Raw genomic sequence first — 576,716 nt, 5'->3', positions numbered from 1 at the left:
AGAGTTTGCCAGGGATTGGGGGCAAGAGGGAAGGGTTGAATAGGTGACTTTTTTCAGGGGGTGAAACTATTCTGTACTATACAGTAATGGTGAGTACATGACCTTATGCATTTGTTAAAATACTTAGAACTTTAAAACATAAAAACCAAACCTTAATGTATGCAAATTTAAAAAATATATTTAAGAAAACAAAGGATCTGAAAATGGAATACAGACTGTGACAAAGGGATCTATCAGTATTAGACACATATTAAACAGCGTAACTGCAGATAATTTGGGGTATAGGTGCTGATCTTAGTAACTTTAGATATGAGTGGCTTCTGTAAGATAAAGGCAAGAGGAACTGAATATGAACACTGTACTCGAATTCATAAAATTGTGTCCCATGGGAGTACAATTAAAATTCTGATACTGCTATACATGCATACTGGAAGGAAGCAATTAAATGGATTGTGGCTGACAGGAGCCAAGTTTCCCACTGTTGGAGTGGGAATTTACGGATAAGCAAAGGGAATAGTCTAGAATAATTGACATAATAAACTTGAGTTGAAGACATCAATGTGAACTCATAAGTACCTTAAAAAAGATACTTATGGATAGATATACAACTATTTTTATATATGTGCTTGTACATGGATTACTATGGGGACATATATTTCCTTGCTCTTTCAGCTGGGAGGGTCTAGCAGCAATGATAACCCAGTAGCAACGAGCACGCCCAGCACCCAGACCTTGATTTCTAATACCCTTTTCCAAGAAAAGGAATCACAGCTTTTTGAGAAAACGACTGATCGTAGGCCTGGGTAGGAGATATACAGATGAGCCTGGAGCATCTTGTATTGCCAGAAAATAAGGATGTATTAAAAAAAACATACACACACACACACACACACACACACACATTGATGGGATATGTTAAAGAAACACAGGAGCTAACTGAAAGAGCTCCCAATGGCCAAAGCTGAAAGAATTTGAGCAAGAAAACTAATAAAATAGTATTAGATTATAACCCTAAGTATAAAGTAGTTATGAATTCATACTGATATCAATAAATGAGTGAATAATAAGAGTGGGAGAAGACACCAATTTATGCAGAAGAATTCCAAATAGTTTTACATAGATACTCTGCCCTCAGGAGCGAGAGCATAACTTCTCATTTCCTGAGACAGGGATGTACAGGTGACTTTTCTTCCAAAAAGGATAGTATGGAGTATGGAAAGAATCAGGTGGGAGTAACTTTACTGTGGAGAAACCTGAAAAATACTACCTTAGCCAGGTGATTACGGTCAATGTCAGCAGTGATTAATCACGTTAATAATGCATACCTTTGCTATGATGTGATAAAAATGTCAATTTACCTCTGTGCTTTTCCTCCCTAAAACCCAACCCATCAAATCATGAGGAAAACATTAGAAAATTCCAACAACTCAGCGTTCTTCAAAATACCTGACCAGCACTCCTCAAAACTGTCAACATCATCAAAAAACAAGGAAAATCTGAGAAAATGTCACAGCCATGAGGAGCCTAAGGAGGCATGATGACTAAATATAATATTGTATTCTACGTGGTGTCCTGGAACAGATAAAGGACACTAGATGAAAAATAACAAAATATGAATAAACTGTCACCTTTAATCTATAATAAGGATTATTTTTGATCATTAAGTATAACAAGTGTACCATACTAATGTAAGATGTTAATAGGGGAAACTGGGTGTGGGGTATATGGAAACTCTCTTTACGATTTTCTCAATATTTCTGAAAACCTATAACTATTGCAAAAAATAAAGCCTGTTTTTAAAAAGCTAATGTGGCAAAAGATAGAAGAGGAAATAAGGAAAAATAAGAAAAACATTGCCTCTGATAAAGAGATGTTGAAAAAGTTTTAGTTATTTAAGTCTCTGAGGATATTGAGCTGCAAAGAATATGAGCCAAATGACATAAATGATCAAACGTAAACAGTGTGAAATATATTTTATATTGCACAGAATATGTCATATGATTGATAACTAGTGCATTCACTAAAAAATGATATTCTGTTAGGTCTTTTTAAAAAATACATAAATATTGATCTTACTGAATGTGTTAGTTTGTGAACAGACTCTTACGGCATATATTTCCAAGAAGTGAAAGAGTTTTTACTTCTAGAAATTATTTCTAAAATTTATTTCCAGAAATTTGAGTTTTAGAAATTATTTCTTGGCCATTAGAAGAAATAGCAACTTATTAAAATGATATATTCAAAGTTAAAAATTATTTAGGACTGCATTAAATAAAACATTTATGCTGAATAAACTTCATGCCTTCTGTACATTCATGGAGTGGGACATTTTTTAGATTTTGCATATGATTTACATAGTTTATCAAAATTATATATGTCTGTAATATGTAGGCTGATTTTCCTTGCTTAGAAAGTTCTGAGAAACGTGAGGAGCAAAAGAGAGAGAGCAGGCCCTGACATTCAGAAGCTGGTCTGACACTCACATCTATGCCATTTATATTCCCATTTGATAAACAATCTCACAATATACCGACTTCAGGCAAGGTTACTCTGAGACATGATTACATGAGAAAAAGCAAGTCTACTTCCTAATTTTGTCTAAGGACAAAGAAAGACAAGGTCACTGTACCACCCACAGGAAAACGAACACTATCCTTACTAAACGAGTGGCTGCTACTTTCCCCAGTCACAGAATTGCTCCTGCTTTCTGACAGCATCCATTCCAGAGAGCCCTCTCTTCCTTAAACCTCCTCCACATCACCAAACCAAAACTCAAATCCCATAACAGATTCTTTCTGACACCCTTTTATGAGACATTCCACCTTCCCGCGTGGTGTATGTTCTTGCTCACTGCAGTAAATGAGCACCCAACTCATTCACATTCAGTGTGTTCCTGAAGGTCTTGGGCTGAAAGTGAATGACAGAAGTGTGAGCAGTACTGGTACAGAACAAGCTATTCTTCAGATTGCTGAACTAAAAGAAGGAATCAGACCTACAATAAGAGGATGCCAGAATATCAACGTTAAACCCATATGTGCTTTAAAGGAGGCTGTGGTAATTAGAGTATAATGTGAAAGTGTTCCACAAAGTATTTATCCTTGTTTTGGAAGTATCAAATTTAGGGATATAATTTCTTATCCTTTTTCCTAAAGATTCTAGAGATTATCTAGTGCATTCAGTTCTGCATCTGACTCGGATGCTAACACTTGGTGTAACATTGGGCAGCCATACACAGAGTTACTCAGTTTCTTTCTCCGATAATAAGCATCTACTGCTTTAGTCAGCAAACTGGACTGACCAAGGTTCTTAGAAGGAATAATAAAATAACTGGGTATCTATTTATTAATCAATTTTTCTACCTATCTATCTACTTATCTACCATTGATTTATCTATTCATTCACCCATCCATCTATTTATCTTTATCGATCCGCTTGACTGCTTGTCATTTTGTCTTATAGTTTAAGTTCTTCCTCTGGCAATTATCACCTGTGTCATGTGATTTGGAGCAAGTGACCTCTCTAACCTCATCTCACACCCTCTCCCTTCCCCTCACTGGGCTCCTTCTTTGCTGGCAAAGTCCTACTTCAGGGGCTTTGCATTTGCTCCCTTTATTGCAAATGTTCTTCCTACAGATAAATATTTGGCTTTTATTCTAATTTTCTTTAGGTGTTTGGTCATATGGTACCTTTTTGATGAAAACTTCCTTAAACCTTTCCTAAAATTTTACCCCCTCTCCATGGCACTTCCTTTCCTAATTCCCTACATTCTTTTTCTGTTTAAAACAAATATTAATATTATATTTTTGTTTTATTTCTATTTTACTGACTTTTTGTCTTTTTCCCCAACTAGAATGTGAACTCTACTAGGGCTCTAACTAGCTCTGGTAGAATGTCTAGCTCTACCAGAATGTGAGCCCTAGGGTAGTGATTTTTGATTGTTGGTTCATTGCTGCATCCCCAGTGTCTAGAATGCAACTTGCCCACAGAAATTCTCATTAAAAAATTTTCAGATTCATGGAGCTCTTGGGAAGATTAAAAGACATAATGCAAACAAGGTGCTTACCACTGAACCTGGTACAGACCACAGATGGCACACATAGCCTTGTATTATTTTAGATAACATCATACAGAGAATACTTATGACCACCATGAAACTCAAGTGGTCATCACTCTTTTTGAAGATATTAGTAGTAGCAGTTAGTTGTTATTAGAGAAATTATTAAGTTTTAATCATAGACAATGTTTAAATACATACAAATATCCATATATACATGACATGATTATATTTTTCTAAGACAATACATTTTGTGTAACTTTATCATGATTATTGAGGTTATGATTGAAGTAACATATGAAGGTAAATTTAAATGGCATTTGAATAACTGTAACTCAATCATAATATTCATAATCAAGTCAGAATCATTGTAGGTAAGTGTAGCTTTAATGAATGCAGTTAATTAACTTTAATTTGCAAATGAGTGCATTTAAATAATAATTTTGAATTTTCACCTAATAGAGAAAAGCAACACATTATCCTCCAATAACTTTAAATAAAGTATTGGTTCCTTATAGGGTTAATTCAGCCACATTTTCTTAGTGTTGGAATATAATACACATGATTATCTAATGTGACATAAGTAGTAGCAGTGCCATCTAAGTTAATAAGTCATAAGACTAAGCCTCTTAAAAATGATCAAATTGTAGCTTTCAGTTAGAAATCACTTCGTTTGTGAAAAGCATCACCAACTGAAATATAAATCATGAGTTGTGGTACAACTTTAATTTAATGGAAAATGGGTCTAGTATATACATGGAAGTGATGCATGGTGGTTTCTAGTATGTGGGTTTATATCAAGAACAGTATTATGAAACAACTATGTAATTCTTGGTAAAATCAAAAAAGCTTTAATTAAAAATTTTAAAGTGCTAATAGCCTCCTCTTTATAATTTTCCAAGCTTGTGGATTCTTAAGTCAGAATGCTTCTCTTTAACCCTGAAGGTCTGATATTGAATAAATCACCTCACCTCTCCAAATTAAATTTAAACTAAATTTTTCTCATCTGTAAAATAGCACTAATATTATAATCCACATAATCTTTATACATATAATATTACCCACATAAGTCTTTTAAAAAATAATATTTAATAAATAGTAGTAGTAACAGTAGCAGTTATAGTGGTGGTAGCAGTGTTTGCGGGAGAGGACAGACTAGCCTTCCTATGTAATCCTTGATATTTCTTTCTCTCACATTTATGAGTTGTGTGCCTACTGAAGGGGAGAATTACAAGGTAAGAGAGTTCCTTGTGTCCAGGCTGCGTGGGTAACCTACTCTGTAGCATCCCCAGGAAGAAGCATTGTACCAGCCCTGTGGCTTCCCCAGCACAAGACTGGCATGAAATCTACTCCATTTGTCCCAAATTAGACTACAGACATCAGGATAGTAATTGAATGAACACGCAAATCTGTGCACACAATGTTACCTGATGTCTATAAATCTTGTTCACTGTACGTATACAACTTTGGCAGGACTATACCATTGACCATCATTTTCTATAATTAAAAGCACATAGAGAAGGAGGTAACTATTTGCTGTACTACTTGGAAAACAAAGTAGTTTAAAATCTGACATTATGCCCTTCTTTATTGCTGGGTAAGTAGGGGTTCTGCTAAAGGGTATTCAAGTAGGCCAGTTTCCAAATTAAACAGGACTGAAAAACAAACTCATGTTGACAGTTACTACCTCTTATGCAAGGAAATTTAGATTATGACTTTATTTTGCTGTTCTGTTTTAAAACATATTCCAAAATAAGCATTACAACGCTATCATTAAATGTAGGAATATAAACATTATTTTTTTAAAGTGCTTTCAAGTCAGTTGATCAATTCCCCTTCTCCCAACACCTTCCTCAGAGATATAGGACACACTTAATTAACAGTTATATTTTGTAAATGAAGACATTGAAGAATGTGAAAATACTGAGGAAAGAAAGAGACAGAGTCAGAAAGCTGGTCTGTAGCAGATGATAGACCAGATTTTCTGCTTGGAGACCACCAGGGATCTCTTCCAAATATCCAGTAGCCCTTTGTGGATATCTGGCAGTTCTCTGCCATCTTCAGTTACTGTTCTCAACGAGGGTATGACAGTAAAAGTTGATTAACCTAGGAAAAAGTCTGATTTAAAATGGACCACAACGTTGAACTTCAACTCTTCACTCTGCTAAAAGGTCTCCAAACCATCTACATTTTTTTCTCAAATTTGTGACAATATTATTTTTGTATTTGAATCTATTCATAATTTTTAGAAATACAGAGTATATACCAAAAGCTCAGCAAAGTCTTTGGATGAAATATATCACAGTGAGCCCTCACGTCAAAGTCAGTTTCACAATGTCTTAAATTGGCTTGAGAAGTAGATATGTCAGTTATTTGGGGGAGCATCAAAAAGTATATGCTAGCATTTTATTGAATAATATAAACATTTTCCCCACGTATTTAAAAACTTCTGATATATAAAATGATTTTGATTTTATGATTATAAAAAATATATGTTTTAGCTTTATCAATTTTAAGGAAATTACACCACGAATATTTTTAAATAGGCTATATTATTAGTTTTAATTTTCCTCTTAGTTTATCCATTAAAATATATTTATTTTGTCTTTGTTTTAGTTAATATTTGCTTCTTAAATAAAATACCATTTTATATGTTCATTTTCAAAATGAACAGCAGACAATGATGTTTCCTGGGTTTTTTAATTAGACAACTTAAAACTCACTCCTATAGCTATATTTATCTCTAATATATAGAGATATAATGATTCTAAATGATGTGTAATTCTCCAACCTGCGCATTTACTTCATGTCATCCACCCTCTCTGCAAGGGATAGACACCTAATTTGACTCCAGTTTACGGCCTGTGCTGCAGTTAGGGTGAGACAGTGAGGCAGCTAGGGTACAAAACTTAAGGAGGCCCTCACTCTTGGGTGAGTGCACTCTCCTGTGCTGATGTTTTACACGACCCCTATAGTCAGGGCCTCCTTAAATTTTGCACCGGATCTGCCTTGCTTACCTCACCTTAGTCCTCAACTAAGTCTTCCAGAAAGAACAAACACGATATTTCTGAAAGAAAACCCTTTCATACGTCTCTTTATGACTTTATGTGAGGATAGCTCTGGATTATACCCAGTAAAAGAACTGCTGTATCATAGGGTATGTGTATACATAAACTGACTCACTGGTCCTGGATTACTTCCCACATGTCCACAACAACCTATTTGCCATTAGATGTGCATGAAGGTTCCTATTGCACTGCTGCATTATTAGTATTATTTAGCACTCTAATATTAGCCAGCACAGTGGCTGTAAAGCAGTATCTTATTTTAGTTTACATATTTATGATTGCTAATGATTCTGTGACTTCCCTTTATGTGTGCTTGGTAGCTTTTTGGCTTTAATGTTTTGAAAATGCCTTCTCATATCTTTCACACATATTTATATTAAAACTGTTCTTTTCAAAGAATTCCTCACATTTCAGGTATTGATTCTTAGTTGATTTTAGATGTTATGAATAACTTTCCCCAATCTTTTATCTGTTTATTAACTGTGTACATAGTGCCTTTCATTAAAAAGAAATCTATCTTGATGTAAACAGATTTATTAATTTTCTTTCATTTGATTTGTTATACTTTTGTTTAAGTTCTTCCTACTATGCTTGATAGTCTCCTAGATTTTCGTCTATTAACTTTATATTTTTTACCTTTTATATTTAAGTCTTTAATCCATCAGAGTTCACAATTATATTTGGTGTTAGCTAGTGTGATTGAATGGATTCTGTTCACTGCTATTCTGTTTTTTCCTAATAATAGAATTGTAGGTCACAGACTCTGCGAGACCTCCTACTAGAGTAGGACTATCCATCTCTACCCACCTTGACTTTGGTGTTGCCCACGTGACTTGCTTTGACCAAAGTAATATGGGCAGATACGAAATCATGCAACATCAAGCAAAGACTCTGAAAGGCATCACATATTTCCATTTGCTCCTCTTGCCTGCCTTCCTGCTTTCCATCATGAAAAGAGCTTGCCCCAATGACTGTTATTTCTTCCACATCAGTTTCATAATGAGAGATATGTGGAGCAACCTTGAATCCAACCCTAGCCAATCTCAGCCAAGCCATAGATAGATTATTCAATCCACAGGCAAGAAAAATTTGTTGCCACAGCAAAACCTGACTAATGGATATGTGAATTCCTTTTAACTTTTCTTCATAGAGAGAACCATTTTTCTGCCAAGATGAAGAAGCATAATAAATTAAAAAGTTTCAAAAAGATCTAAATAGGTATCTTCTATAAAAGGATATGAAACTATTCCATTCACGTTAAGGAGCAATTTTCCAGATGTCAAGCTAATCATGAGCATTTTAAGAGAAACTAGAGTTTACATTCACTGCTAAAGCACATCGCTGCATTTTTCTAACAGGAGTATAATTTGAGGATGTCAAATACATGCACAGCTCTCAACAAAGTGTACAATTGGAGTGTTGCGATCATAACAACTGTGTAATGTGTGCTTTCGAAGTTCACCTAAGAAAACTGAAGTTAGACTTACTGACAAATGTAAGTTGACTTGTTAACTGCCAAATACTCTCTTTAATTATAAGACCTATCTGTGTGCAGTCACATTTCCTGGATCTTCTCCTAAAACTTTCAGAAATATAAGTGGTCAAACCATGACTGATGACCACAACTTTGACACTTAGAGTGCTTCATTCACTACTCAGCTTCTTTATTATGAGTCATTTAATACACTCAGTGATTTCAGTGATTTTGGCTCCCCCATTTAGTAGTCTGGAAAACACACCCTAGTACTATAGTAGTCTATTGATGGAGTTGATAGTATGAAATAACTCCACAGACAATTTTTTTCTTTCTTCTTCTCTTTCTTGTATTTCTTACTTCTTTTTTCCACTTCTCTCCCTTTTTCTATCTTCTAAAATTTTTTCCATTTTCTTAACTCTTTAAGTCATAGCTCTGAAAATTAGACTAAAGACATTGCTGCTTATGTAAGAGATTGTATAAATAGACACAGTATACCTAAATGAAAATAATTCTACTGCTCTCATCCTAAAACATACATGGAGTGAACCAAAAGAACTCAATAAATTTATAATGTATATTCCCTCATATTTGCCTAATATATCTTAATTTCATTTTCATAAAGATTATTATCGATAAAGTATAACTCTATTTCATGTCCCAACAGGCCCACAGAATATTATCATAATAATAAGGACAATTATTTAATGGACAGTGTGTACCAGGATACTGTACTAAATGTAGTTGTCAGGATCAACTAGGTTCTGCTGCAGTAACAAATAAATCCTGAAATATCAGGGATTTAGTACTATAAAAATCTATTTCTTATTTATGAAAAATTCAATGCAGCTAGGCAGGTATTTCCTTTCATTTCCTCATGTCTGCCTTCAGCGGTTTCTAGGATTGCCAAGCCAGGGTAAGAAAGAGATGGATGAGAAGAAGAAACACACTAACTCTTAAATGCCTCAGACTGGAGGTGACATATTGTTTCCTCTCACATTCCCTTTTGCCAGAACACTGCCTCATGGTCACACACTAACTCTGAATTAGGCTTGTGAATGTTGTCATCCTGTCTGCCCAGAAAGTGAAAATGGTCAACTGAACAATTACAATTATCTTCACTCAATGAATAAAATATGTTATCCTTTTAATCCATGCATATTCCTACAAACTTTCTCTCATGACTACTAATTACAAGCAATCTCAGACTTTTATTCCAAAATTAGGACTACTTTCTCTACCTGTCACCAACTGAATAATCATGGGATTAACAAAGTTTTAAAACATAACGTGTTCTCAAAAACAGATTAACTAACTGGCCATCATTATGTGACCCAAGTACACTTAGCCCCACTCCAATATTTTCTCACAGACAAGAACTTTAGGAAACCCCTTTCCTCAGTGGAGGGCCGCCACAGCCAGAATTAGAAAGCTTATGATGTTCACAGGTTCATTAGCCTTAACCATCCAATGGAAATAGGAATAAAGGGAAAGCTTCTAGCAGTCAGTATTAGGAAAATAATTGTAAGTGTAACATGAGGGCTTTCATAAAGATGAACATTTAGAAAGGAAAATGATAAGACAGGAATGAGTAGAGAGAGACAAAAAAAGATTGGTGATAGCAAAAGAAAAGATGTTAACAGATTTACTGAGCTGAAAAAGAGCAGAGAGACCCTCACCATCTCTTACAATACAGAAGCTTGGAAAAGACTTTTCACTCTCTCATTTCTCTCTCTCTCCTCTCATCTTGTCTTTTATCTTGCTCTGTTAATTGTTTTCTCTTTTCTCGCATTGGTCTTATTCCCAATTACACAGAAATATTGAAAGATCCTCTTGCTTTTATAAAGCTTAAAAGGATAAATTTAGTCATCATGTTTTGGAAACTTGCTAGATTAATCTTTGTTAAGAGGTTAAAATAAACAAACAAAAAAATTCAAGTGTCTCCCTAATTCCTGCTTCCTCTCTCATTCTTCCACTCTGACCTCCTTTCTTTCAGACACGCTCCCTTTGTCACCTCCACAAAAGAAATTGAAGAAGCATCAGTTAATGACCTTCCCATAGTGTGAGGGAGGAAACTACAAGCCCTTTAAATGAGCCTCAAAAGAAAATCGGGTTCCGGCAGGCATGTGAGAGCTGCTGCACCCTGAACGCCTGTCACACCTATATATCTCACTATTTTTAGTGACAACATCCAAAGTAATTTCAGCAGTTGATAAAAACCAAATGACTTCCCACAACATTACCATTAGAGCATTTTATGCTTCCATAAAAGAGGCACTAATTACCACAGGAAATCAGAGACTTTATATTTTTCTCTCTAAATGACAAAAAACATTGTAAGCTCTATAGTTAGTATCATTTTGTCATGAGGTTTTTTTAGATTTAAATATAGGCCATTTCCAAGCTCATTTTGCAAAGCTCATGTTTGAAGAATCATGAATGACATATTTACACTATAAGCATTTCTTAAAAATAGATATAGGGATTTATTTCAGTCCCAAAACAAAAATGTTCCTTTGTGCTAAACAATCATCAGAGAGATTTTCATATCCCAGGCTCTAATTTTCCACTTGATTCCTTATCAGCAACAATGGAGTTTTCCTGCAAATGGAAAGGATTTTAACATGGCAGCCTCCAGTAGTACTGCTACAAAAGTTGTCTTCCTACTGCAGGCACTAAACCCGTATAGAAGAGGAGGAGAGAGTTTTATCTTATTAGAGAACTACAAATTGTTGCCTTGAGATCCTGGTACTTCTGGGGTAGAATAAAATCAAGTTTAAATGTTTTAAAGAGTCCTTTTGCTATACTATAGTTTAAAAGTAAAAATCTGTAAAGTCCTTCACATGAGAACCCTTCTAATGAGATCAAAAGGAAAACAAATTGAGCACCACATCCATCCCATCCACGTTAACTATAACGCTGGCTGAACTCCAAGGTGTGTTGAATCATGGGCTGAATACAATCATGCTTTGAATACAGTCTGTTGTTTCTTCCAGTGTTTAATCCTATTGTAGGCAACTTCAAATCCATTTTTCTATTTCAAAGCCAAGCCACAACTTGTCAAGTTCTTATATTTTATCAGAGAGCTATGTTACCAGTGGGTATTCAATGAATACTAGTACAGCAATAATAATTGTGTGCTGCATTTGTGAAGAAGTTCAACAAATGTAACCCAATTCTAAGTGAAAATACGTTCTCCTATATTTCTAACGTAAAGAAATAGAACTCTGAGTTTAGAGTCATTAAGTAGCCACTTAATATCATATTATCAGTAATGATTGACACAGGACTTGACATAATTTTCTTGCCCAGAGTCCAGGAGTAAAATAGAAAAAAAAAGTAAAAAATAAACCCTTGGCATTAAAAATTTGAATCTTAGTTACAATAGTATTGTAAGGTGTAGTCTTTATAAAAGTGTGCTACCCAACTTTAGCAGTCTTGAAAAGAAATGGAGGAGTTTAGGAAACAGCTCTTCTGCTTCTCTCATTAGAAAGAATCCACATGTTATTTTGAAATTTATATCTCAGATCCTTTCCTCTAATATTCCTTAAGGAAGTAAAACAGGGAAAACTAAGAAGTATCATGCATTCGTTAAATGACAAATATATGTCAGGCACTGTGCTCTGTGCTTAGAATTCAAATATGAAATGCATTCTCCTTGCCTTTAAGGAGTGTGTTTTGGGAGTAAGCAGAAAAATATACACACAATTCCAATCAACATAGTAACTGTTATAAAGTCGGTATATAAGAAATGTAAAAGAACCTAAATACTTCTGTCTTAAAGCTCCCACTTGTCCTCTCTCATAACAGCTTATTTATACTGATTTTGAAGATGTGGAGATTACAACAAAGGATATAACATTCCTATGAATTATTTTTCTTTTTTGCAAACCAGGCATGAGATTTAAACAAGGGAAGATTCTGGGAGAAAACCAAAATGAAAGTGTCTATATCCCATTCTGTGAAATTATGTTGCCTATCCCTTCTATTTGGCATTGAATTAAAGAAAAATAGAAGAATTAGCAGGGACTATACATTGGGTTTTGTAGGTTGTGCACTCTACAAAACTACCTGGCAAGATGAGTACGCAAAGGTAAGATCCAGCCTACATTCCACGTGCAGAACCTAGCACCTTGGCATTGGACCTTGTCCACTGGGTCTGTCAATTTTGGATGGGTTTCTTACAGACGAATGACAGCACTGAGTTTTAGGGTGCCCATTACTGGGCATGCTGTCAGAAGTCTGCCCTGATAAAAGATCCCAAGTGCTCTCTTCAGCAGTACATACACTAAAATTGGAATGATACAGAGACATTAGCATGGCCCCTGCACAAGGATGACACCCAAACTTGTGAAGCGTTCCATATTTTTATATCCTGTGTTCATGGATTGGAAGAATTAATATAATTAAAATGGCAATACTACCCAAAGCCATCTCTAGATTTAACACAATCCCCATCAAAATACCAAAGGCATCCTTCACAGAAATAAAAGAAACAATCTTAAAATTTGTTTGGAACTGCAAAAGATTCCAAATAGCCAAAGGAATCCTGAGAAAAAAGAACAAGACTGGAGGTATCACACTTCCTTGTTTCAAACTATACTACAAAGCCATAGTGATAAAAACACTGTGGTACTGGCATAAAAATAGACATATAGACCAATGGAACAGAATAGGGAGACCAGAATTAAATCCTGGCATATACAGTCCACTAAGATTTGACAAGGGAGCAAAGAACACCCAAAGGGGAAATGATAGTCTCTTCAATAAATGGTGCTGGGGAAACTGGAGAAACACATGCAGAACAATGAAATTGGACCCATATCTGGCACCACTCACAAAAATTAACTCAAAATAGATCAAAGACTTAGACATAAGAACTGATACCATAGATTCTAGAAGAAAATATAGGGAAGAAGCTCATTGATATTGGTCTTGACAATGATTTTTTGGACATGACATCACAACCACAAACGATAACAGTGAAAATCAACAAATGGGACTTCACCAAAATCAAAAGCTTCTGTATAGCAAAATAAACAATTAAAAGAATGAAAAGACAACCTACAGAATGGGAGAAAACTTTTGCAAATCATAAATCGGATAAAGGGTTAATATTCAAAATATAAAAAGAACTCATACAATTTAATAACAAAAAAAAGAGTTTGATTAAAAAATTGGCAGAAGAGGGACTGTCCCAGTAGTGTAGCAGTTAAGTTCACATGCTCTGCTTCAGTGGACCGGGGTTCAACAAGTCAGATTTCCAGCGTGGACCTATGCACCGCTTATCAAGCCATGCTGTGGCAGGCATCCCATACATAAAATAGAGGAAAATGGGCACAGATGTTAGCTCAGGGCCAATCTTACTCAGCAAAAAGAGGAGGATTGGTGGCAAATGTTAGCTCAGGGCTAATCTTCCTCAAAAGAAAAAAGAAACAGGCAGAAGAACTAAATAGACATTTTTCTAAAGATGACATCAAAATAACCAACAGACACATGAAAAGATGTTCAACATCACTAATTGTCAGGGAAATGCAAATCAAGACCACAATGAGGTAGCACCTCACATCTGTTATAATGGCTATTATCAAGAAGACAGACAACAGGTGCTGGCAAGGATGTGGTGAAAGGGGAACCTTTATACACCCTTTGTAGGAATGTAACTTGGTCCAACTACTAAGGAAAACAGTAAGGAGGTTCCTCAAAAAATTGAAAATAGATCTATCATACAATCTAGTAATTCCACCTCTGGGTATAGACCCAAAGGAAATGAAAACAGGATTTTGATGAGATATATGGTTATCACAGCATTATTCACAATAGCCGAAAATGGAAACAATCCAAATGCCCATCAATGGATGAATGGGTAAGAAATATGTCAGATATATACACAAGAGAATATTATTCAGCCAAGAGAAAGGAGAATATCCTGCCATTTTGGACAACATGGATGGAGCTTGAGCACATTATGTTAAGCCAGATAAGTCAGACAGGGAAAGACAAGTATTGTATGATATCACTTATATGTGGAATCTAAAAAAGTTAAACCTGTAAAAAACAGAGAGTAAAATGGTGGTTACCAGGGGATGGGGGGAGCAGAGATAAGACTGATAGTGCTTACGGGGACAAACTTGCAGCAAGTAGTATATAAGCCATAGAGATATAATGCACAGTATAATGAATATAGACAATAATATTGTACTATTATTATGTAATGTAATAAATACCCCTACAAGGGCAATCATATTACAATACATAAATGTATAAAAGCAACACAATGTACACTTTAAATTCACATAATATAACATGTCAAATTTATTCAATTGAACAAACAGACACAGATTATTGGGACAGAATAGAGAGCCCAGAAATAAACCCGTGCATATATGGTTAATTAGTTTACCAAAAGGAGCCAAGAATATACAATGGGGAAAAGATAGACTCTTTATAAACACTGTTGAGAAAACTGGACAGCCACATACAAAAGAATGAAATTGGACTCATATGCCACACACAAAAATCAACTCAAAATGGATTAAGGATTTTACTTCTCAATGTCTACTAAGACTTACTGTTACACCACTTCGCTCAACGATCAGAACCTTGAATTGTGTGATTCCATTTATACTCCCAGCCTTTATACTCTTGTTGTCATATATTTTATATGTAAATACATCATAAATCCCACAGTAAAATGTTACAATTTTTTACGTAAAAAAAAAAATAGGGCCAGCCTGGTGGCATAGTGGTTAAGTTCACATGTTCTGCTTCAGCAGCCTGGGGTTTATCGGTTCGATCCTGGGTGTGGACCTACACACTACTCATCACACTATGCTGTGGTGGCATCCCACATACAAAATGGAGGAAGACTGGCACAGATGTTAGCCCAGGGACAATCTTCCTCAAACAAAAAGAGGAAGATTGGCAACAGATGTTAGCTTGGGGCCAATATTCCTCACTAAAAAGAAAAAAAAAACAAAAAATTAAAAAATAAAAAAGCCCCAAAATGAGGTCAAGCATTCTAAAGAACCCATTCAGAATCCCCTTGGAGGATGTGTCTATCCATTTCTCACTTCCCTCTTGGAGAGGATGTGAAAAGGCTCAGATCCTGTAAGGCCTTTGAGAAAATCCATCTTACTTAATAAATGTAACACAGGACATTTAAAGGTTAATTACTGAGAAAAAAATTCCAGATGGCAAGTGTTCCCTTATGTCAAATTAACCCAATTATTTCGCCATGAATCTTACTTTCACTTTGGGGAATTTCACACATCATTAAACACTATCTCTCAAACAGCGAATCCTAGCATCCTCTTCACCACATTTTCATACTCCAACCCAACATGTACCCAAAATACCTTCTCCTGATTCTCTTGGTAGTGATTTGACATACTAAAAGCCTTAAAAAAATTGTTAAACAAACAATGACTTGCTTTAAAACGGTCCTTCTGCCCCAGAGTGTAAAGGCCCTGTTCTATCATGGGCAGCACTGAGAGAGTCAAACCCTGGACTCAATGATTGGCAACCCTCAGAAACAACTTGTCTGGATTTCTCATTTCCTTCCTTCTCTTTGCTAATCTAACCTCTTCCCAGGGGATATTATTTTATGTGCCACCATCAAGGAGTCTTCCTCATAAGTGTTAAAAATAAAAAGTCTGAAGTATCTGTACTCAAGAAGACCAAGAGAGACAGATTTCCATTCTATATCCCACCTAAGCTTTCCCTGATTTCCAGTTTCTAGAAGGAGAAATGTCCCCCGCCCTGAGGTAATTGTTGCAGTGGTGGATCATCTTAACCTTGTGAACAGACTTACCACAGGAGCTTGACTTTCCCAGTCCCACAGGAATTGCTTTCATCTGTATCATGGGGATTCAAGAAGAACTTGAACCACAAGGTTTTCCTAAGAGTCTAACTCTGAATGGAACAGATTAAGAAAGATCTAAACTGTCCATGGATCAAAAAGGAAGAAAATACTATAAGAACTGTCCTCACCAATAGCTAGAAAACAGTCCCAGCTCTCAGTGTTACTGGCCATTCTCCAAGCTCCAGCCCTGACGTGTTTACTAATCCTTCCTAGGCCCTTCCTCAGGACATAGTCTGAAGCCTGTCTCAGCTCTCATGCTTCCCTGAGCAGCTGATTTTTTTATCAATGATCTTTCCAGAACTCTAACTCTAATCTCTGCTCAACAGACCACATTTCTCACTTCAGTTTTTTGTCAGTTAGTTTGATTTTCTGGCAATATCATCAACTTCACCAAATCCAACATTTCCGCACTGGAAAAGGGGAAACCCAAAGCCATTACAGTGCAATAGTTGTATCCCTGAGAGTATTAAAGGAATTTTAAATTCTAAAGAAAGAGAAGTTTTTAAAAATTTAATCTAGAGATGTCAATTAGAGAAACATTCACAGAGCCCTGCCTAAGAAGAAATGGTTCATTACATATAGTCACACATCGGAATCACAAAGACAGTGCCTAGTAAACCTGACGGTTTTTGGAGATGGAACATAAAGAATCAGCAGGAGAAATCTGTGGACATATTAGCCTTAGATTTGAGACCTCTTTCAACACAGTACAACACACAAAAGACTAATCTATGGGATCAGAAAATAAGGTGATTTGTGATGAGCACTGGGAACAATCATAGGTAAATATTGGAAGACAAATAGTTTAAGTCAGTGAAATTGCCTTAAAATGAGTAGAGAACTGTTACCCAGATGGGGATCAGTTTTAGACAACTTAACTAACACGTAGGATAAGGGGTGTGGCATGGAATAGCAAAGTGTGCAAGAGCAGACTAGTAAAAGTGAAGTAAAATAGAATGATTTGAATAAAATTAATCTGAACAGAGGTCAATGATTACTACTGAAATACTCATGGAGCAAATACAACTTGTAAGGAAATATATTGAGAGTAGTATACATAGGATAAGAATAAGCAAAGAAATAAAGAAAAATATTCCCAGGGAAACTAAGAGATGGGGCGCTATCTTCCTTATTCTATAGAGATGGCCCTCAGTCCTTGAGAAAGCCATTTCTGGGCCATTAAGCTTACAAGAGGCTTATTTTGCTTTTGAAAAGATGTATACACTTTTCAAAGAGACAGAGAAAACTCACAATTACACGTTTTTAAATCTCTAAGAAAGGGGAGGGGGGAGAAGTCTCTTCCCTTATTTTCAACAGCAAGAACTAAACCTCTTATTTTTAATGTTTTTGCCCTTATAGTGCCAAGTCCTGTTGGAGGCTCCGAGGCTCCACAAATAACATGAAATCACTGCCCTTAAGGAATTTACATTGCATCAGAATAATAGTTTAATCTAATTACTATGTTTTTTCTTTAAGATCATAACATATTAAAATGTTAGTAGAGACTGGCAAACCTTGAATGCAGTGGATATAGTAAGGCATCCAACCTCCATTTCAATTTCCTTTAGCGTGCTTTCCTGTACTACAGAATCTGTAAGGCTAAAAAAAACTAATTGCCCACACTCCCTTGCAGCTATGTCTGGGAGGCAGACAGGAAGCAGAGGCCGTCTTTCTCTGCTTTGGTTACTCCTGTTCACAAGTGACATTATGGAGGCAGTAAAGTTCTTTTCAATGGCAGACCATTGTCCATTCGTTGACTTTATGAGTTTCAAGAGGCAGATGCAGTGGAGAAGGCCAGCGCTGGAAGCTGCGATTTCTTATCCTAGATAGAGACCAGAACAGTGTGTTCTTGGATCTAACAACTTCCATGACAACCTCCTGACTTTCCCACTTACCAGAGGGAGCATTTCACCATGAGCACCAGTTCAGTGATCTTGTTCAAAAAGACATTCACAGTGTTCCAGAGCCACTCCTCCAGGCCTTTCAGTGGTTTAGTAAGACTTTAATTCCCTCTATATTAAATCTATTTTTATTTAAAAGATCTAGAGTAGAGGCTGTCCTGGTGGCATAGCAGTTAAGTTTGCATGTTCCAGTTCGGCAGCCTGGGATTTGCTGGTTCAGATACTGGGCACAGACCTACACATCACTTATCAAGCCATGCTGTGCCAGGTGGCCCACATATAAAAGTAGAAGAAGATGGGCATGGATGTTAGCTCAGGACTAATCTTCCTCAAAAATACATACATATATATAGAGATATATATATATATCTAGAATAGTTTCTATTTCCTACAACTTAGTCTCTCATCTTAAAGTCCATTGTTGTTTTATTTTGTTTGTTTTAATCAGTCTTTTATAAACTGAAAGCACTAATACAGAGACAACAATTACATGGAGAAAAGAAGTATCAGTCCAACCAGATTTTATTAATATATTAATCCAGGATGCAATAGTCAAAACCATAAATTTTCTTAAATAAATTGCTTTTATAATCCTTTGTTTTGTTATTTTAATATATACAATATATGTTAGGCTCATTAAAGCCAATGGCTATCTTCTCTTTACAATGTTTTACATATATTGCTTATGAGATCAGAGATAAAAGTAGATATAGCAAGCATTAATTCAGAACTTTCTTCTCTTTTTAAAAGTCATTATTTTTAAATGAGACAATGAGTAAATAAATATAAGTAGGTTAAGAAATTCTAAGTAAATTATAATATTCTCTTATTCAGCCCATTATTTGCAAAGTAGCAAAAGTTAACTCTTGCGTCACATTCATATTTCATTCATATTCAACTCACTGAGTATTGACATTTATGAAATAGAGGCATATTGCAAATAAACATATTTCATTTACAAAGTATTTTCTTTACAAAGGCCACTAATGCCTGATAAAAATTTCCCCTCTGCACTAGTAGAATCTAGGGAGTGCTTGCAAATATATGCAGATCCTGAGTTATCAACAGCTGTATTCCAATAGCTCATTGATAAGGTAGCTGTGTGAACATTTATAAACCTCTTTTAATACAGGATGTTAGAAATTATGGATCAAATCTATACTACTAAAATTCAGATATGTTGCTGAAATGATATTTACCTTCTTTCTTAGGAAGTAAGACATTGTTTTATCATATTGATTTCATTGGAAAACTTAGACATTTTCATTTTTCCTATGAGACACTGGGATCTTCTTCATGCCCCTTGTCTTTCCTAGTATAGTGAACCTGAACTACAGGGATTTCTCTAATTTCTTCCTTAGAATGTCTATTCTACACAACACTTAAAATTGTTCATTATGATTATTCATGGAAATTCCAGGATAGTGTAGAAAGTTTTTTAGGGTAAGCATCAGTCTACAAACAGAAAATATAGCCAGAGAGACTGAAGACTTCAGCTACTACTTAAGAGCCAGAGATAGAGATAGGCAACAGCTTAAGGCTGTCCTAGTATTACAATCAAGGTCCAATGTCATCCAAGGCTGTGTTAATAAACAGTGAATCAGAAAATCAAACTTAGAAAATTCAGGATAGTAAGAGGCATGCATACAGGACTTCAAGACCAGCCACTTAGTTTTTATTGTCTCTTGAATGTTCATTTATATTCAGTCATTCAGCAAATGTTTATTGATGATGTCCCAGGTAAAATGTACATAGAGGGTGGAGTAGTATAAAGAAGTTGGAGATAAATCAGAAAGGACAATTGTAATGAAGTCTGCATCAAAGATAGGTAGATTGGGGTGAAAACTTTCAAAAAGAGGACAACATATGCAAATCATGAGGAAAATTTTGTCAAAATATGCATGTCCTCCTCCAGCTCATCCTAGATTCTGATGCAACCTTTGGAGACAGGAACTGAATATGCATATTTGAAAAAATTTCTGACAACTATTTATGCCTCATTCCTTTCAGAAGCACCCGTCTAGCACAAGAAAATGCTGGCAGAAAGTGAAAAGCCATTAGAGAGGAAAAGGGAGATTTCACTTGGTATTGAAATGGGGGATCCATTACTTCTGAGAGTATCAGAGGAAGCCTAATGAGAGGGTCAACATTTCATCTGGATATTAAAGGATAGAAATAGTTTAAACAGGGAGTAGAAAAGGACATGTCAGGCGGAATATATCACCCATGGCCCTTGGTTAATGTAAAAATGAAGATAAAATCAGTAATAAAAAGACATCAGAACACAACCAATCAGTTTTCTGAGGCCTAGTTTTCACAGACAAGGAAACAATTACAAGCTGAAGCACCCCAATCCACAAACAGAACACACCAAAAATGCTTTCCATTAAGGGTGACAGGCCTGAGGACTGCATCGGGTCACAGCAACTGACCCAGAGATCTGATAGCCCACCAAAGGAGATGAGTAGTTCTGACAGTCATCTCATAATGAGAAAAAGATAATACTGCAAACACCAATAAGAATTATCAAGAGGCTATACAAGATAGCCCGTGAGGGGCTGGCCCAGTGGCACAGCAGTTAACTGTACACGTTCTGCTTTGGCAGACCGGGGTTCACCGATTTAGATCCCGGGTGCGGACATGGCACCGCTTGGCAAGCCATGCTGTGGTAGGCATCTCACATATAAAGAGGAAGAGGGGCATGGATGTGAGCTCAGGGCTAGTCTTCCTCAGAAAAAAGAGGAGGATTGGTGGCAGATGTTAGCACAGGGCTAATCTTCCTCAAAAAAATAAAAATGATAGCCGGTGAATCTAGGAGCTGGACACCTGGGCTGTGTCTGTTCTGAAAGAAAATAGTGCTCACTCAGTGCTGTTTCTAGTTAGACTTGCCTACATACCATGTTCAAATGTAATTGTGTTTTTCCCCCAACAGGAAAATAAGAGTACTTATTTCACACAAGACAGGTGTAAGTAACAAAAAAAAAATGCTTCTCAAGGGTTTCCCAAGAAAAATGTAAAAAAATCACATATAGACCTCTATTTTCATCTTTTTATCAGTGCAATTTTGATCAACATACCACTTAATTTGTGGTATTTTTCCAAAAAATGGATGAAGATTTACAGAGAACGTGTCATATACATTCTACTTCATTTTTTTTTTTTTTTTAAAGATTTTATTTTTTCCTTTTTCTTCCCAAAGCTCCCCGGTACATAGTTGTGTATTCTTCGTTGTGGGTTCTTCTAGTTGTGGCATGTGGGACGCTGCCTCAGTGTGGTCTGATGAGCAGTGCCATGTCCGCGCCCAGGATTAGAACTAACGAAACACTGGGCCGCCTGCAGCGGAGCACGCGAACTTAACCACTCGGCCACGGGGCCAGCCCCACATTCTACTTCATTTTTAAAGTATGCTGTGTTTTTTCCAAACTTAATTGTATCAGTGCGATGCTCTTAAGGCTTCTAATTAGATTATTAAAAATTCCACTAATTAATCTCTGCTGCTATTCCTTTGTAGAGGAATTAAGATTCTTGCTTAAGAAATCATAAACTACTAGCATGGTAATTATACCAATATCTTAGTGAGGTAAGAAAAAATTTTTTTCCAGATTTAATGCAATTTAAATACTCATATCTACCCCAGTAATATCAGATTTTTGTAAGCATCAATTCATGCCTTAAATGGAATGATTTCCAGCTCTCATATTGAGAGGGAAAGCCTTCCTTTCATTTGGGAGATGTATTGCTGAGCAGCAGCAAGGATACCGCTATGTAAGTGAGGAAGGAAGGAAAGGAAGGAGGCTCCAACACACAGGAGGCAAAGGGAGCAGCAGTAAGAGGCCTAAGGAGAAACACGAAAAAATCCAAGATTCTGATTTTAATGTGATGAATTACAAAAGGAAAATGGCAAACAATTTTCTAAGCTTCGTAATAAAAGCACCTACATATACCGCCCTTATTCCAACCTTTGAAATACTCTCACCAAAGCAACCATATTAATGTCTTCAATTTTTTAAAGTTAATTTTATTTTTTTGTAGGGGAAGAGTCACCCTAAGCTAACATCTGTTGCTAATATTTCTCCTTTTTGATTCCTTTCCCCCTCCCAAAGCCCCAGTACACAGTTGTATATAGTCGTAAGTTCTTATGATTCTTCTATGTGAACCACCACCACAGCGTGGCTACTGACAGACAAGTGGTGTATGTCCACATACCCAGGAAAGGAACCTGGGCTGCCAAAGCAGATTGTGCCGAACTTTAACCACTAGGCCATCAGGGATGGCTCATTAAAACCCAATGTTACCTCAGCTAGTTTCTTCAAAGTAATCTCATTTCTGAGATTATGTAATTATTCTCTAATAACATAGCCCTCCCTACTTTATTTCTATTGGCTTAATGCGCTGTTAGAAACATTTTACATTTCTATTAAATAAGATAACTTACCTTCCATTAAATCAGGAATTTTTTTTCCTTAATGTTTTTGGTAGTTTGCTTTGGTTAGTTGTCTTATAAATGTTGTTACCCTAAAACGCCACATTAATTTTACTTTAATAAAAACCTATAATAGATTTTATTAAAAACCTATAATCTCATCTTTGTGCACATCAAATCAGACTAAAAATAGAATAAATTAAAACCTGTATTACATTGACATTTTTAATGTACTATTTTCACATCTCCAGTCAGTGCTCCAAATCATTAAGTTTGGATGGTAATGATTAGTGATAATAGCAAAAACAAAGGCATTGCCTGCTATTTGCCTAGGGAGCTATGCATAGATCATCCTGAAAGTTTAGTTATTTTTTAGAAGTAGCCAGAGGCTGACTCAGAGCATATATTTTGCTGGTAGATAAATGTTTAATAACATTTACCTTCATCTACAATATTAACTTCCCATTAAGGGTCTATACTACAAATAAACATACACTGATTTTGTGCTGTTTCCCTTGGTCAGAGTATCTAGTAAGTTGTCATTATGCATTTTTCTGTATTCTGTATTTTATATGATAACCTATATATGCCATCATCGATGAAAGAAAACAAAACAAAATTCTATTATTAACGTGAAAAATTGTCTTCATTAAAACTTTTTGTTTTAGGGGCTGGCCCTGTGGCTGAGTGGTTAAGTTCGTGCGCTCCGCTGCAGGCGGCCCAGTGTTTCATTGGTTCGAATCCTGGGTGCGGACATGGCACCGCTCATCAAACCACACTGAGGCAGCGTCCCACATGCCACAACTAGAAGGACCCACAACGAAGAATATACAACTATCTACGGGGGGGCTTTGGGGAGAAAAAGGAAAAAAATAAAATCTTTAAAAAAAAAACTTTTTGTTTTATATTTACAAAAAGAGGCAAATACAAATTATGAAGACACAACCTTTCCCTGCAACAATATATTTAACGTTTTCACATGAATGTTTTCACTTGAATGTTTTTGTATGAATGTTTTCATATGAATGCCTAAGTAAGAAAGTTCTAGTCCAGAGAGTCATCTTAAATGAGCAGTGGCAACCAAAGGAAAAAGATTAAATGGTCCTTTGATTGTGCCCGACTCTCAAAGAGATCATGAAATAAAATGAAATTTTACAACTAATTTTTATTATTAAATTCTTAATTTTTAAAAAGAGATATATGTATCCATGTGAGCCTAAAATAGTGCCTGTCGCAAAGGAGGTGTTCAATAGATTTGAATACAGAAAATATTAATATGTTATCAATAGCTTGTAAGGGGTCTTGAAACAAGATAGTTCATTGGTTTATGTTCTAGCAAATTCTACCTTTTCTTTTAGCCAAGAGCAGATATTCATTTTGTATATTAAAACAATATTAACAAACTGTTTAAAGAAGCAAAGAAAATAGTAGCTCTAGGCTAGGATTAATTTGCTTGAAGGAGAAAAGAGCTTCATGTATTTTTGACAATTAATAAGCATGAATAAAAAGAGAAATAATATTATAACAGTGTGAGATAGTAGGTGAAAGCAGAAGGAATATAATTATCCAGAGAAATGAAAACCTTGGCATTCCAAAGAAAAGGTATGATTAGGGATGGAGAGGAGAAAAGTATCGATTTAGTGCTTTGTTGTTTTCATACACTAAAAGTTCTGAAGTCCAAGAGTGACTTAGGACACAGGGTTCAAACTTTCCTTTTATTTAACAGGCACATATTGAGGTAAGGAAAGAGTAGAGAGCATAGCACATGTATGATGGCTTGGAGTCCAGGTGAGGGTTACAATTTTATTTTGTTTTATTTTATTGCTGAGGAAGATTCACCCTAAGCTAACATCCACTGCCAATCTTCCTCTTTTTTGTATGTGAGCTGCCACCACAGCATAGCCAATGACAGACTAGTGGTTTAGGTCCTTGCCTGGGAGCCAAACCCAGGTCACCGAAGCAGAGTATGACAAACTTAACTACTAGGCCACCAAGGCTGGCCCGGGGGTTACAATTTTAAACAGTGTTCAGGGAATTCTCTATAAAGAAGACATTTGAGTAAAGAAGACATTAAGTAAAGGTAGAGATATTTCTTGGTATCAACAAGTGGTCAATGATCACGAAATATTTAACCTATTATTAAACATGACTTTTGTATTCACCATCATCAGCAAAGGAGTATAAATGATTAAATATTACCATATTCATAACTTCTGTGCTTTTTGGGAAGTAAAGGAGGGAAGAGTTGAAAAGGGAAGGAGAGTATAAGGAGAGATTACAGATGATAAAAGTCAAACAAAACCCTACAGCCATTGATATCTACATAACATTATATATTTATTCTTTAAATATTTGTGATTTTCCTATCTTGCATATATTTGAGTCAGTCAACTACTACTGCATAAATAATATTAATTCAAGAATTTTAAGAACATAATGCTTGGTTTTCTCGAAACTTCACGAAGATTATAACCTCCCTAAGAGATAATGTAGAATAGAGTATCATTTTAAATATAGATAGGAGAAAAATCACTCTCTGAACCTGCAATTTTAATTTCAATAATAAGTAGCAACATATTAATATTTGTACTACATTTCCTTGGCATGTTCTCATTTGAATGCCTGAAAAATATATCAACTATATGGATTTTAACATGAATTGTAGTTTTAAAATAGAATCCCAGACTCCATTTTGCAGGGAACCAAGAAGTAATACCAAGAAAATGTGATTAATGTCTAATGTCAATTCTGCTAATGAATACAAGGCCTCTAGAAGCGTTTGTGCGTTATTTTTATGTCTCCTCTTGTGAGAATATGCAAATTATGGCTAAAAGCAAACAACACAAGCTCATTTGTCCATCCTGATTCCTGCGTGTTCAGGGGATTGCCTCATACGGCCAAAGGTTTGCTTAGCTGACAACTGAGATTTAAAGAAAACTAACGAGAGGAAACAAGCTCCAAGTGGTGTGCAGCTCTGTTGCCAGCTCACGGTGCTGTTCAGTCACACTCGGCTCTGTGAACAACTCAGAGCAAAGGCTCTCCATTGGCTTTATTCTGGCTTGTTATCAGCCCCAAACAACGCTGAGCAGTGGGCGATGCAGCAATCTTTTCTCCTGGTCACCCAGGACAGAGCCGGAGTTTTCATCTTCCCTCTTCCACGAAGTATTCAGCTGTCTTTTCCTATTGGAGCTTGATCTGTTCTTCTCTCTCTCTGAGTGGCTTTCCACTTCGTTCTGTACTCGAGACTTTGTATCAAAAACCAGAAGAGGAATCAATTTGAGAGTCCGACCTGGATATTTGTGGTATTTTTCAACCCTAAATTGTATTTCTGGAAGTATATTTGTTATTTTGTGGTTAGTGTGGAGTGTGCCCAAACCTATGGTTCACAAGTGTCTGTAGCACTCTGAGCTCCGGAAGAAATGACAAACACAGGCTTTCTTCTTCATATAATCCACCAAAATAACACAATTCTCTCCAAGGGAAAGGATATACTAAACACTGTAGAAATTATTTACCAATAATTTGCCTATAGGATTTATGAAAACCAGTAGCCTTTCTTATAATTCCCACACTAAAAAGCATAACTGTGGCAAATGACTTGTTTTGATACTCCACTTTTAAGGACCACAAAAAAAAGGTGAAAGAAAGTTTAGGGCTATTTGATATGACTGAAGATGAGATAAAGATTCTGTGCCTCTGGGATTACAAAATTTTATTCATTGAAATGTCCTGTTTTACTTGAACGTATGAAACTAAATCGCCCAAGAAAATGCTATCAAACAGCCAGGTCATTGTTTCCGGCCACGTTTTGGATTAGGCTCATCTGCTACGGGTCAAAAATGATCAGTGAGTCCAAATGTCTCCTCTGAGTAGTTTCCAGTCTGGGAAGCAAAGTCAAGTCTTGGAGTGAATCCACGCTCCATGACACAGACCCTCCCAGGTCATTCAGGCCCTCCCAGGTCATAGCCTAATTGTTTCAAAGATCATTTGTCATATCCCAACCTCCACACAGATTGGATTCTTGCCTTGAATAATACCCTTTCCTCTCCTCTGGGATCCAAGGCACAGTTTAAATCTAGCACATACCCTCCCTCCACAGTCAAACCTTTTTGACAATTCTAGTCACGGAAGCCTCTCTCCATTATTCATTCTCTAAACTCATTTTGAACTTGCTGTCTTTCCCAAACAATTTAACAATTAGGTATATATTACTAAGTTTCCTGAATTGTACATAATTTCTCCAAAACACTGTGTTTGATTGGAATATAGAAATCATAACCTTGTTTTCTAATATACACCAGTGACTACCACAAGAGTAAGCACGTAGTGAGAACTCAGTAAATGCCTGTTCGTTTGAGAATTGTAAAGTTGGTGAAGAAATAGTGGCTCCAGTATGAATAACTTAATGGTTAAGACCAAATGCTGCTTTAAAAATTCTAGTTTAGTCTTTAAATAGAACGCTCTATATCTGGTCCTACTCAAGAACCCTGCCATGTATTAAAGTTCTATTTTTATAAATAATTGTAGATGAAATTGTGGATAAATGCTTTCATGCTCAGTTGTTCTGGGAAATGCTTAACATTTTCAAATAATGCAATTCACTTTTCCAATGCATAACAGGTTTTTAAAAAGCTATTGCCAAAAATTGTTTACATAAAACTTCTTTGTCCTCAAAGAAATCTGACATTCAACTAGAAACACGCATGTTTCTCTTGGTCTCCATTAGCTGCTCTTAATCCAGAAATGTTCATTTTATTCCTTAAAAGGAAACACACTGATATACTCTTTATAGTAAATCAAATGTTTTAACTCAGCATTTAACATTCTTCTCATATTATTATTTCATGTTCCAGAGATTACATTGAGCCCAATACTTGTATTTTAAAAAACTGTCTTGAATAAATGCAGAAATCATGATCTCTCCTCTCTCACTAAGTGATTGCTACTAAAAAATTTTGTAGATACACGTAGGTGTTTAATATACCATGACAAGTGGGTGGCTTAATTTGATCGAATTTCTTGATATTCTAGCATATTGATTGTGTAGGTCACCTTAATATGCATCCTTATAGCAACCCTTAGTTTTCCTTTGCTATATTGATATTTCGTTATATGTATAACAATTGATTAGATATGCGCATAATTATTTAATGTCTGTTCTCCACACTAGGATCCATAAGGGCACAACTCATGCTTGTTTTGTTTATTTTTGCATCCTCAGTGCTTAAGGGTTACATTCACTGATGGGGCTCAGGGTAGGCCTCCTAAACTATCCCATTTTGTCATATTGATTATTTGAACTTAAAGTTATGTAAGAAACAGCCAGTGCAAGAAGGATACTCTGACCCTCCTCTCTGCACCCTCTCAAAGCAGGAAATAAGTCTCCCATGTGAAGGGTATCCTCCCTTCACCAGGAGGGGAGATAGACAGCCTTATCTCCAGAGACAGGGAATTCAGGGTTGAGAGAACTACATAAACAAACCCTGCTTAGTTTCTTCTCTAATTAGTACCAAAGCCTGAGTTTCTTTGTCTCATCAGTTCTTCACAAATTGTTTCTTTGTTCAAAAGATATAAAAGCTTGCCTGCTTTGGTCACTTCTTTGAGTTTTCATATTTCTATGAGCTCCATACATATGTAATTAAATTTGTTTTTCTCCCGTTACTCTGTCTTATGTCAATTTAATTATTAGGCCAGCTAAAGAACCTAGAGGGATAGAGGAAAACTTTTTCTTCCTCAAAAGCACAAAATACGTTCTCAACAAATATTTGTTGAAAAATGACTGAAAAGAAAAATTCTGGTTTCGGCTGCAATTGCAAAGGGTTTCAAAGCATACTGCCATCCTTACAACAAGAAAAGGCTGCAGAAATTGAAAATCAGTGACTTTATGGATTCGTTAGAAAACTGAGGTCACAGGACAAATTGCCAGTCCAATCCGGAGAGAAATGCATATCCAGAAAGACACACATTCAACCAAGATCCGCTCAGCAGAAGCCACTGAAGCCATAAACTGGTCGGGATATTTAAATGATAATTGTGTCAAGTAACTGGAAACTCAGTGAGGATTAGCATGAGAGTAAAACGTTTCTTGGGGCTGCATTCTTCTATGGGGGAGGTATTCACATGTCCCTGGGTTTTGCTTCTAGGACCCCATCACATTTTCACAGTGAGGATTCAAGAAATATCCCCTCTTGGCCCAGGATGGGGTAGAAGAAGAGTAACCACTGTGAAACACAGGCAGACTTGTCCGTTACAAAAGGACGTCATCAGGACGCAATTCTGAAACCTTATCCCAGCTGTAGGAAGGTAATTACTCCATACTCCAGCCCCCTCTTGCCTTCACATCTCACTTAAGAGGGAATAAAACAGGGAACAGGGCTTCAAAAAATACATTTGGAAAACTGTAAGAGAAAAAAGCTATATACCACTGGAGGAGTAAAATAAACATTTGTGAAGGGTAAAGACACAAGCTCCAAGACACAGGTGCATTAAATAACTAGACTAAATCAGAATATTTTAGGATGTTCAACCTCACTCACATCCTAGCGCCCTACCAACAAGCCTCCAGTAGAACAACAGTGTACCACAGATGAGAGAATTGGAGGACATGTACTCTCTTTGAGTAACAGTACATAGCCAAGCCCTAAAGCCAAGAGGGAAGAAAAACAAGGACATTAGAGCAGTCTGAAGACTCTGGTGCCAATAACTAACACAAACATTAAACATAGCCTGACTCCTAGCCAGATCTTAATCCATGAATGAAAAATTGATAAGTTGAACTTTATAAGACTTTTTAGAACTTGCCATAAAAAAGACACTGTTAAGAGAATGAAAAGACAAGATACATACTGGGAGAAAATATCTGCAAATCACATATCACAGTAATTATTTTTTTTATTTTTTTATTTTTTTTTTTCAGATTTTATTTTTTCCTTTTTCTCCCCAAAGCCCCCCCGGTACATAGTTGTGTATTCTTCGTTGTGGGTTCTTCTAGTTGCGGCATGTGGGATGCTGCCTCAGCGTGGTCTGATGAGCAGTGCCATGTCCGCGCCCAGGATTCGAACTAACGAAGCACTGGGCCGCCTGCAGCGGAGCGCACGAACTTAACCACTCGGCCACGGGGCCAGCCCCCACAGTAATTATTTTTATACAAAATATACAAGGACCTCTTGAAACTCAACAATAAGAAAACAAAAATCCTAACTAAAATATAGGCAAGAGATCTGAACAGACACTTCACCAAAATGATGTATAGAGGGCAAATAAGTATCTGAAAAGATGTTCACTGTCCTTTCTCAGTAAGAAATTTAAAGACATCACTAGATACCACTGTACACCTATTAGTATGGCTAAAATAAAAAAAAACTGACAATAGCAAGTGCTGACGAGCACATGTAGCAAAAAGAACTCTCGCTCACTGCTGGTGGGACTACAAAATGGCACAGCCACTCTGGAAAAGAGTCTGGCAGTTTGTTATGAAGATAAACATAATCTTAACATATAATCTAATTAATTGTGCTCTCAGATATTTATCCAACATTTTGAAAATGTAAGTCCACAGGAAAATATGCATTGTAAAGATACATACAACTTTATTCATAATCACTAAAATTGGAAACAATCAAGATGTCTTTCAATAGGTGAATGAATAAAGAAATAATGGAATATTATTCAATAGTAAAATTAATGAGCTACCAAGACATACAGAAACATAGATGAATCATAAATACATATTGCCAAGTGAAAGAAGTCACTCTTAAAGACTCTATACTGTATAATTCCATTTGTATGACATTCTGGAAAAGGTAAAACTATAGTGATAGTAAACAGACCAGTGTTTTCACCAGAGGTTTTGAGAGGCGGAAGGTTGAATAAATGAAAGGGGATTTTTTAGAGTAGCAAAACTATTTGCTACTGTAATGATGAATACATGACACTATCTATTTGTCAAAACCCATGGAACTTTCCTGCACAAAAAAAATGAAGCTTAATTATGCAAATTTTTAAACATCATTTAGAAGGTTGGAGGATCTCAGGATGAAACTCAGACTTAGTTTGTGACAAAACAATCTAACAATATTACAAGTCTATTAAATACCTTAAGTGAAGGGATGAGGAAAATGTGCTGACCTAAGAAACTTCAGAAGTAAGTGGTGACTGCAAGACCAAAGGCTTACTGTATAAAAGAATGCAGCCCTAGTATATAGAACTGCATAGAAGCAGCGTCCTCTAGCTTGTAAACTTGTTTCCCCAGGGTTGTGGTTTAAAAATTCTTAAACTCCTATACATGTACATGAAAACAGAAAATTAATTGTATGCCTGGTGGATGGTAGGAGCCAGGTTTCTCATTAACATGGGAGGTTACAGACAAGCAAGGGTGAGAGGAAAGCAGGGTCCATATGGTACTGGCAGACTTGGAAATATCAGTATGAACTCGGATTTAGCTTAATTTAGATACAGATGAATACATGTAGAAATATTTATGCATATGTATATATACATGGGTTAGTATATACACATATTTCCTTGTTCTGTGAGCTGAGATGCACAGAAGCAATGGTACCTAAGTAGCACCAAGCACACTTGGTGACCAGATCTTGGTTTCTAATACCATTCTCCAGTAAAAGGAACCAGGGTTCTCTGGAGAAATGGCTCAGATAAGGCACGAACATCTTGTAGGAGCAGAAAACATGGAAGTGCTAAAAAAGAAACACAAGAAAAATGGTGGTATGTCAAAGGAGACAGGAGCCAAATGAAAGAGCTCCCAGTAGCCAAAGCTGAAAGAATTTGAGAAACAAAATTAACGAAGTAGCATTACATTGTAACCCAAAGTATAGAATTTATATCTGAGAGTTCAAACTGATATAATGATTGAATAAACAAGTAAGTGGGGAGCACAGACCTTTGCAGAGAATTCCAAATAATTTATGTAGATACTTACCCCTTAAGGAAGTGGAACACAACTCCTTATTCCATAAAAGTGTAGGCTGCACAGTGTGACTTCCTTTCAAAGATTACAGTAAGGAAGGGGCAGGAACTGAGCAAATTTATATTGGAGAAACCTGCCGCACATTATCTCAGCCAGGTGATCAATGCTGGCATCCACAGCGATAAAGCAATAGTACACACCCTTCATGGGATGTGATCAAAATGGCACTTTACATCTTTATCTTTCTCATAAAATCCCATAACCTCAGTATAATCATGAAGAAACATCAACAAATCCCAAATGAAAGCCATTCTACAATACCTGGCCAGTACTCCTCCAAACTGCCAATGTCATCGAAAACAAGGAAAGTCTGAGAACCTTAACAGCCTAGCGGAGCCTAAGGAGACATAACTACTAAAGGTAAGGTGACATCCTGGGTGAAACGCTCATCAAAAAATATTTAAGTGGTTGTTAGGTAAAAACCGAGAAAGCCTGAATAATGTATGGATTTTAGTTAATAATAATGTATCAATATTGGTTCATTACGTCTGACATATATACTAATATAACCTGTTAAGAGGAAAATCTGGATGTAGAGAATATGAGAACTCTATGTTATCTTCTCGATTTTTATATCATTCTAAAACTATTTTAAAAGTTTATTTAAAAATGAAGTTTACAATACAGTATTTTTAACTGTAGTCATATTGCTGTAATTACATCAGCAGAAATCTGCTAGAAGTCTTCTAACCTATGAAAATAGTATATTATTCCATTTATTTCGGTTGTCTTAATTTCTTTCAGCAAGGCTTTATAGTATGTAGGATACAGGTGTCCTACTCTTTAACAGATTTGTCTCTAAGTATTTTATTTCCTTTTTTTTTTTTTTTGATGAGGAAGACCAACCCTGAGCTAACACCCACTACCAATCCTCCTCTTTTTGTTGAGAAAGATTGGCCCTGAGCTAACATCTGTGCCCATCTTCCTCCAACTTATATGTGGGATGCTGCCACAGCATGTCTCGATAAGTGGAGCGTAGGTCTGCACCTGAGATTCGAACCAGCGAACCCCAGGCTGCCAAAGCAGAGAACATCAATTTAACCAATGCACCACCGGCCAGCCCCACCAATCTTCCTCTTTTAGCTTGAGGAAGATTGTCACTGAGCTAACATCTGTGCCAATCTTCATCTATTTTATGTGAGGTGCCACCACAGTGTGGCCTGGCAAGTTGTGCTAGGTCCATACCCGGGATCCAAACTTGCAAACTCCATGCCGCTGAAGCAGAGAGCACGAACTTAACCATTACACCACCAGGCCGGCCCCTGTGTATTTTATTTCTTAATGCTGTTTTAAATGGTACTTTTGAAACTTTCAGTTTCTCATCGTTCCTTCGTTGTAATATAGAAATACATTTGATTTTTGCATATAGATACTACAAACTTGCTAAACTCACTGAATAGTTTTAGAAGCTTTTTTGTTTTGAAGATTCCACTGGCCTTTATCCATAGATGACTGTGTGAAAAAGAAAACTGAAAAAAAGGCAATCTTGTGTGTTATGTTCCAATCCCCATGCCTTTTTTTTTGCTTGCCTCATTGCACTGGATAAAAACTGTAGTATAATATGTAAAATAAGTAGTGCAATCAGACATCATTGTCTCTTTTCTGATCTTAGGGAGAAAGCATTCAGTCTTTTACCAATACGTGAGATGTTGGTTGTAGGATTTTTGTAGATGTTCTTTATCGAGATGGACTAGCTTCCTTTTATTCCTAGTTTGCTGACAATTTTTATCAAAAATGGATGCTGTATTTTGTCAAATGCTTTTTATGATTATACTGAGTTATTTATATGATTTTCCTCTTTTGGTTTGTTGACACAGTAAGTTACACTGAGTGATGTTTCACGTGTTGAATCAATCTTGCTTTCCCCAGATAAATCCCATTGGCCACCATGTATTATTCTTTTTTATCTTTTGTTGGATTTGTTTTGCTAAAATTTTGCTAGAATTTTCACATCTATGTTCACGGGAGATATTAATCTATAGTTTTCTTTTCTCAGAATATCTTCAACAGGTTTTGGTATCAGGGTAATCCTGGTCTCAAAGAATAATTTGGAAAATCTCTCTCATAAGGCAAGAGTTTAAGAAAGGTTACAGTCACAAATTCCGTCAGGATTTAAGAAACATATAATCAAAAATCTACCTACTCAGGAAGAACAACATTTTCAACTGTCTTCAGTAGAAGGTGGAAATTGCACTTTTCTAAAGAATTGCAGTTTTCAAATATTTTCCCAGTTATATAGTTATATCTCTCTTACTACATGATGAAATTTCCCCAGGAATTTCACTGTTTTTCAATATCTAGTCATTACACTTTGTTTTCAATAGTCAGTTACATACAAGTCGGTATGTACAGCATCATGCTATTGGAGAACTAGAAACTTTTTTAAAACTCTCCTTGGTGTTTGTAAAGCAGGGTCTCATGACTGGTGACTCCAAGGTGAGCTCTATGTTGAGTGTGACAAAACTCAGAGCTGAGTCAAGAGAAAACTCTGAAGTTAATGCCTTCTGTAAATTTTTTATTCAATTTATTGAACTTCAACTTCCAAAAGGGCAGGGAAAACTTCTCCATATGTGAATCTCTACAAGTATCTTGCAAAGTGTCTTGAAAGAAGTTTGTGCTAAATACATATTTGTTAGAAGAGAACTTGGTGCCTTGCTAGAAATATTTGTTCGAGGCCTCATTGGAGGAATGTGCAAATCTGAGAATATAAGAGCCAGCACGTCTCTTCATTCTGTTGTCCTCTCCCCCATCCCTGTGCTCAGGGATACGCCTCCTATTCTGATTAGTCTTTCCATGGAGTGTTTAGACTCCGTACTTCTTCCTCTCCCTATCCTTTCTATACATAATCAAATATTCTGTCCATTTTTACAAGGAACTCAAAATGCACATTATGATATTAACACTTGTTAGCAGGTAAGCTTTTCCAAAACAACAAAAGTGTAATGAAGTTCTGTTAGCAAATATTTTTGCATCAACAGTAGATACAAAAGAGACATGTGGGGTCTTTCATGTCCATATAATGAAATTATGTGATTTATTTATAAACCAATTAAGTCACTTATTTATTTTTCCTTTATTCAACAATTTTATGCCACTCTGTAGGCTCTGGTCATACAATAATGAATGAGAAAAAAAAAGAAGTAGGCTTTCTACCAGGAGCCTAAAACTAATGGGTAGGGTTAGACAATAAATAACTAAATACATAGAATGCAGTAAATTCATAGTGTGATAAGTGCTATAGTAAAATAAACAGATACATGAGAGTTAGAAAGCCGGGGTATGTTAATTAAGATAGAGTGATCAAGGAAGTTAACATCCAGGACTGTAACATTTGAACTGAAACAAGAAGTCAGCTATTCTGTTGGCTTTCCATAAGGTCCCTTCCTTTTTACTTGTTGTAAATTGTACCCAATAGATTTATCCTCCTTCATTCAGTCATTTAAATATCTGTTAAATACTACCCTAACCAGGATACAATATTGATTTGAGCCACATAACAGGTGATGGAAATTTAATCAAATGCTACTTTTTTTTTAACTTTTTGACATATAGAGACATATGACCCACGAGTCCTTTGCCTCACTCTCAGTGGCTGGTTTTTTCAAGTCTTTATGTCTTCTTCAGAAACAAACAGAATATCCTGTTTTCAGACTCTTCTTCTGTCCGTTATACATTATTTATTCAAATTACTAATGCCCACTTGTAGGTCATAGCAGGTGTTCTCGATTTATGTTGTCCCTCAGAATCTTCTAAGGACTTTGCCAAAAAGGAAAAATTTCAGAACCCACCCCAAATTCTAATTTAGTAGGTTTCAAGTGCAGGCCAAGAAGATGCAGGTTCAACAAACACCACAGGTGATTCTGATGTAGGGTATCCTCAGAAAACGCAGTGATAAAAAAATTTGCACATGAATATATAGCATAATTATTCTTTTGCCGTTTTGGTTCAGCAGATACCAAAAATATAAAGGACTTCTATAGAAAGTCAACCTGAACCTTTATGGTTTTATTTTTGTTACTGTAACTCTTAAGCCCAGGCCTCATGTCCAGGTACTTGGTAGGGAGCATGAATCTCCAGGTGTACCCAGGGCATTCCCACGTGAGCACCTGAAACCTCTCAGCTGAACAGACGTACTTGAGGTCTGCACCTGGCTGGGTGTTAGTCAGGATTCTTCACGTGATTCTCTTCTTCAGACTTTGCCTTTTCAAACATGCGCTATAAACTTCTGTTCATTTACAAAGCTATTCTGACGACTACTAGGGCCTAAAATAAACTCTCACGCAATTCCTATCATTCTAGAGGTTAGAAAAACCATATCATATTGGAATTGGATGGAGTCTCAGAAATCATTTAGTTCAACCCAAACATTTGAAAAACTGAGACCAGAGAGATGAAATAAATTGTTGCATGTAACCCATTTAATTAGTGGCACATCTAGGTTATCTTCTAGTTCAGGATATGGAGCCTTCTTGAGCAAACCATACTCATGATAGCTCATAGGTAGTACTAAACAAGGTATTTCATGTTTTTGTAATTTTTTCCCTTCGTGACTTAAATCTAAATCAGTTTTTAAGCTACTTCAGGCTATGGCCAAAACTTCCTTTGTGTTTCCCTCAGAGCGACTAGCACATGGTGGTTACTCCAAAACGGTATACTGTACATTTCTTATTCTCCCTATTTGTTTTTCCTAAAGGACAGAACACAAACCTATGTGCATAAAACAGGAAAACCAATTATTTGGAAAGAAGAGGGAGAGAGACGGAAAAAAATGAGCAGAACGAAAAGCATTCAGACCAAGCTAAGCAGGTTGCCTTGGTGACACTAGGTTCAAGACTTTTGTTCTTTTAAAGAGCCTCATATTTCTCTCATAGTCGCAATGCAGAGCGCCATCTAGTGGTTATATTTCAAATATGAACAATTCACACTTTGATGCTCAATTTCCAATCAAAATAAAAATAATATTTTTTTGTAGGATGCAACACTCCAGTTATAAAATACATATTTTACAGACTCAATAACAGGGTGTCATAAATTGTTCTGTGTGCATGTGCAAAATGCATATTTGGAAAATTTGTGATTATAATTTGCTTTTCAGAGTTAAAAGATTGTCATAAAGGACTAATCACATGGGATTTGTTTAAAAATTTTGAAGAATATGAGCATCATATCTAAAAGATAATTTTATATGTAACATATAAAATTATAAGTGTATGGCAACAAAGAGCTCCATTCATGAGAAGTACCCATTTTGATCAATTTACATTACAGAGAGAGAGAAGTAAAGAAAGGAAAGGAAGAGAAAAACCCTTTATGCTGTAGAAATGTAGGTGCATTTGCAAGGGAGACAGGGGTTCAACTCCATAATGACTTCCTTTTTTTCTTTATGCCAATTAAACTCAGCCTGGTTTGGGTATCAGCTACCCAACCATATGATAAATGGAAAATTATACTCAACGTAAAAATTATTATATTCCACAGGTATACTCACAATAAAAATTTTTCCAAGATTATTCATTTTGCATATTGGATTTAAGGATAACAATATGTAGTTTTTGAAGCACATGGAAATTATGTCTATATCATTAGAGTAAAACTTTCTTAAAGCATTGAGGTAAAGACTTTCAGGTTTTATAATTTGAGTTCTTTTTTTCCCTAAATCTGTGCAATATATCATGTATCCAGGTGCCCAGGCTGGAGAAATACTAACAAGAGCTAGAATAAAAGAGGCTTGCAAAGCTCATTTTCGCAAACATCAAGATTTCCAATCAGTCAATGAGCTTGCAGCAATTTTCCATGCTATTTTCTCTCCTTGGAGAGTCCATTTCACCATTTCACCTTCCATCATGTCCCAGATAATAACCCTCACCCATCCCACAAGACTTAGCTCAAGCATAACAAAAAAAAAAGGCCTTCCATATTTTTTCCCATATGCCCATGTTGCCATTAGCAACTAAGTATACCATGAGCTTCATGATTCTCAACCTTGGTACCAGAGATTTTTATTTAGTTGGTCAGGATGAAGACTGATTATTGGCATTTTTAAAAGCTCCCCAGATATTCCAAAGTGTAGTCAAAATTAAGAACAACTGCTCTGTATTATCCCTACCACGTTAAACTGAAATCACGTGTGTATGTGTGTATCTATCTCCACTTGACAGTAAATTCTTTCAATGAATAACTGTTACCTTATTTTGTGTTTTTACCTAGTCCTTAGGTGAGTGTTTTGTATGTATTGAATACCCAATATACATGAATAATCTTGAACTGAACTAGCTGAACTAATCTTGATGGGACCTTAAGATTACATAGGAGATGAAACATTTGAAATCAGTGATTCTTGAGGATGAGGCATTCTAGTATAGGGTGTTGTTAGGGAAATACCGAGGGAGCTATAAGCTCAAGAATCCTGAAAGTGATACCGATGGGCTGAGATAAAGGCCAGGTGAGCACTGAAGAGAGCGCTGGAGTCTTGAGGTCCTTTGTTACATTTGTAAACCTGAAGAGCAGAGGTGGCATAACAGGGACTGACATAAGATGTTTATCTATCACTTTGCCCCAACTAATGTTAATTTGTGTTAAAGGATGCCTGGCACTTAACTGTGCACACATCTTCTAGATTCTTTCGTCACAAGGCCCGAAGGGACAGAGAAGAAAATTAAATGGATCAGGACTGTGGGCCCAACAGCCATCCCCTCCTGCATATCCCCAGCACCTGGGGCACCAAACATAAGAACGAAGTGTTCAGAATGAGACATTTTTAATAAGGCTTTAATATAAGAACATGAACATGAAATCTAGCACCGCCTCATGTTACTCAGACGCCTGATCACTTGACATTTACACAGGCCTAGCTAAGTTATGCTACTTTTGAAACTCAGTACAAGCAAGTAAACAGTTTTTTATATTTCTTTTTAAGTGAGAGTTTCCTAAACTATATTAAACCCATTCTTTTCTTAGCATATCTTATCACAAAGGATATTAGTATTCTGCAGAACTGCTCTTCTATCATCTCATAGTGTGTACTAACTTGTGGATGCTAGCCTTGTTTACCCTAATTAATTTCAGCTTCCTGAGAACAAGGTCTAAGTTTTATATTTTTTTGGTAAAATATGGCCACCGCCACCCACTAACCCCATACCCTTAAAAGCACTGATACTAGGAACTGAGATCAAAACTTAGTAGAATGATTAACAGACATACCTTATATCCTGTCCAAAAACTAGCTCCTGAGATCAACTCCGAACTCCAGAGTGATAGAGTTGAAAGGGCATTGGCCTTAAGATACAGAGTCCTAGAAAACTAACGCCAGCTTTTCAATAGTGAGAAGAAAACAGTATCCTAAAGCAAATCACTTTAAAATCATGGCCATCCATCCTCTCATTTCCTCAAGAAACGGAATCCAGGGGCGGTGAATACATAGCAAGTGAAGTAATGGAAGTACAGGCTCTTTGAAAAACTTACAGAATGCTTTGAAATTTCCACTGAAATTTGAAGGACCATTGAAGATGAAGACCTTTCTTAAAACTGTAATTGATTTACTGAACCTGGTTTTCAGAGCATTAGAATGATAAATACTCCTTCTATGTGGCCATCAGGTCATTTTAGAAAGAAATAACCCAGAGAAAAACTGCTCCAGTCAGTAGCCAACCAGCCATAGCACTCTTAATGTGTTTAATAATGATACAATAATAATGCTAACATTTTCTGGGCTCCTAATATTTGCCAAGTTGTGCTAAACTCTGTGTGGTCGCCATGTAATACTAATAAGATCCCTGAAAGTGTAAGCACATTGCATTGACCATTTTCTAAGTAAGGAATTTCTTTCTTTCTATAGTAAATAATTATTGAGAGACTACCACGTGCCAGGACTTTCAGAGGGCTAGAAATTTTGCGATGATTAAGATGCACTACTTCCTTTCACAGAACTTATTTTTTAATAGAGAGGGACAGACAATATAAATAAGCAAATATGAAAGCCAAGAAGAAAAATAACAAAGACAAGTCGTTGAGAGTTTAGCTAAGCTACTCCATGCTTATTGCTGCCTTGGCATCCATTTTGTTTGGCCAGCAGGGGCTGTAAATGGACACCAGCCCCCTTACACAAGCACGTGTCCTAGATAGCCCGTAGTCACAAGAAATGTAAGTTCCAAATATGACGTCCCCAACAGTCCTAGTGATAAAAAGTCTCCCTCACCTCCCGGGGCTACCATCTGTGTGCCCCTTAAATAAGACCCCGCAGAGTTGACCAAAGCCCCACACTTTTTGGTTTGAATTGAGTAATCCGGCCTTAGCCTGGGAACTCCAAAACACTCCATCCAGGACCCTATTAAAGGCATGTGCCCCAGGTCCCGCCTCTCCCTCTGCCTGACCTTACCTTGACCTCCCTGTGCAGCCCCTTGAGGCGTGCAGTGATGCGCTTCCTCCAGGACCCATGAGTAATAAACCCCTCTACTTCAATTTCTCTTGTGGTCTTTCATGGAACTGTGGCTCCCCATCGGGCACCCTGGGGCTTCTACTCAGCAAGGTTAATTTGGCAAAGTCATAACACAGGGACTATACAAAGAATCCAAATATGCCATTAACCTAATTGACCGAGGAGGAAGGTTTCTTTGAGAAAGTGGCTTTTTAACTGAGATGTGAACAATCAGACAAAATAAGACCTGCAGAGATCAGGAGAAATTGCATTTCAGAAGGAGAAAAGAGGAAGTGAAAAGGCTGGGAGGCAAGACTGCATGTGGCACCTTTGAGGAGGAGAAGAAAGGCCAGAGTGGCTGGAGTGGGCAAAGGGAAGAAAGCAATGAGGAGAAGCAATGACAGAGAAGGAGATACAGACTAGTCATTTAGGACTTAATGTAATTCAGGGTAAAGGCTTGAATTTCATTCCAGTTGTAAAGGTTGAGAGGGATGTTGTGGAATGGATGTATTTTTAAAAAGTCACTTTGCATTATAGAGAACAGATTGTACCGGAGCAAGGGTGCAAATACAAAAGGCAATTGAGAGCCCAGTGCAACAGACAGAGGAAAGTGCTAAAGTCGTGGACCACAGAGGCAGAAGTAAAGATGAGGAGACATAGATAGATTGAAGATAGGCTTTGGATTTACAGTCAGTAGGATTGAGGATGGATGACCCATGCAGAGAGAGGCAGAAAAGATTAAGGATGATGCTGGAAATTTTGGCCTGAGCAATTTGGTAGATGAGTTTGCCTAATAGGTTACGAAGACCAGCAAGAGGGTGAACTTAGAGTTGGAAGTACGGTTTATAGCTGGGACTTGAACTGTTACCTTTTTCTTTTTCTTTCTTTCTTTCTTTCTTTTTTTTTTTTTGCTGAGGAAGAGTTGCCCTGAGCTAACATCTGTAGCCAATCTTCCTCTTATTATTATTATTTTTTTTTGCTTGAAGATTAGCCCTGAGATAACATCCATGCCGGTCTTCCTCTATTTTGTGTGTGGGTCACTGCCACAGCATGGCTAATGAGTGGTGTAAGTTCACACCCAGGATCCAAACCTGGGCTGCCAGAGCAGAGCATGTCAAACTTGACCACTACACCACAGGGCTGGCCCTGAACTGGTACCTTTTAATGCCACAGTTCATAAGATTGATTAACAGAAAGGCCATTGGAATCTCCATTTGGAAAAGGCCATTTTGTTTCCATATTTATATAACTTTGGGGAATTTTTGCACACATTAATATTTTTTATGTTTTTTCTTCTTCTCCTGTCTGCATCCAGTTAGTCATTCAAATAACTCAAAGTACAGAAAATATTTTATTATTGCAGTGGACTCTGTTTGTGTTGCCCCCAAAATTCATATGTTGAAACTCTAATCCTGAAGTGATGGTATTTGGAGGTGGGGCCTTTGGGAAGTAATTAGGTTATGAGGGTGGAGCCCACATGAATGGGATGAGTGCCCTTATAAGAGGCTGGAGAGCTGGTTAGTTCTCTTCCCACCTTGTGAGAACACAAAAAGAAGACAGCCATCTGTAAACCAAGAAGAGAACCCAACCATGCTGGTCCCCTGATCTCAAACTTCTAGCTTCCAGAACTGTAAGAAATAAATGTTTGTTGGTTACCAGTCTGTGGTAATTTGCTAGCAGCCTGAGCTGACTAGGACAATTCTCATCTCATTTACAAGCCTTACACAAAAATTACAAGAAAAATAACACAAAAAACTCACTATTCTCAAGGAATAAACCAAGAAGCATATGTAAAAACTTCTATAGCAGGAAAATTCCATAAAATGTAATACTTTTGTAAAAACACAGTAAAACTAAAATGACAGAAGAATCATCTTATGCCCCCAGTAACATGCCTGACACATAGTAGGAAGTAATGACATTTGCTGAATTTAACTAAATACCATAGCTACATGTGTTACAAAGATGGAATCATCATCGTCATTATCAAAACTCATATTTATTAAAAATTTAAAAATATAAGCCACTGCTTTTCAAAATGTGTCTCAGAGTCCTTGAGTTCTACAGACATACAAGGAAGAGGAGTGTTGGTTGGGCAGCCTCATGTGTCCTGCTGTGTGACACATATTGAATTTGCAGAAGAAGTTCATATCTTCAAAGATTTTTGAGCTGAAAATTAAAGTTTAAAAAGTATTGTTTTAAATTAAGACAATAGAAGCTGGCCCAGCGGTGCAGCAAAGTTTGCGTGCTCTGCTTCAGCGGCCCAGGGTTCGCCAGTTCAGATCCCGGCTGCAGACCTACCACGGCTTACCAGGCCATGCTGTGGTAGGCATCCCACATATAAAGTAGAGGAAGACGGGCACAGATGCTAGCTCAGTGCCAATCTTCCTCAGCAAAAAGAGGAGGATTAGCAGTGGATGTTGGCTCAGGGCTAATCTTCCTCAAAAAAAATAATAAAAATGAAGATGATAATTTTATTTTTCTTTAAATATTTATTTCGCTGGGTTTGCTACCTGATTCTCCTGATATTGTCATAATTTAAGATGAGGAGGAAAAACTTATCCTGACACTCAGCAATCACTGTAATTACTTACTAGAATCTACATCTTCTAATATCCCTGCATATTTTATTGGCTTTAGCAGTTCATTCTTAAAACTTAACCAAACAGAATAAAAGAAAATGTCTATGGGTGTATGAGGAAAAGGAGGAACCATAAATGGTTTAGAAATGCTTTTCCTGTCTTTTGCGGGCACATTTAGGGCTTGTGTAATTTTCCAGCAAAGAAAGGTGTACTATGGAGCTGCTGAGATCCAATCCGATTTTTCCCTTCTTCACTTCATGGACTGAAGTCTGTGGCAACATGCATATAACCCCGCCTTCTCTGTTCTTAATGAGAACAAATATATTCTCCCTTCTCCCCAGGCGATATGAATTTACATCTGGAAAGATAATAAACCACATGATAGTATATATAGGGATGTAGTTCCTTCATTCATTGTTTCTAATGTATGTAGACGGTATTTGGGAAGGAAGATATATGAATACGTAAAAGTGACACTATCTGCCTGTGCTAATCCTTTAAAGCAGATAGTGGGGATATCTATTTAGAACTTATTTTCTGAGTGAATTAATATGAGTCATATGTAACAATTACAAATAATATTTTGCTATTACCCATGTAATCAGGGAATGTTGCCCCACAGTTTCTTAAATGATAAGGTCACTGATTTCGTTGCTTTCATCACCTACCCCTATCAAATTAAAACATTCCACTTTGTAAAACAAGACTCTTAGAATTTTTATATTATATTATTATTATTATATAATTATACTATATAACTAATTATTCTTATATTATGGGAAAATTATTGTGCCAAAAGCCGTACTACAACTTATGACCCAGTCACATTCAGGTAAATGGTCTTAATATTATAATTTTATATTCCTTATGCTGAAATTGCTGATTTAGCCTTGAATGTAAATCTTGAAAAGTGATGTAGAAATAAGTTTAACTTAAGCAAATAAAAAATCAAACTATAGCATGTATTTTCCATAATAAAACATACATCTACTATATTGTGACATGGCGTAATGATGTATTTATTCCAAAAAAAGAAACGAAAATGTTCAATAACACAAATGTATATGAGTAATTATTATATAAGACATTGTGTGTTTTATATACTACCATGATGACACCACTGTAGATATTCATAGTTCTAAGATTTTTAGGAAGCATTCTTAACTAACACATTCTTACTGTCTACCGAAAATTCCATGTGATCCAACTGAATTTATTGAATAATTTCTAAGTGTTGGGACTAAGAACAAACGGATGAATAAGAAAACAAATAGCCTACATAATTAAAGAGCTCATTTACTATACTGTTTTCCCAAGGTTCAATTAAGACCTTAATCCAGAGTTCATTAGCATGCTTTATTGGCAATGGTTGGTGTTGGTCAACTCTCGATGAATGGGTTTACAGAGACGCCATCTCTAGCAAAGAGGGATTTAGGAATTGCAATTTGGGTATAAAGTGAGAGTTCTTATTCCTTTGTAGAAAGCACAGAATTCTGACCATCCTAAAGGAAATTTTTATTAAACTTGGAAATTTTATGAAGACATACAAGTGCATTTTTATATTTGCTAAGTGAAAAATTTGAAAATTCCTTCTGCTCTGTGTAATATGAGTAGAAATCTCAAAGGAACATGACATATCTTTCCAGAGATTTCATAAGCTAAATTTACCCTCCTCAGAATGGTAACATCATGTATTGAGGTGTAACTGAACCTACTTACCACCCCTCGAGACCAGTGATAATCTAACAGACGAGAGCGAAGCATATAAGCTGGTTATCAATAACATACTCCAGTCTCTGTTATTCATACTGTGAAAAAAGTCATCAAAATTTCAAAACATATATTAAGAAATTAATATATTTATTTTACACTTTAAATAACCTATATTTTAAAGTAATATTTACTTCATTTCAGCTTCTTTTACCTAGAGCAACTTGTACAAAATCTTTCCACCTTGGAATGGGAAAACAATAATAATCATATTTACCTTTGTATAACGGTATCCAAAAAGGAGAAGTCAAGTCAATGAGACAGTAAACGAGAATATTCAATTCTTCAAAGCGGAAAAAACATTAATTTTACATACTAACTAATAAATTACTATTTATTATCTGTCTGCCCCACAAATTATGACTAAAAGCTATCATGAAGGACATTACAGATCAGCTACGGTCTTGATACTTTAGTTTTCAGTTCCAGTCGTGTGTCACTTAACAAAGGGATATGTTCTGAGAAACACTTCATTAGGTGATTTTGTCATTGCGCAAATATCATAGAGTATATTTACACAAGCCTATAGCCTACGACACGCCTTGGCTATGCAGTACTAATCTTATGGGACCACCATTGTATATGTGGTGCGTTGTTGACTGAAAAGTCCTTATGCAGCACGTGACTGTATTCATTTTGTATCAACAGTGGCTATCATCTTGATTAGGCTACGTTGGCATGCAGAATTCAAATATTTTGTGAGCCTCAAGGTAGTGATAGACAGTCTTTTTGTATTTTATTTTTCAGGAATGTTCTATAAAATCATCCTCTCTTAACCCAGTTTTAGATAATGCCGTGACCAGCTTTTTGATTACTGACAAGCCTCAGCGTCATCTTTTACTTCCCCCCTATCAACTATGCTTCTGTCTGCTGAGATGCCTTCAGCTCTTTGTTCTGCTCCTGTCACACAGAGTTTCTTTCTGATTTCCTTTTCTAATTTCATCTCCTCCATCTCTAAACTCTGAAGTGCCCTGGTGCTCAGTTCTTGCATATCTTCTCTGTCTGCAGCTACTCCCTAGGTGATCACATTCGGTTCATTAGCTATAAATATTATTTATTTTTGATGACTCCAAATTTATATCTCTAACTCTGACCTCTCCCATGAACTCTAGTCCCCATATAACCATCAGCCTACTTGGTATCTCCACTTATATGACCCACAGATCTCTCAAGTTTACTATGTTCCAAACAAAACAGTTTATCCCACATTCCCTTCCCCCACCTCAAATGCTCCTTTCACTCTCTTCCTCATTTCAATCCAAGTCCAATTTCATAGAACAAGAAATTTCAAGCCCTTTTTTCCTTCTCTCACATCCACACCTTGTTTAACAGCAAATCATATAAAAATATAACCAGAAGCCAACCATTTCCCCCACTTGCACAGCAACCACCATTACCTTTAGCTTAGACTATTTCAAAGGCCCTGTAACGACATCCCTATTTCCACTCCTGCTCTTTGACAGCACACTCTCCACACAGGAAGCAGAGCAATTCTTTATGGAACACGACAGATAGTGTCATTCTTCTCCAGACCTGCCAGTGGCTTCCCACTTCACCCAGAGTAAATCCAAAGTCCTCACAATATTCTATGAGGCTTTCCGTAATCCATCCTCTGCTCCTTTTCTATCTCTTCTCCTTCTAGGCATCCTTCCTTACGCTGCTCCAGCCGCAGTGACCTTTCTATTGTCCCTCAATTTTGCTGTGCAATCCTCTGCCTCATGGGCTTTGCACTTTTTGTTCCACCTGCCTGGAATGCACTTTCTCCAATAGCCACATGGATTACTCCTTCACTTTTTTCAGATCCCTATTTTAAATGTCAAGTTATCAGAGAGGTTTTCCCTGACAACACTACATAACATGCTACTCTGCTTTATTTTTCAGCGTGGCACTTATCATTACCTGACAGATATTCACTGGTTGTTTACTGTCTCTCCTCCTCCACAAGAATGGAAGTCTTGTGAAAGCTTGGGCTTATTACTACAATATATCCTGCTTCTAGAATATTGCCTGCAATGTAGTAGGTGTTTAACAAATATTTACTGAATGAAGAAAAACCTTAATATTAAATACAGAGGCAATCCCTTAATTCATACATAATAATTCCTGGCAGAGAAATGAAATTAGAATGATATACACATATATATGCATGAATAGACAGATTCCAATCGCAAGGAGAAAAAATGTTTTTTAAAATCCCTAATTATATCATGGTTTTTAGACACTGTCTTTAAAGATGCATTTCTAGCATGTCATACACATACTTCATTTTATTTTATTTTTTTCCACAAATTTAATAAGATAATTTATGCTGGGATGACATTAAAATTGATTATTTAATATAGCTGTAATAACCTTTTCTTTCTCATATGCATTACCTCTCATTGAGAAATTACTTTTAATCTTCTTGTTTTAGTCTTATTTTTACTACATATGGGATGAAGGCCATAATATTCCCATAATTACACCAGCAATGCTGTGAAGACAGAGAAATTGACTCTGGTGAAGTAAAACTGTTGGCTGGAAGGCAATTCCACCATACAACCGCTTTTAACATATTTCATCAGCTGATGCGCAAAAGTCCACGTTTGTGCGTGAAGGAAGTTTTGCAGAATCAGTGTACGCAAGTGTGACCTGTATAAAACTCAACTGTAAAGAAAGTGGAAAATTGAAAAAAATTAGCTCACACCATGATATAAAGATAATTGTGACCAGTCATCCCCATCTCTCAGTCAGCAGTTTTCAAACTTTAACATTTACTGAATCCCCCGGAGGTTCCTATTAAAAATTCAGACCCCTCAGTCCCAACCCAGATAATCTGATTCAACACTTGAAAACAGCCCAAGAAATGGGATTTTTTAACAAGCATGTCAGGTGATTCTGGTGTAGCTGGTCTGAGAGCCACACTTTGAGCAATGTTTGTCTAAGTGAAGAAAAGTTTCACGGCATCCCATACTTTTATGTGATTATTAGCCAATTTTTCGTTTCAGAAATATATGTATTTTCTCAATGCATTATTTTCACACCTTTTGTGACTTCAAGCTCGTTGACATGATGGGAAGACTTTAACTTCTGTTTCATGATCTAACTGAAACTGCGATCAAGGAGCTGGGCTTCCTCATTTTTGCCTCCATCTTCCTGAAATGGGCCAGTGATTAATTTTTCACCATCATATCCATTTTTGGAGTGTAGATAATAAGAATTTGTCTAGCACTGACTTTTAAGCCTCAGGCTACTCGGTGTCAACATATGACTACAGCTTCAATTACTCTGTCAGAAAATATTACTCCATCCCAAGGAAAATACCATAATGGAGGTTTCAGAGGATATATTTTCTTTGAGGCTGAGAAAGCTACAGCATTTAAAGTATGGGTAAATCTTCTCTTGGCAGAAACCAGAAAAACTCTTTCAAGGTCAACATTAAACAAAAGTTCTATACAGCTAAAAGTTTTGATATAATTAGCTGTAACTCTACACAAGTAACATTTATTATGATCAAAAATTATTTTTCAAGACAATGAAAAAAAACAAATTAAATTTTCCTCATGGGACTTTTGTATGCATACTAATCCCTTACCATTTATTTTGTATCCATTTTTTTAAGTATTATTTCATTTAGAGTACGACCTACACACATAAAAAGTTCAAAAATAGGGGGCTGGCCCTGTGGCCGAGTGGTTAAGTTTGCGCGCTCCACTGCAGGCGGCCCAGTGTTTCGTTGGTTCAAATCCTGGGCGCAGACACGGCACTGCTCATCAAACCATGCTGAGGCAGCGTCCCACATGCCACAACTAGAAGGACCCACAATGAAGAATATACAACTATGTACCTGCAGGCTTTGGGGAGAAAAAGGGAAAAAAACTAAATAAAATCTTTAAAAAAAAAAGTTCAAAAATAATTGAAGAAAGAGTGTACCTTGAAATTGACTGTAAAATTTTGAATTAGATAAGATACAACTAAAATCCTCTAACAAACTGAGTTTTTATCATAGACTAAAAATAAACTACTAGATTTCTTTTGGTGGTATTCTTAACTAAATTGGAGAGACTCTTGGCAACTTTTCATGATTTGTTATATATACATAAATATTTTGTGTGTATCCTCAGTTCATAGGGACACTAGACAAGCTTTCATCTTAACAGTAGTAAAAGTCAATTAATCCCATTAAGATAATGTACAGATAAAGAAACAGGAAGGTAAATATAGCAGAGAGTTACGTGGCATTAGACATATTAAAGTGGAAATTTCAAATGCAAAATAATAAGATGTCCTACTTGAAGTGACTTAAAGAAAATTTTCCTGTCATTTTAAATGAGAAGTTCGTTATGACTGAGCCATTTTGCTCTTTTTTTTTCCCATCAGAGACTAGAAGCTGACTCCCCTCATGGGAAAAGATGCATGCTGTGAAGCTCTGGCCTTATTCTGTCAGCAACCACAGCAGAAGAGAGAGATCTTGTCTTCACAAAAAGTATCAATAAAATCAAGGCTTTTGAGAAGTGGCCCGGAGCAGGTCAGGAGCGCTCCTTGAAACAACCACTCTGCCTACAGGATGTGCTAATTGGGTAGTTCTGTGGCAGTCACACTTTGCTGCTGGGTTTGAAGTCAACTCTGCCAGGGACACTGGGCTCAGAGTAGGAAGAATGGTTCCCTCAAAGGTAGATACAGGTTTCTCTGGGTGACAAAGGGGAAATAGTAACTAGTAGGCATAACAACAGATGTTCATCCCATCCAAAACTGCCATACATTCTACTTATATGCTATTAGAGATAAAGCGACTTCATAGAGTAACCATATAAGCAACTATGTTGTCTAAGTGTAGGGATAACAGAGTAGTTCACACTGTTGGCGTTTTGATCAGGGGTGGAAATGTCAACTTTGACCAGCTTTAGCATTCTTTCCTTTATGCTTAGAAAGCAAGTCTAATTTTCACCCAAGCACCAGCAGCTGCCCATTATAGAAAGAGAGGCTAACTGTTGGGGAAGAGAGAGCAGACAATTCCCTAGGTCCAACACTCTCATGTCTTCTAGTCATGCATCACTTATGCTTATTTGAGGATTATAAGATAGAATGATGGCATGAGGTAACCTATAGCAGCACTGCCATCCTATTTTAAAAGTTATTCTCCATATGCTTCCACTGCTTCCACAAATTGTGAGTTCTTAAAACCCTACACTCACTCTAGAGGGAGAGTTAGTTTTAATTTATTGTCAGTCATCCAGAGTCACTAAAGTACAGGAGGACCCTTCCTTATGTAGAGGTGGAGACTATTTTACTTTTCATTTTCTTAGTTATTTACAATTCCCTGTTGTTATTTTCTTGTTAAATTCCAATTTCAAATTTTAGTAAACATTGGATCATTAGGAATCAAAGAATTAAATTTGGAGAACATTCTGTGGTTCCAAAACATCATATATTGACTCAATAAGCTCAGTTTCTTCCTTTACAAGGTCAACTTTGGATGTATACAGCAAAATCAAAATGGTCCCCATGGTCACAGGTTGATGATTGTAGCTTATTTAAAAATAAAGAAGGAAGTTGAAAACCACCTAGTTTAAACATTCATTTTATAATGGGTCAGTTAAAGTACATAGCAACTCATTGATGAGTTCAAGTTCGTGAACTTAACTGAAATTAGATCAAAACTATACCTAGAATGAAGATAAGCGGCCTTTTCCTCTTTTTAATAATTTGTGATAGAGTAATGCCCTGTGCCTATCAATAATTGTGTCTTCTGTTATGTCCTTACCATCTTCAAACCTGGCTCAAAATACGGTAAGATGCAAACCTTATAACCCTAAGGGAACAAACAGAGATGTTTACAGTGATACGTAAAAAGTTCAGGAAGATACCATCCTTCCGAGTTTCTGTTTACTATGCAAACCCTGCCAGTTGTTCTGTGCTATTTCATTATAATTAAATGGGAAAAGTTAGTATGCCAATAGCTTTAATTTTAATACGTTTAGCTGAAGGTTCTTCTCACTTTCAGAGTAATTTAAAAATAATATGAGTTGTGCTTAATACGTTGTTACATAAGAGTGCAAATCTACTGTCCAGATTTTTCAGTCTGTTCCAAGAGCTACAAACTAATCAAGTCTTATTAATTGTGTGCTTAATTATTACATGGTCAACATTGCAGGAGATTTCGGAGTGATTATAGAAAAAGTCAGGGGCAGTTTCACAAATCTTTAACAAGTAGATCAGTTAGACAAATGATATAGAGATGCCATTTGGAAAGAAGACAAAGCAGGACACAATAAAATGCTACACTCTGCTATTCAAATATACATGCAGAGGCCTTTTGAGAGAGAAAAAATAAGACAATTCTTATTGATTTTACTTAACCAAATCTCTTACATCCATTCTCTCCTGTTTCTCTTCTGCTCCTCTTTAAGTCCGGGCTTCTCAAAGTGTAGTCTTCAGTCTCCTGGGAATGTCCAATAACCTTCCAGGGAATCCAGAGGTCAAAACAATTTTCTTATTAATTCAATGATGTTATTTGCTTTTTCCACCAGTTTGGTATTTGTACTAATGGTGCAAAAACAACGGTAGGTAAAATTGCTGGCTGATTAGAAATAGACAAGTTGGTGGCACCGAAGTACACTAGCAGTCACGTTATTCTTCACTGTCATGCACTCCTAGTAAAAAGAAAAAGCCAGTTTCACTTAAGAATGTCCTTGATGAAACCACAAATATTAATTAAATCTTAACAATGAGTACTTCTGTTTTCAAAATTCTGTGTTATAAAATGGAAAGTACACATGAAACATTTCTGTTGTATATTGCAGTACAATGGTTATCTGGAAGAAAACCACTGTGTGATTGAGTTTGAATCACTTTTCTTTATAGAGCAAGATGTTTACTTGATGGAAAGACTGCTGGACAAACTATGGTTATTCAGATCTATGTATTTGTCAGTCATTTTCTCAAAAATATCTGATGTGAGCCTTAACTTCAAATAAAATAACTGACAAACATCTACTGCTAATGACAACGCTTGAGCTTTCAATTGAAAATTAGATTTTGGAAAACTAATATTCACCACTATTAACTTGACTGCTTCCAAATTCTTAAAGGCTATTCTGATGGGATCAGAAGTGATAACAAACAAGATTTCCCAAAATATTATGTAATGAAATGTGTCAATATTTGAAAGTCATGAATAATGCAGTGTTAAGCAATATTTTCCAGACAACCCATTAATTGTGTTATAAGATCATTGATGAAGGAAAGATCCATTAAAAGTGCAAGATGACCTATGGATTTTAATGTAACAGCATATGAAAAGTTTATTGATATAGTTTCAGATTTCACATTGGAGCTAAACTTTAATAAACTACTCCCTGTTAAGTTTTGGTATAGTATTAAAGAAGACTATCGAAAGTTATCTGAAAAGGTTATTGACGCACTCCTTCCTTTTCCAACTCATTTCTGTGTGAGACCAGGTTTTTTTCAGATCCATCGACCAAAATAGATTGTTTTGAATGCAGAAGGAGATATGAGAATCCAGCTGTCTTATTAAGCCAGACATTGAAGAGATTTCTAAAACTGTAAAATAATGTCACTTTTCACTAATTCTTTTTTAAATTTGGAAAATTTATTTCATAATGTTTTATGTTTTCATAAAAATACAACATGTCTGTAGTGGCTTTGTTATTGATATTTTAGATTAATTAAAATTAATATTAATTTTTAAAAATTTGTACTAATTTCTAATACGGCAAATTTGAAGGAAAAAATTAGCAAAATCTCTTTAAGTCCTCAATAATTTTTAACAGTGTCATGGGGCTCAAGACCAAACAGCTCAAGAATAGTCATTCTAAGTCTATACTTTCATGATACACTCATTGATTACAACAACCTCGTCAAGTGGTCTCCCTGTCTCCATTCTTATTCTACTCTATCCAGTTGTTATCAGACTGGCATATCTAATCCACACATCCGTTACAACACTCACCAGTAAGCAACTTTTTTATAATGGCTTTCTAGTCCTGTAAGGAAAAACTCTATCTCTGTGACAAGGTTTAAAAGCCCCTCTTGATCTAGTGCCTGACTGCCTCTGATATTCACTGCAACTCTCCTCCTGTCACTGCTAGAAAGAACAGCCTTCCAAATACTGTCATACCTCTCTCTATCTCTCCCTTTTGGCTATTTACCTGAAATATCCTTTCTACTCTCATCATCATCCTACACACCTCACCACAAGCATTCACCTGCTCCACTTTAGGACTTTTGCAAGTATCATCTCCAGGAAGTCTTTCTTGCTGGTCTTGATGCCTACAAAGACAACTGACCCTTCCTTCTTTTGTGTCTTTTTCGCCTCCTATATGTGTTTCTATCATGGTATCTCTAACCCTGTACCTACTGCATATGAACACACAGATAATTGCGTTCCCCATATTTGGGGAGAAGAAAACTTTGCCATCAATATCATCATGAGTGATTATGGTTTTCAATTGCTGCTATTCTGGTGTAGCTGGATATATATAGTTATTTAGATATTGTCTTTAAGCCACAAAGTTGCCCTATTTTTGGCACACTGCACTCTATTAACCACAGTTCTGCCTCACCATCTGGCTCCCTATTAGACTCTGTCTGACGTTCAGCATATTGTTGAAGATAAACAATTCTCAGTCTTTTCTATGCATCGGTCAAATTCCAGTGTGCTGAAATAATTGTTCCTGTCCACTTGGTGTAGCCTGATAGTTGCTTTTAAGGAAAGTATTTACTGACTTCACTTACAAAGCCTCATCCTCTGATACTTATTTTTAAATGACTTATTACTGAGTTGTTACCTTTATAATATTGAAGAAATACTCAAGTGTGTTTAGGTCATTGCTATATTAATTGCATCACTGTACATAATCATTAAAAGTGCTTTTATGTGTTTAGTGAAGATCCTGATAAGCCATGGTTGGGTGCTCTCTGAGAGCCTTGCACTGTGAGGTAGGCACCAGTCAGGTCTTCTCTAGGGAGCATTGTAAAAGATGTGCTATCCTTCAGAGTACAATTAAAGTGTATTATATTACTATTTGAGTATGGCAGTACATTGAGTCAGAGACAAACTGAAGGGAGTTCAGGATAATGATAGAACTAATAAAGGGACTGAAGAGAAGTTTTGAAAGGAAATTTGGCTGAATCATATTAAGTAAGAAATGAGTGGAGGTAATCATGATTTCTTTTAATAAGTAAAGTAGAGGTTTCAGAAATTAGAATACCCATTTCTCTTGTACTATCATGTGAAAAACACAATTTGACAGTCCAAGCATATAGTGTTGGTGTACCCAGCATCAATTCACCCTTGAAACACTGAAATCCATACATTACATACATGCTGATCTTCAACACATAATTCTTTACAGAGAATAAAAATTGTACTACTGGTAGAAACTCTATTTGAGAATGACGGAAGATTTCAGATTAAGATTTCTCAACAGAATGACCAAGGACTGCTACAGGTAAACATCATATAAGGTCATGATAGGACTCAAAGATCTGATTTAGAAACAGGAGTGTTGTTGTAAGATTTTTCTGCATCAAAGCTGGGTTACCCCACATTCTCTATCTCACATAGAGCAGCTCTCTCTATGCAGTTTATTGGATACTTTCCTGACCCCACTAATCAAACTCTTACTGTACCTTGATCCTAATCTATTTTCTAGATTTCCTATAAACCCTAATGATCTACAGAGATGACAGTGGGAACTTACCTCACTACTGTATTCTAAACCAACTGAGAACAGATGATGGTTCGATGACTGTTTTCACTACAGAAACAAGAGTGAACTGGAGGCTGCAGCTTGGAGCTGAGCCTGAAATGTTTCTTTTTCCTCCTTTCTCTGAATTGAATTGATGAAGCCACCCTGTAAGGAAGGAATGGAATAGCTGGAGGCATACAGACCCCACTTATTCCCAAGTATGGAGGAAATCTTTGCCTAGGATGTCTAGTGAAGGAAGGAGAGTCATCAGAGGAATATATGAGGTAATTACAGGTAGCATTAGCAAGAGGATTGAGAGCTAAAACAAAAGCAAGAGAACAAAAGAGAGTAGGAGAGAGATATGAGAAAAGGGAGACAAGGAGACGTAGGGCCATACCGCATATGTGACTGTAAATGCATTATACAAGTAGAAATATTCTAACAATAAACATAATATGAATCAGTTCTTCAACAAATTTTCCAATATATTTACTCTTCTCTTGGAGATGGATAGAAATCACCCATTTGCTGGGTGAGGGGTTGAAAATCCTCTTTGTCTTCAAGGGCTGGGCAAAGATCCACTGCTTCAGGGAAAGGCACAGAAGCAAAACCCATCAGTCTGAAAAGAATTATTGGCTTAGGATTCTGCAGAAGTTTTCTGTCGCTGAGGGATGAACTGAAATTCTCTTCCAACCAAGATACATCATACATCAAAGACATAAATATCATTCCATGATGGGTGCAGGGTGGCTGAACCCTTGAGACCCAGACTGACAAAGTCTGTCTAAGATTGAGCCTAAAGCAGGAGAATGGAGAGTCTCATGAGCCCACTACGAGCTTAGCATCTAGTAACAGGCAACAGTAGTTTAATGCTTGAGTTTGGGCAAGACTGAGGAGAGAGATACTCAGAATGGCTCAGGCATGAAGGGACTGCCACTGCCAGAGAAGCAGCAATACTCAGAAAAGCTCTCTGGCTCCACAATCATGACAACAGGCAAAGGGAACAGCAACTCACCAATGGAAGACTTTGAAGTCTGAGGAAATTATAGCAACCAAACCCAAATCCATCACACGCCCTAAGTAGATTTATTCAATGCCACAAAGCAGTCGCCTGACTGCAGAGGACGTGAGCACATTTCTGTGTGAAGATTAATTTGAAAAACAAGTATAAAAATAAGGAAGAAAGAATTGGTTCTCTTTTCTGCAAAATTTCTAATGGTACACAGAGAAAGTGAAACATTTTAAATTCTTTTCAGGTAAATTTACAATATTCTATCCTATCTCACAAATCCTCAAGGGCTCAAGAAGGGTATTTGAATTTGCTTTAGACTCATTATGATGAGTATTTTCATAAAAGAGATGTGAATGACATTTATTCAAAAATTTAAAAATCTCAGATCTATAATACATTGTTTATTGATCAATATTTTTTCTCTGTTCTTATAGGAACTTTAAAGACTGATCTATTTTTAATCTGATAATACCCTCTATTACATAATCTATGCAAATTCTTAAAAGAGTGCCTGGTATAGGGCAAGGTTTCAATAAATGGTAGATATCTACTCTATCAATTATTCTTAATTATATGTTATATTTGCAATGCATTGATTATATTTGTCTATCTCAATTTCCATGAAAACAGTGCCCAATCCATCTTTATCACTGTTGTATCCCCATCATCTAACACAGTAACTTGCACACAGAAAGCACTCAACTGCAAGGAAGGAATGCATGAATGAATAACTACACTGCTGATAAAAGCTCACCTCTTATTTGTGTATGTCATAACATCTCAACACAGTTTTCTCATATATAAAACTGGGTAAATTACCTTAAATTCTTATACAAAGTGGGGTCAGTAGTAAATATACAGAGCCTTGCACAGCATCTCTGTGTTATGGTAAAATTGCATGATTTGGGGCTTCCACTTTCACCAAGATGATGTAGCCACCTTTCTCCCAGGTCTTCCTCTTTACAACTAAAAATCACTGGACATACAACAAATAAGCACAGGGAGTCTCTCAAAGGTGGAAAGAAGAATGTGGGCTGCCCAGGGAGTTCAGGACTTAAGGAAGGACTTGGTGGTGAGTTCCTTGGCTTTCCTTCTTGCCTCCCATATGCACCAGACAGAGCACTGCATAACATCCAATGTGGAACTGCCAACAGGCTCAGGGAGAAAATCCCCAGGAACAGCCTCTTCCCTCTAGCCAAAATGCCAAAACAGAAAAACTTTTTGATAATACCTACCCTACTCTAGCCACATACCCATAGAAAAACAGTCCCTCTCCTCGATAGGAGAAAATCTTCAAGATCTAGGGCAAGGCAAAGATTTCTTAGACTTGACACAAAAAGCACAATTCATAAATTGGAAAAAAATGATACACTGAACTTATAAAAGTTAAAACTTTGGCTTTGTGAAAGACTCTCTGAAGAGGATGAAAAGACAAGCCACAAAGTGGTAGAAAAAGTTTCAAAACACACATCCAACAAAGGACTAGTATCTAAAGTATATAAAACTCTCAAAGCTTAACATTTAAAAAACAATCAATTCAATTAGAAAATAGGCAAAAGACATGAACAGATGTTTCACCAAAGAGGATATACAGATGAACAATAAGCACATGAAAAGGTGCTTCACATTAGGCACTAGGGAAATGCAAATTAAAACTACCGTGTTATCATGTGTGTTCAAATCTTTTGCCCATTTTTTTGATTCAGTGTTATTTTTTGTTATTGCATTGTGAGAGCTTTTTGAGAGGTTTTGTTTGTTTTTCTCTTTATTCTGAAAATAAGTCCTTGACCAGATATGTGTTTTGCAACTATTTTCTCTCAGCCCATGGCTTGTCTTTTCGTTTACTTTATAGTGTCTTTTGAAGAACAGTTTTTAATTTGCTATAGTCCAATTTACCAATTTTTTCTTTATGAATTGTTTTTGGAATTGTATTTGAGAAACCTTGACTTAATCACATTTCATAAAGTTTTGTTTCAATATTTTGTTTTAGAGTTTTAATAGGTTTAAGTTTTGCAGTAAGTCTATTTTGTATATGATGTGAATCACAGCTCAATTTTAAAGTATTTTCATTTATTTCAGTATATGTGTAGAGGAATCTTTTAGAGAGGTTTTATTTAAAAGCATTTGACTCTTCCTCAGAACAAAACCATTTCACTTTGAATCTTGAAAAATATGTAAAATAATGTAAACCCATGAATGCAATACACATCCACTTCTCTGTAATGAGAAAAATACTTTTTGTACTGAATCACCTTCTCCTTCATTACCTTTAATGAACATTTCTATTATTTACTTACTAGCATCACCAGTTTTCTAAAGATAAATCAGGTTAATATTTCTTTGCTCAAGATTTGAAGATCTCTTATATTCACGTGGTATTGATATTTATCATCCTAAAACACACTATTTAAGACAAATGTAACGGTGTCATGCTTGTTTCATGATGTATTCACATTAACTTTGTCGCCGTATGTTAATAGTTTCCTTACTGTCCCTCTGGTAATGCAGCTGAATTAGAACTCCATTTCTGGCCTTTCCTAGGGTATTTTTTTCTACAATATCACAGAGCATTGAGGCAAATTCTGGGTTTCCTATAGACAGGACTTTCCTATGACACGGATTTCAGAGAAAGCTCAGGAATTCAAGCACGTTCTATTGTCCAAAGCTACCAGGAAGCCAGAAGTACAGAAATAAAAGAGGATGCTGTGAAGAGTGACTTTTATTCCAATTCGCATTTCCGAAGCATGCATTTTCTTGATGAAGCTGGTGGCTTAGGCAGAAAGGCACCGGTTGTACTTTAAGCAGTGGATCCTTTGTTATTTCTCTCTCTGAGGGCTGATACACTATTTGGCTAGGGTCAATGAGTGAAACTTGAAGCACTAAGTTAAAAAGACATCTGATCTATTTTTACCACCACCAAAAAACTAAAGTATGAACTGAATGGTATAACATCAAGCAGAGTTCATTATTGACAACAGAGGCTTTGAAGACCAGCAGTTCACAAAAGATTTGGTGACCAGAGGTTGTGCCACAGAGTAAAGTCAGTGGATGTTAAGCTTTCTTTCTGTACTCTCGTTCACCTGGCTCTTCTAGTAACAAGGCCTTCAATGAAAATTTTGATTTTGATCTATTTCTTTGTTTCCCCTCTCAATAATTCAATTAAAAGACATTTTGTGACCACCAACTGTGATTACAGATTAGAGAAATATAAGGACTATAGAGACTAACTGGAGGACAGTACAGTTTTCTGGGAGAAGGGAATTGAATTTGGACTTGAAGGATGGGTTCTGGAGAAACTTCCAAGTGTGTTTGCATTAAAGAGGGAATTCTGGGAAAATAAAACAGGGGCAAACACTGAAAAGTTAGGAAAATTTTCCATTATGCTAAATTATAAATTATCATAGTTTTTGTTTTGTTTTGGGTTTTTTTTGGTGAGGAAGATTGTCCCTGAGCTAACGTCCATGCCAATCTTTCTCTATTTTCTATGTGGGACACCACCTCAGCATGGCTTGAAGAGCAGTGTGCAGATCTGCGCCTGGGATCTGAACCCACAAACCCTGGGCCACTGAAGCAGATCACGTGAACTTAAAAACTACACCACCACTACACTGGCCCTTATCGTAGATTTTTATAGCTGGCAAGGACCTGTGAGGTCACTGATCCCATTGGTCTACCAATCATGTGACATGTCCCTGGAGTTGGCAGAAGTAACTCTAGATCATGGAAACAAAAGGGGGGCAGATTATGTTTTACAAAAGTATATTGTAAAAAAAAAAAAGTATACTTTACTAAATTAAAATGTCAAAATCAGTAGTGTCTCCCAATCACACAAAATCCAAACTTTATATACACAGAGACCCTAAACAGAACAGAAGGACTGTGTACTATAAATTCTACTGTTAGGCCACATTTATAGATGTGCTAGAATTCTAAGGAAAAAGATCCATTTTCCAGTAATTCTCAAGGAAGGGAAAATAAAAGTCCTTTCAAGATCAAGTGCCACTGCGAGGATAACAAGGAAAGACTAATTTCCCAAGGTCACTTTGATTAAAGGATAAATATACTTCATAAAACACACAGCTCAAAGTAGAGGATGTCATCATCATGGCAGAGTGAGCTCTTCCCATAGTCTCTCCCCACTAAGGAACAATGAAAAGGACATTCATAAACAAACAGAGGACATACAAACAACATAATAAACACCTGAGAGATCCACGAAGCCATATGTCTGAACGTGGGAGTGCTGGACCCCTCAGGAGGCAGTGGAAGGAGGTAAGTGGATCTCTTCTCCCTCCCCCACCAGCAGTGATCTAGGGCATGGGACCTGCACAGCAGCCAGTACATGACTCTGAGAGGAGACGAGAGGAAAGGCAGCTCTCTGTGGGAATGCTTTCACTCTTAGAGTTCTCTTCCAACTCATGGGAATGCTCCACACCAAGGTGGCTAAGCAACCGTTGAGGCACCTTCACCAAGCTGAGCAGCCCAGGTGGGCAGCCAGTGAGTGCAGAACATGAGTGCAGAATGGGAGCATAGGTGGGAAAAAAGGCATCCCCTCCCCCCATCCCACCTGGTGCATCAGGTCAGCTGAATGGCCAGGGCAGAGGATCCCTGCCAGAGTGCTTGTGCCCATGTGTGTAAAGCAGTGGCGGCCAGATGCAGAAAGCCCTATCGGCACAGCTTCCAATGGAGGACCATAACTGCCAGGGGTGGGGGTGGGCTCAGAAACCACAGCTCCTGCCCCCTGCCACAGCAATGGCAGGTGGAATCTGTGATCAGATACCACCACTATGTGATGGCAAAAGTCCACCTATCAAACAGCATGAAGAAATACATTAACACTCTAGACAAGAAGGAAAATGAGAAGTACCCAGAAACAAATATTGATGTCACAGAAATTTACAATCTAAATATGACAGAGAAATCAAAATAGTTATCATAAAGAAACTCAATAAGTTGTAAGAAAACTCAGAAAGACAGTTCAATGAACTCAGGAATAAAATTAATGAGCAGAGGAAATTCTTCACAAAAGAGACTGAAGCTATAAAAAAAACAATCAGAAATGTTGGATGTGAAGAACACAATGAATGAGACTAAAAATATCTGGAATCCTTAAATAACAGAGTTGACATTACAGAGGACAGAATTAGTAATTTAGAGGACAGAAATATAGAAATGCTTCAAGCAGAGGAGGAGAAAGAACTAAGACTAAAATGAAATGAAGAAATTCTCTGAGAAATATCTGACTCAATTAGGAAATGCAACATAAGGATTATAGGTAATCCAGAGGGAGAAGTGAGGGAGAAAGGAGTAGAGAGCTTGTTCAAAGAAATAATAACTGAGAACTTCCCAAACCTGGGGAAGCAGCTGGAATTACATGTAAATGAAGCTAACAAAATTCCTAATTACATCAATGTAAAAAGGTCTTCTCCAAGGCATATATTAGTAAAACTGGCAAAGTCAATGACAAAGATAAAATGTTATGGGCAGCAAGCAGAAGAAAATAACCCACAAAGGAACTCCTATCAGACTTTCAGCAGATTTCTCAGCAGAAACCTTACAGGCTAGGAGAGAGTGGAATGATAGATTCAAAACTCTGAAAGACAAAAACTTTCAGCCAAGAATATTTTATCCAGCGAAACCATCCTTCAGATATGATGGAGAAATAAAAACTTTCACAGATAAACAAAAGCTGATGGAGTTCATCGCCACAAGAACCCCTCTATAAGAAATGAGCAAGAAGGTCCTCATAATTGGAAAAAAAAAAAAAGAAAGAGTTTACAAAGCCTAGAGCAAGCTATACTTATATAAGGCAAGGCAGACTTAAAGATTAAAAAGGCAATGAGAGACAAAGAGGGGCAATATATAATGATAAAAGGGACATTCCACCAAGAGGACATAACACTTATACATATATATGCATCTAACACAGGAGCACCAGAGTACATAAAGAAACTATTAACAGATCTAAAAGGAGAAATTAACAGCAACACGATAATAGTAGAGGATATCAACACTCCACTTACATCAAAGGATAGATCATTCAGATAAGTAAACAAGGAAATAGTGGAATTAAACAAAAAACTAGACCAGATGGACTTAATTTATAGAACAATCCATCCAAAATCAGCAGACTACACATTCTTCTCAAGTGCACAGGGAACATTCTGAAAGATAGACCACATGCTGGGAAACAAGGCAAGTCTCAATAAATTTAAAAAGATTGAAATCATATCAAGCATCTTTTCCAAACACAATGCTTTGAAACTATAAATTAACTACAAGAAAAAAGCTAGCAAAGCGACAAACACACGGAGAATAAACAACAAGCTACTAAACAACCAATGTATAGATGAAGACATTAAAGAAGAAATCAAAAAATAGCTGGAGACAAATGAAAATGAAAATGCATCACATCAACTCATATGGGATGCAGCAAAAGCAGTCCTAAGAAGGAAATTCATAGCAATACGGGTCCACCTTAACCAACAAGAAAAATCTCAAATAAAAAATCTTAAAGTATACCTAACAGTAGAAAAAGAACAACAAAGACCAAAGTCAGCGGAAGGAAAGAAATTATAAAAGTTAGAGCAGAAATAAATGAAATGGAAACAAACAAACAAACAAAACCAGTAGAAAGGGTCAACAAAACTAAGATCATGTTCTTTAAGAAGATAAACAAAATTGACAAACCCTTAGCCAGACTCACTCAAGAAAAAAGAGAGAAGGCTTGAATAAATAAAATTAGAAATTAAAGAGGAGAATTCACAATGGATACCACAGAAGTACAAGGATTACAAGAGAATATTAGGAAAAACTATATCCATATGCCAACAAATTGGACAATCTAGAATAAATAAATAAATTCTTAGACTCATACAACCTCCCAAAACTGAATCAAGAAGAAATAGAGAATTTGAATAATCCAATCACAAGTAAACAGATTGAAAGAGTAATCAAAAATCTCCCAAAAAATGAAGTCCAGGACCAAATGGCTTCTTTGGAGAATTCTACCAAACATTCAAAGAAGGTTTAGGGGACCAGCCCCGTGGCTGAGTGGTTAAGTTTGCGTGCTCTGCTATGGCAGCCCAGGGTTTCTCTGGTTCCAATCCTAAGCAGGGACGTGGTACCACTCATTGGGCCATGTTGAGGTGGCATCTCATGTACTACAACTAGAAGGACCCACAACTAAAATATACAACTATATACTGGGGGGATTTGGGGAGAAAAGCAGAAAGAAAAAAAAAGAAGATTGGCAACAGTTGTTAGCTCAGGTGCCAATCTGAAAAAAAAAAGAAAACAAAGAAGGTTTAATACCTATCCTCAAACTATTCCAAAAAATTGAAGAAGATGGAACATTTCCTAACTCATTCTATGAGGCCAATATCACCTTCATCCCAAAGCCAGACAAGGACAACACAAAGAAGGAAAATTACAGGCCAATATTGCTGATGAACTTAGATGCAAAAATCCTCGACAAAGTACTAGCAAACCAAATACAGCAATACCTTAAAAGGATCATACACTGTGATCAACTGGGGTTTATACCAGGGATGCAGAGATGGTTCAACATTCGCAAATCAATCAATGTGATACACCACATTAACAAAATGAGGAATAAAACCACATGATCATCTCAATAGATTCAAAGAAAGCATTTGACAAGATCCAACAGCCATTTATGATAAGCACTCTCAATAAAATGGGTATAGAAGGAAAGTACCTCAACATAATAAAGACCATATATGACAAACCCACAGCCAACATCATACTCAATGGGGAAAAACTGAAAGCCACTCCTCTGAGAACAGGAACAAGACAAGTGTGCCCACTCTCACCACTCTTATTCAACATAGTTTCCGAAGTCCTAGCTAGAGCAATTTAGGCAACAAAAAGAAATAAAAGTTATCCAAATTGGCAAGGAAGAAGTGAGACTTGCTGTTTGCAGATAACATAATTATATAGAAAACCCTAAAGAATCCATTGGAAAACTATTAGAAATAATCAACAACTACAGCAAAGTTGCAGGGTACAAATCAACTTACAAAAATTAGTTGCATTTCTATACTCTAATAACAAACTAACAGAAAAAGAACTCAAGAATACAATTTCATTAATAATCACAACAAAAAGAATAAAATATGTAGGAATAAAGTTAACCCGGGAGGTGAAAGACATATACAACAAAAACTATAAGACATCATTGAAAGAAAAAGACGACGACAGAAAGAAACAGAAAGAGATTCCATGCACATCAATTGAAAGGATAAACATAGTTAAAATGTCCATACTACCTAAAGTAATCTACAGATTCAATGCAATCCCAATCAGAATCCCAATGACATTCTTCATGGAAATAGAACAAAGAATCCTAAAATTCACATGGGGCATCAAAAGACACAGAATAGCTAAAGAATCCTAAGTACACAGAACAAAACTCGGGGTATCACAATCCCTGACTTCAAAATATACTACAAAGCTATAGTAAACAAAACAGCATGGTACTGGTACAAAAACAGACACACAGATCAGTGGAACAGAACTGAAAGCCCAGAGATAAAACCACACATATACAGACAGCTAAACTTCCACAAAGGAGCCAAGAACATACAATGGAGAAGGAAAGTCTCTTCAATCAATGGTGTTGGGAAAACTGGACATCCACATGCAAAAGAATGAAAATAGACCGTTATCTTATACCATATACAAAAATTAACTCAAAATGGATTAAGGACTTGAAGGTAAGATGTGAAACCATAAAACTCCTGGGAGAAAATATAGGCAGCACGCTCTTTGACATCAAACTTAACAGGATCTTTTTGAATACCATGTCTACTCAGGCAAGGGAAACAAAACAAAAAATAAACAAATGGGAGTTCATCAGACTAAAGAGCTTCTGCAAGACAAAGGAAACCAGGAACAAAATGAAAAGACAACCCACCACCTGGGAGAAAATATTTGCAAATCATACATCCGACAAGGGATTAATGTCCAAAATATATAAAGAACTCATATAACTCAACAACAAAAATACAAACAACCTGATCAACAAATGGGCAGAGGATGTGAACATACATTTTTCCAAAGAAGATACACAGATGGCCAACACATACATGAGAAGATGTTCAACATCACTAATCATTAGGGAAATGCAAATCAAAACTATAATGAGATATCACCTTACATCTGTCAGAATGGCTATAATTACCAAGACAAAAAATAAATGTTAGAGAGGATGTGGAGAAAAGGGGAGCCTCACACACTGCTGGTGGGAATGCAAACTGGTGCAGCCACTATGGAAAACAATATGGAGATCTCTCAAATAATTAAAAACAGAAATACCATATGATTCAGCTATCCCACTACTGGGTATTTATCCAAAGAACTTGAAATCAACAATTCAAAGAGACTTATGCACCCCTCTGTTCACTGCAGCATTATTCACAATAGCCAAGACGTGGAAGCAACACAAGTGCCCATTGACTGATGATTGGATAAAGAAGTTGTGGTATATAGATATACAGTGGAATACTACTCAGCCATAAAAAGACAAAATTATCCCATTTGCTACAACATGGATGGACCTTGAGTATATTATTTTATGTGAAATAAGCCAGACAGAGAAAGACAAACACCACCTGATTTCACTCTGTGGAAGATGAACACATGGACAAAGAGACTGACATTATTAGAAAGAGATTGACATATTACTACTGACAAAAAATAATGTACACCTGAAATTTCACAAAGCTATAAACTATTATGACCTCAATATCATAATTTTTAAAGAAACACCACAGTTCAAAACACAATTCCACTACCATCAAGAAAAAAAAATAATGATCTATTGACCAAATTAAAACTATTCATTATTCTGAAGAAATATATTTCTGAATGTTGTGATAGAAATAGATTTATTGCCCATCTTTAGAAAGATATTCATTATCCATTTTTTGAAAGACAGTAAATGGAGGGATACTTTCTAATGAGGATTAATAACGGCAGAAAACTTCACAATTTAAGATTGGAAACTGAAAGAATTCAAAAAATAATTAAGTTGAGCCAGATATATGATTCCGGAAATTTTGTTAAGGAAACATACTGAGTTTATTTTTTTCTTTGGGGGGATCTAGATTAAGCATTTCAAAAGAATCAAATGGTCAAATCAATCAAATAAAATATCTGACTTTATTTCCTTCCAGATTTGACTAGTGATGGCACTAAGCTGATCTTTATCAACTCAAATATAGGCAGTCCTTGCTGCTCAGTGCCCCTTCCTGCTGAAGACCTGCTTATTTTGTGGTTTTGAAAATGGTAGGCAGAAGCAAGCAAAAGTTTAAATTTGTGCTACTTTCAAATTGTGCAGAAAATATAAAATATTGGCTTTTGAATGGTAAATATTCTGTTACGTAGCCAGCTCTGTGAAAAGGAGTGTCCAGGTTCAGCAAACATTCCAGTTGATTCAGAATCAATCAATATTATGTGCTAAACTTTAAAAAACATTCAGGGATCTCTTTATTTTCTACATTTTTTAAATTTAAGACTCAGGAAACTTTTTATCTATGTTAACCATTTAATTTCCACAAAACAATGCATTGGAAGATCGAACAATAGCTTATTTTCTTGTCATTTTCGGTTATAAATTTAATAAATTAAAAATAAAATAAATCATTGTTGCAGTTTGAATTTGGCAGAGTACTATTTAAACTCCAAGATGCCTTTTTCCAGTGTATTAGAAAGTACAAACGCTCGAGGATTCACTATGTATCTTTTTAATCTCATAGTTTTACTTCCTTACCCTTCAAATTACTGTTTTCAAAATTTAATTTTCATTCTGTGACAATTTGATGCTTGCACCTGAACTTATATTTCTAACTGGGTTGGGTTCAAATTATAAGAAAAATACAACAGTAAGTTTAGTTTAATTAGCAAAATGTTAAGCAAGCTCAGGTGACATTTATTATACCAAGTCTTACATATAATGTGTTCTAATTAGTTGAATTGATTACTTTATTTATTCAGAAAGGAATACTCCCAGAGATTTAATTATAGTGTAAAACTAAGTATTTTCACATTTATGCTATGTCAGAAATGGTGAACTTATATTAACACAAATATCATCCATTTACCATGTGCATATATCAACTCTTATATAGAAGTCTCTATGCCTACATAAGCCTTGAATATTTTGGCTCAGTAAAGGGTTATTTATAGCTAACACCTAAATTCATGATTAAGATTACTTATGAAATGGTTGATTTTTTTATCCTCATCTCTAGGAAAAAGACATAAATGAACTAACCCAGTTCATATCACAATTGTTTCTTTCTCCACAGATGACATCTTTCTTAGTTTTTTCATGGCCTTATCAGTTACTGCTTATATTTATTAGCTGTTTTCTTATCCTCATCCTTTACCAAACTAGATTTAAACCTATGTGAATTCAAGAAAGTATTTTTCTGCTTTCACATCCCATAGACGTACTTTACTCACATTAATAATACACAATTTAGCAATGCAGCAATTTGGGAGGTAAGATATTGCCTAATGAAACATTCATCAGCTTATTATCTTCCTTTCACTCATTCCGCTCTGCCGTGTGTTATATTTCATTCATTTCTCTTGTTTATATATTTTATTATCTAATAATCTTTGTTCAAAACTGAGATAAAATTGTAACTTAGTAGAAAGGTTTCTGGGACCAAAAAAACAGCAAAGATGACGGAAAATAGATAGGATGAGAAAGATTTTAAAAATTGTTCTAGATCTTAGAAGATAAATTTTCTTGTTTTTTGAGTTTTTCTATATTCTTGTGAAAAACACTGTCTTTGTTTTCTCTCTGATGAAACACAAATGCAGTTCAAAGGAAAGAGTGAAATAAGTATTTCAGAAATATTTGTTCAAAAGATGTATCTAAAATAATCCAGCATAAATCAAAGGATACATGCTTAGAAATTAAAAATTGAAATCCTGATTATGGTACCTGCACTGCAATCTTGCAAAGTTTTTGTGAAACTAATTAGTCTTCCATAATGGAAAACAGCATAATTGAGTCTATATGGTTATGAGAGATGAAATTGAAAACAGTCACATATTTCCTGACATTTATTTTCCTAAATTATCAAACATAATTGTTTTTTATTTTTGCAGGTAATTGACCTGCAATTTTATAAAGTTATTGGAATATATTCTTGCTTTGAAATCTTTTCATAATCCATATTCCAACAACTTCTTCATTTCAAAGACTTCAAAATGTATTACAGTTTTAACCCATTAGTTAGCTGCAAAGAAACACATTTTTTTTTAATAAAAGGGAGATACTTTATGGATAAACTAATAAAATGTTTCATCACACTTTCTTATGCATGGCAACAATGTTTTTTATTATAAAATCAATACAAATTTCAGAAATGTCTAAAATACAGGGGAGGGAAAATCCTTAATTCCACCAACCTGAAATTACAGTAAAGCTATTCTATTATTGAAGCTCTTGTGTGATTATTTTATACAGCGTGTGTGTAATTTTGTATTGTTTGACATTTTCAAATATGAAAATGTTAAAGAACTAAAAGAACTGAGAGATCATCTGTTCAAAGAGAACCAGAAAAGAGAGAGTAAAATATCACCACGTGATATGAATTCAAGGAAGATCAAATTAAGTAATTTATGTTTGAAGAAAAATAGGGCAAAATTTGAGAGAGAGAGAGAATGAGAATTGTTTGATTAAACTGGCAAGCAAGTGAGATATTTTTAAGTACTGTATTGTTCAACTAATAGGTGAATAGAATCTTTAAAATATCAGTCAGTTTAGGTTCTAAAAAAACTCCAAATCACTGAAGGATAGCTGAACAGATGTTTATTTTGCATGTACCCTCCCCATCCAGTACATGTCCTGGGTGCCTCTGCCCCACACGATCACACAGACACCCAGGCTGATGAAAGCTATGCTGCCTTACATTTTTAATCTGGAACATGAGCTCACCTTGTTCATTGCAATATGAGAAGAGAAGAGAAAATCCCATAAATAAAAACTTTATCCCAGAAGTAAAGCTCATCACTTCTTCTCACAGCTCACTCAACAGAATTATTTGTCTTTGGTTTACCACCAAGAAGCGGAAAAATATAGTCTTCCCTATAAATCCAGAAGGAGATGAAAATTAGATATTAGTGAATACTAGTGTTGTCCATTGCATAAAAATAGAGGTATGTCTGTTATATTTTAGCTGATTAATTAACATTGCCTTAAAAATATTTAACCAGTTTCAAGTACTCAAATTTTAATTAAGATTGCTTCATTTTGATGATGCATCCACCTTTCAGCATTCTAAGTAATATTTCATCTTTTATAGGACAAATTATGATAAAGTGTTATTATAGCATATATTTCTATTTGAATATGCTATTTCAAACATAAGTTGTTCATCTAAATTTGTTGTTCTTCATTTTGTAATTATTTTGGAACAGACAATTCTTATTGTAAATCTAAATCAGTAAAAACTCATCTGAGTATACTATCATATTAAAAAAACTTAGCAGAGGGGCCGGCCCCATGGCCGAGTGGTTAGAGTTCCACACACTCCACTTCGGCAGCCCAGCTATGTGGGTTCAGAGCCCAGGTACGAACCTACTCCATTCATAAGCCATGCTATGAAGGCATCCCACATATAAAAAATAGAGGAAGATTGGCACAGATGTTAGCTCAGGGCAAATCTTCCTCACACAAAAAAACAAAACTTAATAGAAAAGTCTCAGCATAAATATCTTCATTTACACATTATTAAAATAATTTTAAAAACTAAATGAAAAGTAGGAGTCAAGTAAATTACAACTCTATTAGAAAAATTTTATTCAGCTACTAAAGCTATAATCATAAAAACAATGGGAAATATAGAATTTGTTTAGAATGAATGTTAAGTTGGAATTAAGCAAAGTAGGTAATTGCATGGATACAGAAAAGATTTAGAAAAGAATTCAGAAAAAAATGAAGTATTTGGTGAGTCAGAGTGGTCAAAGTGTAAGTGAATTTTAGTTTTTTAAGTGTCTTTTTCATGTGATGCTTATAAAATGAAATGATATAAAATACTTAATGTTTTGATGGTTCTGATCAATTTGTTAGGTACTCATGAAAGTTCTATCAACTCTACCACCACTTTCTATGAAGTACTATAGTGATGAAGCCAATTAATTGATAACATAGAGTGATTACTCTCCTAAGTACTTTAATGTAGTACCTTGAAAGTATTAATTTACTTAATATTTAATCTAACATAGTAAGGTTAGTTCCATTTTTACTCTATACAAATAAGAAAACTGAACTACAGAGAGTGTCAGTAACATGTCCAAGGTTGCCAAGTTAGTAGGTACTGGATCTAGGCAAGAACACTGAGTCATTCTCTTCACCACTATGCACAGTTTCCCATAGCTTACTGAAAACTGGGTGGTAGACGTCCATAGGAGAAGAAAAATTACCCAAAATAAAAATAAGAAGGATGAGGAGGAAGAGGAGGCAAAGGGAGAAGATGGGAAGGAGGAGAAACTGGAGTTTCAAGAAATAAAGAGAAATATTATATTGGTAAAATATAAATAGCTAATCCTGGTGGTCTAGTGGTCAAGATTCAGTGGTCTCATCACTGGCCCAGGTTTGTTTCCAGTCAGGGACCCACACCACCCATCTGTCGGTTGTCATACTGTGGCAGCTTCAGCTTGCCAAAACGTGGAAAGCTATGCCACCAGTATTTCAAATATCAGCAGGTCAACCATGGTGGACAGGTTTCAGTGGAGCTTCCAGACTAACACAGACTAGGAAGAAGGACCTGGCCACCCACTTCCAAAACATTGGCCATGAAAACCTTATACGTAGCAGTGGAGCATTGTCTGATACAGCTCTGGAAGGTGAGAGGATGGTGCAAAAAGAAGGGCAGGGTTCCGCTCCGCTGTACACAGGGGCATTAGGAGTAGGAATTGACTGACAGCACAAACAACAAGGATAGAAACAATATTAAACTATGACATTATATGATTTCAATGGAGTTTTAAGACCAATATAAAATGGAAAGTTAGACTATTTAACATGTACTAAAATTTTTCTTTTTCTGGAAGATTTAATGTATTTAAGCTTTGATACTATTTCTTTCAGGAAAAAAAAATCTACCTCATTTAGCTTAGCCCTAGTAACACCAGACTTTGTATTACAGCAATTTCTTGATATTTTGACAGTTCATACACAATCTTTTTGAACCCGTCTTGGACTTCTAATTCTCACTGTCACATCATAATGCAGAATGAAGACTCTCTTATTTCTTGGTCACGTTACTGCAAGGCCCTTCCACCTGCTCCTCCCTCTATTTCCCCTTCATCACCCGCGCCATACACACAGTCTCTGGCCCTGTGCCCATCCCTCTCATACACACACATTCACACAACTTCATACTCAACTCTGTCTGAATTATATTTCCAAATGCATCATTTGCTACATGAAAATCTTTGATGTCTTTTTATTTCTTGCGAATTAAGTAAAAATGTGGTTCGGCACTTTTCATCTTTTGATCCTTCCCCTTAAACATAGAGTCTCCTTCCATCTCCATTTCAGCCTTCTCAACTTGCAGCTAGAAATTGGGGAAGCAGGTTTTATCTAGTGTATTTTAATCAAGCTATCACAAGTAATAATTTGCATATCGCATATGACAGATTTTGTCTTTTTTGCTTACTTTTATAGTAAAGAGAGTATCAAATAAGAAAAATAAATTGCTGTATCAGGTAGCTATTTCTTCACACCAAATGACCCCCAAAACTTAGTGGTTTAAAATAAGCATTTAAATTATCACCTAAGTCTGCACTTAATTATAATGTAGATGATCTTGGGTGGGTTCTGTTGAACCCTCTCATCTATCCATTGTCAGCTGTTGAGTCATGAGGTAGCTGGATGATTTAAGATATCTTCACTCACATGCGTGGCAGTTAGCAAAGTCTTCTCCCAGGTTCACTTGTTTTCCTCCACAGGTCTGCTCATCGTCCAGCAGGCCCTAGATGATTCACCTGGTGGTCTGAGGTTTCCACATCCAACAACAAAAACACAGCCTCAATGTGCAACATTTTTCAGGCATGTGCCTCTGCCACTTTTACTAAAGTTCCATTGGCCTAGGAAATCCCGGGGCCAATCCTGATTCAAGGGCTGGTGAAGTCAGATCTACCTCTTGATGGAAAGTTGAGAGAGCTTTTTAATTTATGTTTGTCTGGGAATTTCTTCATTTCATCTAAGTTGTCCATTTTTTGCGTAAAGATGTTCATAATATTCTCTTATAATAAGGGTGATATTATGGCAATTTATTCTGTCTATTTTCAAAGATTAGCATTATTTAAACTTTATAGAAACAGAAGAATTATAATTAATCCCATTTAGTACGTTAACTGAAATTCCATGGTGGGACATAAACCAAAAAACTACTGGAGCAGCTTTAAAGCAGTTTGGTAACAGAAAGCATATACCCCGATAATAAGCACAAATAAGTTTGAGCACAAAAGTACATCTTATTCACAGATATAACCATAAACTACTTTTCCAGGGATTCTATGTAGTTAATAATATCTAGACACATTCCTTAAGAAGAACCAGATAAAAACTGAAATTTTATTAATGTAATTCTTCTGCTCTCTCTACTGAGACTGCACGCTGAGTGCTGAGGACATGCAAAGACAGACAGGACTGCTTCAGTGAAGCGGAGCGCTCTACCTGTAGCCCATATCCAAGAAATCTTTTATTAATGAATCCTTCTCTTATTGTGAATCATCATTCGTGTCCATGTACTGTTTGGAAGGAACAATGACAGTTCAGGGTGATATTAAGCTTAACGATTTTTTAAACCAGGACGAAAAAACATGGAGCTCTGACAGTAAAGTCTGGCCAATTTTTTCGCATTCATCACTATTTTATAACAAGATGAGCTATTTGTTATAGCTGCAGAAAAATTTTTACATTGGAACAAAACTACATAATTTAAGTATCATATCTTTTCCAAATTCTTATGAAGTGCTTCACCAGAAGCAGATAGAAATGTGAATTCTTCCATCCCAATTTTTTAAATTTTTATGATGATCAAAAGATGATATTAATTTTATATATATTTGTCCATTCACATCTTATCTGTCTTTTCATACATTTGTTGTCTATTTTAGCACTCTTTACAGTTATAGTTTGCAAGGTTATTTGCTTACTAAATTCACAGAAATAGACATCACGGACCAGATAACTGAATTCATGCTATGTACAATCAGGCTATGTCTTCTCTTCTGAAAGCAACTTATGACTCTGATTCTGTAAAACACTAAGATACCATGTCTTTAATAAAGCACACTTTGTTATCAATCTCTGATTTATTGAACACATGCATGTAAAAAATATAGACATGGCCTGAATACGTGTATGTATATATACATATATATGTGGGGGAGGCATGGATGAGTGGGTACACATGCGTGTGTAAAACATTTGTATATCCATTAAACACAAGGAAATAATTTTGATGAACTCAGTCTAGCTGGGAGCAAAGGATGTTATTTTTATATCCTTTACATATTCCATTTCCTTAAAAATAAACTATTTTTGCCTACTTTCAAAGATATTTCTTATGGTTGTCCTTAAAAATTGGACTTTTGTGTGATTTCTACCCAAAGAAAAGTGCTTCAAGTGAATCACATAAGTCAATTGATATAAAGATGCACTCTATTAGACTAAACCAATAGTCTAGTTAAAATTATTCATAAAATATAAATCTGAATCTTCCTTGCCATTTTTATCTACAGTTGACACCCTACCCCCTTTAGCTTAATTCTCATGTTACCATTGTTTAACGATTTATTTTTTGGTCATCTCATAGGAATCTCAAATTAAAACTATAAGAAATCCCTCTAACCTACAAAAAAATACCTCACCTATGCTGTTCTCAACTTGTGTTGATGGCTTCACCACCTACCTGCTCACTGAAGGTAGAAGCCTCAGAAGCTTAAAATCATCTGAGATTCTTCTCTATCTGAAATACAAACTCCTTAAAATCAGCTCCAACCTGTATCCTTTCCCTACACACTTGCATGATCTCTTCATTTCCACCACATAATACTATCCAAAATTATTTCAGTGAACCATGTACTCTTACTTCTTTGTTTTGGTGGGCAATACATTCATTCACTTATTGAAGGCCTACCATATTCCAGACACTGTTTAAGCAATTGAGATAAACAAAGAAACAAAAAGAAAGCAAAAATAATTTCCTGCCTGGAGTGTATTAAGTTTGATCTGGAGTTCAAGAGGAAGGTGTAGGCTGGAGCTGTGAATTTGGGTACCAGCAGCATATAGATGATCATCAGCATATAGATGATATGTAAATACATGAGATGAAATGAGATCACCAAGGGATTGAGTGTAGATAGAGAAAACTAAAGGTACACGGGCTGCAGAAGAGAAGAGGAAGGACCAGCAATAAGACTGATGGGCTCAATGGATGGGAAGTCACAGTAAGGTCAATCTATTGATGGATATGTAATTCTAGAGTAATCAACTAGAAAGGAGTGGGGGTTGATAATCAAATAATGATATGTATGAAAATGAGATTATGGAAAAGTTGTGGGTATAGGAATTGACATGGTCTAGGGTATGACCATAGGAGTGAGTGCCTGTGATAAGTGATGGTCAAACTCTTCACAGGGGAGTATTTACAGGAACTGAGAGGCCACAGAGTTTCCAGGATCATCTCTGCATGTATTCAAATCACCAAGAAATAAGACATACATAGATTTGGAGAGAACGACCGTGAAACAGCAGTTAAAGATGACTGAGAGATGAAGCAAGCACCCAAATATTTGTAGATGACAACACAATGAGGAATAGTAGTGATGTACTCTAAGACAGCAAAAAGAAAAAAAGTAATCAAGATTGTCTGTTTTAGGGAAAATAGAGAGAGGTATGGAATTATCAATAAGGAACCAAAACACAAATACTCCACCTTTAAGCCCTGTGGTCTTAGAAGTGTGAGAGAAAAACAGATACCACTTGAGACGGCTTCAGGAAAAAAAGTTTCATCAGAGAAGATCCAGGTTTCTGTTAGAGTAAAATGGTGAAGGAAATGTTCAAAAAAGAGGTTGATTATATAGTAGATTTTTCTATCAATGGACTTGGAATTCTAAAGGGTTTTGGGGCATGGGGGGTTGAGATGAAGTCTGAAAAGTGCATGTGCAGGGTTAGATGACATTCAGGAGACAACCCAGGAGGTATGAGGAAGTCTGGGGCTTCCTGTGGTAACTGTAGGAATATCATGAGTTCAATCCTAGTGGAATCAAGTTATTTAGTTTTAACAAAAATGTAACTGTTGTGGGGCATGGAAAAGTGAGGATCCCAATGTGCGGAGATAAAGATCCTGTCAGGGGCTGTGTAGACCTGCTTTGACTAGGTAGGCGGAATTGAAGACTTCATAGGAAGTCTGTCTCACTCGAAGCAGAATTCCCACATACCCCCTGCTCATGAAGGCTTGGGGAACACTCTCCATCTTTGAAGGTCCAGTTGACATGTCAATCTTTCTATCTTCTCTGACCATCACAGGGGAGTAGACTTATTTCCTCTCCTTGTTTCCTTAGCACTCTGTCCGCCCAACTATCACCGTATGTGCCTGCCTGTCTTTCCTACTAGACTGTAAGACTCTTCCGTGAAGGAAAAATTTATCCTAATATCCACAGTGTCTGGCATAGGGTCCGGTATATATGGTACTCAGGAAGAAAATACAGTTGGTGGATGAAAGCATAACATTCTAAATCAGAACTTCTCAAACTTTAACGTGCATAGGGAAGACAGAGAGATCTTTCTAAACGCAGCTTCTGAAGTCTGGGTTGTACTTCAGGTTCTACCCTTTCAACAAGAGGTCAGGTAGTGCTGACGCGGCTGGTCCTCAGCCACACTCTGAGTTGTTAGGTTCTAGAATACATCAAATGGTAGACATTATAATTTTGATACATTATTCCTTGGGATATTAAAAAAAGTATCTACATTTTTGCTGATTTATCAACGGACTTTTTTCCTTACCTTTTAAATTTTGCTTTGCTACAATCTTTAACAAAGCTTTGTATTTGATGCTGAACTCCAGGTAAACCTGCATTATAGTCCCAAGTAACTGAATCAGAGACTAATCATGAAGTTTTCTGAAGAAGAGCAAACTAGTGGCTAGAAATCTATTTGAAGAACGCCCTCTGATAAGCAAGCCTTTTGTCCTTAGTGCTCAAGGGCACGTAGTATCAGAAGAACTGATCTGATGTGAAAACACATTCATCCTTGCATCTCAGGACCCAAGACACCCCTTGGACAAGGAGCTTTCAGTAGGGCTGTGGCTCTGGTCAGTAAGCCGGTCATTTTGTTAAACAGTTTAATTTCTTAGTAGTGCAATCTTACTAAATTTGCGTTAAGATTTGTGTTTAGAGGACATTCACTGTTAACACTTTGTGAACGATATTTTTAAAATTTTCTGGGGAAAGTGATCTGCTAAGATCCTACCTAGGAATGCTGAATTCCAGAGCAGGAAAAGCTGTTACTCCATAACAACATCGCATCCAGTCTGTTTCTAGATTGAATATAAAGCTGATACATTAATCAATTTCATTTGGAATTAACTTCGTGAATTTAGAGTTTCTTGCATTTAGGTTAAAGAAAAAAAGGCAATTTTTTTTAAAAGTAACGAATTTTTTGTAGACATATATTTGCATATATATACACATCTGTGTGTCTGAGTGTATATATATTTTTTCTCTATTAATTTTAATTCGATAGGAGTATCATAAAATCAGGGAAGAGTACTCTGTCAAGTCTTTTATGACAAAACTAAAAAATAAACATTTTATACATCTGTTTACCAATTTGAAGATCCATATACTGCTGAAAATTTCACTGAAGTAACAGCACATTGACATCATATCGTTAGAACTATGTTAACTTGTTAATCATTGCATTTCCATGAGCTGGGACACAAGGGTTTTATGCCCTTTCTAATTTAATTGGTAGGCTCTGCAGAGCTTTTAGAGCCTGTTTGATGTTTCCACACTTTCTATTCGTAGAATATTATATAAACCTAGTTAAAGCTTTATCTGTACTTACGACATAGAAAAATCTTAAAGCATGAGCATAATAAGAAATATGCAGTGGTAATGGAAACCAAAATCCTACTCATTTCACTCCATTAGATTTGATGGATGGATTTTATAATTAAAACTATGGTTTCAGATTTCCTCACTTTTTTACATAAATTTCAAAGCGGAGACGTTTAAAATCCCCATTAGGAAAGCTAGCAGTTTTAAGAATACATATCCATTAACTGAAAACTTGGTGCTGGATGATCTTTCTGATTTACTACTTGTAAATTACCAAGTAAAAACTTTAAAAATATATAGACCAAATTTATATATTGAGGGTTTCACACAGTGATATGTTTTAATAATACACTAATATCTGAAATGAAATACAGATTAAGTAAGGCTTTGTTTTAAAAATATCTTTGGCTATACTGAAATATTGGCATATAACATAGTTATCTCCATACTCTAGTCTAAATGTTATTCTTTTTTGAATGAAAAGAAGTTAAAACAAGTGAATGTAATTTTTCTCATAATTTCTCGGGTATCCAGTAAACACAGAAATAATGTAGAAGGATCAAAGAGTTCTCAGGCCTTACGTTTTCTTTCTTTTTTTTTTTCTTTTTTCCAATTCAGGTAAATTTTTAAAGACTACATGCTGGAAAACAGTTCCTCTAGATTTATTTGAGAAATAGTTTACATTATACAGATTGGTGGGGAGAGGTAGGGAGGCAGCCTTTCTCTGGAGAAAAGATACAGCTAGTTATTTTAGCAAAATCGGCTTTTGGCTTAGCTGAAGATACCTTTAGAAATCATGAAGAAATAATCTCTTCTTTTTCCAAGAAAGAGCAATTTACTCTTTTTCTTAAAGTTTATTAAATCTAATCCCTACCTACTACCTATGACATTTCTACTCTGTCTGAACAGCAGGGTTAAGTAACCTTTTCCCATCCTCTTTCAAACCCATCTTTCATTTTATTTGATCTAAGTATTTATAATTTTGTATAATTCTCACTTCCCAAACTTTTCACCTCTGATCTGAAAACAAAAACACTTGGTTCTCATGACATACACTTTTCTCCTCCTTGATGAAGATGAAAGCGTCTGTCTCCACACTCATCTTTCTTTCATTTAGGAGAGACAGTGCCCTTCTATCTCTTCAAATACATCTCAGCACATGGGCTTCAATCCTCATCAATTTCTTACTCCTGAAAGGTGGCACAACCACATTCCTTCCCTCCTTTAAATTATTCCAGCTCTCTTTTGCTAATAGTTTCTTATTCAAAGATTCAATATATATGTAAAACATCTATATTATATATTTTGTAGAATATATCTTATATGTATAAGATAATGTATATACATCTTAATAATTTAACAAAATGAAAAAAAGGATTTTATCTTGACTTTAATGCCTTATTTATCAATAATTTATGTCCCTGACCCCCCAAAAATTATATTTGTCATATATATATATATAAAATAAACTATATATATTTTATTCTTTCTTTACGCATGCTCCTAATTACTTTAATCCCTATGGAAATATGAAGTATATATTTTCAGAGATCAAAAGAATACTTTCTTTTGCCATTGTACCAAATTCAGGGGCTTTTCTTGTCTATTTCTCTCTTATCATTGAATTTACAACATTTGAGATTAAATTTTATTCTCTAGTCCAGCCTTAAACAGTCTCTCCAGCTTCTGTAACACTCCAATGTCCTGAACTTCTTACCTTTTTTTTCTTTCTGAGGAAGACTGGCCCTGAGCTAACATCCATGCCCACCTTCCTCTACTTTATATGTGGGACACCTACCACAGCATGGTGTGCCAAGAAGTGCCATGTCCGCACCCAGGATCCGAACTGGTGAACCCGGCTGCCGAAGTGGAATGTACACACTTAACTGCTGCGCCACCAGGCTGGCCCTCAACTTCTCACCTTTTCTATGAATCCTTCTCTTTCTCCCCCTCACACCATATTTTCCCTTAAAATGTAAATTTAACATATCAAACTAAACTCATTTATTTTAAACACCAAACCATTTCTTTATTTCAATATCAATTTTTCTATTCTAAAAGTATAAAAAACTTAGGGCCGGCCTGGTGACGCAGTGGTTAAGTTCACACATTCCTCTTCAGCAGCCTGGGGTTCACCAGTTCGATCCCAGGTGCGGACATGGCACCGCTTGTCATCAAGCTGTGGTAGGCGTCCCACATATAAAGTAGAGGAAAATGGGCACTGATGTTAGCTCAGGGCTAGGATTCCTCAGCAAAAAGAGGAGGACTGGTGGCAGATGTTATCCCAGGGCTAATCTTCCTCAAAAATAATAATAATAAAAATAAAATAAAAATATGAAAAACTTGATGCCAACAAGTTTAAAAATTTATGTTCAATGGAGCATCAATAAGATAAATGACTGAAATCTCATAAGAAATAATATAGGCAAGAAGACACTGGAATATTTTCCCACTAATCTCTTGAACAAAGCAAGGATATCCATACTGGCAACTTTTTTAGACATTGTACTAAAGGTCCCAGGTAGTGGAAAATATTTTTTTAAAAGAAATTAACAAATTAAAGACATCCAGATCAGAAAGATAAAAGCAAAAATAACTTCATTGCAGGTGACATAATCCTGTATGTAGAAAATCCTAAGGGGAAAAAAATGACTAGAACTAACAAACAAGTTTAACGAACTCATAGGATACAAAGTCAATATTCAAAATCTATTTATCTCTATATACTGGCAGCAAACAATCTGAAATAAAATTAGAAAACAGTTCTATTCACAATAGCATCAAAAAGAATAAACTACTTTGGAATGAATATAACAAAAGAAGCATCAGACTTGTATGCTGAAAATTACGAAACGTGAAGAGAATTAAAGATCTATACAAATAGGCATTTCATGTTCATTGATTGGAAGGCTCAATATTGTGACAATGGCAATTACCACCAAATTTATCTCCAAATTCAATGCAATCTCTATTAAAATCTCAGCAGGTTTATTGTTGGCATTGAAAAGTTCATCCTGAAACTTATATGGAAAAGCAAAGGAACTAGAATATCTAAAACACATTTGAAAAAGAAGAACACATTTGGAGGATTATAGTATTTGATTTCAACATACTTGAAAGCCATAGTAACGAAGACAGTGTGTAATCAGAGCATTGATAAGCAAATAGATCAATGGACCAGAATTGGGAGTCCACTAATAAACCCTCACTTTAAAGTCATTTATTTCCAATAAAGATGCCAATACAATTTAATGGGAAAAGGGTATTGTTTACAAACGGTGTTGGGGCAATTGGATATCCACACGCAAAAAAGAAAAAGAAAGAGGAAGAGGCAGGTGGAGGAGGAGGAGGAGGAAAAGACAGACCCTTACTCAGATCATACACAAAAGACCTCAAAATGAATCATAAACCCAGAAATTCTATTTCCAGGAATCTTTCCAAGAGAAATTTTTCAACATCCACACAAAGACCGGTGTGCAAATGCTCACAGAAACATTAATTACTTATAAGAACCCAAACTGGAAACAATCTAAATGTCTATAAGTGACAATTTGGAGAGAAAAAAAAGTATATTCATAAAATGGAATAATATTCAACAATTAAAAGGAGAGAAATATTGATGCATACTACAACACAGATGAACCTTGAAAACTTTATTCTAAGTGAAAGAACTGAGATACAAAAGAATATGTATTATATGTTTCTTTTTATATGAGATTTTTAGGAAAAGCAAATCTATAGAAACAGCAGAGGAGTGATTTTCTGAGGATGGGAGTGGGATTAACTATAAACAGATACGAGGCCACTTTCAGGAGGATTGAAATGTAGAGAGCAACCAACCATTTGAATTTGCCTCAGATGAAAGTGTTTCCTGGGATGTGGGAATTTCAGTGTTAATCTACTAAAACCATTGAATTGTATACCTACGACAACTGAATTTTATGATACATAAGTTAATAGTTCAATAGAGCTGTTAAAGTAAACAACAAAATGATAAAAATACTAGATATACTTTATAAATAGTGTCTTGATTATTAAAGTAAATATACCAATTTAAGGTAAACGTCGGGAAACTACAAATGTCAAAAATGAGAAAAATGGGGGCTCGCCCTATGGCCGAGTGGTTAAGTTCGCACACTCCTGCTGCAGGCGGCCCAGTGTTTCGTTGGTTCGAATCCTGGGTGCGGACATGGCACTGCTCACCAAACCACGCTGAGGCAGCGTCCCACATGCCACAACTAGAAGGACCCACAACGAAGAATATACAACTATGTACCGGGGGGCTTTGGGGAGAAAAAGGAAAAAATAAAAAAAATAAACTAAAAAAAAAATGCTTTAAAAAAAATGAGAAAAATGTTTCTCAGTTTACTGAAATAAAAAATTATAAGTGAAATTTAATTTTGTATTGTATTCATTTTTGGAGGTTAGAAAATTGTGTATTAAATTTTCAAGAAAAGGCAAATTTACTGTTTTAGGTTATATACGAATAAACATGTCAATCCAATGATAAATTAAAGATGTTACAATTTGTAGGGCAAGTTAACAGTTTGATGAACTCCTTGAACATCTCTCCAAATTTACCCATTTTCCTGGGTGGAGGTATACTTTGTGTTAAAAAACCAGTGAAATTTTTACCTTGCCTTTTTCTACGTAAATACAGTCATGCCCAGCATAACTATGTTTTGGTCCGTGATGGACCATGTATATGATGATAGTCCCATATAGCCCAGCTGTGTAGTAGGATATACCATCTAGGTTTGTATAGCTACACTCTATATGATGGTCACATGACAAAAGCATCTAATGATGCATTTCTCAGAACATATCTCCATTGTTAAGCGACGCATGATGGTATAACATGTAAAAAATAGAATTGGCCTTAGTGAGCAGTTTTTTTAAACTTTGAATATTTAATTAAAAATTCTTTTTCTTTAATATAAAAGTAGACTGTGATATTTTAAAATAGCTTTATTTTGGGGCCAGCCCCGCTGGCCTAGTAGTTAAGTTAGGCACACTCCACTTTGGTGCCCCAGGTTCGCTTCCTGGGCACAGACCCACACCACTTATCTGTTAGCAGCCAGGCTGTGGCAGTGGCTCACATTAAAAAAAAAAAAGAGGAGGATTTGTCAACAGATGTTAGCTCAGAATGAATCTTCCTCAGGAAAAAGAAACCACTAAAAAAATAGCTTTATTTTACTCCTTAATGAGGAGATGTTAGAGGATACAAGCACACTTCATTTCACACTACTCTACACATCTCTAACAGATTATAAAGATTATAGCCACAGGAATTTCATAGTTTTAGGCTATTCAAAGGAAAGCACGATCACAAACGTGCATCTCCACTAGAACTTAGCTCTAACCTCCCAGAGCAGAGCTGAATTAGTGCCCTGTTTTAAGCAACCTCTTTTTTCCCACCACCCTATTTCCACAGCTATACTAAAATTCAACCCTATAAGAAGTGGAAGGGGAATGAGAAATGGGTTAGACCAAGTATTGGTTCACCCCCCACTACCTTCAGAATGGGGTTGAGTTGGTTGTATAAACACCTAGATAGCTTAGAGAGAAATCCTAGCAGATTCTGAAAATATTTCTAGAGGATTGAGAAATTTGCAAATCTATTTGTGAATTTCTGCCTCCAGCCTGGCATCAGAGTATACCTGAGCTTATAGTTTAGAAATAGCTGAGAGAGTCATTAACATGAATAGAGACAAAAAATTTCCCCTTTGCCAAGATTTCTTTTGGCTAAAAATATGTTAAAGAGAAGAGAGTCTGTAACCTTGAATGTTTACCAAAAAGCTACAACGTGAATGGGTTAATCCAAATGACACTCTTTAAAATAATGCATAAATTTATTTCCTTCCACTCTCCTCACAACTTGCCTTCAGCAAGATTAAATCTCAAAAGAAGGAAGGAGGGGCTGGCCTCGTGGCCGAGTGGTTAAGTTCGCGAGCTTCGCTACAGGCAGCCCAGTGTTTCACCAGTTCGAATCCTGGGCGCGCACATGGCACTGCTCATCAGGCCACGCTGAGGCGAGATCCCACATGCCACAACTGGAAGGACGCACAACTAAGAATATACAACTATGTACTGGGGGGCTTTGGGGAGAAAAAGGAAAAATAATAGATTTAAAAGAAGGAAGGAAAGGAGGGAGGGAGGAAGGAAGAGGGAGGAGGGAGGGGTAAAGGGGAGGGGGAAGGAGGAGGGGGAAGGAGGAGGAAGGGGGGGGAAGGAGGCAGGAAGGAGAGCTAACTGTCGAAAGTAAAGATGCTATATTTTTTGTTATTCGAAGAGCGTGTACAAATATTCAACCTCAAAAACTTTCAAATCCTGGAACACAACATGCTGCAATGTTTTGGAAGTTTTTCTGTAAAGGAGAAAAGAGAAATTGGAAGCAGCTACAGGAGAGATCACGAGAGATCCCTCTTTTGCTAGTGATATTATGAGTTTCTTTTTCCTTTATTCTCTAAGATCAATGAATTTCTTTCCTAAACAAGTATTTATTTATTTATTTTTTCCGAGGAAGATTAGCCCTGAGCTAACATCTGCTGCTAATCCTCCTCGTTTTGCTGAGGAAGATTGGCCCTGAGCTAACATCAGTGCCCATCTTCCTCTACTTTATATGTGGGACGCCTACCACAGCATGGCTTGATTAGCAGTTCGTAAGTCCAGGCACGAGATCCAAACCGGCAAACCCCAGGCCACAGAAGCAGAGTATGCGAACTTAATCACTGCACCACGGGGCCGGCCCCAACAAGTATTTATTCTTAATGGCTAAAAACTCCCACCTTTCCAACTTACCTATTTTTCTTTCTTCTGTTAGTTTTCTGGTTTACCTTGCTACATCTCCCTCCCTTTCCTGCCTGAAATTATATCAGCTATATTATCAACTTTCATGGGAAATTTTTATTAAACACAATATTCTGACAAAAGACTCATTTATGGGTTGTCATAACTCATCAGAAAAATCTCTGAGGACATGAGTGAATGTATGTTCCTCCTATTTTGCACCAAAATGTACATGGGAAAGGACAGGATGGGGTTAGGATTGGGTCTTCTCCAGAGTTCTAGAAAACTCACTGGCAATATTAGAACCCTGCAGAACTGGTAGTGAAGAATCAGACTGGAAGTTGTTTTACATTTCTTGCTTAACCTATAGTCATATTTGCCTGTGTTTTTTTCTCTCTTATCCCAACGTTAATTTGTAGTTATTGTGTCCCTGTTCTTTTTGACATTCTGTAGCTCCCCTTTCTTTAACCAGATATTCTTAAAAACACACCCAATAACTTTTATTTTCACGATATACATGTCACAAAAAGCTGAGATAAAAAGATGTCATATTTTGAAGTTTGTTTTTATTAAGTAGAACATCAGATTGTATCCTCTGAACTGGAATCATTTTGTTGTCAATAGTGCCATCGAGTGAATTCTAACTCCTAGCGACCCTGTGTACAACAGAGTGGAACCCTATCCAATCTTTTTGCACCAACCTCTATCCTTCTGGTACTATATCAGACAATGTTCCTCCACTATTCATAGGGTTTTCATAGCCATATTTTTTTTTGGTGAGGAAAATTGGCCCTGAGTTAACATCTATTGCCAATCTTCCTCTTTTTGCTTGAGGAAGATTGTCATTGAGCTAACCTCTGTGTCAATCTTCCTCTATTTTGTTTGTGGGATGCCACCACAGCATGGCTTAATAAGTGGTGGGTAGGTCCACACCCAGGATCTGAACCCACGAACCCTTGGCCACCAGAGCAGAGCACATGAACTCAACCACTACGCCATGGGCCTAGCCCCTCATGGCCAATTTTTTTGGAAGTGGGTGGTCAGGTTTTTCTTCCTAGTCTGTCCTAATCTGGAAGCTCCACTAAAACCTGTCCACCATGGGTGACCCTGCTGGTGTTTGAAATACTGGTGGCATAGCTTTCAGCATCACAGCAACACGTAGCTGCAGGATGACAATTGACAGAAGGGTGGTATGGTTCCCTGACTAGGAAATAAATCTGGGCTGTAGTGGTGACAGTGCCAAATCTTAATCACTAGACCACCAGAGCTAGCTACTGGAATCGTACACCTATTAATCTAATTAAACTGCATAGGTAAAATTTAATATTATAAAATACTATGAAAATGTCTAAGAATTTGCATGACTTAAAAACATACTCTCTTAAAATGAGCAATCAATTTAATAGTTGCAAAAATACTTAAAAATCTCTCATTTTACTAAAGATATGGTATACTGCCTTTAGGAACTAGTGGCAGTTTTATTCATTATTTTATGAGACATATCAAAAGACACATATTTACCTCAAATTTCATTAGAGTCATGTTATAAGACTCTTCTCTATTAAAAGGAATTCAGGATAAAATATCTGCGCCTTGTCAAAAAAAAAGAATTGAACCCTCTAATGCATCAAATGATATGTATCATGATGTAATCTAGGTACTTTCATGGTATTGCTTGTGACTGACGGAAATTTGAAGAGTCACATAAATAACTAATAGATGAAATTATGCTGTAAATAACATACCATAAATGTCCGAGGGAAGAAAAGAAAACCGGAAGAGCAGTGTAGAATTCAATTACTTTCTGTTCTTAAGAGTGGCCTGTCATCAACGATATTACAAAGGAGATAAGACTTTAATTCAACAGAACTAACACAAGTTGCCTGACACAAACATCCATAATGCAAAATAAACTTCTCTAGACAGAATTATGCAGTAGCTAGGTTGTCTATTTTGTGCGTCTTCAGGTTTTATCTTCTGTACACTATATGCTAGGGCAGTATTTTTAATTGAACAAACAGATCACAGATAACTTAGGGTTAAAGGGAAAATAAAATTAAGCAAACCAGAGTCATATGCATTCAGATAGTAGTAAGTGTAGAGTTGCAAATGCAGCTGGTAAATACAAGAAGAATTAAACTAAATGAGGGTAACTTTTAGACAAAAAGAATTTCTTGCAGGTGCTTGATGCAGGAGAACCTCAGAAACTGCTGGAGATTTGATGTTTTTCTTCGAGGTGTGGAACCCCACAAGACCTCTCTTAACCAAGAAATTTAAGATTCTGGCTATTGAGGTGCGTTGCTCTGGGTCACGTGCCCTAAGAAATGTTTGCATACATTTTGTCACTCCAGTTGCTATATTTAACAGTTAAGTTCCTTCTTGAAACTTTGCTACAATTCTATCCAGCAAACTTCATACCACTCTTCCATTCTAATCTTTTTCCTCATTCAAACTGATTAAAAAGAAAAAAATTACTCCCCAGTGAATCTTTTCTGAGGTAAATCTAGCTGTGCCTACATTGTGCTCTATTGTTCCTGCTCATGAAACTCATTACTGGGGGGACTCTGGGAGTTGATCCGAAGAAGGAAATATGTTTAGGAAAAGTGTGAGAAGAAGGTAATGTCTAGACAGATTGGTCTTCAGCAAGGACATCACTTGGGAGCTTTGAGGAAATAAGGAATCTAGGCTCCCACCCAGACCTTCAGAATCAAAATCTTCACTTGAACAAGTCTGTAGGAGATTCTAATGCAGAGTAAACACCGACTAGCACAGGCGCAAAATACAGAGTTGTGAAGTCAGTTCAACTGGCTACAAAGCTATTGAAGCAAAATGCATACATAATATAAAAATATTCTTTCTGTGAATATAGAGGGAAGCTTTAACTTGATTAGGGATGTAGGGATGGGAAGTTCTCAGATAAGTGTGAAATTGAAAGCAGAAAAATAAATATTTTATTAAGATAATTATAGTAAGTATATCTTATCTAATAAGTATAATACTGATAAATAAACAAGTATTGATATTTCTTTTCTAATTAAATGAGTGGTTAGCCACAGAGCATTATGTATGTATGTATGAATGTATACATATTTGTATATATGTGTAAAGAGTTAACTAGATACTTTTGTAACTACTTAAGAACACATTACAGATATTATATCATTTTACCCATAATACTTGTGTCTTAATAATGATGGCATTCTTATATAACCATGGTGCAATTATCAAAATCAGAAAAATTAATATTGATATAATGCTTATCTAATTCATAGACCATATATAATTTTTACATACTTTTACCAAAATGTCTATTATAACTATTTTTCCCTGTCTAAAATCCTACCCAGGATGATTCATTAAATGTAGTTGTCACGTTTCTTTAGTCTGCTTTATCTGGAACAGTTTCTTGATCTTTTTTTGTAATTAATAACCTTAATATTTTTGAAAAGTACAGATTAATCATTTTATTGAGTGAATCTCAATTTGGGCTTGATTGATATTTTCTCTTATTTAGATTCAGGTTATGCATTTTGGCAGGAATACAAAGAAGTGATATTGCATCTTTGTCAGTACATTCTATCAGGAGATGTGTAGGTTTGTTGGTTGGCCCCAGAATTGGTGGTTCTCCCATCTCACAACCATTAAAGTACTATTTTTCCCTTAGTAATTAATATGTAATTGGTGGAAGATACTTTCTAATGGTATATACATCCTGTTAATTAAATATTTACACATTAGTTACAGTATCAAGATGATTCTTGCTTGAATTAATTATTGTATTGATAGTTGCAAAGTGGTGAACTTCATATATTTGACAAAATAAAGCTTTCTTCAAGGAAAGAGCTATTGTTACATTTCAGCTCCATATTTCTTATTTTCCCCAGGTGCTACCTGTGGACAGAATGTGCAACCAGAAACACCATCATTATTATAGTGTCAACATATGAGATCAACTTTTGGCATCTGATGGCTGATTTTTATTCTTTTTAACCTCTACCTTTTAACTGTTCTGTAACTTTGAGCAAGTAACTTACTCTCCTAATTTCAGTTTCTTTATTTCAAATAGGAAATTATGTTAACTCTACAGAGTTTTATGTGATAAAAAAAGTGTATATAAAATATTTAGTATCAGCATAATACTTGCCAGATAGAAAGCATAATGAATGGATGTCGATATATATCCTGGAGGATTCACCAATGGCTCTTAACATGAAAAGATAATCAGAGAGTCAGATTCCAGGGGTTAATTAGAGCCCTATACTTATCTCAAATAAGTTTGTGTCTGAATTTTAGCCATTTTAATAGCAAAACCTAACACATTTTACAGAAATCATAAAGCTCCCAACAGGGGACATCAGCACCATGGTGGCACAAGTTATTCCTTTTTTCTCTCCCCTTTGATTTACAACTAATCAGATTTCCATAACCAAAAGAAGTGCCTCTTCACAGCACACCAGGACACCCAAGAGATCCATTCATCTGGGCACTCAAAAGGAAATGTATTAGACCACACAAGAGGCTATGGAGTGAGAGGAATGGCAGCAAAGCTGGTGGTGGTAGAAGCAGTGACAGCAGATCTGGCAGTGAGCCAGCATTACTTTTCTGGTAGAGGAAGTGGAGGGTGAAGGTGGTGAGTGGGGGTCTGCCTGGTCATGTGCATGTGCCACAGCTGGAGGTAAACATTGCTTTCTCTAAGGAGAGACCAGTGACTAGGGGGGGAAAGGAATCAGAAATAGGTAGACAAAGAGAATTAAAGGAAAGTGTCTCCTGCTATCTGCCCCAGTATTCTGGCAAGATGATCAACCATGAACCTCTGGGATGCCCGCCATTCAAGGATCCCCCTACCAGGTTGTGGGCACACCCAAAACCCCAAGTGCTAAGAACACACCTCCCACCACTCTGCTGCCACCCTTTGTTTTCCACCATCTTTTTTTCTTATATATGCACATTTCCAACCTTAGTGGCAAGACAGCTCGGGTAAGAGAAACCAAAAAGTTGTGCTATAGTGCCACCTTCTGGAAAACAAAATGAAGCCTCCTCATTACCAACCTGTTCAACTGTTAAAATCAAAGTAAACAAAGCCTTGACTAAATAAGAAAGGTGTTCACTACTTTAAATGCAGTAGCAGAGGCACTTTACATCAAACACCATGAAAAATCATGGTAATATGGTATCACAAAAAGAAAATAACAATTTTCCAGCAACTGAACCCAAAGACATGGAATGTTGTGATCTAACTGATAAAAAATTCAAAATAATTCTTATGAAGAAATTCAATGAGCTAAAAGAAAACTCAGAAAGGCAATACAATGATCTCAGAAATAAAATTAATGGAAAGAAGTACTTTACCAAAGAGACTGTAATTCGAAAAAGGAACCAAACAGAAATTCCGGAGCTAAAGAACTCAAAAAAGAGATGAAGAATGCATTAGAAATAGAGCAGATCAGATGGAAAAGAGAATTAGCGAGCTAGAGGATAGAAATCTAGAAAGAATTCAGGTGAGAGAGGAGAGTGAACTAAGATTTTATAAAAGTGAAGAAGCCCTATGCGAGCTATCACACTTCCTTAGAAAAGCCAACATAAAAATAATGAGTATTTCAGAAGGAAAAGAGAGGGAGAAGGGGGCCAAGTTTATTTACAGAAATAATACCTAAGAACTTCCCAAACTGGCGAAAGAACTGGATATGCAAGTCCACAAAGCTGACAGAATACCTTATTATCTCAATGTAAAAAGACCTTCTTGAAAACACATTATATTAAAACTGTCAAAAGCCAATGATAAAGAAAGAGTTTTAAGAGCAGCCAGGAAAAAGTCAATAACCTACAAAGAAACCCCAATTAGGCTATCAGCAGATTTCTCAGCAGAAACTCTATAGGCCAGGAGAGAATGTAATGATATATTCAAAATATTGAAACACAAAAACTGCCAGCCAAGAATACTCTATCTAGTAAAGTTATCCTTCAGATATGAAGTAGAAATAAAGGCTTTCCCAGAAAATCAAAAGCTAAGGGAGTTCACCACCACTAGACTTGCTTTCTAAGAAATACTGAAGGGAGCTCTTTAAGCTGAAATGAAAATACAAAAGTATGCAAAATTCTGATTGAGTTGATAAATAATCACAATTAGAAAAGTGTAACTCTTTTTCATAATAATATATTAAACTCTTAATTATAGCATAAGGTTAAATGAAAAGATCATTAAAAATAACTATAGCTACTACAACTTGGTAACAAAACTACAGCATAAAAAGAGATAATTTGTGACATCAAAAATATAAAAGTGGAAGAATAAAAGGATGGAAACATTATAGGCAAATGAAGATAAGTTACTATCTGAAAAAAAAGGACTATTTTATCTATAAAATATTTTATGTAAACCTCATTGTAACCACAAAGAAAAATCTTGAGCTGAGACATGAAACATAAGAAAAGGGGAGACTGAGCAAATTACCATGGAAAACCACCAACTTACAAAGGTAGACAGAAACAGAAGGAGAAAGGAACAGTGGAGAGACAAAATAACCAGAAGACAAAAGATAAAATGGCAAAAGTAAATCCTTACATACCAATAATTATCCTAAATGTAAATAGATTAGACTCACCAATCAAAAGGCACAGAGTGACTGAATATATATAAAATATATATTAAAAAAAAAGGATATGCTGCCTACGGAAGACTCATTTCAGCTCAAAGGACACACATAGGCTCCAAGTGAATGGATGGAAGATGACCTTCCAAGCAAACAGAAACCAAAAGAAGGCCATATTTATATCAGACAAAATAGACTTGAAACCAAAAAAGGTAACAAGAGACAAAGAAGGTCATGTAAAGGCGTCACTACATCAAGATGATATAACAGTCATAAATATATATGCTCTCAACACCTAGGCACTGAAATATTCTAAGCAAATACTAACAGATCTTAAGGGAGAAAGAGAAACAATACAATAATTGTAGGGCACTTTAATACCAAACTTTCAGCAAGGGATAGATCACCCAGATAGAAAATCAACAAGGAAACATTGGAATTGAACCACACTTTAAAACAAATGGATTTAATAGACATATGCAGAACATTCCATCCAACAACCCCAGAATACACATTCTTCTCAAGTGCACACATAACATCTGTTCTTCAAGATAGATCATATGATAGGCCACAAAACAAATCTTAGCAAATTTAAGAAGACTGAAATCACACCAACTGTTTTTTCTCTGATCACAATAGTATGAAACTAGAAATCAACAACAAAAAGAAAGTAAGAAGATACAGGAATATGTGTAAACTAAACAACACACTTCTAAACAACCCTTGGATCAAAGAAGAAATCAAAGGGAAATAAAAAATTATCTCAAAACAAATGAAAATTGAAACACAACATATCAAATACTGTGGAATGCAGCAAAAGCAGTTCTAAGACGCAAGTCTGTAGAAATAAATATATATTAAGAAATTAGAAAAATCTCAAAAAAACACCGTAACTTTACACTTCAAGCAACTAGGAAAAGAAGAACAAATTAAGTCCAAAGTTAGCAAAAGGAAGGAAATAATAAATATTAGAGCAGCAATAAGTGAGAGACCAGAAAAACAATAGAAAGCACCAATGAGACTGGTTATTCAAAGAGATCAATGAAACTGGTTCTTCAAGAGCTAGTTCTTCAAAAGGATAAACAAAATTGACAAAACTTTGGCTAGACTAAGGAAAAAAGAAGACTCAAATAAATAAAATTAAAAATGAAAGAGGAGACATTACAACTGATACTACAGAAGTATACACAATTGTAAGAGACTACTATGAACAAGTATATGCCAACACATTACATAACTTAGAGGAAATGGGTACATTTATAGAAACATACAACCTACCAAGGCTGAATCAGGAAGAAATAGAAAATTTGACCAGATCAATAACAAGTAAAAAGATTAAATCAGTAAGCAAAAAACTCTTAAAAGAGAAAACTCCAGGACCAGATGGCTTCACTGGAGAATTACACCAAACATTCAAAGAAGAATTAACACCAATCTTCCTCAAGCTCTTCCAAAATACAGAGGAGGAAGGACCACTTCCAAACTCATTCTATGAAGCCAGTATTATTTTGATACTAAAACCAAATAAGAATACCACAAGAAAAGACAACTACAGACCAATATCTATCATGAATATAGACATAAAAATTCTCAAAAAATATTAGCAAAGTGAATTCAAAAACACAGTAAAAGGGTTATACACCATGACTAAGTAGGATTTATCCCTGGGATGCCATCAATAAAATTAAAGACAAAAATCACATGACCATGTCAATAGATACAGAAAAAGCATTTGAAAAAATACAACATCCTTTCATGATAAAAATCCTTAACAGATTAGTTATAGAAGAAACATACCTTAACATAATAAAGGCCATATATGACAAATCCACAGCTAACATTATACTGAATGGAGAAAAACTGAGAGTGTTTCCTCTAAGATCATGAACAAGATAAGGATGCCTACTCTCACCACACCTATTCAACGTAGTACTGCAAGTCCTAGCTAGAGCAATTAGGCAAGAAAAAGCAATAAAATGCATCCAAATCAGAAAGGAAGAAGTAAAATTGTCACTATGAGCTGATGATATGATCTTATATATAGAAAATCCCAAAGAGTCAGTCAAAAAAACTGCTAGAATTAATCAACAATTTCAGTAAAGTGGCAGGATACAAAATCAACATACAGAAATCAATTGCATTCCTTTACACTAATGATGAAACATCTGAAAAGGAAATAAAGAGAACTATCCTATTCACAATAGCATCAAAAACAATAAAATACTTAGAAATAAATTTAACCAAGGAAGTGAAAGATCTATATCGTGAAAACTACAAGACTTTGCTGAAAGAAATTGAAGACGACATAAACAAACGAAAAGACCTCTCATGTTTATGAGTTAGAAGAATTAACATTGTTAAAATGGCCATACTACCCAAAGCTATCTACAGATTGAACAGAATCCTTACCAAAATACAAACGGCATTCTTCACAAAAATAAAAGAAACAATTCTAAAATTTGTGTTTAACCACAAAAGACCCCAAATAGCCAAAGTAGTCCCGGGAAAAAAGAACAAACTTGGAGGTACCATGCTTCCAGATTTCAAACCATACTACACAGCCATAGTAATAAAGCTGGTATAGTATTGGCACAAAAATAGACATATAGATCAATGGAATGGAATAGAGAGCCCAGAATGAAATCCCAGTATATATGGTCAAATGATATTTGACAAGGAAGCCGAGAATACCCAACAGGGAAAGGATAGTCTCTTCAACAAATGGTGCTGGGAAAACTGGAGAAATGCATGCAGAACAATGAAATTTGACACATATCACACATTATTCACAAAAATTAACTCAAAATGGATCAATGACTTAACCATAAGACCTGATGCCATAAAACTCCTAGACGAAAATGTAGGGAAAAAGCTGATTGATATCGGTCTTGACAATAATTTTTTGAACGTGACACCAAAAGCACAAACAACAAAAGTAAAAATCAACAAATGGGACTACACAAAACTCAAAAGCTTCTGTACAGTAAAAGAAACAATTAAAAAAATGAAAAGACAACCTACAGAATGGGAGAAAATTTTTGCAAACTCTGTGTCGGATAAGGGGTTAAGATCTAACATATATGCATAACCAAAAAAAGTGCCTCTGCACAGCATACCAGGACACCCAAGAGATCTATCCATCTGGGCACCCAAAAGGGGATGGATTAGACTAGCAATTCCACTTCTGGAGATATACCCAAGGGAAATGAAAACAGGATTGTGACAAGATATATGCACTTCCATGTTTATCACGGCATCATTCACAATGGCCAAGACATGGAAACAACCCAAATGCCCATCATCAGATGAATGAATAAAAATGATGTGGTCCATGTACACAACAGAATAATATTCAGCCATGAGAAAGAAGGATATCCCGCCATTTGCAACAACATAGATGGACCTTGAGCACATTATGCTAAACGAGATAAGTCAGAAAGACAAGCACAATATGATATCACTTATATGTGGAATCTAAAAAAGTTAAATGTGTGAAAAACAGAGTAAAAATGGTGCTTACCAGGGGACAAGGGTGGGGAAAAGCAAGATAGTTTTTATAGGTACAAACATGTAGCAAGTAGTAAATAAGCCATGGAAATCTAATGCATAGTATAATGAATATGGACAATAATATAATAGTATAACTATGCAATGTAAGCAGTACAGCCATGTCAGCAAACATATTACAATGTACAATTGTATCAATGTAATAAACTGTACACCTCAAATTTACACAATGTTAAGATTATTCAATAAAAAAATTTTTTTAAAAAAGCTCCAAACAATATCTACTGACTCAAGCATGATAGCTTTGTGACATCAGTCAGCTTATAGAACCTCTCTAGGCTTCTGCTGTCTGATCTAAAAGATGTATGTAAAGTGATTAGCATGCATTTGCCATGTTGTTCTTGCATAGTAAATACTATTGTTAATAATATCTATAATGCATCTAAAGATCCGCTTCCTAAACGTAGTCTCTTTAACAATAAAATTTAAGGAAAGATGCCTTTTGTATTTCATTTTCAAGCTTATCTTAAGGTAGCCCATTTTCCGTAAAATATAGGTAATTTCACAGTCAAAAACTCAAAGGTATTTTTAGCATATGCTTTTGTTGCCAACTTTTTCTACTTTTTAGTAACATGTTTATTTCATTTTTTGCAGATTGTTTTCAAAGATGACAGTCTCCTTAGCCTACAAAGCTGCCAACATTTTCTTACATATCCAGAATCACTTCTGATGTTTTCACTTAAAATATATGTTGTTATCAATAACGATATTAAGCCCACAAATCGTACCTTCTCGCATTGATCTAAAACCTGCTATAAATCAGTATAAGACTTCCATATTTGCAGCAATTCTGGGACATAAGAAAGTTTTCTAATAGCTCTTTCCTTTCAGAGAGGCAAGATTGCTGCTGACATGAAATTGAAAGCTGATGAAGCAAATGCAAAGCTTAAAATTGATGGAAATATTTCAAATCATATCCTGAGGAAAAGGTCTAAATCCAACTAAGAAAATTACACATTGCCATTTTAAAACTAAATAGCCAATATGAAAAGCAATTTGCAAAAATAATAATAAGTTGCTCAGGTCATTTAAAAGCAAAGATTTGTGTTCACGCAGGAAATTAAATTTTTCGCTTTACATTATTATCATGCATTAAAAAATGTGATGTTTTTCAACTTTAAATTTATGGCATTTCAAACCATTAGATAAACTCAACATATAATAATTTACAATTATTACTTTGTGTTTTCTATAAATTGTCATCACTACTCAGTTTGGTCTGGGTACAAGCAATAATATGAAAAATATCCAAGTATCTTATAATCTTTCATGATTGAACTAGAAATGTCATGTCTTCCTCAGCAAACTTATTCTGGAATATCTACTCATGAGTTCATTTTGATCAGATGGCAAAAGATTTCTGTCTAAAACTCAGTTTGGCATAGATTTCTCTGACAAAATAGTCATGTGCACACACACACAACAAGACATACATATTGTTTTCTAATATGACACCTGTGTTTTCTGATTAATATCAGTTCTTACAAATTATTTCGTTTCCTTACGTGCTAGTTTACGTACAGACTGTAATCTTCACGAGAATATCAATTCTAAAATGGTCAAAATCATGATATATTACAGTTTTTAAAGGAAAATTATAAATAAAAATAAAGCTGGTACCTCAAAAAAGGGGAAATGGATTGAAGAAAGTTTATAACAGTGAAGGATGGGAATGCTGTAATTTAGGTTAAAATAATAGACATCTTCATAAACTCACAACCTTTTAAAATTTAATTATCTGTCTCTAAAGAGGTCTTGAACTCCTGACATCACTCTTTTCCTGCCACCAGTACTCATACAAGGCTCCCACAGCATCCAAATTTGGGCCTCTAATGCTGTCTTCAACTTTGAATCACCAAAGTGAACAGATCTAGACAGTACGCAGCAATATTAAAGTGTGCTATTAAAAATAATATGTACATTGCTCTTTAAAATTGAATAAAGATATTAGAATACATGGAATCATTTATTAACTAGGGTAAAAAAATGTAGACAATCATTAGGTGTGAAGAAATGAATAAAAAAAGCAAATATCAAACCATCAAAATAAATGGGGTCATAAATTCAAGCATAACAAAAGACATATTTTAGAAAGTTAAATAATTGATTATATAAAATCTTCAAACATTGCGAATTTCCCAAAGGTTCAGTAAATTACAATTTTATAGAATTGAGATATAACATTTGACAATGTCAACAACCAAAAAAATATGAGTCAAATGATGGTAGGCATCTACTTAAATGCTATGTTTTGGTTTATATTCTCCCAGGTAATAAAATCCTATTTGTGAAGATTGTTTTTCCTTTTTGTGTGTGTGTGTCTATATGAGATGATATATATTAACTAAACTTATTGTGGTAATCATTTCTTAATATATGTAAGTCAAGTCATTATGCTGTACACAGTAAACTTGTGCAGGGCTGTATGTCAATTGTATCTCAATAAAACTGGGGAAAATAATCCTAGTTGTGAAGGAAATGCCTGGAATAAAGGGCATCTTCAAACAACTTGGAGCTTCATGGATCTGAGCTCTTGCCCACAGAACACTCAGCCTCCACTTGAGCTGGCACCATTCATCCCAAAGACCCATTCCCCAAATCGGCTGACCCTTCATGAGCTTTTAGTGAGATTTTTAGTTGCTCAGAATCCAGCCTTTCACTCGGTAGGTACCAACAGGCATGATGTGGTCTCTGTAATCTAAGACTTTTAAGTTCTTTCCTAACTTAGACTAAACAGACACTCTCCTACACACACTCACACAATACCTTAAATGTCGTATACCTATAAGCTCCATGAAATGGGATGAGGCCCAGGACAACTATGGTAATGGTGGTTGTGGAGAACTCCCTGAATCCATACTGGGGAATAGGCTGAAGGGACAGAGTGACTAAGTACAACTGCCTCATATCTTGAAGGTTCATTTCCACTTCAACACTTTTATTTACCCGCCTTAAATAAGTTACTCAATTATTACATATTTTAGGATCTCCTGAACACAATAGGATTACTGGATGGCTTACATGTCAGGTCAAATACTTAACAATTATCCCATGTTATTTTCTAACTTTCAATTATTTCTCTACCATCTCACTAGAAAACTTCATAATTATACTTTGTAATAAAATTAAGCACCTTACATTGAAGGAAACAAGGGAAAAAGTGTTCTATAATTCATTTAGGAAACAATAATGAAATAGCAATCAGGGTATGGTGTATCTCAGTCAAATTTGAATTTTAGATAAACAATGAATAATTTTTAATATAAGAATGTCCCAAATATTGCATAGAACATACTAAAATCATTTGTTATTTATCTAAAATTCAAATTTGACTGAGTGTCCTGTATTTTATTTGGCAACCCTAAAAAAGTGTAAAATTAGAGTGAAATTGACACAATTGTGTTATATAGGTATATGACACTTATAGTGAAGAATAGATGAAACCTAACCTACACATTTAAAAATGCATTTGCCTAAGCAGAAATAGGAGCTCTATGCACTTGTACACTGACATCTGAAAGCTTAATATTTTGACTTCTAGCATTCAAAGCGCCTTGAAGAAATATCACTGAAGAGTTGTGATCACTAACAAGATTTGTGTTATAGTGAATATTCAGTAAGGCATAGAGTTAGTGTATTTTGTTGATTTTTGTGATGCTCATATTTTATAATATATTTGGCTTACTAATGAAAAAGAGTGGGCAGGACTCATAACAGTAGAGATTAAAAACATGTGGCAAAGATAAGACCATAATCCTTGTGGTTTATAATAGTTATCATTGTAATTTTCTTAGCACCAAAAGGTTATAAGAACACCTCCAAAACAAAAATACGAGTTACATTCTACATATTGAATATAACTTTTACTATAACTCTTACTCAAGAAAAGCAATTACCTACACAAAATATTCACCACCACCTCCACAACCATCACCTCCACTGCCAGTATCACTGGACATTTTTTGAGATCATTTGTGCTACTGATGTCAGAGTCAAAGCTCATACTTTCCAGCTCTCTGCCTCCCACAGCACTTTGTTCATTGCATAATGTCAGTAAACAATCAGCCTACTAAATTCAAATTAATTATACTGTACTCTGACCAAAGGATACCAGGTGATGTCATTCACAAGGGGAAGAGTACTTGGCATAATCTTGATGGCAAATAAGCAGAAGAACCAAGCCATAGATCACAGATGTTACTGTATATTCTTAGATACCAGTAAATTACAGAATGAAAAACCATTTACATGCTTATTATACGTTTTTATGCGAACAGAAAAAAATAGAAAATGGCAAATAAAGACTCATCATCCCCAAGTAGTCAATGTTTTCATGATGTGATGTAAATAGAGTCAAGATTTAGAATTAGCATTGGACCACTGAATACACTCCGTACAAATGAGTTCCTCCTATGTTAAAAAATTAGTTTGGGGCCAGCCCCATGGTATAGTGGTTAGGTTCAGTGCACTCCACTTCAGCAGCCCAGGTTCACAGAATCAGATCCTGTGCACAGACCTATACCACTCATCAACCATGCTATGGCAGTGGCTCACATACAAAGTGTAGGAAGATTGGCACAGATGGCTCAGGGATAATCTTCCTCAAGCAAAAAAATGAGGAGGATTAGCAATAGATGATAGCTCACGTCTATTCTTCCTCAGCAAAAAAACCCACAAAAATCAATTAGCTTTATGTATTTTCTATACTTAGATAAAAATAGACCTTTGCCATCCTCCCGGGGGGTGGGGGGGAGGGAATTGTGTTTTTTTGAAACTAGATATTTAATTTAAAATATATTATTTAGTACTTTTACAAGGAAGTTCATCTCTTTTGTATCTTCATTTCCACAGATAATAGTAAAATATATTTCTCAAATATTAGATGAATTAGAAAAATATCTATTCTTCATGTCTCTTGTTTTTGGAAATAACAATGGATTATTTTTCAAAATAGTTGTGATTATAGTGTTCAAGAGTTGAGAAAGTGTCTTCAAAATAGATTTATTAATGCAAAGTGTTCAAGTGAAGTGTTATGCTTGGAATTCTGATATGTCTAAAATGTCAATTCATTGTTTTTTATGAAGGTAAAGTGCTGTTCAAGGTTCTATTGTGCTTATTAACTCAATAAGGACTTCACATTTCAGGTTGACAAGACAAACAAACCTTTTAATGTAAAGTTCAGAATCTTTATATGGGAGCCTTTGGGAGCAAAATTAAATATCAAATCTTCAGAACACATTTTTTCGGGTATTAGCAGAGGTATCAAAGGCAATGACCACAAGGTACATACTGACTGCACTCGATCACTTAATTACGTGAACGCAAGCAAGGTTGGCACCTTCGTAAACCTTCCTGCGATTCTGAAATCACAAGAATGGCAAATTTTGTTAAATGACAATTTATATTCAAATATTGTGAAAAGTTAAAGTGGTTTAGTTAGTTTTTTACACATTAGAATGCACGCATAAATTCATTCAATTGGAAAGACAGAAACCTTCAATGTGCACAAATGAAAGCAGGATTTCTGTAGCAAAAGATCACAGATGGGAGAGTCTCATATCCCTCAGGGGGTTGGGGAAGGAAAGGTATTAGTTCTCTGTTGCTGTTATAACAAATTACAACAAATTTAGTGACTTAGTACAAATTTATTATCTTACAGTTCTGTAGGTCGGAAATCCGACATGGGTCTCATGGAGCAAAAACCAAGGTGTTGGCCCAGCTCTGTTCCTTTCTGGAGGTCCTAGGGGAGGATCCATTTCCTGTTAATTTGGGTCACTCACAGAATTCAGTCTCTTGCAGTTGTAGGACTGAGATCCCTGATTCCTTACTATTTGTCAGCTGAAGGCCTTCCCAGCTTCTAAGCCAACCATATTGCTTGGTTTATGGCGCCCTTGCACATTTTCAAAACCAGCAACAGCAAGTTGAGGCTAATGCTTTGAATTCTTTCTCCTTCTTCCATCTTATCTCTGTAACCTAGTCAGGAAAGGTGTTCCACTTTCAAGACTCGAGCGATTAAATTGGGACGACCTAGATAATCCAGGATAATCTCCCCATCTCAAGGTCAGTACCCTTAGTCACACCTGTGAAGTCTCTTTTGCCATGTAAGGTAACACATTCACAAATTCTGAGTTCTAGGAGATGGACATCTTGTGGGGGCATTATTCTGCCTACCACAACCATTTATAAATAGACATTTTGAGGAGACATCTTATAACTTATATATAGTTGTATAAAATAAACAGCATAGTCATTTTCACAGGGTAAGCAATTATGTTTATCCTATGAGATAGATTTCATGATTCTATAACATATCAATTTGGCATATGCAATGATATCTATTGGTGTTGATTAAAAGTAAAAAATATGTTACTACTCAGAACTATTTTTGAGATTTCTGAGTAGGGTGAATTATAAAAGATGATCTTTATAAAGTCTTCTAACAGCAATCAAAAAGTCTCTAATATTCACCATTAGGAATATTCACAAGTAGCATTCAGTAAAGCCTACTGAACATCAGTGTATTCCCCATCTGAAAAATCTTATTTCTTATGGGCTAAACCTTCTTCTTTAGCATTTTCACCACAGACTCATTGGGCTCTTGCCCTGTAAGACCTAATCATTGTTACATATACATAGGTTTCAAGGTCAAGCGCCTTCCTTCTCAACCAGGCCATAAATTTAGACGGCAGGAACCATGACATATACACATTTTGTATCCCTCTTTCATAGTCTCCCCTTCCCAGCTTTACACAAAGATTACCACATGCTATGCAATAAATATATTGATTTTGCTTTCTCCAGTACTGAGGTATAAGTATCCATTCCATTTGTCTTATATATTACCCTGCCTATTGGACATTTTGAAGATATTTATTTTGGAAGTTATTTAGAAATTTTTCCCCTAGGACTGAAGCTACATATTCTTGGCATGCATGAATCACCTACACTGTTACCTGAGTTTGAAACTTGACAACATTAGGCTCAATTACATGTTTACATATGCTGGTAAATATAATTACCATGTCTGGAGCACCTATTTTTAAAACACCTTGTCATCTAGCAGAGAGTAGGTGTGAAATTCAAATAACACATTGCTATCCCTAGTTATATATTTCGCCAGAAACTTTTAAGAGCAGGGTATGAGTGTGAGCAGATTTGATTATGCAATCATCCTGTTTCTGGAGAAATTTGGTTAAAAATTTTGACATCCCTTGGATAGAGAGGCTTAATGCATACTATTTCCTTTACATTTGCTGCCTTCTTCACTGCCTGCTTGGAGTAGACCTGCTAAATGTCTTGTTTGGAAAAGTAAAATGTAAAATTTCTTCTTGTTTAAAGAGATAGCAAGACTAGAAAGCCATGAAGGTTATCCACAGTTGCCAAGCTGATAAATGAAACTAAAGGGAAAATAGATCCTAAGTATAAGAATCAATTGAGGTTTCCTACTAAAACATTTGCTATAATTATAATGTCATCCTTGATAGATTGACTCTTTCATTTCTCATCTATAACCTAACTAGAGTGTTCCACAAAGGAGACAAAACTGCTAATTGAGTTATGTATTTTGTTTAGAAAATCAGTTGTTATATCACAGATTTATTTGACATCTATTTTACACATGTAAATATGTTATCTAAAGAATATATTATGGCAATGATACTTTTATATTCACCAGTACTTGTTATAATATTTTAAATATTTTATAATAAACATTTATGCATATTTGCCTACTATTGTTTATAAATCAAAGAGAATGCTATTTTCTTTCAATAATTAATGTAGAGTATCACATAATTAAGATTTGTGATGACATTGAATTATTTAGAATCTTGCTACCATCAAAAAAAATCACATTTGTTAATATCACCGCCAAATCTCATCAGAAAAGTAATTAAGGGTCAGGAAGCTGTCAAGCTCAAGGTGGAAGATTCAAGTTTTCCAAAATTCTAGTTTTCCCTTGAAAGATAAAATTTTCAGCTTTGGCTACAATACTGCCAGTAATTTTCCCTTTCAGTGACAGGCTCACTTTGTTTATTTTCAAGGAAATCAAGTACTGATGTGTGAATGATCATAGTTTATTTGTCAGTCATTCTTTCTTTTAAACATAGTGTACAGTGAAATAAGTGGCTAGTTCATGTTATGACTCAAACAATCTCACAAGTGTTTCTCTTAGAGCCATCATCACACTTTGGTTTGCAGCAGAAGTATTTTTTTAAAAAAATATGTTTATTTACTGAATATTTATTGGAATATTTATATTTCAATATAAATATGACCATTCAAAAGTAAAGATTTAATGGAATTAGTAATATTTACTGCTTCAACAAGATATTCCTAAGTGAAACTGGCTTTTTTTTTAAACCGTGAGTGTGTGGTGGTAAAGACTGTATGGATATGAGTACAACTGAGGGCCAGCGCCTTCATTCATGCCAAGCAGACAGGCATTTTCCCTACTATTGTTTTTGTAACATCAGTTTAAATATCAACAAAACAAAACACAAACAAACAACATTATAGTATTATTATGAAAACAGTTTGGACCCTGCGGGCCCCTTGAAAGACTGCTAGGTACCCCAGGGGCCATGGACCATATACTGAAGACTACTGGTATTATTAACACTGATTTTATATATTTGTGTGTGTGTGCATACATATGTATGTATAGGTATATATGTTTGTTTGTTTAATAGTGTGACCTACAAATAAAAATATCTTTTCTTTCTTTCTAGTGTTCAAGAAGCATTTAAAAGTTGATTCTATATGGGTACATAAAAAAAATCTCAGTAACATCAAAAAGCAGAAATAATACAAGAGCATACACACTGACTTGGATAAAATTAACAAGATTTTTTTTCCCAAACAAAATAAATCAAGCTAAACTAATCCAAAACAGTGAAAATGTTTTAAAAAGTGCTAAATAACATAGAAGTGAACTCCATCTAAATTGCTTAGGGACTATTTAGAAAATAAAGATTATATATGTATGTATATACTTTCTTAACATGCGGTATTTAATGTATGATATCTTATTGTATCTTTAATATATGGTATTTCACAAAGCCACACTCAGAGTGAGACTTATGGCTTTAACTATTTTAATCAATAAACAGTAATTAAGGCACTGAACATTCAACTTAAACTCTAAACACGAGAAAAAAAGTCAAAACAAGTGTCACTTTTAAAAGGAATTAAACTAGTAGTGTTTAAGATGGAAAGAATGTCAAATCCTGGTAAATTCAACAACATAATTTATCCTGCTATATATTATTCAAATATTATGTCTTTGCAATAATATTGGTTGTAATATATATTTGATAATGTTTCCAATTAGTATCCAATTATACTACAAAAAATTTTGGTAATTTTGGAAGGGACACATGTATCTCTTAATATGGTAATAATTGGAGAAAAATTATTGATATTACCAACAAATCAGGAAATATAAAAATTAAGAATGTTTCTCAACATTATTCTCATTCAAGTTTATGCTCTAAGGCCTAGTTAAGGTAATAACAAGAGAACAGAAGATATGAAGAGTTGAAATATGAAGGTAATATTAGCATTATTTACATATGATAATTTACCTGGAAATGTCAGAAAACTATATTTTATAAAAGCAAAACCTATTCCATATAACAGCAATTACTAACCAGAAAACATAATGGGAAACATGTAAATCAGATAATACCATTTTAAGGAAATAAACACCCCTGTATGTACATGTATTTGTGTGTGTGTTTCTCTATATTTATATCAGCACAAAGAAAATAGCTATGGAAGGATGCACACTGGAATAATAAAACAGTAGAGGGATGTTGGAGAAGGCTGGAGAAGATTGCAAGCATTTTTTTCTTTATATAAGTATATGTGAATATTTGTTACTGAAATATGTATTACTGATTTTAATTGTTGAAAAACATAAACCATTTTAAGTGAAAATTATATCAATTAGAAGAGCTAAAACAGTATTATTCTTTTAAATTTAAATAATTTATAGGCATTAACTAAATAAGAATATAAAGATGTCTTGGCCCTGTGGCCAAGTGGTTAAGTTCACATGCTTCACGTCGGCAGCCTGGGTTTCGCCGGTTCAGATCGTAGGCACAGACCTATGCACTGCTCATCAAGCCATGCTGTGGCAGCATCCCACACAGAAGAACTAGAATGACCTACAATTAGGATATACAACTATGAACTGAGGCTTTGGGGAGAAAAAACAAAAAAGGAGACTCAGAGAAATGGAGGGAAAAAATTCATGTACCAGGACAGGAAACCCCAATATTATAAATATGATAGTTTACCTATAAAATTATCTCAGTCTGGGACTTGACAAAATTTATATTAACACATCTCAGAATAGAAAAGAGAATGTCACCAAGAATTCTTTGGAGAAAGAAAGAGAGAGATGACTTTCTCTACAAAATATTAAATAGTATATTTAAGTCTAATTTTAATTAAAATATTTTACTGTCCTAGGATCACATAGATAATTTTAAGGTATTAGAACTGAAAGTTCACATGATACAAATTTTTACTATAATATGACAATGTTGCTTTCAAATGGAGATGACATAAAATACTACATTGTCAAATGGGATTCAAACAAATCAAAAATCATACCTAGGACAAAGTTTCACTAATAATTTCAAGGATACAAGGAATCAAGAGGCACAGATGTCTCTCAGTGAAGTATGCAGATTATTTCACACAGCAGGGCGTGTTTATGTCGTAAAACATCTCCATTTTACACATTGGAGAGTTGTATAGCTTAAATGATGTTCTCCAAGGAGCCCTGCCTCATAAATCCATAGAGGATAGATTTAATTACCAGAACCTGGAACACCCTCGAGGTACATCCCATAGATCAGGACTCCTCTCCTAGAAAGTATTATTTGCCCATCTACCAGGATGTCAGTTATTTATAGTGGAATTGGACTGGGTCATCTTTCTTTCCCTCAAAGTATCTCCCCCAACCCCTTAATCAGAGAAGAAATGGATCACCGGCTAACTGCTTAACCCCTTGATCAAGAGTTTTCTACGTGCTCTCTCTGTTTCAACTAATTTTAGCTTTTTCACAGCATGGTAATCTACAGAAAATAATACTTCTTACATAACAGGTGAAGGCTTCAAGAGTGAGCATTCTAGAGCACAAAGCAGACTTGGTATCACCAAATTTTATGACTTAGCCTCAAAAGTCACTTAGTGTCACTTCTGCTGTATTTTACTCGTTAAAATAGTAAAAACAAATTAACAAGTTTGAAAAATCCCACCAAGCTACAAGAGGAGGGGACATAGAGAGATGACTGTTGTGGCCAACTTTGGAAAACATAAACCCCCACATCCCACTCAATGTCCAAAATAAATCACAACCTCTCCACATAACTATGTAACATTGACATAGGCACAGGACAATCACTATAGATACCACATTAAAAATAAATATTACCCTTCTTACTTAAGAATTTCCGTGAGTGTGTAATAAATTTTTAGCCTGTTAGTATTAGTTACTATTATTTTAAAAATCTGGAGATACCAATAGGCAGAGTACCATAAAGATCACTATGGCCATAAAGGACTTTTTGACTCTATCTCTCATTTGTTAAAATATTCTACCTGAAAGTATGAATAATCTATAAATTGTATGTTATTGTAAGTAAACATAGCTTTTGTCAAAACCTTAATCGACCTTTTGCCAAGCACATTGTTCTGGCTTTAAAATGCAAGAACTTGGGGCCAGCCTGGTGGTGTAGTGGCTAAATTTGTGCTCTTCACTTTGGCAGCCCAGGGTTCCTGGATTCAGAACCCAGGCATGGACATACACCACTCATCAAGCCATGCTGTGGTGGTGACCCACATACAAAATAGAGGAAAACTGGCACAGATGTTAGCTCAGGGCCAATCTTCCTCACCAAAAAAAAAGGAAGGAACCGATCTGAAAGCAGACTCAAAACATATTCAGTAAATGAATCAACATTAGCCATTAATCCAAGCAATGGATAAATTAGCAAATGTGCTGAGTTAAGCACAGTAGAAGGCAGCATAATTTTTAAACCAGCGAAGTATAATGTTATTGGAAACCTGGAGTTATCAGATTTCAGAAGGCAGAGACATGAGATCTGTGACACTTAGATGAATTTTGCCCTAAACTTTCGTCTGCATTCACTAGAAGTTTCACTGGGCAGTCCACACAGATATGGCATTTGAATCCTGAGCATCTTTAAGATCTACAGTCATCTGGCACAGTGACAAAAATCAAAATTGTATCAAGAACCAATTGACTTGGTCCAGGTTAGGAAAACAAAATACCCCACAAACTCTGATCAACCAACTCAGAACACATGTGGCTTTTGTTTTTTCGTTTTTTTAAATAATTAATTAATTAATTTTTTTGCTGAGGAAGATTAGCCCTAAGCTAACATCTCTTGCCAATCTTCCTCTTCTTTTTCTTAAAGAAGATTAGCCCTTAGCTAATAGTTGTGCCAATCTTCCTCCACTTCATGTGTGGGTCACTGCCACAGCATGGCTGACAAGTAGTGTGGGTTCATGCCTGGGATCTGAACCCACGAACCCAGGCTGCCAAATCATAGCACACTGAACCCCAACCAGTACACCATGGGGCCAGTCCCCATTTTCATTTTTGATCCAAAAACCTTACCCTGGGTACCAGAGACTAACCCAAGGAGCATCTTTAGAGGGTTGGGTATGAGGACCAATTATATACTCAGAAGCTAAAGTCAGCTTCCTTTATTTTCACTTCATTCTGTCTTGTCACAATGGAATAAACATGTCAAGGGCAGGCAGCTGGGAAACAAGAGAGTTACCACTATATACGAGCTTAGAGTTCCACACACAGAATACAGAAGGAGGACAAAGTTTACAGGGTATGATGAGTTGAGTTTGAGACTCACTGAGTTTGAGATAATAGACCACAGATGGTGGGAACTATAATTTACTTTAGAAGAGTTCATTTCGGATAGTATGATGTTTTAGCTACCAATCTGGGATACTTATTTATCGTGATTGAGAATTCACTTTCCAGGATGGTCAGATTTTTTTCAAGAGAAAGGGCTATTCTAAAGGCTGCTACAAACATTTCAGTCCCCTCCCCCTCCTTTAATGGTTGGTTTGGTAATTTGAATAATAAACGTTAGAAATGTGTTTTCATTGGTGAAAGAAATCTTTAAATTAGCATAGTGGATGTTTTAATAAAGGGCTTTTCATTGTTAAAATCATTCCTGTGTATTACACTGTGTATACACGGATATATTTTACAAAAGCATTAGTCTGGAATAAATTAGAAATAAGAAAAATAGAATAGTTTCTCACCACAAATAGGTTGAAAAGCCCTACTCTAGAATGTAGCCACAAGTGCCTACAGGGACTTTTTCACTGGAAGGAGTGGTCAGATCATTTAAATGGTGGAGAACTAAAACTACGAGTGTAGACAACTGGTCATATGACCTGCTTTGTACTTGCTTGCTGACCATTTCTGTGCGTGTGGCAGAAGTTGGCCTGAAGCTAACTTTCACTACAACCTGACAGGAGGGTTGTCAGGGCCCTCATTCAGTTCTGATATTTGTTGTGACTAAAGTGGCTTAGACTGCTTCACAACATCATCTAAAAAAATCAGTATGGACCTTCAAAAAAAGGTCAAGTTGTGAGAAATGATTTTGAGTATCATCAATGTAGAGGGAAATTGTTGAAGCCTACTATACAAGTGAGATCACGCATACTAAGTGGTTGGACTTTGAATCGCAAACTGTTCAGGAAAGAACGCAGCATAAAAACAACCTTAGCTCAACCATGGGACAAAAAGTAAGTCATAAAAGACTATTTTAAGAAATTTAGAATATGATAAAGATGACATCTCAAATTACAAGGTGAAGGGAGGGAGTGGAATTTAAATAAGCGGAATAACTAGACAATCGTATGAAAAAAGATGAAATTGAATCCATTTTTTTAGGCAATATCAGTTTTCAAATGAATTAGATGCTTATATGTCAGATAGTGAAACCATAAAAATACTAGAAAACATGGGAGAATTCGTCTTTAATCTGGAAGTGGAGAAATCTTTCCTATGACATAAGTTCCAGAAGCAATGAGGGGAAAATTGATATATTTGACTATATAACTTTTTTAAAAATTTCCACATGGCAGAAAAGGAAAGAAATTTAAAAATAAATGGCAAGCTTGGAAAAAAAAGATTATTTTATTATATTCAATTATTACATGCACAAATCATTTTTTTCCATAACCCTATTTCTATGTATGTGGACTCTACTTTTGCATTGAATCATTATAACACTAATTATCCAATATCATAAATATTGGTTTACTTTAAAATCTTCAACAACAGAAAAGTATGAGTAGCTCAGGGCAGAATTATATTTTGTCTGTCTTTGTGTTGCACTATTTCTTCAGCCAGTATTTAATTCAACATCTGGCTTATAACAAGCTATCACTGATCATATAATAAATTAAATAAGCATATGCATACTTATTCATGAATATGTATATATATGTGTGTGTTTATATATGCATATATACATCTATATATATAATACCAGTTGTGCCAATTATTCCTATTTTGGTTATTTAAAGGACTTAAGAGATTCTGTAAAACTTTTTTCCCTAGCTTTGTTGAGATGTAATTGACATATAATATTGTATAGATTTAAGATACATAATGTGATGATTTGATACATGTATCTATTGTGAACTGATTGCCACAATAAAGTTAGTTGACACATCCATCACCTCACATAACTGCAACTTTGTGGGTGTGTGCTGAGAACATTTAAAATCTACCATCTTAGCAACTTTCAAGTATATGATGCGGTATTGTTAACCACAGTCACCATGCATCCCCAGAACTTCCTCATCTTATAAGGAGAAGTTTGTACCCTTTGACGAACACCTCCCCATTTCCCCCACTCCCAGGAACCAGTATTCTACTGTTTCTATGAGTTCAGCTGTTTTAGAGTCCACATATAAGATCATACTATATTTGTCTTTCTCTGACGTACTTCACTTGGCATAATGTCCTCAAGGTCCATCTATACTGTCATAAATGGGAGAAATTCTTTATTGCTGAAAAAAATATTTCATTGTGTATATATAGACCACATTTTCTTTATCCATTCATCTCTTGATGGACACTTAGGTGGTCTCCATGTTTTGGCTATTGTGAATAATGCTGCAATGAACATGGGAGTGCAGATACCTCTTCAGGACAGTGATTTCATTTTCTTCAGATATATACCCAGAAGTGGGATTGCTAGATCATATGACAGTTCTATTTTTAATTTTTTGAGGAACCACCAAACTGTTTTAGCCAGTGGCTATACCTGCTTACATTCCCACCAACAGTGCACAAAGATTCCCTTTTCTCCACATCCTTGACAAAAGTTACAGTTAAAAGATATAATACAAGAGGAAGAAACCACAGGAAAACATCTGAGAAGTCTGATACTCCTAGGTGTAGCTTTCAGAGTCCTTCCTCGATCTCACAGGAAGTGCTTCATCTTTAGAGCATAAACCATCAGATATGAGTGAGATACACTGATCTCAGTAAAAGATAAGTGTCATCCAATGGGAGTCTTTTATCCTCCTCTAGTCAGGTAGGCAAAGATAGTTTGCAAGACCAGTTTCAATAATAGAAAGCAAGACTCCCAACAGAAACCAAATTTAATCCACCAATCTTCACATTTTCTAAAAGCAATGCTGACCAGCTGCTCCCTGGTGTACAGATTGCACCCTGGTGTATTCTGTATCCTAACCTAGAAATACTTCCATCACTAGTTAGAATATTCCACTCAGGTTTGGCCAAGGGTTAGAACTATGTCTTCACTGCAGTCTTCAAAGATAAGTGCAGGGTTGGGAAGAGATCAGATTCAGATGAGGTTAATCTTGTGTTTACATAATGTGTGTGTGTGTTTGTGCACGTGGAGAAGGAGGGAGGGAGGGAAAGAGAGGGAAGACATGATGAAGTCTCATAGCAATCCAAAAGAATCTTACTCCCAAAGAAATCAGACTCCAAAAGAATCGCACTTAGTAAACCCAACATACTTTCTTGAAAGTTGATGTATCATGGTCTTAATCATAGTTCAGAAACAAAAAACAGAGGCTCGTCTTTTCCCTGAGCTCATGTAGAAGCCGAACAATCTGACCTTTAATTTAAACAAAAAAAAAATCTACCTTGCCAGAGGCACAGCATTTTGTTAAAGCTAATTTTATATTAAAAGCAATGAATGACCAATATATCTATTGTATTAGGCTTAGATAGGACAAACAGTGACTTCTAAATTTAGTAGAGCAATGGGTTCAGCAACAAAAAGGCTTCCCAACTTGCCTCCTCTTCTTATAAATGTTTCTATTTGTGGATCCTGATGCTCCTGCCATTTTCCACCTGTGAAACGAAGTGCAAGTTGCTTAACCTCTCGTGCTTGTTTCTTCATTTTTGTATAATGGGGATAAAAACAGTATCTTTTTCACTGTTGTATGAAAATTAAATTATTTTATAAAATATTTAAAACACTGTGCCCAACACAAAGTACGTCCTTAAGACTATTCGATAAAATTGTCATTGTTAGTAGCAGTAATATGCTATATAATACTTTTAAGGGTTCGCCCACGTTTTGTTATTTGCTAATAATGCTTTAATGGTCAGGAGCATTTTTTATGTTTTTGGTCATTTCTTTATCCCATTTCATCAAAACTCTCGGTCGATGCTCGACAGGCTTGATTTTTCATTTAACTGGCATGCGTTTTAGCATTAGTTGGTGTAGGTGTGTTCTATTTCTTTTTCATAGCCTCAGGCTCATCAGATCTATTGTCTCTTCTACTCTTAGCTTTAAAAAAGTGGGTCAGTCTAGTTTTTTCCTGAAGTATCAATATTAATAATCTATATCCCACACCTCTTGAAAAAAATCACTTTTAAAAGTTTTAAATAAATAAATTCTGTTATTTTAACATAATCACTTAAAAACGAAATAGACACAGCAATAACCATTGCATTGTACGTATTCTTTTCATGCATTGACAAATGTTTTCGGTATTGCCCAAAGTATTTTTAACTCCCTGGATAAATATGCCCTTGCAGACACTTAGGGTAGGCCCCGAATATATGAAGGATCCAAAATAAATAATGAGCCTCTCCTTACTAACTCATTCTAGAAAGGAAAACAAGTACTGATGAGACAAGAACTCAGTAGTCATGATTTTCAAATAAGATAAAGTGAAAAATATTTCCTATTGCAGATCAGAAAGTACCATAACTGAAAGGGACCTCCAAGATGACCTATGAGTTAAGAAACTTGAAGACAGATGGGATGGTCTGAGATCTGAGATTTTCGTAGAGCCTGCATTTTCCTGGAAAGAAACTTATAAAAATGACTCATGTCATAAAATAGTTAATACACCTCCAACTTCAATCAATGAGCAGACTTACCTATACAATCAGACTCAATCATTGTACTTTAAATTCTGGAACGAGTTTTATAATTCTCAGACATCATCATCATCATCATTATTATTATTACCATGAATCGTGCCTTTCGAGTAGCATTTCAAATATTCTTCCTCATCAGAAGCCACACATTCACACACACAGAGCACACACACACACACACACACTCACAGATGAAAGATGAAAGCATTAGCATTCTTAAATGAGCATGTGGGAAATCACAGGAAATTTTAGAATGTTTTGGGCTCTCGAATCCTGTTATGCTTGGTTTCCAGCTGTGCCACACTAGTGCCTGCTTCTCACAGTAAGATGTCATACACAGCAGGAGAACTAGACAGAAAGGGTTTTAATAATCAGTAATGGCCCAAATTCAAAGATGTTAGGTTCTGCGAACCTTGGAAACAATCATTGTTTCCACTTCTGTTTAGTCTCAGCTTTTTAAAACATTTGTTAGAAGACAACTGAGCTATTAATGACTCATTTCCAGTCAATCAGAAGGCAGAGAGCACTTAAAACGAGCCTCAAACCCTAAATTATTTGCAGCAGCCACTGTGTATTACACCAGAGTATTAAAGGTGATAGGCATTCACAGACTATTAACTGTTCAGCAGTTTATACTATATCTACAAATACAATGCCTTCTTTACATTATTCCTCACAAATATGAAAGAATTTATGCAGAGAGATAGAAAAAAACCCTAGTTTCTCTATATCTGCAAGATATGTTAGAAAAAAATTTTTAATTGGATGCATTTCACATTATAGATAACAATATAGTATATAACATTGCAGAAATTACAGAACGTAAACTATTGCTACTATGAAATTACTAGCATTTGCTTTTCAAAATATATTGCTGAAAGAAATGAAGAAAATTAGCATACGTATGAATATATAGATGTATATATGCATATTTATGTATATATTATATGTATAAGTATTAAAGAAATTTCATAAACACTTAAAAGTTTTTTTAAAAAAGGTTGCAGGGCCACCCCGTGGCCGAGTGGTTAATTTCATGCAGTCTGCTTCAGGAGCCCAGGGTTTCGCCACTTCTTATCCTGGGCGCAGACCTAGCACTGCTCATCAAGCCATGCTGAGGTGGTGTCCCACACAGCACAACCAGAGGGACCTACAACTAGAATATACAACTATGTACTGGAGGACTTTGGGGAAAAGAAGAAAAAAAAAAAGATCGGCAACGGATGTTAGCTCAGGGACAATCTTTAAAAAGGACAAAAGAAGTTTGCTTTTCCATGCTAAATTTGGAAATAACAATGTGAAAAAATGAACTAGAGTTTTAAAAACTTCAGGTATCAGGTAGGGAATAAGTAAAAAGCAGGATCAAAGTACTGCAAATGCACGTAAAATTTCATTTCTTTAAACGAGTAACAAAAACACGTAGTTTTATTAAATCTGGAAGTTGGAGAGAATTTCAATCTTATTGAATTCAACTGAAAATCTAGGTGATTTTTCCCTGTAATACCTTATCAAAATGGTGGTCTAGTTTCCATGTAAATAAGTCCTGTCACAGAAATCTCACTAATTTCATAATCAAAAAGCAGATAGAGGGGCCAGCCCTGTGGGATAGCGGTTAAGTTTGGCGCACTCCGCTGCAGTGGCCCGGGTTCGTGGGTTTGGATCCTGGGTGCAGAACTGCATCACTCATCAGCCATGCTGTGGAGGCATCCCACATACAAAATAGAGGAAGATTGGCACAGATTTTAGCTCAGGGCTAATCTTACTCAAGCAAAAAGAAGAAAATTGGCAACAGATGTTAGCTCAGGGCGAATATTCCTCACCAAAAAAAGCAACTGTAAGCTATCTGGACTCCACAGATCTTTCTCTAACTTTCCGAGGAAATTACTCGTCACAGCAGAAGAGAGAGAATAAGCAGGCCTCCTGAGCCTGAGTGCATCTTTTCAAAAGTTCAAGTTTCTCTGAGAGCCTGGGGTTCTTTTTAAAAATTCAAAGAGATTTTGCATTCTACTCCACAATGCACCCCTATCTGTGATAATATAGTGTTTATTATCACTGTCTATGACAATAAGATTAGTCTCTCAATTTCAAAAAATTTGTGCTGAATTGGAGAGCAGCAAACACTCCAGCTTGGTTCATTGTCTTATCTTTCTTGAGTGTCGGTGTCACAGTGTTTTCAGAAACAGGCTCACACAACAACATGCACATGAAGGGCAAATGTGACCTGCATGCATGAATCTTTAAATACTTATCTGCAAGTAAGAGCTATTTCAGAGTAGGCATTGAGGGGAAGGCCAGAAAATACTATCTAGGAGGAAGTTTTTATTTTTGTTTTTGTTTTTTTTTTCTGCTTTTTTCTCCCCGAATCCCCCAAGTATATAGTTGTATATTTTAGTTGTGGTTCCTTCTAGTTGTGGCGTGTGGAACACTGCCTCAACATGGCTTGATGAGCGGTGCCATGTCCAAGCCCAGGATCTGAACCAGTGAAACCCTGGGCCGCCAAAGTGGAGCACGCGAACTTAACCACTTGGCCACGGGGCCGGCCCTGGAGGAAGTTTTAATATAATATGCCCATACCGTTATTGGTGGAAATTTTGAACTGTGTTTCTTTGTACTGAGAGACCAAATTGTTTTGTAGCTTGTGGAGGACTGAAATGCTGTTGATCTACCCATGGGTCTTGTATACATTTTGAGGAATTTTTTCATGAAACAGATGCCTGATATTAATCTTTATTTTTTTAAACCATGAGTACTGTGATTTTCACAAAGTAAACGCTCTAAATTTCTTGGAGGATACATACATAAATCCTCACTCTTTTTACATAAGCCTTAGACTTTATTTTCTCTAAATAAATCTTGTCATGAGACGTGGAAACATTCAGTCTTGGAATGCAGGTGACCCTCCTGTGTGTGCAGCCTTGAAAATGCATATGATAGCTGAGTCACTTCATGGGTCATTCTTTATCATTAAAAGGATTACTGCCCTCATTCTCTGCATCAAAATTCAGTTTATCATGTCATCGTTTTTACCTATATGAAAAATTTTAAAACAAGCAATTCTTTATTCAGTTCACAAAATCCACAACAGGAATTACCCAAACGAAGCCAGACTATATCTGTTTAATAAAGCAAGCTTACAAAAGCATATCTCATTAAATATTTATAAAAATTGTGTATTCAAACAAAATTTTAAAAATTACTTTGGCATTTTATACTCACAAGAATCCTCAGAAGTCAAGATGAAACTCTTTGAAGGTGCTGGTAAATATTTGATGCCAATGGATGTATTGAAGGTGTTCAATGACCTTGAGGTGACCTACCTATCTCACCAGTTTGCATTTTCCCCCCAATCAGTACTTTGCTCACATATAAACACAAATTTAGTTTCTTGGAAATTTCTTCACTAATTATCATCAAATACTTTAAAAATTAACACACATTTATAGACATTATTAACCTGGTTACAAAAAAAGATAAATCAGCAGTATTCTTAACATTTTTACCTTCTTCCAATTCTTAGAAAAATATCTGGATTAACCTTGGACTTTCAACTAAATTTTCAAGTTTATCTTCTGGTTAAAAAAGAGGCCTCATTTAATATTTTTGTATAGTAATGCATCAATTTTGGCTTGACTGCCTTTTTGGACTCAAAGATACGTTTGCCATGCTGCAGGGCTTCCAAATTTTCTCTCATTACATGAGATTTTTGTCTCAAGGCAATTCTAGAACAGACCCTAAATAACATTTCAAACAGCTCTTTACTTGCTGTTTATGTGTTCTATTTATTGCAATAGCTCCTGGCCAAGACTTCTCTATTACTGGCTGCAGGAAAGTTCTTATTTTTTCTTTAAAAATGCACAGAATTATTTCTTAAATGCAGCTAAAAGAATTCCAGTGTACGCAATGGGGTGCTCTCTAACGGATATCAAGAATTAGACTCATTTAGAGCTTCACAAAAAATAAAACAATTTTAAAATTCGTATCAAAATTAGCCCTGTTCTTTTTAGATTGGTTATTTTTCACTGCTCCTTTCACTGTGGGGAATGTCAGCATCAGAGCCACATCTAAGACAGCTCTCAATCTTTGTGAGTTGCTCTCAAATGCCTTCTCAGTCCCATTTACTTGCTCTTATCCTATCCTCCTTTTTAAAAAACGAGGGGGCAGTTTTATGACAATCACATCTGGCATCATGCACACAATACAGTTTTGTGAATTTAAGCATTTAATTATCTTTAAATGAATACTTAGGAAATAACATGTAGGAGCTTTAAGATTACTTTCTAGCTCCATTGGCTCGGAAATATACGGTAACCTCTATATTAGAAGGTGACTTGCATAGGAATTTTACTCTGCAATATAGGATAGATTGTTTGTAGTTAAGACTAAAGTCTTAACATCTGAAGATATGTTTTCACCATGCTTTGGGGGAAAAGTTGGTTATATACTGACCAAGCAGTATGCTTTGAACTTAAAATGAAGATAGAATATAAGAGATCTCTAAAATAAATATTCTCTACTTTTGTTATTTTCATTTCATTTTTAATTTACTTTGTGAAAAATAGATCTTTCCCTTTTTACCTCAGTTTTTAGCCATTTACACTCTTTTATTCAATCTAGCCCCTGATTTTATTATTATTACCAGAAAATACACACATACAGTCTTTGGATGAATTAAAGAAAACCCCACAGAGCTATCTGTATCAGCCTAGCGTGGTGTTGACTTAACCCTGGAAGGAAGCCACTCTTGCTGTCTTCTCTATCTTTGAATTCTTAGACAAAGGATGAGAGGGAAATAAATATAGCTCCCTGGTGAAGATCATTTCAAGGCTGTACCTAATATAGCTGTTTCTAATAACCAAGGCAAAAGTCACAGCCTTGTTACCCAATTTATGTAAAATATCAATTCCAAACGTTTTGCATGTTTTTGTTAGAGATCAAGTCTTTCCTGCCCTGGAGAGCCTCTCTCAACCCAAAGGGAGAGGAAGTGCTTCACAATTACATTCAGGACTTCGTTCCTGCAGCAATTACGTCAACACTCTGAAGATAGCTTCCCTCCTTAGATGCTCTCCAACGAGATGACTCCTTCAGGGGTTGTAAAGCAGCAAGTCCTCTAGACTGAAAGCTCACTTCTTAGGTCTAATTCCTCAGACAGCCATCTGTTAAATGTAGTAATTCATGATTGAATAGTCACTGTTGCTACCCTCCCTCAAATCACCTCTTTGGAGTAAAATAATATCTATTGCATTACTCGAGGAAAATAGTTGAAATTATTCCAATTCAACACTTTCTTATGGAGATAGAAAAGATATATTTGCAGCAATAGGAAGTATAGCAGTAAATAAATTATAGGATTACACGGTAGTGGTAAAAGCTCATCCTCCATTTCCATATATGAAGAATTAGCATAATAAAAATAATTGGGTTACACCTCAACTATATATTACTCATCTGTATTTTTCTACCTTAACCTTGGTAAGTTCTTAACTATCCTTAGTTTTTAGAGTCATCAGAAACCTTGGATAATCTATGGCACTTGATCATAAAGATATGTCCATAGGCAGCATCTAGTGGCTAGAATTTATTTCATATTGGCAGACGCTGGCATGAGAAAACATTGCGAGGCTCTTCCTGTTTTGAATAGCATTAAAGATCATCACTCTTGACAATATGAATTGTACCTGCTTCCTGTGATTCCACAGTGTGTGTTTTACTAAATACTCAGTGTGCTTGTTGTTGAAACTTTAAGTATTAAGCTACCATTCAGAAACCCCAAGCAGGCAGGCATGTGAGCTCAGGCTGCAAAATTCTGAGAAAGGGGAAATAAAGAAATAAAATAAAAGCACAGGATGGTTTGCACATATGTTTTAATCTAATAAAGCTGATTCCTCTCTCTTAACATCGTGATAGAATCTGGACAGGCAATTCAAAAGCACCAAGAAGTAAACTATGATGAAAAACGTAAGGTCAACTCACTTCGAATGTGCGTGCTACCTCCTGATGGTGTCCTGAACTAACATATTAAAAGCAAGAGTGCTAGGGTCTTATAGAAAGGGTATCTCTAGTAAGGGCTTTGGCTTAAGGTCTGATTATTATGAAAAAGAGCAATGAGACTTTGGGGATGCTCAGAAGTTTGAAGAAAAACAATCATTTGGAGTTCCTCCAACTTTGTTTTATGAAACAAACAAAACCAAAAGTATAAGAGGGAAGGTAGTAGACATGAGATTCTCAATTATTCCAGAACTCAGAGCAACATAAAACAGCCAGGAATTTAATGGAAGGAAGGGCAGTGAGTGTGTCATCAATCACAATCTCTTTTAGAAGAAGATACTTTGTATATTAAGTAGAATGAAATGGTGTTGCTAAGAAAATGAATGAGACATAGATAGAAGGAGTCGGAGACTAATAACCTTGCATTTCACTACACCTACCAGAGACCATTATATTTTAAACCAATTGCAATGTGACTTAATGTTCTAGTTGAGAATTTCGTTTCTGGTGTATAATTTCACCTTCTATTAAGCAACAATATGGCCATTCTCTGAACACCAATGAATACCACGATGTCATCAGTTTTCCAAAATTTTTAATAAAATTGAACATATGCAGGAAACTCTGCTGTTTTGGTATAATAATGGCTAGAGGTATATGGTAGTCATCTACGAACAATTTTCAAAAGATCATTTTCTATAATTTCACCAAAAAAGAAAAGGAAGGATGCTATTTAAGATAATCACTAAACATATTTTAAGGCACCAGAAAATATAAATTGAAAACAAAATAATAGGATGGGATAATAGTTCTATCTATCTAGGATGTGCTATAAAGCCAAATCTGTGGTTGCCATAATGAGCTGACCATTCTCTTGGGGATGAAATCAACACACACTCTCTTTACTTGTATGATTCTACTGCAGCTTGGCAGCCAGATGATATTGGTTTCCCCATATAGGAAGGTCATATATCGTGATCATTTTTAAACTTGAATTTTCTTATCTTTTTTTCTGTGTGTAAGTGTGTTTTTAAATTTACAGAATTCAAACTTCAACCAGAAATGAAATATATCTAGGATCTATCATTAATTCCAGTGGGCTATACAGTAGCTAAATATCTTGATTAACTTCCTTAGTCTTAGTCATCTCTAAAATGAGTAAGAAGGATAAACTGATATTTCTGCACTTGTCAGAAATGACTTTGTTTTGTTTTGGGTTTTTGTTTGTTCAGTTTCGGGTTTTGTTTTGCTTTTTGTATTTGTGTTTGTTTGTTTTATTCTATTTTGTTTTGCTAAGCACACTCCTGTTTCTGAGAACACATCTTTTGTTGTGTTTTGTTTTCCTTTAAAGGGGAATTACTCCTCTTCATTCTTATTCTACATGGTTGGGGAAAGGACAAAGCTGACATACGCCATCCCTCCATCCCTCGTTTCTCCCACCCCCCATTAAGTACGAAGTTTATAACACAGACTTGACCAATCACTATCTTCCAATTTCCTGGCTAAGACTATCAGGTCAGTGAAGGGATGGAGCCTAAATTGGCCTAAAAAGAGTGGAACTTGAGGCTTTGCCTAGAACTCTCTTTATGTTGACATAGCTATCTAGCAGAAAATATGCCTGAGACTCTGAGTGACCTTATCACACACTTACGGCAAGAGACTACATGACCATAAAACACAGCAAAGGAGGACAGAGCAGAGCAATGGAGAGAAATAGTTGCACAATTTCAAATGATGCTGTCATTTGAAATCTTGGATCCAGTCATGCCTTAAATTAATGAGATTCGCTGCCTTGAATTTCCTAGTTTCATGAGCCAAAATATTCCCCTTTGAATATGTCATTTGAGTTAAGGCTTTTCATCTTTAAGTGTAATATTCCTAACTGATCTACTCTTTAAAAAGGATAAATTAGTTCCATTAATTCCATCCGATGCATTGCTTAGTCTTTTCACACACAAAAAAGAAGTGATACTATGAAATACTCCAACACTCATTTATTTAAACAAAACTTTATATGGAAAAAATGAAGTTATCTCTATATTTTAAGTTTCCTCATTTTAAAGTGAGTTTATTTGTAAGTCTTTAAAGGCTTGGCATTGCAACAAGTTACCATATTGAAACCTCATCACTCCTTATGTCAATTGCACACTACACACACAAAAAACCTTAATATTCTTTTTTCTACTACGCAACACCATGATTGGCATTTTTGAATTCTAATGAGCTCTCTAGAATGATCCCGTTACTCACCACTCTCTCTTCATATAAACATTCAGGCTTATTATTTGTTTATCCAGTTCTCTCTGAATGGCATCCTCTCATGCATACTTTACATTATTCCACATGCATAACCTTTTTCATGTTCCAACTCAAGATCTACCTTCTCTAAGAATTATTTAACAAACCTTTCCAACGATCATCATTTTGATTTACACAGAAGTTGCATTCATCAGGAAAAAAAAAAGCTCACATAATTCAAAGTTCAACCAGAGTTGAAACATAATTTTGTAATTTTTGTTTGTACTGCTTTGCTTTGTTTTGGAATGGCTATATATATAGGCTTGATTCTAAAAGTATTGGGCCCCGAAGAAACTAAAACTGTGAGGAATAGATATGCCATTGTTGATGGAATAAAACAACAATAGAAGAATTACACTTAGAAATAAATATAGAAAGTTTTGTTCAAAGATCAGATAGAAGGAGATGAAATTGAACAAAGAGGATCTGGATTAATGTGTAGATTAATTAATGGTTAATGGGAGTTGAAGGTACACATTTGATTACCTCTTTTATTCAGTGATTATTCATAAAAGAGGGATATGAGGTTTTGAGAGCTAAAACAATTTTTAAGGTCATAGAGTTAGTACTCAGCAGAAGAAGGACTCCAACCCAATTTCCATTTCCCCAAACCACATGATCTCTATGAAATAGAAGGCAGAAGAGGAAAAGCTTGGAGAAACAGGAAGCTTTAAGAAAGAGGGAATGCTCCATATAACTGCATGTAGGAAATGAGGAAAAGATTCAATCAACAATGATTAAATATATGTTTTATCAGCATTGAGAAGCAAATTAAGATTATCTTTATAATATTTGAAAGAAACATAGCCAGTCTCGAGATTATCTAGTTTGTCCCTTAGTTCACTTAAAGGGCATGTTATAAAAATTAAGCCCCATGTACGGGACAGTCCAAGCCAAATAATACCCATGCATGCACATCATGCCCTCAGCCCCCTTCTAGATAACCATTACCTTCTAAAAGACCCAGCTGAAGCTAAAGCCCTATGGAGTCTGTGTATTGTCAGCTCACCCACCATAGTACAGCTAATTTGATGAGGAGTTGGTACCTGAAGCAAAGGAAGCTGTGACTTGTCAACAAGTGATAGTGTGCCCAATCCAAATAGATCATTGGAAATCAGAATAAGAAATACAGAAAGAATGATGGTATAAATAGGGAGAGCTGAAACTAAAATATTATATTGTAAAACTATGCCATGAATAAAACCAAACAAGCCAAAAATGAGTCATGTCAACGGTGTAAAAGAAATGCTGTCTTCCACTTCATCTGAACTAGCTCATCAGTCCAAGATGGAAAGAGACCATGTAGCCGAGTATACAAAAGAAGCAGTAACAACTACATAAGAAGTCTCTGGTGAGACTCCGGTGAATTCCTTCAGAGCAAGATACCAGAGTAAGGAAACCTACTACTATCATCACAATTTCTACCCTTAGATAGACTGTTATTGGTGATTTGAGTGAATTTCTGTTCCCTGAAGTGCTAACTTCAAACACATATCATAGTGAAAATAGTAATAAGACTACTGAATGTCTACATATTTACTGTAAAGTAAGTCCTAAATCAAAGTTTCTATGAATATGTGACAAACCCGATAAAAAGCCTGCCACTCTTTAGGAACAAAGCAAGGATATCTCTTCTCACTTCTCCTTTTCAACATCATAATGGAAGTCCTAGGTAACAATAAGACAAGAAAAGGAAATAAAAGGTATACAGATTGGGAAGGAAAAAATAAAACTTTCTTTTTTTGCAGACGGCATGATTGTCTATGTAGAAAATCCAAAAATATATATATATAAAGAAACCTCCTGGAACTAATAAGCAATTATAGCAAGATTTTAAGACTCAAGGTTAATATACAAAAGTCATTCTCCCACATGCCAGCAATGAACAAATGGAATTTGAAATTAAAAACACAGAGCATTCACGGTAACACTCAAAAAATGAAATACTTAGTTATAAGTATAATAAAGTATGTACGAAATATGAGGGAAACTATAAAATTCTATTGAAATAAATCATAGAACTAAATAAATGGACAAATATTTCATCGCCATGGATAGGAAGACACAATACTATCAAGATATCAGTTCTTCACAACTTGATCTATAGATTCAATGCAATCCCAATCAAAATCACTGCAAGTTATTTTGGGAATATCAACAAACGGATTCTGAAGTTTATATGGATAGGGGAAACCTAAGCATAATGTTGAAGGAGAAGAATAAAGTCATAAGATTGACACAACCCGACTTCAAGACTTACTATAAAACTACAATAACCAAGAGAATGTGGTATTGACAAAAGAATAGACAAAAGGATCAATGAAACAGAATAGAGAGTCCAGAAAAAGATCTACATAAATATAGTCAACTGATCTTTGACAAAGGAGCAAAGATAATACAATGGAGAAAAGATAGTCTTTTCAACAAATGGTGCTGAAGCTGGATGAAAAAAAGAATCTAGACACAGACCTTACATCCTCCAAAATAAATTAACTCAAAATGGATCATTGGCCATTTTACATTAAACGTAAAATTCAAAACTATAAAACTCCTAGAAGATAACATAGGAGGAAATCGAGAAGGTCTTGGGTTTGACAATGACTTTTTAAATACAACACCAGAGTGCTATCCATAAAAGAAACAATTGATAAGCTGGAGTTTATCAAAACCTAAAACTTCTGCTCTGTGAGAGACTCTGTCAAGAGATGGAAAAGACAAGCCACAGACTGTGAAAAACATTTGCAAAAAATGTATCTGGTAAAGGACTGTTATCCAAAATACAGAAAGAACTTTGAAAACAACAAAAAATAAACAATCTGATTTAACAGATACTTCACCAAAGAAGATACAGATGGCAAATAAGCATAGAAAAGCAATATCAATCATGTCATTAGGGAATGGAAAATTAAAATGACAGAGAGACACTCCTACACAACTATTAAAATGGCAAAAATCCAAAACACTGACAATGCCAAAAGCTGGCGAGGAAGTAGAGCAACAGGAATTCTCATTCATTGTTAGTGAGAATACAAAATGGTACAGCCACATTGTAAGATAGTTTGGTAGTTTCCTACAAAATTAAACTTACTCTTACCATATGACCCAGCAATCACTCTCCTCGATATTTACCCAAAAGAGTTCAAAAGATGTCTGCACAGAAAGCTGCATATGGATGTTTATAGAAATTTTATTCATAATTGCCCAAACTTGGAGGCCACCGAGATGTCCTTCAATAGATGAATGGATAAATAAACTGTGGTACATCCAACAATGAAATATTATTCCACATTAAAAAGAAATGAGCTATCAAGCCATAAAAATACATGAAGGAAACTTAAGTACATATCACTAAGGGAAAGAAGCCAATCTGAAAAAGTCTACATACTATATGGTCCCAATCAAATGACATTCTGGATAAGACAAAACTATGGAGACAGTAAAAGTATCAGTAGTTGCCAGGGGTGAAGGGAGAGGGAGGGATGGATGGGCAGAGCATAGAGGATTTTTAGGGCAGTGAAACTACTCTGTACAATGCTATAATAGTGAATAAATATCATTACACATTTGTCAAAACCCACAGAATGTACAACACCAAGAAGGAATCCTAATGTAAACTATGGACTTTCAGCGATAAGGATGTGTCAGCGTAAGTTCATTAATCGTAACAAACGTACCACTCTGGTAAGGGATGTTGACAATAGGAAAGGCTATGCATGTGGGAGGTGGAGGCAGGGCATATATGGGAAATCTCTGTACCTTCTGTTCAATTTTGCTGTGAATCTAAAACCATTCTAGAAACATAAAGTCTATTTTTTTTAAAAAATCTGCCACTCCAAAAGCAGGAGGTTTTAAATTGTATTTGAAAGCGATTACATGCTCTTATTAGTAACTGCAAAAAAACACCATAGAGAATATATTTTACAATTTTCATAAAACTCATTTAAGCCACTATTTTTATCTCATTACTCAATGTCACTTGTACAATGTCCCACATAGGAAATTTGTTTCTAAACGTAGCATTAAGAAAACTTAATCTCCTTAGAAATAGTGGTATGCTCACAGTTCTGGTAAAACCCTTTTTTGAACTGGCTGCTAAGCCCTAGTCCAAGGTGATAACCACAATAATGATATTACTCTTTCAGAATCTGAGCATTTTATTCCTCTATTTTGTGTCCTTAGTTTACTAGTATTATTTAAACTAGTTTAAAAAGGGAAGTGTTGAAAATTTGGCAGTTTTATTAACTTGACATCCACTATTTTCGCATTAGATCCTATCAAATCCCAATTAGAAAGACTATGATTATGATAATATGATAAATAACACTATTATTGTTTACTAGGAGATTCTGAACATTAGAACAGAGTCTACTGTTATCTTATCCCCATTTAAAACTATTAATGTGTTATAGCTTTATCTAGTCTAAAAGTTGTTTATTTCCAATGTCTTCAAATTATCTATAGCCATGTAAAAACAAATTGCTATCCTAGGGTTACAGGAAAGTTTTATAGATGTGGAAAAAATACAGTGGCCTCCATTCTTGCACTGTTTTTCAATTGAACATATTTGAACATTAAACCACTACCGTAAAAATGAAGCTCATCATTTTCTTTTATATCTCCTTATGTGAAAGACCTTCACAAACATATCAGGTTGAGACAGGAACATCTAAAGCCACATGGCTTTCGTTTTCTAGTCTCTGTATGATATCCAGTGGACAGATGTGGATATATCACGACCACTGCCACCATCAATAATATGTCTCAGGTTGGGATAGCGAACCAGGTGAAGCTGCAAAGTAAAACCCAGGGTGAAGGCTGTAGTCATTAATTTTGGGTTTCGATATTCTGGTTTTTATTATATTCAGTGTTTAGATGGAGTTTGCTTCCAGAGTATTAGCCTGTAACAATAAAGGGAGGTTAGAGTTTGTCCCAGAAAAAAAAAATTAAGGAGAATGAAAATGTTAATTTAAATTCTATAAGGAAGGCTATAGAGAAACTATTTAATTCACCAGAGACAGGGGTTGAAGGGAGCTTGCACAAAGGCAGTGTTAAGAAGGCTTTAAAATAGTTCTTCAGTAAGAATCTGGTAAGAATGTTTTATAAATCTTCACTGAGGACCACAAACCACACATGAAGATTCGGCCTCAAAATACCACTTAGAACCATTGACTAGGAGCTTTAAAGACCGAAGTCTCCAAGCAGTTGATGGAAGAAATATGGTGTTATATATGCCCATTTTCTTTCTTTTTTTTTTTTTGGTAGGAGCATTTTATTTTATTTTGCCAGGTTTACTGAGAAAACTTGACACATAGCATTGTATTAGTTTAAGGTGTACAACATAATAACTTGATATATGTATACATTGCAAAATGACTACCATAAGTTTAGTTAACGTCCATCACCTCACAGTTATAATTTTTTTCTTGTGATGAGAATTTTTAAGATCTACTTCCTTAGCAATTTTCAAATATACCATACAATATTTTTAACTGTAGTCATCATGCTGTATATTACATCTCCAGAACTTATTAATCTTATAATTGGAAGTTTGTACATTTTGACCATCTTCACCCACTCCTCTCACCCCTCAATTCCCACCAATAACCACCAATCTGTTCTCTGTTTCTATGAGTTCAGGGGTTTTTTATAGATTCTATATATAAATGAGATCATATAGTACTTTCTTTCTCTAACTTCTTTCGCTTAGCATAATGCCCTCAAGGTCCATGCATGTTGTCACAAATGGCAAGCTTTCCTTCCTTTTTATGACTGAATAGTATTCCATTGTGTATGTCTGTATACACACATTTCTTTATCCATTCATTCATTGATGGACACTTGGGCTGTTTCGATGTCTTGGCTACTGTAAATAATGCTGCATGAACATATGAAAGCAGTATTCTTTGAGATAGTGATTTTGTTTCCTTTGGATATATACCCAGAAGCGGAATGCTTGATCATATGGTAGTTCTATTTTTAATTTTTTTACTGTTTTACATAATGGCTGCCCCAATTTACATTCCCACCAGCAGTGCACAAAAGTTTGCTTTTCTTCACATCTTCACCATTTGTTATCTCTTATCTTTTTAACAATAGACATTCTAACAGGTGTGAGTTGATGTCTCATTGTGGTTTCGATTTGCATTTCCCTGGTGATTAGTGATGCTGAGCACCTTTTCAGGTACCTGTTGGCCATCTATATGTTGTCTTTGGAAAATGTCTAGTCAGTTCCTTTGACTTTTTTTTTAATTGGATTGTTAGGGTTTTATTTCTATTGAGTTGTATGAGTTCTTTATATATTTTGGATATTAACCCCTTATCAGATATATGATTTACAAATATTCTTCCATCCTTTAGGTTGTGTTTTCAATTTGTTGATGGTTTCCTTTGCTGTGCAGAAGCTTTTTGGTTTGATGTAGTTACATTTGTTTGTATTTGCTTTTCTTGTCTTTGCTTTTGGTGTCAAATCCAAAAATCACTGCAAGACCGATGTCAAGGAGTTATCCCCTATGTTTTTTTCTAGGAGTTCTATGGTTTCAGGTCTTATCTCCAAATCTTTAACCCACTTTGAGTTGATTTTTACGTACGGTGTAAGACAAGGGTCTAGCTTCATTCTTTTGCTGTGGCTGTCCAGTTTTCCCAACACCATTTATTGAAGCGACTATCCTTTCCCTACTGTACATTCCTGGCTCCTTTGCCATAAATTAATTAACCATATAAGTGTGGGTTCATTTCTAGGATCTCTATTCTGTTCCATTGATCTATGTGTCTGTTTTTATGGCAATAGCATACTGTTTTGATTATTATAGCTTTGCAATACAGTTTGAAATAGGGAGCGTAATGCCTCCAGCTTTTTCTTCTTTCTCAAGACTGCTTTGGCTATTCAGAGCCTTTCTATACAAATTTTAGGATTGTTTTTTCTATTTCTGTGAAAAATGTCATTGGAATTTTGACAGGAATTGCACTGAATCTGTAGACCACTTTGGGTAGTATGGAAATTTTAACAATATGAATCCTTCCAATCTATAAGTGCAGAATACATTTCCATTTATTTGTGTCTTCTTCAATTTCTTTCATCAATGTCTTGTAGTTTTCAGTGTATAGATCTTTCACTTCCTTGGTTAAGTTTATACTTAGGTATTTCATTCTTTTTGATGCAATTGTAAGTAGGATTTTCTTAATTTCTCTTTCTGAAGTTCATTATTAGTGAATAGAAACGTAACTGATTTTGCATTGATTTATATCCTGCAACTTTACTGAATTTGTTTACTAGCTCTAACAGTTTTCTGGGGTAGTATTTAGGGTTTTCTATATATGATCTCATGTCATCTGAAATTAGAGACAATTTTACTTCTTTTTTCCACTTTGAATGCCTTTTATTTTTTTCTTGCTTAATTGCTCTGGCTAAGACTTCTAGTACTATGTTGAATAAAAGTGGCAAGAGTGGCCATCCCTGTCTTGTTCCTGTTCTTAGAGAAAAAGCTTTCAGCTTTTCACCACTAAGCAAAATGTTGGCTGTGGCTTGTCAAATATGACCCTTACTATATTGAATTATGTTCCCTCTATACCCAGTTAGTTGATATATACCCATTTTCAAAACAAACATATCTGGACTATTTACTACAATTGCATTCAGTTGTATAAACTTGACATTTATTATCAACTGTTCAATAATTCCCTGGATCTAATGACAATGTTATATATACAGTTTTTTTCCATTCAAACAAAAAAATTTTATAACTGTATAAATAAATGTAATGGTTGTCAGAAGGCCTTTATCTGTCAGAGATTTTAGCCCTAAAGTGAAGTACAATGTATGCTGGGTTCCCACATATTCTAGGTAGAGGTATTAGACACACAACTGCAAGTTTTAATAAAAGGTGTCCAAAATAGTTTGATGAGTGCCGCTCCAGCCATTCTAAATAAGAGAGGCCAGAAGTTCATTAGGATAAAAGAGGATGCTTTGAAAAAAGTTGCACAAGTAGAGAATTCTAGGGTCAAGAAGGTGGGCTTGCTTTGATTGGGCAGATCTGCTTTTCAGAAGGAGAGATGGGTATATTCCTCCAACTGAATGTTTGTTGAGCTGCAGAAACCAGAGGCCTGATTCTGCTGTGACACCACAGTTAAGCACAAGGAGAGAAAGCTTGGAAAAGCTGACATCATTCTCCAGAACTTTGAAGAACACAAGGACTGGGACTGAATTTTCTCCTGAACTCTGGAGAGTAGCTGGTGAAGCTTCCCATATCACAGGACAAGGAAAGAGAATATCAGTGAGTGGCTTGCACTTCCAGGTTTGACTGAAGCAATAATTCACGAATTCCAGTGATGTTGAGTCATCGTGGAAAGCTTCTTCCCAGGAAATCTGCCTTCTAAATCTAGGTACAGTCATGCACTGCTAACAATGTTTCAGTCAACAACAGATTGCATATATGATGGTGGTCCCATAAGATCACACCATATAGCATAGGTGTGTAAGTACACATCTAGGTGTGTAAGTACCATCTAGTTTTGTGTAAGTACAGTCTATGATGTTTTCACAATGAAAACGCTTAACGACACATTTCTCAGAACACATCCCCATGGTTAAGCAACACATGACTGTAGTCCAGTAGAAAGAATGGAGGTACAGGAACTTAGGAGGGCCCATAAGAGATTTTCCAAAGATATCATTAACTACAGAAAGAACAGTTTAATGCAGAAGTGTCTAGAGGAAGGGCCTTCAAACAACCTACAAAAGAGCTTCATGCAAAAGAGAACCAGAATCTGGCCATCTACCACAGGTGGCCCACTGAGAGCCCAGTTAACTCAGACCCAGACAAAGAATACTTTGACCATTCTCTCTAATCCACTCTCCTCTTGTCCTCTAACTATAGAGCAGCCAGAAATAGCAGAATGAGCTAGCAAGGAAGAATAATAACAAGAGAGAAAGACAGAACACACCCTTTTCCCTATTATTAGTCTAAGAATCCCAGGAGTTAAGCAGGTGGAGGAGAATTGAGTTGGTTGAGAGATTAAAATTCTTATTTAGGTTTGACAGAACACTTTAAATACCAAAAAATAAAACTGTTCCAACAACTGAAAAATCACTGAAAGTACATGAGATATTCTTGAAATAACGGCAAGAGAAATAAGGGGATCTGGGAGAGCTGATTTTGAAAGTAACACCAGAAAAAAAAAGTAAAGCTATTTCCATATTGTGTCATATGGAGACCATGTTACTACATAAACAAGACACATAAATAAGAAAAATTAAAACAGAGCTAGTCTTGTTGAAGTAACAGTGGTATTCCCAGTCTCAGATTCCCTTTTTTCTCACACTGCTCTCTGATTATTTCCTAGGCTGTAAGCATATATTTAAGGTCACCTATGTGTCAATGCAGAGTAACCAGTAACCATCCTATAGATGAGAGAAATAAGGTGAGTTTACTTAAGCCAGAGTGAGGATTATAACCCAGGAAGGCCTTAGAAAGCGTTCTGGAGAAGCATGGCTTCTTACATGCTTACATCTTTTTAGAACAAAGAACATACATTAAACACACCCATGATACATTTCCACCAACATTTCAAAGAGGTATTCAGCTGAAGATTAGCAGATCAACATGACCCTGATGTCAGGAAAGGGACTAATATGGATGTTCCCAATAGGGCATAAGAGGGGAAGTATGCACTCTTATTTTAAGAAAGTGCATTCTTTACTTTAATGGTTAACGCAAATGTACAATGTATGTTTGATAGGTCATAAGTCAGGCTTTTTAGTTCAAGTCCACTTAGTTTTGAACCCAAATGGTTACCCCATATACCTCAATATGTGAAAATCTCTTGTCAGATGTGTGTCAATAGTCCCCAGTACTCACGCACAGCACTAGTCCCTCATAAAGTTTTTATTGGGTCAGCAGGAAGAGGAAAAATGACAATGGGGTGCATTTTATTCAATTTAAATTATTACCAAATATTCTCCTTCCTGCTTACTTTTAAATATTAATTATTCTTAAAAACGATAAAATGGAAGAGTAAGAGGAGGTTGTTGTTTTTTTTAAAAAAATCGTTTTTGGAAAAAATTAAAATTTGACATCCCTTTATCGAATCCCATACCATTTTTTATTGTTTTGCAAAGTCTACTTATGAAGTTTAAAATCCTCTAGTTAACATTTTTCCATTCTCATTTGACTGATATGAGACGCGAAATTAATTTTAAAAAAGAAAAGAAAAAGAAAGCATGGAACAATGTTATCGATTTCAATGGTAAGAGAAATAGGTTATTTCACATCCCCAACAGATGAACCTGAAGTTTAATCTCACCATGCAGTGAACGGATGTTCCCTCTCTCCCAAGATTCCCAGCCTCTTGAACTATCCTCTCATAGCACAATCCAGAATTCTCTGTAGCACAGTCACACTCCGTTTCTACATCTGCAGTAATCACTGAGTCAGATGAGTACCTGACACCAGGTTTAGAGTGATCCAGTTGCCATTCCAGGAAAAAACATTTTACTGCAAGAAGAAATTCTGATTGAAAATTCCTATGTCGCTCTCCTATAAAACACTGCATTTTACCATCACTTCCCAGATACGATGACATTTTTGTTCTTTGAACACACATAGCTATTGAAGCTATGTGGCTGATTATTTCAGAGAAAACGCAATCATACAGTGTTGAATGAGTCACTTGCAAAAATAAGCACCAAGTAGCTGCTGCTCTCATTTTTGTTCTCACCAGCACTTTACTTCATAATGCAGTGAGATATGCCAATATACTTGGTCTAGGGAGCTGGGGTGGGGATGGGGGAATCTAAAGAAAATGTTGAGGGGCTGGCCCCATGGTGGAGTGGTTAAGTTCGTGTGCTCCGCTTCACCGGCCCAGGGTTTCGCCAGTTCGGATCCTGGGCGCGGACATGGCATCGCTCATCAGGCCACGCTGAGGCAGCGTCCCTCATAGCACAACCAGAAGGATCTACAACCAGAATCAACAACTATGTACTGGGGGGACTTTGGGGAGAAGAAGGAAAGAGAAAAGAAAGAAGATTGACAACAGATGTTAGTTCAGGTGTCAATCTTTACCAAAAAAAAAAATTGTTGAATTGAATTGAAATCTGTAAATGCATATTCTTTAATCAAAACCAGTTGTCCCTATTGTCCCACGGGTACATTGTACACTGTCCTTTGTTTCTTAGTATTTTCCTACACAGAGTGCTTTCCATCCTCCCCAGCCCTAACTACGATTTCCACTTTGAGTGACAAACTGAAAATTTCTTTTTAAAAGCTTTCTCTGTCTATTCCAGTGTTCCCTGACTTGCTTTTCTTTAACTCCTCAGCACTTATAGTTTGTGCCACACATAGATCTATACTTAATCATGCACTGTTTCAAGCTTGTTTGTGGGTTATCTCCACAATGAGGTGAACTTTTGCTTTATTTTGGGTGTTTTTTCTCGTTTGGACAAAGAATGCAACTTTTTCTGAATCTCTGCATAAGGCAATTTAGCATGGTAGTGAGTATACAAGCTCCAGAGTCAGTCTGCCATGATTTGGATTCTGCCTGTAGCAAATGCTGTGTGGCTTTAGACAAGTCACTTGACCTTTCTGAATCTCACTTTCGTTGTTTGTAAAATGGGAGTTAACATAATCCTGACTTGTTAGGTTTGTTAACAGGTTTAAATGAGCAAACCTACTGACACGTAGCAGAAAGCGTGCCATATAATCATCCCCCAGAGACTTCTTCTTTGTTGTCTTCCTCTTCTTGTATTATTGTGATTATCATTATTGTTCTGGAACTTCCGAAATAAAATTATATATAAAGAAAACACTTGCTCTCATCTTTTTTGTGTGTGTATTTAATGTAAGAAAGTAGCAGGCTTGAAGTTTGGGTTGTGTTGTTTTGTCTTTTTCCATCCAACATTTGCCACATAAGCTCTCCTAAAAGCCTATTCTTTGGTTTCCAAGTTGAGGAACCCACTGGCCTTAATGCGATGCAGTCATCCTTCTTTTGCAAACACCCTTCTTAGCCCCAGGAACGGGCCAATTATCTACTCTAAGGAGTAGACGCTCCTGAGGTTAGAAAAAAAGGTTAAAGTGCAAAGCAAGTGGTGAAATTTTCTCTTGGAGGAAACATGCTTTTTGTCCCAGAGACAGAGCAGTGCCAGGAAATAGGCAACGAACAGCAATCTTGCCTAAAAGCACCACAGAATATGCAGTGCCACACACTGGAACAATTTATCACATATTGGCGTATTCAGATGGTTTTGAATATTCACTATCAAATGCCTTTTAAATCCAACAGAGAATTCTGTTGTCACATAAGTGATCTTAGCTTCAATAAGGGAGAACACACGCACATATGCACAAAACAGGCAACATCAATAGGATAATAATGCCATTTCTAATAAATCTACTTATTTCCAGCCTCAAAATTTAAATCTCTTTGCTAATCTAGAGATATAGTTTACTTTTTACAGCTTTAGCATTTGATGACCCTTTCAAAGAAGAGAAAGAAAAAATTACAGACATTACAAAAGGGAAGAAAAAAATATTGAGAAGCCCTCTCCCTACTTTCCTCTGACACATATGTTTTCAAACAGTGTAAAAGTATTTGATAGGAGCCCTCGTAGTAAGACTATGGCTCCCATTCTCTTGGGGAAAGGTTACTGTCACAGCGAAAGCTGCCTCCAGGATAGCTGACAGTTAACGTATTCTCCAGCACAACGGGAACGAAAGATTCTGGTAGAAATATTGAAAACATTAACTAAGCCATGAGCACTGAAAAAGACACAAAAAAGATGTTAATTTGAAACTCAAATTTTTACCCTAAAACAGTACCTCAAGGAGAATAACTTGATTTACAAAACAACAAAACACTTTTCCACACAAAGCGTTTTAACCTAACCTTGCAGATTATGTGAGTCCCTCCACTCTACAGGCTGCACCCAAGAATGGTATCTGTTGATTATTTTAATGGATTTATTCAAATATATTTCAAAATTCCTCTACCCAGTGAAGATACTAATGCGTAGTTAATACACAAATAGTACTCGCACTTAATGTAACAGAGCCAGCTGTTATTATGGTTAAATATTTTTGTCAGAAAACACAAAATTAGATTTGAACAGAAGCTCAAAATCATAAAAACCACTTTAATAATACGAAGTATACATTATCTTTTCTCAGTTTGCTGGGTTTTTATTGTTATTTTCTCCTTCTCTGCATTTTGATACCAAAGTTCCTTCATGAATATTCATGAGGATTATTTCCAGAATCTTATCTGCCCACTCAGGTACCTAACAGTAAAACAGAAGGTTCAAGTCAGGTCACTGAGCAGTCATGCTTGAATTTAACGTAGCTTGTTCTAACATATAATAACTGTAAAGGCAGAAATCTGCTATAAGTATAGCAAAATCTGAAATTTGTACGAGCTACATTGATTGCTTTATCAAATATTTATAAGCTCCTACTATGTTCTGAGTTGCAAAGCTTTGGATTAATGAAAATGCATTATTCATTATTGTATCAGTTTTAATTCCCATGTCTTCAAGTAAATTAGACTGATGGCAGTGACTAGCATGTAAATGGCAACAGTAATGGCGCATGTTACTATATGTTCCAGAGGAGGCGTGGGGTGGGAGTATCAGCCTGTCTAAGGAGGATATAATTGAGTCGGGCTTTCATGTACGTGTAGGTACTCACCAAACAAAGAAGCCAGTTCCAGGCACAAGACATAAAAGGTATAAAAGGCCCTACAACAACTTCAAGAATTCAAGGGATTGCCTGAAGTTAGGTAGATATGACAGGAGGGTGGGGAGTGAGGCAGGCAGACACAGGACAGGAGGTGGGAGAAGCAGGGGCAGGGACATTATGGAAGCCCTGAAAGGGAAACTGCCCTTTCTCCAGAGGGGCCACCAACAGATCACTCAGGGAGTCAGCGTTCATCAGAGAAGCATTTTAAACTCAGCTAATTCAGACTGCACGGTATTTACAGTAGAATGAAGAAGGTCAAGCAGAAGGGTCCAGAAGCTCTCCTATAATCTTGGCGCAAGATGCTGAGGGTCTAAACTGGCACAGTGGCTGATATCAAAGTAGGCAACAGATAATAGAGACGTCAACCTAAACTAATTTCCACCTTCTGAATGAACCAAGTATCCCAAAAACTATAGATGAATGAACTTGAGTGGAAAAAGAGAAAGAAAAAAAAAACTGGGAATTCAGAGAAAGTATGACTACAATACTGAATATATAAAAATGTTTCATTGTCCCTTGGCAGTAGCACAATCCCTTAATACAAACCAAAATAAAGAGAATAGTATGTGTGCTATTTCTGACCCTACTATCAAATTTCTGGAAAAGCTCAGTAACTTCCCTCTAGGTGACACCATTATTCCTTCCACAATTAAAACCAAATTCCTATGAGAGCCACAAGGCAATACATGAGAAAAATAAATTAAAAGAAAATACTATTATCATTCAGGTTTTTAATTGGTAATTGTTTTATTCAAAAATAACCCACATATTTATGACAACGTTGTCTACCTATACTATACAGTTTATTAAATTGTTTAAATTTTGGGGGCTGGCCCCGTGGCCGAGTGGTTAAGTTCGCGCGCTCTGCTGCAGGCGGCCCAGTGTTTCGTTGGTTCGAATCCTGGGCGCGGACATGGCACTGCTCATCAGACCACGCTGAGGCAGCGTCCCACATGCCACAACTAGAAGAACCCACAACAAAGAATACACAACTATGTACCGGGGGGCTTTGGGGAGAAAAAGGAAAAAATAAAATCTTTAAAAAAAAAAAAAAAAAAAAAAAAAAAATTGTTTAAATTTTGATATTAGAATTATTAAAATATTCCTCCTGAGTCACATAATTTTTTGTCACATTCATCTTTTTTATTGATTTGTTGATGAAGGAAAGATTGCTTTTCAAAAATAAAGAGCTGTTGAATTTGCAGACCATTTTATTTTTTTCCCTCTTTTCTTTCACAATATAGGAATCATTTAAATAAGCTATATCTGTAATAGAAACTGTCAATCAGAGTTAAAGTAGTTTAACCACCAGGTTACATATATTTAAAGTCTACCAACCAAAGCCAAATATCCAGTTTAATGGAATTCAAACTGTTTCATACTATAATTAGGAGTGTGTGAGGGCTGTTTACTGAGAAATAAAAAATGAATGTCTTGTGAGCCGAGTTAAATATGATCATAAATCTGCATTTCTGAAACTGAAAAAGTCTCTCTGTGTCAACGTTCTGACAAAGAGTATAGACATCCACAACAGCCCATGTGTGGTACAGAAATAATCTGTGAGGGATAGCAATGTGAACACTGTATCCCATTTTCAAAATGATGTCACTCTTAAATGTTCATCTTTTGATAACTGCTCATAGTGGTTTAGCTTTTGAAGATCTAATATTCACTGACGTTTTAAATATTTCATCGTCTCTTTAAACCGAATGCATTTTTAATATTCAAATAGTCAAAAGATTTTTCTACCAGTGCCACACCCAACAGCACCACCACCAACCTCTTTGATGTTTTTCTATCATTGTTTTATATTCTAACGCAAGTACTTGAGTTTGATTAAAATAGATTGAGGCTGGGGAAGGCTATGCTTGAATCCTTTGTGTTTATACCTCTGTTAGTTCCCATTAAGAACTTTCCAAAGGAAACTGACAAACAAGTGAAAAATACAAAAGTCTGTCAGAGTATCTCTTACTTGTATTAGCATATAAAATATACTATTCTGCAATCGCAAAAATTTAAGTTTTTGCCCAGATGTTTATCATTTTTATAGCAGAATCAGAACTTCTAGTATTTACATTAAACATATTTAAAAGCATTTGACTTGATTTAACGGCTCTTAGAATCTAAGGAGACTATCAGACCTCGTATCTGTTTACATATGTGTTTACATATACATGTTTACAAAAATACAGACTTTTGAATCCTTCCAATGGGGCAAAATGAATGGAAATATCTTTTCTCCCATCTGTTGAGGGAGAAATTTAGGGATCAGAAGATAAGATTTGTGGGTGGGGTAGCAGGGGGTCATCTATTTCAAATTTACTCTGACAGAAATATTTTCATCTAATGTAGAGACCTGTTTAATGAGAATCTACTTGGGAAGGTATCAAAAGGTTCTCACTTCAATGATGCTGGAGTTATTTTTAACAAGGTGGAGAGCAGAGAAGTTCATATAAAGAATATGACTTTCTCATGTACAACTCTACTGGCTTTACTCTGGAAAAAATAAAAAAGAATATGTTTGAGTGTAGGACTTCTTTGCTCTTGGGAAAGTAGAAAGCCAGACAGTCTTGTGGACAGCAATTTTGAACTAGAATTGCAACAATCACCATTTTTCTACCTCTCTATTTGGAGACAGATGAATCTTCAACTGAATCCTCAACCAGGAAAAGCCTTCATTAATATCGGGCTAAAGCCTGATACACTAGGATTTTCAAGAAGAGCCAAAAGTCACGTGTCTTTCTATGTGAGAAGGAGTAGAGTTTCCCGAAAGAGATGATATAGAGAGGCTGAGGGAGAAGGGCCAACTGAATTAAAGGGAAGGAAATGGCCGGCAAAATTAAACTGCAGTGCAAATCCTGAAGCTGTTCATCCCTTGTCCCCTTTCTCTCACAAGGAAACATTTATCAGTTAGTCTCATTCTTACTCTGTAATGCCTTACGCTGCTTCCCTGACTGTTAAGTAGAGAATGCCTACCATGCAGTGAGGCTTACCATGCTGTCAGAGTGCGGAAGAAGACACAGTGCCATGTGACTTAGATGACAGCACCCATTTCCTGTTGATCTGGTAGGGTCCAAGCGAGAGGCTCTTGGACTGCTAGGCAAAGTAGACTACAGACCAGTTGGCAAGTCCCCAAACATGACAGGCCACAAGACCAACTCTCATCTTTCCCAATGACTTATACTGCATCATGGAACAACCTACCCACCCCACCTCCAGCCATGGGTCAGAAAGGATAGAAGTTGTTCCTGCTTGATTACCCATATCTTGCCTGGAAAATAGAAACACTTATTTTATCCTTAGCATCCTTCTTCATCACTTTATAGGGTGAGTGTTTAAGTAAAACCAAGCAAGAAAATGTGAACTTGATTCCTTCTAACTCTAGTAAAATATTTCTTCTGACCTCATGCTCTTCCCCTACCTCAAGTGTTTTCATTATAAAGAACATAAATCAGGGTGGGGGAGATATTTTCACAAATATCCTATCTACCTAAGAGAGAAAGGGACAATATCCCTTAGAAAATTTTCATGAGAACTGTTTCTTGTATAAAACTCCTCCTGGGATGATGGTTCCTTCAGCCATAATATTGATAAACCCAGGTCATACACTTATACACTCCCAGCATCTAACGACAGCAAAATGGACAATAGAATCGTCCTCCCTTTCTAGATACACAAAGCTATGGGTTTCAACTAGCATTATTCATAAGTATTTTATTTAAAAATATGTTCTATGTTCAAATAAGTAAAGGAAATATTTGTTAAACAAAGATAAGAGCATTTTATTGAAATATTTCTCTGACTCCTTAATATGCTAACATGTAGTGTGATGTTGCAAGAGAAACAAACAGTATGCAGTATTTCCCAAGTGCATTTGACCCTAGAATCCTGTTTTGGGGTGGGCGATAAAGGATAGTTTACATCTATTATCAGCTGGAGAAAACAGTAATGGTTGATGAAACCTGGGTAAAATAATCCTGGAAAAGAGATTGCAAGAAGTGGATGTCTATTCTAGGAATGATAGAAGGACCTGACCCAGAAAAAGAATCCATAAAATGAAATAAGGATCAACCCATCAAGCTATACTCTAGTGTACCAAGTCATATTTTCATATGTTGAAATTAGCCTAATCCTGGCTGGTTCTTGGAGTCTGGAAACGATCGAGAACATTAAGAACTAAAGTGGCTGAAATGAGGGTGAAACAGCCTCAGAGCACCAAAGGCAGATGCTATGAAGACCATTATTACTGCTGGACAAGATGAGTGAAATACAAGTTCTGCTGAAAATCTCAAGTCATGCCTGAAGGCCATGGAAAAGACCAGAGATTTTGCAAGTGTGGACTTAGCAGTCATGACAAGGAGATCCTGGATGAAAAGCCAGGATCCTCCAACAAGTTTCCTCAGCTGAAACCAGACAGCAGACTTTGTATACAAGCTCTACTGCTCATGACTGACTCTGGGAGAAGGCATGGCAGGAGATCCCTTGGGTATGACTAGACTGAAGCTGGACGGATCAACTCTCTTCTAAAGGATTCGAGAACTGGAAGATGCTCACTTCGGCCCCAGTGGAAACCCCTGCATCATGACATTCCTAATTACCTACAGTGTGATGGCCATTCTGTTACTTAATCTGATTCTATGCTAGTCCTGATGCAACAGGCAGTGGCTACAAGTCTGTTGTGGGGGGATCTTTCCACAGTTCTAAGTGGGGGGTAAATAAAATAGATGCTGACTCCCCAGAAAAGAATTCATTTGTTATTCAGTGACTGACACTAAATTTTTACATGAATTCTTTAAATAAATTCAGGAAATAATACATTTTAATTAGCTAATTTGCCTCAATTGTTTTATTTGAAATGTTAACAAGAAACATATGTCCTGTAAATTTATGTTTTCTCTCTCTGATTATTCTTTTCCTACAAATCTACAGCCAGGTACGTAATTGAAGAAAAGCCTATCCTCTCTTTCATACACAAACACATTAGAACCACAAAGTTTGACGTAACAATGAACATGAAAGCACAATGATGCAATAGTACAATAAATTGGTAAAAAGAGAAGAACATCTGAGATTCTGAATAACGAACCCTTGAATAATCTGTGCACACTCAGGAAACTAGAGTGTAATAGTCATAATAAGTCTTATAACTTTTTTTCCTACAAATTTCAAATCTTTCACATACTTTTCTAGCAGCCTGACAGAAGAAATAGAACATGTCCTTATTTTAATGGAGCATCTGGAGCACAGAGAGACTGGGTAACCTCAGTTATAAACCAGGTGCGTCCGAAGCAACTAAATTCATTTTTTATTTCAGTCATTAATCAAAAAGGTAACGGGCGGCAGAGTCTGGCATGCTGTTCACCAACACCTCCCCTTTTCCTCTTGGCGATATAGCTGGGCTACATTTTCCAGCCTCCCTTGCTGTGAGTGCAGACATGAGACAGTCTCACAGAACGGAATGGGGGCAGAACAATGACCACCACTTGCAGGCCTACCCTATAAAACCCTCACCTTTCCCAGCAATGCTAAACTGAGAAGGCCCCTAGGTCCTAGAGTAGGGAAGACACCAAGAGCAAGAAGTATAGCATTATTGCTGTAGCCATTGAAATTTGGAGACTTTTCATAACATCATAATTTTTCATAAATTAACCTACCCTGATAATACAGAAAAAATATTTATGACATTTTTTACCAAAATTTATGTTTCAAACCACACTCTCCCATTTTAAGCTAATAATTCAAGTTCATCCCTATCTTGCCTAATTCTGACATCCTCTGTATAGACTGGAAGAGAACTTGGCTGCCCCACTGCTGTTGGTCTTTCTTTGGACTTATGATATTGCTCTTGTCATAGGAGAACCCGGGACCCTAGAAATCACTGAAAGCCTATAAGAAAAGTTTGCACTCTGCTATCCAATTCTTCATTCTGGGGATAATGAAAATTTTAAAATGTCAAGAAAAAACTTAGGAAGCAGGTGCTTTCTCTTTTCCTCTTTTAGGTTATGGAGCAATATTTCAAATGTCGTTTTCATTATTTTTCTGTACAAATATGGCTTTGTGGCTTACTATTTTATTTTAAAAATATATAACTTTCTTTAAATGTATAAAGAGAAATCAGTTGACATCAAAATACCAATAAGTGCTTAGTATTCAAAAGTGGAAAGTTAACTTGACCTCACACCTGCTAGAATGACTATTAGCAAAAAGACAAGAAATAACAAATGTTGGCAAGGATGGGGAGAAAAGGGAATCCTTGTTCACTATTGATGAGACTGTAAATCGGCGCAGCCACTATGGAAAACCCTATGGAGGGTCCTCAAAAATGTAAAAATAGAACTACCATATGATCCAGCAATTCCACTTCTGGGTACTCATGCAAAGAAAATGAAAACACTAACTTCAAAAGGTACGCACACCTCCATGTTGACTGCAGCATTATTTACAATAGCCAAGACATGGAAGCAACCTAAGTGTCCATCAATAGATGAATGGATAAAGAAAATGTGGGATATATACACAATAAAACATTCTTTGGCCATAAAAAAGAAGGAAATCTTGCCATTTTCAAAAACATGAATGGACCTAGAGGGCATCATGCTGAGTGAAATAAGTTAGAGAAAGACAAATGCCTAATGATCTCACTTATGCATGGAATCTTAAAACAAACAAACAAAACACGAAACCTCCAAATTCATAGATACAGAGAACAGACTGGTGCTTGCCGGGGGAGGGGGAGGAGAATGGGTCAAGGTAGTCAAAGGTACAAACTTCAGTTACAAAATAAAGGTCATGGGATGTAATGTACAGCATGCTGACTACAGTTAATAATTCTTTACTGTATGTCTGAAAGTTGCTAAGAAAGTAGATCTTAAAAGTTATTATCATAAGAACAAAAAGAAATTGGAAAGTTAACTTTTCTCCCAAAATGATGGTATTCAATTATACTCCCGCTTTGTTGTAGTATGACTACTTTTTGGTATAGAGGCATATTTTATGTTCTTTTGAACATTTGTCTTTTGGCCTAATTTGATTTTATAATCAAGGCAGTGGTGCTTTGGTTTAAAATTATAAGGTCAAAATTAACTTTAGCAAAACTGAGTAGTGACGTCATATTTATGGAATTCATATCCTAGCACGAACCATACAGAGCTGAGAAAGATCTGTTCAAAAACTTTGCTACAGAGTTTAAAAATAAAGATTGTAATTATTCTCTGTTGGGGACATTGTGAGATTGTTTCCCAGACCTGAGTCTATTCATTCCTGACTGCTGCTTGAGTGATCCTAAGACTCTGAAGAAAGAAAATAGTAACCTGTTCCTTAGGAACAATTACCAGCCTCATATGAGAAAGAAAATTTGAGAAACAAGCTCATTTGTGACATATTTCTAACCCTGCTTTAACGCCTTTCAAGCATATTGTTTTCCAAACCCACAGAATTACACTAAATCTTTGAAAACAGCAGGAATATTTATCCCATGGAAACAGATGCACACAGAAAAGTGTTTACAGAAAATGAAGGGGGCACGATTTGCTGAAGAAAAGTTCAATGACTGAACCACAAGGAATGTTCAAAACGTTTTTGCGCCTCGTTGCCAGGCCCTCAATTTTATCCCATTATGACAAAAGTCACAACTTCCATGTTTGGAAACTGTTATATTCTATTAAAATATATTTTCATTTATTTTCTCAAAAATGGCTATCACTCCTTTAAAAAGCAAAAGCTGATGGGAGAGGAAACACATACCCTGCAAGACACAACAAGAAGGGTATATAACAGAAATTAAGAACAATGCTGTGTTTATTTCGGTGATGTGTTGAGAAGGAAAGGGAGTAACTTAGAAGCTGAATGCGGTGGGGAAGCGTGGTGATGGGTAAAGCAGATGTCTGGGATACGCAGGGATATTAGGAATGGAAATCCCTGGTCTGGAAACTGGGCTCAGATTTCTTGGGGCTGTTTCTGCCATTCACAGGCAAGGTCACCAGGTCATGCAGGTTGTGCCCTATACTAAGGCACCAAGCTGAGGTATGTGGAATGCAATTCACCTGCATTCCACTCACCTGGCAAAACACTCTGGTACAAGCTTACATCGGGGAGGAAGCCAGAAGCTGTGTTTTTGACACACATGTACATGTACACACACACAGAGCTCTGCTAGGCAAGCCATACTTGTGTGGGGATCCATCTGTCCTCCAAGGAGAACCACTCCCTAATTTTCACAGAGGTTCATGGAGGCCAGCAGAGGCCTTAAAACTAGATAAGTGACCCATGGCTCCTGATGCCAAAATTCTAGGGTTAGCATGGGCGCAGTGTAGGTGTAATTGGCTCTGTAGCAACAATTTGAAAAGCATTGAAATTAGTCACTAGATACTGGTTCTGGTTCCCACTCCATCATCATGAGCCACTCTGACCTTCAGCCTTCTCATCAACAACATAGAGACGCTGCCCTGTTACCCACTACCAAGGGTAGTTGCATGTTTCAAATGAGATAAAATAATCATATCATAAACTGTGAAGTACTATGGACTTCAACAGAGACATGAAGAGTGAGACGTAGACACGGAAGAGTAAAGACAGCCCTTACTTGGATACTGTTTATGAGTCAGCAGAGTAAGATTTGTACTCAATAAAAAGATAAAAAGTTGGAGCAAAACAAAAGTTTTTAACTCCACACATCCCCCAGACTTCAAGGATTCAAAACCAGAAGCTGATATATAAATAGTCTTAAAGAATATTTGATGCTGGAAAAGATTCTGGCTAAGTTAAATGTTCCCTTCTTACACTTACAGGGTCTCATTACGTATATAATGAACTTAATGAGCTCTCGAGAAAAAAGAACAAAGAGAAGACAACAAGAAGAGTTTAGAAGGTGTGGGAGGACCTCCCATCCTCTCAATGAACACAGACTCCATTGTGAGCGTGAGCGTGAGTAGAGAGATGTAAATTGTTTTCTCAATTGTTCGCAATTCTGTACTTCTCTTAGTGTAAGCACTTCACCAGGATGAGTTAAGATTTAAAGATGCATAAGGCAGCTACTTATCTATTACTCAAAAGAACAGTGATCTATTCAAATTTAGGGTCAAAAAATGTTTCTGTTGGACTCTGGGTTGCAATATGTGAGGGAACTGAAGGATATTCCAGAGTAATACTTCTTATATCTGAATTGCACCTTTCCCATTTTAGAATTTAAATCATACGTAAAATTTAATTCCACTCTATTATATTAAATAACTCTAAAAACTATTGGAATGACATCCTAATTAATCTCCCCTGCTTCTAACCTTGACCCCTTTCAACTGACCCTGTAAGAACTACCAAAGCGTTCTTTCTAAAATGAAAATCAGATCATCTGTCTCCCCTGATTAAAATCTTTCCCAATGAAGTTTTATTACGGAGAGTAAATGCCAAGTTCTTCAGTTTGGCATAAAAGGCTCCCCTTGATTCGACCCCTAACTGTTCCTTTTGATCTCATCGCACCAACCATTCCAAGCTAACACCGCACTCCAGCCAAACTGAACATCCTATTACACGTGTTCTTCTGCACGCGTGTAGACCTACCCACCTTCCCTTCCGCCCACAGAACTTATTCACCTTTCGAAACGGAGCTCAGGTACTATCTTGCTTAGGAAGTTCTCCATAAGCCTCCAAAAAAATTTAATTTTTTCTCTTATCTGTGCTTCATTTATACTTTTGCATACTTGTAATCTAGCATTTTTAGCTCTATACTATAACAGTCACTAGATTGTGAATTTCTTAAAAGTGAGCACAATAACTTTACTTTTCCAGTGCCTGGTACAATGCTTGATTCATTAAAGGTGCTCCGTAAATCATTCATAAATGGATCCACATGCCACTGCTTTAGCATCTCACTTTGCATTCTAGTGTCACCTAAATCCCTTTACCATTTTACTCTCCCCTAACGTGAGAATACCTTTGCTCGCTCTCACTTTTGAATCAAGATTCTCAGTAATTTCTCCCTGAAACCTAATCCCTGTCAAGCAGATTTACTGATTCCCTAGAACTGATTCTATTACTGTCTCATTCTCTCTGTTTGTTAGCTTCGGCCATAGTAACAAAGCCCACAGTCCCAGTGGTTCACAACAAAATTTATTTCTCTCATTTTAATGAGGGCTGCTGATTGACTACAAGTTTAAAGTGGATGGGAAAGAGAGCTGCTCCATCTCTCTTCTCATTGCAGATTTAGGCAGAAGGGCGGCCCTTATCTGAAACACACTGTTCTCTGGCAGATAAGGGCAAGAATAAGAGACAATAGACACATTCAAAATTTCTGCTTAAATCCACTCACAGTCTATTGGAGAAGGAAGTCATCTGTCCAAGCCTGACAACAGAGCAGAGAAATATCCTCTACCCTACCTACAAAGATGCATGACAAAAGCAAAAGTGAATAATACTCTTACATGGAAAGGAGCAGATAACTGGTCACAATAATACAATATACTACAGCACCCCTATAACATGCTATACCCTCCCACTGCAATTGGATCAGATCCTGAGACATCAGCTGAAAATCTAACTACATTTGTGCAATTTCTGGGCCCCAAAATCTCTAATTGTGGCCCCACTAATATAGATTGAATATAGCCAGCCATGGAACACAAAGTCTAAGGCACATTCTTCTGTCTGATTATGGCAGGTATGGCATCAAACCTAAGGCAAAAGAAAGCATTCGCAAACTTAAGTTTATAAATTCTCAGCAGGGAGAGATTTTTTTATATTTCTTTTCAAATATTTAACCTCAGTAATGGTCAATAAGGACAATAATCACTAGAAAGCGGTCTCTTCTTGATAGTATATATTATGCAAGAGACTTAACTTTTAAAAAACTATTTTCATGTAGTTGAAACAAATGAAATGGTCTCAGTCACCTTTGTTGTGCATTGAGAGTGCTAATTATTTCCCTGTCTTTGCAAAAGGGAGATGGGCACCGCCAAGATATAACATTTCTAAAACTTACTTTCCTAGTTAAGGAGAATTTTACTAGAATTCCAGTATCCTTTTTATTTACCTGTAAAAGCCTTTGCTCCTATTTAAATTTTATCCATAACAAAACCTAATTAAAAATTACTATGAAACAAACTCATTAGAATAGAGAACTCCTTCTATTCACTAAATCACACATTTTAATCATACAGCTAAAACTAACCGACAAATGGGAAAGACGTAGGCCATCTAAGCCTGAATGGCAAAGGTCATCACATCCAATGGTAATATGTCAACCTGTTTGTACGTACACCTGGAAATTGTCCTTCTTTCCCATATAACATGGCTAACTAAGTTGGCAAACCCTCCTTTGCCACTAGATAGACAGCTCCCTTTATGATATTTCAGGCCAATTCTACTAAGATTCAGGCACTTTCAGTTATGAAAACAGCAGAAGATAACTTATTAAGAAGTATTCCTAAGCATTTTTAAAATTTGCAACATATCTAATTAAAGACTCATACACCCCACAGGTGGGTTAGACTTGCTGCCCTAGTGGCTTGGTGTAAAGATGTGTGTTGCTCCCTCTCTCATCTCCCCATCCATCTGAACTGGCCTTAGACGAGTACCACGATGAGGGGGAGAGAAAGGGGAAACAATATCTATTTATGTGAGTACCCATGAAAAGTTTGCTTTCTTCTTCATGTTGATACCACCATTGAGCTCAACTCAGAGACTCTTAATCGCAAGCAACTACCCTAAGCAAGACTTAATGTTTTCAAGATGAACCATAAACCCCCTAAACCCAGCCCACCCCCCACCCATACACACCTCAGCCTCACAAAGCCTCCCTCTGATATGTGCACTTCCTTGCTCTGGTGTGGTGGCGAGCCCCAGCAAGCCCATTGCTACTGTCTTATTTAATATCTGTGACCCCAATGTAGCGAAACTCATCTTTCATTGCCCTTAAGGCCAGGAATTCAAGGGGTAGTCACTATACCCTTACCCCCTGGCCTATTGTCACATCTACTACTCTGGTATCTTTTCCCAGTGCTTTTTCTCTAGTTGCATGTATGAGACATCTGGACAAGTCCAATAACCAAGCAGATGTGCAACAGAGGAAGTAGCCTCATCTCACCTTCTTGCATAAACGCACAAATTTTATGAACAGTTCTCTTCCCACCCCATCCCTCAACTTTGGAGAAGAGAACCAATAGTATACCTTTTCTCCTTTCCCCAAAAAGGAAGGGATAAGGAAGGATGCTGACTTCCTTGAAGTATATATACTCCATGAAAGTGATCTGTTTCACCTCCCAGTACTACTTTTGTGTTTCCCATGGAGAAAAAACAAAAAGTTATTTTGGCTTATTTTACAACTGGAACATCATCAACTCACACCAAAAACTGGGCCTTCTTTAAAACAGCCTTTCAAGAATTTAGTAACTGCTTTCATCAGGCATTTCCACTGTAATCCCTAAAAATTTGATAATTTAAGTGAACAGATAAGCTCTCCCCTAGTGACTTACATCATATTGTTATATGACATTCACCTAAAGTTTGGTATTCTATAAATAATCAAATGTGAACTTAAATACACACACTGTACACTGGACATATCCATTCTTTTGGCAAAGGAGCTACTTTTCCACAATGTTTAAAAATCCTGTAGCTTTTTAAATTCCTCTCATAATCGGTTACAAAAGCAGGGTCAGGTTTACCATTAACATGACTTTGGTGCAGCTGTTGCACATCTAGGGAAAAGTAATAACATCACTGAAATAGCGAAGAATTTATCGCTTCTTAGATATTCTCACAAATTCTGTTATACACAAGAGCTGCTAGAGAATCTCATGAAAAGGAAAACAATTAACAACTAGAAATGTAATTTTGACAGAGTATGAGCCATGTCTCTATTTAATAGCAGTAACATGAAGCACATGTCAGGATCATAGACCTGTTTCAGACCAAGAAGGAGATGAAGGATGCAGACCCATTCATCATTACCGTGATTTGCACTAACAAATTAAGTGCCTAGAGGCCATGGTTTTAGAGAAGCTCAGAATGGGACATAATAACAGATTTATAGTCACTTTTCCAACCTTTAAATCAGTGCTTGATTACTAAAAGCTCTGTAGGAAATACTTATAGAAAATTCAAAAAGCATTTACGAATTTTTATAGCAAAAAATTCCATGCCTACTCTCAAACCATTTGTGATCACTCAAGTTTAAGTGAGAACATGTCCATGCATAACATAGTTACAGTAGTATATCCTAAAAATATTTTATATGCAATAAGTTATTTTATTTTCTAATTTCCTCTGCAGTTAAATGCTGATTGTTTCCCTGAATTACGGCTCTTCACAGCAAGCCCAGAAACCACTGTCAGCATGTCTATTACCCTAGGATCTCGCAAGAAAAGTGGGTATGTCCAGAATATACACTTTTGGAAGTACTTTTCTTAGAGCTAAATAGAATTTAGTAATAAAACAAGTAAATAAATCTACCAAATGAGACAACATGCCTGGAGCGTGCTGAGGGTAATCTTCATTCTGTGTTTTTCTGTTATCTCCATGTGGAAGTACTCAGCATCACAACCTCCCATATGCCAACCCTCAAACCACAGCAGGTCACACAGAAAAATCTAAGCACCATATCCATCAGCTGTGCAATAGTTTTCTCAAAGTCTGACGTCATGGACATTACATTTTTTACATAATTCTTAGAAATATCTTGGAAAAATATAGACCCTTTATTCAGTCTGCCACATATGACAATTTTTTTAGCATTCTCAATCATAGTTCTAATATGGCGCTTAAAAATAAACTTTATTGAAATAATAAATTACTTTCTACTCAATCTTCCCCCTCAGTTCTGTCAGTTTTTGATTTAGAGATTTTGAAGTTCTGTTATTAGTGATTTTAGAATTGTTATGTCTCCCAGCAAATTGTCCTTTTTATCATGAAATGCCACTCTTTATTGTCTTAAAATCTGCTGTGTCTGGTAGTAATACAGGTATTCTAGCTTACTCAGATGTATGGTTTACATGGCCTACGTTTTACCTACTCTTAATTTCAACCTGTTTGTGCCCTTATATTTGAAGAGCATCTCTTATAGACGACATACATTTGAGTCTTGTTTTATACCCAGCCTGACACTCTCTGCCTTTTAACGTATATATCGATGGGACTGGGTTTATGTCTACCATCTTGTTACACACTCGCCATTCATTTTTTTCTCTCTGTGTCTTCTTGCATTTCCTTTTTGGGGATAACACAATATTCTTTAGTATTACATGTATTTTCTTATCAAAGTTTATAAGGAGTCTTTATTTCATCAATTCACACTGCATACTTCTCCCTTCTCATTTCATACTTCGCACCTCAAAATGTAATAACCTTAAAAGAGTATAATTCCAATTACCTGCACTTGTCCTTTACACTATTTTATCATTACTTATGCCTGTATATGTTCCAAACCCCAACTCAAAATGTTATTATTTTGGCTTTAAGTAATCACTTGACTTTTAAACATATTATGAAAAGGAAAAAAAAAGTATTTTGTATATTTTATAAAATTTTGTCTATATATTGGATGATCTTCATTATTGCTCACAGATCTGACTTTCTATTGTATTATTTCTTTAAGTCTGAAAAATAGTCTAGCATTTAATATCACGAATTCTCTTAGTTTTTATTTATCTGAACATATCTTTATTCTGCTCTTTTTTTTGAAGAATGTTTTTGCTTGATAAAAGATTTTTGAGTTAACACTATTTTTCTTTCAGCACTTTAAAAATGGTTCTCTTGGGGGCCAGCCCGGTGGCATAGTAGTTAAGTTCACGTGCTCTGCTTTCGTGGGCCGGGGTTCACCAGTTTAGATCCCAGGCATGGAGCTACACACTGCTTATCAAGCCATGCTATGGCAGGCGTCCCACATACAAAGTAGAGGAAGTCGGGCACAGATGTTAGCTCAGGGCCAGTCTTCCTCAGCAAAAAGAGGAGGATTGGCAGCGGATGTTAGTTCAGACCTAATCTTCTTCAAAAAAAACATGGTTCTTGGGGGCTGGCCCCGTGGCCGAGTGGTTAGGTTCGCGCGCTCCGCTGCAGGCGGCCCAGTGTTTCGTTGGTTCGAATCCTGGGCGCGGACATGGCACTGCTCATCAAGCCACGCTGAGGCAGCGTCCCACATGCCACAACTAGAAGGACCCACAACGAAGAATATACAACTATGTACCGGGGGCTTTGGGGAGAAAAAGGAAAAAAATAAAAATCTTTAAAAAAAAAAAAAACATGGTTCTCTTGTCTTTGGGTTGCCAATATTTCTGATAAGAAGTTAGTCATCATTTATTTAATTCTTCTTATGTGTAGGGATCTCCATATCTCTGAATCAATCATCCAAAGAATTTTAGAATTTTAAATATTCTGTCTTTAATTTCTTCATAAAAAAAGTAGATGGGTCACATACAAAGAAAGAGAGCTCATTGTTGTAAATCTTGTTTTACAATCTTTTCTAATGTTATAAAGACATCAACAACTGGAAAAAAGTTATGAGAGGCTCAAGTATAGCAGTTAAGTCAGTCAATTAAATTACGTATGTGAGGGACTACCTGTTTTTAACCCATGTATTATTTATGCAAGAAAGTTAACTGAAGCTAGGTGAAAACTAAAGAAATTTGTAGTTTGTTTTTTATTTGGGATTTTGGTTTATTTCTTTAGGAAATATAGGAATGGGATTCTCATTTCCTCACTCAAAAACTGATTAAGTAAGGCCAGCAGAAGGATCTTCTTTACATAATACTTGGTGAGCATATCAATTTCAGGGGGGGAAAGATGTCAAGGATTTCCTAGGACTTCTGGCTTGCCATGGAAAACAGAAGTTACTCGTGGGTTGTGGTATGTCCTACATACAAAGTGTTTTCTTACATGAAGTTCTCCTGCATGAACTGGTCTGAAAGAAGAGATAGTGAAGAAAGATGCTCTGTAGTATTTTTTTCAGATATTTAGTGATAAAAGCATAAGTTTTCCTTCCTGTTGATTGCGACCAGAATGTGTCAAATTACCTGGGGGCCGCCCCGTGGCTGAGTGGTTAAGTTCGCACACTCGGCTTCCGTGGCCCAGGGTTTCACCAGTTCGGATCCTGAGCATGGTCATGGCACCATTCATCAATCCATGCTGAGGTGGCATCCCACATAGCACAACCAAAGGACCTACAACTAGAATATACGACTAGGTACCGAGGGGCTTTGGCAACAGATGTTAGCTCAGGTGCCAATAAAAAAATTTTTTTTAGTAAAAAAAGTAATTACCTTGATACAATTGGAAACTGAAGTGGTGAATAAGAATTATGACACAGAAAATTTTTGTTATAGTATATTTTTGATTGTCAATTCAAGATTTTAAATAAAATAAAAATACACAGAATAGTCATATATAAATCCCTAACAGTTACAAAGTATTGGCAGACCATGTCCTCTTTGTCTTCCTAACTTTCATAAATCCCTGGCATCTGGAAGAGAACCCAATATAGAGTGTACTGAAAAAGTTATTGGATTAGGAAATAAATCAAATTAAACCACATATGTTACTTTCATAAAATTATCATTGTCTCAAGTACTTCAAACTAGGAACTTGACAGAAGTGCTTGAATTCAATTTCTACTTCTCTTTGAAAAAAGCAGTATATTCACCCTCTGGTCACCTATATGACTTTTTATCTCCCTTACAACTGATTTTTCAATATCTTAAGCACATGTCATTTCGTTTCTGTATCTTTGACACTAAACATGGTGTTTAGATTAGAACAAGGTTCTGATAAACTACTGTTGATCATAAATGCGTATCTTGCTTCCTCCTATCCTTCGTAAAGCCCTGACAAAATACTATTGTTTAAAATGATATGCTGTGACTATAGCGCTTGAATAATTAAGAAAGTTTTTTTACTGGTTATATCTTATTTAATTTTAAAATCATTTTACAAGTCAAATGGTCTGGAAGTGTTTATGATTATTCTGAATGGTAATGCTCCCCTTCTTCTAACCTCACTCAGGTAATGGGTCTTCTTGTTAGATTCTACATGGAGAAGAGATATTTATGACCAGTGGGAAAAATCCGACACTAGTTAAAGTATTAAAGATTACCATCTCAGAAAAAACTCTAATTCAGCGTTCGTCTAATGATAATTATCATTACACATTGCAAAAACTGCTTCTATCGGGGCTGGCCCCGTGGCCGAGTGGTTAAGTTCGCGCGCTCTGCTGCAGGCGGCCCAGTGTTTCGTCGGTTCGAATCCGGGGCGCGGACATGGCACTGCTCATCAGACCACGCTGAGGCAGCGTCCCACATGCCACAACTAGAAGGACCCACAACGAAGAATACACAACTATGTACCGGGGGGCTTTGGGGAGAAAAAGGAAATAATAAAATCTTTAAAAAAAAAAAAAAACTGCTTCTATCATCCTAAAGACTTAGTCAAATCTTAGCAGGCAAGGCTCTGCTTGTAGTAATACCCCAAAAAGTCTTTCTAACTATAAGCATTCTCACATCACTGTATTTACTGACAAAAATTCTTTACCTCATACAAGGACATATAAATAATTTGTATGTTGTTCAATGGGTATAAAGTTTCATTATCTAGATGGAAAAGTCCTAGAGATCTATGTTGGCATATGTCCAAACTCATCAAATTGTACACAGTAAATATGTGCGGATCTCTGTATATCAATTATACCTCCACAGAGATGTTAAAATAATTTGTACATTACTCAAAATGTAAATAATTTCAAAAGATGTTTCATGAGATATTTATATGGCACTGTTATAGTCTGTAGTGGCTATAAATCATGACATATTTCACCCAACTCTAAAAATGAGCTCAATTGTAGAAATATATCTAGCAGACTAATACAACATTTTCTTAATAGGCTTCACGTTTGCTGTGATGTGTTTGAGTATACATGTATATGCACACACATTTACCTTAAATTGTTTTCTAACTCCATGACAAACTTCCCCAGTGCCTCCACTTATAACACTACCATAGTATAACACGACAAATGAAATCAGTGTGTGGCAACGAACGGAGAACCTAAGTGATTAGTCTCATTAACATGGATCAGCATTCTCATGATTTTCTTTCCAGAACACTTGTATATTTCTAAACTCTGTCATACCTCCTTGAGGAGGCAGGAAGGAAAAAGGAATTATTTTTCACATGTTCATGGGGAAAGCAAAAGGTAGAAAAATGTGCTTGACACTAAAAAAGAAGAGTTAAAATAATAAATGTTACAATGTGAATACACAGGATCTAGCAACAGTGAATTTACAACTACTGAACACTTAATCGTTCAGAGAAGCTATAGGTATTTGCAGGAGATGGGCTTTAACTTGGAATGTGGAAGTTTTAAGCCAAGGTTTATCGAGTAATTGGGCTCTTTGTCCATTGTTTGGAGTCACTACTGTGACTGCGTTAAGGTGGAAGTGTGACTAGGACAACTCCATTCTATATAGATTCTCTCTCCCTCTCCCTCCCTCAACATAATTGCTCTTTTCTCCTCTGCCCAGGCCCTCCCATGTGGCCGCTGTCTCCAGCAGGGTAGCCCTCCTTAGAGTATGGCAGCTGTATTTCACAGCACTGCAGCACAACCAAGATGAATATTCAGTGATGTCCTCAAACTGATGTTTAAATCATAAAATTTTGGTTTGTATGAGGATTAATAAACTAATATCTAAAGATACATTGCATTTTCTAAGAGAAAAGTATAAGGCCAATATGATATGGTAAGACATATCGATGTTATCTCATTTATTCTGATCCATTAAAAATTTATTGGAGTGCCTATATTTTTAAATGTTTTTATTGGGGTAAAATGTAAATAACAAAATTTGCCATTTTAACTATTTTTAAATGTATAATTCAGTGACATTAATTACATTCACAGTGTTATGTAACCATCACCACAATCTGTTTCCAAAACTCTATCACCCTAAACAGACATTGTATCCAATTAAGCAACAACTCCACACTGCCTGCTACCCCCAGCCCCTGGTTCCCTCTAATTTATCTAGTTTCTTTATGAATTTGCCTATTTTGGATATTTCGTGTAAGTAGAATCATATAATATGTATCCTTCTGTGTCTAGCTTATTTCTCTTAGCATAACGTTTTCAAGGTTTATCCATGTTGGAGCATGTATCAGAACTTAATTCCTTCTGAAGGATGAATAAAACGTCATTGTATATATTTACTGTATTGTGTTTAACCACAACTTCTGGCTATTGTGAATAATGCTGCAATGAACATTGGCATACATATAACTATTTGAGTCCCTCTTTTCAATTCTTTTGGGTATACAGCTAAGAGCAGATTTGCTGGGTCATATGGTAATTCTATGTTTAACTTTTTGAGGTAGAGTGCCTATTTTATATCAAGTACTTCAATAGGTACTAGAATCTAAGTCTTTCCATTTAAATACATTCAAGTATAAGTTCTATGTGTTTTGTTTTTTTGTTTTAAAAATCTTTCTTTTATTTTTCATTCATACATATACACTCTACCATAGATGTTTTCTGCCGTGCTTTGTTTTTTAGTTATTTTCACTATGTATTTTATTATTCAGTTGAGAATACATAAGTATACATTTTGTTTAACTTGACTATTTTCACCCATCCCCCAGACTGCCTGGGGTGCTTAAGATATCTTTCGTCTTTATGTCAATCTATTCCTAAACTTTTTTTCTTAGTGCTCTTGACTCAATTCCAACTCCTAGTACCCCGTGTACAGCAGAGTGGAACTCTGCCTGTCTTTTTGCGCCACCCTCTCACCTTCCAGCGCTCTATCAGACAATGCTCTGCTGCTATTCATAGGGTTTTCATGGCCAGTGTTTTCAAAAGTGGGTGGCCAGGTCCTTTTTCCTAGTCTGTCTTAGTCTGGAAGCTCTGCTGAAACCTGTCCACCGTCGGGGACCCTGCTGGTACTTAAAATTACTGGTGTAATTACTGGCATAGCTTTCAGCATAATATCAACACACAGCCACCACAGTATGACAACTGACAGACTTAACCTAAGCTGCCTTTTATCCCCTGCAACCTGTTGAATCTCGTCACATAAGCTCCTCAAATAGGAAAGCAGAGTTTTGATATTCAAATTATGACACCTAAACTGAAGTGTCTCATGACTCAAATAAAAGGATAGCAGTATTTTACCATTCCTTAAAGGAAGAAGACACTATTGTAAAACTCAATTTTAAAATGTTTTATTACTTTTTAATTTTTCTATATTTCTTTTAAATAGTTGGAAGCCATTGCTACTTGCTTATTAGTAAATGCAAGCAAATGGCAAATAAATGAATATCTAAGGAACAAAGCAGAAAACTCAGAAGATAGAATCTATTTCTGTTCTTTACGTATTTCTATTGACACAATGTGCTGAGTACTTATGTTAATGATTTTTATAGAGACATACAATGTAATTTGCCAATAACCAATGAAGTTCATGTGTATATGCTAAAAGTGAATCAAAACATGCTTCACCCAGAGCTCCCTGACTTCCAGAACTCCACACCTGAACATACCTCACAGCCCTGAACTTGGAACATCAGAATCATTATGACTCTCAACTGTTTGGCAATTCGTAAGATCAGGGAAAATGCCATCAGAGAATAATTGGAGACAAATCAGCAGAGCAAATCCATATGCCAAATGCAAAGTCACTCTCAGCCACCCCAGACTGAGACACTCAGACAAAGTGTTATGGAACAATAGATTTTTTTTTTTTTTTGGCTCTGTTACATCTTAAAACACATCTTAATGAAAGGGAAATGATTGATGAGCAGCCATGCAAGACCTCTGCTAGGATTAATAAATGGGAAACCCCTGTCACCAACCCCATCCGAGGAGGCACTCATTATAACTTGTCATCTTAATAACATTTTAATGCCAGCTCCAGATTCATTGCATTTTTATGGAAATTTAAATCATGCCCAAGTGTGGAACACCTCCAAAAATGAGCATGAAAATGCAAAGAGATTTTGATTAACATCAGCTACTGAAGAACCAGAAATGTTTTGTGGGGAGCTGAGGGGCTTCCCAAACTGTTTTGGGTGCCTTTTATGGACATCAGTTCAGCAAAAGTTGCTATATTTATAGTACGTGTGTGCATTAGGGTTTGTAATTGTGAATATTACTTTTTTAACTAAGATTTAGGATTGGAAATTTTTTCTCATTAAGAACAGTTCCTGTCGAAGCATCCTAAGTAGTTTTACTCAGCAGTGCCTTTTGCACAGACAGAAAATTTCTATTCACGACTTTACTCCTACAGTGGCATAAAGTATAATACAGCACAAAACTCAAAACTTCAGATTATGGAAGCCAAGAAGAAGATAAATTATGGTAGCCTAACTTCAAAAGTCACATGAGAAGGTGTGCTTCTGATAACTTCAGAATCTGTCCTCCAATTACATGACTATCATTCAGAACACACATCAACATAGTATTCCCAAACGAGTTACATCACACTGGCACTTTGAGACAGTGGTAGTCATGAAAATACTGAATGTTTGGCAAAGCTACTATGTTAGGAAAGCAGATCAGGCTCATTGGCATCTCTGAAGCAGACAGGACCTGGAAAGGAGATCATCTACTTCACAGACGACAGAATCTAAGTAATAAGTTAAATTGCATTTTGACGGCAAGAATACCTTTTTCCCTTTTTCGAGCATAAATATATAAAAACTTTGCCAATACTTCTTTTAAATTATACTAACCTTGGATTTATATTTAAGTAACTTTCAAATGAAAAAATTTTGAAATTAGAGAATTAAACTTACAAACTAAAAATAATATGTCTAACTTCTTAGCCACTATCAGACATATAACCCTTATGCATTATTAAATAATTTTACAGTGTCAGCAAAGTGGCCAGATATGCCTTTATTTGATGGAATGAATGCCAGGTGCAAGTGCACAAACTTCATCTCTTCCACTCTTTCCAACAACACTACCATCATGACTCCACACCAACTTGCTTGCATGAATCCACTTACTGATTTACTTTTTAAATATTAAACATAGACCGGTGCAAGGCAGAGTGCTAAGCGCTGGGTCTTCAAAACTGATCAAGCCAGAAATGACTGCTATCATCATTGAATGTACAATCTAGTTGAAATGTTTCCACATTTTTTCACATGCATTCTCCTCTTTTTGGAATATCCTTCTCCCTTCTCTTCTGCCTGAATTACCTCTACTCATCACTGTCATCCAGCTCAGGTAGGGACTTTCTTTGAAGACTTCCCTTATTCATCCTCCAAGAAATACTAAATTTTCTCTGTTCCATACTCTCACTACTTCTCATGCTTGACTCTGTACAAATTAGTAGGAAATATTTGTTCACATGTCTATGCCCCACCAGACTGTGAACTTCATATGAGCAGGAACCATGGCTAATTCATCATAGTGCTTGGTTTACAGTCAGTACTCAACAGATCAGTTGGTTTGATGAATGAATGAATAAGAAGGAAGAAACTTCTTTCATTTACTAACTTTCTCAAAAGCGTTTGACATTTTTTTCTGCATCTACCTATATCTTTCCTACCCATAGGTAATTATTTAACTTACCTTGATATGAGTGAAGAATTTCTAAATTGTGGAAAATATCATAAAACAAAAAGTAAGGGAGATTTTACTATAGAAATACTAAAAAAGTAAGAAAATATCACCAAAAATTTAAAAGACAAATGATGAGTAAAAAGTTATCTTCATTGAATATGACAAATATTTAACTTCACTATTTATTCTTTTTTTGGGGGGGGGGGTGGGGAGACTAGCCCTGAGCTAACTACTGCCAATCCTCCCCTTTTTGCTGAGGAAGACTGGCCCTGAGCTAACATCCATGCCCATCTTCCTATACTTTATACGTGGGACGCCTACCACATTATGGCTTTTGCCTAGCAGTGCCATGTCCACACCAGAATTCAAACCGGCGAACACCGGGCCGCCGAAAAGCGGAATGTGCGAACTTAACCACTGCACCACCGGGCCAGCCCCCAACTTCACTATTAATAAATTAATCAAAAGAATGTCAACTAAAACAATAATGAGATAGAATCCATTTTCTGAATAGAGAAGATATTTTTTATTTGATGTCATTGAGAATGTAGCCAAACAAGCACTTGCATAAACTACTTGTAGAAGTACACTTTCTGGAAAATAGAGGTGAAAAAAATGTCAGTCATTTTATGTCTGCAGACTCTTTTTCACTTCCTCATTGAATGTATCATTAAAAGTTATCCATAAATGGAAAGAAGAAAGGAAAATTTCCAAGGGGTATTAATATCTTACAATATTTTAAATTGTTTGAAATACTTGCAATGATATTATAATCAATGATTATCAAAAGCGACTTCTCTGTTTCTGAACTATGGAAAGTTAAACAATTTATTTTTCCCTGAAACTGTGAATGCTACTATTAAAAAATATCTTCCAGCAGCTTATGAAAAAAGATCTTTTTGGAGACTGATCAATTCTCTGGCTTTCTTCATGACATCACAGAAGAACTCCAATGGCACTCCATAATGATAAAGGGAAAAGTCCAACAAGAGGATGTAACACTTGTAAATATCTATGCACTCAACATAGGAGCACCTAAATATATAAAACAATTATTATGTGGCATATATATGGGTCTTGTTTTTTTATCCAATCAGCCACCCTATGCCTTTTGATTGGATCATTTAGTCCATTGACATTTAAAGTAGCTACTGATAAATATGTATTTATTGCCATTTTGTTACCTTTTTTTCTGGGTGTTTTAGTAGTTCTTCTCTGTTCCTTTCTTCTTCTCTTGCTCTCTTCCCTTGTGATTTGATGGCTTTCTTTAGTAATATGGTTTATTTCTTTCCTCTTACTTGTTTGTTTATTATAGTTTTCTGGTTTGTGATTACCGTGAAGTTCACATATAATATTCTATGTATATAGCAATCTATATTGAGTTGATACTCTCTTTAGTTAGACCTCTTTCTAAAAGCTCTACTCTTTTACTCCGCTCCTCCCACATTTTCTGTTTTTGAAATCATATCTAATCTCTTATTTTGCGTGTGTCTATCCATTATCCTCATCATTGAAATAGGTAATTTTAGTACTTTTGTATTCTAACCTTCATAGTATCTTCATAGGTGGCTGATCTGCTACCTTTACTGTATTTTTGCATTTACCAGTGGTTTTATTGCCTGTTTCATTTCTTTGATAATTTTCTTATCCCTATTTGTGGTCTTCCATTTCCTACTTAAATAAGTCACTTCAGCATTTCTTGTAGAACTGGTTTCTTGGTGATAAATTCCTCTAATTTTTGCTTGTCTTGGAAACTCTTTATCTCTCCTTCCACTCCGAAAGATAACCTTGCTGGATAGAGTATTCTTGGCTGTAGGTTTTTTCCTTTCAGCACTTTAAATAAATCATGCCACTCTCTTCTAGCCTGTAGGGTTTCGGCCAAGAAGTCTGCTGATAGCTTTATGGACTTCCCTTTGTATGTCCCTTGTTGCCTTTCTCTTGCAGCTTTTAGGATTCTCTCTTTATCTTTAATTTTGGACATTTTAATTACAATGTGTCTTGGTGTGAGCTTCTTTAGATTTATCTTGTTTGGTACTCACTGTGCTTCATGTATTTGGATGTTTGCTTCCTTCCTTAGGTTAGGAAAGTTTTCAGCTATTATTATTTATTCAAATAGATTCTCTGCCTTTTGTCTCTCTCTGATCCTTCTGGGACACTGATAATACGAATGTTAGTGTACTTGACATTGTCCCAGAGTTCCCTTAGACTGTTATCCTTCTTTTTAATTCTTTTTTCTTTCATCTGTTCAGCTTGGGTGATTTCTTCTAGTCTTTTGTCCAGTTTGCTGATCCATTCTTCTGCATCATCTACTCTGCTATTGAGTCCCTCTAATGAATTTTTCATTTCCAATATTGTATTATTCATTTCTGCATGGCTCTTTTTTATATTTTCCAATTCTTTGTTGATGTTCTCACTGTTTTCATCCAGTTTTCTACCAATATCAGTGAGCATCCTTATGAGTTTTTGTTTGAACTCTTTGTCAGGTACATTGTTTATTTCTGTTTCATTGAGTTCTTTTTCTGGGGTTTTGTCCTGTTCCCTTGCTTGAAATGTGTTCCTTTGCCTCCTCATTATGCCTCTTACTCTGTGCTTTCGTATATGTATTAAGTGAGTCAGCTATGTCTCCTGTTCTTGCAGAAGTGGCCTTATGTAAGAGACACCTTTTGAGGCCCGGCAATGTGCTTCCCTCTCATCATCCACCCAAATGTTCCAGGAGTAACCCCTGTGTGGGCTACTTATGTCCTTCCGCTACAGCAGGGTTGCTCTTACTGCAGGTACTCAGGAAATCTAGTTTTTCCCTCCCTGGCCAGCTATTTTTAAATTGGGTTTGGGGAGCCCCAGCACCATAAGCTACAAGGTCTAATAGCACACTCCTGCCGCCGTTTCCTTGTTAAATGAGTAGGCACCCAGTGTAGCTGGTTGCTAGGCATAGAGGCTTACAGTTTTTGTAGGCCTCAGGGCTGCAAGGCTGTTGTCAGCTCTCTTAGGATTACAGCTGAGTGGGGCTGGCCCCAGGCACGGGAGCACCCAATTGTTTCAGGCTTTGGTAGGTGGGGCCAATCCCCTTTGTGGCTGTTTGTGAAGCACAGGTCTTCTGCCATTGGTAAGTCCAACTCCCCACAGGTCCACACACACTGTCAACACAGTCCTGGCCTCTGCACAGTTCCCAACCCCCTGGAGTATACCCAGTCACCCCCCTGCAGAGGCCCACACCTTTCCACCAATGCCCCCCACAGTTCACCTGGTCCTCACACAGGCCCTGCCCCACAGAGATGGACACACTCACCTGCTTGTAGAGGATCCAGGCACCCAGTCTATACAGGCTGAAACGTTACCCAAGGGCTTACTGTTGGGGAGGCTGGTCCCTAGGGTGGGCTGCCCTCCCTGGCTGAACTGTGCTCTTAAATCTGTGCTCTAGTGGCTGTGGCACACTGCTGGGCTAACAGGCCATGAGAAGAACTCCAATGGCATCTGCCAGAGTCTGTGCCAGTATGCCTGTACTAGGTCACAATAATGGCCACCAAAAATGTCTCAGTCCCCAGAGAGGTCCCACCTCTCACCAAGATGCACCCAGAGCCTACCAGGTGAGTCTCTTTTCACCAAAGAACTGTGCACTTTTCTTTCTGGTGATTTTCAGTTGCTCTCTGAGATGAATGAATTTCTGCACGGGCTTTTTAAGAGCTGGCTTTATCCCAGTTATGTCAATAGCTTTTCTGGGGGTATTCCCCATTGTAGTTAGTAGCCAGGGAAGCCAGATAGTATGACACTTGTCTCAGTTGTGCTGAGTCTGAAGGATTCTTATAGCAGTAATGTGACCCTACTCAGGTCCCCACTTCTCCAGGGAAGGCTGTGTACCTTAGGGTGGCTCCCATCTGGCTGGCTGTGAAGTTCTGCCACTCACAAAGGTGGCTTTTTTCTCTCCAAAAGGAATTTCTGCCTCTTCTGCCTCAGTCAAGACTGTCCCCTGTTGTGGGTCTTCTCTTTATCCAGTTTTCAGTTCTCTCTCTGGGGTAATTTTTCCAAGAATAGTTGTAACCTGGTTGTGTTCATGGAAGGACGTGAGTTCAGAGTCCACCTACACCACCACCTTGATGAGATCTCTCTTAAATTCTATTTGTTGCCAATTATTTACTTTCCAGTTGTACAGAAATTAATTGATCCTTGGTGAAGGACCATTTTTATGGCTTGAATTGTGTCCCCCAAAAAGATGTGTCAAAGTTCCAACTTCCAGTACCTGTGAATGTGACCTTATTTGGAAATACAGTCTTTGCAGATATAAGGAAGTTAAGATGAAGTCATTAGGGTGATCCCTAATCCAATATGACTGCTATCCTTATAAGGATAAAACAAGAAGAAGAGAATAAAATCACAAGAAAATAACAACCTGGGTAGATCGTCTGTTGAACAAAGTAGCTCATCCAGTTGATACCCAGATACAGTTAGTGACATCATTAGTGCCTCTTTCTTTACATGTCCATACTCTAACCACATTCAGCTGTCCTACTAAAACCTTCCCATTATACAATGGAATACTTGTATTCTCTGTGGAAGATTCAGTTGTGGTTAGATTTCATTTGTAATCTAATAAACATCAGTTGGCTTTAACTGCTAGCAAGAAATCTTAGTAATACTTTTGTTTCCCCTGAAACAGTAAAATATTTACTAAATGCCAGCAGAATGTGTGTTTACCTGATGTAAGAAAATCACAAACTCTAGTCCCTGTATAAATCCTTAGAGCTTTGAGATAGTTAGAGAGATGAGTCAGAACACAAATTAAACCATAGCAATTCTTTAAAAATGTAATACAATAAAGTAGCAGATAGAAAATATATTTTATTATATCCAAAGACACTTTTTGTATTGATTCCTTTCATTGAATCATTTTGGTAGACTAGTTCATTCTGCTGATAAGATATGTTGGTTAACAAACCACTATCATTAGGTTCCAGTAAAAGTCTTGCTGTAGTAGATCTAAGAAAAGAATAAATTTAGCTAGATTTGGATAAACTTATCTGAAGTCATTACCATTCAACACTAGAAAATTAACCTGGAGAAGAATCTCTTCTCATTATACACATTCTGTCTAAAGCAGTCCCATCTACTACCACTACCTCAATCTTAATCTATGCTTGTGATTTTAAATGCTATTTGCTAGCCTGTATCTTCCTCTTGGATTTTAGATCTCTACATCCAATTGCATACTGGACATTTGCATTATAGGTCTAATAATTCAAGTGAATCATATACAAAAGCAAATACACCATCTATACCCTCCCACTCAACCCCACACTGTTGCTTATTTTTTGTTCCCTGTTCCAGTGAATAGTAGCCCCCTCCAAACAGATGTTCACACATCAAAAACCTAGACCTAAAGCCTTGCCTTATTCATACCTTTATCCAAGTAGGAGCAAAGTCTTGAGGATTTTATTCAGCATATGTCTCTGAAACATTTCCTTTTCTCCTCTTTATTCCTGTTAATTACTTAGTCCAGATCCTAATCACTGCAGTTCTGGCTTACTGCAACAGTCTTGTAACCAATCTCCTGGCTTCCACTTCTGCTCATCTGTAACTCACTGCCACATACTGACTTACCTAAAGCAAACTCATATCAGGTCTGTCGTCTTTGGCTCTTTCAAAGCCTTCCCCACTGACCACATGGTAAAATTAGAACTCTTCCCTAAGACTTATAAGCCGTTCATGGTCTAGTTCTCTGATTCACTCTTCAGTCATCTCCACACCATCCCCCCTTGCATTCTCCCTTTGCTCCTACAACCGCACTCACACTATCATTTGTTCTTGAAAAGCATGATTTGGTTTTGTTTTGCTTTTCCTCTAAGGTTTTGAACACATACTTTCCTTTTAAGAGACTGTCTTCCTCCTCTACTCTTTCCCTGGGTAGCTCTTAGTCTTCCATCTCATTTAGCTTAGACATGTCTTTCTCATTTCCTTTTCCAAGAAGTTTTCCCTGACTGGGTCAAAAACCCCAGTTTTCTCCTCATCACACTTCCATAATTGTACTGTAAATGCCCATTTATTACCCTTATTCCCCACTGTATGAGAACTCTGTGTGGGACTTGACTTTATCATCTCTCCCGTAGAAAAGTACACAGATTTTTAACAGATATTGAATTAAGCATTTAATGTTCATATACTGGCATTATTTTCTCAGCAGTCCTAAGACTATCCTGTGATTGTGCACAAAATAATAAGTGATGTTAGACCTCAGAGTATGAAATGAATTCCTTCTCCCAAGAAGCTCCATGGATATTTAGGGTGACAGATTTCAAAGGGAGCCTTGAAACTTCCAGAGCAGCCCTAGTCTTAGAGACAGGAAGGAAAGGGGAAACTTCAAGCATATCTCAGTTAAGATTTTATAGATCATTCTGTCACAGATGCCCTCTGAATGTATGCCCGTGCGTGTTTCTACTTATAGTTCTTTCTATCTACAAAGTGACCATCTGCCTTTAAACCCTCTCTCAAGAAAAGGCCCCATTCACAACTTCATTTTTGAAAAAGACACATAAGTATCTCTCAACTAAAGATAATCTATGGATTAAAACTATATTTAAAAATAAGCACAGGGGCCGGCCCGGTGGTGCAGTGGTTAAGTGCACGTGTTCCAGTTTGGCGGCCCAGGGTTCACTGGTTCTGATCCCAGGTGCGGACATGGCACTGCTTGTCAAGCCATGTTGTGGTAGGCGTCCCACATATAAAGTAGAGGAAGATGGGCATGGATGTTAGCTCAGGGCCAGTCTCCCTCAGCAGAAAGAGGAGGATTGACAGTAGTTAACTCAGGGTTAATCTGCCTCAAAAGAAAAATAAGCACAACCAGTTTGATTCTGTATTACCAAAACAGCTGCCAGCACCTACCAAAAGTATCTTGTTCCGTTTCATTTTGGTAAAGACATTAGCGGTAACACAATTAAGTGTCTTTGGATAGCCTCCTCATGATTACAGTTTTCATTGGGATCCGGCAATCATCGTAACAAATTTAATTGCCAAAATTGACATGTCTCTCACCTACCTCCACTCCTCTAAATTCTTCCCTAGCTACTCCTGGTGTCCACTCAAGATAGAGATAGATAGACAAATAATAGCTGGATGGATGGGTGGATGGATGGGTGGATGACTGACTGATAGACAGACAGGTGATAAACGGCAAAAAGTGAGAAAAAAAATGAAGGTAGAGAAACCAGTAAAAAGAAGACACTTATAACAACACAAATGACCTCAGAAAATGCTTTTGAAAACTTTAAAATGTCACTGGGCCCACTCCACTTTGTTAATAGCAGCCTGAGGTACAATGACTCATCTTTTGCCTTTCTAGACAAATTCTAGTATTATCTACACTACAATGAGAAACACTCAGAGTACACAGTGCATTGGCATAAAGATTTCCAAAACAATATTTATAGTTGAATAGGAGATTATAGGCATAGATTTCTGAATTTCACAACTATAATTTAGATAGTATATTGTTAATCATGGTGAAATATTATACATTATACAACAAAACAACAACTAAGAAGAGACAAAGGAAAACAGAAGTTTCCCTTTGCGTCACTTTTAAGAGCTTGCAGGGAGAAGAACAGATTCTGGGCAGTGATATGCATTTCTCTTATAAAGACAATCTTCTGGATGGCTCTGTCTTTTACCTTACCATTAGCAACTTCCCGTCTCATCACTGACTAAGGCAATGCAGAAAGAATGCAAGCCGCAGGTTGCGATTCCTGCCTGTCTGCATTGTGGATGGTTCATCGCTCTGTGTAATCTCACTCAATCTCCACAACATTAACTCAGAGTCTTTTAGTGGATGACTTCTATATACTAAGAAAGTCTTACATATTATCACATTTAATCTTCATAACCTAGAAGGTATTATCCCCATTTTACAGATAAGAAGACAGAGGCTTAGACGGATTAAAGATGTTCCCCATCAAAATACAGATAGTAAGCGAATGGGCACAGATTCAACCACAGTTCTTTCTGACACCAAAGTCCACTTTCCTCCTACAGGACAGCTTTAGCTTCAGGAGCTTCTGGAAACTAGAAGAGGACATAAAGGAGTTGAAGGAAAGAGTGATACCTTAGAGCTAACAAAGTCAAAAACCCTCTGTCTAGGCAGTATCCAGTAACAAAGTGTTTTAAGAGGACATTTTTATTAATAGTCATCCATTTTTAGAAAGCACATAGCAATTGTTTCCTTTGTAGAAATCTCTGCCACCATCTGCAGGTCTGGTGGATGTTGTGATCCTTCGGGTTACAAATCACAACTTGAGGATGTCACAGTGGCCTATCTAAAAACACAGACAGGGCAGCAGTTTCTCTTTGGAAAACTTATAGAAACTTCAAATGATTGAACTTTTGTATAATTATTACCTGTTTTCATCACTGCACTGGGAATAAGCTCCAAAGATTTCCTTAAGCTGTCATTCTGAAAATTGCAGTCCCCATCTTTTTAATTCAAAGTTTTAATAATTTTTTGTATAGAGGGATAACTTTTCAGAATAATCATTTTTCAGATCTTTTTTTTATTGAAGGACAATTTCCATGCAATAAAACACACAGATCTTAAATATTCAGGATAATGAATTTAGACAGCTGTATTATACCTGGGTAACCACCACACAAAACAAAATATAAATCATTGTCTTCACTCTGGAAATTTCCCTCATTCCCCCCTTAAGGAGATTCACAGCCCCTGCTCCCAGCTCCATGCCCTCCAAAATAGAGCACTTTCTTACAGCTACCACCTCAGGTTAGGATGGGGTTGGTTTCTCCTGTTCCTCATAATCTTTGTTAGATTGGTCCAAGTTGTTGCATTTGCCGTTACATTTTAATCTCTGACTTTTTGGATTTCCTGGGGAGAAGGTGAACTTCATGCTGTTACTCAGAGAACACCCTGTCTTTGGCAAGATCACAAGTTATTCTTTCTGAATGAACCGGAAAGATCTATATTTGACTAACTAGATACTTTCAAAGGATAGCAATCATTTTGGGAGAAACAGTGTCAGTACAGCAATAACAGGCTTGTTATTGGCATCAACAGTGCTTTGTTTGGACTTCACTAAATCCTTTAGTTTAGGATATTCAGCGAGGCTAGCTAGTTTTCTGCTCTATATTATAATAAACCAGTGCTGCTCAAATGCAATACTGAGCATTAGTTTACCCTCACCATTGGAAAACAGAGCTCTTCTGAAGCATTTCATTCTACCCATATAGACACAAATTAAGTAATGATTTCTGTGACCCACAGAAAGATGTATTTCTTCTCTCACTGGCTGCAGTCATCTGCTCACAATTCCCACTATAACATATATATTTTTTTTAATACAAAGCATTAAGAAGCACAGAAAACTCCATTTCAGTTAAGCCAACCAAGGACGCTTTAAGACCTTGACTACCACTGTAGCATTGGTATAAGCAGCTGAAAATACATTGGTGTGATGATGTAAAATATGTCAAGAGTTACAGAGAGGATCATCCCCTTGATATATGTTGTCTTTTAGGTATAAAACTATCAAGAGGAAGTTGATATAAAGCCCAGTGTCTACGGTAAGGTATGCATATGCTATTTCTCATTTTTTAAAGAAGCAGCAAAATATATTTCAAAGCAAGTTCACTGCTAAGGACTCAGAGTTCAGCTCAGGTTTGAATTCTTTATTGAGAGTCATGGTAGAATCAGACAATGTTTGACTGCAAAGGACCTGAGTATCCTAAATACCTCAAGGTACTGATGAGTAAATTGGGCCCTCAAGGTCATGTTGCTGGTCAATGGCAGAGCCTACAGTTGAAGTCTCCTAATCCCTAATCCTCTGCTTTTGCCATGATAATATATTGCATTCCTCTGAAAATCTTTCAACTTCAATCACTCACACCTACAAAGCTTATTTTGATCCTTACTCCTCTTCCTTTTAAAATTGTAATAACTGTTTCCTAGGTTTCTTTGGGTTACAGAATTGTAGGTAAGAACTGTCCCAGAGGAAAACAAGACAGTATTTTTTTTTTGAGCCCAAAACAATAAAACTGTGGAATTTCCAGCTCCTTACCATCCTGCCCCGCCCCCAGCCAGTGCTATTTCTTAGAATATAACCTCAAGATGCAGAGAAGAAAACAAAAAGGGGAGGGAAGGGGAATGGTGAGTTCCAAGAACCATCATTAGAGATGGTAAACTGTTCAATGGTCCTCTGCTATGCCATCACCATTGACACAGAAGTGGAGTGGAGCCCATGCACTGATTGCCAACACCAATGCTATAGGCATGCCACCCGAAGTGTATTTGTCAGACCAATGCTCCTGTCTTCACTGTGCTACTGTTGCCAAAGCTAAGATCATACTGCTAACTTAGCATAAACATAGCTCCTTATGTATGTGTACTAGGGCCTCTGGGATTACAGATAAATCTAGAGAATGTGTACAAGGACTCTTGTCCCAGCCTGGGAACTCAATATCTTACTGGTTTATTTTCTTTGCCATCTTGGTAATAGTGACCACCTCACAAAGGCTCATGTTTATTAACGTGATCTCCTGCCTCTAGGTATTGTCAAGATCCTGATCTTTAACTAGAATCTCTGGTTTTTAAGGAGCTCTGAGTTCATGTCTGCTGTGTACTATGCACTCCTCAGACTGTGAGTAATAGATTGTATCAACTGGGAACTCAAAGAACAAATCCACCATTACACTACATTCAAGCAACACAACAAAGTCACCTACTTTGCCATTGAAAAACTCAATGTAGTTCTCATTGTCCATCTCATTTGTAGATTCTATGATTCACCAAAACTATGGCTTATATACCTCACAAATACAACCAACTTTTCAAACCTCTCTAGGGCAAGATACTCATTCAATCTGCCCTAAATAAAGCAGATATTTATTGAGTGTCTACTCCAGGGCCAAAGCTACAGCCAAGGATTACCATAGGAAGTCACAGGTCAGAGAGGCAAATCACGTCTGTTCAAACAATATAGTGAACAGATCTGTTCCAGGAGCCAGAACTCATTTCAGAAAATGACTTTCAACTAACAAAAGAATCACACCAAATTAAAGGCTGTGAGGATAAAATCTTACAATATTGGAAGATAAAGACAAATAACATTAACAACAGGAGCACAAACCAATATAGAAAATAAATGTCTTTCAGGCATTCAATACAATCAAAATTAAAATTTTTAAGACAATATGAGAAATTCAATTTTGCTGGATCGTACTTTTTAGAACAGATTGAGCTAGCCATTGTAAACTGCATTTTAAGAAAGAAGAGAGACAAGTTTTCTTAAAGCTTATTTTATATTAGACCTTTATGGTTGTGCTGCTCTTTTGTACTCAAATAGTTTTCAGTATGTGTCTAAACAGAATAGTGCGTTCGCATGGATCCATCTGACTTGACAGCATAATCCTTCTCACCATAACGATCAAGCTGGAGCTTGATTTCACCACTTAAGTGGAAATTGGTTTCCTAATGGAAAAATGCATCAAAATTGTGTCAATGCAATTTCTGTGCAAAGTCATTTAACAATGCAAGATTCAACACCAACTCTTCACTTTGCAGAATTTCTCTGCAAATTGTTTCTCAGGACACCAAGCATTCTGTTTTTATTTTTTCTTTATTTGATTAGTTGGCTGATTTTCATTTTTATTTTATTAGCTATTTACCTTGTTAGTCCACTTTAGAAACCTGGTTATTGAATGCAAGTACTAGCAAAGATGAGCCCTTTGTTAATGGAAAATGAAAGCCACAATTTATTTTTATTATTTCTTTTTTGAAAGTAACAGTTTATACTTTTAACATAAAGCAGCATGTTACCTCTAACAAAGCTGAAAATGTGACAACCTAGCACCAAGGTCATTGGTAATGCGAAAGAATCTCCAGGGGAAACATCTCAGAGCCTCTTTTTCTTTTGAAATTTTTGATCTTTCTACATTTCCATATTTTTAGGTACTTGACAGCTTGCACAGAAAATAAAAGGCACCCCAAACTCAAATTTACATTTTCCTAATTGCATATCAAGTTAGACATGTGTATGCCCTACTATCTAAAATGTCTTCAAAAAATAATGAATACAAAAGGATTTCATTAATCAGCTAAGAATTTGAGTATTATTAAACAATTGTGTATCAAGGGAAATTTTGCAGAAACAAATACTCTAGAGACTATATGACAAAGAAGGCAAGGGTTAACCAAGATTCAGTGGCCTAGAATTATTTCTGAGAAATCTTAAATTCTTAATAAAATTTTTACAGACCCCAGTGTAGTCTTCATTAAATAAGGGCAAACCAACTCCACTCTACAGGGAATTCCATGAGCCATGAGAGATAGCTCATTCTAACATCCTAACACAGTGTCTGAAAGTCGTCACACTATGCCTTCTTATCTCAATACTGTTTCTCAAACCTGAAGAGATAAAACTGTTTATAACAAAAAAAATATTCTGGTCATTTACTTTAAAGTTAATAGAGGAAAAATGGGGGCCCATCTTAAAGGAAGATGACCTTGTGTAGAGTTACATGCAGTCACGTTCTAGAAAATGTTTACCAACAAGTTCTTCAAGGGGAAGGAGGGAGCCCTGATTTGCATAATTTGCCAAGTTCCATGGAGTGAATATTCTACCATGGCCAAGTGGCTCATTAACATGACTTCTCTGAACTCGAAGTTAGGAAGAGATGAGCTATATCACACTATTACATGGTATTTCCACCATACAAATATTACAGATGTAAAATACCTCAGGAGCACAGGTAATAATAAAATGTAATAAAATGATTAAGTGATAAGGTTTGATTATTATTAACTTTGTTCTTAATGTCTCAGTTTATATCATTTAATTTTCAATAATAGCCCTAACTGGCTCACAAAATTCCTGAAAATTTAACAATTGGCTCCAATATGCCAGTAAATGCCATCTCCAGCACGTGAAAAACGGATCTTTTAATCCATAGCAAGAGTGAAGATGTAGGGGCTCAGGAGAAGAAATTTGTCCAAGTACACTTGTGTAATCCAGACAAACATATTAACTGTTAAAGCAGACTGGGAAACTGGAAATTTAAGGAAAGAATAATAATGACTATAGTCATTTGTCTATAATATGTCTATTTGACTATATATATGTAATTTGACAATATACATATTTATATATAGTCATAATGACCATATTCAATAATGACACATTTCACAAATTATGTACGGCAGAACATTAGTTCAATGAGATATTCCATTAAATAAGGGTTCCATACCTAGATATCAGCTTTGGTTTCTATTGCTGCCAGGTTAGACATTCAGCAGCAGGGGTACTTACATGAGCCTTGGTAAGTGAAATCCCATAATGTTGGGTCCATAAATAGTCTCAATTCCTGCAACTATAGCCACTAAAATCACATGCCTATAACACCACAGTGGGATGGCCAATGACAGGGACTGGTTGACGTAAACCGGCTGAGTTATTTAGTCTACTTGGTTGTAATGCCTCTACTCTGGTGCGTGCACTGTGGTGGGCAACATCATAGAATACAAAGCTCTTCACATTTCATGCTCATGCATTTACATCCACGAATATACCTCTACCCCAGATATCCTCATTCTTGACCTTGACAGCTTTCTCCTTGACTAAGCAAAGTAGTCATTTGCCACTAGCCATTAGTCCATGTGTTCTCACATTGAGACATTCTCTACACAAAGTGGATGGCCACGCACATCCCCAAAGCTCTGTCTATTTTGAGGATTTTTCATCTTTACTTTCTGTCCAACCTCCACCAAAGTCATCAATAAGTGAAGTTTTAGTGCAGCTACCTTCTATTTTCAGTTGACACTCACATATTCAGCCAACCTGTTCACAAGCAAAGCTTAGGCTTTATCCTCTTCCGTTCAACTAGTTGAGATTTCCCAAATGGCTGTAAGCTTGACTTGAGGAAGAATCACTGTCTGGGACACTAGGGAAGCAAAAGCCTAAAACTTTAGAATGAGCAACCATACGGGACAAGAAGTGAAAGCTACAACTTTAATAACATAGTAGCAGACCAGATTTATTAGTTGAGTAGAGTCAGGACTCAGACTAAACAGATAAGTTTTAAAAAAGGATAAATTGGCTCTCTACTGGGAGTTCAAAGGGATGAACTGACTTCAGTCATGACTGGACCCAGGTGTTCAAACAATGGCATTACGAATCTGTTACTTCCTCCATCTGTCAGATCTTTTCCCCTCCACATTATCTTCATTTTCAGGCACGTTCTTTCCTTTCGGTGACAAATACAGCTACCACCATATGGACTTATATTGCACTTATTGCTAGAAAATTAGTTTCAGCAAAGTTTACAAAAATGACTCTGATTCACCTGGCTTAGACCATGAGCCCATCCCTAAATCAATCCTTGTGCATAAAGAATGTGAGGAATTCTTTTTAATAGACCAAAGTGTGTCAACCTCTGTATTCAGGCACTTGGGTTTTAAGGAGAAGCCAGCTACAAACAAAGCAGGAAAAAAAGAGTTCCCATGAAAGGTAGGAGTTCCATTATTCAGAGAAGATAAGAAAAATCATGACGGGCAGGTAAAAATGCAACACCAAAAATGATTATATATTTTTTAAAAAGTTCTCTCCCTTAACACCTTCTGCCAGTTTGTAAGACATTCTTAGGCTCTGCTGAGTGACTTAAAGGTTACAGAATGACTCACACCTTCTCCTAAGTCTCTCATATTTCTTGATAGAAGGTAATATCCGGTAGCCATAGTTTTCTTATAAGAATGAAGATACTAATAAAATTTTTCTTCTCCAGGTACATTGCAGTTTGGCTTTGTTTTCTACCTTAGCCATTATCAGCCCTTCTTTTTTTTTTCTTTTTTTTTTCTTTTTTTTTGCTTTCTGTACAAGTACCCAACAGCTTACACAGAAATGTATACTTAGCAGGATTATTGGATGTAATTGTAGCCCTTGTATGAGTCACTTGATTGGCAATTTTTTTTCTCTGCTATTTTCTGGACAATTTCAAACACACAGACGAGATTGTCAGAAGCACTTACTGTCCTTTCTCTTCCTTCGCCTAGTTGATAAGCTGCTGTTTCTCCTTCTATATTAATGTGGCATTATCATTAGAAAGTTTTTCTTTCGGTCATCATTGGTAGTGTCACAGACTTTTTCCATGGCAGCTCAGTAAAGTATCCTGGAATGCCTTGTTACTCAGCTACAATTGAAGTGGTAAAGTGACTGTGGCATCTCCTATAATCTAATTTACCAAGACATTTAGTTTGGCAGATCCTTAATGATACAACCATTGACAGGATTGAAAAAAGATATCCATTATACAATTTTACACTTGTGTCTCAATATTGGAGCATGATGTCTATAGCAGCTATAATTAATAACATAATTATTTGTAAGTAACAATACTACCAGGTTGTATTATATGCAAGATAATTATAAGATAATATGCTATTAAAGAATATTTGTGCATTATAAGATAATGTGTGCATTAAAGAATATTTGTGCATTAAAAGCATTTTGATCAATGTAAATAAAATTATCACAATTTTATAATAGTGATTAGAATTTCTTCTTTTTATTAACCTTTTTATTTTATTTTTTAATAATTTAAGATTTTCAGAAAAGTTGCAGAGTAGAGACATTTAACAGATGCCATTCATGCAGTGTCATGACTTTCCCCTGTAGACTAGGGCTCAGAATTGGAGACTTTGACACAGACTTACACAGTGAGGATGCTAGGACCTTGAAACAATAGAGACCAGATGGTTCCTCTGAGTCTTCCAAAGCCAGATGGCCTCAATTTTACCATGACTGGCAAGGTAAGAAGGAGTGGAAGAACCAACCTGGAGACAATTAATAAAATCTGATGTCCCCAAATATATGGGGAACCAAAAAGGGTACAAATCTACTTGTATCATCAAAAGAAATCAAAGATGGATAGTCGGGAGGCTGAAGGTAGTCACCCCAATAAAAGCCCTTGCCTAGTTACCATACCAGAGTCACTTTTTACACTTGGACCCATTGACCGAGGAAGAGACCACTCTTCAGGAGGAGGCAGCTAGCAAAACCATGGGTAAACGTATATTATAATTTCCCCGGTCCTTCCTCAAAGAGACTTATGGTTATTTACTTAGAGAACTGTACACTTAGGGAAGATAAATATCCAAACATTTTGAGGATTGTTGCACACAGGATTCACACTAATATTCATACATGGATGCACATGGTGCTCAGATCTGAACCTAGGCAGCCTTGCTCTAGAAGGCCTCTGCTCTGAACCATTATCTTCAACAGTCCTTTGCCAAACACAGAAAGAAACCTCTCTCTTGCTTCCCTTTTGTCTCCCTCTTCTTTTCTCTCCTTCTCAAGAAATACCTTCTTTTTTAGCATCTTGCTGTCATTGTATCCGATCCTGGATTAAATAGATATGTGTAGAGGTAGGGAAAATAACAGTCTTGAATTGATCTTAGTTCAAGCACTGTGCTGGGTCTTTTGCATACATTCTATATATTCTATGCCTATATTCTATTATTTAAACCTGATATCAACCTGTTGAGGTGGGAATTTTCTCCACTGCAAGACCTGCTAGGACTGCATATAATAGCGGTCAAAAGTTGAGACCCTTTGCAGCCAGGCTATTTGGACTCAAATCCCAGCACTGCACCTTCCTGTTCTCATGAGAATAATGGCCCCAAGGATTATACACTTTGGGATTCATTATTCAAATTTTCTAAGTTTTGTTTTTTAAGTATGTAATCCATTCTAAAGGCTTCATTATTAACAATGTAGACTAAAAAGTCGCTCTTTCACTCCTCTTCCCAGACCTGTGGCAATCAATAGCAGCAGCAGACCCTTAAGGCAAATGTTGTCCTTCTTAGTTCAAAGTGTGTGGAAGGCAGAAAAATAACCCCCAAAGATGTCCATGTCTTAATTCCTGGAAACCATGCATATACCACCTTACATAATCACATTTGCTAATGTAATTAAGGGCACAGAATTTGAGAGAGTCTCCTAGATTATCCAGGTGGGCCCAATCTAATCAAAAGTCCTAAATAGCAAAGAACCTTTCCTGGTTGAGTCAGAGAAATGAGCCATTGCTGGCTTTGAAGATGGGGGAGGGAGACCACAAGCCCAAGAAGGCAGGTGGTGTCTCGCAGCTGGAAAAGGCAAGACAATGAATTCTCCGCTAGAACCTCCAGAAGGAAAGCAGCCCCACCAATGCCTTAATTTTGCCCCAGTGAGATTCACTCAGCTTTCTAACCTACAGAACTGTAAGAAAATAAATTTGTGCTGTTTTAAGCCACTAATTTGTTGTGCTAATTTGTTATAACATCAATAGAAAAATAATGCAAAGTGTTAAAAGAAAAGATACAACTTCTGAGTCGACAGTATTGCCAGGAGTAATCCCAGGGGAAAAAAAAAATCTTCATATTTTTCTGGTTTACCTTTAGAATGGACCAAAGTCAAAAAACATAAAATCTTACCAGGTGAGAATGGGCATTATGTGCATCCATTTATAGCTGTGTATTTATTGTTCTTTAATTCAGTTGTGAAGAAGAATCAATTTCATACTATATATTTTTTGCTTAACTTGTTTGAAAGAAAGGTGCTCGGCTATTATTACCTTTTAAATTTGTCAAGATTTGGAAATATAAAAAACAGGAAGCATTTTTCTTTAAAATAACTTTTAAAATAGGAAACATCAAGGTTCATTTTTAAACTATCTTATAGCTACTTACCAATTATATAAAGTTCTTTGAAATACACTAATGACACCAGGAAGAATTGTGACATGCATGAAGACATTTATTAGCCATTTACCATTATCCTGGTTTGTGCTGTACTCGGATCTCTTCAGGTTTAATAGCCTTCTGCTGTCCTGATAGAAATGTATCCAATTGTACAGACACAGAATATGTCTCAGGTCATTAAAGGAGAAGCACTTACTCTAGCAAATTTTAGTGTGCTCTGTACTCCATTTCAAGTAAAGCTAAAGAATATGCATAAACACAATTTTCTTCTTTATGCGTAATTTTTAAGGTCTCTAGTTATAACCTCCTTAGGCTCTATAGTCTCTCTTTAAAAAAAATTTTCTTCTGCAATTTGTGGGTTATTGTTATAACAACTTCAAAATAAATCATGACACTTAATGTATAATCTTCCTTCTGTTAATTAAAAACAAACGGGTTTCATGAAAACAGCTCTTTGAAAAAACAAAACAAAATGAAAAAACCTCATCCAGTATTTATAGCAATTATCCTTTGTTTCTTTTAAAACTAGAAGGAATCACATGCAATAAAAGACAGAAAAAAGTTTACGCTTTCCATTTTTCTTTTTTATGTTTCTGTTTTTAAATTATTTCAAAATGTTATAATAAGTTTTTATTTGCAGCAGGGAAACTAGGAGGAATCTTAGAGAAGAAGTAATTTTTAAATTTAGGTCTTAAAAAATGAGTAGCATTTCAGCGGATGGAAATGAGAAAATTGCAGAAAACAGCTTAAAAAATAGATGATTATGATGAGTTGCTATTTACTGATTACTTACTTTGTTCCAGTATTGCTATTTGCTTTTGTCCTATAATTTCATTATACTTCAAATTTTTTAGAACACTAAAAGTTAGGTGAAATTATATCCATTTTACAAATTAGGAACCTGAGATTATAATATAAAGGGCCACCCAGGATCATCAATTAAGTATTTGAGTTGTACATATAACATGCAAAAATTGAATCCAGGTCTAGCCAGCAAAGACAATGTTCTTTCCACTCTGAGACATGAGATCATCTGTTACCAGTTTATGTAATGATTATTTCTATTTGTCAGCAAGAAATAGACATTGTGCAATAGTGATATAAAGTCTTCCCTTTAAATATAAAGTGAGTCTATTTTCTTACGAAAAATTATAAAGTAAACATGAGTATAGGTGATATGCAGATACGGTCAAAATTGTGGTGGTGATACTCAATTCAAGAAGTTTGGGTTACACCTCAATACATTGTGGTGTTCCAAGTATCCCAGACCCTTGACATTCAGTGTTCTGCGCTAACCATAGTTACACTACAGCCTAAGACAGTGCCCGAACTCTGTGAACGAGGCATTTCAGCATCAGTCAACCTCACTCCAATATTGACTCCTGACTCTCCTTGACAGAAGAAAAGTCTGAAAAAGTGAACAAGTCCAAAGCTTATAAATCATTGCTCAGGATGCTACTGCAGACGTTCAAACAGATCAAACTCTGTCCTACCATTTGGTGTTTCTGTGGACAACTTTTAAGCACTTCTTGGAGACCCAAAATTCAGGGAAGAGACGCTATGTTATTCTGTGTTTCAGTCATGTTCTGAATCATGGAATCAACAGAGATCACAGACTTTAGATCATAGGACCTCATCATGAGACACCTAAGAAAAACAGATAATTTTCTTCTTCATGAGGAGGCTGTGAGATACACAATCCTGAAATATCAATTGACCTCCACATACCACTTAAGATGAAGTTTTAGAATGTGCATCAGACCTACTCAAAAAGTCAAAATAAGACTTCAGGCCTTCCTAGGGCTACTCAGTTTCTAGTATTGTTTTTTTCATAAAATGCCAAATCTGCTGGGCCTTTTCATTACCCACCGGGGAATACAATCTATGGTTCTGAATGTCACCAAGTGAGGCACCTGTTAAATTGTAAAGTAGAAATGGCTCTGAGCGTAAAGTTGCTCCTAACAAGTACATTGAATCAGTGACCACCTGCAGGGTACATGTGTTCAGTACCTAAGGGATCACCTGTACAAGTCAGGTCTCTCAGCCTGAATATTTTTGCACCTGAATGTCACCTAAAAGTGTTCCTTAGTCACCAACTGGTCTGCAATATCAATAATTCAAGCTTATATCACACACTTAAACTATGAGTCCAGGAATCTTGGATTGTTTAAAAAGAACCCTTACCAATCCCAATGGACATCATAAATGAAAATGATAATTTAGTATTCCACTCGCTCGCTCTCTATTTCTACCTTCTTCTGTCTCTCTCACTTTCTCATGCACATACACACACACATACTCCTGGGAGAAATAGCTTCTACTGATGAAGAAAAGGAAATCTGGTCCCCGGGCAACCAGGTTTCAGATAGCTCATTTTCTAGAGGTTAAACACTTGACACCACTTGGTAAACTGCTATATCCAAGTTTTAAATGGTACCTTCAGATTCAAAGAGGCACTACATTGACAAAGTATGGCATTTCTTCCACAGATCCAGCGAGTACCGCAGCAAACCCTTATCTAATGGCTGAGCTATACGCATATGACATCTCTGAGGCTAACCTGATTGTATAACACATGAATTTCTGAAACCTCTGTAAAGATCAGAGGGAAATAGGAGATGTAACCAAGGAAAATAAAATAATTTCAGTCTCTAAGTGACTGTTTTTTAATAACTTGGAAAGAGTACTATTAGGACCTTAAATGGATTAAATAACTTTTGAGTCTTGTTTGCCTTATCACTTCACCACAAGTCTTCAGTGATTAAATGTGAATATCAGTTGGAGATGGACATGTCATTGATATTTAGTGAGGCCTAAAAAATAAGGATCTTCCTTGATCTAGAAATAACGCTGTCATTATAATAATCTTGACATGAAAAACTACATTCCAAATTTTTAATAATTTTCCATAGTTCCACTGTTGGCATAAAATATTTTACTCTAGAACATAATATGAATGTAGTTTATTATGTCATGATTTCTGGGAACTTACTAGCCTGAATCTCAATTCAGTGTAAAATCTAATTTTTTTCTCACTGCTTGATCTCTGAAGAATTTTAACCAAAATTACTAATTTAATTGGCCTCATAGATGCACCAATCTCTTTAATACAGCAAGAATAACAAAATATGAAATGTAAGTTACAGTTAAGATTGTCAAAGTACTTTTTTTAATTTCAAAACAATTTCAAACTTAGAAAATTTGTAAGAACTCCTCAAAAATTCGTATACTATTTGAGTGAGTTGTTGACACAATGCTATTCTTCCCCAAATACTTAAGTATTATCCTTACAAATGAAGCCAGTCTTCTACATAATCCAATATGAAAACTGAAAAAAGAAGATTGACATTTATATATGACTGATGCTGTGTCCTTTACTTTGCATCCTGCTAGGAGTCTCAGGATTTAAACTTGTTCCATTATTGATAATGTTCAGGTGATCAAAGTGGTGTTTACCAGGCTTCTCCACTAAAAAGTCACACTTTTCCCTTTTGTGTTCAAAGTATTTTGTTGGAAGTTATTTTGAGACTCTGTAAAAATCCCATTCTAATCAAACATTCAAGCAATTGGTTTGCTTATCTCAGTATAAACAAAAGGATACCTATTTTATTCAGTGGGTCATGATCCATTACTATCCTTATTTGAGGCTCATATTTTTCTAGATTTGATTTTTGGAAACCCTGCCAAAGTTGTTCCTATGTTTTCAACATATCCCCTCACTCTTGAACACTTCCTTACTTAATGGTTCAAAAGGAAGTTCCAGTCTCATCTGGTACATTCCATACACTAGCCCTAGCATTTCATCATGGAACCCTGGTTCCCTTCAGTGAAGAAATGTTTACAAATCAACGGCACTATGTTACTAATTGCTTTCGGGGTGAAGCTGTTCCCAGTCATTCTCAGGGGAGAGAGGTGGGGAACGCATGTAGGTGAAGACATATCCATGCATACATATATGTATGCATATATGTATATATAACATTCATCGACATTTATTTCTCTATCTCTTTTGTGCTATTGTCATTATTTTTATGTATGCTATAAAACCAAAGTGCAGTGTTACTTATTTTATCTATTTATTTGTTTTGCTTTACTTACTTTCCTCTTAGAGCAATTAGGAGCAAAGAAAATTACTTGTTCTCGTTGTTCTGCATCATTGCTAGCCATTGATATTGTCAGATTTTTGGATTTTTGCTGTACAAATAAGTACCTCATGGTATCTCATTCCTGTTTTCATCTGAATTTCTCTAATGATAAATAATGTTGAGCATCTTTTAATGGGCAACTTACTACACATGTATCTTCTTTGGAGTGTGTATTCAAATCTTTTGCCCTTTTTAATTGTGTTCTTATTCTTGAGTATTAAGAGTTCTGTATATATTCTGCTTATGAATCCTTTAACAGGTGATATGCAAATATTTTCTCATAGCCTCTTGTTTGTCACTTCATTCTCTCAACAGTGTCTTTTTTAAAGCAAAAGTTTTTAATTTTGATAAAGTCTAATATTTCTTTTATTCCGCTCTCAGGAATAACAAATGTTGGTTTTCGTCTAAAATGGATTTTTACTAGTGCCCTGGGAGTCACAGTGTTCGCTGCTCTTCTCTCAAAGACAAAGCCTTTTATTTCATAAGGGAGTGGGGCCCTTAAAGCCCTTCCCACAGTACTGGCTGCTTCTCTTCTTCAGGACCCCAGCAGGAGGGAAGCTTTCCCTAGTCTCCCGGTCTACCTCCAACTTTTCTTGGGAGTACTACCCACTGGAGGTTCATGGAGAAGAGCCTGAGAGTGGGTGCAAATTCCCCTTCTGTCTGTGGCACGGGGAAAGTGTTCTCTCTCACTGCAGTGCACATTCAGCCTTTAGCAATTTGTTACAGTTTAACTGGATTCTTACATGCTTATAAGGTGTCCTGCATCTTGTCCCCCAACTATGCACAGTGGACACTGTTCTCTGGTGCTACACTCTTAAGAGGGATTTGTTTTTCTCTAGATATCAGGTAAGCTGTTTGTCCTGTGACTTCAGCTCTCTGGTGAGTACCAAAAAGTCATGATTTTTTAGTTTAGTTAGCTTGTTCTTGTATTTGATTGACAGTGACCCACTTTTTCCAACTTTCTATATCCCAGGCAGAAGCAGAACTCTAGATAATCTTTTAAATTGTTTTTGCAATTAAACACTCCGTAATTGTAAATTCCTCAAATGATTAACCAAACGTGCTAGGGATATGTTTGTGTGTATGTACATAAGAGTGAAAAGAGGCAGGTTTCCATTTTACTCTAGTAAGCTACAAAGAGGTTAATGAAGATTTTCAAAAACTCTAAAGTGTGACACAATTTATTACACAATTTAGGCTAATTTCACAGTTGATTTATACACTGGCATTTTATATTAGATGCCAGTGAGCATAATGAGATATAAAATTACAGGCCTGCATAAAGCTTGTACAGAGGACAGGAATATATATCAAATGTAAGCTACTGTTCAAGGAAATTGCTGATTACCTGTCCTTTACCCTGGGTTATTAAAGACAAACATTTTCAAGCATAATCTGAGAAAAATATAGTCTTAGGATCCCATCTCTGTTCTCTCTATACACCAAATGAACAAATATCAATACTTTATGAATTTTTCTCTTCAGATAGTTCAGAGCACTTTTGGTATTTTGCCTCATAGCATAAATTTTATAGCTTTTCCCAAGCCAACTACCAAAATAAATAATGTCTCCCTCCAGAAACAAATTTTTTTTAAAAAAACAAGCCAAAAACCCCTAAAGAAATCAACAGGAACCATCAAAATTATAGTGTCATCTTCACTGAAAATGCAGCCAATGACACCATCAATAAAGCATTGGCTATGGAGAGCAGGCCAACAACAGGATGACCGCGAACTACTGATGTGCCGATTAGAAAACCTGCTGAGAAAGACTGACCTGTCAGAATAGGGGGAAGGGTAAAGAGAGAGTGGAGTGAACATGCATGCTTCCCATGTGAAGAGCGCAGCATGGAACAGCAGGCGATGGTGTCTTGAATCATTCATCACTCGGTGAGTGGGAGTCAAGCCGTGCTTACAGTGATAGCTTGGTGAAATGCATTCCTTTAGCTAAAATAAGTTTTCATCAGATCTACTCTGGGAACTTACAACTCTTTCCTGTGAACACCTCCAGAATTTGTAGGAAATGCTCAGTTTGAATCGTAAGAGAAAAATGAGCATCTTGCCTAGTCACCAAGAACTTTAAACTTAAAATGACATAAACATCAGAGAAAGCACTTTGATCAGGATTGCGCAGCGCTTTATCCAGGATGTCGTACATCCATGCACAAAACTCAAATTCACAAAAACAAAACAGAATTTCACCTTTTACCTTCTTAAATTACATACACAGAAATCATGGAATTTTCCATTTGTTTTTTCACTTTAGTTCTTATCAATCCTGTGTTTGTCTCCCTCCCTCCCTGCCTCTCTTTCAAGAAGAATAGAACTTCCCCATGATGAAAAACTCCCCTTTTTGCCTCATTTTTTTCCTAAACTTCCCCATATTTCCCACCCTCTTTACAGTCTATCAGTAAACCCATCACTAACCACCGAATTAGTCTTTCCTTGCCAGACACTCCCTTTCCGAGGCTGTCTTCTTCAGCTGTTCTTCCTTTTTCAGAAAAAAACGTAACTTTTGGTTTTTTTCCCCCGACTCCACAGACTGTCAGTTGTCTGCCTCATTTGCATATCCACCCAAAGATGCCGATGTTTGAAACTGAGATGAAGGGTGGCCTGTACCACTGCTGAGTCAGTCTGAACGAAAACTTTCCCAGAAGTTAAAGAGTTAAGCGCCAGAAGGGAAAGGTAGCAGTTGTGGAGAGGGAGATTCAGGGACTCAGTTTACTCTAGCTCAACAATGGATACCAGACATGTTTTTCTCAAACCAAATGATTTCTATCTTTTAATGATATTGCTAATGAAATAAAGTTATTCAGAAAGCATCGTATTGGCTTGGGCTATTGGGCTTCAAGTTCAACATGCAGAAATCTTTTGATAATATTATAACTGGTTTATAGAGACCAGGAAGTAGCTTTATTTTTCTACAACTGTGCCTTCAAACACACCCTGTTCAATCTCTGTCCCTATTTCCCTGGTCACATTTCACACACATCACATGACTTTTGAGTCATTTTAAGGGATCAAAATCCACATTGAGCAAGTAAGATTCACCTTCAGGTACTAAAAAACTTCATCCATTCCAAATCAAAACTTTAATCTCCTTTTCGATCCAAAGCTTTCCTCTTCCAACACAAGCCTGAACCATTGTACTGGATCTATAGTGGGAGAGGTAAAATCTGTTCTTTCCATTCCATTTGACTTCTTTCCTCCCTATTTTCCGGCTTTTCTAGAGCCCATGAGAAGTTTAGAGAAACCAGATGAAATTTTATTTCCTGACTCTTCCTGACTCACACTGGATGACCTCCAACGTCCCTTTGTATGACAGGTATAAAAACGTAGGCCTTGGGGCCGGCCCAGTGGCGCACCAGTTAACTTCGCACGTTCTGCCTTGGCAGCCCAGGGTTCACCGGTTCTGATCCCGGGTACAGACCTACACACTGCTTGGCAAGCCATGCTGTGGCAGGTATCCTACATATAAAAGTGGAGGAAGATGGGCACGGATGTTAGCTCAGGGCCAGTCTTTCTCAGCAAAAAGAGGAGGATTGGCAGCAGATGTTAACTCAGGGTTGATCTTCCTTGTGAAAAAAAAAAAAACAAACAAGGTTCTTGGGGCCAGCCCCATGGCAGAGTAGTTAAAGTTCCACACTCTCAGCTTCGGCAGCCCAGGTTTGTAGGTTCAGATCCCAGGTGCGAACCTACTCCACTCATCAGCCATGCTGTGGAGGCATCCCACATATAAAGTGGAGAAAGACTGGACAGATGTTAGCTCAGGGCTAATCTTCCCTGAGACAGAAAAAAGAGGAAGTTTAGCTATGGATGTTAGCTCAGGGTGAATCCTCCTCACAAAAACAAAAAAAAAAAGTGGGCCTTTTTGTGCAGCATAGGTGGAGTTTCTTGAAGGACTTGAGAGGACTCTGGCCTTTCACATTTTCTAGACATGGTGCTATTACACTTGGGCTGCAGGCCTGTTGTCTATCCTTGCTCGATTCTTACTCCCCAAAGTACATGATACAACCTTTCACTTTTGAATCCTCCTTGCTGCAGCATTCTACAACACTGCTTTTAATTTACTGCCTTTGCCAGTGAGAATGGAAGACGGCAGCAGTCCTTTTCCATTATGTCACCTGATTCCAGTGACTTTCCTGTTTTTAAACCTCATGGCAGTTCTTCATTTATTAAAGTTTGCGATTCTCCCATGTAAATAAAGTACACTAAAGATAAAGGAGTGATACTCCCCAAAGCACAGGCATACTTTAAAGTAAAAGTTGGTTATTCTCAGAAAAACCATTGCAGTAAACATCTACATAGTTGATCAGAATCAGTCTCTTTTCGTTTCTTATGAAAGCATTCCATTAATGTCCATTTGCAAGACATCTGGAAATAAGATTGAAGTCTCCACCTCCTTACAATCTAAATCTGTCCTTCCAGGAGAATGCTAACAGCATCAAAAAGTTTCTTTTTTGACAATTTCAAATGTAAATACACAATCACAAATTCCCCTCACCTAAGTAAATTTACTCTGCTTGTCATCTTTTCATCTTTCACTTTGTAACTGACCAGCTAAGAACCTGAATGTCAGCTCTATTCAGAATAACGAATTTGAAATGGCCAGTGACAAAAACTCTTATTGTCAACTTCTATTTATGATGGAAAAAGTAATAGAGGGCAGTGGATTTTACAGACCTGACACTGAGGTTTTTCACCATTTTAGACCCAAAACATTGTAGAAAGCAAAAATGCCAAATAATTCACATGTAGGTAAACATTGGCCACAACAAGAGAAAGCAAAGTATATGCATACAATTTTTTTCTATTTAAATGCTTCTTTACACATTCTGGAGTCTGTCTAAAGTGCCAGACTCCAAGCAGCCAGGTAAATACACATAAATGCTATTTGCATATGTATGACAGGAAGACATTTCCTCTACCCACTTCAGGTTCTTCTAGCTGGACTACAAATTAAATTCACATGAGACCGAGTAACAGGAGACAATTAAACCAAGTTTTATAACATGTATACATGGGAGAGACTCAGGAAGACTGAGCAACTCACCAAAATGGTGGGAGCTCTCACCTTAAATACCACCCTCAGCTAAAGACAACGGAGGGTGGTGGGGGTGGGGGGGTCAGTTATGGGAGATTACCAGAAAAGTACAGTAAACAACAGTAAGTTTATTATGCAGATTTAAGTCCTTGCCTTATGCATTGATAAGAGTTTCTAGAGATAAGGTTATCACCCCTTCTTCCTGGTACAGAGAGGGAGAAACCTTTAGAGATGGAGATTTCCCTTAGAAATGTAGATGTCTCTTACAAAGGGTAATTTCTACTTTCCAGAGTTTCTCTCATGTCTGCAGTTTTAAAAATAACCAGCCAAAAATAATCCTCACGTCAAAGAGATATATCTTGGGGTGGCCAATTCCAATCCCCCACACATATTACATCAAACACACTGTTAACAAAAATTTAGCTTTGTATATCCTCTATGTTTACAAAATATCTCCTTCAAAGAGAAGGCTGTCTTGAAGAAGAGGATGTGGTCCAGGGCTGCCTCAAAGGCAAAGCTAACCCAGGGACAACCACAGTCTACTAATCCCTCTCCCCAACAGGCACTATTCCTTACAGGAGAGGCCAAGTTGAAACAAACAGATATAATCTTGAAAGAATAAACAGGTGCACACACACATACAGAGAAAAGCCTGGGAGTTTCCTGGCATTCTTTACACTTTTTGTTTGTTCCTCCCAGTTAACTTTCCAAACATCTGCACTGTGTTTTTTTGCTCCAGGACAAGGACCTGAATAGAAGACACCACAGACACTCCCGCACTCCACCCCACCCCCACAGTACACTTTGCCCTTCTGTTTGGTTGAGCCAACTGAAAGCCCAGCAGAGTACTGGAGGGAAGCACAGGGCAGAGTGATAAAAGGGTAGTCAGGATACTTACTCTCCAGTTCCCTGTATGAGAAGTCACCTTGGAGTGGCAGCACCCTCTACTCCGACCGAAGGTCACAGCTTCTCTCAAGGTGGTTCCTCTCCCAGGAGGCTGTCTTCTTCCAGGTTACAGAAACCGCTCCCCTCCTTGTTTCTTCAGGTCAAGAGTGATAACAGCTGTTACTGGCCCCAGGATACAACCTTCTACCACTTTTTAAAATATTCCCTTTATTAAACCATTCTTGAATTGTGCCATTTGCAGTGTGTCACTGTATCTGCTGGAACCCTGGCTGATAGACATGACAGTAGACAATACACCTGCCTCATTCCCTAAGTAGCCTGAATAATGCATAACAAGGGCACAGAATAAACATTTAATTCATCAAAGAAAAGAAATGAAAGAAAATCTGCCTACAGGACTTACGTTTAAAATCAACAATGGAAAGGTCTTTCTGCTTCTCTGTTCCCTCCTTTGGTGATTATCTGGGAGAGGCATTTAGACTAATCATACTGTCTCTCTGCCTTGGGTCTCCTCTCCAACATCTCACTGGACTCTTAAAATAGCTTTCTCTGTCTTGATTTTAGATCTCCTGCAATTCATTCTCTGTGCAGCAGTCAGGTTGATTTCTCTAAAAATGCATATCTTACCCCTGTTGTTCCCAAGCTCCTCACAGGCTTGTAGATCAAACCCAAACTTTTGAACACGGCACATAAAATTTTCCATCCCTAGTTCCTACCATCCTCCTTAGACCCATCTTATCACATCCTTAATGTGAACCCTCAAACCCGGTTCCAGTTGCACTAAACCACTTCCTTTCTCCAAACATATCATGCCTTCTCTTGTGATCTTGCTCATACACTGTTTGTTCTTTTTTCGTTCCCTCATTCTTTGCCAGAATACTTCCTACACATTCTTCCAGAGCCAAAACCAGCATTATTTCATTCTAGAATCAAAGGTCCTTTCAGGAGCCTCCTGAGCTCCCACAGTGCCCCTATGCTTCCGTTTCTCAGGGCATTTCTCATCTTGACTTGCAATTTACTCTTTATTTTACTATCTCCTTTCAGTGTTCAATATGCCCGGCATATATAAAGTGAACAGTAAATACTTGTTCAACGGATGAATGAACGAATCAGTCAGTCAATATGATCAATCTGAGCATAATTACTACTTGATTCAAATCCTATTTTCCAATGCTGATAACTTGAACATCCTAAAGATCTTCACTCTGACAGTAATCTGGCATATCCCCTCCAAAATAAAGAACTTTCAAGACGGACATGTTCTTGATCAAATATATTCTGGAAGCACATAAAGAGAAAAATAGTCTGAAAGTAGATTAGCGATCATGAAAGAAAACGAGTAAGAGATTTACCAAATGACAAAGTTCAAAACTCCTTGTCTTTACAACACTTTAGATATTTCTAATAGTTCCCTATTTTATATTCCTCATAGAAATCTGACATTTGCTATTTTTTAGGTACTGTTCAAGTTCTGTGTCAGAGATTTTGTTATTGCTTCAACATAAATGGATTGGCTAACATGATTGAAAAGAGAATTTATTAGAAAATTGTTAGGTAACTCAGAGTTTCAGTGAGAATAACAAAGATCCAAATTGGGAAAAAGGATAAAGGCAGGGATGCTCCCAGGGTCAGGGATGCTGTTGCTGCTAAACCACTCGAATGCAAGAACTCCAATTATTTTTTCTTTTCTCTGCCCATTAATCATGTGCACGGCACCTGGATATACACTCTAAGATTTTTACAATGGGGGAGGCATAATTCTCTAAAAGGAAATGAAATGCCATTACCAAGAGCACAGAGACTAGATGCTGAGGTAAGGATGCAAAGCGACTATGTGAAACAGCACGTGTCCACTGAAATTGGATTTAGTCATTTTTTTTTAAACTTAAGAAATGAAAACCAAAGTCCATACCTTAATGAATAAGACACAGTGATGGACTTAGGGACTTAAGAACGCAGCCCACAGAAATAAAATATGATGAAGGAGTAAAAGAGAATAATTTTAAAATGTGTTTTGGATCACAAAATTCCATTAATTCAGATCTAAGTTCCTATACCAAAACTAAACATCAAAACTCCCTTGAATATTTAAAGTTATTATTTGTTTGTGATATAAAATAGTTTAACTTTTTAAAGAATTTTCCTTCTATTGAAATGTTTTAGGACTATTATCTTTTCTTTCTTTCTGTTTTGTTGGGTTTTTTTGAGGAAGATTAGCCCTGAGCTAACATCTGCTGCCAATCCTCCTATTTTTGCTGAGGAAGACTGGCCCTGAGCTAACAGCCGGCCCATCCTCCTCCAATCTATTTGTGGGACGACTGCCACAGCACAGCCCACCAAGCGGTGCCATGTCTGCACCTAGGATCCAAACCGGCGAACCCCAGGCCACCGAAGAGGAACATGTGCACTTAAGTGCCACGCCACCGGGCCAGCCTCTAAGACTATTTGCTTTTTCCCTCTGTAAGAACCTTTTTCAGTGGGAGAACACAGCTAATCCAAGGGGACATTCAACGGAATAAATAGATTTGATACACCAAAGAAATATCACATTATGGGAACTGTTCAGAAAAGCAATTAATCAATAGACTAGGATGTACTTATTCTGTCATTTCCACCGTGATGTGCAAACTAAATGCCACGCTTTTTGTTGTTGCTGTTTCACATAGCTTGCAGAACATATTACAGAATTATAGGTTGTCCGCCCAGGATGTATGTCTAATCTCAAAATAAACACACCGTCCCATTTGTTTTGGTCCCCTTTAATATCAATTACAATGACTGTCAGTTTGACACAATTTTAGCACAAAGATTATAAGATTATACCTGGCTGTCTATCACCCATGGAAGGAAAATTCAACATTTCTCAGCTCTATTATACTAGCCTTTTTCCATCTGCCTTCAACATTTATAGCCTTCTAAAGAAAGGGGGCGTCAAAGCAATAAGGCCCTGTCAGTGAAGACTACAATAAAACAGCTACATATTTTCATGTATAAGCTTCTCATCTACTGGTTACAGTTAGGACTTGGTCATAAACCAACTCACATAAACTTAAGTGAAAAGGCAATTGCTTAGTGCAACAAGATGTTGAATGTGACTTGGTGTTTTGCCGTGAAATTGGTGACTAGGACCTCAAATGAAAACCAGAGGCTTTAAACATTGCCCATTCTAACAGGATTACCTCAATTGTCACTAAATGTTACAGGTTAAGTTCTCCAGAAAGCAGCCTCTGAGACAGAGTTTAGAGCACAAGATGTTTATAGAGGAGCACCGTTATAATCAACAATCGTGGAAGAGAATGGGAGGAATCAGAATTGAGCAGAGAAAGAGGCCAAACTGCCCCACAGGTCTGACAACCTCACTAGGAAAGGTAGGAATCATCTGGAGCTAAAGTGACCCTTCACAGTTGTCCTGCTTTGAGACAAAACAGATGAGCCTTTATAGCCCCTCCTCCGTCAGTCATTGGAGGTGAACTGACCCTGGAAGGTCATGCCTTTAGGTGAGACAAGCCCTCGACAGTGAAGACTATTTGCTGCAGCAGCTGGGATAACAAGTCCCTCCTTGAAGACAGATGTGGGTGGCACATATTCCTGTCCAGACGGGCCCTTTGCACCACTGAGATCCATCTCTGCATATAAGTTTAGGGAACAGCATCTTCAGGAATCTAGTAAGCCCCACTTCTTGGGAGAAATGTGAAAGTTAGTGGACAGAAACTGCTGCCTGGGCCAGTCCCAGTGGCCTAGTGGTTAAGTTTGGCACACTCTGCTTTGGCAGCCTGGGTTTGTTTCCCAGGTGCAGACCTACGCCACTCACCTGTCAGTGGCCATGCTCTAGTGGTGGCTCACATACAAAAAAAAAGAAGAAGAAGAGGATTGGCAGCAGATTCTGGCTCAGGGTGTCCAGTCCACAGTTGATACTGATTTTCACCTTCCTCCACTCCCCAGGCTAGATTCCCCTGACTCTCAACTACCACCTCTGCTGGTCCCAGGGGCTTTTTGGTGGTATGACCCAAACTCTCATCCCAGAGGGGACTCGCCCCAAGTCAGTATGCTATTTTCAGGCTAGAGTTGCTATAACCATTAATTTACAGTTAAAAAATGGGCAACAAAAATGTATTAGTCTGTTCAAGCTGCCACAACAGGATATCACAAACTAGGTGCTTTAAACAACAGAAATTTATCTTCTCACAGTTCTGGAGGCTGGAAGTCCAAGATCAAGGTCCAGCAGGATTGACCTATGGTGAGACCTCTCTTCCTGGCTTACAGATGGCACCTTCTCTCCATGCCCTCACATGGCATCTCCCCTTTACATGTGCAGAGAGAGAGAGAGCTCTGTGTATCTTCCCCTTCGTAAAAGGATACCAGACTTATTGGATTAGGGTTCCTTTTTTATGACTTCATTTAACCCAAATTATCTCTTAAGTGCCCCATCAAGCTCCACATTAGGGGCTTAGGGTTTCAACATACAAATGTGGGAGAAGGGATACAATTTATTCCATAAGAAGGAGCATCAAGGGGTATTCAAATAGTTCATCTTGGTTACTTAAGTATTCCTCCCTGCCCCAGTTGCATATCAGAAGTCCTACATTCTCCTGATAATCCAGATCAATTACCCCTCCCAGGATGGTATCTCCACTTCTCGCCTGTTAGTCTCTGGACGCAAAGAGTTCAAAATGCCCAGCTGGCTGAGATAGCTTGCAATCCAGTGGGACTCTGGTGAGAATGTGCTCACTTTGGGGACCAGAATATCTAATCCTGCAGAGGGTAGAGTTGCATCCAGCCCCGCTCAGGTCACTATGAGTGACACAGTAACTCTTTGGTTCTGTCAAAGGCAAACACAGTTGAGCATAGGTTAAAGTGGTGAAAACGGATTTTATTTAGTAACTACTTACAGTAGGAGAGAGAGCTGAGCTCCACTCCAATTTGTGCAGAGGTGATTTAGACATTTTAAAGGGAGAATGGTGGGGGGAGATTATGCAAATAAAATATACATTTTAAAGGTTTAGTCAACAAGAATTAACTATCAATATTATTGTCTTTGCATTTCCAAAACAGATAATTGAGTAAGAATTTTTATCTGTAGTTCAATGATAGAGCCAAGCTAACCGTTTCCCGTGGATAATTGCCAATGTAACACCAACCATGAACACTACAACAAAAAATATAGTATTACAATAACTAAGATCCGTTGCATCACATCTGTGTGCCAAGGACTCTACTAAGCGTTTTATATGACTTATTTCCTTAATCTTCACAAACTTTCTATTAGGCAGTTACTATATATATATTAATTCTAGATCATAAGGAAAGATGCATGCCCCAGACTTATTAAAAAATAAACATACACCTGCATATTTCAAACTGCATGGTCCTAAAATACATTAAATATTTCTCCATAATGAATCCTCCTATATTCTACAATACAGATTCAAGTACCTAAATAATAAATTTTTCATAAAGTAAAGCTCACCATGTATTGTCTCACTGAGAAAAACAATAAGCTTTTTGAGGAATTGTCAAATGACTTAGCTATAAAAGAATAGGATTTATTACCACACAAAAGCTAACTCCTTGATAGAATTTACTCTGTCTTCATTTCACAGGAAGAAAAATAAAATCAAAGTGTCTGCTATTGTCCTCCAGTGCCAGTCAATGTCATTTGAAGCTTTCCAGTTACTGTGTAAAGGCTGAATTGCGGATTTGCATCAACCATTACACTTGTGTCAGAGGAGAAAAAGAGAAGGCGAGATGCGTGGTTATAGAATCATATATTGCCCCAGTCTGCATCACTGACTGGAGGGTACCCATCTCCTGAACCATAGCACAAACACTAATACATTGTGGGATATAGTTTCCAGTTCAACTTAAGTATGCGCTTAAAGTGGATTCCATTGTCTTTAAAATCCTCTAAATAAAGCTCTATAACTTTTGAGTTTATTTAAGTTGTCACATTGCCATCTTGTGGCTGCAGTTGGTAGAAGAGGAAACTGATGTCTCTCCCTGATGTCTCTCCCTCTGCTTTGACTTGGGTTTGAATTTTGAGCTTGGGTTATAAAGGCATGATCTCATCTCAACTGCCTGACTGAGTCATGAGAGGTTAAACATGATCTGTTGCTCTAACTGGAAGCTAAAGGGATCTGAGAGAGGACAGTAGAACTATATAATACAGGGATGTGATTGCTGAGCAGGAAAAGTCATCTTCTAAATTCAGTATAAAATAAGTAGAAACTAAGTAAAAATCTGAAAAGGTCTTGGTACAAAGCACCATATAGTGTTCCAGAGGAGGACAATGAGGTCAGATTTGCTCAGGAGCCTCTGCTGTTTTCTCTAACTCAGACAATTGCAGAATGACTGCTTTTCAATGGCATAACAGATTGGACATCCAATTCATGCAGCTACAGATCAAGTTTAAAGCAGAAGCCTCTCTAAGCAAAGTCTCTTTGCTTGGCTGATTTGAGAGCTCCACTAAGGCCTGCAGTAAGAAAACTATATTCCCATGTCCACTTTGTTGCCTTAAATTCACAACTCAATTTTATTGAGTTATTTTTTCCAGAAAAAAAAATCTTCATTTGAAAGATAAAATGCAGCCATACTAGGCCACGCCTTTTAACATCTAATTCATTTGCCTGTGGATTCACTAATTTATCGAAATTTGTCAACATAAGTATTGGGATCTAATATAAAAAGTATGAATTTTGTAAATCAGTAGTTGTTTTTCTAGCATATTCCAGAGCAGGAAAATTTTCAAGAGAAAGGTGACGCTTCTGGGAGACGAAGTAAGCCGATTTTCCTAAGTTAGCTGGGGGGAAGGGGTATATCACTGTCTAGAGAGCCTGGGAGGAGGAAAGGGGGAGTAAAAGGCAGGGCAGGGCATTTAAAGAAAAATTACTGGATTTGGGAGATTGCATTTTACACTGCCTTAGTTTGAGTCTGGTTTGCAATCTATGACCCATGACTATCTCTATGACACTTCAAGGAAACTTGATACAGAGCAAGTAGTAGTTCCCAAGAAGCTGGCACTATGACCAGAAGAAGCAAACACAAGGCTGAAGAGACTCAAAGACCTCCAGCTTATCTGGTAGAGCTCCTCTGCAAGTGAGCTCTCCAAAAAGGTTAGCTGCTCCACACATGCGAGATTTATTTCCAACACCCTATTCATTATGGGAGACTTATACTGATTAATAACTTCAAGGCAAGAAATAGTTCTTGCCATTCTTCAACTTGCCCAGCTAGTCATCAAACTGTGGGAACGACCTAAACTGGTTCTTAGTTTTGGAATGCCATTTTCTATTTCCTTTAAATCCCTACATTTCCACTAATCTTAAAAATGTTATGTTTTATTATTGCAGCGTCCCATTGACTCAAGACATGTGGATTTTTATAAACAGAAATACGTGTCTCTATCTCCACTTCAGGAAATGATTTCTACGCCCTGTATTTATTTCCTACTGTTAAGAGATATGTAGTGAAGATTATAATTTGGGGAACATTCGCTGTCCTTATACACATGGATGCTCACTTTAGAAGTTAGCAGAGCTATCACTGCATCTCAGATAATGGCCTACACTTTGATCATTATGGTAATTGCATGACAGTGGTCAGCGGATCACTAGAAACGTTTGAAAATGAAATTACAAAATTGACTTGCTCTTGAAATAGAAGGAAACAATGAAGATAAATCATTTTAATAGAAATAGGAATTCTGCTCATCTCAAATGCCAATCCTCTGAAGAACATTTGTCTTAGGGAATCTTTGTAAAGACAACTACCAATACAGGAATTTTTGGCTTAAGGAAATTGAAAATAATCTATAACAAGGGGACATTCTGGGAAGTTGAAACACTAGCTTCAGTTTTAACTGACTTTTTATTTGGGGGAAATAGCTGGTCAAAGGAACAAACTCTGGAAAGTGAGACCACCAGGTCAATTACAATATTTACATTGCAAAATACCAGCTTAGGTCAACTTTAAGATGCGTTTGTGCATATTTCTCTTACTGTGTTGCAGAGGCCCCAGCTCCAGCCACGTTGCATTCTTTGCTGGGAATCAGAGCTGTCCAGGCATGACTGATGTCTGCTGGAGGAGGTGTGCAAGCAGGTAAGTTTTGTGGCCTGTGCTGATCTTCATGATGGGAAATGGATGCAGGAAGTCTTAGCTTATTCCCAGACTGGAATCTGAGCCAAGTGGCAAGTGGAGCCTCAGGCATATATAATTGAGTTATACTCATTATATACTGGACTTGCTGCTAGTCCTTAAGTAAGAAAACATAAGCTTGAATCAGAAAGTTAACATTCTCTCCAGTTCTGCTAAAACTCATCATAGCCCTAGGGACTGTAACACCTACCACTCTGGGTCCCAACCTTGCAAGTATCAGAAGCTAGGTTCTGGCACTGAGACTAGTAATGTCAAAGAAGGCATCAGCTTTAGTGAGAGACACCATACCCAAGCTTTACACAGCCAATGGTCATCATGGAGAGGGCTGCAGCTGCAGAAGAAGATCGTGGCAGATGTTCACGAGGTAAGTGAAGAGCGAAACCTTTTATATCTTCTGCCCTCTCCTCCTCTTCTGATAGCTTGGCATAAGCAGCATAATAAGAGCAAGACTTCTAATCTACAGAAGCAGCCTTTAGTTAAGCTCACATCTGGTAAGGTCATTTCCCTAGCCTGGAATTTTACCCTATTACAAAGCCATAGCCTATCCCCTCACAAATGTGTAGCGCAGGACATGGACAAGTTACTCACCTGAAGCCCTTACCAAGAGAAAAGTGAGTAGTATCACAAAGCAAGGCCAGCCCTTTGCGTTCTAATCTTCCTTATGCATCAGCATAAATGCAAACTTATTCAGACTTCAGGATTTTTACTGTTGGTGATGTGTATTAATTTGAAAGCATGCAGCTTAATTTTGTGATAATCACGTTAAGCTCACATGCAGCCTCTGAAAAATTATGCATTTGGTCTGACAGCTCAATTGATATGAAAATCATAATTGGTTAATGAATATAGAATAATTGGATAACATTCATTTTTCTGATTACTTTCATGGGTTTTCTTCCATTAGTCTTACTATCACATATTCCTTTTCATTTTTGACTTCCATTTACCAAAATAGGAAAGATATGGACACTAACTTGAATGTACCTCAGAAGAACAAGATTATATACATGGACAGTTGCCCTGGACAACAATGAACACGAGGCTGCTGGTGTTCTGGCTCCGTTCGGGGCCTTGTTACTGATGACCATCACTCTTTAAGCCATAAGATAGATCTGAAAAAAAAGTCACTCTGAAGACTATGTGTTGGCTCAGGATATCCTAAAAATACATGAAAGCCTAGCTTTAATCCTGGTGTCTTGCTTGTCATCTCATGTTACCTTTCCCTCAGCAGAAGCCTGAATTGGGTTGACGAAAAAAGCATAAGTATAGGATGAAAAATAAAGCCAAGATTGGGCAGGAAGACAACATCAGCAAGTGGGAGAAATTTGACTTTGACCACAGGTAACCGCTAAAATGACATGCAAAGGCAGGTGTGATTAAAGGTCGAGAGTGAATTTACCTACCCCAGTGGAAAGCTATAGAAACCTATCTGCCATCATTCCCAACTCTAGTCTGAAGGAACAGTCTCTTCCTCCCCTCCATTCTCTCCCCAACTCAAGCTCCATAGGCCCGTTCATTTTTTCAAACTCCACGTGGACTAGCCCAACCACATTTCTTCCCAAATTTTACTCAAGATATATTATATTTAAACACGAATCATTCAACCAAATAAGTCAGGGAAATAGGAAAAAAATCTAAGCCTCTAAATTGTCTTATAGAATGTTTAAACGTATAGAGTAAGAAGTAGAAATTGTATTTCATGATTTTTATAAAAAAGCAGAAATATTGTCTTATCCCCACCTAAGACAAAAAATGTACCCTTTCTTTTCCCCAATTAGATTTTACTGATCTTTTTGATAATACATTTTCCCTTGTTATTGAGAATCAATATCAGAATCATAGTCATTCACAGTTTTGAAGACATATAGTCACTGAAATTAATTAAAACTACATGTTTAGACATAAGTAATTCTATGTTTTTCCTTTTTATTGTGTTTCATTTAAAACATAGAGATTTTATATAAATTTTCATCAGAAATCTTCATTGCAATTTAGTTTTTTTAATTATTGGTGATGGAAAGTGGTGTCCTTACATTATTATCAAAAATATATTTTAATTCATGCTGGCCATATGGGATGATCTTGGAAAATATTAAAGGAAGGAATAGGATTCCTTTAATCAGCTCCATCATCCTTCCCTGTGTGTTTATTTACCAGAGTTTCTTGATTGCTCTGGTTTATATTTTACTTCACTATCTTTTAAACATTTATTGAACATTTCTTTGTGGCCTAGTATGTAATATTCGGTCATGGGGGAAAATATTGCACGAATGCATAAAAAAGTGTATTGGCTACTGCATGTAAAACGTGATATACATTTATTGGTTCTACTCATTTACTGAATTATTTATATTCATTTAATTAATGATTAATTTGGAGATTATATGGCAGGTTCTCATTTAAATTTTATTTACAAGACCAGTCACAGATTCAATTTTTTTTTTAGTCATCAAATACAATTATATTTGAATCAAATCTTTCTTTTGCTTTTAGAAATTTGTTTTCTATATTTTGATTTTATATTATTCAACATTAGGACTTCTATTTTTTGTTACATAATGATTATTGTTATTGCATTTTATTTGTTATCCATGCTTTCTTTAATTTTATTTTAATTGAGTTCAGTTCACTATATCTGTCATTGTTACATACTGTTTTTTCAAGATCTCTAGCTTGCAAATGCCATGTTTTTTAATTACATTGGTTTTAAGTAATCAAATCTGAGACTTTACTATTAAGCAAAAAAGTTTGGACCACTTACTCTCATTACTAAAATTATTATATTAGGACTGATTTCAGTTTTTGTATCTAATACTTTCTACTTCCATGTTCTCTTGACACTTTTTAAAAATTTCATCCTGGGGCCAGCCCTATGGCCTAGTGGTTAAGTTCAGCACGCTCTGCTTTGGTGGCTCAGGTTTGGTTCCCAGGTGTGACCTACACCACTCGACCACAGCCATGCTCTGGCTGTGACCCACAAAATAGAGGAAGACTGTGAACAGATGTTAGTTCAGGGTGAGTCTTCCTCAGGCGAGAAAATAAAATTTGTCCTCAATGTATGCACTAGAACATATTTATGTTTGTTTTTCTTATTATTTACAAAGCAAAGACCCTAGATTTCTTTTCTAGGAATTATTTTAAAACAAACAATTCACAAATATTTTAATAAGTTGTATATTTGTGATAATCTAATAAGAAAAATTACTCTTAATTTTCTTTTATTAAGGGCCACTATAAAGAATTAAATTGCTTTATCACATATAACAGAGAAACGTCATGAGAAATATCATGTTGAATTCAGGCTAACTAAATTTAAGATTGTGTGATGTGCCTTATTGTTGATCTTTATCCTTAGAAAATAATTCCATTGCAATAGAAAAAACCATGAGCATTAGCATTGTCAAGAATTCCACCTTCCCTCTTTCCTTGTGTTTACCATGGTTCTTGATATGTAAGTTCATTTATTGAGTCATGATATTGGACACAGGTCCATTGTTTCATCTTGATTCCCCATTTATATTCCATTTATTGCTCACAACAATGATCACCATGTTTCTGTTACTGCTCTATCTCTATCTTGATTAGGCAGTTGTTACTAAATTGCCTTCCTTCACACTTTCATCGTAAAAAGGAAATCAAAAGTGCTTTGAACTTTATTTCAAGCAGTTTATACCATTTATAGTCTTATGGTGTAGATATCCACCTTTTCCAAAAGTGCAAATAACCTTTCCATTGTTAAAATCAAGTGGAGACCAGCCGTGAAAATTCTCTGAGCAGAGAAAACCAGTTTACGTATAGAAATGAAGCTAATTTAGCTTATTTTGCAAGACTCTGGAAATCATAAGCAACACAAACTGTTTCCCAAGGTTGACGTGACGTAACGACTAACCAATTTCCTATCATTAAGGAAAATTCTTCTATTATCACTAATCCCTGTGAAGAATAAACAGTCACTGCCTTCTCACTGAACAAGCTACTTTATAGCAATACACTCCTGAGCCTCATTCTGTGCTTTGGTTTGAGTGCTCCCGTTTCAAGAACTGTCTTTTGGCGTGTGCCCAATAAACTTTTACTAATTACTACTTTGGTGATTCATTGGCTTTCCTTCTGTTATTTCCGAACTTTTGACAACACCTCCTCCAAAATTCATGTTTTAAAAATATCATCATTGGGGGCTGGCCCCGTGGCCCAGTGGTTAGGTTCGCGCGCTCTGCTGCAGGCAGCCCAGTGTTTCGTTGGTTCGAATCCTGGGCGCGGACATGGCACTGCTCGTCAGACCACGCTGAGGCAGCCTCCCACATGCCACAACTAGAAGAACCCACAACGAAGAATATACAACTATGTACCGGGGGGCTTTGGGGAGAAAAAGGAAATAATAAAATCTTTAAAAAAAAAAAATATATCATCATGGGACTCCCATCTCTAACTATAGAGGATTAAATTTTATAAAACCAACCTTCCTAATAAGAACAAATAGAAAATATGAATAAAATATTTTTAAAACTCTCTTTGACAACGTTAAGGGCCTACAAAGGCAGGAAAGGCTGGAAGTTTTAAGCTATTTGTGGTAGACAGACTCAGAAATGTCCCCAGCTCCCCACTCCTCCCATTTGTACCCATTCCCTTTGCAATTTGACTTTGTAGATCATCCCATGAAAAGATGGACTCTTTTTCCACACCCCTTGTATACATGTGGATTGGTGATATGCTTTTAGCCAATAAAACACAACTAGAGACATGCTGTGCCAGTTCCAAGCCTAATCTTCAGGAAACTTTTGAAGTTTTCTTCTTTCTCTCACAGATCCCTACCCCTGCCATGTGAACACGTTTAATGGAGGAGACACACATGTAAGACAGACATGTGGGGCACAGCGAAGGTGCCAACCAACTCAGAACTGTCTAGTTACTTGTAACTGATTTAAGGAGGAAAGTGATCTGAAACAAAAGTCCTCAGCAGAGTCTAGCCTAAATTGCAAACGTACAGAATCATAGCTAAATAAATGTTTGTTATTTTAAGCTGCTAATTTTTGGAGTGGTTTCTTTCACAGCAGTTGCTAACTAATATAATCCTGGAAGAAAGAGAAGTACAAAAATTGAGTTCCAGTAAAACTATCCTTCAGCAATAAAGAACAAAAAAAGACATTCTCAGACAAAGGAAAATTAAAAGAATTTGTCACTAGAAGACCTACCATTGAAGGTGCCTGGCGGCCTTTCTTCTCCTCTGTGACTCCAGCTGCAGCCACACCCCCAGCCATCGTCCAGGCACCACAAGCTTCAGCTCAGAAGTTCATGCATCCGTGCACCTCCATCTTCTAGAGGCATCAAGGTGTTCCAAAAGGCTTTGGCCTGTCCTCACGCCTCTGCGGGTCGACGGGTCGACGGCTTCAGCTTGCTGTCACTGTCCTGCCCAAAGTGGCCTTCTCTGCTGCCTGCAATTCAGCCTTGCCGCTCCGCACAGGCCTGGCCAACAGCCAACCACCAGCTGTCCACCTGGCTGGACCAGCGAGTGTAAGATCATCCGCGCCCACAAGAAGGAGTAACTCCAGGGCCCCAACGACACTTCGCCCTCTGCATCGAGAAGTTGCACCAGCTGGAGATGCAAAACATTAAAGGTGGTTTCTAAGAAACCTCCCAGAAATGTGAACGTTTTGAGGACATATTGGAGGAGACAGTAATATCTACTAAAAAAAGGAGAAATCAAATATAGAAGAAAGCACCATTTCAAACCAAAAAGTATAATTCTGCTGCTTAAAAAACGTAATGTTTAAGAGGGAATAATATGCATTTGATGTGTTGAACAGTCTGTTCCTGAACTAAAATACCTGCCATCACTATAAAATGTCTTCAAGTCTTGTCTCATATTTAGCATTGTGTACTTCCTTTCTCTAATAGGAAAGCCATGCCTTTGATAAGAGTGACCTGCACTTCTAGAGCCATCACAGGAGTTATCTAAAAATACAGCTTTCTCTCTGAAAGCTCAGGCTTCACAGCCATAGATGATTCAGGTACATGGGAAGTGCAAACTCAGTATCAAATCTCTGATCATCGTCATTTGCTGTGAATTAAAATTAAAACCTATATTCATTCACCACACCCAGCCATTAGCCAGCTATGTAATCTCCCTCTAGGTACCTACGACATCAGATCCCCGCCAAAGAGGAGCCGACGGTCCACACCTGCTGCCGCTCTGATAGAACTGTTTCACAAATGATAGGGGTTTGCTTAATGGACACTTGCCCTCCCACCCCCCTCAGTTCCATAGATCCTTTTCTTCCACTCAGGAAAACAAAAAAGGACTGGTATAGTATTCTTCCCTTTTCAACACATTTATGTTCTCAAAAGAACGTATCCCCTTTAGCTCTCTTTGCTCAATGGATAAAACTACGTGGATGTTGACCATTTGTATGATTTGTGTAATAACTTCTCCCTGCCCATTTCATATCCTTCCAATTCTGTAGGTTAAAAAAAAATAGCAGTGATAAGTTTTAAGAGTTTCCCCCAACAAATAAAATAATGGAAAAAGTCCCTAGGTTTTAGGCTTTCAGCTTAGTGAAATCCATTTAATTAGGGGAAAAAAACTACGTTATCAAGAATGTAGCTTTTCACCATAACTTTAGAAGCACAGTAATAGTTATCCAAAGCTGTGATTAAGCTGACCTTGGGTTTAGTAGGATAAGCTAGAAGAGGTGAGTATTTGCATGAATGGAAAAAGCCAAGGTCTCAGTTATTTGTGTCAGTTCGTTTATGGTAATATAGAATTAGCTTTTCACGCCCTTTGCTTTAGAATCCACATATTCCCTTCCCCACTAGTCTTGGTCCTAAAGAGGCCTTGTTTTCCCTCTCCTATGCCTTTTAAGAGTGCTAAGTATAGATTATTTTACCACTGGGACAAGCACTACTGCCCAAAGTAAAAGAAGTCACCTCTGGTCAATCAACAAACCGGCAAATATGAAAAACAAATCTTTCTCTTTTCTGAAAGAGTTTTCCCATTGCTGCACTGTTGGTGGGGTCTTCCTTCCCTGGTGGAGAGGAGGAAGAACTCAGACCAGAGAAGGGCACACATGCTCCTACTCACATGCTAGGAAGTAGATTCTGGAAAGTCAACTTTTCGTCTGCCCAACTGTGTAGCAGCTGCATTGCCCAGGCTTCCACATGTGCAAAGTTTGATGTGGGATTAATTCCCTGTCAGAGTCACTTCCACCAGAGCTAAAAAGTTGTCACGTCTCTGTCACACATCTCTATTAAGAGCTTTGTGGTGATGAGGACGTGATGCTTCTACTGAACTTTCTTATCCTAGCACATGCTTCAGTAGTTAAGGAACTTGAAAGATAATTTTCTCTTCCTTTCCCTTACTCCATCCCTATCTTTATTCCCCACACTTACTTTTAGCATTAGTAAAATAATAATTAAAAATCATGCAAAGCCCAGAAAAAAAATAACTAAAAGGAGTTTTTCAATCAGAAAGTAGATGATAAAATAAAGAACCTTGAAGCATCAGGAAAGAAAAAAAATGGACATACGGAAAAAAATGGAAATATGGGTGCATGCAAATAGATTATCTTTCTTTTCATGAGTTTTCTAAATCATATGTAATGATTAAGACAAAAATTTTAACACCTCTGATACTCAGGACAATGATATTTAAAAATAACAAGAGTAGGTCCTCGATGCAACTCTTGTAAGTTTCTTGTATTGTTTAGGAGTGATAAAAGTACTAACTTAAAGCAGATTTTAATAAATGAAGACTGCATTTTTTTTTTTTTTTGAGGAAGATTAGCCCTGAGCTAACTACTGCCAATACTTCTCTTTTTGCTAAGGAAGACTGGCCCTGAGCTAACATCCATGTCCATCTTCCTGTACATTATATATGGGATGCCTACCACAGCATGGCTTTTTTTTTTTTTTTTTTTTGCCAAGCAGTGCCATGTCCGCATCTGGGATCGGAACCAGCGAACCCCAGGCTGCCAAAGCAGAATGTGCGAATACAGGAAAAGTGGTATAAAGAAAAAAATTAAAAAAAAAAACAGATGGGGAACATATAAAACAAATCTCAAGAGAGTAGATTTAAGCCAAATTCTATCAATAATTATATTTGATGGAATTAGACTAAGCTCTCCAAAAAGAAGAAAATCAGTATATGACATAAAAACAAGATCAAATTACACGTGTTTTATAAGAGACACCAAAAGATTGGAAGTCAAAGGATGAGAAAAAACATAATATGCTAAAACTGCACAAGTGAAAGTTGTTGTGGCTGTAGTAAGATCAGATAACTCAGATTTTAAGCAAAATATATTACTAGAGATAATGATGAGAGATTTGATCCAATAGGATAATATAACATTTCTAAATTTACATGCAACTAATAACATAGCTTCAAAGTCTACAAAACAAAAATGAACAGAAATAAATGAAGAAAAAATAAATATGTTATCATAGTTACAGGTTTTAATGCATCTCTCTCAACAAGCTTGATAGAACAAGCAAACCAAAAAAAAATCAATAAGAATACACAAGATTTGAACTATATAATTAACACCTCTCTTATGAACATAATTTTTTTAAATGTTATCAGATCAAACCCAGCAACATATAAAAAGTATAATATCTCATCTTCAAGTGGATTTTATTCTGAGTATTAGGGGTAATTAATAATTACAAAATTAAACAACTTATCATCTTATTAAAGTATTCAAAATCATATATAATTATGTCAATAAATGTCATTAAATGTGAAAAGTATTTGACAAAATTCATTCATGATTAAAATTATTAGCAAAGTATGGAAAGAAATAGATTTTATCTATAAAGAGTATCTGTTAAATTTCAACAACAAAGTTGTATTTAATTATTTAATGGTGAAATTTTGAGAACTTGCCTGCTGAAATTGTGAATGAGACACCTCTGACTACTGTTAAACCTTCCACTCAATATTATACTGAAAGATCTAACCTATATAATACTGCAAAAACCAATTGGATATTTTGGAGACAGAGAAGCAAGAGGGAGTATTTTCTTTTTACTTATATCTTTATGTATTAGTTGAATTTTATACTAGGAACAAATATTACCCTTTCAAATATAATTTTAGAATATTAATTTAAAATCCTATTGTTATAAATTTATCCTCTTGGCTTAAGGCAATATTTTCTGAAAGACACTGTATTTGTCAGGATTCTCCAGAGAAAAAAACCAATAGGATATGTATATATAGAGAGAGATTTATTTTAAGGAATTGGCTCACCCAGTTATGGTAGGCTGGCAGTCTGAAATTCATAAATCAGGCAAGGTATCCATGTTGTGATCTTCAGGCTCTTAAAGTCTTCAACTAATTGGATGAGGCCCACTCACAATACAGAGAGTAATTTGCTTTACTCAAATACTGATTGTAAACGTTAATCACACCTAAAAAATACTTTCACAGCAATATCTAGACTACTGTTTGACCATACAACTGGGAACTATCCTATAGCCAAGGTGGCACATAATATTAACCATCACTAATAGCATGTGAACAACTACTTGTGCACAGGTTATTTCAGGTGAGACATTAATAAACTTTTTGAAACAGTTATGGATGATATTTATTTTAATGTAGACTTGAAAAAGCATACATAAAATATTAAACCCATGATATTAAGTAGGTTATTACAAAGAATAATTCCAAAGCTATTTAAGATAAAATAAATGTATTAATTAAGTAATACTACAAGTTGTATGTGGCAAAAGTTTGAAGGTGGTACTAAAATGACTGAAGTTTGGAACCCTGGCTGAAGAACTTGTACCATTACAAATGAAAATATCCTTTAATGTGAATGAAAATAGTAGATAATTTCCAAGGAGTGGGTTTTGATGAATGAAAGCCGTATGCTAAGGATAGCATAGGAGACACATTTTTAGCAGTTAGAAGTAACCAATGAGATAAAAGTAGAAATTAGGTAGGGCTTCTGGGAAATATTTTGCCCCTTTCCCTTCTTCTTTTCTACGGCTAAAAGGAGGATATGATAACTTCAACAACCATGTTGGACCACAAAGCAAGCTTAGAATGAAAGCCATGTGCTAAGAATGGTAGTGTAGAAAGACAGAAGTAGTCAGGGGCCCTGATGATCATGACACCCACATACTAGTCTTTGGCTGCCCACCTCCAACTTCTTATACATGAAGAAAGAAAAAAATCTCTCTCTTGTTTAAACCATTTTAAGTGAACTGCTGCTTCTAGCAGCTGAATGCCATTTCTAACTGCTACAGGAGGGACTTCTAAGGAAATTAGAAAAGGAAAAACACTGAGCAGCAGGTAAGTTAAGAGGACATGTTAAAGACAGGATGTAAAAACAAACTGCTAAAACCAGCCTTGAAACAGACAGCAGCTCAGCTAACAAAGTGACAATTATTGAAATAGTTAAGACTTGTTGACCATACTAACATAGTTTCTTTTTCATTTTAACATTTCATCCTTCCTGAGTTTTGTTTTAATTGAAATGTGATAGAGAAATGTGAATATGGCCGGCCTCAGAATTCTCAATGAGACTTTGACGCTGCACAGTTCTGGACAGGAGGACCGAAAACTGAAAAACGGCAAAAACAAACGTGAGAGGGTATATATTAGCTAAAGGATTAAACATACAAATCACGAAGACCCACAAGGAAATAACTAAAGAAAAAGATCACGAAAGAAAAATTAACACTGCTCTTCCATTTTATGGATGACTTAATGATTAATAGCTTTTCGTGGTCTTTACTACTATGTTAAAATCTAAAGAATAAAATCTGAATTCACCAAATAGTCTTATTTATAGCTTCCTAAAAACTTCTTCACTTTGCATAATAAATTATTCTTGGATTACTTTAGTAGTGAAATTTTCTTGTGTATTGAATGATATAAAACAAAATATTACAGTGAAATGATTATTACATAAGTACTTACTGGACAAATGAAGAGGACAGTGCTCTGCTGCACAGAGGATGATTATAAGCAGTTTCTTAATTGGAAATAATATTAAGATATGAGGTTAAGGTAGTTACACTTTACAGTACACATGGTAACAGCCACAGGGATGAGCTATTTCAATAATGAAGTTTCCGCCTCTTTGGTTTTTAAAGCAAAATGTGTCCTCATTTTTCAAAATGTTAGACATAGTACTATTTTGTTACCTGCAATTCAGTTCTTAGTACATGCTTTGTTTTTCAGTTTTATTTCTTTCCTGGCTGCTTGCCTCCCACTTTCTAGTCTAAGGAGGTCAAGGAGAAATATATGAGAAGCGAAGTAGTTTTAAATGAGACGCATCATTTAGGATTATAGGAGGAAATAAAGTTAAGAAAGAAAGTCAGAGTTCTTGGCTCAGTGCTCCCAGAGCAAACTGTCTACCTGGAAGAATCAGAGAGGAGTCAGGACAACACGCCCAGAAGCTCTCCTTCATGCATTTCTCCACCACTGCCTGGGGCCAGACGTCAGAATGATTCACCTCAACAATCCAAAGCCTCAACAGGGATCTAGGACAAAGAGCTTTGTACTTCTTATTATCTTGACTTGTTTCCAGTCGAGAGACAGATCATTGCGGATAAACTGGACTGTGTGACAGTATAAGCATGTAAGCAGATTGGATCAGAACCATTATTGTCATTGGAGGGGGGCCTGCTGTATCAGAGCTTTTCATGAAATGCAGATGTTTCACACAGTAGAATTGTGTGAAGCTGTAGTTCTTATAGCGGGACAGTTATCCCACAGAAGTAGACATTTATTAATTAAATGTATAGATTGATTGCTCACACTTCATACAAACTTTAATGTGATAACCCATTTTTGCATCTTACTTGTCACATTTAAGTCTGGAGGACTTATCTTTCTAAATGTAATATAAATGATGTAGTATTTCCCCCCCTCAACTCTATGACTTAAATCAAATCACTCAGAACACTGAAAATTATCATTGCTTGGAATTTTTGTCTTAAATACGTCGAGGGCTTGTGGTGATACCCAAGAGTTGCCAATCCAAAGTTATCCAAGTCATAAAAACAATCTTGCATCTTGAGTTCTCATATGCAGAACAACAGAAGTCAATACATGTCATCACAAATGACCAGGTCCCCGCCTCCAACCGTATTTTCCTGCTTTCACCTCACTCTTAAATCTTCTCAGTTATCAGAATTACTTGAAGTTCTTATGGTGAACTGACTGAATTAGGCTGAAACTGTTATAGCACCCAGATGAGAGGCTATGTGGCCTAGACCAATGTGGCAGCAGCGGAAGAACTGAGTTCATCAAGTTCAGGGTATATACATGTATTTTTTTTTTTTTTTTGAGGAAGATTAGCCCTGAGCTAACATCTGCTGCCAATCCTCCTCTTTTTGCTGAGGAAGACTGGCCCTGAGCTAACATCCGTGCCCCTCTTCCTCTACTTTATATGTAGGATGCCTGCCACAGCGTGGCTTGCCAAGCGGTGCATGTCCACACCCCAAACCAGTGAACCCCGGGCTGCCCAAGCAGAACGTGCGAACTGCTGCTGCGCCACCAGGCCCACCCCCATGGGTATATTTTTGAAGATAGAGATGACTGCATTGCTCATGGTTTAGTCATGGTTTGGTTGTGATGTAGATGTCATTTATTGAGATTGAGTGACTATCCAGTTTGTGGGAAAAAGAAGGTTTAGGGTATATGAAGTTTGATAGAGAAATCAATTAGACATTCAAGTACAGAAGTCAAGTAGGCATTTATAGTTATTGAAGTCTGAGTTCAGCAACACAATGAGTGCTTGAGATATAAAGTGGAGAATTACAGGTACAAAGATGGTATTTGAAGCTATGAGTTTAGATCAGATCATCCAGGACGTGAGCCTAAATGAAAAAAAAAAAAAATGCATGGACGAGCACCAGGTGCTCTAATATTTAGTGATTCAGGGGAGGAGAAGAAATCAGAAAGGGAGTTCCAGTGAGGCAAGAGGAAAAGTGTGCGGGGTTTTGAAGAGTGTTGTAGCCCAGAAGTCAAGTGGAGAACGTATTTTTAAAAGATGAGATAGATTAATAGTGCTAACTATGATTAAGAGGTCTAGTCAGGCAACACTGTGGATTGTCCATTGAGTCTCAAAGATGGAGATCACAGAGCACTTATACAGGAGAACTTTTAGTGGAGTCATAGAAATAAAGCTCTGATTGGAGTGGATTGAGAGAATAAGAAGTGAGTAAAGGAAGAGAATGAGTATATCTAAGTCTTTGGAGGACTTTTGCTATAAAATGGATCATGCAACAGTAGCTGCTGGGTCATATGGATCTCGGAGAATTATTTTTAATGGGAAATAACACATTATCTATATACACGCACATGCATATAATGCTATATAATATATAGTTAATAATTACCCAGTAGAGAAGGAGAAACTGAAGATGCTGAGGAGTAATGGGATAATTGCAGGAGGTTCTTGATGTTAGAGTGGATGGCATCCACTGGTCACATGATGGGCAAGACTTGGGTAGGAGCTCGAACTAGTCAACCAAAGCAACAAAAGAGAAAGCAGAGCGAAAATGCAGTGATGCAAGTAGGTGTGCAGATTTGCAGATGGGAAGAGAAGATAGTTTTCTCTTATTGCTCAGATTTTCTCAGGGAAAAAAGAGATAAAAACAGCTGAGATTAGGAATGGGGAGGGTGAGATGAGAATGGGAGAAATAGTTTTCTTGGAAGTAAGAGAGTGAATGTATACTCTGTCGTTATGGTTGAGTGATCCGTTCTTCGGCCCAAGTCTTGCCCATCACGTGACCAGTGGATACCATCCACTAGTCAAGAACATCCTTCAATTAACTCATAGCTCCTTAGAATCTTCAATTTCTCCTTCTCCACTGGGTAATGGTTTTTCTGGACAGTCCTGAGGACTCACTTGAGATGTATGGTCATAAAGTAAAAAGAAGACCAATAAGCTGGATGTTTTTCCCCAGCTACATTCATGTGGTTGGATGCAGGTAGTGAGTGGATAGAAATTTGGATTTAAAGAGCTTGGTGTTTTGCTAGATAAGTAAAACTGATGGAGAGATGAGCAGGGGAGTTAGGTGGTCCTCTGCTTCAGGTCATCTCACTTAGTTGTCAATACTTCCTATCTTTGCAGCTCCCTGCATGTAAGTGCACACAAACACACAGACACACACAAACACACAGACACACACACACACACCAGATGAACATAGACTTTAGGAGTCATCAGAATCCTCACAAATTTGCTGCATGCTTGCCCTTGCTGTATACAACTCTCTCAAAGTTTTTAAATCATTTCAAGTTGAACTCTTTAAGTTGAAGCAGACAAAGACATAACATTTGGCTGACAAATTAAAACGGCTCTTAATCAACCCACGGTAATCCTAGAAACTGGGTAACAGACAGAATTTCAAGCATACAAACAAGAAGCTGTGTGAATAATTTATGTTGTAAAAATGATGACCAAACCCTACCCCTATGAATAAGAATAAAAACATCAGTGAATCTACTTCTGTAGGAGGTATTATTAGGTAAATAAGTATGTTTGATGGGAAAATACAAATTATAGATTTTAAAATTATTAATACTACACAAAATTCCTAAAAATTCCACTGTTACAGCTGACCATGTTAAGCTAAGGAGGTAATAAAAAAGTATTAGCTTAGATCTAATGTCTGTGAACGTTTCTTTTGGTCCTCACTATAGCATAAAATTATAGTGAAAAATAAGTACATATTGTGGCTACTAGAAAAATCTCATTCAGATATTTTCTAAATGTTCTGAGTTAAAAACAGGCGTGAATAAAGATATTTACTACGCTCTCAACACTGAAGTCTGTTGTATTATTCTACATAAATGACCCTAAATGTAGTTGAACGTCCACTCCCAAATTATATGGCACTACAGAATTTAGAGTCGATAGAAAGAAATAGAGATGGAATAGACATATATCCAAATATGTAAAGAATGGAACAAAAGGAGCTGATAGAACTCCAGGTGCAGTAGAAATACAGTCTGAGCACTCCATGTGATTGCTAATATCACAATATTATTCTTAAAATGTCTTTCTGACTTATTTTTCACTTATCTAGATCACTCATAATGGTGATGTTTTACTTCATTTATTTGAGAAAAAAGAATTCAAGTGACTATTTTAGCATTACTAGGAAAAACAAAGTAACAATATACTCTTTTGAGTACCTATTTATTGGCATTTATTTATACCAGTAAGAAATTAAAAGTGGGCCTTGTGTAGCAAGTAAAACGTTTGTTGAACATCTCCTCATGTATATTCTCCTCTTTGTAAGCTTCTTTCTCTCTCCCAATCTCTACCTGCCACTAGGCTATCAGGAAAGGAAGCAGGGTAAATACCATTACAAAAAAGAGACTTTGATTTAAGGGAATTGCTGGTAGACAAGAAGAGAATAGAAAGGTGCTCCCCGAGTCCCCAAGATATGCTAAATAAAGGAGAAACAAGGTGATGACAGAGGCCAACCTATGTTATCATTTTTCCTACCGGGGAAAATTCCTGCTGAGAATGGCAGATGTTGAGAATAGGAGAAGGGGGAGATGACAATGACGTGTTTACCCAGGATACTCTGGGAAGGCTGCAAGCCACTGGGGCAGCGGTGAGCAAACCTTTTCTGTGAAAGTCCAGATGTTAAATATTTTAGGCTTTGTGTCCTTTACAATTTCTTCAGCAAATAGTCAACTCTACCCTTATAGAATGAAAGCAGCCATAGACAACCCAAAAATGAATGAGTGAGGCTGGATTCCAGTAAAACTTTGTTTACAATATCAGGTGGCACGTGGATTTGGCCTAACACTGTAGTTTGCATCCCCCTGGTCTGGGGAAAGGCGTGCATGTGGCCACATTCAACACAGCATATTAAGAGACATTTAGTATTGGCAGAAGGAAGTGGTCAGAGAGACAGCCTAAGGTAGCCCTCTCTTCTAGCTCCCCTCCAACTGTGCGGGCTGCGGAGGGGCTTCAATAGTTTTGCTATACCCTGGCAAAGAGAAACAGTGGCTCATCAGAAGCATGCAGATTTGGGATCAAGAGAATGCCGTGTGTAGGAACTTCATGACTGGTAGCAAAAGGTGGGAACCATGCGCTCCAGTAGTAAGTTTCAGCACAGTGCCCTGTTAAATCAATTAAACAAGGAGGCCATTAAACTGAGGTGTCTCTAATTCCCTGGCATCACAGCAAACTGAAATGTAAACCTGTAAATCCTTCAAGGTTACAAAATTGAAACCTAAGGGCAACCAATAACGGACAGTCAACTAGGCCTTAAGTTATAGCCAATCAATAATTTTCTTAGTTTGCTTCGGCTCTTTCTCTATAAATGTCTCTGTCCAGCCTCCTGTGGGTGAAGCACTCCTAACCTCTTCCAGTTGGGTGATGCCCGACTTGAACTGATTGCCACTCAAATAAACTATTAGAATTTTTAATATGCCTCAGCTTAGCTTTTAACAGACCAAACAAACATCCATGGAGCCATGACAGTGATCGCTAATTCAAGGAGCATACACAGGACTAGTCAACCCACAGCAAAGACCAGAGAAAATCAAGGGAAAAATCACTTGAGCCACAGACCTTGTCTCCTGACATCACCATGAGGTCACATAAGCCTCACAACGTATGTACCCAAAGATATTTTAGCAAACAGCTGGAATGACAAAAAACATTTTTGAAATATCAAAGATGAGTTACCAAGTTACATAAAGAAATTCTTTTATTTTTAGCTGGAAATTTGTTGGGGTTTTTTTCATTAATTCTAAAGCTTTGCAGTTAGGACGCTCCCTTAAAGATTGAGTCAGTGAAGTCAAGAACCCTCCATAAATCCCATGTTCTATTATTTTGTGACTGTAATAAAGCTTTTGCAAAGACCATTGCTATTTATTTACTTATTTGATTTTTTTTTCTACATGAAGAGAAGCCTCATTCGAGAAAGAAGAGATTCTGACTCAATTTCTCTTAGTCATTAGAATATTGTGCAAAATAGAAAGAAAAAGATGCCTGGATCCCTAAAGTTACAGATAACTAACAGTATATGAAAGAACAGGGACAAGCATGCAAAACAAAGAATGAATACCATATTATTATGGTAATTATTATTTCAGAGAATTAATGTAGTATGATAATAATTAATACCACATTTAATTACATAAATCCATATTTTTTTCTCAACTTTTCACTCTTTTTTTATGTTTCTTTTTTTTTTTTTTTTTGAGAAAGATTAGCCCTTAGCTAACTACTGCCAATCCTCCTTTTTTTGCTGAGGAAGACTGGCCCTGAGCTAACATCCCCATGCCCATCTTCCTCTACTTTATATGTAGGATGCCTACCACAGCATGGCTTTTGCCAAGCAGTGCCATGTCCACACCCGGGATCCAAACCGGCGAACCCCTGCCTTCCGAGAAGCAGAACATGTGAACTTAACTGCTGCACCACCGGGCTGGCCCCTCAAATTTTCACTCTTAATGAAGGGTAGATGAGTGGTACGCAAGCATCCAGATTCTGATCTACGGCTACTCTTAACAAATCCTTTAAATCTCACCATTAAATAAAGAATAATGACTGCCTTTAAGAGCTCCTTTTATTTAAGGACATAGCTAACTAAAATACAAAAATACCCTTAATTGAGATCTCCATTTCCTAATATTTATTCCTTTTAACTACCTAATTCCACAAAGTACAATATGTCTGATCATGATAAAAGGAGGACAAATCATCAGAGCTTTCTTTTTAAGTTTGAATTTGGAATTCTCAAGCAACTTTTTTACCACAGATAAGGAAAAACAGGTCAATGTATTTGTACTCTCTGCAGTTTTACCCTTTTCCAATTTCAGGGCTTTAACCAGATCTTTAGTATTTCCTTGCTTAAAGAGTTTTGCAGAGTAAGAAAATAAAATCTTCTCGAAGCTAAGTCTTTCTGCTGCCCTTTGAAAAACATTAGTCTAATGAAGAGATTATTTTAAGCATGATGAGGTGGGGAGAGAAATAGCCAAATCTTCCAGAGGGTTATGACCCTCAATATTGGGAAACAGGATATTGGGAAGTAAACCAAAGGAAAAAGGAGTCAAAATAATTCAATTTTCTTCTCTCTGAGAGGACAATAACCCCACAGAGTATCTCTAAGCTTTTTTCAATGTTCCCAAATCTTCATATTTGCCAGCAGTGATAAAAGCCAAGAGAATGGATTGAGAGGGAGGAAAAAAGGTCAATTGGAGATTACAGGAAGATGAAGAGGCATCTGGCAGGGAAAGTAGCATTCCTATTTCCATTGTAAATTCCCTGACAACCTAGGTTCATTATCTTTGATGCAATATAACTTCATTTCTGATTTATGTATTTTGTGAAGAGAAGTAAAACTTACAAAAGGTAAATGGTGATCGCAATTGATGTATTTCATATTATTGTTTCTTTCAGTTTATTTACCGAGGGAGAAAAAGTCAAATGTTGTCAAATAATCTAGATGATTTCCCATGCTCTTCTACTTACCAGGTTTTCTGCTAGTAAATTTTATGATGCACGCTGTTACTTCTAAGTATGGAAATTTATTTCCTGGACTATACTTCGTTAGAGAGCTGTTAGGAACAATTATTTGCTAGATTCAAAGCTGCCTCAAAAAAGACACCTTTTGTGTCTCGAAAAACATTCACCTTTTGTGAGTGTTCTGTGCAGGGAAGAGAGAGTGAGGTCTTCATGTTACTGTGCCCTCACAGCTCTGAAGTATATTCTTTCATTTATTTTATAGAGGTTAGTTTGAATAACAAACAGTCATTTAACCTTCTCAAATTTCCGTTTCCTCATTTATTACACCCACCCCAAAAGGTTGTGTAGACTAAAGTTAATATATGTGAAGACACTTGGACTGGTTTCAGAAACATAGCAGATTATGAATATATCTAAACTGGATTGATTCATTAAGTACCAACAATGAGATAAGTGATTTGATGCATGCAAGGGTATATATGGCGCATTCTCTGCCCCAAATTTCTGAGGCACATTCATGACTAGGTCAGTAACAGAACTTAAAGTATGACCAATAAACTTGCTACACATTAGCATTCTGTCCCTGCCGATGATTTACTCAAGGTATCTTACCTACTTCCTGCCTGGGCCATGGGGAGCCTTTACAACAGGAGCCCAGAACTCTTTCAGCACTGAATGGTCAGCAAGTCAGCACTGTCTGCAGGCTAGGAAGACTCAAAGCTGTGTGGACTAGTCTGAGTAAGTCACTGGACCAAGTTCCACAATGCTCCTCTTCTCCCCACCCTTGGTGCTCCATCATCATTTTAGTCATGACCTTGCTTTATTGCTTAGGGAAAAATTACGAACAAGTCATGGATAAGCCACATAGAAAATAGCAAGCTCATAATAAATATGCCATGGAACAAAATGACTGGCAGATAATGCCATAGTATGGGAATTAGGTGGATAGGGGACGCATTCGCTAGATTTGTGTGACAAGCAATGTAATTTTTATGATTTGCTTAAGGCAGGGATTTCCATATCTTCTTTAAAAGAATGGGCAATATGATAAAAAGAAATGTGTGTTTTATGTTAGCACTGTGAGGACACTTTTGACATTTCTTTTCATTTTCTGACAGATGTTTTCCAAGTTTCTCTCTAATATTTCCATAAATCAGTAGCTGAGTATATAAAATTGTGATTATGTAGTCTCTGCAAAATCACAGAAAACCTTTAGGTGGCTAACTTCAATATTTTCAAAATCTGTATATTTTATATATTTTAAATATTAGTTTTAAATGTTAGTTTAAATTATAAGTAATCGACAACTTTCTGGCACTTCCAGCCTGCTCCATACCTGTGTCAAACTTACTCTCATAACCAGAGAATTCCCCCAGGATGTCAGTAAGTATGGCAACTGTCTTTGTGTAAGCTCCTTGGGATGGGCTGAAGGGACATGGCTGGGCATTGACAATATCTTAGTATAGTAAGGAATGCTAAACAGTCCAAACAATTTTGGATGATTTGAATCTGTGGGACTCAGAGGCAAGTAATAGACTAAGTATAGTCATGTTGATGTGGGGTCGGTGAGTCGAGGAGTCAAAAGAAAGATTTCTTAGACTCTCAAGATCTGGCAGTAGTGCTCTTTTATTTAGAGAATAGTGTGGAATAGCATGGGGACAGGACCCATGGGCAGTCAGAGCTTCTGCTGCTGCCGCTTCTGCTGCCCCCGCTGGCATGGGGTCAGGGCCCATGGGCAGGCAGAGCAGCTGCTGCTGCCCCCGCTGGCATGGGGACAGGACCCACGGGCAGTCAGAGCTCCTGCTGCTGCCACATGGGGACAGGACCCATGGGCAGTCAGAGGTCCTGCTGCCCTGAGTTGAGGGTTAGGGCTAATTTTATAAGGCATGGGTACGTGACTTATTTTTACTGGAAAAAAAAAAGATGATGTAAAAAGTCATTACATGATTTCAGTGCAGATGGGGTCTGGTTATTGTGCGGTCATATAACTTTAGATACAAATCTGGCCATATAGATCGGCATGCAGGTGAGGATGCCCCGGGCTTGTCTCCCTGGGGCAGTCCTAATTCATACCATAAAAAAAGTCCACTGGGTCATATAGTTGGGCATGTAGGCCAGGTCACCTTGGGCTTCTCTAGCTGGGGCAGCCTTAATCCACATCATAAATCCCCCCTGAACCCATTTGGCCCCGAAATCTTTTGGGGATATGGACGACGGTCAGTCTTCTGTAACTGCTTCCGGCTGTACAAGGTCGTAGAGCTGTCCCTAAATGGGGCCATAGGTATAGGTAAGAGGTTCAGGGGACCGGAAGGCTGCACCTGTGGAGTCCAAGCCTGACAAGGTGTACAGATCCTCTGGAGACGAGAGAATCATTTGACGAGAGGGGGTCCAGGAGGTGAAACTTTGTTGACATGTGGAAGACAAACAACGAAACAGACAACAAATTATAATAAGAAATACAAGCAGTATGATTAACCCAATGAATAAGGTTTTGATAGCAGTCCAGAAACCTGGACCTGACCAAGAGTTCAACCAGTCATTTAGAGATAGGGGAGGGTCAGACATGGACTTAATTTGGTGGCTCATATCAGAGAGGAAGCCGGAGATATTTTGATGGTAGTCAGGAATATAGACACAACATTCAGTTTTTATAATGGCCCAGGTGCCCCCCTGTGCTGCTGTCAAGACATCCAGTGCCATTCGGTTTTGGAGGACTGCCTTATGCATTTGGGATACTTCTAAATCGAGCAGCGAAAGGCTATGTTGTGTATCATTTAATGCCTTCATAGTAAATTTGTTTAGGACTTCCATGTGCAAGATGACACTTTTGATTCCTAATTGGGGAAGGAAAATTGAGGAAAGATGGTCATACCAGTGGAAGACAGAGCGGGTCCAGCGCTGTTGCAGGTTGGGTAGGTTAGCAGGGGGAGATATACTAAATGTAGTTCTACCCTGCATCCAGACGAAACCTAGGGTGCATCGTCCAATCCATCCAGGTGGCAGCCAAGGCCATAAGTTGGAGCCACATAGCCACTGAGTGCCATTAGGGGCTAACCAACGTGTGCTGGGCCATCTATCCCAGTCAGTCCCAAACCAATCAGTATTTTTTAAGCTTATGATATGAGAACACATATGATGGAGAATTTGTCCCATAGGTCGGGTGCTATTAGGCCACGTATCACAGGTGTGATTGGTTTGTTCCCAACATATAGTGGCCTTTTGACTGAGTTGACCACTAGTAGGAGTGAGCCAAATATATTCGTCCCAAATTTGACATAGTCCATCATTAAGTCTCGCCCTAATAGGGGAGTAGGGCAAGTAGGTAGGACTAGGAAAGTATGGGAAAACACCTGAGTCCGATATTGGCAACTTAAAGGAAAAGTTTGGTAACAAAACTTAGAGTCACCCTCTATTCCGACAATTTTTTGATGGGACTTACGAGTTGGGCCAGAGTGGCAAACAAGTACAGAGTAAGTGGCTCCCGTATCAATAAGAAAATTGATCTGCTTACCTTCCACATCCAGAGTAACCCGGGGCTCAGTCTGTTCGATGGTAATGGGAGCCGGACTGGCCTTTGGGCCCCTTCAGGCGGAGTCCTCAGGATCACATCTCCGGGCAGGGAAGTGTGTTCTTGGCCCCTCCTCACTCTGGAGGCGAGGACAATCACGCTTCCAATGTCCCTCTCGCTTGCAGAGAGGACAAGGCCCAGGAGGAAGATCCTTTCTTGGGCACCGTTTGCTCCAGTGTCCAAGTTGACGGCAACGGTAACAAGGGGACTTACCTGGGCCTCCGGCATTGGTAGTCTGAGACGTGGGCCCCTGGTTAGCCTGTTTCTGTGGCATATCTGCAATGGTGGCTGCTAAAATGTGAGCCTGTGCCTTACCCTGTAACTTTGCCCTTCTGTCCTTATCCTGTTTAAGAGTTAAGTCCCGATCATTAAACACCTGAGTAGCAACCTCCAAAAGTCTCTGTACAGGTGTTTGAGGGCCTAAGGCCAGTTTAGTCAGTTTTCGGCGTATGTCTGGGGCAGATTGACTAATGAAGTGCATGTTTAGAACAGTAATCCCTTCTGGAGAAGTAGGGTCTAGATTAGTGTATTTTCGAATAGCTTCGGCTAATCTACCCTGAAAAAGGGCAGGGTTTTCATCTGTTCCCTGAGTTATTTCCCGGAGTTTGTCAAAATTGACTGGCTTTGTAAATCCCTTCTTCATTCCCTCTATTAAACAAGTAACTATGTGATTCCATTGTCCTCGATCTTCTTCATCCCTATAATCCCATTTGGGGGTCTGTATCTGGCATCGCAGTGCCTCCTACTGGACATTTATGTCTGTCTCTAGTATGTAATTCATCTGCAAATTCACGTGCTCCTGCCCAAATACGATTTCTTTCATTGGTAGTGCAGCAATGAGTAAGAATAATATAAATATCCTGCCAAGTCAATTCAAACATCATGACAAGCTGTTGAAAGCCATCAATAAACTGGGAGAGATTTTCTGAATATCTACCCAGTTGTGTCTTAAGTTGAGCCATATCAGACATTGAAAATGGCACATGGACTCGAATGGTCCCCATTTCCCCATTTGCTACCTCACGGAGAGGGAAATGTCCAGTATTATAAGAGGTCCCACTCCTCGTATGACCTGCAGGGCTTATGGGGATTGAGGCCTCAATTTTAGGTTCCCTGTCATAGGGAGGGGGCATTTTGGTCTTTGAGTCCTCAGGAGAGGTTAATTCGGCAGGAGCTGCAGGAGCCTTAGGAATAGGTCTAACAAGGCAGTCATCATCTAATGTATCAGGGTTAGGTTTTTTCTACTTTAGTTGGGGAAGCTAGACACATGCGACAAACTGCTCTGAGTTCAGGATCTTGATATAGGGCCATGAATGCTTGAATATAAGGGATTTCAGACCATTTTCCCAGGCGGCGGCAAAATAAGTCTAGTTGAAGAATAGCATTAAAGCTTAGGGTGCCATTCGTGGGCCATTTTTCCTCATTCAGTTTATATTGAGGCCAGACAGTATTACAGTAAAAGATAAGTCTCCTTTTCTTTAGATCTTGTAAGTCAAATTTTGCCCAGTTATTTAAAAGGCAACCCAAAGGTGAATCCTTAGGTATGGAATTAGAGGCTCCCATGGTCCTAAGAAGCAAAAAGACAAAAGAAGAGAGATGAAAGAGACAGGTCCATTACCTTGAAAATCCCCCCTGAACCTAGGGCAGCGTCCTACCCGTCGTTCCTACTGTGGGGTTCCTATAGCAAGGGGTGATGGGGGCGTCCCCCGGCATTGCATCCCTTGTATACCTTCCCTGTTGTGCCTGGCAGTAACAGGTGCCTGGTGGACATCTTTCCTATTCTGCCTGGCAGCATAGGCCTGGTGAATGGTCCCCAAGAGAAAAGGAGAGAGAAAAGGAGCCATTACCTTGAAAATCCCCCCATTGGGGTTCCTGTAGCAAGGGATGATGGGGGCATCCCTTGAACATCTTCCCTATTCTGCCTGGCAGTAATAGGTGCCTGGTGAATGGTCCCCAGGATAAAAGGACAAAGACAGTGAAAAAGAGAAAGACAGTGAGGAATTTTCCGTCAGTCTGGGGGACATTCTACCCAATTGCATCCTGGAGCCATTCTCCCAAGAAGGGGTTCCCATACTCCACCAAAGTTTAGAGTTTGGTACTTTCCTTGAACTGGAGTCCTGAGTGGGACTTTCCTTGCAGTTCAGAGCGTGGTCAGGTGCCAGAGGGAGGGATCCCAATCCAGCCTTAGGAAAAGAAACCTTCCACGGGAGTCTTGGAGATTGGCGGCCGTCCTAATGACTTAAGTGGCCGACCCGCGCCCACGTAAAATTTGTCTATTAGAGATAGAGTCAGGAAGGAATGGATTAATTCATTCTCCATCACCCTGAGGCTTAAGGTACTGATTCTCTTCAAGCTGAATGCCACAATTTGCCCCATAGAGTAGCCATGGGCAGCAAACGTGGATTCATACAGCTGTCCAAGAAAGCTCCCGATGGAGAAGTGAATTTAGATCCATCCTTGAAAAAGAGAAAGGCACAAGGAAGAAAAAGGGCACTTACCAGAACTCGAGCTCACAAGCCGATGAAGCGAGATCCCCGTACGGGCCACCAGAAATGATGCGGGGTCGGTGAGTCGAGGAGTCGAAAGAAAGATTTCTTAGACTCTCAAGATCTGGCAGTAGTGCTCTTTTATTTAGAGAATAGTGTGGAATAGCATGGGGACAGGACCCATGGGCAGTCAGAGCTTCTGCTGCTGCCGCTTCTGCTGCCCCCGCTGGCATGGGGACAGGGCCCATGGGCAGGCAGAGCAGCTGCTGCTGCCCCCGCTGGCATGGGGACAGGACCCACGGGCAGTCAGAGCTCCTGCTGCTGCCACATGGGGACAGGACCCATGGGCAGTCAGAGGTCCTGCTGCCCTGAGTTGAGGGTTAGGGCTAATTTTATAAGGCATGGGTACGTGACTTATTTTTACTGGAAAAAAAAAAGATGATGTAAAAAGTCATTACATGATTTCAGTGCAGATGGGGTCTGGTTATTGTGCGGTCATATAACTTTAGATACAAATCTGGCCATATAGATCGGCATGCAGGTGAGGATGCCCCGGGCTTGTCTCCCTGGGGCAGTCCTAATTCATACCATAAAAAAAGTCCACTGGGTCATATAGTTTGGCGTGTAGGCCAGGTCACCTTGGGCTTCTCTAGCTGGGGCAGCCTTAATCCACATCAATGTGAAGAGGAATGTGTAGACCCTAAATCCAGTTTTGGTAGCACTGGCTGCGTGATGCTAATGGGACAATCAGAAATGTGTGCCTGGGACTTGAGAACTGGTTTGGGTGACTCTTATACAGCATAAACGAGAAGACAGGTTGAACAGGAGAAAAATCGGCATCTAGACGGCAAGAAGAAGGCCCAAAAAAGGAATAAGCTTAAAGGCTGAAGAAGAGCCTGATATTGATGAATTGTTTTCATTGACATTAAACTAGCAGCATTATGCTGGTTTTGCAATGTTAGAATTTTTTTATCCAAGATAATTTGCCTCTAACAATAGTTTGGAGATGTACCAAAATTTTATGGAATATTTGGTTTCGTAGTATTGTTTCTTTCATCACTGATTTAGGAGTGGCTATAAGAGGAAATGTATAGACTAATATTAACAAAAGCAGACTTTGTTCCTTCAGACCTTGGTTTTCAGATATTGCTGAATAAATTCTTCGACTGTCAGAAACATTACCCTGAGGAAAGCCTGAGAACAAATGTCAAAAACTTAAGTCAAAACTAGGTTTTATTTTAGTTAATTCCAAGTGATTAAGAACAAAGTATTTTGTTGAAAGCTAGTTTGTGACTTTATTGTATTTATTGTCACATACCTCATAATAACATCATCATTCAGTCCAAATGATTTCCTTTGCCATTATTTAAAAAAAAAATGCTATTTCAATTTTTCCTAATTCATAAATAACCTAAAATAACACTGCCACTGCAAAATTAGCCATTGTTGGGATTGCAAGCGTTTTTCCCTAATCAGTGTCATATTTCAGGTCCAGATGCTTAGCATTTTTGTGACAAGAAAATATGACTCAGTAAGAGCATGTCAGAAATGTACTAGAAGAAAGAAAGAGAAAAAAGACCATGAGGTCTTGTTTGTGAGATTCTTCAGGCTTATTAGTTCTCAGGATAGTATCTTAGCCGTGTGGGGACCTGAGGTTGGCCACCCCAAGATACGTCTCTTTGGCATCAGGATTAGTTGAGGCTGATTGCTTTTGATAAACTGGGACAGGGAAGGAGGCTCTGAGGAATAGAACTTGCCCTTTCTTAGGACACATTTACATTTGTAAGGTAAATCTCTATCTGTAAAAGTTGCCTCCCTCTCTGTACCAGGAAGAAGAAAGGAGATGACCTTCTCTCTAGAAACTCTTAATCAATACCAAAGGCAAGGACTTAAAATCCACATTTTATTGTGCTAGTCTGGTAACCTCCTGTAACTGACTTCCCTCCCCCTCCCAACGTTGGCATTTCTTAAGGATTAAGCATCTTTCCTTAGGCTAGGAACTGATTGCTGCGCTCACCTGTGACCGCCCAGCTCCATACAATCGACTAGCCTCCTGCTACGCCCACCGAGATAGCCGACCACTACCTGCTGTGTCCATCGAGCCCTGTGCAGACGGGGCAATCTTGTGACTATTGTGGGAGGGACATTTCAATCACATGTGAAACACCCCGTTTGGTGGTATATAACCACTATGTGCACCCACTTCTTCGGTGCCCTTTCTTCCTTTGGGAAGAAAGGCCCCGGGCCATGGTTCCTCATAAAGCTTTGTTTAATTTTCTCTTGCTATTCTGTCTCATGTGAATTTAATTTGTTCTCCAGCCAGACGAACCCCCATTTGGGGAGAGGAAATGTCCTCCTCCCCTACAGCAGCATAACGAACTGGGTTTTTTAAAATTAGTTTAATGCTAAAGATGCTGATATCTAGATATTAAATGAATTCAGTGATGATTTTAGTAGATTATTTCTCATTTTCTCAGCCTAATAGCTTAAAACTGCTTATCAGTAATGGAGAAAGAATGATTACTTTGACTTTCAGACTGGTTTTACTGTTACTTAAACATAGATTTTTGATTAAGAAAACTATGTGGAACACATAACACTTGAGGCTCACATTGAGGTAAATTTTATCGCATATGGACAAAACACAGAGCTTGCCTTTTTGACCAACTCCTGACTATTTTCATGCCAAAAGATGCCAGTATTTAGGTTTTCAATAAAAAAAATGTGAGGTTGTGCTTCTGAGCATAAAAATAAAGTATTGTGTGACCACATATTTCTATCATTATGTTTAAGAAACTTTTTGAAAACTCAGGATTGACTCCTTCTGTGAGAAAAAAAAGAATATACATGTATGTGTGCATGCATGTAAAAGCTTGGCGTTTGATTTAACCATTCCATGGCAAGTGTGTTTAAACACTTTTGTATAAATGCTACAAAGCACTCAGTTTGTCTCTATACAAGATGGAAAAAACTTGTCAAAGAGTCAAAAGACTTTTTGCATCCCCTTGAATGACTAAGTTCGTCTCTTTTTAGCTGATTATTCTAACACCACAGTGACACAGTGTTAGTATCTTTTCCAAATTTGCAGACAAATCACAAATTTCAGGAAATCTTCAAACTGTCTGCTTCACTTTGAGATCCATCAATATCTGTGCATCTTTTTTATAAATACTGGGGAGGAGTAGAGTGAAAGAGCATATGCTACAAAAGGTATATCGAAGTTTAGGAAATTGTAACTGGAGGAAATTTTTAGATATTCCACTGAAAAACACACAAAACTGTTTGTAAGTTAATGGTTTTATTCCCGAAAATTATCAGTTTCCTTGTATGAATTAAGAGGGGTTTTTTTTTCCTTTTTCTCCCAAAGCTCCCCAGGACATAGCTGTGTATCTTTTAGTTGTGGGTCCTTCTAGTTGTGGCATGTGGGACGCCGCCTCAGTGTGGCCTCATGAGCAGTGCCATGTCTGCGCCAATGATTCGAACCAGCAAAACCCTGGGCTGCCGAAGCGCAGGGCGCAAACTTTACCACTTGGCCATGGGGCCGGCCCCTGAATTAAGAGGTTTTTAACTTTAATTTAATCTTTATGTAAGTAATACATACACAGAGTTTGAAAAGTCAAATAACACTGAAACCTTAATAAAGCAAGAGTTTCTGTTAACACCCACCTCTTCACCCTACTCCTCCACACACAAACCATCCTACTCACCAGAGGTAACTGTTTGCAAGTCTGTTTCCTGTTTCTTATCTATTTACTTCTCTGTTACTAAATAATATATTTGTGGTTAGTTCTTTGTTCATCGATTTTAGGTGCTATCCATTGAATTCTCACTGTAGTAGGTGAAACACATTTCTTACAACATAGCTTACTTTCCCTCATCTACCCACTATAATAATTTCTGTCCAACCTCTATTTGGTCATTTATTATTTGTATTATTACGTTCCTAAACCAAGCATTATATCACAATTATTTTTCTTTTCCTGTTAACCTTTGTGTTGGTGCTATATTTCTGACAGTTGTTTTTTATTTGCACATTGCTTATTTTTGGACCTCAGGCTGTTTATCCACTACTGTGTCCATCAGGGTCTAAAACACATAACTAGAGTCTATTTCTAGGTATACAAGTTACTATGCAGAATTTGTTTTTTTTCCTCATGTTAAGCTCAGCTTCTGAACTCTGCCCTCATCTTTGACTAGTCAGAATCTTCCCTGGTTAAATTTCCCTGGAGGGGCCACCCTGTGGCTGAGTAGTTAAGTTCGCATGCTCTCCTTTGGCAGCCCAGGGTTTCACTGGTTCAGATCCTGGGCGCAGACAAGTCACCACTCAGGCGGCAACCCAGATAGCATAACCAGAGGCACTCACAACCAGAATATACAACTATGTACTGGGGGTTTTGTGGGCAAGAAGAAGGAGAAAAGAAAAAGAAGAGTGGCGACAGTTGTTAGCTCAGGTGCCAATCTTAAAAAAAAATAATAATCCCTGGAAATTATACCTCCTTTATTCTGATTATTTTTTAAATATCTAGCTGAGGCTATTAGAACATATTATAACATAGAGTTTTGAAACAAGTCAGGAAATTTAACCAATTCAATTAATCAATGTAGATAGTCAATTTCTCAAAAGCCTGCTTGGTTTTCTGTGGGAGATAATGGGAGGAATTTATTGGGCATTCACAGGTGTATAAAATAATAACAACAATATTAGAAACTTTTTCCTTAGTTCTTACAGTGTACTCCCAGATACTATACCAAGCACTTTACATAGAGGAGCATGGGGAAAAAAAGCTGTCAATCCTGAAGGAACATTAGAATCTTCATTTAAATTAACATTTATAGGGGTAGGCCTCAGACACATCATTTTATAAATCAGGAAAACTTCATGTGCAAAGTAGGTATAGAATTTGAGGCCATAAGAACATGGATTTGCATCCCAATTCTACTATTTAATTGCTATGTGACATTCTTAAATTGTTTTAGTTTCTTCATCCATAAGAGAAATTATATTACCCGTATCCTAGAGTTAAGAATTACATGTGAAATCTAAAATAAGAATTACTATTTATTCAGAGCGAAGCATGTGCCAAGCACTGAGCTAAGCAGTTTTACATATAGCTTTTAATATGCATTCCAACTGTACATGGCAGATATCTACTCAATTTAAATATAAAGAAATAGAAGTTTAAAGATGTTAAAAGTGTCACTCAATATCACACAAACAACATTCTAAGAAATTCTTTTTAAATGCTGCTACTGTCACTGAAAGAATTAAACTCCTTACATTTTTTTTTTTTTTTTTGAGGAAGATTAGCCCTGAGCTAACATCTGCTGCCAATCCTCCTCTTTTTGCTGAGGAAGACTGGCCCAGAGCTAACATCCCTGCCCATCCTCTTCTACACCTGCCACAGCATGGTTTGCCAAGCAGTGCCATGTCTGCACTCGGGATCTCAATTGGCAAATCCCAGGCCACCAAAGCAGAACATGTGAACTCAACCGCTGGGCCACCAGGCCAGCCCCAAGTAATTAAACTCTTGGATACCACATTGGCACTGATAGGCACTCAATAAGTATTGGATATTTTTATTTTATTTGAAGAGGTTAGCTGGATTATTGGGATACTTGGCTAAACTTACCACCTCTGTAGGATAAGAAAATATCCCTGGAAAAGCCCTCTGTTCCAAACAAATAAAGGAGTCTCTCTTGTTACCCTAGCAATGTTTCCCCACAGGACCTGTCTGCCAGCTACTGAAGCCACTTGTTAAGAACTGGATTACTCCAATCCAAAATTGGATTGAAATTCAGAAGTACAAGCCCCTCAGCCTAGTTCTTAATTGTGAAACAATAGAAATGACGCGAAACAATAGAAATGACCTGAAACATTCCTAAACAGACAGGTCATCTAAACTCTCTGAGCCTGAATTTATTTATCAGAAAAAAGGGAGGTTTGCCTAAATGATTTCAGTCTACAAACATTCTACCTAGTTCCATGATTTTCTGTCATTTTTATCACCTGTCTCTTCTTTTCTATCTCTTTCAAAAAACAGTATGTCTGACATGAGCATCATGGCAGAGTGAATTGCTCCCTTTTTCTTTCCCCTCTAAGTTACTACTGGTAGGACATCCACTGACCAACAAAGGACTCCCTGTACAGCACACTGAGAGATCCATGCATCTATACATCTGAAGGTGGGTGGACTGGACCTCCAGCAGGCAGTGGAACAGTGGTGCAGCCCCTTTCCCTCCCCCAGGGCCAGTCATCCAAAACACAGATAACCCTAGCAATGGCAGTGGTGTCCTGACCTGAGGTTTCAAAAAGCACACAAACATGCCAGCGACCAGAGGCTGCAGGAGCAGCAATGGCACTCACTGTTTAGCCCTGCCCTTCTCTCAGTGGTTGTGTGTAGCATCTGTGACCTGATGCTTCAGAAAATCCAGCAGTGTTGGTGACCCAGCCCCCTCCTCTTCCCCAGGCAGTGTGACTGTGACCCCAGTTTTCCAGCAGCAAGAGATGTATCCAAAATGGAGATCTCCCCAGCAGGGGCAGTGGTGTCCTGACCTGAGGTTTCAAAAAGCACACCACAGCCAGAGACCAGAGGTTGCAGGACCAGGAATGGTGCTCATGGCTCAGACCCACCCCTCCTCCAGCCCTGAGGTTGTGCCCTGAGTTTCAGGAAACACAGCAGAACCCATGATCTAGCCCCTAGTGTGGCACTCTTGAGATCAGCCATACCAGCAGCTTGAGCTGCATACAAAGCCTTGGGCCAATGACAGGGATAGCAGCACCAATGAACCCAGCACACTGGCAGTGATGCTGCCAGCACCCCCAGATAACCCGGGAGCAGCAGTGCAGGTGGTGCATGGGGCAGCAGCATCTGAGCCCGTGGAGAGCATGCAGAAAGCCAGTGGGGGAGTAGGAGACCCAGGTGACCCCAGAAGCAGTAGAGGTGCTCTCAGCCTTATGACCCCAATGGTGACACCCACAGCTGCAGCAACATCATAAGCAGCAAGGCACCAGCAACCTCAGAGGCACAACCAGCACAATGAGGGCACTGAGGATGCCTCTGGCAGAGGTAGTAGAGGGTGAAAAGTTCAGGCTCTCAAATACAACCAGAAGCAGCTCAGAATCAAAGTAACCAAAGCTGTACTCAAATAAGAAAGGTGTCCACTACCACAAATGTGCCAGCAGCAGAACAATTTATCAAGCACCATGAAGAAATACAGCAACACATAGAACAAAGAAAATCACAGCTCTCCAGAAACCAAACTTGAAGTCATAGAAGATTGTGATCTAACTGACAGAGAATTCAAAATAGGTGTCATGAAGAAACTCAACAAGTTACAGGAAAACTCAGAAAGACAGTTCAGCAAACTCAAGAATAAAATTAATGAACAGAAGGAGTACTCTACCAAAGAGACTGAAACTCTGGAAAAACATCAAACAGAAATTCTGGAGAGGAAGAATGCAATTAATGAGATGAAAAATAAATTAGAAAACATTGGAAATAGAGCAGCCCATACAGAAGAGAGAATTAGCAATCTTGAATATAGAAATCTAGAAATGATTCAGGTGGAAAAGGAGAGAGAACTAAGATTTTTTTAAAAAAAGAAGAAATTCTACAAGAGATATCCAGTGCAATTAGGAAAAGCAACACAAAGATAATAGATATCACAGAAGGAGAAGAGAAGGATAAAGCAGCGGAGAGCTTATTCAAAGAAATAATAGCTGAGAACTTCCAAAACCTGGGGAAGAAACTGGATATACAAGTACATGAAACTAATAGAACTCCTAATTATCTCAACTCAAAAAGACCTTCTCCAAGGCTTTTGTATTAATTATATTATATATTATATTAAAACTGTTAAAAGTCAATGACAAAGAATAAGGGCAACCAGAGAGAAGAAAATAACTTACAAAGGAACCTCCCTCAGGTTATCAGTGGATTTCTGAGCAGAAACCTTACAGGCTAAGAGAGAGTGGAATGATATATTCAAAATATTGAAAGACAAAAACTTTCAGCCAAGAATACTCTATTCAGCAAAGTTATCCTTCATTATGAAGGATAAAAAAAGGCTTTCCCAGACAAACAAAAGCTGAAGGAGTTCATTGCCACTAGACCTGCCTTATAAGAAATGTTGAAAGGAGCCCTCCCACCTGAAACAGAAAAGGCAAATGTTTACAAAGCTTTGAGCAGGGTGATAAATATACAGACGGAATCATAAAATTGCAACTCTAAAACAGAATAGTATAGTAAACATTTGATTATAACATAAAGGTTAAGGGAAAGAAAACATCAAAAATAACTATGACTACTTCAATTTGGTCATAAACTCACAACAAAAAAGGATAATTTGTGACAATGAAAACATTGAAAGAGAAGAGGAAAACAAAGGAACCTGAATAGGCTATTAGAGATAAGATGCTATCAGCAGAAAAAGGACTATCCCATCTATGAGATCTTTTATACAAATCTCATGGTAACCACAAAACAAAAAAGTCACAGCAGAGTTACAAAATGTAAATAAGGAGGAAACGGAGAAAAACATCACATTAAACCACCAAAGTGAAATTGTAGTTCGAAATACAAAGAAAAAGAAACAATGGAACTATAGAACAACCAGAAAATAAAAGATAAAATGGCATTATTAAGCCCTAATAAATCAATCTAAATGTAAATAGATTGAATTCACCAATCAAAAGACACAGAATAGCTAGATGAATTAAAATACAAGATCCAACAGTATACTGCCTCGAAGAGACCAAACTCAGTTCTAAAAACAAGCATAGGCTCAGAGTGAAAGGATGGAATATGATACTCCAAGCAAATGGCAACCAAAAAATAGTAGGTGTAGCTATACTTAGACAAAGTAGACTTCAAGATAAAAAAGAGAATGAGAGACATAGGTGGGCATTATATAATGATAAAAGGGATATTCCACCAAGAAGACATAACACATTAATATATATGCACCTAACACAGGAGCACCAAAGTATATATAGCACCTATTAGCAGACACAAAGGGAGAAATTGACAGCAACACACCAATAGTAGGAGACTCAATACTCCACTTACGTCAATGGATAGATCATCCAGACAGAAAGTCAACAAGGAAACAGTGGCCTTAAGTGAAATACTAGACCAGATGAACTTAATAGATACATAGAGAAGATTCCATCCAAAAACAGCAGAATACACACTCTTTTCAAGTGTACATCGAACATTCTCAAAGTTAGACCATATGTTGGGAAACAAAACAAGTCTCAACAAATTTAAGAAGACTGAAATCATATCAAGCATCTTTCCTGACCACAATGGTATGAAACCAGAAATCACCCACAAGAAGAAAGTTGGAAGAGTGACAAATATGTGGACACAAAATAACATGCTACTGAACAACTACTGGATCAATGGAGAAATCAAAGGAGAAATCAAAAAATACCTGGAGACAAACGAAAATGAAAACACAACATACCCAACGTATGGGATGAAGCAAAAGCAGTACTAAGAGAGAAATACATAGCAATACAAGCCTACCTCAAGACACAAGAAAAATCTCAAACAGTCTAACACTATATTTAAAAGAATGAAAAATGAAGAACAAATTAAGCCCAAAGTCAGTAGAAGGAAGGAAATAATAAAAATCAGGGTGGAAATAAATGAAATAGAAACTACAAAGACAATAGAAAGGATCAATGAAACTAAGAGCTGGTTCTTTGAAAAGATAAAGAAAATTGACAAACCCTTAGCTAGACTCACTAAGAAAAAAAGAGAGAAGGCTAAAATCAGAAATTAAAGAGGAGAAATTACAACAGATACCACAGAAATATGAAGGAATAAAAAGGAATACAATGAAAAGTTATACGTCAACAAATTGGATGACCTAGAAAAAAAAATGGATAAGTTCTTAGAATCATATAACCTCCTAAAAGTGAATCACAAAGAAACAGAGAATCTGAATAGACCAATCACAAGTAAACAGATTGAAACAGTAATCAGAAATCTCCCAAATAACAAATAACAAATATCCAGGACCAGAGTGCTTCTCTGGTGAATTCTACCAAACATTCAAAGATTTACTACCTATCCTTCTCAAACTCTTCCAAAAAATTGAAGATGATGGGATGCTTACGGACTCATTTTACAAGGCAAACATTACCCTGATACCAAAATGGACAACACGAAGGATAACACAAAGAAGGAAAATTACAGGCCAATATTACTTATAAACATAGACACAAAAATCCTCAACAAAATATTAGCAAATTGAATACAACACATTAAAAGGATCATACACCATGATCAAGTGGGATTTATACCAAGGATGCAGGGATGGTTCAACATCCACAAATCATTCAATGTGATACAGCACATTAACAAAATGAAGAATAAAAATCGCATGATCATCTCAATAGATGCAGAAAAAGCATTTGAAAAGATTTAACATCTGTTTATGATAAGCTCTCTCAATAAAATGAGTATAAAAGGAAAGCACCTCTACATAATAAATGCCATATATGACAAAGCCACAGCCAACATCATACTCAGTGGAGAAAAATTGAAAGCTATTCCTCTAAGAACAGGAGCAAGGCAAGGATGCCCACTCTCACGACTCTTCTTCAACATAGTTTTGGAAGTCCTAGCCAGAGCAATTAGGCAAGAAAAAGAAATAAAATCTATCCAAATTGGAAAGGAAGAAGTAAAACTGTCACCATTTGCAGATGACATATTCCTATACAGAAAACCCTAAAGAATCCACCAAAAAAAACTATTAGAAATAATTAACGAATAAAGTCATAGGGTACAAAATCAACATACAAAAATAAGTCACATTTCTATGCACTAGCAACGAACTAGCAGAAAGAGAAATCAGGAATACAATCCCATTTACAATTGAAACAAAAAGAATAAAATACTTAGGAATAAATTTAACCAAGGAGGTGAAAGACCTATACACTGAAAACTATAAGACATTATTGAAAGTAATTGAAGAAGACATAAAGAAATGGAAAGATATTCCATGCTCATGGGTTGGAAGAATTAAGATAGTTAAAATGTTCATATTATCTAAAGCAATCTACAGAGTCAAAGCCATCCCAATCAGAATCCCAATGACATTTTTTCATAGAAATAGAACAAAGAATCCTAAAATTTATATGAACAAAAAAAGACCCCAAATAGTAAAGCAATCCTGAGAAAAAAGAACAAAGCTGGAGGTATCACACTCCCTGATTTCAAAATATTCTACAAAGCTATAGTAGTCAAAGAAGCACTGTACTAGCACAAAAACAGACACACAGATCAATTGAACAGAATTGAGAGCCCAGGTATTAATCCACACATCTACGGACAGCTAATTTTTGACAAAGGAGCCAAGAACATACAATGGAGAAAGGAAAGTCTCTTCGATAAATGGCATTGGGAAAACTAGACAACAACGTGAAAAAAGAAGGAAAGTAGACCACTATCTTACACCATACACAAAAATTAACTTGAAATTGATTAAAGACTTGAATGTAAGATGTGAAACCATAAAACTCCTAGAAGAAAACATAGGCAGTATGCTCTTTGACATCAGTCTTAGTGGTATCTTTTTGAATATCATATCTCCTCTGACAAGGGAAATAAAAGGAAAAAGTTAACAAATGGGACTACATCAAAGTAAAAAGCTTTTGCACAGCAACTGAAACCATCAACAAAACAAAAAGGCAACCCACCAACTGGGAGAGAATACTTGTAAATGATATACCCAATAAGGGGTTAATATCCAAAATATATAAAGAACTCATACAACTCAATAACAAAAAAGTGAACAACCTGATAAAAAAGTGGACAGAGGATATGAACAGACATTTTTCCAAGGTTTACAGACAGTCAGGAGGCACATGAAAAGATGTTCAAGATCACTAATTATTAGAGAAATGCAAATCAAAACTACAATGAGATAACACCTCATGCCTGTCAGAATGGCTATTATCAAAAAGACAAGAAATAACAAATGTTGGAGAGGATGTGGAGAAAAGTGAACCTCATACATTGCTGGTAGGAATTCAAACTGGTGCAGTCACTATGGAAAACAGTATGGAGATTCCTCAAAAAATTAAGAATAGGACTACCATATGATCCAGCTATTCCACTTCTGGATATTTATCCAAAGAACATGAAACACAAGTGCAAAAAGATATTTCTACCCCTATGTTCACTGCAGCATTATTTGCAATAGCCAAGATTGGAAAGCAACATAAGCACCCATTAATGGGTGAATAGATAAAGAAGATGTAGCATATATATATAAAAAGGAATACTACTCAGCCATAAAAAGATGAAATCATGCCACTTGAAATAACATAGATGGGCCTTGAGGGTATTATGCTAAGCAAAATAAATTAGATAGAGAAAGACAATTACTGTGTGACTACACTCATACATGGAAGATAAACAAACAAACACATAGATACAGAAAACAGATTGGTGGTTATCAGAGGGGGATGGCATAGGGGGAGGGCAAAAGGGGTAAAAGGGCACATATCTAGGGTGATGGATGGAAAGTAGACTTTTGGCAGTGGACGTGAGGCAGTTTATACAGAAGTTGAAATATGATGTACACCTGAAATTTGTACAATGTTATAAGCCAGTTTGACCTCAATAAAATAAATTTTAAAAATAATAATAATAATCTTAAAATTGTCAGGGACCAGAGTAGTTAATTCCAGTCCTTCTTTCCAGTGAGGGATACTAGCTGAAGGTTTTCTTACTAAAAAAGAACACATTTATTAAAATTTTTTCTAAAAGTTACTGAATGATGTGTGTTAGTGTTATTTAAATGAAAGAGAGTGATAACAATTCTGTAATGCTTTAGTATTTAAAGAACACTCTAAACAGTACAAGAACACTTTTTATAAAGATGCTTCTAACAAGCTACTTGCTTGATGTGATCAGCACAGTGTTATTTTAGTTAATGGAAGTGATACACATTGTGTAACGCTTGCAGTAAAGTTTTTGAGAACACTTCTTATAAACATGTTTTCAACAAACTACTTGAAAGATGCATTCAGCACAGTGCTGTTTCATTGAATGGAAGTTAAACTCATCCTGAATGCATATGTTGTATTGCTTAAGTGCCCTTGAAATAAGACGCTTCCTACAAGCTGCTTGCAGATGTGTTCAGATGGTCGGCACAGTTTATTTTAGAGAATGTAATGATACCTACTCTGTAATGCTTGTAGTGAAGTATTTAAGGACACTTTTAATAAAGTTGTTTTTAACAAGCTAAAAAAAAATAGTTAAAAAACAAATAAAATAAAAAAACAATATGCCTCCCAGAAAGTCTAGAAGTTATGTTAGAAATCATTTGATGCCTTAATGTTGACATTGGATCCATGCATTTAGGCACAACATTAACTCATTAACCCTCAGGTTTGCACACTTCATGAATGCTAGACTGAGTCATACACTCATCATATTGTCAGTGCAATTTAAAAATATTTTTAACATTTATATTTCACAAAATAATTTCCCATGGAAATGTGCTTGAAAAAAGAAAGTTCTAAATGAATAGCAGAATTTCATGACTCAAAATTTGAATCACACCTGCAAAGACACCCCATAATACTTCCAAGTGATGATAAACAATGCAAAATTATTTCCATTTCTTAAATTAACTGGAAAGTTAGGTACCTAAGATAAATAAATAAATTATTTTTGAGTAGCCTAATTCAAGAGTAACCCTATATTATAAAACCTAGCTTTTGTGTCCTTCTGGATTCTACACTATACCTGCTCACTGAAGGTTCATGTTATACTTCAATAAAAACTAAGTTTAGAAAGGCATTGGGTATTCTTCCTCATATAAGGATCTATTACAATATTTACTTAATAAAGAAAAAATAATAAAATAGTATTGCTTGATTCCAGAATCTAACTTGCAAATGGATTCCTGTATTTTGCAAACTCTAAACACTCAGATTTTTTTCTCATATAATTTTTAAAACATATGAAAATCATGTGTATTTTTTAAGAAATTAGAATTTTGTATGCCACATTTTGATATAATTTAATATTTCAAACTTTTAATTTTCAATTTTATAAAAACACTCGATTCAAAGTTGCATAATTTCCTTCAAAATTTATCTGAGATTTTTTTTCTTTTTACTGACTACCTTTATCTCATGTGTTTTTATTGGTGTTCCATCTATATGCTTTTGAAATGTTCTGTGGTCAATATTTGGCAGGCACTGCCCTGCAAGGAGCATCTTTCATACTTTTTAAAAACTATGAAGTTCTTCCATAATTACTCCTGGATGATTTTCAATGCCACTCTTTAGTCTCTATTCCAATGTAATCTTGTCTCCTTAATGTTCCACTCAAAATTTGTTTCTCCCTAGAAATTTTCCTAAGATATCCATTTCAGATCTATGAAGTTGAATGACATGGTTTAAAAATATTGACAAAGAAAGCTGTTTATTTCCTTTTAATTTCCTTTTTCATGTTCTAAAATCACTTTATGTCCTAAAGTATCAAATCTACGAGATAGAGTGTATTATATACTACCTTGTAAGATTAGTTGTGTAGGGGAGGAAGACATTTCCTCTTCCCAAATGTGGGTTCATCTGGCTGGAGAATGAATTAAATTCACATGAGACAGAATAGCAAGAGAAAATTAAACAAAGCTTTTATGAGGAACCATGGCCTGGGGCCTTTCTTCCCGAAGGAAGAAAGGGCACCGAAGAAGTGGGGTGCACACAGTGGTTATATACCCCCAAACAGGATGTTTCACATATGATTGAAATGTCCCTTTTACAACAGTTCATGATGGACACAGCAGGTAGTGGTCTGCTATCTCAGAGGGCTTAGCCGGAGGCAAGTCTATTGTCTTGAGCTGGGTGGTCACAGGTGAGCGCAGCAATCAGTTCCTAGCCTAAGGAAAGATGCTTAACCCTTAAAGAAATGCCAACGTTGGGAGGGGGAGGGAAGTCAGTTACAGGAGGTTACCAGACAAGCACAATAAAATGAGGATTTAAGTCCTAGCCTTTGGCATTGATTAAGAGTTTCTAGAGAGAAGGTCGTCTCCTTTCTTCTTCCTGGTACAGAGAGGGAGGCACCTTTTACAGATAGAGATTTACCTTACAAATGTAAATGTGTCCTAACAAGGGGCAAGTTCCATTCCTCAGAGCCTCCTTCCCTGTCCCAGTTTATCAAAAGCAATCAGCCTCAACTAATCCTGATGCCAAAGAGACATGTCTTGGGGTGGCCAATTTCAGGTCCCTACAGTTGTTTCTTGGTAACTGATAGGCTCATCAAATTCATCCCCTGTGCCTGATCAGAATTGCATTCAAACCTATTTAAAAATATTGGCCTGCCATATTATTTCTTAAATTATGGAAAGTAATAGTAAATTATCATGATATTCATACATTAGAAATCTATGAGGTTGTTTGAAAAATGGGTTAGATCTATCTAGAGGGAACTTGACTATGTCCATGATATAGTAAATGAAAGGGGGGAAAACAGTAGTATAAAATGCTGTATAACACTATTGCATTTTCCAGTTTTGTAAAATTAAATAAACTAAATAAATAAGAAATCTCTATGTGAACGTGTGGGTGTGTATGTGTGGGCACATGCAGGAAAAAATTAGAAAGCCTAACACTGTTTTATTAGTTAATTAGGGAAGTAAGATTGTGAGAGATGGAAAGATTGAGAAAGAAATGCTGAAAGGATGGGAGGATTACTTGATTTGTTTTGTAGGGACCTGAAATTGGCCACCCCAAGATATGTCTCTTTGGCATCAGGATTAGTTGAGGCTGATTGCTTTTGATAAACTGGGACAGGGAAGGAGGCTCTGAGGAATGGAACTTGCCCTTTCTTAGGACACATTTACGTTTGTAAGGTAAATCTCTATCTGTAAAGGTGCCTCCCTCTCTGTACCAGGAAGAAGAAAGGAGATGACCTTCTCTCTAGAAACTCTTAATCAATACCAAAGGCAAGGACTTAAATCTGCATTTTATTGTGCTAGTCTGGTAACCTCCTGTAACTGACTTCCCTCCCCCTCCCAACGTTGGCATCTCCTTAAAGATTAAGCATCTTTCTTTAGGCTGGGAACCGATTGCAGCACTCATCTGTGACCCCCCCAGCCAAAGGTAACACACCTGCCACCCCATGGCATTCACTGAGACAGCAGACCTATCTGCTGTTTCCATCAAGAGCTGTGCTGACAGAGCAGCCTCGTGACTATTGTAAAAGGGACATTTCAATCATATGTGAAACACCCTGTTTGGGGGTATATAACCACTGTGTGCACCCCACTTCTTCGGTGCCCTTTCTTCCTTCCGGAAGAAAGGCCCCGGGCCATGGTTCCTCATAAAGCTTTGTTTAATTTTCTCTTGCTATTCTGTCTCATGTGAATTTAATTCGTTCTCCAGCCAGACGAACCCACATTTGGGAAGAGGGAATGTCTTCCTCCCCTACAATTTCAATAGTCATACAATAATGCTATGATTTTAACTAATACAGAAAAATATACATAAAGTATAATCTTCTGAAAGGAAAGTTCCAGCACTTTATTTGCTCAAGATTTCTATGTCTTACAAATTTTAACACACAGGAAGATTTTTTTTCTCATAATTTAACCATATTCTTCTTTATCAGTTACTTTTTAAAACTCTTTTTTCATAAGGCTATGGAGAGTAGGATGATACTGAAATTTAGGTGCTGAATTTGACTCTCTGGCAAATCACACTCTAGTTTGTTAAAATAATGTAAAAAAATAGTTATCGTACCTATCCTATGTACTAACCTTGTCATTTTTCTGGCAACCTACATAGATTGCTCTTTTTCTCTAAAAACAATTTTTAAAAAGAAGTGTGAAACTTGCCTACTGTCAGAAGGTTGTGGTAATGTTATGGGATACAAACTATTACAACATAGAAAAAAGTGAAAATGTCTATAAGTATAAATCTATAATAATCATAGCTTTTTGAAATGTCTGAATCAGGTCAAAACACGGAAGATTACAAACTTTATGTCTAGCATCTGACAAATAGAAATGGCAAGCAATAGGATATGGTGGAGTATATGAGGAAGCCATTTGGTGTAAATCTAATTCAGCCTGACTTTGCTTTTTCCAAAAGGGCCTGACCGTGGCCGTTGAGCAAGCATTGTGTATCTGCTTTAAACATTTACTATGGCAAGAACAAATGCCCTTAAGATAAAGGTGCAACTCCCTCCCCACATACACACGTTGGCATTTCCTTAAGGATAAGAATCTTTCCTTAGGCTAGCAACTGATTGCTGTGCTCACCTGTGACCACCCCGCTCGAGACAACAGACCTGCCACCCTGCTGCGTTCACTGAGACAGCAGACCTACCTGCTGTGTCCATCAATCGCTGTGCTGACAGAGCAGTCTCGCGACTATTGTAAAACTGACATTTCAATCATATGTGAAACATACTCTTTGGGGGTATATAACCACTCTGTAGACCCCACTTCTTTCCTGCCCTTTCTTCCTTTGGGAAGAAAGGCCCCACGCCATGGTCCTCACATGTTAGCTCAGAATAAACTCACCCAAATTTTCATTTATAGATTGGTTATGGATTATTTTCATCGACACCTCATAGTCTGAAACCAAACCCAAAAGGTTGGGGAAATATAATTAAAAACAGAATTTCCTCCCAACAGAAAAAAGCTACAATTACAAGTTTTCTAAGGTAAATGCTGTAAGAAAAGAGAGGGAGAAGTCTCTTCCCCTATTTTCCACATGGAGAATTCAGCCTCTTGTTTTTAATTTGTCTTTGCCCTTATACATCCCAGGATGCCATAACGAACTCACAATGGCCCGGTGGGAGATTTAATATTTTTAAGAAACCACAGCAATACCTGCTAGCTGTTGTACTCTGTACAAACCACTGGCTTGAGGAATTCAAAGTCTTAACATTTGATTGCACTATATTGCTTTAGATGATGTCATATCTTTGCAAAGCTGGGTTTTCAGCAATCACTATGATAGAAAGCAAGTATCTATGCAAATCAGTGTGGGATAGGAAACAAGGATGGCGGTTTCCAATCGATTCCAAGGTTGGAGATATTGTGCATGTCCCACAGGTGCACACAGTAGGAATTGTGATTATTTAACAATGAAATAAAAACATAATTTTTCTTTCTATTTATATGCGTTTTTTTCAAATAAGTATTAAACTTTTAGGAAATAAATATTTATTAAATTCTTGGACTTATCTACTTAATAAAAACAATTGTTAGCCATATCTTTGGGTCTCCATGTGCCATGTAAAAATTCCTGAGACACTAAGTCTGTTGTGCACTAAGAAAGTCCGAGAACCCCTGGACCGGTACCTAATCTCTGCAACTGCTCTGCACCAGCGCAGTGCAGTCAACTCGCCTCAGTCTGCATTCCTCACAGCATTAATGGTAGAAAGAAAAGTACATGCTCCCTCTCACCCCTGAGAGTTAAGTGCACATTCATTAGAATGGGAATGATTCTAAGACGGTCTTTATATCTAGGACAGATTGAAGATAGCACCAAATTTAGGTTTTGTTTCTCCTCACTATCCATATGGTCCACTGGTGCCTTGTCATAGGAATAATAAAGCATATTATTCATATGTACATGAGCACGAGAATGAATTAATGAAAAAACTAATTTCCAAGAAAATGGAGACATCTACCCAACAGAGGGCCAGGCTTCCTGGGCCTAGCAATTCACTGAAAATTGGGGAAATGCTCCGACAACACATCCTTTCACCAATTAAACATTTATTCATGTATAAATCCAGCAGTCACGGGAGTGGTGAAGAGGATATGACTTTGGGAAAGTCTTGTCTTCAGCTAGAGAAGCATAGCCTACTGCATCTCCGTTCTTTAAGCTTTCATGTGTATAGATTATACATCTGCAATATAGCTAATTATCTAAGAATTGAAGAGAAGGATGAGAAAGGAAACAGAAAGGCAAAAGGAGCTAACCTGTATGCCATTGTACGCTTTTGTGTTCTCTTATAAATACTGGATTCATGAACCATTGCCAATGAAGTTCATTCACTTTAGCTGGAATGAAACACAATAGCAAGGCAATTTTCTTAATCTCCTGTATGACTTTCCCTCCATGCATTACATTTCCATCCCTCATTTCTTTTGTCTCATTTCATGTCTTCCATTATCGTGACTTTAATGTGCTTACTCCCCAATCTCTTATTGGCCCACATTCAAACCATTTACTGTAAGTAATTAGCTCTCATGTGTCTGAGCCTATGTTATCTCAGCCAGTTCTTTTCAGAGCAGAGTCTTTTGTGAGCATTCTTCTTATATCAGAATTTAAAAGTGTCAGAATAGGATCAATGTCTTTTGAGGACACTGTGGCTTAGTTTTTCACAATTTCTGGCAATTAATTGCTCTCTTATACTCTTTTGATGAAAAACACAAATCCATTGACAAATGTACTGTTTAATTAAAAAATAATAGGTTAAGTCAGACCAAAATTTAAGAAGGGCTGCTATATTACAGAGTCCCTAAATCCGAAGCCAAATACCAAACAACCACAAAGATATGCTGCATACAATGTGCTTAGAGAGACTTTAGGGCAAATTGAAATGAAGTCAGAATTTGCATTCCCTTGATGAAGACAGCCTTAGCATTTCCCTCAGCTTGACCAAACCTTGGTAAAGCTTCTTCCTGACTCCAGCCCCCGCCACCTCCCTTTTCTTAGAACACTACTTTAGAAAAACAGTCTTGTAAATTCTTTCTCTGCCCCTTTGAGATGTAAATATTTTTAAAGCTTCCTGTCTATTTTACAACCTAGGAATGTCTTTCTCAACAACTAGGGAGCCATCCCTTTGAAATGTAGTCATTAAGGAAGATAGCATCCTATCCCCATTTCCCCCATTTCTGGGGAAAGATAGGAACCTAACTTCAGTGGGCTCTTTGCTCCCAGTTGTAAAGCTACCTCCTGCCATGAAGCTAAGAGAGAGTTTACTGTTCCTTTAGTGGAAGCCATTTGGCAAACACAGACGTCCTATGATCTCCCCTTCTCCCCACCTCTTCAAAACCAAAAGGCCTTTTGTTTCTGCTGAGCTGAGTTCAGACTGAGTTCTGGTCTCTCTCCCCTATTGCAACAACCTTGAATAATGTCTTCTTTTTCTGTTTAACTTTGCCCGGGGCAATTTTTGCTTTGACACTCTAACACCCAATAAGATTATAAAATATGTTAGAAACCATTGATTTTATTTCATAGCTTTTCCCCAGGACTGGCTCTGGCCAATCAGCTGGGTGCTGTGGAGCCAGAAAATAAGAATTCAAGAGAATAAGCATTTCTATTTCCAGTTTGTATCAACAAGTGATTCATATTTCAGATGATTAAATTATCATACATTCATGAAAGCAATAATGTTTGAAAATAAAAATTAAGACAAGAAATTAAATTTAGTATTTTGCCACTCTTGATTTTCCCTTGGTTCAATTATTTCTTGACAATACATATAGATAATGGAGAAATAAAAATTTAGTCTAGATCTAGACATGGCATTCTGTTTATTCTGCTACCACATAATACAACCCAATATATATTTATTGAAGAAATTTAAAACTATGTTTATATGTTATCCTTTCCTTGAAATTATAGCCGTTATATGCAATAATTGTTGCCAGTTTTTAGTCAACTGTCAGATAGGGGTTGTTTATGGTTTTAGAATAGGATTGCTAATGGGTTTAGAATACAAAGGAAGGCATCTGGGCATCAGGTGGGTAGAGGAATTAAACAAAATGGAGAAAACAAGAGAGGTAAGAAAGGCGGAGAGGTAGGGGCAAGGCAGAGAGTGAGTTCAGTTGCTGACAAATTGAGTTTATGATGCCTATGATTTAACTCAAGGGAGATGTCCACTATAAGCCTGAATATGGGGAGACAGATCAGGGCTGGAGTTGGGCATTTGGAAGGCATGAGGGGAGAGAGAGAATTTTCTACAGACGGGAGAACCTTGAACTCTTTAAATGTGAAAGAGATGTGTAGGGGAGCAAGACATTTCCTTTACCTGCTCTGGGTCCTTCTGGCCAGACAATGAATTAAATTCACATGAGGCAGAATAGCAGGAGAAAATTAGACAAAGCTTTATAACGTGTACATGGCAGACGCTCAGGAAAACTGAGCAATTCAGCCAACTGGCCGAGGCTGCCTGTTTAAGTACCTTCAGTTACAGACAAGGAGGATGTTTAGGGTAATGGTTTGGGTCTTCAAAGGGGAAGAAGGCAACCCACATGGAAATGGAAAAGCAAATGTTTGGTAAATGGAACTTTGATAAGAGTGGGCTTAGCAAGGATCCTCCCAATCTACTGGAACCCAAAGTTATCTACGGTGATGGCCTGTCCTGGGGACAGGCCTTTATTTTAAATTTCTTTTAGGCAATTACAGGGGAAAGGTCAAATGTTCTTGCTGAGTCTGAGCCTTTATTGTCTTCAGCTCGAAATAATCTGCATACCAGAATGGCACATCTTGGGGCGGCCTGCCCTCAACCCCATCAGATGGAAGAGAGAAGAGATGAACATATTCTACAGAATGGAGGGAAATTGAGTAAGGTCCAGAGAAAAAAGGTTAGAGGGAATCAGGACAGAATGAAGGGACTACCTTTAAACAGGAAGGACCATCTTTTCCGCTGAGATGAGACAAAAGATAGATAAATGTTAATTTGTAAAGAGACGTAAATAGAAGCTGAGAACAGTCCTATTTCATAGTCTCTCTCCTCTGTAAAGTAAAAAGCACTATCACCTGTGGAAAATGAGGTTAGCATATATAATCAGGGCTTCTAACTGTCTGTTGCACTATGGAGATGGCTCTAACTAAACCAGTTTGGGCATGGAGCTGTGCAAGTCATTTGTGGTCAGGCACTGCCTTGTAACATTACAACAATCCATCAGTTTCTAAATTGCTAATACAGCTGTAACCTTCCTGCATAAAAATCCTAGATAGAGTTGTTGAGTCACTCCTATCGTGTGTTCTGGTGATAATGTGAATACTCTGCATTATATTTCTTTATAGATTTAGCGACTGTAAGAACTGCCTTGGGACGGGGGGGCGGGGCAAGAGAGGAGGGGCTACGTTTCTGTATTATCAGTGTTAGGCTTGGCACCAAACTCCTCTAAAAAAAATGCCTGGTGATAAAATTGAACTGTGTTTCAATGTAATTGATTAAATACAGCTCTATTTAGAAAAGTCCATGAGCACCTAAAGACCGAGTGCCTCTCTCTCTCCCGGCCCCACCCTTCCAATTTTGGGAGCTCAAAACAGTTCCTGGCATTAAGTAAAGGGTCAACAAATGTTTCTGGAAGCTGAGTGTTTCTACTTTTTGTTTAAATCTTGAATTACTTCTTGTTAACTCTTCACATCCTTATGATTTATTTCATCAACTACATTCTGAGTTTTTGAGCAGAGTAACTCTAGTCGTAACACTGCATGTTAAAGCCCCAATTGACTTAAAAAGAAAACTTTGAGAGAGGCAGTTTTGTAAGAAAACCACATAACGTAATGCATTTCTTGGCTACCCAAAAAGGGGTTGAGAATTACAAACACAATTGAAATCACCTTTTAATAGTAAGCATATAATTAGTAGGAGAACATATTATCCACTTTACTATCTGTGGCACTGATGGAAGGAAATGGCAGTATAACAGTAAAACATGTTACTCATTTTAGTATGTACAGAATTCATCCTTACCAATGGAAAGACAGCCTGGTCAAAATTTTGAAATTTATTATTTTTTGGTATTTCTTTTTCTATGCTTTTTAAAGATCACATTCTTTCTATGGAAGATAATTTAAATAGCTATTTGGTATTTAAAAATAAAATATAGAATAATATCAAAAATTCAGTTTTGGTCAATAGCTGGAGAGAAAACCTGTGAAATCAGAAATATGTGCCATTCTATTTCTAAACGAGAAAAGAAGTCAAAATAGCAAAAGCTGCATCCACCAAGTAATTCTCATTAGCTACTAAATTGTTTCTCAGCTAACTGGAAATCTTTCCAATGATCTGCAATGAGAAAAGGATTCTGGAAAAATTACTAGATGGATAGGAACAATGAGAATGACAAAATGCAAATACAAGATTTACTAAAGAGCCAGAAATACTCTATGAAAAAAAAAGGAAATGTTTCAAAAAGCAAAGCGCCTTTACTGCGGTAGTGAAACAACACCGCCACCTGCCGGTGAAAACATAAATTGCAAACCTGGAAAGACTGAAAGGATTTAAATTTAACGCCTTTTTCTTGAGACAAGCACATTTTTATGTCTAACGCCTCAAATTTGCTTACTAACTAGAACTTCATAAAATATAATTTTTAGCATTAAAAGTGTTATGGGATAATCCCCAAAACTAAAAGTTGTGCTTTGGGTTTTAAAAAAAATCTATTTAGTTATTCCGGGGGCGGGGGGGGAGGCGGGTGGAAATCCCTAGCTTTGCAGCCACGGATACCTAGATTCAAGTTCAACTCTGACACATAGTAGCTTTTTGGCCTTGAAAACTCAATTCCCTGGGCTTTAGTTGCCTCACCTGTGAAACAATCGATAGGATTACAGTGAGTATAAATGTGGAATACATCTAGCACATTTCCTTGTACCCAATTGATAGGCAATAACTGATACTTTCAACAAACAATAACATTTCACTCATTTTCACTAAAATTACTTGATCTTTGCTATATTTTTCTGAAAGTGTTTTCACTAGCAGTGTTACCCAACAGAGTTTGCTGCTTGTAATTTTCAGACCTTCAAATTGCCTGTCACAGACGCATGGTAATTATCATTACACCCATTCACTCATATAACAGGAAAGCCAATAATAGGTTGAGTTAATCTAACCAAAGCCAAAGCAGGATGTATATAAGACAAGGAAAAGAGAGAGGAGAAGGGAAAAAAATTCAGACATGCTGGATACAGTAATTTACTTTTTTCCCTTCCTTGGCGAAGCCTCTGCTTTGCTGACAACTAGCAGAGACCAGAGTATTCTGTCATTGGGAAGCTAGATGGGTCAGTTGTTTCCACATTCTTTGAAAGATCTCAAGAACATACCTGAGGAGCACGTGCCAAGATGTCTTTGTTTTATGTCTGTTAGTGTCTTTAGCATGTCTACTTAGTTATGTCAAATTGGCTCCATTTTCCTTATCATATTTCTCATATCATGATGACCACGTGATGCCATGCACTCAACCCAACTACTCTTGGATCTCCCCATGAAATATCCTGTGGTGAGTGTTATGCCCACATTATTACAGACATAATGCAGGAAAAGAAGGAATTTATCAAGTGCTGTTCTCTAATTTTTTTTATTTCTGAGAGGAAGAGCTTTGGGGAAAATTTAAAAACAGGCCAATTTCTCTCCATTGCTTTCCGACTTTCTCCCACGCTTTCTCCCTGACTCACCTTGCTTCATCCCAGAGAGCACATGCTTCTGTAGTTTTAGAAGCCCCAGCAGTGTAGCTCAACCCTCAGAATTACCCCATTATTCCTTCTCTCTCCTTTGCTTTCAAACCAAACTTTTATTCTCTTAGAAATCAAAATAAGGAATAAGAAAACATTAAATCACTGGCAACAAAATGTGATTCATGCCCTTCCCCCCAGCCCTTCAATGTGTTAGTTTATAGCGTCAGTTTCCAACTCTGATTTCACTTTAGAATCACCTAGGAACTTTTTAACAAACGAATTTAATTGGTCCCAAATAGGACTCGAACGTGGTTAATTTTTAAAGCTCCACAAGTGACTTCAATTTTAGTTATTGTTGCCGACCACTCAACCCAAACTCTAGTTAATGAATTTCAAAAAGTTAAGAAATAGATATTTTCACAGGTTAGAGAGGAAAAAATAAGCTAAAATTATGTTTACTTTCTCTGAGTAAGTAAAAGGAGGATACAAAGACAGTAAAGTAACTCAGAAAGGTGGAACTCATGAAAAACAACCTGTAAAGGGCCTTATTCTCATCTCATTGCTCCCTTCAAGTACATTCGGTAGGATCTACTAAACCCCCCCACCCCCCCCCCCCCACCCCTTGACAACCTTCTTGGATAAACTCCACAGCTATGTGGCTGTCTTCAGTCAGAGAGCTCCCATTCCTCTCATGCCTCCAAATTAGAACTGACTCGTGAAAAAGCGTCCTACTAAGGGGGAGAGGGGATAAATTCCTCACTGTTCCCTTTCGTCTTCTGTACTCTCTGCATGGGGGACAAGGAGAGGGAGAGGGGTGAAAATCTCATACCACCAGGACCTACATAATTTTCTCTTGACTAACATGGCTGACCTCCATGCCCTCCACTACGCCAGGCCTCCAAAAGCTGGCTTAATTAGGGGGTGCAATTGTGGCTCCACACTGACTTCTGAACTGATCAATTCCCAGACAGACTGATGCTCCCTTGAGCTGATTTCTTAGACTTACTCCCCTGAGTTCCTGCCCCTAGTAGGAGTTCACATCAGGCAGCTCTTTGGGGCAGAGTCACAACGAGACTGCTCAAGAACGTCACATTTCACATCTCATGGCATGGGAAATTCTCATCTTCAGATGTTGTAAGTGCAGCTATTCCTCTAAGGCTTCCTCTCTGTGTACTGTGGTCCCTAGGCTTAAGCCAGGAACCCAATTCTGTGTTCCCTTCCTGCCTCAACGTATCGGGGACATACTCCATTCTGATGGAACTGAACTCAAAATGCACCATCTTAATATGCACAGTTAAACAATTCTGAAAAAAGACACTAGCATCACCATCACAGGAAATATTTCTGCCAAGCCCTTTTGCAGATGTGGATTAACTATTTCTCGAATGCTGATTTCCTGGTCTAGATAATTGTCCTATGGATATGTAAAATGTTAACATTAAGGGAAGCTGAGTAACACTTTAAGGGGATTTGTATGTACTATTTTTACAACTTTTTATAAGTCTAAAATTATTACAAAATAAAGGTTAAAAAAGAAAGTCAGACAAGTAAATCTAAAAAGAAAAAATTAGGATGTCAATTCTTGAGGATAATTTTTATAAGCTAAATTAATTTTAGCTAAAACACTAAAATGTTTTGATCCAATTTACTGATTCAGTTTTAAAAAATAGATTGTCTTTTATTTATTTTTGATCACTCAAATGTAATGTAAAGTTAATGTTTATTGTTTTGGGCACAAAAAAGGCTGGAGGAAGGGCCAGCCCAGTAGCCTAGTGGTTAAGCGTGTGCATTCTGCTTAGGCAGCCCAGGGTTTGCAGGCCTGGATCCCAGGTGTGGACTTACACGCTGCCTATAGAGCCATGCTGTGACAGCATTCCATATACAAAAAAAATAGAGGGAGACTGGCATAGATGTTAGCTCAGCAACAATCTACCTCAAGCAAAAAGATGATTGGCAACAGATGTTAGCTCAGGACCAATCTTCCTCACCAAAAAAAAGGCTGAAGGAGCCTGAACGTGTTGTAGTGAGGGAAAAAGGACATCAAAAATTAACGTCCAATCTGATTTCTTTGGAAAAAAAATAGTACAAAATTATACTATTTTGATAACCCAAGACAAATTAGTCTTTCCAAAACACATCACTTTTGCGGTGTGAGATATTGCACAACCAACCACCTGCAACACGGATCCTGCTCCTGTAAATCTTATACGGGTTTCCCTGCTATCTGAAAGTAGAGTGTTCCTATGAAATCTTGCCCCAGCCAAAGAGGAGTAAAGCAAAGGTGTAATTACCATTTATTTATATGGGCAAAATTTTTGAGCATTCCCAGACCCCCAAAATAACCTACCCAAATAAATCGAGATAAAGCACAGATGCGCGCAGACACTGCTCAAAGCGGTGGAGCTTGATGTTGAGAGGCTGGGTGTGGTTCCCGGAGAAGGAGCTTGGCGGCGCCACTGTCGCTGCTCTGCTCCGCATGCGCGCCGCCTCCGGACCGGCTCCCTGCAAAAGAAGTGGCCAATGCAAAAGTGAATATCCTCTTCAGATTTCTCTGGGTTAGCAAAAATAGGTATTAATGTAGGTCTTTCCTAAAAACAAAGTGGCGTAAAGCGGACTTTCGGATAGCGGGGAAACCTGTATATCCATCTGTCATACGTGGAAACTACTGTGTGAAAGAATTTTAGTGTTTATTTCATAATGAATGTGGTTTATATAGGATTAAATACACCTGTTGAGATACCAGAAATCATTGGATTAAATAAATTACATTCACCGAGTTCAAAAGTACACTGATTTTCCCTCTCCCAACCATCAAATGTGCGTGTATTCATAAACAGAGGTAAATCATATTTCAAAACGTGCCATTTAATAAGGTTAAACACTTAATCTAGTACAAACATTCTGGCTTTAAAAAATGCATATATACATTTTGCATAATTGTTTACAATAAAGAAAATCTTGAAAGAAAAGAGTTAAAATTTTATTTATATTATACTCTAATTTACATAGCTAAATCAGTTGTATACAGTTCTTTCCATGTATAAAAACGTTACATTTGTATTTCCTATAATTAAGGAAATTCCAGTGTTAAGATAAAAGTTTTAAGACATACATCCAATTATGTACAAAAATCACCATAGGTCAACTTTTAGATTCAAGCACACTTAAAAATCATTATAAATTGTGAAAAATATATATTATGAAAAATTTTGTTTTAAAAGTAGCATAATACCAACCCAGATCATCTCGGTGAATCCACAAGTATAAATAATGTTTATAAATCACAATAGTGTCTATACTGCCCTATCATGAAAGGAGGTATTCTTTGTAAATATTTATATTATAAATAAGAGTCTGACTTTGAGTGCAAAATTATTTTCACTTTAACCATTTTCATTAAGAAGTTGGTAAAAATTTATCTTAGAAAATTGAGTGCACTGAATACAATGCAATCCTTGATAACTAAAAATCATTATGAACGCCAATTATTTTGTGACTTGTGCATCAAACTATTTCTACGTGTGGGGTGACTTTTTCTTCTCTCTAAATTACGTGGCCTTGCCCTAACATGCTTCTATAGTCATTCTGTTTCCCCTCTTGCTGCTGTTTCGCATCTCCATCACTGAGTTCCTGAGGATTCGCTGCTATTTTACAGCTAGAAATTTTTTCTATTCAATTCCCTGCTTCCACATGTAAGACACAGCCAGCCTAAACTCTCACTTTAGCCGTGGCGCCAACAGGGGGCAGCACGTAAAATGTGTCTGGCCAGGTGGGAGATTGCTTCTGAATTGAGGTATCACATGTTTGTTCTCCAGCTTGCCTCGCCCTGTCTCTTTGGTTGCTATCAAATTCCTGCTTCCCAAATACCTGGGTTTTTGACTACCCATCTGGTTGCACCTCTGGTGTTTATAGATTCCTGGTTTAAGTAGGTCTGTCTCTGATTCCTGACCCACTGCTCCTCTAACGCTCTAATATTCAAGGGTGCTTGCTAACCTAACTCTAATTCATTCCTTCTTGCATTTCCATTTATAAATGCTACTAGTTTCTTGAATCATCATTGGCCACAGACTACTACCAAACATAACCTCTTGAACTCTGTGAATTACTAGTCCTTCTGATCCTGGTTTCCCACCTGGTCTTTACTCTGTTTGTTATTCTGATCACACTGCTTACGTAAAAGGCTAACCTAGGGGAAAGCCGATAATTAATCTTATTAAATTAATAACCTTATTTTATGAAAATTTCAAATGCATATGAACTTCAACACTTTTCTTAATTGGGATAATTCTTGACCAGGTAGAAGTTATTTTTGTTGATGTTCACTGATTTATTTCCTCCATATTCTGAGTAGATAACGTTGGCCTAAATCTGACCCTGATAAGAGTGTTATAATGTTATCAGATATGTGAAATACTTTATTTCAAATAAATTAAGTCAGTTAAACAGCAGAGTTTAATGTTTTAATCAAACAATAATACATGCCTATTAGGAGCAAAGCACTATTTTAGGTGCTATCGGTAATATACTAGGTGATCAGTTTTTAAAATGAGAAAAATTAAAGTACTGAGTATATAAACAGTAATCAATAGTTCACTAAGAGATCTGTTCAAAAGAAAAACGGGCTGACCCCGGGCCGAGTGGTTAAGTTCGCATGCTCTGCTTTGGCAGAGCTTTTGGGGTTTCGCCGGTTCAGATCCCAGGTGTGGACATGGCACCGCTCATCAGGCCATGATGAGCACTGAGGCAGCATCCCACATAGCACGACCAGAGGCACTCATAACTATACTATACCACTGTGTACTGGGAGGCTTTGGGGAGAAGAAAAAAAAAGATTGGCAACAGTTGTTAGCTCAGTGCCAATCTTTAAAAAAAAAACAACAATAAAACGCATCTAAACCATTAAAAAAGGAAAGAAATCTTTTCATGTCTAATTGGCACTTTACTGAAGCTGGAAGACGTGTAATTGAATAATACTATCGCATAATCATAAAAGGTAAGTGCTAAAAATCAGCAATATCAACAAATTATCTCCTGAAATTATTATGTTAAAGTGAAAATAATGTGTATACAATGCTGATATTTCTGTATTCATTATATACCGGAATACAAAGAAGATAACCTATATTCTAATAGTTCAGAAATTTTATGTGATAAAGGACAGACTAGTATCTGTAAATTTAAAAACAATATTATTTAGCCAGCTTTAAATTCATGGGTTTTCAATAGTTTTTGAAAATTATCACAAATTCAATTAGCTTAAATTTTTACACTATAAATTTTCTAAATAAGCTCAAACTACTGGCAATGATAATTAAAATAAAACAAGCTGTAAGAGGGATAGAAACATCACTTTGTTTTTAAAATGTAAACCGCTTAACTAGTCATTGGCATTTTTTTCTAGTTTAGTTTATTAGCTGGGGATTTCAAACCTAGACAATGGGAAGTGTGTGTGTTTTGAGGCTTTTGGTGGGCTTTGAAGGCACACATCTGTTTCTTACATTAAAACAAAAATAAATAAGAGTCCATACATATACAGAAAACACATTTATTTAAAAATACCAATTTTTAAAATATCATTGTCCATATTGGGTAGATAATGCTGCAATGGCTTTGTGCATTCTCACAAATGAAGGCCAATTTTCCAGCTGTAAAATGGTCTCCTTTTTTTCTGTTTCACCCTTAATTTCTTGATTTGTTGAGATCACATTCTACTGAAACAGTAGTCACAACTGAATTCTGACTCTGAAATGTCACATCTGCGCCTTCTGGTGGTGGTTTATACAAAAAGACTGCAAGCCCATTGAAGCAAATGGTGATAACTTTACAAATAACACCTAAATATAAAAACAAAAATTAATCATGCATTCAGGCCTTTAATTATTACAAAAATAAATCCTCATTGAGAAATTCTTCATGAATAGCAACTCACTACTTTAAAGAGAAGAAGTATATAGGCATTATGGTTCTATGTTTTAAATTTTTAAACCTTTAGGGAGAAAGGTGATATTCTTCAATAAAACATCTGTATACAATTCAATAAACTAGCCTTTATTTTCTTTTTAAACAATAAAAATGTACAATGATTATTTTATTCTTGGTTATGATTGTACATTCTTTTAAAATGCGTTGTATAGAATTAAGTAAACCTATGTTCTATTTCTAACTATAACACAATACCACAGCTATAAAAACTTGCAAGCAACCAAAAGTCAATGACACAGGAAAACAGCTTACAACATTCTCGAACCTTAAGAATAAGTTGCAGAATTTTTGTGTCCATGATGGAAAATAATTCTAAAAATAAAGAAGGCTTTGGAGTTCTTAGGAGAAAGGCTCTATGGTAATACATCAGATTCAATACTCAATCAAATTTACTTTTAAGTATCAATGAAAAATACACTATTAAGATTCACTTCACAAGCTTTGATTTGTTTTCAAAGAGCTCTGATTCTGAGCTCGGCTATCTCAAGAGAAACTAGTTCTGGCTACAGTACAAGCATTTAAGTGCCAGTTGAATAAATTAAATGACCTCACAATGTAGTTTTTGCAAGGGCTAATTTGTTTGTGTTAATCATTAATATTTTACTCAAAATGTGTATTTGAAAAACAGTAATCTCATTGAGCTAAGCATTTCTTGATTTGTGGCAAGATTAATTACAGAGGTACTACTGTTAAAATGTTTTGGAAAATTTAAAGGTATGTATGTTTTGTGAGAAAAAGTTCTCACATTCATCACAGAGTAGGAAAAAGAACTTATCTATATCTTCTGGTCAAAAAGTATAAACATAATTAATTAAATGAATTTCTAAACATAAAACACATTGAATAAAAAAATTTTTAGCAGATAAAAGTGGTGGGAAGATTAATTTTGCCTATGCTAGTCAATCATTTACTCTCCTAATTTTTTTTGGATTTATGTATTTATTTCTTTAGTGGATATTTTATTACACTGTCATTATAAATTCAGACAGTATACTCTGGGTTTTAGCACATGTAAGAGTAATAAGATATCTTTATACATGTGCCAAAATAATCACAATCACAAGAAAATCAGACATTATGTAAATATGTATACACACACACACACACACACATATATTTCTATCTACAATTTCTCTTTTTTTTTTTTTTTGGTGAGGAAGATTGTCCCTGAGCTAACATCTGTGCCAGTCTTCCTCTATTTTTTGCATGTGGGATGCAGCCACAGCATGGCTTGATGAGTGATGTGTAGGTCTGCACCTGGGATCCAAAGCTGCAAACCCCAGATTGCCAAAGCGGAGTGTGCAAACTTAACCATTATGCCACCAGTCTGGCCCCAAGATTTCTCTATTTTTAAATACTCTAATTTCTCGTGTGGTTTTTAAAATTTTATCTTACTCTTATAAATTAGATGCATTGCTCTACTTTCTGAATCTTAATTTTCATTTATTGCTTAACCAAGATGATACAGCCAGCAGACTACCAAAGGCAAGAGGGCTAAACATTACAGCTAACTTTCTATGCTATAAAAAGGTTTCTTAAGGGCCGGCCTGGTGGCACAGTGGTTAAGTTTGCACATTCTGCTTCGGTGGCCCAGGGTTCACCGGTTCGGATCCCAGGTGTGGACCTACACACTACTTATCAAGTCATGCTGTGGAAGGCATCCCACACATAAGGTAGAGGAAGATGGGAACGGATGTTAGCTCAGCAACAATCTTCCTCAGCAAAAAGAGGAGGATTGGTGGCAGATGTTAGGTCAGGGTTAATCTTCCTGAAAAACAAAACCAAAAAAACGTTTCTTAAATGTGGCTTAGAGCCAAAAGATAATTCCCTACCTCAACTCTGTGCTTTCCAAAGCCCAAGTACCTAGAGAAGAATCATTCCAGAGAGTTTGTCAGAATTCTCTTTTAGCTTTTCGTCAGACTTCCCAAAAGAGTTTGACAGAAGTTGTTAAAAAATAATTATGTGATAAGTGATGTAATGAAAGCTAAAATGTTATTTTCTTCTTTTTTTAAATTGAGCTTTTCATAACATGCTATGATAACTGATCTCTGCTTCAGGACGGTAAGATAGCCCAACAGTGTGGACTGAAGATGTCAAAACCTAAGTAAGTAACAATAAGATTTGTTTTCCTCTGGACATCATCAATTTACTCTAAAGTTATCAAGAAGTCACCACTTACTTATGGTCACTAGCATCCGCGCCATCTTGATGTTATCATAAATCCAGCAAGCTCCTTTAATTCCACATTCATTAATATCCCAGAGAATACATGTGCTGTCTATGGTGACTCCAAATATAATGGGTCCAGGTATTGTGCCTAGAAGAAATATATGTGAAATACACATGGATAAAGATTACAGTTTATAGTTAAAGATTTTTATATACATGGTTTATACATATATTTTATATAAATAAGTACAGGTATTAATCTGTCCATATGCAAATCAATCAGTTCATGTACAAGTAATAGGAATATAAAGAAACACAGATAAAACATTCTATAATTAATATATATTTCTAATCAATTCAAAAAATATTTTAGTAAAAATCTCTGGCCTATATTGAGGTAACATTTAGTTAAGTAAATATTTTAATTCACTGCTTTTCTAATTTAATGAATGTCTTTGAAATTAGCTATTATACTTTTAAAAAATCAAAATAAATTATTGAGGCACAAAATAAGTCTGCTGAACTACAGTATATGTGTTATGTGTATGAGCATGTGTGTATAATGTGGGTGTATGTATACAGATACATACACACACTGAAATGTATGTGCATGCATGAGTGCACGTGTGCACGCACACAAACACACACGCATTCATACTAACATACCTAGGAGTACTACTATCTTAAACACACAGACCCTCCCTTGTGTGAGGTCGTGAGGCACTAAACTTCCACATAGTTAAGGAGCTTTCAATTGTTACAAATCAAATACATGATTTAAGTGGTATTTCTTAGACAAAGATTCCAGCTACATCCAGCCTGTTCTTCCATGAGCTGCAGCATCACAAAGTCAAAACAGCACTGGACTGAGAGGAAGCAGACCATTTTCCTAGTCTCATTTTCACCATTAATTGTGCAACTATGGGCAAATCCCTGCATCTCTCAGGGCCTTAATTCACTCATCTAAGAAATGGGAAAGTTGGTCTAGTTGGTCTGAGTGATCTCTAATGTTCCCGCTTTTGGTTTTTGTTTTCATAAATGATAGTAATATTATGTGTATAAATATACACACATCCAATTATGTGAATAACTTAAGGTTTCTGTCTTTATTCTCATTGCTCTTACATCTGAAGCATTATAAAATTTTCTAGCATAAATGCTTTCTTCCATCAATTCTTAACTAGCCACAATATCTGTGCCACAGTTTTTATTGAAATATTTTAACTCATTAGTTTTCACTGCTAACACAATATAATCATATCCCAAATGGAGATAAATGCAGTGAGGAAAGGAATTACAGTAGTTATAAATAAGACTATCATAATCTATGTTATTAATAGGTTTTATATGAGTAAAATATTCTTTTACTATGCTAATAGAGTATATTAAAGTGTCGATGATCATATGTTATATTTCAAATAATCGCGATATACTCTCTAAGGTTATATTTGCAACAGAATTGGAAACAACAGTTAACCAACCAGGTAGGTGAAACGTAAAGTCATTATTTTCTTATGTGATACATAAATAATATTACATTTTGAATATTGGAAAACAGCTTTCTTCAATGGCAATTATATAGTTTTCAGTGCATTTAAATTAATTAATTAATAAAAATTAAAGCGCACATACCATAAATGAATACATCAATAACACTAATGAACGGAAATAACCAAGTTACCAATGAATTAAGAAAAACGGCATACCTAATAATCGAAGCAACATAAATTGTATTCCTAATGCTAGAGACCGTTGCCTTTGATTAACACACCTGCAGATATTAAATACACATGAGACCAAAAATGGTTGTGTAGTATATTCACTCTTTGAGCAAATTCATTTTTATACCAGCTTAGCATTTCTAGATTAAAGTAAATGTTATGCACATGAAAGAAACAAAATATTCATAACAGCTTACATACTGTTCAACCTTCCTGGAATTATAAAAGAAGAAAAATGTTATCTGAACTGAAATACTACAAGTAACACCAAAAAGAGTCAAATAAATTTTAACAAATGTATTGAATATGGATGAATTTTAACAAATGTAAGAGAGAAAGGACATTCATTAACAAGACCTATTTTTGACTATCGTTTAAGTTACGAGTCACATGGACTTAAGTCACAAGCAAATAATACTTACTCTAACTCTTACTAACTTTGAGGTAGAAATCATACCTATGGGATAAGGGTACAAATATGAGGCAACGTAAAACAGTTCCAGAGACTCAATCTGATTCAACAGTAATTCTTTAAATAATGACTGTCAACGATGAATGAGACATCATGTTGGCACACAGGGAGTTAGATGAGAGATAAAAGAGATCAACTGGTCTTTAAAAAAATATATGTAGTTGAAGGACAACATAGATAATTTTTCAAAAATAAAATTTTAAAAAGTATATTTTCTATTCTCTAAATAACTCCAATTTCCATGTAATGTCAAGAGACTAATTAACATTTTTAGACAGAATCTCTAAAATTTCCAATTGTCAAAAAGCATATGAAAAGGTAGTGATTGAGTATCAAGGAATAAAAATTGAAGAAGGAAAAGGTAGAGTTTGTTAGGAAGGGAACAGAAAGCGTCATGAGCTTATGGAAGGGCAGATAGAAAATATTTGTATAAAGTGGTATGGAAGGAGAAAGAGCAACTGAAAGCATAAAACACCACAAAGAGCCCGGTGACAGCCAGCTTCTTATCTCTTAGCACTGTTTACAGGAAAGTTTAACATCACAACACGTACAGGTCATTCTGATTCTGACATATATGGAGCACACTGTATTTCCATCATTCTCTAATGCAATTGAACATATCTTCATCTTACAACTGAAGCCTCATGACAGAAGCAGAGAAACTAACATCAAGCACATGCCAGGTAGGCAATGTTAAGACACTTTCACATGCATGATCTCATTTAAACCTCATACATCTACAGTCAATGAGATAGCTTTTCCAATGCCACCAAACTAATGATCTTGTAAAGGCTGAATTGTTATTAGCACCAATGGTCAATACAAACCCTAAATTAAGCCGAGTCCATTTTCTTTTCACTTAATATCTTTCCTTAGGGATGGTAAATTTCACAGCATAATACATACCTTAGGATGGCCACAGTTATAGGAGTACCAGACATAAAGGTAAAAATAATTGCAGTAAAGAAAATGCCAAGGAATATAGGCAAATTTGTACACCGAGTTTCACATTTTCCGGCTCTAGCTTCAAAACGAGAACTTGCTGCAGTAGGTGATATTTCTATCTTCCTTGCAATACAGGAACAGTTGTAATATACCTAGAAATATTAGACATGAAAACACTGAAAGTGCCTATCTTGAAAACATATTTTATCATTGTAAATTAGGTGATCTCTAGACATGGCAAACAGTCTTACACAGTCTTAATCCATACACAACAAATAATGCTGAGAAAGAGTAATTAACCCTTAAGAAATTACGCAAGTGAAAACAAGGGGCCATATGTATGAAGCAGAATCATCTGTATTTGACTTTTGTATCCATTACTTTAACTTGCAATCTATTATTGACTCATGACTTATAAAACAAATTGATAAGAATATAACAATTACATGATCTTGTACATTTCTAGACTGCTTTCAATAGTCATAATTGTTCAAATAGTTTTCCTGCTTTCTTCTTTTCTATTATAGGATGTAAAGAAATGCATGCATAGTGACAATCTCACTATCTACAATAGTTTCAAAGAACAAACACTATAATTTTAACAAATGCCACAGTTAAATTAACTAACATGGCACAAGACTTTGGGAAAGAAAATGCTACTTTCACCTAAGCCTTGTTACTATAATTTTCTGAACTTTTCTGACTTGCTTTACCAAGAGTAAACTGTATCTCTCTTAAGATGACATATTTAAGACAATCAAAAACTAGAAGTTATTATATTATCCTGAAGGCTATTTTATATATAAATAACATATTAACTATTTACTATATATACACATATATATGCATATATATATACACATAAATTAATAAGAAATGTTAGAAGGTAACATTAAAAAATAATGAGTATCACTTTTGTAGGAAAAGGATTAGATATTTGAAAAATTAGGCATAATTATTTTTTAAAGTCGTTTTACATCTCAATTCCATCCTTACTATAAATCCTTTTGTACGTTTAAGGCCTCAGTAAAGTGAGAGCAGAGCCAGAGAAGTGAAAGGGAAGTGGTGCTTTTCTTGCTCTGAAGGCCAGAGACCTTTTTGGCTGCCAAAGCTCCTCTGAACCACTGGTAGTGACTCAAGAATCCTAAATATGCAGATGACACCCCCAAAACAGACTATTACATACTCAGCAATCGCATATATCAAATAATAAAGTAATGTAGCCCTTAAAAATTTTAAGAAGGAAAACCGAGAACAGTATTTTCTATCTTGATATACTTACAACTCTCTTACATAAAAAAGGATACATTTACCCACAATATAGCTAGCTGTTAGCCAACATCTGTTTTTGTAGTTTGGGTCACTGGTGTGAAATATAAGACTAATATTTCTGTGAACAAACGTGCATAGGTGTTTATTACATTATTATCAATATATTTTGCCTATCTAAAATATTCTATGAGAAAAAAAATCCTGTGAAAAAATAAGTTGTTACATGGACTAACTGGACATAAAAAAGCCAGAACACATAGAAAATTTGGAAGTCAAAATAACTTGTTTTTCCCAAACAATCCCTAGAAGACAATTTAATGTTTAAAATGGCAATTATAGTATTTAGTGAAAAACAGAAATATCAAATTAACCATATCAAAAATAATCAATACCATTTCAAGTGTGCTTTGTGTATTAGATTTTTATTTTAAATTATTTACTTATTTTGGTTTCCTTGTACAGAGTGGTATTTGTGTCTAAACATGTTATGTGAGTAAAACCCTTCCAATACCTTAAATTTCTGTCATAATCCTCTAAGCAGAGTTAGTCAATAGCACCTACTGGTTGTATTTTATATACAGGAAGATGCTGCCTACTTCCACACCTCTCAAAGGCACAGTCACCTTCCAGGTAGTTCCAATTCTATGGTATGCATCACACTCACCTATGGAATTTGGTTTCTTATAACTGACACGAAGACCTAATTTTCTCAACCTCTTTTAAAATTAAAGCAATCCCAGATGCCCACTGGTTTGAAGATATGATAACTCTCAGTTTTGGGGTCTTAAAAATCTTCCTGATGTCTTTTACTAAACTTTCATAGGCGCTCCCCGGTAGGGATCTAATTAGTTTTATTTCAAGGATGAAATCTGCACATATGTCATCCAAGTCCATCAGGTCTACTATGATTCACCACAGACAATTTTTTCTGACATATTTTTCAATGTTCTTAGATGATCATTTTAAAATCTATTTGAAAAAACGTACATTGTTTCTCACATTCTGGTTTACTCCCAGCAGGAAGATCAAATCCTAGGCTTTTGAGATAAATGTTTAATGTATTTATTACACACGAAATCATTAAAGATATGTATATATATATGTAAAAACATATATTTTTGTGTGTATATATGAACATAATGTGTATAACCACACATACATATCCACGTTAGCTTTAGAAGAAATCTGAAACAATTTTATAGATTATTTCAATTACTTCTACTTATTTATGTAGAAATCTTTTCTTGCCATCTTAAACCTATCTTTATATAGGAAAAGAAATGCCATTTCACTAATCCCTATTTCAAATATTTAAAATTGTGCTGTTTGGTCATATAATTCTAACACATCTTATTCATAGTGGTCTCATATCATAGTATGTATTTCCCTCGGGTCTTTCTAAGTTATCACATTTTCTATTAATATATAACATATTATGTACTACTAGTAATGCGAATATTATCTGTTCCCAAGTCTCTTAAATTTAACTAAGGTGACATCTTCAGACTGTAGATGTAGTACAGTAAAAGTCCCCCTGGATTCTCTTCAAGTCCTTAGCTGTATGAAAAAGAAATCAATCTAGGCAAACTGACAAGCATTCTAATACAGAATGAAAAGTAAATTTGTATCTGAGAATGAATTAAGGATTTGGATATTTCCAAACGAATCCATGGTGCTTCAAATAAAAGCAACAAATATCTATTATGTTTCCGTTGTATACACTGTCCTTAGTAAGAACAGGAAAAGTTCTCTGACTTTAAGAGGCATAACACATAGCTGAGAAAAAATAAAACCAGGTAAATAGTATTTCACTACTGTAACAGAAGTAATGTTACAAAGATGTATGTGAGTAACTGCCAAATTGATTTTTCAACAAGATTTGCACCTGAAGTATAAAGGAAGAAGAATCTTTTTCAGCTGGAGTAGTCACGGGCTTTTTTCTGTTTTTAATTAAGGTAAGAAAAGTTAATATGAAATCTACCCTCTTAACAAATTTTGAGTGTACAATCCATTATTGTTGACGATAGGTACCATGTTGTACAGCAGATCTCTAGAGCTTATTCCTCTTACTTGACTGAAACTTTATGCCTGGCTTCTGAACGGAGGAGGTGGGCCAGGAAGGAGGGAAGAGGCCCTGCGTAATTCCACTGGAGGGATAAAGAAGGCCAGCCATAAATATACAAACACACTGCCTCGTGAAGGTCAAGTAGCAGACACGAGTTACCTTTGGCTGTCTTTTTGAAACAGAACTTTTACAACCTGCAAAGCAGGGAGAAAAATATTGGACTCCATCTCCTCCACAAAGAGGATAATAATATGATCGCATGCAGTTACAATCGGCATTACAAGGAGCGGTCAAGTTTCCCAGTGCTCCGGTCCTGTCAACAAGAAATGAAAGATGGGCAAATTATCTATGTTATAGCTTTTACTGAACAGTTCAGAAGCATTGTTATATCTTGCTCTTCGGTCATTTATTCAATCACTCAACACATTTAATTTCTGAATGAATAAAACGAATACAATGTCTACCTTTTCACATAGAGCTTAACTTCTTGTGGAAGAGAGAGGCAGTAGAAACAATATTATATAAGGTAATGTCTATCAGTGATAATAAAAATAGGCAAAGTAAGCAAATAAAGCAGAGTTTCTCATTTGATACCCGATAATTCTTTTCTTGGGGGCAAGGGGGCAGGGGAAGCTGGTTCTGTGGATTGTAGGATGTTTAGCAGCATCCCTGGCTTCTACCCACTAGATGCCAGTAGCATCCTCTTAGTTATGACAACCAAAATGTCTCCAGGTACCGCCAAATTTCCCTGGAGTGGGGGCAGAATTTTAAATCTGGAAGGATGAATAAAATCAGGGCCTTCAACATACTGGTTTTATCAATGGGAAAACTGAGGCCCAGAAAGACTAAGTTACTTTTCTTTCTTTGCCAAATATAATACTCCTGATTCCTAAGCTCAGTGTGGTTCCATGCAGCCTCTTAATAAGGAGACAACATCTTTGATAATATAAAGGGTTATCCTAAGCAAAGATACTTCTCCAATCCCTTAATCATTCATTCATTCAACCAATATATATATTGACAAGTGCTAGGTCCCACAATAGGTATCAAGAATACAAAGCTGAGTAAGATAGTCACTGTCCTCAAAGACGTCACAGTCAAGTAATAGAGAGGGACACAGATAACTATACACTAATATGGCGAGTATGGTTATAGATATCTGCAAAGTGTATTTTAGAAGCACTGAGGAATGACACAAAACAAGCCAAAGTTTAGATAAGAGGGTCTGAAGGAGCTGCTGCCTGAGACGAGTCGTAAAGGATGAGTAATAGTCAGCTGGATAAATGGGGGAGGCGAAGGGCACCTCAGAGAAGCTGGTACAAAGGCACAATGATGAGAAACGGCATCCTATGCGGAGAAATATGACTGATGTCTAGGACAGAGAGTGAGAAGAAATGTAGCTGGAGAGGAGTCAGAGACTAGATTATTGAGGGCCTAAGGGGCCTTGTTAAAAACAATGGGCTTTAACCTATTTTGAAAAGGTAATCAAAGTATTTTTAGACTGGAAAGTGATATTGTCAAAAACCCATTTTGAAGAAATAATCCTAGGAGTTAAACAGAACATGAATTTGAAGGAAGGGGACCAGTTACAATACATCAGACAGTAAGTTATGACAATGTATAGGAGAACTCAAATAGGACACTTGATTAAAGGAAACAGACTTGAGAAATATTTTAGATGCAGAATCAGTATGATTTGCTGTTTGATTGATTGAAGATGGGAACAGCATGGAAGAGTCAAGAGTGACTCAGTGTCTACCTTGGTGTTTTGGTAGAGAAGAAACAAGTTTTGAGGAAGAGATGAGGTATGGTTTTATACATATTGAGATTAAGAGTCTCAAATTTGGTGAAGAAATTTGGCCTGGAGCTAGCTTTCTTAATAAGCATTTGCCCATAGATGTAGCTGAAACCATGAGAATGAAGATCAACCATATGAAGATTGTAGAGTAAGAAGAGTACAGTGGTATTAGGAGTCCATTTATTTCACGAATACATAGCTCCAATTATGTGCTAGACTCAAAAGTGGTGGAAATATATCATCTAAAAGAAATAGAGAGAGAGAAAGACAGAGAAAGGAAGGAAGGAGAAAAGGAAGGGGAGGGAGGGATTAAATCCCCTACAACTATGAAGCTAACTTCCTTGCACTGGGGTAAAAAACAGTAAATGGGGGGGTCGGCCCCAAGGCAGAGCGGTTAAGTGCCAGAATGCCACCTCAGCAGCCTGGGGTTCCCCAGTTTGGATCCCAGGTGCAGACCTAGCACTGCTTATCAAGCCATGCTGTGGCAGGCATCCCACATATATGTATAGGAAGATGGGCACAGATGTTAAGCTCAGGGCCAATCTTCCTGAGCAAAAAGAGGAGGATTGGCAGCAGATGTTAGCTCAGGGCTAATCTTCCTCAAAAAAAACCAACAAAACAGTAAATGAGTGATTTATCTAAGTATTAGGAGACAATAATTGCTATGTTGCAAAATGATGATGTTTAAGGAGTAGATGGAGAAAAAGAAGCTCATGAAAGAATAAAGAGAAGAATACAAAACAAACTGGAAACAAATCAGTGGGGAGTTTGAAGAAAAGGGTGATCAAAAAGTAAATTTTAAGTAATTCTGCATTCTGCCTGGATTCTCCTCTAATTTAGTCCATGGGCTGCTGCTAGATTTCTTTATCAAGCATGATTCTATTCACAAAAGCAAGCATTACAGTCTCTGCCCACAACTAGTTTACAATATAGATGTGGAAATAAGGTGAGAAGACAAAAACTCTCTCTGCAACTCTAGAAATAGCCTCTACACAAGAATTTTTAAATTTAAATTTTCCAATGTATAATTCTCATATTACTGATAAATGATTACTGAGAACATGAAAGTTTAAGACAGTACGATGCAAACTATGGGAGAAACAAAGAAATATAGCATATATTCCTTATTATCAAGGGTCAGTCCTTTAACCTATATATTTTATAAAGGTTTACTTCATGAGGTAAAGGGGAAACTGTTATTAGGAAAATTGATTGCTAAGTTTATTAAGTTGTCCTAATATATACATATTATTTTTAAGATATTTTAAATTTTTAAAATTTTGAATGTTTAAAACATATATGCACATATATGTAAATATGAGAAGCATGTTTATCACAAATAGTAGAATTTAAACATTAATTTCTCATTTGAATCCAAACTAGTCTATAACCCTGCCTCTACAATAAGGAAAGATCTCCCTAACCCTATTGCAGTAGCGTGATACATTGGCCCCTTTAAGGTGCTATTTCAATAAGCAACGAAATTCTAGCTATAGGCTCAAGAGAGAAAAAATATTGTGTGTCCTTACTACGCTATTTCATATGTGATGAGGTTCTAAGTATAAAGTAAAACACAAACCACCATTACCAACACTGACTTCCAAAAAAGACCCAAAGATCCTATAGATGTCGAGGCAAAGTAAGAAAAATGGGAAACTTTAATAACTAATAGATTTCTAGAAATATATTTAGACCATCTCCTTTCAGCTGAATTTAGTGTTGTGCCCATATTAAACATATAATAATGAATTCATTTAAAATATTATGAATATTAAAAATATCTCCCGAAATAATCAAAATTATTGATCTTAAGCTTTTTGGATATACTGTTAAACAGGATCAACTTATCAATAAGCCTAATTCATTAATTCATAGTCTCAAAAGGTCTTTTTCACCACCGGTGGTTACATGGCAAAAGGCAAAGATTCTTTGCACCACTCTACTAGAAACCCCACATCTTCACAACCTCTTCTTTCTTCCCCTCACTAACAAAGTATTTCTTGAGTTTCTTAGTCTGTTCTTCTGTCTATATACTTTTCCTTATATACACTTTTCTTGGATGAGGCTATTTTGACTGAACTGTGCATGATATAGACATTTTAATATGCAGGGTACAGAGCTAAAATTAAGAATTTGAGGGGGATAGCTGAGTTGCATAGTGGTTAAGTTTGTGCACTGCGCTTTGGCAGCCTGGGTTTCACGGATTTGGGTCCCTGGAGTGGACCTATGCACCACTCATCAAACCATGCTGTGGTAGCATCCCACATGCAAAAAATAGAGGAAGATGGGCACAGATGCTAGCTCAGGGCTAATCTTCCTCACCAAAAAAAAAAAAAAAAAGAATTTGGGGCCACAGAGAAAAAATAACCTGACAGTCACACTTCCTTTGTGACATTAAATTCTATCTCTGTCTATATTTATATCTACACAAACGCGTGTGTGTGAATGTGCATGTATGTTTGTAGACTCATTTTCGCTTTTTTCATCACTAAGAATGTGTATGTACATTAAGCATGACCTCTATGACCCAGATCTTGATATCTCTCAATGATCAACCCCCACGTCAAACTGACACCAGCTCACTTGCCTTCCCTCTTGATCAGGTTAAGGACAACTCATCTGATGATGACTCTTGTTTAAGGTAGACAATACCAGATGGATTCACATCTACACCATTCACTGGTCAAGGTGATAGGCTAGTGTTAAACTATCCAGAACTTTCTTCTAAAAGGAACATAGAAAAAATGTAGTTTCTTGGGATACATTTGGGTGAAATTCATAGATATGAACGTCAGGTCTGCACAACCTACCTCTACCTAGCTTTCAATATTTCCAGATATTTTTCTAATATTTCCAGACACATGACCTAAATTCCATTCAGACTGGTCCTTGAACCTACCTCACTTTCTAGCATTTATGCCTTGGCTTAATATATTCCCTCTGCCTTTCCTTCTTCTCAAATTTTTCTCTCAAAACTGTAGCCTTAAAGGATATTTAAACTCCATTTCTCTAATATGTCATGAAGCCCTTTCTAAATCCCATCAAAGGAAACTGAAAAGCTCTCCTTCTTTTGCCTTCTATAGTCCTGTCTAACTCTTACTACCTAATGCATTGTTTATTCACTGTTTTCTTTCCCAATCTCTCTTGCTACACAGTAAATTCCTTTAGAGTAGGGATTTTTGCCCTAAAGGTCTGCCAGAGGAAGCAGTCAACAAATGTTGAACAAATGTAATGGAGCTGAACTAAACACTGCTTTAGAACGCTCAGCATCTCATTAATGTAAAAGAATGACAGACACGAATAGCAATACAAATCATAGTAATTGCTATTGGCAAACTTTTCCAGACAAAGTACATTTTCTTTAGGTTATCTGAATGCCATTTAACACAAAGTTATAGAGTCCTTGACCTGGAGTACCACCTCCCTCAACAGCCTCAAACCCATGCAACGAGACAATTGAAGCAGTACTGTGGGCTCTGAAATCCACGGCTATGCACCGCCCTCCTGCCTGATCCTCTACCCAGGGCTTAGGATTTCAAAGCTAAACAACCAAGGCAAAGAAAGACAAAGTAGTCAAACCAGTTATAGGTAGAAACATATTTACAGGTCACAACAAGAAGTTATTTATTTCTCTACAATAAACATGAACTTCTAAAACAGATACAACCATTAGTATCACCTAGGACTACCCTCATTTTAATTTCTCTCCCAGTCTATTTTTAACCCACTTAATAAGAGAATTTCACCATAGGGAGTCATCTCCATTTTAAAACATTTAAATCAATAGAAACACATAAGTGAAACTCTCCCCAGGATGTTGGATCCTTTAAGGCAAAGGTTCTGTAATATTAATCTTTGTAATAAGCATAGTACCCAGTACAGAATAGCTGCTCCTTAAATGCTCTCTGAATACTCAACTTTTAATAACATATCAATTATTTAAATTAAAAAATAAAAACTACATATTCTTACATAGGAGCAGCCATCCAATTTAAAAAAAAAAAAAGCCAATCTCTCATCATTTTATTTAAGAAAGCTTATACTTGGAAATACACACATAGTTGATTGCTCTGGTATTAATAGCAAAAAGCATTGAGATATATTTACCCATTATATGATTCAGAAACACCAGCAAATGGCTCATTTTCACAGCTGGCATAAAGAAATACAAAACTCAGCACAAGTGCACATACAGATGAGAGCAGAGCAAACTTCATTATGTTTTTACATGTCATTTTGAATTTCGAAACAAGGACACCACCTAAAATCTGACCGAGAGCAGCTCCAGGAATTAAAACAGCCCCTAATAAAAGAGAAGACACAGCCAGTGAGAAAACACAAGTACACTCAGTAACTCAGACCAATAATTGGAAAATGCCAAAAACAAGCACAATATGGATTTAATATATGACAGCATTCATGTGATTTAGAAACATATGAATAAATGACAATAATTATATTAAGTAAGAGATTAATAAAATCAATGTTTGTAATATTAAGATTCATACATATATTCTCTTTAGCTATGTAGCCTCTGTATCTCTCAAGTTCATACAATAGATTGCCCAATGTCAGAAAATGAGAAACTTCTATCAAAATCAGTACAAAGTCTAAATTTCAAGGAGAGGGCTAACCAAAATTCTAAACTAATCTAAGACATTTAATGTAGTAAAGTAAAATTATTAGATTAAGTTAGAACAAAGAAAATGTTTTACCTCCAAGGGTAGCTGCAAAGCTGGATGACAATCCGAATTGATTTTCTATAAATTTAGGTAAAAACGTAGCAAATCCAGTAGTAATTAAGGCTTCTGAAGAAGTTGATACAACTAAACACATAAAGACAGTATTCCTCATCAAATTCTAAAGAAAAAATACAGTTCACCAAATGAATAACTATGATTATACTGCAAAATGCAGCATTAGAATGGTAGCAAGATGAAATGGCAAATTTTTAATAGACAATATAATTATAAAATTTTGGCATTTCTTTCAGCATAAAAGTATAAATATGGATTATAAATAGCTTTATATATACAATGTTGAAAAAAATTATATGTGGAGCACTTACAGAATTGACAGATGATTCATTAGTAGGGTTACTGAGCCTTTAGCATATGCAAGGGACCAGGGAAAGGAGGTAAAAGCCCACTTAGAAATGGTCCCTTCTCCAGCTTACTGTAAATCCCCATACAATCAATCTACACCTTATTTGATATTTTTATTGTGTTTTGAATTCCTATGTCCAGTAAAGGAAGAACTTGACTGTAAGCACATATGAGAATGGTCTCGAAGTCTCAGACGTGAGACTTGAGACTTGCTCTGAGCAAAGGACTCAGTAGTTAAGAACCTGAGATAGGTATAGAGTTAAACAATTTTAAATAGGTCTCTATATTGCTGGACTTCTCAGAATCTTACTACTCTATCAAAGGGGAATATAGAGATTCATTATTCCAATATATTTTACCATAAAGTGAAAACAAAATTATAATTCTGGAATATTAAATGCAAAAAAATTCATAAAACCGAGCAAAACACACACACACACACACACACGCACCTACCCACACCCACACACGGGAGTTACAAAGGAACAAGATAAGAAATTTAGAAGTCAGAGCCAGATGATCTAATGTAACAGTAACAATAATGACAAAAGGAGAAAAAGCACCTGAACGAAGACATGTGACAAGTAAAAAATAATAACAGTAAATATTTAAGTCTTCAGATTGACAAGATAACAGATTCCTAGCAAGGATTAAAGAAAAAAACACATACTTAGGCATAACCTAGTAAATTTCCTGAAATCAAAAGTAAATGAAAAAGTTTACAAATCTGCAAATGGAAAGAATAAGTAAGAATCATATTAACACAGATCTCAACTGCAACACATTTAAGTAGAAGAAAAGAGCAAAACAACATCCACAGACTACCGGGATTAAATGAACATGATCCAAAACTATTCATCCAGTCAGAAATATCATTCTGACACTCAAGGATACTTAGATGGTATCCTACCTGAGGAAAACCAGCAATAAAATGCTGTATCCAAGAGATCTGAATCAGAATCGAGATCTCGAAGCATGAGACCATAAGGATAAAAAAAGCAGTAGTGAGTAATGACTCTTGATGAGAATATAAACAAGAACTTGTAAAATAAATCAAATAGAAATATATGAAACAGAACAGAACTACTATAAAAGAAAATAATAGTAGTGGGAATAAAAAATTATGAACAATCTCAGCGAAACAACAAGAATGCACCTGTATGGGAGAGAAAGAGGGAGAGTTGAAAGGTGGAATGAATGGAGAAAAACAGTTTAAGGCTTTCATTTGAGGAGAAAAAAAATAATGGAAAGTAAATAATTTCAAATCTTGAAAAGTTAAAATTATAAACTCCCTTATGTACAAAATTTTTATAATGCTAAATTGAAAGACTGCTTTTCTCCAGAGCACAACAGAATAGACCATACCCTTTCATTTCTTTAACCTCAAATTTAAACCAAGTAAGCACTAACTGCACTTCTTTCACAAGGGAAAAATATTGGTTTGGCATTCTCAAATATATATTTATAATTCAGTGATAATTGTTCCATTTCATAAGGGAAATGGTACAGAATAATGGGCTGTGTGCTAATGAGGAACCACTGAAAATTGATATTGCCAATACGATAACTCATGTTCTTTCAAACATTCTACTCTGGAATAGTTTTGATTTACTCAAAGCACAATAAAACTAAATCTGAAGAGTCGTTTATAAGAGCTAGAATTATAGTAAATAAGCAAAAAGGAATGCATTATGACAATATTTGTATGTGTGTTTATTTATGTGTATATATAATATATACATGTATCTACATATATATTTGTGTGTGTGGTGTATGTGTGGGGGTGTGTGTGTGAGTGTAGAGTGGTATTTTACCTTTAGGGCTGCTGGAAAATCTTTAAAACTTTTCCCAAAATTCTGATCTGTCTGTTGTAAGGAACTCTTACTCTGATGAGTCTGGCAAGTTTTTCCCTCGTGAATTTTTGCTGTACCTAAAAAAACAGGAAAGGTACTTGCTCTAACACTTCATTCTTCACTTTTAAAAATTCTTACTTTTTAATTGACACACACTTCTACAAGTATAGAAATTCCATAACATAAGGAGCCAGTTCCTCTCTGTGTCAACAAAATTCTATGAATGTCTTTGTCTGTAGTCTGGCTGTACTAAGAGCTAGTATGACCACCATTAGCTACAGAAGTCCCAACCAGTCTAAAAATTAAGATGAGACTATTTTTCTCCAATAACATATTTATTCTCTTTATTTAAAATCTCTCTTAACATCTTTCTTTTTCATTTCAAATCGTTCTCTTTATCATCCTTTAGACATTAAACAAATTATGTTTGAGGCTTTTTTTCCTATACTCTCTTTAATTCTAACGTTGTTTGCAGACAAAATAATATTTGCCATCTATTACCATGTTCCTTGGATATTTAATAACGGTACTGTCAATAAAACTGAGAAAACAGTCAATACATGGAATCATAAGTTGAATGGGCCCAGGGTAGAAAGAAATCAATGAGTCCACCTACTTCTACTCTCCAAATTTTCATTGGCCCATTTCTAAAAGTCAATAATCTAATCCTGTTACATATAACAATAGAAACAACTAAATACCTTCAGCCTAGAGAAAACTACCTTTACAGATACGTAAACTACATATCTGCACTATGTCATTACACAGAAGCAAAATCTCATAGAGAAAGGAATGGATATTCTTTTATATTAATCTTTTCTCTTTGGACAGACTGTTAGTCTTGAAATATGGCAAAAAATGAGTAGACTACAACATGACTGGTGACTATTGGAAAAAAAATACTTGTACTTTCATCAACAAATAATTAACATCAGTAATTTAAAGCAGATTGGCTCTCAAAGTTAGTGACTGAAGACGAACTAATAGTTTACAAGCTGGGAGGTGAATATGTACAGCTTTATTGATTATTAACTGGAAATAAAGAAAAAACATGAATATTAAGATTGCTACCCAATATTTCCTACATTAAAGACAGATATTCAAAAGTTTGCATAGGCAGACAACTGAGATTCTATAAAACAATAAATTTTCTAGGGTTCTTATTAATCATATAGAAAGCAACATTTGGCCTAGAGTTGAAATAAAACTCCCTGGTGTTAAAGAAAACATTTTTACCTGGCAAATGTTTTGGAAAGCAAGAAAAAGGTAAGATCAAAGACCAAGCAAAGAGCCAAGATACAAGAAATCCAATCCACCAGGCCCCCAGCCATCTCGGATCGTCCTCAGTGATATCAATCCTTATGACAGAAAAACGAGAGGTAAAAGTCAACTCTAGCTTGTTAATTAAAACTCAGTTGGGATAATTATATGCTTTAAAACTCAAATGCATATATAGAGTAACATTATTATGATATCCAAATTTTAAGTTGAGCCATTGAGACGAATCAAACAACAGATAGGCATAAATGAAAGGTATAGGAATTATGGTTTACAAAGCATTTCAAAATGGCAAATATGACATGAAAGTTTAAAATATTTAATAGTAAATATAGGTATGCTGAATGTTTGAAAGCATACATAGAATTTCTGAACATTTTTATCTATATTTGACACAGTCGTTACTATATCAAATTAAATACATCTATAGCAAATCACTAATCTATATAAAAGCCCATACACTCTGCTTCAATTACGGCATTCATTTAAATGTAGAATTCTTCTTCATGTGATACCAGTTTTTTATAAGGGTTCTCATATTTTTACATCAATAGGCTCTTCCAAAAAACACATCACTCCTACAACTCATGTAATTCTCCACTGAAATTAAAATGTTCTTTCTGGAAAAGCCAGTTCTCCGCTTTAAGGGCTTCTTATGCACATCTTTTATATATAGCCTCTAAAAGATTAACCTAGGACTAACAGCTTAAAGAAAAATGTCATATACCCATGACCAATTTTCTTATTCAATGCTCACAGTCATGCAAAGAATTGTGTAGTTATGATTCCCGGTGGTAAAATGAGAAAATATGGCCTCACCAAAGGCCACTAACTTCTCTATTCAGGCAAAGGAGAAAGTAACTCAGTGGTAAAGAGGGCGATTTTGAACTCAAAAAGATCTGCTTCGATTCATGCCTTGGCCACTTACCAAGCTGTATGCCAATCAACTACCTTATTGGGTTATTAAGAAGATTAAATAAAATGGCCCGTAAAATAAGGTGATACACAATGCATATGTTGTCTAGAACACAGTATGGGATAAATAAACATTACCTACTACTATCCTCCATTGTCACAGTTGTTAAAATCACACACTTGTGATCTCTATGACACCATCAGAGGTACGCTAGAACTTAGTCTGAGAATCACAGACTCTTGAGACTCTTTACGCTATCTATCTCTAGCTAAATCTTCTGGAAATACAATTAATATTGATTTAATTCTTCTTTTTGAATGATACAAGGGGTCCTAGACATGGATTTTGAAAATTTTCACCAGGTGACCATTAAGCATCCTTATTTATGAATGAATGCATTATACTAATAGATGGGGTGGCATTAATTCATGAAGCAATGCAGCCAAAAATATTATATAAAAATTGGTCATATTCAATTTTTTTTCTTGAAAAATCCCTTATGCTATACTAAGGAAATACTGTGAAATGTTCTGTCTATGACGTTAACCTTATTAAAATAAAACACATTTAAATAAAAGAAAAACAGATATTTCCTTGCCTTTGTCCCATACCAACATCAATGTACAGGGTTAGCAGTTGTCCTCCCAACACATAGCCAATAGCAGGGCCTAATATTGACATAGCATAGCCAATTCCTAGAAAAAGAACAAAGACATTGAAAATGGCATTCTGTACAACTTTGCTTTGCATGTCTAATAATAGTGAAGAAAGACAAATATTTTAGTGTAGAAAAATCAAAATGATTAGAATTATATCAAAATTACACATCTTTTCACTAAAAAATATAATTTGAATGGTATCACCTGTCAAGACACGGAGCTTATAATATATAATTCAATGTAAAAGTTGTTAGACTATAATAATTGCAATAAACCCAACAATTATAAATCCATGGAAAGTTATATCCTGTTGACTGGCAGTAGGGGTAGTACATCAACCATTATCCTGTACGGATGGTGACAATAATTATTTACAATTCTTACGGAAGAAAACAATGTGAAATGAGAAGTTTTTTCCACTCTGTACATACTCCAAAAACACTTTTTATTCTCCACAACAGCAGCTGATCTTAAAACCTAGATCTGCTCGTTAGTCTGTTTCTTAAAAGTAAGCCATTAATTTAAACCCCCACTGTTAGTAAATCTCCCATTTTTACTTGCAGCAGAATTAAACAGACGTTATTTCTCCTGGATACTTAATGTTTTGCCATATATGACATTTGATTTTTGCAAAAAAATTTATGCATACATCAGTATTCTAGTCTATTACCACCTTCTGGATTCTCATTCTCACACACAAATGAAGAGGAATACAGCATACCAAAGCTAAGCATACATCAATGGCAAAAATGATTGATGTACTAGACCACGTCTCCAAAGTAAAAGTCACGCACGGATGATCTGAAAACATGTAAGAACTTTTATTTACCTATCAAGTACCTTACATAAATTATAATATGATTATATTTATATCATAGTTATTAATTCTATTTACCTTATAATTAATATTAATCAATTTAATTCATATAATCAACTTGTTTGTATCTATACTTAATTAAATATAAATTAATTTAAACTTAATTTATATATTGTTACATTTTAAAATGCAAAAATATATTAGAAAATTTTAAGTATAAAATTTATAAATATGTGTGTATATAGAAAGGATTCATGCTCAAAAAATTTTATGGATAAAAGTACACGATTAAAAATGCTGGAAATAAGTAATTCTCAAATTATCTTTGGTGACAGACCTTTTTTTAAAAATCATTTCCAACTGGGTTTAGACTAATACCTTTGTAAGGATACGTTATAAATTTTGTGGAAGTATAAAATTGCTATAAAAGTTTATTTTCATTATCTGACTTATCTTCATGTTCGCATGGTTCCATGGAACACACACTGAGTAGCACTGTCTAGATCACCTGCTTTTTCCAGTCTTCAGCAATTATTCCATGCATAGCGATAAGGATTGCTTTGTATATACTCACAAATATATTCATAAAAAGAAATACATCAAGAAAGCAAAAGATTTAAAGTCTTCAAGTGACGAAAAAGTAAATTTGATATAACTCGAAAATTAGTATAGAGGACTAGTGTTTCCAAACAAATTACTAAGGAAAACTTTTAAAAACTGTAAAAAATACTTTTAAATATCTGCTTGAAGGCAAACAGATAAAAATAGTGAAGAATCACTGAGTCAAGTTTCTGGAGGAGACATATCTAGCAAATTGGGACTTAATTTTCCTAGGTATACTTGCTGATTCTACAAAAGGCACTGGGAGGGTAAGCAGTCCTTTGCTGGTCTCTAAGAAGCAGGGAAATAAAAGTTGCAGTCCAGAACCCCTGGCTTGGGAGTACATCTTGTAAACGTCACCCACCCTACATTTTAAGTTGGTGCCTAGGAAGCTATACTTGCCCACATAGTAAGTGCAGCCTAGCTTCAAATAAACTCAATACCTGAAAACAGATAAAGAGAATCCCAGATTGCAGTGTTCCCAAGTACATAAGAGACTGAGAAATTATTAAGAGACACATAGAGTGGGTTTGGAAAAAAATTCTTGAACTATAAAATACATTCATCAAAATTAAAATAATGAAAGAGATCCATAGCAAACTACTCAAAATCAAACTGAGGATTACTAAATTGGAAGATATATCATTAAATCTGTAAATATTTTCAAGAAGCACAGAAGAAACAAAGGATAGAAGATACAGAAAAGAGAGTAAGAGACAAAGAACATATTTTAAAAAAAGGTCTAGCATACATGTAATTGGAGTCCCAGGAGAGGAAACAATAGGGCACAAGTTATACTTAAATAAATAATCATAGGAAATATCCCAAGACAAGTGAAAAATAACAAGCAATATATTCATGAAGTCATATAAATCCAAAACAAGTAAAATAAAAGGAATTTTGCACCTATACACATCATAGTAAATAAAACTAAGGAAAATCAAACAGAAGGAGAAAAGAATCTTAAAAAATGGAAACATACGCAACAAACAATGGAATGAAAAGACAACAGAACAATATGTTTAAAGTACTGAGAAAACTTAATGACCAACTAGTTATCTATTCCTAGTGAAAATGGTCATCAGAGAAAAGGGTAAAAAAAAAAAATCATTTTTAGATGAAAAACTAAGAGAATTCATCACAAGCAGATTGTTTCAGTAAATTAACTCAAGACAATTCTTCAAATTAAAGGAAAATGATTCCAGATTGAAGCTCAGAAGTGCAGAGGAAAGAAGAGCAATAAAAAAGCTGAACATGTGGCAGGGGGCCAGCCCCGTGGCCGAGTGGTTAAAGTTCTGTGTGCTCCGCTTCGGCAGCCCAGGTTCTCGGGTTTGGATCCCAGGCGCTGACCTACATCACTCACCAGCCACGCTATGGCAGCATCCCACATACAAAACAGAGGAAGACTGGCACAGATGTTGCCTCAGGGCTAATCTTCCTCAAGCAAAAAAAGAGGAAGATCAGCAATAAATGTTAGCACAGGGCGAATCTTCCTCAGTGAAAAAAAACACAAGCTAAACATGTTGGTAAAAGTGGATGAATATTTTTAAATAAAACATTAATAATAATTATCTCAGGAATTTAAGTATATAAGTGATTAAAGTACACAGAAATAATTGAATAAATGTTGGGAGGGGAATAAGTGAAGTTAAAGGGTTCTAAGACCTTTGTGATAATCAGGAATGTGGTAAAAGTATCAATTAACATTAGAATTTCATAAAATCAAGTTTGCATATAAGGTAATTTGTAGATGAATACTAAAAGAGAGACACCCTAGGAAATTAATAGAGAAGGGAATGAAATAATAAATAATAAGTTATCAAAAAGAAAGAAAAAAGGGGCAAGAAATAAGAACATACAGCAAATGGGAAGCCCATTTGGACACTAATCTCATTCATGAGGGCTCCACTCTTATGACCTAATCACTTCCAAAGGCTCCACATCCACATGCCAACACACTGGGGATTAGGTTTCGACGTGAGTTTTGGAGGGGATGCAAACATTCAGTCTATAGCAAGGACCTATTGCCATAGTCATTGGAAGTCAAGTGTGTTCAATGCAGCCCCGAGAGAGACTACTAAATTGACTTAGGCTCATCCCTAGTCTGGAAGCCACTACACTTCTACTCTATTCCTAGTGAAAATGGTCATCAGAGAAAAGGGTAAAAAAAAAAAAAATCATTTTTAGATGAAAAACTAAGAAAATTCATCACAAGCAGTGATTTTATCTTAATAGATGAAAGATTTAAATACAAAATAATTGTAATGAATTAAAAAGTCCAATTAAAGGACAAAGATTGTTAACCCAAGGAAAGCATCAAAGACAAAGACATAAAGGATGAATGTCATGGAAAAGGTTGTGAGGATAGAGAGGTCACATTAACCACCTTTTTTCCTTCATTCTAATAGGTTGCAAATTTTGTTTCTATTTTGCCCATTTTTGCCTTGCTATGCATAAAATGCATTTCACATAGAGGAATGTATGCTACCAGTAATAGAGACTGTTTTAAAAGAAAGAAAGAATGTAGGAAGATTTTGGAAATGGGGAAGTCTACAAATATTAAAAGCATAAGAAAGGAAGGATTTCATTCAACAAAACCTAATTATCCAATGAAACATACTGGTTTTCTGAAACTGAAAAAACTATATACATATATATATATATATATATATATAACATACTATAACTAAAAGAAGTGTTCGTTTCTTCCTTAACAGAAAAATAAAAGGGACAAAATTAAAACAAGCTCCCAGCTTTGTTACTTTTGTTTTCTCTTTTACCTTCAAAAATTACTGTTTGATAAATTCCCATAATACAGGAAAGAGTTAACATGCAGGTCTGTGACTGCTATCTTTAGAAAGACCCGCTTGCAAGGTTGGCCCTTGTCTGGGATCTGAGATCTTAAATATCCAGAGAGATGCCACCATTCCCTAACTAATAAGTGTGGCTCACTGTGCCTAAACTTTTCGTATAAACGATGTGGTTTTGCTGAACACCTGTATTCCCTCTGAGAGTCTAGAACTGTGGTATGTGCAAGGCAGAGGGTCCTTACATGATCAACTTCTAATAAAATCCCTGGGCATTGAATCTCTAATAAACTTAGCTGGTAGAGAACATTTCACACATGTTCTCACAACTCGTTGCTGGCGGAATTAATTGTGACCTATAGGGCTCCACTGGGAGGGAGCGAACTCTTGGAAGCTTGCACCTGGTTTTGTCTGTACTTCACCTCATGCACCTCTTCCCTTTGCTGATTTTGCTTTGTATCCTTTTGCTGTAATAAATCATAGCCATAAGAATGAGTATATGCTGAGTCTCCTGAGTCCTCCTAGAGAATTATCAAATCTGGGAAGGGCTTGCAGGCCTCCACTCCCCTCCATGTTTAAGTAATTTCTGAAAAACTCCCTATGTTTGTGTGTTACTAGAACATAAAGATTAAAATTGTTTTATGAGAAGTATTGATCAGAAGAGGACTTCAGAAAGGAAATCTGTTGAACGGGAAGAGTGAAAAGCATTGCTATTAGCTAACTGAAATAAAAGCAATTGTTAAAATTAGTAAATACAGGAGAAATTGTGCAGATCAGCCAGAAGGTGTAGAGAGAGAGCATCAGACCTTGTACGGAGACCAAGGTAAAACAAGAAGAGAAAACAAGTAGAAGTGTAGTGGCTTCCAGACTAGGGATGAGCCTAAGTCAATTTAGTAGTCTCTCTCGGGGCTGCATTGAACACACTTGACTTCCAATGACTATGGCAATAGGTCCTTGCTATAGACTGAATGTTTGCATCCCCTCCAAAACTCACGTCGAAACCTAATCCCCAGTGTGTTGGCATGTGGATGTGGAGCCTTTGGAAGTGATTAGGTCATGAGAGTGGAGCCCTCATGAATGAGATTAGTGTCCTTATAAGAAGAGGCCCCAGAAACCTCCCTCATCCCTTCTGCCATTTGACAACACAGCAAAAAGATGGCTGTCTATGAACCAGGCTCTCAACAGGTATTAAATCTATGGGCACCCTGATCTTGGACTTTCCAGTCTCCAGGACTGTAAGAAATAAATTTCTGTTGTTTATAAGCCAACCAGTCTATAGCATTCTGTTATAGCAGCCCAAATGGACTAAGACACTCTCCTACATTAAAATAATAGACAGATAAAGTGAAAACTTATGTGCAAATAAATTATGCATTAATTGGATGTAGGGCCATGCATAGTCTAGTCAGCTCTACCTTGCAGGAACAACAGGGAAGGAATTTAAGAGAAACTTATGCTACATAGAATTAGATCACAAGTGAAAAAAAAGAAAACGAGTGTGGTTTCTTTTGTTGACTCTAGTTAAGTCCAGTAAGATGTAGTAAGTCACATAGAAGGGCACAGTTCACTCTCCACACCCTATGTAGATCAGCCTGGAATTCAAACAATCTAGACAGCCTACTGCTTGGATGGCTCTTCCAGGAAGGCTGGCGTGCCCAGAACAGGAATTGGAGCAGGAATGTCAACAAAACTCATAACCGCATTCAACCGAAGGACATGATGTCAGTAGGTAATTAAACAAAAAAAGTAATATTGCATTTATCTAATGGAATAACCTATGAAATTACAACTAACTTTATTTTGAAGTATAAATGACATACAATGTCCTATTAATTTCAGGTGTACAGCATAGTAATTTGATATTTATACACATTATAAAATGGACCACCACAAGCGTAGTTACCACTTGTCACCATACCAAGTTATTACAATATTATCGACTATATTCCCTATGCTGTACATTACATCTCATTACTTATTATAACTGGAAATTTGTCCCCATTCACCTATTTCACCCACTCCAATCCCCCCCAGCTCCTCTGGTAACCACCAGTTTGTTTCCTATGAGTCTGTGTCTGTTTTGTTTTGGTGGTTCATTTGTTTTGCTTTTTAGTTTCCACAGACAGGTAAAATCATACACTATTTATCTTTCTCTGTCTGACTTATTTCACTTGCACAATACCCTCTAGGACCATCCATGTTGTCACAAATAGCAAGATTTCATTCTTTTTTATGGTTGAGTAATATTCCATTGTACATATACATTTTCTTTATCCATTCATCTATCAATGAACACTAAGGTTGCTTCCATATCTTGACTATTGTAAATAATGCAGCAATGAACAAAAAGGGGTGCATATATCTCTTCAAATTAGCGTTTTTATTTTCTTCAGATAAATACACAGAAGAAGAATTGCTGGATTGTATGGTAGTTCTACTTTTAATTTTTTTGAGGAACCTCCATACTGTTTTCCATAGTGGCTGCACCAATTTATATTCCCACCAACAGTGTACAAGGGTTCCTTTTTCTCCACATCTTTGCCAATACTTATTTTTCATCTTTTTGATAATAGCCATTCTGACAGGTGTGAGGTGGTATCTCATTGTGGTTTTGATTTGTATTTCCCTGATGATTAGTGATGTTGAGCATCTTTTCATGTGTCTGTTGGCCAGCTGTACGTCTTCTTTGGGTTAGTAATGGATTTCCTTCTCATATAGTCTGGGTGCCCCTTAAACCGCTGTTTTTCTGATGTGCTCCAGGGCAGGAAAGCCTGCACTCAGGCCCCTCGGTGATACTCCTCCCTGCTGCAGGTCCGTGTGGAGGGTGCAGTCTTCCTCTCTCCTACCCATCGCTCTCGTTTGCTGTGCAGAAGCTGTGCAATCAGTTCTTCTCAAGGAGGAACTGCTCCATATGCAGGTGTAGATTCAGCGTGTCCATTCGAGGAGGTAAGGTCAGGGTCTTCCTGTGCCCCTATCTTGGACCCCTCCATCATGTCTTCTTCACAACTAACTTTTTCATAAGCATATGGTATGCTTTACTTACAAGCAGTAAGATGAAATAATACTGAGACATTTATATTAGAAAGCCAACTTACCTATATAGAGAGAAGATTTGTGTGTGGGCACAGAATCATCAATAAAGGCTGTTCCCAGGGTATAGAGAGGAGTTCCTCCTGTTCCAAGCAATAGTTGTCCCAAGATGAAGACATACAAGTAGCTAGAAAGTGAAGAACTCGAAGAGGTACAACCGGTTCTATTCCTTGTTAAGCAAGTATCTTTAGGGGAAAAAAATAAAATTGTGAATTTATAGAAATGTAGCTAGTAATTTAAATATCTTACAAATTATACTTGCCTAACATAACCTTCCTTATTTCTTCCAATCGCTTTGATTATATTTAAACTATTTTAAAATACATATATTACTAAAGAAAAATTATGAAATATTATCATGTCAAAATTTAGAAAATATACAACAAAACTGAGAAATATTAAGAATCAAAATTAAAATATTTTCAGGTAAATTAATACAAACACAATTGAAGCAAGTGGTACCAGGGATACCAAGGATGGTACCAAGCAAGTGGTACCAGGATAGTTTTCAAACTAAGGGGAAAAAATTAGCCTTTATTTTTTTCCAAGTCATAAATACAATATAACCACCATACCAATCAACATCTTAAACACATTTTAAAAGTATACTTAGGTAATAGGGTATTTGGACCAAAAGAGTAATTCCCAATATTCACTACAGTATTCACTGCAGTAATATTTGGAAGTTATATTTAGTTCTTTTTTACAGCTCAAACTATTTTATTAAATTTACTTTTTAAAGTAATCTTTCAGTCTATAGGATAGTCTTTTGAATACCATCAAAGCAAAAATGATTATCTTTAAAATTTGATTAAAATCTCTTTTAAAATCACATTCAAAGGCTGGTTATTATGGTAAATCCATATTTTCTAAACTCAGTTGATAATATTAATGAACTAGGATGTTATGAAAAATATATTCCCAGCCCTTTCCCTTTGAATCTGGTGTAGTATTCAGGAATTTGCATTTTAACAATGGCCTCAGATAATTCTATTTTCATTTCCTTTATATCAGATCCAGATTTATTATTTCCTGATTGATGAAATAAGGCCCCCAAAGCACCAAACTTGAAGATTCTTTAACTGGTTCATGGTCATCAAATCTTCAGATGCAAGTTCTATGCATAAAATAGGGATTTTTTAAATTTCAAATTTACAATATACCCGATAATATTGTATATATTCATGTTGTAAGAGGATGATGAATATTTTGGCAGATAATTTGTATTTATAACTGAGTTGGGTTAGCATTATTTGTGTTACTTCCCTGGCCACGTCAGACACATGACTTCTAATTCCTGATTTAAATATTCATTTTCCTAGTAGTAGATTAGACGAACAAGTTCTTATTATTTGACATACTGCAAAATTAAACATATTTACATGCATTTCTTGGTTTACTATTTTTTTCTATTTCTTTTTTATAACAGGTAAATTGCCTTCTTTATAAGAGGAAAATATCTTTTTGCAGTAATCTGGTAGACATTTGGATTACATGGGTATTCTACCGGGTTTTGGTCTTTGTTTCCAGAGGAAGTAATCCATGGGATTTCAACATGTTTGTTTAAACAAATTTTAAATAGCACAGAAGAATATCAAGATAAAAACAAAACTCTGCCTTACTCCCACCTGCCTCTATTTTATGCTCTCCATGTGACTCAGATGGAGGTAATAACCCCTTCTATCAGATCCTTTTATCATTTTTCAGACATTTTCTCACATTCATATGTTTTATATTTATTTACATTTTTTACACATGTATGGTCATACTAAACATACTACCCTTATCTTCAACAACTTCCAGCTTTCACTCAGTATGTCCTGGACATCTTTGATGTTGGAACTTATGGTTGTACTTAAATATCTTTGTTGGCACTGTTATAATATTCCATCACATAAATGTCCTGTGATTTATTTACCTACTCCACAACATATTTAATAATTAATAATATAACATATTATTAACATTATTATAATAGACATATATTTAGGTCATTACAAAGAATGTGATGAAGATTTTTAAGTTTATCTAGGCATATCTGTGCAAGCCTAAGCAAAAAGTTGAACTGCTAAGTCAAAGTGCATAAATATTTGTATCTTGATATTGCCAATTGCCTTATCAAAGAGTTATACAAATATAAAATTCCACCAGCAATGAAGCAACACTTTACATAATAAAACTTAAATCATTATCAATCTCACTGGTTAAATATATACATATATATATACACACACACATACACACACAAACACAATTTTTTAATTTTATTTTTTAAAATCATCAATGAAATTAAGCATTTTTCCATATGTTTATTGGCTATTTGCATGTTTTTTTCTGTGAACTAACTTTTCAAATTTATGTCATAGTTTCTGAGTTTGAATCTGACTTATGAAAGTCTTCCCTTCTCCATGATTACGTATAAATTAACATGGGTTTTATGCTAGCACTTTTGTTACTTTATTTTTACTTCATATGTAATATATTTCAGTGAGAAAAGACAGGAATGCAGCACTCTGTTGGATTAACCAAAGAGCACAGATTTCATTAAATTTCCTATGTGTAGGTTTATTTCTGGATGCTTGTTTTGTGTCACTGATCTTTGCTGTCCCTCTCCAGCACAAATCTCCTGTAACTACTTCAACTGTCTAAGGTTTGAGGGTATCAATATCTCAGCCCACTGTAACACTTCTTACAGTACTGTGCATGAAAGGCTCTGTAACAGTTATCAGATCTTATTTTATCATTTCTCCCAAATAAACAAGGACTAAGATCTACTTATAAAAACTATTGTATCCAATACATTACTCTCTTTGTATTATTTCTGAATAATTTCCCCTTATTGCTTTTGTTAGAACTGATAAAAGAAATGACATTTCAAGCCACAGAAAGGCATAGATGAATCTTAAATGCACATTGCTAAGTAAAAGAATCCAGCCTGAAAAGGATACACACTTTATGATTTCAAGTATACACCAATCTGGAAAGGCAAAACCATAGCAATGTAAAACATGAGTGGTTGCCAAGGGTTCGGGCAGATGGCAAGAGTGTTAAATAGATGGAAGCATAGGGTATTTATTTTTAGGGTGGTGAAACCACTGTACATGACACTATGTATTTGTCAAAATCCATTGACCTTTACAGCACAAAGAGTGAATATTAACATATACAAATTTTTTTTAAAATCATTTAAGAGGTCAATAGGTTCCAGGATGAAATGTAGAATGTGATAAAAGGATCTGAGCATAATTAACACAAATGTATCAAACAACCTTACTAAAAAGTGTGGGGAAAGGGTGCTGACCTGAGTAACTCTGGAAAAGAGTGGAGTCTGCAACACTGAAGGCAAAAGGAACTGTCCATAATCACTGTATTCTAAATGATAAAGTTAGTTCCCATTGTCTAATTAAAGAAACCAGGGCCCCTTGGAGAAATGGCTGAATCTAGGACTGGGGCAGGAAATACACAGGACGAACCTGGAGTATCTCATAGTGCCAAAAAGTAAGGAAGCAAAAAAATCCACAATGATGGACGTGTGTCAAGGGACACAGGAACCAACTGAAAGAATTCCAGGTAGCCAAGGCTGGAATAATTTGAACAAGAAAATAAAGTAGCATTAGATTATAACCCAAAGTATAAAAGATATATCCATGCATCCACCCTGCAAAACAAATGATTGAATAAATAGATAAATATGGGAGAAGAGACAAATCTCTAGGGCAGAAGAATTCCAAGTAATTTATGTAGATACCCCACCCTCAAAGAGGTGGTGCATAACACCCCACTTCTGAAGTGTGGGGTGCACACAGTGACTTTCTTCCAAAGAGTATAGTATAGAAAGTGGGGGGAAGAAAGAGTGACTTCACAGTGGTTAACCTGACAAACACTACCTCAGCCAGGTGATCACCAAGAGTGATAAGTCATGTTGATTGCAAGTACCCTTGATATCATGTGATGAGAATGGCACTTTGCCTGTGTGATTCTCCCCCCAAAACCCATAACCCCAGTCTAACCATAGGAAAAACATCAAACAAATCCCAGTTGAAGGATCTTCTACAAAATATCTGACCAATACTCCTCAAAACAGCCAAGGTCATCAAAAAAAAAAGAAAAAGAAAAGTCTAAGAAATTGTCACAGCCAGGAGGAGCCAAGGGGGCACGACAACTAAATGTAATATGGTATCCTGGATCAGATCCTGGAACAGAAAAAGGACATTAGATAAAAATCGAGGAAATCTGAATAAAGTATGGGCTTCAGTTAATAAGTATAAACATTAATAGATGATGTATCAATATTAGTTCATTAATCATAAGAAATGTAGCATACAAAGCAAGATGTTAATAATAGGGGAAAGTAGTTGTGGTGTATATGGAAACTCTATACCATCTTCACAATTTTTCTGCAAATCTAAACTGTTCTAAAAATCAAGTTTATTAAAAAATTTTTAAAGTATAGAATAAAATGACCAATTACAAAAAGATTTAAATTTTCATATATATTAAGAATAAGTAAATAAAAATATATAGCACCAATTTTAATTAAGCAGATACTACTGGGGATGCAAGAATAGATAGAAAGAGGCAAAACAACAGACTTTAACTTTCGTGTTTCTCAGTCCAAGAAAGCAAATTGTTAAAAATAAGCAAGGATAGAGTAAACTTAAAAACAATGTAACTAGTAACACTGAATTGAGGAAAACATGCCAAACTCTGTTCTCTGATAAAACTGGCCTTCCATTTTTAGGTCCCATGGACAATTCCAAAAAAACTGACCAAATATTATGCTACAAAAATATCTATACACATTCCAAAGAGTAAATAACAAAATATTCTATGACCAAAATGAAATAAAACTAGAAATTTATAACAGAACAGAAAATGAAAAGCCCTTCTATCTGGAATTTTAAAAATTTAAAACTCTATTAGGGCTGGCCCAGTGGCATAGCAGTTAAGTGCACACGTTCCACTTCGGCGGCCCAGGGTTTGCTGGTTCGGATCCCAGGTATGGACACGGCACCACTTGGCATGCCATGCTGTGGTAGGCATCCCACATATAAAGCAGAGGAAGATGGGCATGGATGTTAGCTCAGGGACAGTCTTCCTCAGCAAAAAGAGGAGGATTGGCAGCAGATGTTAGCTCAAGGCTAATCTTCCTCAAAAAAAAAAAAAAACCTCTATTAAATTATTCTCAGATCAGAGAAAATCAGAATTACAAAATATCTCAGAAATGATGAATACTAGAAACAATATACATCAAAATTTATATGCTATAACTAAAATAGCACTTATAGGAAAAGCACCTAATTCAAATATTAAAAACTGAAAGAAAAAAAGAAATCAAAATTAAAAATATATCTCACATTAATGAGTTACCCCCAACACTAACACACCAGAGCTAGATGAGCTCATCACAGAGTATCTACGCAGGAAATAACATGCAAAGGGACACCTACAAAAAAATACTGAAAAGGGCAAACAATTAAGAGGCCTCTCTAATTAAAATGATAGAGATTTTAGCAAATGAATAGAAATCTGATTAATAGAACGAAAAGTAATAAAATTAGTCAAAAGTAAATCCTTTGAAATAATCATTAAGTAAACCAGTGCTAACATAACATAAAAAGAGAAATTATATATATATATATATATAGAAAAAATACATGAAAAAAGAAATGAATTATAAAGAGAGGACACTTTTAAAAAATCACCAGGGGCTGGCCCCATGGGCGAGTGGTTAAGTTCGCGCGCTCCGCCGCAGGCGGCCCAGTGTTTTGTTGGTTCGAATCCTGGGCGCCGACATGGCACTGCTCATCAAACCATGCTGAGGCAGCGTCCCACATGCCACAACTAGAAGGACCCACAATGAAGAATATACAACTATGTACCGGGGGGCTTTGGGGAGAAAAAGGAAAAAAAATAAAATCTTTAAAAAAGAAAAAAATCACCAGTCTACTTAGAGCAGATTTCTAGCAAATAAATATGAAAATCTAAAATGGTTAATTCCCAAGCCCAGATAGTTTCAGAGATGAATTTTACCAAACCTTTAAATATTAAATAATAATAATGACAATAATCATAATAATAATATGCCTAATGCTACTCAAACTATTCCAGAACACAGAAGAAGGATTAAGAATTACCAATATATTTTTATGAATTGAATACAAATTGATAACATGTGAAAAAGATTAACAACAAAAGAAACCCACAGACCAATCTCATATGTGAATATCAATGCAAAAAAAAATCATAAATTAAATATTAGCAACAAAACCCAACAACATTAAAAAATACAGCATGACTTTTTAAAGAAGCACACTAGCAAATCTATTAAGAAAATTTAATATATTAGATCTAATTAGAAAAATCACACAATCACTTTCATAGATTTTAAGTAGACATTTGACAAATGTCAACACCAAATCATATTATCAAAGTAAAATAGGAATAGATATTTAATTAATGTGATCAAATATATGGGTACATAAGTGAGTATACATACACATGTATGCATACGAATTCATACATACGCATATACACATACATACCACCAAAATCGTAAGTAGGACAAGGATGCACACTATCTCTGCAACTTTTCAATACTGTATTAGAGGTAAAGAGAAAGGAACTCTCGAGGCCTATGAAATGGAAATCAAGACGTAAAACTCTCTCTGTTTGCAGCAATTATAATTGTCTTTCTGGAACACTGAAAATAATCAATGGAAAAACTACTTAAAAACAATAGAATTTACTAAAGTAGAAAAATATAAAATTAATATACAAAAAAAATCAGTGGGCTCCACATGCCAAGTTTGATGATGTGATGGAAGAAAAACCAATTTATGATAGAAAAAACAAACTAAATACACTTAGAAACAAATTGGAACATCCTACATGAAGATTACTGTCTACCCAGCATCACAGAAAAGCAAGTAAGGTGGGGGCAGATGGGGGAACAGAGTTTATCAGAGAGGCAAGGCGCCAGAGAAAGATTCTAAATTTGAACAGCAATCTTTGGATGTGAGAAAAAGTAAAAGTTAAATAGCTTACTTATGAGGAACATCTGTCTCAACCAGAGAGAATCCTCACTGTCCAGAACAGGGTTTCAGTCCCTCTCCTGCATGAATATCAGGTTACGCAGAACTCCAAGATGGTCCCCCAAGAATCCCCATCATAATTCCTGGGACTGTGAATACGACAATATCGAAACTTGACCATGTTACAGGGGCAAAAGGGATTCCGCAGAGCAATTTAAGGTTATTAAATCAGTTGACTGAATTTGTCAGAAAGGAGATTATACGGCTGTGCTCAATCTAATCACATGAGCCCTTTGAAAGCAGAGGGTTTTTTCTGGCTGGCAGGAGCAGCAGAAGTCACAGAAGTTTGAAGCAAAAGGATTCTATGAGCCGTCGCTGACTTTGAAAAAGGAGATGACCATGTGCCAAGGAATGTGGGGAGTTTCTACAAGCTGAGAACAACCCCTGTGACAATCGTCAAGGAAATGGGGATCTCAGTTCAACAATTCCAAGAAACTGAAACTTCCAACCATTTAATGAGCTTGGAAAAGAATTGTTCTCTAGAGCCTCAAATGAGAATGCAGCCAGCTGACACCTTGAGTTTGAGACTCTGAGCCGAGAACCCAGCTGAGCTGTGTCAGACTCTTCACCCATGGAGACGGTAAGATAATATATTTGTGCTGTTTCAAGTTGTTAAGTTTGCATAATAAGTTACACAACAATAGAAAAGTAATACAGACATCTTACAAAAAGCTGGCCAACGAATAATTGGCCTCATTCAAAGGTGAATAATAACCACAAAGGAAAAGCAAATGACAGGGCGGAATTGTCAACAGAAAAATGTCACCACGATTCACTGAAAAATGACCATATTGCCATACTTGAAAAGAACGTGTTGAAAACAATTCCCTCTTAAAATCAAAAGCTGAAAACAGGGATTTAATAGGTTCATAAGCATGGCGAGATACGGGAAGAAAAAGATGGGCTCAAAGAATTCAGGAAAGACATGAAAACTACCACGGAAATAAACGTCAAACCAGAAGGGACAAAAGAGAGAATAGAGACTGTGAGAATTACAAGGACAGACAAAATAGGCTTGAGAAATACAAACAAAGTTAAATGAACAAAAACAAAGGCTTAAAAGATTAGAGAGAAAACTATAGAACTGAGAGCCAGACAAAGGAAACCAAACCTATGCATAATCAATCACAACAGAAAAATTATATACTCAAAGATAAAACTCAGGAAACTTTCCCAAAATAAATGAAGATTGATTTATAAGGGGATAAAGCATCCCAGGGAAATCTGATGCAGGACTTTCAACAAGAAGACAGTGCTTTGTAAAGTTACTGGACTTTACAGACGAAGAAAGACTTCGTTGAACATTCAGGAAAAAAGACAGTCACTTATGCACAGGAAAATAAAAAACCCTTTGCTGGCATCGGAATTCTCTAAAGCAATATTAATCACATAAAGATAGTAAAGGAATGACAAAAAAGTACTCCATGAAAAATAATGTGACTCACAAATTTTATGCTCAGCCAAATTGTCATTCAAATATAAAGGCAAAAGACAATTATTTAAACACATTTAAAAGCTTATGGATTTAGCCTTTCCTGAAAGAAGAAAAAAAAAAAAAAAACTAGAGAGTACATTTCAGCCCACCAAGAAATGCTTCATTCAGAGAGGGCATGGAGACCTGAAGAAGACCATTCATCAAAGTAACAGTAGATAATTTATTAAAATGCCTCTGTTATAACACAGCTTTATAAAATAGCTAGATTTACCTATTATGTGAACTCTGCAGTATTATTAGTTGAAGAAACTATTTGAACTAGAATTTCAATTTCTAATGGGAAATCAAAAAATATCTGACAAAATACTTTCACCACTAATTTAAAAGCATGTGATTTGACAATACACCACAAGAGGGAGCTCTTACGTCGTTTATGAACAAAGGAGCGTTGCCAATAAAATTAAGACTCAGAACTTCACTTAAGGGGCAAACCAGCGTCCAGTCCTGTCCACAAACATTTGCAGGAACCAAAGGCAAAAGGGCAAAAGAAAATCTACATACCACACATGAAAAGATGTTCAACATCACTAACTATCAAGGAAATGCAAATCAAAACTACAATGAGATACCACCTCGCTCCCATCAGAACGGCTATAACAAACAAGACAGGAAACAAGTTTTGGAGAGAAGGGAACCCTTGTCCACTGCTAGTGGGAGTGCAAACTGGTCCAGCCACTACGGAAAACAGTATGGAGATTCCTCAAAAAATTAAGAATAAAACTACCAAACAATCCAGCTATTCCATTGCTGGGTATTTATGCAAAGAATATGAAACACAAATGCATAAAGATACATGCACCCCTGTTCACTGCAGCATTATTCACAATAGCCAAGAATTGGAAGCAACCTAGGTGCCCACTAAAAGATGAATGGATAAAAAGATGTGGTATATATATATATACAATGGAATACTACTCAGCCATAAGAAATGATGATATCTGGCCATTTGTGACAACATAGATGGACTGTGAGGGTATTATGCTAAGTGAAATAAGTCAGAGGAAGAAAGTCACATACCATATGACCTCACTCATAAATAGAAGATAATAACAACGACAAATAATCACATAGATTGGTGGTTACCAAAGGGGAAGGGGGAAGGGAGGAAAGCGAAAGGGGTGATTTAGACACGTGTATGGGGATGGATGGTAATTAGTCTTTGGGTGGTGAACATGATGTAATCTACACAAAAATCAAAATATACATCTGAAATTTATATAATTTTATAAACCAATTTTATCACAATAAAAATAAATAGAAAAAAAAAAAAGAAAATCTACATACCAGAACATTTAGACTTTAAATATTAAGCTCAGCCCAACCTTCAACCCCGCTCAGAGGCCCAGAGCCTGCTCCTCCCCAGGCATTTACCTTCAAAACCTGGGAGTTAAAAGGGACCACGTTTTCCTTTGGGCCCATCCTGCACTACCCCTGGCAGGGGTCTGAGATGGGCTTCCACTCCCCCAGCCACACTTCTGACAGTACGTCCAGGAGGTGCCCAGCCCTCCTGAGAAGAAGCATGGTTTTCTGGGGAACTCTGTTTGCCTAATTACCTGCATCAGGTACTTTGAGGTGGCTAACTGCAATCGAAAACAGCCTCTCTTTCTCCCTTCCCAGGGAGTGACGGTAATTTTCTCCCCCTGACTCCACTTCCCATCTCCTATCCACTGCCCTGAAGAAGGAGAAAAAGCTGTTGATTTTGTTTAAACTTGACCATTCCCAAGACTAAACAGCATCTTCTGGCCTGGAGACTGCATCTCAATTCCTACGTCTCTCTCCTACAACCTCTGCTCACTTATCCTGTCACCAGTCTTTCAAAAACCTTTCTCACCAAACATTAAAGAGAAAAACAAATTATCTTTGAGTTTCAGTGTCTGTGATACAGGTCCCCCTAAGCACAGGGCTCAGGGCGCTTCTTGCCCAGGCCTAAGGGCAGTTAGTGGTAGAAGATTTGAGAAAGCTGCAAGAAAAATACTCTTCTTGGAGGTGAAGAGCAACCCTCCAAAGTCCAGATTTCCCTCGCCTGCAATAATTGACGTAGGAATGGGAGACGAGCCAGGTGGCAGCGGGGCCTTCTTGGGCTGCTTTGGTTCATAAAAAGAGAGAGGGTGGGATGGGAAGAGCCTGCACAAGGAATCTCACAGACAATTCAGGACTCTATCTTTGTGGGAACTGAAAAGGTGAGAGAACCACTGCCTGTGCAACCAGCCTGCCTGGGATGCTAGGGACCACTCACCTCCTATGGGAACCTAACTGAGTCAATAAAGTGATCTTCACAGGAGCTATCACAGCATCCATACAAAGATGTTATGAGAAAAAAGAGGAACATACTTTTATTAAAATTAAGATAGGACACTGACCACAAAAATATTTTCATGGAACAGATGAAATATGTGAATACACACTGCATCAAGAAATGAAGCAATTATTTATATGAAGTAAAATGGCAAAGCAGAAATGAAATAACTTAGAAAAGAAGTGGTGAGAGAAAGAAAGAGGAGATGAAACAAGCACTGGCAGAACTCAGGAAAGAAGTAAAAGGGAAAAATTTAAACCCCATAGAAAGGAAGATAAAATTGAAAGGGGCACAAGAGTGAACAGATTGAGAAAACACAGGCATATAGTACCAAAATGAGAAAAGTGAGTAAAATGAATGATAAAGAAAAAAGTAGAGGAAACGTTAAGTACATAAGGTGACCAAAAGAGATCATATATACAAATAATTGAAGTACCTAAGAAAAAAAACTAAACTCGTGGAACAAAATACTCAAAGATATAATTTAAGAAAATAACCCTACAATTTCAAAATATGCATGTAAATCTACATATTTCAATCTGTGTAACTGGGTGTCAGGAAACATGACGTGATCAGTCATTACCAAGACATAGCATGGACTGGACTTTGAAGAGACACTCCAAATTGCATAGGCACATGGACTTTGTAGAGAATCCAGCAGTATACTGTATATGAAGTGTCACAAGCACTTTCAAATGATTTCAGAGTACACAGGTGGGCAGAGGCTACTGAGTACAAGTTATGTGTCACTTAACAACAGGGATTTCATCATTATACGAACATCATAGAGTGCACTTACACAAACCTAGATGGTACAGTCTACTACACACCTAAGCTATATGGTACTAATCTTATGGGACCACCATCATACATGCAGTCCATCGTTGACTGAAAAGATGTTGCTGTGCAACACATGACTATACTTTAAACAATACAAGGATGGATAAGAAATTACAAAAAAGGCAATGATCAAATTATGAATGTACAAAAGAGAAACACTGAAGTTACAAATATGAATAACATCTTGTGACAAACAACACACTAACTTTTAACTACAATGAAATATATCCTATTTTACCCACGTTGTATTTTCAGGAGGAAAGAAAACTATATAAATAAATATGATTAGATTTTATGGCATTTCTCAATACTCAAATCTTTCATGTACATTTCCTAGCCTAATCTTTACAACAACTTTCTGCAACCATTTTATAAGTGAAGAAATTGAAGCTCAAAGTTAATGCTATTCATAGTCGCATTTTGCACCTTCACCCAATAATCTGATTCCTATTCTTCTGATCCTCCAATGTAGTCTCCATGATCTTTGAGCTACAACTTAATGAGCTGAGCAATCATCTAAAGAGGCATAAAGCAAGATTTCCCCAAGTATACTTTATGGAACCCTAAGCTTCTAAGAATTTCCACGAACAAAAGGGTTCCATGGTCAAGTAGTTGGGGAAACACTGTACTCTATTATTGCACCTCTCCTCTTAGAGAGTAATAAGCAAGCATTTATAAGTAATATGATAAAGTTTTATACATTATCTATCATATATTCAAGTTACTTTTTTTTCTCCATTCATGTCTAATATCTCACACAACTAGTACTCTATAAAACACACTTTTGAAAAATACTGGTTTCAAGTATGATAAAGATGTCAAGTAAAACAAAACAACCGTAGGTAATTAAAAAGTTTAAATTTAACCCTTGTAAAGACAGACAAATCTTAGAGGGTTAGGGTTATCAACGATTACTTAATGATTCCCATTGCCAAAATTTAGGATTTTGCCTTTCACCTTCTCTCTTACTACCTCCCTCCTTTGGACATCCACTGTCGCAGATGTAGAAACTGTGAAGATGTCTGCATATCTCAATTTTGCACTTCCATTATCTCTTACGCTCTAGAGCTATAGTTCTAATGCCAAATTTCTACCTCAAATCTCTAAAACAAAACTCACCATCTTTCTCATGAAACTAACTTCTCTACCTGATTTTCCAATATCTGTGCATAATATCCATTTTCTAGTCATCAAGTTTAAAACATCAAAATCATTCAATATATTCCTTGCCTATATAAGGAATTCAATATATTCCTTGCCACACTATAAGCTTCTCCTACTGAAATCATACCCATTGTTCAAGCTCAGTTCAAATTCCACTTGCTAATAAAAGTTCTCCCAGTTGCCCAGAGGAAACTCTTTCTTCATTTACTAATGCAGCAGTCTCCCCTTATCCACTGGGAATACGTCCCAAGACCCCCAGTGGATGCCTGAAACCTTGGATAGTGCTAAACCCTCTCTATATATTTTTTCCAATGCATACATACCTATGATAAAGTTTACTTACAAATTAGGCACAGTAAGAGATTAACAACAATAAATAATAATAGAACAATTATAACAATATACTGTAATAAAAGTTATGTGAATGTGGTCTCTCCCTCTCTCAAAATATCTTCTTGTACTTCCTGTGGTTGACACTGCCGGTAACTGAAACCTCAGATAAGGAGGGACCACCACTGGCCCTCTTCTTTCTTCATCAGTGGTTATAAACCCTGAAGTTTTAAGTGCTTGTATGACTCATTGGCTTCTCATTTATCAAGCCTTATTTATGTCTTAAACTCATTCATGCTAATAGCAATTATAATAGTAATATTTACTGAGTGCTTATCTTACACAAGATTCTTCACTGGCATGTATTATTTTATCTAATCTCCAGAAAAATCCTATAAAAGAGGTACTAGTATTACTTTCCTCACTTTACAGATGAGTAAAGTCAGGATTAGATTAACTTCTCCAAAATCTCTAAGACTTAAGAATCTAAGCTTTTAACAGATTCATCTCATGCTTAATGGGGACATAAAGTAAAATTCATCAATTACTTAAATAATTTGGCATGTGAATTCAAAATCTTTCTATAAGGGTTTCTGACTATCAAGATAAAATAAAGAGACAAAAATTTTTGATATAAGATCTAACAATCAATCTCCCTATCTTCTCTAAATTACAAACCCATGACCTGAATGGCCATAAACCCATTAACCCAAAAACAGAATCCAACACCATGAATATAATAGAAATGATCATAAAGGCTTAAAAATCTTTTTAAACAGTAGAAAATTCTATATATAATCTTATACCAAGAAATTTGAAAATCTCTTAAAATAAAAATATTGACTATAAATGATATAAAATTTGAATGAAGCTATGATTCTGGAATAAATTGAAATGGGAACCAAAATCTACCTCTAAAATTAATCTATCTGAAATGGTTTTCCTGGAGAATTTCTGTGAAAGCTCAATCAAAAACAATCCTTCCCAATGATTGCCAAGAGGCACCAATCCATTGCCACTCCCTAGTTCCCTACCCTGTGCATTCTGGCTACAGAGGATCCAGCAACACAGAGTGGGTTCTGCGTTATTTAATGCATATACCATGTTCTGTAGGGAAGGAAATCTCATTCCGCAAGTTATAACACAACAGACACAATTCTGGATGTTGGGGTACATAGTAAGACACACAAGTGAATTTCATGGGCAGGACTTTGTTACCATACTTATTCTGCTGCAAATGAGTTTCTTGGTCAGAAACAATGTTGTATAGGACATAATAGTGAACAAAGCATTTTGTAAGTCAAATAACGTTGAGTGTTCATAAAAGCCTTGCAGGCAGTGAAAACAAATTAATACCTAGAACACAGTCATGTGTTGCTTAACAAGGGCATATATTCTGAGAAGTGCGTCATTAGGAAATTTTGTCATTGTGCAAACATCATAGAGTGTAGTTACACAAACCTAGATGGTATAGCCTACTACACACCTAGGCTATATGGTACTAATCTTATGGGACCACTGTCATATATCATATATGCAGTCCATCATGGACCAAAACATCATTATGTGGTGCATGACTATATATATTTATCCTAGAGGGCAAACTGCAACCAGGATAGACATATTTTGGTTGCCCTGAGGTATATTATTGGTTGCCCTGGGGAACGTTGCCATATCAGGAGCTCTGAGGACTGGCTCTTGCAGTTGGTAAATTGGGCAATCAATCTGCAGTACAGGTAGTTAGATCAGCCTTGATGAGGGAAAGGCATGTTTCTGAACCCATGCTTAGCTTCCTTTTATGCTATCTGGCCACTTTTTACATGGCACAATTCCACAAGCACCACAGCTGGTGGGGAAAAACACTGATTGACATTCGCTGGACAGACCGTCTTTTCCTCCTGATTGAGAGCCTCTTCCACAAAGGATGCCCTCAAGTGAGCATTAACACGTGGTAAAAATATCTTTATACTCTGCTTCTATGCCAAGAGGCATACTATATATCTCTCAGCTGGAATTCCTTGTGCCTTGTAAACAACTTTCATTTTTGTTTTTACCAAGCGTCTGACTGGTCAGCTTATCTATTAGCATTGTCCATGAATCAATTTAAATCTCAGGCCTTCTTCTATCAAAAGTGAATTTCCATTTACCATTGCCTTTAGGGACATGCCTGATTGGGGCTGTTCTTCAAGAGCTGTCCACTTTTGATGGGTGGCAGCATACCTTGCAAACCCTCAGTAAATCAGGCTACACTTATTCCTCCTTTGTTAGCTAGCACAGGGAACTCTGTGAGGTCCTTAGAATGAGGACCCCTAGGTTTTTGTAGTAAGGCCATGCTAACTTCTGCCTATAATGATAATCTTTCTCCACTCAAAACGAGGGAAGTGCAAAGCAACAAAAACCAGTAGCATAGTAGTCCGACATGCCTGCCTATATAGTTACCTGTGTCTTCCAAACCTACTTGTATCTACCATTTAACAATGAATGCTACTTCACATGTCTAATTTTATGATTTGTTACAGGAGGTACCACATTGTTCATGATGGCGAGTTCAGGTCACATGGCACTCATCATCATGTTTATGTCTAACATGCCAGCATCTAGGAGCAAACTAAGAGTTGCTTTTCAAATGGAGAATACTGTAAGCAAAAGAAAGCACGTTCTTACTACAAAAACCTAGAGGTCCTCACTGTGATTTCCCTATGGAGACTTGCCAGAGGCTTCCTACATCATTCCTGTCTGCCATAAACACAGCCCATATCTACTGCAAGAACTTTATCTTGTGCTAGTTTCCACTCAAATCTAGCAGCCTTATGTATTACCTAGTAAATGGATTGGAGTAATGTACACAAATGAGGTAGATGATGCCTCCCAAAGCCCAAAAGGTATACCAGGCACTGCACAGGTGCAGAATGTACAAGGTGCAGATATTGTGACATGCCCCAGGCCACTGGACCCCTAGAAATTTAACTGCTATGATAGGCCCCTTAATGTTTTTGTGGCTTGTCTCCTATTCTCTAACATGCATATGCTTTACTAAGGCATTTAAAATACTTCAACTCACCAAGTCCAGTTAGCTTAATACCATCAATGTAAAGTCTAGCATGATGTTCTGTGAATAGTAAGATGATCATGCTATCTCCAGCCCACAGTTTCACAATCTGGGCACTACTGACATTCGGCATTTGGGGCCAGATAATTCTTTGTTGTCGGGGGCCCTCCCATGCCTTGTAGGATGTTTACCAGTGTCCCCGGCCTTTACCCACTAGATGCCAATAGTACTCTCCACCCCAGTCATAACAATCAAAAATGTCTCCAGAAATGGAAAATTGGCCCCAGTTAAGAACCACTGCTCCAGAACATACTATAAAAAAGAGTAAGAGGATATATGCAGTACTGAGATAAGACAATGATGGTGTACTCTTCTTCCTCCACAGAAAAGCAAATAATCTTGATTGTCTTTGCAGTTGAGAAGTGAAAGAAAACCTTTGCTAGCTCAACAGATGCCTACTAGTTGTTGGGCTCTGGGCTGATTTGCTCCAGAACAGACACCAAATCTGGAACCATGGCTATAATTAGTACCACCACTTAATTATGTTTACAATGTCATTTTCCATGACTTTCTTCTGCATTTGCTCTAAATATACGGGGAAAAAAGTGAAAATGCAGTAGGAATCACCACCCCTAGCTTTCAAATCTTTGATGGCATCACTAGGCTCCATAGTTCCCTTAAGGACACAGTATTTTATTTCTGGTTTGCTGTCTCATTCAGGGGCTTCTACTTAGCTCTTCCTACAATTATCTCTCTCAATCCGCAAGTCAGGCAATCAGTGTGGGAATTCTCCCAACTAGTATATCTGCAGCCATTCTACATCCTAAGCCTAGGGAAATAACTACATGATGGGCATCTCTGGACCCACTGTGCGGTAGAGCAGTCTTGAACCACCTCTATCGCTGGAACTCCGGAAGTCCCTCTCTCACCGGCAGACCATGGCAGTATTCTAGAACTCCAGAGATCAGATCAGTTCAGAGCCACTATCTAATCACCTCCAGTGAGTCTGAATACTACCCTTTCCCCTCAGCACTGGGATAAAAGGCTTCAGGCTGGGTTTAGGGGAACAGAAACATTATACACTCCCAGCTATGTTGTAAAGTTCTTCAAAGAGATCTAGCCTTGTATCAGTAATGAGCCCTGGATCTGTGAACCTGCTCAGGCCTGGAAATTGGTTAAAGGGTTGTGAAACTGCACCATATTGATTCAGATAGGACTTCTGACCATGAGACTTAGAACTTTTCCGCTTATATATGTCAACTCAGTCTCTGTAACTTGTTTGGGTAATTAAGCCACTCTTGCCTCTGAAGGTTAGCATAGCCACTTAGTTTCTATTTCCCCAGGATCTAGATGGGCAAATGAAGAATATCCAGTACAATGTATATCCTATAGGTCTTTCTGAATTTGTGAAAAGCAAGGGTTACTATAAGAACATAAGATTAAATTAGATTTCATAGCAAAAAGCATTTACAGAATAGCCAATATAAACCAGGCATATTTTAGCTATTGAAAAAGATGAACAAATTATGACTCCAGCACTTCCCAAAAATTTCAGTCTGAGGTAGTAACAATGGTAATTGATTTTACAAAAATTAAAACCTGATACCAAATTTACATGCTGTAAATATTATAGTAATGAAAACAAGCAAAAGGAAATCAGAACGCAATGCAAAAACAATGAATTGAAAACATCAGAATATAACATTCATATAAAAAAGAATGGATAAAAATCATAGACCAAGCAATACAGTAAGTGGAATTTTAATGCTACATTAGGACTTGAGAATATACTTCAGTTTGAAGTAACCAGAATTCTGTCACAAAAATTGTATGCCGGAAAATGGCATATTTAGCAAAAACAAAAGGACCAATATTTTACACTATTAATTATTATGTTCTCTTCTTAAAACCATAGAGTCTTTTTAAAAAAAAATCCTGACAAAAGGTAAAATACTTTTTATTATAGAGTTATGAAATGATTTTATAAAACTGAAATTGGAGGGCCGGCCCAGAGGCATAGTGGTTAAGTTCGCACACTCCACTTCAGCAGCCCAGGGTTCACAGGTTCAGATCACAGGCATGGATCTACACCTTGCTCATCAAGCCATGCTGTGATGGCAACCCATATCCAAAACAAAGGAAGAGATGTTAGCTCAGGGGCAATCTTCCTCAAGCAAAAAGAGGACGATTGGTAAGAGATGTTAGGTTAGCTCAGGGCCAACCTTCCTCATCAAAAAAAAAAAAAACTGAAATTGAAAAAATGACTAGATTGATAATAATATTGTGAAAATAGGAAATAGAATTTACAAAAAGAGAGTGGCATACCTATAGTTTTTCAAGAAAGAAATATTTTCCACACATTATTCCTAGGGACCCTATGAATAATTCAGTAATATTAAACATCCTTAGAATTATTTTGATAAAGAAATTCTTTAACTTTGTGTATTCCTTAACTTTCTGAAATAGTTCCTTCCTCTCCTCCTCCTTCTTCATTGTGGGGGGCTCTCCTGTGTATTGTAGGACAGCCTTCCTCTTATTCAACAAATTTCTACTGTCTACTGTCTGCCAGGTAACGTGCTGAACAACAGTGCAAGCTCGTGTGCTAAAACTCTTTCTTTTTTTTTTTTATTTTTTCCTTTTTCTCCCCAAAGCCCCCCAGTACATAGTTGTGTATTCTTCGTTGTGGGTTCTTCTAGTTGTGGTATGTGGGACGCTGCCTCAGCGTGGTCTGATGAGCAGTGCCATGTCCGCGCCCAGGATTCGAACTAACGAAACACTGGGCCGCCTGCAGCGGAGCGCACGAACTTAACCACTCGGCCACGGGGCCAGCCCCCTAAAACTCTTTTTTAAGCAACGTATTTTAACGTCCTACAGAACTTTATGGAACAATGACTTTCTGACCCCTACCAATAACCAAAAAAACTGACAGTAATGACATTTTTGGTGGTCAGTGGATCTTTGCCAAATATTCTGGATGGAATAAAAGGGAACAGAAAGACCAGGACTTTAGAGACGGAAGAGGCAACTGCTTCTTTTTTTTTTTTTTTTCCTGCTTTATCTCCCCAAACCCGCCCTGTACCCTGTACACAATTGTATATCTTAGTTGCAGGTCCTTCTAGTTGTGGGATGTGGGACGCCGCCTCAACGTGGCCTGACGAGCAGTGCCATGTCCGCGCCCAGGGCTGGGTTGAACCCTGGGCTGCCGCAGCAAAGCATGCAAACTTAACCACTCGGCCATGGAGCCCGCCCCGGGCAACTGCTTCTCATCCAAATCCGATAAAGGTAAAACTCAGATGTCTTTGAACAACAAAGACCAATTAAAACAGCCTGTGGCCTGGATAAATCAAGGCTATGGCCCACCCATTTTTAATACCATTGAATGGATGAGGTGGCACCAAGCATTAAAAAATTCTTTAAATTAATTGGAAAATATGACTCAGAGAAAAGTACCTAAGGGTATGACTTGCCCATTAGTCTGATAGGCTTAAATAAGTCCAGAGAGAGGCACGAGGCTAAGAAAGATGAGAAATATAGGAAAACTATGAGTGTGGTCATTGGATCTATTAGAGAAGAAACCAGTTTTCAAAACAGCTGCATTACCAAATGATCCACTAGCCTCTTCTAAGAGAGATGATGACTGAAAGAGTATTAAAATGACCCTTAGTTCCCATATTTCTACAGGGAAGAAACAAGCTAATACAGCTTCTAAGCACCCATGTAGTATATTCTCCATTTGCCCTCTTCGAATGTAGCCAAGAATGATAACAAAAAAGGCCCCACAGAGAACAGTGAACTATGACGCACCTCCCAAGGAGCAGAAGTAGGGTTTACTTGAGGCGCAAGCACAGCATTTTCTCAGTGGGATTTCAGGATTTCCCTGAACCAGTGACTCCTGTGTATTTTCCTCTTTCCAATCCATAATGATTATTGTAAAAAATACATTTCTCATATGTTTGGATTATCAAAAGAAGGAAGCAGAAAATGCTAATTGGGAATATAAAGAGAGTCAAATTAACTCAAAATGTATCACAGACTTAAATGGAAAAAGGAAAACTATAAAACTTTTTGGAAAAAAAAACATAGGAAAAAACCTTTGGGACCTAGGACTAGGCAAAGAATTCTCAGACTTGACAACAAAAGCATAATCCATCAAAGGAAAAACTGATAAATTGAACTTCATCAAAACTAAAAACTTTTCCTCTGTGAAAAGCCCTATTAAGAGGATGAAAAGACAAGCTACAGACTGGCTGAAAAATATCTGCAAACCATCTATCTCATAAAGATCTAATACTTAGAATATGTAAGTAATTCTCAAAACTCAACAGTAAAAAATAAACAATCCAGTTAGGAAATGGGCAAAAAACATGAACACACATCACACCAAGGAGGATAAACAGATGGCAAATGAGCACAAGCAATGACACTCAGCATCATTAGGCATTAGGGAAACGAAAATTAAAACCGCAATGAGATTTCACTACAACCTATCAGAATGGCTAAAATAAAAAATAATGATAGCACCAAATGCTGGCAAGGATGCAGATGAACTGGATCACTCATACATTGCTGATGGAAATATAAAATGGCAGTCACTCTAGAAAATAGTTTAACAGTTTCTCAAAAACCTAAACATGGGGGGCCAGCCCAGTGGTGCAGCAGTTAAGTTCACACATTCCATTTCGGCGGCCCAGGGTTCGCCGGTTCAGATCCCGGGTGCAGACCTAGGCACTGCTTGTCAAGCCATGCTGTGGCAAGCATCCCACATATAAAGTAGAGGAAAATGAGCATGAATGTCAGCTCAGGGCCAGTCTGCCTCAGCAAAAAAAAAAAAAAAGAGGATTGGTGGCAGATGTTGGCTCAGGGCTAATCTTCCTAAAAAAAAAAACCTAAACATGGAACTATCATATGACCCAGCAGTTTTACTCCTGGGTATCTATCCCAGAGAAATAAAAACTATGTCTGCACAAAAATCTGTACACTAATGTTAATAACTTTATTTGTAATAGCAAAATACTGGGATCATCCCAGATGTCCTGTACCAGATGAATGGTTTAACAAACCGTGGTACAGCCATTCCATAGAATACTTACTAACTAGAAATAAAAAGGAACAAACAATTGATAAACACAAACTCACTAAGTCTTCAGAGAATTATTCTAAGTCAAAAAAAGCCAATTCCAAAATATTAAATCAAAATGTTAAATACCAAAATATAGTAAAATCCTTAAACATCAAAGTGTTATCATGAGGCAATTTATAATAGAAATCTTTTTAAATGTAAATATTCAACTCTATGAGAATGGTTTAAATATAAAATGGAATGCTATGCAAGAATAAGGATGCTCACAGGTTTGAAACTATGCAAAATATTATATTAACTCTGTCAAAAATAGGCACAGTAAGAACATTAAGATAATCCCAAAGTTGTTTTCCTTGAGAAAAGAATAATGAGGGCTTTTTCTCTTCTCACTCTATATTTTAACCATTCTCATAGAGTTGAATACTTATGTTTAAAATGTTTTCTATTATAAATTACCTCATGATAACATTATGTTTAAACATTTTTCTATCTTCTAAATGTCTTGCAAAGAACATACCATGTTCAAAATTAGAAAAAAAAATAAAGACATTTAAAAAGAGGGAACTTGGCTTTTTAAAAAGCAATATTACGTTAAATAATACTTGAGGGTATTATGCTAAGTTAAATAAGTCAGATGGAAAAAGCCAAATACCTACTGTACATTTCACTCATATGTAGAAGACAAAAACAACAACAAAAACCCACATAGATATAGAGATTAGATTGGTGGCTCCCAGAGGTGAAAGGGGGAAGGCGGAGGGGGCAAGGAGTATAAGGGTACGGTGTACGGTGACAGTTAAAAAATTTTTTTAAAAGGCAATCTTATGTTATTTTGAGTGCATTCGATTAATCTGAGCTACACCAAATAAATTTATTTTCTTATCTCAAGAAGAATACAATCCAGGAAACATATCTAATTGAAATTCTTTCTAATATATTACTTTGAAAGCGTTTGGCCAGATGTTGGGGATGCGTCAATATCAAGTGGCACCTACAAAAAAAATATGTACTATATTGAAAGATTTTTAGTTGTTCATATTATCTGGTAACTACCATTGCCAATAACTAAACAAACCAATAAAGGTAGTCTTTTTACATTAGTATAGCTGTTAATTATCATGAACATCATTATTATTCATTGCTACTATTTAATGAGCACTTCCCACACACCAGGCACTGCCTTATCACTGTATGTGTACATTCTCCTATGAGGTCGCAGTTATTATCACCATCATGATTTATAGTTGAAGAAATTTGTGCAAGGTCACATAGCTCTATCATAGTGCTCAAGTAAAATGAGAAGCATATTCAGAATGTAAACCCAGTTTTGTCTGACCCAAATATCCCTGATATACTGCTGCATACATTCGCTCAATGTAATATACTAATAGCACTTAAATAAAAGAGAAAAATACATTAAAACTCACATTAGCTAATTTGCCCATTTTTAAGAACAGTGACTAAGAAAATAGAATTTCCTCATTTCTTTCTTACCACAAACCACATTTTTACCAAACTTTCTGGGGAAGCTACAAAATCATTGCCTAAGCATTACCTCTCATACATTATATCTGGTTAGACACAGCTATAACTATGGTCCAACCCAACACCCTTCAGAGCATTTCCTTTTACTCTATACATGAAGACTAATAAGAGTAATTGCTACTAACAGTCTATCAAAAAACAATCCTGACATTTTAGCACCACCTTAGAAGTACAGTAGATACGTAGTGAAATCAATATTTTAGCAAGTAATTAAGATGAAAACCAAAAGGAGAATATCAAAACATTTTGCTACTATTTCTGAATATGCTTCTCATTTTAGCTTCCTTTTTCATGTTGCAAATTTTTCAGATCCCAAATCTTACCCATAGAGATCACCTTATGGCAAATAATTTTTGCCTCTGATAACACAGCTCTTCCCAATTCAGTGGCTATAAAAAGAGAAAACGTTCCATTATTCTTTAGACCACCTTTATGGAAAACGTGAACAGAGAATCCCAAACTGCCTTCTTCAGCCATTACCTACTCTTATGCCTTCTGTGGAAGGAGAAGTCACCAGCCTCCTAAAATACCTCCATTGAAAAGATCCATTCATTCATTAATATATTTGACAATCCAGCAAGCATTTCTTGAGCACCTACTGTACATCACATGCTGTTCTAGGTGCTGCCATAATGGGAAGTTTCTAAATTCAACAAGGACTTTCCAAATCACATCCTTAGCCTTTAAGACAGCATAGAGCAAATCTGCCCAAAGCCTGTTCACTAAAACACTAATCTGGAGGAGGAAACATAAAGTGAGCAGTGGAAGCAGGGTAAAGGGGATGAGCACAGCAATGGAGTCCCTTGGTCAATAAGTTCAGAACTCTACATACCACATCCCTTAACTGAAGGTTCACAAAATGTACTCACTTTTATACTGATGCAATAATAGGGATACCTCCTTAGCTTTCATTTTTTCCCAAACTCATTGAACCGTGGACCACATTTTTAAGATGCTCTTAATTCCTTTTGAAACTGTGCTCCACAGATCACACATTGGGAAATGCTGGGACATTATTTTCTCTTGGTCAAAGCCATGGATTTTTTAAATCTCTACCTATCTGCAAGCCATAGCAGCGAGAATAACTGAGTTTGTGCTAACATATCACTGACAAATGCTTTCCTACTTATTTTTCTCTGTGAGTTTCCTCTATTTCGGAAGTTTGGTCATTTAAATTTCAACAAAACTGAGTACATTAAGGTACCTAGTATTTCAGGACGGTTGTGAAACTCCCATTTTAAAAGGAAGATATAAGGCAATAACCCCGAAATGAAAAGAAACCTTTCTCTCTATGCCCACAGTTGAAACTTCACAAAAGAAATAAACACTAACTGAACACGTATTTTGCAAAATGGACTGATAAGATAAGCTAGGTAATTTTTAAAAATATAAATTCCTGAGTCCTACTCCAGACCTACTGAATCAGAATCTGCAAGGGCATTAAATAAGGTGATAACCATCCATCGTAATTCGTGTTATCTAGGAAGTTTGGGGAAAACTGAAGCATCTCTGATGTTAAAAAGCAGGATAGTTTCATCTGGAGCACTGACCGTCCCTAAAAGTTAGCTCTAGCCCTTTTATTGTGTATATTAAAAATCCTTTTGAATACTTTGTTTTATTACATCATTATATTTTCTAACATAAGAAATAACTTTTCTTATTCATTTCAGTTATAATAAAATTGAAATATAAGAAAAATAAAAGTGATTTCCATAAGGAAGAATATCAGGAAGGAAAAACACTCAGAGCCCAAGCAAAATTAAAGCATTAAAGCATCTTATGTGGAATTAAAGGCTGAAAAACTCTTAAAGAGTTTAGGCCTTATGTTTTCTCCAATCCAGGCAAGCATTCTATATTAAAAACAAAACATCCTTAGGAATACAAGATAAAAGACAAAACAGTGACTAAAAACTAAGTCCAACTTTGAGTCTCTGTCTAATCATTTTCCTAGCTAAACTTTTTTAACCCTGCATAAACCAAGTCCTTTGGTGCAAAATTCCCCGAAAGTGTTGAGAGCTACCTTTTCAAGAGAACGAGATGAAAAAGAAAAACAAGAAAATAGCACAACTTAGGAAAAATTATCCAACTATCAATAAAAAAAACAAAAGTTGTTTTACTGGATTTAGTAACTACTGCTCTACGATTCCTAACCATTTACTAACGATCTCCCTCCCAAAGCCTCAAAGAGATAAAAAGATTATTTTGCTTAACAACATTAAATTAACACTCATCCAAAAGAAATTAAAAAGTGCTAGGATGAAAACAAAATATGATGTGGTAAAGATTTATTTATTTGTTATATTTTTAAATATTTTAAAGTTATATTAAAATAAGTTGTTATACCAAAATATATCAAAAGTGGGTGTCAAATATGATTTGCTTGAAAATGTTTTATGATGCTATTCTATTATCAGTTAAAGATATACAATAATTGGCCCTTAGAAGCATTTATTTCTCTTAATTTTAATTCTTCCTTTCTTTGGATCCAATAACAACCACGAAAACTTCCCTTTGAAAAGTGTTATCTCCATTCAACGTTAGAGAATCACCTCGAACCCTTATGTCTCCACAAAAGCTTCCCTAAAAAAAATACTTTCCCAAACCTACTTGAATTTATTTTTTCACAGAACATTAGAAAATTCAAGCTGTTTCCAAACACACTTTTCTGCCTTTTGCTAACTCTTAACTTCCTTTTGTGTTATCCTCACACCTGTGGAAATTATACAAGCTTATCATATTTCATACTTTGTTTTCTTCTACTCACCAGCTATATTACATTACTTTAATATCTTATTACAGAGATTCTCTCATCCAAACTGGGCCCTGACTTTGGTTTCCTTCAAATTCAAAAGACACCACCACCAAAACAAGCACACAAGGGAATATGTCAATTCTCTCAAGGTCAGTTTCAAATTAAATTACATGTATGATTTCAATTAATAAAATGATTTCTTAATGTTATGCTCTTTAGGTTATTTATCTTATGTTATCTAAAAAGACTGTACATTCCCTTGCTTCTAATTTAGATACAGGCAGACTTCAACTCATTTGCTTTCCTTTTCCCAGTGAAATCTCCGCTTTTCTTCTTCAGTCCCCGTAGTGTTGGACAAATAATTTAGATTTTTGGTTACAGGATCCCGTATTTGCAAAAGTGGATTAATTCACTTGAGCAGACAAGTTACTATGTTTTAAAGAAAGTACAGACCATTATAATTGCCTATTTGAAATTGGGGAAGAAATGGAGTTTAAATTCATAAAAATATTGAAATTATTCAATATAGTTAATAGATCTATGAGTAATAAACAAAAACGTGAAAAACATTAAACAAAACATAAAAACTAGCATTAGTTTTAGCTATTATTGACCATCTATGAAATCTCTATAAAGTCACTTCACGTCTTGTCCTAAGGTTTGACATTGCAAAAGAAGGGATTTATGATTTCTAACATTCCTTCTGTTTCTGGATGTCCTTTAGAAATGTAATGCGATGTCAGTACTGAGTTTTGTATCTGCTATACTGTAAACACCTGTATATACACACAAACACACCACAATGACATTTCTACTACACTAAACTTTCAGGAAAAAAAAGAATGTAAAAATTCAAAATAGCAACTAGGCATTTTCATACAGTGACCGTGGAAAGTAACTGGTATATCCCTTCCTAAAAGTCAGTGCTCAGTGTGACACTATCTATCAAAAATTAGAATGAGGAAGCCCTTCAAATCCAGTATATGCACTTCTAGGAATGAAGACTAAAGAATGACTTGCATATTTACACAAACAAACACACATGGGTCAAAGACATATATTGCAACCCTGGATATATAATATGCAGTTCATACTAAATCCAAACCTAGATTCTTGATTTCCACTCTCAGTTCTGTTCTACCTCGTCTTCCACATTCTAAGAAATGACGCCAGTTGGTCAAGCCAATGTCAAGGAGTATTTATTCATTCCTCCTTCACAATAAATCCACTAGAAAGTCTTATCTTTTTTCTTTAAAATACATTCAAAATGAGTCACTCCTCTAGATTCCTACCACTACCAACCCAGTCCCAACCCCTTTATCTCTCGCCTGGACAAAAGAAAAAACCTCCTGGGTAAATTCCTACCATTTACTCTTGCCCTCCACCACAACAGAAGCCAAAAGGTCATTTTAAAACTTATATAAGATCTTGCACTTCCCTGTGTCAAACTGTCTTATGACTTCCCATTGCACTGAAAGGAAAATCTAAGTGCCTCATGCTGGCATCTACCTGCTTCTCCAAGTTCATCTCACTCCATGTTCTCCCTAGCTTAGACTATGCTAGCCAAAAGTGACAATTCCTAAAATCTACCAAACTTTTTCCCGCTCCAAAGCCCATGGTCATGCTTTTCTTGAGCCTGGAAAGCATCTTTCGAGGCTGGCTTCTCATTATCCAGTTATTATCACAATAGCTTTCCCTTGCCCACATATTTTCCCTTTTGTACACTGTTACTTCATACTTTTTGTTCCCCTTCTACACTCACCTCAATCTTTAATTATCTTGTTTATTTGCTTCTTAATTTTCTATTTCTTCCCACTAGTATATAAAATCCAGATGGCATGAGATTGTTTCACCACTATTATCTCAGCACCATATACAGTCCACATCAATATTCATTGTATGAATGACAGAATAACATAAGAGAAACCTGAGGTTTAGCTCTAATTTGCCACAGATAAGCTATTATTTAAACTATGAATCTTAATTTAGAGTAAAAATTTTACAGATCAGTCAATTCCTCTATCTAATCTACTTCAACTAAAATAAGGAAACATATCAATAAGATGGATCAATAAGAATTTGGTAAAAACTTGCATGATACACAATAATATACTAAAAATTTATGATCTGGCTTCAGCAATCTTCTAGGCTTCATCTCTGGCCACACACACACACATACCCCCCTTAATTTGTGGCCACTTCCCCTTTGGGAAATATAAATTGTTCAGAATGGCTGTAACTCAAGGTGTGCATGGCAAATGATGAAACTAAGAAGATTGTTGTGGACAGATCAGGCTTTTGTATCGGATTAGGTGTTTACGTTTGAGTTTAGAGTCAGGGGGTTTTATGAAAGTTTGTACACTTTAAGAACATGTAGGACATCTGATCAACTGGAAGAGTGAGGGATCAGATTCAGTACAAAGATTACCACCTAAATGCTATAAATACAATAATATTTTTGCTAACACAGAATCAGTATCATGTTTCTTCTGCGACAGACTAAAATTAGATCTTCCCTTACTGTTAAGATTTCAGATTGTTATACTAAAGTCTATATGCCTTGCTCCTATGTGCCTTGTCCCAGTCAAATTATGTTGGCCTTCCAGAATCTTGTCCAGTCAGATAACGAACTAGAAGCTACATAGCTCTTTCCACTGATAACATAACATATTCTCCTTATCTCATTCATTCCAAACTGTACTACATTTTTAAAACATCCTGGGGCTGGACCAGTGGCGCAGGGGTTAAGTTTGCACATTCCGCTTCTTGGCGGCCCAGGTTTCGCGGGTTCAGATCCCAGGTGCCATGTGGTAAAAGCCCTGCTGTGGTAGGCATGGCGCCACGTGGTAAAAGCCCTGCTGTGGTAGGCATCCAACGTATAAAGTAGAGGAAGATGGGCATGGATGTTAGCTCAGGGCCAGTCTTTCTCAGCAAAAAGAAGAGGATTGGCAGTAGTTAGCTCAGGGCTAATCTTCCTCAAAAAATAAAATAAAACATCCTCTATTGGTCCAAATAATTGCATATTCTATTTTTATTTCTAAGATGAAGCCTGCTTACCTAATAAGTGTACTCCTAAAACCATGCTGCATAATACATATTTAGTTGTTGAAAAGATTTTCCTATTTTGCTATTAAAAGTCCCAGGAAAGACGACAAAAATATTAAGGTCCACTTACATTAGCACATTCCTCTGGCTCTACCTTAATTGTTTTTCCATTAAAAATAATTCTTTGAAAAAAATAAGAAATATAACTAATCACATGTTCTTTTTGAGCCTTTGAATAACATACCTCTCCACCGAACAAGAGCAACACATTAGATAACTCAGGAAGCTCTGTCTCTCCAAACTAGGCAGTCCTAAGCAGAGCTAGCTTCTGTTTTTAGGAAAAGCCCCACTCCTATAAATTTTACCTCTCTTTATCTCAAATCAGGAGTCAACACGTGCAGGGTGCAGCGCTGTAAGCACAGCAAATAAAACCACAAAGAGAAAAACTATAGCTTTTAGAACCCCAGTGAGGTCACAGCACCTGCAAAGGAAGCCTGGTCATTGCTTTTTGAGGAGGACTGTGTAGAATACGGGGAATGAGTAGCAGAGGATTAAAAACTTGGAGAACCACTGAAGCGACGAATAATGCCCAATCTGTCTCTGCAACCTCTTACTTCACACAATTCACATCACAACAAAGCAGTAAGCAGTGGAAAAGACTTAAACCCCTACCCTACTCACCTGTACAAGTGAGCTGCAATACAGAGTTAATGGCCCAGTTTCATACTACTTCTTCAATTAAAACAAACAAAAACACAACATACCTTCCAAAAGGGATCCCAATTCGTATTTTCCGCTAAAAAATTTGGGCAAGGAAAATACAAGTGCTCCCAGTCCTATCATGAAGGATGCAAATGCAAGCCATCTTGGTTTGTGTCCTCTTTCACCAATGAATGATACAAATAAAGACAACAAGCAGAATGAGATATCATAGCTCGACGATATCAGGCCCGTCAGGGAACTCTTCATTTCATAGCGCTTCTCAATCGTGGAAATGCTAATATTTACTAGGCCATTTACTACAATACCTAAAAGAGAGAAAAAGGAATTTACGTGCATTATTCCAACTTTACCATATAGATCATGATCACTAACACAATTTACTAAAGTTTGGTTGTTTGTTTCTCTTGATATTTTTTAATGAACAAATTTGTCTCAAAGTTTCAAAACTAGGCAGCTCAAACATACTTCCTTACAAATCAGTTTACTTTTAAACTATACACTTGTGAATTTTCAGGTGTTAAACAAAAGCGATGCTTATCACACACTAAATTGTAGCTAAGTTCATTTTTCTTTAAGTGACAAACAGAAAGTAGACTAGTAAAGTCTCATGAAGCTGGTTTGCTTGAGAGTTTCCAAGGGTAGCAGATTCCCATGGATCTCACTTGGAAGGGGGCAAAAAGTACAGGTGACGCCAGAGGTCCTTAGAGTAATGCTCAATTGCTTCCCAAGGCTACTCAACCCTTAAATATATTTATGTAGAATAGGAGATCCTTGACTTAGTCTTAAGAAAGGTGAAACGGAGCTCTCAAAACTCTTTTTTCTTCTAACACTCTTCTAGACATTAAAGTTATCATTTGAAAGGTCCTGGAGAAAAATAAACATAAACTAAAAGTGCTATTTCAACCACTGGCATTCAAAACCATAGGCAAAATAAAAGAAAAAAACTTACACTTCATCTGTTTATTATAACCATGATGCAGGAATATAAAGCAAACGAAGAAAATCTGGAAATCCAGTTTTGACTGACTTAAAAAACGTCCTGCCCAGATGAACATTAAATTTACAGGAATTTAAACATTATTACAAATTGAAAATAAAAAGCATCTGATCAAACTACAAAGTCTTTAACTAGTTACCAGTTTTACTGAAGAGAATACCATGAATTGTTTTCATTCACTAATTAGGAGAAAGAGTATATACAAGCCATGATCTCTACAATCTCTTCAAATTGTGCTTTATCAAGACTATAACTGCAAATACCTTTCAAGAAGATTGACATAAGTTTTAACGTTCTAACATGATTTTTACATTTATGCCAGTTTAATAAGTCTATAAGCCAATTTACACTTCCTGAGATTTCAAGTATCCAAAGTACCTGGGAATGACATCTTGATAAGGAGATAAAGTTATCTCAGAATGCGAAAATTTCCCCATCCAAAAATCAACTTCCCAACATAGTTGCCATACTGATTAAAAGTTAGTCATTAGAACTCAATGACTTTATGGTAAAACTTCTCTGGAAAAGCAACTCTTGTAAACTCTTGTGAAAGGATAGCATTTTAACCTATGCACTCCAATGTGAATTCTATGCTATGCCAGTTCCAGGAACTCTGCTTAAAAAAAAAAAGAAATTCCATGAAATACTGCATACTATGTCTCTCTACTGTAAATGCACGAAGATAGGAATCACATTAGGAAATTAAGTGATAGGAGAAATTACAAAACAGATAAGGCACAACTCTTTCTTTAAGAGTTTACCTTTAAGAAATGCTGGTTAAGTAAATTCATTTGGCAAATTTTAGGGACTTTTTCCCCCCAATTAAACACCTATTAAAATTAAAGACCATGGAAATGGTCTTCCCAAACATCATGTTTGAGAAACATGGTAATAATGTTTTCAGTCATTCAAACTTAAACTGAAACAAGAATTAATTTATTGGGTCACTTTCATCTCAGATTACACTTCTAAATTGGAGACTTCTGCATAAATGCAGCTCCACACTAAACCCGACACATTTCTCTAAAAGTGCCAATTATATTTGATAATAATTTTATATAATATTTTATATTAAAAGTCAAATGACGTATTCTGGAATGAAGTAGAAATTTCAGAATATATTTTAAGATAAAACACAAGACAAGAAGTTTTTTACTTATGTCCAACTTCATTGAACTTTGCATTCCTTTGACACTGAGATGCTTCAGAATCACTGATTTGGAACAACTAACATCAAGACATTGAGAGAAGGTGAACTTTGGTGGGGACAAGAAAGGTGGAAAGGGAAATAACTCTTGAGCACAAAACTACTCTTAGTAGAAGATCTGCCATTGACTTGGAATCAACAAATACTTAGCACCTAACATGTGCAAAGCAAGAGACACAGTTCCTTTGAGAAAGGGGAGCAGGTATAACAGGAAGAATATATTTAGCTTTATTCTTCTGCTAATCTTTAAAAAGCAATTTCCAACCCCCTCTCCCCCAAACACTTCTTGGATTGTATTTCTTCCACTCAGTCCTTGATTGCCTCTTTACAAAATATTTTGAAACCACGACTCAAGTGACCAAAAAATATCTAGATACCATCAAATTCTAACTAACGTTCAGCATGTCCTTCAATGCTCCACCTTAATGCCCACCCCTCCTCAGGTAGTCACCTTAGTGTAACTTTCCATTTCTTTCATCCCCTGCATGAGATGCTACACCACAGCAGCTTTTACCTTCTCTAGGCTTTCTTTCTTACAAGCCATTCTCCTACCCTACCACTCGCTCCTCCAAAGAAGGCTTAGATTGCAAACTCCTGGGGGTATAAACCTGGGCTTTATCAGTAAGTCCCACGAGAGTCTAAAAGATACCCTTGAACAAAACAGATAAGGCACAACTCTTTCGTGTTTGAAAGGCTTCACCCTTTCAATAAGGACTGAAGCGTTCGCTAACTTACTCACTGGGCTCCACTTGTGCCTATATACAACTCAAACTAAACACACCCATAAAACATGAATGCTTATGTCTAATCTAAACTATATATATTTCACAAGTTTCTCCTTTGGGGAGCCACCCTTCCACTCATCTGCAAATTTATTAATCCTTCCCTTCCAGAAACAATGTAAAAAATCCCTTTAATAAAGGGTTTAGCAAAATTACAAGCTTTTGTAATGTAGAATAGATTCCCCCAGGGAAAACCATTCCTCAAGGAAGGCTCCAGTAACTTCCATCCTCCTTGGAGGAATCGAATCTGCTAAACTGAGGCAGAACACCAACAAGAAAAGGCTTGTATCTCCAAGTTTTAAATGTTGGGATAAAAGAGAAGCGAAACCGTGGAAGCCTGAACCTGGCTGGCTGACGTCAGCGGCAACGCCCGCAAATCCCGAGCCGGGGGCCGCGGCGCCCGGAGCTCCCCGCACCTGCCGCGCCCCCGCCAGCCGCGCGCGCCCTCCGCGCCCTGCGCTCGGCCGACGCCCTCCGGAGCCGGCGCCGAGCAGTACCTTGCGTGAGGGCCAAGAGGCAGTAGTGCAGCAGAAAGCCCTGCGGCGTGTTGCAGCGCTGCAGGCACGCGGGTTGGAAGGTCCCCCAGCCGCAGGGCCCCTCCTCAAACTCGGACCCCGACTCCGGCCCGGGCCGCTCTGGGGAGCCGGGGCCAGTTGCTGAAGGCAGCGGTGGCTCCGGTGACTTCTGGAGCTCCTGATTCTCCGGCGGCTGCGAATCCGCTCTCTGGGTATTGGCGGCCAAGACAGAGGCCTCGACGGAAGAGGGCGATGCGGTCGGGCGGCGCGGGGTGTCTGGGCTGGAGGCGACGAAAGCCGGGTTCTCAATGCCTCTGCCGCCCTTCATGGTCGGGATGGGTTCTCCCGACTCCCGCGCGTTGGAGCAGCAAAAAGCCCCGGTCCCGCTCTGGCTCCTCCCCCAGGCAGGTGGCAGCGCCCCCGTGCGGGAAGACGGCCCGCCTCCCTGCCGGCCCGCTCCGGGGCTCCCGCCGCCGCCGCGACCCTCCTCCGCGAGCGCCGGGCCGCCTAGCGGTGGCCTTGGCCTGCGGCCGCGTCCCACCTGTCGCCGCTGGGGCCAACCGGGATGCGCGGCGTGGGCGTGCCACCCGGCCGCAGCCAGGTGAGGAGGCGAGGTCCGCCCGCCCGCCGCGCTCCTTCCCGGGGCCGAGGGACTGGGAACCAAATAGAGGTTGTGGGAGTCTGGTGGCCGTAAAGCTCCCCCGGGTGCTAACAGGAAAGCTGTAAACAGTTGCATCAGGAGCTTGCTCAAGGAAATATCCTGGGGTTTTCTTCCTTTGCCGCTTACCAAACCAGGCCAGGTCTGGACTCCAAGAAGCGAGCAGCCACAGGTACAATACTTCGGATTCCATGAACGTCATGGTAAGACTTTTACCTGTCATCTTCCCTAAAAACGGAAATTCCCCACCCCTGCCCTCCATCACCCCCGCCATTAACATCACAATCTAACCACCTTTTTGCTTTTACTTCCTCAAGACTGAAGGAATTGAAATTAAGAAACTTTAAAAGCATATATATATGATATTCTTTCTGCTGTGTATTGTGTATCTAAGATCAGCAATGCTAATAACCATGTAAATGGTTTCTACCAGTGGAATAAATAAGAAAAACACTTTGAAGAACTGACCATTTTGTGACAGTACTAGTTACAATACTAGTTGCAATAATACTAGTACTAGTACTAGAATTCATGCATTCATTCATCAAAAAACATTTATTTCCCAGGTGCCAAACACTGTTCTAGGCTCTGGGGGTACAAAAGTGCACAAAAGCGGACAAACACCCGTACCCTTAGGGTGTTTACATTCCAATAAGAGACAGACAGTCAGTGGTAATAAATACGTAGAACATCTCATGGTGATAAGCGCTGTGGATAAAAGGACAGCAAGGACAGGCTAGAAAGTGTGTGTTAGGGGAGGGGAGAGAATTCCATGCAATTTTGAATAAGGTGGTCAGGGGAGGCCTCAGTGAGAAGGTGACTTTTGAGCAAAGATCTGAAGGAGGTAAGGGAGGGAGCCTGGTATGTTGGGGAAATAGAGTGGCTGGGGTTGATTGAGATGGTTGGAGAGCAGTTGAGTTGAGGGCAGGTAAAGGGGTACAGGTGGGGTGGGGGAGAAGAAGAAGTGATTGGGGCCAGACCTTGTAGACCAGTATAAGGGCTTTGGCTTTTCTTGTGAGGGAAATAGGAAGGTTTGGAGCTGGGGAATGGCATGCTCCTGACATGATCAGGGTTTCAAAAGATTCTTCTCTCTCCTTCTGAAGATAGACTAGTATATCCCAAAGTAATACGTTTTAAACAAAGACGTTCTTAAAACCATATTTTAAGATCTCAGAATTTTTATCTTCCCCTAAATTAAATATTTATTCCAATAAGGAACATACTAAAAACCACACATGCTTCCTTCTTGCTATGTAATCACAGCTAGGTACACAAAGCTACTATGCTTCCTAAGACTGCAGACTGTTTAAGAACCTACTTCCTCATATCTAATTGTTGGTTATAAAACATCTCAAAACAATAAGACTGGACTGCCTTTAGCAAAAGTTATTAGAGATCTCAGATGTTACTGGATACTATACTGCTATATCATACTGTTTTAAGTACACAAGTACTATTATTCATTTATAAGCACCCTTTCATTAAAAGTTAGAGAACTTCAGTAAATATTAATTAATCATGCTAGCAAATTCTAGAGAGAGTTTTGAATCTTGCTATCTTCATTTAACACCTGGCTGATTGCCTGCCCAAGAAGCTACTTCTAGATTCAGTAATAATACCTGTCGAATAGCAATGATTTGGTAGTGTTTGATGTCATATCCAAGTGTAGCCTTAAACCCAGACAATATGGTGATGGAAAGGTTACCTTGCATCCTGAAACAAGATGTTTTTATTTCTTCTAACCACAGGCACTAGGCTCATTTTTAAGATGGCCTAGAGGAATGTTTTTCAGTTACTTCTTTTTTTTTTTAAAGATTGGCACCTGAGCTTACAACTGTTGCCAATCTTCCTTTTTTTCCCCTGCTTTTTCTCCCCAATTCCCCCCAATACATAGTTGTATATTTTAGTTGTAGGTCCTTCTAGTTGTGGCATGTGGGACACCGCCTCAACTTGACCTGACGAGCAGTGCCATGTCCGTGCCCAGGATCCGAACCAGCAAAATGCTGGGCGGCCCAGCAGAGCGCGCAAACATAACCACTTGGCCGCGGGGCTGGCCCCTAACACTATTACTTCTTAATAAAATAAACTAGAATTCAGAAGAAAGAAAATACATAGTGCATGGCACATAATAAGATGAGTACCACTTTGTGAAAATTTTGTTTCAATTGTATATGCTTTATTTACTGAGTTGAGGGATTGAAATATAAAATATGTATCGTACTTTGAACAGACGTACATCATGTACCTTCACTATCAAGAAAGATCTAGACCAGCCTGGAACACAGGGAATGAGTGGAAGTAGGAACTAACATTTTTTAAATTTCTAGTGTATGTTCCTTTGTTAATCCTTACAAGAGGGTTAGGTATTAGGATCTACATTTTACATGTTAAGGAAACTACATTCCAGAGAGGATTAGGAACTCTCCTGAAGTCATATAGCTAATAAGTGGCCTGCCACTTAGTAAGGATTTAAATTTTGTTCTCTCAGTCAGATGTGTTCCCTGGATTTTGCATTCTCTTTCTTTTAACTGCTACAGCCTATCTCTGTTGGTTACAATTATTGCACAGCGGTTCTGAGAGATCAAAACACATTTCTCTGATGTTGATGAGGTTGAAGGACTAATGCTTTGAATACCCCAGATTTTGCAGATATCCAAATTAGGCTTGGCATGTAATCCTCCTAAGCTTTCTATCAAAGAGAAAGTTTCGGCAGAAATGGACTTAAAGAAGCTGCCTAAAGGTGTAAATAGATATGATCACCATTTTATCTGAGAAATCTGAAGTAATTTAACCAATGAGAAAATTTTTCTTTGATGAGATGTGGTTAAATACAGTCATGGCTTAAGACTATTTGCCGCTTTGAATTAAGAAATTCAAACTATCCTATCAAAGCGGCATAATCATCATGCACTTCGATACATGCCGTCTAAGGAGAAACCTCCACTCTTGCAGCGTTAGAGAGGAGAATTTTGTTGAAAGATTAGCAAAAGTGCTGTTGCTTCATCTTAAGTGCGTCTTGCTCTTACTGAAATTGTTATCAACACCGCTTTCCTGTTCCCCTACATCCTTTATGCTGCAATGATGGAAGGAAGGGGGTTCAGCTTTGCAATAAAGACAAAGAAAACAAAAAAACGTAATAGGTTTTTTCTCTGATAATTCTGTGGAAAATTGTCATTTTTCAGTTCTTTGGTCAATCTAGGGTAAAGCTAGTGAACATAGTCAAAATACACCATGTTAAATTTCAGAAGGTAATTAATAAATTGCTATTCTTTGAGGGATTTTCTGTGCTATATTTTTAAAGGGTGAAGAATAGGAGAAAGAACAGTATCCACATTTTATAGTAAAGCTCCAACAGTGTACACAGGAGCAGATGTCCTGCCTATTAATCTCATTCTCTGGAATGTGCAGTAGGTCTTCCCTATCAGAAACTGGATGAACCAGGGTAAAGTGGCTTAATGACAGAAGCTTTCAAGATTAGCCCACTAATTTTCCTTGGTCTGATTCCACGCTTAAAAGCAATCTTATGATTATATGTGGGCTTCCATGTGGATATAGCTATAGGATGAAAAGGTACTTAGATGCCTATCTTGAGTACTTTTTCATTTTCTGTTCTGTGTGCTTTTAATACTTTATTAGTGCCCTTACAGTTGCAGACTGAATGTGAATTCTTTAGCAATATAACACTGTGAGGCTCATAGAGTATTACAATTAGAGGGATTTTGAGAGAGCTTGAGTACAAAGATGGTCAAATGCAGATATTATTGAGAATTAAAAATCCCAGTATTAAAAATTTATTAATACCACTGGATCTTATATTAACTAAATGAAAACAATGAAGCAATAATCTAAGTTATCTTCTTGGTACTCTTCATTTATCTTTTCCATTTTAAATGCTCTACAAAATGTATAATTAGAAGTAAATTATATCTAAGAAAAAATAATGCTGAACTAGATTATTTTTAATACTGTTTTTAATTGCAATTGCACAGAAAGATGTATTTATATTGAGAAGAAATGCAGCTATGCTTTTTCTTTTAGTCGTATTAATCATGTCATGAAGAAAGAGATACATCCATAAACATGGCTGATCATAATTTTATAAAAAGAAAATATGTAAACATTTAATACAATAATCCCATAAGAAAGCTAACCTAGTAGGTAGTGAAAAATATACTAATGTAAAATTTATGATACAGTATCAAGTTAAGCTTCTCACAGATAGATGATTATTATAATTTATTCAAAACACAATGAACTCTATAAAAGTATACTTATAATACAAATATCACAACATTAGACATGGTGAAGAAAGCATAGTTGGATTTATACATATCAATAAATAGTTTAAACTAGAAGAAATTATTCTACTATAAATTAGTAATTATGATATTATTTCTAAAACATTTTTCTTTTCTACTCAAGATCAGATTTTGATGCCTGGAAACAGTCTTCCCTATGCTATGATTCTATAGGATATACATAATCATAATGTCAATGATTATGACAAAACGCCATCTCTACAGAAAAGAGAAACAGCCATACTACCACTCTTGATAGTCCCCATCACACCCCCAATTTAAACACTACCCATTTCTTAACAAAGGAAAGTATATGATGAAGGTTATCAAAATTTAGATTTACAAAACTATAGGGACATAAAGATATAATTTGTTCCAGCAGCCTGCTTCTAGGAAGATTAATATCAAATGCACCCAAAAACTCAATGCAGTCAGAAACAGGAAATGGGCCAATAACAGATAAAGTGATAGTGGTGAGTGAGAAATTGTCATATATTCTTTCACAGTAATCTTTTCACGATTTACTAGGAGGTGGGAGAAGTCTAGCGTGAGGTTGATGGAGCTAGCAGGCCACTATTAATTAGCAAAATAATTTACCTGTAAATACAAATAAGAGCTCTAATGCACAGAGTTCACGGCAGTAGATGTAGGTAAAGCAAAACAAAAGCAAAAACAAAACCTTACATTTCTACTTTATAACCTGTGAAAGCTCTCAGAACATGCTCCTAGAGGACACGGACAAAGATTTAATACCGTACAAAGGTGATATGAAAATAAAGAATTGCTTAAGTGCACTTTGGAGAAAATTCACAGAATCAACTGTCTACTTTTCCATTAGAAGAGAATGTACAAGAATCTCCATACTCCAACTTATCAGAGGAGATGAAAATTTGCTAGACTAGAAAGACAAAATAATCCCAAAGTAACTTAAGAAGTAAAAACTTCTGAGGCAGTGGTGAAACAAAGACCAAACTTTTTTAAAATATAAAAAATGGAATATAAAAAACTGGCATTAAAAGTACAGCCAGTGGAGGGCCTTCCATTTCCAGCCAAGATGGAGTAGCAGAGACCAGATTTAACCTCCACTTGAAACACACAAAAGAAAAAGAAAAAAATATAGGAAGGGAAAAAAGGTTTTCCAGTTACTGGATATCAGGAAATGAAGGACAGCGACCTCTAAGAGACAGGAAGCCAGGTGAGCAGTTTACTGCCTTAAAACCCAGCCAACTGAGGGGAGGAGACAAAGCTGAAGGTCCAAGGAGACCAAGACCACTAGAGTGTGTGGGGCAGAGTCCTGGAGAGGAGAAAGCTGCACAGAATTGATGTGCAGAGGGTCCCCTCAAATATTCAACATGTGTATGAAGAGACTAGCCTAGTCCAGGGAAAGAATCAGAAGGGATTAGAGGGACAGTGGCCCATATTCAGACAAGACCAAATGAAGGTGAAACAAAGAAGTTCTCAGACATTTCAAAAAAAAATCATTACCCAGAGTACCTGCATACATGTTAAAAGAAGTCCTTCAGGCAGAAGGAAAATGATACCTAGTGGAAATAATGATTTATACAAAGGTATAAAGAGCACCAGAAAGGAGGAGGTGGAGCTTAAGACCCATGAAGAAATACAAATGATTTTTATTATTTCAGTCTCTTTAAAAGATAAAGCACTGTTTAAACAAAAATAAAATAGTATTGTGGGATTCATAAGTTATGTAAAGGTAAAATGTGTGACAGTAGTGCAAAGGCCAGGTAAAAAGAAATGGAAGTATGCTTTTGTAAATGTCTTATATGTCAAGTGACATGTTATACGTGTCTTATACATGAAGTGATACCATGTGAAAAGTAGAACATGATAATGACTTGTACCATAAGATTTAGAGCAACCTCTGAAATAGCAACATCAACAACAAAAGAGCCAAGAAAGGAATAAAGCGGAATCATAAAAAATATTCAGTTAATCCAAGAGAAGGCACAAAAGGGGGACAAAAGGAGCAAAAATGGATAAGACAAAAAGAAAATAAGTATCAAGGTGATGATTTAGACCAAACTATATTAAATCACATTAAATGTAAATAGAGTGAACATTCCAATTCAAAGGAAAAGATGATCAGGTCTGATATGAAAAACAAGAACCAATTAAATACTACTGCCTGCAGGAAACACACTTTAGCTATAAATGCTAATAGGCTAAAAGTAAAAGATTGAAAATGCTATGTTATGCTTGCCCTAAGCAAAAGAAAACTGGAATGGTTACATTAATAACAGACCAAATAGCCTTCAGAGCAAAGAATATCATTGGAGATAAATTATCTGAGATATTCCTGATAAAGGCGTAGGTTCATCAAGAAGACTTAAGAATCCTAAACAATTATGCATTTAAAAACAGAGTGTCAAAATTTGTGAAACAAAAACTGAAAGAACTGTAAGGAAAAATAGGCAAATCCACAATTATACTCAGAGATTTTGATATCTGTCTCTCAATAATTGATAGGACAAATAGATGGAAAATCAAAAAGGTATAGTAGGGACTGGCTCAGTGGCATAGTGGTTAAGTTAGCACACTCTGCTTCAGCAGCTCAGGGTTTGCAAGTTCAGAGCCTGGGTGTGGACCTACACACTACTCATCAAGACAGGCTGTGGCAACATCCCACATACAAAATAGAGGAAGATTAGGACAGATCTTAGCTCAGGGCCTATCTTCCTCACCAAAAAAACAAAATAAAAAAATTTTTTTAAAGAGTATAGTAGACTTGAACAACACTATCAACAAACTTGACCTAACTGACATTTATAGAACGTCCCACCACCAACAGCCTTACACATCTTTTCAAAGTGTACATAGAACTATTTATCAAGATAAATCAGATCCTGAATCATAAAAAAAGTCTCAATAATTTTAAAAGAATTCAAGTAATACAAAGTATATTCTCTGATCACAATGGAATTAAATTAGAAATCAATAATAAAGATATCTGGAAAATCTCCAAATATGTAAAAACCAAATAACATACCTCAAATAACCGTGAGTCAAAGACAAAATCAAAAGAAAAATTGGAAAGTATTTTGAAGTGAATTAAAATAAAAACAAAACACCAGAATTGGTAGGATGCTATTAAAGCAGTACTTAGGGGGGAACTTATAACATTCCTATGTTAGAAAGAAGAAAGGGGGGCCAGCCCACTGGTGCAGTGATTAACTCTGCATGGTCCGCTTCAGCCGCCCAGGGGTTCGCCGGTTCGGATGCCGGGTGCAGACCTATGTACCACCTGTCAGGCCATGCTTTGGCAAGTGTCCTACATGTAAAGTAGAGGAAGATGGGCACAAATGTTAGCTCAGGGCCAGTCTTCCTTAACAAAAGGAGGAAGATTGGCAGCAGACGTTACCTTGGGGCTAATCTTCCTTAAAAAAAAAAAAAGGAAGAAGAAAGGTCTCAGATCAATGATTTCAGTTTCTACCTTAAGAAACTAAAAACGAAGAACAAATGAAACTCCAAGTATATAGAATTAAGGAAATAATAAAGATCAAGAGGAAATTAATGAAATAGACGAGAAAAACAATAGAGAAAATTAATGAAATGAAAACAAAATTCTTTGAGAAGATAAATGAAGTTGGTAAACCTCTAGCAAGACTGACCAGAAGAAAAAGAGACAAAACATTAATCACCAAGGTCAAAATGAGAGAAGTGATATTACTTCAGATTCTACAGATATTAAAAGGATAAAATTATAAATAACTTTATGCATATAAATTTGACAGTTTGGATGAAATGAACAAATTTTTTATAAGACAAATTACAAAAGGTCTTTCAAGAGGTAATAGATAACTTCAACAAGCCTATGTCTATCAAAGAGATTGAAATAGTTAAAATCCTTCCCACAAAGAAAACCTCATACCCAATGACCTCAGTATAGAATTCTACTGAGCATTTAGGGGAAAACCAATACCAATTCGACACAAATTCTTTCAGGAAATTAAAGATAAGGGAATACATTCCAACTCATTCTATGATGCCAGCATTACTCATCATTTATCTGAATTTCACCAGAGCATCTACCAAAAATTACCTTATATTCTTGTGGATATGAGAAATAAATGTGGGGTAAATGACACTACAGTTGGTACTATTTGTACAGTGGAGGCAGTATAGTCCTTTTTGACTGAGTGACTATGGCAAAACAGTGATTGAATTAACAGATTAATGTCAACATAGAGAGTTTTAATAAAAGCTGAGAACATGTATTAGGATAGGCTCTCAAACAAGCCCATGAGCTTAAAGCAATAAATAAGTTTCTTTTTGGCTCATGGAAGGTTCAGTGTGGATTTTCCTCTTTAGGAGGCTTTCCTGGAAAGTTCTCTTTCAAATGGTGAACCTTGGGATCCAAGTTCCTCCCACTTCCTAGTTCCCTCAGTTCTTTGCTTGCAGCAAGTCACTTGGGGAGAGTGCACATGTTTGCACTGCGTGTTTCTGGCCAGCACTAAGATGGGTCAGATGGCACTTCTGCCTAGATCCCAGTGACCAGAACTCAGTCCTATGCCCTACCTAGACACAAGGGGGGCTCAGTATGTAGTTGTGCTGTATGCCCAGGAGGAAAATAAAACAACTTGGTGAACACATAGCATTGTATCTGCCACAAATATTATGAGTACTTTGACTAACGGCATCAGCATCCACAAGCTAGAGACGTGATTGATATCTAACAAGATTACATTAAAAAATTCTATAAATCAACTTAAATCAAAACTGTAAAATAAGAAAGATTTGAGTGAACATCAGCAAGTTAAAATATGGATCAAATGTGTATGAATTTAAGATTTTCTCTCTACTCCACACCATTCAGACTATACTGAAATATTGTATTCAGCCCTAATTGTTGCACCAAAAGAATCATTGACTAATAGGACCAGGCCACGGGATAATATAACTAAGATGGAATGAAAAATTGAAATTTGTCACATGATAATTAGTTGAAAGAACTATGAAAGTTTATGCTAAAGGAAAGATGCAGGGATAACAAAATAGGTGTCATAAAATATTTGAGTAGGGAAATTTTTTGAAACAGAGAACAGATTTATTCTTTATGGTTCTTGATATTAATACAAGGAATTTGAAAATAGAAGGAAAATATGGACTCAAAGGAAATTCTTTATAAATAATTGGTTCTAAAAATGTGATCCAGGAACCCCAGGGGCAATCTGAGACTTTTCCAAGGGGTCTGCAAGTTCACAACTGTATTCAAAATAATACTAGGATGTTATTTTCCTTTTAGATACTCATTTTCTTACAAGTGTACAGTGAAGGTTTTTAGAGGCTACTTGACATGTCCTCTTACAAAAAAGAAGGCAGAAGAACCTCTTGTTAAGCCAGACATTAAAGAGATTTAAGAAAAGGTAAAACCATTCCATTCTTCTCACTATAATTTTTGAAAATATAATTATTTTTCCAGCTATATTGAGGTATGATTGACAAATGAAAATTGTATATATTTGCGGCTGGCCCATTGGCATACTGGTTAAGTTCACCTGCTCCACTTCGGCAGCCTGGGGTTCACCAGTTCAGATCCTGGGTGTGGAGCTACACACTGCTCATCAAGCCATGCTGTGGTCGTGTCCCACATAGACGAATTAGAAGGACTTACACCTAGGATCTACAACTAGGTACTGAGGCTTTGGGGAGAAAAAAATAAGAGATTGGCAACGGATGTTAGCTCAGGGCCAATCTTCCTCAGAAAAAAATTGTATATATTTAAGGTGTACAACATGATGTTTTGATATATATACATTGTGAAATGATTACCACAATCAAGCTAATTAACATATCCATCATCTCACATAGTTACCTTTGTGTGGATGTATGTATGTGTGTGAGTGAGTTTGTGTGTGTGGTGTGGAAACACTTGAGGTCTACACTCAGCAAATTTCAAGTATACAAAACTTTATTATTTTAGTTACTAAGCTGTATGTTAGATCTCCAGAATTTATTCCTCTTATAACCAAAAGTTTGTACTCTTTGACCAACCTCTCTTTTCCCCTACCCACCAGCCCCTGGTCACCACAGTTTTACTCTCTGTTTACTGTAAGTTCAATGTTTTTTTTGGATGCCATGTATAAGTGAGATCATGCAGTAGTTGTCTTTCTGTGTCTGGCTTATAATTATTAAAGTTAAAAAATATTTACATTAATATGCAATGGGCTTATTTTTAAATGAATTATTTAAACAGTTAATTTTAATTTATAATATGAAAAATATCAATAAATATATTCCACATAAACAAAAGTTCTTTGTGATGCTCAGTAATGGGCTAAGGGTATAAATGGGTCCTGAGACAAAAAATTTTAAGACCCATTGAATGAGAGCTACACAAAATGGGATAGACTGCCTCAGTAGTTAATAAATTCTCTATCACCAGAGGAGCTAGCTGGTCAGTTATTAGGAATATTGCAGGAGGCATTCCAACTTTAGAGATTTGGGTTGGACAACCACTGAAGCCCATTCCAAATCTGAAATTCAAAGATACTAAAACTCTGTAATCATCCATTAATTTCATAAAATACAGGCAAGAATATAAACTTAGTTAAAATTAGTTTCATCAAACATCAATTTAGTGTCAGAGCCATAATTAGAATTCTGTTGTCTTTCCACTAGACCCCTTGTGTTCCTTCCCCTGATCCTAGTCCCATAGCTAGCAACCTTATGTTTACCTCCAGGCCTTGGCCAGACAAATGGACCGTCTTCTCTTCTAACTAGAACCATTCATCAGCTCACTGGCTAAGATGTTTGTTGGCTGAGACTACCTTCCTTTCTTAGCACTCCTTGACTGAAAAGACAATAGATCTCTTAGACTTCTGATTTACTGTTTACCCTGACTCTTGTTTTCCATTTATGTCTAAGGCATTCAAACTACATGTTGGCAAAGAAAGAAAGATTCAGTTCTGGGATGTGGGTGGGAAGTAAGAAAACAAGAATGAAGCCAGATAGAAGGTACCACATAGTTTTGTGGTCATTCATGTAGTGGGATGAGTCATAAAGTAGTAAGGCACATACACTTAGACACCAACAAATGCTTTCCCAAATAATAAACCCAAATATAAAAGGTATATTGAATGAATGCCATGCAAGACTTACTAAAGGAAGTATGATAAATCAGTAAGTACAGTATGCCATGAACATGAAGATACTGTAAGCATAAACATTAATTAGTTACTATACTGTATGTGCCAGAATATTCAAGCATCGCTGTTGTTGTCAAAGTTTTGCATTCAGTTACACATTCTTTTATAATGCCCATGGTTCAGAAACTTATACCTATATTTCCTTGCCAAAAACAAAAGAGTAAAGGCAAAAATCCTAAAGTGAAATTCAAGCAGTAAAATAAAATTACCCACAGGATAATTGCAATGACGCCAGACAGTAGAGACTAATCTGAAAAATAGTTTCCCATCAGCCAGTAGCTGTGGCCCTCCCAAACTTAAACCCTAGAGATCATTTTAGTAGTCTTCAAATATTTTTGCATTTATGATGTGAATATTTAAGGAGAAAGCCAGGCCTGATGGTCTAGTGGTTAAGAATCCCCACTCTCACTGCCACATTCTCACTGCCATGGCCCAGGTTCGTCTCTTGTTCAAGAAACTACACCAACCATCTCACGGTTGTCATACTGTAGCGGCTGCCTGTTGTTGTGTTACTGAAAGCTATGCCACTAGTTTCAGACACCAGCAGGATCACCCATGGTGGACAGATTTCAGCAGAGCTTCCAGACTAAGACAGACTAGAAAGAAGGACCTTGCCACCCACTTCTGAAAAAGTTAGCCATGCAAACCTTATGAACAGCAGCAGAGCATTGTCTGATAGAGTGCCGGAAAGTGAGAGGATCGTGCAAAAAGACTGCGCAGGGTTCCGCTCTGCTGTACACAGGGTCGCTAGGAGTAGAGATTGTATTCTTACCTTACCTTTCATAGTGTGATGGGCAGCTTCTGAAATGGCTCCCGAGGAACCCTACCTCCTGATATTTATGCCATTATGTCATCTCCTTCCCCATGAGTGCTGGCTGGATTTAGTGACTTGTCTCTAACAGGATATATCCAAAGTGGTGGGGGTGGGATGATAAAAATAACTTTGCTGAACTGAAACTTGGTGTATACAACTTGACCAAGTTACCAAGGTTAACAAACACTGGCAATACATGTTGCCACTATGCACCCATGATATGATACAATGGAAAGGGCAAATCACTCCTGCGTTACCTTTCCCATAGTGCAAAACCTCTATATAATGAGAAAATATCAAGGAAACCCAAATTGAGGGGCATTCTACAACATAACTATCAGTTGTTCTAAAAAATGTCAAGATCATGAAACACAAGGAAAGACTGAGGAATGATTACAGATGAAGGAGACTAAAGAGACATGACAACTAAATGCAATGTGACATCCTGAATTGTCACAGGAACAGAAGAACATACGTGGAAAAATTGGTGAAACCTGAATAAAAGTTGTAGTTTAGTTTCTTTTAAAAGTGATGTGATGTCAGTTCCAAGACTAGACAGAAGACTGTGGCTTCTATCTTGCTTGCACTTACTATGTGGCTCTTCTTGCTCGCTGCTCTGATGAAGCAAGTTCCATGATGTGAGCCCACCTGGAGAGGCCCACATAACGAGGAACTGAAGGTGGCCTCTGGTCAAAAGCCAGGGAGTCACTGAGGCCCTTGGTCCAACATCTCTTGAGAAACTGAGTCCTACCAACAGCCACACGATTATCATACGATTGCATTTGGAAGCAGATTCTTCTTTATGTGGGCCCTGAGATGACTGTAGCCACAGCTGATGCATTGATTCCAGCCCTGTGAGACCCTGAGCCATAGAACCCAGGTAAACCGCACCCAGATTCCCAATTCAGAAACTGAATGATAAGTGTTGTTTTAAGCCCCTAAGTTTTGTGCTGTTTGTTACACAGTAATAGATAATTAAGACCCATAGTTCTATACAATTATTATTCCCATTTTTCCAGGGAGGAAAGTGTCGTAAATAAGTTAAATAACTTGCCCAAAGTTGCATAATTAAGCAACAAAACTGCAATTCAAACACTGGTCTCTCAGAGACAGTCTCTGATCTTAATCACTGCATTATAATGTGCTCACAAGGTCCCGCACAATAGCAGATATATTTCTATTCATGAAATTGCTCTAAACCAGAATAAGGTTTTACAAAGCATCTGAACCTATTGCCAAATAAATTTAAGAAAAAAATACCCCTTAATATCTATGTCAAAGTAAAACCATGGGTTTTGGAGGGGGTAATTATTCATCACAATCCAAATGGATAATATTAAGTAATCCCATTTAACTAGTGAATTCTCTCAGCTACGTGGAGGTACTTTTGGCAATTGACATTTAGTAGGCCCAGCAATGATAGACAAAATCAGACATTCTCTAAGAGTCTATAACAAGTTTGAGGGATTTCAGGGCTGATCCAGGAAAAAGATATGACCATGAGGTGGCAGTAGCACATATGAGCTATATCTGGGCAGCACTTTGACAGATTTGCTTGTAGAGGAAGTCCCTCATGGCACGATATTGTCCAGAGGCTTACAGCACGGGGGAGGGAATGAGAAGTACTTTCCAGAAGGGGCAGAGGGCAAGGGAATTGCAGGGGAGAGGGGCATTGGAGAGGGCAGGGGTTTACATGTCTAGTTGTTGTCACTCAGCAACCAAGCAGGGAGTCTGCGTCAGAGAGCTCCAAAGGGCGCCGTGGCTCAGGGTCTTTTACAGGGTTTATTTTATTTATGGCTAGCGGATGTTGGGCACAGTTTCCCATCATATGCAAAGCAGGCAGGCTCAAAATGACTAAAAATCTATTTATCTGGGCTATGATGAAAATATTTGGATGTGTAAAAACTTTAGTTTGGCACCAGGGTGTATTGATGGAACAGGTCCCAGACCACTGTGAAGAAATAAACAACCTAGGGGCCATCTTTGGTTCATGTATGTAACAGGTTCACACTAAAGTTCTTCCATAATTGACTGCGTCAAATGATAACAACTTGCCTTTAAAAACCTGTAGGCTAAGACAAAATCATAACTTTTAGTTCTATGGCAGGTAACTCCGAACTCACATGCCTGGCAATTCCATTAGGCCCAGAATTAAGGGAATACTATTAAAATAAAAACAATCATAGTATATTCTTCCTAATTGCTTCTGAAACACTTATTTCTAAGGGGAAATTTTTAGCTATAAAGAAAACCATCACTGACTGCTTGAAATTGCTAGTTTAAAATTTGAATCACATTACCCTCATGGTAAGATATGTGAAAGATATGTAATATGGTAAAGTATGTCAACAAACTTCTATCTAATCCTATCATTCCTCTAATTAAAAAAAAATCTCAACATAATACATGAAACATGTAAATTATGAATCTGACATTTTTAGCATGTGCTTTATAAAGTAGATAATAGTTGATATTCTGAAGGGGTGATCTATTTCCACAGTATATTTAAATCATCAGCCATAATGAGCATTTGAGGAGTGTCTCAAGCACACGCCCATTCGAATTGGTGCAAACTAACTGCAAAATGTTCTAATGTAAATGTCCACATTCCTTGTGGTATCTGACTACAGCAGCCCCAGATATTAGCTCTGGTTTTATTAGCTCTGCTTTTACTTCTTTGATTCTGATGACCACAAAAGAATAGGAAAGTTATAACACTCTGAGTGATTCCACTTAGTTTTGGAAATCTAGAAATATTTCAGAAGAATAAACAAGAATATTTAATTAGTGGCCAAATTCTTAAGCTATATTCATAAAAGTGTGTTTAACCCTTAGTGTATCTGAATTATAGGAGAAATAATAGGATTTCAGTTATGCCTAATTACTAGGATAAACATCGTTTCTGAGAGAAAACGAATTTTAATTTCTAAAGTAGAATTACAAAAATATGTTTCTCCCTCTTTACTCACTCCCATGAAAGAAAGCAGTAATTTTCCCCATAGTTACTGCTCCACTGTGGATTGTCCATGCTTTATACTAGGAGAGAGATACTTTTCATGTATATAAGAAAAGGTGCATTTATATATTTACAGGCAGAAAAAAAGATAGTTATTTAGGTCAGTAGTGCTTCATCTGGGATTTTCATAGGCAATAATGGGGAAACCAAAGCTATTAACAGTATTTCAGAAAAACTAATTACACTTCCTGTATCGGTATCACACTTGCTGATTTCAAACAATATTACAAACCTATTAGCAATCAAACCCATATGGTACTGGCATAAAAACAGACATATAGGCCAATGGAACAGACTAGAGAGCCCAGAAATAAATCCATACATATATGGTCAACTAATATTTGACAGAGAAGCCAAGAATACTCAATGGAGAAAACATAGTCTCTTCAATAAATGAGACAACCTAGATAGTCACATACAAAAGAATGAAACGGAACCCTTGTCTTACACCACTCATAAAAATTAACTCAAAATGATTAAAAATTTAAATGTAAGACCAGAAACCATAAAATGCCTAGTAGAAAACATATGGAAAAGTCTCTTTGACATTGATCTTGGTGCAATGGCACCAAAAGCACTAGCAACAAAAGCAAGAATAAACAAGTGGGACTACACCAAATTAAAAAGCTTCTACACCACAAAAGACAAAATCAACAAAATGAAAAGACAACCTACCAAATGGGAGAAAGTTTTTCAAATCATACATCTTATAAGGAGTTAATATACAAAATATATAAGGAACTCATACAACTCAATGGCAAAATATCAAACAATCTGATTAAAAAGTGGACAAGGGACCTGAATAGACATTTTTCCAAAGAAGATATTCAAATGACCAAGAGTTACATGAAAATGTGCTCAACATTATTAATCATCAGGGAATGCAAATCAAAACCACAATGAAATATCCCCCCAAATCTGTTAGAATGGCTATTATCAGAAATACAAGAGATAACAAGTGTTGGTGAGGATATGGAGAAAAGTAAATCCCTGTGCATTGTTAGTGGGAATGTAAATTGGTGAAGCCACTATGGAAAACAATATGAAAGTTCCTCAAAAAATTAAAAATAGAATTACCATATGATCTAGCAATTCCACTTCTAGGTATACATCCAATGGAAATGAAATCACTACCTCTAAGAGATATCTGCATTCCCATATTCATTGCATCATTATTTACAATGGAAATATATAGAAGCATCCTCAGTGTTCATCAGTGGATGAGTGGATAAAGAAAATGTAATATACATTCTTCTCATGTGCACATGGAACATTTTCAAAGACAAACCATATGTTGCAAAACAAGGCAAGCCTCAATAAATTTAAGAAGATTGAAATCATATCAAGCATCTTTTCCAACCAAACAAATATGTGAAGATTCAACAACATGGTACTGAACAACCATTGGATCAATGAGGAAATCAGAAAATACCTGGATACAAATGAAAATGAAAAGACAACATACCAACTTTTATGAGGTGCAGCAAAAGTGGTACATAAGAGGGAATACAGGCCTACCTCAACAAACAAGAAAACTCGTAAATAAGTAATCTTAAACATACGTAAAAGTACTAGAAAGTGAAGAACAAGTAAATTCCAAAGTTAGTAGGAGTGAAATAATAAAAATCAGAGTGGAAATAAATGAAATAGAGACTGAAAAAACAGTAGAAAGGATCAATGAGACTAAGAACTGGTTCTTTGAGAAGATAAATAAAATTGACAAACACTTAGCAAGATTCACTAAGAAAAAAAGAGGGAAGAGTCAAATAAATAAAATTAGAAGTGAAGAAGAGAAATAACAATGACACAGACATACAAAGAATTCCAAGAGAATACTATGAGAAGCTGTATGCCAACAAACTGGATAATCTGGACGAAATGAATGAATTCTTAGAATCATACAACCTCCAAAATTGAATCAAGATGAAATAGGGAATTTGAATAGACAATCACAAGTAACGATATTGAAATAGGAATCAAAAACTTCTCAAAAAACAGAATCCAGGACCATATGGCTTCTCTGGAGAATTCTATCAAACATTCAAAGAAGATTTAATATCTATCCTTCTCAAACTATTCTGAAATATTGAAAAATACGGGATGCTGTCTAACTCATTCTACAACATTACCCTGATACCAAAACCAGACAAGAACAACACAAAAAAGGAAAATTACAGGGCAATATCACCAATGAACATAGATGCAAATATCCTCAACAAAATATTAACAAATCAAATACAACAATACATTAAAAGGATCATATACTATGATCAAGTGGGATTTATTCCAGGGATGTAGGGATGGTTCAACATCTGCAAATTGATCAAGGTGATGCACCACTTTAACAAAACGAGGAATAAAAATCACATGATCATCTCAGTAGATTCAGAGAAAGCATTTGACAAGATCCAACACTGATTTATGATAAAAACTCTCAATAAAGTGTGTTTTGAAGGAAAGTACCTCAACATAATAAAGGCCATATATGACAGACCCACAGCCAACATCATACTTAATGGTGAAAAACTAAAAGCCATCTCTAGAGAACAGGAACAAGACAAGGGTGCCCACTCTCTCCACTCTTATTCAACATAGTACTGGAGGTTTTGGCCAGAGCAATTGGCAAGAAAAAGAAATAAAATGTATCCAAATTGGAAAGGATGAAGTAAAATTCCGTTTGTGGATGACGTAATTCTATACATAGAAAACGCTAAAGAATCCATTGGAAAACTATTAGAAATAATCAAGAACCACAGCAACGCTGCAGAATACAAAATCAACATACAAAAATCAGTTGCACTACTATACACTAAAAACTAGCAGAAGGAGAAGTCAAGAATACAATACCATTTACAATTGCAACAAAAAGAATAAAATATCTAGAAATAAATTTAACTAAGGAGCTGAAAGACCTATACACTGCAAACTATAATACATTATTGAAGGAAAGCAAAGAAGACATAAAGAAATGGAAAGATAGTCCATGCACATGGATTGGAAGAATAAACATAGTTAAAATGTCGATATTACCTAAAGCAATCTACAGATTCAACGCAATCTCAATCAAAATCCTAATGACATTCTTCAGGGAAACAGAACAAAAAATCATAAAATTTATATGGAACAACAAAGAGCCCTGAATAGCGAAAACAACCCTGAGAAAAAACAATAAAGCTGGAGGTATCACAATCTCTGCTTAAAAATATACTACAAAGCTATAGTAACCAAAACAGCATGATACTGGCACAAAAATAGACACACAGATCAATGGAACAAAATTAAAAGCCTAGAAATAAAACCATACATTTTGGGGCTGGCCTGGTAGCACAGCGGTTAAGTTCACACATTCCACTTCTCCGTGGCCTGGGGTTCCCTGGTTCAGATCCCTGGTGCGGACATGGCACTGCTTAGCAAAAGTCATGCTGTGGTAGTCATCCCACGTATAAAGTAGAGGAAGATGGACATGGATGTTAGCTCAGGGCCAGTCTTCCTCAGCAAAAAGAGGAGATTTGGCAGTAGTTAGCTCAGGGCTAATCTTCCTAAAAAAAATCTAAGGAGAGCTAATCTTTGAAAAGGAGCCAAGAACATAAAATGGAGAAAGGAAAGTCTCTTCAATAAATGGCTTTGGGAAAACTGGACAGCCAAATGCAAAAGAATGAAAGTAGACCATTATCTTACACCATACGCAAAAATTAACTCAAAATGGATTAAAGACTTAAATGTAAGACCTGAGACCATAAAACTCCTAGAATAAAATATAGGCAGTACACTCTTTGACATTGGTCTTAGCAGTATCTTTTCCAATACCATGTCTCACCAGGCAAGGGAAACAAAAAAATAAACAAATGAGACTAAATCAGACTAAAAAGCTTCTGCAAGGCAAAGGAAACCAGGAACAAAATGAAAAGACAACCCACCAACTGGGAGAAAATATTTGCAAATCATATATCCAACAAGGGGTTAATTTCTAAAATATAAATGCAACTCAACAAAAAAAAAACAAACAACCTGATCAAAAAATGGGCAGAGGATATGAACAGACATTCTTCCAAAGAGGATTTAGAGATGGCCAACAGGCACATGAAAAGATGTTCAACATCACTAATTATTGAGAAATGCAAATCAAAACTAACTACAACAAGTTTTCACCTTACACCCATCAGAATGGCTAATCAACAAGACAAGAAATAACAAATGTCGGGAAGGATGTGAAGAAAAGGGAGCCCTCATTCACTGCTGGTGGAAATACAAACTGGTGCAGCCACTATGGAAAACAGTATGGAGATTTCTCAAAAAATTAAAAATAGAAATACCATATGATCCAGCTATCCCTCTACTGCATATTTATCCAAAGAACATGAAATCAGCAATTAAAAGAGACGTATGCACCCCTATGTTCATCACAGCATTATTCACAATAGCCAAGACATGGAAGCAACCCAAGTGCCCACCAGTGGATGCATGTATAAAAATGATGTCGTATATATATACAATGGAATACTACTCAGCCATAAAAAAGGGGAAAACGTGCCGTTTGCAACAACATGGATAGACCTTGAGGGTGTTATGTTAAGCAAAATAAGCCGGACAAAGACAAACACCATGTGATTTCACTCATATGTGGAAGATAAACAAACACATGGATAAGGAGAATAGATTAGTGGTTACCAGAGGGGATAGGGGAAAGGGGAGGGTGAAAGGGGTAAGGGGCACATATGTATGGTGACCAATAAAAACTAGACTATTGGTAGTCAACACAATGCAGTCTATACAGAAACTGATATATAGTAATGTACACCTGAAATTTACACAATGTTATAAGCCAATATGACCTCAGTAAAATAATCTTAATGTGATACATATTTTTTATATATTATATGTATATATTATGTATATATATTAATATATAATGGAATATTATTCAGCCACAAAAAAAGGAGGACTTCCTTCCTTCCTTCCATATGACAACATGGATGAACACTGAGGGGAGTATGCTAAGTGAAAAAAGTCAAACAGAGAAAAACAAATACTGTGTAATCTCACTTATATGTGCAATCTAAAACAGTCAAACTAATAGGAGCAGAGAGTAGAATGGTAGTGGCCAGGGCAGGGGTGGGGAGGGAGGGAAATGGGTGAAGGTGAACAAAAGGTACAAACTTCCAGGTATAAGATGAATAAGTTCTAGAGATGTAATGTACAACATGGTGACCATAATTAATAATACTGTATTTGAAAGCTGCTACGAGAGTAGATCTTAAGAGTTCTTACCACACACACACACAATTATAACTATGTGAGGGGATGGATGTGTTAACAAATGTTATTGTGGTAATCATTTTGCAATATATACATTTATCAAATCATTATGTTGTACACCTTAAACTTACACAATGTTATATGTCAATTATACCTCCATAATGCCGGACAAACAAAACTAATAAAAACAGCATATTTCCCCAAAAAAACTATGTAATATTTTCTTTAATAAATGCAGTCTATTTTTTTGGGCAAAAATCTTTCAAAGTAACAGACCACAAGGAGAGGAAGGGAAAAATTTAAAATAACCTTTTTGGTAAAATAGTTTGGAACTACCATTCTAAGTTAGTTAGTATTTGAATGTTCTAGAAAGGAGACTGTTGAAAGTCCTGCCCATATAAGCAGTTAATAAGCACAGTCTTCGGGCTGGCCTGGTGGCATAGTGGTTAAGTTCACATGCTCCACTTTGGCAGCCAAGGGTTCACTGGTTTGGATCCTAGGTGTGGACTTACACACCGTTCATCAAGCCATGCTGTGGCAGCATCCCACGTACAAAATAGAGGAAGATTGGCACAGATGTTAGCTCAGGGCCAGTCTTCCTCACCAAATAAATAAATAAATAAGCACAGTCTATCCTATAAAATATAGTGCTAGTCCATAACTCGCATTTATAGATAATCTTAGGATGGATTTGTATTACAATGTGGGAAAATTTTACATTATATCTTTTCTTCAAAGAGTGAAAAATCTTTGCTAAATTCTAAGAAGCTATTTCCCAAGGACACATATTTTTGAATTTATATCTTGTTATTTATTTCAGATATGCTTCTTAGTATACATAGTTATATCAATATGTTATAAAAATAATAAACAGTTGCCAAACAACCATACCCAATAATCAAGTAAATAAAAATTTTATATCCAGGGGTAAAGAATGCTGTTTGTCAGATACACACCTGCAAGCAAAGAGCAAGGATGTAACCAGCACATTAGCAAAAGATAAAGCAGTCCGATCCATCATCTTTCTTGATGGCAAATGACCAACAATTTAGGCCACACAGATTTAAGGGCATAACTCTTGATTTTCCTCTTCTCCTCTACCCACTAGCTCCCAATAAACAAAATTCCTTATGGTTTATGCAGGGGAAGAATGTATGGGCCAGAAATGACTCCTACAGTCTCCTGCTTTTGCACAAGATATTAACCACTGGCATTCACACCTAACTCTCTTTATCTTCCTCCTTCTCCCTGAGCTAAAGTAAACAAAAAGCTAATTTTCCTTAATAATACGGGCAATCCTTGGGTCTAGACTTGCCTACATAAAGCAGAATTACATATTAAAAATAGTAATATTACACTAACCACTTTAGATAACTCATCACCATATAATAAGTCTATCTCAGATAGAAAGTAAATTAACTTGTTGCAATATTTTATAGTAAGTGAAAAATAGAAATTATAGCCCATATTGATTTTTATTATTCTCAATCTCCTTTGTTCATATTATATGACTAATTACACAGTAGTTTCATCTGTCAACTCCTAACACAAAAGTTCAGTTGATATACTCTTTTGAAACATTTTTGCATAAATCGAGATAAATATACTCATTGCAATCTAGTTCAAAAATTAAATTTGTTTGCTCTAATACCATCCTAAATGTTTACTACTGTAAAAAGGATTACATTTTCACTGAAAGGTGATAAAATACGTTTAAAGAAATGCTAACTTTCGTTTTTGCTATCTCCAGGTTCGATAAACAGTGAAAGAGGTGTACCTTTGTATTTTGAAAACAAACTCCCATGTAAGCTTATTTTTTTTGACAGTGGTGAAGCAGTTTTAGAGCTGGAACATTTCACAGTTTTTATTTTTTTTTGTGATCTTCCTGAAATCATTTAGCATGGAGACTTCTGTGAAATTTCTTATGTGAAGTCCGTGACTGGTGGCAACTCTTTCCTACCACCTACCTAGTCATTGTTTCCTTAGTGTCATTCACGGCAACTTAAACAGATTAATGTCATTTAGAATCTTTCTTCTTAGTCAAACAACAACATTGAGGTGAAAAAGAAAAAAAAATTCACTGAGGAAATAAACTTTTTAAAAAAGCATGGGATAAGTGCACTTTTCTTCTAAAGATAATAAAGTTAGGTCAGGGTTGTTGTTTGAATTGTACATGGTATTGCAAACAATAGCTTCTTGGATGGTGAGAGTGGAAAACTTTGATTAAAGAAGTGAGGAAATTTAGTTGGAAGTTTCATAAGATTCTTGACATAAATCTGAGGGAAAAAATATATATATATTTTAAATATATATATTGGCATGGCATAAATATATATACTTCTTTTTTTGTCTGGCATAACAAAGTACCAAAAATCGCATGACTCAAAACAACATAAACTTATTCTCTCACAGCTCTGGAGGCTAGACGTCTGAAATTAAGTTGTCAGCAGGGCCATGCTTCCTCCGAAGCCTCTAGGGAAGAACTCTTCCTTTCCTCTTCCTAGCTACTATATTCCTTGGTCTTCCTTAGTTTATAGAGACATCAATCCAACCTCTGCCTCATTCTTCACATGGTGCTCTCCGCTGTGAGTTATGTGTTCAAATTTCCCTCTCCTTATAAGGATCTCAGTCACTGGATTAGGGCCTACCCTAAACCAGTATGACCTCATATAAACTTGATTCCATCTTCAAAGATCCTATTTCCAAATAAAGTCACATTTACAGGTACTAGGTATTAGGACTTGAACATATCTTTATGAGGAACACAAGACAACCTACAATTGAACAAATTTTGCTGAAATGAGCTTTTAAATAGGAGACATGCAAATGAGGGAGGCTACAGCAAGTTGAGAAGCAGCTTTGAAAAGAAGTCCCTAAGATCTTAATTGTGAATTCTCTAAGTCCCACAGAAGACTTTATCCTTGTATTCAGCAATCTATCATCTGAGAATCTCCATAGAAAGCAAAGACTTTGGTGCCAATGGCATTAAAGATAAAGTCACTAGCCATTCATTCATTCATCTAATATCTTTTTAGTGTTTATTACATAAAAAAGAATGAGAACAGAGTAATGAACAACACAATACTTCCTTTCTAAGGCTCATAATCTAGAAATGAGCCAAGCAGGTAAACAATTACAACTCATTGCGTAACATGATTAGATTGGCATTTCTGAAAGATTCCTTTCACAGCAGGGAGGAGAGTGGGTTGGAAGAAGAAAAGGCCAAGAAACCAGTTAGAGAGGTATCATGCTGATTATGTAACAGAACATAGGTTGCAAAGATTAGGTCATGAGGAAATGACTGTAAGGACAGAGAAAAGAGACACACTCAGAAGATCCTGTGGCTTGAGGAATTCTCTCAAGTTCCAGCCACCAAACCTACAAAATTACCTGTGGTTGCACCTTCTCTTTCCTTTGTGCCCTCTGTTGCAAGGCAAGAAAGAAGCCCTTTCTCTTTACTACAGCTGATCCTTCTTCCTGTGCTTTGGACTCCATTCTATCCCCTTCTGAGTAATCTAGCTCAACTGATTATATTCTTGCTCTTAGACCACAACCTCTTTCTACTTGCTCATTTTCACAAGCTTTTGAACGTGCTCATCCATAGCCCATCACAATAATAGCAACAACCACCACATCTACCATCCTTGACAAACCTCAGTACTCCAGCCAACTACTGTCTTATATCTCCTGTTCACAGCTGTACTTACAGAAGTTGTTTACATTTGATGTGTCCAGTTGCTCATCTCCAACATATTCCTTATCTACTGTCATTTGGCTTCTGCTCCTACAATGCCTCTGAAATTTCTCTCCTCTCAGTTTCCAATAAACTCTTCGTTGTGAAATCCAGTAGACATTTTCATTGCTCTTACTTCTCTTGACTTCTCAGCAACATTGGACAGTTTTGACTACTCCCATCATCTTCCTCTGCTCTCTCACCTTGCCTTTTACTTTGATTTCAGCCCTGTTTTTCTTCTTTCTTCTCCTTAGTCTCTTCCTCTAGCCATTTCGTTTATGTTATAATCTTCAAAATTCCTCAACTTGTAGTAGGTTCTTTTCACTTTTTGGGCAAATTTATCTTTGTCCAAGGATTAAATAATCATTTTTATACTGATGATCCCCAATTATGACTTCAATTGAGATCTTTCTCCTCAGATTCATATCTGTATTTTCAACTGTCAAATGGTACTTGACTGCCTCATTGGTACTTCACACTTAGTATGTCCAAACTGAACACACCTCCTCTTCTAACGCCTCTATTCCTCCTCTGTTCCACATATTAATAAATAGTAACACTCTATATCAAAACATACAAGCTAGCTAGAAGGGTACCAAGCTTAATTTCTCTTGCTCTCTCCCCGTCTCTCTCCATCACCCCTCATCCCTCAACATTCACAATATAGCCTTAATCCCACTGTTACTACTGTAGTCCTGGTCACTATAACACTTTAACTCCTACAAATTTCTTCTTCCTAAAAGGATTCCAGGGGCTGGCCCTGTGGCTGAGTGGTTAAGTTCACGCGCTCCGCTGCAGGCGGCCCAGTGTTTCGTTCGTTCAAATCCTGGGCATGGACATAGCACTGCTCATCAAACCACGCTGAGGCAGCGTCCCACATGCCACAACTAGAAGGACCCACGATGAAGAATATACAACTATGTACCGGGGGGCTTTGGGGAGAAAAAGGAAAAAATAAAATCTTTAAAAAAAGGATTCCATTTTGTTCATGATATATGCCTTTCTCAAACTGCCTGTGCGACCTCTGAGAAGCTGATCTCAGCTTCAGCTCCAGAGCTGGGACCCGGTTAAACCATCCAATGATAGCAATTATATTCCCCCTGGCAATGATAGGGGAGCTCAATTAATTTTAGGAGCTTAAATTTAGGAGCTCAAATTTAAGTCAAACTGGTCATTATTACCTTTTCAATAATTACTGTTCCAGAGATGGGCATATAACCAAAATTCATCCAACCAAACTGAAGCAAAGGAGTGTTTTTTTCAAATTTGGGGAGAGAGGTTGTTTCTCCCTCAGTGCATGTAAGCAATGCAGCATCTTACCTTTGCTGCCACAACTGATGTTTTAGAATTCCCTTAAACTTTTTTATAATTCTCTCACAGATGTATATACCCATAAATGATATAATAATACATGTTATAAACAGATATATATAACCTGAAATTTATCATTTTTGTTCAAAATTTTATTTGTACGATTTATTCACTTTGATAGCTACACGTCCATTTCATTTGCTTTCATAGTAGTATGGTTTCCATTACAAAAATATAACACAGCGTATTTAAGGATTACCTTATTAATATTTATATTGTTTCCTAATACAAACGAATGCTTCTGTAAACATTTTTGAACATGTCTATTTTTAAACATATGTAAGAATTTTCTAAGATATATATTCCTAGGAATGGAATTTCTGGGTTACAGGGTGTACACTTTCAATTTAGAAGATAAAACTAATGCTTGCACATTTTACAATTCCACCAGGAGTCTAAGAGAGCTCCTGTTGGGCCAAATCCTTGGCAGGAGATTTTGTCATGCTTTTTAAATTTTTTCAATTCTAATGAGTATGAAATAGCATTTTTATTATGTTTTTGAATTTGTGCTTTCATGATTACTAATTAGTTCAAACATCTTTTCACATGATTATGGAGCAGATGTGTTTCTTCCTCTATGAAATACCCATTTTTTTTCAATTGGGGGTTTGTCTTTTGCTTACTGAATTCTAGAAGTTTTAATATTTATGTGTATTAATATATTCACTGTTGCCTTAGACCTAGCAAGAAGTACCCTTGCTTTGGGGTCTGTGCTTTATGAGACCCTACCCACTCTGGCACAACTCCAGCTTCTCCCCTTCCTACTGGGTGAGGAGTCCATGAGGCCAAGGGAGTGCCAGGAGCTCCAAGAACATGGAGTTTCCTGATCCAGCAGCCCTGAGCCAGCTTCCTCGACCCTCACTGGCTTCTTCCTCTTCCATCAGCTGGAGGTCATACCACATCGCTAGTATGAACACACTCAGGCCCAACAGGTGGCCAAGGGGCAACTGTTTGCAGGGAGGTGGAGGCTACCCTATAGGGCTCCGGGAATGAGGAATGATGTCTCCATACACCACACACAGTGCTGGTGAAACCTAAGCCACCAATTTACTTCAAAATAAAAAAGAACAGAAAATTCAGGAGAAATAAAAAGCAAACGCAATGTAGTAGAAATAACTAAAAATGTATTAATAATTATGTTTAGAATATATGGTTTAAATATTCCACTTACAATGCAAATATTATCACATTGGATGGGAAAATGCAACTAAAATATAAAGACACAGGAAAGGTTAAAATTAAAATATGGGAAAAGCTGTAATGGGCAAGTAAAAAATACTAGTAAAGCTATATTATTATGATATTATAAGACAAAAGAGAATTTAAAGCAAAGAATATTGTGTGATAGAAAAAGGTGTCTTGCACTTTTATTATTATTAACATTTTATTAATATTGCCCTTATATTAAAATATTCTTTTTAATAATATTAATATTATTACTGCTACTACTTCTTTAATCAGCCAAGTTTGCTCAGATTGGGCCAAATTTTCCTTTGTTCACAATTCCTTCTTGCCTCTTATACTGTCTTTCTGCAGTCATTTTGTACCAAAGGAAATATAAAATACTTGGGTTCTGTAATACTTTTTATACATCCAGTATAAAATACTTCAGCTCTGTAAGCATAGGGTTTTTCTAACATAACTCTCTGCAGACAGATTGATGAACAAAGCACAATCCAATGCTATGCTTTATTTTAGAAACATATTTCAATCAAAAAGATTCAGAAACAAAAATAAAGTAAAAGAGTAGGCATAAATATACAAGAAAACACAACTACAAGAAAGTTGCTACCATCTTAATATTTGACAAGGTAAATTCAGAACAAAGGCATTAAAAGAAGGACTACAGAATTATTAACTATACAACCAAAAACATAGTAACTGCTTTTGTAAAGTATAAATTACAGGAGATTGAAGAAGAAAGAGACGAATACTAAAAATACAAGACATTATCATACTTCGCTGAGACTGCACTCCCCCAGAAGCCCAGCCTGGGACAAAGATTTGAGGGCAAGTGGTTTATTTGGGAAGTGACCACTAGGGGCACCAGAGGAGGAATGGGAAGTAAGATAGACGATGCAACGAAGCCAATAGATAGTGCACAAATGCACAGATTATTACTGAAGGTATGTGGGGCCTGATCCTTTCGGGGCCCTCTAGAAGACCACGTGGAATGTGCATCAGAATTGTCTCACCTTGGGCGCAAGGAATATTTCTCTTTTTTAAAAAGATTGGCACCTGAGCTAACAAATGTTGCCAATCTTTTTTTTTTCCTTCTTCTTCTTCTCCGGAAAGCCCCCCAGTACATAGTTGTATATTCTAGTTGTAGGTCCTTCTGGTTGTGCTATGTGGGACGCCACCTCAGTATGGCCTGATAAGCAGTGCCATGTCCACACCCAGGATCCTAACCAGTGAAACCCTGGGCTGCTGAAGCAGAGTGCACCAACTGAACCACTCGGCCATGGAGCTGGCCCCACAAGGAATATTTCATGATTATTCTCCAACTCGAAGGCTGAAGGCAACTCCTGGAGACATTAATTCTTTGAAATTTCTGGCCTTCCCTTACTCACAGGCTGAAAGAAACCTCTAAGTTGGGAGTCACAGGAGCTTGTGGTAAGATGCCCTTGGCATGTACTAGAACAGTGAACACTTGAGAATGTGTGGGTAGCGCAGAGAGACATATGGTACAGTTCAACCCTTGTACAGCTCAGATTCCCTTGTGCTTCACATTAAGTTCACTGAAGTTCCATTGTTCCATTTATCACCTGGCCTCCATATATGAGTGGACGAACAATCAATTAGGGGCACTGACACCAAGGAAGTAAGGATTGTGTAAAAGGCAATCAATAGTGCCTGCCGCTACTCCCAGCAATCAGGCACAAACTTTTTCCTATGTATACACCTTAAAATGTCAAAACTACATTAAGGAAAAAATCTCATGTCCTCTATATGTGGAGACAGTCTCATCAAATTACTCCATGCAGCTCCAAGTCCAGAACTTCTGTGATATGTTTTATCATTACCACTAGGTCTATATGCAGTTTGTTGTGTGGTAGATTACTAGAGAGAATACAAATAATCCCTATATAAATAATCAAGGAAACTTTCCAAAAGTTCTATTTTGAAAAAATATGGAATAGGTTTTACAACAGAGATTTAAAAATACGAAATGGAGGGGCTGGCCTAGTGTGTAGTGGTTAGGTTCACGCACTCCTCTTCAGCAGCCCAGGATTCGCAGGTTCAGATCCCAGGAGTGGACCTAGCACTGCTCCTCAAGCCATGCTGAGGCGGCATCCCACATAAAATAGAGGAAGATGGCCACAGATGTTAGCTGAGCGACAATCTTCTTCAGGCAAAAAGAGGAAGATGGGCAACAGATGTTAGCTCAAGGCCAATCTTCCTCATAAAAAATATGAAATAGAAATATGGAATAAATTTCCATTTTCTCTCTCCTTCTCCTCCAAAGACCAAAGCTCTCTGCTCCCTCCTCCCAGAGCGAGGGAATGGACTAAGACAGACTGACAATCTGAAACATAAAGATGAAGGTGACAGGGAAGGCTCCTGAACTCACATCCTCTCACGGACACACCTACGTATGGAGCAATTCCCTCGGAAAGAAATCCAGAAACTAGCTGAGCAACTCCTACACATTGGGAGAACAAGAAAATACGCACCTCAAAACTGGTCTTGGCACACCCTCAACTACTGGGAGCTATTAAGAACAAAGAAGGCAGCTTAGACAATCACAGATGTTTGAGAGACAACTAAGAACTTGGGCCAGGCCGAACCAAAAGGTATATTACCTACACGAGACCATGCTGTCAAGAACGGGAGGTGGCTGTTTTATCCCATGCACAGAAACCAACACATAGGGAATAAAGAAAAATGAAGACAGAGAGTAATATGTTCCAAACAAAAGAACAAGATAAAACTCCAGAAATGGATCTTAATGAAATGGAGATGAGTGATTTACCTGATAAGGAGTTCAAAATAATGGTCATAATGATGCACACTGAGGTCAGGAGAATAATCTATGAAAAAAGAGAGAATTTCAAAAGGGAGATAAAAAATATAAGAAAGTACCACATAGAAATTATAGAGCTGAAGAATAAAACAACTGAACTGAAAAATTCAACATCAGGCTAGATCCCATTTACAACAGCATCAAAAACAATAAAATACTTAGGAATAAATTTAACCAAGGAGGTGAAATATCTCTACACAGAAAACTACAGGACACTGATGAAAGAAATCAGAGAAGACACAAATAAATGGAAAGGTTTCTCATGTTCATGGATTGGAAGAATTAATATTGTTAAAATGTCCACCTTACTCAAAGACATCTATAGATTCAATGCAATCCCTGTCAAGATTCCAGTGGCATTTTTTACAGAAGCAGAAAAAACAATCCTAAAACTTATATGGAACCACTACAGACCCCAAACAAAGCAATCCTGAGAAAGAAGAACAAAGCAAGAGGCATCACACTTCCTGATTTCAAGCTATATTATAAAGCTGTAGGATTCAAAAAACAGTATGGGACTGGCATAGAAACAGACATCTAGACTAATGGAACAGAATCAAGAGCCTAGAAATAAACCTATGCATATAAAGTCAACAAATATTTGACAAGGGAGCCAAGAATACTCAATGAAGAAAAGAGTCTCTTCAATAAATGGTGCTGGGAAAAAGACATGCAAAGGAACAAAACTAGACACCTATCTTACACCACTCACAAAAAATTAACTCAAAATTAATTAAAGACTTAAATGTAAGACTAAAAACCATAAAACTCTTAAGAGAAAACCTACGGAAAAAGCTCCTTGCCATGAGTCTTGGCAAAGATTTTTGGGCTATGACACCGAAAACACAGCAACAAAATAAAAAACAAGTGGGACTACACGAAACTAAAAACTTTCTGCACAGCAAAATCATATATCTGATAAGGGGTTAATATCCAAAAAATATAAAGACTCCATACAACTCAATAGCAAAAAACCAAACAATCCAATTAAAAAAGGGCAGAGGTGGCCAGCCCAGTGGTGCAGTGGTTAAATTCACACATTCCGTTTCAGCCGCCCGGGGTTCACCAGTTCAGATCCTGAGTGTGGACCTAGGCATGCTTGTCAAGCCACCCTGGGGCAGGTGTCCCATATATAAAGTAGAGGAAGAGGGGCACAGACGTTAGCTCAGGGCCAGTCTTCCTCAGCAAAAAGAGGAGGATTGCTGGCAGATGTTAGCTCAGGGCTAATCTTCCTCAAAAAACTAAAAAGGCAGAGGATCTGAATAGACATTTTTCCAAAGAAGACATACAGATGGCCAATAAGTCACATGAAAAAATGCTCAACATCACTAATCATTAGGGAAATGCAAATCAAAACTACAATGAGATACCACCTCATGCCTGTTAGAATGGCTATCATCAAAAGGTCAAGAGATAAGAAATGCTGGTGAGGATGTGGAGAAAAGAAACACATGCATTGTTGGTGGAATTGTAAATTGGCACACTAAGCAAAACAGTATGGAAGTTGCTCAAAAAACTAAAAATAGAATTACCTTATGATCCAGCAATTCCACTTCTGGGAAGATATCCAAAAGAAACAAATACACTATGTCAAAGAGATATCTGCACCCCCATGTTTATAGCATCATTATTTACAACAGCCAAGACATGGAAACAACCTAAGTGTCCATCAATGGATAAAAACGTTGTGATATACACAATGGAATATTATTCAGCCACACAAAAGAATGAAATCCTGCCATTTGCAATAACATGAATGGACCTTGAGGGTATTATGCTAAGTGAAATAAGTCAGACAGAGAAAGACAAATACTGTGTGATCTCACTTATATGTAGAATCTAAAACAAATAAATAAATAAATAAATTGAAAAAATCTCATGGAAAAAGAGATCAGATTTGTGGTTACCAGAGGCAGGGGTTGGGGAGTAGAGGAATAGGATGAAGATGGTCAAATATACAAACTTTCAGTTATAAGATAAATAAGTACTTGGGATGTAAAGTACAACATGATGACTATAGTTAACACTGCAATATGGTGTATATTTGAAAGTTAAGGAAGGAGATCCTTTTTTTTTTCTTTTTCACAAGAAAAAAACATTTTCTTCTTTTTTTTAATATCTATATGACATGATGGATGTTAACCAAATTTACTGTGGTAATCATTTCACGATATATGTAAGTCAAGTCATTATGCTGTACACCTTAAATTTATACCGTGCTGTATGCCCATTATATCTTAATAAAACTTGGAAAAAATGAGAGTAAACTCTTAGTGTTGAAAAGGGAAATATGCCATTAATAAATCAAAACTTGATACTTTTCTAGACTACCTATGGAAGATTAAATGGTATATGCTAAAGCAGGAAACTTTCAATCCAATATAAATAAGAATCCAAAAAAGAAAAAGATTGAGGAACTAGGGTTTTCATAGTAATTATTCTAAGACTTTGGAGAAAACGCAATTTGAAGAACACAAATAAATTCTCATCAATTCTAAAATATAAGCACCTCTGCTATAACATTAAGTATGCATTCCTTTAAAATGTCCCCTTCTGCAAAATCAAGCACCAGAAATAACTAGGCCTTGGGGAAAATGTTGTAGACGTAAAGCACTCAAAAACCTATGTAACTTTGTAACCAGAGTCCTAACAAAAACAATCACAATCTTAATAAATCTTAGCACTGCTAAATCTCTACTAGTTTTCACCCAGGACGAGAGTCACTCAACCCTTGGTAGGTTTAAATGCTGGGGCTCACCTCCCTCCTTTGAGATGTAGCTCTTCGAGGGCACGAATTCTCAATAGAGATCAGTTTCATCAAAAACTTAAAATCTGATATTTAGAAATATCTTTGCAGCTTCTTCATATGCACTTGCAGCTTCAATTAGATACACTAACATTGCAGAAGGCAAAATGATTCTTGATAACATCAAATCATTCAAAAGTGACTCCAAAGGAAGGTACTTCTATAGGGTTTTTAGCTGTCTTTTCCTAAGACTTCATTTATTGCTAAGGTCTTCTCCTTAATAGTGAGAAAGCTTCCCATGATTGTTTCAAAAGCTGCTAAATTGTTGTTAACAAATGGAACTTCTGGGTTATACTTACATAATTTCTCTATGTACAACCTGCTATGAACTGGTTTGTGACATAGAAACGTGTTCTGATGTAGCAGAAAGCTATATTCAAATTTAAAGGCTTAACACTACACCTCAAATTATTATAATTTTTACTATACCTTTGCTGGTGTATTTTCTGAAAAAAAAAATATAGAAATTAAGCATTAATACATATACTCACACATGTATTACAAGCACCTTCAAAATGGATCTGAATGTTATTGTTTTGCCTTATTTCCTAGTTGTATAAATTTTCAAATAATATTTTTAGACAGTAGAATATTAAGAAAGAATATAAGTAATCTAAAATTATTCAACTTTAATTCTCCTATTGTACACTGCTTAAAATCCTATATACATTAAAAACATATGAGAAATGTTTTGCAAGAAGAGACTTTATTATGAAAATACAGATCATCATGGATACATTTCTACAATTTAGGTAAACATCATATGTGATTTTCCTTTTCTGAATGCAGGGCACAGCAATGTATCTTGTAGAATCTTTAAAGGAGAAACTCCTGTTTTCACACTCTGATCCTCAGATGTTCTGCAATCCTGCTGGTTCAAACAGAGAAGAGTGAAGCAAGTGTTCAAGAAGTTTCACGTAAAGACTAGTTTATAGATTTTCATAAATGCATGTTGAAGTTAAGGAAGAAAAATACGTAGTAAGATATGAATACTCCCTGCTTCGTGTTTCCTTCTCCCAGGCATGACCGTGAATAGGGCATTATAACAAAAACTTTCTGTAGAAACCACATTTAAGCTTAAGAAAAATTCCACAAATGGTTGACACATTTTCTACAGGCAAATTTGAATATTTCTTCACATGAAAAAATTATGATTAATCACAAAATAAACTATAAAAGCAAAAAAATAGATATCAATTCAGGTATCAGGTAGTATTTACCAATAAAATTCAAGTCAAGGTAAAAATAGAGAGTTCTATGATCATACCAAATTTCATGTCTATTACAATTAAAGGAGCATGAAAATATGTAGTATTGCAAACTGGCCAATTAACCAGAGAAATTTTCTTAGGAAACCTCGCCATGATCAATAAATAAAATGTTAATTTTTAAAACGTTTAAAATAGCCTTCTTTTCTAGAATAAATATGACAATTTAAATTTTTATTACATGAACTGGATTGGCACATCTAATTTTATTTTGAAAAATTACTGACAAACATCCACGGCCCAAATGAAAGCAACAAGAATAAATGATATGAAACCTAAGTCATCCTACATAACCAAAGGGCAATAACTAATATATATTATTGCAGTCAGAATTAACTTATGTGTATTTTCCCACATCTACTTCATTCTTTTCTTTCAAAGTACTATCTTTCTATTGAAAGTATTAAATGTGTATCTTATAATATCTTTAAAAAATTCAAAACAGAGACTATATTATTAAATTTATACTCAAAATATAATAAAACTTATAGGGTCATATGAATCACATTCATTTACTAAACATGTAACTATAACGTAATTATTTTAAATCTTAATATAATATTCCATTGATGGATTGACAACGTATAATTCTTACGCAATGATGATCCAGTTATAAGTCACTTTTTTCCCTTTTTTTTACTTTGAGATGCTTCACAAGTGTAGGCAGTATTTCACTGTTTTCCTTTGGTAAGTGTTTTTGTAGCCTAAGTGCAATAGCAGTGAAGAAGATAGTAAATACTTTGCACAAAAAACCTGAATTAAAAGAAAATACAACCATCAGATGAGTCAATTTATTTATAGCAAAAATGTTTGTGGAAAGAATGGCATTTACTAAAGGAAAGGCAAGTACATTTTATCTCTAAAGGTATCAACTTCCCAATTGTAGAATGTAATTAATATCATAAACATATCAAGTTACTTAAAGGATAGTTTCTTAAATGTTTACAAAACATTTTAGATTTCTTATATAGCCCACGAAAAATGCAAGGTGTGCTATTATTTCACAGAATGTATTAATTCTAAAACATAAAATACATTTCTACTTTCAAAACTTAATTATCAACAGGAACTGGAACCTGTTTAAGTCACCTCACGCAGCTTTACTCTATTTGAAATATTCACCATTTTCTAAATATAAACAGAGATACTTTAGAAAAGTTAACTGATTATGTAGGGATTTTTAAATTTATTTTCATGTCTCAAATTTCAGGAAGTTAATATATTACAAGGATTATATAAAAATACTTAAACTTTGGATGAAAATGATCCTGTTAATGAAGTAAAAAATATTTTACAGCAGTAATGTTAATTATCTGACAATATCAATTATAGTAATTTCAAAAGATAAAATAGGAAATATTAATAAATCTATGTCATTTATAATCACACAATATTTCATACATTTGTTTATAACAACCAAATACTGTAAACAACCCAAATGTACATTAACAAGAGAATGGATAAACTGCAGTACATTCACAAAATGAAACAGTGCTCAGAAATTTTTAAGAAGCACAAACTATTGCTGTTGAATCTCCCAAAAGCATAACATTAAGCAAGACAGACCAAAAAAACAAACAAAAAAACTCCACTTGCAACTGTATTCCACTTGCATAAATTTCTAGAACAGGCAAAACCAACATACTGTAATAGAAATCTGAAAGGGGTTTATCTGTGGATCAGGGAAATTGACTGAAAAGGGGCTTAGGAGAAATTTCTATAGCTTGCTTTGGGTGCTGGTTCCACAGGTGCACTCAATTATCAAAAGCCATCAAACTGAACGTCTAAGATCTATGTTAACTGTATGTTAATTACATCTCTCTCACTCTCTCTCCCTCTCTCTTTTTTTAAAGTACTGCTTTATATATTCTTCACAAACTAAATACGATGTGACCAGCATCTGGATCAAGAACAAAACATTGTCAACACTTGTTGACAATGCCTTCCTCACGTTTGCTCAAAGTCACGAACCCAAAAGGGTTGGTTTTGTTTGTTTTTGAAGTATACAGCAGGTCCACATTAAGTAAGTGGAATCATACAGTGCATACTCATTTGTGTCTGCTTTTTTTCTTTTCATATTGTTTATGTGATTCATCCATATTTTACGTAGTTGTATACCTTTCATTCTCATTGCTGTATAGTATTCCTTTGTTAATTTTTTATTACAATTTATTTATCCATTCCATTGTTTATTGCCCATTGATTATCTAGTTTTGTGAAGAGGTCTTTCAAGACTATTGTCCAGTTTTCTATTAAGTTATCTATCCTAAGCCTATTATTGATTTATGGGAGTTATTTATATATTTCAGACATTAGTTCTTGTTCACTTTTTTACCTCCTTCACTGTCTTCTACACTCTGGTTGTCTCTTCAATCTTTCAGTTATTTCTTCTGATGATCAAAATTTATTAACTTTAATATAGTCTGATTTTTCTTTTATAGGTAGTGCTTTTTGTGTCCTGTTTATACAATCTTTTCCTACTCCGAGGCCATGAAGATATTCTCCTATTTTTCTCAAAAGGTTTTATCTTTCACATTTAGATCTGCAATGCATCTAGAATTGATTTTTGTATATGATGTGAGGTGGGGATCAAGATACATTTTTTAAAATATGCATATATAAAATGATTCATTACCCTTTATTTAAAGGACCATCTTTTTACAATTGCAGTATCTCCTTCCTTTGTCATAAATCAGTTGAGTGTGCATGTGTGGAGTTGTTTCTGGATTCTCTATTCTGTTCCATTGGTCAGTGTGATGACACCTGCACCAATACCCTACTATATATTAATTAGTATGGCTTAATAATAGATTTTGATACCTGGTAGCATATATCTTTCAATTTTGTTTCTTCTTCAAGATTCTCTTAATAACTCTTGATCCTTTGGCTTTCCAAATGAATTCAATTCCCTTGTCAATTTCAAACAAGGAAATGATAACTTCTGGTATTTTTTTGGGGATCACATTGATACTACAGATTAATTTATAAGAAGTGGCATTTTAAAATCTTCCTATCTGTAAACATGATACATTTTTTCACTTATTTTGGTTCTAATTTCTCTCAAATTTTGCAGTTGTAGAGGTCTTACACAGCTTTCATTAGATTTTTTTCTTGGTACTATATTTTTTGATGTTATTGTATTTATTATATTATTTTTATGTTTGGTTGTACCTGGTATAAGGAAACACAATTGATTTTAGTGTATTGATTGTATATTAAGCAACTTTACTAAATTCACTTATTAATTTTAATATATTATATTTCTTGATATTGATGCTAATTACAGGTGTATTCATAAAAATGTGTTGAGCTATACATTTATAATACGTACTGTTTACTCAATTAATATACATAATGTTATATTTCTATAAAAATTCTACAAAAAACCCAAACCCAATAAAGTGGTAAACTTGGCAAGTTACAATAGGAAATGTTTGCAAGAGACTTATAAATCATCTCTCTACTGCAAATAAACTAGAGCTGATGGAATCCTTCATTTGAGCTAAATGGCACTTAATGAGTCATCCCAATGAAAACAAGTTTGAGAAAGATAAGAAGAATTTCCTTGGTACCAAAGGCACCTGATGGGTTAATATAATACATTTTTTACTAACTTTTTTTAGTGATAAACTTTTGAGATTCTAACGAATGCCACAGACTTCCTCCACAGGGGAAAACATATTGTACAAAGAGAATTTTAGGATTTCAAAAATATACTAAAGTTCAGTGTGGGCTCCTAGGGTTCATGGATCCCTGTTGAATAAGCCTTGCTCTAGAGTAGTGGTGTGCATAGAACTTTCTGCAACAATGGCAGCGTTCTACATTTGCACTGTCCAATAGAGTCGTCAAATGCGACCATTAAGCATGAGAAATTTGGCTATTGTTACTGAGGAACTGAATTTCTAATTGCATTTAATTACATTTAAATGTAAATAGTCACATGTGGTTAATATCTACCATATTGAACAGTATAGCTCTAGAGTCTCTCACACAGCTGTCTTCAGTTTACTGTGGTTAAAATCACTTAAGGTGCTTTATTAAAAATACATGTCTATCACTGATGCCTGGTATTCTAATTCAGGGCCTCAGAACTTACATTTTTAGCAAGAACTGCAAGTGATTCTGATTCAAACGACTCATGGAATATAGTTCAAAATGTACTAGTTTACACTAAATTGCCAGAAATGCATACTCCTATTGCAGTTTCCTGTGTTTGCCCTTTCTGCTGTAATCCCCCATGTTCTTGATTATTATCTCCTTTTAGAAGCTCCTTAGTAGGATCTCCAGTATTTCATCAATTTTCTCACTTATGTGCTGTGTTTAAAAACAATTAAGCATGTTACAGTTATATCTAAAACAAACATTAAAAGTCTAAGCAGTGTTTTAAGCAGACTTCCTTAAGAACAATGACTTGTTTTGTTTAATTACCTCTGAGAAATTAATTTTGACTTCTTAAATGTCATTTTTTACTTTAATTTTTTTTATTTCATTTTACTCAGCGTTCAGTGTTGACTAAGCTTGCTGGATAATTGACTTCTGAATTAGAAGGCATTGCTGTATACTGTTTATCAAACAGATATTTGTTACCGTTAAATATTAGAGTTTATCATTATGTGGTTCTTTGAATTACTGAACATACGCAGTAAAATTACAAAACATATAAACACTTTTAAATATTTAACACACTGATAGTATCTATACAATAAAATCATTGAATGTTAGTGCTGATTAAGACTTCAGAAACCATGTAGTCCAACATCCTCATTTTACAGATGAATACATTGAGATCTAGGAAGATCTAGTGAATTTTCTGAAGTAATACAAACATACCCAGGCTTTCCCAACACTTTAACCATAGCCTATACCACCATAGCAGCCCAATTCCCGATATCTCTTATTTATTCAACAAATACTGAATGCTCTTTATGTGCCAAGCACTATAATATCATTGATCAAGAGACAACTGAAATTTACATTTAAGTGGGGGTAAGACTATCCTGATGCTCTTTAGTGGTGTAAAATTTTTTTTAAAAGTTATCCAATCTTTTACTTTGGAAATGGAAAGGGTCACAAGACCAAGCTAGGTGGTTGTATATGTATACAGGCAAAATTACTTCCCAAATTGAAATTCTGCTAATTATCACCTTTTGTTCAGGAATAACAAAAAACAACTGTGCATTTAATGCAGTGACTCAAATATTTACGTAAATTCTATGGTACTTTAGTTTCTAAAGTATTTTCTGTACAATAATATAAGGCTTCTTTAATCATCAAAGTATCCATTTGTTCATAACTTATTATTACTGTACCTTACTATAAACAAGCATAAGTTTTTAACCCAATTTTACTCTCTGCACTTCTTCAATAGATATCACTTACATACTCCAACCAATAGGTAGGCCATTTTTGTCCTGTTATAGATCCAACAGCTTCCTAGGTTTCCACAGCGTCCAACATCCCGAAAGATACAAGAAGTTTCTCTTATAATTTTAAAAACTAATGGTCCAGGTATACTCCCTATGAAAAATGCAATGATTGTAAATGCTCCATGAAAACACTATAGATTGAGATCATAATGATTTTTATCCTAAAATTAAACATATACATATATATTTAATCATCATAACTGTAAACACATCATTTAAAATTATCTAAGAATTTACTTATAGACAGGATTCTTAATAACCGAAAACAATGATTGTGTGTTTTTGAAAAATCCTTATTCCTGTGGGCACAAAAAAATTAGTAGATTTACATCTTTTCAGAATGGTGTGCATGTTGCTATTTAGTTGACATCTCAAAAGTTTTGTTAATTTTCGAATGAAAAATTTAGAAAAAAGTATTTAAAATGGAGAAACTAAATATTGATTTTATGAACTCAGTGTACCTTCCAAGATTTCAAACTGTGAAATTTTCAATCACTGAAAAATTAGTTTTGTAATGCAATGTATACCGATTATTTATCAAGATATTGGAAGAAATAACTGAAAATGTAAATGCTTTGGTATGTTTGTAATATCCCTGGATTCAGACGACCTCACATTCAGAACAGTCGTGTGCTGCACGAGGGAAATTTCTGTATACTCTCAGAGACAACACCTCCTCAGCAACAACGTCACTTTCAGCTAAAAGTGCATGAATAGTGATTGAAATTAAAAAAAAAAAAAGTCATCCCCAAAGACATTAGAACCAAGTTCTCAGAACTAACATGTCTAATGATTGATGATCTTCTTGAAGAAATTATCAGGGCCCTATGCCTCTCTACTCTTGATTCCCGCCAAAGACCACTATCTATCACCAGACTTCCCAATCTCAGTGAGTGCTGGCACTGTTTATAGTTGCTCAAGGTGAAAAACCTAGGCCTACTACTCATTTTTTCTATTTCCCACCATATTTTTCCAATTCATGATCAATCTTTGTAACACTAACTTCAAACATATCCTAGATATCTTGATTTTTCTGTCTCCACTACAACCCCCACAATCCAATTTAATATGACTCTGACTTAGACTTTAGCAAAAGCCCCCCTGTTCTATTCCTCCACATTTATCTTCTATAAGTATTTCTCCTCCCAGCAGCAGAGTTATCTTTTAAATGCAAATCAGATAATATCTATCCTCCGCTTAAAATTGTCTGATGGCAAAATCCTGCATCAGTTTATAACTAAAATATCAAGTTATTCCACTCTCTCCTACTAAAAAATGCATCAGCCTCACTGGCTTCCTTTCTGCTGCAGGAAACTCTGTGCACTTGCTGTTTTTGCACTTCCTTTTCCACTACATGTCTGTCTTTATCTAGTGGATCATTATCCACCATGAAAATATGCTCTAATTTTCCCAACTAAAAAATCTATTTTTAATCCCACATATTGATCTCGCTATAAAATGATTTCTCTGATGCCCATCAGAGCCACAGATTTTTCTACATTCTTAATTCCATTTATCATGTGTCTTTCAGTCTTCAATCCATTCCAATCTTGTTTCCTTACTCCATCGATATTTTTAATCAACTTCTTGAACCATGGGTCCTAATATAGTCATAATGTAGATTTGAAAGCTAGTTTTAGCTATTTTAAGAAAACCTGAAGTACAGAGTGCAAAATCAATTTGTTCTTTGGATATAAATTCTTAAAAACATCATATTCAGTGTCTTTGGTGATGAAAACATTTAAAAGCACTAGTCTAGGTTAGTGACTCCCCAAACATGCAAGCAATGTATAGTTTCAGTGCTTATATAAGTGTTTTGTTTCAGTTCACCAAACCATTTCTATGAGCTTGACGAACATACTTCTGATCAAATAGATTGTCTCTTCTAATTGAATACAACATTAACGCATATTTTACATGACACCTAGAAAAGACTTTACACTAGGTATTATCTTTTTACATTAAGTATTATCTCCTAAATTCTGCAAAGCAGCTCCTCCATTCACTTGTTTTGTGTCAGTTTACCATTATTATTATTTGAAATTCTACATATACATGTAGACAAATACACATATCAAAAAAGAAACTATTCAATGCAATAAAAAATTGCCAAAAGTCCATACCAAATATTCTCAAAATCACATAGGCCATACCCAAGGCCATAGCCCGTTGTTTGTCAGATACGATCCTGCAAGCAAACAGCAATGATATCATCAAAACTTCATTCTTATTAGCTATAGAGAATGTTTATTATATAATATGATATGTAATATAATAATATTATATTTATAATGATATATAATATATATTATTATTATAGAGAATGTTTTTTAGGTTCAAGGTTAATTTTTTTTTCTTGTGCAATAATTAGACTAAGAATCTTTAGCCAGTTCACACAGTTCAATCTGGTTGAATTGAAGAAATGCCACTTCTTGCATGTCTCCATATCCCGCCCCTTGCCAACTGATTCTGAAGCTTCTTGCTCTTCAAAAGGAGGAAGCATTGATGGCCCAAACGCTCTACCCCAGCCTCCTTTTCCTCTGCTGGAAAAAACTTAGCACTAGCTTTCACACTTCTCTTGCTTCATTCTGTGGTACACACCCATTGTTCTAGATTTCTTCTTTTTGCCCCTGTGAGATCCACTCTCTACCTTTCTCTACCTTGCCCTCTGCCCTGGGAGACTAACCTAAAGCACTATAAAAATAGGCTCTCTTGCCTTCTGGCTTCTGATTGGGTTCTGCCAATGGAGCGCTCTGAGTGAGGAAGGAAAGTGAGGTCAGTCTTCATTCCAAGGCCCCCTCCCTGCAGAGTTAAGTCAGGTTGTCTGGGTCCTCAGGTCTCTCTCCTTCCTACTACCCCTGTTTCCTTTTGGGCCTGCGGTGGTAACCAACCAGACACCGCACTATGCCTTGGGATTCCTTTTGCCCTGCCCAGATTTTAAATAGCCACTTTATTCAAGCTTGCTTGCTTGAATTGTCCTAATTTGAAGGTCTCACCTCTTTCCTGCCAGACCTCCTCCTGTTACCTTCACTATTGAAGTTAAAATAAACAAAAAATAACTTTCCCAAATGTAAAGAATGAAGATTTCTGTATTTCCTACTAGGCAAACCAAGCATTTGTTTAAAAAAGAAAAGTAATGCATTACATCACATATTAGTAGTTTGGAAAATAAATTGAATATATAGTACAAAATAACCTTTGAACATTTTAGGAAGTAAAAAAATAAGAAGTATCTCATCAAGATGGTGGTGGGAGCAGATGTTGAACTCGTCTCCTCCCACGAACACAACCAGGTTACAACAATTTTTGGAAGAATCACCCTGGATTGAAAACTGAAAACTGGATAAGAAGAACCCCCACAACAAGGGACAGTCCTGACGAAGGCAGAAGAGGCAGTAATTCCTGCTGGAGAGGAAAAAAGCCACCTTTGGGAGCAGCAGAGCTTCTCAGCTGGCCAGGCGGGAGCCACCCTAAGGTACGCAGCCCTCTCTGGAGGAGTGAGGTCTGCAGTGGGGGCAATACTGCTATAAGCATCCTTCGGACTCAGCCCAACTGAGACGGGGGTCTGACTGTCTGGCTTTGCTGGCTATTAACTGCAGCGAGGGCACCCCCAGAAAAGCTATCGGCCAAAAGCTGAAAAGACCCTGGTCTTAAACGGTCCACGCACAAACTCACTCATTGCAGCAACCTAAAATCACCAGAGAGAAGGCTGACAGTCCTTTGGTGAAACAAAACTCACCTGGTGGGCTCTGGGGGCATCTTGGTGGGAGGAGGGACTTCTCCAGAGACTGAGACATTGGTGGGGGCCATTGTTCTGAGCTGGTCCAGGCTGCTGATACGGACACCAGTGGGGGCCATTGAGGTGCATCCCTTGGGCTGTTAGCCCAGGGGTCTGCCATGCCCACTAGAGCACAGATTTAATCCAGTTCAGCCAGGGCAGGCAACCTGCGCTAGGGACTGGCCCACCTAACAGCAAGCCCTCAGGCTACTTTTCAGGCTGCATTGACTGGGTGCCTTGATCCTCTACAGGCAGGCAAGGGTGTCTGCCTCTGTGGGGCAGGGCCTGTGTGAGGACCAGGTGAACTGTAGGGGGCATTGGTGGAGAGGTGGGGGCCTCTGCAGTGTGGTGTCAGGGTATGCTCCAGGGGGTTGAGAAGGGTGCATGGACCAGGACTGTGTTGACAGTATATGTGGCCCTGTGGGGGGTAAGGCTTCTCAGCAGCAGAAGACTTGTGCTTCACAAATAGCCATGAAAAGGACCAGCCCACCTTCCAAAGCCTGAAACAATTGAGTGCCCTCATGCCAAGGGCTAGTCCCACTCAGCTGCACTCCTAAGAGAACTGACAACAGCTTTGTTGGCCGGAGGCCTATCACAACTGTACGCCCCTGAGCCTAGCAACTAGCTACACTGGGTGCCAACCCAATTAAGAGGAAAACTGCAATAGAGAGTGCTGATAGACCTTGTAGCCAACAGTGCTGAGGCTTCCCAAACCAGACTTACAAACAGCTGGCCAGGGAAGGAAAGATTAGACTCCCTGGGTACCCGCAGTGGGAGCAAACCCTGCCACAGCAGAAGGACACAAGTAGCCCACAAAGGGGTCACTCCTGCTTCTTATGGACTGGTGACGAGAGGGAAGCATACTGCTGGGCCTCATAAGGCATCTCATACATAAGGCCACTTCTCCAAGATCAGGAGACTTAATCGACTCACCTACTACAAAGAAAATAGCACAGAGAAAGAGGCATAATGAGGAGGCAAAGGAATACTTTCCAAGCAAGGGAACAGGACAAAACCCCAGAAAAAGGACTAAGTGAAACAGAAACTAGCAAGCTATTTGACAAAGAGTTCAAACAAAATATCATGAGGATGCTCACAGACATGCGGAGAAGAATGGATGAACACAGTAAGCACATCAGCAAAGAACTGGAAGATATTAAAAAAAAACAATCAGAAATGAAGAATACAATACTTGAAATGAGAAATTCACTAGAGGCACTCAAGAGCAGAGTAGAGGAAGCAGCAGAATGGATCAGCAAGCTAGATGAAAGACTAGAGGAAATCACCCAAGCAGAACAGAAAAGAGAAAAAAGAATTAGACAGAATGAGAAGAGTGTAAGGGAACTCTGGGACAATGTCAAGCATGCTAACATTCAGATTATAGGGGTCCTAAAAGGAGAAGAGAGAGACAAAGGGGCAGAAAATTTATTTGTTGAAATAATAGAGGAAAATTTTCCTAACCTGAGGAAGGAAACAGACATCCAAGTTCAGGAAGCACAGAGAGCTCCAAACAAGATAAGCCCAAAGAGGCCCACACCAAGACATATTACAATCAAAATGTCCAAAATTAAAGACAAAGAGAGAATCCTAAAAGCAGCAAGAGAAAGGCCACAAGTGACATATAAAGGGAAGCCCATCAGGCTATCAGCGGACTTCTCAGTCGAGACCCTACAGGCGAGAAGAGAATGGCATGACATATTTAAAGTGCTAAAAGGAAAAAACCTACAGCCAAGAATACTCTATCCATCAAGGCTGTCATTCAGATTGGAAGGAGAGATAAAGAGCTTCTCAGACAAGCAAAAATTAAAGGAGTTTATCACCAAGAAACCAGTTCTACAATAAATGCTGAGAGGACTTATTTAAGTGAGAAAGCAATGACCACAAATAGAGATAAAAAAAAATTATCAAAAAAACCCCAAAACAACACCACCAAAAATCCAGGCAATAAAATCACTTGTAAGGTAAAAATATAGTAAAGGCATCAGATCAACTACCTGTGAAGATAATATGAAGGTTAAAAGACAAATGTACTAAAATCACCTATTTCAATGATAAGAGGGTAATGGATAGACACACACTAACCAAGAGACTATATATGATGTGCAAAACATATAATGTGGGAGGTGGAGAGTGAAAAAGTAGAGCTTTTAGAAAGAGGTCAAGCTAAAGAGTCTATCTACTCAATATAGACTGTTATGTGCATAGTATATTAAATAGGATCCTCATGGTAACCACAAATCAGAAACCTATAACAAGCAAGAAAAAAAGTAAGACAAAAGAAATCAAACATATTACTAAAGATAGCCATCAAACCACAAGGGAAGAGAGCAACAGAAAAAGAAAGGAACAGAGAAGAACTACTAAAACACCCAGAAAAAAAAGTGACAAAATGGCAATAAATACATATTTATCAACAACTACTTTAAATGTCAATGGACTAAATGCTCCAATCAAATGCCATAGGGTGGCCAACTGGATAAAAAAAAGACCCATGTATATGCTGCATACAAGAGACACTTCAGACCTACAGACACTCACAAACTGAAAGTGAAAGGATGGAAAAAGATATTCCATGCAAATGGCAAAGAAAAGAAAGTGGGGGCAGGAATACTTATATCAGACAAAATAGACTTTAAAACAAAAGCTGTAATAAGAGACAAAGATGGGCACTACATAATGATAAAGGGAACAATCCAACAAGAAATATAACACTTGTAAATATCTATGCACCCAACATAGGAGCACCTAAATATATAAAGTAATTATTAACAGATATAAGAGGAGAAATAGACAGTAACAGAATAATAGTAGGGGATTTTAACACTCCACTTACACTAATAGATAGATCATCCAAACAGAAGATCAACAAGGAAACACTGGCCGTAAAGGACACATTAGACCAGATGGACTTAGCAGATATATACAGAATATTCCATCCAAAAACCACAGAATACACATTCTTTTCAAATACCCGTGGAACATTCTCCAGGATAGATCACATGTTAGGCCACAAAACAAGTCTCAATAAGTTTAAGAAGACTGAAATAATACCATGCATCTTTTCTGACCACAAAGGTATGAAACTGGAAATCAACTATAGGAAGAAAACCAGAAAAGCCACAAAAACGTGGAGATTGAACAAAATGCTACTGAACAACGATTGGGTCAATGAAGAAATCAAAGAAGAAATAAAAAAATTCCTGGAGACAAATGAAAATGAAAACATGACATGCCAAAATCTGTGGGATACAGCAAAAGCGGTTCTACAAGGGAAGTTTATAGCAATTCAGGCCTACCTCAACAAAGAAGAAAAATCCCAAATAGACAATCTAAAAGTGCACCTAAAGGTACTGGAAAAAGAACAACAAACAAAGCCCAAAATCAGCAGAAGGAAGGAAATAATAAAAATCAGAGCAGAAATAAACGAAATAGAGACTAAAAATAACAATAGAAATAATTAATGAAACCAAGAGCTGGTTCTTTGAAAAGATAAACAAAATTGACAAACCCTTAGCTAGACTCACCAAGAAAAAAAAAGAGAGAAGGCTCAAATAAATAAAATCAGAAATGAAAGAGGAGAGATTACAATGGACACCTCAGAAATACAAAAGATAACAAGAGAATACTATGAAAAGCTATACGCCAACAAATTGGATAATCTAGAAGAAATGGATAAATTCTTAGAAACATACAACCTTCCAAAACTGGACCAAGAAGATGTAGAAAATTTGAATAGACCGATCACCAGTAAGGAGATTGAAACAGCAATCAAAAACCTCCCAAAAAATAAAAGTCCAGGGCCAGATGGCTTCCCTGGTGAATTCTACCAAACATTCAAAGAAGATTTAATACCTATCCTTCTCAAACTCTTCCAAAAAATTGAAGAGGAGGGGAGGATTCCTAACTCCTTCTACGAAGCCAACATCATCCTGATACCAAAACCAGATAAGGACAGCACAAAAAAAGAAAATTACAGGCCAATATCACTGATGAACATCGATGCAAAAATCCTCAACAAAATACTAAGAAATCAAATACAACAATACATTTAAAAGATCATATATCATGATCAAGTGGGTTTCATTCCAGGGATGCAGGGATGGTTCAACATCTGCAGATCTATCAAAGTGATACACCACATTAACAAAATGAAGAATAAAAATCACATGATCATCTCAATAGATGCAGAGAAAGCATTTGACAAGATACAACATCCATTTATGATAAAAACTCTAAATAAAATGGGTATAGAAGGAAAATACCTCAACATAATAAAGGCCATCTATGACAAACCCACAGCAAATATCATTCTCAATGGAGAAAAACTGAAAGCTATCCCTCTAAGAACAGAAACCAGACAAGGATGCCCACTGTCATCACTCTTATTTAACATAGTATTGGAAGTCCTAGCCAGAGCAATCAAACAAGAAAAAGAAATAAAAGGGATCCACGTTGGAAAAGAAGAATTGAAACTGTTACTCTTTGCAGATGACATGATTTTATATCTAGAAAACCCTAAAGATTCCACTAAAAACCTTTTAGAAATAATAAAGGAATACAGTCATGTCACATGATACAAAATCAATGTACAAAAATTGCTTGCGTTTCTATACACTAACAACGAAGTAGCAGAAAGAGAAATTAAGGATACAATCCCATTTACAATTGCAACAAAAAGAATAAAATACCTAGGAATAAACTTAACCAAAGAGGTGAAAGATCTGTACACCAAAAACTATAAAACATTGTTGAAAGAAATCAAAGAAGACACAAAGAAATGGAAAGATATTCCATGCTCTTGGAATTGGAAGAATTAACATCACTAAAATCTCCATACTTCCTAAAGCAATCTATAGATTCAAGGCAATCCCTGTCAAAGTTCCAACAACATCTTTTACAGAAATAGAACAAAGAATCCTAAAATTTATATGGAACAATAAAAGACCCCGAATAGCCAAAGGATTCCTGAGAAAAAATAACAAAGCTGGAGGTATCACACTCCCTGATTTCAAATTATACTACAAAGCCATAGTAACCAAAACAGTATGGTACTAGCACAAAAACAGACACACAGATCAATGTAACGGAATTGAGAGCCCAGAAGTAAACCCACACGTTTATGGACAGCTAACTTGGCTCCTTGGACAAGGGAGCCAAGAGCATGTGATGGAGAAAGGAGAGTCTCTTCAGTAAATGGTGTTGGGAAAACTGGACAGCCACATGGAAGAGAATGAAAGTAGACCATTCCCTTACACCATGCACAAAAATCAACTCAAAATGGATTAAAGACTTGAATGTAAGACCCAAAACCACGAGACTTCTAGAAGAAAATATAGGCAGTACGCTCTTTGACATCAGTCTGAGTAGCATATTTTCAAGTCCCATGTCTAACCAGGCAAGGGAAACAAAAGAAAAAATGAACAAATGGGACTACATCAAACTAAAAAGCTCCTGCACAGCAAAGGAAACTATCAGCAAAACGAAAAGACAACCTAACAATCGGGAGAAGATATTTGCAAACCATATATCAGATAAGGAGTTAATATCCAAAATATACAAAGAACCAATACAGCTCAACAACAAAAAAACCAACAATCCAATTAGAAAATGGACAAAAGATCTGAACAGAGATTTCTCCAAAGAAGATACAGGGATGGCCAACAGGCATATGAAAAGATGCTCAACATCATTAGCTATCTGGGAAATGCAAATCAAAACTACAATGAGGTATCACCTCACTCCGGTCAGAATGGCTATAATTAACAAGACAGGAAACAACAAATGTTGGAGAGGATGTGGAGAGAAGGGAACCGTTGTTCACTGCTGGTGGCAGTGCAAACTGGTGCAGCCACTATGGAAAGCAGTATGGAGTATCCTCAGAAAATTAAGAATAGATCTACTATATGATCCAGCTATTCCACTGCTGGGTATTTATCCAAAGAACTTGAAAACACAAAGGCATAAACATACTTACACCCCTATGTTCATTGCAGCATTATGCACAATAGCCAAGATATGGAAGCAACCTAGGCGCCCATGAAAGGACGAATGGATAAAGAAGATGTGGTATTTATACACAATGGACTACTACTCAGCCATAAGAAAAGATGAAATCTGGCCATTTGTGACAACATGGATGGACCTTGAGGGTATTATGCTGAGTGAAATAAGTCAGAGGGAGAAAGTCAGATACCACATGATTTCAATCGTAAGTAGAAGATAAAAACGACAAAAAAACACATAGCGTTGGAGATTGGATTGGTGGTTACTGTAGGGGTAGGTGGGAGGGAGGAGGGCAAAAGGAGTGATTAGGCACATGTGAGGGGATGGACTATATCTAGTTTTCGGGTGGTGAACATGATGTAATGTACACAGAATTCGAAATATGATGGACATCCAAAAATAAAAAGAATTAAAAAATAAATTTAAAAAAAATAAGAGCTACATTTTAAATGGACATTTAAACAAACTCTATTTTTATCCTTTGTTTCCTTGTTCTAGAACTTGAACAATAAACTAGTACGACCAACATCTTCATCCAAAATGACTCAATTTATTAAAATGTAGCATATGTATATTTTGTGACAATTGGTGTGACCCATATCAACCTGCTAAAAATATATATTCCTTCCTCAAATGTTTACTACTAGGAAAATGAAAACAAATTAGCCAATTCTCCAATGATAATTATATTTTTAAATAAAAAATAATTTACACTTTTATTATGAGCAGATTCATTAAAGAGAGGTAAAAGAAGTAAAATGTCACATTTTAGAATCACACTTTAGTATAAAGTTTTCGGTATAAAGTGGAAATGTTGGTCATATGCTTAACTATAATTGAGTGTTCTGTTTCATTTAGCACAAGTAGTTTTCTTATATGCAATATGATATTGGTGCTCTCTGAGGCATATACAGAGCTGATCATAACTCATAAGTATAATCATTAAGAAGTATTTATTTATCTTCAATTTGATTATAACCCTCTTTCTAACTAATACACAAAACAAGATGAAAAGATTAATGATTCCTAGGATTTTCCAAAAATCAGCTAAATGAACAGCCCCCAAATAAATAATAAATATGTATTGAAAAAACAAATTTTTAATGAAAAACTATTATGTTTTAACAACGAAGTGAATGCTTTTTCGTATTTTGTCTAATGAGTAAAGATATGATAGGATGATGCAAGAATTTCATGGAGTAAACAAAAAATTTATTAGTACTCTTCCACAATGTGAAAAGTAGCTTCCACCATCTCATAACTTATAAACTTATATTTTCAGTCCATACCTTTCTTATGAAACATCAGTTCTAGATTTAAGTTCCTGTCTTGCACAAAAGTTGCTCTTTCCCTAGTGCTCCCTATCACAAGAATTGGCACCATCATCCATGCAGTTTTCAAGACCCAAACCTGGAAAGAGGCATCCTTGATACCATCCTGTTCCTCATTCACCACAGACAATCAATAATCAAATACAGCAATTTTTAAAAACAAATTTTTTTCATATCTCTTCCTCTGATTTTTTTCACCTCTAATTCCACTTGCCAATTCTCAACCTATATCCTCTGCCCGAAAAGAGATGGAATGACTTCCTGATTTATCCCCCAAAAACCATCCTTATCCTTTCAGTCCACTCTTCACATAAGAGCCAAAGTGAATTTTTAAGGTGAAATTCTGATTATTTCACTGCCCCACTAGGATCCTTAGGGGGCTTCCCATTGTTTTTAGGATAAAATCTAGAATTGCAAAAATATTTACAGGGGTCAGCCTGCTCTCATGAGTCTCATCACATGCCACCTCACAGCTTTTGCCTTTATCACCAACTAAGGCCTTCTTTAATACAGCACTCTTATAAAGCCTCATCTCTCACTTGGAATCTTCGCATATGTTGTTCCCACTGTATGAAATACTCATTCCCCATCCTATGGGGCTCTGCTTAAATGTCATTTCTTCAGGGATACCCTCTCTGAATCCTCAGACTAAGTTAGATTGTCCTACAGTTTTCTCATTGCGTTTTTCTACATTTTCTTTGTAGCATACTTTAAATATTTCTCCTTTATTTTACTTTTTTTCTTAAAGTGCTCATCTGCCTTCTTGTTTGAATCCATGCTGACTATCACAGATGAGAAGACTTCAAAGCATGTTAACATAATGACGGATGGAAGGAAAAGAACTGAAGAACTAGTTTTTCTTAATGAGCACCTTGATGGAGACTTATAGACAAATTGTTATACTTTTCTGTTTAGACCTAAGCTTCAGCTTCAGATTTCAGCAAATTTCTCCAAAGGAAAAAGAATTTTGTCTTTCTTAGCCTCATGTGATCACCTAAAACTCTGCCAGGTTGCTTGTCACCCACTAGTGACAGTCCCCCAGGACCTCGTCCAGATTGTCAGCATCTAGCCCTCATCAAGAATTGACAAACACCTCTTTGCCTTCAAAAGCTTCTGCTCTCTCTGGAATTGGCCTCCCTCTAGTCCTCTGCCACTTTCTGCTTTTAAATATATAATTTTTATCATTTAACCCAGCATTTCTGGTTATCCTCTGGAGGAGCACTGGCCTGCTGCAAACTACTCCATCCTACCCCACTTCCCTGACTTTAATTATCACTTATTTGATAATGATTTCACAATTTATGTCTTTGGCTTTGACTTTTATTGTACTTTTAAAAAATTCAACTTTCTTGAATTTGTGGTATAATTACATGCTTTGGAAAACAAACAATATAAAAAACACACTGGAGAGACTTGCTTGCATAAACCCCTGCCCTCATCTACCCCCATTTCTACTCCACCTCTTTAGGTTACTGTTTTAATTACTTTCTTGTTTATACCTCCAGTGTTTCTTTATGCAAATACAAATAACTATAAATGCATATCTATAGATATAGATATAGATATAGATATAGATATAGATATATAGGGAATATATATATATATTCCCTTCTTTCTTCATAGGAAGTAGCATACTGTATTCACTGTTCTGTACCTGATTTTTTCCTGTAACAGTACATCTTTAAGATCATTTCCTATATGAACATAGAGCTCCTCCCTATTCATTTTTTTAGTTGCATTATATTTTATTGTGCAGAAATGTAATTATTTATTCAACCTGTCTGTTGCTTCTTTACACTTAGTTTTATCCCAGTGATTTTGTTATATATATAACAAAATATATGTATTTTATATATATAATATATGTATATTATATATGTATATATGTATACATATATTATATATGTTTAATATATATTATACATATATAAAATAAAACAAGTAGCAAAATAATAGAGGGAAAATAATGAAAACAAATAACTTGATCAATTCAAAATAGTAAAGAAAGAAACTAAAAGAACTAGTAGGAAACATTTTAAGACAAACACTAAGATGATAGATGAGAACCCAAACATATTAGGAATTCTTTTTAACTTAGTAGTCTATCTACTCCAATTGAAAAACTAAATTGTTAGACTGGATTTTCTTTTTAAAAGTCGGCTATACACTGATACTAGACATACCTTAAATATATTGTCAGAGAAAGGTTGAAAGTAAAAGGATGGAAAATGTGTACTGTGCAAATGCTAATAAAAATATAGCTGATGAAGCAATATTAAAGTCAGAAAAAGCAACTCTAAGACGAAAAGTTACAAGAGATAAAGAGGAACATTTCATAAGGATAAAGGGATCAATAAAGCAGGAAGTTGTAGCAAGTCTAAATTTGTTTTCAACTAATAAAGACTTAAAATATATATAGCAAAAATGATAGGAAAAAAAGAATAGGCAAATCCACCTTAATAAACAAAGACTTTAAATCATTTGCAAATCTAAAGAAAGAAAGCCATAAAAAGGAAAGGAGAGAAACCATAAAAATACGTTCTCTGAAACAGTGTACTTAATCTAAAAATAAAACTATAACAAGAAAATTTCCAAATGTTTAGAAATTAAACTATACACTTCCAAGTGACACATGGTCCAAATAAAAAAAGACATTGAAAGGCATATTTAAGTTGAAAGAATGAGAAAAAATATATATCAAGATTTTGGGGATGCAGCTAAATTCATACTTGGATAGAAAAGGTATATATACCAATGTAGGATATATGTAAATAAAATAAAAATACTATAAACATAAAAGTAAAATGATGGAAATTATAAAGATAAAAGCAAAAAGACTTATTAGTCCCATACTCATACACACACACAAAGACATTCCATCTTTAATTCAAAACCTTCTCAAAGAAATTTCCAGGCCCAAGTGACATCACAAGTGCTTTCCTCCAAAGACTTAATTTAAAAAATAACACCACATCATCATAAAATAGTCCAAATATTAGGAAAAGAGGAATTACTTCCCAGCTCATTTATGAGGCCAGAATATCATCAATGTCAAAACCTAATAAGCACATTAATAAAAAGGGGAAACTAAAAGGCAACCTTATTCGTGGATAGAGATGCAAAAATTCTAAACAAAGTATCAACAAAACAAATCAAGCTACTGACAAATCCAATTTAGTCCTATAATAAAGTAGAAATATCATATTGTGATCTCCTCAATAGATACAGCAAATGCATTTGATAAATTTCAAAAATTATTAGTTAAAAAAGTTTTAGTGAACTAAGAATGGAAACAAACTGGTTTCTTCTGATAGATGGTATCAATACCACACTTAACGGTGAAATTTACAGCAAATTTCATGCCTAACAATGAAATATCAAGAGTCTTCATCCTGATGAGCATAAGAAACAAGGATAGAACTATCATTACTTCTATGCACATTGTACAGGATAGCTTAAGCAGTGCAAGAGAAAAGAGGTATAAAGGCTGGAAAAGAATAAAAATCATTGTTTGTAGATCATGATTATGTACATAAAAATCTGAAATCATCTACCAACTAACTATCAGAAATTAATACAAGCACAGTCACAGAATATGAGGTCAAAGCACAAGAATAAATTACATTTCTTCATACCAGCAATAAACAACTATATCATACTATGCTATACTAAACATCAAAAACAGCAAGTACCTTGGAACAAACCTAATGAAGGAGGTATAAGACTTCCACCCTGAAAATGAAAATTATCAAACATTATTGGGAGAAATAAATAAAGATTTTATTAAACAAAAGAAGTGACTGATTGATAGACCTAGTGTGGTAAATATAGCAATTCTCCGAACTGGATTCAAAGGCATTCCAATCGAAATCTCAGCATGTTTTTTATTGACATTGACTAGGTCATTTTAATCACCTGGAAATACAAAGGGCCAAGAATGGCCAAGATAATCTTCAAGACAGATTTACAACAAAGACTGATATAAATATTCACAATAAATATACAGCAATTAAGACAGTGTAATATTGGTGCCGGGATGCACAAATAAACCAATGGAACAGAATAAAGAGCAGAAATAGACCCACATACATAGAGTCTGTTGGTACACTGCTGTGGGGAAAGGATAACCTTGGAAAAAAATGGCATTGGTCAATTAGTATGCATATAAAAAAGAATAAACCTGGATCTCTACTTTGTACAAAAAAATCATTTCCAGCTGAATTGTTTACTTTATAATCTTTTATTAAAATAACATAGGAAATGTCCTCATGATTTTGATTAAGCAAAGAATTCTTAAACAGGACATTAAAATTAAAAATTTGTTTCACTCAAAAGATGCCATTATCAGAGGGAAAAGGCAAGCCACAGAGTTGAATAATATATTTGTCATGAATATATATGACAAATGACCCCCCAATTGGACTATGTATAAAGAATATATAAAGAACTCCTGCAAATCAATAATAAAAAGACAACCCAACAGACATTACAACCAAGTGTAAAAATAGACAAAAGGACAGAACAGACATTTGACAAAATTGCATATTAATGTGGTTAATAAATAAATGAAAATATGCTCAATAACATCAGTCTTCTGAATAAGGAAGTTCATAATAACATCAACACACACACATCAAAATTGCTTGAGTTTAAAAGCAATTTAAAATAGACTGCTAGAAGAACAATGAATTCATACAAATACTTTTTAAATTTATAAAAAGCTTAACATATATATACCCTATGACCCAGCAATTCTGCTGTTTATATAGGTACTCAACAGAAATAAATTCATATATTCCCCCAAAAGATAAGAACAAGAATGTTCAGAGAAACAATAGTCATAATAACCCTAAACTGGAAACATTAACTGTAGAACAAAGGAACAAATTTTAGTATATTCATACAATGAACTACTACAAAACTACGCTGTACAATATGGTGACCATTAGCCATATGTGCCTACTTAAATTTAAATCAATTAATGCTAAGTAAAATTAAAAGTTCAGTGTCTCATTCACACTAACTGCATTTCAAATGCTCAATAGGCATCTGTGGTTAGAGGCTACCATACTGGACAGCAGAGATGCAGGTAATTTCCATCATTTTAGAAAATCCGATTGGATTACTATAGAGCAATCAAAATAAATTTACGTTATACGCACCCATACGAATGACTATTATAAGCACATTGTTGAATAATATAATGCAGACACAAAGGACTATGTGCTGTATCCTCCTGAGGGTACATACATTTCAAACACAGAACAAATTAACCTATTCATTATAGAAATCAGGATAGCAGTAATCTTTAGGGATGAGAGGTTAGAGACAAGGATTTGGGGAAGGGGCTTCTGGAATACTTGTATTTGTCAATTTCTTGAACTGGATTGTGGTTACATAGGTGTGTTCACTTTGTAAAAATCCATCAGTCTGTATACTTGCGATTTGGGTACTCTCCTGAATATATATTATGCTTCAATAAAATGTCTGTAAAAATGATATCCCGTGACTCTCCATTATTATCCAGCCAGCAAGCTTACCCTTCTTTTGATCTCTACCCTGTTTTCCTCTCTCATTTTTGTTAGTTGTGTAATTTCTACTTAATCAAAGCATATTACATTTCATTCTATTTTGCCACCTTTATGCTCAGCTTAGTTCTAGCATAAATTAATTATATTGTTACACATATTAAATATAAGTTGTTAAATTTGTTTAGTTTAACATATTCAATGCTCACCACCAGATCTTTTATCAAAGTCTCCCCAGTCATATCTTGGTTGGTTATAACTTGCCTTGCTGTGGATTCTTAAGGAGTATCTCATAACAACATTTCTTGGGTTCTTCCATATCAAAACTGTTTATAATTTTAGGGCAGTCTGTTGATGATGAATTAATGAGCTCATTTCTTTCCTTGAGGATCTTTCAAGTGTTTCTCCAGTCTTCTTGAGGTGAGGGTTGCTGCTGAGAAATCTGATGCCAAACATTTTTGCTTTCTCTTTTTTTTAGATGACAAAAGGATTATTTCTTCACCTTTGCATTCAATAATTTTACTACAGTATATCTCAATGTTGACTGTTCTGGGTCAATTTCCCTAGATACTTGATATGCCATTTCAATATGGAAATTCAAATCTTATTTTATTTCAGTATTTATTCATTATTTATCATTATTGCTTATTATTTCAGTATTTATTAAATATCATTTCAGTAAAGTTTAATTTAACTATAGATTTAAACATTTACTATTTGTACTAGTTTTCTCCTTTGGGGACTCCAGTTATGTGTACGTTGGATCTCCTTTTCTTATCTTCTACATTTGCCTCTTTTCTCTAATACTTTTGTTCTTATTTTTATTTTATATTCTCCATTTCTATTTCCTTTTGTTTGTTTGTTTCCTATGCCCCACACATGCTTTCTGTGTTGTCTTTACTTCCTTATGTGCTTTATAATTTAGTTCTCATTTCTAAAGTTTTTCCCTTTTCTTTCTTTCCTAAGTTGTCTCTGTTTTCATTCCATAGGCTCCTTCCTCTAGCTGTTCTTCTCTTGTTTTGTAGCCATGATTGACTGTTTAATTTTTGTAGTTTAAACTTACATATAGTTACATTTATTTTTTATCTGATTTGTGGTTTCATTTTTCTAGTGAGTTTTCATTGTCTGTAGTAAAGTAATGCTTAACAATTTCCATTTCTTTCACTATAATTATTTTGAATGTAGGAAGAACCTTCTCCTTTTCTACTTACTCCTACTTGAATGAGATGGGTTTTCTTAAACTACAGGCAGAAATAGTGCGGGGATGGAACATGGACCAGGGCTTCCAAGCTTCAAAACTGAAGAGTTATCTCCTCTGTTGATAGAGGAGAAGATTTAAATATATTTCCTATGTATGATTATACATTCTCTGCTTCTCCAAATTTGACCTGCTTCAAAAGAACTTCTACTGCCAGCCCTGGGCTTCTGAGATCCCTTCACATTCCTTGCCTTCCTAGGTTATATATTCATTTATGGAAAGTATATTTTGCAGCACTTTTTGAGATCTGTCATGTCTGGACATCCTCGGCATTTTCCAAGCCTTTTCTCTCATTCTTTCCAGAAAGACTCTGCCTTGACTTGTCTACCTAGATCCTGCTCCCAGAACTTCCGCCTTAGGGTGGGGCCCTCTCTGTCTGAGCAGAAATATATGCTACAGGTATCTGAGATCTGTCAATACTGAGACACTCTCCACATTTCCTGTTATTCTTTGTAACATCTTTGTGAATCTACAAGCTGGCTTCCAGTTATGCTACAATTTTGGCAATACTTAAATGCAATTTCAGCTTGGTCATTTTTTATCTATCTCATAATTGTACTGAAACAATAGTATATGCATGCACGTGTGTGCATGCATGTGTGTTTTATTCTCCTTATTGCTCTGAATAATTACCAGGAGAAGTGAGAAGATTCAGAACTAAACTTGTGGAAAATTACTATCATCATCTTTCTCATCTCACTGCTGGGAATATTTCCTTGGATGTTTCACGTGAATTTTAAATAAGGCACGTTCAACATTGTACTGATTATCTTCAATCTGTGCTTTCTCTCCTTGAATTTCTTATCTCAGTTAATGGATTATCATTCATATAGTTCCCCAGATTGGAAATCTGGACATAGTCTTAAATTTCTCCATATTTTGTATCAGGAATATCAAATTAATAACTTTGCCATTTTACCCAAACTATTTCTCAAATATATTCTATTATCTCTCTCTCTTAACAGAGATAAATTCCAAAATGTGGTCTTCTAAATACTTTCCTTTTTCTCCAGTTTTCTACCCTCAGCTTCATCCTCCACACTATCTTCAAAGAACTCTGTCGAAAACACATATTTGATCACTTTTACTTCTGAGGTTTACTGTTATCAATGGCTTCCACGTATACACAGGATAACACCATTCACGTTAACATCGCAAAGAAAGCATCCGATGATCAGGCCCTTACTAAGCTGAAATCTCCTTGTCCCATTCACCATCACGCTACTCTAGGCATAGCAAACTTCTTGCTAAGATATTTCACACATTTTTGACTACTTTCACTCCTCACTTTTCCTGTTAAGAATTTGTCCCCACTCTGCTTGCATTATGAGAAATCACTTATCTTCGCGACTCAGTTCAAGTGCCACTCCTTCTACAGAATTTCTAACTCATCCTAGATAAAAATGACCATTTTCTCCACTTTGTTCCTGGATCAGTCTGTATAAGCTTTAATCAAAGCACCTCTAAGTATTCACTGCACTTATTTTTATATGTTTTTCTCCCCCTCTCAAACTCTAAGCAACTTGAAGGCAAAGTCCATATCTCATTGGTCCTTGTTTCAGTGCCAGACACGGATAAGTGAATAAAAAAGCTGCTTCACTGTATTTATATGTCCCAGGTTTCTCTCCCACCTAAATTGCAAGTTCACTGAAGGTAAAGACCACATGTCCCAAATTCAGATTTCTTTCTTTTTGCATATATTTATTCATGTTTTCTAGTCTGCTTTCCTATGGGACAGCAAATTGCTCTTCATGACTTAAAGGTTTATGTTAGTCTCTTAAAAAGAAGAATTTGAAGATGACCAATTATTCTGCTACCATGATAAAAATAAATACTAACTATATTTCACACATTCAGGAAGAACAAATGAATAACAAATGTTGGTTTAATTTAAAATAACAATAAATTTATGGACTGAAATTCTAAAATTCTAAAAGCTATTATGTTCTTTTGTTATTGACACTGCTGTTTTCTCATGGTCAAATTGCCTAATATAGAAGTAAATAATCAATAAATACCCATACCCAATGAATCAACATTATAATTGCATCTATGTTAATAATTAAGAATTTTCCTATAATTATGAATTTTCCATGTGTTAAATAAGAAATAAACTTAATTTTAAATTACACTTAAATTAAATGTGTATCTATACACTTATGCAGATAAATTAGGTAAAATAGAGAATTAAACATATACATGAATTTTGGCAATGTAACAATTTTCATATATATGAATTTTCCAAGTATTAAATTTAATTAATTGCTTAATTAATTAAAACTAAATGTGATATCTACACACTTATGCAAACAAATTAGTTAAAAAAAGGAAATAAGCATGTGTAGGAATTTTGACAATGTAACAATTTCCCTGCTAGCAGTTGCTACCTTGAAGGAAAAGAGTAAATCATTTACTACAATATTCTAAAATCTTCCTAAAATTGCCTTTCTGTATTAAATGAATATGATTTTGTATAATGTATACATACCGAACGATGGCCAGGATGTTTGGTACACCAGAAAAAGCAGCAAATACAATTGTAGAAAAGACAAAAACAATGAACAAAGGTAATTTATAGCACTTTGCATCACATGTCCCACGTCTAGCATCAATAAAATCACCTTGACCGTCTGAGGTTGTTAATCCTTCGTTAATGCAAGAACAATTATAGTATGCCTGTGAAAATAAATATAGGAAACAATCTTTTAGAAATATAGTCACAAAGCAAAAACTCTTTTATTGTAAAATAAAAATTAAATCAACAACTGCAGGGAGACTAGCCAGTTCTGTTAGTAAATATCATTACATTAAATCTGCCACTCATTATTTAGAAATGAAACATTACTGATAAGTCCAAGGTATTTTACCTAACAAAGAATCATATGGGGGTGTGTGTGTAATTACAGTTACTTACCATAAATTCTACTGATTTAAGAAATTTCACCAGAAATATTTACATTCAATTCCACAAATGACTGTTGGAGGGCTATATGAATTGAGGGCAATTAAGGAAAATGTAACCAATAAAATGGACGATTGTGGAAGGTTTTAGAACCATACTGAAAAGATAGGACTTTATTTTGTATGTAATGATGACAGGGCTGTTATGTATGTTATCTATGAGGCAGAGTGGGCACAGTGCCTAGGGCCCACAATACGTTCAGGGCCACATAAAAATGTTTTAATTTTATTGTCTTTTAAAATCAAAGAAAAAAATAAATATAATGAATCAAGCCTGGATCATATTTGTCTTCCTAACAATATAGCTGTACATTAAATCTCTCTCTTTTTTTTTTTCAGTGAAAGAAGGGGCTTACAAAGTCAAAAGTGTCTAGAGCAAAGAAAGTCATAATGTAGGCCTGCATGGGAACCAATGAAAATTTTGGGTGGTTGTTGTAGGGTTGATAATTCAAGGAAGATGAATAAGTGATATTTTCTAAGAAGAACTAAACAGAGTTTAGAGATACTGAGGCCAGTTAAAAATTTATTAATCTATTGAAAAGACTCTAAATTAAAAAGTCTACAGCCATACCACCCTGAATGCACTGATCTCATCTAAATTAAAAAATAACAGTAATAAATTCAACAGAAATATTGAATTAGGTTATTAGTGAAGGAATCAGAGGAAATAAAGATGGCTTGAATCTGAGTGATTCAGAAAATGATGATCCAAAAATCATGTTGGATTGCTTTTTTCCCATCTTTCTGATTTTCTGCTAGGACTCTTCATTATCTTAACCCAGTCAGAAGTCGGAGGGCAAAGGAGCTCTCAAGCTATAGTTTAGTCTCCTAGAACAATGAGGAGGAAAGAGAAAAGTAAATCTGAAGGTCAGATAAAAGATATCAAGCACAATAAATAGTTGCAGGCCATAGAACCTAAGATGACTAAGGAGAAAAGTGAAAATATGAAGGTTTAGTGAGCAGACGGTAGAATCACAAGATATTAGACTCTGGCAGGGTGGAAGAACTGTGGAGTTATATCCAAAGAGATATAACCAAAATTCCAAAAGTCATATTAACATGAAATAGTAACATCTTTTCAATTCAAATAATAAAAAATTAAGGTAGATCTAAATCCACCATATCAATAATTACAGTATATGTCAGTAATCTAAAAACTCCAATTAAAAGACAGAGATTAACAGAATTGAAGATAAAGCAAAATCATATTATACACTGGCTATAGGAGATACTTTAAACATAAAGACACAAACAGAAAATAAAATGGGAAGTAAATACACCAGGGAAACAGCCAGCAAGAGAAAGCTAGAGTGACTAGTTAATGTATAAAATCAACTTTAAGACAAAGAGTATTACCAGAGATGGAAAGAGACATTTTACAAAGATAAAAGAAACAATTCATCAAAAAGATATGACAATTATCAATGTGTATGCACATAATAAGAGAGCTTTAAAATGCATGAAGCCAAAATAAAGAGAGAAATAGACTGTTGTATAATTATATTACGAGACATTTTTCAGATACAGTGTTCAGGATTTAATAGAACATTATAAGATTTGCAGAATGACAAGAATAATTGGCTTAAAATTAAGAGAAGAACAAATATAAATAGACTCACAGGTGATCCAGATAGTAGACTTAATGGCAAAAACTTTAAAATAGGTAAGATTAATATTTTCCAGGAAATAGAGGAGAAAATGGCTAAAATATCTTAAATGATGTGGAATTTCACCAGGGATTTGGATTCTATAAAAATATAACTGAAAATATAGTTAGAACTGAAAAATACAATGAGTAAACCGAGAACCTCAGTTAATGGGTTTAATAGCAGAGTAAACACTGCAGAGTATAGAATTAGTAACTGGAAAACAGGTCAATAGAAAATATCTATATTTAAATAAACAAATGAAAGGAGATGGAAAATACAGAAAAGAGCAAAAGAGAATGGGACAGATCTATTTGTAGTCTGTGTTAGGCAGAATTCTAAGATGACACCTAAGATTCCCACCCGCCTACTATATGAAGCTTGTATAATCCCTAGGACTGTGAATTGATGGATTTTACTCCCCTTAGTAAATTACATGGTATGACATAGTTGATTTAAGAAAGTGAGGGTAAAGCTCACCTAATTAGGTGAGCATTGAAAGGTACTGGACTTTTCCTGAATTCAGAGATTCAAAGCATGTTACATAAGGGAGATTCTCTGTTGCTAACCATGAAGATGGAGTGAGTCATGTGGCAAAGAATGGAGATGGCCTCTAAGATCTAAAATTGGCCCTCAGCAGACAGTTAGCAAGGAAACAAGGGCCTCATTTTTTATAGCCCAACAGAACTGAATTTGGCCAGTAACCTGAATGAGCTTGGAAGCAGATTATTTCCCAGAGCCTCCAGAAAGGAATGCAGTTCAACCAACACCCTGATTTCAGCTTATGAGACTCTTGAGCAGAGGACCCAGTCATGTTGCATCTGGACTTCTGACCTTAGAACTGTGAGCTAATAAATGGGTATTATTTAAAGACCCCAAGGCTATGGTAATTTGTTATGTAGCAATAGTAAACTAATACATGGTCTCCCCCCGCCCAAAAAGAGAAGAGAGTGAGGAAGAAATAATAGCTGAGAATTTCCCAACTGATAGACATACATTCACAGACTAAAGATGTTCTGTGAAACCCAAGCAAAATAAATATAATGAAAACCACATGTAAGGTGGAATCACTGCCAATATAGAATTCCACACCCAGTGAAAACAGGTTGTTTCAAAAATGAAGGTGAAATATGGTTCTTCAGGAGGAAATAAAATAATCTCATATGAAAGCATGGAAATGCAAGAAAATGGGTAAATATAATTGCATACTGACTGTACAAAACAACAATAATAGTTTGTGTCATTTAAAATGTATTAAGAAATAAAATACATGACAAAAATAACACAAAGGTGCGAGATGAGTAAATGAAGTTAAAATATTCTAAGGATGTTTCAACTGAAAGACACCCTAAAGCCTGGCTTCTTGAAATCCTCAATGCTTTGGATGAGATTGACTTTCCCCTCTAGAGATCATTAGAATAAGGCTCCTGTTGGACTAGAGCAGCCTCTGGAAGAAGCCCCCTGCTCTGCTATTTTATGATGAAAGCTCTATCAGCTGCTGAAAAGAACTAGTCCCAATGAGAAGATCATGAAGAAAAGCCCAAGATTGCTTTCATATCTATAAGAGGAAATTTGAAGATCTTCGGCAGCATGAATAAGAAGACTACCTGTGGGTCTCAAAGAGGGAAAACCGTCCAGGAATATTATCAATATGAAGAGCAGACAGTTATCTATTTTCAGTTTTAGTAAAGCTGTGATTTTCTATAGAAACTAAGAAATCTTCAGAGGTGTAGTATTTCCTACCACTCCTCTTGCAAACTTTTGCAAAAGTATAACTGAAAGGCATCCAACTCTAACTCGTTCTTACCCTAATCACATTTTGAATATGAATATTTAATCAGAATTATTTCAAAGTTAACATATTTTCATTGAAAAAATATTTTCCAGAGGGAATTCCATTAACACCATTTAGATACATCATCATTGTTTATATACACTGTTTTTCATATAATTTTCATTTTGTTAGTTATTTTTATAGGTATCAATTCTTTTCCATTTGAAATGAATGCATATTTTATCCATTAGTCAGTTCCATCCATATCAAACTGTACTAATAATAGCTTCTGCTATTGTCAGTTTTCCTTCAGAGCCATTATTTCTATCAAAACTAACTGTCTTGGATAACTTCTAACAGATCTAATTTTTGTCAAAAATATTTTATTCTTTCAATTTTGATTCTGTATCAAATGTTATTACACAGTTTGATTGACTATTTTATAGATTATTCATATCACTGTTATTCATTACGAATTAATTATTCCTTAGAGAAATGCAAGGAAATTACAAAGATTTTTATGAAATAGAAACAAAATCCCTAAAAGGATTCCCCAGAAAAAGAAAGAGGCTTTGAAGCTATATACTGGATGGGCTTCTTAGCTCTTGAATACCCCATGGGATCAAAACACCGAGGTCAAAGAGTTCTGTTTTATACTGTGGTGACAACATGAGCATTTAAAAAATCATTTACTCATTTCAAACTAAAATGGAGGAGAGGAAGTAAGCAGGAATATAAAGTAAGATTTTCCATAAGTTAACAAATTGTTGAAGATGGGTAATTGACATATAGCAGTTCATTATATTTTCCTATTACATTTAAAGCTTTCCACAGGAATATATTTTAAAGATTTTAAAAGTCATTTTAAATATATAATGTAACATTTAAGAAGAAGGATTTCCTTTAGGGTGTGTAACCTTTTTATATTAACATTCAATAAAAAACTGAAGACACATTATTAAATCGTAAGCCAGTGAAAACATGACTATGAGGAACGAAAGCTGGTCAGGTATGCGAATATCTTGTAATGAAAAGATCTGTGTGTAACAGTGAAGGGACTATTAGTATGTAAGTGAATAACTAATAAAGGACTTTCTTGCCTACTAGGGGACGTGGTGCATATAATGCCTATGGGTCAGGCAATAAACCTCTTGGTTGCTCTCTCTCTCACAAAGACTAACCAGAGAGGGGAGGAAAAAAAAAAGAATTTTTAAAGCCTCGATCCTTGCTTCTGTGCCACTTAAAAGGGAGAAGTTGAAATTACAGTCCATTATTTAGCTAAATGCTCAATTAGGTAACTTTGAATATAAGAAAATTACCCTGGAGTCAAACAAGTAGCAGAGTGGTCAACTGCTCTGCATGATAAAATAAGAAAATTTGTCTGGAGGTTGGTAGGAAGCCCAGGGAAATAAGAAATACTGAGAGTAATGGCCCCAAAGATAAGCAAACAGGGGAATTTTAAAATGAGTCCTGACTCATGTAAACGTCAAAGGATCAACAGGGATAATGTATATTCAATTTTAAGTCATTTGTATTGCTGCCATATAAACCTTCTCTAACTCTCTTACCTTTCTGGAAAGTCTGATATGTTTAAAAGGCCTTGTGTGTATGGTGATCTCTGGCACACAATAAAGGGACTGATTTCCACATCTGAGTTAATGTGAGGTAGAAACAGAGAGAGAGCTAGAGGGAACAGCACAGATATTTTGAATTCCTCAGAAGGAAAAACTGAGGGAACAGTGACCACAAGGATAATATTTGTCAACCCATTGGAGAAGGAAAGATTGTGGTTCAACATTTTGGTGGATTGGGGGCTGCAGATAGGTAGGACAGAACTAAGATAAACTACATAGGTGGAAGACAAAATATGCTCTTAGACTGCTGCTTTCAGCCGTGCTACAGCAAGAGCTAGATGATAGTCACCTACTGCTTTAAAACCATAAAACTGAAATGATGTAACAGACGGAGGCATGTTTTAATGTAGGAGTATATTTTCCACTCCCAATTCCCGTAAGCCCCTTGTATTGTGGCCATGTAAAGCAAATATTCTTTTCTTCTTTTTAAAGTTTTCCTTAAAAGGGAAAATAAGGCGGGAAATAGCTTTTATAGAGAGCTAGGAGTAAAATGTAAACACCATCCAGGAGTTGAACATTTTACCGGAAAGGAAGAAGTAAAATAAAAAACAATTACCTTCTGATTGCCTAGTGCTTTAAAATTTGTACAGCCTGCAAAGCAAGGAGAAAAATAGCCAATATCATCTCTTCCACATATAGCAGAATAAACTGTAGATGAGCAACCACAATGAGAATTGCAAGGAGCTGTCAGGTTTCCCAACTGCCCTGTTCTGTAAAAAAAAGAGATGGGATGTAACTATGATACCACTGTATTATACTTATTAATGTATATGTCGAGATGTCAGTGAGATCAATGATTATTGAAATAATTTCTTTTGTAACAGCTTTATTAAAGTTTAACTGATATACAATAAATTGTACATATTTAAAGTGTACAATTTGAAATTTTTTGTTATATGTATGCACTTGTGAAACCACCACCACAATCACGTTAACAAACATAACCATCACTCCAAAAAGTCTTCTTGTGTCCCTTTGTAATTCCTCCACCCCCTGGCATCTGCTGCTCTACTTTCTGTCACTATTCATTTGTCTGAATTTCATCACATTTTATGAAATGGAATCATACAGTACGTGTACTTTCTTTTTCTGGCTTCTTTCATGCAGCTGGTCTTTATATGGTCTTTGTATGGTCATATGCTTCTACGTCTCTTGGGGAAATATTAAGGAGTAGAATGTTTGGATCAGATGGTAGGTATTCATTTAACATTTTAAGAAACTGTCAAACAGGTTTCCAAAGCGGTTGTGCTATTTTTCATTCCCACCAGCAGTGTATAAGAGTTTCAGTTGCTTTCTACACTTCATATGGTAAGTCTTTTAACTTTAGACATTCTAACAGCAATATAGTAGTTTCATATTTGGGTTTTTAATACGCATTTCCATAATGACAAATGATGGGGATTTTTCCATGTGCTTATTTTCCATCTGTATATATTCTTCTGTTAAATATCTGTTCAAATCTTTTGTCCATTTTTTGTGGATTGTTTGCTTTCTTATTAGTAAGCATTGAGAGTTCTTTCTATATTCTGGAAACAAGTCCTTTGTTAGATATGATTTTCAAATATCTTCTCAGAGTCTATAACTCATTTTTTCATTCCCTTAACAGGATCTTTCAAAGAGCAGAGGTTTGTATTTTGATGAAGTCCAATTTATCAATATATTTCTCTATAGATCATGTGTTGGAGTCATGTCTTAAGAAATCTCTGCAGAACCCAAATTCACAAAAATTTTTATTATAGTCTTGGAATTTTATATTTAACTAAAGATAAAATATAATACTTTTATATTTCACTAATTTTATATTTCAATAATCATTTTGAGTTAACTATTTTATATGGTACAAGATATGGATCAAAGTTCTCTTGTTTACATATGGATATCGAATTGTTCCACCATCATTTGTTAAAATGACTATATGTTCTCCCCTAAATTGCATATGCACCCTGTCAAAAATTAATTATCCATATATATGTGGGCCTATTTCTGGACTCTCTATGCTATTCTACTGATGTATTTCTCTATATTTACATCAATACTACTTTCTTGATCGCTGTAGGTTTATAATAAGTCTTGAAATCAAATAGTGCTAGTCCTTCATTTTTGTTCTTCTTTAGAATTGTGTATGGTTTTTCTACACCCTTCACATATCTAGATTTCTCCAATATCTAAAAAAAAAAACCTTCTGGGATTTTTATTGTGATTACATTCAATGCATACATCAATTTGGGGAGGACTAACATCTTAACAATACTGAGTCTTCTAAACCCATGAACATGGGATATCTCTCCATTTAAAAATTTAGGTCTTGGGGCTGGCTGTGTGGCCAAGTGGTTAAGTGGCCCACTCTGCTTCAGTGGCCCAGGGTTTGGATCAGCTTTGAGGTTTTGGATCCTAGGCACAGACCTACACACCACTCATCAAGCCATGCTGTGGTGGTATGCCACACAGAAGAACTAGAATGACCTAGAACTAGAGTATACAGCTATGTACTGGGGCTTTGGAGGAAAAAAAAAAAAAAGAGGAAGATTGCCAACAGATGTTAGCTCAGGGCCAATCTTCCTCATCAAAAAGCAAAAAAGTAAAAGGAAAAAATAAAAGTCTGGCTCCATCACTCACTTAGCTGAGCAAATCACTCAGCTTCTCTGTTAAAAAAAAAAATGGGTCTTTAATTTCTCTCATCAATGTTTTGTACTTATCAGTGTATAGGGTTTTCACATCTTTTATCATATTTGTCCTTAAGTATTTCTTTTTCTTGACACTATTGCTAATGGTATTTTTGCTTAATATCAATTTCCCAGTTGTTTGCAGGTAGTATATAAAAATACCACAGATTCTTGTATACTGATCTTTCCTTCTACACTATTCCTTTTTTCTTGATACTATTGTTATAGTATTATTTTTAATACTAATTTCTGCTACTCTGTAGATAGTATATAGAAACACCATAGATTCTTGTAAGTTGCTCTTGTATCCTAAACTTGCTAAACTCATTTTATTAGTTACAGTGGCTTTTTGATTTTCTATATAGACAATTGTGTTGTCTTCAAATAAACAGTTTTATTTCTACTTTTCCTGTCTGATGCCTTTTACTTATTTTTCCTACAGTATTATTATGGCAGGAACCTCCAGCACAATGTTAATATAGAAATATTGAAAGCAGACATCCTTGTTATATTCCTGATCATTCAATGTTTCATCATTGTTTTAGTCAACTTAGGCTGCTATAACAAAATATCATAGACTGGGTGCCTTAAACAACAGATATTTATTTCTCACATTTCTGGAAGCTAAGTCCAAGATCAAGGTGCGGGCAGCTTTGATGTCTGGTGTGGGCTCTCTTACTGGATTGCAGACTGCCACCTTCTCACTGTATCCCTCAGAGGGAAGGCTTTGGTCTTTCCCTCTTCTTCTAAGGACACTAATCCCATCATGGGGATCCACCCTCCTGATCTCATCCAAACCTAATTATCTCCTAAAGGCTCTACCTCCTAATACCACCACACTGGAGACCAGGACTTCAACATATGAATTTCGTGGGAGGGGGAAACAAACATTCAGTCCATAATAACCACTAAATATGATATTAGCTGTATGTTTTCACAGATTCTGTTCCATTCCTAGTTTCCTAGTTTATCAGAAATAGACGTTACACTTTATCAAGTGCTTTTTTGGCATCTATGGAGATTACAATGTTTTTTTCACTTTTAGCTTTGTTAATATGGTGGATTACATCAATTGATTTTCAAATATTAGGCCAGCCTTGCAACTCTATGTTAAATCTTGATCATAATTTATTTTCCTTTTAATATACTATTGGGTTCAATTTGCTAAAATTTTGTAAAGAATTTTTGCATCTATGCTCATGAGAGATATAGGTCTATAGATTTCTTTTCTTACAATGTCTTTCTCGAATTTTCACATCAGGAAAATGCAAGTCTCAAAGAATGAGTTGGGAGGTATCCATTCCTTTTCAATTTTCTGGAAGAATTTGTGTAAAATCAGATATTCTTTACACGTTTGGTAGAATTCCCCATTGAAGTCATATAAGCCTGGAGTTTTCTTTGTGGGATTGTGTTTAACAACAAATTTCATTTATTTACTTGATATATAAATTATCTGTTTCTCCTTAAGTGAGTTTGTGTTGTGGGGGATCAGAATTGGGCACCCCAAAATGTGTCTCTTTGCCTTGCCTTGATTTATTTTTTTTAAAGATTTTATTTTTTTCCTTTTTCTCCCCAAAGTCTCCCAGTACATAGTTGTATACTCTTCGTTGTGGGTCCTTCTAGTTGTGGCATGTGGGATGCTGCCTCAGCGTGGTTTGATGAGCAGTGCCATGTCCGCGCCCAGGATTCGAATCAATGAAACACTGGGCCGCCTGCAGCAGAGCCCGTGAACTTAACCACTCGGCCACGGCCACGGGGCCAGCCCCTGCCCTGATTATTTTCAAGAACAGAAGATTCTGAAAGAAACTTTGACCTCCCCCCTAAATGCCTAAAAGAAATTTAAGATAAAGGCCTGTCCCCAGGACAGGACATCACCATAGATAAGTCTAACTGGGAGGATCCTTGCTAAGCCCACTCTTACCAAAGTTCTATTTACCAAACGTTTGCTTTTCCATTTCTGTGTGAATTGCCTTCCTCCCCTTTGAAATCCCAAACCACTACCCCCAACATCCTCCTTTGTCTTTAGCTGAAGATGGTATTTTAGATGAGAGCCTCCATCATTTTGGCAAGTTACTCAGTTTTCCTGAGTTTCTCCATTTATGTTATAAAGCTTTGTTTGATTTTCTCCTGTTATTCTGTCTCATGTGAATTTAATCCGTAGACCAGCCAGAAGGACCCAGAGAGTAGAAGATATGTCTTCCTCCTCTAGAGTGTCTTTGAAAGGATATATCCATTTCATGGAAATTGTCAAATTTATGGGCTTAAAGTTGTTCATAATATTATCCTTTTGTCTGTTTAATACTGGTAGAATCTATACAAACGTCATATCAGATCTCTAACTCTTGACATTGATAATTTTTATTCTCTAGAGGTTAGCAGTTTTATCAATAAGTTATTTAAAAGTTTGTTCTTCAGTTTTCAAATACTTGAGGCTTTCCCAGAAATCACTCTTTATTATTTCTAATTTAATTCCATCATAGTCAGAAAACTGAACTCCACTGTATGATTTGATCCTTTAAATTTACTGAGACTTGTTTTATAGAATATGGTTTAGTTTGCTAAGTATTTCATATGCTCTTGAAAAGAATGTGCACTTTGCCTTGTTACATGAAATGTTCTACAAATGTCAATTAGGTCAAGTTGGTGGCAGCATTATTCAAATCTTTTGTATCATCACTGGGTTTTTTGCCTACTTTTATTACTATGAGGGGGATATTGAAATATCTGACCACACTTGTGGATTTCTACATTTCTCCTTGCAGTATGTAAGTTTTCGTTCCAGATATTTTAAAGCTCTTTCATTAAGTTAGAAAATGTTTGGGATTGCTATGAATTCTTGGTGAATTTACTACTTTGTAGTACATAATGACATTATTTATGTCATAAATATTGTTATTTATTTATGCTGATACTGTTTGCCCTCAGATCTACTTATTTTGATATTATACTCCAGCTTTCTTTTGGTTACTGTTAACCTGATACGTCTTTTCCCATCCTTTCACTCATAATCTACTTGTGTACATATTTGAGTGCATTTCTTTTATGCTGCATATATAGTTGGGTCTTGCTTTTTTAAAATCAAATTGGGATTCTCTGCCTTTTAACTGAGCTATTACAAATGTTTACATTTAATGTGATTACTAATGTGATTAGGTTCAAATCTATTCTCTATTTGTTTTCTATTTGTCCTATCTCTTCTTTGTTCTTTTTTTCCTTTTCTCTGCCTAATTTGAGATTAAACAAATATTTTGCAAAATTTTATTTTAACCCCAGTGTTGGCTTATTAGCTGTGACTTGTTATTTTAGTCATTGCTTCAGGGTTTATACTATACATCTTTAACTAAACAGTCTTCCAACATATGATAATATAGCATTTCATGTAAACCAATATTACATGTTAATCTGATTTAAACAATTATTTTTAAAGATATTTAAACAATAAAAATATTTTCAAATACAGTTACCATTTGCTTTGCTCTTCTTTGCTTTGTGTAGTTCACATTTTCATCTCATATCATCTTTTTCAGCCTGAAAGACTTCTTTTAACACTTATATAGTGTTGTCTATTGATCAAATATTACTTACATTTTTTTATGTCTAAAACTAGTTCTCCTTCATCTTTGACAGATATTCTGACTTGGTATAGAATTATAGATTAATTTTTTTCTTTTGGTACTTTAAAAATATTGTTCCACTGTCTTCTTATCCACATTGTTTCTGACATAAAATCTACTGTTACCCTTATCTTTGGTCCTTTGTGTATAAAGTAGTTTTCCCACCTCTCACTGCTTTTAAAATTTTCTCTTTACTCTTATTTTGAGCAATTTGATTATTATGTACCATGGTGTGATTTTCTTCATGTTTCTTGAACTGAAGTTTTGCTGGTTTTTTTAAGTCTGTATGTTTATAGTTCACGTGAAATTTTAAAATCTTGGTCACAACTTCTTCAAATATTTTCTTTACCAAGTCCACTCCTTTGGGAACTTCAACTACAAATATAGTTGGCCACCTGAAGTTGTCCAAGTCACTGATGCTTTGTTCATTTTATTAATTCTCTTTTCTCTCTGTGTTTTATGTTGGATGGTTTTTATTGCTATTATTTATTTATTATTTATTAGTTTCAAGGTCACTAGTCTTCTGCAAGGTCTAATCTATCATTAATCTCATACAGAGTATTTTTTCTGCACATTCTAGTTTTTATTTCTATCTGTTCAATTTGGGTTTTTAAAAATATCTTCTACTTAACTTTTTGAACACATGAGATACTGTGTTAACATCCTTCTCGGATAATTTAACATCTGTGTCTATTATGGGTCAGTTTTCATCAACTGATTCAGCTCCTCATTATGTGTTGTATTTATTTGCTTCTTTGAATTCCTTATAATTTTTCATTGGATACCAGGCCTTGTAAATTTTACCTTATCTATTTGGATCTTGCTTCTAAGATTTGATAGGCAGAACGAAAGCAGTGCTAATTTTACTTCAGAGCTAATTATTACTCACTACTGGACAAGATCCTTCTATACTTTATGCTCTGCGATTTTTCAGGTTCTCTGGTCTGACTGATGAGAATAGATATTATTCCCAACCCTGTGGGAGGGGTGGACACCGTGTCCTTTAATTTTTTTGGTAGTCTTTCCCCTAATTCTGTTTGGTAGCCAGGGACTTTCCTCACACGTATGATAATTAGTACTCTGATGCATACTTGAGGGAGATTTCTGCAGATATGTCCTCTGGTACACTACCCTGTGAACTCTAGCTGTAGTGGTCTCTCTCAATTGTCAACTCAATCATCTCAACTCAGGAAGTCTGCCAGAACCTGTCTGATTCTCCCTCCCTGTGCCACAACCTAAAAACTCTCTTAAGGGGGCTGGCCCTGTTGCTGAGTGTTTAAAGTTCTCTGTGCTCTGCTTCAGCGGCCCAGGTTTGAGGGTTCAGATCTCAGGCACAGACCTTTTCTATTCATCAGCCATACTGTGGAGGTATCCCACATGCAAAATAGAGGAGGAATGGCACAGATTTTGGATTGGTGACAGTCTTCCTCAAGCAAAAAGAGAGGAAGGTTGGCAACTAATCTTAGCTTATGGCCAGTCTTCCTCAATAAAAAAATAAAAAAGGAGTCAAAAATTCTCTTAAGGCAGTAAGCTGGAGAAATTATATGGCTCACCTTGAATGTTTCCCATCTCTCATGTATCACTGTCCTTCACTGACTTATGCCTATGTCTTGAAAACCATTGTTTCAACATTTGTCAAATTTTTGGTTGTTTCTGGTCGGAAGGGAAATCTGTTATCTCATCTTGGCTAAAAGTGGAAGCGCAGAACAACTTCTGAATATAAATTTAGCATGAAATAAAAGGGTCTTATTTACATTATTAATCATTTGAAAAAGAGGCTATATTTCACAATCATTTTTAGGATTACTACTTTTTGATTTATAAACTATATATTTGAACCAATAAAGGCAGCAGAAACTAAGTCTGGATAATCAAAGTGAATGAATTTATTAAAATAATGCCTAAGAGCTCACAGAATGGATAAGAAGCCTAGAAAAGTAGATTTTGAAAACCATCAAGAACCCAAAAAAGGCAAGCAAGATTACATCATGGGACTAATCTTAGCAAGATGGCTCCCCAGCCCCTCTACACCCAGGACCAGATGAACTTGCCGTTCTCTTAGCTTTGCATTGGCTGCTGCAGGTAGTCTCTGACTAACCATGGGTTTTTGTATTACTTTCTCAAAAATCAAAATCTTGAGGGAGCAGTCCAATCAGCTGAGCCTAGGTCATAGCCTTGTTGATGTCAGGAAGATGAGAAAAGTAATATTTATCTCCCTTTGATTTATTTAGAGGAAGGCAGGCCCTGACTCACATATATACTAAATGAGCCTCAAATAGAAAAGATGATGAAAGGCATCAAAAAGACAAGGTTTTTTATACATTGTTGGATTCAACTTGCTAACATTTTGTTGAGGCTATTGCATCTAAGTTTACGAGAGGTATTGGTCTGTAGTATCCATTTTTTGTATTGCCTTTGGTTTTGCTATCAGAGTAATACTGGCCTCATAAAATGAGTTAGGAAGTATTCCCTCCTTTTCTAATTTCTAGAAGATATTATGTAGGATCACTCTTAATTCTTTAAATGTTTGATAGAATCTCTAGCGAAATCATCTGGGCCAGAAAATGTTTTGGGGGAGTTTGTAAACTGTGGATTCAATTTCTTTAATGGTTTCTTTTATAGCTATTTGAATGATCTATTTCATATTGGATAGGTTTTTTCATTTGTGCTTTTCAAGGATTAGTCCATATTATGTAACTGTCAGATTTACATGTGTGGAACTGTTTGTAGTAGTCCCTTATTAACATTTAAATATCTATGGGATAATGGTATTGCCTGTTTCATTCCTGGTAATAATTTGTGCGTTGTCTGCTTTTTTTCTTTGTCAATCTTGCTAGAGATGTGTCAATTTTATTATCTTTCAAAGAACCAGGTATTCATTTCATTGATTTCTACTTCTATCTTTATTATTTGCTTTCTTCTGCTTCCTTTGGGTTTGTTCTGCTCTTCTTTTTCCAAGTTCTTGAGGTGGTAGCTTAGATCATTGATTTGAGGCTTTTCGTATTTTCTCTTGTATGCATTTAGCACTATAAATTTCCTTCTCAATCCTGTTTTAGTTGTGTCCTGCAATTGTGATAGGTGGTATTTTCTTTTTTTTTCAGGTCAATGTATTTTATTTTAATTTCTCTTCAGATTTCCTCTTTGACACATGGATTATTTAAAAGTGCATTATTTAGTTTCCAAGTGTTTAGAGATCTTCTCATTATCTTTCTGTTATTGATTATAGCTTGATTCTATTGTGATAGAAAGCATACTCTGTATAGTTTCAGTGCTTTTAAACTTTTGAGGTTTGTTTTATGGCCCAAAATATGCTCCGTTTTGGTGAATATTCCATTTTTACTCAAAAAGAATACGTATTCTGCTATTATTGACTGGAGTGTCCCATAAATATAAATTAGTTTAAGTTGGTTGATTGTTTCCTTTAGTACTTCTTTATTCTCCCTTGAGAGAGTAATGACCAAGTTTCCACGTATATTTCTAGATTTATCTTCTTTTCCTTCCAGTTGTATTAGTTTTTCCTTCTTGTATCTTGAGACTCTATAGTTAGCTGCATACATAAATAGAATTGTCTGTTCTTTTGGGTAAATTGGTCATTTTATCATTTTGCAATATCTCTTCATCCCTGTATATTTTCTTGGTTCTGAAGTCTGATATTAATATACTCATTCCAGCTTTCTTTTGTTTACTGTTTGTATATTAAAACTTTTCTCATCCTTTTTACTTTTAAAGTATATATGTCATTATTTGTTGTAGGTTCATCTAGAGTGAATTTAGTTGGGGTTAAATTTTTTGTCCAATCTGACATTGCTGCTTTCAAATAGGTAGTTTTAGACTAGAGATCAACGAATATTTTTTGTAAAGAGCCAGATAGTAAATATGTTAGGCTTTATAAACATAGTACTGTCTGCTATATATTGCTCTTTTTTAAACTAATGGACTTTATTTTTTAGAACAGTTTTAGGTTTACAGAATAATTGGGCATATAGAGAGACTTAACCATACCCCTTTCCTCCCCCTACACACAGTTTCACCTATTATTAATACGTTGCTTTAGTGTGGTACATTTTTTTACAATTGATGAACCAATACATTTGCCTCTTCCAGAACATCGCATAGTTGGAATGACACATTATATAGCCTTTCATACTGGCTTCTTTCACTTAGCAATATACATTTAAGGTTCCTCCATGTCTTTTTCTGGCTTGATAGCTCATTTCTTTTATCATTGTATAATATTCCAGGTATAATGTACTGCAGTTTATCTATCTACTCACCTATTGAGGGGTATGTTGGTTGTTTTCAATTTTTAGCAGTTATGAATGAAGCTGCTATAAACACTTATTGGCAGGTTTTTGTGTGAATTTGTTTTCAACTCCTTTGGGTAAATACCTAAAAGCATGATTGCTGAATCATATGGAAAGACTATGTTTAGCTACATAAGAAACTGCCAAAGTGACTTACCATCTTATATCATCAATAGCAGTGAACGGAAGTCTTTATTGCTCCACATCCTCACCAGCATTTCATTTTGTCAGTGTTTTAAATTTTAGCCATTCTAATACATGTGTTGTGCTATCTTATCCTCATTTTAATTTGCAATTCCCTCATGGCATATGATGCTGAGTACATTTTCATATGCTTACTAGCATCTGTACATCTTTAATAAGGTGTCTGTTCAGACCTAGTGGCCATTTTTCATTAGGTTGTTTATTTGAAAATTGATGAGTCTTAAGAGTTCTTTGAATATTTTGGAAATGTCCTGTGTCAAATATGTATTTTTCTCCCAACTTGTGGCTTGTCTTTTAATTCTATTAACAGCGTTTTTCATAGAAAAAGATTTTAATTTTAGTGAAGTCCAACATACCATTTTTTTTCTCTCATACATCTTTTTTTGGTGTTGTATTTAAAATGTCATCACCAAACCCAAGGCTACTTAGATTTAATCCTATGTTGTCTTCTAGAAGTTTTATAGTTTTGTATTTTACATTTAGGTCTATGATCCATTTTGAGTTAATTTTTGTGAAGGGTGTAAGGTCTGTGTCTAGATTCCTTTTTGATCGCTTGCTTGCGTTTTTCTTTCTTTCTTTCGTTCTTTCTTTTTTTGCACATGAATGTTTAGTTATTCCGGCATCATTTTTAAAAAGATTACCCTGGTTCTTGTCCAATACAGCAACATAGGAGCCTCCTGAAGTCACCTCTTCCCATGGACAGACCAAATCTACAGCTACGCATGGAGAAATTCCCTCTGAAAGAAATCCAGAAACTAGCTGAGTGACTCCTACACATGGGGCAAATGAGAAAATCCCACATTGAAATGCGTAGGAAAAGCTGGGGCGCATTCTCACCATAAACTCCACCCCTAGGACAGTGCCATATAATTGGGAGGGACCTCCCAACTCCTGACTTTTCTCTGAAGAGCAAAGAGTTTGGACCTCACATCTAGTGTGCCAACTTTTAAGACTCACACCTAAGGGATGGGCCCCTCAAACACCTAGTTCCGAAAGTCAATGGGCTTGCATCCACAAGACCTACAAGCCTACAGAAAACAAAGAAACAGTTCTTAATGGGTTCTCAGGAGGACTCACTAAGGATTCACTGTGGCTATCCCCAGAGGGCACAGGACCTAGGAATCAAGCCAAATATACCCATCTCTCAGTGTTTTCCTGAAAAAAGGCCTATTTACATACTTTAAAAGCTGCTGCCTGAGGGTCTGGGTTCTAATTTAGCATGAATCTGGGGGCTGACTGCAATCTTCCCCAAGCCCAGAAAAGCCAGCAGACACAACCTTTGCCTTCTCACTCCAGCCCACTACAAATCACCAACATCTGCCTGGAAGGAGCTTGTACACAAGTATGGAGCCCCAGGTTCTGTGGCTGCTGTCCAAGGGACAGGACCCTGGATCACCTGGCTCTGATAGCCAATGGGGCTTGTATTCATGAGTCACACAGGATTGTAGTAAACAAAGAAGCAGTTATCAACAAGCACAGGAGTAGCCCTCTGCAGCTGTACACTCAAGCCCGGCACAGAGGGAGCCAGCAAAAAAGCTCACCTCTCGGCTTCTCCCTGGAAAGGTCAGTCCTAACCACATACTTTGCTACCTACTGCCTGCATCTAGGTGCTGAATGCAATCTGCCCCTTTGGGACAATGACAGATCTTGGCACACCCTCAATTGCTAGGACCTACTAAGAACAAAGAAGGCAGCTCGGACAAACACAAAAGTTTGAGAGACAACCTAGAGCTCAGGCCTGGCTGAATGCTAAGGTTCATCTAGCTATTATAGATATAGGTAAGGTTATAGTTATATATAAGGTTCATCCATTTAATATAGTTATTTAAAATAAATATAACCAGAATAACCACAAGGTAAAAAGATAAGCTGTGACATCAAAAACATAAAATGCATGAGGAGAGTAAAAATAAACAGCCTTAATATGTGTTCGAGGTTGTTATTAGCTTAAAATAGGTTGTTATAATTATAAGACGATTTACATAAGCCTCATGGTAACCACAAGGCAAAAATTTATAGCAAATACACAAAACATAAAAAGAAAGGGATCTAAGCATACCACTAAACAAAATCATCAAACCACAAAGGAAGAGAAAGAGAAGAAAGGAACACAGGAAATACAAAATAGCCAGAAAACAATTAATAAAATGGCAATAAGTACATATCTATCAATAATTACTTTAAATATAAACAGACTAAATTCTCCAATCAAAAGACATAGAGTGTTTGGAGGCCAGCCTGGTGGTGCAGCAATTAAGTTCACACGTTCCACTTCAGCAGCCCGGGGTTCACTGGTTGGGATCCCAGGTGCAGACATGGCACTGCTTGATAAGCCATGCTGTGGTAGGTGTCCCACATATGAAGTAGGGGAAGATGGGCATGGATGTTAGCTCAGGGCCAGTCTTCCTCATGCTGTGGCAGGCATCCCACACATAAAGTAGAGGAAGATGGGCATGGATGTTAGCTCAGGGTCAGTCTTCCTCAGCAAAAAGAGGAGGACTGGCAGCAGATGTTAGCTCAGGGCTAATCTTCCTCAAAAAAAAAAGACATAGGGTGTCTGAATGGATTAAAAAAAACAAGATTCCAGGGGTCGCCTCATGGCATAGTGTTTAAGTTCGCATGCTCCACTTTGGCAGCCCAGGGTTTTCAGGTTTGGATCCTAGGCACTGACGTACACACCACTCATCAAGCCATGCTGTGGCAGTGTCCCACATACAAAATAGAGGAAGACTGGTGAAGATGTTAGCTCAGGGACAATCTTCCTCACCAAAAAAACCCACCAAAAACAGGTTCATCTATACACGGCATACAACAGACTCACTTCAGATGTAAGGACACACACAGGCTGAAAGTGAAGGGATCAAAAGAGATATTCCATGCAAATGCAAACCAAAACAAAGCTGGGGTAGCTATACTTACATCACACAAAATAGGCTATAAGATAAATACTGTAGTAAGAGACAAAAAAGGTCATTTTATAATGAAAGAGATCAATCCAACAAGAGAATATAACATTCATAAATATTTATGCACCCAACATAGAAGCACCTAAATATATAAAGCAAATAATAACAGAACAAAAGAGGGAAACAGACAGCAATACAATAATGTGGGAGGACTTCAACACTCCACTTTAAACAATGAATAAATCAGCCAGATAGAAAACCAATAAGGAAACATGGGACTTAAACTACACATTAGACTAGATGGACTTAACAGACACTTAGAAGACATCCATCCAACAGCAGCAGAATACACATTCTTCTGAAGTTCACATGAAACAATCTCCAGGACAACTCATATGGTAGGCCACAAAACAAGTCTTAATAAATTTAATAAGATTGGAATCATGTCAAGCATCTTTTCCAACTACAATGGTATGAAACTAGAAGTCACCTATAAGAAGAAAACTGGAAAGTTCACAAATATGTGAAGATTAAACAGCATGCTAGTGAACAACCAAGGGGTCAGAGAAGAAATCAAGAAATACCTTGAGATAAATGAAAATGGAAATATAACATACCAAAACCTACAGGATGCAGCAAAAGTAAGCCTAAGCGAGAAGCTTAAAGCAATAAATGCTTATATTAACAAAAATAAAGATCTCAAATAAACAACCTAACTAACCTCAAGGAACCAGAGAAAGAACAAACTAAGCCCAAAGTTAGTAGAAAGAAGGAAATAAAGATCAGAGTGGAAATAAAGGAAATAGAGACTAGTAACACAACAGAAAAGATCAATGAAACTAACAGCTAGTTTTTTGAAACGATAAACAAAATAGATAAATCTTTAGCTAGACTTGCCAAGAAAAAAAGAATACTCAAATAAATGAAATTATAAATGAAAGAGGAGATATTACAACTGATACAACACAAATACAAAGGTCACAAGAGACTACCATAAACAATTATATACAAACAAATTATTCTTTCTTATTTTCTCGCATGCTTTTTTGCTGTCATCGTGCCCTCTTTTTCTGCCTTCTCTTTTTTTTTTCTTCTCCCCAAAGCCCCCCAGTATATAGTTGTATATTCTAGTTGTGAGTGCCTCTGGTTGTGCTATGCGGGACGCTGCCTCAGCATAGCCTGACAAGCAGTGCCATGTCCACGCCTGGGATCTGAACTGGCGAAACCCCGTGCCGCCGAAGTGCAGCATGCGGACTTAACCACTTGGCTATGGGGCCAGCCCTCCTTCTCTTGTTTTGAGTATTTTATGAGATTTCATTTTCTCTCATCTGTTATCATAGCAATTATACTTCTTTTAATAATTGTCTTAGTGGTTTCCCTGGAATTACCAATATACATTTACAAGTAATTGAAGTCCACTTTCAAATAACTCTATACCACTTCACGGTAGTGCAGGTACCTTAGAACAGAGTATTCCCAATTTTCCCTCCCCTTTTATAAGATTGCTGTTCTTCATTTCACTATCCATAAACTATAATCACTGAATACCTTATTGCCATTATTATTTTGAACAGTTATCTATTATACCAATCAAAAATAAGAAAAATAAGAGATCATATTTTACTTTTATTTATTTATGTCTAATGTTGTGTCTTTCTGTACGTGGATCCAGATTTCCGAGTAACATATTTCTTTTTTCTGAAGAACTTCTTTAAACATTTCTTGCAAAGCAGGCTTACTGGTGACAATTCCCTTATTTTTTTGTTTGTCTGGGAATATCTTTATTTTTCCTTCAATTTAAATGATAGTTTCATTGCATACAACATTCCATATTGATGAGGTTTTTTTCTCCAACCCTTTAAATATTTCATTCCACTCTATTCTTGTTTGCAAGGTTTGTGAAGAGAAGTCTGTTGTAAATTATCTTTGATTCTCTATATGTTAAGTTTTATTTCATCTGGTTTCTTTCAAGATTTTCTTTTAGTTTTTTGATTCTGCAGTCTGAATATGATACATCCTGGCACAGACTTTTTGGTATTTACCCTTCTCGGTATTCTCTGAGGTTCCTGGATCAGTGGTTTGGTGTCTGTCATTAATTTTGGAAAATTCTCAGCCATTATTACTCATTTATTTCTTCTGTTCCTTTCTCTCCTTCTTCTCCTTCTGGTGTTTCCATTATATGTTTGTTCTACCTTTGTAATGGCTGCAGTTCTTGGATATTCTGCTCCAGGTTTTTTCATTCTTTTTTCTCCTTGGTTTTCAGTTTGAGAAGTTTCTATTGACACATCTTCAAAGTCAATGATACTTTCCTCAATCCTGTCCAGTCTACTGATGAGCCCATGAAAGGAACTCTTCATTTCTATTATAGTATTTTTGCTTTCTAGAATTTACTTTTGATTTTTTTCTTGGCGTTTCTATTTCTCTCCTTGCATTACCTATTTTTTCTTTCATGGTATCCACTTTTTCCATTAGAGCCCTTAACATATTAATCATAATTATTTTATGTTCCCATTCTGATCATTCCAAAATCTTTGCCATATCTGAGTCTGTTTATGTTGCTTGCTTTGCCTTTTCAATCATCTTTTTTGTTTCTGTTTTTGCCGTTTAGAATGCCTTATAATGTTTTTTTTTAAAAGCCAGACATTATGTATCAGGTAACAAGAACTGAGGTAAATAGGCCTTTAGTGTGAGGTTTTATGGGTTTTTGTCTAGGTGTTAGGCTCTGTTTAAAGTTTGTTGTAGCTGTAGGTATCAGAGGCCTCAGTTTTCTGTGGTATCCTCATTTTGTCTTCCCTATTGTCTTTCCTTAGAAACTCTTTATCAAATAGAGTGTGTCTTGCAGTTCTTTCAGTTGTAATTCTCTGTTATTACACTAGATATATGTTTATATGATGGTAATGTATTGCAGAGAGGAAGCATTCTATATTCTTATGATTGAATCTTAGGCTTTATGGGATTTTTTTTTTACTGAGCATTCCTGAGTCTTGCTGTGACCTTCAAAAGTTTTTCTTAGCCTTTTTATTTTCTTTCCCTTCTGTGAGACAGGAAGGTTAGAGAGGGTTGACTTGTCTAATTGCCCTCCTTCTAAAATTTGGCAGGAGAAACTCTGGTAAAGTAGTTTCCCTAAAGGGAAGGCTTTTGTTACAAAGAGCAGACTTCTCTAGGGAATACTTCAAAATGGTTACTTTTCCTTTCCCCCTCACCTAAAACACAAGAGTATTTTACCCCCAACTTTACTGTGAGAACCTGATGGAGCACCTGGATGTTAAGAGTCATGAAGGTATGGCAAATAGCCCTAAGACTGTGCCCCCAGGAGTTTTTAATTCTCAATTTAGTCCATGCCCCACCTCCAGCAATTAGTCAATCATTGTTTAATTTTCAGCTCCAATGGCTTCTGCTCCCAGTAAACTGCAATTCTCTCTGTTTGCTTCTCTCTCCAGTTTTGGGGGCAGCAGTTTGCCCTGTGATCTCAAGTCTCCAATTAATCTAAGAAGAGCTGTTGATTTTTAATTTGTTCAACTCTCTTCTTGTTGTGAGAACAGGAGTGATGACTTACAGGCTCTTTATATATTGGAGTAGAAACTATTCCATTCTTAGTAGTAGGTTCTATTCCATTCTTAGCTTGCAGACTATACAGAAACAGGCAGCAGTTTATATACAGATATACATATACATATATACACACACACACACACACCCCTAAACTATATATATATATATATATATACTTATGTATACTTTTATATATATACATACACACACATACACACACACACACACACACACACACACACACATATATACACTTACTTTTCTACTTCAAGTTGACATTTTACCACTCCATTTAAAATGAATAAGTCTTATAACCAAATAGGTCCTTTTACCCTCTCCATTTAGGTTACAGTTGTCATATGTATTACAACTACATTCTTTAAAAACTACATCGGACAATGTTATAATTTTTGCTTTCAAAAGTCATATATACTTTAAACCTAAGATGAACATTTAGTCTATTTACTCATGTATGTACCATTTCTTTTACTCTTCCTTTATCCCTTCAAGTTGCAAGTTTCCTCTAGTATCATTTCACTTCAGACTGAAAAGAGACTTTCTCATTTCTTTTTGAGTTAACAATAAATTTTATTAGTTATCCTTCACCTGAGAATATCTTTATTTCATTTTCTTTTTTCTTTTTTCTTTTCTTCTTTTCCTATTTTTTAAGATTGGCACCTGAGCTAACATCTGTTGCCAATCTTCTTCTTTTTTCTTTTCCTTCTTCTCCCCAAGGCCCCCCAGTACATAGTTGTATATGCTAGTTGTAGGTCCTTCTGGTTGTGCTATGTGGAACGCCACCTCAGTATGGTTTGATGAGCAGTGCCATGTCCATGCCCAGGATCTGAACCAGTGCAACCCTGGGCCCCTGAAGTGGACTGCATGAACTTAACCACTCAGCCACGGGGCCAGCCCCTCTTTATTTCATTTTCATTCTTGAGGATATTTTCACAGGATTATGAATTATGAGTTGACAGCTCTTTTCTTTCAGGACTCTAAAGATATTGTTCTACTGTCTTCTGAACCCACAGTTTCTGATGAGAAATTCACAATCATTTGTATTATTGTACCTATCAATACTATTTTAAAGTTCTTATTTCATAATGCCAATATCTGGATCCCATGTGGGTCTATACTCTTGTCATAGTTTTTTGCCATGCCTGGTAATTTGTTTTTATTGCAAGACCCTTGCCTAAGACATTTTACAGCTGTGTATGATATTATCTTTCTTTCAGAGTTTTGGGTCTGCCTTTCTGCTGCTAGAGTGTTGGCTCACCACATTAATCCAATTACAGCCCAAATTAACTCTTGGCTGGTTATAGTACTTTAGGAAGGCTCTCACTCTTAGGGCACGGCCTTACAGGATATCAGTTGAGAAAACATGATGTTCACCATGGTTCATCTCCCCAGCACATTCTAAACTCGAACACTTATCTACAGAGCAACACAATACTGCTGAAATTTTTCTCTCCTTTTTACTTGATTTCAGCCTCTTCACTTCATAATTCAGCAAACATACTGGGCTAAAACCCAACAGAGTGCTGTCTTATTTGTCTACCTCTTTCTTCTCTCTGGTATCCCACCCCATCCCATTCCCTAATTTTTGTCTCTTTAGGCTCATAGCTCTGTAAAAAATTTGTGCTGGTTTCTTGTCATTTAACTAGATTCTTTTTGCCCAGACCCTCTGCCCGAATTCTCAGCTTCTTGTAAGGTCCAGAATTAGCAAATAGCCTTAGGGGAAAAAGTAACTGCAGAAGGTTGCTTCTCCTCTCAAGGGTTTGCCTCTCTCTCAGGGTTTTGGCCTTTAAATTCCTACTTGCCTAAACAACTCTTTGATGCTTTTAAACAAATCTTTCAACACTTTGTTCATCTTTTCTAGTTGTTCTCAGGAGGAGCATTTGTCTGCCATAAGCTACTCCACTGTAGCTGGAAGTGGAAGTTTTATTTTATTTTCTTATTTTACTTGCTCAGTGGATTGGTTTCCAATTCCAGTTGTGATCCCTTGTATTTAACATTAATCTCTGCCCAGTTCTCTGAATTTTTGCATGTCTAGCTTAAAGAAGACATTACTCTTGCATACTTTCAGATGTACTTCAGTTCCAATCTTTGATGTCTATAAGAAGGCAGGCATATCAATTCAGGAGCACAAGGTAAGACTGACTTTGTACAGTTAGTACTGTCTCCTAGTTGCTACCCACTATAAAACAGAACTCTACTTCCAGGTTCTGAATCATTTCAATGTGTTTTTTCTTTAGTACTTTATGAATGCATAAGCAGTCATGTCACAAGCTATCATTTGATATTTCTGCTCTTAATACAAAAGGTTAAACTGCGCTTTATACTTTTTTCACATGTTCAACAATTCCAAGAATCACATGACTATATAAGGATTACTGGATAAAGAATTATTAATTGACTGAGAAATACGTTGTTGGGATTGGATGTAAAAATCTAATATACGAAATTATATTTACCCGCCATAATCTTCACTGATCCCAGCAAATGGTATTGGATCACAGCGTACAAAAATTATAAATGCAAGTAGTACAAGTGATATAGCAGATGTAACTATCATAAATTTCATAAGACCTTTATAAGACATTTGTAATTTGGAAACAATGACACCTCCCAGAAGATGGCCAACTGCACCTGCTGGAATTAAAACAAGTCCTAAAAGAAACAAGCAGGAGGAGAAAACAGTTAAAATATAATCAGCTAAAGATAGTAAAGAAAATTCATACATTGATGCAATCCCCTCTGCTCTAAACATACAGCAAACATAGATTTAAATAAAAGTCAGAAAACTTAAAAGCATAATAAACATCTCAACAAACCTGAACCTTAAGAGAAAAACAAATTTGTGAGTGGGGCTGAAGCTTTAGGCCTAATGAACTCTGGGGCAGTGATGGTGAAGTTTTTCTCCTAGGTAGTAAAGGCATCTAAAATAAACCCACAACTTAATCCATGAGAAACAAGATGAGAGCTATCTTATTGACAGCTATAATTGGATAGCTGCCTGGATTTATGGTTCATGGCAAGAACCATGCCCACAGTGACAAGAGTTCACAAATAGAGATTTGTTACTAAGACTTAAGCCAGGCCACTCATTGGTTCTATGAATGGATGTGCAATATTAACAATCTCACAACAAATTGGGACTCCAGAATAGTCACTATGAGACATGGTTTTCTTTTCAATCAAACATAAGGGATTAGAAAGAGGCAACCAGAACAAGGAGGAAAAAAAGGAGAAGGAGAGAAAGGAGGAGGATAAATATAGTTAGAAAATACTCAATCAAATGAAGATAGCACAGTAAATTCATATATTGATGAAATCTCTTCTTTCCATAGAAATGGTTGCTTTAAATAGAAATATAGCAGAATAAATATAAAGGAAAAGCAAACAAAAACATACCAATAACACCAGATTAAATTTATATCATAAAAGTATCTGACAAAAGAATTGGAGGGGCTGGCCCAGTGGCATAGTGGTTAAGTTCGTGCACTCCACTTCAAAGGCCCAGGGTTTGCAGGTTTGGATCCTTGGCACAGACCTACACACAGCTCAACGAGCCATGCTGTGGCGGCATCCCACATACAAAATAGAGAAAGATTGGCACAGACGTTAGCTCAGGGACAATTTTCCATCAAGCAAAAAGAGGAGGATTGGCAACAGATGTTAGCTCAGAGCCAATCTGCCTCATCAAAAAAAGAAAGAATTGTAAATAAGTAATTTTAGAACGCTCAAAAAAGTAAATGACAGTGTAACTTCCATAAAAATGAGGAAGAAATGAAATAAAAAGAGAAAGGAATGAAATAAGAGCACGGAGATAAAAAAGAACAAATAAGAAAACTTGATATTTAAAAATATAATCATTAAAATAAAAACTCAAATCCTAGGCTAGAGACATTTGAAAAGTGAATTAGTAAATTGGGAAAGAGCATTGTGTCATCATCCACTATGAAATGAAAAGGAAAAAAGAACGAAAAAAGAATAACCAAAATAAGCAGTCAAAAGACAATGAGTACAGTAGAGAAATCTGATAAACACTACCTCACCCAGATGATCAAAGTCAAATTCAAAAGTAATAAGCCATGTTGATAACATATACTCTTGACATTATGTGATGAAAATGGCACTTTAGTTTTGTGGTCTTCCTTCCAAAACCCATAACCCCTGTCTAATCATGAGAAAAACATCAGACAATTCCCCATTGAGGAACATTCTGAAAAATACCTGACCAGCACTACTCAAAACTGTCAAAGTCATCAAAAACAAGAAAAGACTGAGAAGCTGTCATACCCAAGAGGAGCCTAAGGAGACATGACAACTAAATATAATGTGGTATCTTGAATGAGATTCTGGAACAGAAAAAGGGTAAGAAAATCTGAACAAAATACTGACTTTAGTTAATAATAATGTATTGATATGAGTTCATTATCTACCTAATGGAGATGTAAGATGTTAACAAAAAGGGAAACTAGGTGTACAGTACATGAAAAATCTGTACTATCTTCATAATTTTTCTGTAAATCTAAAACTATTCAAAAAATAAAGTTATTTAAAAAAAAAAAAGACAGTGAGAGCAGAATAAGAGGCTCCACACAATGTTTTACAGCAGTTGTGAGAAATAGAAGGAAAGGAATAGCAGAGAAACAGTATTTAGAAAATTGTAGCTGACGATGAGAAACTTCCATAATTGAAGAAATGCTAGCCCGGGGAATAAAAGTGTGCTCCAACTACTGATAGGGAGTGAAAAATAAATAATTAACTCCATCCTTACACATACGGAAATAAGGTGAGGAAAATTCATAACATCAAGACTAAAACAAAAATTGTAAAAGCTGCCAGAGAGCATGCTACTTGCAAAAGAATAATAATTATAGCTAGTTTTTTTAAAAAGATAAAACTGATGACCTAGACCAAACATGCGTACCCACAACCCTGAGGAGTGGGGCTAGTAAACTGACAGTGAGTGAGCAGTTAAAATCTCCTAAACCAACCAAGTGCGATAAAATGAATAGAAAACTAGTCCATTGAGAGAAGACAGGATGGTAAGGAGAAAAAGCAGCAAAATAGAAGAGTAATAAACCAAAAAATACAAATAAGAAGTTAAAAATAACTTAAATATATCAGAATTCACAATAATGGTAAATGGATAAAACTTAACTATTAAAAAGACAGATTATTATTTTGTAAAAAGGAAAGTCTGAAAATAAGGTAGTGAAAAAACATACCATGCAAATTTAGATCGTGAACATGTATATACCTTATGACATTATACAAAATGTTATGTAAAAAGTGCCCAGATTTCAAGAAAATCAAAAATCCATAAATAAAGTATTTTAACTCAGCTTTCTCAGAAACAGAGACTTAGCTTACAACACTATTTAAAGCTACGGAAAGTATTAATGGATTTGAACAATTAAAAAGAGAAACAAAAGCACATACTATTTAGAAGCTAAAAATCTCCTCTCAAAAATTCATGGCTTAAATAAAAATATGATGATGAGAATTAAAAATGCTTAGAACTGAACAATAATAAAAACTATATCTAAGTGTATTAGATGCTAAAGAAAATCTACAAATAACGATACCTCCATCATAAGGTTGTTAGGAGAATGAAATGAATTAATATTTAAGTGCTGAGAACAGTGTCCTGTCGCAGAGTGAACATTACATGAGTGTTTGTTAAAAGGTAAATATTTACAGACAAATTCATTTATTAGAAAGCAAAAAAAGTACAAATAGAGAAGGGGCAATATTTATCAAGAAAATTGTGGGAATTACACAACTTTTTCTTTTAGTTAGTATTAACACAGTACAAGTTTTTCCGTCCTTTTACTTTCAACCTTTTCATATACTCATATTTAAAGAGTGCCTCTTGTATGTTAACATAGTGAATTCTTCCCCCAATCTGACAATCGTTATTTATATGTAACATAATTACTATTCTATTTATTGGGAAACAATTCTCCACTACCCTCTGATGCTGTATATCTTTCAAGCAGAAGCACTGACTGCTGTTTGTTCTATCTTTTCAAGGATATTTATATAGTAAACAGCCTTCGATAATGGAGATAGTGTCCCCCTCAAGAGCAGAGGGCAGGTTTACTTATAGTTTTGGAAGACACAGATAGTGTCCTCTCCGGAACTAAGAGACGATATGCTTAATGTCAAGTATACTAAAGATAATGTCTCTCTCTGGATCAAAAGACAAGCATGATTACTGTCCATCATAAATGATTTGGGTTCCCTAAGCCCAGGGAAATGTAATGCAATCCACTCTCGTAATGCAATCTTGTGTGTGCAAATGTCACTGGCTCTCCTTCACATCACCCTGTGGGAAATGGGCCTCAGAAAACTCACACACACACACACACACACAACACAGATACTCTAGCTACTGCTATTGCTGTGAGAGTCATAAACTTTTCTTCTCTGACCAAGGAATTTTAAGTCTTCTGCTAGCATCCAAGAAACTATGGTAGACTAACTCGTGAGCTTTCAAGTAGGGTAAATTCAAACTCTTCATAGATTTCAGCACTTTTGGTGACAAAGATGGGATGCTGACAGAAACACAGCATTCTGTAAGAAGAAGAATGAGAGCCTCATGAGCCGATTAACACCATTTGAGAGAAGAACTGGGAATCAGTAGTGAATATGCTGATTTAGCCTGTTAAGGATGAAAAATTGGGGAGGTGGCTGCAGGCTGAAGTAGATCTAAAGACAGCTCCCCAGAAGGTGCAATGGTTATTATTAACTCTCCCCTAGGTGAGGGGACTTCCTCACCAACCTGGCCATCAGCCTCAGGACTGCCCCATTGTGATAGCTATTACTAAGATTCAACCTGGTTGGATGGAAGATTCCTCTTGATTTCAGACAACAGTTACAGAGATGTGCAACTACACTGAGTGTGAAAGGAGGGAAATTTACAACCACAGTGGACAGAAACCAGTGACTAATTAGAAGTTTACCTGATTTGATTGGTTGATGAGGGAGTGGCGTGGTAAGGTGACAATTGCTTGGTAAGGTGAAATGGCAATAGCTGAGCTGAGGGCCCAGTTCCTCCCTCCTGCAGTCTATCATGCTAAACTGGGATTCATTCTAAGACGAAAGTAAAAGATCTCAGAGTTGTTTTGCAGTGTCTCCTGAGTGCTACAAGGTAGCTGTGACCTTCTCAGGAAGATTTCCCTAAGACAGATGTATTCCTGTGTGAAACCACAGATGAGGCACTGAATAGAATTTGGACTCTTACTGCCTCAGAAAAGGAGGTAAAATGACCTTGTGAGTGATGCTTTGGACAATTTCCATGTACTTTTGTTGTGGCTTCAATATACTAATCCTGTAGCTCCAACTTCAAAATCTATAATAGGTAATTATGTTTTACAAGCTTGTACTGTATAAGCTCCTGGATGCCAAAAGTGATAGCAGAACACACAAATTGCTCCTCGAACTGTCTCCCTGTCTCCTCTTGTACGGTCCTACAGAAACAACATAGAACCCCAGGAGGAGAAAGGAAAGTCCCAGCTTTGATCATGGACTTAAAGGAAGCAGAGATAGTAAGAGATGCAGTATCTCAATTCAACAGACCAAATGTCCAGTGAAAAAAGTTATCAAGGACTTGAGGTTTACAGTGGATTAACCACCAGTTGAATTCACTTGTTGCTCCTATGGCCCTGGATGTTCCAGACATCGTGATGTAAATAAATTTATGGCACAGACTGGTGGCACTTGATATGCTGTCTTGAACATGGCCAAAGCCTTATTTTGTATCCCATTAGCACCCAAAGACAAAGACCAATTCTCTTTCACGCTTCAAGGCCACAAATACACATTTGCAGTACTCCCTCAGGGGCACCTAAACTCATCTGCCACTTACTACAAGGGGGTAGGTCAGGATTACTGTGACTACCACTAACCTCTGATATCCAAAGCTTTCACAGATAGATGATATTCAGTGAGCTGGAGGGTCAGAAGCCTCAGACTCAATGGCTCTCACTTTGCTGTTACCACACCCTCATCAGCAAGGGTGACTGATGAAGCCCAACAAAATCCAGAAGACTGCTCATCAAGTTTGTAGGGACTATTCAGGCAGATTTACAACACTCAGTCCCTCTGGCACTTAAGGAAAAACTGTTGTCTCCCTTCCCTCCAACCAAAAGGCAGCCTAGCATCACTTTGGACTCTGAGTATTGGAGACAGTAGATGACTGACTTGGGCATTCTACTTGGTCTTTTCTATCAACTAACTCACAGCGAATGTAATCCACAGACCCACACTGGAAGCTAAACAGCACACTGTGGCATACTCTCTACTTGGAGGTACTACAAACCTAATGACTCATTTGAGCTATAAGTTTCCATGACTGATGATTTTGTGTGCTGGAGCCTCTGGAAAAAAGCAGCCTTCACTCGGAAGCACCAATTGGGGTATAGGACTCATTGACTCCCTGCAACAACTACGTTTGAAAAGCAGCTCTTAGCTTACTACTGGCTTCTTGTCAAAACCAAAGCTCTGACCCATGAAGGCTGGGTGACTCTGTGGACTGATATTCTCATTTGGAGATAGACCAAATCAGACTCACAACTAACCATTTGACAAGCTTTACTTGTCAACTGGAAATGGTATATTCAAGCCATAGGAGGGTCATAAGATTTTCAAGTGTTTAAAGAAACCCCATCAGTAGATCACACAGCCTTCAGAAGACTATGAAAATCTCTCTTAAATGAAGTTTCTCTTAGTTACTTAGGAGTGCTTTCTGGAGGGATTACTGACACATTATTTATATGTGCCCTGATGGCAGTTTCTCTCTACAATAAGAGCAATCCAATGAAAAAGCGGTACAAAATTTGTCCCTGACTTTAGTTGAAATAACAATGACACCACCTAATCCCTGGAAATCTAGCACTCTAGTCAGCCTCAGACACTGATCAGCATTGTTATGGATGATAAAATTGCCCAAAACGTCATCTTCACAGGCCAAGGTAGAAGATATGCAATTGTTAATACATTCTGTTACACCTGGATTAACACCTCAGGCTAAGTAGAAAGGTCAATAGAGAAATTTAAGGAGAAAGCCATCTTGCTTTCTAAGGTAGACCTTGAGGACCAAGTGATTTGTTTAGCTTGCTGGGTCCAGGACCTTGCTGGCATGGTTGAGGCCAGTACTGCAGTGGCCTTAACCTGTTGCTTGGAGTTGATATTAGCCTTAATTAAATACCGTATGAAACAAATTGAATGGATTTAGTCCCAATCTCTGATAATTTGATTAATCAGAGTGGCGAACAATGTGGTGTACTCACGGAAAAATTTGTCATTACGGACATAGAAACTGCGTCATGTTTTTGGCTTATTGGACTATTTGCAGCCTGACAATGGTGTGCCCTCTATCACAAAACTTAATAATAAGCTGATAGTCAAAGTTTTTCACATCTTAACATTTGTTTTTCATTTGGTCCCCGTGTTTTGTGTTCCTTCTTTCTTTCCTTTCTCTCTTTTTTTTATTATTAATCAAGTTTTTCAAATTAATATACTCTCTTACTATTCTTCTTATTATTCTTTTACTGGTTACCCTAAAAGTTACAGCATGCATCCTTGACTTTCTACAACATAAGTGATTATATTTACCATTTTCCCATTAATGCTAGAACTTTAAAACATTTCATTCCATTTGCAACTTCTTTTGGAGAGTCAATTCTCAATATCTAGTAAAACTGAAGACGTACACAATAGCAATTCCCCTTCGATGTCTAAACCTAGATCAACTTTTACAAATGTGCACAATGAGACATGTGTTTGGAAGAGTGAAAAACCTGGGGGCAACTTCATGTGCATTAATATGATAACGGATAAATAAACAGTGGTAAATTCATAAGATAGAATCCTACAGCACAGTAAAAATACATTAAATAGAGATTAATATGAATCTACTTAATATAATTTCAGATGAAAGTAACAGAAGAATACATACAAAATGATACATGAATTTCAGATTGTATATAGACAGGCACATAAGCAATAAAAATAGACAAACGTGTGGAAAGGATGCACCCTAACTTTAGAAGAGTGGTTACCTATGGGGAGGGAGGAAGAGAAATAGGATAAAGGAGGAGTGCGAGAGTCTTAGAAGGTTCTATGAGCTAAAAAAAAAATTGATGCACTGATGGCAAAGTGCTCATATTTTTAAAATTTGAGCAAACAGTATTTAGGTATTTAAAATATGAGCAAATGCTATTACTCCTTCTACATTCCACTTATTTAAAATACTTCATAAATATATATAAGAAGACTTTACATAAAAATTTCAAAACAAGTACAATGAACAGAAAAGTACCTGCAAGTGTAGTTGCATCACTGCGTGTTAGCATAAACTGATTTTCTATATATATAGGCAAAAATTCAGAAACTCCAATCATAACTAAAGAGTCTGAAGCTCTGGACAGAGATAGGCACACCAATGCTGAATTCTTCATCAGAACCTGAAATATAAAGGTTACATATGAATTATTTTCTTTTGTTAGGTAAAGAGGAATAGATATCCCCCCTCATATGTTAATGACCAATCCACAAAAAATTTACCTTTCCCAATCTGAACTGAAAACACATATATATAAAAACCCAAATATCAATTTACAACTCACCAATATACACATACCATAAAAGACATGTAATGTTTGAACTCCTTTTTTTTTTTGGTGAGGAAGATTCACTCTGAGCTATTATCTGCTGCCAATCTTCCTCTTTTTTTTGCTTGAGGAAGATTAGCTCTGAGCTAACATCTGTGCCAATCTTCCTCTACTTTGTATGTGGGTTGCTGCCACAACATGGCTTGACAAGCGGTGTAAGTCCACACCTAGGATTCAAACCCACAAACCCAGGCCACCGAAGTGAAGCACACTGGACTTAACCACTATACCATGGGGCTGGCCCCTGAACCATTTTTATTTGTAATCTGATCTCCATGCCACTATAATTTTTATTTGTGGGTCTGGCAGTGTGCTAGAAAGATTAATTAAAAATATCACTAACGAGGCATCTAGAATTTCCCTTTACTTTTATCTATATTTTCTCAGCAAACCTCTTTAACTGAAAAACAAAACAGAAAATTTAAGCAACACTCAAAGAAAATCACTAGGATTGCAGTCAAGATTCTACAATATTTTACTCCTTGGAATTCTACATACATAAAGAGTGAAGTCATCTAAACTCTGCATGTTAGTATATTTTTTTAGCTTACTCAGAAGCCTTACTAGAATGAATAATTATGGTTTACTATTACCTATTACACTACACAGAGCAATTTAACATGACAGTAAATTACATTAAAATATTAACTTCTGAACTAATATCTGTATTTCCTGCATATGTATAAACCTTTGAAAATATCTGGTGGTGTTTTATGTTTGTACATTTTTTTAATTAACTTAAAATTTCCTTTTCTAGCCCTAAACATTGTTTTTAAAATCTTATATTTTGCATATTCATCTAATTCATCTTCTGAGTGCTTTTTAACTTTATTTAACCACCCCCAAAAGGTTAAATGCTTCGGCTGACTTCAACTCCCTGCTGTCACAAACAAGGCTACAATGAACACCCCTGTGCATGCCCCCTTAAGGACCTAGGCTAGAGTGCTTTGGAAGTATATATCCTAGAAAGAGATTGCTTGGGCATACCTCATTGCATTATTTCTATGGATATTTTCTCCAGAACGTATGAATTTACACTCTCACCAAAATGTAGGAGAGTTCCATTTTCTTCACGTAGCAGCTTACTTTCTAAAATTCATCAGAGCAATATTTCCGGCTCCACACCCCTTCCAGAACTTTGCCACTCCTCCACCAAGAAGCATTGAACCCGGAAAGGCCTTCATGACTGCCTCAACAAAGCAAGTAATGCTGCATGACTTCTGAAGTTGGGTCATAAAATGACAATATGACTTCTGCAGAGAGCTCTCACTCTCTCAGGACTCTGGTCCTGGAACTCAGCCACCAAGTTGTGACAAAGCCCAGATGCAGAGGGCAGGCGTGGATGTTCTAGCAAACAGTCAGTATTAAAAGCTAATATTTGAGTGAACAAACTTCCTTCAGATGATTTCATCCCCGAGACTTAGATCACTCCAGTTGACCACAAGAAGAGCTGAAGGCAAGCCCTGCCCAAACTGCAGATTCATGAGCAAAACAGATGTTCTATTATTTTAAGCCACTAAGTTTTGGGGTGGTTTGTCATGTAGCAGTAGTTAACTGGTCCACCCCCACACTACTGCAAACACTTGATATCATTAGCTGGCTTTCAAAATTTTGCCATGCTGATGCATGTAAAGTAGTATCGCAATGCTTTATTTTCTATTCTCTCATTTCAAATGTAACTGACCATTACTTCATGTAATTCTTAGCTATTTAGGATTTTTTTGGGCATGAACTGCCTATTTCTATTTCTATCAGGCCTTCTGAAATTCTTGTGTAGCTATTCCAAGAATTCCATGTTTATTCTAACTATTAATCTCTTACTGGATTTAGACATCTGTCAGCAGTCTTTTAACATTGTCTAGTTTCCTTCATAGAACAGAAATATTTGACTTGATATACTCTAATTCATAAATTTTTACTTCATATTTTATGCTAATGCAATCTTGTTTAATTTTTCCTACCCCTATGTCACAAGGTATTTCTTTCATTTTTAACATTAACTGTGCTGTTTTTTTCTAATCACATTTTATTAACCTAGAAATCACCTTCGTGCATGATATGAAGTAGAGATTCAAATTCATTTCATCATATAGAGAACCAAATTTGTCATCACATCTACTGAATAATTACCTTTGCGGTGCCTCTTCTATGATATAGCAAGTTCTTATATATATTAATTTGTGGCTGAGTTCTCTCTTCTATTCCACTGGTCTATTTATCTGTCCTGAGGAAATGCTACACTGTTTTTACTATTATGGCTTTGTAGCCTGTCTTAATGTGTACTAGGACCAATGCTCTTTCTTTTATCCATTCCTGCCCTTATTCTGCCAGAATAATTTTAGAAACAATTTGCCTTTTGCTAAAAAAATAAAATTCTTGCCATAGTATTGATTATATTGCATTGAATTCAAGATTATTTGAGAAAGAAATCATATATGAAAGTTGTCATTTCATCTGTTAACATGGTATATCTTTCAACTTACCCCAGTCTTTTCTAATACTGTTACATAGAGTTTTAAATTTTTTCATAAGGTTCTTAGCAGCTGTTAAAGCAGTTCCTGAATTATTTATACTTTTGTGATTACTTTTTACTTTATTACTCTTTTCAAATATTATTTATTTGAATAGTTTTTGAATTTTATATTTATTTTATGTTGTACATTCAGATATTGTTCAATTAGCAAATGATAGCTCTTTCATAGGTCCTTCTAGTTCACAAATGTTAATTTATTCATAATAATTATTGAGGATTGAATATTAAGCACAGTCCTTACTCTAATGAAAGTTATAGCAATATCCCATGATTCTATATGAAATGCCCTTCTGTATTAGGTATAACAGACAGAACAAGGGACAGAAATCTAGTTTTTGTCTTGGCTCTGCAACTGATTTTTGGAGTAACAATGAGCAAATCACAATCTCTACATATCTCATTTTTAGGAAGTATTACATAATAGTAGACAGAGCAATGGCGTTAGAGTCAGACACATGAGATATTCTTCAATTCTTAAACTCAATTCAGCCACCTGTATGTATTGTGTGTGTGTGTGTGTGTGTGTGTGTGTATGCATGTGTGTCCAAAGACGTATGTGTCTTTGGAAAAGTTACTCATCCTCTTCAAATTACTTGTTCATCATCTGTAAAATAGAAAGAATAATATCTATATTTCTGGGTGATTATGAGAATTGAACATACATAATAATTTAATGCAATTTCTGGCACATAGTAGGTGTCCAGTAAAGAACACACATTATTTTCATAACTTATAAAGTTAAGAGAGTCACAGTATATTACTAGATTGTTGTTTGCAAACTTTAGTGTACCTTGAATCATTTGGAGGGTGTAAAAACAAAGATTGCCAGGTCTTACCTCCACAGTTTCTGATTCAGTTGATCTAGAATGGGGCCCAAGAATTTGCATTTCTATAAAATTCCCAGATGATGATGATGATGTTGGTGAGGGAATCACACTGAGGACCACTGCACTAGAAAATTTTTGTGTTTAGGCTCTTTGGGATTAAAACAAACAAACTCACTAGTTAATTCAGTTGATATGACATATCATAATTTTACACAGGCGAGTAAGAAAGCCAAAAACACTTTCTCAGTAGCTAGCTAAACAATTCTTACTCATAAAGAAATATAACATCATTCAGAATAACATGACAGCTTATTTTGTCTCCTTCATGGTGAGAGTTCCATTGCTTTGTCTTGATTTCTTCAAAGGCCCAGATAGTCAGCTTCTTCCTGTCAGCTTATTGTGTCTATGTCTACTTTTATTATAGTTACTGGCTATTCTCTCTCTATGTGCTTCTCTTTATAAATGGCCTTTGTTCATTCATTTTCTCTGTGTCAGTTTATCAAAGCTGCACTGTTTGAATTTCCCTCTTTTTCTCCTATTTATACTCTCCCAAGAAAGAGGAATTGACTAGATTAGTCAGTTTACAGTGAGGTATCCCTATTGGACACTGTTCTCAAGATATGACATTTAATAGGTTTTTGGGAAATCTAAAGATTGCTGTCTTGAGCTCAAGTGCTGATCCCAGACCTATTTTAGCTAGAACATTTGAACTATACCGTATGGTATGGCCACTAATGCACAAGAGACACTTCTGGGCACTTTATTCAGAGAGGAACTGTGAGCATAACAAACACTCAGAATACAATAGATTCCCTCCAATAAAATGTCCCAGTTTTCCTGCTTTTAAAAAAAAATCCCAGGGCCAGGCCCATAGCCAAGTGGTTAAAGTTCCAAGTGCTCCGCTTTGGTGGCCCAGGTTCACAGGTTCTGATCCCGGGTGTGGACATACTCCACTCATCAGCCATGCTGTGGAGGCATCCCACATACAAAGTAGAGAAAGACCAGCACAGTTGTTAGCGCAGGGTGAATCTTCTTCACACACACACACAAAATTCGTTTCTTTTCTTAGATATAAATATGGGAGGCAAAGAAGAAGGGTAGTTATATAAATCAGTATCTAAGGGGTTTCATGTAGTGAACTCAGGCTTAATTCTGGTAGGTGTTGATATTCAAAGGGAGATATCAAATTAGTTCTGCACAGTAGCAGATAGTTTTATGCAACAGCCATATCTTACAGTACTGTGACTCCTAGTTAGGCCTAGTCCATCACAGAGTTTGTCTACAACCAGGGTCTTTACCACACCACAGAAGGTTCCTGCTGGTCTGGGAGTGTGATTTCAAACAAGCCTAGGTACTTCTGCATGTGCTTACTTAGTAGGAGCCTGAAATAAGGACAGGATCAGCAAAATATAGAGTATAGAGTATAGTGGCCACAGAAATGTAGACAAGGTTCAGGCCAGGGCTCAAGTAGCAGTGGGAAATAAATGTTAATGAAGAAATCAGTGCAGAGAAATGTTGCAGGAAGGAAAGAGTTCCTAAAGGCTCAACCAAAGTTCATTGAAGATGGGGTTTATAATGTCACAATTAATTCTAGAACTTTTTCTTTCATGTGCAGCATTAATCTATTTCCTACCCTAATCAAGTATAAGCGGAGACACTGATCTTGCCAGTTAAAGGCCTTGATGTCTACAGGCAAATAGGAGGAAAACATAAACTGAGGAGGATACCAATAAACTTCTTTGAACTTCTCAAGTGTTTTACTTGATAATTTCACTTCTCACTTGCTCTGGTCTTGATTCTTTATGGTAAATATCTATAATTAGCCATAGAAAATAAGTAATGGTTATCTCTATTAAATCTGTCAATAAAAGTAAAATGCTTCACCTAGAAAATGCTGCTTATTGCAAGATTAAAAATGTTGCAGCCTTCCATGCTAGAATCTCAGCTACTCAGCTTCCATGAACACCAATTTATTTAGAGTCAAACCTAGTAGACAACTCAGAGACTAAAACTAGTACAAAATGTCCCGACACAAATACGAGTGAGAAATATATTTTAAAAAACACATTACTTACATTAAATATACATTGATTATACTTTCTATGATAGTAATTTATTTGCTTTCAAAGGAAATTGAGTATTTTTACTACCAATAATACAATATCTGAATAATTTGGACACTGGCTTCCTTTGATATACTCTGTCATCCTTTAACAGTCACATAAGCAATGAATAACACCTCATATTCATTTGGTCCTTTATAATTCACAAAGTTCTCTCATATCATAATATTCATTGACACTTCTTTGTTCATTAGCATCCTAATATATAAATATCTTTCCTGCTAATAAGGTATGTGACTTAAGGCACGAGATGAAGAAAAAGATGGTAAAAGTGTTGATCTCTCTGTGTCAGACATTTAAAAGGTGGTTTTCCCCTGTAAAAATCTTATCACTCCAGCATTATATTTTTGTTCTTTTAAAATACATTTCTAAGCTATTTTATTCTTATAGCTATACATATTGTTCTTATTCAGTGTTCTACTTTCTATTGTTCAAGTTTAATTCCATCTACTTTTATATTTATAACTTTTCACCTCAGGGATATTAGAACTTTATAAAAATGTTAAGTATTTTGTCTCCATTCTAGCTTTTTATCTTTTATTATGCTTGTGTCCATTTTATCTATTTTAAAATCATAAAAATTATTTTTACTGACATTTTAATAAAACTCTTTTCTTTCCTTACTTGATAAATTTTCTAAAATATACAATTTATATAAATAATATATATAAATATACTATATATAAAATATTAATATAGTATAAAAACATATTATACATAAAAATAATATAAATATACAAAATAGATAATGAAATATGGTAGTAGTAGAGAGAATCCATTCTAAAAACAGCCACTTCAACAGCTCCCTTTAGAAATACAAATCAAAACTACACTAAGATACCACCTTACACCTGTCAAAATGGCTGTAATCACTAAGACTAAAAATAGCAAATGTTGGAGAGGGTGTGGAGAAAAGGAAACCCTCATACACTGCTGGTGGGAATGCAAACTGGTGCAGCTACTATGGAAAACAGTATGGAGATTCTTCAAAAAACTAAAAATAGAAATACCATATGACCCAGCCATCCCACTACTGGGTATCTACCCAAACAACTTGAAATCAATAATCCAAAGTAACATATGTACCCCTATGTTCATAGCAGCACTATTCACAATAGCTAAGACATGGAAACAATCCAAGTGCCCATCGACTGATGATTGGATAAAGAAGATGTGTTATATAGACACAACGGAATACTACTCAGCCATAAAAAGAGACAAAATCATCCATTTGCAACAACATGGATGGACCTGGAGAGAATTATGTTAAGTGAAATAAGCCAGACTGAGAAAGACAAACACCATATGATTTCACTCATATGTGGAATATAAACAAACACATGGACAAAGAAAACAGTTCAGTGGTTACCAGGGGAAGGAGGGTGGGGAGTGGGCACAGGGGGTGAAGGGGAGCACTTATGTGGTGACAGACAGGAAACAATGTACAACTGAAATTTCACAATGATGTAAACTATTATGAACTCAATTAAATTAAATTAAAAAAATAGCTCCCTTTAATAAAAATTCATGACAAGAAGACTTTTAAAAATAATCTATGCCTAGAAAGTCACAAGGTGTGTATTTCAACCAGCTGTTGGTCAATAAGTCTTATAATGATAGTGACACATTCTACTGGCTGATACATTGCTTGCTGGAATGATTTTCCATCACTCCTTATCTCAAGCGCTTCTAAACAGCCATTGGATTTCAAGCAAACAATACCAGCCAAGTGTCATGAACCAGGAGGTACTGAACTATAGGACTGGTAGAGGAAGAAGACAGTAGACCTTTGTTCAGCCAAGTTCCGCATATTAGTCTCCTTAATTTTCTTATTTTCTAGTTGATAACCCGCTCTTCTTATCAAGATAAAAAAAAAATCTTGTTCCGTAGTTTTTCCCTAATTTTTTTGCACAGTATCCTTCCCTAATCTAAAATCAGAAACATCTCAAGTAGGCATTCATATTATTGATGTATCTATTGAGTGTTTACCATGGACTATGCACTGATCTATACACCTTACATTCCTATGAGGAAGGTACCATTATTGCATCAATTTCTTAGCTCAGAAGTAAGGCTCAGAAAGGTTTTCTTATTTTCTAGTTGATAACCCACTCTTTTTCTCAAGCTAAAAGAAGAATCTTGCTATGAAGTTTTTCCCTAAGTTTTTGTGCAGTTTCCTTCCCTAGACCGTGTAACAAGGCAAACAGTGGGAATTGTTTTCTGTCTAGTAGACTCCCTAAAGTATGGCCCGTTGTCCCTGTTTTCTTTCTGAAGCTCAGCCTGGTACAATTTTTAAAGGCAAGAGCCTAAAAGCATAGGCTTTTCTGCTGGATCTTAATATTACATGTCTATATTTAGATTTTAGAACATTGGCTTCTCCATATTTTAGTCTTTTGATTTATTTTCTTTCTTTTTTAAGGCTCCAGAAACTCAGATCATGCTGGCAAATCATCCTTAGTAGTCCTGAATTTTATAATACCAAGTGATTCTTTAACTGACCCCTGCAATTGGGTCTCATATACTACAGCTGAATAAAAAACTCAACCATTTACAGTACCTAGGGAAAACTTCCCGAAACAACATCCAAACTGCACTGCCTTTTCAATTCTTATCCCATTCTAATCCATTTTTCACAAAAAGTGATGTTTAAAAGTTCTTAAAACAAAATTTATATCCTGTTCATATCATTCCCTTACTTAAAATATATTAGTGACTTCCTCTTGCATTAAGAACAAAGTCTAAAGTTCTTGCCATGTCGCACCAGGACCTTCATGAGCCAGCCTCTGCCTGTCTCACCAATCTACTATTCTATCACTCTCCCCATCAAGCAAATACGCTCCAAACACACAAGTCTTCTCTAAACTGAACATGCCCAAATCTATCCTGCCTCAAGGTCTTTCCACATGTGTCACTTGTGCTTGGAATTTTCTTAAAGATCATTCTTCACATGGCTAACTCCTTCCCACCCTTTAGGTTCCTCTGTTTAAATGCTCCCTGTTCAGTGAAGCCTCCTTTGCCCCATTTCCAAAGTAGGTTTCACACAGAATTTTCTCTACTCAGTTGTTAATCAGGTTTTTTGAAATCTGTGTTTTGGTTTTGGTTTTTAATCTGAGACCCACACAAGAACATAAGCTCCATAAAGCCAAGGATGTTAGTTACTATTGTATCTTTAGTACCTAGCACAGTGACACTACATAATAAAAAAGGAGATGAATATGAGAAACTAAAATAATCACTTATATTGTATTACTATATGCCAGGGACTGTTCTAAGCACATTACACATGTTAATATATTTAATTCTGAGTACATATGTAAGGTATGTACTTTTATTACCATCGTTTTATAGAATAGAAACTAAGGCACATAAAATAGTAATGTCCCCCAAACTATTTAAGGACCCTTTTAAATGGTGGGCTTCAACAACTGTTAACTTGTTCTCATTCAGAAATTAGATGGGTACTGTTCTATCAGGTTGTAATGAAAAAAGTCTAAATTTTTTAAAGAGTAACAAGTTATTCCATTTAAATTACACGTAGCCAGTTCTTACTTGATAAATTGAAAAAAAGAATTTCTCCAATTACTGTTACATAAAGTCCAAGTGGGTTTAAAGCAAGGCAACTTCACTCTCAGCTATTATTTTGCTCTTGGCCACCTTGTGGCAATGTGTTAAGAATATCACAAGGTTATTTATGGTTTCGTAACCTTCCTTCTTCCTAAGACAGGCACCTATCATGTACTAAACGTACAAGCCAATGACATATGCAGAACCTGCTATGAAACTGTGCTTTCAGAATTAGGGTAAGTAGAAAGGTCTCTGATAAACTAGATGGGTGATTCTTAAAGTGTAGTCCTAATTTCCAGAATTTTGAAATGGTTGTTGACAATTTTGCCAGTTTCAACCACTATTTTTGGAGGTGACGATTTTCCAAGGTCCTCATTCTGACATTCTAGAAGTCCCACCTTCTAACAAACTTTAAAAAGGATTAAGATATATTCTACAGGGCCGGCCCGGTGGCACAGTGGTTAACTTCCCACATTCCACTTTTGACACCCTGAGGTTCACCAGTTCAGATCTCGGGTATGGACCTACACACCGCTTGTAAAGCCATGCTGTGGCAGGCATCCCACATGTAAAGTAGAGGAAGATGGCATGGTTGTTAGCTCAGGGCCAGTCTTCCTTAGCAAAAACAGGAGGATTGGTGGCGGATGTTAGCGCAGAGCTAATCTTCCTCAAAAAATAAAAAAATTTAAAAATTTAAAAAATTTAAAAATAAAGATATCTTCTAGTTACCCACTCAGCCAGGGTCAGGCAGAAGCTTAAGACCATTAACTAGTCATTATATTCTTTTGCATCCTCACAAATAATAATCAAAGCACTCTATTTACATTTTCTGAAAAAAGTGTCTTTTATCAATTGTATCAATTTTTAACAATATGAAAGAGGTTAAAGCTAATTTATTTCTGTATTGTTAAAATATATACATGTAACATTTTGGCAAAAATCAAAATTAAATAAAAATCTGAATGAACTATAATCCATCACTAGGAAGGGTTCATGATTTGATAAAAAGATACACATTTGGTGTTTGAATGAAAACGAGTAAACAAAATTTCTGATTTTACACAACATATCTATTCATTTTAAGAAGAGTTAGACTGTATATATCTGCCATATAGATGAGATTAGATTAGAGTTTGAATGAAGAGCAGTGAAAGCATTAAGGAAGCAGAAACTCATTTTGCCTAGGAATGTAAGATAAGATTTGACAAAGAGGTTTTTTTCCAATGGAGAAGAGAGAACATCTGAAGTAGAGAGATTAGCATCTACCAAGGAACAAAACTATGAAAGCAGCTAATATTTCTAGGAAAGAGCAAGTGTCTGAAATGTGGGGGAGATAGCAATAAAATTCTGAGATGAGGCAGAAAAATTCAATTGACATTGTTGTGAAGAGTCTACAAAGTCCCGCTAAAAGAGCATGAAATTCACCTACCCAGCAATCTGGAAAATGACTCGATACAATCTGCATGTGAGAAATACAGTTCTGCAGGCAACATAAAGGATGAAGTTACGAATAGGAGAAGAGAAAGCAAAGTGAATGTAGAATCACTATTTAGAAGTTGAGGTTTTTTAACCCCACTATGCCTGTATTGTATGTCTTGTTTCTCACCTAGAAAAACAAAGAATTCTAGGGCCGACCCTGTGGTGGAGTGGTTAAGTTCGTGCCCTCCGCTATGGCGGCCCAGGGTTTCACTGGTTCAGATCCTGGGCGCGGACATGGCACTGCTCATCAGGCCATGCTGAGGTGGCGTCCCACATGCCACAACTAGGAGGACCCACAACTAAAAAAAAATATGCAACTATGTACTGAGGTGGAGGTTGGGGAGAGACAGCAGAAAGGAAAAAAAAAAGAAAAGAAAAAAGAAGATTGGCAACAGTTGCTAGCTCAGGTGCCAATCTTTAAAAAAAAAAAAGCAAGTATTTATTAAAAAAAAAAGAAAAACAATTCTTCTCCAATTCATACTGAGATATTTTCCATAAATTATGTTTTGGAGAACATTTATCAACTTCTAGAGTTCTCTTCTAAGTCATTTAAACATAATAAAAAGATAATGTTAATACCTGCATGCCATCTCAGTAAACGTCTTATTTATTTCTGCAGGGAAAAAATAAACACAAAATAATTAAAAATAAAATTGAAATAGAAGCAGGAAAATACTTGGCACCAATACCTAACACTAGCCAAGTTCTTGGCAATGCCATTTAGGTAAGGTGGGTCTTATTTTCCACTATCTGTAAATGCATAGGTTAATTAAGACTTCAGGTCCCACTCAGATTTAAGTTGAACCCTTTATGGTTATTTTCTTAAGTCCACTATTAGAAAACTGTACAGGTCAACTTAATTGGCTTGTTCACGTAAAATATTTTACTTTACCCAAACAGTAGCAAATAAATCCTTGATACTAGTTCCAAATTCTTGATCTTTAGGCTGTTTACGTTTCCCAGCTTTTATCTTTGCTGTACCTATATGTTAACAAGTAAAAGAATCTTATGACATGTTCAAATAACTAAAACACATATATACATATATGTATATATCTCAATAAACCCAGTTTATCTTGGAATGGCAAGAGAGCTATTTTTGACCAAGCTAAAGTCAATCTAATTAAGCAAAGTCATGTTCTTCTAAAGCAATGCTGTCATAAAGAACGTTCTGTGATAATGAAAATTTTCTATATTTGCACTGTCCAATACTGTAGCCACGAACTATATGTAGCTATTAAATATTTGAAATGCAGCCCCTATAGGTGAGTAAATGGATTTATAATTTAATTTAAAATTTAAATAGCCACATGTGGCAAGTGAGTACAGTATTTAATAGCACAGCCCTAAAATATGAAACAGCAATCTTTGCCATTACTAAAACTATTTTGTGCCAATGAAATGTACTACCATTAGGAGAGTATTTGATTTCTCTAATTTTACATGTACTTTTTAATGTTTCCAAAAGAATGTTAACCATATTATTTTATCTTATAACAATTCTATGAGGTAGTGTATGTATTAAATAATGCTAGTAAAATAGATTTAAATATGCTTCTTTTTATTAAGAAAACTTATGAACTCTAGATATAAACCATTTTTAAAAAGAAATGACAAGAAGCAAAAATATATACTAATGAAAGTCTGGTACGTAAATAAAACAATATTTGGATGCAGGCAGATTCATTTGTTCAAATAATACTAGCACATCAAACTCATGAAAGAAAGAAATGTAGTTCAGCCATATTCTGAAATAGGGGATGGGGGTGGGGGTAAAGAATCTACTGTCCTTTAATCTAATGAACGATATTCTTATAGTTACCTCGGACATTGTTTGGAAAGCATGACAGTGGTATTAACGCAGACCATGCAATAAGTGAGACAAAAACAAAATGAATCCACCAGGTCTTCAGCCAATATAGATTATCCCTACTGTCTTCAACGCTTTAAAAGAGAAAAACAAAAATCTTCAATTTTGTGTATTGTATTACAAACAAAGCCATAATCAGAGAGAAAAAGAGAGAGACAAAGGGAACATTTTCTGTTCGTCTCTTTTGTTGTTTGTTTTGCTGAGAGTGAATGGTTGTGAGTCCCCCAGTTACGTAGTTCTCTTTTGTCCTGCAGGATCCTAAATTTTTCCCTTTACCTTATTTTCCCCTGTCCACTCAGGTGGCAAAGAGTAATTCTGATCCTTTTTAACGTTTTTCTCCAACAGAGGCCATGCATTTGGAAGACTATCCCTTTAAATCTCACCTTTCCTTTAAAAATCATTCCTGCCCCTTTAATTATGCACCTAGCCCTTTAAGGCAAGCCTGGCCCTTTAAATTGCACAATCTGGCATCTGATCATTTAAATCACATATACTTTGAAATCTCTTTCTTACAGACCCTTCTTCGAACTCTCATACTAAGCATGACTTACCCTTCTAGAGACCATATCTAATCACCTTTAAGACTCTTTGTTAGTCTTCGTCTTGTCTTCCCTGCGGTTTTTCTCGGTTTGCCTTTGCCAAACCACAAAGCTTTGCAGAGGGCAGGGTGGGATGGGAACGTGAAGGATCCTTTGCTGGAATTTGTTGATTTTCTCTTTCCACTCACAGTTATTTTGCAATTTCAGCATTCTTTGTCTTCAATAATGCAGAGGCCACAATTTTGTGGAGAATTTTCATTGTGGTGAAGTTATTTGGTATCATTTATGGAGAAGATTTGAGGAAGTTTATTACCACACAGCCTCCATTGTCTTCAGTTCCACACATTTTTAAGACCTTGTCCAACCAGCCATAGTGAAAACATGCCACAGGCATAGGAGCCACAGATATAGAGGTGCTGGTTTCTCATGGGTGACTCTACTGCCAACAGAGACCTGGTGAGTAGCTTGCTAATAGGCCTAATCTTTCATAGAATATGGAGAATATTCTCAGTTTTATTCATTGATGGGACAACTCCTTATCCATTGCTACATTATTCCCGGATAGAAAATCCAACTTATAATGACACAGGTTTGCAATCTTGATTTCCATTATGCAGGAGGCATATACATTTGATTATGCTATGCTCAAGGACTTCCAACTCCAGATTGTCACTAGGGTTACATGTTTCCTTGTTGATTATAATACTCAGAAATTTCCTTTTTTTCTTTTTTTGCTTTGAACCCAGCTATGTATTCTAACTATATGCATTATATTACACATAATGGTATTAGATATATGTAAATAATTGAGTACCTAGAAGATTGAGGAAAATAAACTAAAAGAACTACAAAGTGTAAAGCAAAAAATTTAACAGAGTGACTTATATATATAAGACAAGCTTAGAAATCAAAAGATTTTCCTCCCACTAGAAATAATTGGTTAGGAAATGTAATAATATAAAGATTCCATGCACAATACTAACAAAATACATGAAATTACTAGGAATAAGCTTAATGGGTTATCTTCAGTAAAGAAATCATAAAACTTTATTGAAGGGCATAAAAGAAAAGCAGAAAAAATAGAGCAATATAACATGTTCCTGCAAGAAAAGGTAACAATTAGTCCCAATATGCCATGCAAATTCAAGTTTTTCAAATCAAAATGCTTTGATTATAACCTGAGACTATCAAATTTATCTCGGAGAGTCATTTTGCAAAAATAGCCCCTGATTTTTAATGAATAATAGTGAGTGGGGATTTATCCAACCAAATAGCAAATCATATGCTAAAGCTTTAATTATTAAAACATCGTAGTCTTGGCATGGGAATAGAAAAATACATCAGGGAAGACATGAGAGAGACAAGAGACAAGAAAATCTATATATATACAGCAAAATTTAATTTATGATAAAGATGGTAAGTTCAATAAAAAATTAATTTTTTAAAAAATGAAATGTTATCATAAATGTTATCAGTACAGTTAGATATCATTTTGAGGGAAACATAGAAGTTTGACCTATGCCTCTTATTGTATGCAAAAATAAATTGAAATTGGATTTTAAATTTAACTATACAACCAAAACGAGATGACACTACAAGAAAAGAAAATTACAGGCTAATATCCTTAATAAACATAGATTCAAAAATCCTCAACAAAATATTATCAAGCCTAATTCAACAATACATTAAAAGAATCCTACCCCATGATCAAGTGAAATTTATTCCAGGGATGCAAAGATGGTTCAACATCCACAAATCAATCAATGTGATACACCACATTAACAAAATGAAGGATAAAAATCATATGATCATATCAAGTGATGCAGAAAAAGCACCTGACAAAATTCAACATCCATTCATAATAAAAAAATCTTGACAAAGTGGATACAGACAGAATGTTCAACAGCACGATAGAGGCCATATGTGACAAGCCCACAGCTAACATCATACTCAACAGCAAAAAGCTGAAAGCTTTTCCTCTAAGATCAGGAACAAGACAAGGATGCCCAATCTCCTCAGTTTTATTCAACACAGCACTGGACGTACTGGCCAGAGCAATTAGGCAAGAAAAAGAAATAAAAGACATCCCAATCAGAAAGGAATAAGTAAAATTTCTCTGTTTGAAGATGACATGGTATTATATATAAAAAACCCTAAAGGCTCCACCAAAATCTGTGGAGGGCACCAAGCCATGACACCATTCTATCAAGCTGGCTATTTCCAGATAAGGGGGTACAGAGTAAAACCAGTGAATTCTGTATTTATCATCCTGAGGGCCAATGTAATCAACCTGATAACAGCTTGTCTCCCAATGGATGTCATACTGGGGACTCAGGGTTGACCTTTACTGTTGATAAGTTGGATACTCAGTAGTAGTAATATTCATATCTTGGTAAATATTCTTGATGAGACAGTATCTTTAGTGTGAAGAAGTCCATGTTATTGCACTCATGCCAAGTCACCATTACTATCACCAAGGCCACTTTTTACATGGGATTTTTGAGGAAGAACTGGAGTGGTTAAAAAGAGAGAGAGGCTGACTGACGTTAACAGTATCGATTCTCTTGTTCAACTGATTAAAGAGCCTCCCTCAAAGTATATACTCTCTTCAGGTGCCCATTCCAAGAGGTTCATTCACCTATTCTACTTGTTACCTATTTTCTGATCTTGTTCTAAGTCCCTGGTTACTCAATCATAAATCAGCATAAAGTTATACCTTAGACCATCCCTCCTTCTATGCTAAGCAGAAAACCAGCCTAAAGTTCCATGCACTAGAAGGATTTCCTATATTTTAAGCCACGGCTGTGTGGAGCTATAAAACAGTGGTTATTCTCTTTCTATCTCGATGAGAGAAGCTAATATCCGCATCCTTAAATGGTTCCTTTTCCCTGGGAATGTTCTCTGGTATTGTTAAAAGAAGCCATATGACCCAGAAGTCTTAAAATCACTTTTGTCACCCTAATGATTAAACATTACAACTACTTAATTTCCCAGTCTTGCCCTCTCCTGGACTTAATCCCATTCTACAACCTGTGATCATATTAATAACTATGTCTGATTTACCCCCAGCAAGGAGGTTATATGTGCATACAAATATGCAACCCAGTTCTGGAGTCATACTGATACTTCTGATACTATTTTTAGTATCAGTCAGGATCCTGGTAGGAAACAGATGGTATAGTCACATTAGATAATTTGAAGATACAGTGACAAGTAGACTATTTCCAGTGATGTGGGCAGAGTTTAGGGAAATGAACGAGGCCTAGTACAAAATTCTGGGGATAGTAACAGCAATAAGCTGTTACCACAGGCCTGAATGTCAAGTGAAACAGTGCTTAACAATGGAGAGGGCAGCCTAAAAGGAACCGTGGCCTTGAGAATAGAGGTACAGCCAATCTGGGTACAGCCCCCTCAGGACGGAGCTGAGAGCATAAAAGAACTAGCCTTAATGTGCTCCTGCCCTCTCATTGGCCAAGTCCAACTGAAATCCAGAGTGCAGAGGATTATGTTGAGGCTCTTGATTCAGGTCAGCTTCCTGGGGCACAGAAGAGGTTAGGGAAGATTTGAGAAAGAAGAGCGAAAGTAGAGAGTCAAACAAAATATATCCAACATACAGCTTATTCTCTGACACCTTATCTGTCCCTCTTTATGATACTTGTCTGGCAGCTACCAAAACTTCACACTAGCAAGGTAAGAACCCAGATGACTTGGCAGGGGAGCTGGCAGGAGAGCTTCTATGTAGTATCTGTAGCAATAAATAATTATAGAATTAGCTGGCTAGTTGGCAATAAATAAGAGGAGCTAGTTGGCTCCTCTTCCTGAGAGTTCATGTGACTTGCTTTATTGAAATATCCACTTTATTGTGATGTCTGCTTTGTTGCAGTGGTCTGGAACTGCACCTGCAATATCTCCAAGGTATACCTGCACAAGGCGAAAGACTTGTAGATTGAAAACTACAAAATATTGCTGAAAGAATTAAAGAAAATACAGATAAATGGAAAGACATCTGTGCTCCTGGATTTGAAGACAATATTGTGAAAATGCCCTTACCACCCAAAGTGACCTATGGATTCAAAGCAATCCCAATGAAAATCTCACTGGAACTTTTTGTAGAAATAGAAAAGAAATCCTAAAAATTCATATAGAATCTCAAAGGACTCCAAATGGCCAAAACAATCTTGAGAAAGAAAAACAAAGCTGGAAGCCTCACACTTCCTGATTTCAAAATATTCTACAAAACTAGAATAATCAAAACACTATGGTTCTGATAATAAATAGGGATATATAGACCAATGAAACTAAACAGAGCGCCCAAAAATAAACTCGCATAAATATAGTCAAATGATCTTTGACAAGAGTGAAAAGAATACACAATAAGAAAGGATAGTCTCTTCAATAAATGGTGCTGAAAAAACTGGATATCCACATGGAAAAGAATGAAGTTGGGCCCTTATCTTACAACATATACAAAAAAATAACTCAAAATGGATTAAAGATCTAAATATAGGACCTGAAACAATAAAACTCCTAGAAGAAAACACGGGGAAAGCTTCATGACATTGGATTTGACAATGATTTCTTTATATGACAGCAAAAGCACGGGCAACAAAAAAAAAATTACACAAATGGGACTACATTGAATTTAAAAACTCCATGAGAAAGGAAATAATCAACAGAATAAAAAGGCAATTATGGAATGGAAGAAAATATTGGCAAACTATGTATCTGATAAAAAACTAATATCCAGAATATATAAAGAACTCTTTCAACTCAACAACAACCAAAAATGTGATTAAAAAATGGGCAAAGGCTGTGAGTAGAAATTTTTCCAAAGAAGATATACAAATGGCCAACAAGTATATGAAAAGACGCTCAACACCAATCATCAGAGAAATGAAAATCAAAACCACAATGAGGGGCTGGCACGGTGGCGCAGAGGTTAAGTACGCACATTCCGCTTCTCGGCAGCCCAGGGTTCGCCAGTTCGGATCCCAGGTGCGGACATGGCACTGCTTGGCAAAAGCCATGCTGTGGTAGGCGTCCCACGTATAAGGTAGAGGAAGATGGGCATGGATGTTAGCTCAGGGCCAGTCTTCCTCAGCAAAAAGAGGAGGATTGGCAGTAGTTAGCTCAGGGCTAATCTTCCTCAAAAAATGAAAAAACCACAATGAGATATCACCTCACACCTGTTAGGATGGCTGTTTTTTTAAAAAATGCAGAAATAACAAGTGTTGGCAAGGATGCTGAGAAATTGGAAACCTTATGCACTACTGATGAGAACGTAAAATGGTGCAGGCACTATGGAAAACAGTATGCAAGTTCCTCAAAAAAATCAAAAATAGAATTACTACATGATCTAGCAATCTCACTTCTGGGTATATATCCAAAAGAAGTGAAAATAGAAATCTCAAAGAGATGTTTGCACACCCATGTTAATTGCAGCACTATTCACAATAGCCAAGAGGTGGAAGTAACTTAAATGTCCATCGACAAACGAATGGATAAAGAAAATGTGGTACATACATGCAATGGACTATTATTTAGCCTTAAAAAAGAAGGAAATATGTCATGTGCTACGACATGGGCAAACCTTGAGCACATGTTAAGTGAAATAAGCCTGTCACAAAAAGACAAATACTGCATGATTCCACATATATGAGGTGTGTAAAGCAGTCAAACTGTTAGAAACAGAAAGTAAAATGGTGGTTGCCAGGGATCTGCAGAAGGAGGAAAAGAGGAGCTGTGCAATGGATATAGACCTTTAGCTGTGTAAGACAAAAAAGTCCTAGAGATCTGTGGCACAACAATGTGCATACAGTTAACACTACTGTACTTACACCTAAAAAGGGTTAGGATGGTAAATATGATGCTATGTGTTTTTTACCACAATTTTTTTAAAAGCTATATGTGGAATCAGTAGTATGGTTGTCATTATAAGTAGTGTTTTTTAAATTACATTTCAAGCTATAAAGTTAAAAATATATACTTTAGATGTATTTATATGTACACATATGTGCATATCAGTCACATTTACATGTATTTTTCTAAATATATGGTTATTACAAATTAAATAAATATATTTATAAGCTACAGTATCTATTCAATAAATATTTTACACAATGTAAACAGAAAAAAAGGAAAGAAAATGGCTTACTTTTCCTCAGAAGTACTATTCTTAGAGGCCTTAATTACAGATGCTCCTGTTGCATAACTCAAAGCATATCCAAATATTTCTGAAGCTTCCAAAATGCCTGGAAAATAAATATGGAACATCAAACAACTACATAAGCCAGCTTTGTCACAAGATGGTAAAAATTATGTCACCGAAATGGATTATTTCTGTAAGCTTCATAGCATCCTTTATTAGTCAGAGTCCTGCAGAAAAACAGAACTGATAGGATATTGAGAGAAGGAGAGACTTTAAGGAATTGGCTCATGCAATTGTGGGGCTGGCAAGTCCAAATTTAGGGCAGGCTGGCAAGCTAGAAATTCTAGTAAGAGTTAATGTTACAGTCTTGTATCCACAATCAAGTCTGGAATCCACAGGGCAGGCCAGCAGGCTGGAAAAGCTCAGGCAGAGTGTTTATGTCACAGTCTGGAGAAAGAATTGCTTCTTCTTTGGGAAACCCCAGGCTTCAGAACCCCAGTTCTGAAAGGCTTCAACTGAGTGGATCACACTCATTGACTTATGCAGGCAAATCTGCTTTACTGCAAGTCTACTGACTGTAAATGTCAGTCACATCTAAAAAAGATCACAGAAACATCTAGACTGGTGTTCGACTCAACAACTAATTTCCTCAACCTAGCCAAGCTGACACATAAAATTAACCATCATATATGCTATCCAATGCATGTATTAGGGAAAGTCAGATAATTATATAATTCACTGTAACTTATTTAATCTATATATTTAACAGGCTGTAAATAAATATATTTATATTTAATATAAATATAAATTCAATATACCTTATTTCACTTTAATTCGTGGTACTAAAGCAAGATGATACTTTAACATAATCATCACCTTTGCATTCCTCACCTTAGCTGCCAGGGTAGCAGAAGATGGAAATAAAGTAAGCTTCTCTCAGCAGTGTACAGACGTGTGCTTTCATTACCATTCAGTAGAACCAAAAATAAAACAAGCAGATTTGTTGCCACCCTCAGCCAACCCTAATAAATCACTGCAAAAAAATTTTTTTCTAAAAGCAAGCATAAATATGAATATCATCTATTTTAGTTTATTGACATGATTTTCCTTGCCTCTGGTGGAAAAATTATTATTTTGCTGCAAAATGCTATTTTCTTTTAAGTCATCTTCACAATAAGTATATAAAAACAACTTCAAATTTTTTTCAAAAGTGACAGATAACCCTGTATAAATAGATGATCTACCAGGACCAGGAGCTATTGCAATATAAGGAAGTACAGATTATTCTGAGATATACCCTGGGGTTACTTACTGTCAGATACAGTAGCATAAAATGCTGTAAATGGAGGATACTACACTGTAGTCAATTAAATAGCATATCACTTCTCTCCCTGATAAGATGAACAAGATTATGTTTTCATTAACTTCAAATTTCAGAGTCCCCTAAAGACATTCAGTAAGTTAATGTATGTAAGAGCTTAGTACAATAATGATGATGATTTCAGGACCACACTGAATCTATCGTGGAGGAAGCATAAAACAGTTTCTTTTTCCTTTTGGACATGATGGCAGCAACTTCCCACCTATATCCCCAAAGTTTAAACCCACAGCTACTCAAGCAATTCAACCTGGTAATTTAAGATTTTTTTTCCCTAGAGAAATGAACTGCAGCCTATATAGTTTGACATGACAAATATATATAAACACAATATATATGTAGGGAAAGAGTATAGTTTTTATTACTTAAAGTACATACTTTTCCTTTTGCTCTATATCTTTCCAGTGACCTTCAGATGACTTACTACAATTCTAAATCTCAAATAAGTGCTTCAATGTGATACTAGAGACATTTGGTCCAGTCAAAAGGCCCTTGATATTTGGTCCTGTCCAAAATGTCCATTGAGACACTTGGTCCACACCAAGAAGTCCTTGAAATTTGGTCCTATCAAAAATGTCCACACACAGAAAAGGTTCCTAGGTTCAAATAGCCCATAACATTTATTTATACTTTTGGTTTACAGGATTAATACATAAACAATACTACCATGTTTCATTGGTCCAATAATCATGTTGAGGCTGTATTGCCAATAATAACCCTTCTTGCCTCGGTAGCTTAGCTGATAATGGCACATGGGCTTAGGTAGATGGGTTGGGGTTTGACTCTTGCAGAACAGAGTGATTTATATTAATTATGCACACAGAGACAGACCTAAAGTTAGAGAAATGCACAGAGGATGACAAGTAGGGGATCTCCCAATGCATGGTGCATTAATATGTCACTGGGCATGTGGCTGGATGTGGCTGGGTGGTTCAATAAGGGCAGAATTTGAAAGGAGGAGCTTGGTCAAGCCACAATGGAAAACAGGCAGCAAACACGTTGATGTAAACACAGGTTCTTCAGAAGAAGAACCACTGTGACTCTCCTACCACATAGCAGTCAGGTCCAACAGCCACCATGAAGGAGATACTGGGCATCTAATTAACCGCCTACAACTATCCCATCACCCAGGGTTAATGGGTGATGTTTCCTTTGAATTGATGTCCTATAAAAGTACAATTGTAGTAGACCACAAGAAGTGTCTGCTGCTATTTATAGAGATTTTAGTATATGACTCCACACTTACCTGCCAATTAGCTGGATCACCACACCCTCAGCTGGTGCCTACCTACTAGCTGATGCAGCCTAGCTGAACTGGGTGTCAAATCCATAAGGCATTACTAAGGTTTCCCCAACCAGTAAACCAACAACCATTGGTCAGGTGGCTACAAAAGGAAAAAAAAATAACCCTTCTTCTGTTGCTTCACAATATGACATCTTTATTTGAAAATTCTCAGTAGAATATGGCAGAAATAGTATACTCACAAAACGAAAAGCCAATGCTACATTATGATAGTTTTTGTTACCATTTCCATTCCTTTAACAGAGATGGAAGCAAAAGGTCCTGGTGCTGTGAAGAAAGGAGAATCTGCAATGCCCGATGTACAACTAATCAGGATTTGGATAACATTACAATCATTCAAATGGGACAGAAAAACATCAGCACAACATTAGTGTTGAGGGGAAGTAGGGAAAATCCTGAATAGGTTAAAAAAAAAATGCGCCGAACAACCAAATGCAACACCATCACAGGTACTTCAAAGAACTCTCCGTAATATTCACGATGAAGAGATCCCATTAATGTTATCAGAGAGAAACTCTTTAACGAGACGAGTAAATAGAATTCAAAACAGACATTGACCTCCAAACCCAATTTCACTATATGGAATTGAAATTCCAGAAGAATATAAAGTGACTATACGGAGAAAATTATTTATTATGCACAAATCGGCACCCAAGATGATAAAAGAATTCTTATTTACATAACTTATGACAATATTTGATATTTAAGTGGCAGTACCACATTACTGAGTGATGGCACCTTCAAGATGGCACAAACGCAGTTCACTCAGAAATTTACTGTGCACGGTGTAATACTGGGTTATACTATGCCACTGATTCATGCACTAACAATGAAAAGGTGAGAAGAATTACAATAAAAATAATGTAAATAAAATTTTAATGAAGTTAAGTGTTTGCATTATTTAACAAATCATGGACCAAATGTCTCAGTGAACATTTCGGGCAGGGCCAAATATTAAAGACCTTTTAGCGTGGACCAAATGTCTCCATGGATGTTTTTGGACAGGACCAAATGTCCTGCAAGGCAATGTGATTCTGAAGTTAAGCATAGCAGTTATCATTTATTACAATGTTATTATATGGGCCAATAATTAGCACTTATATATCAGTTTAGATACACACAGCAAAATATAGAAACAATAAAATTTCAAAATAGGTCAATCATATTAGAAGGGAAAAAAGAAACAACTTGCCTAGATAAGTACCAGATGAGTGTGCAGCAACGTTGTTTTCAAGAAAGACTACTCCAAGGACATAAAGAGGAATTCCTGCAATTCCCTGCACAAACTGTCCAAGGATGAAGAAAGATACATATTTTGATTTGAATGATGATGAGGTTTTCCCGCAAGTTCTGATAATCTTCATTTTTTGGCAAATATCTTTTGAAAAGATAATTATATTTTTGTTAAATGAATCAAAAGTTAAACATACAACAAATACGCAGTATCTTTATTTACAAGCTATTTCCACCACACTGTTTTCTTTTAATTAACACTTCATTTACATTGAATGTAGTAGTTCTACCATCAATCATCATGTTCTCAGAAAAATGCAATGACAAAAGAAAATTTGTGGGAATACTGGAAAAGATGCACATATTATAAACCAAATATAAATGTGTATGCATGATTATATGTATATACACACTTACGTGTGCATAGGTATATATACATACACACATGCATAACACACAGAAAGATATTCCTCTTAAATTTGGCATCTGGTACCCTTGACTTTTAACCCCAGAGTACAAGTATTTTTTAATATTCTAGATTATCTAAATTATCAAAGATTATTCTGAGTTTAGTTCTATATTCACTTCTTCAGCAATCTTCACATTAACTTTGTGTCACTCTGATTAAATAATTTCCCATTTTAGTCACTAACTTCTAGAACTTAGGTTCATAAGGACAAGGCATTATAAAATAAAAATTTCTTTCTGTTAGAGCTACTCATTATATGGTAATCCACTAGATTTTAAAAACCTTTGGGTGACAGTCTGTTTCTTATGCTTTTTTTATTCACATGGTTGTAGAACAATAGCAAACGTTTGTTGGAATTGCATTTGTTACTAAGTTTGTAGATACAGGCAATGCTGTTAGATAATTCTGATTGTGTCCATTTTGACTGGAATTTAACAAACGCTCTTAAAATATTATTGTGGAAAACTGGTTAAAGTGTAGATTGCAAAATAGCACCCTATGGAAATTTTCAGCTGGTTCACTACTCATATGGAAAGATATTTTATTCCATGTCAGATGTGAGGACGTCTCTAGAATTGTGATTCAGAACACTGATGATTCAGTTTTATAGAGACATGTTTAACTTGTGCTGATATCAGTATTCATGTGATATTTCCAGTACCCTGCCTCTTCGTTCCTTGAACTCTCCTCCCATGTACTTGTACTCCACTTACCTTAGCTACTCATTTTAAATTTTCAAAAAGAATAATTACAAACCTTCCTTAGTTGCACTTTGAAGCACTCTACACTCAAACCATCCCTATCTTTTCAGCTCACTCCATCTTGTAATCCAATTCCAACAATCCTTACAACCCACCAGCACCTATAATCCATTGACCCTGCTCCTTTTCACTATCCCAATTTCCCCTTTGTGTCCTTTCTTCTATCATTGTCATCTTAACACTTTTAAATCCCCTGCTCTCTTTCATATAATGCAATCCTCCAGTAAAACTGCAACCCTAGTCAACTGAAACTCTTCTTCCTAATCTACACCTACACTTTTGAAAGCTGAATGTGGCTGGAGGAAAACACACAAGCATGCAAATCTCACTTTGAAGTTGTGATTATTAAACTCAAACATCATCCTCCTGATAATCAAATAGTTCCCTAGTCTACTACTCTTGCCTCCTCCTAGAAAATTCAACTTGTTTCTTTCCCTTCTCTTAGGGATCATGGTCCTGAGATTCCTGCTGTCGAACATCTGAAAATAAATGTTTTCCACCAATAGAATAAAACTAGTCTTTTAGAGCTCTTCTTTAAGTTAAAAAAAAATCCCTTGTTTGGGCTAAATTTCAAGGAGGGAGCAGTCAATATTACAAAATACTGGTAATAGTTCAAGAAATATAACAAGTAAAATGGTTTATTTATATTAAATATCAATAAATTATGTTGGTGGCTTGGTGAAAACAATTCTGTTGCTGTGTTTAGAGTGGAAGAAAGAATATGAGATGAAGCCAGAAAGCATGGAATTCTTTCAAACAGTTTGTGAGTGAAATGAAGAGGTTGTGCAAAGTAATTAAAAGAGGACTATGGGTTATGTCTATTGTTGTTTTTGTCGTTTAAGAATTGGAAGAACTTGAGCACATTTAAGTGTCAATGAGTGGAAACCAAAAGAGAGGGAGAATTTGCAGAAGGAAGAGGGAGACGATCACCAATGGAATAAAATCCCCAAGGAGCAGGAGAGCATAGGATGTTTAGCAGGAGCATAGTGCTTCCATTTTAACAGGAAGGAAGAAGTAAAGAATGTCAACATGTAAATATAGGTGGAATTATAGTTTCTATGGTAAGAAGTTAAGGCAATTTTCTATTATGTCATGTATTTTCCATCCAACACAGAAGATAAGAGTTAAGTGAGGTGCTATAGACTGAATGTTTGTGTCCCCGCATAATTCATAGGCTGAAACCCTAATCCTCAATGTAATGGTATTTGGAGATGAGGCCTTTGGGAGGTAATTAAGTCATGAAGATGGAGCCCTCATGAACAGGATTAGTGCCCTTGTAAGAAAAGACACAAGTCTCTCTCTCTTTCTGTCTCTCCACTATCTGAGGACATAAGAGGCCTCTCACCAGGAACCAAATTGGCTAGCAGCTGGATCTTGGCCTCCCAGTTTCCAGAGCTGTGAGAAATAAATTTCTGTTGTTTAAGCCACCCAGGCTGTGACAGTTTTGTTATAGCAGCCCCAAACTAAGACATGAGGAAAGTCTAATATTCTTGTTGTAAATTATGGGAGAGAGTGGATCCATTTGAGAGCATAATAGAGGTTGACATTAACAAATTCATTGTGGGACTAAGCTGTCCTCTTGTGCAATTTTTCTCTAAAATACTCATCAGCAGCCCAGGGATATAAAGGAAAGATATATGGCTGGATCAAAAGTTTTCCAAGCCAGGAATGAGGAAGAACAATGGGACAAGGGGCTTAGGATAATGATTAGAATATATTTGAAATACTCTAATATTTCATATTAAGGAACATAAAATAAGCTATAAATGAAAGAAAGTAACAGCAAGGAGAATCTGATAAAGGGAGAAAGTACATGTCAATAGATTGAAGGCTGCAATGAAAGGAAAAAACTGCTATCTTTGTTATATGAGTGAGTTGGAAGAATTAGTGGCTATAATCAGAGAGTGGAATAATAGATATTTAGGAAGTTCTCAGTAAAGAGACAGGACATTACAACCATGGGTATGTTAAATGCAGAGATCTAGAAACTAAAGGTCAGGCTGTGATCCAAGTGTGTTCATGAACTAGTGGAAAAAGTTCAGTTTTAACTAGTGGAGCATGATAGATACATGTTTGTTGAGGCATGGGGCTGAAGACCAACGTGGCATGAGTGTATAAAACTGTGATGGGGTTGGGGGAGCAGACAAACAGAGTGGGAGGTGGTGGTAAATGCACTATTCTAAAGAGGTTCAGACCACTTATTAGGGAAGATGAGCACACCAGCTAACTGGGGAGTGTAGAAAAGAACACAATAGGAGAGATATTCAGAAAAGAAGAAGACAAAGATCACATAAAAAAAAGGGTGAAAGAAGAGACTATAGGAATTCAAAATAAATATATATAAACTGAGCTGTGAACATAGAATAGAAAAATTAGTGTTGTAATAACTAAACCTTTAAACAAAATAAGTAAAATATCTACATAGATAGATGTATGAAATGAGTACTTCTACTGCAAAGACTGTTTACTTTATTTCTGCTTTTTTTAATACCAAGCAGAGGGTCACCCAGTAAATATACTGAATAGGTGTCGTTTGATAAACTGTATGTTCCTAATCACAAGCAGAAAACAAAATATGTATAATCTAGATGATATAAAAAAGACACAAAGGAAGAAAGACTGTACTATTTCTACCCCCGTGACTCCTCACTGAGTACTGATCAAGCAGCATTTTTCATGTGTCTCGAGCAGCACTTCATAACTTTGTACCCTTTCTGACCAGAAGAGGGAAGAGGGAAGAACGGGAATGAAGTGTTTCCCATTCCTCTCTTTCCATGAGTCATCGTCTAGTTCAATCAACTGTCCACTCTACAAATATAACAAACACATTACAAGTATATTTTAAAAATTAATAAATCTACTTAGTCTACATATTTATATTCTATAAATATAATAAATATATTATAAATATATGTACATATTATATAGCTTAATATCTGAATTATACAGTATAGAAACATATTAATTATATTATATAAATTATTATATGAACTATTTTTCATTTATATTGTAAACACACATCATAAACATATTTTTAAACATCATAAGCATGCACCTACAGGTATACACACACATAGAGACATCTTCATGCCTTTGTCCACCACATCTTGCTAAAGCCCAGCTTAAAGTTGCCAAAACAGGAAAATGCATTCCAACACTTTTACAAGCCTCTACACAACAAGAAAGTCCCTGACACAATAGTGTCAGAAATAGTGCTATGAAACTTCAAATGGCCTTTATGTACTGAGAGTAGCAAAAGGATTGCGGCATAAATTGAAAAAATGAACAAACTGAAGATGCCACCAATCTTTTTAGATTCAAAGTCCTATGTCAAACGGCAGTTCCCATTTTGAAATGGTAGGAGTAGCTAGCAAAGGTCTGACCTTTCTTTCTGTGTGTGTAAGTTTGCTTATGTTTGTATTTGTGCTGTGTGTATGTGTGTTGAGGTGAAAATAAAGGGATTAATTAAAGCATATTGTGGAAGGCAGAGGAATTACCAAAGTTCTCAAGAAGTTTATAATATATATGAAAACTGATAAAAACAATTTCACAAAATAATTATCCCAAAATATTCTTTCTTCTTCCTAAGCACATCTCTTACACGAAAGTGTATATGATCATGAGATGAGAGAATGGCATATATGATACTAGGGATCTACAATTAATTTGCTTAATAAACTTGGTCATACAAATAGATACATATGGATGGCTGTAAAGACAGACAATATCACAGTCTATTTTAAGTTCCTAGAGCTAACAGTTTAAATAAATAATGATTTGATGTATGACAGTATCTTTTAAAACCTTACCTTCAGTTTCTACATTCAGTGGAAGCTTTTCACCACTAAAGTATGGAAAAGCAAATAAAAGTGATCCAAATCCTATTAAAAAGGAAGAAGCTGTAATCCATCTTAGTATTTTTCCTCTCCCTCCATAGTATGCCACAAACACTACCACCAGGCAAGATGAAATATCATAACCCAGTGACAACATTAAACTCTCAATGGTTTTCAGTTGATTGTCCTTCTCAAAAGAGTCAATGCTCAGATCTATAAGACCAAACACAATACCTAAAATGTAAAAAGAAAAGAAGAAAGCAATAATATGCATTTTAAGAGAGAAAATAGGTCACCATTGTAATCTTACAAAGCAAAACTTAATTTACACTGATTCATGTTTATTTTACGTTAGTCTGAATGTTTAAGATCTATAAGCACATAATGATCCCTTCTCTAAAACACCAATAGGCTTTAACCTCAATGAAATATTTGCTAATTGAATTTCTGTAGCTGTTTTTTAAACTACATTTATGAGTAATTTACTGAAGAATACTGATCTTTTTAATCAGCTCACTTAGTATTGATTTTTATTTTAATATATTTCAGAATAAGTCACAATCTAATGAATATTTGTTTATCTACCATGCAGAATAGAAAATAAAACATCAAAATTGTTGAAGCTCAACATTTACTCCCAAATTCTTCTCTCTCCCTCCATAACCTATACCTTATATTTGAACTTTACCATTTCTGAGTCTTTTAAACCCTTTTTGACAATGATATATCTTTGAACAATATAGAATATTGTTTGTCGTGTTCTTGAACATTAAATAAATGGTATACTATCTGTGCACTTCTATCATTCAGCATCCAACTAGGAGAAAATAATCATACTACTTGTTTGAAATAAAAAGAAACTGACATAGGGTTAGGTACAAAATAATACACTTGTTGGAATGAAACGGGAAAATAGTTACTAATCAAAACTCACGGGGCCCGGCCCCATGGCTGAGTGGTTAGGTATGCGCACTCTGCTGCAGGTGGCCCAGGGTTTCGGCGGTTCGAATCCTGGGTGCGGACACGGCACCGCTCATCAAGCCACGCTGAGGCGGCGTCCCACATGCCACAACTGGAAGGACCCACAACTAAGAATACACAGCTATGTACCTGGGGCTTTGGGGAGAAAAAGGAAAAAAAAAATTTAAACAAAAAAAACATGATATCTATGCAGCCCAAAATTGCTGGAGAATTGACTGCTACTGCTGCTGTTGCTGCTGCTGCTGCTGCTGTTGGAACCGCTATCACTATCTCTTGCCGGAAGCCAGGCCCCACACTCTTGCTAATGTTATGAAAGCCAACTCACAGTCACCTGCTGCTTCTGCTGCTATTGCAGTTGCCAGAGGCAGAGCCCTTGACTACTGTGCTGCTGAATCATCCACTGTTCCTGCTAAGAGAGCTGCATTAATTCCTGAGCAAAAGTTCAGGAGCCTTCACTTACCCAGGATTTCTGCTGCTGCCAAAAACATCACCAGAAACAGAGAGGGGGAAAAAAAAGTCTTCCCTTTGCCCCTTTGTCAAATCTACTGCCATAACCTCTCACTGGCAAGACCTAAGTGGAAGCCAGCTGGCAAGAAATTCTGGGAAATGTAGTTTACAGGCAGACAGTCCCCTTGCAATAGGAGTCCGGAAGGGGAACAATGGAGTTTATGGCCAACAGACAAATAACTTGTTGAGTTCGCTCTTTAGACTACTCAGGATACATTTTCACCCTTCTTCCCATATTTAAACTTCCACACTAAATTAATAGCAACATCATCAAGTTTCTGCCAAACATTTTGCAATTATCATTCCTATAAACAAAGATGTTCTCTTTCCCAAAAAAGAGAGACACATAGTCCCATCAGTCACCATACCCATCTCAAGGTAATGCTAATCCTTCTTCTAGTTCAATCACAAATCTGAATGGATTTTCTTTAACATAGAAATTAAATTGCAAAGGTATAAATGGTATAAACAGGTATAAATAAATAATTAAGCAAACATATCATAGGCCTAACTAAATTTGTGAGGGGATTATATTGCAAAAAAAAAAAAACTCCACAAATTGGACTTAGAGAGACAACAGTTTAACAGACCAAAACCAGCAGGAAAAAAAGATATAAAAACTTCACTGCAGCCAAAATTTTCTTCAAGTCTCATTTGAGATGTAGCCAAGGAAGATAAGAGCCAAAGTAAGAAATGTCCTTTCAGTAACCGTGCCCATCTCTGGGGTTGGGGTATTAATTCTTCTTCAAATTCAGGAATATTCTGTAACCTAGAGACAAATTGTAAAGTTAACCCCCACAATACTCTTTTGTAAAATAGTAAGGGAAAGAGGAAGAGAAAAAATATAAAAATTGGAACACACACAAATGTGTATAATGTTTTGGGTGCATACACAGAAAACAAACGAGAAAAATGCATAGTTGCTACAGTTTTTATTTCTCTAAATGGTTATGAGACCACAGCTGATATTTGTAACTTTCTTCTTCCACTACTCACCTCCTCTTCTACCTCTTGATCTCAGATAATATATATAGATTGCTATCTCAAAGCATATGCCTCAACCTATAAGACAGAACCCCAAACTTTTTGATTGTTGTCTCCTAGCTGGAGCCTTATCTGAGTCTTCAATAGGACATTATAATTATCTACAAGGCCAAGAGTTTCTGGTTATTGAGACAGGTAGTCAGATCAGTGAATTCCATGAACATGAACTTCCTGCTGTACTTCTTTTGCAATAAAATGAGTTCCTTCACTAAAAGCAATGTGATAATAAATAAGATGATCATAATGGTGTATAAGGCATTCATTAAGTCCAATTATAGTCATTGTGGCAGAACTATGGTGATAAAGAAAAAGAACCCATATCCAACTAATTATCTATTTTAGTGAGGGAAAATTATTGCCTATTCCGTAATAGAAGTAGACAATGTAATCAACCAGCCTCCAGGTAGCTGGTTGGTTTCACTAGGGAATAGAGAAATTTCCCAGATTGTGTTGACTTTTCCCAGTGGCAAGTCAGACGAGACAATCAGTAGTGCAACAGCCAGATCAGCTCTGGTGAAGATAAATCCATGCATTCAGCTCTTGTATAACCTCCATGATGCAATTGTCACTATAAACATGAACCTATTGAACAAGAGATACAATGGCTGGGGAAAGAGGCTGTCTAATATTCACAGGATGGTTATCTATCTACCTCATTATTGAGAGCTTCCTCTGCAATGGATTTCTTCTGGTGAACATTCACATAGGATAACTCTGCCCATTCAGAGAGACATACCACTTACCTAGCCTTCCTAGTCACCAAACAATCTAACCATTAGGCAATGGCAGCATGGTATCTAGGCAATATGGACAATCAGATGTACTGCTCAACGTTCTGCCCTCTGGAAGGATTTCCTTTTTCCTCTATTTTTCAGGGCCTCCCCGAGTGACGCTATAATACTACCACAGCATACCTTCAAAAAACCACACGTTCACCAAAAATTATGTTTCTTTCTTAGTGGTGGGTGGTACAAATGAAGAAAGTTTTCCTTCATTTTAGAAGAGGTAGCCCATCGCTTGGTAACCCAAACGAATTGGCCCCTAGAGACATTACTGAAGTAACAGGCAAATTTTTGGTGTATAAGATATTATTTCCCAAATAATACACCAAATATTTGGTGTATAAGATATGATGTTGATCATTCTGGGAAGGGTGAGATCTGATTCCAGGTATGAGTCTGGCAGCAATGGGGCTGGTGGGGAGGGGGCATGGTAGGTCATGTGGGCAATCAGCACTCCCTTAACTCCAGTGAGCTAAATCCAGTGTCTTCAAGCAAAGAATTGCCTTTTCTTCAGATGTAGGAGTAATAGTTGCTCCTACTGGGAAAGAAGGTTCAAGATTTTGGGGTTTACAATTCTCAGATTCACTGAATTCCCCCCAAATGCCTTTATCCCAATTCTCGGGATTCCACTTCTCCCCAATTCTCACATAAGTGATCTGGTGAATCTGTGAATTCAATTTATGTTGCAAATCTGCAACCATGAATAAGGGTTGGTACTGTTCAAAATATGCAGTATGTGGCTAACAGTGAAGAGATTCTCATAGAACCATCAGAGAAGCTCGTATATTTTCTAATCATGCCCTAAAGTTTTCATGTTCTTTCTGTAAACTTTCCAGTGCAGTCAGAAGCAGTTAGTCAACCCTAGAATTCTGTAGTGAAAAGTTTCACCACAGGAGTCAACTGCAGAAGCCATTGGTCTCCCAAAGTCTTGCCTTCAATAAGAACTTTACCCCAGGCAACATTTAAATAACTCTTTTATCATTATATGCCATGGACTTCCAATGTACCATTTTCCATAGGCACATAGGTAATGGTGTCTGGGTAGCTGACGTCAGTCACACAGATAGTGCATGCCTACATGATTGATCCCCCCAAAAAAACCCTGGACACCAAGGCTCATGTCAGCTTTCTTGGCTGGCAACTCTTTACATGTGTTATCACTCATTATTGCTAGAAGAATTAAGCACATCCATGAGACTTCACTGGGAAAGGACACATGGAAGCTTGGGCCTAGTTTCTTCCAGACTTTGTCCCATGTGTCTTTTCCCTTTACTGATTTTAATCTGTATGCTTTCACTGTAATAAGTCATAACCATGAGTATAATATCTTTCTCTGAGTCCTGGGTCTTTCTAATGAATCATTCAGCCTGATTGAGGTCTTAAGGACCTCCAACATAATACAGTCACATGTTGCTTAATGACAGGGATACGTTCTGAGAAATATTCACATTTCATATTATATTACAATATATATTCATATTTCATCATTGTGCAAACATCACAGAGTGTACTTACACAAACCTAGACGGTATAGCCTGCTACACACCTAACTAATATGGTACTAATCTTATGGGACCACCATCATATATGCATCCCATCATTGACCAAACCATCACTATGTGGCACATGACTATAGTTAATAAATTTGAAGTTCTTAAGGGCTCCAAATGACTCTTCACTGTAGATTATAATATTTTAATTGAGAAAACGCTCTTTACATGTATGTAAGTATCTAGTAAGTTCAAACACTACTAAACAAAAACTACCAAATAATAATTTCAGTTCTATTTTTATACGGAAATATTTCAGCCAAAATACTCCATTCAGAGAATCTTTCTCTGACAAATACTTTACAAGTCAAAACTCTTCAAATAAGTTGTCTCTATTTATGTTTATTTTTAATGTTTTGCCAAATTTAAGTGTGCAAAGCTGTAGGCCTCCTTAATTTCATTCCCATATATGAAAATGAATCAATGTAATTCACTATATTAATATAGTAAAGGACAGACACCACATGAACACCAAAATGCAGAAAAACCATTTGACAACATCCAACACACTTTCATAACACTTTCAATGAACTAGAAACACAAGGCAACTTCCTCAAACTGATACAGCATATGTACGAAAAACCTACATCACACTTAAAAAGTTAATCACAGAATTACCATATGATGCAGCAAGTCCACTCGTAGGTATAAATCCCAGAGAAATGAAAACATATGTCCACACAAAAACTTATACACAGTTCCAGTTTCCCATGTAAGGAGCTTAGAAGTTATCACTCTCTCTTAAAAAGTAACAAACTGAACAGACTGAAAAATTAACAATTCTTCTTGTATACATAAAAGAGGGGAAGACATAGGAAAACTTGAGATTGTGAATTCAACTGTCATTATAACTCATCGACTCATAAATTTACAATTTTTGTTTGATTTCCAGAAATATCAGCTCTATGGTTAAAAGAAATGAGAGCTTACTTTAGGACTTTGATGGGAGCTCTTGAATTCTGAGACCATGATTTGAGTTGACAGTTAATAGACCTGAGTTTGTCATTTTCTCTTCCTCAGTGCTTCAGGGCACTCAAAAAATTACATCCAACACCAAAGTCCTTACAGTCATCATTACTACCTCAAGGCAAAGTGCAGCAGCCACTTGGGCTTTCAAGGTACATACTTCAATTGGCACTTCATCCCAATCAAGCAGAGGTGATAACTTGATTAATCATGATGCCACTGCATGCCAAGAATTACTACCCATCTCTCATTGCCAGAGAACTCAGCAAAGTCACTCAAGACCAAAGGCATAATAAAGCCAATTTTAAAATCCCACCTTTTGGGTACATCTTCTGGGACCACTCCTGATACCAATTCCATAACAGTCTGAATCCAATCAGGAGAGAGAAAACACACAGTGATTTGAAGATGGAAAGTTTAATATAAAGAATTATTAACTATAACAGGGGACTAGAGTGACAAGCCATTAGCTAGTAAAAAATAAAGAAAATGCTAAAGGATATAGAAACAGCCAATTTAAAGAATAGCCAACTCCCCCCTAGGGCTGAGATAGAGCACTCAAGGGCTAAAATCCAGGCCTTCTTGAAGACGGCTCAGCCATGGTTTACTGAATGACCAAAAAGTCACTGTGGTTCCATAAAACAAACAAAAATATTCTTTTTAAAAAAATTTGGCAAATTGAACTCAGTAATATATAAAAAAGATAATAAGCCAGTAATAAGGGTTTATCCCACGGATGCAAAGTTGGCTAAATATCCAAAAACCAGGGTTCAGTCCTGTGGCCAAGTGGTTAAAGTTCTGCGTGCTCTGCTTTGGTGGACCGGGTTCACAGGTTCAGATCCCCAGTGCAGACCTACTGCACTCATCAGCCATGCTGTGGAGGCATCCCACACACAAAGTAGAGGAAGACTGGCACAGATATTAGCTCAGGGCTAATCTTCCTCAAGCAGAAAAAAGAGGAGAATTGTCAATATATGTTAGCTCAGAGAAAATCTTCCTTACAAAAAAAAAATCAAAAAATGCAATATATCACATTTAATATATTAATATTAAAGTAATTATTTTTATTAATATATTAATCAAAAATGCAATATATAAAGTTAATATAAAAGAATAAATAAGAAAAACATATGATGGTCTCAATAAATACAGGAAAAAATGATAAAATTCAACAAAAATTCATTATAAAAATTCTCAACCAACTAAGAATAAAAGGAAATTTTCAAACTGATAAAGGGCATCTACAAAAAACCTACAGTTAACATATTTAACTGTGAAAGGCTAAACGATTTCTACCTAAAATCAGGAAAAATAAATGAATGTCTCTTTTCAGAACTTCTATTCAACATTGTACTGGAAGTCCTAGCCATGTAACAATGCAACAAAAAGAAACAAAAAGCATACAGATTGGGAAGAACAAAGTAAAACTGTCCTAATTCACAGAGACATGACCATGTATGTAAAAAATCCTAAGGAATGTGCCAAAAGGCTCCTATAACAAATTAATTTAGCAAAGTTGCAGGATAGAAGACCTAAATGAATAAAGAAATATACCATGGTCAGGCACTCAATATTGTTAAGAATTCAATTTTTTCCAAATCTATGGAATCAAAGACATCTCAATCAAAACCCCAGTAAGTTTTTTACAGAAATCAACAAGTTGATTCTAAAATTAATATGGAAAGGCAAAGTATCTAGAATAGCCAAAACAACTTTTTAAAACAACAAAGTCAGAAGAATATCTGATTTTAACATATACAATAAAGCCACAGTACCAATGTGATATTTGCATAAGTACAGACATAGTAGGTCAATAGAACAGAACAGAGAGGCTAGAAATTGACTCAGAAAGAGATCAGAATTTCAACAAAAGTGCCAAAGTAATTCAATTCAATGGGTTAAAAGACAGTCTTTTCAATAAATCACGCTGGAATAAAGTTCTATGGGGAAAAAATGAACCTTGACTCTTTCCATTCACAAAAAATTCATTCAAAATGGATCAGCGACCTAAACATAAGAGCTAAACCATAAAATTTCTAGAAGACAACAAAATCAAGAAGCAGAAAATCTTCATGACATTGAGTTAGGTAATACTTTCTTTGACAGAAACCAAAAAGAATGAAACATAAAAAAATGTAATAGGGGGCCGGCCCTGTGGCCGAGTGGTTAAGTTCACGCGCTCTGCATTGGTGGCCCAGGGTTCGGATCCTGGGTGCGGACACGGCACTGCTCATCAGGCCATGTTGTGGTGGCATCCCATATGCCACCACTAGAAGGACCCACAACTAAAATATACAACTATGTACTGGGGGGATTTGGGGAGGAAAAAAGCAGGGGAAAAAAAAAAAGATTGGTGACAGTTGTTAGCTCAGGTGCCAATCTTTAAGGAAAAAAATGTAATAAACTGGATTTCATCAAAACTGAACCTTTTTGGGGGTTGGCCCCATGGCACAGTGGTTGGGTTTGCCCACTTTGCTTCAGTGGCCCAGGGTTCACCAGTTCGGATCCCGCGCACGGACCTACACACTGCTTATCAAGCCATGCTGTGGCAGGTGTCCCACATACAAAAATAGAGGAAGATGGACACAGATGTTAGCTCAGAGCCAATCTTCCTCAGCAAAAAGAGAAGGATTGACAGCAGATGTCAGCTCAGGGCTAATCTTCCTCAAAAAAACCACCAAAAAACAGAAAAGCAACTGAACCTTTATTTAATGAAAAAGTCAAAGGTAAGAAAATGAAAAGATAAACCACAGATTGGGAGGAAGGAGGGAGAAAGTGGAGGGAGGCAGGCAGGCAGGCAGGGCCCGACTCTGGTCATAAGGAAATATCAAACATACTCAGGTTGAAGTTCAACATACAGAATGAAAGACTCATATATTTTAAGACTCGCATGGACATAAGAAACACAGAAAAAATGAGGAACTATTGCAAATTAAAGAAGTCTAAAATATGACAACTAAATGAAATATGTGTTCCTGGATAGAATTTTGGGTCAAATGGAAAAGGAGACAATATCGAGACAGTTGGCAACACCTGAGTGGGGCCACCAATTCATAATTTGAGGGTAGCATGGCACTGATATTCCTGACTGGGAGGAGTATGTGGTCGTTATGGGGAGAGCGTCCTTAGTTTGGGAAGATGCACAGTGGAATATTTAGCAGTAATGGGGCACCATGTCTAAAAAAAGTCTATATGTATAGGGAAAGAAAAGGTAAAGGAACAGATGTGGTAAAATGTAAACTGGAGAATCTGGGTGAAGGGGATTCAGTAACTCTTTGTCTTGCCTTTTCATCCTTTCTGTTTAAAATATAACAATAAATAAATAGATCAACTGATAAATAGGTAAATGAAGAGAGATACCATTTTTACAAATGGAAGACTCAATATTATATCCAAACTAAGCTAATGACCTCTATGAAGTCAGTTAATAAAGAGTGGAGCTAAAACCATTCACCGTCAACCATTTGTTCAGAAACCTTCAATGGCTCCTCATTACCCACCTAATAAGGAGATTATATTAAGCGAGAAAATGCCTGTGAATCACCTTGCTCATCACCCAATACATTAGTGGGAAGTAAACACCTTTTAGTGTCCTTTCAAAATTCTCAGGCTGATATTTAAAGACCTTCATAATGTAGCCACAATTCATCTTTTCCTTCCTTTTTTATTTATTTATGCATTCAATACATATTTATTGTCTTTTCTGCCTCAGTCACTATATTAGGTCCTGGGAACACACAAAATATAATTATCCCTTTTGGTGCTTAGGTGAAACCATCAGCCAAACTTGTCACTCACCATTCTGAAAGGAGGCTTTCCTGTATCTGAATGTTTGTTTTTGAAAACACTCACTCATTCATTCATTTCCTTATTCAATAAAGACTCCTTAACTACATCCTGGCTATAATACCTATCTATCAAGGTCTAATTCAAATTCCTCTACTTGAAACAAACTTCTTTGATAATCTTCTTGATAAAACTGATTATTTATTTGTTCCTCTCCTATGGTTCTTATCACATATAACCTCTTTATTGTGCTTATTTAGACAAAGATTTTAGAGCGAAAAAAGATCCTGTTTGGCAAACTCCAATGCCATCAGCATCCACAGGCTAGTAAAGAATCTAGGTGTCATGGGAGTGGTGAGGGTTTCGGCCAACGAGAGAATGCTCACCCTCTCTAACGGCATTCAAATTCACATTCTTCTTCAAAATGTGTGGACAAGGATAAAAACCTTTGAGTTTGGGTTCTCTGATGCAGATTATTTAAAGTCTCACTCCACCTCCTCGGTTCCCACATGAGGAAACAAGATCCAAACGGGAAGTGGCTTGGCCAGTGTGTCTCAAAATTGTGGGCAGAAGTAGAAACAACCTGGTAGTCACAGACACCGTTTTCAACTTTATTTTAATCCCCCAAGTGATTCAACTCTGAACTTCTCAGGGTTGGTGATCAAACAACTGAAATGATTCATCATCAAGTTCCCTCCAGCTGGCTACCTGGAGGCCAGACTCCCATCACCCACACTGTGAGGGGGCCCTGTGGCAAGCGGGTGCCCGATGAAGTGAAGCAATGACAGGAGCCCAAACCCAAGGTGGTGGCCAGTTTAACCTGCTTTGACTTCACGCACACCCTGAGAACACTAGAGGGGACAGCCGCCTCAAGCAGGGCCTCTACACACACCCCATCCCAGTCCCGCCTCCCTCAAGTAGGCGACCTTCTGCCGCTGCTGCCCGCCTCCCCAGGACAACCCCCTCCCCACTCGGGCTCACCTTGAGAGGTGACCAGGGTGCAATAGAAAATCAGGAAGCAGTAGATGTTGTTAAAACGCTGACAGATGGGAATAACGACACAGCCCCATCCACAGGACCCTTCCGAACTTTCTTTCCGTTCTCGTCGTTTCTTGCGAGCAGGCAGCGGGGCCTCAACCTCGTTTCCTTCCTTTGAGAAAGACCGCAACTTAATCAGGCTGGCTGGAACCGTCAACAAACGCTGGGGTCTTTTCTTGGCCTTCCGGGACTCCCTGGGCGTGGTGCTCTCAGGACGCTGGGCCCGTGCGGCCTTGGGCTCCGCGTCCACTAGGGCTTTGTCCATGTCCCCCGGCGGCCTGCTGAGGCTTGGGTCAGGGCTCACGCTGGGCTGGCGGCCTGGCCTGCTGTCCCCAGGCGATGTGCGGCCTGCTCCGCCTGCTCCGACCAAAAAGCCAGCCGGGCTTCGACGCCGGGGAGGTGGTGGCCACCAGGGGCGCTTGCAGCCCGAGCCTCCAGAGGGAACAGTTCTCCTTGGACAGGAGGCAAACGTCCCCTCAAGGAAGATGACAGTTGCCCCGGAAGAACTTCCAAAGCTGTTTCCTTCTTTGCTTCCACGTGGAAAGGTGGGGGAGGGGGGAGGGGGGAGGGGGGAAGCTGGGAGTACTGCTAGATTCTAATAACTGCTAACAGGGAGTGCAAGAGTAATTCCAGTGAAAGTGAAAGGATGTGAGTACTTATTTAACACTTTTTCATTAACAAGCAGGGAAAGAGAAAGATGCAATGATGGGACAGTGGCACTATCAATCACTCAATTTCCCCAAGCTTTTTTTTGTAGTGTTTTTTAAACTGGATAATCTCGCTAGAAGCTTGAAAATTGTTGAAGGACCAGGAGAAATCAGAAAACATGAAAAAGGCACTTCTCCCACATCTGGAAAAGGCAGCAAAGATTATAAAACAACGTACCAATGAATGCTCCAAAGTGAGGTGTTTTACACATAAAAAAAAAAAAGAAAGAAACTCTACCCCTAGCCAAGAACAGAAAGGATTATTATTTTCCTCCCTAAATAAAGGGAGGGGTCCTGAAGTGTGATTTACCTTCCCAGGTGCGAAAATCTTACTGAAAAGAAAGAATGTAGGATAATAGTAGCAGGGTATGAAACTTGTGGGTTTTTTTAATATGGAAATGCAACTTCCTACTGGTTTTCTTTCCTTACGCAGGATTATCAGTTATTCAGACCATATATATGGGAAGGGTAACTTTCAAGGAGAAATGAAACTATCTTCCCTCCCGTGGATCAGACATTGTGTTACCAAAAACCATCTAGCTCTTCAACAAGTTTTTGTGCTGATAGAAAGTGCTCGCCCGGTAGAAGAGGGGGAAAAAACACCAAGAAGAGTTGGGGAGGAGGGTACCACAGACCCCATCACTGACCTAAGGCCTCAGCTTGCCTGCACAGAGCTATATGCCCATCCGTGTGTGGAAATGTTATTTTGCCTGTGCTAAGAGACCTAATTTGTCAAATATATGGTCACTACATAAGTAGCAACAATGCCCTAGTTTTCCCATGTTTATCATACTCAACTATGATGCCCCCTTACATTGCTCATGACGTTAATGAGCATAAAGGAAACAGGATTCCTAGGAGGTCAGAAAATGAGGGGACTCTTATTCTTGTGCTTTGGTACCAGACTGGGCACTTCCTGGCAGCAGAGGGGGAAAGACAACTCTGTTCAAAATAAATGGTACCAGGACTTTTGCTTCTACTCAGAATTTAGAGAGCCACACACAGTATTACCCCCATCTAACAATAACCACGAATAAATAAATAAATTTTTTTAAAAGCTGGGTAGTATAAAGAATTATCACTTTTTGAGCCCATTGGAGACCTACATTTGCAAAGCAACCTGGTGAATTGATTCTAAAGATTAACAAACACTTCAGAAGAAGGATGAGATGCACAAACTGTTTCACCTTTGGCAGAGCACAAAAGGAAGAGGTAACAACCATAAAAGAAGATAGGATGAAAACACCTGAAATTTTGGTGAATTCTTAAAGGCCAAATGAGGGCTAGCATAATGGTTTAGAAACCTAGGAACCTCAGGAACAAGGGAAAGTGATACCCACTTGCCAGATCTTTGCCATTTGACAGGGCAAGAGAGCCCTCCTCAATGAAGAAAGCACTTGGAGGTGACAGGCTACCACTTAGGGCAAAGCAGGAATGCTCCCTCACTGTCCTACCCTCCGGGGCTGGGTTTCTGACTCTTTTGGCATGCAAAGCTAAAGTGGTTCTGCCTCTGGGCTGGAGGCAGGAAAGTTTCTTGCCCTCTAATCCCTGGCAAAATTTTGCTGTTACAGGGAGAGGGACAGAGCAAAAGCCATTTGCCATTGAGGGAGGGGAAAGAAATCATCCTGTCTTATAGTCAACCCAAAAGTTGGCTACCACCAGAAGGAAGGGTAGAAATAAAAACTATCTGCCAAAGATGGAGGGCAAGAACATCATTGCTTCCCGAGAACTGCAACCAAAACAAGGCAAAGTCTCACCCTTGAGGCTCAGGCACTCAGGGCCTAAGATTGAGGCTGGACCAGGGGAACCTATTCCCTGCTTCCATTATGGGCTTTGTTTTTTTGTGTTTTTTTTTTTTTAATGAGTAAAAAGCAATAGCACTCCACCAATATAAGTGGGTCAAAAGAGCAGAGGAAGACCCCATCTGTGGTGCAGGCATACTGGATGTGCTGAAAGCTGAGGGTGGAGTAGTAACACTGACAAAAAAACCTCAAGCGCTCCAGCTTTCACACAAAGCACAAGGGAGCTGCAGTACCATTAGAAGAATTTTAAACCTGTGGCTTACTGAAGATAAATATAGCAAAAACAAAACCCAAATCAACTCTGATGGCTTCTGTCAACATTGATAAACCTACACTAATAGCCAGACAAAAGAAGAATCATCACTTCCAGGTGTAAATACATCAGTCTCCAATATTATTTTATATACAATGTCTGGAAATCAGTTTTAAATGGTCTAACATATGTATAATTGAGGTACCAGAAAAGACAATAAGGTAGAAGAATTATTTGAAGATATAATGGTCTTTAATTTTACAAAATTAATGGAAGATTTAGAACCACATATACAATAATCTCAGAAAACCCCAAGCAAGAAAAATACAAAAAAAAAAAACACCACACCTAAACATATCATAGTCAAGCTGCTAAAAATTAATCCTAATTAGAAAAATTTGAAGGAAGTCAGAGAAAAAGAGAAACATAACTTACAGAGAAACAAATTTTTAAAAAAATTATACTATCAGAAACTATGCAGGCCGGAATACAATGAAATCATGTCTTTCAAACATGAAAGAAAAAACTCCAACCAAGAATTCTTTACCCAGCAAAATATCTTTTAGAAATATGTCAAGAACTGTGAAAAGTCCACAACAAAATATTAGCAATCCAAATCCAACAACATATAAAAACAAATTATATTCCATGACCAGTGAGGTTTATCCTAGGAATGCAAGGTTGGTTTAACATCTGAAGATCAATTAATGTAAAACACCATATTAATAAAGACAGAATTCACATGGTCATTTTAATAGATGAAGAAAAAGCCCTTGAAACTATTCATCACCCTTTCATGATAAAACACTCAAGAAACTGAGAATAGAAGGGAAGTTTCTCAAACTGATAAGTAGTATTTGTGAAAAACTTCCGTATCATATTTAAAACCGTATAAGACTGAATTCTTCCCTCCGTGAGGTCAGTAACAAAACAAAGATGTCTAATCCTGCCACTTCTATTCAACATTGTACTGACAATTTGGTGTAGACTAAATGAGTACCCCCACCAAAATTCATACATTGAGATCCTAACCCCCAGTGTGATGGTATTTGGGTGTAGGACCTTTGGGAGGTGATTAGGTCATAAGGGTGGAGCTCTCATGAAAAGGATTAGCGCCCTTATAAAAGAGAGCTCAGAAAGCTCCCTCTGGGGAACTAAGAGAGTAAATTTTTTTCTCCTTCTTCTTCTTCCCAAAGCCCCCAGTACATAGCTGTATATTCTAGTTGTAGGTCCTTCTGGTTCTGCTATGTGGGATGCTGCCTCAGCATGACTTGATGGGCAGTAAGTACTAGGTCCATGCCCAGGATCCAAACTGATGAAGCCCTGGGCCACTGAAGCAGAGCGCAAGAAATTAACCACTCAGCCATGGGGCCAGCTGCAAGAGTAAATCTTAAAAGTTCTAATTACAAGAAAAAAAATTGTAACTATGTGAGATAATAGATGTTGACTAAACTTAATCATGGTAATCATTTCACAATATATACATATCTCAAATCATTGTTGTACACTTAGAACTAATACAATGTTATGTGTTGATAATATCTCAATAAAACTGGACAGAGAAAAGAATATGAAATCTATACTAACACTTCCAGAACATAGAAGGAACAATAGTATAGCAACTGCAAGAAAGAGAATTATGAAAACAAGATATTACTGTTTCTATATATGTTCATAATATTGCTTAAGAAAATAAATCCAAGAGTTGTCACAGTTATATTACTAATATTTCCCAACTTTAGGGATAACTGAATGTAGAATGAATTTGAATGGTAAATATGAATCCTACAACTTGTAATACCAAAGTGCTAAAAGAACCCAATAAGAACTATTCAAGGGGCTGGCCCCATGGCTGAGTGGTTAAGTTTGCGCGCTCCACTTCTGTGGCCCAGGGTTTCGCTGGTTCGAATCCTGGGTGTGGACATGGCACCACTCATCAAGCCATGCTGAGGTGGCATCCCACATGCCACAACTAGAAGGACCCACAACTAAAAACACACAACTATGTACCAGGGGGCTTTGGGGAGAAAAAGAAAAATAATAATAATAGAACTATTCAACATTAGCCTGGTCCATCCTTCTTACTGGTTTGGTATTTTGATCACAGTTGAGAGAAAGTGAAAATGAAGTGGAAAGAGAGGGATAAAGTAAGGAACTATGGGTAAAGACAGCTCCTATATGGGCAATGTCTGCTTTCAGAATTATATGCAATATCACCTTTCAGAATATTATTTGCTGTCCTTACATGTAATGTTAAGAATGAGGTTGATAGTTGAACTATTTCGTAAAGACCTGTCATCAAAATACTCTTAGTGTATAGAAAACACTCAGCGAATATATCTTCTATATATTAAACTGACCAGCTGCCTTTACCCAGGCCCCTTATTATCTTTTTTTCCCTCCTTTCTTCCCTCTTTCCTACCCATTCTCCCTCCCTGCACATTTTCTGGATCATTTTTCATTTGACAGTGATAATCTTTGGAGAGAACTCTAGGCATTCAGCTCCAGAAGCTTGAGATGAGCTGAGTGACTACGCAGCTTACATTGAGTTGTCAAATTTATCTTTGTTATATTGAAATTCCCAGGTAGTTTTGGTTAAGGACCTTTCTCCTCTCCTTCTCTAACAAAAGGAGTAGCATAGATCTCAAGCTAGTCACAAAAAGAATTCTAAAATTCTTCAGTTAAACTAAAATTTAAAAACAAAAATCTTTTCCTTGTGTCAGTGAGTTTTGAAGTTAACTGGTTAGACCTTTCTCATCTGTCCTTATTTTGGGAATAAATACCATTTTCTTTTACATCCTTCATAACTTTTTCAAAGTTATAGGAATACAGTTTGACTTAATGTATTTTTTGAACTTCTACTTTTCTTTTCATTTAATATCTTAGTATTCCATTTCCTAATATTTCTCACTTGATTCCCAAAAACTATTCTGTGACTTTTAAGTGTGTCATAACAGTAATTTATAAAAATAATACCATCAGTTAGAGCTACCCAAATAGAATATTAAAAGTAGTTACTATGCAAGCGACTGGATGGTTTCTCTTGAGAGAGGAGGATGTTTAGCTAACGATTTGGCAGCTTCTTCTATGATTAAGAGCATGTTTTTATTGTAGAGTCTTGGCTTAAAAACATAGGCTTCAAAAAAATAAAACTTGTTCGTGAGTTTGTACAGAGAATTGTACATTTGGGCAAAAGTCCATTTCACACTTCTGTGTAATTTTTTCCATAATGTTTATTACATGGTAAATTAAGTATAACTTTTATAAATTTTTTAAAAACCAATTAAAAAACAAACCAGTTTGTCTGCATCCCCCTCAAATCTTGAACTGGATTGCCTGATAGTAAATAAATCTTTAAATAAAGAAAATATTTGCTTCAACTAAATATGTAGCATTGTATTCAAATCATATATTTAATCTAGTAGAAGGTAGTTATTGTAAATGAAAAATGTACTACATTTGGGATCTTAGCTCAAGATCGACCTCCCATACTTATTAATCTAATGTATTTGACAAGTCACTTAAACTCTCTCAACCCAAGAATCTTTACTTATAAAATGGGGATTCTCCCTAACCTATTTCACATAGATTTGTGAAAATCAGAGGTGACAATATAAACGAAAGTAAATTAAAATTACAAAATATATATTTAAAATTTAAAAATAAATTTTAAATTATTTAAATTTAAAAATTAAAAAGAAAATGTTAACCACCATTCTTTTTGCCAATGTTTACTGCTTGAATTTACTTGTAGTTCAAAATAGAGTCTCATTATTTACCACACAAAGATCCTAGAAGGTAAACAACTTTGTAAGTTTTTGTTTCCATTTCTAGAATCTAGGGTGACTTGTTGGATTTTCAAAATTGAAAAGAAGGAGGAAGCAAAAGAATAAAACCATAATTTGTTATGTGCCTACTCTCTATCAATCACCATGCTAGACATTTAGCATTTCACTCAGTTTTTCAGACACACTGGCTCAGGGACGTAAAGCCCTTTGCTTGAGATAACACATTGGTAAGGAGGAGCTGTGAATTCTATATTTGTCTAATTCAGGGGTTCTTGACCTGTGGCAATTTTGCCCCCCAGGGGTCATTTGGCAATATCTAGAGACTTCTTTCTTTGTCATAACTCAAGGTGAGGAGTAGGATGCTGCAAAACATCCTACAATGCACAGAACCAGCTCCCACAACAAAGAATTATTCAGTCCTAAATGTAAATAGTATCGAAGTTGAAAAGCCCTGTTCAAATTTCAAACTCATGTTCATTCTAACATGTGATATTGAAAATAAAAGTTGTTTCTAAATTTAACTATTCCACAATATTTAGCTGTCACCGATGTACCAGCTTCAATCTAAGATATTCTCTCTGGGTTCTGAGTGTGTCTGGGGAGTTCCATTTTAAGATCCCATTAAGTTCTCTTTTCATTCAAGCAATAAAGAAGGCTCCTGGAAAATTTTCATGTTAATCAGTCCAAGGAAAATGACTAAGGGTCAGACAGCAGGGATGATTTTGAGAAAGGCTGCAGGTCTATTACTCAGATCAAGCTCTGGCCTCTTTATCACACCCACCAAATATCATTGTGTCCTAGTGAGAGAGGTATGAAAGCAAACACTCAAGTAGCTTTGTCACAGAACTCTCCTTAAAGCACTGGGAAGCTCTATAACAGTTAACATCAAAGAGAGACTACCATTTCCATTTGGAGTTGCCTCTTTGGACATGATGTGGATAGGAGAATAAGAGCAGTATTCGGCCCCAACCTCAGTTTGGGCCAGATGGGACTTCATATTTTGAAGCAGACCACATTGGAGCTTCATAGTGTCAAGGATTTGTAGCTTCAAAATACTTTCTTTTATGAAGCTTTGGCAGCCAACAATAACTCTAAATCTAGAGAAGCGAGTCAAAGGCCAACTTTTTTGTATTCCTTGACTCTGTGAATGGCACCAACATCCACTCAGTTAGAAGTCTTGGTAGTCATTCTTAATTTCTTCTTCTTCTTAACTCCTGGGGATTCTTCAGACCCAATGATAGTAGAGGATTTCCAGTATTGCAACCAGAGTAGCAATCTATTTACCTGTTTTGCCCATTGAGACTCTATGCAATATTTTCTCTGAATAAAGAATTCCATAGTTTAAAACCTATTTGGAAACCTGTGATTTTCAGAAATAAATCTGCAAGGCTCTTCATGCTCTGACTGCTGCCTTCTGACTGACTTTATGATGACCTGTTCCAGCTATGCTCACTTCATTGTGACTCCCCAAAGACTTCATGCTACCATTTCACTTTGACCATACAAATCTCCATTAAAGCAAGTATCTCATTGTATTTGTATATATATTTCTACATCAAACTGAAAGTATCTTGAGGACACAGTGCTTGGCACTTTGAAGAATTTAATTAATATTTGATTAATTAATAAACTACTTAATTTCTTTATTAACTGATTACAAGGTGGATGCTACATGATGTCTGAGAAACCAATGACTACAATCCATGAAAATTACCAGTAATAGAGAAATATTTAAAGAAGCATATTTGAGCATTTTACTGGAGTGAAGATAAAATCAGAGAAATATTGTCCTTGGATTGATTCATCCTGGGAAAACTATACAGAGAACAAAGAACATTCCAGGAACAGAAGATTTTATGACAACTATTTTTAGCTAGAAATATTAGACTTTCAAACTATGATTCTACAAACAACATTTTACCTGTTAATATCTGCATATTTCTAGATTCTGAACTGCATTGCTTACTTGGATAGTTCTAACACCTTATCAAAGAAACTGACAGAGATGGTCTCCTTTCCCCTAATTCTGATTTGTTCTTTATTGACCTTTTACTTGCTTCCAAGGTAATTTGAGTAATCCTTTATGCAAAGAAACAACTGTATGGCCATGTAGTCATATTTTAAATGCCCAACAATATTTAAAATATCCAAGGAGAAAAAATAAAATAGTTTAGCCTCTTAGGAAAGTAAGTCTGGAAATCACTACTGGAAGCAGTAGGTGACAGTCATAAAATATGTCCTTTTCACTGTAAGAGAGAGCATGTGCTAGAAGGTCAGGGCAACCACACCTATAGTGTTTTTCACTAGAATAACTGTGTGTCACTGCAAATTATCCATAACCAACCTATAAATCAAAATTGAGGTATGTTTACTTGAGCCAGAGTGAGGATTGTAACCCCGGAAGGCCTTAGAAGGTGTTCTGGAGAAGCATGGGTTTCAGTACAGTCTTATATCTTTTTAGAACAAAGAACATACGTTAAACACACCCAGGTTACATCTTCATCAGAATTTCAAAGAGGTGTTCAGTTGCTAATTGGCAGGTCAACATGACTGTGATGTCGTGAAAGGGACTAATCCAGGCGTTACCAAAAGGGCATTACCAATAGGGTATAGGAAGGGAAGTATGCATTCCCATCTTAAGAGAGTGCATTCTTTTCTTTAGTGGTTAAGCAAATGTGCAATGTATGTTTGAGAGGCCATAAGTCAGGATTTTTAGTTCAAGTCAAATCAGTTTTGAACCCAAATAGTTACCCCATATACCTAAATATGTGAAAATCTCTTGTCATTCTACCCTTTTGATCAATAATCTTTCAATAGAAAGCATTGATCAAAATATTGTCTCTTAGTGCCAGGGTGGTTGCTGCCTGCCCTGGGTCCATCATGTCCCTTGTTGCTAGGCTTTTATTTCCTTGATTTGCCCAGTTATCCACATTGGAGGGACATAGATATAGTGGAGAAGCATAGAGGTATATCTTAATAGGGGAAGTGTTTCGTAGGTTATGTAATTTGTCGATTATTTTTAGATTATCCCACAAACATTGCACATGTGCTTTTACATGACTTCCTATAGTTACATTGTTTATAAAAATTATAGAACAGGTAATCCAATACTTGAAATGATTAGCTTAAAGTGAACTCTTAGGCATAGCCTTAATAAGAAAAGGGGATTCATCCAGGGTTGTAAGATCAATCAACCATCTCAAGACGCTGAGCAATCATTACTATAGCTTGAATACAAGAATTCCAAGGAGTAATAGAAATATGAATTGCAATCCAGGTCACAAATGGAAGCCAATACTGGAAGGGTGCCAACTAAACAAATCAAGACCAGGTATAGGATGGCTTAAGGCATTCACTTTTTTTTTTCATGTGATTTAGCAGAGATGATACATTGGAGGACTCGTCAGGTTTGAAAACACAGCGTTCAGTTTGAATGATATATATTAACCTTGGGATGCTGTAAGAATATCTAAGGCCGTTATATTTTGAAGGACAGCCTTCTCATTAAAGACATTTCAGTATCTAATAAGGCTATTCCTGCTTGATTACTGTTAAGGGCTTCTGTATGTGATATGACATCCTCTAGCCCCAAAGAAGGAACAACTACAGCTAGCTGCTCAGTGGTCATATCAGCAGAACACTGAATGAGCCCACCTGGCCTTAGAGAGAGGGAGATTGGCAACAGGGGTTAGCTTGATGTGAATTCTTCCCTGCATCTAAGGTAAACTCAGGGTGCAGTGTTTTAGCCATACAGGAAGTAGCAAGGGCCAGAGATTTGTTCCGAATAATCATTGAGTTCCATTAGGAGCCACTCGATAAATGCCTGGCCTTCAAGACCAGTCTGCTCTAAATCAGTCACTTTCTTCAAGTATGATAGTATTTTGAAACTTTAAATGGAACACTTATAAAATAGGTATACAGTTTAAGCATAACAAAGATTTAAATGAGGAAATACAAGGTTGGGAATACAGGCTTAGTCTGGAGTCTTGGGACAGCTGTCTACAACAGATGCTACCTTCCTCTCATCCTGGTTTGGAGATATTTGTCTTGGTCAGTTGAAGTCAGGTATCAGAAATAGGAACTGAAACTGACTCAAGTGGAGAGGGTTTTTTTTTAATTTTTATTTTATTTTATTTTTGAGGAAGATTAGCCCTGTGCTAACTGCTGCCAATCCTCCTCTTTTTGCTGAGGAAGACTGGCCCGGAGCTAACATCCGTGCCCATCTTCCTCCACTTTACATGTGGGACACCTACCACAGCATGGTATGCTGAGCGGTGCCATGTCCACACCCGGGATCCAAACCGGTGAACCCCGGGCCACCGAAGTGGAATGTGTGCACTTCACCGCTGCGCCACTGGCCCGGCCCCAGTGGAGAGGGCTTTTTTAAACAAGAAATGTGAATCCATGTGTCTATGCCTTTTGATTCTGCAGCGCATGAATTGGTTAAAAGTACCTGGTGTGGTCCTTTCCAACAGGGCTGCAAAGAGTCTTTTATTTGATGCCACTTCTGATAAATAAATTCTTCAGGTTATAGTCCACGATCCTTAAGGTCTGGGAGCTCTCTGTGAAAAGAATCAGCTACCAACTTTTCATTTCTTTTAAGCACCTCAATGGGACGCTGATAACAAAATAATATCCCCCATAAGCAGTCGGTTCATATATTTCCTCACCTAATTGCATAGCCCATGCAGTCAGTATCTCAAAAGGAGACAGCTAATGTTTACCAAAGGGAGTAGATCTGACTGAAGAGCACTAGCAGAAGAGCTTTTGGTCATGAGAGATTAAATGTTTCTGAAAGCTTTTCCAAGTCGGGTTTTTAAAAAAAAAAGATTGGCACCTGAGCTAATAACTGTTGCCAATCTTCTTCTTCTTTTCCTTCCCAAAGCCCCCCCATACATAGTTGTATATTCTAGTTGTGTCCAATTAAGTTTTGATTGTGCTATTAGTTCGTTCCATTAATCCTGAGGATCAGGGATGGTAAGCACAGTGGAAATGCTGCATTATTGGCCAAATGTTACAAACAGATTTAATTATTTGTCTGGTGAAGTGATTTCCCTGGTCACTGTGTAACTCAGTAGGAATTCTTCAAACAGGAGTTATCTTTTTCAATATAACTTACCTAAAGCTGTCACTCTTCTGAAGGAAAGGCCTCAACCCAATGTGAGAACATACATATCATTACAAGATACATTTATCCTTGAGATGGTGGCATTTGGACAAAGTCCAATTGCCATATCTCAAAGCATCCCTTAGGAAGGGGAAAGCGGCCTTGTGATTCATAAAATAGTTTCCCTAGATTATATTTTGGGCATATAGCACAATGAGTATAGGCTTTATGAGCCACTGTGGGAAAAAGCATCTAAAAGCATTGTTTTCTCCCTCTTGTTGTCACCTTTATTTCTTTTCTTTCATAGCAATTTCTTGAGCCTATAGAAGGAAATCATTTACTGGATTAGCAAAGTTAATAGAAAGTAGTGGGCATTCTTGAGGTTGGACAGCACATCCAGCTTGATAAAATCTTTGCTTATCATTTAAGTAAGACCCATCTGTAAACCAATTAAATATTAGAATGCAGCTGTGGTCTTTTCCTCTTGTGATGTTGGAAGCAAGGTAGCAGGGTTAAAATAGTGAATAATATTTGCCTACACAATGTAACCTAAGAAGGTTTATCATCGTTTACTTGGCAATGCTTCCCATGAAGTTTAGCATACCAAACAAGCCTAATTAGTATCCCCTCTTTTATAGAAAGAGAGAACAAATTTCTTTGAGGAGTCTCAGGGGCCCTCTGAAAATCCTCAAAGAAATTCCCTTCCTTCTTCCAAGTCAAAAGAAAGCCTTTCTTCAGGATTTGAATATTTGGGGAGGGGGGCAGCTGGTCAAAAATATCAAAAGGTTTTAAAACACTTGTTCAAATAGGAAACAATTCTTACTGCAAAACAATACTCAGTTATCTATTCAAAGTAACAACAGAAACGGTCAGGGGCAAACAGTGAGTTAGAACAGTCAGAAAATCTTAATAGAGAGACCTCAGTCTTTCTGAACATAGGAAATTATTTTAACAAAATGTACATTTTCTGCCTTTTAGGTAGAAACGCTCAAAAATAAAGAAAAACATTTCATAACCTCTTTATCAAGAACAGACTGAGAGTTTAAGAAAATTACTCCTTTTAAGAGAGAAAGCCAAATTCTAATTGTTGTACCAGTTTACTTTTTATATTAAAACTTATTTACTTAATTAGATTCATTTCAATTTTAGCCAACTTGACTGTGTACAAAACTCCTCAGAGTTTTACTTCCATCAATCTCTGTCACTTCCTTTTAACATTTAGAATTTGTCCCATGCCTTTCTTTATCCCCCTAGTACTTTGAGGAAAATTTATCTTTCTTAACAAAAGAAAGTACTTCCATTCTTTATACCTTCTTCATTGAAAATACACATTTTACTTTCCTTGAATACAAAGATGTTTTCCTTATTACTTTTTAGTAGCTTTAATTACATATATTAATTAGAATTTTTAACCCTTAGAGACCGTAATTTCTAAGTAAAAACCAAGACAGCCGTTATAAACATTCTTTTACATCAGCATTTTGGGACTTGGCAAATTTATAAACACCTTTTAAAATTTCTAGAAACATTTTACCTTTGTAGTACAATCTCTCAATAAAATACAAGACAGGTTTACTAATAGACCAAAACACCTTTTAGTTTCTCTGTAATAAGAAGCCAAAAGTAGACAATATTTCAGTATTTTATCTTATTTGAAAATGACCTAGATGCTCAATAAATTTCTATCATTTAACCTAGTTTAATAAAACTCTAAGGTTTCAACTCACCAAAAGGTTTTGAAATTATTTTAAATATACACGCCATAATTATTTTATGCATAACATATTTTCTTTTAGGTAGAGTTACTCAAAAATATTATATTCTAGAAAACACACAATTATTTTAAAAAGTTCACCCAACACTTTTGTCTTTTTTCACTTACTCATTCTCAATAATTATTTATATTGCCTACAAAACTTCATGAGACATTAGACAACATTAGTCATCATTTTAAGTTACTATTTTTGCTAACCAGTTTTGTAATAGAGACAACATCAGTTTATTTGACCAATAAACATAGAGTAAAATGCTGTGTGTCTGTATCATATCTAATGCTGACAACTCTGAAAACATGTTCATTTTAAGCAAACCAACAAACTTAAATAAGCTTTCAGTCACCAAAGATTAATTTTATCATGTTAACTTGAATGACATTTGGGTTAGTTTCTATTACACTTAGAATTTATGTAAGCACTTACTTTTAGCCAATTGAATAGAGCTCTTTAGAAATTATACCATCCGGAGGTATCACACACATATAACATACATTTAGACACATGTACACAGAGTGTCCACACTTATTGTTTTAAAATTACTGCCAATGAATCACGTACAATAATACACTAGTTATGAATCAAAATTTTATTTTAAGCCTTTTTACTAATATTTGTAGAGAAGACACTCAAGATGCTAGACTTGGAGCGAGGATGCTCTTGTGGCCATTTTTCTGGCCTTTTTCCCTTTTTTTCTTCTTCAGTTTTAGGAATTGGTGATGAGATAGATTACAGTTCCCAGAGAGGCAAGGCCATAATCCTTTTTGAGATAAAGGAATTGGGTGGAATCTGAACTGCCTCTTGGACTGCTTTTCCAGTCTTACAAGGGTTTGTAAATTGAGGACAATTGTTCTACCTGTCCAACCGTATCGCTCTAATTTGCTTTTTTCCCCTCTGGATGCTTAGTTTTATTTTAACTTAGGGAAGAAGGCCCGGAAAGAAGATTCCTATCAGGCTCTGAATATCAGCTTCCAGTATGGCCAAATTTCTGATCCTAAGTGGCTAAATCCTTTCGAACACCTTGTCAGGTTTCAGCCAGGACAAACAGTAACTACCTGGCAGTATTGAACAGTTCCAGTAATCTTTAAGGTAGCAGTTTCCCAGAAAATCAGAGTCTCATTAACTCAAAGAATAGAAAAGTCATGGCCTAATATTTTCCTTTAAGTACTAGTTATAACTTAATTTTCTATTTGCAACAAAACTTTCAATAAGATTATTTTGGAATTTTAAAGCCTTTGCTTTTAAGTGAACTTCTTAAATCATCTTATCTAATTGGAACATTCCTTCTAAGAGCTGACGTAATTCCCCTGAGGCTGGTGCAGTTTGGTAGGACCCTTAGCTGTGAATGGAGTGCAACCAACGCTTCTCTCTGTCTATCTCTGACCACAAAATGGGGTGCAACTGCATTTTGTCTGACCATATTTTGGGACCTCTAGCCTGACAATTATTAAGCTAAGCCCTCAGGACATGAAACAAGCTTGGTAAGATATTTTTTTGCTGCTCTCAATAAATATTTACAGCTTCCAGAACCTTTCGTTTGAGCAATTGTGCTGGAAGTTGGCGAGCTTGATTCTTTAAAAATTTCTCTGTTACCTGGCTCTTAAAAAGGAGCCCTACAGTAGCCACTGTAATTTCAAATTATCCCAGGTCATCTTGCCAGCCATTTATAGTGACGCTTATTTCGTTAAGCACTTGCAAGTCACAGCATGAAGCCAGCTGGAGTTTGGAGGTGAGGCTGCCCATTCTGGAACTGGTTGGCTTTTAGAAGCTCAATTTCCCTCTTTTCTTTTGATTTTGTTCTGCTGTAAAGTCTGAAAAATTCCTAGGGACAGTGTAGTGGGTCAGAAGTGTGTTGCTTGTGAGTGTTACTCCCTAAAGAAAGGTCATAAACACTCTCTTACATGCCTTAGTTTCTCCCACCAACAGCCTAAACCCACCATGGGGGCTCAGAGCTCGGGTGACCAACCCTCATATGACTCCCCGGATGAGCTTTTAATTAATTAACATGAATGATAGTGGAGTTCCCTATAGGATCCCTACACATCGTGAGGATTTGACCCTCCAACACTCCTGCTGAGGTTCTCAGTCACCTGAGAATGCCTTTGGCCAGGGGGAGCAATGTCCCTCTTCTTCAGAGCTGAACACATTCAGTCTGTCACTTTTCTGTCAAGCAGTTTGTTCAGACTTTATATAAACACAATTCTTTCCAAATTAAAGCCAAATTTAAAAGGTCAGACTGCCCTATTCACTCCAAAGTTTCCACTAGGCTCCCCTGGCCTAGGAAATTCCCCTAGGTTCCTCTGGCCTAGGGTATGTACCAGTACCTGCTTAACACACCTAGTCTTAAGGTTTGAAACAGCTCAGATAAACTCTTGGACCATTGACTTAAAATAAGGAGGTCTGGGGGGCTGGCCCTGTGGCCGAGTGGTTAAGTTCGCACGCTCCGCTGCAGCCGGCCCAGTGTTTCGTTGGTTCGAATCCTGGGCACGGACATGGCACTGCTCATCAGACCACGCTGAGGCAGCGTCCCACATGCCACAACTAGAAGAACCCACAATGAAGAATACACAACTATGTACCGGGGGACTTTGGGGAGAAAAAGGAAAAAATAAAATCTTAAAAAAAAAAAAAAAATAAGGAGGTCTGGGTTTCAGGAGAACTCACCAGGGTCACCTGAAGAATCCAGTGACCCAGAGGGGCTCAGCGGGCCCCTATTGGTACCAAATTCTACTTCAGTATAGATTCCAGGTGGTCTCCAGTGAGTTTCTCTGAAATCCTGCCACAACTATGCCAAGAAATGTGGATGCAAAAAATCCATAACCAACCTATAAATTAAAATTAGGGTGAGTTTATTATGAGCCAGAGTGAGTATTGTAACCTGGGAAGGCCTTAAAAGGTATTCTGGAGAAGCGTGGTTTTCAGTACAGTCTCATATCTTTTTAGAACAAAGAACATACATTAAACACACCCAGGATACATTTTCATCACAGTTTCAAAGAGATATTCAGTTAAAAATTAGCAGGTCAACATGACCATGACGTCAGGAAAGGGATTAATCCGGGCATTACCAATAGGGCCTTACCAATAAGGTGTAGGAGGGGAAGTACACATTTTATCTTAAGAGAGTGCATTCTTTAATGGTTATTCACATGTATAATGTATGTTTGATAGGCCATAAATCAGGCTTCTTAGATCAAGCCAAATCAGTTTTGAACCCAAATAGTTACCCATATACCTCAATATGTGAAAATCTCTTGTCATTTTCCCCTTTTTATCAATAATCTTTTGATGGGAAGCATTGCTGATCAAAATATTGTCCCTCAGTACCAGGGTGGCTGCTGCCTGCCTTGGGCCCATCATGTCACTTGGTGCTAGGCTTTTATTTGCCCAGGTATCCATGTTGGGGCGAAATAGTCAGATATATTGGACAAGCATAGAAGTACATCTTAACAGGGAAAGTATTTCATAGGTTATGTAATTTGTCAATTATTTTTAGATTATTCACATGTGCTTTTACATGACTTCCTATAGTTACATTGTTTATAACAATTATAGAACAGGTAATCCAATACTTGAAATGATTAGCTTAGAAATAAATCCTTAGGCCTAGCCTTAATAAGAAAAGAAGATTTGTCCAGGGTTGTAAGATCAGTCAACCATCTCAAGTTGCTGATCAATCATTACTCTAGCTTGCATGCCAGTCTTACAACACTGAGTAAAGAAAACAATAATTAGTTTGAATATTATGAATCATACAAGAATTCCAAGGAGTAATATAAATAGGAATTGAAATCTGAGTCTCAAATGGAAGTCAATACCAGGAGGGAGACAACTAAACAAATCAAGTCTAGGTGTAGGGTCATTGAGGGCATTCACCTACTTTCTTATGTGCTTTAGCAGATATGACACATTGGAAGATTCATCAGGTATAAAAACACAGCATTCGGTTTAAATGATTGCACACATACCGCCTTGAGATTCAGTTAAAATATCTAATGCCATTCTATTTTAAAGGGCAGCCCTTCTCATTAAAGACATTTCAATATTTAATATGGCTATTCCTGCTTGACTATCATTAAGGGTTTGTTGAGTAAATTTAGTCAGGGTTTCTATATGTAATTGAAATATAAAATGTGATGTATGACATCTTCTAGCCCCAAAGAGGAGCAAATAATAGCTGCTAGGTGGTCATACCAGTGGAACACTGAACATGCTCATCTGTCCTTAAGGAGAGGAAGATTGGCAACAGTTGTTAGTTCAGGGCAAATCCTTCCCTGCATCCAAGGGAAACCCAGGTGCGGCATCCTAGCCATACAGGCAGTAGCCAAAGGCAAAGGTTTGTTCCACAAAACCACTGAGTTCTTTTTAGGAGCCACCCAATAAATGCCTGGGCTTCAAGACCAGTCTGTTCCAAACCAATCACTTTCTTTAAGTATGAGAGTATTATGAAAATCTTAAATGGAGCTATTAGAAAATGGGTGTATGTTTTCAGCATTACAAGGGGTTAAGTGAGGAGATATAAGGTTGGGAATACAGGCCTGGTCCGGAGTCTTGGGACAGCTGTCTACAACAGATGCTGTCTTCTTATCCTGGTTTGGAGGCATTTGTCTTGGTCAGTTGAAGTCAAGTGTCAGAAACAGGAATTGAAATCTACTCAGGCAAAGGAGACTTTTTTAATGGGAAATGTATATCCATGAGTCTATGCCCTTTAATTTTGCAGTGCATGGATTGGTTAAAAGTATCTGTTATGGTTCTTTCCAATGGGGCTGCAGAGAGTCTTTTATTTGATGTCTCTTCCAATAAATAAATTCTCCAGGTTATAGCCCATGATCCTTAAGGTCTTCACCTCCTGGGAGCTCTGTGAAAGGAATCAGCTACCAACCTGTCTTTGTTTTTAAGCACTTCAATGAGAACCTGGCAAAAATGTAACATATCTCCCTACAGGAAAGTTGGTTCATACATTTCCTCATCTAATTACATAGGCTGTCCCGTTATTATTTCAAAAAGAGACAGCCGATGTTTACCAAAAGGTGTAAATCCAAGATTAAAAAGTACTAGTGGAAGAATTTTTGGCCATGAGAGATTAAATGTTTCTGAAAGCTTTGCCAATTGAGTTTTGATTGTACCATCAGTTGAAATGTTGTATTATTGGCCAAATGCCACAAATGGATTTAATCCTTTGTCTGGTGGGATGAGCTCCCTAGTCACTGAAGAACTCAGTAGGAATTCCCTAAACAGGAATTGTCCTTCCCAATAACTTACCTACTACCAAAGCCATCACTCTTCCACAAGGAAAGGCCTCAACCCAATGTGAGAACACATAGATCATTACTAAGATATTTATATCCTTGAGGTGGTAGCGTTTGAACAAAGGTCAATTGCTACACCTCAATGGGTCCCTTAGGAAAGGAAAGGTAACCTTGAAACCCATGAAGTGTTTTCCCAGGATTATATTTAGGACATATAACACAACGAGCATATGCTTTATCAACCACTGTGGGAGAAAATTTCCAAGAATATTGTTTTCCCAAAAAAATCATCTTTTCAGGTGCCCAATGGGCAATTGATGCATCTGTCAGAGCAGTGGCAATTGTGCTCCAATAGGCACTACAGTTGGTTATCAGGCTGGAACCAAATCTGTATGGTGGTGTCAAAAATTCCCCCTTTTTGTTGCCGCCTTTGTTTCTATTCTTCTGCGGTGATTTCTTGAACCTGTAGGAACTCTTTCACTGGGTGAGGAGAGTTAATAGAAAGTAATGGGCATTCTCGAAGCTGGACAACATATCCAGCTTGATAATGTTCTTGCTTATCACTTAAGTAAGACACATCTGTAAACCACATTAGATAACGGAATGCAGTTATGGTTGTTTTCCTTCTCTGGTGCTGGAAGCAAGGTAGCAGGGTTAAGATAGCGAATAATATTTACCTATGCAGTATACCCTAAGAAGGTTTCTCATCATTTACTTGACAATGCTTCACACGCAATTTAGCATACCAAACAAGCCTAATTAGTTCAGCAGCTCCCTCTTTACGGGGAGAACAAATTTCTTTGAGAAGTCCCAGAAGCCCTCTGAAAATTCTCAAAGGAAAAAAATGTTTTTTCAGGTCAAAAGAAAGACTTTATTTAGCGTCTGAATTTTGGGGGAAGCTTGTAAAAAATATCAAAAGATTTTAAAACATTTGGTCAAACAAGATCAAATGTTTGGTGATCTTGTGTTGCTCTGAAACACTGATTGCTGTGAAATAATGCTCCGCCATCCATTTCACCAAAGTGACAACAGATATTAAAGAAAAACGGTTTTAAAAAAACTTTAGTTCTCTTAATATAGAGATTTTAGCCTTTGAGAACATAGGAAATTATTTTGAAAAAACATATAATAGGTAGATTTACCAAAAAATAAAGAAAAATTGTCTTCAGATATGAACTCTAACCTGTTTTTCTCTAACAGAGAGTTAAATCTAATTTTTGGGGACCAGCCCCCTGGCCAAGTGGTTAAGTTGGTGCACTCTGCTTCGGTGGCCCAGGGTTTCGCCAGTTCAGATCCTGGGCGCAGACCTAGCACCACTCATCAAACCATGCTGAGGCAGTGCCCCACATGCCACAACTAGAAGGACTCACAACTAAATTATTCAACTATGAACTGGGGGACTCTGGGGAGAAGAAGAAGAATGAATGAATGAATCAATCAATCAATCAATCAATCAATAAAATATTTTAAAAATATCTAACTTTTATGTTTGGCCTAATTCTCTTGTCTTCTTCTAAGGTGCAGGTGTTCCTTTATCTAACACCTTGGGGCTTGAGCTTATGTGGTTTTCAGCTATGTTTCAAGAAGAAGCTCTAGGTGACAACCGCCATGGACCCAGCTGTGCTGAATCAGACCAGGCCAGTCCAGAACACAACTGCAAGAATGGTGCCTGCATAGACAGGCCAAGAGCTGTACTAAAGTAACTTGTATGCTAAACATTGTAAATTCCCCTCCTTTGGGAGGGGAAAAGCAGCCATTTTTAGGTTATGCAATGTATGTAGAAGCATGATTTCAAACCATGCATGTGCAAGCTTATGTCCACCTCTACATGTGATGATGAAACTTCTTCTTTGAATATTCATTCCCTACCCCAAATAAAGATACCCATCCCACTGTGTTTGGGGGCCATAGCTTTGTGAAAGTATTCCCTAGGGTCTCCATCTTTTTCTTTGCTGCATGCTGCAAATAAAAATTGGACTTTCTGAAAAAACTGTTTCTGGTGCAGTTTGGTTCAGCTTCCAAGAAGGGACCCACGTTTGGTCTGGTAACAAAACTTGTGATATACTCATTATCAAGAGCTGACTAAAAGTCTAGGAAAATTAACCTTTTAAGAAAGAGAAAATCAAATTCTAATTTTGTACCAGCTTACTTTTCAAGTTAAAACTTATTTACTTAATTAAATTTATTCCAATCTTAGCCAGCTTATCATGCATAAAACTCTTTTCTCAAGGTTACTTTTTCACAAACCTTCTATAATTTTCTTTCACATTCAGAATTTGCTCTATGTCTTCTTTTTTCCCTAGTGCTTTAGGGCAAATTTATCCTTTTTAACAAAACAGACAAAAATATTTCCTCTCCTTATACCTTCTTCACTGTAAACACGCATCTTACTTTCCTTGAAGACAAAGATGTTTTCCTTACTAATTTTTAGTAGCTTTAATCATATATATCAATTAGAATTCTTAACCCCTACAGATCTTAATTTTCAGTAAAAACTAAGAAGTAAGCAATTATAAACTCTCTTTTACATTAGCATTCTATGGCAAATTCATAAACACTTTTTATAATTTCTGGAAAAATACTACGTTGTAGTACAATCTTTATAAAATACAAGATATATGTTTACTAATAGGCCCAAACATCTTTTAGTTTCTCTGTAATAAGAAGGCAAAAGTAGATAAACCCATTAGTAATTAATGTCTAATATTTTATCTTATGTGGAAATGACCTAGATACTCAGTAAATTTCTATTATTTAACTTAATTTAACAAACTTCTAAGATTTCAAATCACCAAAAGTTTTGAAGTTATTTTAATATATACACCATGACATATAATTATTGTTAAAAAGTTCACACAAAAACTTTTATCTTTTCACATCTATTTAATTTATTTGTTTCTAAGAATTATGTTTGTATGACCTACAAAAACTTCATGAGATATTGGACAAAATCAGCCATTATTCTAAGTTATTTTGCTGACAAATTTTTTAACAGAGATGCATAAGCTTATTTGGCTAATAAACCCAAACCACTTGTCTGCATCATATCCAATGCTGATAATTGAGGATATACCTATTTCAATCAAACCAACAAACTCACACAAACTTTCATTTACCAAAGATTATTTCATATCATGTTAATTTGAAAGACATTTAGGTTAGTTTCTATTACATTTAGTAATAATTTATGTAAGCACTTACTTTAAGTCAATTAAGCAGAGCTCCTTTAGAAATTATACCATCTGGAGGTAGAAAAATATCACATTTATAACATATATATAGATACACCCAAACATATAGACAGATGCAGCAAAGAATTTTTATAGCCTCTGCTTTAAATTTTTTCCTTAGATTTTTGGGCAAAGGTGCTTTCATAGCAGTCTGCATGTCCAAAATCTTCTTCTCCCCTACACCCTCCTTTTTTTTTCCAGACTCAGGAATCTGGGATGGTCTAGATAATAGCTCCCTGAGGTCACAAGTTTTTTTTTGAGATAGATAAACAGCAGAGGTTAGTTACTTATCAAAGGACCCACACACACATCCAATTACATTTTCCTTAATTTGCTTCTTTCCCTCTGGGTGCTTAGTTTTATCTTAATTCATCTTAAAAAAAATTCCTTTTGGGCTTTGAACATCAGCTTCCAATTTCGCCAAATTTCTGATCATAAGTTACTAAATTCTTTCAAATATCTTGTCAGGCTTTAGCTGAGACAAACAGTAACTATTCTCAGAAGCATTAAACAACTCCATTAATTTTTAATTTTAGTTTCCCCTTGACTGTTTAAGGGTCACAGTTTCCCAGAAAATCTTTTAGAGTGGAGCTGGCCCCATGGCTGAGTGGTTAAGTTCGCGCACTTTGCTGCAGGCGGCCCAGTGTTTCGTTGGTTCGAATCCTGGGCACGGACATGGCATTGCTCATCAAACCACGCTGAGGCAGCGTTCCACATGCCACAACTAGAAGGACCCACAACGAAGAATATACAACTATGTACCGGGGGACTTTGGGGAGAAAAGCGAAAAAAATAAAATAAAATCTTAAAAAAAAAAGTCTCTCAGAGTCTCATTAACCCTGAGAGAGGTTCACAGTGTGTCCTCCTTTGAAAGTTAGATTACGAGGGTGTCCTTAAAGCCAGGACTTAATAAGTGCAATTCTTAATGATATTGCCTAATTGGAACATTCCTTATAATGGTCAATGTACAAGTTTTGGAGACTCAAAGGAGCCTCAAACTGGCCTCTATAATTTTAAATTATCCTGGGTTATCTTGATCCAAAGATCCAACCATTACAGTTATCCCCATTTTGTTAAGCACTTACAAGTATCTGCTCGACCCTACATATTGTACATGAAGCCAGTTAGAATTCCAGGTGGAGGCTGCCCGTTTCGGAACTAGTTGGTTTTTAGAAGCACAATTTCCCGTTTTCTTTTAGTTTCATTTTACTATAGTCTTAACAGTATCTACGGACAGTGTAATGGGTCAAGAGTGCTGCTTGTGAGTGTCATTCCCTAAAAAAGATCCTGAGCACTCTCTTACCATGTCTCAGTTTCTCCCTCTGGCAGTCTAAAACTACTGTGGTGGTCAGGGCACGTGAATGACCAATCCTCATAGGCACTTCCCTGGATGAGCCATCAGTTACTTAAAGTGAACAATCTTGATGGAATTCCCTATGGGATCCCTGCATGTCCCGAGGCTCAACCTCAGACAATCCCACTGGGTTCTCAGTCACCTGAGAATGCCTTAGGGCTGAGAGGAGCTGGCGTCCCTTCTGTTCAGAGCTGAATGAGTTCTCAGTCTCTCATTTTGCTGTTAAACAATTTGTTCAGACATTACAGACACAATTCTTTCCAATTTAAAGCCAAATTAAAAAGGTCAGCCTGTCCTGTTCACTCCACAGTTCCCTCTAGGCTCTCCTGGCCTAGGAAATTCCCCCTAGGTTTCTCTTAAGATACCTAATCTTAAGACTTGAAGCAGCTCAAGTAAAAGTCAAGATCTACCACTTAAATAAGGAAGTCCAGGTTTCAGAAGAACTCACCGTGGACACCTGAAGAGTGCCAGGAAGCCGGAGGGGCTCCAGGGGCCCACGTGGTATCAAGTGCCAGTTCAAAGTAGATTCCAAGTGGTCTCCAGTAGGTTTCTCTGAAATCCTGCTGACTTCACCAAGAAATGTCAACACAAAATAAGCAATAACCATTCCATAGATAAGAGAAATAAGGTGAGTTTTACCTGCCCCAGAGTGAGGGTTATAATCCAGGAAGGCCTTAGAAGGCGTTCCAGAGAAGCATGGTTTTCAGTACAGTCTTATATCTTTCCAGAACAAAGAACATACATTAAACACGCCCATGATACATTTTCAACACAGTTTCAAAAAGGTATTTAGTTGCAAATTAGGAGGTTAACACGACCCTGATGTTGAGAAAGGGACTAATCCAGGGGTTACCAATAGGGCATTACCAATTGAGTGTAGGAGGGGAAGTATGCATTCTCATCCAAAAAGAGGGCATTCTTTACTTTAATGGATAAGTACATGTACAACGTATGTTTGATAGGCCATAAGTCAGGCTTTTTAGTTCAAGCCAAATCAGTTTTTAACCATAATAGTTACCCCATACACCTCAATACGTAAAAATATCTTGTGAGTTTACAAGTTATTTGGGGACTAGAATTTGTTAAATTGCAGAATTAATAACAATTCTTTCAGGTATTACTTACTTAACTGATGCCTTGGTGTTCTATATCATTTAGATTTTACTATGAAATGATGGGGTTTTTTCCCATTTTTATAATAAATTTGTTCTTTAAAGCAAGCTAAATGACTTGTCTTTTTTTCTTTTCTTTTCTTTTTTTTTTTTTTGCTGAAGAAGATTAGCCCTGAGCTAACATCTGTTGCCAATCTTCCTCCACTTAATACGTAGGTTGTTACCACAGCATAGCTGAAGAGTGGTATAGATTTGCGCCTGGGATCTGAACCTGCAAACCCAGGCCACCAAAGCAGAGTGTGCCAGGCTCAACAACTATGCTACAGGGCCAATCCCCTAATTGTGTGTTTTTTAATCTTAGCATTCATTCAAATGGAGAAACATCTAATCACAAGGTTCTTATTACGTAATAGACGGCACTGCCGTCCAGCTCCAAGAATTGTAGTCCAAATATTTAAGAAGAAATAGTGGATCTTTGTTTGCATTGCATATTTAACTTTAGTAAACATCACACAAAAATCTACATCACCCAGCTATCTCTATACGAAGGTACAATGTCTGTACCAAATTCCTTTGTATGAATTTACTATAATTTGTTTAACCACTCCCATATTGATGATATTGGCTTGTTTCTAATTTTTACTCTGACAATACTGAAATGAACATCTTCACATATAGAGTGTTTGCCTGAAAGTCAGATTATTAATTTAAAATAGTTTTTCATAGAAAATGTGAATAAAGTTATAAAACAGCTCCATTTTGGAAATACTAAATGTGAAAAAAACACTGCCTTGGAACCTATAAAATTATGGATATTAAAATCATTTTTCATGTTAAAATTTCCATATAGATATTGAAATACTACTGCCAACTAAAGCAATCCTTGATAAATTTAGCAATCCAAGAGTTTAACATAGTTGAGAGGCCAGTTTGAATTAAACAATGAGTCTTTATGAGGAGCTGTTAAATATCCTTCACAGAACATCTGTTTCAGTTAAAACCTCTAAACACGTGTGTAGAAAGAACAACTCGCTAGAATAACCTATCAAGGGTTATTCATACAACTCTTTTTAGCGAATGACTCAACAAAGAGGATAAACAACATGATGCTACAAATTACTGTAATGTGGCTTAATTCAGGGATGACCTCAACTGCTGAGGGACAAAAAATTGTTTGCGTCTTTAGTAACGGCCTTTCGTAAATGTTTGCTTTGCTGCCCTGGTAAATGATTCTTGCTTCCTCACTGATTGAGAGCAGTGACTTTTTTGCTACAGTTTCTAATATGCTGCTTCCCGTGATTATGTAGTGAAACTGACAACATATCCTACATAAAATGTAAGATCCACAAATTCTAGGCTGAAAGTGGCTGCAACTTACAGCTAAAAGTATTAAATATGTGGGTGCTGTATGTACTTACTTTTCTTATTGATTACGAGTTTTTTATTTTACTCTATTTTTTGGCCTCCTGTGAGTCTCTTCACTTTACTGAGATTAGGAGTCGAATCACTGGATAAATGAAATGCTAAATAATTTTGTATAACCAGAGGAAGACAAAAGTGGGAGGGGCATGAAGGAAGCATCATGTATAGAGAATAAAACATAGGATTTGGATCCAGCTCTTCTGCCAAGTTATTATATGATTTAGGGTAAGTCTTTTAAACTTTCAGAGCCTTAGTTCCTCATTTGTAAAATGACAATAATAATAACCTATTTGAAAGATTGTTGTGAGGATTAGAAGTAATATACTAAAAGTGTCTAGCACAGTTTCTGGCATATAGTAGAGACTCAAAAGTAATTATTTGTCAAATTATTAGAATCGTGAACATTTATATTAAAAAGTACTTACTATGTGTAGCCCTCTATTGGTTAGACCCACTATCAATGGGTAGAAGTTATCTCAACTGAGGGGAAAATTATATTAGCAGATGATCTCATAAAAGGCTATTGTGAGAGGATGGCATTTGAGATTATCCTTAATGAACTGGTAAAATTAATAAGTAATAATGTTTACAAGAAGCATAACAGCCTAAATCAATGTTTGCTGTGTGGGACATTAGAGATAAGGTCTAAGACACTTAGAAAGAAAGTTAAAAGCCCTAACGATGAGTTTTAAGGCTTCCTGAACAGCTCTACAGACAACAAACTACTCTGAGTAGGAAGGAATTGGAAAAAAAGAACAATATGTAGATGCCCAGGAATGACTCCCTCATGGACATCTTTGTGGGAATAGGAGGCGCTCAGAAGTATCAGGGAGAGCTAAGGTCCAACATTTAAGACTGTGTGGCATTGAAATAAACATAAAGTTCTTTTTACTCATTAGCCAGCGAAGGTTAGGAATTCAGTGTGCAAGATGATCGACTGGATTGGAGTTGGAGATACTAGAAAATCATTTAGGAGGTCAATAAAGGAAGTAATACACAGCTGCATGAGAAGATAGATGACAAAAAAGAAGATCTTTAGAAATACATTCCAGTTAGAGATAATGAACTTTAAAAATAGCTTCAGGTTTAAAGCCATCCAGAATAATTGATAGATTACATGTTAAAGTTTTGAAAACAAGTAAAACATTAAAAAACAAACATGATGGGGCTGGCCCCATGGCCAAAAGTTTAAAGTTCTGTGCATTCTGCTTCAGCAGCCTGGGTTTGCACATTCAGATCCAAGCACAGACAAACTCCACTCATCAGCTATGCTGTGGTGGAGACCCACATACAAAATAGAGGAAGACTGGCACAGATGTTAGCTCAGGGCAAATCTTCCTCACCAAAATAAATAAATAACAAACAAACATGTATTATTAAAGAAAAATTATTCTCACAATTGTTAAAATGGTAAGGAAGACAGTATTCAATATTATTTCAATAGGGGTGAGAAATTGTGCTCAACTCCAAATACAACAAAGACAAGTAGAGATTTATAGACAAAGAGCATATTAAAGGATGAACAATCACTAAGAGGAGACATCAAGAGTAGGGGGATTCTTGCTAAAGGCAGGCCAAGGATTTATACATCAAAAGCAGGGAAGAGGAACTCAATCAGATAACCAAGGGTGACCAGATATCAAGGGTCGGAGGATGATAATGTAGCAGGATTCTGAGGTAAGACTGGGTTGGGTAGGCTGAGGGCAGGGCCCAAGGTTGAGGCCTAGTTCAAAAGAGGGCTCAGAGGAGCTTGTCCAAAGTTTGGTCAAGGAGTGAGTCTTTGTCAGTGTGCATATTTGATGGTTCACTTTCGCACTGCTGATAATATTTGACTTATATTACCTGAAATAAATCTATTTCTATATTATAAGCAACTTTGAAGATAACTCCTTAACAAGCTTGGAAATAGGATGTCTCATTGACATATTAAAGCTCATTGGCCAACACCACCAGGAACACCTCTACAAGTCTAACTGCAGCAAAAGAGAATGAATACCAAAGGAGGGAGTTAAGGAAGGGTACTTAAAGGGTTTAGGGTACCAGAGTTAGTCATGGGCTGGTCTCGGCAAAGACTGCTCAGAATTTGTAAAATAGGCCGGTCTCTGTCACAGTCAATGACTGTATTTTCAGAACTCATAAGACTGTGGGGAGCTTCTGTTGGATCATTTTGTCTGGGGTGTTATCTTAGAACACATGGGTCCAAAAGAATTGGTGTTAAAAGAGTTTGACTTTAGGAGCTCAATATAGATAGTCTGTAATCACAATTTGATTGACAGAGTTTATCTGATGTGCCAGTGCGTTTTGAAATTCCTAGTTTCCCCTCTAACAACTTAATTGTCACCCCCAACTTTCCTTCCCTTCCACTGTTCTGCTTTATTAGAGGGACTTTCTTTTTTAAAAAAAGATTTCGTTTGCTGCCATCTAGTGGGCGTGTACTTTCATTTTTACCTTAAATCTAAACGAAATGGATTTAGACATTTAAAATACACTTCACATGCTGTTACATTTGTTACTTACATTTTCTTTCAGGAAAATACTTTCAATTATTTTCAACCACAAAATTATTTAGTGTTCCTAATCATGCTTCCAGTACTTTATGAGAATTGAACTGGAGTTGTTGAGTATATTCAGTGTGCAACAACACATTTTTGTTTATACTGTGCTAACTTTTACAACAGCACATAATATATTTGTAAAAGTTTAAAACAAAAACTTTTTAAAGAAAAATTTTAAACTCTTTTAATCAGGATTTTAAAATTCTTCTAATCAGGAATGGCCAGTTTGCAAGTTTTCAAGGGAGGGATTGACTGCATACAAATTGGTGACAAATGAGACTAAACTGGCCCACAGTTGGGTTTTAGCAGGTTGATTGACATTTTATGTAGGTTGTAATGTGACTGAGGGAAATAGCTATTGTCCTTCTCTCATTTCTACAAAGAGAGAGGCCTTCTACCATATCCCCCAGAAAGGAACACTGGGGATTTCTTCCAGTCGTTCCCTCTACCTCATTATGGGAATATCCCCCAAGAAGAGGACTTATGTATCAAATTGGTGAGAGTAGAGAAAGGACACTGAGCATGCTGGACCGAGGCCTGCAGGCTATCTGTTCTCTCTACCTACCACGACGTGGTAAGTTCCATTCAGTGGAGGAAGTAAGACGCATACTTCACCTTCAGGCCCCAGTTGTGCTCTTCGAGCTAGCTTTTCCAGCAGCACAGCTGATATTTTGCTCCTTACCTCTCTTCTGTATCCACTTTTTTTAATGCATTCAGAACTCAAAGGCAAAAAAGGGGTTGTAATGAGTATCACCACAAAAGTCTGTATTTCACATGTCTACATGTGAAACAGGACAGCAATTCAGAGGAAGTGGAAAAAAATGGCAAAAGATCTCTTTTTTTGTGGGATTTGGAGATGAGTCATAAATAGAGAAAGATCTTTGGGGGGCCAACAAAGGAGACTGAAAAAGTGTTAAAGTAAGTACAGGGGCTGAGAGAGTGACCACTTATTTAACTCAACCAAGCTGACTATCTTCAAATAGAAGTAGTTTCGAGAAATTTAAAGGGGCTGGCCTGGTGATATAGTGGTTAAGTTCGGCAGCCTGGGGTTCACTGGTTCAGATCCTGGGCACGGACCTACACACTGCTCATCAAGCCGTGCTGAGGCAGCATCCCACATAGAAGAACTCGAATGACCTACAAGGAGGATATACAACTATGTACTGGTGCTTTGGGGAGGAAAAAAAAAAGCATTTAAAGAAAATAAGTGTATTGAATTTAAAAAAAAGAAGTTTAGAGCAGGACAGCCCTTTGTATTCTCAGAAAGTTTTGGCCTGAGTCCAAGTCCGGGAGCATGTTACAAAAGACTTTTCTTCACATCCCTAGTAATTAGATAAAGACTCTAAACGGCCAATGAAATAGAAAACTGGAAAAAGTAACTATTGAACATTTATCAATCTATTATACGTCCCACTAAATAACACACTGGTATTGGCCCATTTCTGCTCCTGCCCCTTCTTCCCTCTTTTACTGTTCTGGTCTCAAACTGAGCTGACCCTGCAGGCTACAGTTCCCAGGCTTTGTAATCAACTGCTCCCTGCTAGGTTTGGCCAGTGGGAAGGTGGGAAGAAGGAATAAACCAGGGTATATTTCTCTCCTCTCTCTGTCCTGGCAGTTTCTCTGCCAACAGCTGCATCTTCCCCATGTTTCCAGTTTCCGTCATTCAACACCAGCCAGTGAGCTGCAGAAACACTGCCTTCTCCTCTCCCTCCAGCCCAGGGGTGAGCAGCTTCCTGCTATTGCTAATCTCTGGAGTGCCCCACTGTCACCTATTTGGTTTCTCAGTCTCTCCATCACCAATTTAACCAATTCCTGGTATTAACTTTTTTAAAAAAAATTTGTAGAGTGGTATCTAGATTCGACCTTCCTGTTATGACCCTGGCGATATACACAATACACACATATACATATATGTGTACATCTGGTTTTCTTCTGATTCTGATTCCATCTCCAGCTCCTTCCTAGGAAAGCATCTTTGGTGAGACTGAAGAAAGCAACAGAGACACTTTTAGGATCATAAAGTGGTATAATGAAGCTTTAAGAAGAGGTCTATATTGGTAAAAGAAAGGTTTGGTTTGTAGATGTTTCAGTTTGAGAGCTCTGAAAAATCTGTACCACCCCTCACCCCACCACAACATCATTGATAGAATCCACTGACTAAGAGGAGGGCCTCTGCCGGCAGGGGAGAAGGCTGAGGCCTGGGGGCTTGGCAGCAAAGATGAAGGAGGGACAGAAAGACTTCCTCACTCCAGGAACACCCAATCTCTTCATCATATTCATAGTTTCCCTCACCCAGGGAGGGAGAAAGGATGCAGAAAACCCAGACTTTCACCAGGTGCACTCCCTCAACAAATTTCTAGGATATTTCTTAGGAATATTAACACATTCCACAAATCTCTAATGTCAAAGGATGATTTTCAAAAATATGAAAACATCACTAACCCAAATAAAGTCAGCAGTGTCAAATTTTATTTATCTCATTAATGAGGGAAGCAGAAAGATGGTGAAGTTGATTTTAAAAGAATTGGACAATATCAAAATATTTATAGTGGCTTATTTTTATTTTTTTTTTTTGAGGAAGATTAGCCCTGAGCTAACATCTGCCGCCAATCCTCCTCTTTTTGCTGAGGAAGACTGGCCCTGAGCTAACATCCATGCCTGTTTTCCTTTACTTGATACGTGGGATGGCTGCCACAGCATGGCTTGACAAGTGGTGAGCAGGCCTGCACCCGGGTTCTGGGCCAGCAAACTCCAGGCCTCCAAAGCAGAATGTGCAAACTTAACTGTTATGCTACCAGGCTGGCCCCTGTAGTGGCTTAAAGGATAGTAGAATAAGAATGCTGATTTAAATATAAGACTAGCTAATATTCTGCAGGGCAAAAACTTCAACTTCTGGGGTTCATCTTTTTTATAGGACAGAAATCATTTCATCTCTTGAATAAAATTTATTTGCATTGCTCTCAGAAAACAATCATATACATGAGTTTCTACAAGTTAATATCAACCTTTACAGAAATATCAGATGTCCTAATCAATATTAAAATAGTAAGTCCAACAAAGGTATTCACCCCTAGAGAATCAGATAAGACCTCTGTGGACTGGCTAGACAATACCTTGCATGGCACTGCCTATTGCTAAAATTTGGATACTTTTTCTTAACATTTGCTTGATACCTGAACTGCTGCCTGATTCAAGTAAAGACATGGCGCACCTCTTCTAAAGGTTGCCACTGACAGACGTGAATCTAACTTTTTCCAGGCTGTTACTCTTCTCTCCCAACAAGTTAAGCTCAAGTGTAGACTCCAGCTACAGGGACCCATCATCCCAGCTTGCCTGAGACATGGGAATTCCAGGATTAAACTAGGAAAGCCCAGGCAAACCTGGACCAATTGGTCATCCTAACTCAAGCCCATCTCTTAATTCCACAAAAAATACAAACCCAATATGATATAACATAAACCAACATTTTACTAAAGTCTTCAGGATATTATAAGACAGAATGACCAAAGAAAAACTAAAAACTAGACATTACCTGTAACTACTCTCAGAATCCCCTGGCCAAACCATTTGAATGTAACTCCTTGTGGACATCTCTACCCTTTGTCTCCTGCCCCATTAGATTTAGCTCCTGCACACATGAGTGTCCTTCAGAATGACTGGTGCGCCCAGAATTCAGGCCCAGGACTCCATAGGGACTCCAGAAAGGGAGAAAATGGGGAGGTTTTCATTCTGAAAGGAAACAAACCTCAGAGATGTGGCTCCATTTCTAAGTAGGAAGAACTTTTATTTATAGTGCACAGTACGTTCACTCCTCACTATATTATATCCTTTCATTTCAGAATGGGATATCCACTTACCACAGGAAAAGTCCTATTAAACTGTTTAGATTTCTTCCCTAAAACAAAAGAGACAGCTCCTCTCAAAGTTAAGTCAAGCTTCGCCATTGACAGAAACAAAACACTCCTTGCAACTTGAAAATTGCAAGGTTTCACCCTTCATAATATGCGATATTTTGTAGTTTTCAAAGATGGTTCAATAACATATCCCACCCAACAAGCTCCCTTACAATGTGACATTGAGCTTGCCATCAAGAGGTGGGATCTATGTGTCTTCCCCTAGATTGTGGGTGGGCATGTGACTACAGCCAGAGAGATGTCTTCTGCCTTCTGAGGCTAGGTCATAAGCAATTTGATACTTATCATCTCCAATTATATTTATAATATAAATATAAAATAATTTTTTATTTTGACAAGGGACACATGACAAGCTAAGAAATTTGTTTACATACAGAAGTAAATGGGAATGGAAGAATCCTCTGTTCTCATCATGTCTAATTATTTCTAACGACATGTCAGTTGAAAACTCAACTAGGTCCTCCTTCAATTTTGTTGAAAGCAAAGAATTGGAAATTACCAGACTTGCAAAAAACATATTTTTAGTCATTAGTGTCACTCCCTATCTCAACACCGGCAACACTATTTCGCATAGTCCCTTTATTTGGCACTGGGTGATTTACACATTAAGTGACAGCAGTGCAGTAAGATTCTGATGGGTAAGAGGCACACCTTATTTTGGAATGTGGAAAAGAACAGTTGTGAAAGAGAGGAAAACAGACAGGACACCTCTGACATGACCCTTTCTCCGGCCACAATTTCTTGGGCAGAGTACATGTGGAGTTCAGCATCTGGAAAGTGATCCCCTTAAAATTGTCCATACTCTTAAAAGTGCTCATGTACCAGGTTCACACCACCATATTAATTCATTTTATCCTTAGAATGACACCATGAGGCAGCTGCTGTTGTTAATCCATTTTACACACAAGAACATTTGAACAAAGATACATAGCATCATTTGTCCGAGGTCACAAACTTACCAACTGGCACAGCCATCATTCATGTCCATGTGTCTCAAAGGTCCACATTCTTAGACACTCTCCTCTGTACCTCTGCTACATACTGTAAATGCAAATAAATATGTATTTACAACATTTTGCTTTGAAGTCACATATCAGAAAAAAAGAAAAATTAGGAAAAAATGACTACTAAGTGAGAATAAAGGAAATTACTGACGATCTCAAAGGTATTGCTTCTAAATGTCTAATCCTATGTTTCATTTAATATTTAATTCATGGAAACTTACAAACAGAAGGAGGATTATGTCATTTGATTTCATTTTCTTTGTTTATCTAGTCTTACCCTCCAGTAATAATTTTTAGATCCTGCAGTTTTCTACTTGCCAAAATCTCCCTTTTACTCCTTTGCACTGCTAGCACCAGGAAGAAGCTGTCAAGAAGGAAAACATGATCACAAATCAGCATCTCTCTTTTCCAGTCCTTGCCCTAAAATCTCATTTGTCCTATTGTCTCCAGAGCAGAAATAAAGATAAGGTGTAATTAGTGTCTTTGGGAGATATGAACCCCTGAATTGATGTTAGTGCAAACCTTGGAAGTTTTTTTTCTCTTTCACTCACAAGAAAAGGAGTGGATCAGCTCCTTGCCATTTTTTCCCCCTCAAATATGGAGTGACCATTTTACTTATATTTGTATCAACTCTAGTTTATTGATTTTTCTTAATAATTTCCCAATAAATATTTTTTATGAACTACTTTAGAAGAATCCATTTTAAAGTGTCAATAATCCTTAGAATTAAATATCCAAGTAGTATATTAAACTAAGTTCCAACTGAGGGTAATTTTTTTCCTGCATGACAATAAAAGACAACCTGGCCTTTGGAATTGTGATCTTCAGATTCATGCTTCCAATAATTTCTGAATCTGTGTTTTGACTCTTGAATTTATAAGAGGGTGTTGGTAGAAAGAATCCAGAACCTTCACTGGTACTATGCCATAAATCTAGGGTATTCCTCAGCAAAGCAGCATGTCTGGGGAAATCATCTTACTGCAAGTGATGTTAACCTTACAGGCTTCAGGAAACTCCATTTTCCACAGTCTCAGGGATAATAGACTTAGCCACAGTCTACTGCATTTCAATAGTAATTCAACAGGCTATTGCAAATTTTTTGTTAGAAATCAGCTCTCATTTAGAGTTCAGGTAAAGACTCACTTGTCTGAAATACTGAAAAGAAATTGTACAGTAATGGTATGAGCCACATAATGGGAGGTATTGCTGGTACATTCTGCCTGCTCTAGTCATGACATCTGAGGCCATGTCCATGCTTATCCACGAGAGAGAGAGAGAGAGAATAATACACAACATTTTGAGCCTGAAGTGGTGAAACAGTGTCATTAAAAGTTTAGTACATTGTATACAGAGAGAATCAGGCTCATTTTTCTATTACTTTCAGATTTGGGATATATTGGTCACTAGTGTGTCCAATAGGGCAATAAATCGCTTACCTATAAACAATGTAAATAAAGACTTCTATTGTTTATTGAATTGCTCTTTTTTGTCTCTTTATGTTTATAACTTTGCCCTAGATTGTCAGAGCATTAATCTTATCACTCAGCCACTGTAAATATTTAACATCTCTGAACCTGTTTCCTTATCTATAAAGTGTGGATAATAAGGCCTAACTATGACTTTTCACTGGGTATGAATTAGAATAAGTATATTAAAACTTACTACTGTGCAAGCACACTGTATTTTTTTCAGTAAATGATGTAAATGATGTAAATTCAGTATACGTAAGGTGATATTATTATTCTAGAGGCAGAGAACTTCTTGTTCCAGTTATTTAAGTTGGACATACAGGTCACACCCCCCATGAACTCATGTGTTAGTAATCATTGTTCTTTTCTGAAGAGAGAAAAGGTAGATCTACTCTCCCACCTTGTCAATTCTCGACCATGTGCAGTTGAGTGTACTTTTCATGGGCAGATGAATAGAACTGGGGCCACATCTCTCACTATAAAGATGAATGATAATATAACTAAGGCAAGGTTTGGAAGCAGTCCAGCGTATCAAAGTCAGGAAAAGAAGACGGTGGGCAGAGTTGTGGCAGACTGAGGTTTACAAGAGCTGAGACTAAAGGAAGCTTGGTCTGGAGTTCAGGAGAGCTTAATAGTTCAGGTCTGAAGAGTTGCTTCAGCACTAAAATCCTAGCATTAAAAGCCATTTGAGGGGCTGGCCCAGTGGCATAGGGGTTGGGTTTGCACGCTCCGATTCAGCGGCCCAGGGTTTGCCCATTCTTTCCTGTGTGGACCTACGCAACACTTATCAAGCCGTGCTGTGGCAGGCATCCCACATTTAAAATAGAGGAAGATGGGCACGGATGTTAGTGCGATCTTCCTCAGCAAAAACAGGAGGATTGGCGGCTGATGTTAGTTCTGGGCTAATCTTCCTCAAAAAGAAAAAACCATTTGAGATTAGTGATATTCTTTGTTGCTGTTGGGTTCTAGGTAGAGGCTCTGCTGGATTTGGGGGGGCTTCACCAAATGGTAAGACAATTTTGGCAGAATTCAGATAAAAAGTCAGGGAGGTCGATATGAGCCCAGGTTAGAGAAGGGCTTTAAGGGTCCCCATTAAATGTCAGTGCACGTTAGGATCGGGTCTGCCAAAAGTCTGTGTGGATCTGTATTAGTTTGCCAGGGCTGCTGTAACAAAGTACCACAAACTGGGTGGTTTAAACAACACAAATTTATTGTCTCAGTTCTGGAGACTAGAAGTCCAAGATCAAAATGTCAGCAAAGTTGGCCAAGGGCTGTGAGAGAGAATCTATTCCATGGCTCTCCCCAAGTTTTTGGTGGTTTGCTAACAATCTTTCGCCTTCTTTGGCTTGGAGAAGCCTCACCCCGATCTCTGCCTTCATTTTCACATGGCGTTCTCCCTTTGTGCATGTCTGTGTCCAAATTTCCCTTTTTTTTTTTTTTTTTTAGGAAGATCAGCCCTGAGCTAACATCTGCCTCCAATCTTTCTTTTTTGCTGAGGAAGACTAGCCCTGAGCTAACATCTGAGCCCATTTTCCCTCTATTTTATGTGGGACGCCTGCCACAGCATGGCTTGACAAGCAGTACATAGGTCTGCACCCGGGATCCAAATTAGTGAACCCCAGGCTGCTGAAGCGGAACATGCAAACTTAACCACTACACCACCAAGCCTGCACCCCCTAAATTTCCCTTTTTAAAGGGGCCCCAGTCCTATTGGATTATGGGCTCACCCTACTGCAGTATGATCTCATCTGACCTAATTACATCTGCGATGACCCTATTTCTGATTAAGGTCATATTCTGAGGTAGTGGGGTTTAGGACTTCAAGATATGAATTTTGGGGGGATAAAATTCAACCCTCATCAGGATCCTTGGAATGATCATCTGTTGCTATGGGCTCCTGGACAAATCCAGGATGTTACAGGGAAAGGAGTGTGAGTTCAGAGAAGTAGAAATATGTGTGTGAGTATATTGCAGACAGCCAGTACTGGTAAATCTTTTCAATGGGACAAATTAGCCAAAAAAGTGAGTTTCATAGGAAAACATAGGGGAAAACGAGTCCCAAGTATTGGGAGACAATTCTTCATGAGTCTCTCTCATTTTTGCATATCTTATGTGAAGTGAACAGATTGAAGAGTGCTTAAATGTTGGGGAGTTTTGAGAAATTAAGGGTTTAGAAGCATGAATTCTAAAGACCTGATGTTAAGTATTTGTTGAAGATGGTAAAAAAGTACCCAATTTTAAGATAAAACAAAATCACTTTTCTGTGACTATTCGTTTGAAGTTTATCTCAAAATTGCAATTTGACTCTTCATATTGAAGAGTCAAAAATAGAGAGAGATTTATTTAAACAATAAAAGAAAGGCAATGAAGTTCTTAGTACTGAATAATATATTTGAAATGATAGTGAAAGACTCATCAGGTAATGGGCAGAGTTCAGATAATAATAGGAACATTTAGCATTATCTAGGGAGAAGCCAACAAATTAGGATGAAGAATGATCTTTTATTTATTTATTTATTTATTTATTTTTTTGAGGAAGATTAGCCCTGAGCCAACTGCTGCCAATCCTCCTCTTTTTGCTGAGGAAGACTGGCCCTGAGCTTACATCCATACCCATCTTCCTCTACTTTATACGTGGGATGCCTACCACAGCATGGCTTGCCAAGCGGTGCCATGTCTGAACCCGGGAGCCAAACCGGCAAACCCTGGGTCGCCGAAGTGGAACGTGTGCACTTAACCACTGTGCCACTGGGCCGGCCCCAATAGTGATCTTTTAAATGAGGGAGACTAAATTTTGAATTTCATATATAGAGTTGTTCAATGAGCATAGGAGAAAGTTCTCCTGGATATGGAATATGGTGATCATTCTACTATTTGGGCTCTAAAGCTTGTTAACTTTTGGACAGAAATTCTGCTCCAGCAGACTATATGATTGCTTTTAAGGGTTTTTTGGTTTTGTGGGTTTTGTTTTGTTTCATTTTTTCCATGAACTCATTATCTCTTCTTTACTTCCATTCCCTAGGATCTGATTATTATCCAATCCATTTGAAGTGTTTACTTTGAAAATCAGTGTTATTCAGGCAAAAGTAATCACATACTGCTATTTTTCAGATGGCTATGTGTCACAACTTACTAAACACAGCTGGATTTCCAACCACAGCAGACACTGATTTGGCAGCACTGTCAGAAGGCCTTGCCCCTTCAATGTCAAGGACAAACATTGTGACATTTTCTGATAGAAAAAATAAATGCATGTAGGTTACCATAAGTTTGACTCTGGCCTCAAGAAAAAAGTAAAATATTAAATGTATATATTGAATTAACAGGACATATTAAAAAGGTGATTGTGTGTGTGTGTGTAAATCAAATGCTATGGCTCCAATAGATCAAAATTTTCTCCCAGAAACATATATCCAGCTCTACAAAAATACCCTCACATTATTCTAAATGCTCTGACCAATCAACATTGCATTCATGAAATGTGAAAGGGTTGGCATCTCTGTCTTCTTTTTAAGTGAATTAATATCAGTTTTGGTTTCCTTTTCATTTTAGCTCATTATTTCCAGTCAGTCATGGCATAGTATCAGGGCTAGGTCTCAATAATCATTAAACTCTTCATTCAATAAGCATCTTTGAATTAGAGGTAATATGGTGATTAAGAACATGGGTTTGGACATTAATCTACTGGATTTGTATCTTCACCCCATCATCACCAGCTCTACAATATTTCAGTGCTTTGCTTTCCTTCAGTGTAATTTAAGGATAACAATACTGTCTCTCTCATAGAGTGGTTGCTGTCTTGAGACATGCATCCTTCCTAGTCTAAAAGCTATTGCTGGAGCAGTAGGAGGGGGAATAGGAGTTGGGCCAAGGCAAGGCTGTAAGGCCTGTGGATTGGGTAGATTTCCTTAGAACCAAGTGTATGTGTGGTAGACAAGGACTGACATTGCAGGAAGAGAGAACAGCACACAAAAGCATGCCGATGTATAAAGGGAGCACATATTTGGAGAATTTCCAATACTTTTCCAAGGCTGGAATAAAAGGGAGTCTAAGGGAACAGTGAGAAATGAGCCTGGAGAAGAGAGTGAGCTACATATCATTATATGTTTTATATGAGTATTATATTTATATTATATTATATATTATATAGTATTTATATACAGCATGTTTTATGTACAGTATTTCATATGCTGCAAAAAGTTATATCACTTTAATTTTAAAATTTGTATTTATACATATATTAAAAATATTTTTTAATTTTAAATATTATAGCTAACTTTTATTGATCACCAGAAGCACCCTAGGACCCATTATAAATAATAAAAAGTATGCTATTACTTTGTCCCTTTAACAGAGATGATACATAACAAGCAGAGTCTCTTTGGTTCATCTTCACTATCTTGCTCACTGGGGGAAAAGAAAACAGCAATGTCTATTGTGATTGCCATTGTCATGACATGTCTTGAGGCGACCTGAAGATTTTGGAATTTCAAGTAACAATGACTTACCAGTAACAGAGATTGCTTTTTCTCTTCTGGTAATTGAACCCTCTTTTTCTTTTGGGAATTGCTTTTTCACCTATTTGATGTGATTCTAACAGTATGTGAGTTCCAATCAACCCAGATTGGCCAATCAAGCACCACATGCCTCTGAAGTTAATGACTACTCCTGGAGTAGACACTTGACCCAAGCGGAGCCAGTCAGTTCTTTTCTGGCAATTAATATGAACTCTGGATGAAAAGAGCTCTCCTTTGGAGTTTGAGAGCTCTAGAGATTATGTAATTCTGGACCAGTTTGCAAGGTCAACATCAATGCCACATATAGAAAGTCTGCCTGACTTCAATACAGAGGAAAGCAGAGCCAAGAGATAGAGAAAGAAAAAGATATCCTGGATAGAGTCAAGTCCTAAACCAGCACTAACCATTAGGATTATCAGTTATATTTGCCAATAAATTCCATTTTCTTTTTAAACTAATTTAATTGAATGTCTAACTCTAGTACCTGAAAGAAAACACAGATGATCTGGAATATGAAAACCTTGATCAAGACAACTGAATAGACAAAATAAAATAAACATAGACATCTCTGCACATTTTATCTGTGGTGGTCCATTTCATATCTTTCATAAACATTTCAATAGAAAGTTCTACTATACATGTTTACTTAAAAGGGTCTTGGGGGGCCAGCCCAGTGGTGTAGTGGTTAAGTTCGTACACTCTGCTTTGGCAGCCCAGGGTTTGTGGGTTTGGATCCCAGGTGTAGACCTACACACCGCTCCTCAAGCCATGCTGTGGTCGTGTCCCACATACAAAATAGAGGAAGACTGGTACAGATGTTAGCTCAGGGACAATCTTCCTCATCAAAAAAACCAAAGGGGGTCTTGGGAGAATCCAACAAATAAAAATCCCTATCCCTGATTAGAATTGCCTGTTCTTAGTAAACTCACTAGGAATTCTAATTTTTTCTTTCAGGAATCATGTAAGAAATAGGCAAGATGATTAAGGGAAATTGACTTCAGAGCTCTAAGAACCCTTCAGATCCCTATCACAAGGGTTTGCAACAATGTTTCGCCACTTAGCAGCCACCTGACCTTAAGAAGTCACATAACCTCTTTGTAGCTCAGTTTCCTCTTCTATAAAATGGGTATAATAATTGTTCCTATCTCATAAGGCTATTATGAAGATTAAATGGGTTAGTATATGTAAGAGGCTTTGAGCAATGCTGGGCATATAATAAACATTACCCAAATGTTTAAAAGAGAATATGATGCCGCTTTTTCAGCTGTGGTGTAGAACTACAATATACTTTTTATTAAATAAACAAATGCAAAGAATAATCTGTAAAATTACTGTGGTCACTAACAGCCTTTCTGTTAAATGGTGAATTTTGGGTTAATGAAATGTATATAACTCTGTCTCTGGCTCTTTGAATTATAAGCCATTTTGCCTACTTTTTTCAGTTACTTAGGTATTTAAAAAATTAACATCCAAATGTGCATACTTAATCTGAATCATTTGACAACTAAATTGCTCCCTAAGAACTTTATTGAAGAAAGACTACAGGAATCACTAATTTAATTAAGAGCTGGAAGTCAGTGGAGATAATTACACTGGCCTTTCCATGGTGAACTCTGACGTGGGAAAACGACCTGGTAAGGCATTGCCCGAATTTCAACAGTAAAATCAATGATCAGCATGACCTACTCACCAAGTTCAGTAATAAATATTATTCCTCTGCAATTAAGCCTTGATCCATAAATTGTATTTGTAAGTAAATTATAATTCGAAAATTGTAGACCAACCCTTGGCAATTTTAATATTTGCTAAAAATTAAGGAAAGAGATTAAATACTTAGAAGAAGAGGCAGAAAACTAGCATTGTCCCTTATCAGGTAAGAGATTTTAGTTAAATCATATAATCTCTCTGTGTCTCTACGTCCTTACTTATAAAACAAATATAATGCTTGCCCTGTTTAATGCAAAGATTGCTGTATGGTTCAACAGAAATAATTTGGATTATTCTTTTCAGTTTAGTGATGTGATTGCAAACCACCTCTTCTAGGAGCCTTAGTATCTCCCAGGCAAATTGCCTCAAACACTTTTCTTATACTAGTGCTAATTATCAGATCCTTACTATGAAGCATATACTATTTCCATTTTACAATGGGTAAAATGAGATGTAATAATGATAAATTACTGCTCCAAAATGACTCACAGAGCAAGTGAGGGAGTCCAAATTCAAATCCAAGTTGTGTGTCATAAAAATGTCTCAGATTGCTAACCCAGATGTCCAACCTCACTTTCCTTCGGCCTCACCTCTGATTCCAGCCTTCGATCTGGCCATCAGCTAAGGACTTGCTTTGAATCACGTGGTGCTGACAGTGTCTTGCCTCAAGCAACTGTCCCAGGGCCTTTCCAACTCTGTGAAAGTCCTGAAAGTCCTGCAGGATCCCATATGGCATGCACACAAGGGCAGCTGTGGGAATAACCCTCAATCATTGGTGGATGAGAGCTAACACAGGAATGCACCCTCAGGACAGTTCTGAGGCAGTCTACGCCCTCCTCAGAAGGAGGGAGGCCCCGTCACCTACTGCAGTGACCAACTCAGAAACTTACTTTTCTCTTGGCTTCTCCAGCCTCCCTGCTTGACCTTCCCCTCCCTGCTGCTAATGGGACTGCCTCCCAAATAACCACTGGCACACAAATCTTTTTTTCAGGCTCTGCTTTCTAGAAGATCTCAGGTTAAGATAGGTACTAACTGAAGAATTATAGGAGACCAAATTTCAACTAAATTAAGAACTCTTAATATCAAGCACTATTAAAGGAAAGAGCCTCACTATTTTAGATGTTGTGAACAAAACAAAGAGAGAGAAATGGCAGAAAGCACTCACAGTTGTGGTCACAGGAGAATGAATTCACCATCTGGCTATTCTTCCTCAGGATAGACAGGAGAATGATGAATACTATGTTATGAGCCTCTCAGGCAAAAGCCAGTCTCCACTGGGCTTCCAGATTAATGATTTATCTTGTTTTTACGGAGAATAATCTACCGGCATACAAGTAGGGGCTCAAAACGTAATTAGATCAAGCAAAATGTCCTCCATACCCACCCCACCTCTAGACTCACTTTTAGTGCTTCGCCTTCGCATACTCACTTTCCCAGCCCCTGTCAATTAAATTAAGCCTACATGTGATGGATCTTGTCCTCTAAGGCAGACAGAGCAGAAAGAGAGAAAAGGAGTCAGGGTACAAAAGGACTGTTATTTCTCCTTGCTCATTTAAAATCCAGTTAAAGGAGCAAGTAGCTCTAATTATCACTGGTCCATTTGGATTACTTTCCTTAGTAAAAAAATTTACTAAAATTAGAAATCAAACTATTTCTCTGATTAATTCTGGCCAATACAAGGTGGCCTTGGGTCTATTTCAGGTCTGGAAACCCTTCTCTGAATTCTGAATATCTCCACAGCACTTTCTCTTCTATTTTCCATAGGGGGAAAAAAAACCTTGAGGCTACTCGTGGAAATAGTTGCACACTTGTTGGGCTTTTCTTGTCCAGGCTCCAAGATTACATAATCACAAAGAGAACCATAAGAAATAGTCCACACAACACAATACCGACCATTTTCTACTATTTAAATTAATAGGAGAGCAAGGGTTTGTGGGGATTCATTAGTAAGGTGGGTGGTACTAAATTCCAATAAAAGCACTCACCGGAATAAAATTAGTATGCATCATTAATCTCCCTTGCCATCAGGGTTCCCATGTATAAAGCTGGGATGATAAGATCTACTTCACACAAAGGAGATGAAATAAGAAATCTATATATTCTCCCTTGCTCAAAGTTTGATATATTCTAGTTACTCAAAATATGAAATAAGTATTCCTTCCTTTCTTTGATATGTAGAAATGAGAGCTTTTAGTTACTCCTAATTATACCAAAGTGCATAATTTTACTAAAATTAAATATAATAGCTACTTCTTAGTACTTATTATTTGTCAGGCACTGTGCAAAGCACTTTTCATGTGCTTTGCCATTTAATTCTATATTCTATGATTTAGGCACACATGTTATCCCACTTTCACAGATATGAAGGAAAGGAAGCAAGAGAAGTTCCTAATTTGCTAGAGACACATAGCTAGCCAGAATTCAAACGGGCCTAACACCACAGCCCAAGCTATTGACCAAATGGATATTTATAAATATCGCTAAATTATTAGTTGGTCAAAGACTTAACACAAGCCCTGGTGAAAAATAACCCAGTAATAACCACCAGAAGAACATTCTGATAATACAAGCTGAAAATCCCGTGAAACTAACCAGAAATTCTATTCTTTAATAAATACTGATTATTCAATATGCTTAATCAATGTAGATGTTTCATATGTTAGAAATATCACAAAATTTCAATCTCAAAATTAACCAAGTATTTCTGGCAGAAAAACAAGGGCAAATGTAGAATTGGTGGGACATTAAATATGCTCTTGCTGATTGGGAGGGCTTCAAATGTGTTAGTGCAACCTTAACCACATAGAAATAGCCTCATCAGCAAAATGTTCTAGGAGATGCTGCTTATCTGTTTCTTTGGGGGGGGGGGGGGGGTTGTTGTTTCACCAATTCTGGAATATTATATTGTTTTTCTAAGTGACATGCTACTGCAGGTAACAGTTTATTCCTAAAGCAGAGGTTATCAAGTGCAAGTACATACTGTAATCCCCTAGAGAGTTTTAAAAAATGCTGATGCCTGAGTCCCATCCTCGCTGATTCTGAATTGATAGGTGTGGGGTGTGGCCTAGGCATCAGGAATTTGAAAAGCTCCCCAGATATTTCTAATGTGCAGTCAGGGTTGACAGCCAGTGTCCTAAAGCCTCCTAGAGGAACTATACATTTCACACAGCTTTGTATTGCTTCTCCATGAAAAAGAACCTTCTAAGTGACCAGCTTCACTCTCAAAGTGGATCTGTACAGCTGTCGTCCTCTTTGCTGCTCTGTGCAACACACCTGATGGCGACTCAGCCTTGGTCCCACAGGGGCTTCACAGAGATACGTGTTGTCTCACGACATGAGCTAGAACTGCTTGTACCTTCCCTTTGCTCACCAAACAAGCATTTTACCAACTTAAAATGCCACCGAAAGCAGTCAGCTGGTATTCCTCAGACTAAATTGCATACCAAGGGACAAGTCTCCTAAATGTGAAAGGTCATGATAAAGGGGAGATATTTAGTTTCAAATACCTGGGTTTCTCAAAGCAAAAGGATCTATTCTAAAAGGTGAAATTCCTACATCTGTATAATTATCTAATGCATATTAATGGATTCTAAGAGTCCTTTATTTGGAAAATAGTAGTCGTGTGATAGAAGATATTCATGGTATAATTATTCAAGTTTAAATGTCATTTCTGCAGAACCTTGGAACATTTCAACTACACGGTAATAATTCAGCACTTTTGCTATCATATGTATACTTGTTTATTGTTTCAGAAAACCAAAATGAAAAATTATATTCTTTCTAATTCCTTCAAGGGGCTGGTGAAGAGAAGAAAGTTCTTTTGGATATTCTAACCTCTTTCAATCTATTTGATTTCCACTTTCAGAAGAAAGGTGGTAAACGATGTGGAATGGTTTAAGTAATATAGGAATCATCTTTTGTCAATTCCGGTCAGCCAGCCTGGAACACACCTGTACTCAGCACAGGTAGGTTCATCACTTGCAGCAAGGAAGACTGCACCATGGGAAATGGGTGTGTCAAAAGTAGAGAGTTAGGAAGGAATCTTACAGGGTTTGGAAGCCTGGAGTCAGAAATGGGATGGGCTAGGTAGGTATTGGTCACAGTTTGTAAACTAGGCAATTGCTGGAGCAGTAAGTGGTCTCCTCTTTAGAGAATCCCCGAGGAGTTACTATTTCATCAATTTGTCTGTGGTCTTATCTTGAAATGTATGGGCCTGAACGAACTGGTGCTGTAAGTTGCGAGCAGTTTTCTCTCATGTCGTGAGGTAACAACATCTCTGTGAAGCCCCTTTGTGGCCAAGGCTGAGTTACTCTCAGATGTGTTACACAGACCAGCAAAGAAGGCAACAGCCCTGCGGACATCATGGCTTCCTTCAGTCCAATTTATCCGTTTTGCAAGGCATGGTGTGGTACCCTTTGAAAAGTTGTGTTTTGTGTTTCAATTCCCAGTTCCAGCCTCACAAACTGGTTGTCAGCTGGGTCATTTATCACTATAAATAGAACTCAGCCTTATAACCATCAAGCCTGCTGATTTTTCAATGGTAGATCTATAATTATATTTCTGATCTCCTTTTTGGATACTAAACATTATACCTTCCAAAGTATTAATGAAAGACATATATTAGGTGATTCTGAGGATGTTAATGCTTCAGAAAGGCCTTTCCTAACTATCCTATCTAAAGTAACCCCATTCCCTGAACCTAGGACATGAGATTCAAACATGAGTGCCCCCCATCCCACTACTCAGTGGTGGTATCGGCATAGCTTTGATCATCTTTTGTAAGTATCTTGTTTATCGATTTATCTGTCATTTTGAAAAGTAGGATCCAAAAGAACAGAATCTCATGGCTGTAATTCCAGCACCTAGATTCCACTTACCACACAACAGTGCCCAATAAGTATTTGCTGAATGAATAAAATAAAATATGCACATAATCTGATAACTTGATTTAACTTATTGATTTGAAAGACATATCAGTGAGTTGATAGACAATCTAATTTTGTTTTATATAATCTTAAAATAGTTTTTAGAACTCAACTACATTATCAATTTTTATATTCAAAACTATATATAATGCAGCATTTTCATTTTAATTTTCCCCTTTTTTGTAGCTACAGAAGAATGAGAATAATTTGGTAAGATCTCATGAAATTATTGTGAATATTTAAGTGAATATTTAAGAAATATATTTACAATATTAAGTTAGATGGATCTAGAAATATTACCAAGTTAAAATAATTTTAAAAGATTCATGTGACTACAAAAGCACATTTATGAATTCTGAAGAGTTTTTTCATTAGGAAATATATATACTTAGTAGAACTAGTATTTATTATAAATGTGAAATTCTAGATAGTTTTTATCTACATCAAATGAAAAGGTTAAAATAGGAGGTTATACAGCTGTCAATTTTCACTTTCCTTTACAGGTTTTTTTTTTTCGTGGACTGAGGAGACTAACAGGGAAGTGAACTTCCCTTCTGTCGCTTTCTCTCTCTTAACCTACAAATTAATTTTCAAATTAGAATTAGTTATCCACAGCAGGGAGAATGTTCTTCCTAGACTTTCAGAATAAGTTACATTTTGGACTATTATTTTTAAAATCTCCGGTGAATCTGAGTATTTATTTCCCTCCAGTTCACTAATGCAAATATCTTTTAAATTAACATCAGCAACCTTGTACAAAGACGGCCCTGAATTTATTACAATTGTTGACTTCTAGATAACATTGCTAGAAATCACTTTTTTCACTAGGCAAGGATTGGTAATAGCCACAGAGAGTGTCAAGAACATTAACTGGTAATACCATATGTTTTATATGATCTAGGTATAAAATCTTCTCTGACAAGGTTAATCAATTTTTTTCTTAAAAATTACATAATGGGGTCCCTAGTCGGGTAGTGGTTAAGTTCACGTGCTCTGCTTCAGCGGCCTGGAATTCACAGGTTTCAATCCTGGGTGTGGACCTAGCACCGCTCATCAGGCAACACTGTGGCGGCATCCCACATAAAAAATAGAGAAAGGTTGGCATAGATGTTAACTCAGTGACAATCTTCCTCAAGCAAAAAGAGGAAGATTGCCAACAGATGTTAGGTCAGGGCCAATCTTCCTCACACAAAAAAATAATAATAATAAAAAATTTAAAAATTACACAATTAAAGGTTATAACATCTATTCCTGGAACACATGTCAAATCTATCTATACACAGATAGAACCACAGGCTTTAAAAATCCATTCTCAATAAAATAATTTTATTTAATAATTATTGATTTGTTTTCAGTTAGCCACATGTAAATTTGAAAGGAGAATTGCTGCTCTGAGGACTTATCTTCATTTTGTGCACCCGACAGCTATCATCAGTTTCGTGTCAGCACGTTGTTTCGTACAGTGAACATGAATATACCGTCACCACAATCAGAATCATTAAACTTCTGTTATGACAACTTTATTTATACATTTCTGCCACTCAAGTCAGTTAATTGAAATTAGCACACTCTTCCTTCAGTACCATTCGCCTGTAAGATTTGCAAATGTAATTAGTTACATTCAGATGGCTTTTATTTTTTAACTACCTAAAATTTATAAAGAAGATTGAACATGAAGAGCGTTAATAAGTAGGCTATACCCTCTTTCTATTTTTCCCATAATTATAAAACACATTTCTCTGGCATTTTGCCAGTAAAGTGGCCTCACTTGATTTTTTTTAAAAATCAAAGCTGGTAAACGACTGCTTCCACCACACGAAATTAAAAATATCACTACAGTGGGAACTTTTGTTGGTTTGCCTTTCTAGTATCTCTTCTCCCTTCTGTGGCAACAGCATGAAGTTTTCTCCCAGGTGTCTCGTTTGGACTGTTCCACGTAGCACCCCTTCCTGACTTCAGGGTGGTCACATGATCCAGCTGGCCCAGGGCTGGTCACAGGACTCACACAGGAGCAATGAGAATCTTCACTGAAACTGACCTAGAGATATTACGACTTTTTCCACTGAGGTTCTATGGGGCTGGATGTAAATTTGAGCAGACAGCAATCTTCTTCCCTAGCATAAGAAAAGAGCCTGTCTCTAAAATGAAAACCCACACACAAATAGAACCAGGAATGGAGACAAAGAGAATCCTGATAAGATTATTTAAATCTCTTACCCCTGAAGCATCTCTCTTGCATCCCAGTAATGTGTGCCAATGAATCTTTTGGTTTTTATTTTCTTTAGTCTGACTTGTGCTTTTATCCCTTACAACTTAGTGACTCCTGACTAATACAACTTTGGATCCCTAAACATGGTACAGATTCCAAATTCTCCAGCAGAGTCATTAATTATATTTGAGCTTCATCACTAAATTCCTTTTTTTTTTTTTTACTCTTTTGAGTATTTTTAGAATTTATGTGCTACTAACACTGTAGGGTAACTCTTAGAAAAGTTTTAGGAAAACATTTTATATCCTTAGTATTGTGAATTATAAAAAAAATATATATACTATCCTTACTGTTTAACCAGTGTGCTATTGTTTTTAATTCTGTCCCTAGAGTGCCCTATTTGTTCTGTTTAAAGTAACCAATTGCTATCTTACTGGGATTTTTGTTGTACCAAATCCTCTGCTATAATTTCTTCATCATTAGATTTTATCCACATTTCTCTACCCAGACCTTTGTGATGTGGGACAAATACTGGATTCTTGAAAACTTTCTTCCTCTGCTTGGCTCTTTTCAAGAATAACTTCCAGTCCTTTATCTAGGTCTTTTCATCTCCATGGAATCCTTCAACCAGGTCAGATAGAACTACATTACAAGAAGGGGGAAGTGGAAGAGGAAAGCCGTGGGTCTTGGTCATTGGCAGGAAGAAATTGAGCTCCCTACAGCCCAATCTGAGGAAAGATGGAAAGAGGATTGCTGGCTCGTTGCCCCCCTGGGCTGTCTGGTGGGAACAAATGTTCACAGCCAGACTGACACAGTTAAACCTCCCTACTTGGCTGTAATTGGTATGCCTTACTGTATCGGTAAGCACTGTGGAGAGATGGGGTGTGAATTATCTCCCAGAAGAAAGGACAAAGGGCTGAGAAAACTGCTGATTAGCAGCCCTGACTCTGCCAGGCTGTATCTCCTGGGCAAGGAAAACAACAGGCCAACAGGGGCTGCCCAACTCTTATTTTCAAAACAAGATCATTAAGAAGGCTTACTGGATGGCCACTATGCGTTATTTTAGATTGTCTACTTATTATGCTCTAAACCAAACAACATCATGCCTTATAACAAACTATTTGGGCAAACTGTGGAACTTAAAGATTACCATATTTCCTCTTTAACCTGCCATGGGGATGCCGATGGAAGCAAAGTGAATTTATGGAATGGTTACTGTTCCTCACTAGGACTGAGACGAGAGTTATATGAGATTTTGCCAAGGTCATAATTTTCATTATACTGCAAATTGTGCCTCAAGGGAATAAATCTTGATGAGGCTATTTTTGTTTATGTTTTACTGTTTTGTTTTTTACAAAGCAAAATTCTGTAGCACAGGAGCTAAGAAGACCCAGAGGAAATTACAGTGAGATACACACACTAAGCCTTATGAATTCTATGACATATTCAATTTGGCTTGACTTATGGGGATAAAAAGAAGAGATAAAGTTGAAATAGGTATCATGGATCATGAACTAGGAAAAAAAAGAGAGAAAAGACTGCTCAGAATATCACACAAGAAAGGAAAAGTAAAACCACAACAAATGTACATTTTTAATATCCCTTAAATTAAAATGTACCTTGGAGAATTTCACCCAGATGTTTCTGAAATTATATATAATGTAACTGCCATATCTTCCATTTGTCACTGTATTTTTAATACGGCACTCACCATCCAGAACTGAGTTCTTTGCACAGGTACACAGTCTGTAAACTCAGGTAATAGTTGCTGGGCCATTGGAAAACTAAAATCCATAATCCGTGTAGGAAAGAAAATCAACAGCTGAGTAGAAAGAGATAACATAAAAGAAAAGAAAAAGCTGTCTATGCCTCTACATATCTGATTCCATTGACTTAATGAGAATTAGAGTTCTGACAATTGAGGTTATGCTTACACACAAGACCCAATTTAGCTACTTTCCCGAAAATAACCTGTCAACTCAGTCAGCCAAATAATTAATTCATTTTTAAAAGAAAGAGATTTCCTGATTGTAAGGTTGAACTAATTGGTTGTTTAACTGAACTGAGTGACAATTTTTGTTCAAAATAATCAAATCAGAACTACATACATCTGGATTAAGTTATTCAAATTGCTTAATAATCTTAGCGCTTCACCCACATTCTTAGGACAATGGTTTAAATGTGTTAACGCCCCATAAACGCTTGTTGAATATTGGCACAAAGACTTCATGTTTCATCAAACAGTACCTGATCAAGACCAAGATCCTAAATCATAGTGAGGAAAAAGTCAAAAGTTATTTTAACTTCTGGAATATAATAGATCAAATTTAATCACAATGTCACATTTATAATATTTAAACAGGCTGAGTCATGGAAAGCTAGAGATTTGATTTGTCCTGGTCTTGGTATAGATTTAGGCTCTCTTCTATCTTCCCTTTCTGTCTTTGAAACAAGGTTTCCTCTTCTGGAGAACCATAACTGGATCATGCCAGCTAAATCATTTTCTTCCTATCAATACAGAGAACTTCCAGTCTCTCTGTCAGCTACCAATCAGAGTTTAGGCTACTCACTTCAACCACAGAGAGTTTACCAACTGTCCATGAGCTCCTTTATCTGTTCCTGTTGCTACTCCACAAATCTGCGCAATTAAGAACTTTTTTTAGATAAAAATTATCCTACTCAACCCATTTAGGATGACGCCTTTCCTCTGTCACTGGCAGGAAAAAGCAGATGATGATTTTGATGACCAAGCAGACACGAATAAAAGAAAAAGTCATATTTAGCAAGAGAAATTTAAACATAAAGCTTTAGGGAAATGCTGATTATCTCTAAAACACTGCACTAGAAAACAGGTGCAGAAAACTCAGTCTCTTCAACAGCATCATTTCTATTGCACACTGACTTGTAGAATTTGAATAGTCAGAAACTCTGGGGCTAAGGAGGCAAAATAAGAGAACGCTATGGATCTATATTATGTGAAGAACGGGGTTTGAGTAAGTGGAAAGGAAACGGAGGTAAGAGAGCTACACCTGCATCTCTGATTCACTTCTGTTAAACCACTTAGCGTCAACATATATCAGTTTCCTCATTTTTAAGTTGTGGAAAGCAAGTTTTGCCTCTTACATCACCAGAATGTTGTAAGGGTGTTGTAACGAAATGTACACTGTCTTCCTCTGAGGGAAGAAATGTGTAAAACATAAATTCATTAGATTTCAAACTCTTTTCCATTAGAAGAGTTGAAACAGGATATAGTCCTGACTAAGCCACAGTTCCTAAGAGCAGAGATCACCAATGTAGCCACACAGGAAGCATGGGTCTATAGCCTATCAGAAGTCACTTATTGTTTTTATACAGAATTCTTACCAGAAAATGGACACAAATTTTCATATACAATAAGGTAAAGGTTTTGTGGTTAAAATCTCCTGCAATTTATGGCTAATTGTTCCTAATGCACATGGAATCTTTCTTCTATTTATAGGTTATAGAAATTATTCTCTAAAAAGACTAGAATTGCATCATTTTATTTACTTATTTGAAGACTTGAATCAAAACTGCACTGAGTCGTTTACTATATAAATTGACATACTATAGAAAAGAAATATTCTATAAATTAATAAAGTTAAATTTTAATATGCTCTAGATACTTGACATAGTTCTGTAAAATTAAACATAGGCAATATATGCAATAGTTTAAACAATATATTTTTAAACAAGATGAGAAACAACTTAGCTCTTGAATACTCATGGCCACAGTGGGAATGACATCATGATCTTGGCCGGTACTGCTCTTCAGGGACCTGTGCTGCTAGGAGACATGAGAAACACCAAACGTTCCATCCGTTTGGGATGACCATTCTAAATTGAGAATAAAAACAGTTCCTGGTTGTAGGAATTCTTAGAAAAACAAGAGAACAGCTGGCCACTGATACGAGCATGCCCAAACCCAAGAATGACATTCCAAAGACTTACATTCATGATTTTCTCTCTGAAGTCCAGTATTTATATGAGAGAATTTTGTGTGCTGTTCCTCTTGGAAAGTATTTAATCCAGTTTATAAAACCTATTGAATACTTTAAAAGTTTTTCTGATGTAGAATATAGAATAACAAATGTATTGATTTTTCAGAGATAGGTACTCTTTAAAATGTACTTTTCACAGCACAAAAGTAGAAGAAAAACAATGACACAGTCCCAAATGAACAAGCTCCCTGATATTTTCTATGACCCCAGTGTTTCTGTCTTTATGTGTAATTGACTGTATCTGGCCACTTAAGAAAAAATTCTCTGTTCATTAGACGGAAGAGGTTTTTGTTAAATGAATCAAAGAAGTACATTGAAGTAAATTATATTTCTAGTTCCTAACATTGCTAGTTTAGAATAACTTAAAGACATTTTTTAGAATTTTTTTAAAACATACAGATTTTTTACCCTCAAATTGCATTTAGCTTCTTACAGTAAGTACTAAAAGTACTTAGTGCCTTGGATGCTATAGTAAATGTTTGTATTAAAACTGGTTCTACCAAATTAATTGAAAATAATGGGTTCTCAAAGTAATTTGAGAATCTTTCTTGTAACAGTGCAAAGGAAAACTTTATGTAGGCTTTCCTGTAATTACATGCTTGAGATGAAACACAAATTTCATGTAAATAGATGAAATTTATCAGGAAGTTAATTTTTGAGAATGAATGCGTTACAATTATACCACTGTTTGTAGAGTGTGATTTCAGCCTTTTTGCTTTTTACTTAACTAGTTGTTTTTATTTTTACGTACTGTTCCTTTCAGTCCCACAATACCTGTGAACTCCTAGAAGATAAGAACTATGCCTTATATTCATCTCTGCATCTGCTGGGCCTAGCATTGTGTCTGGGACAAATCAGAGAACTACATAACCATCTCCACATATGTTCATTTTATATACTGATACTACAACTAACATACAAAATGAAAAAAAAAATTTTATTTAGAAGCATAACAGTTTCTTGCTTTCTCAGTAATCCATTCCAACTTATGATTTTACCTTTAAGAAAACAAGGTTTTTTATTATTCAGTGTCTGGGATTTACCCAAGATAATATAGCACTTTCTCTCCCTACTCCTTCCGCTATTAAGAAAATAGTATGTGGCACAAAAATGAAATGGTAATTATGTGACATGATGGAGGTGTTAGCCATGCTATGGTGGTAATCATTTTGCAACATATAAGTGCATCAAATCAACACATTGTACACCATAAACCTACACAATGTTATATGTCAATTATATCTCAATAAAGCTGGAAAAAAATAAGTAAAAGATCATTCTTCATATTCATAGAAGCAGAAAGTACACTAGAAGTAACCAGGGACTGGGGCAAGGAGAGAGGGGAAAGTTAATGTCTAATGGGCACAGCTTGGGATGATGAAAAGTTCTGGAGATGGATAGTGATGACAGTTGCACAACAATGTGAATTGCACTTAATGACACTGAAGTGTACACTTAAAAATGGCTAAAATTGTAAATTTTACATTATGTATATTTTACCACAATAAAAAATATTTTCCTAATATTTTTTTAAAAAGAGAAGCATACATGGAAAGATTTCATTTTATATATTTAATTATTCTTTGGCATTTTCTTATCTTGAGCTCGTAAATTATCACTCAGAAATAAGATTCAAAATAAAATGTCTAAATTAAAACATAGGACAAAAATTGATGTGCTGCAAATCAAATGCAAATTTAGATTTTATAAGCATTTCTTTCCACTAGGTGGAGCCATTTGCTTAAACTAGTTCTAGGAAAATTGGAAGAGCGTTATGTTTAATTTGATAAGAAACTGCCAAACTGTTTTCTAATGTAGCTATACCATGTTACGTTCCCTCCAGTTCCAGTTGATCTGTACTCTTATTAGCACTTGGCCTCTCTTATTTTAGCCACTCCAGTAGCTCTATCGTGGTATCTCGTAGTTTCCATTGGCATTTCCTTAGTGACTAATGATATTGAGCATCTTTTCATGTGCTTATTTGACTGCTTTATATCTTCTTTGCTGAAACGTCTATTCAAATCTTTTGCCTAATGTTCACTGTTCCCTTTTTTTAAATTTAATTTCTTTTAAAAAAATAGATTGGCCCTGAGCTAACATCTGTTGCCAATCTTCCTCTTTTTTTTTCTTCTCCTCCCCAAAGCCCCCCAGGACATGATTGTATATTCTAGTTATAGGTCCTTCTGGTTCTGCTATGTGGGATGCCGTCTCAGCATGGCTTGATGAGCAGTGCTAGTTCTGTGCCCAGGATCCACCCGGGACTGCCAAAGTGGAGCACACAAACTTAACCACTAGGCCACAGGGCTGGCCCCTGTTTGTTTTCTTAATGTTGAGTTGTGAGAGTTCTTTATATTACCACTCAGCAATCTCACAGCTTTCTGTTTATCCAAGATAAATGAAACATATGTCCACAAAAAGGTCAGTATATAAATTTTCATTTGTAATCTCTGTAAATATTTATAAAGTTTTACTTATATTCACCAAACCAAAAACAACCTATGAACTGGTGAATAGATCGATAAACTGTGGTAAACCCATACAATGGAATAGTGCTTAGCAGTGAAAAGGAATGAATTGCTGATATATCCAACAACATAGATGAACCTTAAAAGTGAAAGAAACTGAGTGAGAGAACCAGACACAAGAGGCTACATACTATATGATTCCATTCACATGATATTCTTGTAAAGAGAAAACTACAGAAACAGAAATTGGATCAGTAGTTGCCAGGGAGTGAGAGTACGGAGAAGAGATGGAATGCAATGGGGCCCTGGCAAATCTTGTGGAGACATTAAAGAGTTCTATATCTTGTCTGTAGCAGTGGTTATATCATTAAGGACATTTGTCAGAAGTCATTGATTATACACCTAAATATGCTGACCTACTTTTCAAATCTTTTCTCCAAGTATTATTGGGTTTTTGGTTTCTTAATATTGAATATTTTAATATTCAATTAACCTGACATACAAAAAATTGAGGATGAGAAGGCAATTATGATTATGAATACTCTGAAGTATTGTGGCAGGTTTTGTAAAAGTCTCTATTAACATGCAAATCTTAACTTTGTTTCTCTGTCCTACCATATTTTAAGGATGTGCATTAATGCTTTCTAGTAACAATATATTTACTTAAGAGGCTCAAAGACACTAACTTGATATGAATGATATTCGTTTTATAATGAATAGTCCAACTATAAGCTGGGCAATAACATAATAGAACATCTTGCATAGCACAAGTATACAAATCAGTATCATCACATATTGTTCTTTCACAACTGGATATTCTCTCTCATACATATGTGAAAATTATTCTACTACTAAATACAAGAAACCAAATAAGTATTATTTTATTAGACAGAAGAGAATTCTGAGATATATATGTACATACATAAATTATGTATGTATGTATTACATAATATATACACACATAATATACTTATATAATATACATGTATATATAACATATATGCATATATGCATACGTAAATTATATATTTATCTCAACTCAGATAAAAATATCATCATCTATTTGGAAGTTATGTGATAAATATATTTAGTTCTAACTCTACTATTATAGCCTAATATTTATAAATAAAATCAATTTCATCCTTAAATATAGTCTATAGAAATCTCCATCTGTATTTCATTTGGAGTAATTGGACTTGGGTTTCCCAAAGGGATGACATCCAGCATATCTGAAAAACATCCTGCTTTTTTGGCACTTTTTAAAATATATTCAGTGAAATCTCATATTTAATTCATGTAGTGAGAAAATTCAGAATTTTGTAGCCTATGAGTTGGCCAAGAAGAGAGTTTGGCAGAGAAGCTTCAACAGTGTGACAGAATATGAAAATATTTTTGAGTGAATTTGGGCTTGGGAATTGTAATAGAACTGTAGTCTTCAGCTGTATAGACGAATAAAGCTGGATTCTAAAGAAGGCTCATCATAGCTGTAAAGTAACAGAATAGCTTGTTTATGAGTTCTTCTGGTCATCTTCTAATTAGGGTACTCTGTCTTCCTCTTGGCTCTATGTTTTGAGAAGGTTGCCTGGAGCATCAAAGATATCAGATTTCACGTAAAAGACTTCAAAGCAATCATTACAAATATGTTCACAGAATTAAAGGAAAGCATGGCTTAGAGAAGTAAAGGAAGGTAAGATGACAATGTTCCATCAAATAGAGAATAGCAATCAGAAGATTAAAAATAAAAAAGAACCAAATGGAAATTCTGGGACTGAAAAGTGCATGTGAAATCTGACATCTGGCCACTTTCACGGACAGTTTCTATTGCTTGCTTGTTTGTTTGTTTTTGTTTTTTCTGGTTTCTTTGATGCTTTGTAATTTTTTTTTTTTTTTGGAAACTTGAAATTTTAGATGATACAGTATAGAAAAATTCTGGGTACTGGTTACCCCTCTTCAGGGCTTGTTATTGAGATTTGTTTTTTATTTGTTTAGTGACTGGATGGATTGTTTTAGTGTAGTCTATCCCCATGCACACCTCCCCACACACAATGTTAAACCTCTGCTGTTGCTCTTCAGGGAGGCACAGCTTTGAGCATGCCCGCAGTCACCCTGGGATGACAGCAAGGCTTTCTGCTTCTCTTTCACTGACCACGCCCAGTCATTAAACTCAATTAATTGCCAGCTGATTGCTCCATTGTTTTCAACAATGCCCTGAGGCATAAATTGTTCTACAAACTAATCCAATCAAATGGTGTCTCCTTCGAAGAACTAGACGCTGTGGTCAGTGTTTGATATTTGTTCTAACCCCAGGAAGTCTTGCTTCTCTCAGCTATCTTTTCCTATGGTTCTCTCATGCAAACTTATCAGCCAACAGTCTAAGCTATACAGGCATATCTTGGAGACATTGTGGGTTCCATTCCAGACCACTGCAATAAAGCCCATATTGCAATAAAGTGAGTCACATGGAAGTTTTGGTTTCCCAGTGCATACAAAAGTTGAGTTTACACTATCCTGCAGTCTGCTAAGTGTGGAATAGCATCATGTCTAAAAAAAAATGTGCATGTCTTAATTTAAAAATACTTCAATGCTAAAAGTACTAACCGTCATCTGAGCCTTCAGCAAGTCATAATCTTTTTGCTCGTGGGAGAGTCTTGTAAAAAACTCAATTATCTGCAAAGCACAATAAAGCTAAGTGCAATAAAATGAGGTATGCCTGTATCTTCATGAATCCAAGAATCTTGTCCCCATAGCCTTTCACCACAATCTCCGCTGTCTTTCCAGGGCTTTTAGGCTTGAACTTTTCCATGTCATTGCAAATGAAGTCAGTTCCTTTGGGAAGAGATTAGGAGCTGTTTTATTTATTTATTTTTTTCATTGAGTTCATAATAGTTTACATCAAAGTGAGATTTCAGTTGTACCTTATTTCTTGACTGTTACCACATAAGTGCTCCCCTTCACTCCCTGTGCCCACCCCTCACCCCACTTCCCTTGGTAACCACTGAACTGTTGTCTTTGTGCATGTGTTTGTTCATATTCCATATAAGAGTGAAATCATCTGGTGTTTGTCTTTCTCAGTCTAGCTTATTTCACTTAGCATAATTCCCTCCAGGTCTTTCCAGGTCTTTGCAAATGGGATGAATTTGTTTCTTTTCATGGTTGAGTAGTGTTCCATCATATTTATATACCACATCTTCTTTATCCAATCATCAGTCGATGGGCACTTGGACTGATTCCATGTCTTGGCTATTGTGAATAGTGCTGCAATGATCCTAGGGGTGCGTATGTTACTTTGGATTGTTGACTTCAAGTTGTTTGGGTAGATGCCCAGTAGTGGGATACCTGGGTCTATGGTAGTTCTTTTAGTTTTTTGATGAATCTCCATACTGTTTTCCATAGTGGCTGCACCAGTTTGCATTCCCACCAGCAGTGTATGAGTGTTCCTTTTTCTCCACACCCTCTCTAGCATTTGTTATTTTTAGTCTTAGTGATTATAGCCATTTTAAGCAGCATAAGGTGGTGTCTTAGTGTAGTTTTGATTTGCATTTCCCTGATGATTAGCGATGTTGAATATCTTTTCATGTGTTTATTGGCCATCTGTCTATCTTCTTTGGAAAAAATGTCTGTTCATATCCTCTGCCCATCTTTTGATTGGGCTGTTTTTTATTGTTCAGTTGTGTGAGTTCCTTATCTATTATGGAGATTAACCCCTTGTCAGATATATGATTTGCAAATATTTTCTCACAATTGGTGGGTTATCTCTTTGTTTTGATCCTAGTTTCTTTTGCCTTGCAGAAGCTCTTTAGTCTGATGAACTCCCACTTGTTTATTTTTTTTGTTCCCCTTGTCTGAGAAGACATGTATTCGAAAAGATCCTTTTAAGTTTGATGTCAAAGAGTGTACTAACTATATTATCTTCCAGGAGTTTTATGGTTTCAGGACTTATCTTCAAGTCTTTGATCCATTTTGATTTTATTTTTGTGTATGGGATGAGATAATGGTCTACCTTCATTCTTTTGCATGTGGCTGTCCAATTTCCCCAACACCGTTTATTGAAGAGACTATCTTTGCCCATTGTATGTTCTTGGCATCTTTGTCAAAGATTAGCAGTCCGTAGATGTGCAGTTTTATTTCTGGGCTTTCAGTTCTGTTCCATTGATCTGTGTGCCTGTTTTTATACAAGCACCATGCCGTTTTGATCACTATGGCTTTGTAGTACATCTTGAAGTCAGGGATTATGATGCCTCCAGCTTTGTTCTTTTTTCTCAGGATTGCCTTAGCAATTCTGGGTCTTTGGTTGCCCCATATGAATTTTAGGATTCTTTGTTCTATTTTCATGAAGAATGTCATTGGGATTCTGATTGGGATTGCGTTGAATCTGTAGATTGTTTTGGATAGTACGGACATTTTAACTGTGTTTATTCTTCCAACCCATGTGCATGGAATCTCTTTCCATCTCTTTATGTCATTATCTATTTCTTTCAGTAATTCTTATAGTTTTCATTGTATAAGTCCTTCACCTCCTTGGTTAAATTTATTTCTAGATACTTTATTCTTTTAGTCATGATTGTAAGTGGAATTGTATTCTTGAGTTCTCTTTCTGTGTTTGTTATTAGAGTATAGAAAAGAAACTGATTTTTGTAAGTTGATTTTGTACCCTGCAACTTTACTGTAGTTGTTAATTATTTCTATTAGTTTTCTGATGGATTCTTTGGGGTTTTCTATATATAAGATCATGTCATCTGCAAATAGCGAGAGTTTCACTTCTTCACTCCCTATTTGGATTCCTTTTATTCCTTTCTCTTCCATAATTGCTCTGGCCAAAATCTCCAGTACTATGTTGAATAAGAGTGGTGATAGTGGGCTCCTTGTCTTGTTCCTGTTCTCAGGGGGATGGTGTTCAATTTTTCCCCAGGAGCTGTTTTATGACCTGGTATCCCCCCAGGCAAACTCTTTAAGCAGGGGCTGTTGAGCTGGGGGGGTGGCGACGACGGCAAGCTTCTCTCTGCATGACCACCCCACTTTAGAAGCTAAGCACTCAGTAGAGGGAGGGAGGCAGTGGCCAAGGTCCTCTTGGCTGGCTTGTCAACTAGCATGGAACTGCTGCCTCCAGAGCTAGGGCAAGTACAGTCAGGATCGCAGTATTTTCATGCTCCACACCCAGAGTAGAGCCTCCGTTCTGTAAGTGGGGCTGGGTGGAAGAAGGGAGTCTTCATCGGTAATCACCAGGAGCTTAGCCTCAGCAACAGGTAGCTAGGGGCAGGAGGAGAAGCCCTGAAGTCCTGCTCCTCCAGAGAAAAAAGCCCTCTGACTGGGGGCTGGGGCAAGAAGGGGTCCTCTGTTCTCGGCTGTGGCAGTCTGGAGCAGAATCTCCACCTTGTTGAGGTGGGAGAGAGGGAAGGAGGGAGTGGTCTTGAGTCAAATATCACAGACTTTTATCTTTCTTACTGAAATTTCTAGATTTTCCTGAATAGGTGTTTCCTCATTTGCTATTTGTCCTTAGGACCATTTTGAGAAGCTTTCAATGGTTGGCTTTTCTTTTCATTTTTTTAAATTTTCATCCATTTCACTGAGGAATGGGTAAGCTGAGCTTTGGACACTGTCATCCCAGAGGTTGATTTAAACTGTTTATTCATTTTCTATAACTGATTCAACCAGCACTGATGTTATGCATCTATGTGCCATGGATATAAAAACGAATAGGACAATATTGCTGCTCTTGTAGAGCAAATGATCTAGTGAAGGTCTAAGCAACTCACGACAAGTCTAAGTGGCACGAGCTACAACAGAAAACTATGTAAAGTACAGTGGAAGCAGAGAGGAGCAGGGAAAGCTTTGGGGTGGAGGTGGGAACAGCATAGAACATCTCAGGAACAGAGTTAGAACAAAATGGTAACTTGGGGAAACTTTAGCTCTGCTAGATGTGTTATTTTTGAAAGCCATTTTAAATAATAACAACGGTTATGATTATAATATAAACAATAATATGATTTGATATAAACAACTGACATCTTCTCAATCTTAAACTGAAGAAAAGCACCTAAGAATTTTTGCTATATTTGTCTGTAATACATAAGCTAGGTAAATTATAGTGAGCAAATGCAGCTTCAAGTTCTCTACCCTCCTACTTCCAATAAATTCCAACCAGTGTGTGCCCCTAAACCCTTTTATACAGAAATCTAGAACCTCCACTGTTCTTGGAGGAGAAGACGCAGTTCCATATCATTATGGTAAAGTCTCTGAGGAACAAAGGAATCGGAGACAGGTCCATTTGCTTTCTAACACGTATGTAACAGGTATGTCTGTATCTTCATTAAATCCAAGAATGCTAGACTAGTTTTGCCTGGACAGTCTCTGTTCTTGCTTCCTTTTTCCCATAAATATCCTCCCTGTTCCAAAATCAGTGCAGGAAAATCAAATCCCTCTCAAAAATACAAACAAACAGAACAATAAAAATTGGATTTGCCAGAGGGAAGAAGAAGAAGAAAACCAAAACTGAATCCTGTGCCTTGCTCCATCCCCTGGGCCGGCAGTTGAGTTTCCAATTCTGATGTAGAAGTGAGAACTCACTGGTTTAGCCTAATCCATATAGAGCCTCAGTCGGACTGGACCAGTGCTGAGCAGAAACATTTAAAATTTTATGACTTTGGCTAAAGAGCTTGGGGCCATTGTGATTGCATCTGGAAAGCCATAGGGGTTGTCGGATGCCTAGGATATAAAACATGACCTGGTTTTTACCCATGGAATGGAATTATTCATTCTATCGTTGAAAAGTCTTACAATATTCTACTTGAATAGACTATGTCTACATTTGTGACCAATGGTTTTATTGTTAGGCCCATGACTGCCCCAACTTAGTTCATGTCTGCTGTCCTTTCTTCTGTAATTTCAGCCAAAGCATAGCCATGGGCATCTAAAAATCATTGTCTTAACTGATCCAGACAATATTACAAATATTGGTGCATTCAGATACTTAATCTCTGACACAGGCATCTCATGTGGTAATAATGACACATGGCAAGAATACATGAGGGATTTTCTTCACCATGGACATATTTAAATATAGGCTGACTGGAAATAAGTGAGAGCGGTGGCGGAGAATGATGTTGTAGAGTTTCCACAGCATATTAGTTTTTTTTCTTTACTGAGATGTCATCATAGATCATAATTCCCTTGAGATTAAGTGACTGACTGTAAGTAGTCTTGTCAGAAATAACTGAACAAATGTCAGCCTCTCTTCTAGTGAAGTCTCTCTTTGTCTCATAGGACCCGCAATAATGCTGTGGCTGTAGTATCTCTTTTGAATTATGTCGGAGTCACTGAAGTCTTCTGGCACCAGCTTGTGAAAAGGACAACATGCTGAACAGTGAGAAATGGAGGAGAGGTGTGATTTATTGTCAGAGAGAGAAGCACAGAAGCATAACTCTTCTTCCTGACAGATGCTCCAGCCCATGACACAGAGGCAAGTAACAGCATTGTTATAGAAATTTGGCCAACTGCTTTAGGCACCATCTGCTCATTTTCCCCCAGAAGAGTAATCCCTTTCAAAGGTTGAAGGGGAAGTCAAAAAGGCTGCTCAGGCACTTGGCAAATTTCTTTCGATTTCCAGAATTGTGAGTCACTCAAGTGTAACTCAAAGAAGAGTTAACCTCAAACAGGGCAAGGGCCATCAGAGCTGAACCAGACCAAAAAAATTTAAAATAAAAAAATTCTAAGTGATGTTTGTCATTATATCTCCTGCACCTTCTTTCTGAATGTGGAGTGTGGTCTGAAAAGCAAACTGAATCAACCATAATCCATATCTTAAGCTGAACGTTTATCTTACCTAAGTGAACTCCTCTTATACCCCTTTTTATGACTGAAATACAGGAAGGGAGTAGATAAAGCGAGTTTGGAGAGGGGGCGGCGGGCAGAAAAGAGGTATCTGCAGAGGATCTATAGGATCACCCTGAAGGAGACTCAGCAGAGATGGCACCACTGTTCTTTCTACAATATCACCTACAACCTAAAACACACGTTTTCTCTTTGCGAAGATCTGAAGCCTGGAGGCAAGTGAAGCAGTTTAGTGCGGTGGTTAAGAGCATGAGTTTTGATGTCAGGCAGATGAGTGTTCAGTTCCCAATTCTGCCACTTACTCGTATGGAACGTAATCTTGGGCAAGTTACCAACGTAAACCTCATTTTCCTCAGGAGTTACTGAGAGGTGCCTCCCAGGGTAACCACATCACACGACTCCAGGGGCAGTTTCCTTGCAGGGAATTCCATATGAATTGGGTCTCCTGCAGCCGTACAATGCGACTTGCCCTGTGCCTAGCAAATAGTGAGCATTAAAAAAGGCAGCTGTTAAGTATCCAGTATTCAGTCCTGTGTTGTAAACAAGAATGAAGAAGTTCTAAAAATGGCAGTGTAGCATAATGGATGAAAACATGAACCACAGAGCCAGACTGTCAGGTTTCTAATATTGAGTTGTGCTCCTTACCAGCCATGTGACCTCGGGCAGCTAACTTCTTGGTGTCTTAGTTTCTTCTTTAGTGAAAGAGGGACAATAATAGTATTTACCCTTTAGGGTTATTGTAATGATTAAGTAAGTTAATACATACAAAACACCGAGAACAAAACCTGGTACATAATCAACACTAAATAAATGTTAGTTATAATTATTTACATGTTATGTGGAAAGGTATCCTAAATATGTTGTTAAGGTGAAAAAGAAAGTTTTTTTAAAAAACAGGAGAATTATATACATGTTTTAAGTTATATATGCAAAAAATTTCTCTGCAAGAATAGCTAAGAAATTAATAGCATTTATTACCTATCTGGACAGGAATTGAGTGGAAGGAGAAGGAGGAAGAGTTGTCATTGTATAGGCCTTTATGCTTTTTGAATTTTGAACCTTCTGAATGTATTAGCTATGGAGAAATTAAATTTTAAAATATAGCTAATATTATTATTATCAGTTTGGTATCATTCACCCTATAGTTATTACTATTATCATAATCAATATTATTGGGCACCAACTATTGTATACTATAATACATTGTGTATTACGCAAAGGAGATATTGATCCTCTCATTAAAGAGCATTTAATTGGACACAGCAAATACATACAAATTTACAGTATGCGAAAAAATACCATGAAAGGAGTATGCAGACCACCCTCTGGCGGGGTGAAGGAGAGGTCAAACGACCATCAGTGAAGCCTTGATGGATACATAAGCTTTCAAAGGCATTCCAGGTTGAAGAAAAGGCACAATTTGATGACAATAAGATGGTACATGACTGGAAAGCAAAAGAAATGTAAGGTGTAAAATAACAGAGGAGATAAGTGATGCTGGAATTTAGAAGGCAAACAGCTTCATTCACATTTCAACCAAGAATATTTTCTGCTAACTGGAATAAATAAGTGTGCATGTGTGTGCATGTGTGTGTGAGAGAGCACACATTTATCCAGGAATACGTATTGAATGAGAGAGGTAATTACTCAGAAGAGGGAGACCTTATCAAAAATAACCACATTGATTGATTGATCAACCCTACAATTCTAAGTTTCAAAAATCTGTATAAATAGAAGAGCAATTATTAATTATTGTCTTCTCATAAAAGTTTGAGGCCTTTAGAAAATGAGTTTGTGATTTTGATCAGCTTACAAAATCTAAATTGATTTAATTGCAAACCATAGATATTATCCTAATTTTTTCTTGAAGTTACCTCAGTTAGGATTTTTTGTGGCTTCCTCCAGGGGGAGAAAACTAAAAACCAGCTCTAATCCTTCTTAAATATTCCTGTTGAATAATAGTCTGTCTTTAGTTAGAAATTACAGAGAATGTGAATTAGACAAACATTTACTTCGTGTCTAAGACGGGCTAAGTTTTCACAAATATTGTTTTTTAATCCTTACAACACTGTGAGGATGTACTTTAATTCTTACTTTACAAATAGGCAGATTAAGTCTTAAAGAAGTATGAATCTAATAGCTGTCAGAGCTGGGATTAGAATTCAGGTGAAATGTGTGTATGTACACAAGCGGATATGCAAGTGGGGGGCAGAATGAAGAAAAATAAGGGCCAACATCGACGGAAATTTTCACCACAGCAATAGTGCCTCAGGATCAGATTCTGGGTATGTTGTGCTAGAGGGTGCAACAGTGAGAAGAAGACAGTCATATACAGACACCTACATATTTCCCTTAGTCAAAGACAAAAGAAGATTATAATTTGCCTTTGCCGATTTATCTTCCATTTGATCTCTGTACCAGTTATCAATGTATTGTCTCTCAGATCCAAATAACGCCCTTCATTTTCTGATCTATAACAATGGAACTAGACCCCATAAGCAATTCTCCTTTGCAGTGAACACTATGTTAAGCTTTTTCAGTAGAGAAGCCTGGAAGGACATTACAGGAGAAAGAACATTTTCTTCCTGGTTCCTGTCTGGTTCTGTTTATTTCTTCTTGTCCCTACCATGTGGCAGCCAGAGGCACATGGTTGGGGACATTCACTGAACACTCTCACCCTGGCACATGCCCAGAGCATGGAGCCACTTGGTGAACTCACAGCTCCAACCCCAGTACAGTGACCACCTTGCTGAGACCCACCTGACGCAGACATCAGACACCCCAGGCTTTGTGCCATCCTGCTGACTCTAACACACCTACCTCTAGGTATCTACTCTCCCAGCCTCAGGCCATCTAGACCTCTCACTTGCCTGGAGGCTGTAGGCCAGCTCTGGCCCAGGCAACCCCATGAACTTCATCATCTGGTGGGCTACAACCACACCTTCTCTGGCAGGTTTTGAATCCTAGCCTTGGGGAGGGGCCACCCCTCCAAATTTGTCCCTTCCTTGGTATGCTCAATTAGCCCTAGGATAGTGTTTAGAGTTCTCTAAACATCTTAATAATCAGTGCTCTGTTATAATTAATAATTACTATATTAAACTTTCCTTGTCCAAATTATCAAGCGGTTTCTGTCTCCTGTTTAGACTCTAACTAATATAATCTCTAACTTTGTTATTTTCAAATAAGCATGTCTAGACTGTTTTCTTGCCTCCCTAATACAGAATTTCAGTGCAACTTTCCTCGCTTCTAAGGAAAATTGAGTTTGAAAGGAAGAAGGGAAGGAGACAGCTGAGGATAATTATCTTTATTTGACCAATTAAAAAGTTAAGGAGTTGTGGGGCCAGCCCCATGGCACAGTGGTTAAGTTTGGCATGCTCTGCTTCAGCAGCCTGGGGTTCATGGGTTTGGATCCTGGGTGCAGACCTACACCACTTGTCAGCCATGCTGTGGCAGCAACACACATATAGAAGTGGAGGAAGATTGGCACAGATGTTAGCTCAGAGCTAATCTTCCTCACCAAAAAATACCCCAAAATGTTAAGCAGTTGAAGGTGATTTGGTCCTGATCCTGGCTTACACCCATTTTCCAGAGTGCTTGCTCAACAAAACATTCCTCTTCAGAGTTTGCACATTCTTTCCCAGCCCAAAATGGAAGGTTATTTGTTACCATAAAAACCATAAACCATAGAAAATACTAGGAAATCACTCTAGGAAGAACCAAAAAAAAAAGTCTAAAATTCTAGTTCCAGGTTTTCTGGGGAGGAGAACGGGGTATAGAAATTATTTTACAAATTTCTTACTCTTCTTAAAGTTTTTTATTGATCACTTAGTAATAAGGTCCTATACACTATTGTTAAGAATGATTAGTTAATAATTTAACAATAATAATGTAATATGTTTTGATATCCCTAAGAAAAATCCCGTTTGTTATAGACTGAATATTTGTGTCCCCCAAAATTCATATGTTGAAGTTTTAACCCCCAATGCGTGGTGTTAGGAGATGGAGCCTTTGTGAAGTAATTAGGTTTAACTGAGGTCATGAGGATAGAGGCCCCATGATGGAGTTAGTGTCCTTATAAGAAGAGGAAGAGACATCAGGGCTTCCTCTCTCTGTGATGTGAGGATAAAATGAGAAGGCAGCTGTTTGCCAATCAGGAACAGGGCCCTAAGAACTGAACCAAGAACTGAATTTGCTGGCACATTGACCTTAGATTTCCCAGCCTCCCATTCTCCCAGAACTGGGAGAAATAAAAGCCTGTTGTTTAAGCCACCTGGTCTATTGTGTTTTGTCATAGCAGCCTGAGCAGACTAAGACACCGTTCTTAAAAAATGCAGTTGCTGATCGAGTCATTTTGAAGGACTCTCAGGTGTCAGAATAGACCATGTTCTCTCAACTTCAGGCCTTTGCACACACTGTTCACGTTACCTGAGGCACCCCCCCTTCAACTTCCCCAGTCGTCTTCTGGCCAACCCCTACATGTTCAGATCTCAGCTTACATATTCCTTCCTTCAGGCAGCCTTCTTTCTGACTGCACCCCCTGACCCACCCACACACACACACACGCACACACATACAAGATTGATTGTATTGGATTTTCCTTTTATATGCTCCAATCTCTCAATCTATAACAAACTACTTGAGGGCAGGAAATATTATCTTATTCATCATGCCTAGCTCATAACGGGCCATGAGTAATATTTTTTACTGCTTTTAGCTTTCTTGGATAAATCTATACCTAGAGCCTCAGCCACTGTTCTCACATAAACTTGCCCTTAACACTAAAGAAATGTTAACAGGAGCCGGCCTGTGGTCAAGTGGTTAAAGTTCCGCCTGCTCCACTTTGGCAGCCGGGGTTCACAGGTTTGGATCCCCAGCGCTGACCTACTCCACTTGCCAGTCATGATGTGGCAGCATCCCACATACAAAACAGGCAAAGATTGGCACAGATGTTAGCTGAGGGCAAATCTTCCTCACCAAAAGAAAAAAAGAAATTCAACAAAGTTCACAGATAAGATCTGTTTCAAACTCACTTGTCATAAACTGAGAAAAGCGATGAAATATTTGGGAAAGAGAAACACTTGCCAAATCATAGCTACGAGTGGTAATCTCAGAAGTTAAATAAAAATCCTCACAAAGACATTTTTGAATCCTTCGCAGATAATTCTTTCAAAAGCACTTTTGTTCCTTCTGTGCAGAGGAGTAAATTAAGTTTTACAAATTAGGAATCTCGACAGAGGCAGACTGAGCTTTTACAGTTGTGCTGAAATACTTAAGCGGGGACTGACTTCTTTCCTCTTGGAGCCATCATTGCCCTTGTAAAACTTTAAATACATTTTCTTGAGGCAATATTTATCTTTGGCAGCTGAGAATGAGAGATTTGATTTTTAGGATTTCTAAAAATGTTGATAGACTGAGGATTTTATCAAAGCTTCACTAATGGTTTTATCTAGAAGGTGGCATTCCTTTCAAATATTCTAATTGCACTTATCTCTTTAATTGTTCACATCATCAATACAAATTTATCTGTTTTGTCAGCCGAGAGGAAGAAAAATTATCGCAGACTTCAAAGCATGATGATGCAAACGGCTCAGATGGGTCTGACTGTGCGTGGGAGTGTGTTTCTTTGCATGAACGACAGGGGTTATAAAGTATGCATGCAGGAATAGAATGTTGCCCTTTGCAATGATATTTGAATATTCTAGAACCAATATAAATGAGCTATTTAAGCCAATTGCGCTCAAAGTATTCTAAATGGCTGCCAAATTATGAAATACATGAAACAGTGTGGAAGAGACCCAGAAAGTAGTCCTCAAATCACTTAAAAATATTTTTCTAAGCTGTGCCACAAACAGATGGACACAAAAATATGTTCCATTTTCTCCATTCATGGTTGTTCTGGAAAAAAAACCCTTTCTTAATATAGAGTCACTTACAGCTGGTGTTACACTTGTTTGGATTTTGACTATCTCTGCTTTTCAGCAGCAGCTGCAATGTAATAAGCATCTTCACACTTGTCATTATGGCAGCAATATTAAGGGTAGTTAGAGACAAACTGTCCCAATCCTTTAGAAGCTTGGAACTACAAATGGCCACATGTAACGTGCATAGAAACTAGCCAGCTATGCGCTCATTAAAGTACAAGAGCCAAACTTTGATTATAGGCTAAAGAACTCGTGTCACTCACCACAAACCTTTCAACCCAGTGTGAAAGGTGATTAGGATAATAAGTATCAGTAAGGCACACAGCTGTCCGATGCTCACCATCTTTTGATAGGCGCAAATGAGCCAAGAAGTGACTAGGAAAGATATATAAATGTGTTCATTGGGTCACAGAGCTTCCAGACATTCAAAATTGGATGCAGATTAACAACCCAAGGAAATGCAGCCATAAGAAGAAAATGGTATCCAGAAGTTGCATATGGAAAAGTCAAAGCTTCATACTAACATAACCTAAAAATGCAGTGTTTTCTAACTTGTACAATTGTCTAGAAGAGTGTTTTGGAGGACAAATTTCAGAGTCTCATCTGATCTGGCCCCTGCTTTCACCGCATGTCCCAGCACACTAAGTTTTTTACTTTCTCTCTCTCTTTTCGCTTGGGGAGAGGGATAGTGGTCATTTCTGGAACACACCTGCCTTGGAGCCTCTGCACTAGCTGTTTCCTCCATCAACCTTCACGTACCTGACTTCTTGTCATTCACAGTTCAGCTTAATTTTTACTTCCTCAACCAGTATTTACCTTCTAAAGAAGTTACTTTGACATATCATCCTATTTTATTTTATATGATAGTCATTACTGAGAATTTAATTTATTGTTTGTTCACGTGCTTGCTTGCTTGCTTGCTTTTTCTTTTCCATCTCCTGCCAATAGAACGTGAGCTCCATGAGAGCAAAGATCTTGTCTCTTATTCATTGCTAACTTCCCAGCATATGAAGCAGTTCCTACCACACAGTAGGCATTCAATAATACTTGTAGAATTAATGCTTCTTGTTCAAGAATTCTTTCATGAGAAATTTAAAAAGGAAAGAAAACTGATGACAAGCTCATCTCAAATCCTTTGGGGAATAGATGGAATATAAAGAGATAAATATAATATAGAAAATCTTTATCTGCATCAGGCCCACCAGAATATCATAACTACAACATATGGAAAACTATACTTTTAAAGAATTAACTCTATTAGAGGAAAACATTTAATAATCCACTTATCTATTTTTGGGGGAAACAATTAACTGCCCCATTGCATATGCACACATACATAGTAGCAATAAAAAAAGAAAAATAGAGCTAAACATTTTAACACATAAACTAAAAAATACCAATAACCTGGTTCATTTAGTACAATATTCTAAAGGAGGATATATTTTGAACTAGGGACTGGAGGAGTATATAAAAGCACTAGGTAGGCAAAATATCATCTGCACATCTGATTTGGTTTTATCAATCCCCTTAATGATTGATTAGAATTCTATCAATGCCAACTGGCCACACTGTTTGCTGTTGGGGATAGTGTGTGAATCAAGCAAACCCCCTATTCTAAAAGCTGAAATTGTGTGCATTTATCACTACTTGTAACCAGAGCATCTGTAAGACGGCTGTCTCAAAATGGTAATTATTGTATTTTTAAGGAAGAGTCTTGATTATCCATGATTTCATCTCTTATCCAGAAAATGAGCAGGAGGAAAAAGATTAGAGACTAAATTGGAAAGAGTGAGCACATTAAGAATATGTTGGAAAGGGAGTTTATAAGAAAGAATGATTTAAACAGGTAAATCTCTCATATATACTATTTTTATTTAGTATATACAAGACCATGGGCTGCAGATAATATGTTGATGGTCCTTAGAGACAAGGAAATCTTATCTTTTTAGAAACATGTAACCATTTAAAATCTATTTCTGATAACTTGCACAAAAATGATTGAATTGAGATGTCCATTTCTGACCATGATAGAGTAACAGAAACTTAATTACTTTCCCACCAGAAACAACTAGAAAACTAGACAAATATATATTAAAGGATTTTCAGACATTGGACTACAAATAACACAGAAATGTAGTGTTAATGTAGTGTAGCTCTGAGAAAAGGAAAACAAATGAGTTCAGTTCTACAATTGACCAGATGTCTTTTCAGAGGGATATTCTGAACATTGGAGCAGAAAGCGGATCCCAAGCAAAGTATGCAGTTTGTTTATTCAAGAAGCCAAAATCAGAGTTCAGTGACTGAAGCAGCTGGACAATGCAGGACAGAGTTCCAGAGAAGAAAGTGCTACACAGAAAACCACAAAATCTGCAAAGCCTGGAAAAAAGCAATTGCAGATCTATGAGCTGAATTATTCCAAAGCTCACTCAGGACTAGGAGATGTTTGAATTCCAACTACCTAGAGTGTAGGGTCCTTAGGACATTCAGTAGAGATCCAGAAGGTCGATTCCTTATTGGCAGGATTAAATTATTTTAGGATAAAGGCAACTCTATATTTACCCAAACAAAGCTTAAAAACAAACCATGAATGGATCAAACTAAACTGTAACTAAAACTAACTATTTATCAAAACAAAATCCAACTTTCTCTTAAGGAAGACAACAAATCTAGATTAAACAATGTAAAACTCAAAATGTCCAGCATCCAATAAAAAATTACGAGATATTCCAAGAAGCAGGAAAATGTGATCCTTATCCAGGATAAAAATCACTCAATAGAAACAGTTACACAAATAACAGAGATTTTGAAATCTGAAGGCAAAGATGTTAACATAACTACTATATCCATCTCCAAGTGTTTAAAGAAAAACATCAATATAATGAGAAAATAAATAGAAAATATTTTAAAAGAACCAAATGGAGTTTAAAAAATTAAAAAGTTTAATATCTAGGGGCCAGTCCAGTGGTGTGGTGTTTATGTTCACATGCTCCACTTTGGCAGCCCAGAGTACATGGGTTCGGATCATGGGCACAGACCTACACACTGCTCATGAAGCCATGCTGTGGTGGCATACCACACACAAAATAGAGGAAGATTGGCACAGATGTTAGCTCAGGGACAATCTTCCTCAAGTAAAAAGAGGAAGATTGGCCAATCTACCTCACCAAAAAAAAAAAAAAAAGTTTAATATCTAAAATGAAAATTTAAGTGGAATGGATTAATAGCAGTTTCAGACACTGCAGAAGTAAGATAAGTGAACTAGAAGATGTAGCAATAGAATATATCCAGAATGAAGAACAGGAAAAATATTGGAAAAAAGCAGAGTATCAATGACCTATGGGGTAATACCAAACAGTGTCATGTGCATATAATTGTAGTCCTAGAATTGGAGACAGGGGTAAAGAAAAATCATTTGAAGCAATAATGACCCAAATATCCAAATTTAATGAAACTATAAATCTACAGGCCCAAGAATTTCAAGAAAGTCCAAATAGGATAAAACAAGGAAAATAACACCAGGGCACATCATAATCAAACTCGTGAAAACTCATTATGTAAAGAAAATCTTTAAAATAGACAGATAGAAGACATATTACATACAGGGAAATAAAGATAAGAATAAGGGATGGACATCTATAGTCATCACTGTTAGTATAATTATAGGCTACTAATATCTATTTTTTTAATTTAAAAAACCCTAATGTTTATGTAAAGTTAAAGTGGCTTAAGTCAAATGGTATTGATTACCTAGGTCAATTAAATTGACTTAGGTCACTTAGGTCAGTGAGTGGAGACTGGCTAGATGGCCACCAAAATTATTCCCTCTTGTTATTCGGTACACAGCTAGCTTGTTTGTCTATGTGGCCATATGACTGAATTTTGGCTGATGGAATATAGATGAATGTGATTTGTGCAACATCCAGGCCTGGCCCCCTAAAACCTCCCACTTGATTCTTCAAGCTCTTTCTGTTTCCGTCTCTGAGCCAGCAGAGAACTCTGATGTCCTAGAGTATGGCAGAGCCAATGGATATCCCCCCAACCCAGTAACTCATGTCTGTGACATAAACAAGAAGCTTCTATTGTGTTAAATTATGGAAATTTTAGGATTTTCTATCTGTATCAGTGAGCCTACCTTGAATAATAAAGTCTATCTTTACCTGCTCTCATTTATAACCAAATCTTGGTAAGATAATATGTATCAAGGAGTTATTTTACACATGAGATTGATCAAGTTTATACAGTTAATAAACATGAGGTTCAAAATTTAAATGAAGTCCTTCTAATCCCAAACCCCTGTGTTCTTTTTACTGCCTCATATCACACAACTCCCTTACTTATTTCAATGCAATAAGAACTGGAAAGTGGGGCAAGTAGTGATTTATGTAAATTAAGATGATAAGAAAGATTCTCCAGTTTATCAACATTGAGCTCTGAATAATTAAAGGCAAGTGCATTCTAGGAGAGTAAACCAAACTAAAACTAAAATACAGTGTGTAACAGGGCTGCACATCTGAGAATTAAATACACTAATTTTGCTATTCTCTTCACATTAACACAATCCAGTATTTATAGGCTCATATGTGGTTTATTTCCCTCATTTAGAACCAGATAACAACCACTGATGAAATTTCTTCATTTTCATAGCTCTGAAGCAAACATCAAATATCTCTTTTTTCAATATTTATGCTTACAATATTTATCAGTGCTTATTTCATCCCTTAGAAGGTATTCATGAATCAACATAAAACAAAGTAAAGTGTACTCTTAGCATGTGGATGCAATATAACGCAAATCTATTAAAATGTGTGATTTTTTTCTTTCCTTTAGCTTCATATAAATTCTTTATATGTAGTCATTAGCACAGCCTCTGAATTCATTGCATACTCTTCTACACATCTCTTTTCCCCAATGTGCAATATATTATTAATAATGGGAAAACATCTTTTATCTCTTTTAAAGCTCTATTATGTATCTTTTTATATATTGTCCATATCCAAATAAACACATCCAAAAAATGCCCAGCCTTTGTCCAGGAAAATGGTTACCTCATACAATCTAGAGGGAACATAAAATCACTAAAACTTTCAGAAGCGTGCTCCATCTATTTGTATTCATTGATTAAATTATGCATAATTTTGCATCTAAAATTTATTCTAAGGAAATTACCAATATGCCCAAAGATTTAGCCTTAACTTTATTCACTGCTGCAATTTTGTTTTCTTGATACAATTCTCCTTGTCATTAAAAAAGAACTAGTTAAGAACAAAATAATAGCTAAAGATATCTAAACTCTTTATTTGTAGGAGGCAGAGCACTATATATATGCTCTACCTCCTTCATTGGGGATAGAAGTTGAATTTTGTCATGGCATAAACATTCTAGGTTTACTTAAACAAAACAAGGACCACTATCTCTACCTCTGTGTCTTAAAATCCTGGCAAATTAACAGTAGAAGAAACAAATATTTTTCAAAGTTTTGATAGTACATAGTACATACCCTAAAATTTATTCTAGATTGGAAGAATGTGTCATTGATCACAGATTGTATGCAACTGATTAAGCAAATTTACCTGAATCACACATCAAGTACTCTAATCTAGTTTAACTACTTATCTGTAGAACACCTCTAAATCAGTACTTAACACTGTTTATAACATAGGCTTCGATGGTGTCCTTAGAAACTCTATTATCCCCTCAGGAAATGACTGGCCAAAGGGACTTGGAGCTAATGAGGTTAACTTTTGTGGTTCATTGGTTGTGTATTTCTAAGTCCTTTATAAACACGGTGGAAATTTTTCATAGTAGTGGCGGTCATAGCTGCAAGGATTTATAAAAATCCCTTATAAAATACCAGTGATTCTAACTAATTTCCAGAATCATAACTACGTTTATTCTAAATGCTATATTTTAATGTCAACTCTTTAAATACGATGATTAATTTGCTTCCCTAACTATATTGCTCATAAATGGAATTATAGGCAAACAAAACAAAAACCTGGGAGCATCAACGCCTTGCGCTGAAGTAATTTTAATCTTTTTTCTTGAAATCTCAAATAATGTTGTCAAAATATTGTTATCCAAGTATTATTATTTTAAATCATAACACTATTATGAGAAAACAAGTTTTAAAATATATTATTTGCTAATTGGAATGGCCTTATATCTTTTTCTCAAACATAGTCATTTAGATGGAAAGCAGAGGGGCAATGGTAGGGGTCCAGAGCCCTTCCTGCAGATTCAAGTATGCCGAAGAGTCAGATTTTCCTGAAGATGTTCAGGAGGCGCTGAGCATGAAGGCCCTAGTCCTCTCTTCACACAGCTTGGGGAGGCCTAGGAGAGCCTGCGGGACTCAGTGAGCGTGAACAGAGAGGGACGAACCAGATGATGAGTGAGAGTCCACACTCAGGGTGAGAGTTCTCCAGAGGAGCAGAACCAAGGGCCTTTGTAGAAGAATGACTGGACTCATACATTTTTTTTAGTGGAAGAAGTGATATGATTCAGCTCCTTTCAAGCAGGTCAAGTATTTTATTCCAAGTTCCCTGCTACGGCAGCTGAGTGCAAGAGAGACTGGGCCCCTTGCCCACCAACACATTTTAAAGTAAGCAGCAGAATGGATAGTAAACCTGGGGCCTAGTCTTCCAGGGGAAGCACATCCTAAGGCCCACCCAGGGCGCCTTCAAAGTTCACAAAGGACTCAGATGTAGTTTTTTGTCGCTTATCACAAAAGAAGTTTTTACATGCGTAGTCAGAGAATTGCATTTGTGTTAAAAGTCTGCATTTGAGGGGCTGGCCCTGTAGCCGAGTGGTTAAGTTCGCCGGCTCCGATGCAGGCGGCCCGGTGTTTCATTGGTTTGAATCCTGGGTGCGGACATGGCACTGCTCATCAAACCACACTGAGGCAGCATCCCACATGCCAAAACTAGCCGGGGGGCTTTAGGGAGAAAAAGGCAAGAAAATAAAATCTTTAAAAATAAGGATCTAAAGAAAGAAAATATTTTATTAAAAAAAAAAAAGTCTGCATTTGATCAATATAAGCCTGCAAAGCATATCACAGTGTTGTTAGTTACCCTGTCTTGGTAGCTCTTCATTTTTGAGATCCTAGGAATTTCAAAGAATGGACATATCCCAAATCTTTTAGGAATTCTAAGAGGCACTCAACATGTTTATTTAACAAATTAGAGAAATCCCGATCAGATTTCACTTTATATTCTTCTAGATTCCTTTACCAAAGTAGTCAAAGTCTATGAGTTCTAACTTTTAGGGAATTTAGCTAGGCTTATAGCAATCTTCTTATAGTTATTAAAGGCTGAAATTAGCTTCTTAAATTATGGTATATCCTGGAGTCAATTCCCTCTCCATTGTCACAGAGCTTAGGTAAAAGCTCTGTCTGGCATTTTACAGCGGTAGTCCCCAAGCAGGCGGCTGCTCCACAGCAGCGTGCAAAAGGCTCTAGCACCACCTGGATGGTGTTTGTTTGGGGACCTAAGAGAGGCAGATTAGATAATCTATGATATTTATGCACAAGTGAGGCAGCGAGAGTTCTGTATACCTGTGTTTGCACAGTTCTGTAGAATTACACTGAAAAAGAAATTCAAGTAGTCTGCAGAAAAATAAAGATAACAAGACCCTATTTGAGAAGTAGATTGATTCTGGCTGAAGGATAATTGCAGGTTACAGATCACTGAAAGAAATTATTAAATATTTCTCTTTTCACTAAAAAGTATATGGTAACCCTCAATTAAAATGAGGACAATTTAATTGTTGTGAAAGATGCAGGAACATTGAGGAATAAACTGGATAGTATTTCCTAACTGGCTAGAAAATTGTCACTGTAGGTGGGTGGGTGAGTGGTATATTAACTGATACTATATTAATCAATGATAATATATAAATACATATTTAACGTGTTTCAATTCATTGTTGTGCCGTCTTTGACCAGTGGAAAGCTACTAAGATGATCTCTTTAGTTTTTTAGACCTGATCAAATTAGTCTTTTGTATCATTTTTGCTTTTAGTGTAACAGGAAGTTATAAATCAATTTATACATTTCCTGACCTGGACCTGGAATGTGCCATTTCTCCCAAGTGCTCTGTTTCTTTTTGGTGAAAAACTGTATTCAGAAACCCCAATCTGGGCACTAGCAACACTTATTGTTACTGGGCTGGTCACTGTTTCTACACGTTTGCAGTGGACAGAGCTTGAAATATTATTTTAACAAAATGATCTCTCAGCAGGTCAGTTTAAAACTCTAGCTTTATTGACCTTATATCTGGATATACTTTCCCTCATGTCAAAAATCCTGGTTCTCAAATTACGCATTTGCTTTATGCAACACTACACACTCAATAATCTCAGAATAACCACCACAGTAACATTGAAGATCCTGGAGCTTTCTTCCATTTTTTTTTTTTTGTTCTCAGTATATCCTCTAATGATGTATAATAAGATCACTCTGTCTTATAGTTTTTTGGACCAGCTCCTACTTGTGTAGTTAATGCCACCAACTAGACAAAAATTTAAGTTCATTTCTTTTATTATTTTTTATTTACCTGTTTTATAATTATATAAAATACTTACATATCTTCTTTGAAAAAATGACTCCAAATCTACAAAATGAGGTACAGCTTAAGAATTCTACCTTCTACCCAGTTCTCTCCACCTTAATGCTAAGCTTATCCATATTAGTATTTGTAATTTGATGATTTATCCTTCCATTGTTTCATTTTAGCATAAGCAAATATGTTTATGCACATAAGTGATAGCGTACTACGCATATTTTACTGCACTTTGCTTCTTTCACTTAATACATCCTTAAGATAATTTCATAAATCCATTTATATTTATTAATATGATCAATATTTTGGCCTTCTGTCATATTATTTATAGATATAGATGTTCATATATATGTACATTTGTCTTTTATGTAAATATTTTTCACTATGTAATCAATTTTATTCCACTGTCTCTTTCTCTATCAGTATACATTTTGGTATTTAGGAAGTTTGTAATTTTGTTCTAACAGTTTGTTACTTTGCAAATTTTATATTGGAACCACATTGAATTCACAGCTTAATTTGGAGAGGATTGATTTATTTATAGTACAAGCCTTCTAGTCTTTATGATCATATATCTATGTATTCGTGTTTTCTTTTAATTCTTTCAGCAAAGTTTTATATTTTCCATTAAGTTCCTACTATTAAACATTACTTATTAGGTTTCTTCCACAGCGTTTTATTGTTGCTGATGCTGTTACGAATGAGATATTTCTCTATTTTATTTTCTAATTGGTTATTTCTGGAATAGGTAAGCTATTGATTTTTCCTTATTGATTCTGCATGTTATCTTACTGAACTCTCTTATTAGTGCTAACTTTAATTAAATTTTTTATTTTGAGATAATTTTAAGTTCACATGAAATAGTAAGAAATAATACAGAGATTCCTGTGTTAACTCTTTAATCAATTTCCCACAATGAAGACATCTAAAACTCTAAAACTAGTTTGCAGTTGAACTCCATCTTTGCAAAATCTTCTCTAGTTGTATATCTTTATCAGTGTCTAGATTATATTGTATGATCTAAAACAAATCTAAATAATTTATTAAATGTTCTCAACACATTGTGATCATTGACTAAGGATTTCAAATTTTAAATTATATAAACTAAAACATAGTCAAAACTCTTGCATAATACACATGCTGTTCTTTTGAAATAACAAATGCCAAACAAAGCATTTGACAGATTAACCAGGGATCTGTTAATGTCTGAAGTATGTAGACTGTATTATGAGTGTATTTTTAAATTCTTAAGTAAAATATACTGCATGATCCATATATTATCTATTCACCAAAAGGTTGTAGTGCACAGAAATGATTGGAAAACTATCTAATGGATATCAGGTTTCTGTTCATTTTTAATAAGTGAATACCTTTTCAACCTCAAAGCTTCAATAGGAAGCTAAAAATATTGCTTTCATATTGGCTTGGTAAGCTGAGGAATGTGGAGTTTGAGGCCATGCTTTCATATCCTAACAGGTACATTTCTTTCTCAGAAATGACACACTGACAACACACATGCTAAATTCATTGAGATGTGAATGCAATATATAAAATATGCACTTCATTCATTATGCTCTCCAGACTTTTGCTTTCACTTAGAAGGAAAAGTGCAAGTACATTACTATTCATGTCAGGCACTTATTGGGACATTTAAATTAAAAATAGAAAGTAGCATAAATTAAGTAATCAAATCTAGACAAGTACCATTTGGTTGGAACTTCTGAGCAGCTTCCATTTCCACCATCATCCCCCTTTTGCAGATATCATTTTTGGTATGGTAACATACCAAATGAATAGGAAGAAAAGTTCTATTTATATTTTCTTCATAAGAAACTTCACAGGACAAAGCTTTTACAAATAAGTGAAATGAAAATTTTTAAAATTGTACCCACAATATCAGACTTTTGTATATATTTAGACTTACTTGAGTAAAGAACATAAGAAAGTTTTTAAAAAAAAAAAATAGAATCTAACTCTCTATATGTTCCTCTATGTTCCTTGCATAGATTTTTTGAAAATTAAGTATGAAGAATAAAGCTATTAGTATCTAATAATTAATCCCACATATGTGATGATTTTTTCATGGACTCAGATTTGATCAACGAAAATACAAATTGTATACTTGCTCAACAGTGTGTGCGTATTCATAATTCATATTCAGTATTTCTATTCTCTAGAGAATAAAAAATAATAACATAAAGGTGGTTTTGCCTATGCTACAAAAAAAATCTAAAATACTTTAAAAATTATGAGAGTTCATTTTAATCTTCAGTCATCCTAAGTTTTTTCTGTAATTTCTGGGTCAGCTATGTTTAACACAAATATAACATGAACCACAAATGGAAATTTAATTTTAGTATCAATTTTTTTAAAGTTGAAAGAAATAAGTAAAGAACAATTTTAATAATATATTTTTCTGAATTCAACATATCCAAAATATTATCATTTCAACATTTAATAAATATTGAAAAACTTATGACTGAGATATTATACATTCTTTTTTTATCGTAACTCTAAAATCAGTTGTTTATTTTGACCTTTTTCATATGTCAGTTCAGACTAGTCTCATTTCAAGTGTCAACAGCTGCATATGGCTAGTGGCGACCATTCTGCATAACTTTAGACGAGTCAGGCCATTATGCATTATACACATTACGAATTGAGTCTACAAATCGCAAGTGCAGAAGGTGCCACTATCACCTCAAAAATACACTGCTCCTCCAGGACATGCCTCGTTATAAGGTATAGAATTAGGGAATATCTAACTGGATTATACCTAGGGCAAATCGATATAAGTCAGCTTAGAAATCAACAAAGCATATGCAAGTATAAACCAACAATAATACAAAAATTGCCTACTATTTGGTGCCACCCTTAGAATCACAGCTTCAGCCATAGTTTCTTTTTTTAAAGATTGGAACCTGAGCTAACAACTGTGGCCAATCTTTTTTTTTTTTCCCCCTGGTTTATCTCCCCAAATGCCCCCTGGTACATAGTCGTATATCTTAGTTACAGGTTCTTCTAGTTGTGGCATATGGGACGCTGCCTCAACGTGGCCTGATGAGCGGAGCCATGTCAACGCCCAGGATCCGAACCAGCGAAACCCTGGGCCACGCAGTGCAGTGCGGGAACTTAACCACTCAGCCACGGGGCTGGCCCCTGGCCACAATTCTTTTTACGTTATCCACTTCAAAAAAGACAGTGCTTATGGAAAAAGAAGAGAAAAAAGAACAATTTTGTTTGAAAAACTGTTTGAATTATTAACAAAGAAAAAGTTTCTTTAAGAAAATCTATTTCAAACTTTTTCTGTATAGGGCCACATAGTAAATGTTTCAGGCTTTGTGAGCCATATGCTCTCTGTCAAAACTACTCAACTCTGCCACTGTAATGAGAAAGAAACCATAGATAATATGTAAACAAATGGATGTACCTGTGTTCAAATAAAACTTTATTTACAAAAACAGATGGTGGGGCCATAGTTTGCAAACCTTAGTCTAGACTACTTTCCTTGCAAGTAAAATAAAACCAACTCAAATTTGTTGGTTATTTATTGGCAGCAGCAGCAAAAAAATCTCAGTCAAGGTTTTCAAAAGATGTTATGAGGTACCCATTTTCTCTCCACTTCTTGTCAACTAGCAACACCTTTATTGCTCATGATCTCAGAAGCAGAGAGAAAAACCCTCTCTCTTCTAGCAACTATATCAATCTCTGAAAAGACATTGGGCCTTTCTTAAGCCATTTTCCCATCCTTGGATCAATCAATGTCCCCAGTGGAAGGAGACCTCTTATTGATCAGCACAGCTCACAGGCTCACCTCTATAAAGGCAGAAGGAGTGAGAGGAGAGATATCTGATTGCCAGCCTTGCCAGATGGGAGAGAGGTAATAAAAGGCCAAAAAAACTAAGAACTAATTTATGAGAAAGAAGGAAAGAAATGCAGGACAGAGACAAATTGAAGCCACTCACCAATAGCCTCATGTCTCAGGACATTATAATTACTAACCCACTAACTCCAGTGAACAAAGGAACACTAAAAAGAACAAGGACTTTTCATCTGAGATCATCAGGTACTGGGCTGGGATGGGGGAAAAACTAGACTGTGTATAATGATAGCCTCCTGATAAGCAGAAGATGATGCATACAGACTATAACAACAACACATCCGGTGGTCCACACTGGGGGAAAGTCACCAAAGCCTCGAGATTTCTAATAGACAAGTCAAGCAATAAGTCATCCGATCTGGATCAAGGAAATATATCCTCACATCCTCACAGGGGTCACTGGCAATTGCAAGGAAGGAGGTCCAGTCTTGTAGCATTTGGGTACCATTCAAGTTTCTAAAACATGATTGCAGATATCAGAGACAGAAAGAAGGATGGATATCGGGTCTCAGAAAAGAAAGCAAAATGATCTGAATTGGTGCTAAAGACCAGTACCATGTTAGCAATTAATACCTGACTTTTGGTCTAGAGTTCCTTCAACTCTCCTACCCAAAGTCAAGATGTTCCCAGAACATGAGACAAGATGAGCCTGAAGCTGATGATCAATTCTTGAGCATGGGAAGTTGCAGAACCTGAGAATAAGGTAGAGTCTGGAGAGTAGAGAATATTTTTAAAGATTATAAGGAAAGTTTCTGTTCTCTGATACAATAGGGTTTTTTGTTTTTGGTGTTTTTTTATGATGATCTGAGTTCAACAGGCAGTAAGTAATAATGTTGGAGTATGATTTGAGAAATTTGACACAATCTTATAACTCATCATTAAAAATAATATTTAAATGTTTCCCATGACATATTTTCAGGTTGTATCCTAATACATAATAAAAATAGAAACTATTTTCTATGGTACAAAGCTGGGAAAACAAAACTTCAGTATCATAGAATATAGTTTCCCTTTTTATTGTTGTTGAGGAAGATTCACCCTGAGCTAACACCTGTTGTCAATCTTTCTCTTTTTGCTTAAGGAAGATTCATCCTGAGCTAATATCTGTGCCAATCTTCCTCTATTTTGAATGTCTGTTGCCACCAAAGCACGGCCACCAAGAAGAGGTATAGGTCTGTGCCTGGGAACCGAACCCAGGCCACGAAAGTGGAGTGAGCCATGTGTTACTTAGGGTAAAAGCTGAGTTGCTATAACAAAGAGACCCCAAAATATTGTGGCTTAAATATGAGAAAATTTATTTTTCTCTAATATGACAACTCGGAATAGGGTGGCCCGGTAGTTCTGGTCACCACATTATATAGGTTCCCAGACTATCAAGGTAGCTTAGCCAACTCCAACATTAGTTTTCATCTCTGGGTTCAAGAAGAATGCTCCTCCCATTGTCACCATTTGCCAGTCAGTAGAAAACAGGAAAAACTAATTAAATGAAGAGCAAGGAGTTTTCTAACAAGGAAGCAGCAGGGAAATGTCAAATACCTTGTCCAGTCACTTATTGGTAAGAACTTAGTCATAGGGCTAGACCTCCCTGGGTAGCTGTGCAGAGGTTGCAGCGGGTTGGAGTTCTATTAAACAAGAGAGGAGATTGGATATTGGAGCTTGATGTCCACCACCTATTACTCATGACTTTAACCGGCATTTAGTAAGTGCTTAATGGGGTCAATTACAACTCAAAGCAGCAAAAAAGATTTTAAAAAATAGAACACACTTACTGCTCTTGAGAAACATAGTGTGGGAAGAAGATGTCCATGGAAACAATTTTAGGGGAGTAGCTGTGTTATACTGGAGTATGGTTATGAGGTTCTCTGAGCATAGAGAAAAAAGCACTATTGTCCACATGAGAAACTCAAGAGAAGATTCATAGGGGAGCTAGTGTTTGAGCTGAATCTTTTTAAATGATTAAGGTTCACCAAGTAAAGTAAGAAAGAGTGCTTTGGTCAGCAAAGACTCAGCAGAATGTAGTGGCCTCGGGGAATGGTAAGTACTCTTATATGAGTAGATCTATTCAAAGGTGTGTGTGTGTGTGTGTGTACATGCACAGGGATATATGTTTGTGTTAGGGCAGAGAAGTGAAGCAGGGCAGTGAACAGTGAGAGGAGATGAGTCAAGAAAGCTACACAGGGCCCAGATTGTGAATGACCTTGTAAGGAGTTTGGATTTGATTATGATGCCACTGAAGGATTTTCAAGCAGGGGAGTGATGTGGTAGATTGGCGTATCAGAAGTTTTATTTTGGTTGAAGACTCCTCTTGTGAGGGTTACAGGGGAAGAACAATTCTTCATTTTGATTTAATCCAACAAACATTTATTGAACACTGTCTTTTGTGCTGGACCTATTCCCTGTCCTCCTAGAAAAAGCCAATTTTCAGTGAAATCAAAAGACGGAGAAATCAAGTTTGTTTCCTGGAGACATTTCCCACTTTGATAAATTCTGTCTTAGGACATACCTTAGTCTTTAAAGGAGAGAAAAGTTGAATAAAGTATAGTCTTTCATTTACATGGTCCCCAGTTTCATCCCCATTGGGTTCACGGAGTAGCCTCCTCAGACTCTGAGGCAAAAAAAAGAAAACTTCCAGCAAGTCTACGTTGCTGGGTTTCAGACATAACTGGATTCCAGGGGTGAGCAAAGTTTAGATGGAATCAGTAAAACCATCATATCTCTTCAGGCAGTTGGTCCATCACCCACAAGAGCAGCCTTGAATTTCAGAGGTCGATCTCATTTTACTTATGTGACCACAGAGGAAATAACGTCAGATACCAGGAAATTACCACTCCTAGTCACTTAAGATGAGAACCAGCTCCATGGCTTTACACAGTTATCTCAATTTCTCACCACTCTTTGTGGGTGAAAGGAACTTTTGAGGTGGGAATTTTGTCATTGTATAGTAATTGGATCTGGCTAGATATATTCTAAACTATTTATTGCTATTTGATGTATAAAATCTTCATTTTACTCGCCAATGATCTCAGTCAACCCATTAAAAATTATTACAGTAATGAAGCTATTACAATACAAAAAGAAAATTAAAAAATTCTAGAAATATCATCGGATAGTAAGTATTTATTTTCACCACCAGATGGCATTATTTAGTTTTTTAAAAGTTAAAAAAAAAAACTATACTAACATAATACCAGCAGCAAAGTATTCAAAATAGTTTAATGTAAGAGTGAATAATCTTGACTCAAGCAAAAGAATCATCAAAGAAATGGATTAATGTGTTTCCTTTGTTCCGGCACCATCCATCTCTACAAGACGTTGCTTCTTTTGAAATCAGCTGAAGATTAAATATGTATAAGGGACATGCTGGGGGGCACTGAGAGAGGAGAATTGGGCCACAAGTGCTCATGTTTGGAAACAGATGGTTTGAAAATGAATAAAGGTAATTAATAATAATGATGTCTTGACTGCATGGAGCAGCTGTCCTCCTCAGAGCTCAAAGAGCCTCCTTCCTTATCTCATTTATCCTCCCTGCATCTAATCACGACATCAAGAATGGAATGGACACAACTTTTTGGTTTGTTTTTTGTTTTTCAGGACACCAGACAGTAATAATCTCTCCTGATACAATAGGTCTAGATTCATGGTTACAACTGCAACATATATAAATACATTGCAGGTTGTGTTAAATAATGGAACAAAAACTTTAATACCACAAATATGTAAAATTGCTTGAGTTGGTGGGGAAGGAAGGTAGAGAAACTTGGAAATATTTGTTACAGAAATTAAAACCAAAGAATATTTCTTCATGTATCAGACAATTTTTTAAATGTGGATTGAGATGAGTTATTCATATAGGATCTGAACCAGAATACAAGGTATCTGATTACTAAATTAGAGAATATTTTTGGATTTTTTTTTCCCACTAGCTTTATGCCATCCTCTTTCTAGAATCCTGAATCTTGTGAATATCAAAGAGACCTAAAATACCCTTGTTTTCTAAGAAACCCTAGAACTCAAAAGCTTAATTTGCTAACATGTTAATCTAAGGAGAAGTCTAATTTTTTAAAAACCAATTTACTAAGAAACTGCAATTTGATAAGAGTATGACAGCTTGGGAAGCAGCAAATTTCTTTTTTAAGTCAAAAATACGAGGGAGCAGGCCCTGTGGCTGAGTGGTTAAAGTTCTGCACACTCCACTTGAGCGGCCCGGGGTTCATGGGTTCAGATCCCGGGTGCAGACCTACTCTACTCATCAGCCACGCAGTGGAGGCATCCCACATACAAGGCAGAGGAAGACTGGCACAGATGTTAGCTCAGGGTGAATCTGCCTCACACACACACACACACACACACACACACAAAATGTGAGTACTTTAGAAGAACTTAGCTTAAAATTTGTGTTCCATATCTACATTAGAATAATAAATCAAAAAAGCAGAAACTATGAGTGTTAGGGGCCTACCAGAAAATAATCTAACATATCTGAAAACTGTTTTTTTTAAATTCTAGATGGGTCTCTTTGTCCGTAATCTCCTTCTCTTCCACTATCTAGTGGACTCCTTCCAACTTTTCACTCTGGTCCCACTTCCTCCTCCTTCTCCCAAACCTGCCCATCAAGAATGTCTCCAGTTGATGGGAACAGCTGTCAATAACTCCCCACATGTTTTTTTCTCCTTTACTGGACAGAGATCATAAGATGCTTCAAGGGGAAAGACGATAAAAATTTTCAGAATCTGTGTCCAAGAGACAAGCCCTATTCTCTTAGGCAAAGCCCTCGGTAAAGTTACTACCAGTTTCCATGAGGATTTCTCTCAGTATTTTGAAATGTTGTTATGATTTCTTTTTCTAGTTCTACAGATTGCCTCCTGCAGCGGAATTTCAAGAGAAGCAACATTCCCCATAAATCACTTTATCTATTATTCCACTTTAACTCTGAAATAGCTTCAGTTCTGAGTGCATCCTCATAGCTTGTACATGGCATTATTGGCCTGGGCCTGACGTGCACCACAGAAACCTGAAGAGTCATTAGCATCATGAAATCCATGCCAGTTTGATAGGGAATGTCAAAGAAACCCACATCACCACAAGGTCCACTTCAGATCTGAGCTAGTTTCTTGACTAATTCCTGGTTTAAGGAATCTTTGGAATGACCTTGCAGTCCAGAACTTTCTTGTAAGTTCTTACTGATTCTAGGAGAGCTATGTTTGAATCCACCATCATTCCTCATTCTTCACCTCTTGGGCAGTTGTGGGCCCTACTCCCTGCATGCAATTCCCAAATCTTTACCCCCAGCCTGCACATGAAATCATTAATCATTCAAAAACCTTTTACTGAAGTTTTACTATGTTCTAGACACTGTGCTTGATACATTAAAAATGCTAATAAGAATAAAGAATAAAACAGATCCTCAAGAAGCTTATATTCCAATGACTCTGGGGAACCATCAGATAACAAGTGTCAAGTAACCTGTATATAAGTCCAGCGGAGCTCCAATGTATTCCTCTTTATGGCTCTTTAACTTTCTACCTCAAAGTCAGAGGCAATGCAGGCTACAGGAAAGAGTGTGCCATCAGATGAGTTCAAATCCCAGGATTTATATTTGCTGCTGGGTGACTTGGGCAAGTGATCTGATTCTGTCAGCTTTCGTTTCCTCATCAGATTCCTGGGGATAAACAGGGGCTACCTCACCGGAAGGCTGGGAGATTAAATGAGATGGTACCTGAAAAGCGCTTAGCACAATGGCTGGCCTCTATCAGGGGCCCACTGAGAACATGACAGGATTAGCATTTATTGAACAGCTTTTTTGGGACCAGGATCTTTGCCAGGTTACTGATCATATACCATCTCATTATTTCTCCACAGCAGCCTGAGGGTAAACCTCATTATTCTCATTTCATAAGGCAACTCAGAGAGGAGGCTTGCCTAATTTTACAGAACTAGCAAGTTGTGAGATTAGATTCACAATCATATCTTTTCATTTCAAGCCCAAAGTTTTTCCTTTATACATTTTCAGGGAACACACATTATCTTGGAAGAGACATGTCCCAGAGGACTTTCACGAGGCGCTCGGAGTTATTTAGTCCAGTTCTGCAACCCATGGGTCAAAGTTGTACTGTGGAAGCATGCCCTTGTCAGGTTCCTGGAGGGAAGAAAGAAGAAAGCCTCCTCCCTCAGGATGAGACAGAGCTTTTCTGCTTTTCCCCACAGAGGACATGTTGCAGTCTGCCGAATGAGAAGGCAAGAACTGAGCTGACTGTTCTTTGTGCAGTAATGAGATGGGTAGATTCCCAAAGTTAATGGAACCCCAAATGTGATGGAGCAACTGACATAGCCAGACATATGGAAATGTGTCTCTGTGTCTGCTCCTTAGAACAAAGCCTCAAAGGAGACAAAAGCTTCAACATGAAAGGCAAGAGAGCCAGCATAAATGCCAGAAGCCTATCAAAGCCCTCGGAAGCCTTGCAGATCAGTGCTTAGCTTGCCTTTATATGCTGTTCTCTGAACTGAGGCCAGGGTTCTACCTGCATCCGCCTTTGGCATCGCCACGTGATGAAAGGCAGATGTGTCAGTTTAACGTTAATGATCTCAGAGTCTGGCACTTGTATTAGTAAATTTTGTGATTCAAAACAGTATTGGAAGCAGACTATCTGGTAGGTAAATTATCATTTGGATTTACTTCAGTGCTGTAAATCGCCATCCATCATTTATGTGCAAAGAGCAACCTGGTAGCATTTTTGGTCCGTCCACTGTAATAGGTTGGAGATTACTAATTGCTCCACTTTGCTTTCACTTTTACTCTGCATCCTATTTCCCATGTCTTACCTATCATTGACAACATCTTTAATCCACTGGACAGGACATTTGATTCTAAAGTCTGTGTAGTACTTTGTACATATTTTAACATTTTGGAATTCTTTTAGCAAAGATTTAAATTTTTAAAATATTTCGGTATGCATAGATTGTTTGAAATCAATGTCGTCAAACATTAGCAATTAAACAATGAGACCTTCTACTGTTCTTCAGAACTTTAACTTTTTTCCTAATTCTTTTGGTAGAGTCTGAGGCACTGCTGGTATATGTGTGCGTGTGCACGTGTATAATAAGGTTCATAAAGCATTGGGTCTCCTAGTATTTCTAGGAAAGAAGATTGTGTCTTTAATATATGATCTTTGCTTATTCCCAGTCCATAGCTTCTTCAATGACGTTCTCCAAACCAACTATTCTTATCCAGGCTTTTTACTTCACTTGCCTCGCCTGAGCACTCATCCAAGTCAGTCCACACACATTTTACCTTAATCCCACTTTTTCCAAACCAGCCCTTGAACTGACCCAATTTTCCATTCCCAGTGCCGTTTGAGTCATGGAAGAACATCTTCTCTGGGTTTCTCATTTTTGAAAACCTTAATGCCTTCCCAAAGTGCTGCTTCTGTCTATCACCTTCAAAAACATCTGTTAATTACCTTAATAATGACAATACTGCCTTTATACAAAACTTTGATGAACTTCTTTTACTTTTCTAGATAGCGTGGTATTCGGCTCACATTTTTCCTCCCAACAGGTACTCTTTGCCATCATCGTGAGTAACAAATAATGTACAAATGAATTATGAGCCACCTCAACCTCATGGTATTCTTATTTTTTCCTTTTTTGGTGAGGAAGATTGTTACTAAGCTAACATCTGTGCCAATCTTCCTCTGTTTTGTATGTGGGATGCCACCACAACATGGCTTGATGAGCAGTGTGTAGGTCCACGCCCAAGGTCCAAACCTGTGAACCCTGGGCTGCCAGAGTGGAGCATGCAAATTTAACCGCTACACCACAAGGCTGGCCCAACACATGGTATTCTTGCCCTTCCTGACATCAATGGCATACATCTACCTCTACCTCCAGACATGTACATTTTAGGGGGATCACATTATCACTACTTTACCACCAAGGTACTAGTTCACTGCTTTCTTTTTTAGCAACAACCTCTTTTCCAAACATCTCTTATTCTCTCTCCACTCACGGTACCAATCTCCTTCCTCACTAGCCCTACAATCACTCAATTCCCCACACTCCACCCTGCCCTTGATGCCCTTTTGGCTTTACTTGATCCCTTTCTTGACTGAATCTGTAGGTTAACGTTTTCAGAGATTCTCTCTTCTATTTAAACTATCCAACAATATGCTAAGATCTATGAGGTGCAGAAGAAAAGTGATACGTAATCCCTGTGCATAAACAGTCTACAGCTTAATGTGGGAGGCAAGAAATTCATGTGTGGATGTTTCTCTTAATTCTTCTTCAGAGAAATGACAATAACTTTTGTGTTGATTTAGCTCAGAGCTAACACAGTCTTCTTTCCAGTCATCTAGCTTCTTAACTTCAAACTTCATCCCCACAGTGGAAAACATTTGTGCCGGAAGTATAGGAGAACTGGAGAAAAATGACCTCTGTTTAGTTTCTCCTCTTATATGGGATCCATATAAAATTTTCTTGCATCCATTCTGGAAAGCTATTCTTGCTCCCTTTGTTTACCAGTCTAGATTTTGCTATGAAAATATTTTTTAGATGTGATTACCGTTTAAATCAGTAGATTTTGAGTAAAACAGATTGCTCTCCATAGTGTGGATGGGCCTCATCTAATCAACTGATGGTCTTAAGAGAAAAAACTGGGGTCTCCCAAGGAGGAAGAATTCCTCCCAGCAGAGTGCCTTCGGACTGGAGCTACATCAACTTTTCCCTGAATCGCCAGTGCCAGCTTGCCCTGCAGATTTCAGAATCGCCAGCCCCCACAATCATGTGAGCCAATTCCTTAAAATAAATCTCTTTATATATATGTACGCATTCTATTGCTTCTGTTTTTCTGGAGAACTCTGGCTAAGGAACCACACTATATTGTATGAATAAACCAACATGATAACTTAAAGGTCTTCAGAGCAGAAGTCTCTCTTATTATGACATCCTCAAGAAATAATTTGCTTCTTGGTTTGCTTAATATATCAACAATATAATTCTCATTATTTAAATCTCACTAGAAACAGAAAGAGTTAATTGCAGCGTTAATAATCAAACATTTGGCAAAATTCAACGTGTTGGTTCTATTTAAATAAACTAAATTGACTGTTGGTTCTCCTTGGATAGTGGGTTTATCAAGACAAGCAGATAACTGTCAAATATTGCAAAAAGTAATTTAAATAAAAATAAAACTCAAAAATTCACATCAAGCACTCACCCATACATTCGTTCACTAGCGAGTTACCAATATCTATATTTTCAACAGATTACGGGGTTTCTGTTTGTTTTTATGGGGAAAAAGGTATCAGAACAGCATTAACATATAAAGTGGAGAAGACGTTTTCCTCTTCTTAGGCAGTGCCAGTCACCTGCAGAATAAGAAAAACAAGGATTTGCTAAACTATAGGAAACATGACTCTGGCTTAATATGATTCATTTCTCACTGTAGGAAAGACAAAGGGGCGCATTGTTTCTTCTTTGTTATGGTGCAATGGAGATTTGATCATGGGTTACACTAAAAAATCGTGTTAGACAATGACTGTAATTGGAAACAGAACAGATCTCACAGAAGATAGGAGGGCAAGAAATCAAGCCGCAGTAGGAGGATATCTGGGAGTCAGTTAAATAAGTTCAAGTCTGAAGAGTCTGATTATTCTCATAACAAGGTGTTTATGAAATTGTCAGGGTCCTTATGGGTCAACTAGCTGTTGTTTTCAAGAATTTGAACAAGACTGGACATATTTCAAAAGACAAGAAAAGTGATTCTATTTTAGAAAGGAAATATTGGATAATTAGAGTAAAAACTTATTAGCTTAGCTGGAAAGAAAACCGAGAGAAAATCAAGGCCAAAATGATTTGCAAGATCCTTATAGAGGACAGGGCAATGGGTATTACCCTGCTTGCTTTCTTAAATAATAAATTTTTAAATAATAATTTAATCTATACTAAGGTAACAGCCCCAGCATGTTAGGGCAGAGTTACCATTTAATCTCTTACAAATGTATTTAAGATTCTGCATGACAGTCTCCCTTCATATTACAGAAAAATAAGTCCACATATAACAGCTATGATACTTGCTAATTTATCAAACATAATTGGAAAATGAGGTCTTCTCTTCTTCCCCCAGTAAATTTTCTAGATAAGACAGGAAAGGAGCTGGGGAAGGGACCCAGATGTCCATAGAGAGACAGAGTGGTGCAGTTACACAGTTACAGGTGCAGACTTGGTATTCAAACACCTCAAGTTTAAACCCTCATTCTGTTTCTTACAAGTAATAAGATCATAGGCAATTTACACAATCTTCCCAAGATTCATGCTCCTTATCTGTGACATGGGAATAATAATGGTATCATCTAATGAAAAGTAAATGAGATTACAAAAGTAAAAGACTCGGCAGAGAGTGTGTTCAATTAATGACAGCTCTAGGTAATTTAATAATTTACTAACATTTATTTTTTCCACTAAATTGTGAGTTCCTCAGAACAAGGATTACACACTGATCTTATCACACCACATAAAATACGAAGCCTAATGCAAAGTATGAGCTTGCTATAAATTCTATATTTCATATTTAGTATTCATATTTCACAGCTAATAATTTACATGGGGCAGATATTCCAAATAAAGGTAAAGAGGAGGAAACAGGACAGTGTTTGTGGGACATAAGCCAGTCTGGGGAAGCATGAAAAGAAAGGATATGTCTCATCTAACTGCTGGGAAGGGCCAATCAACTCTCCATTGGCCAAGACAAGCAGCAGTCAGACACTGGGGTAAGCAGATTAATAAAATGGCACCAGAGGCAGGAATGCGGGGATGAGCTTTATTCTTGACACAAGCACCTTCTACTCCAGCCTGTTTTATACTTCCTGTTGAAATCATAGACGTTTGCAACAAGAAACTGTAACCTGCTGGTGGATAGAAGCACTATGGTTGTATGTGCGTTTTACCACTAAGGAGAAATATGATAGCTGAGGCTGCATGGATGATTCTATACCTCAGAAGAACTGAAGATGAAAATCAGAAAGCCATTTATTCATTCCTACAACACTGTGGAATGCTGATTATGTACAGGATCCTAAGGATACAAAAATACATAAAACACAGTCCTTGCCTTCTGTCTATTCATTGGGAAGGGCTGACAGACAGACGTGTAAATAAAGTACAACAAAGTTGGATAGGAGCTGTAGAAATATGTACAAGTCTTTGTCAGTGCACTGAGAATGAAGGTCTTAGAGTGGACTTGATAGAGGAAGTGGTGTTTGACGGGCCCGTGTACTGGGTGGGTAAGCTATTCAGGGTGAAAAGAATAGCATCAGTTACCCAGTACGAGCCTACACACAACACTAAGATTGTACCCTCAACCTGGGGCAGCTCCATGCTCCGATCTGGTACGTAGACCCATGCGCAGCTTTTACAATAACTCTTATTCACCGCTCCCAGAGGTTTCTTGCACTTTTAGGTTTAAGCTGTGTCAGTTGAGGTTGCTGGGAGTCCACCTTTATTGGGTTATATGGGTTAATAAATGGTTGAAGTGAGTGAGGGAGCAGTTATCAGTAGGCCATTATCAACCCTGGAGGAACTATCCAGGAATATTTCATTGTGATTGATACTGCATTCCAGCATCCTTGCATTTTTCCTTGACTTGGATAATGGAGACAATTATGCTAACTGAATTTAGAGAGGTGAAAGAAAGCCCAGAGGACTGAACCAGACCTTTTACAATCATGATGAAATTTACTAGGGATTAGAATAGATTCAGCTAGGTAAGCAGGGACAGATACTGGCATACTTAGGGAGAGAGGTCAAATTAAAGAAAAAGAAGGTGGACTTGACCATGCATAAAAAAATATGGGGGAAAAATGTATTAGAGTGATAGTATATAATAATTTTCCTATATGCTGTAAATTTTTAGAAGATTTCTTGACCTTGGCCAAAAAAAATCACATTTCTAAAAGAACTTCAGAAACTGGAGAGTAATTAGTACAGTGCCATGAAAATGTGTTCAGCGTTCTTCAGCTTTTCCCATCTCATTTCCCATAAACTACTCTCTTAAAGTATCCAGGTCCCACTATAATAGAAATACTAGGCTCACTTCTTTTAATTACTGTGATAAGTTTATAAGCATTCTGTTCTGTTAATGTCCTGTCAATTGTTATGGAAACCCAGTGCCCCACTTAGGCCACAGCTTCTCAATCCACCTGTGGTGATGAACTGTTTCTTTTGTTTTTTTATAAAGATTGGCACCTGAGCTAACATCTGTTGCCAATTGTTTTTCTTCTTCTTCTTCTCCCCAAAGCTCCCAGTACATAGTTGTATATTCCAGTTGTAGGTCCTTCTGGTTATGCTATGTGAGATGCCGCCTCAACATGACCTGCTAAGCAGTGCCATGTCTGCACCCAGGGTCTGAACTGGAGAAACCCTGGGCTGCCAAAGTGGAGCGTGCAAACTTAACCACTTGGCGATAGGGCCGGCCCCTAAACTGATTTTTATTTGTAATCCATTAAAGACCAATGCTTTTATAAGCTACTAAAAAATTTAATTACTAGGTAAAGGAAATTATAAAACCAGGCATAAAAAACACAAGTCCAAATTGTTTATTATTACATTCAACAGACATAAATTACTCTGTCAAATTGCTTATAAAAGCTTTTTTTTTAAGATTTTATTTTTTCCTTTTTCTCCCCAAAGCCCCCCGGTACATAGTTGTGTATTCTTCGTTGTGGGTTCTTCTAGTTGTGGCATGTGGGACGCTGCCTCAGCGTGGTCTGATGAGCAGTGCCATGTCCGCGCCCAGGATTCGAACTAACGAAACACTGGGCCGCCTGCAGCGGAGCGTGCGAACTTAACCACTCGGCCACGGGGCCAGCCCCTGCTTATAAAAGCTTTTAAATGCTTACTTTCAATTTCTTTACATGTCTTGTCATGGACCAGCAACAAACAGCCATGGATCAACACAGATCTACAAACCACACTTGGAGTAGGACTCACTTAGGCCCTGGTGTACATACGTCGCTATCTGCAACCCCTGGTACAGCAGAAGGGGCAGGGCTGTGTAAGGATGTGGTGGTAAAACCAAAACTGGCGGTCAGGAGCCTCATGTTCTATCTGAACTCTTTTACTAACTAAAACTCTCTAGTGTTCCAGTTTTCTCACCTGAAAAATTATGAGATTAGATGATTTTAGCATTTCTGTCCAGCTCTAAAATGTTACATTTCTATGACTAAAGATTTAGAAATGAAGACTTCTGAAGAAAAACATGGGCTAGCTTATTTACCTTGGAGAAGAGAAAGTAGGAAGACTTACGTTGTTATTATACTTGCATGGATGACGTTTACCCTATTCCCCATGACCCACACAAAATTACATATAGATGTAGACACAATGATTCTGCCACCCAAATGACAACTTTAACTGTCTACAAATAATCGGAAAGACTGCAGTAAGCGTTAGCACATCTAAATCTTCGATTGCTATCTCCCTAATAATTGTAACTCTGGCACTGGTACCAGTTGTCTTATATATGAAGTTTTATAAAACTGAGAATCAGGATGACGTCCCATATTTCTTAAGCAGAGAACAAAAGGGCATAAACTTCAATTTTACTGTCAGTTATTTGTATATGTAATGCCCTTCTCTGTTTAAAGTATGTGTTGCTCAACTTTGGAACAGTTTATCAAGAAAGGTCATGAACTTTCCTTCTTTGAAGATCGTTAAAAAGAAAGCACTTTTTCTTTCCTGAAATGGTTTGGTGATGATCAATATAAAAGCAGAACAATGAACAAGATAGACTCCAGCATTGTGATTTGTTGTTGTTGAAGCTTTAACCTAAGAAAAAATTTGCTGATGATAATATTTAGTTTAATTCTGGAAATAATGATATTTCTATTCTTCAGCTCCAGTGCCTTTTTCTTTTCTTATGCCCAGGTTAGCTTCTCAAGCTCTCCATTTCTTCCATTAAGTATGTCCCCAAAGTTTCCCTCTCTCACTCCACTTCTGGTGCTGACTCTAGATTACTTCCTCTTTTATGTGCGTTATACCAGAAATTAGTCCTGAAGATACAGACAAAGTCATTAGAGTAGGGAACTGCTTTTCTGGATCACCAAGTATTCCACCCTGTGGAAAAATTATTCCAGCCCAGCCTTTCTTAACAATAACACATCATAGCCTGGAGGGTTCAGAAGTGAAAACAGTCTACCTCTGCTGTCTTCAAGAACCTCTGAAAAGAACTCTTTTTCAGCTACAGACAGAAAACTGGAAAATTATTGCCTAAATATCCATCCTACCAAGCTCTACACAGTAGAAATAAAAGGTCTGCCTTTGTTTGCGCAAAATGAAAATGTTGTACAGGGAAGACTCTGCGAAGGGATTCAAGAAGTCCTCTGAGCCTGACAGCCAGTTTTTTTCTTTCACGGTTCCAAAGCCACGTGGAATCAGAGTTTCCAATTACTGACCGTGCTTGAGCATAGGGTATATCGAGTTATTGCTGTCTGATTAGATGAAAATGTGTTCCAAAAGTTCCTTCAATTCAACAAAATGTGTCCTAGCACCTATTAAGAGCAATCCACTTGTGTTGAGTAATATGAGTCACTACACTCCAGAGGCTCCAATCTAGGTGAGGAGAAAGATGCACATACACAGACTCTGAGAAGAGTGGTGAAAGAGGCTCAGACACCTAAGCGAGTGGAAGGAGAAATTGATTCAACGTAAGTAAGGATTCTTAGACACTGGGGCTTTAAGAATGAGTAAAAATCTTTTTTGTTTTTCTACATCAAAAGTAATACACCTTCACTGTGGAAAATAAAAAAAGATAAAAATCACACATGATCCCATCACCTGAAAATAATTACTTTTAATGGTCAACATTTTTCTCTATATGTATATAAGCATGAATACTCTTTAAAGAAAATGTAATAATCATCAGTGTATACTCCTTGGTAATCTGCTTTTTTCCCTTAAACAGTTCATAATGAATGTTTTTCCATGTCATTAGCTATTCCTCTACAATAGGTATGGCTCATAAGTTTCGTGTTTCCTATTATTTCTGATCCTGATTATGGCTGCTTACAGCTTGGTGTTAAGAGGATTCTGAGACCACGTTCTAAGTGAGAAGGAATGCTTCTATCCATTTAGCATTGTCTGCAAGTCCAGCTGAGTGGAGCTGTGCTACAAACACCAAATATTTGCTGATTCATTTCTATATCTTTTATTTTTTAATTTTTAATTTTTTAATTTTTAATTTTCTTATTGCAGTAACATTGGATTATAACATTATATAACTTTCAAGTGTACATCATAATATATTTCAAAGTCTGTGCAGATTTCATCATGTTCACCACCCAAAGACTAATTACAATCCATCACCACACACATGTACCTAATCACCCCTTTCACCCTCCTCCCTCCCTTCTTCCCCTCTGTCAACCACCAATCCAATCTCTGTTGCTATGTGTTCATCGTTGTTTTTATCTTCTACTTATGAGTGAGATCATACGGTATTTGACTTTCTCCCTCTGACTTACTTCATTTAGCATAATACCCTCAAGGTCCATCCATATTGTCACAAATGGCTGGATTTCTTCATTTCTTATGGTTGAGTAGTATTCAATTGTGTACATATACCGCATCTTCTTTATCCATTCATCCCTTGATGGGCACCTAGGTTGCTTCCAAGTCTTGGCTATTGTGAATAATGCTGCAATGAACATAGGGGTTTATGTATCTTTATGCATTTGTGTTTTCAACTTGTTTGGATAAATACCCAGCAGTGGAATAGCAGGATCATATGATAGATCTACTCTTGATTTTCTGAGAACACTCCATACTACTTTCCATAGTGGATGCACCAGTTTGCCCTCCCACCAGCAGTGTAGAAGTGTTCCCTTCTCTCCACATCCTCTCCAATACTTATTGTTTCCTGTCTTGTTAATTATAGCCATTCTGACCAGAGTGAGGTGATATCTCATTGTAGTTTTGATTTGCATTTCCCTGTTAATGATGTTGAACATCTTCCTGTTGGCTATCTGTATGTTTTCTTTGGAGAAATCTCTTTTCAGATCTTTTGCCCATTTTTTAATTGGGTTGTTGATTTTGTTGTTGTTGAGACATATGAGTTCTTTATATATTTTGCATATTAACCCTTTATCTGATATATGGTTTGCAAATATCTTCTCCCAGTTGTTAGGTTGTGTTTTCATTTCATTGACGGTTTCCCTTGCTGTGCAGAAGCTTTTTAGTTTGATGTAGTTCCATTTGTTTATTTTTTCTATTGTTTCCTTTGCCCAGTCAGACAGTATTTGAAAAAATGCTGCTAAGACTGATGTCAAAGAACATACTGCCTATGTTTTCTTCCAGAAGTTTTATGGTTTCAGGTCTTACATTCCAGTCTTTAATCTATTTTGAGTTGATTTTTGCGCATGGTGTAAGGTAATGGTCCACTTTCATTTTTTACATGTGGCTGTCCAGTTTTCAACAATGTTTTATGGTTTTCGGTGTACAGATCTTTCACCTCTGGTTAAGTTTATTCCTAGGTATTTTATTTTTTCTTACAATTGTAAATGAGACTGTATTCTTAATTTCTCTTTCTGCTACTTTGTTGTTAGTGTATAGAAACGCAACTGATTTTTGTCTGTTGACTTTGTATCCTGCAACTTGACTGTATTCATTTATTATTTCTAAAAGTTTTTTAGTGGATTCTTTAGGGTTTTCTATATTTAAATCATGTCATGTGCTAATAGTGACAGTTTCACTTCTTTTCCAATTTGGATCCCTTTTATTTCTTTTTCTTGCCTGATTGCTCTGGCTAGGATTTCCAATATTATGTTAAATAAGAGTAGTGAAAGTGGGCATCTTTCTCTGGTTCCTGTTCTTAGAGGGATAGCTTTCAGTTTTCCTCCATTGAGAATGATATTAGCTGTGGGTTTGTAATATATGGCCTTTATTATGTTGGGGTATTTTCCTTCTATACTCATTTTATTTAGAGTTTTCATCACAAATGTTTGCTGTATCTTGTCAAATGTTTTCTCTGCATCTATTGAGATGATCATGTGATTTTTATTCTTCATTTTGTTAATGTGGTGTATCACATTGATTTGCAAATGTTGAACCATCCCTGCATCCCTGGAATGAATCCCACTTGATCATTATGTATGAGTTTTTCATGCATTCTTGTATTCGATTTGCTAGTACTTTGTTGAGGATTTTTGCATTGATGTTCATCAGTGATATTGGTCTGTATTTTCTTTTTTTGTGTGTCCTTGTCTGGTTTTGGTATCAGGTAATGTTGGCTTCATAGAATGAGTTAAGAATCTTCCCCTCCTCTTTAATTTTTTAGAAGAATTTGAGAAGGATAGGTATTGAGTCTTCTTTGAATATTTAGTAGAACTCACCATGGAAGCCATCTGGTCCTGGACTTTTATTTTTTGGGAGGTTTTTGATTACTGTTTCAATCTCTTTACTAGTGATTGATCTATTCAAATTCTCTACTTCTTCTTGATTCAGTTTTGGAAGGTTGTGTGATTCTAAGAATTTATTCATATCTTCTAGATTATCCAATTTGTTGTCATATAGCTTTTCATAGCATTCTCATAATCTTTTGTATTTCTGAGGTGTCTGTTGTAATTTCTCCTCTTTCGTGTCTGATTTTATTTATTTGAGGCTTCTCTCTTTTTTTCTTGGTGACTCTAGCTAAAGGTTTGTCAATTTTGTTTATCTTTTCAAAGAACCAGCTCTTGGTTTCATTGACTTTTTCTGTTGCTTTTTAGTCTCTATTTTGTTTATTTCTGCTCTGATTTTTATTATTTCCTTCCTCATGCTGATTTGGGGCTTTGTTTGGTCTTCTTTTTCCAGTTCCTTTAGGTGCACTGTTAGATTGTTTATGTGGGATTTTTCTTAATTGTTAAGGTAGCCCTGAATTGCTATAAACTTCACTCTTAGAACTGCTTTTGCTGTATCCTATAGATTTTGGTATGTCATATTCTCATTTTCATTTGTCTCCAGGTATTTTTTTATTTCTCCTTTAATTTCTCCATTGACCCAATTGTTGTTCAGTAGCATTTTGTTTAATTTCCACATTTTTGTGGCTTTTCTGATTTTCTTCCTGTAGTTGACTTCTAGTTTCATACCTTTGTGGTCAGAAAAGATGTGTGGTATTATTTCAGTCTTCTTAAATTTATTGAGACTTGTTTTGTGGTCTAATATGTGATCAATCCTGGAGAATGTTCCATGCACATTTGAAAAGAATGTGTATTCTGCAGATGTTGGATGGAAGGTTCTGTATATATCTACTAAGGTCATTTGGCTTTATGTGTCACTTAAGGCCAATGTTTCCTTATTGATCTTTTGTTTAGATGACCTACCCATTGGTTTAAGTGAAGTGTTAAAATCCCCTACTATTGTTGTGTTACTGCCTATTTCTCCTTTTATGTCTGTTAATAATTGCTTTATATATTTAGGTGCTCCTATGTTGGGGGCATAGATATTTACAAGAGTTATATCCTCTTCTTGGATTGTTCCCTGTATCATTATGTAGTGCCCTTCTTTGTTTGTTGTTAAAGTTTTTGTTTTAAAGTCTATTTTGCCTGGTATAAGTATTGCTGCCTCAGCTTTCTTTTATTTGCCATTTGCGTCTTTTTCCATCCTTTCACTTTCAGTTTGTGATTGTCTTTCAGTCTGAAGTCTGTCTCTTGTATGCAGCATATATATGGGTCTTGTTTTTTTATCCAATGGGCCACCCTATTCCTTTTGATAGGTGCATTTAGTCTATTGACATTTAAATTAGCTATTGATAAATATATATTTATTGCCATGTTGTTACTTTTTTTCTGGGTGTTTTTAGTAGTTCTTCTCTGTTCCTTTCTTCTTCTCTTGCTCTCTTTTCAAGTGGTTTGATGGCTTTCTTTAGTAATGTGTTTGATTTCTTTCCTCCTACTTATTTGTTTACTTACTATAGGTTTCTGGTTTGTGATTACCATGAGGTTCATATATAAAATTATTTTCTACATATATAGAAACCTATATTGAGTTGCTAGTCTCTTTAATTTGACCTCTTTCTTAAAGCTCTACTGTTTCACTCCCCTCCTCCCACATTTTATGTTTTTGAAATCATATCTAATCTCTTATTTTGTGTCTATCCATTATCATTAAAATAGGTAATTTTAGTACTTTCATCTTTTAACCTTCATATTGTCTTCATAGGTGGTTGATCTGCTACCTTTACTGTATTTTTGCCTTTATCAGTGCTTTCATTGCCTTTTTTTTTTCCGATAATTTTCTTATCCCTATTTGTGGTCTTCTCTTTCCCTTAAGTTCCTTTAGCATTTCTTGTACAATTGGTTTCTTGGTGATAAACTCCTTTAATTTTTGCTTGTCCAGGAAACTCTTTATCTCTCCTTCCGTTCTGAATGCTAAACTTGCTGGATAGAGCATTCTCAGCTGTAGGTTTTTTTCCTTTTAGCCCTTTAAATAGATTGTGCCACTGTTTTCTAGTCTGTAGGGTTTCAGCTGAAAAGTCCGCTGATAGCCTTATTGGCTTTCCTTTGTATGTCACTAGTTGCCTTTCTTTTGCAGCTTTTAGGATTCTCTCTTTATCTTTAATTTTGGATATTTTAATTCTAATGTGTCAGTGTGGGCCTCTTTGGGTTTATCTTGTTTGGTACTCTGTGCTTCCTCTACCTGGAGGTCTGTTTCCTTAGGTTAAGAAAGTTTTCAGCTACTGTGTCTTCAAATAGATCCTCTGCCCCTTTTTCTCTCTCTTCTCCTTCTGGGACACCTATAATACAAATGTTAGTGCACTTGATATTGTTCCAGAGTTCCCTTAGACTATTCTCATTCTTTTTAATTCTTTTTTCTTTTATCTTTTCAGCTTGGGTGTTTTCTTCTAGTCTTTTGTCCAGCTTGCTGATCTATTCTTCTGTATCATCTACTCTGCTATTGAGTCCCTCTAGTGAATTTTTCATTTCCAGTATTGTATTCTTCACTTCTGATTGCTTCTTTTTTATAATTTGCACTTCTTTGTTGATGTTCTCACTGTGTTCATCCAGTCTTCTCCCAATATCGTGATCATTCTTATGAGTTTTTGTTTGAACTATTTGTCAGGTAAATTACTTATTTCTGTTTCATTTTGTTCTTTTTCTTGGGTTTTATCTTGTTACCTTGCTTAGAATGTGTTCCTTTGCCTTCTCATTATGCCTCTTTCTCTGTGCTTGTATCTATGTATTAGGTGAGTCAGCTATGTCTTCTGTTCTTCGAGAAGAGACCTTATCTAAGAGACAACTTTTGAGGCCCAGCAGTGTGCTTCTCTCTCATCACCAGTCCAAATGTTCCAGGAGTGACCCCTGTGAGGCCTATTTGAGCCCTTCTGCTGCAGCAGGGTTGCTCTTACTGCTGGTACCCAAGGAGTCTAGGCTTTCCACTACTCCCTGCCCCCTGACAAGCTGTTTGTAAATCAGGTTTGGGGAGTTTGAGCTGGTATGTGATCAGTTTTACAAATGTTTTAGGCAGCTCACAACTGCAAGGCGTAGGGGGATGTTCCAGGTGCCCCAGGCCCAACTAGCAATTACAAAGGTGAAGAGGACAGTATCTTAGCACACTTGTAAACCGTGAGCACACAAACGTTCTGTGATATACCATTATTAATTGTTGGTCTGTTACATACAGACCACTTCTGATAGAATATCTTTAAATCTCTTACTATGATTGTGGACGTATCCAATTGTCTTTCTAATTCTGCCAATTTGGGTTTTACATATTTTGAGTCTATGATGTGAATGAAAAAACTATTATGATTATTATATCTTCTTGATGTGCTGTTCATTGTATTACTACATTGAGCCATTATCTCTAGTCATGCTTTTTGTTTTAAATTGTATTTTCCATATTGCTGTACAGCTTTTTATTTGGAAGTAGCTTATAGACGGATTATTAAAAATCTAATCTGATCATCTTTTTGTAGTAGTGAGTGTAATCCATTTACATTATTGTGATTTCAGATATATTTGGACTTATGACATCTTTATGTTTTCTGTCACCTTCCTGTTTCTTTTCTTTTTAATCCTTTGCCTTTGGTTAGTTTGATAAAATATTCTATATTTTCTACCCAAAACTTTGCTGGTTTTAAATCTTAGGTCTTAATCTTAAATTTTAACATATATAATTAAGTATAAATTGTTCTAAGAAAGCTTACAGTTATTCCACATTTTGATTCTCTTCCTGACAATGACAAGGACTCTGGCAGTCTTTTGCATCACCACTCCCATCTTATTATTTAGAAATTTTAGTATCAACAATTTTCAAAACAAAACTGTAGAGTTTTTTTTAACTGTACATAATTAAACCTACCAGCACATGTTATCAATTTCTGTGTTTGCTATCGTTTCTTGTATCCCTCACTTTCAGTTCACTTTTTGTCTTGCAAAGTTAACTGGAGTCTGTGGATCATAAACTCTTTAAGGCTTACAGTGACTGAAAATGTCTTATATTTCCCTACATTCTTTTTTTTTTTTTTAAGGAAGATTAGCCCTGAGCTAACATCTGCCACCAATCCTCCTCGTTTTTTGCTGAAGAAGACTGGCCCTGAGCTAACATTGGTGCCCATCTTCCTCTACTTCATATGTGGGCCAGCTGCCACAGCATGGCTTGACAAGTAGTGCATAGGTCTATACCCGGGATCCAAACTGGCAAACCCTGGGTCACCAAAGCAGAACGTGAGAACTTAACTGCTGTGCCACTGGGCTGGCCCCCCACATTCTTGATTTATAGCTAAGTTAGATATAAATTTTAGATTGAAGATTATTTTCTCTCAATACATTGAAAATATTCCATTGCATTCTAGAATTTATCAGCCTAAGTTTCATTTCTCATTCCATTGTAGAGTAACTCTCCAATAGCTTTATATAACTTTTTTTTACTCTAACATTTTGCAGTTTTAGTTTAGTATCTAAGTATAGATTTATCATTGTTTATTTTGCTTGTTGCCAAGAGTTAATTTGATCTTAGCGCTCATTATTTCTTCAGTTTTGGAGAATTTTTAGCTGCTATCTTACCGGATATTGCTTCTTTGTCATTCTTTCAAATCTACCTATCAATCCATTCTCTTAACGGTCCTTTCATTTTGTTTGGATCTTTTTTCATGCTGTTCTCTGGGTTAACTCCTCAATACCATCTTCCAGTTCACTCATTTTTTCTCTATAAAGTTTATTCAATCTACTACGTGGTAGAGACTTTGCCATTCCTGTCAAGAATAGATTGAGTCTACATCCCTTCCTCATGAATCTGGGTCAGCCCTATGACTAGTTTGACCAATGGACTGTGGCAGAAGTGACACTGTACCAGCTCCAGTCCTTCAAGAGATCTGGCACTTCTGCTTTCATACTCTCTCAAGGAAACCAGCCATCATGCTTTAAAGATGCATGAGCTAGACTAAGGAATGATGAGACACCACATAGAGAGAAAAAAGTCACACAGTGAAACCCTGAGGCTTGTGAATGAAGACTTCTGGAAGCTTCTAGGCCAGCCAAAGGCAACCAAGTAAGACACCTCAGCCAAGGCTCCTAATTGAGCATTGCCCAAGGTCTTGACCCAGAATGTTGAGCAGACTGTTGTTTTAAGCCACCAACTTTTGGGATAGTTTCTGACACTGTAATAGATAACTGAAGTAATTACATTTTTATTTCAGTGACTATATTTTTCATTTCTAAGATTTATAATCAATTCTATTTCATGTCTACCTGTTTTAATTTCATTTTTGTCTGGTGTTAATAACTTGTTGCCTTTTTAAAATGGAAAACTTGTTTCATTCATCTCTTTGAACATCCTGAGCATACTGATTTTAAATCTTTTTCATCTGAAGCAAATTACTACTTTGACCATTGATTGTGTTGTCCGTCCATGCATTAGATTTCTTCATAACTATTTGTGAGTGGAGGGGTGAGGGTCAGATTACAAATACATTGTGAGTAAGAGGCTTTTTTTATTTTTTACTTTTCAATACCCCCCCCCCCATATCCCTGCCAGTGATTTGGGGTCCTGTTTATGGAGATGTTATAGATTTTGGAAATTTGGTCACAGAACCAGGGATATCTTGCCTCAGTTACTGGTCCCATGGCTGTGTCTGTTTCCTTCTGCCTCCCTAAACTCAGAGCTTTTCAAAGCCCAAGCAGAAGTACATATAGCGTCTGTTTTTATTTTTAAGCTTTCTTTCACAAGGGAGGCAGTCTCACCCCAACCTCTGGCTTCTGACTCCCCTTGCCCCACCCCCCCTTTACCAAGCAAGATCCCAAATACCATGCAAGAATGACTAAGAGACCAATAAGCTAGAGATTCAGGCTGTTCACAGCATTGTGTTTCTACTACTTTCTCAATTCATGGTGATGTTTATTTTGTTTTTGAAATTGGCTCATTCCCCCTGCCCCTTCTTTTTATATTCTATTGTTGCTATATGTTTGGGCCACAGAGAGTGATCAAATCACACACTTACTATGCCACCTGGGCTAGAAGTCCAGTACGTCATAGATTGAAATGTTTTCATCACACATGAAGATCTTTCATATTCTTAGGAAGGACTTTCTATTCTACTGACCTCTGTTTTTCAGAGTGATTAGATTGGGCCTACATGGATGATACAGGATCATCTCCCTGTTTTAAGGTCCATAACCTTAATTACATCTGCAAAGTTCCTTCAAAGCAGCACCTAGATAAGTGTTTGATTAACTAACCAGAGGACAGGAATGAGGGAGCATCTTTAGGGTTCTACCTACCACAGTAATTGATGCCTGAAGCCATGTGTGGTAGGATTTAAAAAAAGTTATTTAAAACCAGAATTGAATGTAGGAACATTTGTCTTCTAAGGGGTAAAGAAGAGGCATGAGGAGATATAATTTATATCAAAGGAAGAATTAATCTGGACACTACTTCATTCCATTTTAATACAGTGCTAAGTGGAGACTGCTAAGAGGTGCCAAAAAGGATAAAAATCTAAATTACTTAGTATAATAATGAGGATAATTAAGGTGTGAGAAAGGTTTCAAGGTCAAGAGAAGCCTCAGGTATATGGTCAGAACTTGGAGTCTATGTAGAAATTGCCCATGTCTATTGGCCTTAAAAACCCTTACATTGGCCTCAAATTCTTACATTGACCCGAACCTTCAGTAAAGTCTGCCATCATAAAACTGTCTTCAGTGTGTGGTTCACAGAGAGAGCAAGGAATGGAGGCTAAGTTCTACTTCTTGACTTGTGTAGAACAGAGGCAAGAAGACCAGCTGGTTTTGTAGGTGAGACGCAATTGATACCAAACGTGCAGGAAGTTAGGACTTGGACCCAGAAGGGACCATGAGAACATCAGCCTCAGGATTCACAGTTATCTGAAAGAGGACCTGAGCCTTCCCATGGGGTGGGAGCTTGAGCCAATTTTGTTTTAGCTTCAAAGAAAATAACAGCCTCCTCTGAAATCTGAGTTATAGTTTAAGACAGTTCTCAATCTGGCAGAGTGTTAGTGTTACCTGGGGAGCTGTTAATAAAAACTCCCAGTACTTAGGCTACACCCCAGAACAACTAAATCAGATCCTCTGGGAGTAGGACCCAGGCACCGTAAGTATTTAAATCTTTCCCAGGTGATTCTAATGTACAGCCATGGCTGAGAACCACTGCTTTAAGCTGTGAAAGAATCTTGAAGGAATTCTTTCTTTTGAACTATGGGCACTTGAAGAGAAGTGAGTGAATCAGTACTCTTGGAGATGGGAGACAAAACACTGAATTGAGGGTATGAGAAGATGATTCAATTCTGTGGTGAAAGTGACTGAACGGGAACATAGAGGAGGCTTTCAAATTTGACTAACAGGAGGGCATCTTTTTGCTTTGAGAAGTGTATTAGAATGGTGGGGACAAAACTTGGACTACAGAGATTGGAAAAGTGAACGGGGGAGAGGAAGTAGAAGTAAATGGAGACTCATTTTTCAAGATATTAAAAGGGATGATGAAACAAAAGATGGAGGTCACCACAAGAAAAGAATGCCAAAATAACTAGGAAGCACAAATCCAGGAAGGAGCTTTAATAAACCAAAACCAAATTTGAATAGTGAGGACATTCTGACTATTCCTGACTCCACACATATTTTTTTATAGTCATAAGTGAAAGGATTGGGAATCATGTTTGGACAAAAACGAAAAACACTCCTCCACTTTTCTCCATAGCATAGAGTGATAGAGATGAAAATTAATTACAGCACAAAGTATATTTAGCCATAATTTAATCAACATAACCATTATTTATAGGTGTCAATGGTTTGCTCTTGTATTCAATCTATCACACATTTGTGATAGGTTTTATAATGTAGACTACCAGACAATGATAATTTATTGAATTCAAGTAAGCAATTCATGCCCATGTGTGAATGACCTGAGTTTCTAAACCCCTTAGAGAGATTTCCCTTTTAAAATATAGAAAGCCTATTAATATAAATGAAGTTCTATTTGGCAAGGTGAAGAAGAAATGTGAAGAAGGCCTGCCACCAAGTGTGCCCTTTGGCGACATGAGTCTTTCTTTGAAGTCAATTCTGTAAACTGGCTATAACTCGTCTCTGCCTCCACTTCCGAACTCCAAATTGTCTAAGAAGGCCATTTTCCCCTGGTGGGTCCAAAGGTAGCCCAGGGTCCCACCAGAGATGATGGAGGAGGGCAGGAATGATAGTAGCTATTCTCCTGTGTGAGTCAGTGCTACTTACAACTAGATTCAGAATATTTTTCAGGAATTTTATTCCAGGTACTTTGCAGGAAAAAAATACTAATATCCTTACAAGCCATGTGACATGTTTGTATTTCACTATATTCTTATCCCCGAACAAGTCTTCAGAAGTCTCGCAGCCGCCCAGGACCACCTGGATCCTGCCTACCTACAAAGGCTTTTCTGTTTTCCTCTTGAATGCATGTGTCCTTCTGGAGAAGCAAAAACATATTAGACTTCCAGTTCCTCATTGCCCCAGCTAGAGTTTTATGAAAAAATTGGAAGAGCCCTTGGGGAGAACAACTCTTCCTAACAGACCCGAGAGGAAGGACACTTAAGGTTTCCCTGAGGAGGTACTGAGATGGGCTCAGTGGATAACCAGTTAGCCGTAGCCAGCCTTTGCCCAAGGGTTGGGAAAATTCCTCATCTACTGAATCACAGGTGAGCAGCAACCAGAGTTTTCAGAGTAGAAGTGTGGCATGTTTCCACCACGTAGGAGAGACCCCTCAGTGACATAATTAATTAGGAGATCTTATTTGAAGATCAGTTATAAAAAGTAAAGTAATTTGAGATTTGATGGGAAGATTTGATTCCTTGAACAGAATTTCAATAGAACTTTGGAAGAGAGCTAATGCTCACAATACCAGAGATCATATTTTGTAAATAATGACAATCTGTAGACCCTAGAGTAGTCTGTTTTTGTGATTTACAGTATGTTGCTCTCCTCCTTTGTTTTGTAATAATAGCCACCATTTATTGAATACCTTCCATGTGCTGGGTACAATACACAATTTGCCCTATTTCGTCTCTTCACATGACACCATAAGGTGAATATTTATGTCCCTGCTTATAGATGAGCAAATACTCAGACATGTTGGGTGGTTTACTCAAGGCCACACAGAAAATTAGTGACAGAGCTAAAATTTTGATCTCATATCTAGTTGCCTCCAAAGTTTGCTATCTATCATTATACATGTTACACTAATTTTCTATATGTTGAAAGGAGCATCATAACTATCTAAGAAAGAATATTTTCAATCCTCCATGCCAGCAGAATTTCAATTCAGTGCCACACAAAGCAATGAGCTTATCAGAAGGTTAGAGGAAAGCTGAAGGAAGCTGCTGGTAAAAACAAGTCTACATAAAGGATAAGTAACAACATATCTAAGCCTTCGAGGTGTGTTTCTAGAGAGATATTGATAGCATACCAATATTCTGGTTTAAGAGTAACAGGCCATTCGTAATACCCTAGCTTTGACTCAAGAAATAATTTTAGAAATATTAGGCAAATTTATGAGGTTGACATGGAGGCTCAAAATAATAAGAGCAATTTCACTAGATTACATTGGAAATAAGAAAAGAATCCCTATTCTTTTCATCTTATGACCCTTGGCAGAAAGTAGTAGTGAAGTTTAAGAGTTTGAAATTGGTGTGATGTGGGGAGGGGATAATAAATTGCAAAAATTTAGTAAGGTAAATGGATTTGAGACCCCAAATTTAAGTTCTTTCTTTTGCGCAGATTATTACTGAATTCCCTTTATGTCATCAACCCTGTGCCAGGTGCTGTTTAGGTGGGCAAGATAAGTACATTACAATACTTCTCCTTCAAGAGTTATAATCAGGAAGCAAGATGTAAATACAACAATGCCTAATTTAGTGCCAAAATAAGAAGTACTGTTAATAAAAGCTATCAAACTCAGAGAATAAAGAAAGAAATGAGGACTGGAATGTGCATTCACTCAACTAATGTATTTATTGATTACCTCCTGTGGGCCAAGCAAGGTAAGATAATTAATGCCATGGCTAACCAGTAGAAGCTTTCGAGAGGTGAGAAGTTTGAGGTGAACTGGTAAAGACAGGAAATAGGCAGATAAAAGGAGAGTGACTTTCTAAAGAATAAAGATTTTTAAAGCAGCAAACTTACTACAGATTTAAACACTTTACATGTATTAATTCATTTAATCATCACAAAAACTCAGGTAGGTACTATTAGTATTTCCATTAAACATGACGAAGCTAGGCTCAGAAAGTTTAAGCAATTAACTCCCTAAGGCACACAAGTAGAAAGTGGTATAGCCAGATGCAAATGCAGCAAGTAAGTTTTAATTGCTTTTCTACCCAGGCTCTCAGGCCACGTTATTGAATACCTTCCATGTGCTGGGTACAATAAATAGTTTGTTTTATTTCATCTCTTCACATGACACCATAAGGTGAATATTTACGTCCCTACTTATAGATGAGCAAATACTCAGACATGTTGGGTGGTTTACTCAAGGCCGCACAGCAAATTGCAGGACCTGCCCATGCAAAGAACACAGTACTAGCATGCCTTAGCAAGTATTCATCAGAAGTTTGGGTAACATCAAGTTTCTTGTCTTAGACCTTGGTAGTTGTGATTAATCTCTAAGACAATTGTTCTCAAACTTTAAGGAGCATCAGATCACCTGGAAGGCTTGTTAAACCATAGATAGCTGAACCCCACCCTTAGAGTTTTCACCTCAGTGGGTCTGGCATGGGGCCCAAAAATTTGCTCTTCCAAACAAGTTCCCAGGTAGTGCTGATGCTGCTGGTCTGAAGACCATGCTTTGGGAACCACTGATTAAGAAAACAAGTTCCCAACCTCCCCGATAAACCGTATATCTGGGGCCTTCCATCACTGAGGGTAAATTGGATATCTCTAGTTCCACATCCCAGGAATCTCAAACTCAAGTGTCTAGAATTGAAATCACTATCTTCTCATTGAAAATCTGCTCTTGTGTTTTTGCCATCTTAAGTGATGGCACAAGTTAACACTTAGTACTTTGGAAGCATCCCTGACTCTTTCTCCATCTACCCCCACCTAACCAAAGCACTGTGTCATATTGATTCTCTCCTTTAAGTGCCTCTTTCAACAGATATTTATTAAGTACTACTCTGTGCTAGTCTAGACTGGATAAGACTGAAAGATATTGAATATCCCAAAATATGACCATCAGATAGCATCCCTTTCTGTAGTAAGGGAGAACATCACTTTCACAGAGTCAGCGATGTCACAGAAGAGAAAGTATTCACAGAGGTTGGGGGTGTAGGCTCAAGTGGTTTAAGAAAGGTCTTTCAAAGCAGAAAAGTGATTGGGATTGATGACATAATAGTGTACGATTGGTGGTCATAGTAAGATGAGGGTTCTGATAAGCAAACTGCTGTTTGATAACTGAGCTGTTTGCCTAGATGAGCAGACAATTGTTTCAGAAAAAATTTATTTGCGGGAATTACCTGACACAAATAGTGAAACTATTTTATAGTTTACAGCTTTATCTATTTTGGGCAAATGTTTCCTGGAACAAAATACTAACTCATGTTGACACAGGTGGTCTTTGTTTTCAGTCCTAATAACTATGTCACGTTGATATAAGTGATCACAGTTCTCAAAGGACACTATGCCCTAGATTTAAGAAACTTCCATTCTGGTGAGCTGGCAGACAGGGTTTCAACAAAACACCTCTTTGTTAACACTGTTATTTATTATAAGGTAGAAAGGGCACAGATAAGAAGAAATATCTGAATCTTCCTATGGAAGTCTTCATAGTGGAGGTAGCATGGAGTTTGAATGGATAAGGGAGTGAGGACAATACCGTCCAGGTGGAGCAAGAGGACTATAAAAAGCCCCAGAGATGTGAGAGATCACAAAGCCATCTCCTTTCTATCAATACTCCCAAGCTTTAGTTCAGGCTCTCTTCTTTCTTCAAACTATTCAAAAATCTTGTAATTGACCCACCTGTCCCCAGTCATGTAAAGGCTGCCAATGATGTCCTTATCTGTAACCCAGGCACTTTAGCTTCATCCCCTGGAGGGAGCAGAGTGTAGTGCTCCTCTGGGAAGGAGAAAAGATGATCAGGGAAGCACTCTGCCTCCTTCTCTGGCTGTGAAGTCCACAAGTGACTCCTTTTGCTGCCCAGTCTTCCATAGGAAAGGTATAGGTGCCCGCCATTATGAGGTGGGGGGTAGTATTTTCCCTTCTTTCTGTCCAGTGAACCCAAAAGCATAGGACCCCAAAGAAGATCCAAACAAGTCTTTACTTAAGGTTTCAGACAATAAAATACATATCATCGAGAGTGGTAGTGTGGGGTAAGGGTGGACTTTAAATGGCTTCATCTCCCTTATTTTAATCTAATCCCCATTCTAGAAGGTATTCACATGGATGTTCCCCTCAATGGCAGAGTGTCTCCCCATGGAATCCTTCTTCTCCTTTCCTCATGCTACCCTCTTCTTGCATCCCCTGTGCTTGGGGTGTTTCCTTGTTTTTCCTCTTCCCTTCTTGGATCGTGGACCTTCTCCCAGCAATTATCAGGCCTCTGGCCTCTTCTTGGGTCTTGGAAATCTTCTCAGTCTCCAAGTTGTATGTTGAAGGTTGCTGATTTTGAGTCATAAGTCAGTCATAGTCATTCTTTCCCCTATCCACTTCTATTCCAGGCTAAGGGGAGAAAGGGAATTTTCGGTGGTGAGGAGAAGAGAAAGGGCATTGGGAGTGGCTGTCCACTTTGTATTGCAGCTTAATTTTATTTTTCTGGTTTTCTTGAGAGGTATCTTTAAAAAAAATCAGAGATCTTATCCTGCAAGGGTCATTCTCCAGCCAATAACAGTCACTGAGTCTTTATATGAGATTCATATTTGTCGGTGTCGCAATCCAATGTACACATCAGGATAGATGCGGAGAGGGCTGATGGCCACTCTGAGTTTATCATAACCAGCGTTTCAATATATACATAGCTTACAGCTCTTAAACATACACAGGTGTTCTGGATGAAGTAATTAGCGAATGCCAAGAATTCTTAGTGATTTCTCAAGGAGCCCTCCCTTGGCCTCTGTTTTGATATTATCATGTTATTGCTGTGCTCCTATATTTTTATCTCGGAGCAGGCAAGGTCTCTTAGGCAATGGTCCCTCCTGCTCCCGATATCAATATTGTTTCTCCATCTGTGCCCCCCGGGCGGCCGCCGCCTGTCTTAGATTGCCCCCCCAGGGGGTCTTACCCGTCATTGGCTAACCGGCCTTCTCACCTCTGGGTCACAGTTTGTTGGCAAGCTTTTTCCAGTGATTATTAACCCTTCCTGTGTCAGGGGCGGCTACAAATTCCCTCTCCTAATGTTCGTTCTTATTTTGCTTTGCATATTTTTTAAAGTATCTCCCTCCTTAGCAACCTGAATAACATTACAAATCCATGAACCTAGACTCAGAAGGTGTCATGTCCAGTCACTGCTTCTCAATTCCTGGCCTCCTCTCCCTCAACTGCAGTGGGGAGAGACAAGGACAGCCCTACTACATATCTCAACCTCTGCCTGAGGCACATCTTCAATCTCTGGCCTAAAGGATCAAGTCCAAACTTCTTGTCAAAGCATAGGCTCTGACGAAGAACTGGCCCTGCCTCTTCTCCACCCCATCTCCAATTACCTTCCACAAATAATGAATGCAACAGCAATATGAAACCACTAGTCTTTATGGTTCCCACCTCCTAGGCCTTTGAGAGTTCTACTTCCTCTGCCTGGAGTCCTTTCACAAACATTGTCTACCTGGCAAACGCCTATCCATGGATCAAAACACCTTGGAGGCACAATCTCCTCTTTGAAGCCTTCCCTGATCAGCCCCTCATAATCATTCTCTCTGCTATATTACCTCTATACCTCATACACAACTTTTATTATTATTAGCTTCCATTTGTTGAGTGTGTCTGTTTTATTCCAGAGATGATAAAACAAAAGTTATTTAGGAAGAGTCGAGTAGCTTACTTAAATCCACAAAATTAAAGCAAGATGCAGGATTTTCATCAAGGCTTGTCTAGCTCCAAAGTCTATACATTATCCACTGCCACATTCTACCTCCTATTTCTGCATGTATTATTTGTTTATATCGTATATTATTTGTTTATATCAGTTTCCCCCATATACACCTCTTGACTGAGATTAACTGAAAACAGGAACAATGTTTTATTCATCTTTGCATCACCAGTACCTGGAATATAATATGCATTCAATAAATGTTTGTGGAACTCAGCTGAACTCTTTTTTAAATGCAAATCCTATTAGTTGTATTCAATATTGCTCTATCTTCTTTTCATTGATTAATTCTTGGTATTTATCTAAATTTATCTTCTTCATTTTGGATCATTAAAAAGAGGTTCAATGGGATGTTTTTCAAATTCATTACCTCCCAAAAGGGTAATGAACCAAAGAGCAGGATTGTCATCACTTTAATAGTGATGTACTTGATTCAAGCAATCATTTCTAGACATGCTTTAGGAAGCAAAATATTAGCTCTCCAGTTGCCAAATTCCAAATCTTGACTTAGCAGGAAGAGGCCCAATTCGGGGAAAGAATTTTTATCATTGACTTCAAGCAAACATACTTAAGCTACAGTTGGCACATCTTCTCTGTATGCTCAGGATTTTTACAGATGGGGTCACATTGTAATTGTATCTTCTCCTATAAGCTATTGATGATGATATGCATACTCTTCATGTACGGGAAGGTGACCCAACTTACTCACAATTGATAAAGCATATATGCACTTTGAGTTATTTCCAGCGAGGAGGAACAATTTGTGCTCAACCATTTAGCTGTCTCCCCAAGTTTCCACAGAGGAAAACAACATGGCCTAAGGGAAAGACAGAGTCTGACTTGATGAAAACTCTTCGTGGACGTAACCTATAAATATAATCTTAATGCATCAGGCTCAAATCCAGTACAGATTTCCCCCTCTATCCAAAAGTAGAGATTTCCTATGAAACCATTCAAAAGCCAAAATGGCGTAAAGTGAAGAAGCAATTACTATTCATTTATATGGGAAAAATTTCTGAGCATTCCCAGACCTGAAAAACAACCTACCAAATCATATCAAATAACACATAAAACCTAAAATAACACCAGTATACAGTAAAAGCAGGAATGATATTATAAATACACAGCCTATATAAAGTAGAAATAATGTCTGTACAGTGTAGTGTCACTTACCAGAATCGGGAAGCCAGCGAGCACACTGGAAGGCTGAGTGGTGGCAGTGGTGGTGATGGGGTGTTGGGCTCAGCCATCAGAGGTTGGGGTGGTGGAAGGTACAGGAGATGGGGTGTAGGAGAGAGAGGAAGAGAGTCATCTATCAACACCTCATTGTCGTCTGAATCCATCAGGGCAGGCAGGTCACTGACATCTACACCTTTTATGTCTGCCTGCCTCCATGTCCAAGGTCAAGGTTCATCATCTGCTGTGGTTGATGTGGCTGATGCAAAAGCTTGAAATATGACGGTATGCTTGACTGCTTAACCTTATAACGCTTTGATACAAAACAAACGCTGAACGCTATTTTCGCTTTTCTCCTTTTTCTGTAAAAGCAAAAATCCTCTTCGAATTTCTTTCATTTAGCAAAAACAGGCACTAATGTAGGTCTCTAGTAAAAGCAAAGTGGCGTAAAGTGAACTTTCAGACAGCAGGGGAAACCTGTATTTAACTACCTTCTCTCAGCCCCTACATCCCACACATTCTCCTCCATAAAATCAGCTAGAATTCTCCGCGTGGGAAGGAAGGGAGATGGGGAGGAAGAGAGACTCGCACCTGAGAAGCCATATCAGAATATCAATAGCACGTGTGGCAGTTTCCCATCATGTGATTCTGATCAAGCATCCCCGCCACGGGTTGACTCCCAGCCTCCTGCTGAGAGTGTCCCTGTCACAGAGGTTTATTCCAGTGGAGGATTTGGACATTCAGAGATTTAGCTGAAATGCATGTGAATAGATTACTACTAAGAGATTTACCTTGAAATATTTTGAGAGTAACTCTCCTGAGATGCTGAAAACACTTCAACCTCGACATTTCGGTAAAAAGAGGTAAGTATTCCACTTCAAAAATACTGAAAATAGGGTTCTTTGGGGGTCTTTTAAGTGTAACGATCCTCATTAAAAATATCACAGCCCAATGCCTTCCTTCTTTTCCTTTACTCGTAGGGCCTAAGTATGGTCCGAGTTGGTCCTCCAGCCACCCTCTCAGTCACCCGCGGTGGCGAACAAAGCACCTTACTTGGCCTTTTATCTTCTTAGGCCTTTTTGGGAGTCCCCAAAAGGAAGACTATCTTGCGCATAATCCGTCATACTTGGAACACTGCATGTTCTCTCTTCTAAATTTTACAAACCAAGTGTCAGGTGAAGTTATCTTGTTCTGCAAGAGGCAAACAAAATTTGGTTTGAACACAATGTAACACGTCTCCAAATGTCTCCAGTAATCCTGTGGCCTGCTAGAACCGAATGTCCCTGCTGCCGCTTAGAGCAGCTCAGTCTCTCTCCAGATTGGCCATGCCCCAAAGCCCTACTCACAGACACCTTGGGCTCCCCACCCAGTGCGGGTGACTCTCCCCTCACCTCCATGCTTTAGAGCAGTGGTTCTCAAATTGTGGTCCCAGGACCAGCAGCATCAGCATGACCTGGGAAGTTGTTAGAAATGCAAATTCTTGGGCCAGTACCCAGACTTACGGAATCAGAATGCCTGGTAGGGGCAGGCCCAGCAATCTGCGTTTCAACAACCCTAGTTGATTCTCATGCTCACTGAAATTTGGGAGTCCCTGCTTTAGAGCAGAACAGCTCAAGGTGTGGTCCATAGACCTGCAGCATCAGACGAACTGGGAGCTTATTAAAACCCAAAATCTCTGGCCATATTCTAAACTTACCAAATCAGAATCTCAGAATTCTGTTTTAACAAGCCCTCCAGGTGATTCTCATGCCTGCTAAAGTTTGAGAAGCATTTCCCTTCACTGTTACTCACTCCTGGCGCTCCTCACCTAGTCTTTTTTAGCACAGGAGCAGAGGGGCTAGAGACCTAGAAATACAGTTCTTTCACATTTATCCCCTTCCCTACACACACAGGTAATGCTAGCATTTTTGATGTGATGGGTCAACCACTACTAGGGTTTGCTGCTGAGTCTAGCCTACCCTGACAGATCATTTCTTTGCATAAAGAAATATTTCTTTCAAGAGGCTGATAGCATCCCCAACGATTCTTTGACAGCTGAGAAGTCTTTGCCTGCACAGAGCACAGAGAAAGAAAAAAAATTACCTCTGGGATAGGGGCTAAAGAGAGAGAGTTTGTCAAACTCACACAAATAGCATTGATGAATCTTAGCACTGACTCAATCAGAACACCCTGTTACAAATTGAAGGATAGAAGAAATATTCAGAAAGGAATTACCATATGTGAATATGCTGGGTTTGGTTCGACTTTGTAAACTGTATTGCATTTTATTTGATGAGATGGTAAATTTTCAATAGAAACAGAAAATATAAAAATATTAAGATGGAAAAAAAGAATTCACTGTGTCTCCAGTTTTTCTCTTCATAATGGCACAAAGTGGAAGCAATGGACTCAAAATAACCCAGAGGCCTGGAACACATGGGGAATATAAAATATTGATTTGGAAGCCTGGAAGGGCTGCCTTAAGAGCAGGTATCAGATAATCATGGAAAAGATGAAGCAAGAAGACAATCCACCAAGTAAAGAGAAAGCCATACAGAAATGGGGATTGGGTCAGCATGGAAAATTTCAGTTCTCTCATGCAATTTAATGACAAAGTTAATGTAAGTCATTTCTTAGTTAATTTCCATTACAATAACCTCATAGTTTCATAGATGGCTAACAGCTATATGCCATCATTTAGCTATTATCAAAGTTCTAAGAGATCTTGGAGGGAATCTGCCAAATCAAACAATATTTTGCACAGCCAGTCACCCAGAGAACATGTAAATTTGGGCACTGGCTTGAATGTTGCATTGTGGATCCCAGGTTTAACTATGTCTGTGTTCTTTCAACAGAGTTCTGTGCACATATTAGGGGTATAATATAAAACCAAAAAGTAAACTAGTATTAACTGATGTTTATTGAAATGTTTAAATATATATATATATTCAACTAAAAGAGGTGGAAGATGTTTTCTAAGTTTACTCCAGTGAGTATTTTATCAAACCTATTTCCTTGATTTCTTGCCCCATTCTTTTCCACATTGCATAATGCTTCTCTAAAATTTGTCATGGCCTATTTCCTTCTGCATGAACAGAATTCTTTATTACATTTCATCTGATTTAGGAAAGCAACAGCATTTCTTGTAGCACATGAAAGTGGAGTCCGTGGCCTAAGCATATGCAGTCTGTTTTTATTAGCATAGTAATTTGATTATTCTGGGTATAGGAATGACTAAAATTTGCATAATTCAAAGAAATATGGCAAAGATGGCCAATTAGGATACACAAATTATTTTCCTAGAACTCCAAAGAGACAGGAATTATCAAAAACTACTGTAACAGCTAAATCAGCTGCTAATGACCAGATGATGGAATGACAGACCATAAATATGTGCTGCATACCACTACAGCCTTCAAAATATGTGCTCTCCCCCTTTTTCTTTCTTTCTTTTTTTTTTTTTTTAGGAAGATTAGCCCTGAGCTAACTGCTGCCAATCCTCCTTATTTTCACTGAGGAAGACAGGCTCTGAACTAACATCCATGCCTATCTTCCTCTACTTTATACATGAGATGCCTATCAAGCATGGCTTTTGCCAAGCGGTGCCATGTCCGCACCGGGGATCCAAACTGGCAAACCCCAGGCTGCCAAAGCGGAACGTGCGCACTTAACCACTGCGCCACTGGGCCGGCCAATATTTCTTACTTTTTGATGGTATGTGCAGGCAGACCTTTACAAACCTTTCTTTTAAAGTATACATCAGTTCCAGGAATTCAGTTTCCCCTGAACCTCAGATTCATTTCACGGGAGCAGCAAGTTCATATGCCACTGAGGATAGAGAATTGGAAAGAGGAACACCAGAAAAGGGGACATGTCATAGAATTACCTTATGATTTGTCAAGAAATAAGTATGGGCACCCACTTTTAATCCTATGCATGCCCCCTAAAAAAGTATAGCCTAAGGGCCTATGACTAACATCCACTGTTATACACTTGGCTTTATAATTTAATATTTAGAAAGCTCTTATTTATCAGAGATGGTGGGACATTGACTGTGACACGTCAATTCTCAGAATTCTTTGGAAAGTACTTTCCACTTACAGATACTTTTCTTGTTGAAGAAAAGCACCCTCCAAAGAAAGTTCAAAAGAGAACCCAGATGAATATTTTTTTAGATGGTCCACAATAAGTCCTGATTTCAACATGTTCCACAGCTCCCCAGAGCTGAAAAGCTAAAGACAGTGCTACAATATCGTATTTCAAAAGTAGCACAGGGCTCGGCTGCTAAAGGAAAAAAAGGGGTTTTTATTTCAGAAGCATACAATATCATGAATAACATTGTCATCCAGAAAGAATGAGCTGGTGGGCACCATTCTGTGTTGTAACTAAGCACACTGGCTGGACGGCGAATCGTGAATGCAGTCCGGCCCACCCAACTTAAGTTGGCATTTTGTACAGACTGGAAGAAATGTCTGGTATGAGATCAATAGAGAAGTAATTAAAATAAAAGGCTTTGAATGATTGTAAATGAAGCTGAGAACACCAACTCTGATCTTAGTAAACTAGAGCTATGACTCTAGGGCCCTGGTCTGTTAACATCTGTTTCTTGGGTAGGAATGTTTTTCTTTCAAAATAGCAGTGCTCCATGAATCAACAGCTTCCAAAGGAATTATTTCAAGCTATCCAACCTTGGGTCTCAGACTTGAAAAATCTCATTGATCTTTGGTGAAATCTCAGTTATATAAGTGGGAAGTTATTTTTAAAGTCATACCAGATGCTACAGTTCCTCCTCATTGCTCCCACGTGGATGTGCACTGTTTATTCAGAATTCAGCCAAAGCCCTGAAATAAAAAAGTTAAGTAGGACTCCCTGACAAACATAGAGAATACATTTGCTTGAAATGGGTCTGTAAATATTCCTTTTAGTTTTATTATTTGGCTGCTGGCTTTTGAGCTCACACACACAAAACACTCACACACACAAAAGCAACCTCAGAGATTTTCCTTAGAAGGCACATGGTTTTCATTCTGGAACTGACAGCAGGATTTCTGCTTAATTTAAATCGTTTTCAGTCTCCTTAGCGAGACTAAAACATTAACGGATAAACTACAACCCTAGCTTATCATTTTGCCAGAAGAAATGTGAAGTAGCCTATGCTGTCAGAAGTAATCTTTGGAAACACAAAAATGGTAATTAACTTAGTTAAACTGGAACTCAAATTAAAAGGAATTTTTATTGCCGTTTTGTATCCATGATTGAAGGGTTCTTTCCACTGTGTTTTTCTTCTGTAACTAAGGGTTAGAATTTGATCATTAGTGAAGGAAGCTAAAGAAATGTTCAATTATCAGATCTCACTGAGAAAGTAAGGCTCTGACTTTATTTGGGATATGTCAAAGACCACAAAGTCTATGTCAAAATCACGTAGACTTATGTTTCTCCAAAGAATGTATTTATTCACTTTTGTATCCCTAGCACTGAGAACAGTAACTAAGAAGTACTCAGTAAGTGAATGAATGAGGGATTGTACCTCAGTTATCAAAAGAATCTCATTTTTTAAAGACATAACTATCCCTCTTTTGTTTTCTAAGTCAATTGGTGAGCATCCTTGCTTGGCAAGTAAGTCATCAGTATTACTCCCTATTATGCAGTTTCATGTATGTCACCTATTACTGCCTTCAACATATATTTTATGATTAATAAACACTACTAATTATTATTTACTATCTATTTCCATATAGAACTATCAATACTATTATTTACCATATTTTCATGTAGAACTACTACTGTATCTTTAAATGAAATTGAGTAACTCCTTAAAATTCTGTAATCCTATATAATGCTCAGGATAATGTCAACCTCCTTGCCAAGGCCTACAAAGCCCTCCAGGATTAAGCTTTTGTTTCTATTTAGAACCTTATCTCCAACCATTCCTCCTTGTCTTCTCCACTGCAGGTCATTCTCACTTTAGGAATTCTGGCTTTCAATAAAGGTGAAGTAGCTTATATCAGACTAGCCCTCCTGTTGGTAACAACTAGAAACTCTGTGGAAAAGAACTACTGTTTGAAGCCACGGAAGAGTGACAAAATCATCACAAACTAAAGGAGATTCCATCTTTGAAAGAGGAGAACCACATTGTTGGAGATCCACATTTATATGCTTTTCCCCTAATGGCACTTCCCAGTCTACAGCCCAGGGTAGATAGAACTTGAGCAAAACATTAGCTTGAGGAGTCAGGGGAGACACTCAGGGGCTGCCAGAGTGGCTAGAAGTTGAGAGGGGGAAATTCTGTAAAGGAGAGTAACAAATGAGAAAAGCCCCAAATCTATGTATAACACCACTCAGATCCTTGACTGACTCCTAAACTGCAGATATATACAGTATTGGGGAAAGGCAACAGTTAGAAGAAACTTCAGTGAATGCACAGTCAGATTTTGAAATTAGAGCTCTGCCAAGTAAGAGTGGATTGATAAACACGTCAGGATTTCCATTAAAGTCCCAGAAGCACCACATTTTAAGATTAAAAACTACAAACCAGGGAGCCGGCCAGGTGGTACAGTGGTTAAGTTTACACATTCTGCTTCAGCAGCCTGGGGTTCACCAGTTCAGATCCCGGGCATGGACTTACACACCTTTTTTCAAGCCATGCTGTGGCAGGCATCCCACATATAAAGTAGAGGAAGATGGGCATGGATGCTAGCTCAGGGCCAGTCTTCCTCAGCAAAAAGAGGAGGACTGGTGGCAGATGTTAGCTCAGGGCTAATCTTCCTTAAAAAAAAACAACAAAACTACAAACCAGGACTAAGTGTGACTTGCCAACAATTAAACCTCCTGATAGAAAAAATAATTATACTCTTCAGAGGAAGACAATAAGATAATATAATCCAGAGCCTCTATGATGTATCAATACAACATCCAATATGCAATCAATGTGGACAGACATATGAACAAATTGAAAAATATGACCCATAGTCAAGAGAAAAAAAATAGTTGCTAGACAAAGACAAACCAGATGTTAAAATTAATAGACAACTTCAAAATAACTGCAATAAATATTACATAATCTATAAGAAAAATTGCATATAGTAGGCAAAGAGATATGGAATTTCAGAACAGATTTGGAAATTTTAAAATAAATAAATATCTTTAAATGGAAAAAATTCAATGGATGAAATTCATAATAGATCAGATATAATAGAAGATATAATAGAAGAAAAAATCAGTGAACTTGAAGACAGTCAAAAGAAATTATCCATACTGAAGCACAGAGGGAAGCATGATTGAAAAGATAATGAGCAAAGCCTCCACGAACTTGGGACACATAGTAATTGGAATCCTAGAGAAAGAAAGGTGAGGGGGAATGGGGCAAACAGAAAGAGAGAAGAGACATTTGAATTCAGTGTTAAACTCAGTCCAATCTGAAAATCTAAGTAGTTTCTAAAGGTAGCAGTGTTCAATCTTTCTTGGATAAAAAATGCTATTTCACAAACATTCTCCCTTTTCTTGGGTTCTTTTCCCAAGGTGATGCCTAGATGTATGGTGGCATCAATTGGCTGACCTTGTGGCAGAGAAGGATCAAGGTCCTCAGGCACAGGGTCCTCTGATCTTTGGGATGACATCCCAGATATCATCCTAGGATGTCTACATGAATGCAGCTGCCCATTCTGGCACTCACAACTAAAGCTTGTGTTTAATGGAACTCTTGTCTGCCATTGGCAGGACAGAGGCTGACTGGGCCTCACCTCAACTCCCTTTCCTACTGACTCTCAAGTATTGCCACATTCTTCTTCCAGCCTCTAGGTCCGTTGGTTCAACATCAGGTTCTGCTGCTATGATCGACTTGCTGGCTCAACTCTGCATTATTGCCACTCTGGGACCCTGAGCTTCACAGACTCCTTCCTGATCGCTGAGCAATCTCACAGATGTGGCCCAGCGTCCAAGATGGTACAGATACAAACAGAAAGCTGACCACATCTCAGAGTCCCAAATAAGGAGCAAGATGACACCTTCCACTGCCCCGTATCCCTCCCTACATTCTCCACTCCCAAACCTACTGGTACTCTCTGACTTATCTCACACCCTCTAGACTTTAGCTTGGACAGAAGAAACCCTTCTTCTTACTTTCTTGGCAATCTCTAAAAAAATTCTCAGGCCAGGAAAGGGTATCGTACTGCCTGTAGTTTATATCCTTCTCCCTCTGTCATTAAGAACCATCTTGTGGCTTCATTATCAAAGGCAGAAGGGGAAACTTCTCTATTCTACAGAAGAATGCCATAAGTAGAGTTCTACAAACTTAATACCTGAACTATTAAGAGCAGGGGGAGGATAAAGAAAATTGAGAAATCCTGTCTTAAGACAATTGCCTGGCTATTGTGTTCCTTTATAATCTTACGTGGCAAAACAGAAGCTATTTATTCTGTCTTTGCATTCCTTTTCCAACAAACTCTGATCTCTCCCTAGACATTTGGACTGCTGAAGCTGACGAGGACAAAAAGAGAAACGAGGGTGGGGAAGAGAGAGAGAGGTACAGTAATACTTTTCAAAACATTACTCCTACTCTATAATTTATTTTGTTTATGACCATGCAATATGAACAGAGCTGCAAGGAATAAATCCATTTCAGGATAACTGTAATAGTCATATGAGTCTTGAAGCCCCTTGCATTTCAGACAGAGTTCATTAGCATAGAATGCTCAGATTAGGGAAGAGTATAGCTCTGGTCACAAGCCTCATGATAACGCCTTATGAAAGTGACTCCTGTTTTCCCCAACTCTCTGAATCTGTGTCACTATATCGAATTTAAGCTTCTCAGGATGGAAGAAAGAATAATTTGGAGAAAATAGTATCTCAGCCCAGAAACTTCCTGTAGATTCTTCTCTCCATCATTAACTTTTACCTCTGCTGGTCATTAAAACTGTATCACATTCCATTCATATCAAACCTTGAATTATGGGTCACATTGTCACACTAAATTATGACTGTTTTTAATTCCCAAGTATTGTTTATTACTTAAGGAATTCCCACTCTTCTTTCAAAAATGTGTTCTCAATTGTATCTAGAGAGAAATTTTCAAATTTACTTATAATAATCAGTAAAAGAAGATTTGGCCTAATGATTGATGGCATGCTCATCTAGAGACAGGCGTTCATGGGATTTATGTCAAACAGAATAATTTCAGACTTCCACATTTTGATTTTATATATAAATATATATATATATATATATATATTCTCACAGAACAAATCCCCTTGGGAGCAGTGAATTTCAGATGTGTTGTCTCTGCTGGTTTATTAATGACACTGTCTGGTGGGCATCGATGAGTCACACAGGGCTGCGACAGATTCCTGTCTTTCCTTAAATTTCTTATTCTGGTTTATATCAACATAGCAAGGTAGAAAACGACCTTAGGCTGATGTAGCAGCTGAGTTTTATGTGTATAACTAAAGTTCTAAATATTTAATGTACAGAGTTCTTTCTAATTTCAGAAGAAATATGAAGTCAGGGCTTCCGAAATCCCACAAGCTCGTCTATCCTTTTAAATCCAAAAGTGAAGGATTATGGTTCAAGTGACTTCAAGTTGGAATTAAATGGTTTGAAGAAATACGACCATTTCAGAAAAAAACATACTTTTTCTGAAAAGAAAAGAAGAAATTTTTAAATGTGTATTTTTTTATACATAGTAGCCATAATATTTCCTGTGATCAGAGGAGTATGACATAAAGCTCAACAGCACCGTGAAAAACAAAGTCATTCCTCAGAAATGAGGTGTAATATCTTTTATTGGATAAATAAGAACTATTAGAAAATATTGAAAATCTTTTCCTATAATAAAAATATTAATATATATTATTATGAAAAACATCACAGCTTCTCTCTTCCTTAAGTTTTCATATCTATTGCAATGTTTAGTCTACCTCCATATATTTGCTTTTATAAAAAGAGTATGAAAAAAATTAAAATTCACTTAACAAATGCTGAAGCTTTAGCTGTAAAAATTCCCTAGGTCAAAAAAGAAAGCAGGACAAGTTTGAACCTCCCCAAAAAAGTTATATATACATTACTTCTTTGGTCTCCTAACTGTGTCTACCTGGAAAACCAAATGCCCTAAGGGTTACACATGCAAAAATATTTTAAAGCTGGTTAGAATTATTTAATGAGAAAATCCATGTCTCCTCCAGGTAATAGGGACTGATTAGGCATAAAAAGTGGCAGAAGATATCCAGCTTTCTTCTGCTAGGAGATTATCTGAGTACAGAGCCTGAGGGATCTTTGACTAAAGCATGCAAAATGAGGATTTATTTAGGTAACATCAAGCCTATCTATTCAAATAATATCAGGTATTTGGGCAGGGCAATCAGTATAATTCCAGTGTTTTAAAAAAGGAAATACCCTTTACATTATTAGAAGCTTCCATCTCACAAACAATTCAGGAACTAGTTTTCCAGTATTTTTCTTAAATCACATTTAAGTCACTGAATCCTACAAATAAGTCTAATTAGCATAAAATGAACACATTTTAAAGATATTTTAAATATAAAGTAGCACTGAAAACTGAGGCCTAGCCAGATACCGACTTAAAATTGACTAAACTATTTCAAATGCTATGTCTTTAAATTAATTTATGTTGAACACAGTGGGAACCAGAGTCAATTCTGGTTGCTATGACAACAGACACTGAAAATTTAAAGATCCAGCAGCAGGCTCAATTCCCTGCAAAGGGGACTATTTTACATTAAAATTACATACCACTGCAACAGTGTTGAGGAAACATGTTAAAACAGATACACATGCAAGCCATCTTTTTTTGTTAAGACAACTTAATTAGTATATGTGAGATACCATGTTTATCATTTTAACTTAAATTTCCTCTTAGCTAGATTTAAAGAGTGAATTAGAATCTAAATTTCAGAAGGCAAGCAACTAATTATCCAAATGTTACACTAGGGAAAGAAAAGATATCTAAACTAACCATGTAATAAAAACATTACACAGTATCGGTCTATAATATTTGCTTTGCAGATGTATCCTTGGCTGGTGGGCCATTCTCAAAAGATGGAAACGTAAAACAACAACAACAAAACAGGGACAGGCATTCATACGAATCACTGAATTTTTTAGCTTGACAAAATGCATTATGTTTTCTCTAAAGAGTCTCTTAATTGGCTGTAAAATTACTGGATTTGAAAACGATTGTGTTTTGTGTCATCCCAATACAGTTTTTATGGGGTCAAGGCTCATCAGTTCTACCAAACAAACATACCCACTCAAGTAGCCCAAAAAACAGTCACAGTGTGTATATAAACCAAATGGAGGGAAATGAGATGTGAGGGGCTGTCAATGAATGTGTGCTGAAGAAGAGAGGAACGTAGAGGTCTTAGAAGTGGCATTCCTTCCTGTCTCCTTCCATTGGAGCATGAAGGGCAAGGAATGACTTCTGGGTTGCGGTGAAATGCACATCATGAGAAGCCAGTTTCCCAATCTGTCTTTAAAAATACTCACACACACACGTTTTTGTAAGACAGGCCATTTTCTTGTTGTTTAGTCTGTGAAAATGTAATACTACTCTTGAGCTGGATCATCTTGAGACACTGATTAAAATTGGTTCCCTTTGGGGTGTCCCTGATGCCAAGAATTAATTATATTTGAAATACAGAGATTTCCTTTTTTGTATTCTTTTTGTAATTTTCAAATTAGATTATTTAATTAAGTTTCTTGTTTTCAAATCTTGTTTGAAGAAGGAACAGAAGATGGGGGAGATTATAGAAAGAAAAGAATTATTTCCCTCTCCTTAAGCAGGTCCTCTATTCTAAAGATTTCCTTAGCACACAAGAATTCTAAGTGTACAAAGGATCTCAAATGTCTAAGGAATATTTATTCAGTTCATTGACCCTATTTTTTACAGTTTATAGGGATGCCTAAAAATTCCATTTTATTTGCCATCCAAACTTTCCTATTCCACAAAGACAGAATTAAAGAGAAAGAAAACACTATTTAGATCCAAAATACACAGTGTCCTTGGAATATAGACTGTGGAGACAAAAATCAATGAGAATGTCTACATTTCAAATAAATTTTAAAGAGATGGAAAATCAAACAATTTTAATATGTGAAATCCAATAGTGCGTCTCCCACTCTGAAATTATGGGATATTAATTATGTTGAAAACATGTTCACCATCAGAATAAATATTACCCATGGTGACTCAAAGTAAGAAAACTTTTCTATGAAAAAAGTACATGGGATCAAAAATATCAAAATTCATTCATGTTATATAAGTTTTCATTTGTTTCTTTTCAAGTGGTTTGGAAATAAAGAATGTGCTAAGATCCAGTGGGTAGAGAACTATAAACAAGATTCTAATTTTGTATTTTTAAAATCATGTGTTTATATAATCTACATGTGACAGTGTGTTCCATTAAAACCATCCTTCAGTCTTCAAGAGTCCTCTTTAGGTATTTATAGGCCTTGGGATAGGCTCCAACTATTAGAGTTTGCAATGACTTTTCGCACATTGCCATTTAACTTATCAGCAACAACATTTATAGATGTGCTACATGGCATAAGAAACTATTTTTATTTAATTTGTACCTCTTAGAAATCATTCAGTGTCCATGTATACTAAATAATACAAAGATATTTAATTTTACTAATTTGGTGTTACAGTTGAAGAGATATATTGCCTCCCTTTAATCATTCTAAAAAAAATCAATGTATTTTGAACATTTGTCATGAGCAAGGCATGTAAAGGATATAGTCTACTAAGGGTGATAAGAGTAATATACTGATATTGACTGTGCAAACAATGCTGAGACCAGGTAGTAAAAATTATTTTTGCCTGAACACCTCAGGAAGGAGTTTCTGGAAGAGGTAGCATTTGTTCTAAAGCTTGAATTTGCAGAGTGTAGGGACCTATACAGATGGAAAGGAAGGACATTCCAGGAAGTAGAGCCAGTCCAAACAAAGACGAAACAGAGGGACATGTATACTGTTCCAGAAATCCTACAGGAATCCATTGGTGGAGTGAGGTCCTGTCCAAGAAAATCCCAAATCCCAGTCTGAGGGATGTGAAATTTGTTTTTAGGCAAGAAGATTTTGGAGCAGACAAATGACAAAATATAAGGTGTTCTTCAGTAAAATTCACATGGCAACAGCCTGTAGATGGACAGGAGTGGGAAGACATGAACTGAGGAAGCAAGTGAGAAGACGTGGTCTAAGTGAGGTAAGAAGAGATCCGGACTAGGGTGATAGCAGGAGAGACAGGACAAATGGCATTTAGAAATATTGCAGAGGTAAAATGAAGAGGAAAGGCCAATTTGATATCCCCACCTCTAAGGGTTAAGAGATTTATATGTCAAAGAACATGAATATATCAGAATAGAAGACATTAAATCACACCACGTTTTGGAAGTGCCGAGCAAATAATGTCTTCATTTTGTCTGTAGATGATGCGCTCTTCCTTTTGATTCCCTGGCGCCCGTCCTCTGCTATCTAAGCAGGAAACAAGTGAACTAAACAGCCAATTGTTTAAAGCTTAATAAAATACAAAATTTTAACAGTCCCTTTAGGTGGTGCATAGTCTTCATGGGATAAAAAATGTTCTTTCTCTTAGATAATCTCGCTTTCCCTCTTCTTTGATCCATAGGAGGTGAATGGATGTACGAGTGGAGAGGTGTGGAAACTTTGTTACATGACATTGTGGTGTTGGGGACCTATGGGATCTTTATGCTATCTTTTCATCCTCTGGTCCTTGGGTGATATGCCTGATCTGTCTGATCTCGTGCCTGTGGGCCTCCAGTGCAGAAGCCTGGAAACTTTTAAATTTGAGTTTAGTTCTCTTGGCTCAAGTGATGCTCCTGCTGATTGTTCCTGGCTACCCAGAACCCACTTAAGCTTCTACTTTGAACCCACCGGAGGTCTGCTTTGGACTCCCATTCAGCCCCAGCTCAGGCTGTCCACTCAGCTATGGAGCCATCTTGCCACTGCTGCACCAAACCCCTCTGGAAAGCTGCTAAATTAGACTCATATCTACACCTCAGGGTAAACAAGTATAGGTGGGGAAAGCTAAACATCAGGACCTGAGTGACTGGTCATGCTAGAGACCATCAAACTTACTTGAATATGACTGCAACCTGTGTCAGTGTGGACAGTTGATGTGGGAAACAAGAGTCCTCTTCTATCCCTATAATATCCTCACTTACTAATGTATGTGTCACCCTCCAGGCCAAGTCCAAATAAGTGAAAATCTGGGCAGACATCTAAATATCTCTGCTCCTGGCCCCTCTCTCTCTTATTCTTCTTATAATATTGCAGGGCCAGAAAGACAACTTTTCATTTACATCTCTTATATCCTAGCTGCCTTCTCCCAGGCTCCATCTAAGCCCCATGATGGACAAAGGCTGAGGCCTCCAGCTCTGTTGTTATGGTAGCATATTAACACCATGGTACAAGAAACTCTGTTGTTAATATGGCAACAGAGGAAATCAAAGGAATTTAGAAAATCTATTCTCAGTGATATTAACTTTCTGTGCAATCCTATTTTGCATGTCAAAAGCTGAATATTAACTGGATAGCTTAATCTCCCAGAGAGATGGATGCCTCAAGTGGACTAGTTGGAAGGTCTCTACCAAGAAAAATAACAGAAAAAGCACATTAATATCTTTCAAAATATTACTCATGTCGCAAATGGATTTTTTAGTAATCTGTGCAATTAAAATTACATAGCATTTCCAAAATGAATAATTATGGGGACTTAAAAAATGTTCACAATAAATATCGCATATGCTACTTGAAATTGATACTCATTGAAGTCTTTAAATAACATCTATGTTCGTTCTATATAAATATTGAATAAACACAGTTGTGCTGTGTCTAACACTAGGTATGAAATCAGAAATAGAGTTGGTGCTTTAGTCAGCAGGTCAAATGATTTAGTGAATTTCAATTGTCAAAGATTTGATTGACTATCTGATATACATACTGAAGTTATTAAAGAGGGAGAAGGAAAAGGTTTGGAATGGAAACATTTAATTCAGGTTGATAACACTTGCCTCAGTGCCCTTTTCTTTCTCTTTGTTGTTTCTTCCTTTAGGTCTCTATTTCTTTTTCACTTATGCTTGGTATTCATTAAACTCTCTTCCTTAATTTCTCATTTATCTATGCTTCTCTCCTACAATAAGGTAGAAGATACCACCCAAATGGCAAACTTCAATTGTATGAGTCTCCACAATGTCCCAGCAAAGCATAGGAAGTACCCAATCAGAGTATCTATTTTGTTTTTTTTTAAGTCATCTTCCTTTGGATGAGAGTTTCCACATGTTGCTAAACCCCCTTCGAAGGAAGGCAATTTTATAGTATGATGACACATATGATATAATTGTATATGCCACTCCATTGCAACACAGTGGAACAGAAAGCCCAATGAACGTTAAGTCAAAAGAGTTCACCTGTTGCTCCAGCCCTGATATTTACAATCTATGTAACCATGGGCAACACACTTCATCCCTCCATTTCCTCTTCTGTAAAATAAGAATGACAGTATCTGTCCTGACTTCACAGGATGGCTGTGAGAAAGAAAACCAAGATCACATTGCTTCTGACAATTCTCAGTAAATTTTAAACAGCTGTAGACACGGTTGGGCATTATTATTTTTACCTCCGTCGCTGTAGCTGGTGCTAAGGTATGTAGCCATATTCCCTCAGCACTCACCTCTGCACACCAAAGGCCACTCACTAAAAACACCTGTGACTCTGGCGATAAGCAAAAGCTTGGCCCCCTCCTAGCAAGCAGGAAGTGCCGGTTACTGATCTCAGAAGTAGCCATCAGCCATTGACGAAAGAGAGAGTGGTGGACAGAACAGCTCAGCTTGCTTGCCCCTCAGGTGGAATAACTTGAGGTGCTCCTTCTGCAGGGCCTCCTGGAATTCCCCCAAGAGAATGACCCCCACTTCCTTGATGATAAACTCCTTATTGGTTTCCTTTCCTTCCCTAACTCACCCACTCGCCTGCTGCTGTTGCCTGGGATGACCTTGAATAAACCTCTTGCACTTGAATCCTTGTCTCACAGCTTGCTGCATGGGGAAATCATACAAAGGCAGGATCTCTTGACCAGGCCTTGCCTTCTTTGTCTGCCTGGGAGAAGTCTCTGAGGCCTGGAAGCCTAAATCACACAGACGTTCAAGACTGAAGTGCTCTCGTTTATCCCTTTTTATCTTTCAATTAAAACCACAATGACAAATTTTCCGTTAACAAAATACAGTGGGTGATTTTCCCTTAGGTGACTCATCATGAAGTCTAGCCGACAGACCATTTTGAGAAGGTCAGCAAGCTCTGACTCAGCCCATCCTCCTGGGCGCATACTTAGAATCAGCAGGTTCTTCTGCCCAAACCTGTTTTATACAGAACAATAACTTCAGCTGTGTAACTACAAAGATCTTCACTATCTAAAGGCCGTAGGATTTTAAAAGTACCAACTTCCCAAGCACCATTGGTCCAAATTTCATGTTGCCTTCACATTTGTACGAAAAGTAGTATCAAGCCTTTCTTTTTGATTAATAAAAGAAACACTTTCTCAAAATACGTGTGTGTGTGTTTTAAGTGTTATTCTAACTGGAAATCTCAGCTCTAACTATGAAGTTAGGAAGACCTGGGTTCACATCCTGACTGCAGCCCTCACTAGCTATGACACTAGGCATATTCTTGTCCCGCTAGGCCTTCTTTTCTTTTTTCCCTAAATTACAAACAATAAAAGAACCTAGGTGTTACAGTGGCCTTTAGGAACAAATGAAATAAGATTTGTACAGCCTAACACATAGTAAGTATTCATGTTAATTTATTAAAAAGGAATCTGGTAAACTTCATTCACTCATTCAATTAACGTTTATTGAGTATCTGTTTATTGCTAGACCCTGTGATGAATAAAATACAGTCTTTCTCCTACTTTCCAAGAGCTTATGGTCTATTTGGAAGATAGACACTTTTTTAAATGAATAATTAATTAAAACATACAAGGGCCCAGCCCTGTGGCCAAGTGGTTAAGGTTCTGCGTGCTCCACTTTGGTGGCCCAGGTTCCTGGGTTCAGATCCAGGTGTGGACTTACTCCACTCACCAGCCAAACTGTGGAGGTGTCCCACATACAAAAAAATAGAGGAAGATTGGCACAGATATTAGCTCAAGGCTAACCTTCCTCCAGCAGAAAAAGAGGATTGGCAGCAGATGTTAGCTCAGGGTGAATCTTCCTCAGCAAAAAAAAAAGCATATGAAACATTATATCATATTCAATAAACCATTTCATATTAGTATTAAATTAGATAACTATAATGGAAACTATTTTTTTCTTGAATACAGCAACAGTGAAAATGCTAACCATAATTTCCATGCTTTATAGACCAAAGTAGTATTCAGATATTTATATCTACTTATCCTATGTTGAGCAGATGAAATTTCATAACCTTGTAATTCTTAAAAGCTATTCTCTTTCCATTACCAGAGTACTAATGTTTGGATGGGTGATACTGAAGGAAATGAGAATGACAATGTCATTCAACCCTGGGTCATGGTAAACGTGAAGAGAAAATTATAACCATGTAGGGCTTTGTAGTGGTCCAAGAGAAATGGATTGCTGGTCTGCCTAACTTATCAACTCGACTAAAATTACCATCAGTGTCATAAACTGATAACAATTGACTAAGTGGTTAGGAGTCTGTGAAGTTTAATATTCTCCTGCCAAAAATACCTTGTAATATGTTGATCACTGTACCAAAAGCTCACCATGCTTCCTGTTCTACACTTTTCCAGCGTGTTCTGTTCTTATCTAAGAGAGAGTTTTGTGTATATATTTGCATGCTCTTGACCCAGCTTCCCCCAAACCTGCTAATTTCCGTAGCTGACCCTCACATGCCATTCCTCACATGGGGCGCACACAGCACACGCGCCCTCCCAGACCTCTCTCACACCCCTTGAGGATGAGCAGAGTGCCATTTGCTGGGATTACTCACGAGAGGAAGAGTGTGTGATGAAGTGGCTCGGGCTCTGCCAGCAGGTTTAGTGAGGTGTTTAATTGAGACGAGAAGAGATGTAGCTGACACTTAACTCAACCATGACACATTCATCTTCTAACACCTGGCTCTCAGACCTAATTTTTAAACTGTGCCTGGTGCCCTGTAAGAATATCTCTTCTTAAAAGAATGATAAAAGGATGTCTTTTAGTACTTGGAAGGTCGATCAAGCCTTCATTTTAATCTTGCCTTCTCATTTTTGCAGGAGTGAACATTTAATTTTTTAAAGAACAATTTGTCTATAAGACATACATTTTTAATAACTATTTATTCCCACTTTGAGAACAATTGTAACCTCCTTAATTTTAGCTTTTAAATCTCAGAGATATCTTTTATGACAAACATGACTTTATTTCTGCTCTTGAAATAAGCATTACATTTTCTTTTATGAAGAAGAAAAGGATCAATTCTCCAATTAAACATCAAGCTGACCATCTATTTTAATTCTAGAAGGAGCTTTTCCCGAATGATTTTAGAATAAAGTCCTTACATTTGAAGAGAACTTGGGAAATATCTTTTCCAGTATAACTGACTCTTTCATATTTATAAATTCAAGCAACTGTTTATTGGGGTGGAGAAATACCAAAAGAACAAGGAGGAGGTGGCAAGAAGCCAAAGAACCAACACCACTGTTTTTTTAAAAACATAAAGGAGTCAAGAAAACAGAGCCTTGAGCAACTAAGGGTGAGGAGGTGCCAGTGTGTTGGCATGGTCCTACAGGTTGCTATCTTTTTTTTTTTTTTAAAGATTTTATTTTTCCTTTTTCTCCCAAAGCCCCCTGGTACACAGTTGTGTATTTTTAGTTGTAGGTCCTTCTAGTTGTGGCATGTGGGATGCCGCCTCAGCATGGCCTGATGAGCGGTGCCATGTGTGTGCCCAGGATTCCAACTGGCAAAACCCTGGGCTGCCAAAGCAGAGCACGCGAACTTAACCACTCGGCCATGAGGCTGGCCCCAGTTGCTATCATCTTGGTCTGCACCTGCAGGATGTCCTCCACGGAGTCATCGATGTGGCAGAAGAGGTTCAGATCCACCACGGATCATCCCAGTTCACCGGTACAGACAAAATGAAGAACATTGGAAAAGTTTAGGCCGGAAAGAAACATGTTTAACTGAAACAATTCAAGGTTATGACTAGCATCTCAATTATACACAGACAACCTGTGAGAGGAGGGACTGGAAAGAAATGGCAGGTCACAGGGTTTGAGGAAGAGTAGCTTGTTTTCTGATTTCTTTGAAAAGTATGGCTCCCAGCTAAACAACTACTGTGACTCACTGGTGGAACCTGCACTATTTACAAACTCTGAGTACAAACTCTTCATTTTACAAGTTAGAACCCTGAAGCCCAACTTTCCCAAGATAAATCACTATTTAGTGGCAGAGCTGGATTAGAATCCAAATTTTCTGCCTCCTTTCGTCTCTCTTTTCACTCCACCTTGGCTAAAGTACATCAAGGATCTGAATAGTTTTATTATAATTCAAAACAGTTTCCTTTTTAATTTATTGAGTAGATGCTATCTTTCAGGCATTATGATAGGAACTTTATCTAGAATTTTCCAGTTAATTTCATAATGGCTTAATTGAGACAGATACTGTTATATCTATATTGCATGAATAAAGCAATGCTCAAAGATATGGAATTATGTGCAGCATAAAAACAAACCACAAGTAACTGACAAAACCACCATTTGGATCTATGTCTGTCTAAATTCCACTAGAAGTAAGGGGCAGATTGTGAAGATTAACTGTGGCCAAGAGATCTAGGTCTGCACCCTCTCATCATCTCCAGTAGTATGGTCTTAGTTCAGGGTCTTATTGTTGCTTAAACTATTGCAACAGCTTCCCAACCAGCCTGTTTTCATTGCTTCCTTGTCAGTCCCTCTTCTACACTCACAATAGAATCATATTTTTAAAATGCATAACTCACCATAAAATTCTCCTGTTATTTAAGTCCACACAGTTAGTAAATATTAGAGTGAGAACCAGACACCCTGGATTTTCTAACTTTTAGTTCTTTTAGATATGAGGCTCTTTTTACTCTTCCTTATTAATTAATAGCAATATAATAATACTTAGCAATATAATCATAATTGCAATCACCCCTTACGACACCTTGAACTCTAAGGACAGTTTCTGAAATGTTATATAGGTCGAAGATAAAGTTGTAGGTCTAATCTGGCTGTATATGATGTTAAGCCATTGCAGGTGCCTGGAGAAGAAACAGTGATTAATTAAAAACCCAGACAAGGACAGTATAAGGTTATGAGATAATCTCATTTATAAACATAGATATAGAAACATTAGCAAACTGACGTCAAAAAAAATACTTGTGACTAAATTATATTTATTCCACTGACGTCAAAAAAAATACTTGTGACTAAGTTATATTTATTCCACGAATTCAAGGATGGTTTGAATTAGAAAACCTAGTATGGCAACTAAACACATTAACAGATTAAAGAAGAAAAACCGTATGGTCATCTCCATAGACGGAGAAAGAAAGGTTTTCTAAAATTTACCACCTGATCATAATAAAATTTTGAGCAAACTTGAAATGGAATTGAGTTAATGACAGAGGTTTAATTCTAGACACGTGACTAAATAAATTAGTAGTGACTAAATCACTAGGCAGAAGCCTGAAAGAAATTATACACTGTGTAATGCTGTAAGTAGTCTGTAAAAAGCACCTTTAAGTAGGGATTTTTAACTTATCCTGGTAACTAGAGATTAAGAAGGAGGTAAAACTTTTTCGTATTTTCAAATCACCTTCCATGTTAAACAAATTATTCAATACTCTCATGTAGTATAGTTTTATCATTCTGGGAGGTTGCACAGTCAAGAGAGCTATACTGGCCACTGTAAGTCAGTTTTCAACTTCCAGGGCTTCAGTTTGGTATGGATGGAAGTCAGGCCAAAAAGAAGAGGAAAAGGGCTGAGGAGAGCCTGGGCCATATTCATATATATATATATATATATATATATATATATATATATGACCATACTGAATACTCTTAATGGGGCAGAGTGACACAAACTACTTTTTATCACTGCCACTCATTATTCCAATAGCAGGAACAAATCATATAATCTTTACTTTTGCCTTCCAAGTAATAAATTCCAACATAAAGACCACATCAAAAATTTCAGAAATGTAATCCTCTATAAGGAGAAAGGAGGAAAAAAATCCAGCTGTTTATTAAAAAACAATCCACCTGTTTGTTACTGGATCATAACCCTAATTGCTAAGAAAAATTAGGAAACTATATGATAAGATTGATTTAATATGGGAGAAGAACTCTTATTCTAATTTGTCATTTGGGGGAGTCTATGTTGCCAAGTTATATGATTATGATGACAAGCAGTGGCAATGAATTATTTCTGTAAACACTGTATATATAGTAAGTTTATGAGAATACTTTCTCATATGGGAGAGGGTAATAAATGCAGAGACCAGCTGTATACAATGTTACAGATAGAAATGCAAGCAGTATGTTTGCAGAACAATAAATAAAACATTTTGGCTGGAGCAAGGTGTTTGTGTATGGAATAATGAAGAAGTTGATAAGGTCAGTGTTATGGACTGAATGTTTGTGTCCCCTCGAAATTCATATGTTGAAATCCTACCCCTCAATGTGATAGTATTGAGAGGTGGGGCCTTTGGGAAGTGATTGGGTCATGAGGGCAGAGCCCTCATGACTGGGATTAACGCCCTTAGAAGAAGATATGCTAGAGAGCTCGCTCTCTCCCTCACGCTCACCCTCTCCCTGGCACTTGCCCCCATCCTTCTCTCTCTCTCTCTTTCTCTCTCCCCCACCGTGTAAGGATACAGCAAGAAGATGGCCATTTGCACACCAGGAAGAGGGGTCTCACCAGACAAAGCATCTACCAGCACCTTGATCTTGTACTTCCCGGCCTCCAGAACTGTGAGAAACAATGTTTGTTGTTTAAGCCGCTCAGTCTATGGTATTTGTTATAGCAGCCCAAACTGACTGACGGGTCCAAGAGGACCTCACAAATGTGGAGCTGAAAGAAAACACTTTGAAAAGTTTACAAAGCAAATGAAAATGTTACTGTATATTATTTTTAGCAATTTTATTATGCCCTTTTCCAGGAAGGACATTCCCTGTGATGCAGTATGAGGAATTTCTGCTCCTGCCTCCTCCCAAATTGTCCCCTTCGGAGACTTCCTGAACCCAGGCAAAATAAATCTGTCACTCAAAAACTGGAAGCTAACAAAAGGGTCTGTAAGGGTGTGGTGGGCAGAGCTCGGAGAGATTCCCGAAACAATTGTACCTGAAAGCGGGGAGTCACTTAGGGACCGTAAAACCAGGTTTACTCCTACAGCTCTGGTTCTTTATTGCTAGCACTCACGCTCCCTATCAAAAATGGCCCAGTTTGGACAATAAATTGTATGGTGATCCAACTTATTGGCTGCCCACAGAGCACCTATGGCTGGGGCCTTGGGCAAGGAGGCAATACTAAAGCCAGTTCGGGCTGAATTGTCGTAAGTAGGAAGTCATCCAGAGCACCCTCTAAACTGCTTTGTAGAGAGTTTTTAAAAGAACAAATAGATTATATGAAGGCAGGGCAGGAGCAGTAATCTATAAAAGTATTAAGTGAGCTTAATGCAAAAATGCAACAAGAGCACTCTGATAAAATATACTTGGCATGATTTTTAAATTTCTTACTTACAGCCTCCAAAAATACTACAGCAAATTTTGGAGAGAATGAATTAGAGTAACAGCTCACACTAATGGGCATTCTTCATGGGAGAGGCACCAGGCTAAGAAACAACAGCATTACAAGTAGACCTACCACTTACAGACGATCAGGCACCTTTCTAGGGAATTTATAGTATCACTTCATTGAATCCTTGTCGAAATCCTGTGCAGTAGGTACTATAATTCTGTCCAATTTGCATGTGAGGCAACAGGGGCACAAAGAGGTTAGTTCACCCAAGGACTCACAGTGGGGAAGTGATAGAGTAAAAACCCAGGCGGTTCAACCTCATAGTCTGCTTTTTTAACCACAAAGCTAGAATAACTCACAATCTGAACAAAAGCCACAGCGCCTCAATTTCATGTTCATTAGATGGATACTTTTGTTAGAAATAGTAATTTTTGGTACCAGGTCCAACCTGGCACTTTCTGACTCCAGAGTAGGTGCTATTCTGTTCCCTGTGCAAACACTGGCCCATGGGTCTCTAATAGGTATTTTTAGATAGCTCCAAGACAATTTTATCTCTGATGTGTGTCCCTGAGACAGCAGGATATCCAAGAAAAGAACTGTCAACACTCTCTAACAGGTTTCTAATCTGGAACTAAAGATTTTATTTGATATATTTCTTGGGCCTACAAGATACTTGATTCCAATCCCTAAAGATATTGACACTGAGATTCTATCCATCAGTATTGTCCAGGCAGATATGAAAAATGGCTTTGACATTGTGTCAGTTAGGAATGCTTCCAGCTACGAGTAACAGAAATCCCAACTGACAGTGGCTTAAACAAATTGGGGTTATTTTTCCACAACCAAAACATCTAGAGTTATGTGGTTTTGACATTTTTACTGCTGTTCAAAAATGCTGTCAGGAGTCCAGGCTCTTCCTGTCTTTCGGCTTTCTATCTCGAGCGTGTTGGTCTCCATTAATCTTCTTACTTCATGATCTCAAGATGGCCACTACAGTTTCATATCATGCTGTGTTCAAGGTAGGAAGAAGAGGGAAAGCAGTTTGTACAAACTGCATTTAACCCTTCCCTCAGCAGACTTTAGAATACATCTTTTGGTTACCTCTAGCCAAAAGGAGTATGTGGATTTCTAGCCTCTGGGAGGTGGACGACAGAGATGGAGGTTGGGAATGTGTGTGTGGTTAGCCAACCAAATGTCTGCCCCAGGAACCAAGACATGGCTTGAGATCTACCAGTTGGTGTGAACTCTACCCTTTCCCTCCACACAGAACAGAATATAGGAAATAGGGAAGGCATCTGCTGTCTCCACATTCTTAGAGACACAACTTTTCTTCCTCGCTCCAACCCAATATGTCTTTGGTCATAGAGAACAATGCTCATCAAATCTTTTACTGTTGTTTCCAGCTCTAGAACGAGTGTAACACCTTTCTTATCTCCCTTCCCCTCCTCCCCCATCAATCTGAGAAGCTATGAACTTGAATGTCATTATTAATTAAGAGCATTATTAA

General features: G+C 36.7%; 2 protein-coding genes, 2 long non-coding RNA genes and 1 other non-coding gene across 7 annotated transcripts; 2 read left to right on the top strand and 3 right to left on the bottom strand.

Annotated features, from left to right (window-relative positions):
• The first annotated feature begins 12,860 nt into the window (after positions 1 to 12,860).
• LOC139075432 (U6 spliceosomal RNA) lies at positions 12,861 to 12,966 on the top strand. The gene has a single exon (XR_011525794.1). It is a non-coding gene; the product is annotated as a U6 spliceosomal RNA (small nuclear RNA).
• A 232,742-nt stretch (positions 12,967 to 245,708) lies between these two features.
• On the bottom strand, positions 245,709 to 307,496 carry SLCO4C1 (solute carrier organic anion transporter family member 4C1). Of its 2 annotated transcripts, none has more exons than XR_011525663.1 (13): positions 306,623 to 307,496; positions 303,181 to 303,444; positions 273,732 to 273,911; positions 266,352 to 266,448; positions 264,796 to 264,917; positions 263,521 to 263,636; positions 261,317 to 261,461; positions 260,709 to 260,904; positions 254,963 to 255,116; positions 250,472 to 251,618; positions 250,035 to 250,099; positions 248,339 to 248,476; positions 245,709 to 246,011 (listed from the first exon to the last, which is right to left on the bottom strand). XR_011525663.1 is itself a non-coding variant. In XM_008507006.2 (13 exons), exons 1-13 carry the CDS (start codon positions 307,374 to 307,376, stop codon positions 245,857 to 245,859), a joined length of 2,577 nt encoding a protein of 858 aa, XP_008505228.2. In that variant the 5' UTR covers positions 307,377 to 307,496; the 3' UTR covers positions 245,709 to 245,856. The 2 variants fall into 2 exon arrangements, 1 of the variants encoding a protein (XP_008505228.2); XM_008507006.2 differs by having other exon boundaries at positions 251,428 to 251,618.
• On the top strand, positions 307,362 to 332,556 carry LOC139075345 (uncharacterized). The gene is made up of 2 exons (XR_011525664.1): positions 307,362 to 307,501; positions 332,325 to 332,556. It is a non-coding gene; the product is annotated as an uncharacterized lncRNA (long non-coding RNA).
• A 7,915-nt stretch (positions 332,557 to 340,471) lies between these two features.
• On the bottom strand, positions 340,472 to 439,549 carry SLCO6A1 (solute carrier organic anion transporter family member 6A1). The gene is made up of 14 exons (XM_070571366.1): positions 438,981 to 439,549; positions 428,357 to 428,617; positions 423,277 to 423,462; positions 419,410 to 419,506; positions 412,669 to 412,790; positions 411,739 to 411,827; positions 399,969 to 400,113; positions 392,107 to 392,302; positions 372,946 to 373,099; positions 366,863 to 367,050; positions 348,600 to 348,664; positions 346,430 to 346,567; positions 341,646 to 341,803; positions 340,472 to 340,650 (listed from the first exon to the last, which is right to left on the bottom strand). Exons 1-13 carry the CDS (start codon positions 439,300 to 439,302, stop codon positions 341,661 to 341,663), a joined length of 2,106 nt encoding a protein of 701 aa, XP_070427467.1. The 5' UTR covers positions 439,303 to 439,549; the 3' UTR covers positions 340,472 to 340,650; positions 341,646 to 341,660.
• A 14,698-nt stretch (positions 439,550 to 454,247) lies between these two features.
• Positions 454,248 to 568,668, bottom strand: LOC139075346 (uncharacterized). 2 transcript variants are annotated; one of them, XR_011525666.1, is made up of 5 exons: positions 568,461 to 568,668; positions 552,489 to 553,682; positions 472,262 to 472,343; positions 462,748 to 462,866; positions 460,854 to 460,957 (listed from the first exon to the last, which is right to left on the bottom strand). It is a non-coding gene; the product is annotated as an uncharacterized lncRNA (long non-coding RNA). The 2 variants fall into 2 exon arrangements; XR_011525665.1 differs by lacking the exons at positions 552,489 to 553,682; positions 568,461 to 568,668 and adding an exon at positions 481,165 to 481,502 and having other exon boundaries at positions 454,248 to 460,957.
• Positions 568,669 to 576,716: the final 8,048 nt, after the last annotated feature.

This window comes from Equus przewalskii, chromosome 13 (assembly GCF_037783145.1).
Source record: "Equus przewalskii isolate Varuska chromosome 13, EquPr2, whole genome shotgun sequence".
NCBI classification, from domain to species: domain Eukaryota; kingdom Metazoa; phylum Chordata; class Mammalia; order Perissodactyla; family Equidae; genus Equus; species Equus przewalskii.
Note: the sequence above shows the minus strand (reverse complement) of the source record. Positions and strands in the feature narration are given on the sequence as shown.

Bases quoted from the DNA above. Each gene is read 5' to 3' on its own strand.
- SLCO6A1 (XM_070571366.1), bottom strand. From the start codon at position 439,302: ATGGACAAAGCCCTAGTGGACGCGGAGCCCAAGGCCGCACGGGCCCAG. The intron at 392,303-399,968 runs GTACTTTTCTGT...TGTTTCTTTTAG, and splicing joins TGATGCAACTACACTTGCAG to GACTTGTTTTAATTCCAGCA. The intron at 341,804-346,429 runs GTAAGTGATATC...CTTTTAATTCAG, and splicing joins CTACCTATTGGTTGGAGTAT to GTTTTTTGTGCAAAGTATTT.
- SLCO4C1 (XM_008507006.2), bottom strand. From the start codon at position 307,376: ATGCAACTGTTTACAGCTTTCCTGTTAGCACCCGGGGGAGCTTTACGG. The intron at 273,912-303,180 runs GTATGTTGTGTT...TTTCCCCTAAAG, and splicing joins ATTGGGATCCCTTTTGGAAG to ATACTTGCTTAACAAGGAAT. The intron at 266,449-273,731 runs GTAAGTTGGCTT...TTCTTTTTCTAG, and splicing joins CAAATCTTCTCTCTATATAG to GAATTGGCTATGCTATGTCA.